The 481,347-nt window shown below is 38.2% G+C and overlaps 16 protein-coding genes across 41 annotated transcripts; 7 read left to right on the top strand and 9 right to left on the bottom strand.

The window, feature by feature from the left end:
• Window positions 1–10,968: 10,968 nt before the first annotated feature.
• On the bottom strand, window positions 10,969–49,041 carry Mecom_1 (Krueppel-like factor luna). 7 transcript variants are annotated; one of them, XM_054227207.1, is made up of 3 exons: window positions 48,864–49,041; window positions 44,749–46,121; window positions 10,969–13,795 (listed from the first exon to the last, which is right to left on the bottom strand). In XM_054227207.1, the coding sequence occupies exon 3, from the start codon at window positions 13,634–13,636 to the stop codon at window positions 11,513–11,515; it is 2,124 nt and encodes a 707-aa protein (XP_054083182.1). In that variant the 5' UTR covers window positions 13,637–13,795; window positions 44,749–46,121; window positions 48,864–49,041; the 3' UTR covers window positions 10,969–11,512. The 7 variants fall into 7 exon arrangements, with proteins under 7 accessions (XP_054083182.1, XP_011183536.2, XP_028896489.2 ...); XM_011185234.3 differs by lacking the exon at window positions 48,864–49,041 and adding an exon at window positions 47,735–48,512; XM_029040656.2 differs by lacking the exon at window positions 48,864–49,041 and adding an exon at window positions 48,043–48,512.
• Window positions 49,042–65,701: 16,660 nt separating this feature from the next.
• Window positions 65,702–436,612, top strand: LOC105212879 (dynein axonemal heavy chain 7). Of its 3 annotated transcripts, XM_054226791.1 has the most exons (35): window positions 65,702–66,055; window positions 396,895–396,923; window positions 397,015–397,304; window positions 397,365–397,587; window positions 397,658–397,873; window positions 399,838–400,000; window positions 400,068–400,301; window positions 400,655–401,359; window positions 401,433–401,696; window positions 401,765–402,085; window positions 402,284–402,573; window positions 402,633–402,755; window positions 402,824–402,977; window positions 403,050–403,181; window positions 403,241–403,717; window positions 403,778–403,936; window positions 404,069–404,596; window positions 404,811–405,257; window positions 405,313–405,426; window positions 405,487–407,003; window positions 407,701–408,487; window positions 408,581–408,763; window positions 408,821–409,167; window positions 409,764–409,893; window positions 409,967–410,572; window positions 410,646–410,749; window positions 410,828–411,193; window positions 417,457–417,744; window positions 417,823–418,238; window positions 419,469–419,647; window positions 421,851–422,229; window positions 422,428–423,425; window positions 423,846–424,101; window positions 434,042–434,193; window positions 435,899–436,612. In XM_054226791.1, the coding sequence occupies exons 3-35, from the start codon at window positions 397,025–397,027 to the stop codon at window positions 436,403–436,405; spliced, it is 12,045 nt and encodes a 4,014-aa protein (XP_054082766.1). In that variant the 5' UTR covers window positions 65,702–66,055; window positions 396,895–396,923; window positions 397,015–397,024; the 3' UTR covers window positions 436,406–436,612. The 3 variants fall into 3 exon arrangements, with proteins under 3 accessions (XP_054082766.1, XP_054082767.1, XP_011183517.1); XM_054226792.1 differs by lacking the exons at window positions 65,702–66,055; window positions 396,895–396,923 and adding an exon at window positions 396,287–396,538; XM_011185215.3 differs by lacking the exons at window positions 65,702–66,055; window positions 396,895–396,923 and having other exon boundaries at window positions 396,934–397,304.
• On the bottom strand, window positions 172,029–240,602 carry LOC105212892 (transcription factor hamlet). Of its 3 annotated transcripts, none has more exons than XM_054226802.1 (9): window positions 240,136–240,602; window positions 239,124–239,680; window positions 200,078–200,796; window positions 193,504–193,632; window positions 193,246–193,417; window positions 184,122–184,278; window positions 180,511–180,667; window positions 173,443–174,519; window positions 172,029–173,375 (listed from the first exon to the last, which is right to left on the bottom strand). In XM_054226802.1, exons 2-9 carry the CDS (start codon window positions 239,233–239,235, stop codon window positions 172,128–172,130), a joined length of 3,771 nt encoding a protein of 1,256 aa, XP_054082777.1. In that variant the 5' UTR covers window positions 239,236–239,680; window positions 240,136–240,602; the 3' UTR covers window positions 172,029–172,127. The 3 variants fall into 3 exon arrangements, with proteins under 3 accessions (XP_054082777.1, XP_011183534.3, XP_054082778.1); XM_011185232.3 differs by having other exon boundaries at window positions 239,124–239,294; XM_054226803.1 differs by lacking the exons at window positions 239,124–239,680; window positions 240,136–240,602 and adding an exon at window positions 204,512–204,903.
• Window positions 291,206–292,333, bottom strand: LOC105212891 (uncharacterized). The gene is made up of 2 exons (XM_011185231.3): window positions 292,030–292,333; window positions 291,206–291,968 (listed from the first exon to the last, which is right to left on the bottom strand). The coding sequence occupies exon 2, from the start codon at window positions 291,732–291,734 to the stop codon at window positions 291,504–291,506; it is 231 nt and encodes a 76-aa protein (XP_011183533.3). The 5' UTR covers window positions 291,735–291,968; window positions 292,030–292,333; the 3' UTR covers window positions 291,206–291,503.
• Window positions 295,632–296,143, top strand: LOC114804078 (uncharacterized). The gene is made up of 2 exons (XM_029040664.2): window positions 295,632–295,900; window positions 295,968–296,143. Exons 1-2 carry the CDS (start codon window positions 295,854–295,856, stop codon window positions 296,068–296,070), a joined length of 150 nt encoding a protein of 49 aa, XP_028896497.1. The 5' UTR covers window positions 295,632–295,853; the 3' UTR covers window positions 296,071–296,143.
• Window positions 296,209–296,683, top strand: LOC105212890 (uncharacterized). Its single transcript, XM_011185230.3, has one exon. It carries the CDS (start codon window positions 296,209–296,211, stop codon window positions 296,452–296,454), a length of 246 nt encoding a protein of 81 aa, XP_011183532.1. The 3' UTR covers window positions 296,455–296,683.
• On the top strand, window positions 331,725–333,604 carry LOC105212888 (glucosidase 2 subunit beta). The gene is made up of 2 exons (XM_011185229.3): window positions 331,725–332,905; window positions 332,964–333,604. Exons 1-2 carry the CDS (start codon window positions 331,864–331,866, stop codon window positions 333,578–333,580), a joined length of 1,659 nt encoding a protein of 552 aa, XP_011183531.1. The 5' UTR covers window positions 331,725–331,863; the 3' UTR covers window positions 333,581–333,604.
• Window positions 334,015–334,823, bottom strand: LOC105212887 (ragulator complex protein LAMTOR3 homolog). The gene is made up of 3 exons (XM_011185228.3): window positions 334,627–334,823; window positions 334,369–334,561; window positions 334,015–334,303 (listed from the first exon to the last, which is right to left on the bottom strand). Exons 1-3 carry the CDS (start codon window positions 334,668–334,670, stop codon window positions 334,166–334,168), a joined length of 375 nt encoding a protein of 124 aa, XP_011183530.1. The 5' UTR covers window positions 334,671–334,823; the 3' UTR covers window positions 334,015–334,165.
• LOC105212886 (serine/threonine-protein kinase TBK1) lies at window positions 335,046–338,093 on the top strand. 3 transcript variants are annotated; one of them, XM_054226806.1, is made up of 10 exons: window positions 335,046–335,170; window positions 335,239–335,332; window positions 335,392–336,418; window positions 336,496–336,647; window positions 336,710–336,837; window positions 336,901–336,976; window positions 337,036–337,160; window positions 337,215–337,392; window positions 337,471–337,755; window positions 337,820–338,093. In XM_054226806.1, exons 2-10 carry the CDS (start codon window positions 335,249–335,251, stop codon window positions 337,922–337,924), a joined length of 2,160 nt encoding a protein of 719 aa, XP_054082781.1. In that variant the 5' UTR covers window positions 335,046–335,170; window positions 335,239–335,248; the 3' UTR covers window positions 337,925–338,093. The 3 variants fall into 3 exon arrangements, with proteins under 3 accessions (XP_054082781.1, XP_011183528.2, XP_054082780.1); XM_054226805.1 differs by having other exon boundaries at window positions 335,117–335,175; XM_011185226.3 differs by having other exon boundaries at window positions 335,101–335,332.
• Window positions 339,918–342,623, bottom strand: LOC105212885 (conserved oligomeric Golgi complex subunit 5). The gene is made up of 4 exons (XM_011185225.3): window positions 342,491–342,623; window positions 341,853–342,423; window positions 340,701–341,777; window positions 339,918–340,629 (listed from the first exon to the last, which is right to left on the bottom strand). Coding segments are annotated over exons 1-4 (2,223 nt in total). The 5' UTR covers window positions 342,493–342,623; the 3' UTR covers window positions 339,918–340,056.
• LOC105212884 (zinc finger protein 473) lies at window positions 342,991–360,199 on the top strand. 10 transcript variants are annotated; one of them, XM_054226795.1, is made up of 9 exons: window positions 342,991–343,133; window positions 347,288–347,747; window positions 351,040–351,555; window positions 352,152–352,332; window positions 352,493–353,743; window positions 354,740–354,907; window positions 354,969–355,718; window positions 355,781–355,990; window positions 356,841–360,199. In XM_054226795.1, exons 2-9 carry the CDS (start codon window positions 347,541–347,543, stop codon window positions 357,365–357,367), a joined length of 3,810 nt encoding a protein of 1,269 aa, XP_054082770.1. In that variant the 5' UTR covers window positions 342,991–343,133; window positions 347,288–347,540; the 3' UTR covers window positions 357,368–360,199. The 10 variants fall into 10 exon arrangements, with proteins under 10 accessions (XP_054082770.1, XP_054082774.1, XP_054082769.1 ...); XM_054226799.1 differs by having other exon boundaries at window positions 342,993–343,662; window positions 352,493–353,659; XM_054226794.1 differs by having other exon boundaries at window positions 342,994–343,528.
• LOC105212883 (cell division cycle protein 20 homolog) lies at window positions 364,068–366,300 on the bottom strand. The gene is made up of 2 exons (XM_011185223.3): window positions 365,809–366,300; window positions 364,068–365,745 (listed from the first exon to the last, which is right to left on the bottom strand). Exons 1-2 carry the CDS (start codon window positions 366,145–366,147, stop codon window positions 364,492–364,494), a joined length of 1,593 nt encoding a protein of 530 aa, XP_011183525.1. The 5' UTR covers window positions 366,148–366,300; the 3' UTR covers window positions 364,068–364,491.
• LOC105212882 (mitochondrial inner membrane protease ATP23 homolog) lies at window positions 366,904–369,396 on the top strand. The gene is made up of 3 exons (XM_011185222.3): window positions 366,904–367,621; window positions 367,684–367,884; window positions 369,154–369,396. The coding sequence occupies exons 1-2, from the start codon at window positions 367,001–367,003 to the stop codon at window positions 367,879–367,881; spliced, it is 819 nt and encodes a 272-aa protein (XP_011183524.1). The 5' UTR covers window positions 366,904–367,000; the 3' UTR covers window positions 367,882–367,884; window positions 369,154–369,396.
• LOC105212881 (villin-like protein quail) lies at window positions 369,761–393,791 on the bottom strand. Of its 4 annotated transcripts, none has more exons than XM_011185220.3 (9): window positions 393,642–393,791; window positions 392,523–392,704; window positions 374,145–374,354; window positions 373,871–374,073; window positions 373,224–373,809; window positions 372,811–373,134; window positions 371,771–372,748; window positions 371,479–371,700; window positions 369,761–370,156 (listed from the first exon to the last, which is right to left on the bottom strand). In XM_011185220.3, exons 2-9 carry the CDS (start codon window positions 392,547–392,549, stop codon window positions 370,043–370,045), a joined length of 2,664 nt encoding a protein of 887 aa, XP_011183522.2. In that variant the 5' UTR covers window positions 392,550–392,704; window positions 393,642–393,791; the 3' UTR covers window positions 369,761–370,042. The 4 variants fall into 4 exon arrangements, with proteins under 4 accessions (XP_011183522.2, XP_011183521.2, XP_054082779.1 ...); XM_011185219.3 differs by having other exon boundaries at window positions 393,581–393,777; XM_054226804.1 differs by lacking the exon at window positions 393,642–393,791 and adding an exon at window positions 393,176–393,198.
• Window positions 394,913–396,754, bottom strand: LOC105212880 (elongation factor Ts, mitochondrial). 2 transcript variants are annotated; one of them, XM_011185216.3, is made up of 4 exons: window positions 396,606–396,754; window positions 396,001–396,261; window positions 395,691–395,939; window positions 394,913–395,552 (listed from the first exon to the last, which is right to left on the bottom strand). In XM_011185216.3, the coding sequence occupies exons 2-4, from the start codon at window positions 396,154–396,156 to the stop codon at window positions 395,040–395,042; spliced, it is 918 nt and encodes a 305-aa protein (XP_011183518.1). In that variant the 5' UTR covers window positions 396,157–396,261; window positions 396,606–396,754; the 3' UTR covers window positions 394,913–395,039. The 2 variants fall into 2 exon arrangements, with proteins under 2 accessions (XP_011183518.1, XP_011183519.1); XM_011185217.3 differs by having other exon boundaries at window positions 396,515–396,649.
• LOC114804079 (cilia- and flagella-associated protein 91-like) lies at window positions 429,685–433,885 on the bottom strand. Its single transcript, XM_029040681.2, has 5 exons — window positions 433,466–433,885; window positions 433,173–433,413; window positions 432,260–433,046; window positions 430,879–432,198; window positions 429,685–430,610 (listed from the first exon to the last, which is right to left on the bottom strand). Exons 1-5 carry the CDS (start codon window positions 433,764–433,766, stop codon window positions 429,795–429,797), a joined length of 3,465 nt encoding a protein of 1,154 aa, XP_028896514.1. The 5' UTR covers window positions 433,767–433,885; the 3' UTR covers window positions 429,685–429,794.
• Window positions 436,613–481,347: the final 44,735 nt, after the last annotated feature.

The raw sequence follows: 481,347 nt of genomic DNA, 5'->3' as shown, positions 1-481,347 counted from the left end.
TATAGCTTAGTTATGGCATTTTAAGTGTTTTCAGTTTTCGCCATTTTGTGGGCGTGGCAGTGGTCGGATTACGCCCATTTTCGAACTTAACCTTCTTATGGTGCCAAGAAACGTTTTCCAAGTTTCATCAAGATATCTAAATTTTTACTCAAGTTACAGCTTGCACAGAGGGACGGACGGACGGACAGACAGACATTCGGATTTGAACTTTTCTCGTCACCCTGATCATTTTGATATATATAACCCTATATCTAACTCGTTTGGTTTTAGGACTTACAACCAACCGTTATGTGGACAAAACTATAATACTCTCGTAGCAACTTTCTTTCAAGACCATGGCAGAGTCGAATTGTCATCATCGCACTACAAATAGTGATAAGATATGTCTTGATGTCTAATGACTAATCCTGGAGGTTGGAAGTGTGTCCAATAGCTACACCTCTCAGGAAAATTTGGATGAAATTCACTGAGGATAACAGATGTCATAAATATAATACCGGTTCCAAAGAACAGTGCCGAAATAGGAAGAGTAGCAAATGCTACGGGCCCCGCGGTCCAACATCGTAAAAAATATAAATTTATTGTAAAAACTTGAAGCTAATCCTGAAATGTTTTTAGCAGAACGTCTTGCGTTTCGGGGTGGTGACGAAATCGTTGGGCCCCCCAGAATTATAATTGCAGTTGAATTTCCCTAACTCGAATCACCATAATCCACAAAAAAATTTCGAGTTAGAGAGACTTCCGAGTTACAGAAGGTAATTTGTATGAAATTTGACTTCTATTATCAATTCAAGAATTCGAGTTATGGAAGTTCAACTGTATTTTGAAGAATAGCCGAATTTGACGCTTTTATGGGTCAACAAATTCAAAGACATGCTAATAAAGGAAAAGGGCATACGTCATATTTATCAAAAACAAATTTTGAGGAATTTATTCATCTCATTTTCGAACTTAAGAGATACAAATACTACTCCAGATATATCGCATGTAGATCAACTGACTCTGGTAGTGAGCTATGTTCTACCATCTGGACCAGTGGTTAGATTCGCTAAGTTTTTGGATATGAAAGGAACAATTCGCTCAAAGATTTCCTAAGTGAGCGTGGTATTGATATCAAAGATTGTCGTCGGCAAAGCTACGATAATGTCAGCAACACTAGTGGGAAATACAGCGGCCTACATGCACGAATCAAGGCAATAAATAAATATGCACAATATATTCCCTGTTTTGCACATTCATTAAATTTGGTTGCTAAGTGCGCTGCAGTCTGCATTACAGAAGCATTACTTTTCTTCGATTTCGTTTAAAATCCTCTATACATTTTTTAATGCATTGAAAGATTTTACTGGAAAAAATTTTGAAATTTTATCGGACACTAGGTTGTCATCCCGATCTCATGCTACGAAGGCGCTTTTATATGATTTTATTACTATTAAGCAAGCAAAAAGCAGGGTGCCGTAATAAAGCGTACGGACTAGGTAAAACGATGAATAAGTTAGAAACGGGAATAATGATAATTATATGGAACAGAATTTTAGAACGCTTTTAAGCGACTAGTGATTCGTTGCAGTCATTTGATCGAGACCTTAATACAGGATACGCCCATTAGGAATCATTACATGAATGCGACACACAAGAAAGCAATGCGATACACATTTTTAGTTCTAGAGACAAAAGCTGTGAAGATTATCAGCAACAAACTTCAAGATGAAGTAGATGGAATACAAAATACGACCATTTCACTGACACTACTGCACTCGACGACTTTGTTGGGAATCAAACCATGAACAACGCTTTGAAATTCAGGTGTTTATTGTCATTATTAACAACACAGTCTTTAACTACACAAACATGTGTCATAAAACTGCTGGTGTTTTAAGAGAAATTCGAAAGCTAAAATTCCTTAAAGAAATCGATATTGAACGTGTTTTGCCTAAATTTTTTCATATTAAATCTACAAAAGTTTATTTGTAACAGTTTGTTTTATTTAATAACCTTAACTTAAGAACCTATAGCAAACCAGGGGCCTCTTGACAGTATTTGCTACAGAGTTCATAAATTTCCATGCTGCATTGTTATATGTAGCTTTAGTAGCTTTATTTTTACTCAAGTAATCGCTTGCACGGAGAGACGGACGTATGGTCAAATAATCAACCGAATTTCGTTTCTTGGTGTAAATTGACAAACAACACAAACACCATGTAATTACATTAATAAACGTCACGTTATTGTCCGTACTGGAAATGCCGGCACTAATTTGGTGATTTACTTTTGAAAATCCGTTTAATAGACGGAACTGTCGTACCCGGAAAATGTGAAAATATCTCAGTGAAGTATATTCGTATACGAATCATTTTAATTTAGAGAAAAAAAGCTCGTTAACGCAGTTTTTTACTGAAATGAATCATGTGCTCTAAATTCAAGGCTGATTAATATTCAATAAACCACCATTGACTTACACATATCACTTAATTTCCAATTAGAGCAATTATATGCGGCGACTGGATAGTCCATTACGAGACATCTGTAATCACTTACGTTTATATTATCTAAATCGTGATGTTTTTTTTAAGTCTACGATACGGTTTTTGTGAGCAAATTCCGTGAAAGTGGCTTAAAATAATTATTAATTTCACCATAATTTTAATAATATTCAATAATGATAATGACAATAATAAAAGCACATTTCGAGATAATTCTTTTTAATATACTCGTACAGTGAAATTTCTATTAAACGGACATCTGCATTAACCGTGCACATTGGCCGGTCCCACAAACTTTCTTATACTTTTCATACAAATGTCGTTCTAACAGGGATGTCTTTGTATGAGTTCCATTAAGCGGTTATACATATTTGCAACTATGTTAAATCAAATGTATAATTTGGAACTAAACGATTCGAGAAATCAATACTAAAATAACATAAAAAAGTAAGAAAAGGGCTTAAAAATCGTTTGTCTGTGAAAGAAAAAAATGAAGTTATTTAGGCTGCCACTAATGAAAATCTGTCAGTTAAAAGTATAGCATATTAAATTCAAGATAAGAAAAACAAGTAAGGAAAAGCTAAGTTCGGGAGCAACCGAACATTTTATACTCTCGCAATTTATTGAAGAAATTTAACAAATACATATATATGCGGAATAAAGCTCACCGTATTTTTGAAAAACCTATATATATATATTATAATATATATATATATATATGGGAGCTAGGAGAAGATACTTTTGAAAAACCTACAATGAGGTATATGGAAATGTTATGACCCGATTTTAATAATTTTTGGAACAGAGACACACTATTAGAAGAAAACAATTTTCTCTGAATTAAATTGAGATATCTGGGAGATTTACCCATATTTTCGGTTAAAATTTATCCTTAGGCGCTGAGTTCAACATGTTCGATATCTGGGGCCTTGAAAAGTTATGGTCCGTTTTCGACAATTTTTTCACAAGTGAAGCTAGAGTTGATATGCACTAATTGTGTAAAGTTTTATTCCGTTATCTTCATTGGTTCCTTATGTTTACATTATAAAGTGAAGGAATAAGATGGATTTCAAAATTGAGTTATAAGGAAAGTAGTAGTGGTTGTGAACCGATTTCGCCCATTTTTTGTCCGTGTTATCAGGGTGTCAAGAAAATATTATATACCAAATTTCATTCGAATCTGAGATATGGTTTTTGACCCATAAGTGGGCGATGCCACACCCATTTTCCATTTTGTAAAAAAATCTGAGTACAACTCCCTTCTGCTATTTCTTCTGCAAAATTTAGTGTTTCTGACGTTTTTCGTTAGTTAGTTAACCCACTTTTAGTAATTTTCAACATACCTTTGTATGGGAGGTGGGCGTGGTTATTATCCCATTTCAACTATTTTCATAGTATGTGGTGGGGTATGTGAGAGAACCGACTGCAGAAAGTTTGGTTTATATAGCTTTATTAGTTAAATACAAATAACCGATTTGGGGGCGGAGCCACGCCCACTTCCCCAAAAAAAATTACATCCAAAAATGCCCCCTTCTAGTGCGATCCTTCATTCCAAATTTTACTTTTATATCTTCAATTATGGCTTAGTTATGACACTTTATGTGTTTTTAGTTTTCGCCATTTTGTAGGCGTGGCAATGGTCCGATTCTGCCCATTTTCGAACTTGATCTTCTTATGGTGCCAAGGAATATTTGTGCCAAGTTTCGTCAAGATATCTTAATTTTTACTCAAGTTACAGCTTGCACAGACGGACAGACATCCGGATTTCAAATCTACTCGTCACCCTGATCACTTTGGTATATATGACTCTATATCTAACTCTTTTAGTTTTAGGTGTTACAAACAACCGTTATGTGAACAAAACTAAAATACTCTCTTTAGCAACTTTTGTTGCGAGAGTATAAAAATATAATTGGAATGATATACTGTCGGAAATTTAAATAAATATGTATGCATATACATATATGTTCCTAAATTTGTATACGAAGCGGTATTTGTTAAAGTAATCGTTACCGTTAATGGTGAGCGCAACATGTTAATGGTTCTCGATTTTTAGTTCTCGTAGGTTTAAGAAATTCTCCACCTATGAATATGGTTCAGCACTATTGCGTATGATTAAGAGGGCATTTTAGCGCAGGCTTGAACCATAAGTGCTGCCTGTCTGTTTGATACAGGATAGAGCGTTCTTTTGGCTTTTTTATAACGCTTAGCCAATCGAAGAAGCCATTACAGCTATTGAAGGTTGTAATACAATTTTGATCAAAGTTGTGAGAGAGTGGTTAGCGCCATTCCTATTCTTCAGCTCTTCTCTACTTCTACTTACTTCTATTGAAGTTTTTACAAATTTTTAGCCACAAATGCCCTCCCGTACTCTGATCCTCTGTTTAAAATTTCTCGTTACTAAACTAGCTCTCAACCAAATCCGGCGGTGTACAGTTTTTACTTAATAACTTTAAAGTGGTTGTATTTAAAACAATTTTGTTTTACTTAAATTAATGTTTTACGCAATTCAACGTAATTTATTACGTAACCTATTAAAAATGTTTCATTCCGAATGTTAAAACTGAAATTTTTTTCATAACAAGAAATACCATTGGCCAAAATAATAATAATAGGTGTAAAATATATTTTTCTATATAAAAACAAAAAAATGTAGTTTGGTTTCCATGGTTTTCACCGGTTTTCCGATCGTATTCGGCATGTATTAATTTTTGGTAGAATTTCAACGGGCTAGTCTCTTTGCTGTCAGATACTTATGCTTGTAATTTACAAATGGAATGTCTGCCAATCTTCTTTTAAGGCCACTCCACAAGTTCTCAGTAAAGTTTAGAGAGGATTCAATAGGCCATTACATACAGGTCACATTTGTATCCATGAACCACTCAGATACTAGCAATGATCCGTGTTTCAGGTTGTTAATTTGTTGATAACACCATCTCAGGGGCATCTTATTTTCAGAACATGACAGCATAACATTTTGCAAAATATCCCTGTATTCAATAACGTTCACTATGACCTTTATCCAAAATAATGGACTAACACTTTGACAGTTGAACCATCTCCACACCATTATGTTTCCGCCCCCATGTTTAATTTTTTTGTGGTGTTTGAACAATCAAATTTTTTGCCTTTTGGTCGACAAACAGTCCTTTTACAATCATTTCCATAATTATTAACCTTAACTTTAGCCCTGGATTAAATATTTCACCTGCAGTGGGTCCACATTAATTTTTGTGTTCAGCGACAAAACTTTCCTCTTCTGTATATCGACTTTCCGTAGAATTATATTTTTTTTACTTTGAGTCCTTGTATTCCCTAATGGATGCCAAATTGTCCGCGAGCTAATTTTTAGACCAACTTGTTGTCAAGTCACAAAAGGGTCAATATATAAAAGTATCCAAAAAAGTAACGGTTTTGATAAAATTTGGCAGAAAACAGTAACGTAATTTTGTCCATGAGTGTATGAAATTTATAACACAAGTTTACAAATTCAGGTCAACTTTTGGATCTGAGCAGATAAGAACGATTCTTAACTATATTTCATATGCTGAATTCGAATATGCATTTAGTTTTTTAAGATTGATTCTAGTTTCCGAGTTCTCGCATGATAGCACCATTGTGCTGCTACAAGCACAGTAATTAAATACCGATTGAGGAAAATTCTCCCAATCTTACAGGCACTGCTTGATCAGTCATTTCAACTGTTGCAGTAAAATAAAATAAGTCATTAGAGCAAATAAAAATGCAGAGACTGTGTTGCAAAGTTGATTCAAAGTGTTTTTGTTACGTTTGTGGTAGTTAGTTATATGATTAAAAAAAGTGGCAAAATAATAATAAATGCGCTTAAAGATGCGTATCTGCACCACTTAGGTTTCAGAGTAGCAGACATTCATAAGTTATGGATACCGAAATTTATTTGTAACGCATGCAAAACAAAGCTGTATAAGTGGTAATTGAGAGAACGTGAGTACTTTTCCTTTTCAATGCCAGCGCTTTGGAGAGAACCTAAAAACCATGTAGATGATTGCTACTTTTGTTTGATGAAAATTAAGGGCATAAATGCAAAAAAATTAGCGAAATATGAATATCCTGATGTATCATCAGTATCCAAGCCGGTTCCACGTACTGCTAATGATTCATTGCCAGTTTGTCCAAGTATAAGTGGAAACGTCCTGGAAACTTTAGCTCCATCACCCCCGAGTAATGATAGCGACTTTGTCATGGAAGAGACACATTTAATTTCGCAAGATGAACTAAGCGATTTGTTTCGTGATTTGAATTTGTCCAAACAAAAAGCAGAGTTGCTAGCAATGGAAATATCTAGACTCTCGAACACAAGTTACTGTATACAGAAACAGAAATCAGACACTTCGACCGTTCTTCAAAAAAGAAGACAACATAAGTTTCAGTAACGATATTAGTGGTTTACTTAATGAAATGAATATACCGTACTATCGAAACGGATGGCGTTTATTCATTGATGGTTCCAAATACAGCCTAAAAGCTGCTCTTCTCCACAATGGAAATAAAAAACCATCTATTCCCATTGCTCATGCAGTACAAACGAAGGAATGCTACGAAACAATGCGGAAGATCCTGTGCTTCATCAAATACAATGATCATAAATGGATAATATGTGGCGATCTAAAGGTTTAAACATTGATTCCAATTAAATCGAAAACACTAATTTTTTATAGTATTTCAACAGGTAATTGGTATCTTAACTGGGATGCAATCCGGATTCACCAAATTCTGTTGCTTTTTATGCTTGTGGGATAGACGCGCAACTGAACATCATTATGCGAGAAAAGAAAGGCAAAGTCGTACTCAATATGAGTCTGGACAGCAAAACGTCTCCGCACTTGTAAATCCACAAGTCATTTTCCTGTCACCTCTTCACATTAAACTAGGCCTTATAAACAACTTCATCAAAGCATTAAACCGTGAAGGACCGGCTTTTCAGTATTTAGTTAAGTTGTTTCCTAAATTGTCATATGCAAAAATCAAAGAAGGAATATTTGTCGGACCTGTTATTAGTAAATTAATCGCTGATAAAAAATTTACAAAATGTTTATCGCCCGATGAAGCAGCCGCATGGGCATCTTTTCAAAATATCGTTCACCAATTTCTTGATAATCACAAATCCCCTAATTTTATGGAAATTATTGGCGATATGTTGCAAAATTATCGAAAGATTGGAGCTAGAATGTCTCTAAAGATCCATTTTCTGCATTCCCATCTCGATTTTTTTCCCGAAAACTTGGGTGATACGAGCCGAGCGACGAACAAGGAGAGCGGCTACACTAAGATCTAGCTAACATTGAAAGAAGACACCAAGGATTTTGGGATGAAGGCATGATGAGCGACTACTGTTGAACTCTAATACGTGAAAAAGTTACTAAACAATACAAAAGGCAAAGTTCCACCAATCTTCATTTCTGATATGTTACTTTTAAGTAAATAAAATGAATATTATTAGACAAAAATCATAAAAAATTAAATTCTTGATTATTTCAAAAACTAGAATCAATCTTAAAAAACGAAATGAAGATTCGGATTCAGTGTCATCAATTGTCATAGAAACCACTTTTGGTTGCCCAGATCCAAAACCGTGTATACTTGTGTAATTTTAAATTGATCAAGCATCTCGTTTTCTGTGTCTAAAATAAAAAGCTCTTTTCTTGATAAATTGTTAAGAATTCAAAATAAAGTCTTGATAAATTGTTATGAAGAGCTCTTTACGAATAAAATTGTGTTCAGAAAAGTAAATTTGTGGCAATGGAAGATATTTTACTTTATTTGTTAATGTTAAAACAAGATGAAAATTGTGATGATTAGGATCGCGCATCATTTAAATAGTTTATTGTTCTCAAATAGCTGAAGGTTCCTTTGGTTTGCTGAATAAGAGACAATTGAAAACATTAAACCGCTCTCCTGAAAAATCGTGTTTTTTGAGTTATGACACTATTCATGTAAATGAGCAATATGTATATGACGTAGTGATTATTCATCCATCGGAATATAATATAAATATTTACATTAATACAAGAATTTTTTATTCAAAAACATTCCGGGCTTTCTGTTTGGCGAACATTGAAATGATTGTAGTAAAAAATATATTACTGATTCCAGTGCTAATGTACGTAATGTAGGATTGCCTAACGTTTTTGGCTTATGTAGAACACATACTTTTTTATCCCAGATAAGTCAATGATCAGGTTCAGCTACACTGGCGGAATTGTGCAGATTATTCTCGCGATATCAACCGAGCCAGCAGCAGATGTAATCATCATCTTGTGCTCACACAATTAAGCCACATGAATTGTATGATGTACAAAATCGTATAAATAGAATTTTAATGATAAATCAAAATAAAAGGTTTTACAAAATTAAAAGAATAGACTTAATTTTAGACACTTTTAATTTTAAAACAAAAACCTCCATTCTTATTCATTGATATGTGTTTTTCCGTGCTCACATAATTAAGCCACTAGCAAAAATAATATGTCAGATAAAAGAAATCGGTGGTTTGTTAAAAAAAACTTGCTTTATTCCGTCGAAACTGTTCTCTAATGATTCCAATAGGGATTAAGTTCGGGCTTTGGGTAGATCGCTCGAAACATTGGATATGATTCATCTTAAGTCAGTCCTTAACCACCCTAGAGCAGTACTTAGGGTTGCTATTCTGTTGAAAGATCCAAGCTAACGGTAAATCATTGGCATTATCCCTATTAAAATGTTCTGTTAAAATGTCTTTGTCCACGCGCCAGTCAGTTTATACTCAATTTGCACTATGCCCCATATGAAGTAAAGTACCCCCACACTGAGACTGAGAATCCACCATCTTTCACAGATTTATATATTGTGTACCGTGGGTTTAATTCTTGTTATTCTTGTCGCCTGATATAGGGTCTACCATCATTCCCGAAGTCATTAAACATGAATTTATCGCTCCATGCCACTAGATCTAATAATTTGGAGTTCTTTTACTGGCAAACGATATCCTTCGCTCGAAGTTCTTCTTCAATACGTTTGGTCTGTGTCGAGCAATTTACCCATTTGGGAAATTTTCTCACATTTTAATGCGGATAATGTGTGTTAACACACTTACACAATATCTATGCTCTATTTGAGTTCTAATTTCACCTGAAATCATAAAAGAATCCACCTTGCTCATCCGTGGTAATTACCTATCGCCGCAAGGTATTGTGTTTTTCGGTTTTTACGAAGCACATTTTCAAAATTTTTATGTTTCCTAATATATGGTAAAGGATACTGGACCCTTCCTCTAAAAAAGTCAAATATTCCCTTACTTTCACAATGTTTTTCAATTTTTGGAAGCTACCATGTAATTTTTCCTTTACAAGGAGCAGAGCTCTTATTTTGGCCCCTTGTCAAATAAAGAGTTTAAAAAATGTTTTTAAATTAAATAAGCCTTTCACTTCTCAATAATTTTTTTTGCTCAGACATGGTTTCCACGCTTTCGTTACAGTGGCCTTATTATATGAGCACGCGTAATTAGACCAATTGCCAAACAATTTAATTGTTTTCGAAAGCCACAACACTAATTTTTTGAAAATGCTCTTTGTAATTTCGACACTTATAACGGATCTATTTTTCATACCATTATAAAAATACAAAGCTTTTTCCATAACTTTTTTTTCAGAAACGTAATTTTGAAACGCGGTGGCTTAATTGTGTGTGCACAAGTGTACCTTAAACCATTATCAAACGAGGAACCGTCATCTCGCAAATATTTGATTGCACGATGTGAGAGTGATGATTTTGGGCAGATCTTTCTATACTAACAGCCTACAAGAGGCGCAGACTGCAGTAAGGAAGGTTCGATTTTTACGAGTTTTTGTTCGATTCGCCACTCTACCACTCACTGGCTAACCGAGGATAGCGTTGCTTACTTCATTTTAAAATATCACTTACCTTGCGGGTCTCCAGGTCCAACATTAATAGTTATATGAGTTTAATTCATCAACTGCATTGCTTTATTCATTGGCAATTTGATAATTTTCTCTTTAACAAACTAATAAAGGTACTTAAGATAAACAAATAATGTATAAACTATGTTTAACAATCGTTTCAGTAACTTAAATAATTTAACGAACAAAAAATAGGTTGTCGATTGAGTGTTTACACGAGCTAGATACACAAAAGGCGCTCGTTAATATGCTACACAAAGAAACTACTAATTCTACATAACCTAGAAAAGTTCATATAACTACATACATATATATATATATATACATTTATGTGCATGTAACAAGTAGGACTAAGTACAAAAGGCTTTTCTTATAGAAACACATACACAAGCGCTAAATAGAATATATTGTACGTACAAGGAAGTTTTTATTAAAAAATATACATTAAAGTACGAGTAAAGTCAAAGTTTTTAGTGTCTACATTGAGGGTTGCTTTAGCGGGAAAATTAGAAAGAAAAGATTGCACGCCTAAAGATATGCAATGTTCTCTGTTATTTTTGTATGCAGAGACAACTGGTAATCAAAAATATATGCACGAACCTTCGACATATTTCTGTTAGATCCACTTTCGTCAGTACAGTATACACCAGGGACAGTATATTCAAAATTAAAATGTTTTAACAATTCTATTTTATGACTTGCAAGGTGGTTATAAATCCCCCTGTTGTGATATTTTCTGGTCGTAGCTAAACGTTAAAACATCCTCAATCCAGTCATATGTCAAAGTTGAGGAGGTGATTTGCGCTCTCACTTCCAATGACATGAGAGTTGTACCTCTCTTTATCTCTGGTATACACTGTTCAAAAAAGCAAAGAGATGATGCCTCATTAAATTCATCTCTTTACAACTCATAGCATACACCTCGCGAATGTTTAAGCATAAAGCTAACTGTACATATATGTTGAAATGAGTCTGTTACGCGCTCTCTTTCATTAATATTTAATAATTAGTTGTAATTACTTTAAATATAATCTAAATGAAAAACTACAAAATGCGCAGGCATTGTGGGCGGACCAACTGTGGTCGGCAGCCAGGTCAGGTGGCGCATAGTGGGCTGCCACTGTTACTACTGCTGTCACGTTTGAAGCACACTTCCGTTTGCGAAAAGTACAAACTTTTGTCGCTCGACTGTCGCGTAGATCGGGTAATGCCTCTCTTTGTCACTGTTGCTGTTGTTGTAGTAATTATTGACTCTGGTGTGATTGTCGTCTCGTCGTCATCTTTACACTTTTTCACTGGCGTCGTTGTCATACCCATTTCATTGAGGTTTGTGCTACCCACATACTCCTCACCGACGTCCGCTTCAATTTCGGTATCGGCCTCCGCTTCCGCTTCGTTTTCTAGAAACATATCGTTTTGCACTATTTGCAAACCACCGCCACTTGTGGACGAATCACGCTCTGAACTGCTTGAGGTGGAACTGCGTGTCGATGGCGATTTCGGAGCATTCGCTTGATTACTGATCGCCGTGGCATGGTTTGTTGTGGGACCGGACGCTGCGCTTGCAGTGCCGAGTGGCAGTTGTGTCACCTTGCCCATAAAGGAACGTATCTCTTCGAAGTAGGACTCTTCAGTAGGATTGTCGCAGTAGCCACCACGACGTAGACTGCGTATCCGCTCGTTCATGCCCAGACCCAGCGACACCGCATCACTTTCGTGCTTCTTCAAGTGACGATCCAAATTCGTTTGCTGCCCGAAGCAACGCTCACAGATTTCGCATTTGAAGGGACGCTCTTTGTTGTGTATATTACGCACATGACGTTGTAAGTTCGAGGATATGCTGAAGGAACGTTCACAGTATTTGCACTTGTACGGTTGCTCACCGGTGTGGGTGCGTAGGTGGCGAGTTAGATTGGCGGAGCGCGGAAACACTTTGCCGCAGAACTTGCATGTGTAGCGATCTTTGTTTTTATACTGCGTCGTTGCGGCATTGGATGCATTCGAATGCAGCGCGGCACGTGTCGTGGCCAACGATTTCTTGCTGTTGTGGTGCATAGCTACGCCATCCGTGCTTAACGTGGCGCGATTGGCGGCGTTGTTCGCATGTTGCTGCTGACGCGTATGGTGATTCAACTGTTGCTGATTGTGGTTCATATGCTGTTGCAGGTGTTTAGACGCACCACTACCGCCGCCTGCAATCCCGTTGCCTCCATTGCCGGCATTGAGTGCCGACTTGTTGGCATTACCGCTCATACTGCCGCTAACATTCGGATGTGTAAGCGCATCAGACAAGTTCGTGCGGCCGCCACTACTGTCGAAATGGAATTCGAGAGACGCCTCATTGGAGGGTGACTGCGACAGTTGCATCGCAGCGGGTATCATTTCCTTTTGCAACGGCGGTTGTAGAAAGGAAAAGGAACTGGCTGTAGGTGGACGCGGCAGCACAAATGGGTTGCGGTAAGGAAGTGGTATGGCTTTCGCCATCGCCTCCAGCAATGTGGGATGCAAGGCGGACGAGACAAATGGCAGTCGATCTGCAGCCGCTGCTGCGGCGGCCGCATTCAAATGCAATGACTCAGTAATGCGTAAACATGCCACACCCAATTCGGACTTTTGTGTGCGCAAACGCTGTTTATGCTTGCCGCTCAAACTTTCCAGATTGGCGGCAATCGCGTCGGCACATAGGGATGGCAGCGTGTTATTATTTAGCTCCTTCTCACAACCGACATCCGTTGGGGATGATTCGCATTGCGCGCGGCTATTTAAAGAATGCGCATTTTGCGAAGGCGTGAGCGCATTCGGGATGCTATGATTGCTGGGGGACGTATCACTTGTGGGTTTGATGTGACGGTGAGAGTTGTTGTAGTTCGTGACATTGTATATGATATTGCTGTTCTCATCTTCCAGTGGTGAGGAAGCGCCACTTGCGTTGGAGCCGTCATGCTTTTTATGCGCCAGTCGTAGGTCGAGAGGCTGATCGTAACTGTTGCAACGTTTGCGGTTTTTTGCTTCATTGTGGCTTTGACTTAAGGCAGATATGGTAAGCGAGAGTGGTGACGTACCCAAGGCGGCTGATGAAGTGCGCGCCGCCGTCACCGAAAGATCATAAGGTACTTGTGATGCGTATGTAGTGGTGGGCACAAGGCCTAATAATGGATAAACGGACCCTTGCTTAGGGCTGGGCAGCATTTTTCTTGGTGAGTGATCCTTCTCTCTCATCACTAGGGTGTTGCGTTATATAACAAATTTGTTGCTGGCTTATAAATGATATACAAATGCTTGTGGGCGTAACTAAACCTCATCACACTGTCTACAGAGCGTCGCGACGTTGTGAAGCGCATATGTAGATATACTTGGTGCTTGGAAATCTCAATGTTTCTGAAATGATAAAAAGCAAACCAGAAGAAACAGTTGTGAAAACAATGTCTACATATGTATATGGTTCAAGAAGGTACAGACATGTGAGTAACAATTGTTTATTAACTTTTATTTGTTTGAAAAGATCACAAGCAAAGTAGCTGAGGAAGCAAATTGCTTAGTCAAAGGGTCTCTATAAACAATAACAAAATACTTAAAATTAATGGAAAATTTCCAATTGAGTTGTGCAACAAAAAAACGAAGAGTTTATGTATCTACATAGACAGAGTTATGTAAATATATATAAAAAAATAATTATTTGGCCTTCTATAGCGCTTGTCGAAAGATCGAAGCTTGAAAGAGGGATTAAAGAGAAACTAATGTTTTAAAAATTGTCTTTCGAATGACTTTTTAATAAATACATTTCTCTACAGTACGGTTTGCCATTTCATCATTGAAATATATATCAAGATTCGCAATTATTAAAATTTACTACCGAAATTTGGAGTCAGTTGTCTCAACCTTCAGAGCGCTACGTTCAATTTATGGTCGTCATTAATGGCTCCGTCAATAAGCAGAATATGCGTTATTGGTCAGGTAGAAATCCACACATACGCCATTACATCCCGTAAAAAATATGGTTTGGTGCGGTTTATGGGCCGTACTTCTACCGTGATGATCAAACCGCAACGTTACTGTGAATGGGAATCGCTATCACTCAATGATAACCGAATATTTTTGGCCAGATTTGGATGAAATGGACTTGGACAAAATGTGGTTCCAACAGGACGGTGCCACAAGCCACGAGGCGAATGTCATAATCGAACTATTGAAAACCAAGTTTGGTGAACGTGTTATCTCACGAAATGGCCTAGTCAATGGGCCGATTCGGTCATGCGATTTGCGGTAGACTATTTTCTGTGGGGCTACGTCAAGTCTATGGTCTATGCCAACAAGTATTGGTACGAATATCGAACGGGAAATTGCAGCAGTATCGGTTGATTTATGCTTGAAAACCGTCGAAAATTGGATTCAGCGTTTGGATTTCAGTAAGCGTGCTTGTGGTGGCCATTCAAAAGAAATTGAGTTCTATACATTATGACATCGAATCTATTTTCACAGGAATAAAGAATTTCATTGATAACCCAAACTGTATTTTTGCACTATTATTGAAAACCCCTTTATATCAAAATGATTAAAAGCTGTGTTTATGGAAGTAAAAAATAGGCAGAACACTGTGGAATGATTGAAGATATAAGATAGTTTTGGTAGCTCTAAAATTTATAGCTTTGAACTTTTCTTCGATTCTTCAATGGTTACCAGCAAAACTATTGATCAGGGATTGGAGCGCAGTTGTCAATGAGTCAAACCAATTTGGGTGGGTCAAACTGAACAAAGTTCATCATTTCTTTTTGAACGAAAGACTCAACCAGGTAACTGTTTCCCAAATATTTATCGATTACGTTTTCGACCTAAAATGAATGTTAAAAATGTGAGAATTATTCAATTTATGCAATAGCAAGGGCAACAAGCCACAGTCTCTTATAGAAGTGACTTTCCGACAGGGTTATTACTTTCACAAAAACATATGTTTGCACTCATATATCTATAGTGAGCAAATATGTATGTACCCGCGTGCTCTGCGTTTATTTATTAAGCTGCGAGAACTGTTGTTATTCTGAGCTTCTAAAATGACTTATTGTCACAACATTTATTTCATATTTGTTTTTATATAGCATGTACATATGTAGGTATGAACAAATGTTGATACACACATACATGTGTGATACATACTCTTGACGAGGTGCATGGAAACAAGCCACATCGTTTGTTATTTACCGTTCGCGCCAAATTGCTTCCGTCAATCGCTTATATATACGTATGTGTGTACATGTTTCAATTAACCATATTTATATTTATGCTTGTCGATAAATGCGTTGTTATTGTATTTGTGGGCGCGGCTCCAAACTGCTTTCACCTACAGTGGTGTCGTGATCGTCAACATCTCAAAGCGCTCTAGCGATAAGTTTGACATTTAACAAAATATAGCTCATTGACTGACGGGCGATTTGAAAGTGAAATGAATTCTGCTCGTGAACTGGTTGCTGTGGTGATTTGAGATTTACGCCAAAAACATTTTTTTATTTACAGTTTAGTGGATCGTTTCAATGATTTGATTGTGTTACTAAGACTCGGTGGGTTTGGAAGGGTTTACAATTTTGGTCTACTCCTGAAAGGAAGCCTCGGAGCTGCCGAAGGAGACTCAAAGTCTTTATAGGATCCATAATTTGCCTCAAAATAATAAGATGATAACTGAGAAAGTGTCAATATAATATAACCAGTAATAAAGGGTGATCCATTTCGAAGTTCCCTCCTTTTTTAAGAAAAAAACAAACAACATTATCAATCGAAAAAACATTCTTTGGTATGTTTTTCTCCAAGCCCTGAATCAAAGCGAGGTTGTCCGACTTTACATATCCTCACAGTAAAAAGTTTAACGGTGTGATTTCACACGATCTGGATTAATTCGACCGGCCCAAAACTGAAACTGATCTCCTCATCGAAGTGTTCTCTCAAGAAATATATTGATTGATCCGATGTGTGGTAAGTGACACTGTCTTGTTGAAACCAAATGTCGCCGAGATCATGAGCTTCAATTTCAGGGATCAAATAGTCGGTTATCAAGACGCGGTAACGGTCGCCATTGACGGTTACGTTCTTACCGGCATCATTTTGGAAGAAATATGAACCGATGATTCCACCGGCCCACAAACCACACCAAACCGTGTTTTTTTCTGGATGAAATGGCAACTCTTGAATCCCTTCAGGTTGCTCTTCGTTCCAAATGCGGCAATTTTGCTTGTTTGCATACCCATTGATCCACAAATGGTTGACCATAAATTGAGCGAAGCGCAAGGAACTCATTCTGTACAGAACGTGAATTTTTGCAATAAAGTTGAAAAATTTCTAAACGTTGTTCCGGCGTAAGTCTTTCCATTATGAAATGACAAACAATACTGAAGAAAAATAACATGACAACTTGACACGACTCACGCATGATCTGTCAAAAAAATGCTATTGAAAAAAGTACCTCTACTTGGATCACCCTTTATAAAGGAGAAAATTCCTAGTTACATTAGACCATGTTATGTATGTACGTGGCTTCAAGAGGATATTTATTAATCGGTAGATATATGTCCTTGCATGCAACGAACAGGTTCAAAGAAGTTTCCTTTGAAATATTAAAAAAAAAAATCAATAGAGATTCTGATCCAAATTCTATCAGGAAATAAATCTGTTGAGGTTTTTCGTGTTCCCTACTCCCTTCTCAACTTTATTATTCAATAGTTTTGAAATATTATAGTATTTAAAGAGTAAAAGTTAAGTTTGAATGTACATTTCTTGCAATAGAATTTAAAAGTGGGATTTGAACGAGAATTGTATACATAAGTCTATATATTAGCTGCGCATGCCATTGAAGACTAACGCCTTTAGCGCTTTCCTAATAAGAAAAATCAGTATTTTGAATGGAACATTTCCTTGCGCAACCGTTAAATCATCGTTTCCGGCCGCAAAAACCTCTATTGTTGCCATAAATGCCTCAACGCATGATGGCAAGTGGCTTGGTGGTCGCATTGTCAACCTTTTAAAAATTCTCATACGACGATAAAATAATCTTGGACGATAGAGACTAAACGTCTCAACTTAGAGCTCAAAGCTAGAAATTTATGTGGACAGCCTTATGTATGTACGCCACTGATGGCAACGAATTGTTTGCGCTGTGAGTATTATGCAATATGTAACAAAATGGTGCCGATGTTGCAATGCGCTGAAGTATTCTAAGGTCGAACGCGAAACGTTTGTGATGGAGTGGAGGTGCGTCATCACAGCAGCTCCCGCAACTGAAAGTATCCCAAGCTTAGCACGGCAAATACGTAACAATTATTTTGTGTGTGTGTGTAATGTATTTAGTGTGATTTTTTGTCACTCCAAGACAATGGCATTCGTCTTTACATATGCGCGACGTAGATGCAGTACAAGTCAGCAAGCTTTTTTTCAACAATTATGGGGCGCATGTGCTTGCGAAATCAAGGGTGTACGTTGAACAATGCCGCCCTTCGTACATACCAACCATATATTATATGTACATATCCACGTTTGGGCTTACAACTTTGTTCTTATCCATAGTTGCATTTAATTATCGAAGATTGGTTAGGACCGCAATTGAGACAAAATATAGAAGTACTTAATTAAAGTTTCAACTAGAAAATAAATGTATTTAAAACTAATTACCACTCGGCATTAACTTCACTTGGACCAGTAATGCGCTCTTTCGTTCTAGCAATGTGTTATTCGCAATATCGGTATTTCCATCATTTAGAGGAACTAAATTAGAATTTGATCTACATATGTTTGAAGTTTATTAAAAATGGTAGGGTCCACTTTATAATATCAGGTAGACACAGGAAAAACTCAATATAAGTTACACAGAAATTACTTTTTAAGATTTTTAACCTATTTTGTGAACTTGTTGGAAAGCGATCATCTTAATGATTTTATATTTTTAGGAATATACAGATGTTTATTATTTGAGAACTCTTTATACATACATTATTCTTCCTCAACACTTTCCTTTGTTAATTCTGCGAATATGAGGACTGGACGATTATTTTTAGCGATTCCGATAAATTTTTAAAAACACTGTCCGCCATTTTGTTTTTTTTAGAATTATGTCAAAACCCTGATCTGATGGGGTTAAATGAACCTCGGGTTCGGATTCAACGGCCACGAAAACATAAGGTACACACAATAAGCCTACAGACCAGAGACAAATTTTATTTGTGTGTGATGGGTTATTTTTAATTATTTTTAATTTTACAAAAAAAAGTGATTTTGGCGTCTTACAGTGCCGTATTTCATGACTACATTTTTAAGTTTAATCACCCAGTGTGTTCTTACAGCTAGAATACTATTGGGTACTCCGCTCCTGTACTCACTAAATGCGTTCAACTAGTTTTGCATATGATAGCACATTAAAGCCGACTAAACGTTTGAACCGACCCAAAGATGTTATCGCATCTGTGAAGATGCTGTGAATACCGTTGGAGTTCAGTAGCAAATGTAGAACTCGGCGACAATTTATGCAAATTCCCAAACCTACCGGTTAAGTGAAGTTAGACGAATATGCGCGCGTGTGAGACTTTCTGGCGAACAATGCAACCCAGAGTAACCGAAGTTGGATAGCAGTGCATTGTTTCGGAAGCCGGAGGCAAGTTTCCACATAAAGTAGGCATGTGCCAAACGATGGGAAATATACAGCGAAATAAATGCGTTAAAATGTGTTTCAAAGCCGTTGTCTGCACTGGGAAAAAGTGCATTCGCTTTGCGGTTGCAACTGCGACCTTGAGCCATAGCATTTGCACAACAAGAAATAGGCCAACCTCCAAGTGGAAGATGCAATAACACGACAATTATGCAACTTCATTTGAACAAAGCATTTAATTGAAGTAAAAGTGTTGCTTTCAATTTTGTTGTCATAAAATGTGAAATTCGCTCACAGAACTGCAATTGCTGAATGCGGTATTACGAGGGTTTTCGATAAAAAAAAAACAATTACATGAATTTTTTTTCAAAAGCAAAGCCGCAACAATGTTCATAATTGTCACAATTTGGACTGACGTTGACCTTTGCTGCAGTTGCCACCGTTGTTGCAAATTGCTGCCGCCTCCTCATCTTTCGGGGAGAAGGCAGCGCAAAAGTGAAATCATTGCAAACGCCATAAAAATTGCACACTTGCACTGAATTACATTAGCGTCTTCGCGCTGCGGTCTTAAGCGCTACCATCGGCTTTTATGGCATTTTGTACAAGTTGCAAATGTCTCTTTCTGTGTGTGTTTGTGTGTTGTGTGCGCTTGTACCAGGTGATAGCAAGACATTACTAAAGCAGCCTATAAAATGACAAGCGCGAAGTTGAAAGTCACAAAAATCCATGCATAAGTGCGGCTGTTTAAAAGTCACAAAGAGCGACCCTGTAGGAAAAAAAGCATACAATGAAAATTACCCATACATTGATTTTTCGGGAATTGATTAACCGTTGTTAGGGTTTATGGGCATCTTTAGCAGACCAGCCTCACCTCTTATGCTATCTAGCATGGATTAAAACTTAAGCACCAGACTTATTTTGCCTCAGATGAGAATGGATCTTCGAAATGAAAACATGAAATCTGACAAAAAACGAAGAAGAAAAGAGTTGAAGCTCGAAACCATAACAATTTCAGCATTTTGTAAATCTTCCGTTCTCTGTTGTTGTGTTTTAAAGTTACCATTCGTCTTAACCTTGATAGAACTTTGCTAAACACTTCTTTGTTCTGCCGTTAATTTTGCGTTTTCCAGACTAGATAAGGAAATTCAGCAAATGCGTTTGGTGGTGAACGAGGACAAGACGAAATATCTCCTGCAGAAGTATGGACGGTGCCAACTTCCGATGAGATAGCACTGGGAGTTCCAGAGAAAAGTTATGCGGAATATTTTTGGTCCTTTGAACATTAGCAACGGCGAATACCGCAGACGATGAATCGATGTGCTGTACAAGTTATACGGCGACATTGACATAGTTCAGTGAATAAAAGGACAGCTGCTCGCATGTCCTCCACTAAACCTCCACTCCGTTGGAAAGACGAGGTGAAAAGGACTTTCTTTGTTTTTGATTATTAAATAAAATAAAGTAATGTTGGTTATACAAATTATAACTAAAGAACGCCCCTACCGATTTCGATTATCTCGGATTTTTTGAATTCCTCTTTACCCTGATTAGCAGAATAAATATTAAATTATTAGAGAAATCCAGATATACTGTTCTTCAGTTTCTGTTACAATTTTACACTTAAAGAAACATGTTTTCCTTCTGGGCAATTTTGACCCATTCAATGATAAAAAATGATAAGTCAAATTTTGGGTTGCCATAAACTTTAGGTATTTCATATCCTGTACAGTAAGTGCGCTATAAACTTGTTGCCATGTTTCAGGAATGTGGGAAGACCAAATTGCCTTTTTATTTGTTTGAGTAAAAGTGTTTAGTGCACATGAATGTCCATAAAATACAAATGTTAAATAATAATAGCTATGCTTAAACCTCTGTAAATATTCCCATACTTTTAGCATGCTTACTTAGTGACTTAATTATTTTCGTTGTACATAAAATTTAGTTAACATATTGCTTACTTTTGTACGAGTCTTTTTTGGTTTCAAGGCTTCTGGTTTCAAATAGATCTGTAAATTCTTGGGATGTTAAAACATTTCCTTAATGGTTTGGTGCTTTAGTATTTTGTCAAGTTGGGAAAATTTTGCTGATCATTAAACGGGGGAGCCGAAGGTACATAAATATATTTTTTAATTATCGAACTAATTAAAATATGTAACAGGACAAAATATCACTTGTTTAACGAAGAAAACAGCACTCGCTTAGAAAATTATATTTAAAATAAAATAACGAATCCCACTATTATTTTGAAGTCATCGAGGTTGCTTAAAAACTAATCGACTCTAAATGTAGTATTGCAGAGTGAAAAATTTTTATATTAAGGGATTTTTTAAATAACAGTCTCTCTGTAGGATTCTAAGAAGTACTTGTGATAAAGAGAGTACAAGTACAAAGCGGAGATTAGGTGTACAATTGAGCAGTAATATAATTGTTTCTTATTTATAAAGTTGGAGGTGGGGTATTCTCAGAAAATCTAGATACCAGAATCGCCGTCCGGCTACCGGATCATTGCAGTGTGTTCCAAGCAGAAATCACTGCAATTAAAGAAAGCCTTCTCGTTCTGTCAAAAAGAGTGTTAGCGACCAGACAAATATTCATATTCTCGGATAGTCAAGCGGCTTTAAAATCATTAAAGTCTTATAGAATATCTTCTAAGATAGTGGAAGAATGCTTGGATTTATTATTGACAATGACGTCATATTTCAAGATGCACCTACAAAGAGTCCCAGGACATAGTGACATCTCTGGGAACTATGTGGCAGATGAACTAGCCAGATTGGGCGCCACACTGCAGTTGGAGGCCGATAAAGAGGCAATCTATATACCTCTGGCAACCTGCAAATACTTAATCGATAAACATGCAGTAGATACGGCTGAATCACAATGGAAACAAGTAACGACTTGCTCCGTAAGCAGACAAACGTGGCCAGAGTGGAATAAGAGCCGTACTTGTCGCTTTTTGAAATTTAAGAGGAATGAAACAAGAACCCTTGTAGCGGTGTTAACGGGACACTGTCTGATTGGGAGACACGCCAGCAGACTGGGGCTACCTTTCAATGATTACTGCAGGAACTGCCAAGAAGAGGAAGAAGAAGAAACGATTACACACCTTCTTTGTGGCTCTGTACAGAAAGAGAATCGCAACTATTGGACGCGGTTTTCTCGAGGATGTAGGCGAAGTTGCTCATGTCAAATTGTGTGAACTTTTTCACTTTATCAGGACCACAGGTGGTTCAATGATGACTCGATAGTGCGAGGGATCTCAGTCCCAGTGGTATCACAATGGGCCTCCCAAAGCCACAGCTACTTAACCTAACCTAACCTATTTATAAAGAGTGTTCCAAGTAGAGATACTTTTTATACTCTCGCTACAAAGTAGCTAAAGAGAGTATAATAGTTTTGTTCACATAACGGTTGTTTGTACCGCCCAGAAATAATAATAAAAGAGATAAGATATTATATATATATATATATATATCAGGATGACGAGTGGATTCGAAATCCGAAATCGAAACTTGAGTAAAAATTGAGATATTGGTTTTGAAAATGGCGAAAACCGAAAACATGTAAAGTGTCAAAGCTAAGCCATATATAAAGTTATGAAAGTAAAATTGAGTACAGAGGATCATGTTTGGGAGGGGCATACTTGGATGTAATTTTTTTGGGGAAGTGGGAGTGGCCCTGTCCACAAATAGATTTTTTGTATATTTCTCGGAAACCAATAAAGCTATATAAATCAAACTTTCTGCGGTTGGTTCCCTTACGTACCACAATACACACCATGAAAATAGTTAAAATCGAATAATAACAGGCCCACCTCCCATACAAGGGTTAGGTTGAAAATTACTAAAAGTAAAGGAAAACATCAGATATCCTAAATTTTACAGAAGAAAGATTGTTTTTTTACAAAATGGAAAATGGGCGTGGCGTCGCCCACTTTTGGGCCAAAAACCATATCTCAGGAACTACGCGACCAATTTCAATGAAATGGGCAAAATCGACTCACAACCACGACTACTTCCCATATAACACAATTTTGATAGATTTTTGAAAAATACGGTGGGTCTTGGATATAATGTATGTTGGTCGTTAAAATGAGTGAAATTGGTTCAGGAATTAACTCAGCCCTCATAAACCTTTTAAAAGTCCTTTTGGACTTTATGTCGAATATATTGTGTGATATATTGTGTTAATAAAACTAAAGGAATAAATTGCAAGAGCATAAAATGTTCGGTTGCACCCGAACTTAGCCTTTCCTTACTTGTTTCAATATCCTTTTTTAGACAGATCACGGGTGAGTCTTGTCAAGTTGTTTTTGTTCAGTATTGTTTAACATTTCATCATGGTGAGACTTACTTCTGCATAACATTTACAAATTGTTCAACTTTATTATGAAAATTCACGTTCTGTAAAGAATGTGTTCCGCGCGCTTCGCTCAACTTATGGTTAACACAATCGGCCTATTGAGCGTACTATTCGCAACAACATCACCCATCTTGAGGCCCAGCATTCATTATTGGATGTTATTCGTCCGAATAGACCACGTCCAGCACGCAGTGAAGACAATATAGCAGCCGTCCTGAGAGTGTACACTAAGAGCGTCAAGAGCCGATTAGGCGCCGTTCGCAGCAATTAGGATTGACGAATGGAACGACTTGGCGCATTTTACGTTGAGATCTTAAATTGAAAGCGTACGAAATACAGCTTGTGCAAGAACTAAATACGCTCAACCCTCCCAAGCGACATCGCTTCGCTCAGTGGGTTCTTCTCAACAGTTCCAAGTTCCAAGAAGATCCGACGATTTCAAGCCAATTTATGTTCAGCGATGAGGGCCATTTCTGGCCAATGGGTATGTAAACAAGCTAAATTGCAGCCCTTGGGACGAATAGCAACTGAAGAGATTCAAGAGCTGTAATTTCATTCAGAATAAACAACGGTTTTGTGATTGGCCACCACGATCGTGTGATATCACGTGTGTCATTCGCCAGTTACCAGTTGAAATGCTCGAACGAGCCATCAAAAATCGGATGGATGGACCGTCTGAGAGGTATCCGCAGCCAACATTTGAAAGAGATAATCTTTAAAAAATAAATGCCAAAGAATGTTCTTTCGAATGATAATAAGCATTCCCCATACAATTTGAATATTCTGTGGTTTTTTTCTTAAAAAGTAGGGAACCTCGAAATGGATCACTCTTTATGTGTTGTTATTTTTTCACATTAATTATGAACACTTGAATGAAAATATTTAGTTCAACCATGCCATCACAATAACACTGCAGCTGAGCGTAAAATGAGCGTGAATGCACTGCGGTGTTGACAATTTCAAGATGCGGTTGCAACTTTGTGCGAAAGCGAGAGTAATCAGAGTTATGACAAATGGAGGAAAGTAGAAACCAAGAGGAAATCGGCGAGAAAAAAGAAAACACAAAAATTACCGTTGTCAAGTTAAAATTATTTTTAATTCACTTAAAGCGACTAACGCAAGCGAACACACAAGAAAAGAACAACAACAAAAGCCGTTGGATAAACTACAACTACATTATGATGCGCACCAATGCAGCCTCCATGCCGCAAAAGTGATAACAACAAAAACCCGCTGCAGACGTCAGCATAATCAACCGCAACAATGAAAAACGAGAGTAATCCGAAGAAAAACATTCCATGCACTGAAATGGAAAATTAAACCCCTTGTTACATCAGCAGCACTGCGATGCCAGCGACCGATCAGCACTTGGCCGCGGTGACAGTGCGCGAAGCAGCGGTCCGCAACGATTGAGAAGCACCAGTGGCGACATGTGTGAGCAGCTATGTGTGTGTTGTTGTTGTTTTGTGCTCGACAACGATAACAAATGTCCGCGCGCAAAGTTGGCTGATAGCGTTGCGGACAGGATTCGAGCGACACAACCACACACACGCGCATTCACCTGCATGCAGTGCGCGCATGAGCGCTTGTTGGCAATTCGAAACCCAAAATAGAAGCGTCGCGCGACAGTGCAACATGAATAAAATAAAGTAACATACAAACAGTCAACAGTCAACAGCAGCAACAGCAACAACACCAGCAGCTGAAAGCCTCATAAAATAGCAAACGATAGTGAAAACAAAAACAACAAAAAACGAGTGCAAAAATAAAACGCGAGCAATCTAGCGACAACTTGTGGCAGCAGCTGGCGGCTCAAGAAGCGCTGTGATTTGGCCGTTGTCACTGCTGCAACATACCATACAATACAATATGCTGGCAACGCTGTCGTTACCATTACCGTTGCGCTGTCGCTGATGCACTTTCCAGTGGACAAGTGTGGTAATCGTTGGCCGCTTGGCCGTCTTCTTGTTGCTCTCGTGAGTGTTGCAGCATGTTTTGTGCGCCTTTTCACTGCTCCACTGCGAACATAAAAAGTGAGAGTGACATCGGAAATTGTTTCAATTTTCATCACAAACTAGCAGGCAGTCAACAAGCATGCAACCAGTCAGTCGCCAGTCGCTGGCCGCAAGCACATAGCGCGCCGCATAGTGGTAGTGCTGATGATGATATTGCTACAGTATGTAGTAGTTGTTCTTGTTGTTGTGTTTGGGGTTTGCTGCATTGCATCGTAATGAATGAATGTCGAAAAGTGTAACAGCGGCAATTTTTCTGCATTGCATAGCGCATGAAATCGCCAGTGCGAATGCTTTCCCAAGCGCTGCGACAGCCGATGGCCATCACGCATACACTTACACACTTATGTATATGTATGTATGTATGAGTATGTGCGCAAATATGCAGCCACTTGGCGTAGTATTTATCTAAGCGCCTCTGTAGTTAGTCAGGCGATCGCGCGTCCAGCCAGCCAACAACACAGACACACACGCATACACCTGATACAGTTGCACTCTATAATTTCTTCTTCTTAGTCTTTATGTTTAACTTGATAGTCTGGTTTGGATTTGCCATTTTTTATGCCATCGTATAATTTTTTATCGTCTTTATACACTTGTTAGTTTCTTTTTTTGTATTTTGTGTGTTTTATTTTATTTTTGTTTTAGTTGTTGTCGTTTGGTTGTTTGTTTATTTTATGCGCTTTGTTTTGCTCTTGTTGCGCTCGCTGCCTGCCTGCACGTTTCCGATCTTTGATACGAGCGACATCAAGAAAATAAATGCACGCACGTCAATTTCATTAGCGCAAGTCACTACAATTGAACCCTAGACTGATGTGTTGGCTTAGATGGGAATGCAATTTATTGCAATGCAATTGGAGTAACGTGTGTATGTATGTATTTGGGATTAGAAATGAGGTGGTGAGTTGTAAGCGCTTTTGCCATTATTTGCGCTATGCTCATGCTTGCTGAAAGGCAGCTAGTGAGATTGGCAGTTTGCAAGTTGTATAGAATCTATCACTCATCTACTCTGTGAATCTCGCAGCAAGAATGTTAACTTTCCTATCTGTAGAACTTGTTGACACCGCCAGGAAAAAGTAAAAGTTGTTCAAATACTAGTAAAACGCTTTTTTGCTTTTCTAGAGTAATTTTCAAAAGCACTTGCTTGCTTTCCTTTAATAGTCCTTGGTTTTTATCCTGTCATATTTAGGCCAAATCTGCTTTTTTATTTTGCAATTGGTTATCAATTTCGATCTTTCTTAAGCAATCTGTTCATAATGTGTGTGAAGATCTCGTTTGATAGGGCCTGACGGGAATGGTATTTGCTCCGCTTCGAATTCGCCCTGAAAAGATTCTAACCCATATTATGGACAGGTGGAGTTTTTCAGCCAGTGAACTCAAAGCCTTCCTGCATTTGTTGCCAAGCCAATGCTAACAATGTCGCCTGACTATCTGTGTAAATATTCACTTTCTCTATTCTATCCTAGCACCACAATCAATCTCTATGCCTAGTACTTCCGCTTGGAAGATGCTAGATGAGTTTGGTAGACGGAAAGAGAGAGGGAGATGTCAAGATCTTTGGATCCGTCGGTATATATTGAGGTGGTATTCTTCTCTTCAACTGCACGTCTTCTCCATTCCCGTCTAGAGGGTATTCCCACCTGGCAGTTGCTATTGAAAACCACCCTTGTAGTAATCTGGTTGAAGATTTCGTTGTGTCCGTAACTCTTGCGATTTCAGCCACCTTACTCGACTATTATTATAGTATCATCAATAGGACATGACTTGAGGGCTCCGTTTCCCCCCCCACGGGCTGCTCTTTGTATTCCGTTTAATATTTTGATGGTGTATTGTTTCCTTAACGCTGGCTACCACACTAGTACTCATGACTACCATCGGTTTTAGACCCCAATTTCTGCAGAGTATTCCATTGCAGGTATAATAGGTCATATATTAATTATTTTTTCAATGGTGAATCAAGCCTTGAAAAGTATTTACTGTTTTGCAAAAGAGTATACTAAGTTTCGAATTTATACGTTCACTTTCACTTTGAAGTTTTCTTAGTGCTTTTAAAGTTAAATTTTATTTTAGTTTGATTTTTCTTAGACAAAGCTTTTAGGAGATTTATTTAAGACCTTCAGAATTGCTCATCGTAAATCTCCAAATGCAATTTTTTTAATATAAAGCCTTTCTTGGCGATATTTTTATTTTAAAGTCTACCATTGCGTATACGCAACATCATTCAATATAAATATCTCAACATATCATAAGTAAAGGGTGATACCTAAGTAAAGAGTGATTTTTTAAGAGCTTGATAACTTTTTAAAAAAAAAAAACGCATAAAATTTGCTTTTTGAAGATAATTTCATTTAAATGTTGACCGCGGCTGCGTCTTAGGTGGTCCATTCGGAAAGTCCAATTTTGGGCAACTTTTTCGAGCATTTCGGCCGGAATAGCCCGAATTTCTTCGGAAATGTTGTTTTCCAAAGCTGGAATAGTTGCTGGCTTATTTCTGTAGACTTTAGACTTGACGTAGCCCCACAAAAAATAGTCTAAAGGCGTTAAATCGCATGATCTTGGTGGCCAACTTACGGGTCCATTTCTTGTGATGAATTGTTCTCCGAAGTTTTCCCTCAAAATGGCCATAGAATCGCGAGCTGTGTGGCATGTAGCGCCATCTTGTTGAAACCACATGTCAACCAAGTTCAGTTCTTCCATTTTTGGCAACAAAAAGTTTGTTAGCATCGAACGATAGCGATCGCCATTCACCGTAACGTTGCGTCCAACAGCATCTTTGAAAAAATACGGTCCAATGATTCCACCAGCGTACAAACCACACCAAACAGTGCATTTTTCGGGATGCATGGGCAGTTCTTGAACGGCTTCTGGTTGCTCTTCACCCCAAATGCGGCAATTTTGCTTATTTACGTAGCCATTCAACCAGAAATGAGCCTCATCGCTGAACAAAATTTGTCGATAAAAAAGCGGATTTTCTGCCAACTTTTCTAGGGCCCATTCACTGAAAATTCGACGTTGTGGCAGATCGTTCGGCTTCAGTTCTTGCACGAGCTGTATTTTATACGGTTTTACACCAAGATCTTTGCGTAAAATCTTCCATGTGGTCGAATAACACAAACCCAATTGCTGCGAACGGCGACGAATCGACATTTCACGGTCTTCAGCCACACTCTCAGAAACAGACGCAATATTCTCTTCTGTACGCACTGTACGCATTCGTGTGGTTGGTTTAATGTCCAATAAAGTAAACTGAGTGCGAAACTTGGTCACAATCGCATTAATTGTTTGCTCACTTGGTCGATTATGTAGACCATAAATCGGACGTAAAGCGCGAAACACATTTCGAACCGAACACTGATTTTGGTAATAAAATTCAATGATTTGCAAGCGTTGCTCGTTAGTAAGTCTATTCATGATGAAATGTCAAAGCATACTGAGCATCTTTCTCTTTGACACCATGTCTGAAATCCCACGTGATCTGTCAAATACTAATGCATGAAAATCCTAACCTCAAAAAAATCACCCGTTACTTAAATACACAAACTATAAATAAAAAAATAGTATAATTTGTATGTGAAGTGTTTCGCCCCATTAAATTGTGACATCGAAATTATGTGAATTCTTGAAAAACTTGTTTTATCACCACCCATTTGCAATCATTTGCGATCATACATATATCAAATAATGAGCAAATTTACAGACTCAAGGTAATGCAAAAACGAATCAAATAAATGGATTTAAGTAATTTTTCATATTGAATTGAAATCGAACTTCATACATATATATGTACATATATACATACGTGACAATAAATTATGGTTAAATAAAAAAAAAAACAATACAACAAAAATATACAAAGAGCTGAAATGCAATTATGTAGATGGGCACACTTATGCACAGTTACAATTCTGTCATGCCAATATTAAGTGAAAATTAAAAATAATAATTAGTAAAATATGTCTTATTTATCGCGGTTGTGCGCTGCTTTATTTATTCATAAGCGCAATTTCGACAACTTGTATGCACACATTCGATACATTATGGTAATCCTTATTTTTTATTATTTTTCTAATTTTTTTTAATTTTAATTTTTATTTTATTTTTTTTTAATTTTTTTACATTATGGTAATCCTTATAGGCTGTATTTTTATGCGCCGCACTTTGTTCATATTACTGACTGCGAAAACATTCCAACAGAAACTGTTTGGAGAGCATTTCGTTATGCTCCTTAATAGATCGCATACTAGCCTCGTTGTGTAGTGATTCGATCGGAGACATCAAGAGGCAACCTGTGGATGTCCGGAGAGCGGTATTTTGACAAGTCTTTAGCTTTCATACTAGCGACTTGATCTTGATCTTGTTGCGGCTCTGTACCTTGGTAGCAATTGCGGTCGTTTCGGGAGTGAAAGTGTGAGATTATTAACAATCGGAATTTTGCTGCCATCGTCAGAAAAGTTTTGGTCTAGACTGTACTCCATCGTCCAATTGGTAAATATGGTCGTTGTAGATTTAGTAGGGGATAGTGTTAGTCTCCTAACAAGAAAGAAGTGCGAAGAGAGGTAGGCGTTTACTTTCGATCACAAGTCATCGTTTCTATTGTCCGACGTCAATATCGTACAACCATCGGCGTAAGAGGTGACTGAGACTTCCTCTGGTGGTTAAGCAGATTTCGAGATATAGAAATAGAATAGTATAGGGGATAGGATACTACCATGTGGAACACCTTGTTTAATTCTTCTAAGTTTTGACGTTTGACCTCGAAATATTACGGATGACTAGCGACCGCTCAAATAATTCGTGGTTCAGCTCTTCAACCCAGGAGGAAGATGTCTTCTAGTAGCGCCGTGTGTTTGTCTGTGTCAAAAGCTTTCGACAAGTCCAACTCTACTAGGATCGTCCTCTTACAGGGAGGTTTTAAATTTAGGTCATGAGCGTTTATGACCCTAAGCGTTGTGGCACTATGCACTTTACGGAATACATGTTGATCCTGTGGTGACTCAAATCAAATTCTGTGATGTCGACCCAGTTAGCTCTTTTGAAATTAACATAAGTGCGGTTGCCCACAGAATTAAAGTCAGGAGTTTTTTAGATCGAGGCAATTATAGGGAATAGTCAGATGCGCACCACACATCAGGAAGGGTATAATGAGTGACTTTTAGAGCATTACTTTGGTTTTGAATTATTTCCTCAAGCATTAGATTAAATAAGGCTCTCGAGGGTTTGAAACCTCGTTTGGTACCGAACGGCTCGGACAGGTCCTTCCCTATTCTGACGGAGATGTTGTCGTTTCAGAGGATCCATCGTTGTTGAAAATATATATCGCGCATGCCCTAAAGGCATCATTGGGTATATCGTAATACGGTAAAAATGTAGACATATATTATATGCTACTTGGAGTGCGTGTTTGAGCTACTTGTATGCCCAAATGCACTTGTTAATAATGATGACAATGTTCGGCGATGTTGCTGCGGCTGTTGCCACTGCTACTTCAATCACTGCTGCCGCAACAAATATTATGTACTACTTTTGCTCAAGTTGGGTTGTGTTTATTTTGTGTTTATTTTGTGTTTTCCGTTTTTTTCAGTTTTTTAGCTTTTATGCCCACTTCGTTATTGTCCGTTATTGGTGAAGGCGATGGTGACGGTGTTGGCGATGGCGTTTGCTGATGATGTCTATAACGTTGTTAGTTTTAGGTGATGCGGCTATTTGTTGTAATCTTAAGTTGTTGTTGTTGCTATTGGTTGCAACATAAACCGCACAAACAGCTAGCAGCCGCAACAATTGTGGCAACAAGACCACAACGAATGATGCGCGTCCGTTTGTTTGTTACTTATATTACGGTTTTTCGTTTTTGTTTTGTTTTGTTTTTGTTTTTTTTTTTTTACTCGCTTCGGTTAGTTTGTGTTTCTTGGTGTTTGTGGCAGCAAAAGTAAACTAGAAAATCAATGAAATTCCACTGATGACGATGACGACAACTACAAGCAAAGTGAAAGTGCTCCAATTGCTGGTTGCATCTGCGGCTAGTTATGCACACAAACACACACGGACACACACGGACACACTTATGTTTAGCAACAACAACAATACAGGCATTTGAAGCAAATGCCCAAGTTAACTGAATATTATACAGCTGCATGCCACCAGGCTTGGTAGCTGCGCCACTACGCCGCTTGCCACATGGCTTGTTGCTGGCAACGCGAGTCGCTGGTTAGCCTGCCGCGCACTTGGCTATTAAGATGCTATCCCTGCGTAGCACGGCACAGTGTTATTGCCGCGGCTGCTGCCGTTTGGCATTTCGGCGTCAGATACTGTTACCGTTAGGGAGCGTTATAGTATTTTCGTAAACACGGCCAACGCCAACAAAGAGCCACCTGCCACTTGCGCCTGCTGCCTGCCTACCCACCGTGCATCTTCCCGCTGTGCGATGTTGTGCTATGTTCGGCCAGCAGGCGAGTGCTTGTGTTCAGCGTTATGTTGCGCCTGCTGTCCGCTTGATGGCCTGGTCTCGCGTATGTTGACTTTTAAGCCATTTACACGCACACACACACAGTCACGGCAATAAAATTGGTAATAAAAGCAAAAGGTGCCGTAGATAAAATGCGCTCCTCACTAGGAAAGCGTAGAAAGAAAAAAGCGACCAAAGCTTGAAACAAAGTAGCCAAAAGTGAATTAAACTGAAAATGTTGAAAAAGGAGTTCATGCAGCAGCAATTGCCGCATGATATACGGACTCAGTGAAGCACCTTTGGTTGCTGCTTTGCACCGTATAACTAACTGGCGTACATGTGTTTGTATGATTGTAGCTTCTGCGCGGTGCTACCATAAATTCCACAAGAAGTGCAGTTTGTGGCTTGCAACAATCGCTTGGCTTGTCGTCAGAGAAACATGAGGCCAGTCAGAGAGTGAGTGCGTCAGCCTGTCGGCCGCTGCAGGCCAATGCGGTTCATCGGCGCTGCGTTGCGCAAAAAAATTTGGCCGCACAACATTGTGGTCTCTAACGGTCGCATAGGCGAACTAGCAAAAGCCATCAGCGCATAGTCAACGCCAGTAGCCAGTAGCTTCTTACGTTTGCGCGCGCACCTGCCAGCCAACCAACCAGCTCGCCCGCCAGCAGTCCTCCGCAGCGAATTCCGGTATTTTGAAATCGCGATGAAATGCTTTTGCAAATTTGCCGTAATGAAACTTTTGTGAATTCGCAACTGAAATTAGCTCACCGCACGTGGCCATGCAAAAGGCTACCCGGCTCAGCGCTCCTTCACTCCATTCGTGTGTATTGTTGAGGTGTATCTGCCAGGCGTGTGCGCTTATGTGTGCGCGCGGGGGCGTTTCGCTTTAGCCAGGCTGAAGTGATCAACCGCTCAACAGGTCGCTTCGCGGCCGCAGTGATTTGCAGCGTTCATTTAATAGCACCTCATTGTTGTTTGTTGTACAAAAACGTTTTTATGTTGAAAATGGGGACAAGCACAGCAGTAACTGTCTGTGTGGGGTAGGGTAATGACGTTGAACTGCAGCAGCCTGTTGCACGCCTAACAGTGGAGGTATGGTATGCCATTTACAGTTGTTGTTGTTGTAGTTGTCCATTATTGATTATGGTGTAATTTTAACTTGGATGCGCTCGTTGTTTAAGGGAGCACTTACCGAAATTGGCTTGCAACTTGCAACACATGCATTCGCACACACATTCCGCGGTATCTCGCATCAATACAGTTAATGAACGTCGGTGAATCGGATTAAAATTGCGCGCTTGAAATATGACGTCCATTAGCTGTGTGTGCCATATTGAATATGAAAGGAGCCGGGCACTACTGCGCTTTTGATTTAATTAAAGATTCGGCTGTTGGATTGAAGTGTAAAAGCGTTTGAAGAATAAAAAATAATATTCCTTTTTGCGGGAGTTTTAATTAACTTGCTAGTGAGGTATGTACCTTAATTAACTAAAGTCACATTTTTAAACATTTTTGTTTATATTAAGTGTAATTCTTAATTTAATAATCAAAGTAAAACAAAAAGTTGTAAAGTTCGGCTGTAATCGATTAAACTAGATGTCGTCATCATAATAATATATGAACATAGGTTAGGTTAGAGTACAGTATCCGCTGGAGGAAGCAGAGGAAGAGGAAGACATCCAATCCGTTGGAAAGACCAGGTTTCTTTTGGTATTTGCAATTGGCGCCAAATAGCAAGAAGGCCGATTGAATAGCGCGCTCTAGTAGATTCGGCTATAATCGATTAAGCGGTGCCTACAGCAAATATGTATATATACGTACATCTATGCATAGTATATGTGCGAGAATGCATTTCTATCTGCTTTAAGGTTGAAGGTTGGAACCAAACAGAATGATTTATTGACATAAAACAAATGTCAAAATGCATGGTTGCATTAATAATTGAAAATATATATATATATATATAACATATATATAACACACAATTTGTCCTATATATTCGGCATTAAGTGAACTAGAATAACGAAAATCGTTATATACAGTAAATGGGGGCTTTGGTAATTACTGGATAGATTTCAAATATTTTTGCTGCATCATATCCTAGACGTACGTCCACCCTATATTTGAAAGTATAAGGAAGCTTTGGGAAGTTATGACCCGATTTAAAACATTTCTGGTACAGAGACACATAATTGGAAAAAAATATTCCCTCTGATTTATAATATATTAAAATATTTGAGAGTAAAGAGTAAATCCATAAGCACTGAGTTCTTCATGTTCGATATCTGAAGTCTTGGGAAAGTATAGCGCGATTTCGTCCAATTTTTCAACAAGTGATGCCACACCTGAAATGCATTATTTGTGTAAAGTTTTATTCCAATATATTCATTGGTTCTTGATGTTCAAACACATATAACATAACCTTTGAATGGGAAGTGGGCGTGTTTATAATCCGCCGTACCTTTAATAGTGTAGTAGTACCTTTAGTACTACTAGTAGTGTACCTTTAGTGGTTTATATGATATATGGCAAAAAAATTTAATAGAGAGCGACAAACTTTTCGACAAAATTTCATCCAAATATGCATCTCTTTATAGGATTTAATCCGACATAGTTTATTTGCAATATGTAACCTTCCTACGAAACACGTGTACCAAGTTCCATCAACAATCAAGTAACCGTTTGCTCGGACGGACTTACAGATACTGGATTTCAACTCAAATCGTTACCCTGATCACTTTGGTATATACATTTAGTTTTAGGACTTGCAGACTTACTTACTTACAAACAACCGTTATGTGAACAAAACTATAATGCTCTCTTTGCAACATGTTGTGAGAGTATAAAAATTTAACTTAGCATAACAGCTCATATAATAATGCATACAGTTAATATAACATAAGACATAACATTACATTAGCTATTATCATAGGTTTAAGTACATATGTACGTACATATATCGTATATAATTCCACATATGTAAAACTTCGAATTTAGTTTTCCATGAAAAAATAAATCAGATATTTTGCAATTAATTCGTCTTGATTGTTTCGTAATCAATTTCCTTTAGATTGTAAGATTGCATCCACATACTCACATATGTATTATACATACTCATAACAATGTACTCGTCCACAAGAATTTCAGTTTTACCATTTGCGGGTGTGTATTTTTACGGTTACGACGGAGTCGGTAACCAGAACTGCCATCAAAGTGTTGACAATGTGTGCCGCCCGGTGCTGATCTTCATACAAACACGCATACTTATATACATATGTACATACACAACTGCATATATGTACATATATGACTATGACTGCATTGACGCGACGTCACTCATACGCAACGGTTCGCTATGACAACCGCGTTGTTTGGCTCTTTGGTGGTTACGGCGTAAATTGGTGATCATTAGGAAGACCGCTACATTTCAGTCAACTAATTAAGTATCTAAGTATGACATTAAGACAGACATTAGACGGGCAATTGTGTACATACATATACATGTATGTATGTATGTGTGTGTGTATGAGCAAACATAATTTCTTGAACGAGTTCGATTGTTTGTTTACCTGCATGTTGTGGCGTGTTAAATAGCAGATCGGTATGACTAAATGCTCGTGTGGGAAACGAGCGACGAGCGACGACAGTTGAGTAACGCAAAGCGCTTGTTGGTGCTGAAGTTGGCACTGAAGGTGGTTGCAGCAAGGTCTGCTGCTCTTGTTGATCCATTTTGCTCAGACTACTTTGCTGAGCGGCAAATTTGGCATGCTTCTAATGAGTTTGCAAAGATATCTACTAGCGGTGGGCAGGTGTCTTCACTTGCTGAATATTAATAAGAGTACAAATAGTTTTTTTATGCTTTGTACAACATAATATAAATTAACAAAATTTAACTTGGCTTAACTTAACCTAACGTAACATAACTTAAAGTGAAACTAAATATTACAATGAAGATTAAATAATTCTTTATTACAAGACAACAAAACATAACCTTACATAACATAACGTACCGTAACATAACTTAACGTAACATAAATTAAATTAAAGTGAAGTAATAAACTAATTAACATTAAACAAATCATTATTATAAGACCACAAAATTGAAGCTTACTTAACGTAACGTTACATAACTTAAAGTAAATTGACATAACAATCAATATTAATTATTATAAGACAACAAAACTTAATCTTAAGTACATAATGTAACATAACTTAACGTAACATAAACAAATTTACACCATTTGATTATAACTTGCTTTCCCACATGCTACATGCATTTGAAGTTATATTTCATTATTATAACACAGTAACTTAATGTAACGTAGTAATTTTAATATGAGAATTTAAATAAATTTTATTTTTTAATTTAATAAAATTAAAAAAACTGCGTTGAGATATATTTTTTTAATTCACATTTTCACTGGCTTATCGAACCACCCTCGCATACGTACATCGCGCTTGCTCTTCACCAGTATTATAATTATTGCTTTTCTCGTCTTCTCCACTTCTTTAATTTTACTATTGTCATCTGTCGTTTGTTGTAAACAATACTAATAATTCAGTTAGTTGATGATATTACCACAGTTGTTGTTGTTGTTGTCATAATGTGAATCGTCAATTTTTATGGTCCAAGGTCAACTCGAGGGCGTCACACCGCATTTATTCTTTGTATACACTTTACAACTTCATTTGATTTGCAATGAATCTTAAAGTATCTTCAAGTGTGTGAGACTACTACTTCCCATTGTAGGCAGTGTGGTAGTGATCAAAAACAACAACAACAACAACTGATAATATAAATAACTCATCAGCGCTATTAATACGGTTACATTTTGTTTATTTACCATTTGTTGGCATGTTGTTGTTGTTTTTTTATAATAATTTTATGCGATTTTCCATGCTTTACTTTTGTTGAAGCGTTTTTCTTTTTCTTTTTCTTTTTCTTTTATTTTTAGTTTTTTTTTTTTGCTACACAAGAGGCTTCTACCGTCTTCTTGTCTTTCTTCTTTTATTTTACAGCTGCGGCGGCAGGTGCAAAGTGCAATTGTTTATGGCATACAATTTAGCGAGCGTAGCTCCATTGCCAGCACCAAAAAAAGGTGGCAATAGAAATAAAATCCCGCACGCAATGCCAACCGAGGAAGCGGACAAGTGGGAATTCCAAAATGAAAAATTAAAAAAAGAGCACATAAAACATTATACATAATTCACTATGCGATTATTTAATAGCGTGGAAATTGTTCCAATTTTTCAAGCACCACACACACAGGCACATACACTCATGCAACTACACGAATTTGCAAGGTGTTAGCTGAAGTGCGCGCCGCTGACCTTCAAGATGATAGTGAAGTTGCTTACATTGCCGAGCCGCCGCTCTGCTGCTGCTGCTGTCTTTACTGTGGTTGTTGTTGTTGGATGATTTAACTTTGTATTGTCACCATTGAATTTGTCGAGCTTAGTTTTCAATTTTACTTATTTTTAGCTGAGCGTGAATTAAAGCGAAAGTGTAACCGCTCTCAAATTTGCATAATGCGCATGGGTGTGGTGAAGGTGAACACCTTTAATTACACCGCAACAAGCTATCTGAAGTGTTTACGCTGTGAACTTGAAAAGGATGCGAAATTCAGCTAAAATGAACTAGTAATTGCGTTGAATTGAACAATTGTATGATGATGACTTATCGATTTTTGGTCGATAGAAAAATTAATTTTATGGTGAAATTTGAGTGTTTTGATTGTTTACTTAAATGAACTGGTTGCTGTGATTTGTATGTCACCAGGAGGGCGAAAACAAATAGCATAACTTAGTTAAGCCCATATAGGGCTAACAAAATGCTCTGCGATAATGTACCAAAGTAACGTGAGGTGCCTTATGAACTTCTTTGGTCTAGTTGGTTTTATCTAACATTGCAGACCCGCTAAAATAAAATTACTGTCAAGTTTCTGCGGTCCTTTGTAGCTTTTGTAGTATAAAAAAATAGGGTTGACTCTCCGATATACGAACTCTATATAATTCTATAGAGAATGCGTTTCGCGCGCTTCGCTCAACTTATGGTCAACGTAATCGGCCTACTGAGCGTACTATTCGCAACCCATCTTGAAGACCAGCATTCATTATTGGATAATATTAGACCGAATAGAACACGTCCAGCAGGCAGTGAAGAATGTACACGAAGACCGTGGAGAGTCGATTCGACGCCATTCGCAACAACTCGGACTGAAAAGTTCCAAGAAGATCGAGCAGAACTGCCGTATTTGGGACGAAGAGCAACCTGAAGAGATTCAAGAGCCGCCATTTCATTCAGAAAGGTGGAATCATCGGCGACATTTAGTTTCAAAAAGATTGCGCAACTTCCCATATATCGCATTAATCAATGCATTTATTGAGGGAACACTTCGGTGAGCAGATAATTTCACGTTTTGGGCCGGTCGATTTCCTATCAAGATTGTGTGATATCACACCGTTAGAAGTTTTCCTGTGGAGATATGCAAAGTATAAAGCCTATCTGGACAATCCCGCTTCGATTCAGATCTTGGAGCAAATCATCTCGCGTATCATTCGCCAGTTACCAGTCGAAAAGCTCGAACGAATCATCGAAAATTGGACTCAACGGATGAACAATTTGAGACGTAAACGCGACCGACACTTGAAAGATATAATAAAAAAAAATATGCCGAATAATGCCATTATGAGCTTTACTTAAGACATATGTGCTATGTATAATATTTCTTAATCAACGCTGCAACAACTGAGCATAACTGTATGGTAATCATGCATAATTAGTACAGTTATAAGCATTATTTTATTTATTTTTTATTAAAACTTGCACACACACATACAAGCGCATAAGCAGTTATGATCAAACGGAAGTTTTGAATCGTCTCTGCCTACAATTAGGTAGCGCTTATGATTACAACAAAGTGAGGTTAGAGAGAGAGAGCCATTGGTGCTTACCCGCTTGCAGTGTTTGCCGTGTACCGTTAGCGCCGAGCGTCGGAAAGCGAGATAATAATTGCGAAAATGCCGCATTTGCTATAATTGAAAATTTTTCTTCACTGCACTTGCTATTAACTCAGCCAGCGCCGCCACCCTGTAACCGTAACCATTGCTCTTAACGCGCGAACTGGGCGACTGTTGAGCTTGAGTTTTACGGTAAACCGATAATCGTTTCGCGCGTCACACGCTACGCCAACAAAACGCGCCGCCACACTATTCTGTTTGCGCGCTGGTGGCGTGAGAGACGCGCCCGACCGACCCAACGAACCAACGTCCGACCATCCGTCCGTCCGGCATCCTAACAGTCGACAATATTTTTGCTATTATTGGCCGTAAATGTAAATCGAATTCGGGCGCTTTAAATTGAAATTGGGAAAGTTGTGAAATAAAACAAAGTCTCTCCGGCGCACCAACACACTCATCACGCTTGGCACTGCCACAATAACTGAAAGGCGCTGCGAGCTTGGTTACAACACAGTCTAACACTTTGTACATAAAAGTTAGCTGAAATTTGCTTTTATTTCATTACTTTTGGTGTCACCATTGAAATGACGGCGACGGCGCTGCCAACAGCGGGCAAGGCTGTTGCGTCTACGTCTGTGCCGCGCCGCGCCTCACCGCCGTTCGTTCTACTTACTAGCCCGTGTTTGTGTTTTGTACGCTTCTTTTACGTAAGCTGTTCAATAATTCAAATTGAATTCTGTATTTGGACAGACGACCGTACGGACTATCTGCGTCTGCGGCGATTGTCGCCAAAGGTGCTCACTTTACAGTTCGCTGCACACGCGCGCTCGCACTCGAGCACCCAAATTGCATCTTCAATGCGACTGCAGCGACTCGATTGTGGGTGGAATGCAACTGCAACGAAATGCATAAGTGCGCGCGCCATATATGTGTGTCCGTTTGTTCTTGTGGCCTCGCGCGCATTCGGCGACGTACAACACGCGCTTGGCGTGTCCTCTTAAAAAATGACAATGCAAATATATTTGGGGCAATTTTCGTATAATAATGCAAGGAAAATGTGTTATTAAAATTACACAAATTCAAATCATAGAGAAATAGAAAATAGAAGAGAAAAGTAATCGAATTAAAATATTTACATACACACACATACATACATAGTTGAGCCCCGGCTATGCACTCGTGTGCAGATATTGTGCAGTTTAACCTTCTCCTTTTTTGTGCATTCATAATGAGGAACAATTTTTTATATTTCCATTATTTATTCTTTGTTTTTCAACAAATTCAAAGAAATTGTAGTCGTGCGGTTGACATGCGTCGCACAGTGGGGCGATTAAGGGCAAATATTTGGTTTTCTTAATGTGAACACCGTTAACTCGTTCTTTCAATATTAGAAATCTGATTTATATTTTCATAATTGTTTATTGTGTATTTCTCCGAGCTTCCCTTCCTATTTGAGATATTATTTAAGATTTTTGAAAATTTTGTTATACAAATTTTAGCAAAATGATCTGTTTTTGAAGTCTAAATTTTGATTCGTTGGGTTCCCAAAACTTTTCTATTTGAACAACTCAACAATAATGCCAATATTATTCAAATTCAACGTCAAAGTCATTATGTCAAATTCAACGATGGTCCTAGTCAAATCGCAGAGGAATCATTCAAGCACTTGCTCATTCAGTGCCCAGTATTCTCCAGAATAAGTTTAAAACACCACGGCGGACCAAGCGAATTGTCTGGAATTCACATAAGCTCACTTAAGAGTAGTTGGGTGTCACAAAGGACGGTTAAAGGTGTCTAAGTGAGACTCTCTGCAATCGGGGAAATTTACCTCGTGACTTAACCTAACCTAATCCGAATTCTTTTAGAGGAAGCACATTTACTATTAAATTAGCTGGCTGTTCCTGGTCATTTAACATAATGAAACTGGGCATTTGGATGATCGGGAGAGTATCATATTGCAATAAATATATTGGCAGTAGAAAGACGATGAAAAGCAGACTTATTATTAAGACATATCCAAGTCCTAATATTAATAACTTTAAAATAATATATTTTTGTTACATGCATTTGAAGAGACTGCGTACCTGTAGTAGTAATTGGTCAGTTAATATAGCAAACACTCTCTGGTCAATAAGTTTATTTATTTTTAATATATACATATATACTTTATACTGCTTCATAAAAACGAATTTGAACCCTCAAGCTTCTGAGTTCTGAGTTGAATTTTGTAACATGCAAACATTTTAATCAGTATTTTGACATCAAAGATGAATTCAACATAAATATCATTTATATGACTCCACTGACTAAGATAACACACAATTTGACTCACATATTCGGCATAAAGTCCATTAGAATAGCGAAAATCATTATATGTAGTATAGGAGGGCTGGGGTAATCCTTGGACCAATTTCTCTAATTTAGGTTACATTATACCAATATTTTACATATACTTGATTTTGCTACGGTATAAAGTCCACCGGAAGTGTGAAAACCCTAATAAAGTATATGAGGGTTAGATGATGTATTAACCCGATTTTGTCCATTTGTGGCTCAAATTCACGCTATTAAAAGGAAAACATCTCCTCTGAATTTCATAATCATAAATGAAAGATTTATCTACATTTTCGGTAAAGTATTGGCCACAAGCACTTAGCTCCGCACGTTCGGTACCTGGTGTCTTGAAAAGTTATAATTCTATTTCGGAGATTTTCAGATGGAGATGCTAAAAAATCCACTAGTTATTTGAAGCGGTTGACAACTTGTATGCCACTTGAATAGAATCAAATGGAAAGAAAAACTCGAAAAAAATTAAACAAGACTAGCTTGTGTTTCATGTGATATTTCTTGATTCAATTACGAGGAGTAACCGTTATGTGTACAATGTCATATTCAAGTGCACTAGATACACCAGATAATCGTATGCATTAACGCTGAGGCATTCTATGAAGTTTGTCACATTCCATGCCTAAATAATTGCACTTCTTTTACGATTGTCTACGAATTCTAACATGGATTTCCATAAATAATAACTTTATGAGTGCGCATTAAAATAATGTCCATCGCAACAAGCGCAGCATCACATACATACATACATAAATAGGTAGGTGCATATGCATATGAGTAGACCCGCTCGTATCGTTTGTGGCGAATAGATCGTCCACACCACACGTCTATGTAATGCAATGCAATGTAATATAATGCATTGTGTAAATGAGTAATGATTTTAATGCGACGATTATTAGTGAATATTTGCAGCAATGATTTTAATGGTGATTGCGACGGACATGCCCACGGCTAATAGTTAGAACGCTTATAACGCTTATCTTCGGCAAAGTGTCAGCGTTAACACGCTCAATGCAAACATACGGACTCGTAAGATCGACACCAAAGAGGTCGTAAAGTATTTTATGAGCTTATGTACATGATTTGATGGGCACACAGTTATGAAGACACTTGCCCAAGCACTTATAACATATGCTGATGCAAGTGCTCGGCGGCAAAAATCGGGTGGGCTGGCAGTGGAATGTATGCGAGTATAATAAAATTATGGATATTTGTGAGATTACCAATTCATTGTGAGATCAGTGAACGATGAGAAAAGTTTAAGAATGCCTATAAATGATAATTCGGATATTTGTTGTTAATATTGTAGGTAATATTACTTTAAATAGGTTGTATTTACTGTTAGTGCGGTTATTAATAAAAATCATTCAATCATTCTATAGAAAATTTAAAAATACACAAATATAAATTCTCGAAAAAAAACAGCTGTCACATACATATGATAATTAGGTCAGCCATATAGGGTACATTCTATTCCTTGTAGCGTGCGTTTAACCTGACAGCTGAGTAAATTATTTGAGTTCATAGAAAGAGCGACAGTTAATTGGGAGAAACGGGCGTTAAATTATTTATATAGCGTATACATAAACTCTACCGGTTGATATTGTATTTATTTAAAAAAAAAGGAGATAAATCAGTTTTTTTGATTAAAAAGGAAAAAAGCTTCAATTATAAAATTAGTATATTTATCATTAGACCCTTAATTATGATATTGATTTTATATCTACATAGATATTAACTTTAAAATTATGCTTTTCATTTAATACCAACATTGCAACAGAAAATGAATTCTACAATTGACCATGACAAACCTAACATATATGTACAGAGAAACCCCTAATAACGGACACTTCTCTTGAGCGGACATTTTTACGTGCAACAAGTAAATTTTTAGAACAAATGACCTCTTATGCCGGAATTACATTACCTCAATATGGATCTGCATGGCAAGTGCATTTCTTACATTTCTTTGGGTAAAATGATTGCGATTGTTGGCGAACTCACTATGATATACTCCGACAAATTATTGTCATTGTATCACCAAAAATTTTTTTTGAAATACCTGAGGGGATTAAATATTAAAAAACTGTATTAGGTCTATAATTATATTCATGGGGTAGCCCAGACCTTTCTTCTTCTAACAGAACGCCCATACAAGAATATTTTTCTCATTAGATCAGGGCATCAAAAATTGTATTGATTGACTCTTGGCCGCCAAGCCGATGCAGTTCTCTTGAAGTGGAATCTAAAATTTTTTAAATCTCCGCTTTGTTATTCCAACTTAAGTGAACATAGCTTCACAACTATTAGTAATAAGTGGTCAGGAAATCATGAACTGAATACCATAATCTTATGCAATGGACAACGGTGGCACTATGTTGCAGATTAAGGTTCTGAGGTTATTATCGACATGCACACAAAAACAAGCGGTCATTGAAAATTGTTGCAAAAAAGTTGTTTGTTCCAGTCTTTTAAATAATAACAAGTAAGGAAGGGCTAAGTTCGGGTGCAACCGAACATTTTATACTCTGCTAATTCATTTATTTAAATCAGATAATATACAATTTGACCCACATATTCGGCATAAAGTCCATTATATAGCATATGGAAGCTGGGTTAATTACTGGACCGATTTAAATTATTTGTGCTAAGTTCTGTTGCGATATCTTCACTGGAATCAGATGGACTTCAAAATTATGGTATATGGGAAGTATATCCGTATGAACCGATTTCACCATTTTCAAACTATAACATTGGAATATCATGTACCAAATTTCGTTGAAATTGGCCAAGTAGTTCTGGAGATAGGATTTTTTACCCATTTATACCAATATGATCGAATTTAAGGTTTCTGATTGAAATAGCTTACGTATTTTATGAGATATGTACTTAAACTTAGTAGGGGCAAGACCTCGCCCTCTTTCCCAAAAATATTTCATCCAAATTTTGCTTTCATAACATTTTTATGGCTTAGTTATAACACAGGTATTTGCAAGATTTCGGTTATCCATTTACCATTTGTGGGTGTGGTAGTAGTTGCCCACTTACAATACCAACTTTTTTTAGAAACACGTGTACCAAGTTTCATCAAGATATCTCAATTTTCACTCAAGTTATCGCGATTATCGGATTTCAACTATACTCGTCACCCTGATCACTTTGGTATATACTATAACCCTATATCTAACACATTTAGTTTGAGTACTTTTAAGCAACCGTTAGATGAACAAAACTGCTTTACTCTATTCGCAACATGCTGCGAAATTATAAAAGGAACATAGAGCCCTGTGGGAGAGAACACATTTTAAAACCTGCGGGCCTGTATGACTTTATCAGTCTCCGATTCGGAGGATCCCGATACATTATAAGACTATGGTCGCAACTTTATTTTGCTTTTTAACCGTTTTCAGTTCAGTGTCCAGTTTGTTGAGTATTAACAAATCACTGGGAAGCCTCAGCACCTACGTGGTCTATTAGTGTCGTTTAAACACGATTTAGTGTTACACATACATATACATACATATGTATTCGTCTAGCGGCGGAAATTTTGCTGTAGGAGGAAATGCTTAGATGACTGTTCAACACTTACCATTTACGTCGTTATAGTTGTTATTGTTGTTGCTACTTGTGGTTGGCTTGCGAGTATATTGTGTTTATTGTTGTTTTTTCTAGTTTGTTGTTGTTTTTCGTTTAGTAGCACGAACAATTGGCCACACCAGCCAATCTCAACTTCGAAGCAGCGGCTGACGCCAACGTCGACGCTGGCGTTGGTCAGCACTTATCGGAAATGCGCTGAGTTGCACTGTCTAGCTGCTGTGGATAGGTTTTCCGATTAAATTGCAAATGCGCTACGAAATTACGCGGCTGCGGCAAACGAGTGCGAGCGTGTGTAAGAGTGTTTGTTTGTTTGCTTGCTTGTTGGGACGTAGGGACGCCACGTCGCATAAGTTTCCCGCAACTGAAACGAGACTGTTCGCAATTAATTGCACAACGGACACCCAATATAATTGCAAACGGAACGGATATCCGCTGCCCGGCCGCCAGGCAGATAAACGCCAACCAGCTTGCACAGACTTGGTCGAGAGCGAGAGGATGGGTGGCGTGTGGCGGCTTGTGAGGCCGACAACCAGTTGCTCAGGCAGGAAGAAATCACAAATCACAATTCAAATGATCAGCTCCGTGTTTTTTTTCTAATTTATTTCACTGCTTCTTCTTCTTCTTCTTCTTCGTCTTCTTCTTCCAAGACTTCTGTATTTGCGCACTTGTGGGCAGCTTGTGCGCAACCGTTATGTTAAGTGACTGTCGCTTGCAAATCACTGTCGCATGTTGTTTGTATTGTTTTTGTTGCTACTTGTTGGCATCCTTTATTGCTCGCTCGATGGCGTTGTGGAGCGTGTGAGCAAGCAGGCGCGCGTCACTGCACTTCCTCCTCAAGTCGTTGCGGTGTATCGCACCGACGGATGTTGTTAGCGCTGTGTTGCGGCAAGTTGTTGCGCGTTACAGTTAATTTCTATTACCGATTTTCATGTTAGTCCGTTGTTGTTGTTTAGTTATTGTAACACTTTTATTGTTTGCGTTTCTTGTTATTGTTGCACTCTTTGTATTTGTTGTAGCTACTGGTGTTGTTGTTGCTTTTGTTACACTCTAATTGACAATTTTGCACATTGTTGTTGCTTTAAAGTCCGACTTGTTGGTGTTATGGAACTATCGCTGGTGGCATTTTGCATGTTATCGCCGCAATTTGTGACAATTATACTTGTTGTTCTTGTCACTTCCGACAGCAAATTTGGGTATGTACACAGTGAGTAGTGGGTCACAGCGACGCATAGAGGCAGATATTCGCACCAAAAACGGTAGTATATTAATAGTGGGTGGAGTTTATTTAGGGGCGTGGCTTGTTTACACTTTTCGAGAAAGTTGTGTGCGGCAGTGTTTTTAGGATTTTAAAAATGTCAATTTCAACTGAAATATTGAGGAATTAATTAGTATGGGCTCTAAATGTTAAATTTCACTTGGAACTGTGTCCATATTTTTTTAAATGGGTGTTCAGACAAGATAACGGAAATACTAAAAACTAAATATTATATTTTTATTTATTAATTTTTTTTTTTTTAATTTTAAAATTGTTCTTTTTTTAATTAATTTTACTATTATTGTAAATTTATTACTTATTGTTTAAAGAAACTGTGTAGACAAATTTAACTTTTCATATTAATATGCTTTTAAAACTCGCTTTCCACATGGTTTTTAATGACTGGCTTATAGTTTTTGGGTTTGTTATGTATTGTTTGGCATATGATTTTGAAATGAATGTGTGACGCAAATAGTTAATTTTTTCTAAAGCACTTCAGTTTCAAGTTCCTTTAGTTGCATTCTTACATATATTTTTATCATTCCTGCATACACAACTTTTGATTATTTTAAGATTCTTAATTTAATATTTAATCCGTTTCACATAAATTTTGTATTTTAATAACGTATTTTTTTATTATTTATAATTTATTTGCAATTATTTTTTATTTATTTTTTAATTAATTTGTGAATTATTTTACATATGTGTATGTTTGTAGCTTGTTGTTATATATGTTTGATTTCAAAATTTATATTTTTATATTTTTATATTTTATTCTTATTTTATTTATTTTTGTATTATTATTATTTTATTATTGTTGTTTTCATTTAATTAAATTTTAATTTTATTATTATTATTTTTTTTGTGTTATTGTTATTGTTATTTTTTTTTTCTTCGCCAATATCGCTTTAATTATTTTTACTTAATTAATGGCATAATTAGTTTTTTTATAAGGTAGTTAATTTAATTTATTTCCATATTATATAATACATACATTTTTGTGCTTTTCCTACTTTTATATTAATTGTTTGTATAAAATCTAAATTTGTCTTATTTAACACATAATATGTCAATGGAATTGATTTATTCAAAAATTATCCTTAAACCAAATTTTAATTTATTACGTTTTAAGTGACCTTTGCTTGCTTTAATGCAATTAAAGTCATAAATTTAATATTTTTTCATTTAAATTTGTTAGGATTTGTATGCAATATAATTCTGTTATAATTTATTTGATGTCGTCGTATTTAATATATATATTTATATAAATATTACTTTATGTCAGCATGCTTGATTTCAATTAAATTCGAACTGAATTAAGCACATCCAATTAAAGTAAATTACACGATTTATATGTACATATATACATAAGCATACATATCCGCGGTGTCTAATGCAAATTTCTGCTGAAATTACTCAATACAGTTATTAAACTGAGCATTCATTTTTATACAATATTTATACACCATTTAAAAAATTTATGGTTACATTTTCTGCAATGATATTGAACGACAATCTGCCAGCGCTTATCACTTCTGGTCAATTAAGTGGCGTTGCAGCGATAAAATTCCGCAATACTGCCATTTAAACGAAACATTAATTTTTATGCAGCTACCACTTTTGTTATGGCGTTTCATTGCTATTTAAATAGTGCTATTTTTTTGGAATTAAGTTGTCTTTCAGTTTTATTATTTCATAATTAACGCTTGTTAAAATGCCATACTTTTGGTAGCAACTGTTGTTGCTTTTTCCATGCTGGAGCATAATTTAGGTCACACTTTTGATTGTCATATTTAAATAATTTCTCAATTTCGATATATACACGATGCACAAAATCACAGCATTAATAATCAAAAAAATATATATATCCCAGGCATGTGAGTGCGTCAAAAGGTGTAAACGCATCCGCGCACGCGGACATCGGACTGTGGACCAAAGGCCACAGACTGCGCGTTAGAATTGAGTCCGTTAGCTGCTTGGCAGCCAATTCGCACATACGCGCTGCTGATGAGGGCGCGCATGCATTCGTACTTTTCACTGTGGAGATCGCGTACCACTCAATACGGTCAACTCACTCGAACACACACACTAAATTTGTCTAATTTTGGTCCTGCGCACCACCGGACATTGCGACAAAACACAACCGTAAAGTAAGAGATCGTCTTGCTGACTGGATGACGCGCGCGCACAATCCATACCCGACGTACATTTCCTTCAACTCATCGCAACTCATTGCTATAACGGCTAACAGCTAAGACGACGACGGCGACGCTTCATTTGCCGCGGCGAGATGCTGCTGCACAGATGTGTCGAACCAGGTGAGCGCGCGGTGCACGACGAACTTGCTCTGCATTCATAAAACTAGTCAACAACAATAACAACAAAAACCAAATTAGAAACACGCGCGCATTCACCAATACAACATACACTCACACGCACACAAACTTACTGGTTTGTTATGGCCAACGTCAGTGGAGAAGCAAAAGAAGCAGCAATGTGAGTAGCAAGAAATAACAACGAAATCGTCCACACATTGAAGAAATGTAACAATTGCCAAACGAGCGAGCGAGCGCAGTCGCTGTCTGAGCCGCTGTCGCCGTCGCCGCCGCAGTCGTTACCGACGCCACAAACACGTCCGTACGAGTACCGAGTGAACGTTCGTCAGCCAAACTTTACTCTAATTCGGTCGGCCACAGACGTGAACGGCACATACCACTGGCCCGTAGCATTCACTACAGTTGGTAGCGCTGAGCGCCGTGCATTACTCAATACGAAAGCCGATTGCCGCTGCTGTTACTTCTTCTTTTCCGAACACTACCACCCTCTGCTCAATTACGCATGCGATCACTTACACTAGTTGCTAACGCACACCCTCGCAGTGACAGCGGCGCGTACGAACACACATTGCCGTGGCGTTGGCAGCGCAAATTGGCGTAGAAATAACGGTTAGGCTATAAGTCGTCGAAAATTAGCAGTAAAGCTTTCAAAGCGAAGTTGGCGCGCGTACACGACCATACAACACTATTTGTCGGCGGTGCACTGAAATCGAAGTGATCTTAACGCTTCAGTTTACCCTGAAGTGGAATTGGGCAAGACAAGGTTGTGCAGACGACAAGACAACAACAATCAAGAAGCATTAGAGAAGAAATCGACGAAAACGAATAACAACGACAACATCACAAAAAAATTGGCTGTGCAGCAGCACAGAATCGCAACAACAATGGAAGCGGTGTAGGAAAAACAAAGCCACACAAATGCCCGAACAAGATCGCCACTGGCAACGTTAGTTGAGTCGCTCAATATCCACAACAGCAACAACAGCAATAATGAGTGCGCAGAGGAAGCAAACGAACAGACGAACAACTGTAACAAAACGCAGCGAACGCCAAGTATAGCTTACAAAAACAATAGCAAAGTGAAGATGTAGGCGCAGCTGTGAAGCAGCGGCAGCGGTATTTACTGAATGAAATTCGCAGTCGTGCGAAAGTGGCAGCGCAGCCGACGACTTTGCACAAAGTCGACTGCGCAGCTGAAACTGAATGAAGCTGGGTTTGGGTGGAGTGTCTTCCGCCCAAAAATGTACGTTGTGCTCCATTGAGTCAGAGCCGGCCACTAGCGCTGGCGTGGAATACGTTCCACAAGCAACGAGTCTGCATGCTCTCGACTCGCTCTTTCGTTTGAAGCGCTCATAACGGCATTATTTGTTGCCGTCCGCAAACTGTGGATGACGCGCGCAAATATTTAGGCAGCAAAAGTGATGTTGAATCAGGAGCGGATTACTGGTCCGACTTTGTTTTTGCTTTGTTTTGTTTTCGAAATGCACTCTCGCTCTCTGTTGACTTTTGCGCGTAGCAAAAACAAAAACAAAACAACAAATCAAGAACAAGTCTTGGATTGATAAGCTCGAGCTCCAGCTCACGACAAACTGTTCGTTCGTAAGTGAGCTCGACAGTCTGCTGGCGGACTTCTGGCTGTTTAGTTATATACACTATGCGCGTGCTCAAGTTGTTGTGGCCCGCAGCATCACCGAAAGTTCGTCAGTATCAAAGCGCTATGGACCTTTTCGAAATTTTTGTGTCTAGAAGCGCCCGTGACGCCAAGCGTTACACCCTTCACCTTGTCGTCTCTTTGTTAGCGGCAACTAACTGCTGCTTGACTGCTAAACCAAGTAGCGGATCGTGCACCTAAAGAGGCGGTTGATAGACAAGGCGACAGGCTGGCCGCCGACCGACCAGTGCCAGTGCCGACCGCGCGACAGTAGCTGAAGTACAGCCAGCAATCAACTTTATGGGCTCCGACATGCTACTGGTCTATTTCGCTGTGCTTCAGTTCAGATGCGGTGGGCATCTTGACATTTTGAAATTGAAGTGGAATGCGCGCGCACGCTCTGCTTAATCCTTGCAAATCGGCGACTCCAAGTGAATTATGCCGTTAGGAAGGTCTTCTTATGCGGACGCTGTATGAGCGACAGACCATGCCACGCCAATTCAATTTAGTTTTTGTGACGTGGCGGCACATGCAAGTGTGACCAAGTAGAGTACACAATAACACTGAAGTACCTATGAGTGTTCGTATGCAAACAATATTCAGTTTTTCCTCGCCTATGCGCTCAGTGGAAAGCGTCCAAAGCGCCGCTGCACGAAATCGATCAAATCACAAATGACTGGACAGTGACAGTTGAACAGTTGAACATGCCTTGCATGTCATTTGTGAGCGCATACATGCATACATACATACAGACGGGCGCGCGCAAATAACCTTCACTTCATGAGTTTAAAAACAACAGAAGCGCTCCGTATGTCAGCTTGGAAAGCGGCGAAAAGTAGTGCATACCAGGGCAGCTGGCTATCCCGCCAGCTCTGCCTACTAGTGTGCTCGCTTTGTCCGCGCGTTCGTTTGTGGCATCGTGTGTGTCGCGGCGATGCAAATGAAAGCAGCGACTATCTATTTTTTCCGCCATTCCAAACGGATGCGGACACGCGCACTCTTACGAGTGGCACTTGACGGTGGGGGGAATACGGTCTGGAAAAATGGTCGTTAGTTAAGTTGGACTGTAATGTGCATTAATATTGTGTGCATTTGCATGTGTCAGGCGATGCTCAATGCCATGAGCGGATTTATGTCAATCTACGCTGATGGGTTATTGGGGAAAAAGGTGACATTTATAGGTTGTAGGGCTTTCGCTGTTTAATTAAGGCCATTAATGTTGTACATTTTACCTCCACCTACTAAAAGAAATGTTCAGTTACATACTCCATTAGGCAAATCTTGTTTTCTAAGTTATATTTTTCTTTGTTTTTTGCGAAATCTGAGTTGAACTAAAGTAGTTGTGTTATATAGTTCATTAATAAACACGCATAGCTAGCTTTTGCATCAGAATAAAATATCTTCAATTCTACTTCGATTTACATTTTTCTTTAATTCACCGATTCTAACAAGTTACCTCTACATTTTTCGTCGATTGTAGAGATATAAAATATAATATTATCTAATACTATCTGATAGCTTCCGGTCTTGCCTGCAGAGAGGGATTTATATTAAATTGATTCCTTCTGGCTTAAGATAATTTATTAATTCCCTCATGTCGAAATAAGTTTTGCTTTTTGGATGCGACAGAACGAAATCTTTATTTCTGGATCTCTATATTTTTTGTCACGACCATCCTAAGAATTTTAAATCTAATTGCAAATGCTGAAACTACAATCTTATTTGAGGGATATTCGTTAGTGAGCTAACACTTTGATCCGTGGTTCGTTGAAAAGTTCGGCAAACCTAAAATTAAAGATGAAGGATTTACATGTATTTCGAGAGACCATGTTTTGAATGTTAAAGAGCTGAACTGGAGGTACTACTAAAAGAATCTTGACAGCAGGAGATCGATATACATATGTGGCGCATGATCCAATCACTAAAAGTATGGAACCGAGTGAGAGAACTCAGATAGAGCTAAGAAGAAATGAGTAGCAAGTAGACCAAATGGGACTAGAGCTAATTGGCTAAAGCTTGCCCTTTTGATAAAATACCTAACGGTGGTACGCACGGGAAAATGAAAAGTTATAGGAGAGCTTAGGTCCTGGTTCACAAGTTCCGTAAAATCGCAAGAATCGCTGGACTTGATCCTAAATAAGGTGTATCTTTTGCGAATAGTATGAATCGTGCATGCGGTTTACTATGTGACGGTTTCTTTTGAATATTCAATTTCCATCACCAAAAAAGGAACAAGGAAGGAAGGTCCAACAACAACAAAATATAACATTTGCCTTATATTTTTGCGTTTTGCTAAGTCGGTGTGGTCAGTGGATAAAATGTGTTCTGGTGTCGTGTTGTTGGAACCTAGACTACTATTTATCCGAGTAAATATTCATAATATGCAAATGAGTTCGTAATAAGTTCATAAATTTCGTAATCAACTGTATTCCACCAACATTTCAAAACAATTGCGGCAAAAACCAGTGAGTAAACGGCTGCTCGTAAATCCGGCTATGGCCAATACCATTTGTAACTGCTATCGCACATCTCACTCCAATTTTGTTTGTGGTTATTGAAAGTCACGTGATGGCAGCGCGAGCTGCCAAGCAGGCGCATCGGGATAGCATGGGAGTAGTACTCGATCAATTGGAATGCTGCAGCTAATTTGAGGGTGTGGCAGTTGGTGGTGCTAGAAGAAGCTCAAGTAAAAGTTTTTAATCTTCTACCATCGCAAACCCAGTTTGTATAAAATTAAATGTGCGGTATTCATACATGTATATATATGTACACATAGGATCAGGGGTTTCGAGCAAAAACATCGTCTACTATATCTGGTTAACTAACTCCTTATCAAGTAGAGGCTCATCGTGCATTGAATTAGATTATGTTTAGTGTTAAGCGAACCATAAAATAAACTCCATCTTTTAGTTAAGCAACCAATAAGTTACCTCCCACTCCTCCTCGCTTACTCATAACAACGATTTAGTACTTGCTCTCGCTCCCTCACACGATTGAGTCTTCAAAACTAAATTACTTATTTTGTTCCGCTGTGTAGCAAGCGCGCTCGTTAAACTCTATGCTGGATGCGGCTCAATGATATGCGATGGTCGAGTGAAGGCGGTGAGACGCAGAGATACAGAGATGCAGAGACGCGCTGAGCTAAGTAGTCAACAGTGAGCAAGGTGCGCGCACCCAAGATGCACATAATTGGCTAAAGCGGAGTCGTATTAGCTAGCACACACACATACATACATGCTTGGAGCTCAGCTAAGTATAAACAACAGCGTCGGAGGAGTCGTCGTCGTCGTTGTTGTCGTGCTTTTAACCGATGTTATGTACTTACAGAAGACCCGCCCGCTTCATCGAAGTGAATCAACGAATGAAAAGAAAGGAAAATGAGCAGCAGAAGCGAACAAAACAACAACTACGTACACCAACAAATTTTAATAAATATGCAAAGGCACACACACACACACACACTGTCAGCGACCAGCAACGAAGTAAACGTTGAAAATAAACAATGCAATAGCGACCGACGGCACTTGGCACTTGGCAGTTGGCAGTTGGCGTGGCATGGCGAGCGTAAAGTCAAACAAACAGACGTTGAGTGCGTGTGTGTGTGGCTTTAAAGGTAGGATGAAGTGCGGTGCGATGCGACTTGTGAGAGCGACATATTAGCTGGGCTGTGCCTTGCTGAACAGCGCTGTGTCGTGTGTGTGTTTTGTGTGCGTGCGTGTGTTGGCGACGGAGAGTTAAAGTGAAGGCAATGTGCAGTCAGCACTCAGCAGCAAGCAGTCAGCATGAAACGTGTTGTCAATTCGAGTCTCGAAAGCAAACGAACGATCGTCATATTATAAATCACATAAAGACAACAACAACTACACTAACAACTGCTGTTTATTGCCAGCTTGATATTGGCTGTAGAAACTGAAAGCCACTACGAACATCGAAGCAAAAAAAAAAACAACAATAAGTAGCAATAAAGAGCAACAGCAAATAAAAAGAAGCCTCCATCTTCATTTCAGCGAATCAGAAGAACACTAAACTCGTGAAGGCGACGAAGAAACAATACGAGCAGGTACATAAAGAACATAAAGACGAATGAGCAATTATATGCTTTGCACATGATCGTAAATAAATACATATCACTCATTTACATGAATAGTGTCACATCTGAAAAAAGTCGATTTTTCAAGAGAGCGATTTAGAGTTTTCAATAGTCTCTAATGTAGCAAATATAGAAAAATGCCATAAGTTTATTGATTAAACTAGTGGCATGTAATATATTTAATATAATGCTGAAAAAACCTAATGCCTAATTCTGGCACAACTGAGATGTGTCGTTGTTGTGGTTAAAAAATAATGCAACATAACAAGTTTAATAACGGCATATTCTTATTTCACGGTTGATTTTGCTACGCATCAGAATGAAAATTTTATACAATATGGACAATGAAATTGCGCACATTTCTGCATACTCAACTAAAAAATTCCGGAGGATATATATGCATATCTGATTAACTAACTGCAGAATATAACATCCATATACAGTGGAACTTCTCTAACTCGAATCACCATAATCCACAAAAAACTTCGAGTTAGGGAGACTTCGAGTTAAAATATTTTTCATTAAACATATTTTTTTTAAAGCTTTAAAATATAGATTTATACACAGTTTTATTTGTTTATTTCGCATAAAGTTTTATGTAAATACGTTTAAATACGTTTTCTGTAATTTTGTTTGTTGCAGTTTGCTATTGTTTGACTCTTGACGTCTGTTTCCATGCCTTTGTTACATGATTTATGCAATCCATAAGTCTAATATCATATTTTTTGTTCGCCTCCATACAATGTACAGGAACTCATTTAAATTTCTGGCTCGATAGTAAAATTTAAAATTTTGTTTTAACAAAATCTAAAATATTTCCATTAAAGTCCTCGCGAATAATAATAATGACTGTTTCCACAAAAATTTTACTAAGGTAACACACATATGTACATATGTATGTACATTGTGCATACGTAATGCGTATAGAAAAGTATCAAATTTAGTTTAAGATTCTAAAACATTGGTTGAATAAGCAATAAATGGGGTTCCCCAGATTGGAACACGTGACAGGAAGCCGAAATTATCATTGTCCGCAGATTGCTTGCAAATGAAGTTCTCAAGGCTCTATGCCCAAAAATGTGCCTATGTTGCCAAAAAAGATCGAGTGGATGAAGAACATATTATTTAATTATGAACGAGGTATTTATAATATATTATAATAAAGCCGAAAAATAATGTTCAAAACTCATACAAGGATGTAGGGCCGCGCCATAGCTTCCAGAACAGGCTATAGTCAACCGATTATGTTGCGATATGGCACTTAGGTGAATATGTTACCAATAAATAAATTAATTAATTTTCTTTGATTTCCTCACATTTCTGGATGCACATTGACTTTATTAACTGTAGGCCACTGTCCTTATTATATATATAATATATTATATTTGGCGTAGGAACCGCTTACGCGATTATAGCCGAATCCACCAGAGCGCGCCATCCATTTCTTCTTCTTGCTTTCTGGCGCCAACTGGAAACACCAAGTAAAGCCTGGTCACTTTGCACTTGGTCTCTACAATGGAGTGGAGGTCATAATCTTCCGCGGCTTCCTCCAGCGGGTACTGCATAGATCACTTTCAGAGCTTGAGTGTTTTCATCCATTCGAACAATATGATCTAGCCAGCGAAGCCGCTGTCTCTTTATTCGGTGAACTATGTCAATGTCGTCGTATAAATCGTACAGCTCATCATTCCATCGTATGCGATATTCAACGTTGCCTCATCATTAAGCACTTAAAAGAGAAAAATTACAAACACTTTTGTATTTGTGGCCTAAATATTACAGGCATCTAAGCGGGAAAGGCACTTAGGAGGTTTTTAAACGGAGAATTTTAAATAAATTTAGAGTTTAAATTTAGAGAAGAAACAAGGATGCCGCAAAATGTTGTAAGTTAAGCGGGAAAGGCACTTAAAGGGGGGTTCTTAAGCGGATCAAAACAACTGACTTTCATTTAAGCTAAAAATGCCACTTGGAACCGAATTTCGTCTGAGGAACAGATCAAGATTGGAATTATGAACAAAGATGAAAGTCGAGGAATATAAAAAACATAAGCGTACTGGACCAAAATCTTCGATAAATGAACGTACCAAAGCATATTCGCAAGTTGCCAACTCAGGACATGATAAGTTGCAAATTAAACCGGAATTTGATCTATAAGTGCCCAGACAACGTGTTCAACAAATTTTGAAAGGAGACTTAAATCTTAAATATGAATCCAAAGAGTCTAAACCTTGCTCATAAGATCGCCATAAAAACGCATCTTTTTCGAAAAATACAAATTCTAAGAAGCAGAGTTTCAAAATTTGATATTTAGTGATGAGAAAACATTAAATTTAGGTTAATCATAAGTATGGGAGGGATCTAATGATGTGGGCTGCTCTTAGCGCCAAAGAGAAGTATTTTCTTTTTTTTTTTAGTCGCGTAGTATTCCCTAACTTCAGTGTCCGTCATTAAGTCAAGATCTGAATTCAATAGAGAATTTATGGGACATACTTTCCGCAACATTTTTTCGCTGAACAAAGCATTATAACATCTAAGCCCTTGAGGAGGAATGGGCGAAGATAAACGTTTCAGTACTGTAAAAGTTGGCCAATTCTATGACAAATTGGCTAAAATTTTTGAAAAAACAAGAACGGGGTCCCAATTTCATATTAATAAATCGAAAACATTTCATTCAAATTGTTTACCTAATTAAAAGTTAATACTTACTAAACATTTAAAATTAGCACAATTAGCTATTTGTTATGGTATAAAATGAAGTTTTACTAATTTGATTACTTTTTCTCTTAGCATGGTATATGTTTTTGAGAAAAATAACAGTGCACAATTCAATTTTCCTGTGGTATTTTTCACATAACTGTATGTATTAACCGATATCATATCGTATTAAATCCACCAGAAGTTTGTAAATCCTAAATTTAAGTAATTCTGATCTGAGATTTCGGTAAAAGGCCAATCCTAGGTACTGTGCTTGTGCTTGTGCTTGTGTCGGTATCTTGAAAAGTTTTCGGCAATTAATAGATGCAGAAGACAGTGTTTCTACAATGATTTATTCCGATATCTTTACTAATGTTTGATTTATATGATGTAAAGTGAACGAATCAGATGCAATTCGAAATTGACTATAAGGGAAGTAGACCTGGTTGCGAAATGAAGTTTAGGAAAGGATACATACCAAATATAGGTGAAATTAATGGAGCGGTTCATGAGAAATCAATTCGCATATTTTCTAATTTTAGTTCAATTTAAGTGCACCCTTTCGTACCCTTTGTTAAAGAATTTAGTGCTTCTGGCGTTTCACGCACTTTTTTTTAGTTTTTAAAATATTATTTGTATGAGGAGGGGGCGTGGTTATTGTTCTATATAACCAATTTTAATACTGCATAAGTACGAAGAGTAAACGAAAATGGCTTCAGTGGGTTATGTTTATATAACCTTTGTAGTTTACGAAAAATGTATACAAAACTTATTAGGGGGTGGTCCCAAACTCACTTTTCCAAACAAATTTGCACCTCCTTGTGATCACCTATAGAAAATTATAGCACTGTGAGGTTTTTCACTAAACAGTGTTTGTAGGTGTGGGAATGGTTCCGTTTCACCAATCTGCAATAGCAAAGTCCTCAGGTTGTCAAAAAACATGTGTAAAAAGTTTGACAGTATATGACACTACCGTGAAGGCAATATGAAGTACCCAAAGCATGCAGATGAACCAGTTAAGGTTAGAGAATCTCTCCAAGTAACGGTGGAACTAAGTTTGGTGTTTACTGTTGAGTGGTTTGCGCATTTTCTATAGCTATAGAATTGCTACTCGTATTATATAAAATGTAGTTATTTGATAGCTGTACTAATCGCCTAATTTCTGGCTGATTTTGAGAAGTTAGTGGGATCCAATGCAGTATGGTTTTTGAAATCTAAAGACAACTTCTTTAAACATGAACCTTTCTCCAATGTTTATTTAAATCTGTTTTACATTCTGTTTTGTTCTGGTGGCATGTATGTATCTCACCCTGTATAATTATAGAAATGTCAGTTTGGGGGACACAACATTTGTATATGAACAATGTGTGTATTAGAGCTCTTGGTATTCGACTAATCGACTAACCGAATTAACCGAATAGGGCATTATTCGAATAATAATATTCGGTTTGCACTATTCGGATAGTCGTCAGTCATCGACTATTCGATTAACCGCTCATTTTCGACTATTCGGTTAACCGTTCGTTGTCGACTATTCGAATAGTGCAAGTTCATTAATTTTCTTATTTTTATTGAAAAAAGTGAAACATTAAAACTAACGAAAAACTCGCTATTTTTTATGACTGTCATACCAACACTATTGTTGTTTCACATGCAAAATTAAAATATGACTGATACAACACTGTGTGGTATGTTTCTTGAGTTCGCTATTCTATACCCCTACCCACTTACTGCCGAATTCTTTCGGTTTATTGCGGCATATGCCTAGTACTGCAGTAACCGGTTACTTTTTGAAACCGTTTTTTTTTTTGGGACACACTCGTGGCAGTGTGGGCGGTCGGTGGGTGGGGCTTTGGGGCATTTTGGGGCAAAACTTCGACGAGTGGGTAGTCGGTTATCTGTGAAGAACCGGTTTTTTTGGGTCGGTCAGTGGTCGGTTTTGCTCTTGTCCTTCTGCCCGAACACTTCTCAACCGATTTATACCGCACATTGTATATATCTGGAAAATACGGACATATATCTGGAAAATCAAAGGCTTTTAGACTGCAAACAATTTTCATTTATTCGAATAGTGACAGTATAACTATTCGAATAACCGCAGTAGAACGACTATTCGAATAGTCGGAACATTGCGACTAACCGAATAGTGCTAACCGGTTAATATTCGTACGAGCGGTTACAAACCGGATATTCGAATAATCGGTTTTCAGATTAATCGAATAATTTTAAGAGCCCTAGTGTGTATATTTATATATTCAAGCACAAGACTGAGTTTTTTAAATTTAGCTACACCATTGTTGGCAAACTGCTTGTTTCACTACATTTGAAGCAAACCAAATAAATTCAAAACTTCAAGGTGTCAATGTAACGGATTATTTGGGGCTTTTGTTGCTTCTTATTGCTAAAGTAATACACTCATGCGCACACCAATGTGCGTTCATATGCATACGAGTTGTTCACGCAACGACTGATGTGGGGACAAGAACGTAGGTGGCGTAATCCGATCGACGGATGACTCGTCACTCTTTTTTGGGGGCCGTATCTAATAAGCCATCAGCCGATCAAGCGATCAGTCGCTTAGATGTCAAAACGACAGCCAAAAACCATCAGCTTGCGGCCAACAGCCAACAGCTAACAACCACCACCAGCTAACAGCATCTAATAACATCAACTGTCAGCCATCAGCAAGCCACTAGCAGCAACAAACACCAAGTGCGGACTCTTCTCCTTATATGTACAGGGAAACAATTGAGCTGCGTAACTTGACTAGCCATGTGCGCATGCTTACGTATTGACATGTGAGCTCGAGTCGCCTTCGCACAAATATTCAATTAGAATACCATTGGCATACAATGCGCGAGCGCTGCTGCTATTGAATGGCACGGATGTTCAGCTTGTTGAAAATCATAAATGACAAACATAATGCGAACACGCCTCGATTGTGAGCTTAGTGCGTACGGAGATTTGTCAGAGATTGTCAATTGGCCGTGGTTTTTTTTCTAACTCTTTCATTTCAATTTCTTTGTCTTCTAAAGTTCGTTAGACTGTCAAGCGTGGATTAGCGCATGCGTGGCGTGTCGGCGTGAAGATAATGACATTTATAGACGACTGATGCGTTCAAATATGTACAACTGTACGTAGGTAAAACAATTTTAGGATGCGTAATTCCCGTCAAATCGCATTTTCCTTAATCACTTCGGTACTCGATTTAATACTTCCTTTGCACTACTTTCATTTCAAGGTGTGCTCCATAAATCAATAGAGAAATATTTAAATATTGCGTATAGAACTATAAAGTTATGTAGCGTCTCAATATGGTTATGGAAGGCATGAAGTGGCAGACGTCGACGCACTTGAAAACCTGTTCGCATTTTAACGTTTATACACATTTTATATACATATTTACGCATGAGTATATGTATGTATGCAAATGCTTTAATCAAGCCTATTTGTCTCTTGTTTTACATTCACTTAGGCAATCAACTTTGCTCATGTCTATGGCTTCGCTTCGATAAATAAGAGCAAATTAAAAATTGCGTTTATATTGATTGGATGCACAAGTTCATTAGGGTGGGGGTCACTTTTGCAAGGACAATGTTAAAATCAATATTTTCAAATATTTTCCATAAAGTAGCCTGTCAGTACGGTAGTGATCCGTCTCATTTCTCTATTACATATGCTCATCTAGTTTGATGGACACCTTCTTGAACACTCTTAAATTTCTTAAGCTGTCAGCGATTAGCTAACCGTTATAGAGAAGTCAATAGAACGCACTATCCAGTAATTCAAACAAACAGGCAGCACTTGTGGTGCAACCCTGCTCTAAAATGTCCTCTTAATCATGTCCAATAGTTGCACAATTTTCTTTGGTAAAAAACTTAAATCTGCACAAAAAAAATTGCTTAATTTACAGTTATTTAATCAATTGTATTACATATCTAGTTGAAAATATTAAAAAAATATTTGTATTGTTCTCTTTAATAATAATTGGTCCTTCGAGTCATTTTACCAGTGTTAAATGGTTACATAACAAAACTTGGTAGCACTCGGCAAGTGGCGATAGAATTTTTAATAAGGTATCCGTATACTCTCTTTCACGAATTCACCTGAATAACTTTGTTCTTGCTTTCACATGCAGAAAGCAGAGAAGTGACCAATGTGAAAATTTGTTTCGGGTTTGAATCTTTTTTTGAAAGTAAGGATGTTCGTAAATCGAGCGGCCAGTAAAGTGGAATCGGTGGTATCTTAAGCTTTGTCGTTTCGCAAAACAGTGAAATTATCCAATACTGACAGTCCTCTTAATCGGACAGCTCCAATAACAACAAAAACATTGGCCTTTGGGCCCCGAATACTAAAGTATTGACTGAGGAACTCGTGAGGTAATCAAATATTGAATCGTATCTAAGCAATACGTTCGTTTTAAATTAAATTATTTCGGTTTAGCCGAGCACAGTAGGGTTTGATCTCAGATCGGTAATAGAAAAAATATTTATAGAATGAGGTGGAGAAAGATTTGCGCTTACATTCACGTTTACATTTGCAATTGATCATGTTTGTCATTAACAATTAATATCTAATATATATCTTCTTTTCAAGTACAAAAAATAACCAGAATCTAACAACTAAGCAATTGAACGGCGGGCGGCACTGGTTTAATTAAAAATATATTAATAGTATAGGGTTTTTCTCCATTAATTCTGTTTAGGAACCCGTTGAAAAGCCTTAAAATAAAAAAAAAAAACATTTACAACAATAATCGACCCACCCTAAAATATGCAAACTACTACTTATACATATGCACCTATATGATATAAATTACTATACACATACCTATGTACCATACCATATGCTTGTAAATAATTGCTCAAACGCTCGCAATCCATATTTAATGAACGCAAATTGATTTTGTTGACAATTTTTGTAGTTGTTCATTTAAATTGTGGCGGAAGTGGCCGGAGCCGTGTTGAATGACAGCATTGCGTAGTTTATAAATATTTTAGACTGAGATCATCAATCAAGTGGCAAATAATGGTTATAATAGCTTAATCTTATAAATAAGTAGATAATATAAAACAAATAAATGATAAATAGTGTTCAGTTGGTATTTTTTTTTTTCAATGCGATTGCGTAATTGATTATTTTTTTATAAAAACAATATATAAGAGGCATTCTCTGGAAAAAAAGCCACTTGAAAAAAAGTTCTTTATTTTCTTTGGCAATGATATATCTTATAGTATATGTAAAACCTAAAATAAAACATATGCTGTTAGGTCTGTGTAACGCGGGGTTGCCATACTGTAAGGGGCCAAAGTTTTTTGTAAAAAAAATTTCGGACCGCCATAACTTTAAAACTAATGAACTAACTATAATGAACAGATTTTTAAACACCATGTGACTTTTTTGTACAGAATTACTCAAACTTTAAAACTGTATATATATATATATTTGGCGTAGGAACCGCTTTAAGCGATTATAGCCGAATCCACCAGAGCGCGCCACTCATTCCTCCTTTTTGCTTTTTGGCGCCAATTGGAAACACCAAGTGAAGCCAGGTCACTTTGCACTTGGTCTTTCCACCGGAGTGGAGGTCGTCCTCTTCCGCGGCTTCCTCCAGCGGGTACTGCATCGAATACTTTCAGAGCTGGAGTGTTTTCTTCCATCCGTACAACATGACCTAGCCAGCGTAGCCGCTGTCTTTTTATTCGCTGAACTATGTCAATGTCGTCGTATAAATCGTACAGCTCATCGTTCCATCGCCTGCGGTATTCGCCGTTGCCAATGTTTAGAGGACCAAAAATCTTGCGCAAAACCTTTCTCTCGAAAACCCCAAGAGTCGTCTCATCGGATGTTGTCATCGTCCACGCTTCAGCGCCATACATCAGGACGGGAATAATGAGCGACTTATAGAGTTTGATTTTGGTTCGTCGAGAGAGGACTTTACTTTTCAATTGCCTACTCAGTCCAAAGTAGCACCTGTTGGCAAGAGTGATTCTGCGTTGGATTTCAAGGCTGACATTGTTGGTGTTGTTAATGCTGGTTCCCAGATAAACGAAATTATCTACAACTTCAAAGTTATGACTGTCAACAGTGACGTGGGAGCCAAGACGCGAGTGCGCCGACTGTTTGTTTGATGACAGGAGATATTTCGTCTTGTCCTCATTCACCACCAGACCCATACGCTTCGCTTCTTTATCTAGTCTGGAAAACGCAGAACAAACGGCGCGGTTGTTGCTTCCGATGATATCAATATCATCGGCATACGCCAGGAGCTGTACACTCTTGTAGAAGATTGTACCCTCTCTATTTAGTTCTGCAGCTCGTATTATTTTTTCCAGCAATAGATTGAAGAAGTCGCACGATAGTGAGTCACCCTGTCTGAAGCCTCGTTTGGTATCGAACGGCTCGGAGAGGTCCTTCCCGATCCTGACGGAGCTTTTGGTGTTGCTCAACGTCAGCTTACATAGCCGTATTAGTTTTGCAGGGATACCAAATTCAGACATCGCGGCATAAAGGCAGCTCCTTTTCGTGCTATCGAAGGCAGCTTTAAAATCGATAAAAAGATGGTGAGTATCGATTCTTCTCTCTCGGGTCTTTTCCAAGATTTGGCGCATGGTGAATATCTGGTCCATTGTGGATTTTCCAGGTCTAAAGCCACACTGATAAGGTCCAATCAGTTCGTTGACGGTGGGCTTTAGTCTTTCACACAATACGCTCGACAAAACCTTATATGCGATATTGAGGAGACTTATACCACGGTAGTTGGCGCAGATTGTGGGGTCTCCCTTCTTATGGATTGGGCAGAGCACACTAAGATTCCAATCGTCAGGCATGCTTTCTTCCGACCATATTCTACAAAGAAGCTGATGCATGCACCTTATCAGTTCTTCGCCGCCGTATTTGAATAGCTCGGCCGGTAATCCATCGGCCCCCGCCGCTTTGTTGTTCTTCAAGCGGGTAATTGCTATTCGAATTTCTTCATGGTCGGGTAATGGAACATCTATTCCATCGTCATCGATTGGGGAATCGGGTTCGCCATCTCCTGGTGTTGTACTTTCACTGCCATTGAGCAGGTCGGAGAAGTGTTCCCTCCATAATCCCAGTGTGCTCTGGACATCCGCTACCAGATTACCTTCTCGGTCCCTACATGATAATGCTCCGGTCTTGAAACCTTCTGTTAATCGCCTCATCTTTTCATAAAATTTTCGAGCATTACCCATGTCGGCCAGCTTTTCAAGCTTTTCATACTCACGCATTTCGGCCTCTTTCTTTTTACGTCTGCAAATGCGTCTCGCTTCCCTCTTCAGTTCTCGATATCTATCCCACCCCGAACGTGTTGTGGTCGATCGCAACGTTGCGAGGTAGGCAGTCTGTTTTCTCTCCACTGCGGAACGACAATTCTCATCGTACCAACTGGTTTTTTGGCGTTGCCGTAGACCAATTGTTTCGGCTGCAGCGGTATGCAATGAGTTTGAGATGCCGTTCCACAGCTCCCTTATATCGAGATGCTGATGAGTGCTCTCAGAGAGCAGGAGTGCAAGTCGAGTAGAAAATCGTTCGGCTGTCGGTTGTGATTGCAGCTTTTCGACGGCGAACCTTCCTTGTGTTTGTTGACGGGCGTTCTTTGCTGCACAGAGGCGAGTGCGTATCTTTGCTGCTACTAGATAATGGTCCGAGTCAATGTTTGGTCCTCGGAGCGTACGCACGTCTAAAACACTGGAGACATGTCTTCCGTCTATCACAACGTGATCGATTTGGTTGCGCGTGTTTCGATCAGGGGACAGCCACGTTGCTTGATGAATTTTTTTATGCTGGAATCTGGTACTACAGACAACCATATTTCGGGCCCCAGCGAAGTCGATCAGCCTCAGGCCGTTTGGCGATGTTTCGTCATGGAGGCTGAATTTTCCGACTGTTGTGCCAAAGACACCTTCTTTACCCACCCTGGCGTTAAAATCGCCAAGCACGATTTTGACATCGTGGCGGGGGCAGCGCTCATAGGTGCGTTCTAGGCGCTCATAAAAAGCGTCTTTGGTCACATCGTCCTTCTCTTCCGTTGGGGCGTGGGCGCAAATCAGCGATATGTTGAAGAACCTCGCTTTTATGCGGATTGTGGCTAGACGTTCATCCACCGGGGTGAATGCCAGGACTCGGCGACGGAGTCTCTCTCCCACCACAAATCCAACACCAAATTTGCGCTCCTTTATATGGCCGCTGTAGTAGATGTCACAAGGACCCACCTTCTTCCGTCCTTGTCCCGTCCATCGCACTTCTTGGATATATCGTAAAAATTTTTCAAATTAATATTTCATAGCAAAAAATGAAAAAAAAATATATTTTCGATTTTTTTGAAAATATCTTAAAATGTTCCTTATTTCATCACCTTTTTACCCCCCAAAGGGAATTTTGGGACAGCAATATTTGTATGAGCTACAAATAAAAAACCAACTCGAACATGGTGAAAAATCATTGATTTATGCACTATTATTATCTGCGATTTATTACTATTATTATCTGCGACAGCATCATCGACACGCTCGTATTGTTCAAAGTCCTCGTTTGTTATGGGTAACTGATGCTTATCAATAGCCTTCGCACCAGAGAACTGCAAAAATCACTATTTTCTTGATTTACTCATACGCGAAATTCTTCATTCACTTCAACTCATTGAAAAAAACAGAGTGATGAGTAAAAATCAACTCATTTTGCCGTACACATCATTCCGAAGATTTTGAGTCCTCGGTTCAAAATTTCTCACTCAATTCAACTCACAGAACAAAAGTCAGCGTTCAATAAAATGAACATATGTTGACGAAAGCATCATTCTGTTCAATTTGAGTTGATCGATTATGAGTAAACGATTGGCGACAAGACGGCACGATGTGAGCGTTACGACTGCATGTACCGTAACAATTTCTATGCAGTTTGTTGTTGTAGCTTGTCTTGTTCTTCTTCTCACATTTCATCTGTGCAGAAAAAGTGCCGCTTGCTGCGCGCATGAGTAAAATCATACGAGTTGATTTTTGCGAGTTGAGTGTTATTCTTGTTCAAAACAATGATTGTTGAACCGAATGAGCAAGCGCCCGAAATCATTATATTGAACACGAGCCGAACAAACTCGGAGTGAAACAAAAAATCGCACACACACGAGTGAATTTAAAATCAACAACGAAAATGTGAGCTCAGGCAAGTTTGATCGGCTGATCCGAACAGTGTGATTATTCGGCTGTTGAGCGCGTACGAATGTTTTTCATTCAGCAAATGCCGTTCTCTGCTTCGCACAAATGCTCAGCGGTACGTCGTATTCCCCGGTCGCGCTGAAGCTTAAACCACTGTAACAATGCCTTATCCAACTGCTCATGAGTAAAAGTTCTTACACGTTTGCATTTCAAAACATTGACATTAAATAGCGGCTCGATCTTGTAATTATTCATCTTTATTGTGGATATTGTAGAATGAGATACGCCAAATTCCTTTGCGAGGGTCGCGGTTTGATTCACCAGCTTCTAATCTGTGTAATATTGCACTCCTTTCTTCAATTGTAAAACGCTTTCTCTTCACAGAACTCATTTTATGGCGCTTTATGAACTTGTCATAACAGGTGACAAACACTAACTGTGATTTACGCGCGCCAATAAGGAGATTTGAATTGAAGCACGTCGTTTTAAACGGACGAATTATCGTAAAAAATGTCGCTATAAACGGTTTGTCGTTCAAACCGGAGTCGCACTAAACGGTTACATTTTCTCAGTATGTAACTATTAAACCGAACTTGAGTAAATAATATCGACGCTAAAAACGGTTAGTCGTTATAAGCGACGTCGTTATAAATGAATTCTACTGTATATTTCTTTCTGCTGTCCTCTATTTCCTTCTTTACCATAGGAATATCAAGGTCCTTATGGATATTTTCATTACGCATGTACCATGGTGAACCCGTTATTGTTCTAAGCATTTTAGATTGGAATCTCTGAATTATATCAATGTTGGTTGCACAGGTCGTACCCCACAGTTGAATACCATACATCCAAATCGGTATTATGATTGCATTGTATAACAGGACTTTGTTGTCTAGGCTAAGTTTAGAATTTTTGTTTAGAAGCCAATTTAAATTTGCTGCTCTTAACTTCATGCAAGTTACTTTACTCGCTATATGTTTCCGCCACGTAAGCCTTCGATCCAGGTGAATCCCAAGATAAGTTACTTCATTCGCTTGGGGTACTAATACATTGTTTATTTTAACTGTCCGACATGTTTCTGGTCTTAGAGAAAATGTAACATGCTTGCATTTTTGCTCATTAATTTTTATACGCCAGTTGGCTAGCCATTCTTCGACACAAGTTAAGTGCTCCTCTAATACTCTTGATGCTCTAATGGGGCATTCGTTTCGGCTTACTATGGCTGTGTCATCCGCAAAAGTGGATGTCAATACGTTATTAGCTATTGGAATGTTTGTTGTATATATTATGTACAGAGTGGTGCCTAATACACTGCCCTGAGGTACACCGGCCCTTATTGCTCGTTCTTCTGATATAAAATCTGCTACTTTAACTGTAAATTTCCTATTTCTTAAATATGACTCCAATGTTTTATGCAATTCGTAAGGTTAAACGTTTTTGATTTTCCATAAAAGGCCTTCATGCCAGACCTTATCGAACGCCTGAGCTACATCGAGAAAAATAGCTGAACAGTACTCTCGAATGCTTTCCTGATTTCGTTTGTAATTCTATTCACTTGCTCTACTGTGCCATGTTTAGCACGAAACCCGAATTGATGGGTTGGTATTATATTATTTTCGTGGAGGAAAGGAGACATTTTTGATAGTAAAACTTTTTCGAATATTTTGGAAAGACATGGTAAGAGACTTATGGGTCTGTAGGAACATGGTTGTGTTAAGTCTTTTCCAGGTTTATTTATCATGATGATCTGCGACTTTTTCCACGAAATTGGATAGTACCCGAAACCAAGAATTGCATTAAAGAGCAAAGAGAGCACTGATATAGCAATATTTGGCAACTCAATTAACATTTTTGGAGTAATATTATCGTGTCCTGAAGACTTTTTCGGATTTAGCTCTTTTAGGATCTTGATAATTTCATAAGTAGACGTCCTAATAGACACGCTTGACTCGTTTGCAATATTGGGCAAAGTTGGCAACTTAAAGTTGTTTTTTGGGCCATTGGGTTGAAATACCTTTTCTAGGTGATTTGCAAAGCAATTTGCCTTTTCCTCATTACTGCGCGCCCAATTACCATTCGACTGTCTTATAGGCATCTTGGAATCTACTGGAGGCTTAAAATACTTTTGGGCTTTCCAAAGGGAGTTTTTCTTGCTAGAATTTGGACACAGGTGCTTTATATAATTTTCAGTATTGTATTCTTCATCGCGTTTAAGTGCTTTTTTTAACTTACGTGTAGCCGATTTCAGTTGACGCAGAGTTGAAGGGGAACGACTTAACTGGCCTACCGTCTCTAACAAATTTCGATTTTCAATAAATTAACTGTTATTAATTTGCATAATCATAAATTGCCTAAAAGCGCCAGCCTCGCCGTGTGTGAAGTTCAAAGCGATTAAACTGCGCTAAAACTGTTTACTCACATCCCAACGCGGCGGCGCACTTGTGTGAAGCGCAAATTAAAAAAACGCAGAAATGCAGACTCATCCCCGGCATGCTGCCAACTTCGTTACGGGCCGCGTAACGCTAGCTTATACGCAGCATCATCTTCCAATTTGTGCGCATCATTCACGTGTGATTAAGAGATTGGATGCTCCACTTGTGGATGGAGTATGGAAATTGTGATCAATTGGATGATTTGATTTGATTTGATTCGATTTGACTTGCTTTGATTTGCATTGATTTGTAATTTCGCGCGTAAAGCTTTGCTGCCTATTAAGCAGAGTGGAAGTGGCACAAAAAAAAAAAGCCGTGCTTAAACTAACAAAAAACCACAAAAAACCAGAAATCTTTGGAAATAAGCAAACGAAGCGAACGATGGACCAAGTCAGCAACATTCAGTTTCAGGGCGTTGTATAAGCTGTGTAGTGCCGGCCTTCACCTGATTTTCCGCAAATTCATTTTAATTACATTTTGATCTGCATTACCAACACAGATTGCCGCCACTAAGTCAATCATGCGCTTCGGCTTTCAGGCACTCGGCCGCTACTCAGTCAATCAGCCAATTCCGTTAGCCATTCAATCAGCCGTAGCACTCGTGCTCGTGGCGAGCACAGTTTCGACAGCCACCGATTCGAGCGATATGACAATAGGACAGTTATGTATCCATGCGGTGGTGCGCAGCTCGCTCGACTCGCGTTGCCTATACGCTTCGTTGGCAAAAATTTGTCAATAACTTTGAAGTTTTTGCCTTTCCTCTTTTTGCGCTCTCTTGTTGTTTTTGTTTATGCACTAACTATACAAAGATAAGTTTTTGCTCAGCACTTTTCGGCATGACTGCGGTATTGTGTGAGAGTGGCAGTGTGCTGCGCATGCGCATGTGTGTGTCTGAGTTTTATCGATTTGTTTTTGTTTTTACAAGCAGTCGAACTCAATTACGTCTTGATTTAAATCGGCTAGCTGACCCAAAAGTTCAACTACGGAAATTGCAAATTTTATAATTGCCACTGCCAAACAGAAGTTTATTAATAATGAACGCGGCTCGGCGAGTGAATGAATGAGTGGAGAGGGGAGAGGAGTGTGCGGCCAGGAGGGCGCGAGTGAACGAGTGATAAAGCGTAACCTTGAGTCGAAGTAGGCAAAGCGAAAAAAATAACCAACCAGACTTCAACGGCAGTCATAAACAATAAACAGCAGCAGCAGTGGAAAAAATAGCAAATACATTTTGCGGTTATTTATCAGTCGAAATCAAGCTGAAGAAGTGGAAGAAGTCATGCTACCGGACAGACGGTTCTGAACCCAGAACAAAAGCGCTCGCATTTGAAACACAAAACAAAAAAACAAAAAACAAAAAACAATAGATTGAAAATGGGTTCAAGCAACGATCAAGGCGCATACAAAATTACAAGCTTCGTTGTTATTGGCGACGTTGGCGCGGGCTAGATATCGAACATTTAATTAAGCGATTGAAAGATGTCGGCCGCACAATAATGCACCTCAGCAAGATGTTTTACAGTTTTTATAGCAATCGCTACGGCATAAGCAACGGTAACAATGTGCATTACAGCTGCAATTACAGTTACAGTGGCAAGTTCGGGCGCACAGCCCAAGCGGCACAGCGCCGCCGATTCATCGATTGTTCACCATAAATTTGTACTTACAACCAGTTGGACAGACATACCAATCGATATCACAGTTGATGAATGAATGGAAGTTGGGAAGGACCAACGGCTGCTTGTCGAGCGGAGGGGGTGTGAGCAGTTGTAACACAAGTTGATTGCGCAAAGTTGCGTCGATTAACAGTTGGTTTACGAGCGCACAGTGTGTTATCTCGCTGAATTATCACTCCCACTTACTCGAAATGCTAAATTTAATTGTGCGGAGTGAACGTTATGACTGTGGTCTGGCTGGACCGAATGTTGCTATCAAAGTTTGATATTGAATTAGGAGGTTACATCTGGTTAGAATATTCCAAACAATTATTTTCATTTAATTTTTTAACACTCTAAATTTTGAAGTCAATCGGACCATTATTTTTAAAGTTACACGCATTATTTAACGACAGGTCAGAACTTTTGAAAGTAGTAGGCCGGACTTTACCCTTGTTTTTCTCAAAACTGTGTTTTGAAAGTCGGTCCCAAAGTTTCCCACAGGCTTCTGAACTATATTTTCTAGTACTTACGCGAAGCATTTTTATTACCGTTGCAAATCGTTTTATGGCCAAAATTATGGCAAAAAATACTTCCCCCCTTTCTAATTCAAGTTCTAAGGTGCTCTAGGCTTCTTAGTTAGGTTAGGTTAAGGGGTAGATTTTCCCAACCTCAGTCTCACTTAGACAGATTTGACTGTCATTTGTGATACCCGGATACTCCTGATCGCTAAGACCCATATGAATCGACAAAGCGCTTAGACTCTATTATGAAGATCTTAAGTCGGCTAATGTCGATTCCAGTCACTTTACTGGGTTCGCCGAAGTCTGGCGAATGTTGGACATTGAAGGAGGAAGAGATAGATACATTTATAGTAGCTATCCGCACCGTATAGGAATATGCGTATTAGATGCTTATCCACAATTTTTACCGACCTATTCCACTTACTTTGATATTATGACCTACGGTATGCAGACCTTTTGGTACTTCTGCTACGCTGGCTGCCGCAATTGCGCGCTGGTGGCATCTACGCTGCAGAACTCGACTCGAGCCAATTGCAACATAAAGCATTTCAAAGTCAAAATCGCGATTGTATCATCGACCGGAGTGTGATACTGAGGAACTGAGCTACGGCACAGTAGATCAATGAATTGGTGGGCAGTGCAGTTGGAGGCCAACGGCATTGCTAACGGCGGCCGGGATGCCTGGTTGGTTGGTTGGCTGGTTGTGTGGCTGATGGCAATGCGGCCGTCACCATCATCACCAACGGCCACCGCATCAACTGCGATCGTACGATTTTTGGCATAAATGTGAGCAGAAGGCTATATTTCTTCATGCAATAATATCACTCTTACAATAATAACAAAAACAATAAACACGAAACTAATAATATGTAATAGAAGAGCATGGCAATAACAACAACACAAATCATACGCAAACACAGTGGCAACAATGGAAGCTGCCAGCAACAATAAAAGCCCGAAACAATCGATTCAATTCGTTTTTCTAGGGCGTACACTGCCACTTGAACGTTGAACTGCAAACGCCCGATAGTGACTACCGTGAGGCGACTGGTCTTCCACTTTGGCACCCAAGCAGCCAGGCACCCAACAGTAAGCTTTGTGGCCCCGGTGCATACTTGTGTACGGGACTGCGCCTGCGTCTGTAACCTAACGTCGACTGTCGGCAGCACGCTGCCTGCTTGATATCTGCGGTTCACTGCTTGCCGACAGTCTTGCTGATTTCGCGTTCGCAGCACAAGTCTTCGGTGTTGTACTACGAACTGATGGTGGTGCTGCTGATTTTCTGCTTGTAGCGTCGATCTTCAAATGGCACATAACTGCGCCTAAGCGTCTTTGCGCGGGCAGCCCACTACACCGCATACGCTAATAGCGGTAGACTTACAATGTGTAGCATTAGGCGGCGACGAACGACGACGACACTGCCGCTGGTGGTGGTGTCTGATGGTACTTCGTGCCACTTTACGCCGTTGTGCAATATTCGATCTTATAAATCATGCTGAGATTTTGGAGTTTTGGCTTGTGGCTGGCTGGCTGGTTGGCTGGTTGGCTGGTTGGCTGAATGGCTGGCCCAGACTGGCCTGCCTACCAACCTACCTACCATCTATGACTACCGCACTCGTGCTATGAGAGCGATTTCGGTGTGTTGTTGTTGTTTAGATTTTTTCCACTGATACAATATGTGCGCATAGTGCGCCGATCTTGTTTGGCGATGATTTATGCAGCTCAAAAAGCAAAGTCAACGCTGCCACAAATGCGAGTGACGCGCATGCGCATGTGCATACTGACCGAGTTGCGGCAAAATCGCACGTCCGTCCGTCCGCCCGACCCGTCGGATTGTCTATCCGTCTGCTGTCCGTACACCCATCGGTTCGCCTTGCAGTTTGTCTGTCACAGCGCGCTTGCATGCTATTCGTTGGCTTGGAATCCGCTAATATTGCGCCTGTGACTGCAATCGGTTGCGACAGCGGTTGCGGAGGCGGGTAAGGGCATGCTAAAATTCAAAATAACACTTGCGTGGGCGGAAACAGATAGATAGACGCGCCGCCGTACGCGTACAGAGACGAATGGGCATGCTCACGTAATGCCACAGCCACAACTCCAAATTCAGCCTCTTGCCCGACACCGGCTCTAGCTCCAACTTTAGCTCGCAAATGAGCAGTTCACCCTGCACTTATGTCACATTACACAAATGCTCCGCGAGTGTCAGCAAAAGCACTGATGCGTGTGGGTATGTGTATGTAAGCTGGCCGTAAAGTCGCATTAGTGTCCTTCGTTCAGTGGCAGGTTGCTTCATATAAACTAACCTATTGCCCAATTCGCAAGTAAATTCATACACACACATTCATAAATAAACAAGTGTGCCTGTGTTGGTGATGCCGCTCTTAATTGACAATTCAGTGACGATGATGGAGAGCTGTGTGGTGTTACGCGGTTTACCTTATGGAATTCACCTAATCACATTATTATTTACGGTATTTTGCTTTGATTGCGACACACAGAGAATACGCAATGCGCTTGGGAGCGAAATCTTTGGTAACCAAGTCAGTGGCATTGTGTTAATACAATTTTTTGTTATATATGGCATTTTGCAACAAAACAAAAATTAGATAGCTCAGTGTAAATTTTATATAAGTGTTGGTTCTAATTATATTAGCAACCAGCTTCAAACTTTTCTGAATGCAGTTAGTTCTGCGAGCATTCTCTTGATGTGTGAGAACTGGGAATAGTCTCGGTGGGCCAAAACGGGAAAACACAGTGAAAATGGAAGAAATTTCCAAATTCCAGTTTTAAGTCAATGAGCCACACATAGACCAGTTTTGGACCTTTTCGGTACCAGATGGAGCGCCGACACGTAGTCAATGAGGATTAGTCACCCTTTAGGATGCCTGCGCTTGACTCGAATTTTAGATGGTTATGTGTTTCACTAACTATACCTCTTCCAGATTCTCGTACTGTGTAGGGCCCACAATGCTGCCCTGACAATGCTGGACAAGTCCATTATACATAGGTGTAGTCAAGCAGATAATCGGTTTACTAAATTCTAGTTATTCCGCTTCCTTGGGCAGCAATTCCACATATGACTGGATGACGCATAACGCTCTTCCCTAGTTTTAAATTGAAGAGATTTAAAATACAATGTCAAGTACCATTTACCGATTGAACTCCGAAGTACGAAGTTATTTCACATTCGACTTTCAGGAGAATCTGAGTTACTTCGGCTCTAGCGAAAGGAAACCGAACCGAACTAAAGTAATGTTGTAAGCCATACTACAAAAGTCTGTGATGGGGTGTTCTTTCTAGTGGACAATAAAACCATTCGTGAAAAATGCGGAAATGCTACATATTCCAAGTGAAAGTTAAGATGACCGCATTGTCGTAATGAGATCAAGGAAGTCAAATAGCCATGATATGCCAAGTGACAATACCGAGTGTTGACTCTATTTACTACATACATACGTAGCCATTCATGCAAACACACTCGCATTTATATATATTCCTACAAGCGTATAGTAAGTAAGGAAAGCTGTGGAGGATGCACACATACGTGACTTGGGGCTGGGGCTGGTGGTTGGGCTGTGGCCGCTGGAATGATTGCGCGCGGCTGCGGTTACACGTTTGACAGCTGCCACAGCCGGCTGTCGTTGGTGGACCAAACGCGTAGCGCTGCTATAAATTCCTTAACAATCCGGCATTATATAATTGTTATAAATATATATATATGTATGTGTGTATATATAAAAGTCAGGCACACCAGCGCCAGGGCAGACAAATATCAATGCAAACTTCAAGACGTTAGCGATAGTTAGTCGAAGGAGGTGGCGAATCGCGAACTGCAGGAGTACTGCGCATTAGACGGGCATTGGTGTGTGTGCGCCCATTCGATGTGTCTTAGTTTTATTGCTTTTGTTTGGCATTTCTTGTGGCCGATAAGCGATGCTGCGCTACGCTTCCATTGATGCCATAACATCCAGCTGTGCGGTGTTGCTGGCAAGCGCGCGAATCGTGCACAACAAAGTCGTAGCGAGTGTGTTGGAGGCACAGTGTGCCGCATCCAAGTGCCGTGCCAAGTTGCCGCTGCCTTGGTCGCTATGGTCAAGCAAGATACGCCTGAACGTCGCCGTCAGCATACACGTCGCTTCATGCTGACTTAGTTAGATATGCGCGCGCGCGCACACACACCAACTTACCCACAAACGATGCGCTAATATAGCGATAGCACTAAGCGCAGTGGCCTACACCATGACTCAGCGTGGTGAGATGCGGGGTGTTGGTGGGTTTTTGAAAAATTGCGCGTTACTGAAAAGTGTAGCAATGAATGCAAGAGCACTGACTATGACTGTGGTCGTGGCAGCGCAGCGCACGCTGTGTTGTTGTGCGAGTAGCCGCTAGGCGACAGATGGTGCGCCGCCGCTAACACCGCCCTCGTTGCGTGCTGCCTTTGCATAGTTGTTTGAGTGGCGCGCTGTAGCTGTAGCGCGGTGCGGATTGGCAAGTTGATCGTGCGATTTGCTGACGCTGACACTTTTATTTTCTCATATTGCCTCGTCTGTTCGTACACTTTAAGCCAAACAATTAAATGTAAACGTAGCACAACCTTGGGTACCGTTATTTGCAATGACGGCAACGCCAACACACACCCAACCAGCGCGATCGAGTTTTGATTAGTGCACTGACGTTTGGCGCTCTGGAACGCGGCGCGACACTGGCGTTTCAATACGAACGCATACAGAGGCGCGAGACATGGGCGCACTAGGTAGGCGACAGTGGATACTTGTGTGTTTTAGTTGACATGCTTTAGCAAATGTTTGGGTTGCGCAGCGTTTTGACGACAATTGTGTGTGGCACTATTTTCAGGTGTCTAACAATTTGTGGAACTGTAAATTCTTTTTGGTTTGCTGGGCAACTCACCTAAGCAGAGGGCACGCGTCGCTCACTTTATTTCGGCATTAGCGAATTCGGCCAACTAATGCACACACACACACACACACACACACACACAAGTGTACGACTGTCGATGATGACGCGACAACGCCGTGCTCAACTTGGACCACTCTAGTGTATATGTATGTAACGTATATTTACGAGTGTGTATATAAATAAACTCGTACAACACTTGAAATTGCAGCTGTAAATACGTTTTTGATTAGGTCTTGGCAATAGCGACCACACCCGCGCACTTCATTATTTTCATGTCGCCTGTGGTACTATTATTTGAGAGACATGAAGCGGCGTGCAGTGAATGTTGCGAAAACAAAAACAAAAGCGACAACTGCAAACTAGTAGCCATAATGTTGAAAAAAATGCATTAAAATGGAATAACAACAACATGAAGTTTAAAAATAAAATATAACTGTTGAACGAAAATAAATTTTAAATAAAGCCCACCAGAAACACTAGCAATAATACGAGTAAAACTCACTGGCAACTAACACCAAACAAAAGCATGGAAATAGCGCTGAAATAACGGCGCAGTGTAACTGAATTTGACGCGAATCGATGTGTTGCGGGTGTTTAGTTCAGCTCTCGCTTCCATCAGTCCCCGCCGCCTGCGCCGATGCTAACGCCGTGGCAGTGTTATGCCTTTGACAAAATGTAAATATATAATTATGAATGCACACATGCGCTCGTATTGGCGTGTGTGAGTATATGGAAGACGTGCTAGCTGGCTGTAATTTATATTTTTCACAAAATTTTATGCAAAATTGCAAATTCAGGAGGCAAAATTATGGGTTTTTCCTGCTTTAATTCGTACTTGATCTTGAATATTTATTTTTCACAAAACCAATTTGTTAAATAATATATTTAAATAATTGATGTCGTAGTTGTTGAGAATAATAGTTGTGGAAGTAGGGATATGAATACAGTGTAAAGTATTCCTATCAGTTTTATTTTATTATTTACAAAATTCATACTAAGTCTTCATCGTTTCAAGTAAATAAGTATTATTGAACATCTCCTTACAATTAATAAATGAAGTCGTTTATAAACTTTTTAAGGTAAAACTGCTGCGTACAAAATCGAAAAGAAGAGAACCCTAGGAACTTCATTAGGATCTACTGGAAAAATTCTGATATCGCCCTTTGGTAATTAAGGTACGATTTAACCGATAGTTGAGTTGTTGGATACAGTCATTTGACATCTGAAAACACCTAAGCCTTAGTTAATCTCACTAAAGTTGATGATATATTTTCTAAAATAATATACTTCGAAAGATCTCCATACACTTTCAATTTACTGATTTCAATGTCTCAAAACTTTGATATAAACAATATTGAATTTTATAAATAACTAGCCGACCGCTCCGGCTTTGCACGGGTTTAAACAAACATTTCAAAAGTTATAAGTTTTTACACATTTATACACACTCTCCCATACATGGGGCATTCTCTGGAAAAAAGCCACTTGAAAAGAAAAGTTCTTTATTTTCTTTGGCAATTATATATCTTATAGTACATGTAAAACCTAAAATAAAACATATGGTTTTAGGTCTGTGTAACGCGGGGTTGCCATATTATAAGGGGCCAAAGTTTTTTGTAAAAAAATGTTCGAACCGCCATAACTTTAAAACTAATGAACAGATTTTAAAACACCATGTGACTTTTTTGTACAGAATTTCTCAAACTTTGAAACTGTATATCGTAAAAATTTTTAAAATTAATATTTCATAGCCCCACATATGTATGTACTTTGCCGTTTCTTGAGTGGGTTCATTTTAAAAATTCGAAATGAATTTATATTTTATTTGCAATGCGCTAAAACTTGATTACGACCTCTAGTCTTTGGTGTCTGTTGTCTTCCTCTCTGATGATGAATGCATTGGGAACGCTCAGAGGTCGACCTCCTAGTGTGAGCTTGTATATTTCTAATATTTTGTCCTTCAAGCCGCTGTACTAGACTCTCAAGCGCGTACTTTGCAGATTTTGAAATTTTGTTCAGCAAGCAGCTGCGAGCGCTCGTTACTCGACTCTCTGGCATGCGATTGCGATGCGAAGAGAATGACTTGCAAGACGATTTTCTGTTTCAGATTAAGACTCTCCATCACTAGTCTTTTTGACAACTTCACCTCGAAACTATTTCCAGAAAGTTGAGATTCTAGCAAAAAATATAGCCTGTGTTATTCGGGGTCAATGTAGCTTTCCAATGATGAAAGAATTTTTGAAATCGGCACAGTAGTTTTTGAGTTAATTCAGTACAAACACACGTAAAAAGTTTTCCTATTTATAATAGTAGTATAGATTGGAAACGTCTCCCATATAGTGGTACAATTTATGGCATTTTTTATTGCAGTTTTTAATACACATTTCGCATATAAGTAACTTAGTATTATAAATATGATTTCTAGAAATAATTATACTTTCATGCCAAGAAAATGCTTATACAGATGTAGTATGATATAATTTACAATCGCTTCTTCCATTCGTCGAAACACTTCTCTATGGTACTCACCATATGAGTTGGTTACAATTGTTGTTAATTTTTTTCGTCCAAATTATTGCTTTCTATTTTGTATAAAATACAGTTTGGTTAGTAATTGAACATGAATTGAAACGCAAAAATTATTTTTAAATTTCGATGACTACTTTAATTTTTATGAAATAATATGATATACAATACATGTGTTCACTTTGGCATTATCCCGGCAATTAATTCCGGCATTATGTACTTCACATACTTTATATTTTCCCCAGTTCAAAAACGGTTAGTTAATTCTGCTAATAATTCAATAATAAAGCTAAATATTGAATTTTAGTTTATTAATTTTTAAATAATATTTATCTCTGACAGTATCTTTATTTAATTTGTCTATTCGTCTTCGGTATTCTCTAATATATGTGATAGAAGGTTATCCCCATGTGTCATGAGCTTTTTATTTGCTGTAGATATTTGGAATAATATTTTCAAATATTCTTCTTTTTATCAATAATGTATGTACATATGTATTTATTGCGGAATATCTTTTGATTCCTTTACATATTTACGGATTTACTACGGACACTGTCTCGTAGCACTTGGCAAAATGGTTCATATACAATTTATTTATTATTATAATTATTTCTATACGTTTGATTATTACAAATAACGATGCTCGACTTCCCAACCCATCTGTTTTCTATTCACACCTTACTAACCAATAATTTATCATATCTTATTTTGATATTGATAAAAACTGAAATGTTTAACTCGCACATACATATGTATGCCCCAAGATTCATGAAAACATATACATAGGTGAAGATTCAATGACATCTAGATATATGACAGCAATCATTCAGCTAATTGGAAAGCTATCGATATCTCGATTTTCTATGCTAAAATTAAAAAAAGTCGTTATTATCAATTTTATGTGGCGTTTAAACCATTTCGCTAGCAATATGCTTCAAATACAAAGCAAAAATAAAAAGCCGATCGTAAAGTAATTACAATGACAGCCGGCATTTGAGTGGCAAAGCACTGTGTGTTTGTCTATGCTTACAAATAATGTGCTGAACACATAGAAGACGACAAGCGACGAGCGACATCTGTCAAATATTAAAATACACGCGTTCTTATGGGCACAGATTTTTTAACAACAGCACGACTACGCGACAACAGGCTTGTAGTTGTCGTTGTCGCCAAATTAGAAATGTTTCTAATTTTGCCGACGACAATGGCCGCTGTAGAGCTGCCACTAACATGTGAAATGTAAAATTATTCAAAGTTCTCACAAGTATGACGTTATTTTGCCAGCAGAAACGTAAAATAGCTTTGATATATCATTTATAATAAGAATCGATTATTTAAAATAAATAAATCGACCATTTTTACATTTTTTGCGTAAATAATTTCACTTTAATCTAAATATGTAAATTTTATTGAAGTGAAAGATGTTAGTACGGCAACAATGAAATTGCTGTTTGATATGTCGCTGCCGTCTTCAAAATGTACAAGACGCTGACTTCAAAGCGACATTTGTGATTAGCCGTCGCTACGTCGTGTCGTGTCGTCGTCTTTGTGTTCAGCACTTAAGTATTGTCGAGCGCCAAAACCCACGAAGGCGACAAAGACTTGTCTGCAAGTCAGATATTGCTCTTTTTGGCATTTCAGTTTTACCGCCTTCATCAACAAGAAACAACAGCATCATCCTCATTGGCATATCTTCTGTGCCTGCCACATGCCACATATAGCATAGTAAACCGAATTGAACTGTCTCTCTATGTCGCATTATACATACATACATACATACATACATACATACATACATACTTGTGGAACATTAGTGTGGTTCTCGTCTTGAGATAGACATTAATTCTTCTCTTCTGTAACTAAGCGGATCAAGTTTGGCTCATAAAAAATATCCACAAAACTGGAATTGGTCCCGCCCAGTTCTCTCAGTTATGATTCAAGACTGCAGTAAGAGATATTCGTCCAGAAGTTAGGTAGATTCGGACAAAGGGTCTTTATTGCGTTACTGGTGATGGGAACATTATTTGGGCTCTCAACAATGTGGATAACGGGAGGAAATGAAAAATCATGTGAGGTGTAGTAAAGGGTGATTTTTTAAGAGCTTGATAACTTTTTAAAAAAAAAAAAATAAAAAATTTGCAAAATCTCATCGGTTCTTTATTTGAAACGTTAGATTGGGTCATGACATTTACTTTTTGAAGATAATTTCATTTAAATGTTGACCGCGGCTGCGTCTTAGGTGGTCCATTCGGAAAGTCCAATTTTGGGCAACTTTTTCGAGCATTTCGGCCGGAATAGCCCGAATTTCTTCGGAAATGTTGTCTTCCAAAGCTGGAATAGTTGCTGGCTTATTTCTGTAGACTTTAGACTTGACGTAGCCCCACAAAAAATAGTCTAAAGGCGTTAAATCGCATGATCTTGGTGGCCAACTTACGGGTCCATTTCTTGAGATGAATTGTTCTCCGAAGTTTTCCCTCAAAATGGCCATAGAATCGCGAGCTGTGTGGCATGTAGCGCCATCTTGTTGAAACCACATGTCAACCAAGTTCAGTTCTTCCATTTTTGGCAACAAAAAGTTTGTTAGCATCGAACGATAGCGATCGCCATTCACCGTAACGTTGCGTCCAACAGCATCTTTGAAAAAATACGGTCCAATGATTCCACCAGCGTACAAACCACACCAAACAGTGCATTTTTCGGGATGCATGGGCAGTTCTTGAACGGCTTCTGGTTGCTCTTCACCCCAAATGCGGCAATTTTGCTTATTTACGTAGCCATTCAACCAGAAATGAGCCTCATCGCTGAACAAAATTTGTCGATAAAAAAGCGGATTTCACATTTCGAACCGAACACTGATTTTGGTAATAAAATTCAATGATTTGCAAGCGTTGCTCGTTAGTAAGTCTATTCATGATGAAATGTCAAAGCATACTGAGCATCTTTCTCTTTGACACCATGTCTGAAATCCCACGTGATCTGTCAAATACTAATGCATGAAAATCCTAACCTCAAAAAAATCACCCGTTAGTAATAGTAGCGCCAAGGGTCAAATCTGATTATGGGTCAAATGCTTTTTATAAAATATCGCTGAAATATGAATGACAATATATACATATACATATATTAATATGTTAACTGACGTGAATCTTGCGATTCTGCGACGACCGATCCAGTCTAATGCATACATATATGTATGCCAATATACAGCTATGTATGAGTTGATATGCCTTCCTACTCGACCAAATATTCCGCCTAATGCCGTTGGAATCATTGTAGTCATTTATCTTGATGTTTAAATCAATTACAACAACACCGTCCGCACCGTCACTGTGCGTTACACTGTCATGCTTTTAACGCGTTCGAGCATTTGTTTTTCTTAAGCTGCACACAATAATAGCAGCAACAACGCCAAGATTTCGTTGCAACGTTAACTTTATTTATATGGAAATGGCATGAAGAAAATACAGCAAAACAACAAAAAACAACAACAACATAACATTAACATTAACGTTTCGTTGAAACTTACTAGAGCACCGTTCCATTTGTCGATTATTATTATTGTTGTTGTTGTCGTTGTTATTGTAAAATATTGTACTCCATCATTATAGCCATAATTATTAACATACTTACATCGCATTGAGTGGAGCTCAGTTGCATACATCGAGCTCAGCTTAGCTAAGCTCACTTTAGTGGCCCCCGCAACGCCTCACCGCACCTTACCGCAGCTAAACTGCACTGCAAGCCACGCTACACTTGAATGGTAAATAAGCATTTACAACAATAACAACACATTGGATTACTCTTTTGAAAATCAACTTAAATTCATTCAATTGAATTCAATTTCATACTTCAAACCGATTGTTATTTGTGCGTGTGTGTGTTCAAATACGGAATGCAAGTATTTACGTATATATGTAGGTATGTAACCGTATCGGTATCGGTAATTCTGTTTGGTGAATTATAGGCCTCTGAGGCGATGATTGCAATTGCAATTACCGTTAGAATGATTTTTGAGGTTTACATAGATACCGGAGGGTTTCGCGGCTGCATAGCTCTCAATTACACACACACATACATAGCCGGTTAATGGCACAATAATAACACGGCGCTTACACCTTCGCAGAAGCTTGACCGAGTTTTACGGAGCATTATGAGGTTGCGACGAGTACGGAACTGGGGATTGGTGCTGATCATGGAAGGATTCCATTTATATATTCAAAATTTGTTCCTGATCACAATGGAATTTGGGTTATCCATGTTATGTCCCAAAAAACTAATTATTTCGAGTTCTCTGCATGGGTTTAATAAAGTGTAAATTAAGTATCAAGTACTACGATGGCGATCCGATAAAATCTTAGTCTACAAAGGAAAAACGAAAAATAAAAAATAATTGCGGTTATTTCTAAACATAGTTTATTTTTAGCTTGATATAATGGACCCAGCCATTCTCCTTTTTTATAGATTTTCCCATATTTAAGATGATAGGTGAGTAGCCTTCTGCATCCGAGCCTAGTTCCGGATATGCTTCTAGGTGGGCAGTGGCGTAGGAGTTTCCTTTACGCAGGTGCGTAAACCTGACGACCGCCTTTACTCGGAGCGTAGGTACCCCGCAAAGGTGAAATTGACATTTGAGAGGGATAGGCTATATTCATTCTTTACCATGTTAAAAAATGTTTTCTGGAGGACGCCCTTAAAAAATTTTAATTTTTTTCGATTGAGATATATCAGTTTAATTTGAAGGATGTGGTAGTAGTTCGCTGTGACTATGACGGTGTGAGCCTTTCCGTTACCTGTTTGTGTTTTATTTGGCCGTACAATTATAATTCGCTGTAGTGAAGCTCTAGGACCGTGGTGTCCCATTTATACGTTATGATCCGGCTGTAAAGCGGTGAATTCAATGGCGATGTCCTTTCCAAAAATTTGAATATAATCATTGACCGATTGCTCCTACTAACTGGGAAATTCTTACTTATCCTTTTTTACGGTCGCGTATGAGCATTTTTTAACACTAAACAAGTGTGTCAATCATCATTACAGATTTTCCTAAACCCTCTTCATATATTTCGGACAAATCGATTCGATTGAAAATTTTCTGAACCGTTCGGCACTAATATAATTACTGTCAACGCTTACAACATTTTAATTCCAATGCCACCCACTGACTAGCCTAGTATTTGCATCCACTCGTGTGCATCCCTACATGCGGTATAGGTGAACTCGGAACGTGACAGTTCAACTCACTATGCGTAGATTCGCCGCAAAATACTGTAAAGACCGCTGCAAGACCACACTTCTCTTGTACCAAAATGCCGTCTTTTATAAATGATTATGAGTTGTTTGTGCGCCAAAATGGTAATCAACATTAACTAAATGCCAAACGAATTCAAAGAAAACGAAAATAAAATGAAATATTCAAAAGTAAATCAGCTTTAAGGCAGCACAAGATCCATTACATGTCTACAAATATTCTGGTGGTGACGGGGTCAAGTGGCAACGATGTGACGCGGCGCGGCGCACGCTCCGATGATGTGCGCCGTAGTGTCCGTTTGGCGTTCTCGACGGCCCTCGGATTAAACCTTCACTTAGCTCCTAGTTACTGCATACATTCATACGTACATATATAGACTACCGTTATGCATATGCGCGCACACAACGTGCACGTGTTCAACCAGTTTGTTCCACTGTGCGGACTGTGAGCCACTTTGGCACGTTTTAATGCCCATTAACGAGCAATTGCAATTTAAACTGGATCTCTTAGCCATTTCCAGCGCGCGTTAGAGCATTTTGGTTTTATGCAATTGCTACAACAACAACAACAGCCGAATCAACCCAGTTAAGAGGCACAGTAATGGGGAGCAAGCAAAATAGTACATAGGAAATGCATAAACTAACTGTAATAACACCGAGGCAAGTAAGCGCAGCGATGTGGTGTTTTGGACACTCGCGCTGGGTTTTCTTTTTCAGTTGAGAGAGATATTTTTTGCATAACATCTTTGTATAAAGATTATTACCCATTGAGCTGACTTTAGTTTGCTTGTCTTCGCTAATGACTCTCGCTTTATTTAATCTATTTATTTACGACTTTAGTTTATGTTTGAAAATAGATGTGAGCGAAAGGGGTGTGGCGGGCAATTATAAAAGGCTTTTTCGCACATTTCAAACTTGTAATACTAACCCATAAGCCAAGTGTTGTTTCCCTAGATTTTTAATAATATTTTAGGTGTCTTCGATTGGCTTTTTAGCTGCTCACAATCTTTCAACTCCACTCGCTTATCAAAACTTTTGCATGTGAAAGCAACAACAAAGTTAGCCAGTTGAATTTAAGAACTTGTTGCTCCTTCGAATACCTCATTAAAGTGGTATAAAAGTTATTTTCAAAGCTAGCAAGCTCAATTTTACAGACTTAAGGGCTGGTTTTAGACCATTGTACTCTGAAAAACTTTGCCGCACTTTCGTAGTACCATTCATATATATATATTTTTAAAAAAATAAAGCCTGTTCGCATTTTCTTTTAGACCTCTTGGTTAGGTTAGGTTCAAAGGCTGGCTCTCGCAACAGTCGTCGCGATGGATACCACTTGGACAGCTGAAGGTGCCGGTAAATTGTGATGTCGAAAGCATTCTAAGTATGGATCACAGAGAAGACCCCTACATAAGGTAGACGCGCTTTGAGCCTTCACCATTTTTTTAGGCAGGATATGTCTACTCAAGAGTATAGCTTCCGAGATAATCCAACCTCAAATCCAAATCCAAAGCAGAAGTAAGATTTTTTTCCAACATTTAACAGGACCAACACACTGTGTTGTGGCGCGAGCTAACGTTAATTTCACTACGAGGCTAATAACGAAATAGAATAACCAAAAAATCGAAAAGGAAAAAAATGTACAACGGCAATACCAACAACCACAAACCGAAACCATTTTCGATGGCGCGATGCCACGATGCCTTGATGGCTGCTCGGTATTTACCTCGACGCTTCAACGGCATACACAAACATATGTAAAGCTGTGACGCGGCAGAGTGCCGCATTCGGTACGGTGTTGTGCGCGGCGGTTGGTGGCGCATTGGCTTGTGCCATGCCACAAACAGAGGCGACGGCGGCGACGGCAACGCTGGTGCTGCACTGCACTGGTATTTTTATGTGCTTTTCCAAGAAGATAATCGCGGACGGACCAACGCCGAACGAACGAACGAACGGGCCGGGCGGATGCAAAAAACTGCGCCTAATGCAAAAATTCGATCAACTACATTGCAATCGACCCATATTTTCTCAATTTTTTCTGCTACAATTTTTTGCTACAGCCGCTGCCGTCGATGCCTCTACGGCTGCTGTTGCTGTAACAAGCGTTATTGCATGTTGTTGTTGTTCTTGACTTTTGGTTATTTTAATATTGTAGCATTTGTTATTGCTTTTATTTGGTTAACAACAACGATAAACCAGTTTCTTGGATTCGATTTGCATATCTGGGCACATACGACTACGACGAAGGCGACTCTGCAGCCTGGCGTTGACACCGCGCGCCGGCGCACATGGGCACAGGCTGAACACGGACGGACTGCGGCTGCCTCTCGGTGTTGTCGTTGCCTTTTTGCTGGTTCACTGTGGACCTGGTGTTATTGCTGTACCGAAGCTGAGTGCTGTTGCCGGTGCTGTTGCTGGTGTGTTGATGGCGATGGCGATGAGTGCGCGCACAGCCACATTGGGCGGTCATTAGAATTCGAGCACGTTGCTAAAATACAATATATTTACAAGTACAACAACAAAAACGAGCAGTTAGAAAAACGAGGTACAACAGCAACAACAAATACTGTGGCAATAGCACACAACAACCAACAAGCAACAAGCAAAATCGTCAGTTCGCGGTGGAAGCAGAAGAAGAAGAAGAAGAAGAAAATGCATTAGAAAAATACTACGACGACCCACCTAAACTAGTTTCCAATGATTTAGACCAAAACGGAGCATGATAAAAAGACCATAGACAAATCCAATGGACGACGACGGACGTTCGGCGTTCGATGGCAACTGCGCGTGTTCAACACATTCGACGCCGTTGTTGTTATTTTTGTTGCTGTCAACTCATACAGTAATGCACCCAGGCCACTAAATAGTCGCGCATTGAGGCACTCAGCCCCTCACAAAAAGCATATACCCTGCCAGCCAAAGGTGGTGAAAAAGCTGGTTAAACCGAAGTTTTTTAAATCCACAAAAGTGGTAAAAAAAGTGGTGAGTTTGCCATAGGCCAGCATAGCTGCTTGTGAGTTTTTTAACCACTATTCTCCTCACACGTACGAATACAAAAACAAAACAACCCAAACGTGTGTGTTGGTGTTAGTAATTGAAGAAACATGAGGGGAAAGTGGTTAGGCCTGGCTGGCAGGGTAGCCAGGCATTTAGCTGGGCACACTAAGATGAACTACGGCGTTATGGCGTAAGTAAAGCGCTGCACACACGTACATACAAATACGAGTATGGATATGTATGTAAGTACATATGAGTAAATATTCTAGTATGTGCTATTGCCAGCGATTGCAAAACTCGAGTCTAATATATGCTAGTTGGCCTGTTAGCTGTCGCTGGCCTGACTGGCCAATCTTCAGCATTCGGCGCTCCGCCAAAAAGACAGCGCGACGGCAGGGGCACGGGCCAACAATCAGCAGATCGAATGCGCAAAAAGCGTGGGCTAAGATCCTTTTACAAATAATTCAGCGCAGCAACTAATAAGAGAAAAATGCAGAGTAATCATAAAAATACAATAAATAAATATGAAATTATTTATGTATGTAGGCTATCGCCAAGCGATTTTCGTTTGCATGTATGTATGTGTGTGTGTAGCAATTGCTTTGGCAGAACACTTGAATCATTCCGAGCGGAATTGAAGTGTAATTAATTACCATTACCATCAGCGTTCCCTTGTTTCTACATCTACCTACATTCGTATTCTTATATTACCCGTTGCAGTTGGCGCTTGGCGACAGAGCAGCTGTTGACTGGTTGAGCAGAAAGTGAAATTGTTTGCATATGCGTATAAAGGCGTTTTGTTCTGATTTGAATAACAAGCGAAAACACATGTAAGGCCAATGTGTAGTAGCAATGACGTGGATAATTCTTTTGAGTAAAAAAAACGGCATTTTCGCAGTAGATAGTTGCCACAACTGATTGATTGAACTTAAGCAATGGCATCGCAGAAAACCGGGAGCTGTCCAGCCAATCTTAACCCTTTCGACCCTGACTCTGTGATAGTAAATTTTATTTCTATTGAGACCATAAACGAATGCCACAAAGAGCTTAAAAACTAAATTTCAGGTTGCCCCGCCTTTTATAGTGAGCGCTACAGAAAGTTGTTTTTGCAGCAAAGAGGAATACCACATTTGAAGCATTTAGTCAATGGAGTCCCAGTTTTGTATAGTCTACAACGTCCTTTTTCCCCAAACACATATGAAGGAGTAAACTTGTAGACTGCTTGTTGAGTTCCTGGGATCAATCATGTGGTGATTTTATTGTTGTTGGGCGACCTCTTTTTCTGTTGTTTGACTCGGGGCATGTAGCACTAATTGAAATGTAGTGTGTGGAATGTGCTTTAGTTTTGGTTGACGCATTTACCGCATCTTTGAGCTGTGGTTAACATTATACAGCTTCACCAGAATATTCGAATTTATCCAATTTGTCTTGATTAATGATAAGATGATAAGATCAATTGCTTTTTTATCCAAAAATTGGTGAAATTCTCTATTAGAGATTTTAGAATTTTCACCTGTAAGATGAAATCACGTTTCCAAAAATTGCCTGTAAATGCATTTGATCTCCATATTAGAAAATTAAGATACTTTTTTTCAATGCTATTATGTTATTTCTGTTCTTTCATTGTGGCAAATCGTCTTTCTTCACAAGTTTCTTCCAAAAGTTCGATTTCAACCCTCCTAGCGCTTACTTTCGGCAATGTCCCTAACATCACCAAAACATCTCCTTCATCATATATTCGCGCTCACGAGAACGGTTCCAAAGATCTTGGGGATAACAGTACTTTCGAATTCTCCAAGTACCTTCTATCTCGGTTTGTCATCGTCCATGTTTCTGTCGTAAATAGGACGGGATCACAAAGAATCACCTGTTGGGAATAGTTATTCTGTGCATGATCTCTTACCTTGGATAGTTGGTGGGATTGTACTGATTCCTTAATTAACAAAGTCCCGAATTTTTCAAATTTATAGTTGCCAACAGTGACGTTTTTCTCAAGACTAGAGGAATTTATGTGTGTGAATCTTGCCCTCACCAACCTCTTTCGCTTCTCTTTCTAGTCTGGGAAAAGCAGCGCCGACGGCTCTGTTCAATACCCTGCCGTATTATTATCTATAGTGTTAATGCGGTTCAGATTAGTGGCGGTTCACTTTTTTCAGAGATGGAATCGCACTGTCTAAAACCTCGACTGGCTAGGAGAGGTCTTTCTAGATTTTGCTGGGACCACTCAATGCAATTTAGAGTCTTATCAGTTGGCAGTTATACATTCAACCCACTCTCACAAGTTGTAAATTCCATTCATTCCCGAAAGTAATACTGAAAACAAATTGCAATACATCTGAGTTAAATCTCAAATTCTATGGATATCCTTTAAGTTTAATAAATAGTAACAAATGGCAATAATGCGCCGCAATATATCAATTGTCAGCCAAATACTACAATTACTGGCACATTTGTGAGCATGAGCTTTACATTAGATTTGCCACCTCGCCAAATATGTACACCGCTGTGCAATTAATTAGACCCACGCGTCGCTCATGCGCTGCGTCGTCAACACTCATTGTTCCCGCCGTAGCCGAATTCGGCCAAAAGCAGCCAAACAAAGGAGGAAACAAACAATAAAAGCAAAACAAAACTATAAACTGTGATGGTGTGAAGAGCATTAAAATTTGCCACACATAATTAGAATTGCGAGTATGTACCGTTGTGTGTAAATGTATGTATATAGGCTGAGGGTAGAAACGAAATTAACTGAAAATTGAAAAATTGAACTAGAATGGCTGACGTGTAGGTACAATACCAATTCCAATCACTGGCTGACTAGGCGAGTGGCTAGCTTTGTTGGCTGATTTGTGGCTAGTACTAGCTGGGGCCGCTGCAGGTCTCGCCGTAGTAACGTGCTTGCATGTGGATGTGCACATACATATTTGTATGTAAATAAATAAAAATGAAATTGTTGCCTGATTGCCGTTTGCAGGTCGCACGGTCGCGCATGCGCAGCTGAGGCAGCTAAGGCAGCTGGAACGGCAGCAGCTGACAATCGCAACATCGAGTTGCCGTGTAGCGGCAGCCAAACGCCAGCTAGCCAGCTAGCCAGCCAATCTAATGCAGTGCAATGTGGTCTAAGGCGCGCAATAAACATACTTGTACGCGCATAAATAGCAGCACAAACACACACTCTCGTAGATAACTAAATAGACACACACGTGTGTGTGTGTGTGTGTGCGACTGTGCATGTGCCAAGCTCATTGTTAGGTGTGGTCTTGTTCTAGTCTAGAAAACTACTTTCATATTTCAGCAAAGCATCCGATACGATCCGAACGGCAATGCCAATGCACAAGCGCACAAATACAAATACACGCTCACAACAACAGCAACATACAACACGAAATGCACATGCTTAGTTGTTTGTTCTTGTTGTTGTATGTAGTGCAAGCACATAACTCGCTTTTAGAGTTGTGCCCAATAGATAGACGGACAGTTGCAGACCACGTTGGGGGATTCAATGCGACTTCGATTCGATTCGACTCAATTCAATTGGATTCAGTTCAACACAGTCCAGTTCGCAGTTGATGTGATGAAGTGGCGCTGTTGTATTTGTTGCCTCAACTCCTCTACAACGCTGTTGTTTGTTGTTGTTCCTTTTAGCACACAGTTATTCGCGGCGGACCAGCGCATTGGCGTGGCCGCGTGTCAATAGTCCGCCGCGATACATATTTTAAGTATTTATTTAAAGCACATTCTAGTGGTGCTCGGAAACGAGTTTAGGTGCTCCATTGGCGCGCACACTTGCCGTCACACACATACTTCTCTGTTTCACTAACTTATTTGCGAGATTTTTATGGAGATCTAATTTCGTTGCGATTTTTATTCATAATTTTCTGCATTTCATTGCGAGAATAATTAATTAAAAGCAGTAATTCATTAACTTTTGCAATTTTAATTAATAATTAGTAAAGTTTTAGAATTAAATGGATGTTTGATGCAATTACGGGGAAAGTCGGAGCTTGAGCAACCCTTGTGCAATATGAGATAACGAGACCATGTGAAGTCTTGGATCATGACTAAAAGACAGAAAGCTTCAGTGGAATCACTCCGACATATTCTCTTTAAGGGTTCATTGAAGTCTAATAGCAGCGTCTATGTACGGCTGCGAGCTGATTTCGGTCGCCTAGCGAGAATGCGCGCTGGGTTTGCGATCTATCATGAAGAAACCAACCCCAATGGTAACAACTGCCTCGGATGATAGACCCCTATTTTGATGACGCCCACTGCAAATGTATTATATATATATATATATATCAGCCACTTCATCACATCAATATATATATATATATATATTTGGCGCGCCATTCGTTCCTCCTTTTTGCTTTTTGGCGCCAACTGGAAATACCAAGTGAAGCCAGTTCACTTTGCACTTGATCTTTCCACCGCGTGGAGGTCGTCCTCTTCCGCGGCTTCCTCCAGCGGGTACTGCATCAAACACTTTCATAGGTGGAGTGTTTTCATCCATTCGTACAACATGACCTAGCCAGCGTAGCCGCTGTCTTTTTATTCGCTGAACTATGTCAATGTCGTCGTATAAATCGTACAGTTCATCGTTCCATCGTCTGCGGTATTCGCCGTTGCCAATGTTCAGAGGACCATAAATCTTACGCAAAACCTTTCTCTCGAAAACCCCAAGAGTCGTATCATCGGATGTTGTCATCGTCCACGCTTCGGCGCCATACATCAGGACGGGAATAATGAGCGACTCGTAGAGTTTGATTTTTGTTCGTCGAGAGAGGACTTTATTTTGCAATTGCCTACTCTGTCCAAAGTAACACCTGTTGGCAAGAGTGATTCTGCGTTGGATTTCAAGGCTGACAATGTTGGTGTTGTTAACGCTGGTTTCCAAGTAGACGAAACTATCTACTACTTCAAAGGTATGACTGTCAGCAGTGACGTGGGAGCCAAGACGCGAGTGCGCTGACTGTTTGTTTGATGACAGGAGATATTTCGAAGGACTATGAATTAAGACCATGCAACTGAAATGTCGGCTTCCGCCGCTGGTTGATGTCCTCTTAAGAGTAAAGGTTGACATGTGCCAGAAATGCCAAAGCGGCCATATAAGGGAGTGCAAATTCGATGTAGGTTTCGGTGTGGGTGAGAGGCTTAGGCTGAGCCCAAGGACGTATTTTATTGTCTTATAAGACAACTACCTATAGCTTCATATGTGACAACTCACACAGAACATGACGAAACAAAAAACGCGTGTACATATCGTTCATTTAGTTGAATAGTGTCACAACTCAAAAAACACGATTTTTGAGGTGAGTATGCCGAAATGTGCGCAATTTCATCGTCCACATTGTATAAAAATTTCATTCCGATGCGCAGAAAAAATAAGCGGTGAAATAAGATTGCAGTATTTTTTAACCACAATAACGACACTTCTCAGTTGTGCTAGAATTAGTTATACTTTTTTTACGATACAACGACATATTTTGTGTTACAACACATGTTGTCATAGGGTGAAGTTGATTTTCTTTTCAGCAAAAACGACACATTTGACTTATGACGGCATTTTATATTATATTATATTTTTCACAAATAACGACATAATTCAAAATGGATCACATTTATGCCCAAGAAAAAGCATTATTTAGTCCATTTCTGCTCAACATTGTATTTAATATATTACAGGCCACTAGATTTGTCAATAAACTGATGGCAGTTTTCTATATTTGCAAAATAAGAGACAATTGAAAACTTTAAACCGCTATCCTGAAAAATCGACTTTTTTGAGTTGTGACACTATTCAAGTAAATGAGCGATATGTGTCTTGATTTCTTTGAAAAGGTGTTGTCCAAATTCTTATGTATTTTCATACAGCCAACGTACACCAAATGCGACAAATGTTTCTCAAACCGTCTTTGTTGTCGAACATGTTGAGCTACGGCGCAACACATACCGAATGAAACAAAACAAGACTAGCAAGACAAGACAAGAAAATACAGAAAAACATGTTTTGTTGCCTATTTTCTATATACAAAATGGTTTGCTACGTCGCATTGTGTTTAGTTTGGTGTATGCTATAGTAGAAAACCTTTTTGTTGTCTTATTAGTCAATGACGTTTTTGACTAATCGAGTGTGGGTTGAGCCTTAGTCGCCGAGTCCTGACATTCATTCCCGTCAAAAAGACAAATAAATGAACGGAAGTAATGAAATATAGTTAATGGGGGCTGAGTTAAATTTGTGCGGAGCAAAGAGTATGGAAGTCTTAGAACTAACGGACTTTGAATGCTATTTACTCCAGATTCAATCAATGGATTGCTTGCTCCGCAATTTATCATACCCATCAGTAACTATTCTGAGTTGTCATTTGCGTAGTTAGCTCATTAGCGATATTTCCGATTATTTCAACATTTGAAATATTTGTTGTTTTCCTAATTCGGCTAATCATCTCGCTCATTGTATAGTAAATTCATTTTACGATCTCTAGGCGGTTCTTCAATAATGCTATAAGAATAGAGCTATATAAACCAAACTTTCTGCAGTCGTTTTTTAGCCACTTCTTAATACAGTCCAAAAATAAAAGAAATCGGATAATAACCACGCCCACCTCCCATACAAAGGTTAGGTTGAAAATTACTAAAAATGGATTAACTCACTAACCAAAAACGCCAGAAACACTAAATTTCACATAAGAAATTTCAAAATGGAAAATGGGCGTGGCGTCTCCCACTTATGGGTCAAAAACCATATCTCAGGAACTACTCGACCGATTTCAATGAAACTTGGTTTGTAATAGTTTCCTTGCATCCCAAAGATATGTTGTGAAAATAGGCCAAATCGCTTATATATATACCAGAACTTTGAAGACGATCAGAATCGTTTACTTTGCAATATATAAAGTAAGCGCTAGTGAAGATATCGATGCAGAACTTTGCACAAATACTATGTTTATAGTGTGGCAGCTCCATTCTAAAAATCGCCGAAATCGGACCTTAGGTTTTTAAGGCCCCATATATCGAACACGAGGACCTCGGTGAAATACGTGGGTCAAATTGTGTATTATATAATATAAATAAAGTTAAATAAATAAATTGCAAGCGTATAAAATGATCGGTTACACCCGAACTTAGCCCTTCTTACTTGTTTTATTTTTAGTTTGTAATAATTTACTTTATACTCTGAAGAGTATGAAAGCTATTGCGTTAAAAATGATTGTATTTAGAAGTATTTTAATTTGCCCAAACCAAATTAGAAATATTGCTACCAAATTAGAAATATTGTATGCCCTCACGCACGCAGATATAGGCATACATACATATATGTATATGTTTGTATAACAATTAATACGAGACGGTGCATTCGATCTATGTTTTGTTGGTAACTAACAAGTGTGTTGTTGGAATTAAGTCATTATTTCCCATTTCGACGTCTGTCGACTTGTCTGTCATAGCCAGCTCAAAAACATTTATAGGTGCCCGGCTGCTAACCATCTGGCGACTCAATCGCCTTTTACCAGACAGCGGTGCGTCGCGCAAAGCCGATTACATTTGGTTGGCGGTTGGTAGCCGTCAATTTGTCAAAACCGCACCACCTTTGCAACCCATCAACTTCGATTGCATCGACTAAATCGACGAACGCCCGCGCACCGCCGCTCACCATGAAAGCTACGTGACGTTAATGTGCGTTCCCCTCGGCGGGTGAGTAATTTATTTCCTGTTCTTATTGTTGATTGCACGCATTTAACCTCCCTACTGCGCCGCCGACCGCCTACCTCACCGGCCGACCACCACACCAATTGTCGGCTGACACCGGTTGCACTTGAAATTCAATGGAAAAAGGCGTTAAAATAAGAGACGTAATGAAAACGAGTGTTGTCGCGCGAAGCGAAATGTACGAGATAACGCAAAAACCCGATAGCGCGGTCGTATGAATGCATGACTACACGCCGCTGCATGTGTGTGCGCCCAGCACGCACTGATCAGCATATATTCGCGCGTACATGCCCAGTTGAACAGCCACTCGGCCAGCCATCAGCCGCAGCCTCAGCCTCAGCCAGCTGGTTAGTGCGCTTCGAGTCAGCCAGACCAGCCAGCCACACGATCGACCAATCAGCAGCTCAGGCAATAACAGCGCGTTGACGCAATCGAATTCTCACTTTTATCATTATATTATTAGCCACGCTCAGGCGCAAAGAGAACAGCTTACAAACATACACACACACACATACATATGTACATATACATGTATTTATTTGCTTGAAAGCTCGACGTACGATGCACACATAGTACGTATTAACATATGTACATACAAACATACATATGTGTATATGTTTATTTATGCAGTCAAGTGTGAATGTATTTACCTTATTGGCCGTAGCGCCAGAGCTACCAAATCGTTTTGCACGAAGTATTTCCCCCGAGGGTTAACCGTAAGTGGTAGCAAAATTTTAAATGCGCATTTAGATGTGACCCGAGAAAGGAAGCGGTAAAATACATACGTGCAAAGACACCTATCTCTATACATAAGATATGTATAAATATATATATATGTATGTACATTCATTTGGGTGTGCTTGTATATTCAGCAATATTTGATAATTGAAGAGCACAAATATGTCTCTATGTATTCCTGTATATGTATGCGCAAATGAAATAAATTATATGTATATTTAAGTTTATGTACATTCGAATTCATTATGTCTGGTGTTACGTATACGCCTGCTATGTTTTTTGTTTATTATTTCTTTTAACCTACTATTTACATATATATGTACATACATACAGTTGAACTTCCCTAACTCCACAGTAAGTCACAAAAACAATTCGAGTTATAGAAGTTTTCAGTATAACGTAAAATTTTTCATATTCTGTAATTTTTGGCTGAACATAAATATATTTTTTGCTTGTTTGTTTCAGTGAAAGTAGATTCTAATCTGTTTAGTGCTTTGTAGCGATCGTCATTTGTATTAATATTCGTATTTAAATAACAATTTAAAATTGCAAGGAATCGCCATGGCGCCAGAAGTCATAATCATTGAGTCTGAAATATTCGGTTCTACGATTTCATCATATCTTCTGGGATATTTGTTTTACTATTTCTCATCCCTAATTAGAAATCAGTTTCCATCAATTTTTGATAATCGTCACATTTTTGAAAAAAAAAATATAAGTATATTATCTTCGTTCGTTCGAATTATGGAAGGAAATGATGGTATGAAATGATGGCTTCTATTGCCAATTCAAGAGTTCGAGTTATGAGAGAATTTCGAGTTATGGAAGTTCAACTGTATACATATATAAGAATTTACAACATGCTTGTGCTGACATCGTGATTTCTTTGAATAATGTGAAAAAATCTGTCATATGTTATGATGTATAGCATAAACGTATGTTACCATATATTGTTGAAGATCCCAAAAATCCGCGACTTCCATATGGAGTTAATTTTGGTTATAGATTCTAGTTCTGCAACAGAATTTGTGACCACATGGAGATGCCTTTGATGACAATCAGGTCAGTTTGGAAGTCACTGCAGAGTTTCTGTGTGAACGGTGAATCAAATATTACTGACTATATTTCTCCGAATTTACTTTCGTGATCATTTGTGGACCTTTTAATCGACAAAACTTTACAATGTGAATTACGGCAAGTCCACTAATGCAGCAAACAATAAAAAATAGTTTTCGTCTATAGATTGGCCACTTAACTCTCTAACTTCAGAGGACGATTCAATAAAAAAAGATAAACATATTATTCTCATACAAAAGTTGTACAGTCGAATATGATGCCGGTAGTCTATTAGTCCTTCCATTCGAGCAAGTGATAACAAAAGTAAATATTGAGGTATCACGATGAAATTTTGTGCTGAAAAATATAATGCATTCTAACTAAGTCACGAAGCATTTCTAAGCAAATGATTGTCAGTTTGTTTGGATAAATTGGACATGTCAGAACCATACCACTAGAGCAACTCAGAACAGTAAATCAATCAAATCATCAATTCGATGAGCCATCCACCGTATAGTATTGACTTGGCATCGAATGACTTTTTTATTCCCTGTCCTCATAATAAAGTGATCTGAGTTTAACTTGGTTAAGTAATTCCCTAGACAGGTATATGACTAAACAAAAGAAGACCATCTAATCTAACTGCCTCGACAAAAAATATAAAAACATGGTCAAATTATAGGAAGCCTTTAGCACTTAGACGATTGATATGGGCGTTTGGACGTTCTTCGGGTAAGGAAGGTGGCGAATCACATTAAAATACCTGGAATATATTTAAACCCCCTTATGCATACAACATGTTCTCCATGATAAGTATAATTAGATATTAAAACATTTTTCACAATTCAACAAATTAATCCTTTCAGCAATACATTGTCTGTGCACTCACATTTAATGAACGGAAATTAATGCGTCTGCTAAGTGGCGCAGTGACAATTAAAATTCTCACTTTAAGAATTGCTAGTTTATTGAAAACAAGTAGAGCATATCATACATATGTAGAGAACGAGAGTGTGGAAATTAATTCTGTCATTGCGTTTGTTGCTGGCTTAAAGGCTTTGCAAAATATTAAAAACGCGTTTTACGATTCGGTAAAATCTATAGAGAAGGAAAAGGCATATTTTAAGTTGTAATATTATTAAAATGAACCCAGCATCTAATAATAATAATAACAGGAATATCATATCAAAAATTCACAAAACTCATTACAGAGCATGGCGGATCGTAAGCGTTCGTTTGTCCAACCAAACGAAAGCAAAAGTGAATTGCCAACGCTTAAATAGACACTACCGACACTTGCGCTGGCACCGTTACCATTATCGCTACAACAAACCCAGCAACAATAACGAGTCCATGTGCAACGCCAAACGCTGAAGCACACCCCGCCACGCCACACCGCAAGTTGTTCGTGCGCTGGTGATCAGCGAAGACGGAGGCGAAGAAAACGAGAGCAATTGTGACATGGGGTGGAGTAGCAGCGTCGACTGCGGCAGCGAATGAAGCAGCGCCTATGAATGGCACAAAAAAAATCGCGTAGGTTGTTCGCTTCGGTACATGAGGAAGCGTTGAAGTGGTAGTGGCGGTGAGTGAAGCGAGGCGGTGGTGTTGGCGATTGAAATAGCAGATGTTTGGAATACGACAGTTAACAACAACAATGAACAACGCTATTTATTCTTCGTGCCAGTTTTGGCTCAAATGGCACAAGTTCATTTAAATGAAGCTTGGCGGTGGCGCCGGCAACAGAACACCCCAAAAAATGAATTGTTATACAATGCTGCTGTGCTGTCACAAAAAAAAAAAAAAAAACAAAAAATAAATAAAATAACAAACAGAAGTAGCGAAAAAAATGAATTTTAAAGCAAAAATCTACAATGTTAACAATCCAGACACAACAACACAACATCAGTGGCGACAAGACGAGCAACAGCAATTGGAGCAACAACAATAAGTTAACAGCACTGACAATTGGCGACGACAGCAACAGCAACAACGCACAAGCATCATGTACGACAACGACAATGACAATTCCAAACAACAACAACAATGGTAACATGAAAACAGAGCAACAACAACAATAGCAATGACAATAACCAAAAGAAAATGTAATTGCAATTGCAATTGTAACGGCAAATGTAACACATTTTTAGATTGACAACAAGAGCAAATGACAATAACAACAAGTACAATGCCAAAAAAATTAAACAAATAAACAACCATTCTACGCCAAATATAACAAGAGTAAGAACTAATTTTTACAACAACGTTGAGACAACAGTACTAACGCTCAATCTTATGCCATACAAAACTCACGACTTGGAGACTAGAAAATAACTAGTTCGTTTTGTTATTAATTCAGTTCAGCTAATGTATGTATATCTTCCTCGCGGAGTGACCTCCCATTCAACTACATGAAAGCTATATTATCATTGGTTATAGTTCGAGTCAGGTTCAAAGTAGCGAGAAAATGTTTCCTTATCCCCCCGTTCTTGTTAATGTATGCATCGAGTTTGAGTTAACTCAGTCCATAAATAGAGCCCTCGGTACAAAAAATATATATAAAGATATCTCTCCTAACGGACACCTCTCTTAAGGGGTATTTTTTAATGCACCAAGTTACATTTTTAGAACAAACCTCTCTTAGGGGGACACCTCTCTAGGGCGGCCAAAAGCGTCAATTTAGATCCATTCTAGACAGCTGATCTAGTAACAACCATGTTATCATATAAAGTAGGAATATTGATCGAGGCAACGAATATGTCACCTTACAGACTGGTTCTGAATTTAGTTTCTCAAATTGTATCTCAAGCTACCTTGTTTTTCGCAGGTACAATGATGTTAGAGGTTTTGATTTTTTCATCATAGGGATATAAGTGAAGTGCGAAAGCATTATTCTTCTTCTTCTTGACTGGCGTAGACAGCGCATACGCGGTTATAGCCGAGTCCAAAACAGCGCGCCACGTATCCCTCCTTCTGGAAGTTTGGCGCCAATTGGTTATACCAAGCGAAGACAGGTCCCTCCCCACCTGGTCCTTCCATCGGAGTGGAGGTCTCCCTCTTCCTCGGCTTCCACCAGCGGGTACTGAATCGAATAATTTCAGAGCTGGAGCACTTTCATCCATTCGAACAACATGACCTAGCCAACGTAGCCGCTGTTTTTTTATTCGCTGGACTATGTCTATGTCATCGAATAACACATACAGCTCATCGTTCCATCGTCTGCGGTATTCGCCGTTGCCAATGTTTAAGGGACCATAAATCTTCCGCAAAACCTTTCTCTCGAAAACTCCTAGTGCCGTGTCATCGTGTCATGTTGACATCGTCCACGCTTCTGCACCGTAAAGTAGGACGGGAATGATGAGAGACTTGTAGAGTTTGGTTTTTGTTCGTCGAGAGAGGACTTTACTTTTCAATTGCCTACTTAGTCCATAGTAGCACCTGTTGGCAAGAGTGATTCTGCGTTGGATTTCCAGGCTGACATTGTTATTGCTGTTAATGCTGGTTCCCAGGTAGACGAAATTATCTACAACTTCAAAGTTATGACTGTCAACAGTGACGTGGGAGCCAAGACGCGAATGCGCTGACTGTTTGTTTGACGACAGGAGATATTTCGTCTTGTCCTCGTTCACCACCAGACCCATACGCTTCGCTTCCTTATCCAGTCTGGAAAAAGCAGAACTAACGGCGCGGGTGTTGTTTCCAATGATATCGACTGTTGTTGATTTTCCAGGTCTAAAGCCACACTGATAAGGTCCAATCAGTTTGTTGACGGTGGGCTTTAGTCTTTCACACAATACGCTCGACAGAACCTTATACGCGATGTTGGGGAGGCTTATCCCACGGTAATTGGCGCAAATTGTGGGGTCCCTCTTTTTGTGTATTGGGCAGAGTACACTGAGATTCCAATCGTCAGGCATGCTTTCTTCCGACCATATTCTGCAAAGAAACTGATGCAAGCACCTTATCAGCTCTTCGCCGCCGTATTTGAATAGCTCGGCCGGTAATCCATCGGCCCCCGACGCCTTATTGTTCTTTAAGCTGGTAATTGCTATTCGAATTTCTTCACGGTCGGGTAATGGAACATCTGCTCCATCGTCGTCGATTGGGGAATCGGGTTCGCCATCTCCTGTTGTTGTACTTTCACTGCCATTCAGCAGGCTGGAGAAGTGTTCCCTCCACAAACTCAGTATACTCTGGTCATCAATAACTAGGTCACCTCTGGGGGTCCTACAGGAGTGTGCTCCGGTCTTGAAACCTTCAGTTAGTCGCCGGATCTTTTCGTAAAAGTTTCGAGCATTACCCCTGTCGACCAGCTTGTCAAGCTCTTCATACTCACGCATTTCGGCCTCTTTCTTTTTTTGTCTGCAAATGCGTCTCGCTTCCCTCTTCAGCTCTTGGTATCTTTCCCATCCCGCTCGTGTTGCGGTCGATCGCAACATTGCGAGGTAGGCTGTCTGTTTTCTCTCCACTGCGAGACGACAATCCTCATCATACCAGCTGTTTTTTTGGCTTTTCCGAAAACCAATGGTTTCGGTTGCAGCTGTACGTAAGGAGTTTGATATGCCGTCCCACAGCTCCCTTATACCGAGATGCTGATGAGTGCTCTCAGAGAGCAGGAGTGCAAGTCGAGTAGAAAATCGTTCGGCTGTCGGTTGTGATTGCAGCTTCTCGATGTCGAACCTTCCTTGTGTTTGTTGACGTGTGCGCTTTTCTACACAGAGGCGGGTGCGTATCTTAGCTGCTACAAGATAGTGGTCCGAGTCGATGTTGGGACCACGAAGCGTACACACATCAAAAACACTGGAGACATGTCGTTCATCTATCACAACATGATCGATCTGGTTGCGAGTGATTCGATCCGGGGATAGCCAAGTAGCTTGATGGATTTTCTTATGCTGGAATCTAGTACTACAGACGACCATATTTCAGGCCCCAGCGATGTCGATCAGCCTCAGGCCGTTTGGTGATGTTTCGTCATGGAGGCTAAATTTTCCGACTGTGGTGCCAAAGACACTTTCTTTACACACCCTAGTGTTAAAATCGCCAAGCACGATTTTGACATCGTGGCGGGCGCAGCGCTCATAGGTGCGTTCTAGGCGCTCATGGTCATATAGTCCTTCTCTTCCGTCGGGGCGTGGGCTCAAATAAGCGATATGTTGAAGAACCTCGCTTTGATGCGGATTGTGGCTAGACGTTCATCCTCCGGGGTGAATGCCAGGATTCGGCAACGGAGTCTCTGTTCCATCACAAAGTCAACACCAAATTTCCGCTCCTTTATATGGCCGCTGTGGTAGATGTCACAAGGACCCACCTTCTTCCGTCCTTGTCCCGTCCATCGCATTTCTTGGATTGCGGTGATGTCAGCCTTTACTCTTACGAGGACATCGACCAGAAGGGCAGAGGCACCTTCCCAATTAAGGGTCCAGACATTCCAGGTGCATGCCCTTAATTCGTAGTCCTTTAAACGTTTGCAGTGGTCGTCATCAAAATTGGGGTCTCTCATCCGAGGCTGTTTCTTCCTTTTCATTGGGGGGTGTTTTTATGTGGTGGGTCCCAAACCCTACGCACAACCGCATAAGCGGGTTTCGCCTTCTCACTTTAGCTCGCCTCCAAACGGATGTCTGTTGGCTACCCAGCGGATACTTGGTCTAAGACCGGAAGTCGTGAGCTGCTTGAGCCACATGTAAAAGAATCGTTCCTGGCCACTCCCAAGTGAATGGCAGTCAGAAACTTTCCTCACTTACGTGAGCTTCTACATATGACTCCATCCTCCATTACATATAAAAATAAGAGAATACAGAAATATCTACAAGCGATTTGCTTGATGCACATCAATTATTTATTTGCACAAGTATTTTATTGAAAATTAGCAAAAAGTAACAATTTCGAGAAATTACATAGTTGAACGATGGTTGCAATATACTAGAGACGATCGGTTATTATTTAATAACTACTGAAGGTAACTCCCTCATGCATATAAAAATAGTAAATCATTATAAAGTAACCGAACCATGTTTTAATTCCGGCACTTCCCGCCCAAAAAGTTAGTTTACCGCTCGGTAGATTATGGGAGAACCTTTCGATACTAAATATTGTATTAAGACTGTAACTGTCAGATTCTCCAATATGGCTCTTACCTGGGGCTTTAACATACTGAAGTAGTCTGCTCCGCTTAATAAAAACATATAGCCTATACCATATTTGTAAATTCGGCTTTTCTGTTCGTAATGCTCACAATTTTTTTTTTTTCAATATTTCCTTATTTATTGAATCTGCTTGTTTTTAAGCCTAACAATAAGTTATAAAATCTTAAATCTATTTAAAAACTAAACCAGCTCAAATGAGTGATTGAGCGTATTGTTGAAACGTTGCTCTTTAGAACGCAGGCATATCCCTTCTTTTGAGGCGTGTTTGATCGCGGGAATGTACTAAAGCATTAGCCAATGGGTTTGGGTGATCACGGAGTTTAGATATATATTTCAATCTGCTGTCCTCTACTGCTTTCTTTACCATAGGGATACAAATAGCACTGATTTTTTCAAGTGATGGTTATGGATTTAAAGCGGACCTCTCGTTAAGAATTCCACAAACAAATTAGATAATCTCGAACAAAGAAGTGTTACTCATAACCCATTAAAGTATAAGTACAAACTCGCGGATCAAATAACCGATATGGGCAAAAAATATAAATTAGCAATAATAAAAATATAACAACGGTTGATTGGATCACCTATTCGAATTAATAGCTGTAAGTAGGGATTTAAAATTGATCAGAATGGATTTGCCAAACTGTCTCTCTATCCAAATGCATGCCCATGTTAGAGATAAATTGTAGAAAATTTGGTACTTGAATGAAGATCATGAGCTTACTTGGCCATTTGAATTTCATTAAACTAGCACAAACAGTGCTCCTGACATGATAAAAAAATGATCCAAATCTAGTTATCCATTTTCTAGTTTTCTTCAATATAAAATGGGTTGCTGCCTCCATATTAATTACTCCCACCCTCCCTACAAAGGTTACATTGAAAACTACTTTGTTAACTTAGTAACGAAAATCTTTGGAAACTCTAAAGTTTATAGAAAAAGAAAAGCTGCATTCAGATTAGTATGAAAATTGAAAATTAGCGAGGCGTCGACCAATTTTGGGCCAAACACCATAACAAATGGTTCTCTATCAATTTCAACAAAACTTGGTATATAATATTTTCTAGATACCGTGGTATTATGGATAATGATGGATAGATGAAGTCGGTCGGATATACCATGTATACACGTAAATTAAAAAATAACGGTAATTTTCGTTTATTTTTTTAATGTATTCATTCAACATTAATGTTCTAGATTTTAAATAGTTTCCATTGGATATTAAGCATTTATACCAGCGCTTCTTTCAGTCGTTGAAACATTTCTCAAACTCGATTTTTATACTCTCGCAACAAAAGTTGCTAAAGAGAGTATTATAGTTTTGTTCACCTAACGGTTGTTTGTAAGTCATAAAACTAAACGAGTTAGATATAGGGTTATATATATCAAAATGATCAGGGTGACGAGACGAGTCAAAATCCGAATGTCTGTCTGTCCGTCCGTCTGTCCGTCCGTGCAACGGATAACTTGAGTAAAAATTGAGATATCTTGATGAAACTTGGAACACACGTGCCTTTGGACCGTGAGAGGGTTGCTTTCGGACAAAATCGGACCACTGCCACGCCCACAAAATGGCGAAAACCGAAAACACATAAAGAGTCATAACTAAGCCATAAATAAAGTTATAAAAGTAAAATTTGGAATAGAGGTTCGCACTAGGAAGGGGCATATTTGGATGTAATTTTTTGGGAAAGTGGGCGTGGCCCCGCCCCCAAATCGGTTATTTGTATATAACTCGCAAACCAATAAAGCTATATAAACCAAATTTTCTGCAGTCAGTTCTCTTACGTACCCCACCACACACCATGAAAATAGTTGAAATCGGATAATAACCACGTTCACCTCCCATACAAAGGTTAGGTTGAAACTTACTAAGAGTGAGTTAACTCAGTAACGAAAACGCCAGTAACACTAAATTTCACATAAGAAATGGCAGATAGAAACTGCACTCAGATTTTTTTACAAAATGGAAAATGGGCGCTCTTATGGGTCAAAAACCATACCTCAGGAACTACTCTACCGATTTCAATGAAACTTGCTTTGTAATAGTTTTCTTACATCCCAATGATATGTTGTGAAAATAGGCCAAATCGCTTCACAACCACGCCAACTTCCTATATACCAGAACTTTGAAGACGATCTGAATCGTTAACTTTACAATATATAAAGGAAGCACTAGTGAAGATATCGATGCAGAACTTTGCACAAATACTACCTTTACAGTGTGGAAGCCCCATTATAAAAATCGCCGAAATCGGACCATAGGTTTGCAAGGCCCCATGTACCGAACATGAGGACCTCGGTGCTTCTAACCTAATATTAGGGTTCCCAACTTTCAATGGACTTTATACAATATATATGATGAATATGTGGGTCAAATTGTGTATTATATAATATAAATAAAGTTAAATAAATAAATTGCGAGAGTATAAAATGTTCGGTTACACCCGAACTTAGCCTTTCCTTACTTGTTGGTATAGCATTTGGAGCATTGAACGATTCCTCATATGCTTGTAGAACGACGGCTCTTTAAGAGATTGTCGACGAATCTTGGGTATATGGTTATGACATCGATGACTCTCACAAAGAAAGAATGAAATAAAAAAATAATTTTATTACAAAAATTAAAATTATTTTTTGAACAGACCTCGTATAATGAATACCTAGAATTTCTTCATTATCTAGAAACATCAGATATTCTTAATATTCCACAACGCCACAGGGCCTCATCTAGAGCTGGAACTTCTCTGTTTGGGTTACTGGTTTAACCAATCGGCTGATAGACCGGCCTTGAGGTCTCTTAAAGAAACAATACAAAAATGTAAATATGACTGATTAAACGAAGTTGTTGGGTAAGCCTGAAGACGATTGGAATTATTTCAATCAACATATGCTAAATAAACAGCTATCCGTAGCTTGTTTGTTTTCATAGGTATCTCTCTAAGCGAGAACTTAATTAGTTTAATGGAAATAATATTTTTTAGATTTTCAAGTGGGCACTTAAACTTATGCATGCCAACACACTTGAAAGTACACCTATGTGGATAGTTATTTATGTGTGTGTTAATTAATATAAAATTGAATAGACTGCGCGCCATTTAAAAGGCACAGCGCAAGCGTAACAACGAGCGTGTTAAAATCCATCCAAGCGCGCCAGCTGAGTGCGGATTAGAGTCGATGTTAAAACAGCATCAATATTGTATGTATGCGAGTATATAATAAAAGCCATAATAATAACACATAAAATACAGCAAGTAAAAATTCCTCGAAGCTCAGCGAACTAAACGATCCGAAAATAGACGCTCGCGCCTTGAATGCTATGCGCCCGTCAAGGGTGTGGTGGCGTCACTGCCAGCGTCGAGCGTCACAATGCGATTGTCTAGTGCATGTTGTTGCTTTGGGACGACGCGATACGACGCGAGCAGCGACCACTTACTCCGGCACGAATGAATCGCCAGTCACACCAAAACGAGTCACGTTTGCCGCTGAATACAAAAGACTCAAGACACAAACGCGCGGCCTTACTTCGTTTCGGACATAGAGCATAGATTGAACGCGCGGAAAACAACAACGATAATGACAATCGTCTATAAATACACATATGTACATACATATAATGCAACAATAACAAAGCGAACTACATACAAATCCATATATGCCAAAGAATCGCAAAGACAATAAACGACGACAACGTCGGCAACGTCGGCAACGACGAGAATAGCTGCAGCATTTCAGCCAACCAACTAATCGACCGACCAACCGAACGACCACAGCCACCCCAAACTAACTCACTGGATGCCTAGGCGTTTGCATTGTCTACCGTGTTGTTGTTGCGTCAGCGCGTGTGCCAAGCCGAGACAATAGCCGAATGCATTCGCTCACTCAATTATAACGGCGTTGGTAGTAAACATTGATGCGGAGAATTACCGTTAGCGCCACACTAAAGCGACGTCAAGCAGCAGGCAATCTAATTGACCAGCCAAGTCGACCAGAGTGAGGATTACGAGCGCGCGTTCCAAAAACGCGTTCTCTTCATGCTCTGCGTTCCACAAAGGAGAACACAGAACTAATGCGCCACCAAAGAGTGTATGTGAATGAGAGAACTCTGACGCTGCTCCTTCTTTGGCTTACACGCTGCGCTGTCGACTGTTGCAGCGGCCAGACGTCGGGCAGTCGTCGTACGCCGGCAGAGCCTGTGTGGCTGTGGGTTGTTGGCTGCGTCAACGAAAGCAAAAGTTGCAATTAATTCTTTGCAATGCGACCGACAACCGAAGTGCAGCACAAACAAAAAGCACGAGTACAACAACAACAACAAAGTCGTACGACAAGAGTAAAACCATAATCGCCAATATAACAACATTGGCGGAGGCTGCGGGACCGCTGCCACATTTACGGGTATTACGACCATTATTGGAGCATCGATTACAATGCCAAAACGGCAATTGCGAGCAGAAACGGTAAGTAAAAATTGAGGAAAACAATATAAAAAATATAAATCACGCAATCATTATGAAGTTAATTGGAAGAAGTAAGTAAAAATGGAGGATAATTCTTAAATGGCTTGTTATGAATGTTAAAATGAAGAGTTCATTACGAATTCTAAGCACGCGGATAATTGAAAGCGTTACATAAGAAATTGCGTTTGTTATACGTTGTTATAAAAAGCTTTACTCTGCAAATCCCACATGGGCTTGAGTCATTCGAATTCTGGATCCAATCAAAGACGAGCTGATCACAAACAATGGAACGAAGTACTTGGAAAGGTACATTAGTTTCATTTGATTCGGTAGGGTGATATATTTCTCGAAAACTCGTCGTTATTCTTATTGCTGGCCACGTTCCCCAAAGATCCAAAACAGTCTCCACAGATTTACATCATAATTTGATAAAATATACATTCATTTAGGGAAAAGTATGTGTGTTCTGGTAGGATTATATTTGTTTTTGTTACTTTTCTGCGCATCCGCTAAACGCTCAGAATCGGATTTTTTCTTCAGACCTCAAGAGAACGTCCTTTGGAAAAAAAGTTTAGCCCCAGCGAAAAGGTAATCATCGAACTGTTTGGACTTTATAAGTGTGTCATTAGACCTGGAAAATGTGCAATTGACCAGATTTTTACCATGCGCCAAATTTTGAAAAACACCCTTGAAAAGAGGACCGACACACATAACCTCTTTGTCTAGCACGAAAACGAGCTACCTCTATGCCGGTATTTCTGAATCAATGCTAAGCTAATAGTTACATAGACCTTTGAGGTATTTCTCGACGAATCAAGATCAAAATCAACTAGTCCTTCATTATTCCCGTCCTGCTTTATGGTGGACGAAGTCAAACGCGAGAAAGGCTTTGAGGAAGAATAATATTAAGATATCTTAAACTGTCACATTAGCTACATACATCACCACTTTCTGAGCAAGGTCCCTACTCGAAATTAAACTTTGCAAAATATTTAAACAATCAATGGCGTTTTCCAAGTGAGGTAATTCAAGAATTTCCCGAAGAAAGAGGTTTTAACTCGAGACATATACATGTATATGTACATACCTATGTCGAAATTGGATTGTTATTTGGTACTCAAGTATATGAACCTTTCAGACTGTAGTTGAATGATTTTATAGGCGGTTTTTTATGCAGAAATTGAGTCAGAACTTCTTGTAGAAGTTTCCAGAAGATATTAGCTGCATAGAAATTAATATATGCAGACCTTCTGGTTACAGCAGAATTCAGTTAATAACGATTCAACCCAGATAAAATTGAAAGAAATTGCTTAAGATGTGGAGTTTTGTACGGTGCTTTAAACTAAATTCATTCTTGGAACCGTATTTAGATTATTCGATTTTTTAAAACATTATTATTGATGATTAACTGATGCAAGATAGTTCGATCCACCATCAAATGTGTTATGTTAATTATATAAACAATTTTATGTAAACACATTTTATATATGACTAAATAATGGTCAAAGATATCTTAATTACAAATTCATTTTACCTAAGTTTGAAATAAAAACCATGACTTAGAAACCGAAAGTCTGGCACTTAAAAAGCTCTATGTCCCACTCTAACTTCTCAACTAAACGGTTTATTAAAATTAACCAACAACAGTAATGCGATATGCTACTGGTTCAAATTGTTTTGGCCACAAATCGCCACCAAACTCAGCGCTCATGACTCATCAGCCACGCCCAGCTAACATTTCGGACCATTAAATGCTTCTGCAACTCAAACACATGTAGACGAGTAAACACATGTATAACAACAAGTGTGTCCATATATGTTTGTTCGCATATCAAGCCGGGCATAACCGCCGACCGTACCGCCCCGCCTCTCTAAGCCATTTATGCAGTCAAATCAACACGCGCACCCACTACGCTCGGCCACAGTGCGCGCGCGCACATCAACAAATTACCAACGAAAAGTAACTAGGTACTACTTTAAGTGGAGGGCAACTTCACAAAGTGGCCCAAAAATAATAAACGCAAGTCGCCAGCTGCCAAGCGTTGGATATCTGGTCGGTCGAAAACCGTCAACGGACAAACACCTTCAACACGATCGCACAAAGTGTGGTGTGCGGCTACTTGGCGCTCGTAAAAGTGCCCGAATGCTCCACCCCGGGTTGGCCATTTGCACCTTCATGCCAACAGCAACAGCAACAACAACGACAACAAGAAGTCAGCAACGCTTTAGAGCTCGCGGTGCATTTTGGCGTTGCGCGTTGTGGCCGCCTTCATCAACGCGCTGCGTTGCGACAGCTGCGCTCAACCCAAATAATGTTTAGCAATTTAAACAAATTTAATGACCAGGAAGAGGTGAACTACATACATATAAACATATATGCATGCATTTGTAAACAAACTAACGCTACGTATATACCGTTGTAAATTGTGTGTTATATGTTACGTAGTGCTATGCGCTGCTAAGGCGCAAGCGTTTTAGTAGTGAAACGAATGGCAAAGCTCATAGGCTCAGTAGCTGCAGTCATACGGATACTAGTAGCTGACAATTTGGCCATTCGTTGCGCTGTCCGCACCCTGCGCTTGGCGAGTGTGCTACTTTGCGCCATGTTGCAATACAAACTTTGTTTACTTAGTCGCTTTGTATGTGTGCATGTAAAGGAGATATGCGGTGTCACACATCTTCCTTTACTTATCTATATTATAATTGAACTTAATAAACCTTTAGCTCGAGAGTATCCTGAAGATACATTTTGAAAAAAAGGTATTTATCGTATTTTTATTTTGGAATTCTTAACAACTTTATTACATTCGTCGTATGAATCTTGGATTCCATCGCATGGTATAATAGAAAGTTCTGTTATTTAATAGGTAGGATAGGTAGCTCCAAACTAATTAACTACGATTCTATCTTTCAGGCCGATATTAACGCATTGACAGAAGGCGCAGAGTAGGTTTCTGCTTTAACCTATAAGTCCCTTAATTTTCTTGTGAGTATATCATTGGCAATAAGGTTTATCCGCTGTATCAATACGAAATATCACTTCGTTTACTTTCGATCCTTTTCTAACATTAGAACCTTAGGAGCTTAAAAAATTAGTATCGCATTCAGAGAGTTGCTGAATGGTCTCTATTTGGGATTCATTTGTGAACACAATGAGGTTAATGCTAGTTTAAGGGCGTTCGCTTATTATCAGGAGTGCTTTCAACTTTTCCTTTCAAATAACCAATCGATCAACATATAATGATCGATAATATGACGATTCCACTTGTTTAAAAATTTAGTTCAAACAGAAAATAATGGTTTTCAGGTTCATTAAATTTACGACCCAACTAGAAACTCCACAATAATTAAAATGACTTTGCTTTTTTTTTAAGAAAAAAAAAATATAAATATAAAAAGGCTATAGGCATATGAAATCTATAAAAGAACCTTTCTCTGAAAGTAACCAGAAATTACTTTTTTCTTTCAATTCAATAAACTCACAATTAATATGTCTTGGTGTAGCTGTCGTGACCCTGGGAGTGATTACCTCCGTGAACTTTCTAGTTTCTTCTCTGCGAGCCTGGCGCCCTGTACAGGAGCATTATGTACAGCTCACCAAGCATTTTCTACTAAGATGCTTTCGTAAAAATCAGCCATGTAGCTATTTGTGGGAAGATGAACCGCCTCCCAGGTGCATCAAGAGGTCACTCTTACAATACGTCGACGAAATAACGCAATACGCCGACGAGGCAATGGATGTGAACAGCGTCAGACACGCCGTTAACACCTTCTTTGCTTCCCTCCCAGTCAATGGTGTCCTTGGACTCAAACCGCCACCTATAACAAACGATGAACTCGAGTTACCTACCACGTGGAACCAGAGTGATCCTTGCGCAACTTCGTTTTGGATGTTGTAGCAGCATAAGCTCCTGTTATCCAGACTGAACCCTGACATACAAAATATATGTCTTGCATACAATGGGTTCCCGCGTGTCCAACGACCATAATCATTAAAAGAACAATAGCATATATCATCACTGACACACAAAAACACTTGCCACAATTAAGCTCTTGCAGACAGAGCTTTTCAGAACTTGGTCTTAAAAAACATAATACTGAATATGAAAAATTCCAACACATCCCTGTAATTTTATCAACCCTCCATTTGGGTTCATCTGATGACTGAAATGGGATAGAGGTTACGAACAGATTTCTGATTTATGCTGCTACTAAAAGAATATATGTACAGAGAATATAGAGGGTTTGGCAGAGTCGTTTGCAACGCACCGCAAAGCAGCCGCAAAGTAATCATTTGCCAAACTGTTATTCCACTGATTACTGATTACTTGCTCAAATGCTACTGCGACTGGCATTCTCACAACGCATTGGCACATGCCAATGAGCGGCCGATACGAATGTTGACGTGCGCTTCGCCTTTGTGTGGCGTCTCTTGGCGTTGTGTGTCGTGTCGTGTCGTGTCAGTCCATTTACTTTACTTTCAAATTTCGAACGCTTCACGTTTACTTGAAGGCGATTTCACGTTCATTAAGCGGATCTGTTTCAATCAAACTGCACAACAAAAGCTAACGCTTACAAAAACAAGCACACCAAAGGCTAGCAGAAAAGCAGATAAGCCCCGGCCTATACACACAGGCTCATACTGAGGCCATTGCAGACAACGAATGCAAATGACAATGAAAAATAGAAAGAAATGCAAGCAAATGGAAACAACAACTACAAAAACAGATCTATTTGCGACAAAGCAATCGTAACAATGTTGGCGATAATGCGGCGCAAGCGGTCGCGGAATATTTTTTATGACGCAGTTGATTTCTTCCTTGATCCCGGGCAAATGGCAATTGCTAATGAAGACCATTTACGAGGCGGCTAAGTGCGGCTTCAAGTGCGCGTGTGCGCAATTGCCATGTGGCAGCGACGGCGCAGCTCGTGGAAGAAATAATAACAATAACAATGAAAAAATGCGAATTCGTGGCAAGCAAAGTGGGAAATTAAAGAAGAAACGGCAAAAAAGAAAGAAATCAAAGCGCGATTGCATTTGAAGAATTTTCGTCGGTGTCGAGTGCTGAAATTGTCGTTGCTGTTGTTGTTCTTAGTGTTTATATTCATTTCGCCTGACTTTCATTTGCATTCAATTTGCGCTGTTGCGATGCCGCAACAAGATGCGCCCTCCCAACGCCGGACCGTCTTATTGCTTGGCTATTCTTGATGCCTGTGCTCATCCAATGTCGCAGGAAGTCCACCGCTCGTTTGCTTGGCACACACACGCTGCCTAACAAACATATATACGTCTGTCAGTATGACTCCGTCCGTTCACCACTTTGGCCAAGCGACGACTTGTCGTCGTCCGTCCGCGGCAGCACACGAATGCCACGCGCCAGCTAAGTTTCAGCTACACTTTTGGTGCAAAAAAGACAGTTGCGGTGTGGCGCTTGCGCTTGCGCTCGAATTGCCAAGACACCTTTGCAGGGAATGAGTTTTTGGTCGCATCCGCTATAACAACCACAGCATGACAACACTGCGCAACACAACACAACATAGCTTAAGACAACCCAGTTACAATGTATGTACGAGCGCAGCTGCAGCATCTTACAAGGCGCGCGCCAAGACACATCCGCATGGTGTGCGGCGGTGTGTTGGCGATTTAGTGCAGCGGTCGACTAACAGGGCTTAGGCACAGATTTTTTACACAACACAATACGTAGTTTTAACGGCAATGGCCAATAATATGCTTCCTTGATGCACAGTGTTTTAGTACAAGACAATTTATAGCTAAATTTTAATGATGAGACTTTGTTTTGTAATTACAATATTACAAAATGATTTCTTGGTGGAAGAAGTATAATTTATTTCAAAAAATTCAACTAGATCTGGGAGTTCTAAAATCAAGTAAGTATTCTTTCGAACGGATTACCATCCGAGTTATTCAAATACGACGCCGAAAAACTGATAGGGTATATGCATCAGGTCGCATATTTGGTCCTATTGAGCATTCTGTGTATAAAGACTAAAGCCCACCGCCAACGAACTGATTGGACCTTATCAGTATGGCTTTAGACATGACAACTCCTCCATTGACCAGATATTCACCATGCGCCAAATCGTGGGCCGAGAGAAAATTATCGATACACAATATTTTTTCATCGATTTTAAAGCTATCTTCGATAGAATGAAAAGGAACTGCCTCTATGCCAATATGTCTGGATTTGGTATCCCTGCAAAGATAACCAAATAAAGATATACCAAATGTGGTTTCAGACAGTTTGACTTACTTTCGTGTGATTTCTTTAACCTGTTGCTGGAAAATAGTAAAAGCTGCAGAGCTAGATAGTCAGGGTACGCCGATGATATCGATATCATTGGCCTTAATAAACGCGAGTTATTTCTACTTTCACCAGGCTAGACAAAGAAGCGCTGCGAATGGATCTGGTGAATGAGGAGAAGACGAAATATCTCCTGTCATCAAACAGTTAGCGCATTCGCGTTTTATCAATCACTAGTTTTAATTTAATCTAATTTATAATTATGCAAAGTGTTCGAATAAAGAGCCGGATTTCTGGAGAATATCAATGACTCCACGCCGCTGTTTTTGGTTTTTGATACTACAATTGACTCTAGAAGAAAACTTATTTGGCATTGGACTTAGTTTCTCTAATATATACACTCTAATTTCTCCCCATCGTAGTTTAAATTTCTAGCGAAAACAGTGTCAAGTGGATGTTGGCTCCCAAACCACTGTGCGCTCCGCTATAAATCCAGAAAAGCCATGCAACGACAGCAAAGATGCAGCAAAAATAGCACAACTAACGTTAGATAAGACTATAAACTTCTTGACGACGATCAAACTATAGCAAAAAATAAAAAATAACAATAACAACAACAGTACTAGTGAACGAAGTCAAGAAAAACGGCAAACACGTCACCCGTTTGTAGGGGCATTCAAAGCACAGCCAGCAACAGTAATAACAATAACAGCAACAAAAACAACAACAACAATCATAGTAGACAATCATAGTTACAGTGTTTGTTGGCCGTCTCCGAGATTTCTGCGCGATACTGTGAGTGCTGCATGGCCTTAGCGTTTTTTGGCAATCATCACCGCATCGCCAACACTGTCAGCGAGGGCAAGCAGACAAGTCAACCGGCGAACCAAGCAGCGCTGGCAATAAGGCTGGCTGGCAGCCGGCGCGTTGAGCCATCTGTGGCGCATGTTGGTGGAAATTTATGTCATCCCTTGTTGTCATGTCGCATCTTACGATGACATTTCGAACATAATTTAAGCCCACGCAACGGAATCGGTAACAACAAATTTCATGGGTGTAGTTAACTGGAGTTAAAATGTTGTTGTTATTCATCTGGTTGTTGTTGCCAGCCTAAAGCGCATACCAAAGTGCCAAGGCGATGCGCTTAGACAACACCAACAATAACAACAACAGTACACAAACTGCTGAAGCAAGAGGAATTTGTGCTTTGAGCACACGCTCTTCCGCTTCTCCCTCCAACTGTATCTCTCTACCCTCAATCGCTCCACGGGCATTTCCTTTGGCAGTTGAGCGCACATAAATGCTTTTTGCATGGGATTGAGTGACGACCGCGACGACGATGACGATGACGTTGGTATAAATTGCGTTTCTCTAAAGTGCGCTCATGAGCCTCGCCAACTCGCAACGCGTTCTGCGGTATTGTGTGTAGGTTTTAGCAATTTGCTGACAGCACCGCGCCGCCGAGCGCTCATCCCATTCCGTCCGCGAATGCGCGCAAAAACTGTCACAAATCTATGAATCTTGGCGACTGTGACAAGAACACGATTACACCAACGAAGGAGGACACGCGGCAGTTGTGGCTGCTGCTGCCAGCGAAGTTCCAAATGAAATGCCAAAGCTGCAGCGGAATGAAGGCAAATCAAATGTGAAGAGGAAGTAAGGAATTCTTGCAAATAATATGCACAGCACTGACAATAAAAACAGAACAAAAGCAATAACAAAAGCAACAACAACAATAGCGCAGTCTGCTTTCTAGGTGTCATTTGTGGTACGACATTCCGCGCTTGCTAACTTTGAGACATTGTAACGGTGAGGACGTGGCAGGCGCTTAGGAATGCTGAATGTAATTGATTGCTGTAAGTCTCTAGACGAATGTGTTCATAATTACAAAACCACTTTGTAAATAAATAGATTGGTTTGACTTTCCGTTAATTATAAACTGATGTAATCAACTTTGAGCCCGTCAGTGTAACTGGGGACTTAAATTGATTCGTAAAAATATAAATGTGGACTTGAACAACACTTTGTATCATTTGGTAAACATATTATTTAAAAGTCAGATCTGAAATTCGAAAACAAAACAAGTAAGGAAGGGCTAAGTTCGGATGAAACCGAACATTTTATACTCTTGCAATTTATTGAAGAAATTTTATTTACATAACACACGAGAATCAGCATATATAGTATATGAGGGCTGAGGTAATTCCTGAACCGATTTCATTCATTTTCACCAGCAAGGTGCACTATATCCAAGACTATACGCTCACTTAATTTTGCTAAGATATCTCACATATTAACCAATACATATATGCGGAATAAAGCCCACCGTTTTTTTTTAAACCTATAATTAGGTTAGGAGCTAGGAGATGTTATGACCCGATTTTAATAATTTTTGGAACAGAACACTATTATAAGAAAACAATTTCCTCTGAATTACATTAAATTATCTAAGAATTTACCCATATTTACGGTTAAAATTTACCCTTAGGCGCGGAGTTCAACATGTTCGATATCTGGGGCCTTAAAAAATTATAGTCCGAGTTGATATGCACTATTTGTGTAAAGTTTTATTCCGCTATCTTCATTGATCCCTAATGTATATATTATAAAGTGAAGGAATAAGATGGAATTCAAAACTGAGTTATAAGGAAAGTAGTCGTGGTTGTGAACAGATTTCGCCCATTTTTTGTCCGTGTTATCAGGGTCTCAAGGAAATATTATATACGGAATTTCATTGAAATCTGTCGAGTAGTTCCTGAGATATGGTTTTTGGCCCATAAGTGGGCGATGCCGCGCCCATTTTCCATTTTGTAAAAAAAATCTGAGTACAGTTTTCTTCTGCTATTTCTTCTGTAAAATTTAGTGTGTCTAACGTTTTTCGATAGTGAGTTAACTCACTTTTAGTAATTTTCAACATAACCTTTGTATGTGAGGTGGGCGTGGTTATTATCCGATTTCTTTCATTTTTGGACTGTATAAGGAAATGGCTAAAAGATATGACTGCTGAAAGTTTGGTTTTTACAGTTTTTTTGGTTTGCAAAATATGTACAAAAAATCTATTTGGGGGCGGGGCCAGGCCCACTTAAAAAAATTACATCCAAATGTGCCCCTCCCTAATGCGATTCTTTGTACCAAATTTTACTTTCATAGCTTTATTTATGGCTTAGTTATGCCATCGTCATTTTGTGGGCGTGGCAGTGGACAGATTTTGCCCATCTTCAAAAGCAACCTCCTCAGGGTGCCAAGGAATATGTGTTTCAAGTGTTTCATCAAGATATATCAAGTTTTACTCAAGTTATCGCTTGCACGGACAGACGGACGGACGGACAGGCCTCCGGATTTCAACTCCACTCATTTATATACATATATATAACCCCATATCTAACTCTTTTATTTCTGGGTGACACAAACAACCGTTATGTGAACAAAACTATAATACTCTGTTCAACATGTTGCGAGAGTATAAAAATTGATATAATCGGATAATAACCACGCCCACCTCCCGTACAAAGGTTAGATTGAAAATTACTAAAAGTGTATTGACTCTCTAACGGAAAATGTGTTACAGAAGAAATGGCAGAGGGGAGCTGAACTCAGATTTTTGGGCGAGGCGTCGCCCACTTATGATCAAAAACCTTATCCAATGACCGATTTCAATGAAATTCTTGCTTGACACCTGATAACACGGATGAAAAATGGGCGAAATCGGTTCACAACCACGACTACTTTCCATATAACTCAATTTTGAATTCCTTCTGATTCCTTAACTTTATAATGTAATGCTTTTGATTTGTTGCTCCATCTGTGTCCATTTGACGACCATTTGACTCATAGGTTGAGCTTCCTGGTCAACAATTTCTTTGGGGAAACAATCAGGTCTGCCACGTCATAGCCCGTTGGCGTGGTAAGGCCACAATTACTTCTTAAGACAGCCCTGTGGCTTCAAGAGGCTCCTTTAGAATACAGCTGGATTTTCCTTCTGGCTGCAAACCACCTAATGTGCATAGGAGTCGCATAACACCTTGTATTAAGAGGTGACAGATCTTAGTCATCGCCGTCAATCCTCATCCTCATTCATTTCACCATCGTTGTTTTATGTCCCTTATTCAGCAACACTGGTTGCTGAAAAAAACTATTTCAATAGAAAAAAATAGATGTTTTTGAGGTATGGTGGTATATAAAATACGTCATATAAAATTTCACTGATGCTCCTTGATAAATAAAATACAAGTTTTACTGTGAAATCATATTTAACTTAATCCCAATATTTCGATAATTGGAAATGGGAATAATCTTAAGGAGATTCTAAAGCTAGCTTCAATTAAAAAAAATTATCCAGTTACTATCCAAAATGTTTGTAATCCAGAAAGATATTATTGGTGTATAGTTTTTTGACTCTGTATTTGAAGTAAACATTGCAAAGTATATAGAAAAATATAACGATTTGCGATATTTTGATTATACAACACATAACTGACATTGTCACCGACGTCATTTTAGCCATGTTATATAATAAAATGATATAAAATTTGAAGTTGCACAGTTTTTCTCACAAAATCTGTATATTCCGGGAGTCCTATAAGGGTTTACACGTCACTTACATCACACTTCTTAAATTACCAGCGCCCATACAAGTGTTGCACCACATTCACCTACCGTCACCACCGGCAAGAACTGACAAATTTGACTAACACTTAAATATATATGCATATATGCAAACATATGTACGTACATAGCATATATGGGCTAAATACCTTCAAAGCATTTCGGATCCGCTTTTAAATATTTGCAAATATCTGTCATGCCACAGCCGCTGGGCGCTGAATTTGAACCAGTGCTGCCAACCCATTGGACTCTTCACACTTTTGTGCGATTTCGACACAAACTAAGTCAATAATTGAACTATGTTGTTGGCGTTTGCTGGCATGGCGTAACGGTACGTAGAGAAAAACATGGACAGCTGTCAGTGTTGCAACAAATATATCGACAAATGTCGATAGTCACTGAGGCCGTTATGGTTGCGTTGTGGTTGTTGCAGCAAGAGTAGCTCGCGTAAATCACGGCTGAAGCGTCCATTTTTTGTTGTTATCTTTTTGCTGAATTGCAATTCTGTTTTGTTTTCTCTACCACAGGCGGCGACAGTAACTCGGTGTAACTGTTTCGGTGGCTGTGGGGCGAATTCCTGTTAGTTCAGCGTTCAGCAACAAGAATGGTAACAGAAACGCCAGCGCAGAAAAATCGAACTTTAAACGGAAATTCAGCAAATAAAGAAGGTAAAAAAAAATAATACAAAAGCTGGTAATACGTTTGCGTTGTGATTAGCTCGGGCAAAGTTGCAGCTGCCGCTGCTGATTCTACAGTCGACACAGTTTGTTGTAACAATTGTTGTTGCTGTTGCCGCAGCTCTTGCCGTGGCTGCTGGTGCTGATGATGATGGTAATGGTGATTGCGGTGCGGCCATCGCATTTGCCGCATTTGCCGCAATTGAGAAGAAACAATCAGTGGCCCATTTCGCCAACCTACTCGCGCGTTGCCCTTAGCAACACATCGACCCAGCGACGCGCAGGCCAACTAACCCACCGACAGCGCGCGCCCGATCGAAACCAATCCATAGCCGTCTAAGTGCAAAACATTAGCAGCCGCATTCAAGGCAGAAGAAGAGCAGCTGCCTTGGCGCGTCGGAGGAAGTCGCCGCATCGGTTGCGATAAAAAACGTCGAACTGACAACTTGACAGCCACAGCGCAAGCCAACATGACCAACGGTGTTTCGATGACGCAAAAGGCACGCGCCCGACGACCATCACACGCTGAAACAACCACAAACCGAGAGCTCAAAGTTGTTGAGCGCCGGCGAACTCACAAAAAGTTGGCCAATTGATGCGGTTACCCAATTGATTGGCCGATTTTGTTTGTTTGTATACGAGAGAGTATTCGCCACATTTATTGAGTTGAAGCGGAAACGCTCCAGAATTTGTCTGCACGCCACATTCTTCGTTTGTGCCGCAGAGGCTACAAAAACACATATCAAGCGATGCAACAATGAGTTGCAGCGCAATAAGTACGAGTACACAGCCGTTTTGCCACAAACGGTCTGCAAATGGACATAAAATTTGCCTATTGCCTGTTGTCTGTGGCATGTTGCCCAGTGCCCGTCATCCCGGCCGGCCGCCTTCACTCGTCGCCATTAGCCACCACGAGCTCAGCGCGATTGCGACTGCGGCGGCTGCAACAATTGCTCGTGCCGTGCACGCTGACTCGCGTTATCGTGTGAGCAATAATTTTGTGGCAACAACGGCAGCAGCCGCATCGCAACTGCGAAAATTGCAGAAAAACTTAAAACATCAAAATAAAAGCGGAAAACCAATTCATCGCCTGCGGCGCTACTGTTGGAACAGTCAGCAATCAACAGGCGGACCGGTGCACTAAACTCATCATATGTCGGTCGAACGGTCGATGCCTCGCTTCGTGGCTGATTGCTGGCTGTTTGCCTGGTTGCTTAGTGCGCATGCGCGCCGCTACTCGTACCTCTTCGATGAGTTCACGCTCTGACAGCGGTCATCGTTGGTAGTGAATTGCACCATTTAAGTGGTGCTTTAGCTTTTGTGGTTGTTGTTGTTTCTTTTTCTAGGGATTTTAGCGCTTCTGCAATCGCCTAATCTGTAATTTGCTTCGAAATGTACAGTGCTCGGGGAAGTCGACAATTTTCGTTTCATGACAGAAATTGGAAATCTATTGGGCAAGAGCTTAAGTGAGTTGGTATACATATTGGAAAAGTGCTTAGCTCTACTCGAATTCAATGTGTTTTCTGCTGAATAAAGATATTTCCCTAGAAATTACTTCTGGGACTAATCAATTCCAGAATAAGCGTTCAGGTCATATACCATGTAGAGACCAAGGTGGTATTCTGGTAACCGATGTCCAGGGCATACTGGGATTATGGAGGGAACACTTCTCCGACCTGCTCAATGGCAGTGAAAGTACAACACCAGGAGTTGGCGAACCTGATTCCCCAATCGACGACGATGGAGCAGATGTTCCATTGCCCAACAAACAAACAACATAGAACAACAAAGCGGCAGGGGCCGATAGATTACCGGCTGAGCTATTCAAATACGGCGGCGAAGAACTGATAAGGTGCATGCATCAGCTTCTTTGCAAAATATGGTCAGAAGAAAGCATGCCTGACGATTGGAACCTCAGTGTGCTCTGCCCAATCAAGGGAGATCCCAAAAACTTTGCCAATTACCGTGGGATAAGCCTCCAAAATAACGCCTATAAGGTTCTATCGAGCGTACTGTGTGAAAGACTTAAGCCCACCGTCAACAAACTGATTGGACCTTATCAGTGTGGCTTTAGACCTGGAAAGTCCACCATGGACCAGATATTCACCATGCGCCAAATCTTGGAGAAGACCCGCGAAAAGAGGATTCACACACACCACCTTTTTGTCGATTTCAAAGCTGCTTTCAACACCACGAAAAGGAGCTGCCTTTATGCCGCGATGTCTGAATTTGGTATCCCCGCAAAACTAATACGGCTGTGTAAATTGACGTTGAGCAACACCAAAAGCTCCGTCATGATCGGGAAGGACCTCTCCGAGCCGTTCGATACCAAACGAAGTTTCAGACAAGGTGACTCACTATCGTGCGACTTCTTTAACTTGATGTTGGAAAAAATAATATGAGGTGCAGAGCTAAATAGAGAAGGTACAATCTTCTACAAGAGTGTACAGCTGCTGGCGTACGCCGATGATATTGATATCATCGGAAGCAACAACCGCGCCGTTTGTTCTGCTTTTTCCCGCATGGATAAGGAGGCGAAGCGAATGGGTCTGGAGATGAATGAGGACAAGACGAAATATCTCCTGTCATCAAGCAAACAGTCAGAGCATTCGCGTCTTGGCTCCCACGTCACTGTTGACGGTCATAACTTTGAAGTCGTAGATAATTTCGTCTACCTGGGAACCAGCATTAACAGCAATAACAATGTCAGCCTGGAAATCCAACGCAGAATCACTCTTGCCAACAGGTGCTTGGAGCGTGGACGATGTCAACATCTGATGAGACGGCACTAGGAGTTTTCGAGAGAAAGGTTTTGCGGAAGATTTATGGTCCCTTAAGAATTGGCAACGGCGAATACCGCAGACGATGTGTTATTCGACGACATGGACTTAGTCCAGCTAATAAAAAAACAGCGGCTACGCTGGCTAGGTCATGTTGTCCGAATGGACGAAAACACTCCAGCTCTGAAAGTGTTCGATGCAGTACCCGCCGGAGGAAGCCGAGGAAGGGGAAGGCCTCCACTCCGTTGGAGGGATCAGGTGGAGAGCGACCTGGTCACACTTGGAATCTCCAACTGGCGCCGAACTGCGAAGGAAAAAGAGGGGTGGCGCGCTCTCATCGATTCGGCTATAACCGGCTAAACGGTTGAACGCCAATCACATACATGCATATACCCAGGTGACGTTTTTCTTATTTAGCTTTGTTCTTGAATTAATGCAACGTAATTTTTTTCTTGATGACCATTCGTAAGTTGTTTGCTGAATCTGATCGCCATAGCTAACACCATAAAGATATTAAATGATCCTATAAACACTTATGGAGACATCCCATGACTCAAATCCATGCAAACTAAAAAAATTCTTAAAATTACCTTTCCAACCGAATCTTATCTTGAGAATATTTCATTGACAATCAATTTAGCTGGGATGTATCTTTGAGGATGAAGATTATTCGCACTACAACAATTTAATCGAATCTCCTATAATAAATCATCGCACTTTTAATAAAAAAAATAGTGATTTTCTTTAAAATATTGTGAACTACTTTCAAATTCCAGAACATGAAGTTGCAGAAAATAATGAAATCGTTGACAATACACAACTTAGGGACACAAACAGATTGTAGGTTAGATTGTAGAAATATGACAAGGTAACTAGTTGGTGTATTCAACTTCTAGATTGAAGACGATCACAGATTCCTAAAAACCTTTCAGTTCCCTAAAATATTGCTTAAAACTATTAAGCATGAAGTAACGGAAAATGTGGACACATCAAATATTATTGTTAAAAATAAAGTAAAATTGACATTAACATTAGATTACATAATCATCATAATCAAACTTGTAAAGAGAGATAAAATATTTTTCCATATTCAACGCTCCCATTTAGGAAAATCGAAGCGAATAAGACGGTGTGATATCACACGACCTTGGTGCCCAATCGACCGACCCAAAATGTGAAATTATCTGCTCACCGAATTGTTCTCTCAACTAATCCATTGATTGATGCGATGTGTGGGGAGTGGCGCCGTCTTGTGAAACCGAATGTCGCCTAAATCACGAGCTTAAATTTCAGGCATCACATAATCGAATAATGAAGATGACCATTTGTGGAATCATCGCCAAACCGTTGTTTTTATACTCTCGCAACAAAAGTTGCCAAGAGAGTATTATAGTTTTGTTCACCTAACGGTTGTTTGTAAGTCATAAAACTAAACCAGTTAGATATAAGGTTATATATATCAATAGATAGATATAGATATAGGGCACATTTGGATGTCAATTTTTTGGAAAAGTGGGCGTGACTCCGCCCTCAAATAGGCTTTTTGTATATAACTCGCAAACAAATAAAGCTATATAAACCAATCTTTCTACAGTCGTTTCTTTTAGCCGTTTCCTTATACAGTCTAAAAATGAAAGAAATCGGATAACAACCACGCCCACCTCCCATACAAAGGTTAGGTTGAAAATGACTAAAAGTGGGTTAACTCACTAACGAGAAACATCAGAAACACTAAATTTTACAGAAGAAATAGCAGAAGGAAGCTGCACTCAGATTTGTTTACAAAATGAAAAATGGGCGTGGCATCTCCCACTTATGGGTCAAAAACCATATCTCAGGAACTACTCGACCGATTTCAATGAAATTCGGTATATAATACTTTCTTGACACCCTGATGACACATGTGTAAAATGGATGAAATCGGTTCATAACCACGACAACTTCCCATGTAACTCAATTTTGAATTCCATCTGATTCCTTCACTTTATAATGTATACATAAGGAACCAATGAAGATAGCGGAATAAAAGTTTACACAAATAGTACATATCATATCTGGCTTTACTTAAGAAAAAATTGTCGAAAACGGACTATAACTTTTCAAGGCCCCTGTTATCGAACATGTTGAACTCCGCGCCAGAGGGTAAATTTTAACCGAAAATATGGATAAATCTCTCTGATAATTTAATGTAATTCAGAGGAAATTGTTAATTCTAATAGTGTGTCTCGGTTCCAAAAATTATTAAAATCGGATAATAACATCTCCTAGCTCCCACATACGTAATTATAGGCTTTTCAAAATGTGGTGGGCTTTAATCTGCATATATGTATTGAATAATATGTGAGATATCTTAGCAAAATTATGTGAGTGTATAGTCTTGGATATAGTGTACCTTGCTGGTGAAAATGAATGAAATCGGTTCAGGAATTTCCTCAGCCCTCATACACTATATAGGACGATTTTCGTTATTCTATTAAACTTTGTGCCGAATTTATAGATACATTTGGGTGTTATCTTAATAAAATTTCTTCAATAAATTGCGAGAGTATAAAATGTTCGGTTGCACCTTAGCCTTTCCTTACTTGTTTCTGAATGAAATGGCAGCTCTTGAATCTCTTCAGGTTGCTATTCGTCCCAATTGCGGCAAATGTTTACATACCCACTGAACCGAATTTAGGTCCAAAACGTTGGATCTACTTGGAAAGGTCTAGCGGCTTCAGTTCTTGCAAAACAGTATTTTGTACGCTTTCATTTTAAGATATCGATGTAAAATGCGCCAAGTCGTCCGAGTTCCTGCGAACGGAGCTGAATCTACTCTAAACGATCTTTGTGAACACTCTCAGCTATGTCTGGTATATTTTCTTCACTGCTTGCTGGACGTGGTCTATTCGGTCGAATATTATCCAATAATAAATGCGTTGCGAATAGTACGCTTAGTTGACCATAGGTTTACAGAAGATGAATTTTCGTATTAAAGTTTAACTACTTGTTAACGATGTTCAGGCGTAAGTTTTTCCATGGTCTGTCGAAAAAAAAACTATTGAAAAAAGTACCTCCACTTGGATCACCCGATAAATTGGAAGAGTATACGATGCTCGGTTGCACCAGACCTTTGCCATTCTATTCTTGTTTTGGATAATATTTCTTCTTAACTCTATTTAGTATTACAATCTTTAGACAATAAATGGTACAACGGTTAATTGTGACAGATCAATCACATATTCATTCCAATTTCTAAATCTCTGACACTACAATATATTTTTTAAAACTGTAGTTGCAATATTGTCACTTGTACATTTTTCTCGTGCATTGATTCGCGCCTGTCACCCTTCTGCCGGAAAGCTGACATTTCTTAAGAAATTGTGCCGTAAAAGTTTCGATTGAGAGCATACGTCTTCAGTTCAGTTCAAGTGACTCTAAATGGGTAGCAGTTAACGGGAAAAAACACAAACGAACAACTGCAACCATAAAAAATAAAATGGAGGAAATCGCTCGACAGTACAAGTAAAACAATGAAAATCAACAGCGCAACGAAATGTGTAACAACCAAGAAAAGTTAACGATGAAAAACCTACAGTTAGAAGAGTAGAGCAACGCGGGCAATCTGGCACACAAGATGTGCAGCGCTGTGCCGTCGTAGAAGGGACGTCAGCCGTTGGCTGGCACTATGAAAGTAGCTGACGGAGATTTGGGTCTACGCGGATCAATGAGGAGCGCGTGATGTCCTTCGGGTATGCATAAATTTGCGAATGCGCTCGGCCAAACAGCGACCAGCTAGTGGGTAATTGTTTCATTAACGGTTTTTGTGGTTGGAGTGTGCAACTCGCGACCGACAGCTGCCGGCTGGTGGGTGGGCAGCAAATTGGGCCAAAGCAATGGTTTATTTTTATTTTTGTATTTTTTTGTTAAACTCCTACTTTGGCAAGCGGTTGATTAAATTTGTGGCGATTGCGTAAAGAATTCGAGAGCGTTGTTGGTATGCACGTCTAGATATGTATGTATTTAGAGTACAATAATAAATTTGCATTTTGCTTAATGGAAGCGGGGCGTTACTTGCACGTCGAGCATTTCATTTCGTTTGTGTCGGACAGCAAAAAATGTTGAGTATTTTAAATGTTGTGGCATATTTTATTCGCGTTTTGCTGCCAAACACACACTCACAGTTGATACTGGATTTGATGCAATATATTACTTCTTTTGCTGTCCGCTTATAATATTTGTAATGAACCGCGTAGCAACTTTGTTTGCAGCCGCGCGAGTTTGCGCCAATGGCCAGCAGCCATTGCGGTTGGTCGATCAGTTACAGCTGGGGCACATCTTGCCATCTTGCCATGGCGTTTGCATTTTTTGGGTGTGGCGCCCTCGCACGTTGTCGTTCGCTCATGTTATTGAAGGAAAATTGAGCTGCCACTAGAGGCGCGGGCGGGTGCACCGTTGTTGTGGCTTAGCGGCGCTCATAAACACAGCCTTCTAACTAGTAAGTGTCACCGTCATCACCGCTACTGCCTTCTTCAACGGCGCTGCCCGCGACGGCCACGTGAATGCGAGCGTGTTAAATTTGCACATTTGTGCACCCATTTGCGATCGTTGCTACTGCCGTTGTAGCGCCGCTAAATGACTGCGAAAAAACGGAATCAAATTGGACAAAAACGAAAAGCTAGACACAAAAGTGGATGAAAAACGTAGAAAAAGAACGCGCCTCATCAGCTCTGCGCTAATGCCGTTTAAAAGTTGCGACTAAATAAAGCGCATGCACGCGGCACCCTGGCCCATTTAAACGAAAAAACCACGCAACAACAATAAGAACAACTGCAACGACGAAACTATAAGGTAAAAACATATATATAGATGTGTATGTGTGTATGTGTAGCAGAAATGTGTGGCGCTACTGTGCTGGTTTCTGGGCGCGTTCTGCAACAGTTATGCCAGCAACAATCATGGCAAGTATGCCGCGCGACAGCATCAAGATGTCCTTCAGAGCAGGAACTCAACCGCGTTGCAGTAGGCACATGGCCCATTAGTATTGGCGGTTCGCGGTAGCCGCTGCAATCGCGGTTATTATCGTGGCTAATAGCCAAAACGTTGCCGCAGCTGTGCGGATTATGATCAGCCAGTGTCCGTTGCTTGGCGCAGTCAGCCGCTTCTAGCCGCTAGCCTTCCCGAGTTCGCATCTATTATTAGTTATTCATATTTATTTATTTTGCTGTAGGTGTTGCACACAAGCCGCAGCGGCAGCAGCAGGAGAAGGCTGTAACTGTCTTAAAGCAGTTGCAACAAAAGGTAGCCGTACACATAACAATTGCTACTGCAATTGCCACTGCTGCGGCTCCGGCAATGGCATAAGCTCTCGCACAGACAATGTATTCGTATTCGAGTTTTATGGCTGAAGGCCTTATCGCGCGCAGACCTACTGTAGCGAAAATATGTTGCTACAATGCATACAACACATGTAACAGAAAATAATTAAAGCTGTTGGGCATCACATTCAGGGCATCGCAAATATGCGCTTTCCACAATTTCGATGGTGTTGCAATCTGGTTAACTGGTTGTTGGTTTGCTTAAGCGGGTACAAAAATTGAGAATAAGTAGCTGTAATTCAATCAGTCTTCTTGGGTTACGAGCCGACAAATTCTTGCAATTGAAGTACATTTGAAAGGGTATATGGTTTTTTGGTTAGTCGGTTGAAAAGGGAGGCGAAGAGAGCCTGACCGCAAGCGGCCGCACTTAGGCTTAGACCCATTGTGCTCCCCGAAGGTCCCCGGATAAGCATCACCTGAACAACTCGGTCGATTTAATGAAGTTTCTGTGTTTTTTCCATCCCAGCTGCCCAATTTCTCTTAGATTAGAGTATTGGGAGCCATGGAAGGTAACTGTTCTTAACCGACAGAAGGCTGAGCATTCGCAGAGATAATGCTGTAGTGTCTCGTCATCATCCGCGCACGCCCTGTATTCTGCCGATTCTACTATACCAAGTCACTGCAGGTGGCCTCTTAGAGGTAGGTGCCCCGTGATAACCCCTGTGAAGCAGTTTAGTTCTCTTTATTTCAAAATAAGAAGTTTTTTGGTCTGTCCGACGTCAACATTACCCCATAGTAGTTTTGTGGTACGACCGGTGTTGCACATGTTCCCCTAGCATCCATTGCTTTAGGCAACGCTTGAGAGAACTGAAAGGTCTGCGACAGTTTAAGGGAACTGCGTTCCCAACTGCCTCTGAGCGGACCAACTCATCCGCCTTTTCGTGTTCTTCTATACCTATATGACGGGGTACCCAGATAATTTTAACTGAGTTTTCTTCCGCTAGTCTACTAATTGCCTCTTTGCATCATTTGACGCAGTGAGACTACGTGTTGGCGCAGCGGATAGCCTTAATTGTGGCTTGGCTATCCACAAAAAAGTTGTTGGACCTGTTTGTTTGGGCGCAAGCCCACCTAGCGCCTTCCCTTAGTCCGACATTCTGCCTGTTCCCGTTCCTGTTTCACCTTTTGATCTGTCAGTAAATATATTTTTCACCTTTGGTACTATCTATGATTGTATCGTTGGTCCATTCTTCTCTGCTGGGGAAGGAGAATGTTGCCTTTATTTCCCCAACAGTCTCGGTTTCCCGGTCACAGGACCAATCTAAACCGAGTTCAGTGACAAGATTTAGTATAGTACCATGTCCCCATTGGTGCAATGTTTTGGTCCGGTGGCCTAAGATCTTTAGCCCACACGTTGAAAGCGCTGCATCATACTTTACTTGGATATATATTGGCTGGATATTTAGGATAACCTCCAAGATCTTTGTTGAAGTTGTTTTCATAACACCGGTTATCCCTATCAAACAGGCCCTCTGAACCTCTTTCAATGGTTTAATCCGGTACTTTTTCGTTAGTGTTTTCCACCAAGCTAATGCACCATATGTTAACATCGGTGGAATAACACTAATACAGCCAATATACCATTCGGGGCCGAAGGCCCCACTATGTGGCAATGGCTCTGCTGCAGAAGTTCCATATACGGAGAGCTTTGCAAGTCCTATATTCAATGTGTTCTCTCCAGCTTAGTTTTTTTTATCTAGGATAGCCCCAAGAGCTGGCGAGTTTAATGGTTTTACCCCTTAGAGATGGGGGATTAAATTGTGGAATTTTCGTCCCTCGGTAAAAAGGCAGATTTCTTAAAATTTGCCGAGAGCTCATATCTCTCAGACGAGATCAATGCAGCGGTGTTGGCGTGATTGAAGGCACCCTCAACGTCTGACATACGCATGCTGCTTGAAGGCCAAACGCTTGGGTGGAATTTGTAATTAAATCGTCACTGATTCTTTTCATACTTTTTATTAGGAAGGAGGTTAGAATAATCGGTATATAAGATAGTTTTTTTTCCTGCTTTGGGGATGAAGATAACCTTGGCTTCCTGTCATTTGCAAGGGGTGTACGCTTGACGGGAACAGGCGGTGTATATTTTAGCCTAGCGGATTGATAGTCAGTCTGCATCGTATTGTAATAGGGCAGGAAATATACCATCTTTGAAAGGTTTGAAACTTCTAAAAGTCCTGATCACCATCTCCGTAGTGAACCTGAGTAGATTGTACAAAATGTTACGGACTGTCCGTCGTGGACTGTGGGAAGTGTGTATCTAATAAGATTTTGATTGAATCATTCAAGTTTGAAGTCCTGCGACCTTGGCTATCTACCATTAGTGCGGTCTGCACTTGGCCCTTAGATAAAAATCTTTAAATTTTTGCTTCGCCGCATACACTATCGACTTGTTCACAGAACAAGCGCCACGAGTTACGTTTTGCTGTTCTGATTTTGTATTTATATATGCGAAATGCGGTCTGGTATTCGTCTCAACATTTTGCGCTATCGAACCTCTTGGCCTTGTTGAAGGCCCTGCGAGAATTTCTTCGAATACTTTTTAGTACGAAGAGGACAAGTTTTTTAAAATGCACGGTTAATACATTGTGTGAGATTTCCCACTTCAAAGTCAATAGCTGACTCGGAGTTCAACTGGTCTGTAACTGCAAGTCTGCCTAATAGGCGCCTTAGTTTTGCCAGATATTTGTACCAATTGGTTTTTGATTTGTTCCTAAACATCGGTTGCTCTGTGCCTCCGATGTTGACTCTAAATCCAATGTATCTGTGATCGGAAAATGAGTGCTTCAAGGAGACCCTCCAGTCCGACCTAGACCTACCGCATTAGTATTGCATATCGTTATATCTAGGACTTCTCTTCTAGGCCAATTAATAAAGGTGGGGATATTACCTATATTCATGGTCAGAAGGTCCTTAGAATTAAAGTATTCGAACGGGGCTAGTCCTCTAGGATTACAGTCGGATCTGCCCCAGGCCATATGGTGGGAATTAACGTCCGTTACAATAATTAGTTGCATACCTGTTATGTTCCTGCGTACTTCGTTATCGTTTTCGCGTCGGCTTCAGTAACCTGTCCCGATGCCCTGTTTGAGGGGGATCCCTACATTCCCTCGATAATGCTGTCGGCGACGACTGGTTCCTGGGGGTCACTCTGAACGGTGGTGGTACCACCTGTGTCCTCGCTCTAGCTTTGGCAGAATGGTCCTCGTCAGGACGAACTTTCTCCGAAGGAGGTTTAGTTTCTACCATACGGTGACCTGTTCTGAATTGAACAGTGGAGAACAACGTGTGAGCCCTATCACCTACATATTCCAGGTACGAGTAGGAATCTGGGTCTATATACCCATCGCGAACACCAGACCAGCTGGAAGTGGCGATAGGATTAGGTCCATTAGACCTCAAACAAGATCTGCTGCTCCGTCGACATGCTCCTCCCGGGTCTACCCGTGCTTAGCTATCTTCGAGCTTTTTGCTTCATCAGGTGTTCGGAATCTTGTCACTGACTCCGGAGGAATTTCGTTCGTACCGAGTGAGAGGGTATATAGTCGTTGCAACAAAAGATAGCCGTACACATAACAATTGCTGCTGCAATTAAACACGAACTCATTTGTATAAAGTATAAGAAATATTATATTTTAACCATGGAAAAAACTTATTTTGGTTGAGTGATAAATAATGCAGTATTTAATAACAGTTAACAGTTATAACGGCTTTTCCTCTGTTCCAGACGCCCATGTATCAATATAGTCGGAACAACCTGAAGATGTGAATGTCAAATAATTATTATAGAATTAACATTCATGTTATTATGATGAACAGACGAGATGTGGGATTTCTGGATAAATATACCTAGGTCATAGTAATTTGATATTCTTTTTTTCTAAATAATTGGAGAGTATAAGCATAAATGACTTTAGATATGTTAAGAGACACCACCGGTATTAAAGGGCGTACCACTTCTTCATACTATACTCTGCTCCTTCGTGAGGTTGTTTTAAAATATTTACAATTAAAATTATTTGTTATATGTTAATTCCCAACAGAGGAATTAGGGAATCGAACAGTTCAATACGAATGGACTAAGGTATGATCATACGTCTCGAAAACCCGTGTGCTGTTGCTATCGGCTGTGAGCATTTTGTGTTTATACTATTGAGAGTAAATTTTTAGAGAGTTAATAGTCGTAAAAGTATAAAAATTTAAAAATTTAAAAATCGTGAACATTTAAAACTCGAACGTGATCTATCTTTTGATCCGAGCCGATGGTCAGTTCACTACTATAACGGATCTTAAGCACAGCAGTTATGACTCGATCAGATTTTAAGATATCGCTGCTAGCAATACAAACCTCCTTTAGACATCCTTATTCATGTTTTCGAATCGTTTTCTTTTAATGTTCTCCTTGCTAACCATGAATAGAAAACGCAAAACACGATTGCGACATCATCCCCTGTTCCATTTACAAAGACTTCTATAGTAAATCCATAATCTTCTTGCTATCTATTCACGCTCTATTCTATATATATCTTCGTACACTCTCGCAACAAAATGGTAATTTTAGTGTGGCCGAAATCGGACAATAAATTTTTAATGCGCCTGAAATCGAACATGAGGATCTCAATCGTTGTGGCTAATATTTTAACAAAAATATCGGTAAATCTCTCAGTTTTCTAAAGAAATTCAAAGAAGATATGTTTCTCCTAATAAGGTACCCCAAATAAGCAAAAACAGGTCAATATTTCCTCTAGACTCCATATACATATATACGAATTTTCAAACTTTCCGTGGATTTTATACCTTATTCATATATCGGTTAATATGTGAGATCTCTTAGCAAAATTAAGTGAGCGAATCGGTCTGGGAATCACCCCAGTCACTGAACTTCTCCTAAACGGTTGGATTTAAATAAAATTGTTTGTGTGTCTTAAGGTGGATTCGAGAGTGGTTTGTAGTCACCATTCGGTCCCATTTAAATAGTGTAATTATTAAAAAAAATATTAAATTAAAAAACATATATATATATATAGCAAATTGTTTTGGAAATGTTTTATAATTGGATGCCGCTACTGTCGGTGTACCAAATTTTCAATCCAATGATATATAATATTAAGTCCAATTATTTTATTGAGTCCGAATAGCTTGAAATATCATGCAGGAGAACATCTGGTGGGTCCGCTAGTACTATATACATATAATGATATTCGAGTGGACTTTATGCCGAATATATGGGTCAAATTGTGTGCTATCCTTATAAAATTAATTAATAAATTGCGAAAGTACAAAATGTTCGGTTACATACGAACTTCTAGTTCTTCATCACTTGTTACAATTCATTTTAAAGTCTTTGTCATTCAATTCATTCAATTCATTCACTATTTCCTTTTTTTTCATTTACTAATCCAGCTTCCTCACATTTTCAAATGCTTATGTCTGTTGTCTTCTCAATTGAGTACGAAAGGTTCACGTCAGCGACTTATTTTACTTAAAAACACTTCCTATATAAAGCCTTGATTTCATGGGTGTTTCTTGTTCCGTACACCATATGGAAGGAATATTTACTAAATCAATTTTTTTGATCGAAGATGTCGTGCTTTATTTGGTATGTCTCAGTTCCTACAGGGGTCTTTAATTGGTAGCATTTAGTTTTACTCTCGCTGTCATTAACATGTCGAAAGAAATTCGAACGTACCGGTCGATATACCTACGACAATTTTCGAGCGATATTTGTGAAATAAGTAAGTAATATAAAAACCAACAAACTGATCTCCATATCCACACCAAGAAGAAAATCAATAATATAAATAAATAATAGAAAATAGTATCTCAAAGCCGATTAATTCGCCCAGCCAAGTTCGTGTCTTAAGTCTTCGGTTTTATGGCGTGCACTAAGTGCCGTGAGCTATGCATAAGCAGAACTAATATAAATGATAATTAACGTGATGGTAAATAACACTGTTTATTAATAACGCCAGCGCCTTGTAAACGTCTCTTTAACTGTTCTAATGTTATACTCGTAAATAGAGAAGTAATTGAAGTTTCATAATTAAATTTATGAAAGTGCAGACAGTCCACATACGTGTACATATATACTCGTACAGACAGACATGCAAATAATATGCAGGTGCGATTCATCTAATTAATTCTAATTAATTCCGACACTTGAACACAAGTCATCTTAGTCTTTCTCATTAATACTTAAAGTTCCATTCGCAAGGTGTGTGTTCTTGTTGGTGTAACGTCAGTGTTAGGGCTCTGAGTTGAACTCATATGCATATGTGGAACTGAGAATGCCTCAGAAAATGAAATATATTAAATTGAGGTGGAAACGCGGCCTTAACCTTTCTAGTCGCTAAGTGCGCTCTAATTGATTACCGTTGTTAATATGCATTTGTTGGCCAACTAGTGACCCCAGTGTTAGTTAAATGAAAGTGCTGCTCTGCATCGTTATATACAACACATACTATATGTGTGGATGTGTGTGCATGCACGTGTTGCACGCTGCTTTGGTTTTTGCAAATGCAAAGCGAGTGGCCAATAAATGAGTTATAAAAGTAATAATAGGGCGTTGTGGGTAATTTATGAAAATGCGCTTAAGCGTAATTGCCAATGTGCCACGCCCGTTGACGAACGTCTGCCCTGACCGAGTGTGCTTAAGCTTAAGCGCTTAATTACCAGAATGAACCGCATCACCGCTAACGCAAACGCTTGGAAACGCACATTCACTTTCGTTCGTTTCAAGCTTTGCTATTTGGCTTTCTGCTTATAATATGCATATAACTCACGTTTAGGGGTTATACTCTATAACATATTGAATGGTATTTTATTAGTTTTAGCGAATAGCTTGTTTAATAATATTATTATACCGTTTAAATGGATCGAGGATAGTAGTAAATGAGGTACGGTGAGTACGGGACAAGCATTTAATAAAATATTAAGATTTGCGATTGTGGGTCCGTATTCGAGGAATATATATGTATAGTTATTTCTTCTGCTTTTCAGAAAATAATAAGGAATGAAATATATGTATTTGTTAAAAATTATATAAACAAAGCATTTTCTTCTGATTGCGGTTTTCGAATGAAGAGCATCTAATTATTACTTCATATAACAATGATGTAAGAACTTTAAGGAAATGAAATGGTGGTAAATCATCGGCAAAAATATTAAATTGGTTTTTATCATTCAATTAACAAAATAGAAGTACAATAGTTTTGTAGGTTTTTTTATTTGTTGTACATATTATACACCAAAGCAATATGCTCGCCTTGTGATGGTATGAAAACATCATAATCATTAAAAAGTGTCCACAGAAGCGTCCACAGAAGCGTCCACAGAAGCTCGCGATATTCGAAGGGTTAAAAAAACGTAGACATTACTACTATATCTATCTCACTTCTGGAAATCCGAAAATTATTGAGTATTTCTCTTTCTCACTTTTTCATATTGACACAATTCTCATCGGAATCAAACCTTTAATGTACTTAGTATTGATTATAATAAGTTCTCATAAATTGTCAAATGATTTCTTTGCAATTGAGACCCAGATTGAAACTCTACTTGATTTTTACCGCTATACATTTGACAATATAAGTTATTTTAGAAGAAAAACAAGTTAAATTTTTTCTCCAAGTGTCTAAGCTTCCAACATGTTGTTGGCAAAGTACGGACGTAGGGAATATCGCTCATTGACATGAATAGTGTCACAACTACAAAAAGTCGATTTTTCAGGAGAGCGGTTTAAAGTTTTCAATTGTCTCTAATTTAGCAATTATAGAACAATGCCATAAGTTTATTTAATGAACCAGTGGCATGTAATATATTTAATATAATGCTGAGCATAAGTGGACTAAAAAGAGTGTATTTCGTAGTGCAGTTTCGGAGTGCATTTTCGTAGGCATAAACGTGACCGCTTTTAAATTACAGTGGACTCTCTAAGTCGAATCACCATAATCAAAAACAAGTAAGGAAGGGCTAAGTTCGGGTGTAACCGAACATTTTATACTCTCGCAATTTATTTATTTAACTTTATTTATATTATATAATACGCAATTTGACCCACATATTCGTCATATATATTGTATTAAGTCCATTGAAAGTTGGAAATCATAATATTAGGTTAGAAGCACCAAGGTCCTCGTGTTCGATATATGGGGGCTTAAAAACTTTTGGACCGATTTCGACGATTTTTAGAATGGGGCTGCCACACTATAAACATAGTATTTTTGTAAAGCTCTGCACCGATATCTTCACTAGCGCTTACTTTATATATTGTTAAGTAAGCGATTCAGATAGTCTTCAAAGTTCTGGTATATAGGAAGTAGGCGCGGTTGTGAAGCAATTTGGCCTATTTTCACAACATATCATTGGGATGTAAAGAAACTATTATAAACCAAGTTTCATTGAAATCGGTTGAGTAGTTCCTGAGATATGGTTTTTGACCCATAAGTAGGCGACGCCACACCCATTTTCCATTTTGTAAAAAAATCTGAGTGTAGCTCCCATCTGCCATTTCTTATATGAAATTTAGTGTTTCTGACGTTTTTGGTAAGTGAGTTAACCCACTTTTGGTAATTTTCAACCTAACCTTTGTATGGGAGGGGGGCGTGGTTATTATCCGATTTCTGTCATTTTTGGACTATATAAGGAAATGGCTAAAAAAATAGACTGCAGAAAGTTTGGTTTATATAGCTCCATTGGTTTGCGAATATATTTAAAAATCCTATTTGGGGGCGGGGCCACGCCCACTTCCCAAAAAAAAGTTACATCCAAATATGCCCCTTCATAGTGCGATCCTTCATACCACATTTTATTTCCATAGCTTTATTTATGGCTTAGTTATGGCACTTTATGTGTTTTCGGTTTTCGCCATTTTGTGGCCGTGGTGGTGGTCCGATTTTGCTTTCACTTTCAAAAAGCAACCTTCCTATGGTGCCAAGAAATAAGTTTGCCAAGTTTCATCAAGATATCTTAATACTTACTCAAGGTACAGCTTGCACGGACGGACAGACAGACATTCGTATTTGAACTCCACTCTTCACCCTGATCACTTTGGTATGTATAACCCTATATCTAACTCGTTTAGTTTTGGGTGTTGCAAACAACCGTTATGTGAACAAAACTATAATACTCTCTTTAGCAGCTTTTGTTGCGAAGGTATAAAAAAAACATTGAGTTAGAGAGACTTCGAATTATAGAATTTTAATTAAAACATACAATTTTTCAAAATTCTGTAAAATGTATATTTATAGATAAATGTCATTATAGTTGAAAAAAGCAACATGGAAATTTTTATTCCCTTTTCACACATATCGTACTAACACAAATAATTGCATTCTTTCTGAAAAACATGCCTAATTCCTGTACACCTGAGATTGTCGTTGTTTCTAAAAAATAGTACAACATTAAAAATTGAATAACGTCACAATGAGTTTTTTAAACAATATAGACGATGGAAATGCGCACATTTCTGGACACACAACTCAAAATTCGAGTTTTTTGAGTTATGACACTATTAATGTAAATGAGCGATGTGTTAAATAATGATTCTTTTCCGTTAAATAAAATCCGCCATAATTGGTGTCTCCTTTAACTTCATCAAAAATTGTGCTTTTTACAAACATTTTGAGTTGATTAGTGTTATAAAATTTACGCGGATTTGAAGAGTCCAATTTATGGTGATATACTTCGTTGCTTGTTCGTGAAATCATGGTCAAAAACAATACTGTGAAGATATCCAGCATCATTAAATGCCAGGCATGACTCCGTGTGATTTTTTCCTATTAAAGTAAAGAGAACCTTAAAGGGCCTTCGTTTTAAAAGGATACGAGAAATCTCTAAAAGAGTCAAAGGCCTATCCAAAAAATCGAGTTTGTGAAGTGTTTCGACAATTGGAAGCAGCCCTGACAAAAGCCCATAATAACGAATGGGGTCTATTTTAAAGGCAACAATATTATTGTAGCCGAATGCATAAATATTTTATCGTAAAAAATGATATTTTTTGAACATACCTCGTAAATTCGCACTGTAATCGACATAAAAAATCCCGGCGAATCCCGTGAAACCAGTGAATTCACAAATATATTGGACAACAATCATTATCAATTTTACCGTAATTTTACATCTTTTAGTCACTCCTCAAACTACTATATTCGTATTTTCTTTTTGTAAAATTACTTCCGACCGCAAACATGTACGTCCTTATTATACAATTTTATTATAATTACTCGTCTGCTTGTAATTAATCTTTTTCTCTCAATCTAATACTAATTGTGGGTAATATTTTTTGCATCTTCCCAACATTATCTGTCTGATCGCATTGTTGTTTCGCTGTTTGTCTAAGTATTCAACAGCAATAACAACAACAACCGTTAACGACAATTTGCGCGAATTGCTTGTGACAAGCGCAGCGGTGAAGCAGACGAGGAAGATAATTGAAAGTTTAAAATCAAATTAAAGGAAATTAAATAAAAAATATTAGCTTGACTTCGCTTGGCAAAAAGCTAAGTGCAGAAGCAAAATGTGTGTGTGTGTGTTTATTACTCACATACTTTTACATTTGTAATGCATGCAAACAAACGCACTGCTGACTACCAACTCACAACCAGACGCTCGTCCGCTGAGCCAACGAACCGCCACTTTGTTTAGCCACTTCTTGTGTGTGGAGTGCAATTCATTTGACATTTTACGGCAGCTAATTATTTTAATTATTATTGCGCTCATAAGTATCAGCGAGATCAGCAGCTAACAACCGACGGCCAATGGCCAGCAGTCCACAGCTTTGAGCGCAACAACAATGTTGGGTGATCGCTGTGATCGCCGCGAACGATGCACGTCGCAGTGAACTGTCAAGAGTCTCGGGCAAGCGGCCGCGCAAAGACATCGGCGGATGCATTTAACTGGTTTTCAAAGGAAATTGAGACATCACACTCATACATACAAACGCATCGTTAAATGTGTCGCCGTGTCGCCGCGCGCATGTGTGCTATGGACTATGGCTGGCTTTGTTGTATTCAACGGCTTTTGGCTTAGAAGCTGCAAGCGCGCGCGCACATCAAATGTGGGAACAAATCAAGATTTCATTACGAACGCAATCAAATTTGTTCAAATTGTTCGATCTTTATCGGCGCGCATGCAGAAAATGCATATTAAAAAATTTGCTGCGTATTTTGTATTCTGCGCGCATTACTTGCGCCAATCGGACACACACGCGGGTACATGCATGCATAGGCGCTTGCAGGCCTGAGTCAGTGAGTTCATTTAAATATATTGCAGTTGGCATAGTTGGGATGTTGGCGGTTTTATGGTGAGAAAATATGGCATTTAGTAGCCCATAAAAAATGAGTCAATTCTCGAGCGTTATTAAACCATTGAGTCTGCATTTTATTACCGTTAGTTGAATTGATCTGCTGCTTAAGGCAAAAGAGAAAGAGTGGATGCGTGCGCGTTTATTTGAATGAAGCTTCAATTTATTATTTTTATTATAATTCATTTAATTAAGCGATACAAAATAAGTGATATGATAAATAAAATATGTTATCACATTTTCAATTTTACATCGACTCATTCCCAAAGAAGGCATTTACTTAACCTTATGAAATAGTGTCGCCAGAGGAATTTTAATTATTCTAGCAACATTAATTTTGGTGGTAAATGTCTTCGGGAATTATATCCACTAGTTTATTTTCTTCAAATTTCATGAAATTATTTGAAGTCATATTTTCATTTGAATGCTCACACTGCAAAGAAGATGGACATATAAACCATCATATATGTATCTATATACTCGTATATGTATATTCTTTTATGGTTCTAAAAACTCTGGTTTTAACTTTTGAATAATAACATGTATCGTACCAAGCGAATGAAATAATTTATCTTGAGATTCACAAAGGTAGAAGGCTAACATGCAGCTAACTTAAACTGGCTTTTAAATAAAAATTGTAAACTTATCCTAGACAACAAAGTTATTTTATATAACGCGGTCATAAAGTCGATTTGGAGGTATGATCTTCAATTGTGGGGTACGATCTGTGCAACCACAATTGACATAATACAAAGGTTTCAATTAAAAATGCTCAGAGCTTCACAGCTTCTTCATGGGACATTCGGAATGAAAGACCCTGGCATCCCTATGGTGAAAAATGAAGTAGACGACAGTGATCATCCAAACCCATTATTACATATTGTTAGGCTATAAACGAACAGATTCATTAAAAAATAAATAAATAAAAGAAACATGTACATAAACAAGTAAGGAAGGGCTAACCGGGCTTCGGGTGTAACCGAACATTTTATACTCTCGAAATTTATTTATTTAACTTTATTTATATTATATAATACACAATTTGCCCCACATATTCGTCATATATATTGTAAAAAGTCCATTGAAAGTTGGAAACCATAATATTAGGTTAGAAGCACCGAGGTCCTCATGTTCGATATATGGGGCCTTAAAAACCTATGGTCCGATTTCGGCGATTTTTAGCTGCCACACTATAAACATAGTATTTATACAAAGTTCTGTTCGGATATCTTCACTAGTGCTTACTATCATGTAAAGTAAACGATTCAGATCGACTTCAAAGTTCTGGTATATAGGAAGTAGGCGTGGTTGTGAAGCGATTTGGCCTATTTTTACAACATATCATTGGGATGTAAGGAAACTATTACAAACCAAGTTTCATTGAAATCGGTTGAGTAGTTCCTGATATATGGTTTTTGACCCATAAGTGGGCGACGCCACACCCATTTTCCATTTTGTAAAAAAATCTGAGTGCAACTTCTTGCTGCCGTTTCTTCTGTAAAATTTAGGATTTCTGATGTTTTTCGTTACTTTTAGTAAATTTTGTATGGGAGGTGGGCGTGGTTATTATCCGATTTCTTTCATTTTTGGACTGTATTAAGAAGTGGCTAAAAAAACGACTGCAGAAAGTTTGGTTTATATAGCTTTATTGGTTTCCGAGATATGTACAAAAAACCTATTTGGGGCGGGGCCACGCCCACCTCCCCAAAAAAATTACATCCACATATGCCCCTTCCTAGTGCGATCCTTCATACCAAATTTTATTTCCATAGCTTTATTTGTGGCTTAGTTATGGCACTTAATGTGTTTGCGATTTTCGCCATTTTGTGGGCGTGGCAGTAGTCCGATTTGCTCATTTTCGAAAGCAACCTTCTTATGGCGCCAAGAAATAAGTGTGCCAAGTTTCAACAAGATATCTTAATTTTTACTCAAGTTACAGCTTGCACAGATGGACGGACGAACGGACGGACGGATAGACAGACATTCGGATTTGAACTCCACTCTTCACCCTGATCACTTTGGTATATATAACCCTATATCTAACTCGTTTAGTTTTGGGTGTTACAAACAACCGTTATGTGAACAAAATTATAATACTCTCTAGCAACTTTGTTGCGAGAGTATAAAAAAGTTAAAAAATTTTAAGTTTTCCAAGAAAGTTTGTGGATACACCGGAAATTGATTTTGGGTATAAACATTAAACATTGGAAATGAGTAAATATGACTGACGTTATGTGCGGTGAACACTTCCCCTATTTGTTGAAGGCAGATAAAGATGGAAGAGTCGATAGATCACTGCTTGAGTGGTTCGATACTAAAAAATGCGCTAAGTGTTGTGGCACCATCCTTTCAATACCGCATAAAAAGTTCTAAATAGCTTATTTTTGGCCTTTGAAGATTATTGAGCTTCAACCTTATAGCTTTGAACCTGGGGAGTTTGAAATCGGATATTTACTATGCGGCAAATAATGTAAAGTACCCAAAACAACCAGATTAATATCATGCCTGACATCTTTTCGGACATAAACACCGAAAAAACATCAGCTTTAACAGCGGACAAGTTTTAAAAGTAAATAACCAAGTTCCTCACTTCCTTCATTCATGTAATCATTGAATCTCGACCAGTATCTCCCAAGTCGAAACGTTATATACTAATTGTCCTGTAGTACGACAAGTTAAGCACAAAAATCACATATAAATAGGTGAGGGGCAATTTAAAACAACATATAATAGCAATAACGGACTTCCAACATTTTCAGCAGATATCTGGTAGTTGGATGTAGTACACATCCAAGAACATGTGGGAAAGAACGTAAGGTTGCTACTTTCAGCAATAAATATAAGTGTCATCACATAACTTGCTCTTATTAACTCTTGCTCTAATTAACTTGCTCTTATGCCCTTATAACAAACGAAAAAACATTAAATGAACGGCATAATAATCGAGAATTGAAGCAAAATATGAGGCGATTTCTAGCAGGAGTTGATCCTGATCTTCAATTGCGAATTTCAATTACGGACAACTAGAACGCGGCCAAACAAAAGGTAATCAAAGCGTGCGTGAAGGATTTTGCGACAAACAACGTAGTAGCTGAGGCCAACTGAGGTGTGAAAATTTAATTGAAGTGAAGTTTTACTGAATTCATCTTTACTATATGTTGGCCAAATCATTTCTCGACTTATTACTTGACGGAGGATATCCCAGAACTTAGTAAGAGATTTACTTTGGAATAAAGTTCCACTCTAACGTGTGTTTATTGCTTTCTCATTATAGTTAGAGTAACTTTTTATAAATTACTAAGTGGTTTAAATGGGGTAATGGATCGTGAAGGCATTAATTATTTAAAATGGCGCTTCTAGCGTTAATTGTGTCTGAGGTATAATCATTTTGCTGAAATCATAATCCAATAAGGCTTTAGACCGCTTGTAGCCGTGTTGTTTCCATTCCCAAATCGATTATTATTATATTTATCTGTGCTGTGGACTACACTTCGTCCGAGTGTGTACAAATTTCTCAAAACTTTAAACGATTTCTTAATAATTATTATAATGAATAAGATTTTCCAAGACTTCTGTTGACAAGCAATTTAATGCTCACACTTAAAACTGGAATTACCGCTTACACATAAACATATATATCATATATAAATGTGAGCCTGAAGGGGAGGGGATGTACCGATGGCATAAAGCATCTATCAGCATTTTTAGTAGCAGTGAAACTGGTTGCTTCCACCAAGTCTGACGACCAGTTAGTAATTTAAACTGCTCTACTTTAAATCGCTTCGCTTTTTTCGCATTACTCAAACAAACGCAATTGCACATGAACACACACACACGTACACAAACAATGGCGCGACGATGGTGCGACCCGCCATTAATTTCTTCATTTTATCAGTTTCACTCTCATTTCTTCGCAAACTGCACGCGCATGGACCAAAGTAAAATGGAGAAGTTTGTTGGGGTGCAATGAACGGACGTCTGGCTTTGTTTTTGCTTTCCCGTCGGGCCACAACAATCACCAACGCTCCCAGCGCCGCTAAACATGTCCGCGCAGAATCCGCTGCATGTGAGTGAGAGTGCTACATATAAGCACTTATGGGTGTGTTTACTTGCCACACACACACACACATGATAGCCGGTATGCTGGTATGTGAGCGCTTAGGCGCATTGCACTATAAACTGACTGCTGTCCTCTATCGTCCACTGTCCGCACCGCTCGTTGTCAATTTAATTAATTGGCATTGCATGCGATACGGCCAACTCGAGCAACAACAGCAGCAACAACAACAACAACAATAAGGGTGTTGCACAGCCAAAAACAAAGAAAAAGAAACGAGAACAGCGGAGGTGAGAAGCGGCGATTGTGGTGTGCCACGCGTATGCGCAACTAACTAACTAACTAACTGGCTCTAAGCAACTGGGCGACCGAGCGACCGGGCGACTGTCTAACTCATACGCCGCAGAAATTGAATTGCAAACGACAAATTCTGCACGCATGCGCAAAAAATGCCAGCGCCGTTAACATGCAGTAACAAAAGCAAAAAAACACACGCACGCATAGAATTGACATGTGAAAAACAACAAACAACAGCAACAACAAGCGCCAATTTGCGCCGATTCAAGGCCTGGCCAAGCTGTCTGGGCTGGCTAGTGGTGCGCTGGCCGCTGACCGACATTTATTGTCGGCGATTTGACTTGCATTTTCAGTTATGTCATACGAAAGATTCACGCAACTAGGCCGCGCCAGATATCACTACCACTCAACACAGGTAGCAAGGGGGAGCGCGCACATTCATTGAATTTGCTGCTGGAAGACACCGCCACATACACATACATACGTGTGCGGTGCGTGCCTTTGCGTGCACTGAGAGTGAGTGCAATTCCGCAGTCGCCTGTGGTAGCGACGTCGACCGAGCGCAATGATGCAAGTTGTTTGTTTGTATGTGTGGCATTTTGCTGCTTTTATTCTACTTTTCGCTATTGCATTGATTTGGGACCGTGGTGCGGCGGATGCGACGCACATTGGTGTGGGTCCATCACCGCAAAAACCAGATCCACCGTAATTGGAGCAAATTACATCGTCGACTTGGCGTTGGATGTCTCCGGCAACATTTTTGCCAATCTACCCGTCGCCTGCCATCTTGGTCAGATGTTGAGCACAAATTGTGTGTTGCGTCATTTGGTATGGAAAAGAAAACAACAACAACAACAGCAAAAACATAAATAACCACAGCAACACTTACGACAGCGCGCGGCAATAGAAGAAAAAGTGGGCAGCAGCAGAAAAAAGGAACAACAGCAGCAATAAAATAGAAGAAAAAATAGCAAAGACTATCGCCAAACAAGCCAACGCGCCGGCGATTCGATCAGTTTGCGATCCATTGCGGCGATTCAATTGGAAACGGGAAACCGGGCATCACACACACCGTGGACAGTGGATGAATGTTTCGATCGTTTGACCGGCGACTGGAGACTGGCGCATGGCAAAGTGCGGAATGCAGTAGACAGTAGGAGTAGTGGCCACGTAAGTGAATTTGAAAGCGACAAGCCGAACGAACTGACCGAGCCGCTCAAGCGTACCGCACCGCACTGAACCAGATGATTGCCGGTCGAACTCTCTGTAAGCTACTCCACGCGGTACCTTGTACTCCCACGCAGCTTAAACGAGCTCGACGGCAATGGCTACGTAAACGAAAATAACAACAGCAACAAGTAACTGGAATAATATCTGAAAAAATGGCAATCGTTGGCAGATGACAACAACTAAAACCATAATAACAACAGTAAAAGCCTATAAGACGTCGTCAATAACTTTTATAGCGTAAATGACAACAAAACGAAGAAATAAACAAATTTTAAGTAAGAGTGTTGGTAAGCGACTTTCGATTTGGTACCACCAAATGTGGCTTTCGAAATGTTTTGCCGTACATTCAATTAAAGGACTTTTATTTTGATATTTTGCACTGATGCCTTAATTAGCCTCTATGGGAGCTAAAACTGTAATGATAATGACATAAAAGTCTGGCACTCAAGTGCAATTTGTAAAGCGAAACGAAGTTCAAATTTGTTTTTTTTTTTTTTTTTGTAATTTTGAGCTTAATTTATGTTTTTCGAGGAGCAGAAGCTATTCATAATGGAAGTAATTAATTTTCTAATATAACAGCATGCACCTTATAAGGTCTTCGCCGCCGTATTTGAATTTCCGGCAATACATCGGTTCAGGCCGCTTTGTTGTTCTTCAAGCGGCTAATTACTATTCAAATTTTTTCATGGTCGAGTAATTGGTTCCATTGACCTCAATTGGGGAATCGGGTTTGCCATCTCCTCATGTTGCACCTTCACTTCCATTTAACAGGTTGGAGAAGGGTTTCCTTCATATGCCCTGGACATCCGTCAAGAAATTACCTCCTTGGTTCGTACATGAGAATGCTTCGGTCTTGAAACCTTTTGTAAATCGCCCGATATTTTCATAAAATTTTCAAGCATTAAACATGTCGGCCAGCGTTTCAAGCTCTTAATACTCCCGCATTTCGGTCTTTTTTTATGTCTGAAAATGAGTCTCGTTTCTAGTGTCCGACCGATACCAAAATTTTGGCCGATGCCGATGCCGATGCCGATTAATCGGCCGATGCTGATTCTTTCATCAACCACATTATTTAGTAAATTAGTATGGTAACAAAATAAAAACAAAGACAAATAACATCACAAAATAGGTAAACAGCTCAATTCATATATAAATATGAAGTTGTTTATATATATATTTGGCGTAGGAACCGCTTTAAGCGATTATAGCCGAATCCACCAGAGCGCGCCACTCATTCCTCCTTTTTGCTTTTTGGCGCCAACTGGAAACACCAAGTGAAGCCAGGTCACTTTGCACTTGGTCTTTCCACCGGAGTGGAGGTCGTCCTCTTCCGCGGCTTCCTCCAGCGGGTACTGCATCGAATACTTTCAGAGCTGGAGTGTTTTCTTCCATCCGTACAACATGACCTAGCCAGCGTAGCCGCTGTCTTTTTATTCGCTGAACTATGTCAATGTCGTCGTATAAATCGTACAGCTCATCGTTCCATCGTCTGCGGTATTCGCCGTTGCCAATGTTTAGAGGACCATAAATCTTGCGCAAAACCTTTCTCTCGAAAACCCCAAGAGTCGTCTCATCGGATGTTGTCATCGTCCACGCTTCAGCGCCATACATCAGGACGGGAATAATGAGCGACTTATAGAGTTTGATTTTGGTTCGTCGAGAGAGGACTTTACTTTTCAATTGCCTACTCAGTCCAAAGTAGCACCTGTTGGCAAGAGTGATTCTGCGTTGGATTTCAAGGCTGACATTGTTGTTGTTGTTAATGCTGGTTCCCAGATAAACGAAATTATCTACAACTTCAAAGTTATGACTGTCAACAGTGACGTAGGAGCCAAGACGCGAGTGCGCTGACTGTTTGTTTGATGACAGGAGATATTTCGTCTTGTCCTCATTCACCACCAGACCCATACGCTTCGCTTCTGGAAAACGCTAGTCTGGAAAACGCAGAACAAACGGCGCGGTTGTTGCTTCCGATGATATCAATATCATCGGCATACGCCAGGAGCTGTACACTCTTGTAGAAGATTGTACCCTCTCTATTTAGTTCTGCAGCTCGTATTATTTTTTCCAGCAATAGATTGAAGAAGTCGCACGATAGTGAGTCACCCTGTCTGAAGCCTCGTTTGGTATCGAACGGCTCGGAGAGGTCCTTCCCAATCATGACGGAGCTTTTGGTGTTGCTCAACGTCATTTTACACAGCCGTATTAGTTTTGCGGGGATACCAAATTCAGACATGGCGGCGTAAAGGCAACTCCTTTTCGTGCTATCGTAGGCAGCTTTAAAATCGATAAAAAGATGGTGAGTATCGATTCTTCTCTCTCGGGTCTTTTCCAAGATTTGGCGCATGGTGAATATCTGGTCCATTGTGGATTTTCCAGGTCTAAAGCCACACTGATAAGGTCCAATCAGTTCGTTGACGGTGGGCTTTAGTCTTTCACACAATACGCTCGACAAAACCTTATATGCGATATTGAGGAGACTTATACCACGGTAGTTGGCGCAGATTGTGGGGTCTCCCTTCTTATGGATTGGGCAGAGCACACTGAGATTCCAATCGTCAGGCATGCTTTCTTCGACCATATTCTACAAAGAAGCTGATGCATGCACCTTATCAATTCTTCGCCGCCGTATTTGAATAGCTCGACCGGTAATCCATCGGCCCCCGCCGCTTTGTTGTTCTTCAAGCGGGTAATTGCTATTCGAATTTCTTCATGGTCGGGTAATGGAACATCTATTCCATTGTCATCGATTGGGGAATCGGGTTCGCCATCTCCTGGTGTTGTACTTTCACTGCCATTCAGCAGGTCGGAGAAGTGTTCCCTCCATAATCCCAGTGTGCTCTGGACATCCGTTACCAGATTACCTTCTCGGTCCCTACATGATAATGCTCCGGTCTTGAAACCTTCTGTTAATCACCTCATCTTTTCATAAAATTTTCGAGCATTACCCATGTCGGCCTGCTTTTCAAGCTTTTCATACTCACTCATTTCGGCCTCTTTCTTTTTACGTCTGCAAATGCGTCTCGCTTCCCTCTTCAGTTCTCGATATCTATCCCACCCCGAATGTGTTGTGGTCGATCGCAACGTTGCGAGGTAGGCAGTATGTTTTCTCTCCACTGCGGAACGACAATTCTCATCGTACCAACTGGTTTTTTGGCGTTGCCGGAGACCAATTGTTTCGGCTGCAGCGGTATGTAATGAGTTTGAGATGCCGTTCCACAGCTCCCTTATATCGAGATGCTGATGAGTGCTCTCAGAGAGCAGGAGTGCAAGTCGAGTAGAAAATCGTTCGGCTGTCGGTTGTGATTGCAGCTTTTCGACGTTGAACCTTCCTTGTGTTTGTTGACGGGCGTTCTTTGCTGCACAGAGGCCAGTGCGTATCTTTGCTGCTACTAGATAATGGTCCGAGTCAATGTTTGGTCCTCGGAGCGCACGCACGTCTAAAACACTGGAGACATGTCTTCCGTCTATCACAACGTGATCGATTTGATTGCGCGTGTTTCGATCAGGGGACAGCCACGTTGATTGATGAATTTTTTTATGCTGGAATCTGGTACTACAGACAACCATATTTCGGGTCCCAGCGAAGTCGATCAGCCTCAGGCCGTTTGGCGATGTTTCGTCATGGAGGCTGAATTTTCCGACTGTTGTGCCAAAGACACCTTCTTTACCCACCCTGGCGTTAAAATCGCCAAGCACGATTTTGACATCGTGGCGGGGGCAGCGCTCATAGGTGCGTTCTAGGCGCTCATAGAAAGCATCTTTGGTCACATCGTCCTTCTCTTCCGTTGGGGCGTGGGCGCAAATCAGCGATATGTTGAAGAACCTCGCTTTGATGCGGATTGTGGCAAGACATTCATCCACCGGGGTGAATGCCAGGACTCGGCGACGTAGTCTCTCTCCCACCACAAATCCAACACCGAATTTGCGCTCCTTAACATGGCCGCTGTAGTAGATGTCACAAGGACCCACCTTCTTCCGTCCTTGTCCCGTCCATCGCACTTCTTGGACGGCGGTGATGTCAGCCTTTAGTTGTATGAGGACATCAACCAGCTGGGCAGAGGCACCTTCCCAATTAAGAGTCCGGACATTCCAGGTGCATGCCCTCAAATCATGATCCTTAGTACGTTTGCAGGGGTCGTCATCAAAAGGGGGGTTTCTCATCCGAGGCTCGGTGTTTGTTTTCATTGGGGAGATTTTTTTTATGTGGTGGGTCCCAAGCCCTACGCACAACCGCATAAGCGGGCTTCGCCTTCTCACTTTAGCTCGCCTCCAAACGGATGTCTGTTAGCTACCCAGGGGATACTTGGTCTAAAACCGGAAGTCGTGAGCTGCTTGAGTCATATGCAAAAGAATCGTTCCTGGCCACTCCCAAGTGAATGGCAATCAGAAACTTTCCTCACTTGCGTGAACTTCTACATATGACCCCATCCCCCAAGAAGTTGTTTAGTGGTTTAATTAATATTCAAAACTAAATAAATTATTATTATAAGATATATGTTCATAGAACAAATAAGTTATTCGCGTTTTCTCAAAGCGAATCTGCAATCAGCAATATAGCTTTTTTCCTTTATGGGGGTATACCGGTGTGACATTTTCAAAAAATCGATTTTTTATTTTTTGCAGCGTTCTAAAGAGCAATCGCTCTCATGTATTAGCCGCTATAGTCAAAACTTTAAACGCGTTTTTCTCGAAACGACTTTTCACAAAATTACTCAAATCATAACTCAACGAGATATTGACCGATCAACTTCAAATTTAAACTGAATGTTCTTGAATATATTTAATATACAATGACCTACGATCTTTTTGATTTGTTGAAAATTGACAACTTGGCATTTAAAAACCCACCATTTTTTACCTAAAAATTGAAATTTTTTTTCACAACTATTTTGTTAATGTTTGATATCTTTCAATAATCATAGGTCATTGTATAGGGAATATATTCAACTTTATTAACCTTTTCAAATTTTTGTGTTCAGTTTCTCATTCGGCCAGAAGCATGTCAGCAGTTGGGGAACTTTTTTTTGGCACCTCCCAAGACAACCCATAACTCCTATATTTTTCAAAATTTTTGTAAAATATAAATCTTAAAATATAAATCTTAAATTGAAAGTACACCTTATTATGTCCAAAAAACTTCGAAACATTCGACCATGTACTTTCTTTAAAAAAAAAATTCACTAAAATCGCCAATTTTTCATGGGTTACACTGGCTTACCCCTTAAGGACAAATATGAGCATTAAGACCAATATTCGAAAATAGTAGGTCTAGTAAAAAGAATCCGTTATTTTCAAAGAGATAACTTTTGTCATTTATATCTCACATTGTGAATGACGGCAAATAGTGATAGTGACTCAATAGAAACTTCGGAAGCTTGTTTGGGAGGTTCTTTTCCATGCACCTTATTATAGTCCAGGCCAGCACCATGTGATTATTACGTGACCCTGTCTATGGCAAATTTTTAAAAATAAATTAATCTAGTTACGAATGCTTCTAGTGACTTTATGACATTATCTTCAAAACCCCAACAACTTTAAACAAAACTGTACATATTTCACACAAATCGAATGTTCTAGCAGTGCTTAATAAAACCTTTCATTAATGCAAAATTGTTGAATTTCTTTATACTAGATTTAAATTATCACCATGATTGTTAGTTTAGTCAAATGTGAATCACTGTGTTTTATATGGTAAACAGAAGAATTCAAATTTTATGCTCTAAAGAAATCAAAAAAAAAAAAAATGTATTTTAATATAATCCGAAAGAAGTAGAAAAAATCGGCTAAGAATCGGCCAAATATGGCCGATGCCGATACCGATGCCGATGCTTAATTTTGTGGCCGATACTGACCGATTAATCGGTCGGTCTCTACTCGCTTCCCTCTCTGTGGTTGATCGCAACTTTGCAAGGTCTCTTTCTGCTTTCTCTCATCGTACCAACTGGTTTTTTGGCGTTACCGAAATCCAAGTGTTTCGGCTGCAGCGGTACGCAGAGAGTTTGGGATGCCGTTCTACAGTTTCCTTATATTGAGATGCTAATGAGTGAGCCTTCGAAGCTCCTTGTGTTTCATGGCTTGATGATTTTTCTTGTGTTGGAATTGGGTACTACATATAATTATATTTCGGCCCCAGCAAAGTCGATCAGACTCAGGCCGTTTGGCGATGTTTCCTCATGGAGGCTAAATTTTCGCACTATTGTGTCGAAGTCACCTTCTTTACCCACCCTAGCGTTGAATTCGCCAAGTACGATTTTGCGTCGTGCTTCTCACACGTTAGGTGTGTGCATAAATCAGCGATATGTTCAACAGTTTGCTTTTATGCGGATTGTGGCTAAACTTTCATCCATCGGTGTGAATACCAGGACTCTGCGCATGAGCCTATCTTCCGACACAAAACCTACACAAAATTTGCTCTTCTTTATATAGGCGCTGTAGTATATTTCACAAGGACCCATTTTCTTCCTTTCTTGTACCATCTATGGAACTTATCATGCCGGCTGTTTATTGGCTACCCAGGAGATACTTTGTCTAAGACCGGAAGTCATGAACTGCTTGAGCAATATGCAAAATAAAACTTCCTAGCCACTTCCAAGTGAGTGACGGTCAGAAACTTTTCTCACTTGCGTGAACTTCTACACAGGACCCCATCACCGTGGTGCTCCGGGTCAATTATTCTGATAGTACCGACACATTTGCATGGTTGTATTAATATTTTAGCAGCCGAAATCTCCAGCATTTCGTTAGCAAAATCATTTATATTACTATTATTTTGAGGTTTTATTTCCTCTAACATTTCTCGTTTGTAATGATGTATCTGTAAATCTTTATAAAGAATATTAAAGATCCTAAACGACACATGATTTAATGAGTGGACTTTTAGTCCACCCTATAAAACAGACTGTTTTGCGAAAATTTAGTTTTTGTTTCCGGAGACACAGTATATCCCTAATCAAATATTATTAAAATATGGACAAGGTGTTAGGGCATCGCTGCATAATAATCTCATGTAAATGAAGTATATAAAATCTACAACTAATAAACTACTCACAATGAATTTTCATGACCTTTCAATCCCCAGGGAACAATAAAGTTCTCAAAAATTTTAAGAATACCATCTAAACTTAGACATAAAACTAACAACTCCTTATAGGTGTTTTAAATAAACTTTAGATTTACAAAATAGAAAAATAGCTCCAAATATTCAAGCTTTTGGCGAAAAATCAAATAAAATTTATATTGCCATTCTTTGTTTTGTCTTACTTTTGTTTTTGTCAATACAGTTACAAAATTTGCAATTTCTGGTGTTTTTATTGTCAATTTCGCATTTGATTTACTCCTTCCGCCAGTGTTTTCTGTTCATTACGTTTTATTTCTTTTATATGGCTTAAATGATTGGATTTTCTGTATGTCAATAATTTTGAACTTTTTCCACTACTTTCCCTGTAACGAACGCCACGGGATGCGGGTGCAGGTCGTCGGTGAGCCCCAAAAGTAACTATTGCCGCATTTGACTTCTTGTCAGTTGCATAGCAGCAACCGCTGCCGCACGGCAAATGTCACGCGTTCCGTACTTTTATGGCTATTCCATGCGGGGTAACCCTTTTAAATATCCGCTCTACTGTGTTTTAAATACATATAATTAGATTAAATATAATTCTATGAATTTTGCCTTTGGATGACTGCAAACCGATTTAAACCAAATTTTTTTAAATGCATAATCAAAAATTATCGAAATAGATCCATATTTTGTCCTAGGTCCACACACCTAATATTATGAATTCATTGCGATATGATTTCATTCTCAGAGTAATGAAAAAATAATTGATTTTTTTCTTTCGAGCTTTATTTAGCATCCAGAAGTAATTCACACTGAAAGCTTCGAACGATCTTAATATTGGCTTTAAGTTATAGCCTACAAAAATCGAAATATTTGTTTACTGGTATTTTTTGGCTTTCACAAACCGATGCTTTCGCAATATTTGCCGCATTACCTAGCCCGCCACCATCTCTAACACGGACTTATGACAATCACCCGGAACATGAGCTACTGCAAACCACAATATAACCAAAGAGAAGGCCTACCCGCTCTAACCTGGTAAATAAATGTGCACATCGAAATATCTAAGGCCCAAAAAAGTTAACCATTGGTCTCTTCTCTCTATATACAGTATACTCTCGAAAAGTAAATCGATTGGTATTTTGGGTAATTTACGTTTTCGAATAATTTACTTTTCCAAATATATACATAAATTATCTGTTTTTATAATATTAAATGCATTTTTAAACTTAAAAAATTCATTCATTTATTTGCTTCAATAAAACATATGGATTTACATGAAAAACATATTTACATTTACATACATACATATGTTTGTATTTACTATGAAGAGATAAAATCTTGGATATTCTTTTGTTTTTTTTTCTTTTGCAATATATTTTCTGACCATTTTTGTACGACAATTCAAAAAGTCTGACACCTGATTTGCATCGTTTTCATTTTTAAACCAGTGGATCAAGTAGGAGAGCTTATTTACTAAAAAGACGCGATAAACAAGAGAGTAAGTGTTTTTGCAACATCGTAAAATTCGTTTCGAATTTTTTATCACACTCTCTGAAAAGTAAATTAAAAAATTTACTTTTTCGAGGTGCATGTGTAATCTTAAAGGTGATTAATTTTTCCGCGATTATTTACTTTCTGAGAATTTACTTTTCGAGAGTATACTGTATATATAAAAACCAGGGAAAAGTCGATTTTGCCGAATAGTGTTATGTTAAACCACCATTTAAAAATCTTGCAGTATATTTAGTATGCTTGAATGTCAGCTGATTCAGGAAATCCTATCATCCCGTATTCTAACTATTCTTCATTTAATTAATATGTTTTGTTATGCAAAGAGAATTGCGGCTACAAATTATTTGTCCCAGAAAAATATAGGGATACTCAAATTTCAGGGAAAAAAGAATGAGGGACAGAGTATTCATATCTGCCTAAATATATATTTTATATCCTACTTCTTTAATATAATTTTCTGCATTATCCATAAATGTATCAAAAACATTTTCAAACCGATATCAAATGATTTTCAACAGTTTGTAGCTCACGTTTCGATTAGTAACAGTGTATACAGTTGATAGTTCTGTAAAGAGCTACAACTACTCTTTCCTTTTGAACCATCATTAGAAAAAGTATGTACCATCTCAAATGACCATTTCCGCATTTTTATGGTTCTATGATTTCAGCATTAATCCCACTGTGCATTGCTTGCCACTGATCAGCAACACCCGCCTACACCCGCACCAGATGTAGCATGCGCGACATACAGTGTACAGTGTACTCAAGTGACGGCGGCGTGCCGTTTGGGGCTCTTTGTCTGCCGTTACATTTGTGCGACATCAGCAAATAGACATGACATATCTCGGTGTGTTGGTGTTGCAATTAGTTTCTAACCTGGCTCCAAAGCGAATTTCGCGACAAATGCGCCCGATACCGTTGCAGCTGCCAGCAATAACCTTCTTCGGCTGCATCATCAACACTCTTGGCTAGCGCTTTTTTGCGCCGCGGCCACAACTGCTTGCGAAGTTTTATAGCCTGATTTGTTGAAGACAACAGTAACAGCAATACTCGTGGTAGTACCGAGCAACAACAATAATAACAACAACAATAGTAATGACAACAAACAAGCATTAATAAATATTGTGCTGCATCATTTGACGTGGCAACGCTGGCAGCGTTCGCTGTCAGCCGCTAAGGTGTGCTTTGAAGTCTTTATTGGGCCATTAAGTGGGCCAAAATCAGATGTGCGATACACCGCAAGTGACTCTATCGGCTGCGCGCCGTCAGTGTGCGAGTCAGGCAGTTAGTTAGCTGGAGTGGGTGTTGGCGCTGTGGCATTTGTGCGCTTGTATGTGTCTTGTGCCAATACTCGGCGACTTTGCAGATGTGCAGCTAAGATGCGAGCGCCAACCACACAAAGAAATGTCATGTCAAATGTGTGCTGTATGACAATAATTCAATGAGGAGTACGCCACACCAAAGGGCTCGTAGCCCGCACCAATACTCACACATATGTACATATATACAAACAAATGCATATATATTTCATATCTTTTATTTTTCCACCGACATCTCTTGCTGTTGCGTCATACGATCCTTAATCCATTTTCCATGCACCCGCCTGGCAGTCATCGATTATGAAATTCGCATTCAAATCTCATCTATTCCACGTGTCTGCTCGTATACGGCTATCGGCTTTGGGTTCGCAGTTTGGTTGCTTGTCTATGAGACTGCTTGAGCGGTGGCTCGACTAGGTGGCTGAGCCACTTGGTATGTTGTTTGTTTGTAGTTTGTTGCGGAGTTGACTGGCTGGCCGCCTGCTGTGCGCTGCCCAGTCACCGTCAATGCAGCATACTGGGGCAAGCGGGCAGTAGTGCAAACTTTTCTGGTTTGCATGGAAAAAGTACAAACAGAGTATTTCGAAAATAAAGTCGAAATATGCAAAGCGTTCACATGCGACAGCCACAGCGACAGCGGCAGTTGGCAGCCGGCCGTACACGCCCAGCTGAATTACGAGTGGCACGGCTGGTCTTCCTGTGACGGAGCCAGAACGCACTTGAGGCATGAACGCAGAGATCTGCATCGCGAACACAGTGGCGCGGGCCTAAATACTCGTTTAAGAGGGTACTTAGCTTTCAGGTTATTGTGCGCAATTTGCTTTAGGTAACCCTTTGCTTTGCGCTTTGCCGGCTGCGCCAAACAGCTGGCTGATTGTTAGATGAATGGACGCACATACTACAGTATACGGAACATTTGTGGCCACCATTGGGAGGGAGTCGGCCAACGCCAGCCGAGCAGTAGAGCAGTTGAGGTTGTGCGGCGCATGAACTTTGGTAGAAACTTGTCGGTTGTCTGGCTGAGTCGCAGCGGCTAATGCCTCGTAATGGCAACGACAGCCCAGGGCTGATTGTGCACCGGAGTACCGAGCGTGTGTGTGTTGCATTATATGCGTTTGTTGATCAATGAGCCGATGGTTATTTGGCTGGCTCTGCCCGTCTGCGCGTCGGGCGTTGCGCTCGCCTCGGAAGACCGGCAGCCGCCGACAAGTAATCGACTGTCAGGCGGACAGTCAGCACGGCGCTGGCATTTTGCAATGCGTTGCGTAGAAAAGTTTGCAATGTTATGTTGCAGCTGCATGTTGAATGAAACTGCGATGACTCACGCGCCAGCTACGCGCGCTGTGTTTGTACATGTGGATGTATAAGTGTGTGTGCGACTTGGCTGTCCGCGAATGCATTGCGGCTGTTTGTCATATTTTCATGGGAGTTTTCTGTTTTGGGAGGCCGTCGCAGTGGCAGCAAATAACAGATGATGCCAACAAGCGTTAGAAAAATAGCAGCAACAATAATAATAACAACAGCAATAACAGTATGTAGTAACATCTATAATAACAATTCGGACAAGCAGAGCAACGACTGGAACAGCAATGCGAACAACAGCAACAACAAAATCATTATGAATACACATCGGAATAGAACAAAAACAAAAGCAAACAAAATACTCGTATTGCGAAAAGCTATGTATAAAAGCCCCACAACAACAATAATAATGCACAAAATTACGCGCAAACGCCTGGACGACGTCGTTAATGTGGCAGCCAATCCAACAACAAACATCACACCGCGCCACATCACCCCTCTCCTCCAACAAAATCAAGCCCACTCCAGCAAGAAACAAAATAAAACACACAACTCCAATCGCGTCGCAACAAGCGTGTCTGGGCTGGTGTGGTGTTGCCTCAATAGACGGCCGCTTACTTGGCCGATCGGCTGGCGCGGCGGCTGCTTGGCAAATTCAGTTGTGCGATTTCATCGCAATCATTTGTAATCGTGCGCAAATAACAATTACAACAATAACGTCAACATAACATATAATATACAACAGCAACAACAAAAACAAACACAAAAAAAAAACAGCAACAACAACATAAACAATAATAACGTAAATAAATATTAAATAAAATCGCAAAGCGAAATAGACAAACAAACAACAACAAAAACAGCAATAAAAACTCGTCAACATCCACCATAAAATTCATATTGCAACAATATGAGTAGTTGTAATAACACCAACAACAAGATAATAAAAATGATAACAACACAAGAACTATTTATTATGTGTGAACTCGACTTTCGGTTAGCTCTGTGTAATGGACCAATCAAAACGGGGCAAGTGCGCGACATATTGCTGTTATGCAACCTGGCGAGTGATGCTGACTGAGATTATGAAATTTGTGGTTTGAGCAAATCGTGCTTATTTTTTCGGTCTGTTGCTTTTGCCTGATTGAAATGATTATAGAATTCTCAATTACTAGCTGAGATTCGGCTGTAGATCTTCTATTAGCTTATAAGTAGGTCAGTAGATTCATTCACTCATTCGTGTTTGTTCTCATATTGAGTATACAAAGATGTGTATCCGAAAAGAAAGGGCGTCACTTTTGTTACACTTGTTGACGAGAGTGATTCCAGATGGGATTTCCAGGTTTATATTAAAAAAAAGTGTTTGACCCATTTTTTTTAAAGCTCGAAGTGTAAATCAAAGGACTCGATCAAAAAATTTCGCTTCGAAAGAACTAATAGCACTCGAGATTTTTTTACACTGTTTAAGTTTTCATAAATAGTATTAGGGCAGATTATTAAATTGGATATATTCAATTTAATTCCATCGATATGAAAGTTTTGTTCGCGAATGTTCATTTAGGACACATTTAAGAAACATCTTCAATCATTATATGCTTTGTGAGAAAACTGAAGACTAACAATAAATAATTAATTATTATTTTTTTTTAATTATGCACTTGTTGTACTAACTTCATGACTAGACCAAAGTTTAAGTTTTCCAAGGGAAAATTAAACTCAACATCACAAAGAATATTATTTCATAGAAAAAGATGAGTTGAAAACAGTGAAATATATTAGATGTTATTTCAGAATATCTTGTGTATGTGTATGGATGAACAAACATGGAGTAGAAATATATCCTACCAAAAGTTCTGTTACAAGTTCAGACCGTTGTAGAAATGAAACTAGAATACATTTTTAATAAAGATAATTGCTTATAAAACCATTTTGATATCCTCAGTCTGAGTCTTATGATGAGTTGTACGTACACATTTTTTTTCCAGGACGAGCCAGTTTTTTTACATAATTTTTTAAAAACTTTTCGTACGCGTATACAATTTGTGGGTCATTTTGACCACCAAGAAAATTTATGCTCAAATGTGACTAAACAGAAAAAGCGTGCTAGTGCTTCATCATTCGGCAGAGACTAGGGATGATCAGAAAAAGAAACCAGAAGTAATACATCACTATAATGCGACTAAAGCAGGTGTTGAATCGCTGGATCAATTAGTAGCAACGTACACATGTAAACGCCAAACGAAACGATGGCCAGTTGCACTCTTTTCCAATATGGTCGATGTTTCGGGATATAACGCATATGTTATATGGACCGAACTTAATCCCGAATGGAACAGAACTAAAAACTTTAAGCGGCGATTATTTTTATTAGACTTGGCCACATCTTTGGTAACCCCGCACATTGCACGCCGAAAGCGAATGCCCTATGGTCCTTCTGCAAAACGAGTTGTGGAAAACATCCAGGAAGCAGTCGCAGCAGACACTCCCAGTTTATTAACGGTCGTGCAGCCTCAAAATTCTCCTTTATGCTTTTTAGGTAAGAGACAAAGGTGTTTTTATTGTCCACATACTAAAAACTCCAACAAGCATTCAGTTCGTTGCGATAAATGCTTGAAATATATATGCAAACAACATAGTGTAAAGGCAGTTATGTGTATAAATTGTCAGAATTGTGTATAAATTGTCAGAATTGATGTATTTTTTACTGAGTCCTATTGAAAACAATTTTGAATTTGTTAATTTTATGTTTGAATAATAAAAAAAAATGAGTTTGCCATTATAATTTTACCATATTGGGTCATATTGACCCACAAATTGTTTATGAGGGGTACAATCTCAATTTGTGCAGAAGGGTTAAATAATGCAAAAATTCAATAACGGATGTACAAAATTTTATTCAAATTGAAACTGAAACAATTGGGCCACGATCAATAGCAGCACGCATAGTTTCTATTCGTATTGCCGACATTGTTTGAACCAAAGATTTTTTTGAGACCAAATTTATGTTGTGTATTCGACAGTCACCAACTATAGTTCATGGATTAAAATCTGGACTTCCTTTTAAGAACTTGCTGAGCCGTTTTTGCCTTATTTGCTGGAGCAGAACCTTGTAGGAATATCCAATGCCCTGCACCGAAGAGAGTATTGGTTAACTACTGTACCGCACTTCTAAAGCAACCTACTAGTGCACTTTTGCCTCAATTTGAACTCATTTTTCATACAAATGTAATGGGGTTCACTTAACTGCAGACTCCCCACCAAACCATTACATCAGCTAGATGATGATCACATTGAACCGTCGGAAAAATTTTTTTCCTTCTTGAAGATTTTGCGTATACTATATTGCGTAGTATATTGTTGTTTTTTCTTCTTCAACAGTGACATTTTTTTCATCTGAAATTGAATTTGTTGACCATAATTTGCTTCATGCAAGCTCACCAGTTGATGACGGTAGTCTTTCATATAATTGACATGAAATAGATCTGCTTGTTATATGTATCTATTTATCTTGAAATAATTTTCTTTTTTTAAGAGAATTAATACGAATGCATTCGCGAACAAATTGTATGGCTGAAATGGTTCGAACCACGCGAGGACGGATTGGATTTACTATATAACAATAATTGTTAAAGTAATGACCTCGCCGAATAAAAGGCAAAAGGGCATTGCAATAACTTTTAATTTTATTAGAGCATTTCTGCATGGATCTCTAACTTGTCATGGAAAACTTCTTAGCGATTATCGGAAAATACCCAATGCTCATAATCGGTCAAACTGGTGAGTTGGCGTTCGGAATCCTAAAACAAACATAGTTTAAGGAAACTCGTAAGAACTATAGGACTTTGAAGGCAAAATGAAGAACCGAATGTCATATTGAGGCTTTCACACCTTTTAAAGTTTAACAATAACTTTAACAAATTACTTTGCTGTGGAATGCCATGATGCCGTTATGAAGGTTATCTTCCTAAAGCAGCTAAGCAATCAACTGACAAACCAATCAACCAAAAGCTGAGCTCATTCACTTTCACTGAAATGCTGGGTGAACGGTTTAACGGATCAGCTAATCGACGATTTACTCGCATTTGGGTGAATACATTGAACATACACTCGCAAACACACACATGAGTACATACACAAAAATATTCGAACGTTCACCAGTTGGCTGGCACTTTGGTGGTACGTCAAAAGCAACAACAACAAATATTTTTTATATATGGATATAAGTATGCTATGTCAGCTTTTGCTCCGGTTCCGCAACACGCTTAACGGTGGACAGCGTCCGCGTCCGAGACAAGCAAAAAAAAAAACTGTGTAAATATGTATTTATATGCATATAACAATTACGAAAAATTATAGCAAAAACAAAACAAAACAAGAACAATGTGGTCTTCCAAACGCCAGCTAATAAAGTTCCCATAATAATAGCAGCAAACGCAACAGTAACAGCAACAAAGGAGGGCAAATATCGGGCAGTAGCATGAATGGTAGCAGAAATTAGCAAAATTAGAAAAATGGTAGCAGCCGCAAAGCGCCGAATTGATGTATGGCATAACCACACACACACACCACTCGATGCCATACATTAGCAAGCAAGTAAGTGTGTGTGTGTGTGCTTGTGCTTGAGATTGTTTAAAAAATGAGTGGTAAAATGAGTGTTAAAAAAGCAATTATCAATTAGCCACTGTTTCACCGCAAATTCATCAATACATCGATACATTTGGTTGACGTGGCGTTTCAAACAAAACAAAAACATCAAAAAAATACAACAATAACAATAGCATCAACAGCAATTCAAATGTATTATAATAATAAAAACATTTGTTCAAAACAAATTAAAATTCGGCGCAGCAATATGAAAAATCGCCAAGCAAACTGTATACTCACTTCATAGCCGAAAACACAGGCGCCAAGCAATTGCCCCTTAATAACGCTGCCACATTACCGCCAACCGACTACCGCGGGTGCCGCGCCACCTCAGGCTGTTGTTGGCTGTGGTCAGGGCCACAGTGTGTGTGTGGACCCCGGCGCTCTACAATTCCTGCAAACACACCCAGCGCAAACGGCAACGGTACCAACCAGCCACCAGCGCGCGATATGTACATCAGATACGAAACGTCCCGCGTGGTCCACATTGTTTTGCATAATCGAAAGTGACCGCAACACAGCGGTCGCCTTTAGCCGTTGGATGCGATGTACACTTACGTGTAACTTTAAATGGAATACCTTGAATGTGCCGCAGCGGTGCGTACATTAGCGTTAGTACACCGCTATTGTGGTTTACTTGCGCGCGCCGCATTCGGTTTGTACTGTAACGCGCTCCGCCGCCATCTGTGGCCACGGCAGGCCATGGAGCGCGCTATGATTGATCTGCAATAAGTAGCGCTAATATCTTTGCATTGTTGCTATTGTCATAATTTTTTTCGCATGGTTGTTGTTGTTGTAGCTGCGTTAAAAATCAATTTAAATGCGTTATTTTGGTTTGTGAAAATATGCGCACGAAGTTCGAATATTTTTGCATGACACACGCGCGTTATACAGTCGCGCGAAAATCTGTTTTTCTATTTTTTTGCATTCCACACTAATTCGAGCGCGTTTCGTTGAAGGCGTAACACACCGGAAGGGTAATTAGCTCACTTTTGCGAATCACGCCTTCCTAGTGGCAAGTTTGAGTGTGTTAGGCGCTCACGGAAGCGCCGCGCTTGAAATAGATTTTTTGGTGGTCATCAGTTGAACTGGATTATTGCACGTATTGCACGTAGCAAGCGATTACATAGTGCGCCATAGGCCTTTACTCCGAAAATATTAATTCAAATGTCAATGGGTGTTGCGTGCGAAATGCGGCGCTTCTCATAGCTGGATTGTTTGTGGCATAATTGATTGAATTTGCGTGTTTGCAACACACGCCATTAGCGCTTAATTAATGCGCGCATGTGCTGACATTGAATTATTTCGGTTAATTTCCCTATAAAATATTATTATAATTATGATATTTTCAGTTCGCACACATTTCGCACTTGCGGCAGGTGGCTTATAAGAAGTCATGGTTAAGGGAAAGCGGAAATCTCACCACAAAATGCTTGATTAATTTGGATTAAAAGCGCATTGTTTTGCCTTCGTGTCTTCGCTCATTATAAATCGACATTTGCCTTGTGAAATAGCGTTTTCGGTGCCATTTATCAATTTCAAATCATCATTAAACTGCGGCCACCTTAGCGAGCTGCCATGGCCCACTTTTAATACTTGTAATGCAGCATTTATAGCGTTGGCTCGCCACTGTATTTGCCTTCACTTCACGCTACTCGACTTAGTAAACTTACTAGAGCCACTCCAATTCTAGCGCAGTTCATCAATTTGGCGTTGTTGTAAACTCTTTCATCTCTGCCGCTGCTGCATATTCTCTCTCCGCATCTATTGACCAAGTCTTCTCTCTTTCTGCAACGGTGGCTGCAACTCGTTGATAAACCGCTAATCAGGGATGCCAACCTTGACGAATTTCCTGTTCAATCAAGCTTAACCTTGATGGTGTAGGAAATCATCATTTCTCGTGGTTTTTTACAATTATGCTCCATACAAACGTATTTGTGTTTAAGCTTGCGCTATGTAATCACGTGTAACACAATACAATTGATAATCCAAATCAGCAGAAAATTTGTAGTAGTCATTCATTAAAATATTAAATTGAGTGATTTCCCTTTCTGATGACGATGCGCTGAATTTAACGCGAAAGAGAATGCTGATCAGTTTTCTAGTCCGGTGGCTAACGAATTTCAGAGTATAGTATATCAAAAAGATAATAATGATCTCTCCTCTGGCGACTCATTTGTATCTCATCATATAGAAAAATAGGTGAAATGAGATAACCACAGAAGTACCAATTTTTATGAAAGAGCTGCACACAAATTGTTGAGTTAAATGCAATATCTATATTTTTCTATGTATTCACTTCCCAACCGATTTCTACGAAATTTCCCTGATATCCACATGTTACAATAAGACGAAAACGACTCCACCTCGTCTACTTCTCATATAACATAATTTTAAACTCCATCTTTAAACACCTCCATATAGCGCAAATTTGGAGCTGATTTTATATGACTAACTTTTCATCGGAGGATGGAGTCATATGTAGAAGTTCACGTAAGTGAGGAAAGTTTCTGACTGTCATTCACTTGAGAGTGGCCAGGAACGATTCTTTTACATGTGGCTCAAGCAGCTCACGACTTCCGGTCTTAGACCAAGTATCCTCTGGGTAGCCAACAGACATCCGTTTGAAGGCGAGCTAAAGTGAGAAGGCGAAACCCGCCTATGCGGTTGTGCGTAGGGTTTGGGACCCACCACATAAAAACACCCCCCAATGAAAAAGAAAAAAACAGCCTCGGATGAGAGACCAAAATTTTGATGACGACCACTGCAAACGTTTAAAGGACTACGAAATAAGGGCATGCACCTGGAATGTCCGGACCCTTAATTGGGAAGGTGCCTCTGCCCAGCTGGTTGATGTCCTCGTAAGAGTAAAGGCTGTCATCACCGCAATCCAAGAAATGCGATGGACGGGACAAGGACGGAAGAAGGTGGGTCCTTGTGACATCTACTACAGCGGCCATATAAAGGAGCGCAAATTCGGTGTGGGATTCGTGGTGGGAGAGAGACTCCGTCGTCGAGTCCTGGCATTCACTCCGGTGGATGAACGTCTAGCCACAATCCGCATCAAAGCGAGGTTCTTCAACATATCGCTGATTTCCGTCCACGCCCCGACGGAAGAGAAGGACGAAGTGATCAAAGATACCTTCTATGAGCGCCTAGAACGTACCTATGAGCGCTGCCCCCGCCACGATGTCAAAATCGTGCTTGGCGATTTCAACGCTAGGGTGGGTAAAGAAGGTGTCTTTGGCACAACAGTCGGAAAATTCAGCCTCCATGACGAAACATCACCAAACGGTCTGAGGCTGATCGACTTCGCCGGGGCCCGAAATATGGTCGTCTGTAGTACTAGATTCCAGCATAAGAAAATCCATCAAGCTACTTGGCTGTCCCCGGATCGAATCACTCGCAACCAGATCGATCATGTTGTGATAGATGGACGACATGTCTCCAGTGTTTTTGATGTGCGTACGCTTCGTGGTCCCAACATCGACTCGGACCACTATCTTGTAGCAGCTAAGATACGCACCCGCCTCTGTGTAGAAAAGCGCACACGTCAACAAACACAAGGAAGGTTCGACATCGAGAAGCTGCAATCACAACCGACAGCCGAACGATTTTCTACTCGACTTGCACTCCTGCTCTCTGAGAGCACTCATCAGCATCTCGGTATAAGGGAGCTGTGGGACGGCATATCAAACTCCTTACGTACATCTGCAACCGAAACCATTGGTTTTCGGAAAAGTCAAAAAAACAGCTGGTATGATGAGGATTGTCGTCTCGCAGTGGAGAGAAAACAGACTGCCTACCTCGCAATGTTGCGATCGACCGCAACACGAGCGGGATGGGAAAGATACCAAGAGCTGAAGAGGGAAGCGAGACGCATTTGCAGACAAAAAAAGAAAGAGGCCGAAATGCGTGAGTATGAAGAGCTTGACAAGCTGGTCGACAGGGGTAATGCTCGAAACTTTTACGAAAAGATCCGGCGACTAACTGAAGGTTTCACGACCGGAGCACACTCCTGTAGGACCCCCAGAGGTGACCTAGTTATTGATGACCAAAGTATACTGAGTTTGTGGAGGGAACACTTCTCCAGCCTGCTGAATGGCAGTGAAAGTACAACACCAGGAGATGGCGAACCCGATTCCCCAATCGACGACGATGGAGCAGATGTTCCATTGCCCGACCGTGAAGAAATTCGAATAGCAATTACACGCTTGAAGAACAATAAGGTGGCGGGTGCCGATGGATTACCGGCCGAGCTATTCATATACGGAGGCGAAGAGCTGATAAGGTGCTTGCATCAGCTTCTTTGCAGAATATGGTCGGAAGAAAGCATGCCTGACGATTGGAATAACAGTGTACTCTGCCCAATACACAAAAAGAGAGACCCCACAATTTGCGCCAATTACCGTGGGATAAGCCTCCTCAACATCTCGTATAAGGTTCTATCGAGCGTATTGTGTGAAAGACTAAAGACCACCGTCAACAAACTGATTGGACCTTATCAGTGTGGCTTTAGACCTGGAAAATCAACAACGGACCAGATATTCACCATGCGCCAAATTTTGGAGAAGACCCGTGAAAATAGGATCGACACACACCATCTCTTTGTCGACTTTAAAGCTGCTTTCGACAGCACGAAATGGAACTGCCTTTATGCCGCGATGTCTGAATTTGGTATCCCCGCAAAACTAATACGGCTGTGTAAGCTGACGTTGAGCAACACCAAAAGCTCCGTCAGGATCGGGAAGGACCTCTCCGAGCCGTTCGATACCAGACGAGGTTTCAGACAAGGTGACTCACTCTCGTGTGATTTCTTTGACCTGATGCTGGAGAAAATAATACGAGCTGCAGAGCTAAACAGAGAAGGCACAATCTTCTTTAAGAGTATACAGCTACTGGCGTACGCCGATGATATCGATATCATTGGAAACAACACCCGCGCCGTTAGTTCTGCTTTCTCCAGACTGGATAAGGAAGCGAAGCGTATGGGTCTGGTGGTGAACGAGGACAAGACGAAATATCTCCTGTCGTCAAACAAACAGTCAGCGCATTCGCGTCTTGGCTCCCACGTCACTGTTGACAGTCATAACTTTGAAGTTGTAGATAATTTCGTCTACCTGGGAACCAGCATTAACAGCAATAACAATGTCAGCCTGGAAATACTACTATGGACTAAGTAGGCAATTGAAAAGTAAAGTCCTCTCTCGACGAACAAAAACCAAACTCTACAAGTCTCTCATCATTCCCGTCCTACTTTACGGTGCAGAAGCGTGGACGATGTCAACATCCGATGAGACGGCACTAGGAGTTTTCGAGAGAAAGGTTTTGCGGAAGATTTATGGTCCCTTAAGAATTGGCAACGGCGAATACCGCAGACGATGGAACGATGAGCTGTATGTGTTATTCGACGACATAGACATAGTCCAGCGAATAAAAAAACAGCGGCTACACTGGCTAGGACATGTTGTTCGAATGGATGAAGGTGCTCCAGCTCTGAAAGTATTCGATGCAGTACCCGCTGGACCTCCACTCCGATGGAAGGACCAGGTGGAGAGGGACCTGGCTTCGCTTGGAATAACCAATTGGCGCCAAACTGCCAGAAGGAGAGATGCGTGGCGCACTGTTTTGGACTCGGCTATAACCGCGTAAGCGGTGGCTACGCCAGTCAAGAAGAAGAAGAACTTTTCATCGGAAATATACGCAAATAACAAGAATATATATGAAATTATGAGAACATCTTTTATGACGAAAGTATCCTCTAGGAACATATACCTAATATAAGTATTTTCCGGTGGGCTTTATTCCGCCAATACAGGTCAGTATGTAAAACATCTTAGTAAAATTAAGATATCGTATAATCTTGATTATAAAGCTGTTTGATGGATGAAATGGTGAAATCGGTCTATGAATTACCTTAGCCCTCATATGCCATTTATAATGGTTCCGAGTTCTACTTATTCCAGAGGTAAAGTCCACCTAATATATTGGTTAAATTGTTAGTTATCTTAATAAAATTTCGTGGAATCATATTCTCGAGCATAGACCTCTCTCCTGTTATGTAACATTTTTTTTCTTTGACAATATTATATGTGTGGTGGGTGTATCTTGAACAGAATATTTGGAATGTTTAAGGTGAAATACCATACAATCAGTGAATCGGATCGTTTTTTTTTTAGAGTACGACACAAGAATTGATGGCATAAGTCTTATAGTTAGACTTCTCCTTCAAAAAACAATGTGATAAATTTCAAGTTTTGACATTACGAAAAAACCTGGATAAAAAGGAATAATGAAAAACAATTTGTTTAACCAAAATGCTTTGGATATCATCGGAATTGATGAGCGGTATCCGATGATCAACACAGTGGCGGTCCGATAGATACGAGAATATCATAAAATCCACAAAAATAATTAAGATGAACCCAAATTCCAAAAACTGTTATTAACCGATGTCAAATAATGTGTTGAACATATCGTTCATGAAAAGGGTGGCATTGCGCGTGATCAGTGCATGGAGCTGTTCAATCGTAATTATCTGGAATATTCTCATCGAGGGAACCAAAACCAACGTAACCAAAACCTTCCAGGTCTTATCTTATATGCGAGCCTTACTGAATTAGCTGTGGTCCTGGGTTCAAAAGATCAAATATAAAGAAGTTAATTTATCACAATATGAGAAAGAAGTATCCTAACAGAGATACATATATTGTACAAACTCGTGTGTGTATATAATGACTACCATGATGCTACGTTGCGTCTTATACAAGATACAAACGTATCCATATGGTGAGTGGTGGTTAAAACAAAAAGCGGACAAGTTAAAGTACAAACATACAATCATAAGTGTTTACCATTCTCTAGCTGGCTTGGTTTGCTAAGCGCGCTGTGAGCCTTTGTGGCCCGTTGAGTTGCTCATTAAGAAAACCATCAGTGGTCAGATTAGCGTTGCTTCAATTTTTATTACTTCACTACATCCGCTCACACCTCCTGTGGCTGCTCCAATTGTCGAACGCCGCTTGACCTGCTGCAGTGGCTGCCTCGACTGCTTCGGCCGCGTTTGGTTGGCTTTGCTTGGCGGTTTCTTATGCTCGTATGTAATTTAGCAGTTAATGCCACTGTCTCTGCCGTTAATGTTGCCACTACGCCTACCTCCCGCCACCGCTGGCCAACTGTGCAGGTACATGCCGCCTCGCTCACAAATGGATTCACGGCGGCAAGTCTTCACGAGATGACGCAAAAGCTCACTTGCCCATTCATCTTCAGCATCAAATGGAAACCATAAATTTTCGACATACTCGCGCGTGCAAAGCACTCATTTGCTCGAATGAATGCCCCAGCATAAGCGCGAGTGTGTGTGTGTGGATTTTCGTCAGCTTGCCGCACAGTCGATCACACTGGCATTCAATCAGTTCGGTTAGTAAATCTGACCAGTTGGCCAGTGAGTAGACCGTTGCATGGTAGGTACATAATTTTTGTTGTTTCATTCCTTTCGATAGTTTTTTTCTAATCATCACCATTGTTATTTTTGGTTTCTTAGCACCTTCTACTCCAACTGTTCAAATTGGTGATTTTTTTCGGTGCGCTTCATTATACCGTTTTATGGACACTCGTAAATAAACGGCAAATCATTGCTGGCTTGGTGGAGCGCCGAATGGAGTTCTGTGGTTACTCCAATCGGCACTCCATCGAGGGGATCGATAGAAGTTCGATCTATTGAAATCTCATAGCTTTTGAATCATTCAATAAAGAACCACTAGATTTACCTAATAACCTATTTACCTATTGCAATGTACATTTTTTAGAAGAATACTGGAGCGGTATCTTGTGGTCATTACTAACGTTATTTTCATATTTCTGTTTCCACCAGAATGTACCAGTTTACTTAAATTTTACCAGTTGCTTGTTCGATTCGACTCTCTTTAAATTTTGAGGAAACGAGACACCCTGAAAAATGTTAATACAATTTATAGACTTGTTCCTTAGGCCTAATACTACTGTCTCCTTTTAATTTACTATAGTCTAAGGCGGCCAAACAATCTTTGTTAGTTCCCACCTCGAATGTGGCGGAGAGCGCCAGTGTTCAGCGGTACTCTATTTTATGCTGAGCTATTGGTTGGCGTGTCACACAGTTATTTTTACAAATTATTCGCTTCTTCCGTTATTTTTACCTGCCCATATAGTTGCCAACCATGTACATTAATCTTTATTCTTATATGGGCTTTATTCCGCATATATGTATTGGTTAATATATGAGATATCTTAGCAAAATTAAGTGAGCGTATAGTCTTGGATAAAGTGTCCTTGCTGGTGAAAATTAATGAAATCGATTCAGGAATTACATCAGCCCTTATATCTATATATGGCGATTTTCGTTATTCTAATAAAACTGGAACACTTGAATTGGCAATAGAAGAAGGCAACTTTCATACAAATTTCCTTCCATAAATCGAACTTTTTGGCCAGGGCATAATACAAAATTTAAAATTTTTCTATCGAGGTAGAATTTTAGGAGAGTCCTTCTATATCAATTGCAAGAAGACACTGAAGTCGCTAGAAGACAAGCTCATCCTAGACTTGATATGGGTTCCCGCCTACAGGAACATTTTCGGCAACGAAAAAGCAGACGAGCTGGCAAAGACAGGAGCTTGTCTGAACGAATCGGAGGCCGACAGATGGCAACAGATGGAAAAATAATTAAAAACTAACAAAATAACCAAACAGATATGGTCCAAAAACGACATGAAGAGAATAAGTCAATAAGTCAAGAAACAGTATCTTCAAACTAACTGCTACCTTAACAGGGCATTGGCCATTTGGAGAACATGCGTCGAAAATGGGTATGCCCTACAATAACATATGCCGAAGCTGCAAACTAACAGGATATAAGGAAACAATTTTCCACTTCCTCTGCGAATGCCCAGCCCTATCGCAGATCCGACACGGAACACCGGGAATCCATCAAGCATCAAACCTCGAATGGATGTCTACAAAAAGCATAACGGATATTAGTAGCTTCATCGAAACCACAAAATGGTTTGAACGAGATGAACATGATAGCAAATAAAAAACAGATATTTCTAATTGAGCCCGAACTATAACAAGACAGCACTCCTACCTACCTACCTATCCTCTTATGGAGGCGAACAAATAGTATGATATTACACGTATGAATTGCATAAATCATGTAACAAAGGGATGGAATACAAACGTCAAGAGCCAAACTATTTCGAACTGCAACAAACAAAATTCAGAATACATGTTTTGACGTATGACCATAAAACTTTTTCCAAAGTAAATAACTAAAACTGGATATAAATCCATATTTTACTGCTTTTTGAAAAATTATATTTTTTAATGAAAATTCTATAACTCGAAGTCTCTCTAACTCGAAGGTATTTTGTGGATTATGGTGAATCGAGTTAGAGAAGTTTCACTGTATTTGCTTTCAAAGTTCGAAAAAAACACTTTTTTTAATATTATAAATTGCAGAAAATATATCCCGAAAAAATAAGTTTGGTAGGCCAAATATCCTGAAAAGAATCTTTGAAAAAATTTGCAGTATAGTGTAATGGATCGATAGTTCAGAACTTGTTCTGTAATCTTATATCCTATATACATATATGGAGGATGGGATCATGTGTAGAAGTTCACGCAAGTGAGGAAAGTTTTTGATTGTCATTCACTTGGGAGTGGCCAGAAACGATTCTTCTCCACATGATTCAAGCAGCTCACGACTTCCGGTTTTAGACCAAGTATCCTCTGGGTAGCCAACAGACATCCGTTTGAAGGCGAGCTAAAGTGAGAAGGCGAAACCCGCTTATGCGGTTGTGCGTAGGGTTTGGGACCCACCACATAAAAACGAAGTACCAATGAAAAATCGACGAAAGCCTCGGATGAGACACCCCCCTTTTGATGACGACCCCTGCTTGAAGAACAACAAAGCGGCGGGGGCCGATAGATTACCGGCAGAACTATTCAAATACGGCGGCGAAGAACTGATGAGGTGCATGCATCAGCTTCTTTGCAGAATATGGTCGGAAGAAAGCATGCCTGACGATTGGAATCTCAGTGTGCTCTGCCCAATCCATAAAAAGGGAGATCCCACAATCTGCGCCAATTACCGTGGGATCAGCCTCCTAAATATCGCATACAAGGTTCTATCGAGCGTACTGTGTGAAAGACTAAAGCCCACCGTCAACAAACTGATTGGACCTTATCAGTGTGGCTTTAGACCTGGAAAGTCCACCATGGACCAGATATTCACCATGCGCCAATTCTTGGAGAAGACCCGTGAAAAGAGGATCGACACACACCATCTTTTTGTCGATTTTAAAGCTGCTTTCGACAGCACGAAAAGGAGCTGCCTTTACGCCGCGATGACTGAATTTGGTATCCTCGCAAAACTAATACGGCTGTGTAAATTGACGTTGAGCAACACCAAAAGCTCCGTCATGATTGGGAAGGACCTCTTCGAGCCGTTCGATACCAAACGAGGTTTCAGACAAGGTGACTCACTATCGTGCGACTTCTTTAACCTGATGCTGGAAAAAATTATAAGAGCTGCAGAGCTAAACCGAGAAGGTACAATCTTCTACAAGAGTGTACAGCTGCTGGCGTACGCCGATGATATTGATATCATCGGAAGCAACAACCGCGCCGTTTGTTCTGCTTTTTCCCGCATGGATAAGGAGGCGAAGCGAATGGGTCTGGAGGTGAATGAGGACAAGACGAAATATCTCCTGCCATTAAGCAAACAGTCGGCGCATTCGCGTCTTGGCTCCCACGTCACTGTTGACAGTCATAACTTCGAGGTCGTAGATAATTTCGTATACCTGGGAACCAGCATCAACAACACGAACAATGTCAGCCTCGAAATCCAGCGCAGAATAACTCTTGCCAACAGGTGCTACTTTGGACTGAGTAGGCAATTGAACAGTAAAGCGATGATACTCAAGGTAAAGTTCGAAGATGAATAAGTTCACATTACGAGGATCTCGATGATCCAAACCTGCCGCTTGAGTTTAAACGACTTCAATTTCCGTTATCACATGACAAGGCCAATCCTTGAAAGTTTGTGGTCTGTATTTAGAAAGCTCATGCTTTTCTCATTGTCACTTATATGTGACATGTTTACTGACCTCTAAGGCGGAAAATAGCTCGGCGCAATATTCGTGGTCATGTTTTTTATGATTATTTATGCAGAGTAAAGATAAATAATTTAGTATCATTATTGTTCTGTCTGGCACTTTATCTTCAGACTTTTACAATTCGAAGAAATCGAATATCACTAGCTCGTTGGAACTGATGGCACCGAATGGTTAAGAGCTAATACATTAAAATCATCTGCAGAAAGTCGAGCATACGGAAAATAAATTATGATGTAAGAGCAACAGCTTCTCTTTAATCGACTAAATTGTACTGCCTACTCATGTCGCGGCTCACACGTTTAAAATTTCGGACTGCTTGGCAATGTCGTCATATAGTTGAAACTAATTAAGAATTAGTAAAGACTGTGCTCGACGACAGAGTGGTTGTGATCTCTAAAACAAATAAATTCAAGAATCACTGTGATTAACGCAATATCTTCTCGATAAATGATAACGAGATTAATAACTTCTACGCCCCTGATTAAAGCTCTCATATTAAACCACTGAGAAAGCTAAATTCCCACAAAGTAAATTGAGTGTATTCCCTCATTTTAAGACCCTACCATTTGAGGCTTATTAATCCGTTGCGCTTGTCGACGCCTTTTTACGATGCCATTAATTCACCGTATGATTTATGAGTAAGATTTCGAAGCATGAAATGACTGCACTTACGCGATGATTAAAGATAACACTCATTTTAAATTAGTTGCATTAGCGGCTAATTTCGATCGAAAAAGTCAGCCAGTCAGTAAAACAATAATTAAGCCATAATGAAGTGAGGAGAGCGTACAATATATGAATCAAAAACAGCTTAACCTTGATATTAGAACGTCTTCTCAAGAGTTCCGTAAATAACACAAGCGCACACAACGCAATTTCCAATGCACATATCGGAATGTGTACTTACTTTGGTTGAATATATATATAGCATATATACAGACATATGTACATATATATTTGTAAGTGGTGTGTGTGTGTGTGTGTGTGCACTAATGAAAATGAAAGTGTTATTTCGGTGATCAAGTGAATGGCGTATTTATTGCTGTCGATTGCGCGGACTTGAAACGTTTCCTTCACAAAACGCCGCTGGTTGCCTAACAACAACAATACGCTATATATAACTACGAAAGAAGCTAGGAGCAGTAGTTGAAATAAATGCGCTAATGTTTACCAAAATTTTTCGATATGATAAACTCCAAGTCACGGCTATAAAATTGAAACATCAGCAGCACATATACATACACATACTCACAATAATAGTATATACTGTATATGTAAGTGAGTGAGTGCGTGCCTTGCAGCCATAATTACAATAATAACGAAATTTCTAATTGAGTGATGAGGCTGTGAAGCGTATTAAAAAGCTAAAAAAATTAGAAAAATAACTCCAGGCCCACCTGAGCCATGCAGATTTTTTCACAATACGCCAAATATATTAAACATGTTATTTTTTATTTTTTTTATTTATTTATTAAACGATTTGTTTACGCTTACAAATTACAAAAATCAAATTTTATTTATTTACTTAAACATTTACATACGTATCTCTCTTCACATAATGTCTATGTAATTGTATTATGTGCGCGTGTTGATTCAAAACATACATATAACATAACGGCTTTTATCATTATTATTAGTTTTATTTACAAGTGACTTTTATTACTTAACTCGCTAATTATTACTTAAGATTTATGGTTTTATTTACTAATCTATTGAATAATTAGTTTATTCTCATTTTCGCTTACAATTAAGCAAATACTCTATTGACGCACTCAAGTGGTGCTGAGTGCCAAATATCTACATTTTGGTGGCAAAAAAATTATTTTCAACTTTCCTGACTTTTGCTAGCTAATCAAGAATTCATTTATGTTTAATAGTACATTATAGTAAATTTAACAAAACTTATTACAAAAACAACTGTAGTTTATATACTGCGATATTATGCGCTCAACTAAATACTATATACTCACAACTACGCACACATATATTTGCATGTATCGTAGGTATGTATGTATAAATATGTCCAACAATTACGATTTATACAATTAATTTTCATTATGCTAATATTTGCGCCACAACTATTTGATAGTAAGTCACGACACACACAGCTTTATCACTATTGACGAAATTGCTAACAGCATCGGCTACTACCGTTAGTCATTTAATTTTTACACAAAACACTTAATAACTTCCAAGCAACACTGCGCTTTTTTTCGCCCTCGCTTATGAGCTTACATCGACGGCGTCGCTGTTGTTCGTTACATTTGCCAACGGCTCTTGCTTCACCAGCACTGCATCCTCGCCACTGCCGAGCGCCATAGCATCCACGGACGATGAACGTGAGACGGATAACTCTACGTCTGCTTCGCTGCCCGCATAGTCGGTGTCGTTTTCGGCGCCACCAATACTCGTGGGCGTGTACTGCTCTTCGCTGTATGTGCGTTGGCCCACAAAGGAGCGTATCTCATCGAGATAGTTGTCCTCTCGATCTGCCTCATTCGAGGAGGGCGAGTCCCCGAATCCTATACCCAAACCGTTCGTGTCGGCTTCATGTTTCTTCAGATGTCTGTCGAGATTCGTTTGCTGACCGAAACAGCGATCGCACAGGTGACAACGGAATGGTCGCTCCTTATTGTGTATATTGCGCACGTGGCGCTGCAGGTTCGATGATATACTGAAAGCGCGATCGCAGTACTTGCATGTGTAGGGTTGTTCGCCGGTGTGGGTGCGAACGTGACGTGTCAAATTGGCTGAACGTGGGAACACCTTGCCACAGTACTTGCATGTGTAACGATCCTTGATTTTGCCGGAGGCCGTCGCCAACATGCTGCCGATGAGGCCGGCAGGTAGTAAACTTTTATGAAAAACTGGTTCGGGCGGAAACGGCATGTCAGAGCATTGAAGTGCCCTATCAAAGGCTGGCCGTCCGCCCATTGGTCCTAAAAAAGGAAACGGCCGTGGAAAGATATCGTTTACCATGCGCGTACGATTATAGGACAGGAAAAGCGGATGCTGCTCCAGTGGTTGAAGGCAATCAAAGTCGACGGACGCTGAGGAGTTCGCATCGTTCGCCAACAAATTGACTTGCTCTTTACTTGGTGGCGAAGGGGACGGTGTCGGGCCGGGCGAGGCCGTTATCGAGGGTGTACGACTGAGCTTGGCGCAGCGGCGTGCCGTTATTTTATGGCTTGAACGGTTGAGTAGTTTGTGGTGCTGCGCGCGAATTATTTTAGACTCCGGCTGCTGTTCGGAGTCAGACTTGTGTTCGCTTGGTGTGGCCTGGTTGGTGGAACGATCACTATGCACCGATTGTGTGTCGGCTGTTGAGCTGCAGCTGGTGGTGCGTGCTCGTTTACGGCTTATGCTCAAATCCAGAGGCAGTTCAGCTGCCGCTGCGCTGTTTGTGGCTTTGCTGTGCTCTTCATCCGATGGTTCAGCTGGCGGTGGAGTGCTCATTATATCAATGGATTTCTGAAAATAAATGGTGGGATGTTAGTTAAATGGCCGCACACGATGCTATTGGCTTAAATCAACTTACTTTATCATCTTCAGTATGCTTGTTGGAGCTGTTTTCAAACTTTGTCAAATCCGCTGCTTCGCTTTCCTCGTGTTCTTGCACGTCGACGTCTTCATTTGTTGTGATTTTTAGTTCAACCGAAGAGCTGGTATCCTCATCACTTTGTTGATGTGTGGAAAAACTATTTTGCTTGTCATTGAAATGCGGTGAAGACAACGCCAGCGCGAGTTGTGATTTGACATCCTCATCAACATCCGTGGCTAAGCTGAGCGTGGCATTAACATTACTATTCGATTGCTTCAGGCTGTGCTCACTCGACGGCGGTGAGGCGTCGCCGGCGCGTATACTCTCGCCAAAAGCAAAATTGAGGTGTTGTCGTATGGCTTTAGGCGATGGTAAACTGCTGGGCACATTGTGACCGCTTGGCGTCGGCATGCCCGGTATACGCATATCCAAATTGGTTTTCGGAAACAAGAACGGGAAGTTAGACGCCTGCGCTGGACTTGGCGGAAATATGCCCTGCAAACCGTAGGCAGCGGCAGCGGCTGGGAAATTCGGAAAGAACGTATGAGGAGGAAACAACAGGAACGGATGGGTGGCTGGCGGCATGCCTGCGCCCGGTAAACCAGCGCCTGTACCGTTAGTATTTCCCGCGGCGGCGGCGACGGCCGCATTCATCGATTGTAAGACGCGTGACTGCATGGCCTGCTGTTGGTGCGACGGCAAATGTGGTGGCAAATTCACACCGGATCCAGCTGATGCGGGCTGTGATGGCAGCGGCACGTTGGTGGGGTCACAGAAACGCTTGTGCTTTGTTAACGAGGTACCCGTACTGAAGCTCTGGCCGCACTTAGGACATCTGATTTGCATGCGACAGTCGGCGTGCATGCGCTTGTGACGGCATAAATTCGAGAATTGAGTATACGCCTTGTAACACACCTCGCACTGGAACGGCTTCACCGACGAGTGGATGTGCGTGTGCTGTTTGAGGCCGGACGATGTACCAAATGTTTTTCCGCACTCCGGACACGCGTGACTTCTGGCACCGATGTGGTTGGCACGAATATGCCGCTGTAAATTCGATGGATCACAAAATACCTGTGCCAAAAAATAAACGAAACGAAAATGAAAATGATGAAATGAGACGGGAGTACACGAAGAAGTACAGCTTGTATGTATGTAGGTTTCTACACACAATCAAGATTAATCGTATAAGAAATATAACGTATAAGCATACAACAAACAACTACAACCACACAGAAACTAATGAAAAAAGAGATCAAAATTATAAAATGAGCAACGCTTAGCGTCAAATCGAAATCAAAAAGCATATGGCGACCTTAAATGTACCGTAACAGAGAACGGACCAACGGACGCGGCCAAATTCGGTGTGAGACAATGCGAAACGAACGGCAGAGATGCGAGACGACGACGAGCAACGATGGCGGTATGAGTTCAACCGAGTCGCCGAGTGAGGCAAGCGAAGTGAAGGTACATGGCTCAACGCAACGGCAAAGAAGCAACACCCCGAAACGGGGTAAGGCAGCGTCGCTGTTTGTATGGTAAGCGACTTCGAGGTTCAGTGGTAGCTGCAGCGGAGGTCGGGCAATGAAAAGTAGTGTTACACATCGACGAAATTGAGTACGCCATCACAAGCAGGCCTAAATGAGCATTACACATTTTTTTCCACATAAGATGCCAGTCAGAAGGCGAAGTAGTGGCAACAACATGGCCTTAAACGGCCACAAAACGCTACCGTTTCAAGCGGTAATCACAACCGCGGCGACTGGAGCGCGCATAACAGTTTGCAATGGCAAGTAAAAGTGTGTGTGTGTGAGCGTTGATGGTGGCGGATCAATTGAAAAAATCGAAATGGAAATGAAATCAATCAATCATAGCAAAAGTTTTAGAAAGCAACAACAAATAGTTTGCGGGCAGTGAAAAACATTAACGTCAGAAATCCAAGCGGAAAAAACAATAACTCGAAACAAGTAATACCAATGTTCGCCTAAACGGATCTGCGTCGTATGCAAATGTGCGCTGCGCAGGCGCAACAACAACACAGACTTGCTGGCCAAGTGGCAAATTGACTTAGAAGACATAGAGGTATATAGCAAAAGCAAAACTGGTAAAGATTACGCAAATTTCGAGTAAACGAGCGCAAGCGCGCTCCGCCAAGTGCCAAAACGAGAGCAGCTCCAGCAAGTTTAGCGACAACTCCGCCACCCACAACAATTATTACTTTCAATTGTTACAATTGTGTGCGAAAAAAGTTAAATACAAGTGCCACACCAAAGCGAACCGATTTTTTTCCGTCGGCGCTTATCGCGCGCAGGCGCAAACCCGTCACCGCAGTTGAAGAGGACGGTACATAGCAAATGACACAAACAAAGCGACCAGGTGTAGATTACGGCACTGGCACTGCTTGCGGGGCAAAGCCAATAGGCAACAACAACAGCAAATATATTACAGAAAGATTTGCGCGAATTTGTTGCGCTTGCCGCTGGCACTAAGTCGCCCGCCCGCGCCGTTAGCACCTGGAGCAAAGCTACGATTTGTTTTTGGTTTTATTTGTTGAGCGCAGGCGTGTAAGGGACGCTTTGCTTGTTGTTGTTGCAATTGTATTTTGTTACCGTTATTGTTGTTGTTGTTGCCGTTACGGACACGGGTCCCGCGCACGATTTGCTGCTTTTATGAAACTGTTATGCCTAATCATGCTGTCATAATGGCACCGACTCTGGCTGCTCGCCTGGCCGATTCGCTAGCTGCCACAATAGCTCAATGGCTGACTTGGCAATGTCTCCCTGCCTGTCATTGTCTGTCTGTCTGTTTGTCCGTCCGTCTGTGCTTGTATACATTTCTATTGCGCTGGTGGAGTATGTGCTTTTGTGCGCATTAGATTCGGTGCTGGCGGATGATCGAAGTACAGCCGTGAAGCCGTGAAGCCGTGAAGGCTTTATTGTCTTTCATTCCGCTGCACGTATGTATGTGTGTATGTATGTATGTTTGTATGTGCATACGCTTATTTGATTTTTATGTTTCAATGGCGAAACAAGAATAGCTCGTGCTATACAACATCAAATGGATTAAAGTAAAGTCGATTGAAGTATACGATGAAGCACTTTTGAACGTAAGCTCACTTCGAGCGCATGTTATTTATGATAATGCTGATTTTTTGTGCTTTTATTTTGCGCGCGCTGTTATTTTTAGCGTGAATGGCGTAAAGTGAATTGACTGACTGCGTTCGCTCTGCGCCAAGTTAATTTGAGTTATGCGCGTCGCTTTGGGTTGCGATGGCCATTTGTTGTCGTCCAACCGTCCGAACGATTTGCTGCGCGATGTGCTCCTGCGACTGTGTCAGTGTGTGACACGACCAACTGTCTGCACGCTCATCGCGCTAACACCCTCGATCGGCTCCTTTGCACGACGCACAGCCATATTGAGCTGATGGTGTTCAACTGACGCGCTTGCATCGGAATGCGGTTTTCCGAATAGCTGACGCAAATGATCGTAGCGCCAACGCCTGCCGACAATAAGAATTCTTCGTATGCACCCACTCTGTTTTTTCTACTTCGTCAGTTTCTAGCGCTGCTGTGACACCTCCGCTAGTGTCTGCAAGCTTGCCTACTCCATTTCCAAGAACTGCATTGTACCAAATCTGTGAGCGCTCGCCACGCATTACACATATATGCTAACGCGTCTAAGTAGCGCTTACGAAGCCTACACTGGATGAGCGTGTTTCGAAAGAAATCTTTTTAATTTCTGAAATGACCATGCAAGATCGATCAACCGCCGAACAATTGTGCAGCCTCGTTGTAATAAATTTAGAGTGCTGTCTGATTACGCGTTGCGGGTGTATCTTCACAACAGTTGTGCTCATTTTGTGGCACGATCACAGTTGCGCGCGCAGCGAAGTACACAATGCGCACGACACGTTAACTACTGAAACAATTACCGCGGCGTGCCAGCGTCACGCGCAACGTAAGCTCATCACAATGCGCCCATTTGGCTGCGTAACTGTAACCAGCCGCATCAGTTGATCGATCGATTGATCGTTCGATGGTTCCTTCGTTTTCATCCATTGACCGTTTGATTGCGATGTGGCAGCAACGGTAAAGTAGCAAAACACGAATCATGTTTGTTGCATGCCGCCTAACCACAACTTGCCGCTACATGTCAGCCATTAAAAGCATCTTTCGAGTTGTTTTCAGCCACTGAGAACCTACTTACTGCTAATGACCCGCAATTCGATCGACATGCAAGTCAAATTTTCACGATAAGCTCACCTTGTTGTTGCGTTAGATGCGTGTGAGCGTGTATTTTGGGAGAGTGCGAGCTGCTTTTTGCTTTCGCTGTTGAAGTATGTGGCATTGTCCATCAATCTGAGCTGCTTCCCGCTTGGAAAATCTTTTACAGGTTATAGAGTTTAAGGGATTGAAGAATTCTTTTGGCGTTCTGATTTCTTATTCGACGTTCTTTTTTACGTTCTAGAGCAAATTGCTTTGTGTAACAGCAACTGCAGCCTAAGAATATGCCAAATTTTGAGCTTATATATGTATATACAAAGTGATAATTGTCACCTATTTCATGAAGCAAGCACTCAGTTTCCGCGAAGGTCTAGCTATTAGCAGCCGTTTTGATGTGTGTGTGCATTGATGTATTTTCATAATTCACTAACAATCGTGGCAAGTGCTCAATAACGTTCCTTTTTTTGTTTGATTTACACCTTTCGACCTTTTTGAAGTGTGCGGGCGGACGTCACAGCTCTAAATTTCATCATTACCACACTTTAAGTGCTTTGGATGAGTACACGCCCTGATTTTGAATATTTCAAACTCATTTTTCTTTTGTCTCATTTTTTTTCAATTTTTTTAATTTTTATTTTTGAGTTAGTTTTGATATTCAAACAATGCATTGAAATTTTTCTATTTCGATTTTGTATTGTTGTTATTGTTTTTCCTGCTGTTTGTTGTTATTCCAGTTACAATTGTTATTATTGTTGTTAATCTTTGGTTGTTGTATGTGTAATTCAAAAGTAAGTGGCCGCTGGCTATTGATCTACTAGAAATCAAAAGTATTTTATCATCAGCATCATCAACACACAGCGACGTTGGCAGCGACGGCAGCAGCGCAGCACCTCATCACTCATATATTCATAGTCATGTTCATATTCCTGCCTGTACTCCGACTTGCTTTCGTTATACATTTTTTGGAGCTTTTTTGTTTGAGTTTTTTTTGTATTTGTTTTTTTGCTCTATCAATTCTCCAACGCTTTATTGTTTCGCATTTCATGCATTACTTTGTTAAATACCACATTGTAATGAAATCAATGATTTTGACATTTGTCGTTGCTACGATTTGAAATGGCGTCCCACACTACGTCCCTTAACCCAACAGCGCTAACAATAACGCTGGTCTTTCAGGTCTATCTATGTTGCTGTTGTTGTTGTTGTTGTTATGCCTTAATTGTTACATTTTGGCGCTGGTTGATCAATCTTCGCACTTTAAACATTAAGTACCGTGACATTCCATTAATTTTTATCTTATTCATTATACTATTTTCTTTTCTTATTTGAGCACCTCGCCCCCCTTCCACCTACCACCTGCTTTTGAAAAATTAACGCATGCTACGTTATCTCGGATTTGTTGAAAACATACCGCTACATACACAAACACCCGGGCACAAATAGCACATAGCGAAGGTGTGTTGTTGCTGCGAGGCGCAAGTTTGTCACAAAGAAGATAAATAGACGAGGCGGAGTCTCTTCAAAGTCAACAACTCGCATACAGCTCGCACAGGTGAGCGCATTACGGGGTGCGGCGCGCTGCTCCACAATGCCACACTCTGGTCGGCCGGACAATCTATTTCACTTGAGCGGCAAAACACGTCTGAGCTGACAGCCGCTGGCCGCGAGCTGCGCGCTGCTCCAGCTTCAATTTGCCGCTTGGCAGAAATGTGCTCGTGCTTTTGGCTATTTCGCAGTTTGACTAATGTATATACAAATGATCAACTACTGTTGGCTACTGCACAGCGCTGTGTTTACAAGGACACGAACACGTGGTGCGCTTATTAAATACAACTCTAAGTAGACACGTGTTCGCGATTTGCGATAACGAAGCAAGCAAAGGCTTCAAGAAAGGTTTATAGTTTCATAATTACATGCTAAGTATTCTTAATATACGGACTTAAGTTAAGTGATGGTGGTGAACGAAACGTCTGACATCGAAGACTTCCAGTACCAGTTTTATTGCAAAGTACCAATAAGTTACAACAGTGTACAACCGCTTTGTCGAATCATAAGAGACTTGGCGATCCGTCAATAGTATTTGGGTATCAGAACGGGCAGTCGATGCTGTCTAAGTGAGGTTCTCTGTAGATACGGGGATCTACTCCTTGGCCTAACACAACCTAAGGGTGCGGAAAAGTACCGTCTAGCTAAACTATGAAAAGCTACGCCTTCACAATAAAAAGAGAAACTAATATGCTTAAAAGCAGCACAAAATAGCACAGCGATCGGAAAGTACATATGTATATTGAACTATGAAACTCAGCCACTATCAACGATTTGGCGGCTGACTTAGGTAAAGTTTGACAGCTGTCAAATTCGATCGTGGGATGGGAAAAAGCAAGAACAAAAATCAGCGCTTTAAGAGTCTGTTAAAGTATTTGTTAAATATTGAACTCCAAGAGGATTGTCTGGTACCTTATAGGCACTGAAATGATATATAGATTTCGTTCTGAGACGGTGGATTCTTGTATCAAGAGACTATAACGGTTTCGACTCGTTACTTTTTTCAATACAACATACTAAACAGAAAAGGGGCATTGCTTCGTGGACATACTTTCACTGGTGCTTGAATGGAATTTTTTGTCATTCATATGATTGATAATATATAGGTTTTGAAAACCGAGGCGAATGTTAAGTGAAGTTGAAAATTGAAGAGTATTGAATAGCTATTGGTACTGATCACTTTCAAAGTTGGCACAATCACTCACTCGAATTTTACAACCATATAAGGTACGGAATTTAGTAAGTAAAACAAATAAGTCTAAGTTACCCTTTATAAAAAAACAATACTGAAACTCACCTTTGGGCAATTTTCGCAAGGATACTTTCGCACTTCGTTATGCGCTAATGCGCGATGCTTCAACAATAAAGGACGATGACAAAATGGCTTGCTGCACAATTCACAGGGGAACTCGTCTTTACGAAATGAATGCTTGGCAACCAAATGATGATCCAAACTAGAAAAATAATTTTGTCATTAGAGAAATATATAATTTTTGAAAATAAAATAAAAATAAATATAAAAAACAAACTAAACAAATCAAAAATAGTTGAAAGTACAATACAATTACATATTGTACACATATGCTAATGCAATGCTATGTTAAGCTACGTAGCAATCATGGCAAATGCGCTCAATGCCGACCAACTCTATTGTCTAAATATTTGTCTACTCGTTCGCCTGTCAACAATTAGCCAAATGATGTTCAATATTTAATGTGCGATAAGATCGCACTGCGCCAATATGTACAATCCCGACCGAAATCGCTTTGTGAGTGCAGCTGTTGGAAGCCATGCACAACAGTAACGACGGGATTTGTGTCCTTGATGCGTGCATGTCCGCTCACTCACACACACACACACACACGTATTGAAATTCGAAATATGAAAATCCACAATTTGACGGCTGAAGATGCTTATCGCGCACGGGTGGTCAACGAGTGGGGCGCTGCGCCATTGCTTGGAGTACCGCGCGTAATGAGGTAGCACACATGTCAAGCGGCTAATGCAAGGATACTCTGCCGCACTTACAAAAGGCGTAAGCTAAGTGAGCGCGTGGGTGTTGAGTGGTCGGAGGCGTTGTTGTTTGAATTTATTTGTATTTCTGTGGGGCGGTTTGCATGTACATCAAAATGAATGAGTGCACGACAAATATCAGATAAGAGCGCCAACCCAAAAGGATGACGGGAACGCGACGATAACTAAGCAAATAATAGACATACGAGCACATATGATTGAGCGCATAAAGGCAAATGTGGTGAATTGAGGGCGCGCTTCTCAAGTGGAGGCGTGCTATGTGTTTCCCCCACACATTTATATTTGTATTACTGACCGCTTTGGGGATGTGGGGCTCATGTAAAATTCAGCGAATGCCTGATGGCGCAAACTTTGCGTAAAAAAAATTGTTGGTTTTCGCTCTTTTATAAAGGCGGAAAAAAGCTACGTTAGGGCCTTCCACATCTGTGTTACCATCAACGGCGCCTCAGCTGCGCCAAGTGTCATGTGTCGCGGCATAGCGTGGCGTGGCGAGTTATCTGTTGCGTGCCGTCGCTTTTGCTCATTTAATAATGACGGAAAATCAAAAATATGCATTAAGCGCGCACACGAAGGGCCGGTAGGCGACCAAGCAGAACATCTTGTCGCACATTACTCTGCTTTCCAGAGGAGTATTTGACGTGTAGCGCCGCTGGCACAGTGACCAGCTGAGGTCGCATGTGTACAACTCCTCCACTTCACTCTTGTGATTTGTGCAAACAAATCAGTATTTCAATTGTACTCGTGCCCCCATCGTCAACCACTTTATATACAAGTGTGTGTGTGTGTGTGTAAGTTGACATGTAAATATATCAACACTTCAACAATTGACTGTAACTGTCGAGCAAATAAGCTGCATTAGCTCATGTGTACCAACGCTTAACCATACACTGGCGCTTACACGAAAAATTCCACCACTTCCACTCGAATTGGAAGACACTCTGGGGTGTCTTCAAACAAACGCCAACACTTTATCACTTTCGCATACAAATATTTGCATTTCAATTTGCTTGACAATTCACTCTTGTTTACCAAGTTGTTGAGCTTTTGTGATAATTGGTGAAGTGTGTTTTGGGCAAATAAAGTGATTAGTAATGTTAATGAGCGGTATGGATTTATGGTTTTTTCTTTGTTGTAAAAAATCCTCCACAGTTACTTTGTGTCAAAAGATGGGGGAAAATTTCATTTAGTGTTTAGAATACAGTTGAGTGTCTCTTTCCATGTTCAGCTCAGCGAGTGTTTTTTTCGTTTCGCTTGCTAATTAGATAACGTTTATAATATTTTAATTTCCAATAAAAAAAAATTAGTTCCACAGCGCACAACGAGCTCCCTCTCTCTCTATTGTTGAGCTTAAAGCTTAAAGTATTGCATAAAGCATGGAAAGAAGAACATACTCAGCTAACAAGGATTCATAAGACAGAAAACGAACCACGATGCAAATAATTAGAAATAATTGAAATTATTATTTTTTAACAAGTGTTTAGTCAAGGTCAATCAACGTCCTAGCTAGTATATATTTATTTCAAATATATGTGTTTATTAAGTCATACATTCACTATTTGATTGACACATTTAATTGCTGCCTCATTATCATTGATGACACATTCGGCTGACAGTACTAACAGCGTTAATTCGATTAAGCAATCGATTGACTGCTTAGCCGCTCGTACAATTAACAGTACTTTCTTACCGAAAAAGTAAATACAATTATTGACTGCTGTTTGTTAGCCAACACTATAAAAGGGTTATTTTAATTATCAGCACAATCACTAGATGACGATAATCATAATACCACTCAATAGAGAAATATAGTATGTAATTTGGGGTTAAGTCCTTAAACGAGTGTGCCGTAAGTGTGCGCATTGTAGTGGTTGTCGAATTAATTGAGACTTAATTATTTGAAAATATTCGATGGCTCCCAGATATTGACTATATCACAATGGAAATTTCTCCTTAACTTTACTAATGAAACTAACAAGAGAGCGCTTATTTTTTTTCTGTTCAATGAATCGTTGTTTGAGGAGTAGATTTTCATGCTTTATTCCAGAATAGATGTAGCAACATGTTAGTAATCTCATTATTTCTTAAAAGGAACGAATAATTCTGTGAACTTTTTATGAAGGTTCTAAAAAATTATTCCGCATTAACGAGTTAACTTCAAGAAGTGACAAAACCCCAAAGGAAAAGTGAAAAAATATCATGCTTTATTAGGGCTTAAAAGTGCTTTGCCCACATTTCTGAAGAAATATTTAGTTATAAAGTCTTGAGATCTGTATACTTCAAATATAAGTCCTAAGGTCCTGGAATAAAGTTGTAATATCAACGTTAGTGTTGAACTGTTTAGTCGAAGAGACCGAAACCCATACTAGTCTATACTAGAGCAAATAAGCACCTATTTCCTAACGGTTCTTTCTAATATTTGCGTCACTCAGATGCATTGATTTGGGATATAAATAATGGGTATTTATATGTATGTTTATATATAGAGGTTATTACATAAAATGAATTACTCAAAGTGCTACTAATGAAGCACCAAAGAAAAGACACTAATTACTCCAAATTAATATCTTTATGAAAGAAATCAGTTTTTGCTATGAAAAGTGGAAGTGCCGAGTTGAAGAAGACAACTGAGGTAGTAATGTGTCATCGGTTGCCTCCAAGAAGAAGACATACCACCGCACATAAATAAGTTTATGTATGGTCAGTCTGCTTGATGCAAGTGTTAATTACGGCGCACTATTAATTATTTGTTAACATCATTATTTTTCCTACGCTAGATAACTAACAATTTCAACGAAGAATTCAATTAATGAACTACGATCAAATAATATACTAGCAAAAAATTTATAGAAAAAAATAATGAAATGAATTACTTACACTTCTAAGTCCTGAAATGTTTTATCACAAACTTCACAACGTATATCGAAACCGTTTTCGTCGTCGGTCAAATCAAGGCAATCTTTCTTGTCGCTGAACGAATGCTCACGGTTATACTCGTCCTCGCCTGTGGTGTTGCCGCCACTGTAGAGAGATCCTGAAAATAAAAATGAAACCAAAAATATTAAATAGGCGAATACAACAAAAGTGTAACGTTTTTACAAAAACCACAACAACAACAATAAAATTATTGACATATATTCCTAAAGTACAATTCTCAGTACATGCATACGCGGCTGTCTTGGAGCCCAGTAGCAGGCGCTGCGCTTGCGGCAAATGATTTTTGGGCGCAACAGCGGCAGCACAATGCAGCTAAAAACCTAGATGCTGCCTGCGGCAACCACAACCGCAGGAAATTACCAGTTGCAGCTGTAATTTTGGGCTCATCAAAGGTCAATTGACCAGCGTGGCGGACGCCTACAGACAAGCTGGCGTGAAAAAAAACTACCAAATTGTTGGCTACCAGCCACCAACTACCGAATGCCCCAATGCTATTGTACTGACCACCAAAACTAACGCTTTGTGTTGAACGACAACAACAACAGGCCTAAGTGTTACGTGGGTGAGGAGCTCTGTACCACTGGACCACTTCTGGCGCTTGGCAAGGCAGCTTGTGGCTTGTAGCTTATAGCTGGTGCAATGGCCGCACCACTTTTAATGAATACACCACAGATAAAATCACTGACCTGACTGCTGTTGTTGTTGCTGATGCTAACATTATTAATGTTATTGTCTTTTTTGTTCCGCATAATAGGATGCTTTTTAATTCTAATGTGGCAGGCATGGGCTGTACCACCGCTGGTATTGTTTTCATATCACTATTATTTAGTGCGGCTTGGACGCAGTGGAAAGTTTGCAGGCCGATTGGCTGAATGGCTTGGTGTTTTGTGTTTATTAAAAAAAATTAAGGACTTTTATAATTAATAAAGAATGAAGATTTAAAAGTTACTCTAACAAAGAAAATTTCTGAAGTTACAGTATGTAAAAATAAATCTTAGAATTAAAAAAAATACAAAACCAGCAAAATACATATTTTACTTAAAAATCGATTTTTTTAAGGATATAATTCTTAAATATGGTTTTTCATAAATACAAATTTTAAATATAACATTAAATAAAAATCTAAAAAATATTATATTATTTTAATCATGATTTTATATATTATATTTTTTATAAATTATAAGTTCAAACAACTAAACAATTTAATAATTTAAAAAATTCCGAAATTATGAAAATGAAAAAGTGAAAACAAAAAAGTGAAAACAAAAAATTGAAAATATATTAAATTTCGATTTCACCATATTATTAATTTTCTATGAAAGTCTTTAATATAATGAAATGTCTAATATATTTAACAAAATCACTAATATTTTTATGAAAAAAGCGCATGTTTAACATTTTGATTAACTTAACATTTGAATGTATCCAATAATATAAAAATCGTAAAAAGTTTCAAATTTAAACTATTTAATTTAAAAGAATTTTAAAACAGAATTTTTAAATTTTTTTGGACTGTCTTGGATAGCAATAAATACCGTTTTCACTTTTAATTCAACTACTGCACACACTTAATCACGTACTTACACAGTAAAAAACTCAAAAATAGCACTTTAAAGTAAGACACCAATTTTCGAAATTTTTCTCGGTTTTATGGAAAACACAAATTTTTGAACTTAAAACTTTTTGTACACTTTTATTGAAGATTTTCACTTTTCAGGATGGACACAACCGCTCACTAGACGCTTTGTGGAACAAGTGTGCCATTTAAGGCCGCGCAATTGACTCTTTAGCCCAAAAAACGCGGACGGGCCGGAAGGACTCACACAGGACTCGCGCTCGGCGACGAAAGTGAACGCGAGCAGCGCTATGTATGCAGGTGTGTGTATGCACGATTGTATGTAAATGATGAATCGTGTGCACTCATATGGCACACAAAAAATGCAACAACAACAACAGCATTAATAATAGTCAGCAGTACATTTAAGTCAGAAAAGTGAATAGATAATTGGCCCGAATAAACAACCCCTGCAACAGCGATACTAACTTGCTTACACTCAATTTCACTTCAAATGTGGGCAAGTGTGCTGACACTTGACCGCCGATCCAACAACATTTACAACAACAGGCAACGCAATAAAAAATAAAATAGAATACGAAACACACACACGCACGCCTGAACACATTTGATGGCGTGCACGAAAACAACAATCGAAGCGCAGAGGTCGCGGTGCGAGCGCCGGTCTACTTGATCCCAAAGGGACCTAACGGCTATCTAAACATCTGAAATTGTTGTTAAAATTCATTCAATTCAATCAAATGCCGGCCAAACGTTGGTCAAAAGCTTAGTTCACCAAGTGAGTTGGATAAGTCAATATAAACGGTAGTTCGGCTGAGGTGACTCGGTCAAGTTGGGATTGTCAGGATATTACACTTCGTGGCAGTGTTTGTCACTTTTGAAGGACTGCAACACAGGTTGCACGCACACACAGGTGTAATCCTTCAGGTGAACGGTCATGAAGCAACCCTTCGAGAGCTGACTCAACAACCCGAACAGCCCGGTTCAACTCAACTCAACTCAATAACGCTCAACTCAACTGAGCGCAATTATGCATAATTCTGGCAGATCGTTCAGTCCCTGTCTGTGGGGTAGACTAGAGCATTGTTGCATGCCACAAAACGTCGAAACACTTGCGTGGGTAAGCCACCCAGCCAAGTCAAGTCAACCACCACTGTTCCGCTGGACTGATTTCATACCGAAAAGTCATATAGCACCTTCGCCTTTTGCGGTAGAGCCTCAGCACAGGTGTTGTCTTGTCGATACACACACGATTGTACATGTTGTTGGGGGTTGTGTTTGTGGAAGCATAGCGCGATTTGACAACACCGCAAGAAGGGTCAAAAGTTAAATTTTAAGCGCTACAATTGATCTAAATGATGACTCGGTCATGGTGCGCCAAGCAAGACACGCTAAGTAAGGGATGTTCTTATCTTATGTCTAAGGTACGGTGTGCAATACTTGTGCAGGGGACAATTGCTCTAAGTACCCACCTCTGCATTGTCATAAGTCACCAGGCAAGCGGAGTTCTCACGATTACATTGGCCGAGTAGTAGAAGGTCTCCGAGAAGAGGTAGATATGATAAGTGAAGAAACGATAAGATGTACGTTTGGTCAAAAGTAGCTCACGAAAAAGCATATGCAAACTTAATTGTGATGAAGTTAATTAGAATATTAGGCGTTGCTTGTGGGAACTGCTCATAGTTCACAAGGAAATTCAAAATTTGCGATCACATCTGGGATAGTTATCATAGTCGCGACAGATGGCTTTTCATGGGAAGTTTTGAAAAAAAATTAATATTTGCTGTATTATTATGTATGTAATCATTATTATTTAAAAAAGTTATATGGATATATGTGGTGTGTACAAAAAAATAATTATAATTAGAACACGAAGATTGGCACGATGGTGGATAACGAACGAACGACCAACGGCTTTAGTCAGCTGTAAGACGTTCAAAAATTATTAAACGTGTATTGAACTAGAAAGGGTTCAAACAATCAAATAATTATACGAAAACAAAATTTCCACTTTAAGCATCTTTAACTCAGAGAGACGAGTCTAATACTAAATTCTATCGTATTTTTTAAGCTAGGTTAAATGAAAACTTGAAAAAAAATTCAATAAAAACACAGCTGCATTTATAAAGTCAGTTTCATCACTTTAACATAACTCTTTCACTATTCATCAATGCTTATCACACAATTAAAAGAAATATCTCGTCGAACAATTAATCATTTGATTTTTGTTCACACTTTTTTGCTCCTTACACAAACAAGCGCGTATCCTTGTGCACATCACTCATTTCCCATATGTGAGTACATCCCTCATTCTAATCCTTTGGGAGTTGTGCGCATGCGTGTTTGCGAGTCAAGTTAATGTTGCCTAATCGCAGCATCAGCGCGCAAATTAAAATCTAAATGATGCATTGTTTTGTTCGTCGCCTCATACACTAAAGCAACAACAACAACAACAATAGCAGCAACAAAAGCGAACACTGAATTAGCGGTTGGTACGTGCTGGGCGCGTGTGCCGCTACCGCGAGTCGCTGCCAATCAAGCCAAGGTGCTGTGATAAATGATGACAATCGGCGGCGTGACGATTGATGGCACATTGATTAGAAATTGAGCGTCCAAATCAGGCGCATATAATGCATGCGCGCGCAACAACAACAACACCTACATACATACAAAAACCAACGAAAGAGTTGATTAACTCAGTGATTTTAGTTTTTCTGCTTGAGCGTTGTTGTTTGTATGCTGTTGTGCAATTGTCGCGCAATTTAGTTGTCATTTCGGCAGGCAGTCGACGGCGGTGGGAAGCGCTCCATGCCCGCGGCTATTGTCTGCCAGCCAGCATCACGGCATTCGCGTGCCAACTGCAACTTCGTCTTCAACAGCCGCAACAATAAGCGCTTGCTCGAGCCGCTCAGCCTCAAATTCTCTAAAAATCAATTTTGAATTCAATAGCAATTGCAGCGGCAGCGTTTGGCAGAGCCTAAATTGTTGCAGTTGTCAATGTGTTAACGGTTGTTATCGAACGACAGCTAATGATTGATTCTTAAGCTGAGCGCCTACACATATGTATATGCCTGTGTATATGTATCCGCATAAGCAAAAGGGTTAACTGCATTTGTATGTGAAGGCGTTACGCGAAACGGATATGCAATCACTGCGCTTAGTCAGCGCAAATTGAGGCCGACGCTCAGTGTTGCAGCGATGACGCGCTAATTGAATTTTAATGCAAGTAATGCATCATTTTTTGCAGAATTCTGTAGCAAAATGGCAATTGATTTTCCGCTTTGTTAGCTAACGGGTGTTTACCCGCATACAAACCCATGTTCTTGTTGCGTTTTGCTGCAATTTGTGCAATGTGCGCCACTTCCGGTGAGTTCTCTGTCATTAGAACTAAGAAAGATGCGCTGAACTAGCATCTACGAGGCATTCATCAGCGTTCCAGTTTTTCGCATGAAAATGGGATTCCCAACCGCATTTATGCAAAGTATCTAATTGCACAGCGAGCGTTGAGTAAGCAATGTTTGTTGGCAATTCCAATAGGCAGTTCCGTGTTTTGAGTTGTAGTTTTGGTTTATTTCAAATGCGGAATTTTTCCGCTTAATTAGCTCACCTGATCGATACAGAAATTATTGCAAATGCAATATAAGTCAATAATTGCTTTTAGTTGAGTTGAGAGAACAATTGGCTTTCGCTCATTTTGCCCGATAATTTTCAAAAACTTGTTTAATTATAGTATCTTTAATTTGTTTATATGTTTTCTAAACATTTTGAAACAATCAAGTAAAACTCGAAAAAAAATTCCAAGTTGTTTAAGCGAGTATTCTTTTAGACGAGGTATAATTTTTCTTACTTTATTCGCACTTAATTGTTTCGACGTTATTTCAACATATTTGGGATCGGTTTGACCTAAAGAGACTCAAAGAATCAGATCACATATCACATTAGCTACCACATACTAATATATATCAGTATCTTTACTCTATAAGTTAAGTCCCTCGAGCATTACGTAAGTCTTATAATATGGTAAAGTTTTCTGTAGTGATCTGAGAGAAGGGATAGATAGGAATTGGAATGCTAAAGATAGTCCTTTGTGATAGTTCTTTGCTAGAAAACTTAAATGTGGGTCTATTATTAGGTTGGCAAATATCTCCCTACCGCTTTTTTGCTCTTTATGCAATGCTTTATAAAAAGTGTTACAGTGATCCGATTTAGTTCAAATATGCGCTGTTTCGTTCGATAATCTGTTTCCATGTAGACGAAAGTTTTATTATGATTCCTATTATTAGAAGAAACATTCGCAAGATTTGAGAATTTTAGTGTTTATGAACTTTCGATTAAAGCGAAATTCATTAAGTTTATTTAGAGGTCTCATAATCGCTTACTTCCGAAATACAACTACTACTACAACCACATCTTACAAACTATATAGAGCCGAGGCCTTGAACAATACTGCTGTCTTCGAATACGGAAGCCAAGCAAACCATTGGTAAACCACATGTCATGGAAGAATAACGAATTTTCTTCAAATAAATTAAAAATTTGTGAATCAAATTAACTTTGAAAAACGCACATTCTCAACATGAGCACTAGGGTCCTAACCAGATGTCCTTCTGACGCCAAAGTCCTTGCAAGAAGGTGTGTGCAGTGCGTGCGCAGTGCACCGGAACACGAACGAAGAAACACTGAATGTCATTACAGCGCACGAAACTAAGTAATAAACACATACACACATGCATATATATATTTGTGTGTTAAAATACGTGAAGAATTTCTCGTGAAACACCAGCAAAGTAAGTAGAGTCCGTTATAGAATATTTGGCGGCAAGGCAGCGAGCGGTAAGGCACCGCTATCGGGCAGGTGCGCATGCCAGCGTTGGGAAATTCTCGCTCAAAAACGGTTACAAAAGCAAAACCTTGCCGTCAAGGTGAATAACGTGAATTTATATGTTGTTATATGTACATATATGTAGCAGTTGATTGAATTAAGAATTTATGAATTTACATACAAATGAAGCAGCGAAATGTACGCTATAAATGTAGGCAATTTTATTGAAATTAATCCTGAGCTGTTGGGCGTTGCGTGTCAAACGGTCGCTAACAACCGCCTTAAGCATCTATCACGCCGTCAGGATAATCGCGCTAACTAACGCACAAGCGCCGGCCAGCGATCAGCAGTCAAATCAACAGATCGCAATCGCAATCACACGCGTTACACACAGCATAGACACACCGACTTATTAAATGCAAGCGGTCTCTCGCTTTGATTGCGGTGCGTTGAATGCGACTGCATAAATCCCACATATTTGTAATTATCCGCGTCACGCATGCGCCACCGCATCGCCGCCACCACCGCGTTGGCCGCCACGATTGCCCCGTTGATTGGTGATTGTGTCGCACGACAAGTCAGTCCTGTCAAATGTGTAGATGTAATAAATATGTGAAACAACAACAACAATAATATGAAAAACGCAACTTGCTGTAGTTGTTGTCGCGCTTTTGTACCAAAACTAATAAAATAGTGAAAATATAAAATGAGCAAACATATCCTGCGTCTGAGTTACATTTGCTTAATGTCTCCTTGTACATATTTATATGCATACGTTGTGTGAATAGGCTCGTGTAATCGCCAAAGTTAAGCTATCGAATAATGCCACTGCCGTGTGGTGACGGCCAACAGCTTCTGTACGGACTTTACGTAATGTTTTTATTGCTGGCGCACAGTGGGGCTACAAGGCAAAATGCGAGAACTGAAAACTATTGGCTAGGAAATGAATATTCGAGTATCGAAAACCCAGAAAAATAAATAAAAATATTGTGTCTTCCAGTTAAACATACGGGACCCATTCAGTGACTATCAAATCACTTTCTAATTATATTGTATCTTCCAGGAAAAAAATTGTGGTCTTTGCCTCCTCTCGCCACTATATTAAACTGAGATATTGTCAGAGATTTCTTTTCGCTGCTTTCGAGCATAAATATTTTATGGAGATATTTTTATCCCATAATAAGGATTCGGGCGTCTTCAGTTACAATGGTTTTTATCCAAAATTAGTAAGTTGAAAAATAATTAATTATGAAGAACACCCAACCCACTGTGCCATGCAGCTTCATAGATCCTATGCTCATATCAGACGATCGTTTGCTTACACAAATACTTATCAGCGATGAATATCAAACACAAATATACTCTTAATATATGAATGCGACGAATGCCCGGATTACGATTAAATTGAGCGTATGCCATATTTTGAGCGTATTTGCAGTGATGAGGCCGCTGATGAGGCGACATTGTCGACGCCTGGCCGCCAATTATAATCAAGCGGTACCACGCACGCTCTAATACATACATACATACATACTTATGAGGAGATATGTCATGTTCTGTCAGCGCTCCTGTGCACGGCTGATCGCCACACAATCAAGTCTGACTGCCTGTGAGCCGGGCAACCGTCGTAGCCAAACTGATTGCAATGATGCTGCAATGTGGCATCAATGGTGGTTGTTTAACTACGTGTTGGCATTGTTATTGTTGTTGTTGTTGCAATGCCTTAATGGAATTATCAAGCGTTTTAATAACAAATGAAAACATATTATGCGCATGCCCAGAGCGCTGTGTAGGGCGTAAAGGGTGGGAGATGGAGAGTGTAAATTGAAATTGAAATCCCCGCAAACAATCAACGGTCTCATAATTATTCTCACATTGTTATTAATATTTCATTGTTTTTGGATTTAAATTTTTATTATGTTGTTGCCACTGAAACATGTACATCTGTATAAGCGATGCTTATCAATGCAACAACAACAACAGTAGGAAAAGCAGTAGCAATCAACTGGCAAACCCTTCCGGTGGCGCCCTCATAAGCTGGTTGTCAACTGTGTGCCGTGCAATGTGCTGCAATCAAACGCCTGCAAGGATCAGCGCTAAAGCTGACAGTTCCTGCCACAGGACACGCGCTATTGTGTATTTCAATAAAGTGTGAATAATGTTGCAAGTAATTGCGGCATGAAATATAATCATATGTACAAGCGCATACTACATATATAAATACATATGTCCACATGTCCACATGTCCACAGTTGCGGGCAACAACAGCAACACGCGTGCCATGTGGCAAGTCACGCGTATTGCCTCATTGCGCGCTATCAATTGCATGTTTGCCAATCATATTTGCTAAGCACAAACATTGCCCTTGAACAACATTAACAAGAACAACAACAAATCCGTAATATGCATCATTTTTCAATTGAACGCTGTTGTGGTTGCACAGCTGCTCATTTCCCAGGGCAGCGGATCTGTGTCTGCAGCATCGCGATAAGCTTAACAGCAGCAACGAAGTCAAATAAAACGCCAGATAAATGCGCAAATGAAACAAAGCAAATCGAATTTAGTTGACAGACAAGCCATAAACTATTACAGCTCTTCCTAAGCAATGTATTTTTTCGTTGTGTCTCCGCTCGTTCGGTTTATCAACTAAATTGTGCTTTACTCACCATTATCACGTTCGCTCTTATCATCGCCATGCAGCGAACCGCTCGTCGCACCCAATGCAGCCGTATCTGCGCCATTGGCGAAGCCATCGTTTAGGTGTATGGGTGTGCGCGGCCGTCCATCGATGGTGATTTCTTCGCCAGCGTTTATATCACGATTAGTTTCATACCAAAGCTATAAATATTTCACATATTACTTTAACGGTATTTAAAATGTTTGTAATTGTTGTTTTTTCTTCATTAAAAACTCATTTCACTCACATATCCTTCCACGAGGAAGTTCTTCAGATTAGCCTCTCCGTCATTGTCGACAGCGCGTATTTTGCGTAGCCACGGCGAAACATCATGTGACGGTTCCAACCAGCCGCGGAAATGTGGTCCAGCAATGACCTGTGGGAAAATGTCGCGGTTAGTTAAAATTTTAATTTTTTTAATATTTATTCAACTATCTATTTGAAATACATGAAATAAATTCTTTTTATTTAATGTGCCTTTTGACACTTTGACTTTCGCATAGTTTGAAATAAAAACCATAAGCCTTCCATAAATTTCAACATTCGGTTAGGTATTGGACCAAACAACTTTCTTCTTGGTGATTGAGACATAAGTTAAAAAGTTCTAAAGTTTAATTTAATTTAATTTAAATTTATTTTATTTTATTTTATTTTATTTTATTTTATTTTATTTTATTTTATTTTATTTTATTTTATTTTATTTTATTTTATTTTATTTTATTTTATTTTATTTTATTTTATTTTATTTTATTTTATTTTATTTTATTTTATTTTATTTTATTTTATTTTATTTTATTTTATTTTATTTTATTTTATTTTATTTTATTTTATTTTATTTTATTTTATTTTATTTTATTTTATTTTATTTTATTTTATTTTATTTTATTTTATTTTATTTTATTTTATTTTATTTTATTTTATTTTATTTTATTTTATTTTATTTTAATTTATTTTATTTTATTTATTTATATTCATTTGTTTCTTTTTTGTTTTTATTTTATTTTAATAAGTTCAACACACCAAATGCCATATGTATTACACTTCGAAGTGGTTTGATACAAAAATCTAGAGCAATTGCGAGCGCCATCTGCCGTTACTTAGCTGTTTGAAAAAGTGTTATACAAAGTTAAGAGTGTGTGCATATGTCCATGGCATGTACTAAGCGGCAACTGTGGTAAGTAAAGTAGAACAGTGGTGAGTTACCCAAAGCAGATACTTACTAAATAAATAATTTGAAAGATATTTTAGAAATCAATTTGCTGAGGATATCTTTTATGGGTATTTTAATAAACAATTTTACAAGAAGCTATTTCCTAAAAAGCTTGACCACTTAATCGCTTTCAAGTATACATAAAGGACCAAAACACTATCCAATTAATTTACAAGGCGACATGTGTAATTGTCTTTAATCCTGATAAATATTGTTTGTGATCCAAAGCGACTTAAGCTCAAAAACACTTCGCTTCCCGCTGCCAGATCGAGTGTCACCCGCTGTTTCCGAAAACTATTTCAAAATCACTAATTACCGCAATGATGCAAAGGCTTATGACGTGATTGGACTAGGCAAGAATTTTCGCAAACACACATACTCATATTTGTTTATGAGTAAATGCTTGCCCCACACCGCTTGCGTTTCCGCTTCATTGCGACATTTACGACAGTGTCACATGGCTCTTACATGACAAATTAAGCTAAAAATGTGTGAAAAAAGTGAAAATGTTGAAAAAATCTGACCGCCGGCGGACGGCTGCGCGTCATTAACTCAATTATCAAGCACATAAAAAACTGTGGCGAGCATTCGGAAAGCACAGGCAGTGCAATCGAAGGGCGCTCGCTGAAATCAGCAGTGTAGTAACAACAAAATGCACATTAAACGCGTTTAGCTCAAGTGTATTAATGCGCGGCAGATTGCGATTTTTCATTCTTGTGCCTTTTTGGTTTTAATGTGCGCCCACCTCCCCGTTAGCTGGCTGTCGCAGGGATGTCAGTTCGCATTTGCTTAGAATTGAGTTGTTAGCTCAATTTGCGGAGCGTGTGCGCGTACTCATGCACATGCGGTTGCGGCTTTGCGCTGCCTGCCCGTCGCCTGCATGTGCGCTCAGCTAGACGCGTTTATCCGCGCGGGCTGCAGCGCTTACGCGTACGTGTGTGCCACTTTGTAGAAACGGCGTTTTTCCGAATGACTTGCGAGATAAGAGTTTCGCTGCGTTTCCAACAATGTGTTAATACACACAACAACAACAAAAGGCAACTGCGTGCATTGTTGTTCTTGTTGCTGCCGCTGAGTGTGCACTTAACAGTTGTTGGCAATAAGCGCCAACAACGGCGGTGGCGGCGCGCCTTTTGCACTCCAATTGTTTGTTGCACGCTGGCAGCGTCGAGACGTTTTGTTGTACAACATATTGTTTGTTGTTAAAAGCTGTGTTTTTTCACCTTTTGCATTTTTTTTAGATTTACATATTCTTCGCATGTTGTATGCATACAAACGTATGTATGCATACAGTCGCTGCTTGGCTGCTTGGGGGTGTGTGGCCCAACAAATGTTCCTGCACAAATTAAATTGTTTGGTAAATTCACTAAATACTCGCGCAATCTCAAGAGACTTCAGCGCGACGGGGGTATGTGGCGAGAAGCTGCGGGATCTGTTGAAGAAGTCATCATAGTCACATTTACAGCAGCTCAGCTCATCATTTCCTGCTAATTATAACATTTTAACACACACAAATATGCACTTCATGTTAAGCCTTTGCTTAGCCTCCTATTATCCCTTTGATTGTAACTGTAAATTGATAAATTGTGCGTGACCACAAAATAACGTGTGCGCATCCCAATTCCCTCGGCGATCTGCTCTGCGCGTGGAGTGCAGCGCAGACAACCCGTCGTGTCGCTATCTTTCCTTTCCCAATTCCAGTAGCCGAGACATCCCGCTGCGCATTGACACCCTAGTTAGTAGGCCGACCTTTGTTGGTTTTTGGTTTTGTTTCTACTGGTTCTTCTTTTACAACCATCATTTACCTACACGCCTGTATCTTCCTTCTTGCGGTTCCTTACTTTGTGTGTGCCTTCTTCTTCCCATGTGTCTTGTCTTTTGTGGGGCGCGTAAACATGTGTTGCTGTCTTCTCATAATTAATGTTAGCGCTACTTATCCCCTTATTTGTTGTTTTAATTGATTGCTGTAAAATCCGTTGGGTTGATCCACATTTAGCGCTTGTAAGAAAGAGTTTAATTGGCTTCCGTTTATTTTGGGCGAAAATCATATAATTTTTAAGGTTTCTTTATAAAGACGTATGACAGTTAAGCAAACCATTAATTGTCAAGGTCATGAACATGTTCGGGATTCTAGCCTCCTAGCTGCCGTAAATTAAGTGTCAGCAACTTTGATCTTTTATACATATACTTGTCAAGGCAATTAGCCGACCTTGAAATTGTAATCAAATTTAGAGGATTTTTTTAATTTCAAGGCGGCGAAAGAGTCGATAAAAAGGTGAACAGGCAGCATCAAAGACTGTAAGATTCCATAAGTTTATAATGCCAAGCCTGACCCTGAATGCTGTAAACGAAGATGATTCTCATACATACTCTGTGAACACTCGTCAGAAATCTGACCTTACAAGGTTGCGAATCTTTCTCAACAAATTTTTTATAGGTGGATACAACAGAATTCTTTGATCCATACTTATGAGTTTCTTATTCATAAAAAACCGGTGTTTCAAGCAGAACCAGAACCAATTCGAACAATATAAATAGAAATTACATCACAAATTACATCATAAAAAGTACCTATGTATACTAGTATTTATATCAACTAGTATTTATATCAACTTATGAAATGCAAGCTTTCATTTAGAGTTTTAAAGTCAAAGTCTAGAACACTAGTTAATGGAGTCAGTATTATTCGGTGAGAAATAAAATATTAGCGTTAAATGAACATGCAAATACAGAAGCAAATTCAAAAAGTTTAAACGAAATCTATGATTCTCTTCCAGTAATCTAATAGATCTACCAGGCGTTCCGCACTACACCATGACAAAAAAAAAAACAAAAATTCTTTCGGGAAGTGGCTCAAATTGCCAACATATGCAATTAGGTTTCTACGGATTAGCAGCACAATTGGCAAATAGCAACTGCCGAGAGCAGTGAGAAGACAGTCAGCCTCGCAGATGACAACTGACAACTCAACATCGGAAGATCAGTTTAAGCCGTTGAGAATGTATGGCGCATGGTGTGTCAAATTAGAAACGGCAAAGGTATAAATACAATTAAGAACTTGTGTACATGTATGTGTTTAAAAAGTAACTGTTTGCCTGGCGCATTTGCAGCGTTATGCTGCTTAACATTTAACAAACTCTAACTCCTCAAATACACAAAAATACACATTTCACATTTTGAAAATTGAAAATTGGCTTCGCAATGCACAAGCCAAAAAAAAAGGTATGATAATAACAACAATGCGAACTAGCACCCCTACAAATGTATGTCTCAATAAGAAAAATATTTACACGCACGAGATAATCTACTATTTGTATGACGATGTTCACACCAGCGGTTTCATGCGCACGAATTCGATGCCGATCTCTGCAGCATCGCTCGATCTCGTCACTGATCGGTTTGCTGTGGAAAAAGTGTGTCACTGTTTGTTCTCGGTATGATGTTTCAGTGAAGTGTTGTTTTTCACTTTTTCTGCTTTTGACAGAGCAATTGTCTATGACATGTCTGTGGCAGAGTTAAAGTGTCTATGTTGGCAATGTTTGTTCAGCTAAAAGTTTTAGCTCGGGTCTATTTGAGCTGTAGTTGTAGTTGATATCTTCTAAAATTAGCTTCTACACTAGTTTTTCTGCAATCTTTTAATGTTATATATATGGCATGACAAGACTATGTTTCTAAAAGTGTATCAATCTAAGAGGTCTCTTGAAGCCAAACCGTCTAAATAATAAACTGAAACTGAAAATGCAAATTTGTATTCACGTTATCTTTTATGAAACAATTACCTTTAAGAATAATATTGCTAAATTTTACTTTAGATCATAATTTTTCGTAGCAAGGTCTCTGCCCAACTATTAAACAAATTCCTTTTATAGTATAGCCAGGAAAATGCGGCTATACTTCTATTGGGTGGCAGGCCATGTAGCGGCGCACGCCCATAAGATGGGGCCGTAGGATAGGGAGGAATGCAGAAAGTGTCAAGAGCAGGGCGCCGAGCAAACAGAGGAGCATCTTGCGCTAATGTCTTGCATTAGTTAGGCAACGCTTCAGGTATTTAGAGACCCCATAGAGACTCCCATGTTAAGTTGGAGGAGATATCGTTAGTCCTCACTAACGTAACACATCATCTCTTAAAAATCACGTCAAGCGCTGGCATCTTAAACGATGACTACTACTCTGAGAAAACGAGATTTACTTTTGCAAATTAAATAATCTTTATATGAAGTATCCCAATTTCTTAATCTGAAACTTAATGCCGAAAGAACTCGAACTGATTTCCACTATAAAAGTTTATTTCCGCACTCACTTTCTCTCACTTTTACTTTGCCAAAAAACTGTAAAATCAAATTGCGAGCGACTGATTCGGAGATCATCCATAGCAGAACATATGTATGCTTCCGCAAATATTTTGAAAAATAATACACTGGCGTAGCAGGGAAGTAATTGTCAAAGACACGTCTACTGAATGTCGAGTGGTTTGCTTGTTGAATACAGCCAAATAGACTTCAATGTAACTACCTGAGAATTGCTGTTGTTGTTTACTTAATTTTTTTTTAAGATTGACAATTGTCAACGTGACACACATACACACACAAGTTTGTTTGACAGCGGTGTTCTCATCTATGCTAGGCGCGATAATTTGATTGGATTGTCAAACGGTAGCGCCCCACATACAGACCGAAGCGGACGAACGGAACACGAAAGTGCAGATGAATGGGATGACAGACAGGCAGCCTGACAACAAGCAACAGAGCTAAGATAGTGTGAAGTGAGGTAGTGACGGTATGCTCATCAGCTGATGACTTATAAGCGTGTATATGTGTGTGTATTTGCGGAACAGGGTGCGTGCGCTGTAATGTCGTACACCGGACCCTAATTGGTATTATCTGCTTGCTGGCGAATTTAAGCCTCATTTGAGGGACACTTTGTGGATTTGCGCGTATTTTTTGCACACACACGCACACATTTGCGTGCCGGAAATTAGCTCCGGTTTGTGGCACATCCCTAAACATATCCGTTGCTATCCTATCCACTTCTATCTCAACACAAACTCTGTTATACTATCAGTCCGTTCATGTGGCCCTTGTCAGAGCGCGGTGCGGCAGTGTGACAATTCGCAGCCGCTTTTCTGATTGACAACTGATGCGTGCAACAACAGAACAGAAGCAAAACAATAATAACAACTCGACGCTGTTGAGTCTACTTTAATCGAATATTTTCTTGATCACTTAATTTTCATTGATTTTGTCGCATTTTTGCACCAAAAAAAAGGATGCGAACCAAAATAATTATTGGAAAATGTGCAAATTGGGAATGTGGTAATTTTGGGTAACGCTTGATGAGATTAAATTTCACTGTCACACACGCACACATATATACACATGAATTTATACAATTTGCGACCGCTGCCGGTAATGCGATCCGCATTTGCAATTTTCGCACAGATGCGAAAGGATTAAGCAACGGAAAAATTGTCAAACCAAGCAAAACACAATGCCAGGCGCGCTGAGAAGCAAAATTTTCACCCAAAAATATGCGCAAATTTCCAGCAAAATCGCCGCGTTTTCCCACTAAACTAAATTTCAAACAACTTCAGCTGCAATGCACGCGCACTTACCTCCCAAGCAAGGCTGGGCGCTGTCGGCTCACTGCACAGCTTCACCGCAAATGGGCCGTAACGTGTGCCGCGGTAAATCCGCACCTTCGCGTACACACCCTGCTCCCGTATATCCAAGCTACATATGGAATCGTCGCGTCCACGCAAACGAGCCAGCTGCGTGAAGAAGTCTTCCGCGTGCGCCTTACTACCGAAGAATGAGTTCTCCATTGGATGCGGTGCAGCGGACAGATGCGCAGTGGCGGGCGTTGTTGCGGCCGCCGCTGCGGCTATGGATTGTGTCGACAGGTGTTGTTGGTTTTGTTGTGGTGACTGCAAGTTAATGCTTTGTTTGTTGTTATTGTGATTATGTTGCTGTTGCTGCTGATGATTACGGTATGCCGCCCCAATTGGTGGCGCAGCATAAAGTGTCGTGGTTTCCAAATCGTACGCGACACTATTGTGGCCGTTTTGTATGATTGCGTTGGCGTTCACGCTGGCGCTAGCGTTGACATTAGCGGAGTTTAGTTCACCGCACTCGCGCTTGTGTTCCGCACGCTCGTAATTCAACGACGGCTGTGCGGCGCTCGCTGTCAGTGCCGTCGTGGGCAGGTGTGTTTGTTGTTGGTGGAGATGATGCGGAGGGGGGTGATGGTGATTGAAGTGGTTGTTGTGATTGGAGAATGGCACAAAATTGAGGTGTCGCACTGCCGCCGCTTCGTACTCGTCGCCGCTATTGCCTGCAAGGAGAGAGGGAGGAGACGAATTAATTTCATGAAGGAACTCGTAGGTAGAACTCTCATAGATATCCATACATATACATATATTTAAATCAATCAATTCAAAATTCTGACCACAAAAGACCGAGCAATCTCTAGTAAAAGTTTTAATATAACTAGAGATCACTTCGGACGAATTATTTTTATTGATATAAATTGATAAATACTAGACCAAATTTTCACAAATTTGTAAACAAGTCAAAAACTAGAAACTAGATATTGATTTCAGCCAAACTTTAATTTTCTTTAATATACGATTATATTTTCCCAGACCCTGTCGACTTAAGATTTGGTACACACAAAAATCCCTTCTATTCGATAGATTTTAGAGAGTAGAATAAAATTGGTATAAGTTCAATAATCTGGTGTAATCAAATAGAGATTATTATAATACGCCACTTAATGATAGAACGCCTACCGTGCAATGTCAAGAGCTGGATATTTCTATGAACCTCAATCAATTTAAAAATAAAATTTCCGCTTTCTTTAGTATCTTAAGAATCTGCTTGTCAGCCCGAATGTGGACACTTAAAGAGGCTCTTCATTGGCATGTCTTCCATAAAAGAATTGTGTTTTCACTTCGTGTCATTTGCTATCGTTGACGTGTTTTCACCTTTCAAACGCCAGATAAGACAAGCGCCCGTGATGGTACGCTGGCACGGAATACAAACATTCAAACATACAAACATACAGATATATGGACGTATATCATAAATTAATCAAACAAATTTGGTCAACCGAAATACAACGGTATCTAGCAACGTGACTAATTTGTGGTGTCAAACAAGTGTAAATAATTATGAAATACACTGCATGAATACTCCAATTTACTTTGTATAGAAGACAAGATAGAGATTAGTTAAGGCCAAGTGGCTTCTTGACGGCACAAAACGCACGCCCAACCATACTGCTATACATTTGTATGTGTATGTTTGTGTGTGTGTTTATTAAATAGATACATGTGTCTATTTATTCGGCAGCATTGTCACCGATTTGACACACAGTCAATAAGAAGAACTGGCATTATCTCTGCTAGTGGATCTCTACAGCAACAAACATATGTACATACATATCTATATGAATACCACATTCAATATGGCAAACGATGTATCATCGTTGTCAGCGATATTTCGATGACAATAATTAAAGTAACAACAAACAATGCGGCAACAAAGTTGTTAACGAGCAAAAGTGGGAAATTTGCGCAATATCAGCGTTTCTGAAGAGCTAAAAGACAAAACAACACAATCTACATGCATAATAAAATCTGATATGACTACATACATACATACAAGCATTCCAGCAATAACTAAGAAGACGCAGAAGTAGCCGAAGAAAAGGAAGCCTATATACAAATAAACAAACCGATTGACAGGCGCGATGCGATATCGGAAGAGGCATTCAGATAATCGAGTGTAAATATAGAGCGCGCACAAACACACAAACATATGTATATGTACTTAAGAGATATATTCAATACGTTATAGTATCTGTCTGTAACTATAACTAACGATACAAAAACATAAAGTTTGGAATTTAAGAGGTGATTAAATCACACACAAAGACCTTGTCCATAGAACTATTAAAAACTGTTAATGAATATTCATAGCAGGAAGACCTAATAAAATATATTCCGTAGATAACGTCGGTAAACTTGTTGTGCGTAATTTTTAAAGCGAGCCCTCCAGTGATACAAATCGGGCCGACATATACGCAGCCGTCTTGGATTTGTAATACGATGGCATTTTACTAAACTACATGACTAATAATTTATGCTGAATAATAACAATTTTAAATTATCTGCATTATTATGTTTATGATCGAAAGAGATTACATATAGTCAATACTTGAAAATATTTTTTACTCGAAGTAAACTCATACCAAAAACTTAATTAATTGAGTCGCTAATTAACTCATTATCCGTCACACATCTTATTATCAGTGTGATCTTAACTAATATCATTGAAGTACCCCGCAGCATCTTGGACCACACACATTTATAACAGTACATGGCATGTGTGTGGTCGCTGCCTTTGCAAGCCCTTTGTAACGCCATTTAGTCCGCTACGCAAATAACCGCAAGCCAAAACTAAATAACTATACATTTATAGCCACAATTGCGCGGCGTTAGCCTGTTTGCCTCTAAACTTTGCCGCTGGGTGTGAAATCCTTCACCAGTTGCGCCGAACAATGAGTGCCGACCGCAAATTTGCATATCGCTTATCTCAAGGATTCACATCCGCATGTCAAATTACATGAGCGCACGCCAAAAACAAATAGGCAAGCGTGTAAATAACGTTGCACAAAAGTTGTAATATAATAGGAATTCTAAGCAAATACCAAAAACGGTTATCTGAAGGATCTCGCGCAGCATCTCACAACTGCAAGTGTGACTTCTGACTATGGGTTAGGGAAAAGGTTGTTGCCTAGAACTTTAAGTCCGAGTCATTCATCAGCAGTCATGCACCTAATAATAGCCTGATCCTTAGTTGTCTTTGGACAGAATTGTTATCGAGCTGAGGTTAAATACCCAAACTCATTTGATTTCTTTATGTTTTTTCAAACTTCTCAAGTATCGCCAGGTTGATTATGCTTGCTCTATAATAGCTGTTTAAATTAAATGAAATTACTTAAACATTTGTTGTTGATTTTGTAGAGGCATACATATTTTGAGAAATCATACTCAAGCTACCGAGGAATTCCCTTAAACTATTTATTAAATTTAATTAAAAGAACAGAAATTGTTGTTGTTGAGTTATATAAAACTACAAAGGTAATTTGATTAATGTTGCAGAGAGTTATTGCGCGATTATAAATTCATTTCGATTCCGATTATCCTTTCCTCTTTTTTCGAACAATTGCTAGGGTGATACTAACAATTGGAACTTTATGTCCACATAGAGCTATAATTCTTAACTTTATCCCACTCATATTAAATCTTATAGCTTTGATTTGGCACCGAAATAAAGAAAATTCTTCTACTGTAGAGAAAATTGAGCATAAAAATTGTATAAGACGACCCTAAAAATGTATAGAATTAAACTATTTTCAATTATGAAAATTGGTACACAGCAAAATCTCTCAAATTACAACTCAAATCAGTTAGTAATTAATTACTGTTACTCCACTTAACTACTGTTAATTACAGTATACAACATTGAGATTGAGATTGAAAGAAATTGAATTCTTCGAATTTCAAAGTTAGCCTCCAAAATCGAAATATTTGATTTTAAAGTACGAAAAATCTTTTTTCAAGTAAAAATTATAAATTACAGGTTATAGTTACTATAAAATCCGAAATAAGAATATAATCTACACTTTCCTTTTAATTTATTGATGTATAAAATCTTTCGCTGAAGCTTAGATAACAGAGTTATGATAAAAAAATTGTAGTTCCGAAAATACTGGGCAAGCTTGACGAAAAAGTTTTATATATCATTGAATTAAGAATAAAATTTAGTTTTATATATATTTTGTATTTTTCGTAACTACATATATCCTATAATTAATAATAATTTTATAAAAAGTCTCTTTTTCGAACTTCTTAACCAAATATTTCGATTTTGGATGCTAACTTCGAGCTCACGGAAATGCTAAGTTTGGCCCAATACGAAGAATAAAGTCGATTTTATATAGTTTTATAAGCGAAAAAACTTCGAAATTGTTGTCACCGTACCTGATACTGCATAGCGATCAAAAATCATATTCAAGCAGCGTAGCAATCCCAAATATTTAAATGATATATTTTTCGCAGTTAAACTAATTATTAATTACGTTTTATTTAGTTTTACGTTGATGAGAGCACGATACACATTCCGACGGTAAATTGGTTACTTGAGTTCGATATAAATTAATTGTGGATTGTAAGCGCATATAGTTAAGTTAGGCAAGTCTTGTTATAATTAATTTAATTATCAATTAAATTACTTATGTGTGAACAGCACATATGTTTTTAATTATCCAAGAAATTTTCATATACTATTTGAAGATATGTTAAGCATAGTTTATTGAATGTTTTAAAACTTCTTTAAAACTCTTTATTCTTTAATATTTATCTAAAATTCTTTATTAATTAAAAATACTAAATTTCTGTTGCATATTTGTATATAAAAACTTCATTAATTCTTAGCTAGTTTATGTATTTGATTACTTGAATTATGCAGAAGTAATGCTAATTGTAAATTGATTAATTTAATTTTGACGTTTACAGTACTTTGCAGCTTCAACGGTTATTTTTTAGAGATTTCGTTTCTTTCGCTTTTTTCTGTTAGGTTGTGTATATTCACACAACTTTTTTCACATTTTTTAACCTTTGTGTTTTTTTTTTTTTGAATTTCGTTTTTCAGTCACACTCTCTCCACTTCCCGGTACTTAGTTGTAATTTTTAAAATTTCCACATATATTTTGTATATTTTTAATTATATATAACACTTTTACGCTCTAAGCTCACAGATGCACTTGTAATTATCCAGTCAGTACTTGATTAATCGACATTTCAAGCTGCCTTCGAACATGAAATTAATATTATTTATTTTTACAAATAAAGCTTAATTATCGCACAATTTTTTTCGTTTCTTTAAAGTTTTAACTTTTCACCGTGACACACAAGACGAGTCGCGTACGCGTTCAGAACGACTTCTTGAAAAGTCACAAAAATCAAAAAAGTCACTCGAACACTAACTGTGTTGACCGAAGTTAGTTAGTCACGACGTTCGTGCGGCTTGTCAAAGCCGATTGCGAATATGAAGTGAAGAACTCAGAGCCTGTGAGCACTGAGTGTTCTGTGCGAGTTGTCTGTCTGCCGGTTGTCTCCGCAAGACTAAATCAAACCAAAGCAAAACGAAATGCAGTCAACGGATGCGAACGCGGACACACACACATCGACACACGAACACACAAGGCGAATGAATGTTTTACGGATTTCAAATGGTTTGGGATGTTACAACGGATGTTCGAACTGGGATGTGTTCACTCGGCGTCGCCTGAATGCGCGCCACAGTCACAGTCACAGTTACAGTTAGCGGCGCAGTGGCCTAACGGGGATGGACCGGGATGTTCGTTGAGGATGTTGTGGATGATGACTAAATAATAATTATAGTGTGTGTGAACGCGCGCCTGTGTGTGTGAGTGATCGAGCCGCCGGCAGGGAAGCAGGGTGGCGTTGTGCGTCTTTTTGTTGTTTTTTATTTATTCATCAATTGCGCGCGTGTGTGTGTGTGCGTAATCGAGCACAGCGGCGTTGTTGCTCGTCAATGGTTGGTGGTAGCATCAGCGTGTCTCGTTGTGATGACTATCTGCATCTCGTATCCGCAAACAGCAGGGGATGAAAGCAAATACACAGCCGTGAGTACACACACGCACACGCAACAGACAGCGTTACGTACATACTATAGCAACATATTTAAAATTATCAAAGCGAAAATAAATACACGAAAACAACAACAAAAACGAAATGTTGCATCCACAATAACCACGAAAATGATGGCAACAGAGCGCCCAACAACAATGCGCATATATGCGTGTGTGTATAGCGAGCGGCGATGACAACAGCGACGACAGCGACAGCAACAAAATACACGGATCGCCGCAACAACCGTTCGAATAGGAAAATTGTCGTGCCTGCGGCGAGTGAACGTTTGCGAATGAATGCCACGTTGGCAAAAATGCCACAACAGCGACGGCGAGATAGTCTCCACGACGCCGACGACGGTGGCGCAGAGGATGAACAAGCAGCGCTCGGTGCGCAGGATACGAATTCCAATACGAAAACTAAAGCACACACATACATATGTACAATTGCAATAAGGCAAGCCTATTGCGGCAATTGTGGCAACATATTTGTGTATATGTGCGAAGTAGGATGGAGTTCGGATACGGATATGGTTACCTATGATGATGCGCTCAAGGATGTTCGAGCGCTCTCATTGCTCGCTATAGACAGCTTTTGCGTCTAAGAGGGCATAATGTACATATATAGAAGAATATACATATCTATATACGTAGAGAGTTTTGTAGGAAATAATACTTGGCTACGATATATTCAGGAATCTGCATACTCAAATAAGTTTATCTCATGCCACAAACGAGTGGGTATTCACACTTACATACATATATACATTTATATGTAAATACATATTACGTCAGGCTTTTCAGCAACATATTCGAATTGAGCTGTGTCGTTGTTCATCCGTTTCTGATTGGATTTGTGAGGCAGAGACGAGTTGGCAGCACATTAAAACGAGCGTGTGGTTAGCAATGAATGAGATTTGATTTTGAAGAGTCTCATTGTGTTGTGAATCAAGTCAATTTAACTTTTCAGCTTGTTGACAATGTTTACAAAAGCCATATAATATTAATTTGCCCCAAAGCCTTTGAAAAAAATAAATAAAAGACAAGATTTATTGCTAAAAAACGTGGAGCCAATTTAAAATGGATTTTTGTGCATATTCCTTTTGCATTCATTTTTAGAGTATTCTAAACAAAACATGGTAATAGACATCTGTACCTATGTATATGTACTATAAGTATAATATTTACAGCTAATATTTTTCTTTCAGACCAGAAGATAATTTTAAGTGAATATTATTATAAGATATAAGAATATATAATTAAAATAGATAATATTAACAAAAGTTCCAAGTCTCATCCACTGAAGAAACAACAGGCTGTTAAAATTTATTCCTCTGAAATTCGTTGTCTTTTCGAGGAGCTAGTAACCTCAAAAGTCCTCAAGGGTCATTCTGTTTCATTTTTCAAACAACTGCTATGGTGAATTCGTGCTAACTCTGACATTCTACAATAAACATCAAGAACACCGTTATAGCTATAGCATCCGTTACTTGTCTTGAATTACACTGCATAGTTACAATACTTATATTCTCAGCGATTGAGAATGCATTGTTAAGGTCTCCTGCCCAAAGGCCCCCTACAAGACCTGCTTTGCAAGATAGGACCTATTCATCAGAGTTCACATCCATTAGTATTAGATTTAATTTAATATGAAAATTAGGAAAAGATCGGAGTAAACTCAGTATTTATTTATTTTCTATTTACAAAAACTATGAAGTATGAGAAAAATATTTGGTCTTTATCATACCAACGAATACGTCGACTTCAAGGAGCTTTCTAAAGCCAGACTACAATATACATATATTTGTTTCTGATAATATTTATCAGATATTAACTGGATATTTCGACAGAAGGCAACTGCAATGTATGAGATTATCAAGTCGACGCTTCTGCAACTTAATAAATAAACCCAACCATCCCAAAGCTAACCACCTCACAAATTTGGAATTCTTATTGCGATCGATGAAAATCTGTTTCTGTACGGTTCAGTTCCGCTCACGACATTAAAAACAAACTTTCCTTATAAACTCGTAAGTAAATTTAAGTAACTATTAATATGAATGAACATGAATCTTGGTCATAAACAGAGCATATGGTCTCTACGATTGCAACATCCTCCGCAAGTACACTAATATTTAGCGCTTTATACAGCTATTATCATCTTCGATAGAATAAGTGCTGAAAGCAAAAGCACCTGAAAACCTAGTATAAAGTTCCAAATCCATAACAAGTTTAAGATAATTTAGATCATTTTTTAACAAACTTGGAAATGCTATAACTCTGTATAAAACTCTATTTACAGTTTTATATAACCTATTCTACCGCTTCATTGTATTCATATTTTCCTATGGGTTTCTAAAATTGTAATCAAATTCGATGAGCATGATTAGTATTGGGACTGTGTTATCTGGGTTTCTACATGCAGTGGTGCATATTCCATTCCTAAGTGAGTAAATAACACAAAGCTGCACAGCATGAGATGCACATAACTGGAGAGAATGAATAAATGCAAGAGTTTGTGAAAGCATTAATGCCATATGAGCACAAACAAAGGACAAACAGACAAAATGTGAGCATAAATACAGAGACGTTAGATAAAGACTTTCAAGCAATGGGAGGTACAAATGTGAAAAACAAAATGGCTGAAAAGCAACTCAAACATAACTGTGTCCAGTGACGAAAAAGTTTAAAGACAAAAATGTTCCAGTAAATTAGCATATTTGTAAGTTGAAACAGGACGAAAGTTCAGAATTTGTAATTAACGAATATTTATATTTATCCTATGTGGTGTTAAATTGTGCCGTTAAAAGGAAAAATTAAAATACTGAATACGAATGGATTTATTGTCAACAAAGTCAGAGTATGCCATATCATAGTCATACCGTTTTACCGGTATTTAAACGGTATTGTCTGACTGAAAATTTAGAAGTCATATGGGAAGTATGCTCCTAAAACTTTAAAGATATTAGGTTAACAAATAACCCTTTAAAACGTAACCCTTTTGAACGTTTTATTAAACAGTCGATGCCCCCTAACAATCGCTTGAAATATTCTGTAGAGCCGCCATTTTGTTAATCACATTTTCTTATGTTTTTTATCAAAAAGGTGTCAAAATTTAATAAGTAATGTTTTAACTTCATTAAAATTTACTGATTTATCCGTTCTAGAGGTATCTTCCCCATTAGTAGATGCTTGACCTAGCCTTGCTTCCCGATTTGGATTGAATCTCAAAGTCATATCCGAAAAATTAATTTTACATCCTGTAATCATATTTTTGTATAAGAAATTATCAATTATAAAGAGATTCATATTTTTAATACATTTAAAGATCTTGATCCGTCAACAATCGATGGAATATAAAGTTCGGTTTCTCCCGAATTCATTTCATGCTTACTTCTTATGTATTGTGTGTATTTAATGTAACCGAAATAAATAATTACATAAAACATGGAAGCATTATTTGCACGTATGGATACGATGGAATGGATACACACAAGCCATCATACATACATACATATACTATATATATATAAAGGTATATAAATAAGTATGTGTTGTGTTTATTTATAGGGCGAAATGTACATTTATAAGCGTATGTGAGGCATTTGGATGGCGGAACCACCTATGGCGCGGTGAGAGCGTCTCATGGCGCGCAGTCGGGTACGAAGGAAAGTGAAAATAAAAATATCAACAATAAACTTCGAACAAAACGGTACACATACCAATACATTTTGACAAGAAAAACTGTAAAAATAAAATTCCAACCAGAAAAGTTTACACAGACGCTCGTGGATGAGCCGCAACCAAATAAACACACGCGCACAAGCGTCCGACGTCGAGCGCCGGCAGACAAGCGTGCACGCATACCAACGCAGCAAGCACACACACACACACGCGCAGCGATGTGAAATAAAATGAATCCGGCAAATTGGGAGGAGCAACAGACACTGAATTCAGGATAATAGGGCGTGTACGTTGTCCTCGCATTCATTATTTAACTGTGTGTGTGTGCACGTATGAGGTGTATGTTGCCTGCTTTTGAGGGCACAGCGGTCTGTATCTCTGTGCTAGTGGCGGCGGCAGAGACAGCAGCAGCGCGAATGATACAACGAAGGATGCGCCGGTCCACAGCCAATGCATCGCCATGAGCGGCAAGTGTTTGAGGTGAGTTCGCTTACGCAACAACAACAATAGCAATAATAAACATTGTGGCAGCAACTACCTGCACAGCAGCAGTTGACTGTGTTGTTGCCACATCCAATAGCGCATCCGTAAACAAACAGACACAACATATTGTGAGGACACAGAGCATCACAGAGCAATGTCGCACTCACACATGTGGCATGCAGCACGCGACGGCACAGTGAGAGCAGCACTATCATTTGCCACAGTGTGTACACTAACAACATACGCTTGTACGAGTATGTAAGTAGCGTTGTGTTGCAAGCAGATACATAGCGAGGTAATCGCATGTGGGTGGTTGTTTGGGTTGGCTGGCGCTTCTTTGGCTGGTTGGTCGGTCGGTTGGCTGACTGTTTTGCCTCGATTGTCATCACGCTCGCAATCGTCCTGGCGCATGTCTGGTATCTCGCTCTGTGTCATTCGCTGAGCCCAACAGCGCTGGTAGCTACAGATACCAGCATAGAGATACAGATACTCGTTTGCTCTTCATCCAATACAGATGTGGCAACATGTGAGAGCATGGTGGGCGCGCCGTTGGGTGGATGGATGTGATGCTTCATTGTTGTTCTTGTTGTGTAACATAAATGTGTTTGCGGTTGTGGTTGACCGAACGCAGAGCGCTTGCAGCAGGAATGATGGTATGAGAGCGCACACACACACCAGCCATGCCACCACACCACACCACGCAAACACACACTTGCCACAAAGCCAACATGCACAACAACATCGTTTGCTTCCCTTCGTTTGGCCGAGCCGAAGCTTGTGCAAAACATCCTCGCACATTAGCCGACAGCAAACGAATGAAGATTTTATGTATTTTACGGAGCATCAATAGTCCGTAGCATGCTGTGGGCTGTGGGTTGTGGCAAGAGCCAAAAGCCAAAGCACGACGCAGGTTGGGGGTCAGACAATGAGCCGGTAGCGAGCGTCTACTGCTGTGTGGTGCAAATAATTGCAAAATTTTCACTGTACGGCAAGTGAGTGTACGTGAGCATATGAGGAGAGGTCGGGGTCGGTGTTGGTGTTGATGTTGGTTTCGGTGGCTGCGAAATGCGCAAGGTTAGCCAAAGTATGGCCGGAGGGCACAACAATTCGGGCGCACAGCCACTTGCACGAGCAAAATGCGAGTATCTGTCGCTCATTGCCCTCCCTCGTTCACACCAGCCACGCCAACGGCAACCACACTTGGCAAACACACACAAAGGGCCCTCAGTGCTTGTGAGTTCAAAGTGTAGCTTCTTTCAGTTGTTGTGTGCTGGGGTTTGTCGACTCGTCGGCGTGACTTGTTTGGGGGTCGGGGCGTTGCAGTGCGGTTTGTAATTTTCTCGTTTTGCCATTTATTATTGTGTTCTGTGGTTTACTACAAGCACACAAATACATAAGTGATGCGATGTTGGGCGCTTAATAAGCGGATTTTCTTATTGGTTATGGACATGAGTGCAAACAGCTGGATTGAATTGTGCCTAAATTTGAGAGCACTCGCCTTGGCTGTATTGACGTTCTTTAACGTTGAAAATAAACTGTTTTCCTTTATTTATTTATATTTCATATTTATGTGGTTTTTATAAAGTGGAGCAAGATCACCATGGAAATAGATTTTATTTTTTCCAACGAAAAGTGCGTGTGAGCTTGTTTTTTAAGTTAAGTAAGTCAGGCCTCAGTAAGGAGGCCTTTAAATAATGGCACAAAGTCAAGTCAAACACATTTGCGATTTAATTAAAGCCCTAAATATAATGAAGATATTTTCAAAATCTTAGAACCGAAAACCAAATTTGCTACCAATTACAATTAACAAGGAATGGAATAACAGATAATTTGATGAAAGCGTGAAATCTATTAACTATTTTATATTTGGGAAAGAGTTCGCTCTTCTCCGCTTCTATTATGTACTAGACATTCATTTCTAAACATTTTTGAAAAGTTTCGACAAAAAAGAAAAAAATTATCTATGAGTCTTATTCGGGCTCCGAGCCAGGCCAAGCTATTCATGTCAACCCCGATAACAATGAACCCAGCAAAAAGTGGATGTAACAGATGAAAACATCACAATAAATCCACAAAATTATCTTGAACGACCGTAAAATGGAGTTCATTGAGGCAAAATTGAGTCATGTACAAATTTTCTTGGATGAACATACCATCAATATTTTAATAAAGAAGATATTTTCGAGGCAAATATCCCCAAAAGTTTTAAGTGAATAAATATTTGAAGAATCCAGCGGGATATCAATAAATGTTTGGATATACTTAAAATTAGTTGCTCTTTTTTTTGCAATTTTCATCAAACTCGGACAAGAGTTTATTAGAACTATCTGAAATGTCGAACCCAATCATCAACTTTAACTATACCGAAAAGACACATAAAGGACAACCGGAATCTGTAGGAACATTATATTCTATGGCAAAATATCTTTCTTATAAATGTGTGTTTGCAACAAAATTGCTGCCTCAGAATCTATAAACAAAATTCGCCGAAGGAACGTGAGGAAAGTGATATTTCTGCCTATAGCAAGTATTTCGAAAATTTAATTGATCGTTTGTGGGTTATTATTAACTTGGAAGGAGCTGTGATGAGATGATGACTAAGATTTATACAATATACAGAATGTCAAAAATGAGTTTACACATTGAAAATAAATACAAATTTTCACTTTGCGCGCTGTAAATATAATACTTTTTGCTTGTTACCAAAAATTTCGGCTAGGGCTTACGGAGGAGTTCAACGAAGTGCACATATTCAAGTTTCTCATGAAACTGCCAGACAAATCATGCTACGTCGTGAATATGAAACAAGATCTGATATAAAATATACATACATACTTCTAAAAATTCACTTATGTACATAAAACTCATGCCGAAGGTATTACAACTATTTAGCAAGTCATCTGCATGTAATATGTGAACGCTTGTAGTTTCTATTCTTCTGCAAATGCATCTCATAAATATGTCATTAAGAATGTCTTTTTTTATTTCATTTGTATCTCAAAAGATAACTGTTATGCATTGAACAGAGTTACATCCTTCGTTTGCGCTAAGTTACTGGCGTTGTCACCGAGAGCTCATCTGCAAATTATTACATATTCAAAGAGAAAGCGAATACAACGGCTTCAACGCACCAATTTAAATCAAATCAAATTTATTAGTTTTGCTCATTGTTAGTCATTCACACTAAGGTGGACGGCAAACCGAAATAAATCTGTGCACAAAGGTGGCATAATGCAATCGAGAACCCATCGCTGCCATACAAATTCGATAGTTGCTTTTGACTTTGTACGCCTGCTTGGCTACGAAAGGGATTAACCCGTTCACTTACACAACTCAATCGCTCAATTGCCTGTGACTTAACGCATTCACTGTTTGTTGTTGTTGGTGTGTGAGCGCTACATTCCTGCATTGCATGCAGCGTATCCATATCCATGTCAAATGCAAATAGACTATCTGCCTCATTGTCTGGCAACGCGCTGCCGCTCTTATCTTAATTTAACGCTATTAGCACCCTTCATTCAAACACATTTACCCCTAATTGTATGCTTTGCATAGACAAACAGGATGCGTCAGCGTGTGTTCATCCCTTAACATCGGTTACGGTGTGTCCTGTGAAGATCCTTTAGTTACACAACCAAAAAAAAAATTGAAAAACAACTGCTCGTGCAGGAAAATGGGTTTGATGACACAACCGTTGTGCGAGTGCCGCTCGTGGTGCCACCGAAGTTTTGAAAGTACACACACACACACAAGCATACTGAGCGTAAATTCATTGAGCTAATAAAGAGGACAACAACAAATTTTAACCTCTCGTGTCGCGCTAATTTGTTTGACAGGCCGTTACCGTTATGAAGACATACATACCGACTCATTTGCCTATACGGCTCATCTCTTAACACCATTACCCTACCTCAATTGCACCATCTCTACACGCATATTTAATGTTCCTTCGTGTGTGTGTGTGTGTGTTAGTTTGCTCAACTGATAGCTCACCTTTTTGCGTTCACGAGCGCGTGAATTATGCGGTAAGTTTGTTAACATGGAAATTAGTTTGTGTCCTCTCCTCAGTTTATACGAAATTTATGAGCTATCTGCAGGCGCGAGTGGCAACAATAATAGAAACATTGAAAAAGCAAAAAGCAAAGCTGTTGAATTGTTTTGGGTGCTGCGGTGTGCTAGTACAAATTTGACACTTATTGTGACAATTTCTGGGCGATTTGCATACAATTAAGAAAACCATGGATTTATATGCGTGAGTATGGTATACAGGCATGCACACACACTAACATATTTACATATGCATGAATGTCTGTAGTAATAGTATATTGAGCAGAGTAGAAGCAGACGGCTACAACAAGTGCGGCTGCTGTTGCTGGATCGAACATTTATTGGATACAAGGTCAGGTGTCTGGGCGTTATATTAGCAGAAGATAATATTAGAAGTCTTGTAAGGAAAGTTAAAGCAGTCCAACAGAAATATAATATATGACGGATTTCTTTGCATATTCCGTTTCGTTGGTTGATGGCTTGTGCATTGTTTTTATAAAAGGGAATAATATATAAGAAACTTAAGATTTGCAATATTTTTGCGCTTTTTTTGAAATTTGTTATTGCACATCCGCAAAGTTTTTAGCTGTTCATTGAAAAATGTGTAAATTTTGTGAATAGTGAGTTTGATTTAGTTGGAAATTTTTTAAACTTTTAATTTTTTAAGAAGTTCAGAAACCTTTCCGCGGTCACCGACTATGTTGGATCTAGCGATCACTCATTTCTACTTCATTTCGATTGATACAATTGAACCGTTCCATTGTCCCATCAATGATAAGTTCATGCGTAGTCAATTCATGAAAACTTTATGAGAGTGCAAGTAACGCGTATGTGACTTACTGGAATAACAGCGTAACATTGTGCGATTTTACTTACGCAATTACAATATCAAGTCAATATCGCAATGATCAACGCTCTTCCTCCAACCATTTTTCGAAACGAATCCCGAACGAGCTCAGGGAATGTCACCAAAGAATTCGGTGTGTTTGTGAGATATTTAATATAGCACTTTACGTTAAGAGAGAATGTTTCAAAAATTTTCATACTAATTGTCATCAAAGAATCAAGTAAATTTTTTTTTTATAATTGCAACTTTACATAGGTACCCCCATTAACCCATTGTACTCGCTTGGGTACACGTTCGAATGAACACTTCTTGAAACTTTTCAGCTACTTTTTGAAGAGGGAATTAGTTACTTCATTTTAATAAACGTATAAAATTGATTAAAAAATGGTTTTATATATGGTTGGGACATAATGGGTTAACAAGTAGGAGAAAACATATAAAGGAATAAAAAGTCTCTTAAAAATAGACATCTCAGATGGTAAACAATGCTATAAATTAGGTAGGCCAATAAACGTAGAGCCATACGTAAAATTGCTAATTTGGAAGTCCAATGCTTAATGCGCTTTGGTAGAAACCGTCATTGTTCGCTCTAGGGAAGTAAAAGCGAAGCTGAAGTTGCGAATCAGCGACGTTTCGACGTCAACGACGATTGTGGAATTAAAATTTGAAAGCTTACGAAAGTGATCATTACTTAACCGAAGACAAAACCCAGTTGGAGTTTGCCAAAAAAGGGGAGGATCAGTCACTTTCATCCTTTCGTCCAAAGATTTCTCAACGAGGAAATATCTTAATATAATAAATACAGTTTATGTAAATATGAACATTGATCTTCTCCAGCTATTACCGAACTGTGGTGGCACAATACTTAACATTCGGGAAGATAGTTCCCAGATTAGATCATAATACATATACATACACATGGACGGTTCAGTTTCCTAAATAAAAGTCGTCTGGATTCCAAAGACATTTTTCTGAAACAACTGTATTCACAAAAATTCTATTTCGCTTTCAGATTTTTTTAAACCAGTAGATTACAAAATATAAAGAGGCATTCAAAAATATCCACTGTCTGCGCCCGGCAACATCGAAAAGCAATTATTGTCAATGTGAGAAAATTGATAGGTTTCAAATTCTCGCGGCGATATTTTCTGCTGCACTATTTTAGAAAGTCAGAAATATAAAAAAACTGCGCTAGCACATAATTGCTGTGAAAAAATCGAAATTCGCTTTCGCTTTCACTATAATTACGGGTTTCAGTGTAGACCAATCGCTTACCCATAAAAATTGCAAAATGGGAACAATAAACAGTTACACGATCATATTGACAAAGTTTGTGCGATTTTCAAACCAATTTGATTTTCTAGCTCAAAAGTAAGTATACTTCATACAATTTGGTGTCTTCAAACAAACAGCCCAAACAGTGGGGTGTGTGCGGACTCAAGTGCCGCGGAATGTCATTGGAGAAGCTAAGCGAGCTGAGCAATTGGACTAGATTTCAGCTGACGCGCTGCGGGACGCAGCAAGAGAGTGCGCAAGGATATTTGCCGCGCAAACGTCAAACAGCAACTGTCAAAGTTCAGTTGACTAACGCAAACAAAAACAAAATCAAGAACAAAAAGAAAGCCGCAATGAAAGGAAGACAGGAAAATGTGCTGCCAGGCAATCGCGCCGTATAAAAAGCTAAAATATTTATTAGAGTATGTGAATTTGACTTGTTTGATTGCGTGTCACAAAGTGAAGGCATGAAGGCATGTTTCGCCTATATATGTACATACATACAAATGTTTATGCATGATGCCTGATGTCTGTGTGCGCGCACTGCTCCGTAATTAACTCGGCGGGAAGCCGTTGCGATGTTGTTGTGCGAATCGGAAAAAAGAACTTTTCAAGATCAAGACGCTGTCAAGTACTTATGTACTTGTGTAAATATATATATACATTTACATATATATATTTAAAACACAGGCATCTTGCAATCAGCTACAAGACGAGCATTTATGTAGCTGGATTTTTTCCTCGGATTTTATTAAAAAAAAAACTACACAAATACACGCACAGTGGGCATTGTGTGCGCTTTTATCGCATAACCGTAATTACAGGACAGCCAGCGAGCGATTTGCCATTGTTCGCGCCCCAGTAAGCGAGTCGCCACCACCGCGCACATGAACAAGTATACAAACATACACGTGCATAAAAGTTATATGCTTCTATGTGTATGTATGTATGTAAATAGTTTTGTCGTCATTCCGTCAGTGCCGAGTCGAGTGGTGATCCGTTTGCCGATCCAATTGCAAGTACGCAAATCGCAATCAGCAGTCGGCCATTCCGTCACACAGCCATATACATATACATACTTACATACAAGCTTTACAATGTTATTATGCTTGCTCCTTGTGTGCTTACCAAAGTATCTTGTAAATTGTTGACTTCTACGTCAGCGCCCCGCCGCGTCACAGCCAAGTGGACCGCGTACATACTTAATATAGTAGATGTAAGCGTGTAGATATGCATACACAGTCTTACAAATATCTATATTATTTGTTGAAATTCCCGCCACTCGCACTAACGCACACACTCACACATACTATGAAATGCAAAGAAGGTAATCCACCGCTTCCATGAAGTATTGTGTCGGTAATCAGATGTGAAGCTGAAATCAAGTCAACTCAAAAGTCATTCAAATAATGAAAAAGCATCTCTACAAAGAATTGAATGCAACACACACATACGCGTATATACTTATATATGGAAGTATAACTGTATGCGCGAATCTCAACTAGCAGCCGAAATCATAATTACAATGCGAAACGATCGAGCAACGAGGATGTTCATTGTGTTTGGAGAGCGGAAGTCGTCCTTTTTCGCAGACTCGCAGACACGCAGTCGCATTTAGGCCGCACAACGCACGCCGCACACCCAAACAATAGAAATACTAGAGCGACGAACTGTTGGACTGAGTGACTTTATTCACCGTTTCGAATAGAAATCAAAGTTTACTTGTATAATTCTCAGGATCACTACTTGCAAGAGGTTGAAGGTGATGGTACAGCGGTATATTGAACATGTGGCTACAAATGTCAGCACTGTGGGTTGAAGTGGAAGAAACTCGATGCAGAAAAGTAAGTATTTCGTGCGAAGTGGAATATATACTTTTGTTAGATATAACATATCTTGGTATTTCTTAAGGAACTGATTTTAAAATGGATATTAGTGAAAAAATGGAGGATAAGAAGATCAGCGGCAAATTTCCTTGGCTCAATATTTGATACTCCTTAAATATCCCATCAAGGAAACAGCGAAAGTGGAGGCTGGTAAAAAGGTTGTACCATAGGTGTTTGAATTTAAAGGTCATATGGGAGGAATGATTATGGTCGAATTGCAGTTATATTTTACACAATTCCTATGAGCTCGTGAGAAAAATATTTACATCGACAACAATTCTGCAACAGTAAAAGTCAAAGTTTCAGTCCTTATTCTCTCTTCTGCATGAGAGGCCTTTCTGCTATTTTTTCATCTAAGAAGCGATCATATTAGATTAAGTGTTTACGAACGAGAGTAATGAAAAAAGTTTTGAGCGATAAAGAAAGAACTACCTTAGTAAAAATAGTATTTCCCCGCCTAATTCCCTTTGCATACAAAATATTATATCGAATTCCTTGTATTTTAACTAGTATTACCCACAAATCACAACGTTATTTTCGCCCCCAAAATGCAAATCCCAATGCAGTTGCTTGTGAACCCTGTCTAATCTCGAATTGCAGCGATTGCGTCGAACAAAAACCTAGGGCAAAGGGGCGACAACGCGTCGATAGAAAGTGATAGAGCAAAAGAATGATTGAATGAGTGAATAGATGATGTCAAAGGCCAGAGGCGTGGACGCGCTGCTGATGGCGATGATCAAGACGAGTGGAGGGCAGGCGCAGGATATGCAATTGCAATCGACAATGCGCCTAACTATTCAACAAACGAGCCTACATCTACATGTACATCTGCGGTGCGTTGGCATGCGCGCTTTTATTAATGGCACAGGCCACCGGAAGTATTGAGGCGCGTGGATAAGCAGTAGCAGCACTCTTCATCTGAAGTGCTGCTGTCAATTTTTATCAGCTGCTCGTCTTCATTATGCGCGAGCGCATGTAGTAAAATATACATATAATATTTATACGAAGGTGCGTATATACAATGTATGTATGTTTTCATTAAACTGGATATTCGTAATTTATACTTAATAGTTCACAAGCATTATCACATTGTCTGCTTTCAAAAATACAAAGGCACTCGTGACATTATCGTTCTGTTAACTTCTGTACTGGAGGTGTTTAGCTTAGACTTCTTAAAAAAGAACTGAAATTCATAGCATCTCTCTTTTAAATTTTCTACAGCATACTGGCTATATTTCAGTGTAAGACAATGTAACAAAATCTGTTTATACCAAAACATTTTCGTAGACAATAAATATAATTTTTCTTTTAACCTTTAACTACTGAGGTGAAATATTTGGACGTAGTTACTGAGGTGGGGTAAATTTTACCCCTTTATAATCTATAAATATTTTTTGTCAACGAAATTTTTTTTTTAATTTATTTGTTTTTAATTGTAATAATAAAACACATTTTTAAATGAATAAAATAATAAATTTAAAGAAATCGAACTTCTAGTTTAACAAAACAAGGACTTTATTTCATAGAAAAAACAAACTACGAGGTGTAAAATTTACCACCACCTCAGTAGTTAAAGGTTAAATTAGATTTGAAAGTCATGCGTATTAAGAATGTTAATGTTGTCGCAATCATTTTGAAGTGATCTGGGGATAACTTTCCAGAAAATGACAAATTTGTGAATTATTCCATTTCCGAAATATTTGAATTCGATATTCGAAAAAAGGATAAAAAAATATTATTATCAGGATTTCAAGATTTTTTCAATTTTAAAAAATCAAAATATGCATTTAATCTACATAAGGCTTCTGGTATTTTTTCGCTATGTAATTTTTTTATTTTTTCGAAGATACAATTTTCACCCATCGTTTAATTTAAGCCGAAAAGTTATACACTATTAGATTAAGAGGAAAATGGAGATTATATCCATATTTTGCATTTTTTAATAATTATATCCTCTAATTAAAAATAATTTAAAAAAATCCTTTTTTCGAACTTCGAATTCAAATATTTCGATTTTGGAGTCTATATTTGTCAAAAGTATTGGAAATATAAATATCGTATTTGGCATTCTTCTATCGAGAAGCATATTGGAAGCAATTCCTGTCCAACCTTCAGTTTGAGACTTAGAAAAAGCAAATTAATATTTACTATACTACTTTCGCACATAAATAAAAATATGTGCGATCTCGCTGCTAATGGAAATTTAACGAATTCTATAGTTGAAAAAACTTTTGTTCGGCAAAAGATGTCCCTTCAGTAAATGGTCATATAGAAATTTTATATATGCACTAGTGATGAGCGATATTTCACTACCGGTGATTTTTTCACTGTGATTGAAAAATCACATATAGCAACTGCGATCAATTTTTGTAAATAGCAATAGCAGTTCAGTAATTTGAGTTCGATCACAGTAGCTATAGAGAAGTTCAGTGCTTTTTTCGATCACAGTACACATAGGAGTTCAGTAATTCTAATTCGATCACTGTAGCAATAGCAGTTCGAAAAGTACCAATCAGTTCAGCAGCAATCACAGTTCGAAAGTAGCAATCACTGTTCAGTGATCACAGTAGCAAATTTAGTTGCGATTTCGGTAATTTTGGGTGCAGTGATACAAAAGCAGTTTTGGATATTCGATATTAATAAAAATGTAAATGTAAAAAAAAATAAAAAAAATGTTGAGTACAAATTCTCATAAATTCGTTTATTTGTTGCGATCGCGATAGCAATATAAAATCACAGTGATTTAAAAATAGCAATCACTGAAATCACAGTGATTCAAAAATAGCAATATCTCTCATTACTAATATGCACAGTATTCTGTGACCAGATCACTTGTATGTACATGAAGGTCTTTCGGATACGTGTTATGTAATTGTTTAGGAGCTTTCCACATATTTGCTTAAAATTTCTTGAAAAACCTATAATTTCAATTTACCCCGAAGTGGCCAAAAAGGAAGATCGGTGTGATCCTATCACATTAATTAAAAATAAACTTAAAACAAATTCACAATATACGTAGAAATATTTTTCTGAAATTTCGGGAAATTTTTGCAATGATTTTGTTTGGTAATGTTAAAGAAAAAGTTGCAGCTATCAACATTTATGGAAATTTTAAGGCTGTAGAGCACTCTACTGATTTGTCACATGACACAAAACAGATATGAAGAAAAATTATTGAGCAGTTACAATCCTTATTGAGTGCGGAGATCGGTTCCTTATTCTTCTACTATAATTCTTAAATGTCACATTATAGATTCTTAAATCCGCTACTTACCCTTCGGTATGTTTTAAATTTAAATCCACACCTTTAATATTTTATAACTTGATAATAATCCAAATTTACGATTTATTCACGTTAATATCCATGGGATCTTAAATTTCCGCCGATCATATCACTTTCATTAGCAACTAACTGGCATCACGATCACTTAGTAAAAGGTTTTCTCAAAAAATCACTTTTCAAAAATTTATCAGTTATTAGTTTAGTGCGCGAGCGTCTATTTTAATTTAATAATTTATTTTTAATTTTATTACAAAGAATATATCCCTAGAATTGAACTTTATGCCGTTTCGACGCTGGCACATTTGCCGCGTATCTCACAACTTGACACAGATCGCACGCGGCGCTGTGTTGCCACTGACTGCGGTACATCCGCTCCACATCTACGCTTCTGATCTTCCCTATTGCTTGAAAGAGTTTTTTATTATATTTGAAGCCTTCAGCCACACACAAATACACTTGCTAAGCGAATATCTAATTTGAATGAGTACGCGCAGCGCTTTTTACACTTGCTCCACATACGCTGGGATTGCACTTCGGATTAGAATCGTCTTAGATACAAAGAGATCGGCGGCACTGCCGATTCGCCAAACGCTTGGCTACAGTTAGAACGCTCAGCAATATGAAATATGTGTGCGTATGTGTGAATAAGTGTGTTGTTATATGAAGCTTAATCCATATATTTGTTTGTTGTTGTATTTAAATTGTTTTGCGATAATCCGCGTACGTCCATTTATCCGGCCGCGTTGCGTCCTCTATGTCAAAATAACACTTTCGGCTTATCGGAACGAAGAGGCAGCGAATGGTGCGCGTCGAATGCGGTTGACCGCGAGAATGCTTTGCCTTACTTAATTGCGCGCCGAGTGGCCCCGCCAGGGCTAACGGCAAGCTTTGGTATGATCTGATGTTTGGTATTTGTAGCGCACAACAGCCACAGCCACAACCCATAACTCAGCCCGCTCAGCCCACTCAAGGCACACACAGGCACATACTCGTATACACACGCACACTTGGATTGGCGCTCGTACTAAAACATGAATAGATAGCAAAGCTTCTCCCCGAAATACAACTGCTTTGGTAGTGGTGAACGCTAACAAGTAATCGTAGCAATGTATGTGTGCCACATAACGGTTATCTAATCATAGAGACTAAACTAAAATTCTGTGAAAGAACAACTCACACACAAGCAAAATACAATAGATACATACATATTTGTATTATATATATATACATATGTATATGGATACTTGGAAAATATAACCGCTGGTGTACACACACACATATTTATATATATATATATATTATTTATATTTGAGCCTATACCCATATTGAATGCTAAAAGCTCCGGTTTATGAAGTACTGATCGTACAGCTAAAACACTCCTTCGACTAATTAATGAGCTATCTTCGATATCAGCTGCGATAGTTCTTACTATATAAATACAAACATATTAAGGCATTTAGCAACCGGCATAAACCTCATAGACTGGCATAGTCACATAGAATATTTAATTGAGTGAACGAATTTTGTTGCCTTTCTCATGTAAATTTCTGCGAGAGAGCAATCTCAAGTAGAGAAGTTCATTTAGTAGTTACTAAGCAAGAATGAGAGTGTAGACTATTTATATTAACAATAATAATTTAAGAAGCAAAAAGTATCTAAATTCTATAGCAACCTAGACACCTTGAAATTGGCCCAATTTTACTCATTTTATTCAATTTTCAACTTTCAATAAGTCTGGCATGAACATTTAAAATATCTCAATCACACCAATTGAAAATATTGTAGTTTATCTTTTCTTACTTCTTCTTCATATTTCTTGGAAAACAAACCCAGCTGCAGTACCGATGGGTTGATATAAATAACTTTTTTCTTTTGAGATTATAAATATTTCTTCATTTTCAATTAACTCCTGGTATTTATATACCTATGAAATTCCACAACACGAATAACTGGACGAATTTCAGAGACACAACGTTATCATTATAATTTTTATTTTCTGATACACGGACAAAATTCATAAAACCTACAAAGAGAATTGTGTACCATTTGCAATACCCTTTTTTACTCTTAGTAATATGTGTGTTATTGATTGAAAAATAATTAATATGACGCAGAAATTATCTTGGAATTAAGTTGTATTTAAAGTTAAGTTGTGTTTTAAAAAATGTATTTTAAAGCTATTAAGGGTGTCATCCCACGTGGCGGCATGTTTTGTTAGAATTTTTTTCAACGACCAGGAAATAGATAGCGCCTTAAGTTTATTATGATATATGAACATATATATTTTGACAGTATAAATATAGATTTTAAGCTCAAAATATTGTTTAGAACATGTGTTACAGCGTAATGAACATGCCCGCCTCGAAAAAATGGTCTCGCATTTCCTCCACGATTCCGGCTGATTGGCTTACCGGAAACCAATTAATTAATGGTGTTTTGATCTGTAACATAAAGGCATGGAATGGGCTATGATATACCATGAATTGGTTATTTGATAGACATTTGGAAAAATTGCGAATTTTGCATTTTTTGCTATAAAAAAATCGAAATTTTTGGAATTTTAGATTAGTAATAGAATGCGTTTACAGGTGGTGAACGAACCCAAAAAAATTCAAGTCATTCAGCGAAGCTGTTTTGAAAAACACTGTTTTGAGAACAACGCGATTAAAGTTTCCAGCTAGCAACTGAGCGCTTCGAACAGTTCCTTCTTCTAACCGATATATCTTTAAAATGCTTCGAATTTCCTAAAAATCACTTTACTACCGTATTATAGATATGTTCTTCTTCTTCTTGACTGGCGTAGACACCGCTTACGCGATTATAGCCAAGTCCACAACAGCGCGCCACGTATCCCTCCTTCTGGCAGTTTGGCGCCAATTGGTTATACCAAGCGAAGCCTGGTCCCTCTCCACCTGGTCCTTCCATCGGAGTAGAGATCTCCCTCTTCCTCGGCTTCCACCAGCGTGTACTGCATCGAATAATTTCAGAGCTGAAGCACTTTCATCCATTCGAACAACATGACCTAGCCAGCGTAGCCGCTGTCTTTTTATTCGCTGGACTATGTCTATGTCGTCGAATAACACATACAGCTCATCGTTCCATCGTCTGCGGTATTCGCCGTTGCCAGTGTTTAAGGGACCATAAATCTTCCGCAAAACCTTTCTCTCGAAAACTCCTAGTGCCGTCTCATCGGATGTTGACATCGTCCACGCTTCTGCACCGTAAAGTAGGACGGGAATGATGAGAGACTTGTAGAGTTTGGTTTTTGTTCGTCGAGAGAGGACTTTACTTTTCAATTGCCTACTTAGTCCATAGTAGCACCTGTTGGCAAGACTGATTCTGCGTTGGATTTCAAGGCTGACATTGTTACTGCTGTTAATGCTGGTTCCTAGGTAGACGAAATTATCTACAACTTCAAAGTGATGACTGTCAAAAGTGACGTGGGAGCCAAGACGCGAATGCGCTGACTGTTTGTTTGACGACAGGAGATATTTCGTCTTGTCCTCGTTCACCACCAAACCCATACGCTTCGCTTCCTTATCCAGTCTGGAAAAGGCAGAACTAACGGCGCGGGTGTTGTTTCCAATGATATCGATATCATCGACGTACGCCAGTAGCTGTACACTCTTATAGAATATTGTACCTTCTCTATTTAGCTCTGCAGCTCGTATTATTTTCTCCAGCATCAAGTGCTGAACACAAAGACGACGACACGACACGACGTAGCGACGGCTGATCACAAATGTCGCTTTGAAGCCAGCGTCTTGAACATTTTGAAGACGGCAGCGACATATCAAACAACAATTTCATTGTTGCCGTGTTATCTTTCATTTCAATAAAATTTACATATTTAGTTTAAAGTGAAATTATTTACGCAAAAAATGTAAACATTGGCGATTTATTTGTTTTAAATAATCGATTGTTATTATAAATGATATATCAAAGCTATTTTACGTTTCTACTGGCAAAATGACGTCATACTTGGGAGAACTTTGAATAATTTTACATTTCACATGTTAGTGGCAGCTCTACAGCGGCCATTGTCGTCGGCAAAATTAGAAACATTTCTAATTTGGCGACAACAACAACTACAAGCTTGTTGTCGCGTAGTCGTGCTATTGTCAAAAAATCTGTGCCCATAAGAACGCGTGTATTTTAATATTTGACAGATGTCGCTCGTCGCTTGTCGTCTTCTATGTGTTCAACACATCAGGTTAAAGAAATCACACGAGAGTGAGTCACCTTGTCTGAAACCTCGTCTGGTATCGAACGGCTCGGAGAGGTCCTTCCCGATCCTGACAGAGCTTTTGGTGTTGCTCAACGTCAGCTTACAGAGCCGTATTAGTTTTGCTGGGATACCAAATTCAGACATCGCGGCATAAAGGCAGTTCCTTTTCGTGCTGTCGAAAGCAGCTTGAAAGTCGACAAAGAGATGGTGTGTGTCGATCCTATTTTCACGGGTCTTCTCCAAAATTTGGCGCATGGTGAATATCTGGTCTGTTGTTTTTTTTTTTCAGGTCTAAAGCCACACTGATAAGGTCCAATCAGTTTGTTGACGGTGGGCTTTAGTCTTTCACACAATTCGCTCGACAGAACCTTATACGCGATGTTGAGGAGGCTTATCCCACGGTAATTGGCGCAGATTGTGGGGTCTCCCTTTTTGTGTATTGGGCAGAGCACACTGAGATTCCAATCGTCAGTCATGTTTTCTTCCGACCATATTCTACAAAGAAGCTGATGCATGCACCTTATCAGTTCTTCGCCGCCGTATTTGAATAGCTCGGTCGGTAATCCATCGGCCCCTGCCGCTTTGTTGTTCTTCAAGCGGGTAATTGCTAATTTCTTCACGGTCGGGCAATGGAACATCTGCTCCATTGTCGTCGATTGGGAAATCGGGCTCGCCACCTCCTGGAGTTGTACTTTCACTACCATTCAGCAGGCTGGAGAAGTGTTCCCTCCACAAACTCAGTATACTCTGGTCATCAATAACTAGATCACCTCTGGGGGCCTACAGGAGTGTGCTCCGGTCTTGAAACCTTCAGTAGTCGCCGGATCTTTTCGAAAAACTTTCGACCATTATGGAAATGTTAGGAAATCAATTTATCAAGTTTGTTGCATATTGTAATTGTGGCTGGCGATCTGTTCGATGACAAGTAAGTTCGTATCGGTTGCTGGTTCGGCTGGTTTTGAAAAGATTTAGTGTACATTTCGGAGTATAACAGTATAATGCCTTGAAGATTCAGGAGCTCGAAGACTCGGAAGGCATTTCTCGCAAAAGGTATTATTCAAAAACAAAAAGAAAATCTGTTTACTTTAGAAATTAGGAACCTTTTTTCAGAACCATCACAATAAAATATTACAAATAAAATAATAATTATTTCAATTTATATCAGGTTTTATATTAATAACCCCATATATTCCTTAGACTTTGTAAAAAACAAACGTGGCCACAAAGCGTCTGACATAAAAGTAATTATAGGCTTTAGTCGACTAAATCGATATTTTATCGATAATTCAACTAACTTCGAGAATTACCGTGCAAGTGCTGATGTTATAAATTTAAAATTAAGTACCATAAATTTAATTTCTACTGTCCAAAGTCTCAGAACGTCACATCGCAAGCATCACTGCGTGTCAAAACACAATGCCTTTTAAATGCTCCTTTATACCAAATAAATAGATATGATACCCAGGTGTTATCTACTTATATTTCATTTTACAAGACAGTTCGGGTCTATTGAAAGCCCACCACCACTGGTATGTATCGATGTGTGAAGTGAACTAAATATATGAAAGCTCTTAACCTACTATCATGAAGTTTTTGTTGTCTTTTTCAGTATTTTTTAATATTTTTTATTGAGCATAAGATATTGTTCGACTAACTCCTTACTGGCCTCTAATCAATACCGATTGGTAAATGTCTAATTGTAGATAATGTTTTATGAGTTTAGCCAACGATGAAAATCTTCTTTATGGGTGGAAGTCATAAATTATATAAATAAGCACAATAATGTTACCAAATTTTAGGTTGTCGCTTGTTTTTCGCTCGTCTTCGGTAGAAGCAGAAACAACAACAAGACACAAAATACCTTCACATAGTTCGCTTGACGTTATCATCTATGGTTTATGATCGCCGCCTTTATACGAGTATTTCGGACTAACGGTGCCACAGTATTGGAGTACTAATGTTTGATTGCCGATATAATGCCAATGTCTAACAAACCAAATTGTCGAAATAATGCCTTCTATTCTTCGATTTTATTCTTGTTTATGTGCGATTTCCTGTCCTACAAAAACAAAATTGTCAATTTATGAGACAATATTAATATTGTGAATTTTGTTGACGCGTGTTTCGACTGCTATAGGTTTTGGAAACCCACAAAATAGACTGAACTTTAGACCGTTATCTAATAAAATTGGAAAAAAGTTAGTTGATTTGGTTATTATGCAATAGTTCAGTTGTTGTCTAGGTGCCAATTAATTAAATGAAATTTTGTTTATGCTTAAGAAATTATTCTTCTTCGAAACTTTGGAAAATAACTATATTATTGACCAATTTGTGTAAGGGAATATTGACTATTTATTTCATTCATTCTCGTTCCGTAATGAGAAATATCTGCAATTATCATGAAATTAACTTCAAAGAAGATATGTTTACTATCATGTAATTATTCTCTTTCCTGAATATATTTACTCCATTATATAATTCACAACTGATTCTTAACAATAACACCCACCTCTTTTATATCACTGAACCTTACATCAAGTACAATTTGGAAACAATAAAATAATTATAATGATATTCTTGTGTAAGGTAAGAGTATAAAGTTCACATTGAATAATGAATGAAATTACCGTTTATGTTAATAACCGGGTACCCACGATGTATTAACAAAATAATATTTCATCTTAATCTACCCGGATCATCGTTATTCTCGAAAGCTAACTAGTTGTGACCGAACCTACTTTTTTTGACTTTAAATATATTATTAAAATTAGCTTAAACTTTAGTATTATCACAAACTGATTCATCTGAATGCATCGTCGATAATACAGCTGTATTATTTTACGTAACTTTCCGTAACATCCAAATACAGCCGAATATTGTCCCTGTGTCTTATTTGCTGCCATAACACTAGGGATGTGTGTTTAATCTTTTTACTATGTCAACAACGTTAAAATTCCACAGTAACAAATATTTAACAATAGGTGAGTAGTAAAAAGCTCTGCACACAGATGTTCCAGCCACTTCCTCGGTAAGAACCCTCCAATTGCTTTAATCCTCTTTTGCTCTAACTTTTTTCGCGCTTGTTATCTATTTTACTAATATTCATATATTTATAATACTGTTCAAAGGATATGCATTTTCGGCACAACAAATCCACCAATGCTTTCGACGTTATATACTGAGTAAGTCCAATGCAGTCATAATAAAGATAAAGCATATCAGTAATCAGTATTTGAGTTATTTGCAAAATCTCAAAAAACTCAGTTACTGGAAAAAAATTTCAACAGCTAAGATTTAAACATTACGGAACAGTTTAAATTTTTTGAATTTCACTTATTAAGAGAATTCTGTCTTCTGGTTTTAATGCTAAAGATTGAGTCAGATAGATCATGCGTGCTGGGATGAGAATCAAAATCAGGAGATATTCGGCAGAATGGCTCGTTTAAATTTGCACAAACTTCACGATTCATAAGTTTTACTAAGAATATTATGCCGAGCATTTTTCTACAACAAGTGAGTGTAGGTAGATTTATAAGTTTTAAACGATTAGTATATGGACAAAAAAATTGTTTTTGAATGGACTCTAGCTTATCAGAATGGGTATGGTAACTGGGATTCCATACCACAGAGGCATATTCCAATATAGTCCTTACCAATGTTGTAAAAAGAATTTTATTAATATACGGATGACACTAAATTCTTTAGATAACGTTTAACAAAGCTAAGACAACAATTTTAAAATATTCGCAGATTTAGCATGAAATGTCTAATAATTATTATAATTCGACTTGCCAGTGCAAGTACAATTCAGTGCATTTCTTCGTATGCAGAATATTTATCGAATTGTATCGAAACTTGCTTGTGTTTTATTATTTTTACTATTGTTGATGGTCTAAAGAGAGGCCCCCTCTTTACTTTGATAAAATTTCCCGTCTATATTATATAAAAGAAATAAATGTGTCTTTCATTCTAAAAGAAAAAATATTCGATCGAAATATTTGAGCAAAAGCTTGGAAAGTACCCCGAGGCACTTAAGCGTGATTAATTTAAGTGCCTTTCGCGCATAAGTGTCTCAAAAGTCCTTCGTGCTAGGAAGGTGAAAGAAAACAATTTATCCAATTTTTTTGGAAAGAAGACAATTAACCAAATAAACTGTTATCTGACCAAATATTTTATTGCGCGCACATTTCAACACATACAATTGTCATTGATATACAGTTATATTACTGTGCCAGTATTTACCAAATTCTTGTTATGCTAAGTTTAACTAGTGCTAAAGAGTATAGAATGTCTCTTGTTATTGCTTAAGACACTGCTTAGCTGACAGCGACATTGTTGTTGCATTGATTTTGCCTTTTTTCATTTTTATTTGGATTGAATAAAAATTTATTGCCGCCGAATATTGTTGCGTCGTATCAAAGAAATTTATTGCCGCGCTGAGTATTTTGACAATCGAATCGATCGTATCGGTGTGCTCATATTCCGGTAGATAAATGCTGTCTTGATGCGTAGCTTTGGAAGTGAGTAAGTGTGTACGTAAGCATGTAGACTATAGTACTAATTGAGTATATGCATTGTACTATCGAGTGTGTGTGTGGCTGTGTGCCGTTGTATTTTGGCTTGTACAGAATTGTGACTTTATTAATGCAATAAAAATTAACACACTGTCGCAGATAACTTCGATGACAACTGGACGAACTAAATAACGGACGGGGCAGATAAAGAACAAATAAACAATGGTACTCACCTGCTTTGTAGGAATTTGTGTGTGAGTATTTGTGAGCACGAGTGTGAACACGCCTGTGTAGGAGTAGTCACACACTCATACACACAGGAATGTAGTTATACTCCACAGGTGCACTAGTAGCTCGATGTCGATTTGACTTCATATATATATTTATATATGTATTTATAAAACAAAGTATATATTCGGTCAAGCCAACCGATAGAGTATCTGGGTAATTACCAATCGTATTTCTAGTATCAAAAATTATATTAACATCACGTACATCGAAAAGCAAAGGCAAAATGTATAATTGTGAATATTTATAGATTGCAAAATGATAAAACACTTACGGAAATAACCACATCGATTGAAACGAAAGATTGGGAAGAAGCGCTTGGATTTATTGTACAAGACTCAAAATATGTTTTTTTTTTGAGTGTGAGTAACAGTTATACTATGATTACAATAATTAAGAGGCTTTTCTTAACGAACTCATTGTATAGATATGCAGTTTAAGCCAACGCAAAAACTTGCCATGGCCAGCCGAGAGGCTAAATAATTTTTGTGTTGGCTAATGTAGTCTTCGAGCTTTTAAAACCACAGAAGCACATCCCTACACATTACTATGGCGGCAGTGTGAAGAAATTATTTGAATTACTACATATTGAACCAAATTCTGGAGCAAACCATCGCGAGTGTCATTCGCAAGTTACGAGTTGAAATGCTCGAACGAGTCATCGAAAAATGGACTCAACGAATGGACCATCCGACGCGTAGCCGCGGCCAACATTTGAAAGAGATAATCTTTAAAAAATATATGCCAAATAAGGTTCTTTCGAAAGATAATAAATTAAATTCGATTTTTTTTATTTTTTCTTTAAAAGGGAAGGGGATTTCAAAATTGATCACCCTATACATTTTAAAAGTACATACCAATGATTCTTATGCTGTGACATTAACGACGCGAACACACCATTTTTCTGGAGGATAAAACTGGTTAATACAGTGACCAGCGCTCAAGTTGGTCTTCTAAAACTGTAGTTTATGAAATAGTGAGGATCTATCTTGTTACCACATACATCTTGCCTCTCATTATTTGAGTGATCCTGGTAAACTTGTATGTATATCACTTTGTAGCAAATTTCTCCCAACATATTTCAGTGGTCTTGTACAGCAACTATTTTCTTTTTCCCAGCTCCAAAAAATGGCTCTCTAGAAGAGTAATTCACTTAAATATGTAGGTGAATATGTAGTTTTCGAAATGCAGGAGAGCAGTCCAGTCACATATTCATACTAAAATATCTAAAATCCAAAAACACTTTAGTTGCGAACGATTATACTAGCTGCTTTGGATCCGCTAAAACTTAAAGATAGTAGCGAATCGAAGAATCAACTGTTATAAATCTGGCAAACTATATACTGTCTATATAATCAGAATAAGAATATCAATATGAATGTAGCACAGTTTTGGGGGCTAGGAACTATAAACCCACGATTCCCTTATTTACTGAGGTATTACATCGCTCAGACTTAGCTAACTCATTATCTATAAATTGTAAACAGAATCCAAATATTTCTTTAATAGAATGTAATTAATGCGTCATTAAAAAAACAACGTCCTTTTTCGAATTTTGCATTATCTAATGACGCATTCTTTTAAATCCAAAAGACATGAATAAATTACTTCGACGATACAAAATCCCATGAGAAAAAGACCCACAGTTTCTTACATTAATATTTGTTATCGCAACAAATAACTCCCGATGAATTCCCAACATTATGATGAGACAATCCTTATTTTTAACCGCACATATACTCACAAACATACACGCACAGATAGTTTGCGGCGTGTACGCGTGGAAGAGTCGTGTACGACTCGATTATTTAACAACCATTGAAATTGCATGTACAGAAGCTGATTACATGAAACTGGGCTGGAACTAAATGCCAGTCACTGCAACGACAAACACGTTCGCATAAACATTCAGAAATTCATACGACAGCATCCTACGACCGGGATTTCACCGTGCAACGAGGTTATGCTTGCGAGCCGATGACGCCAACCACTGGCTTATCAGAAACATATTTGCATGTTGTTGTCGTTTTTAAATACATTGTAAGCAAAATATATAAATATACACAGTTCTTTTAGATAAACATTAGCGTATTTTCTGTTCAAAATTTCTTAGAACTTGGCAGCTGATAAGGTCACAGCAGTGGACATATAATATAGACATGTGTTCATATGTATGTATGTAATTAATCAAATTCATATACGAATATATACACATACATATGTATGTGTGTGTGCATGTGGACAAATTTTTATAAATCGTATTAAATACAAAAAAAAATCTTAGAATTCTTGACATATAGTAGTGCTCATAATATTATCCAAGTGCGAAATTCCCGTTAATCGAATATCAGAATATATTCGTAGGCTCTTCGGATATCACAGAGCATAAAAAGCAATAATTTTCTCTATGTGGATTTCTATGAATTGAGGATTATAGATACCAAAATCATAAATAAACAAGTAAGGAAGGGCTAAGTAACGAAAATCATCATAAATAGTATATGGGGACTGACGTAATTCCTAAACCGATTTCACTCGTTTTCACCACCAAGATACAATATATCGAAGATTATACGATCACTTAATTTAATATTACTTAGAAATAGGTATATAGGATCTGGGGGAAGTTATGACCCGATTTTTACCATTTCAGGTACAGAGAGAAACTGTTATAAGAAAAAAATTCAGAGGGAATGAATTACATTAAAATATCTGAGGGATTTACCTATATTTTCGGTGAAAAATTAACCTTAGGCACTGAGTTCTTCATGTTTGATATCAGGGGCCTTGAAAAGTCATGGTCCGATTTTGACAATATTTCCACAAGTGATGTCACAGCTCAAATACAGTATTTGTGTAAAGTTTTATTCCGCTAGCTTCATTGGTTCCTTATGAATACATTATAAAGTGAACGAATCAGATGGAATTCAAAATTGGGTTATATGGGAAGTAGACGTAGTTGTGAACCGATTTCGCCCATATTCCACCTGTGTCATCAGGGTGTCAAGAAAGTGTTATATACCGAATTTCATTGAAATCGGTCGAATAGTTCTTGAGATATGGTTTTTGACCCATAAGTGGGCGACGCCACGCCCATTTTCCATTTTGTAGAAAAATCTCAGTGCAGCTTTCTTCTGCCATTTCTTATGTAAAATTTGGTGTTTCTGACGTTTTTCGTTAGGGAGTTAACCCACTTTTAGTAATTTTCAACCTAACCTTTGTATGGGAGGTGGGCGTGGTTATTATCCGATTTCTTTCATTTTTGGACTGTATAAGGAAATGGCTAAAAGAAACGACTGCAGAAAGTTTGGCTTATATAGCTTTATTGGTTTGCGAGTTATATACAAAAAAACTTATTTGAGGGCGGGGTCACGCCCACTTTTCCAAAAAAATTACATCCAAATGTGCCCCTCCCTAATGGGATCCTATGTTCCAAATTTCATTTTCATAACTTTATTTATGGCTTAGTTATGACACTGTATAGGTTTTCGGTTTCCTCCATTTTGTGGGCGTGGCAGTGAACCGATTTTGCCCATTTTCGAAAGCAACCTCCTCAGGGTGCCAAGGAACATGTGTTCCAAGTTTCATTAAGATATCTTGATTTTTACTCAAGTTATCGCTTGCACGGACAGACGGACAGACGGACAGACGGACGGACAGACATCCGGATTTCAAATCTACTCGTCATCCTGATCATTTATGTATATATAACCCCATATCTAACTCTTATATTTCTTGGTGACACAAACAACCGTTATGTGAACAAAACTATGATACTCTGTGCAACAGGTTGCGAGAGTATAATTATTATTGGTTTGTTTTGTTTTGTTCTTTACTTATCCGAAAGATCATGAGTAAAAATTTTCACAAAAAAACCGAGTAATAAAAATGGTATTAGAAAAACTATGCCTATGACCCTTTCTAAATATGGTTATGCGGATAGATGAAAAAACGAATACTGAAGGGATATCCAAACTCTCCATAATATATTACAAGCAACGACTAATATTTTAGAAAATTCGGATATCCAAATCAGTACAAAAAGAATATTTACCGAATATTCACGTAATCCGCAATAATCTGATTGTTCGATTTATTAAAAAAAAAATACTAATAAACAGATGATGCGGATTTCATACGTATTAACTGTCAATCCATATAAACATCCAACATGCACTGGACTTAATGGATATTCCGTGTCGACATTCCGGTATTCGAATTTTCGAATAACCCCAGACTAATATAACAACAAATATTAAATAGAAATACTAAAGTTTGAGTTTAGAATACGCAGCTTGACACAAAGCCCCACCACAATAACTAATGGCAAGATCCAACTTTTAAGCTAACTAATCTTGAGTATTTTCCATATATAAATACATACATACATATGTATTTGATGAGCTTGAGCGCTGCAATGAACGCAAGTATATTTATACATGCGTAAGTATTATACAATTTTATTCTTATTCTTACTTAGCATAAGAACTTGCTTATCGCCAACATGAAAATATTTCGAAATATACATTTATAAACATAATACTACAATAAGCACAGCTTTTTTTAATTATTTATCACACATTGTGTCATACTTATGTATTTATAGAACTTTTTTGTTTCACAACTATTTTTCATACGCCAGTTAAATCACTGACTTCTTAGGCATATCTTGACTTAGAAGCTAGTCCGTAATTCAGTTTTTAGATTTATCAAGTATTCAAGATATGGAAAAAGTGTGTTCCATTGGAATTCCGCAATGTCAAATATTTGCACTCTTGCATAAATAAATAATAAAGAAGCAGCAAGCTCAATGTTATTTTTATACTCTCGAAACAAAAGTTGCTAAATACTCGGTTAAACGAGAAACATGAAGAAGACATATGTATGTAGAAAGAGTTAAAAATCAGTTGATCAGCATCAAATAGAGGTGTAATATCCGGTTTCTCAGTGTCGGAATTGTGCAAAAATTTTAATTTAAAAGTGTCCACTGTTTCGACTATTTCAAAAAATATGGCGAACATTTCGAAAAATATGAACTGCTGATACAAGAAGAAAACATTTCGTAGTGGCGAATTGGTCCATTTTGGAAGAATTTAGATGATAAAATATATGTACATATACTCTGCGTAGGAACCGCTTTAAGCAATTATAGCCGAATCCACCAGAGCGCGCACTCATTCCTCCTTTTTGCTCTCTCTTTTTAAAATATTGTACCTTCTCTATTTAGCACTGCAGCTCGTATTATTGTTCCCAGCAACAGATTGAAGAAGTCGCACGATAGTCGTTTGGTATCGAATGGCTCGGAGAGGTCCTTCCCGATCCTGACGGAGCTTTTGGTATTGCTCAACGTCAGCTTACACAGCCGTATTAGTTTTGCATGGATACCAAATTCATACATAGCGGCATAGATTTCGTGCTGTCGAAAGCAGCTTTAAAATCGACAAAGAGATGGTGTGTGTTGATTCTCTTTTCACGAGTCTTTTTCAAGATTTGGCGCATGGTGAAGATCTCAGTTTGTTGACGGTGGGCTTTAGTCTTTCACACAGTACGCTCGGTAGAGCCTTATACGAGATATTTTTATGGATTGGGAAGAGCATACTATGATTCCAATCGTCAGGCATGCTTCTTCCGGCCATGTTCTACAAAGAAGTTTATGCATGCACCTTATCAGTTCTTCGCCGCCCTATTTGAATAGCTCGTCCGGTAATCCATCGGCCCCGCCGCTTTGTTGTTCTTCAGGCGGATAATTGCTGTTCGAATTTCTTCGTGGTCCGGTAATGGAACATCTATCTGTTCCATCGTCATCGATTGGGGAATCGGGTTCACCATGCACTGATGTTGTACTTTTACTGCCATTCATCAGGTCGGAGAAGTGTTCCCTCCAGTTCTAGTATGCCTTGGACATCGGTTACCAGATTACCTCCTTGGTCTTTACATGTGCATGCTCCGGTCTTGGACCTTCGTTAAGTCGCTTCATTTTTTCATAAAATTTTCGAGCATTACCCTTGTCGGTCAGCTTTTCATACTCACGCATTTCGCCCTCTTTCGTTTTACGTCTGTAAATGCGTCTCGCTTCCCTCTTCAACTCTCGATATTTATCCCACCCCGAACGTGTTGTGGTCGATCGCAACGTTTCGAGTTAGGGAGTATGTTTTCTCTCCACTACGGAACGACAATTCTTATCGTACCAACTGGTTTTTTGGCTACAGCGGTGTGCAATGAATTTGACACGCCGTTCCACAGCTCCCTTATATCGAGATGGTGATGAGTGCTTCCAGAGAGAAGGAGTTCAAGTCGAGTAGAAAATTGCTTGGCAATCTGTTGCGATTGCAGCTTTTCTTCCGCAAAACCTTTCTCTCGAAAACTCCTAGTGTCGTCTCATCAGATGTTGACATCGTCCACGTTTCTGCACCATAAAGTAGGACGGGAATGATGAGGGACTTGTAGAGTTTAGTTTTTATTCGTCGAGAGAAGACTTTACTTTTCAATTACCTACTCAGTCCATAGTAGCACCTGTTGGCAAGAGTGATTCTGTGTTGGATTTCAAAGCTGACATTATTATCGGTGTTGATACTGAAATTATCTACAACTTCAAAGTTATGACTGTCAACAGTGACGTGGGAGCCAAGACGCGAATGCGCTGACTGTTTGTTTGATGACAGGAGATATTTCGTCTTGTCCTCGTTCACCACCAGACCCATGTGCCTCGCTTCCCTATCCAGTCTGGAAAAAGCAGAACTAACGGCGCGGGTGTTGTTTCCAATGATATCGATATCACCGGCATACTCCAGCAGTTGTACACTCTTATAGAAAATTGTACCTTCTCTATTTAGCTCTACCAGCTAATGGTCCGAGTCAATATTTGGTTCTCGGAGCGTACGTACGTCTAAACAACATGAGGGTCTTGGTTACGCGTGCTTCGATCAGGAGACAGCCATGTTGCTTGATGAATTTTCTTGTGCTGGATTCTGGTACTACAGATAACCATAATTCGGGCCCCAGCGAAGTCGATGAGCCTCAGTCCGTTTGGCGATGTTTCTTCATGGAGGCTGAATTTTCCGACTGTTGTGCCAAAGACACCTTCTTTATCCACCCTAGCGTTGAAATCGCCAAGCACGATTTTGACATAGTGGCGGGGGCAGCGATCGTAGGTGCGTTCTAGGCGCTCATAGAAAGCATCTTTGGTCACATCGTCCTTCTCTTCCGTTGGGGCGTGGGCGCAAATCAGCGATATGTTGAAGAACCTCGCTTGGATGCGGATTGTGGCTAGACGTTCATCCATAAATACCTCTAAATGGGTACTCGATTTAACGAAAAATCGATGTAACGAACAGGCCTGACAATTAATGTGTTCGTTATTTCGGAAAACTACAATATGTATCTGTTTTATTTTTGACAATACTCGGCACATTCAATGGCAAACATTTTAAAAGACGCTTAAAAGCGAAAAATTGCAAACAATTTTGTTGGCATTTAAGCGGGAAAGGCACTTAAGCGGAGGCTCTTAATCGAGGTATTTTATATGTAAATTTATAGAAAAAACAACGATGCCCCAAAATATTGTCACTTAAGCGGGAAAGGCACTAAACGGAGGGGCACATAAGCGGAACCGTTGTATTATATTTAGAAGCAAGTGTTTATATATCTTAAATGAGTTATATGAAAATCTCAATAAAAAATAAACCACATCAAGTCAACATTCATTTTATGAAGAGAAGCTTTTTTAATTTTTTTTTTAAATTTCACTTTTTTCTTATATAAGTATATATTATATGCATAAGCATAATATGACAATTAAATAAAAAAATTATGACCACATCCTAAATACTTTGAACATTATCAGTTTAATTACCGCTTGGAACTAAATTACGTCAATCACTACACATGAATTCATCATATCATACCACTGCCAAGTGTCGTTATGCCAGACACATCCGCTTGGTGTTTGCTTATTTAGAAAGTGGTTATTGTTCAATTTAATATACTTAATTCACAAATATGTAGGCTATACACTAACCTTGCGTTTATTTCGAAATTTCTTATGTAATTCCAAACCAAAGAACCAAGACAAGCTCGAGCTGTGGTTACAAATTCACGCGCTCTACTTTCATATTTACTTTTTGGAGATATTGTTTGGACATTTGTTAATTTTTGACATTAGTGCGTTACCATTTGATGACAAAAATATCGTTGAAGGTTCAAAATAGCGCTTTCAGTGCGAAACTTCTTAAAACCGCGTTATGTAGATATTTGTGACAACAATCCGACTTCGTAAAGGAGAATAATTAAGGAAGAGTTGAATTCTCAATTAGTAGTATGTTAGTATATGATATGAAAGAGCTAAATCTTAGTAATATAATATATTATTGGTTTTGTAGATAAATATTTTGCTCTTTAGACTTACCTTGATTGAGTCTGCGTGCAGTCGCCTTGGATCGCATAATTATATCGAATAATGATGACATATAATCCTTTTCTCGTACACTAGTACTCGCTTGGAATTTTCCCTTTCTCATTAATATTTTCGATTTTGTTATTTAGTCAATTAGTTAACAAGTCCACGCTTTTGTTGCTTCTGCAATAGCAATTATTTTAACTTAGCTGGATGCTATTTAAATTTAATTTACTTGAAATAATAATATATGTTTTAATTCGATATTGGGAAACTCCTTTTAAGCCGCCTTAAAGTCGGGTAATAAAAAATCAATTTCTAAACAAATCCGTCTTACCGTTTTTATTTCGAGAAAAAGCGTGTAAGAGAAATTTTGGTCAAACGATTTACAAAATTTTTCAATAGATACATTATTTGTCGATGACGCTAAGAAGAAAATGTAAGGAAGATTTCAAACTACTCTCAATCTATCCTTCCGGGCTCCAGCAAGCTTAGTGTTGAAAACATGAAGAAATTACATGTAATTGTATTTTGTTATCACTTGTTTTACATACATATATTAATTATTTCTGGAATAAAAAATAAAAATAAAAATTATTTAACAAATCAAAACAGATTTTAAATTTTTTCCTTATATGGGAAAGATTGTAAAATGTTTGCGAAACTTAGTATCTGTAGAACATGCGTAAGGTAAACACGTATATATACTGTCTCATTGTTCTCATTGGCAAGATATTAGATATTCTTCAGCAAAACTTGAACTAAGAATGAAGTTCTATTATTTAAGAATAAGACAATATCTCTGAACACTGTTCTAAAGGATTTTTCATGACCAATTTCATCAACAAAAATATAGTTTTGCTATATATGTACATGTAAATATATAAGGTTCTAGATCCATCTATATAACATGTCTTTCGGCTATAAAATTGTTCTTATTTTTTTTTTATTTTAAATAATCCAACTAAACCCCTGATAGTAAAATGTATGTAATTCCTTCCGAATAAGTGCCCGTAATCTTCACCTTGAATGTGGCAGCAATGTCGCCATAAAGCTCAAAAAACTTTCGAATTCCAGAAGAACATACGAAGCCCTTGCAAAAAACTCAAGCAAAAGTCGCAAAATTTATTTCTGAATTTGCAACACCGACCCAACGACACAGTCACTCGGCTGTCAAGCTCTTCGCGTCATTATGCACATTCGCACCAAGCGTTTAGCAGCACTTTTGTCTGAGTATTTGGTATGTTTGTATTGTTGTTGTTGTTTTTAATGCACCCGCAAGTGTTTTTCGACTTTATTTGCATTTTTCGGTTTTCAATTCACTTAGCCAAGTAGCCCGACCAGTACTGGCACAAACCGAAACACAAGCGCACACACACACACGAAATAAAACGGGCAGCAGCGTTAAATCATTGCACCGGCACTTTTTGCGAGCAACACCAGCTCTAACGGCAATGGCACCTGTTTCCCTTGAAGCACCTCAGACGCGACTGACGCAAAACTTCTTCGGCGAGCGCCCCCAACAAACAACAAACAAACTAACTAAAAAACCAAAACACAAAAAACAACAAAAAGCACAAAAACAAAGCAGAAACGCAAACGAAGAGACACAACTTGTGGCGACCGTTGAAGTGGAGGAGGAGGTGGAGGGTGAGGAGGCTAGAACAAAAACACACTGACAGCACGCAAAACAAAAGCAAAAAGCACAACTGCAAAAGTCAGTGAAAAGGCAAAATGACCCGCGTGGTGCTGCGCGAATAGATGAATGAGCGGACCGAATGACTGACTAACGAACTGACTGACTGAGTGAGCGGCTGAGTGGCAGTGCGTTTGAACTATGGTGGAAGGCCAAGAGCCCAAGTGGCTGACTGGCTGACTGACTGGCTAGCTGAATGTCTAGCCACAGTGCCGCACAGCGTAAGGTGGCAACAACAACAAAATTCAAATAAACCGTGTGACCGCGAACGCGACGCCGCTCTAAGGACAATTGACACAATCGTCAGCGCCAGCACCACCACCCCACGCAACGCTAGTCGCAACAACTAGCTGAGCGGCTTGACTAACAATCTTTGACGATTAGCCGTTAGCGTCAGCGTTGGAATGGCGCGTGTGACCCACGTGGGGCAGCTGCCGACAAGAGTTTCGTCGCGAAGTTCAGCCCTTCTAGTAATGGATGATGATGTGGGCTTTATGCAAATGGAGTCACGCAAGCTGAAACGCGGACGATTACCATACAGATACTTTGAATATGAAATACACACATGTGCTCTTTATGCAGCTCACCTGCGCTGGACTCACATGCATGGCTCTGGCTCTCTAAGTATGCCAGCATGGCAATGTGTCCGCTCATTGTGGCCTAACATTCACCAAAAATATTCATGAGTTAGTGACTTTGTCGACAGGCAACAGTTGCTAACACCACTGACATCTATTCTAAAACCATACCGTGTACATAATTAACTCACCCTCAGCGCCGCCTGAGCCTGAAAACTGGAACAGCGTAATCTCGCATAATTATGAGTATTTCACCCTAAACTTTCAGAGTTTGTAAACTGCGCATAAACTCACACCACTTTCGGTCACACTTTGACTTCCCGATAATTATAATAATTCAGTAATTCAGTATTGTGCAGGTGTTTGATGTTATAAATAAAATTGTTTCAATTTTTAATGCTTGAAGATCGCTCAAAGACACTTTTTCCACTCAAGACTGATATGCTTACCCATTTTAAAATGCATTCCAATTTATATTATTTTAAAATAACTGTAATAATTGTTTTGAACGATCAAATTAAGTGCCTAAGGAAAAATATTTTAGATCAAATATTCATCATATATTGACTCGAAAAAAAATAGTTGTAAAAAAATTAAGAGTCCTTCGTTCATTAATTATATAATGTTATTTCAAAAAGTTGAGCAAAATTTTAACGAAATCGTTCATAACTTTTTGAGTTATCGTGTCCATCGACTTAAAAAATTTAGTTTTGAGTCTTAAATTGAAACGAACATGGCCTGATGGGCGGAATTTCTAAAGGGGCTATCTCTTAGAATTATGCTCGTATTTAAGGCAAAACAAAATTTGTTTTTAAAATTTTCAAATTTTGAAACCCATCTAACTCCATAATCAGCTATTATCAGCAATTATCATACCTTCTAACATACCAGCATAGAATTAAAAACTGTATTTATCCTGTATCAGTCATCCACAACCATACTTATGGCTTTATACCATCCTTTATATATATATATATATATATATATATATATACATATATACCTTTTCGTGAAACAATATTCACGAGATGGCTCTGGGATTGTATCAAAGCTATTCAATTGTATACCAAATAATGAATAGCCTGTACTTATATGTAAAGTAAAGGCTGTAAAGAGAGATCTAAACTATTGGAACGCACCTAAATTTATATCTGACTAATTTCTTTTCCCTCGATAGATTCTAAAACCATTAACAAATAGATGACTTCAGTTAAACACACAAAAACATATATCTATGAGAACCCATCACTATTATAATATAATGTATTGCCCGAAACATCTTGTGAGCAATTTTACCTCTCCAGTACGACGTTCGCTACATCTACAAGCTGTTTATTATTAACACGCCCTCATTTTGCGGCGGAAGCAGGCCTAGTCGCTGCTTCACATGTTCCACTGTTCCATTGAAAATTATGCGTAATTCGTTCTTATTATAACACAATTTCTGAAAAGAAAATAAAATATTGGAAAATTTAGAGCACATCATTGCAATTAGTGAGGAAATGCGCTTTGCGCGAAATTTTATGGCCGAAAAATCGCTGCGATCATTTGCAGCAGTCGTCGTAGCTTCCCGCATTCACATTCTAGAGAATTTGAATTTTATTACATCTATCAGACGCATTGCCCCAGACTCGGCACGTGCGGCGTTTTAATTTTACTATTGTTTTGATCTTCTTCACGGCTCATAATTTTATTGTATTGATTAATACTTTTTATGTGCGAAAATATAGCCAACGGCCTATTGGCCCAATGGCATAACCTGCGTGGAAAGGCAATAAAATTACTATGAAAGTATAAATGAGCTACTATGAGGCACAAATGAAGAAGCTTCGATGTGCCGAAGTTAAATGTGAAGTGCCGTCATGATTTTTGTACGAATATGGTACTTTTTAAAATTTTACCGAAATTTTGAGGATTGAATTGCTTGAAGCATTTTGCCTTTCATTTCGTTCACATTTCCGATTTACAATTATATTACCTATGCGTTAAGTCTTTGTATTCATTTCATACATGACCGGTTACTTATAGGGACAATTCGAAATAGATCGCTTTGCATCCGAAAGCAACCGTTTGTTAAAGATCTGTGGATCAGTTAAGATCAGTGGATAGGATTTGTGCAAACAAATGTAGAACATGAATACGTTTGGTTATGTGTATACCTTACCTTCTTGTACATAATGTACATCCGAATTAAGCCCTTTCTTACTTGTTATATATAATATAATACGATAAGTCCAGCGCTCTTTTGGATCACAGTGGCACATCGAGCATCTTAGGTGGTATAGCGATTTTTTGCAGGAATGGCCGAATGACTTTTAACACACATTTTTCTGCGGGCCGAAAAACTGTAAGATAGTTGGAATTTATATGTTTCTTTAAAATCTAATAATGGATCTCTCATGTTAATCACATAAAGCAATATCTTCGTAACAAATATTTCTGAGAGATGACGCTGAGCTGAGCTCTCAAATTCTATTTGTAATATATTCTAACGGATAAAAGAAATGTAAGACTAATGAGCGGCTGTCAATTGAGAGGCCTGATCAAGCGCGTCGGCAAACATACATAGATATAATATAGTATTTCTAGTACTTCAGCAACAGGTGAATATATAATTTAAAACGTTTTATTGAATTATGTTTTTTTTTAATACGCTTCAGAAAAATTATTGTTAATTTTAAGTACATATTTGTATATGTATTTTGAATATTTAATTTTCAATCCACATAATTTTTCCAATTTTTCCCCAACCAAACAAGTGAGCAAATCAAGTTTTCGCATTCTTCAATATTTAATTGAAAAGTAATGAAACGCAAATATCCATATTGTAGAAATCTCAAATTACATTCGAATTTTCCATTAAATATTAGCACTTAATTTGACGCTAAATTCAAGGTAATTGTGCAAGCGTTTGTGTGTGTAGTGCTCCGAAAGCAACTATGCCTACATAGATGCGCCAACACAATCTCAAATGCATATTTAAATCAATAATTAATTTCATTCCAATTCAAGGCATTGCAAATTTATCTAAACGCAGTTGTGGCATTTGTCCGACCGTCCGTTCGTCCGTGACTCAATTTGTGAGAATCCCATTGTAAAATGCCCACCCACCAACCCACTGCTCATGCTGAGCGCAGGCTAAAGCAAATTCATTTACCGAACAAATACAGAAGTGAAAATACAACAAAAATAAAGTAATCAGGCTATAAATACACACACACACATATACAATCTCGTAAATGTGCATTTTTGTGCTGAAAACTGAAAATAATCAGGAAAATGTGATGAAAACTTCAAGCAAGCGACGGGTCGGGGGGAGGCGCCAGTAAAGCAGAGTCTGAAAGTTATGCCACACAAATTCAGATAATGAAATATTAAATTTTTATTATTTATCTTGAACCGCAGTTTCACTGCGACTGACGGATCTGGCTGCTTTTTGCTTGTTGTTGCTTTTATTATTGTACCCGAATGCTACAACTCGAAATGACGCTAGTAATTTGCAGGCACTGTTGTAATAGAAATTACAACACTATCGTCGTTTTTGTTGTTGTTATACATGGCAAAATGAATGGAAATTTTCAGCAAGTGTAAAGGCGCCACTTACACCGCCCCCTTTGGCGAACAAACAAAAACACTGGAATTTTATCATCAACTAAAGTGTGTTTCTTGTAAAGGGAAAATAACAACAATACGAGTACTAGATAAAGCAGCCACCTACTCAATACACACAAAAATAGCACAACAACAACTAACCAGCCAAGTTGTTACAGCGCGCCATTAGAAGTGATGGACATCCTGTTTCACAAAAGCGCAGCCATCCCCAACCGCGCGCCACAATCAAGTGCTTCCACTAGCACTTGTCTGTATGTGTGCACACACACCAAAAGCGCGCTGCCACTACACCCCCAATGGCGCACACCACCACTACGCTCAAATGCTGTCTTTTGACTGGCGGGCATGGGTCGGTCGATCGGACGCTTATCTCTCAGAATTATCTCAGCGTGTGCGCTGCTGCTCGTCGTTGTTGTCGACAATCGCTTATGTCTGTCATTCGTCTGTCATCAACACTACCACAACCACCAACGCAATTACTTACGGCAGCAGAAGTAGCAGCAATAACAACAACATGCAAGCATGTCCATAATAATATACAGAACAACAACAAAGTCAGAGCGCGTCGTGCCAAACGCTCACCCACAACGAAGCGCAGAAACGTACGAAGTAGCTAGCCAGCGAGCGCGCGGCAGCAAAGAGTGAGCGCGCTTTTACGCGTTTGCGCAGTAACGATGCGGAGGTGGAGCCAAAATCAGTGACAACATACCAACACATGCGTACAATGGTTTCAGTGCGAGTGGAATTATGAAGTAATAAATATGAGAGCGGCAAGTGCGAGATTTATTAAGAACAGCGTGGCGCTTGCAATTCGCCTGAAGTGCGGCGAAATGGTAATAAACAGTAGCAACTACGCAAATTTCAATTACTTTGTCGCTGATTTAAGTATATTTTTGCAATATACGCGGCTAATGAAGTGTGTTAAGAGGACAACTACCGCAGACGCGCCAGCTATGCGCCGCACTCTCTACCACTCTTCCTTAGAATAGGACCTTGATTCTGGCGGAAGGGCCACAAGGTCAGACCGCCACTTCATTTAGTTCATCATTCCTTTGGCAGTGGTGAGCAGGTCCTCGAAAATGTCTGGCGCTATACAATTTAAACGAAAATTACAGAAAGCAAAGGATTACGCGTCTCAGCGCTCTGATATCGATACACCGTCGGCAAACACCACCAACTACAGCATTTGTACAACAAATGAAAAGTGAAAAGCTTAGTACAGAAAAATGTGAGTGGTGTAGCGATAAACTGGAGGCGTGGCATCAGACGCTGTCTTGCGTGTTCGTCACTGTCTTATCATATCTACCAATGGTGGCTGAAGTGATAATTCACACATCGCTAGGAGCGAAGCGGACGCGCGTTGCGTGCCGCGTCAACGCGTTGACCAATGACTAAGCAAGACCGTAGCAGGCGAAAGCATTGCATGTACAACGCGTGCATAAGATATATAACTATATATGTATGTGTGTGTATGCGAGCGCACGTACGTCTACATGGAGACCGCATTTTCAACCAACTGCCCGCGCCGTCTGCGGTTGAAGTGAATAAACATCTTTAGAAACTGTCAAAGAAATAAAATTTTAAGCACAAGTAAATTGATTTTTCAGCCGCCAATAACTACTGTTCAGTTGATGTCTATAAAATGCAAGCGCGCATGCATGAATGTGTGTGTGTGTGTCCAGCTATAAAGCGCAGCAACAGCAACTAAAAGCTAAATGCGAATTTGCTACAAGCGCGTAAACAAACGAACAGTGTTTCATTATGATTTCTTTTTCGCGCTTATTGTTGTTGCAGTTGTTGTCGTTTACGCTTGTCTTTTGTCTACAGCGTGCACTGCACGGTCTGTTTATGTCTTCATTTGGTCAAAAGTTATGACACTCGATGCACAGCTTTATGCCGCGCAAAAACCACGCACGCAAATATACAAACGCGCAAAGCAGCAAAACAGTCTCGGCGATCTTGCGCGCAGGCTGTGTCATTGGAATGGTCTTTGCCTCGAAATGGTGACGCGCGGGCTACAAGCGCTTATGTCCACTGCGCTTGCTTTTAAGCTCATTTATACACTTATGTATATATACATATACATGTGAATATTTATTTGTTTTCCATTATGCTCTGCTCATCGTAGCCCCAAACTCCCGCCGCACCACTCTCGTCCGTTGGCTCCTTCGTCGCAGTGTTGACAATACGAACTCGTAAAAAGTGGCTCATAAACAAATTTATGATCTTCGACACGGTAATCAGGAGCAAATGACTGTGCGCAGCTACTTCATGCTACAGAAACTACACAGCACTCAACTTAACTAAACAGCAGTGAAGTTAACTGCATTGCACTCTATTGAACTGCACTGTGCACGGGCTATAAAGTGTGAACAACGAGTGAACACCAGCCAAGCCATTGTGTTTGCGTACAGGCAGGCGAGTACATACATATACGAGTACGATCATATACATACATGTGTAAGAAACTGCGGGTGCATTTCGCACTTGCTGACAAGGACAAAGACAGTGGGCAGGCAAAGTGGTTTTGAAATTGAAATTACGTATATTTCCATTATATTATGAAACTTGGTCGGGTGAAAGTTTAATTTGATTTAATTCTGAAGGACCATCTGCTTTGGAAAGTCAAATGATCTCCTCCTACTCCTACTCAGACAAAAATAAGCCAATAGAACCAGCAAATGCTAAAGTGCGCATCCAGATAAGCTCAATTCGAAATACAGATGGTATCCTACATAACCGACATCCTGTAAGCAAAATTAAACCCAAACCCCGTCTTACAACAATCGCTTGTAAATCTTCCTCTATATACTTTAAGCATCGATTTCTTTCCACGTTTAAATAATCCTAAAAAAAATAATTCTTATAAAAACATGAAATTTAGTGAGTCATTTTAACTATCCCTGGCGGTTAGGCTGAATTCTATCGCGTATGCGCCCCATATTAACCATTGTTAAATTTATTTTCCAAATTTCATCTTCGTTTCCTTAAATATGGCCAATCCAATGTCTATCTCATTAAAAATTCAATAATAGGTTTCAATATGTTCGATTTTTCCTCCTTCGCTCCCCTGACATTTATTTTAATTTGTGCCGAGTTCAAGACTTTCAAGTAACCATAGTATTTATATAAGAATGTGTCACTGTACCATAGTAGAATCCAAACGATCCAAACAAAAGCAAAAACAAACTAGGCCTTACTCCTTGTCACATTGTAGTAGTTTCCATTCAAAATTGTTTGTTTACACAGTGAGCGCGCAATGAGCGAAGAAGTTGCAATGACATACCCACCTATAGACTACACTTGCGGGTACACCGAATGCAGTTACTTGGCTATTGATGGCTAGTAGCAAGTGGTTGTCAAAACGCCATTGTCGTTGGACACACAGCACCAGGGACGCAAAAATTTTTCACAAAACGACCACTGACCAGACGGAAGGATGGAACAAGAACATGAACATCGGACGGACAGCAACAAACAACAGACGACAAACCCAAATTTACGCATGCGCCAAAAGAGCTGCCGTGTGGCAGACAGACGGACAAAGCACAGACGAAGTGGCTATAAAGCAGACATATGGATGAACGGACCGACGAATGCATGGAAGAATGGGTGGTGGAGCGCAATTGGCGATAGGCGGGGGGGAGCTGACTGGCTGACGAAGATAATATTGACGACAGCGACGACAAAGCGAATGGTGATTTGGACACGTAGCCGTAGTTTCTGCATCGCTGCAATGCGCGCTTTCAATTTGTCACGTTCTGAAGATTTGCACTATAATATTTTGTGTCGGTAATTGTTTTGGGGTAATGTGACATACAGAGTCAGTCGCTGTATTGAGGAGGACATATGCATTATGACTTTTATTTGTGTGTATATGTATGTTTATATTGACACTTTTTAGGTTAAACATCTTAAATTTCAAACATACTTACTTACAAACTAAATGCGATGACTTTGTTTTAATCTTCGCAGTGGATTTCGATGTTTGCAAATTTTGACGGCTTTCTGGGCATTGCCTTCGGATGCGCTAGGTGGCAGCGAACTGAGCTCTACACATCGTTAGAATCACTCAACGATGAAGTAATAAACCACATTTACTATAAAATCACATACGGAGCCCAGCTTTGAATGAGGTTCTCTTGCAGAATTTGTAGTCGGTCTGAATGGATCGAGTGTTGGTCACGTTGTTTGCAAATCAAGTTTAATAAACTGTGCAAAATGTCGGAGATATCGCAATTTTTATGAGTTCATAAGAGTACAAATAAGTAGGCATTATGAAGAATAAGTAAACGGTTTAAACATGACGGACCAAGAAATTTAAACATTCTAATTTTTTTTTCAGTTTTATCTGCCCTCAAACTCCAACAAAGTTTCATCAGAGTTTCAATCTAAAAGAAGACTAAACTTTTTTAGCTGGACTGTTCGTTTGCTTCATTACAATTTATCATAACAGGGGTGCTCTTAGTATTTTTCTAACTGAGTTGAGAATACATAAGATATTTAAGAAAGTATATAAGAAAGTCGCCTAAAAATATTTATGTTTGTTAGGTAACGGGTAGATCTCCCCAACTGCAGATAGTCTCACTTAGGCAGCTTTGACTGTCCTTTGTGACACCCAAATACTCATGTTGGATCACCAAGATCATTAACATTCGGCAAAGCGCTTGGACTCATTTTTTAAGGCGGCTAATGTCGATTCTAGACGCTTCGCTGGCTTCGTCGAAGATGTGCCTAGCGAGGGGTCTTAGCGAATGCTGGATATTGAAGGAGCAAGTGCTTGGATGATTCCTCTTCGCTTTCCTCAAAATGCTTTGACAACTAGCGTCTGGTTTGATCCCTATCCAAGTGTATCTATTGAACAATGACCAGTAAGAACATCAATGATTGCGGCGAGATGTGCCTTCCTAAGCGACAGCAGCTGGAAGAACCGTTTTCGATCCACCGCGGACCAGAAAGACCTCGCTAAGGCATAGGTTTTGGTTTGGCGAGCTCACTTGAAGTCAGTGTATCCAGCACTCTAGCGTAAGTAGACCACGGACTACCCAACCATTTCCACTCCGGCGTCAATGTTTCTAGGTTATCCCCTCTTGTAAGCTATTCCACTTTGTTTTTTGTCAGCAATTCCGCGGTGACCGGATACCCAGTCAGTTAAAAAAATGTAAATATATTAGCAATCTGTAGTCAGAAAATTAAAGATTGCCGTATAAAAAGAACTTAGAATGAGTCAAATTATTTCATTGTCTGACAGTTCCACACAGAATTTTAAATTCTTCAAAACCTTCCACCTCTTAAACTGAAAGAATTGTCATATTTTAAACTGCTACACAAATAGGATTTATTAATATTATCTTTTTAACTTAGGTTCTTTTTCCTGCGTGAAGATGTAATCTATAAGGACCTTATAACCACGAAAACTTTAATATTTCAAATTGTCTTCACCTTTTAATAACATCGTTCTTTTTGTCTAAAGTGGCTTTTTATACTAATTATAAGCCAATGTCTCTCATTTCCGTTTCGGCCAAGAAAAACTACGGTCCTACTCCATAAGAAGTAGTGACCATCCCACTCCGTTATCGCTTTTGTTGGAGCGCATTTGATGGTTTACTTCGTTTGTCTCTTTCTGTCTTTTATTACAAACTCATCTCACCACCACCACACCGCATAACGTCTTTGCAAAATCATGTCATTCGCAGCACGACTTCTAGGAAAATAATGGCGGCCAGCCGGCCCACGCCACCACTTTCTGCGGCCACTTCCTGCGCATTTTATTGTATGTCATAGAGATCCCTATCATCCATCCACTTGCCATCATAGCTTTAATGACAAGCGTCGTAAATTAGAGACATGGCACGACATAGAATACCGAGATGGCAGCGATGTCGGCGTCGTCCAAGTACATTAGCATGCGGTCGGTCATTTTATCACTGAGTTTCCACTCGCCGCCCCACTGGAGCGACATGAAAATGGAACTAAATCGCAATTGCGTGTCAGTGGACAACGACGAAATGACCAACCAACCGAAAAGGCTAAATGAAGCAACGCTCGTCGACCAACGACCCGCGACCAATCCAATTGAACGGAAGGAAGGAACGAGTGTACTGGCGATTATTTAAATTATGCATTTTTTGCGGCTCACCAATTGTAGGCCACCAATTGACGGCGGTAGCGCGCGCGAATGATGATGAACGATGGCAGACGCATAATGTTAGAGAATGTCACAAAAGACTGGAAGACTGTGTGGCGAAATACTCATAGATGAACGTCAGTCATCAGCAATCGTGCCCGGCGCACATTTATCATACGCCTTGTGCAATAAAATGGGACATATCGATTTTGTACAGCTAACGGCAGTCTTATTGCGGTTGAGGAGTACAAGAAATTCCGAAGGCTCAACTTCCACGCTAAGACAGTTATTACGAAAGTCAGCCGACCCTACGCCCAACTGAGCGCTCATAAACGAAATATTATGATAGAAAATTGTATCACGACAGGAAGTCAGATAAGGACATAATTTTCAGCAAAAGGAAAAATACGAAATATGTATTATACTCGTACATATATGTATGTAAGTTGCCCTAACACTGAAGTCAATGGACACGAGCGCTGCACGACCACCACCCGCCATCTTCCGGCCACCGGATGTTGACCGATTGCGGTTACTTGCCGTTGTCGTTTCAATCGCCGCTACACCTTCACTGCTGACCATGTTGAGATTAGCCTTTTTCAGCTCACACGTGTGGCGCACTAGAACTCGATAGTGGCTATTTGTACGCAGTTGGTGTGCGACTAACCACCCTGTAGGAATTAGATATAACTCTTAACTGCAAAATTCATTTGCGAAGTTTATACTTATAGACTTCGGGAACACTTAAATTCCTATAAATATTATTGTACTCAATCATGCAAAGAAAATTAATTCTGAGAAGGAGTTTCTAAAACTTTTGCTCCTTCAAGATGTATGTAAACATAAAACATTTCGTTTAATTCATTTTTTATTGCTTTTGAGTAAAACGAATGTCTTAAAATCTTTGTTTTAAGATTAAATTGCTGCATTTTAGTTTGAAGTAACGAAATCACTTCGAAGATTTTTCTACATGAATTCCCTATAAAGTCGTAAGTCTAAGTGCATTTATTGCTACTCTGACTAGTTTTGGCGTTCTACATAGTCATGAGAGCATATCCATTGAGCCTTTTTCAACACTGTCACGCTACATACAACTTCAAACCTACATGTGAACTCATGTGTATATCCTGCTCACTTGATTTGTCCACAAAAATAATTTACGTTTACGTTACTATAAGTTAAGTGCGAAAATTCTTACCTGAACTGTTATAATCTAATATATGTATATACATATACTTTTATTAGTCGAAGGATTTTTATGCATTACTGTCCAAAATAAAAAATACTCCCAGAGTCGATTAATGAAAACTCCACCCTCACGACTTGAAGTGTTTGATTCAAGCTGGGATCGTAGTATTCTAATTAGGTATTTTCATATAGCTTGAAAATGGGCTAAACTTCGGTCCTTTCGGTAGACTTGGGACCGTATATATTGGTGAATATGTAAGACATCTGATTAGATTAGGGTAAAGCTATTTCGCTTGTCATAATCGGATTTGATACCACATCTGTCTTAAATGTAATCATTAGAGTGTATTCGACAGTATAGGAGCTAACAGGGAGACTTTAAAGTTTTTAGGAGAAAAATCAATTTTATCATTATACATCGATGGTAACAAGACGATTATAGTGATCTCTCTACTTCCATATTCGCGACAGTCGGGCCTACGACTCTATGGGAACTGGATGTACATCTGATCACGCACTGTCAACAATACAGCTTCTCTCAGCAACATGTAAATGAAGGTTTTTATTGTTATGGAAAAAATTATTCAACTCTTCGAAACGATTTTTGGTTTCAAAAATAAATGAGATCACTGTAAATTTCGGTATATATCAAAAAGTGTCTTATTTTTGATGATTGAATTTTAATCGGTTTTTTTCTTCTCATTGTAAAATTTGAATTCCACTAATAATGGGACAGTTTGTTTAACAATGTTAAGCAAATTACAAACAACAACCACTTCTCAACAAAGTCAAATGCAGCACAATCGTAAAAAAGTATGTATATATAAATATAAATACATCTAATACTGAAGTTCTTAAGCAGTCGACCTCAAGTAGTTTATAAACACAATTTTACGCCTTTCAAACTTCTAATTTCCTACAATAGTTGACACGATTAGGCGTATTCATTGAAGTAGACCGACAATTTGGACATATATGCTTGCGTTTGTAGATGAATATGTACAACATAAGTGCTGGGCGGTATTCACATTTCACACTTTCTCTGCACAATTAAGATGCACAGGCACTTCAAAGTGAGGATAATAAAAATTGATAGCATAAATAATCTACTAATCGACCGCAACTAGACAAATGTCTTTACAAGTATATAAATTCACGACATATACTGTATATATGTATACAGAGTTATGTATTCTTATGTGAGAAAAGTAATAAAATTATTCATATTTCCCTAAACTAGGAACTTTGTAATTGTCTCCCAGAAGTTCTTCAAACCTTGATAAATATACCTATATATATAGTTATATGTTATGGTATTCGGATTATATACACACATATATTATGACATGAACATCTATTATCATCAAAAGCAGATATTTGCGGTGCAAATTTTCATGAATTTTTACTTTGAATGTTCTTAACTAACTCGGTTTTCGCACTTTTTACTTCGAAATTTCTTGATAATTCTAATTTGGTTTTCAGTCGGTATAAATTAAATGACTAAATTTATTTTTTCCATAAGTATATTAATATATGTTATGAGTTGTTAATTTAGAGGTTGGGTTATCATCTATCTATCACCACTCTTTTCCAAGCATTTCAACACATAGCGTACAGCCATTCCTTAGTGATATATGTAAGGACGTATACAGTTATTTTGGACTTTCGAAAGCGCTTATTTATACAGATGACCCAAAAGAACCCAAAGTACAATTAGAAAGCAGTAGATTACATTAATTATCCCATTACATTAATATTATAATGTAATCAAATATTATAATGTAATCAAAGGGATTGCTGTGAGATTTGATTTTATTTTTAATTCAATAATAAAATCTGTTATAACACTATATATTTCAATTTAAGATTCAGAACAATTTACGCTAGATTTTCAGATTATTTGGCACCAATTATTTGAGTATGAAGTGGAAGAGAATATTAACTATGAAATGTCAATTGTCAAATTGCTTAGAAATCAAATCAGAAATATACCAGTTTCATACTGATTCAAAACAAATACACCAGCAGAAATTTAACTTTGACATTAGTTCATATCCTGTGTCCTTTTAATAACTATACCTATGTATGTATATAAAATCTTTCTGAGCCACTTCCCAAAAGTTTGAATAAGTCTGTTGGCTTTTTAACGATTTGGAATATTTTTAGGCTATAAATCCTAACTATACATTTCGTTATATGTTTCTCTGCTTTTATAAAGAACTACAATACTACCAACGCAGAATCACTCTTGCCAATAGGTACTATTATGGACTGAGTAGGCAATTGAAAAGTAAAGTCCTCTCTCGACGAATAAAAACTAAACTCTACACGTCTCTCATCATTCCCATCCTACTTTTGGGTGGAGAAGCGTGGACGATGTCAACATCCGATGAGACGGCACTAGGAGTTTTCGAGAGAAAGGTTTTGCGGAAGATTTATGGTCCCTTAAACATTGACAACGGCGAATGCAGAAGATGGAATGATGAACTGTATGTGTTATTCCAGCGAATAAAAAGACATCGGCTACGCTGGCTAGGTCATGTTGTTCGAATGGACGAAAGTGCTCCAGCTTTTCGATGCAGTACCCGCTGGTGGAAGCCGAAGGCAGACCTCCACTCCGATGGAAGGACTAGGGGGAGAGGGATCTGGCTTCGCTTGGTATAACCAATTGACGCCAAACTGCCAGAAGAAGACACGCGTGGCGCGCTGTTGTGGACTCGGGCTATAACCGCGATGTCTACGCCAGTCAAGAAGAAGAAGACAATACTTTATGGTTTCCATTCTTAAACGATTTATATTTGTACCCATTTTGCATTTCGAACTAATTTTATTATATAATATTTATTTGTAAATTACCGACCAAAAACATGATTTTTTTATATATTTTAATTTTACTCATAAATTTCAACTCAATTATAAATTGTCTTAGAATTTAAGACCACTTAAAGACTTTGTGAAAATACATATTTATTTTAGCTTTCTAAGCTAATTTATTTTAGACATACAGTGAAACTTCCATAACTAAAACTTCTACAACTCGAAGTTCTCCATTATTCGAACTTTTGAATTGGCAATAGAAGTCAAATTTCATACAAATCTCCTTCCATAAATCGAACTTTTCGGCCAGAACCTAATACAAAATATAAAATTTTACTATTGGCACAGCATTTTAAATGAGTGTCTCTATATCTTATGGAGGCTAACATAAAATATGATTTTACACTTAAGGATTGCATAAATCATATAACAAAGGCATGAGATATAGACGTCAAGACCCAAACATTAGCAAACTGCAACAAACTGTTAATAAAACTTTATAGGAAGGAAAAATATAAAAATCTGTATAAATCTATATTTTAATTAATTAATGATTAATTAAATTCTATAACTCGAAGATTTTTTGTTGATTATGGTGATTCGAGTTAGAGAAGTTCCACTGTATAACCTCTTCAAGATTTAAATTCTTGAAAAAGAAAGTCAGGCCTTTTGTACAAAACAACGAGAAGTCCAACTAGAATTCTCACCCGAAATTTTAATAAAATCGGTACAGTCATTCTTCAGTTTTGCGAGTGAGCCCGAATACATATTATATAATGATTTTTAAATTTAAATAAGTTAGATTATTTTAAAAAATTTACGTAATAAATTCATTGGAATTCTAATTTCCTAATAATTTTGCTCAAATTTGACCACTTTAAGCCGACCTTCCAAACGCCATGCGGTTTTCGGGAATTATTGTACATTCCCAAGAATTGCGGTGATAACACAACATAATTGATATGTACGCATACACGTCTTCAAATAATCTTTTGCGCTTGTATGCTTGTGCAGCTGTTTGAACATTCCAAACAACATTTGCTTTGAAAACCACATTTGCAAACTCGTCACTTTATTCAAACATGCAAGCGTCCCACAAAATGGCCGCTTCTTCCACACGCTTGACTAAATCACCCACGACGAAGCGGTGACGGATGGCCTGGTTGGTTGGCTCTTTGGAAGTGGCACACTTGAAGCACCGACCCAACTTGAATACCTTTTACATTTTCATCACATTCATTCATGAATATCGACAAAGTAGCGGCGCGCCCGCTAGTTGAGGGCTCCACACCTTCATGTACACGCACACACCCACACTTATAATACATACATATGTACGGGTATAAAGCTATGTGCTCCAAATGAATTCTTCAGATGTGAATGTTACGCCTGAGTTGCGTTGCTGTGCACAAAGTGAAACGAAATGCAACACTCACAAATCACAGTGCCATCAACTGCCATTCCAGCCCCCAACTACCTACCGGTGGCGTGGCGCGGCAAGGGATTCATGCTCATACAGACTGTGCCATTTTCCTGCCGCCATCGCCATCGAGCACCAGCCACAGAAGCCATCACTGCCGCCGCCTCGCTTACATAGTTGCCATTTTTTTGTGCGAATCATCATCAGCTTGCCAAGTGCTTGTGGGGTGAGGGGAAAGGTACTCCAGCGTTGAGTTGTGCGACGCATTACGACCATCAGTGCCCAGGTCGGTGTAACATTTTAATTGGCGTTTTCAAGGCATCTCAAGCTACCGCTCAGCTTCGATGCGCCCATTCTCTGGGCTTTGCGTTTGACTTTTTACAACTAAAATATTTCTCCTTTCTATAGTACTGCGGCAATGCATTGAGTAGCTTTTTGCGCATCTTAGCGGAAAACGATCTTTGTAATACATACAAACACATCCACTTACATACATACATACGCTAGCATAAATTGTTCAGTCGTCTGTTTGCATTGTTGCTATTTTAACGCACATCAAAGTTGTAAGTAAGTGTGGCACTTGATTTCTCTGCGCCAGTAATTTGCCCCTCGCCTACGGTGCTGCAGCTCAGTACACATATTAAGTTCTACATTCGCTTATTTGTCAGTCTGTGGTTGGACTTGCCTGATTTGTGCATCTCGCGCGTGCATCTGTTTTCATGTGAAATGCTAATAACCGAAGTAACCCGATCCATTCGATGATCGTTTATATAATTAGCTTTTATCCGCCACAAAAATGCGATCGATTTGCGAGATTTGTTCTGCTGAAATACTTTCAACACCACCAGTTTGGCATATCTGGATCGGAATGGAAAAACATATACACTTACGCTTAAGTCTGCTCCATACCCTGCAGGAAAAGCGAACTGCTCAGTTTTCATTCGTACAAATTCGTTTTTGAAAATACAAGAATCAAGAAGTATGATAAATACGATGCCACTGACGTTTGTTAACTATTTTTATCAGAGGGGATTCCGTAATTAATTTTCTGATTAATCTTCGAGAAGATACCAGTTTTAATAGTTACGGGAAGGTAAACTTTGACAGTTCTCTTCGTTTGTCTATATCTTGTCTTCATCAATCGTAACATAGGCATAACTTTTTTTGCAATAAACGGTCCCGAATATAATTGCAAGCTCATGTCTTTATACATAAATTATTATCAGTGTTGTTAAATAATCTCACGAAAATCACTTTCATAGTAAAAAAATATATGTTTTTGTACAATATAGTACAGATATATGTACAAATGAATTTTATATAAAATTCAACATTACCTTCCAGTTGGCAGTAACATAATTAAATAATAATATTATTATTGAAATGCTTTCATATGTTCTGTAAGAAATAAAAGTATTATATATCCTACAATTATTTTAAAATATTGAGTAATTTCTATAATAATACATACAACAGTCATCGCCTCTTTAACTTTATTTGCAGAGATTTAACACTTTAGGAATTTTTTCTGTTTCCGAAACTTACTTATCCACTACAAGGAATGTACTGTGAGTCAATTTAGAGCATTAAAATACTGTAAACTGAAGCATGCTTTTCAGTAAGTGAATCCTGAGAAGTCTTCTCAGACCGCTGCCACAACTACAAAATGGTGAAAAGCGTATAAAGCTATATCAACCAAACTCTATAGAATCGTTTACTTAGGCGTTTCCCTGTACAGTCTAAAAATTAAGGTAATTGGATTATAACCACGCCTACCTCCCATACAAAGCTTATAATGAAAACTACTAAAAGTGCTTTAATTCAGTAAATAAAAACACCAGAAACCATAAATTTCATGGTAAAGATGGCACACAAGGACTATCTATACTCAATTTTTTTACACAATTTTAATTGGGTGGAGCTCCGCCCACTTATCAGTCAAAAATCATATCTCGGAAACTGCTCAACCAATTTTACCAAAATTCGGTTCGTAATATTACCCAATGCCACAGTTAGAAAATGGAAGAAATCGGTTCACACCCATGCCTACTTTCATAATACCACAATTTTGCAGATCTCAGAACAAAACTTTGCACAATTATTACGTTTCCAGTGTGACATCACCCATCTTAAAATCACCGGAATCGGTCCATGACATTTCAATACAGATACCAATCACTGCTTGTGACCTTTACAGAAAATATACTTAAATCTTTCAGATATTATTAAGAAAATCGAAGGACATCTAATTTTTTCTACTAGTGCGCCTCTGTTCCAAAATTGGGCAAAATCGGATTTTCAAATTTAATTTAGTCTTTATACTAGTTAATATATGAGATATCTTAGCAAAATTAAATGTAAATATACTCTTGGATATAATGTAACTTTGTGGCAGAAATAGTTAAAATCGGTCCAGGAATTATTCCTGTGCCCATATACTATATATAAGGATTCCAGTTATTCTAGTGGACTTTATGTCAAATATACGAAAATGATACGAATTGTGTGTTATTTGAAAAAAACTTAGCCCCTTTTTGTTGCTTGTCTTGTTTTCTCTTTTGTTTCTAATATTTTATTCATATGTGTTTACGAAAACTATTTCTTAATAAATATAATTGTCGATCCTATAGTGAGGATATATGAAATCTTAAAATAATTTAATAATTAGTAAAAAAAAAATAAAAAATGAAAAACATTTCTCAATTATTGATAAAGCAGAGCTTCCTTAGTACATAATTAAAATATATTCGACTACATACATATGTATGTAAATCATTGCTTATCAGCATACGGGATTGTATACTATATATCTATGTATACACACATTTGAAAATTCCACATTTCTGCTTCTTTTGGCAATCTTAGTTCTGTGTGCTTAGTACTTTATCACTTAATAATTATACCACAGAGCGCTCTTGAAAAGTATGATTGCCAGAAAGTATGATCTCATATTTTAGCTATTTGCGTGCGCGACTTAGTCGCTCATAACACGAGTGCGAGTAATGTCTGTGATTCATTGCTCAAAAAATATGGATATCAAAAAGAATATGAATATATGTAAATCTAAGAATGCGCGAACTCATATTATTATATAAAGTATATAGTATATGTCACTTTGAATGCCATACGAAGCTGCTTTCAAGTGTTTTATGTGGCGCTGGCGCTTTTGGCGGGGGACTCGCTACGCGCTATGATGAACGTCCGACAACGCAGCGCAAGGACATTGAGCACGACAAGAGGACATTAAGCACGAGAGCACGAAATAAAACATTGGCCGCCTTATCAGCACTTCCGTTCGTGACCAATGTCTATGCGCACCACTCGACCGCGACAACAGTCGACGACGTTGACGAACGTCTTGTCTTCTTTGTTCCGCACGCGGACACTAATGCAACAAAAAACCTACACAAATGTAGACGAGTATACGAGTGTGTGAGCACGAGTACCGGAGCGTATGCGGCGACGTGGATAGGGACGCCGGCCAAGTTGCATGCAATCAGCGCCTAATGAAAGGCCGCAAAGACAGTACGCCACAGCGACTTCCTGCCTCTTCGCTTCGAAACTTTTATTATAATAATTTCCATTGAAAACGAGTCTGCACTTCGTCGTTTCTGAAGGCAGCGAGTGGACAATCGTTGCGACCTGTAAATTTGCCACACTCGCAGGTGCTTATGTGTATAAGGCTTTGGGTCACCTCCAGATACACCTTTATACTTATATGTAGTAATAAGAATATATACATGAATGTATAAATGCATGATTACCTCAAAGCCTGGTTAGCGTTCATTATTCATAAATATGCAAATAAAGTGACCAACTAAATAACAATTTCAGATTAGAGGGCAAAAGCGGTGTGTTATACTGCAGAAGGGCGCTCCGAAAGTTATTAGTTATGATTAAATGCCACTCCGAATTGTCTAACGCTAAATTCACATATAATCAAATGTATATAGGTACAGTATTCGTAATATATACATACGAATACATATATACATATACATATACATATACATATACATATACATATACATATATTCTATATCAATTTAGCAAGGCATTAGATAATAATCTCTGCTCTACGAATATGTTATTCCAATTAATTTACCGAGAGCTTAAGGACAATGAAAATCAAACACCCGAACATTATTACTCGTGAGAATATTACCCTGAATTGTGTTATACTGTGCGGACGTTACTTAAACGTAACTCTCCGTTTGGTGGTCAATAACCAGTGAAATATACATACGTAGCTTCTGTGGTCTTTTACTTTTAAAAATTTCGCAGCATGTGAAGCAAAAATTAAAGCTTTGTTTAACTAACTTTAAAGTAAATAGGCTTCAAAAAATCGATTTTTTATTGTCTTATTAGGTTGCATTAGCTTAGTCTGGTAGGCCAATAAGTCACATATAGACCAGTTTTAGTCCTTTGCAATACCAGATGGAGTGCCATTACATAGTCAATGAGTGGTAGTCATCCTTTAGGTTGCCTGCGTTTGAATTTAAGCGGTTATGTGGTTTTACTAATGATACCTCTTAGAGATTCTCGTACTGTGAGACCCCCAAATGCTGGAGCTGTTGACTTGACAATGCAGGACAAACGCCAAGAGATGTCCCATTGTTTTTCTGGCATCTTGCTTTTGACATATCCTGCAGTCATCTCTATCTGTCAGTCCCATCTTACAAGCGTATGACGTTACCAGACAGTGGCCAGTAAGAATTCCAACCATGCTCCTATAGTCCCTTCTATCGAGCGACGGTTTGAATTTTGTGTATTTCTGGTGCTTTACACATGACTTTAGCAGTTTTGCACCCCAGTTTACCCAGATATTTCCGGCTGACAGTTCTACAGCTCTACTCTTGGCAATCCTGTCAATGTGTGCTCTCAATGCCTTTGTGGCCTGGCACACAGTAGAATTTTTTAGCTTGTTAGAAGGTTGAATAATTTTACATTTCACATATTAGTGGCGGCTCTACAGCGGCCATTGTCGTCGGAAAAATTAGAAACATTTGTAATTTGGTAACAGCGAAAACTTCAAGCCTCCTGTCGCGATGTCGTACTGTTGTCTAAAAATCTGTGCCCATAAGAACGCGTGTATTTTAATATTTTACAGATGTCACTCGTCGCTTGTCGTCGCCATGGCACCATAAGCAGGTTGCTTTCGAAGATGGATCGAAAACCGAAAACATATATAAATAGCTATAACTAGAGTAATTTCTTTTATGTACTACCTTATACAGTCCAAAAATGGATGAAATCGGATTAGAACCACGCCCACCTTCCATACAAAGGTTATGTTGAAAACTACTAAAAATGATTTAATTCAGTAAGGAAAATCACCAGAAACTTTAAATTTCATTATAAAGTACAGAAGAGCTGCACTCAAATTGGTATACACTAGTTGAAATGGGTGTGGTTCCGCCCACTTATGGGCAGAAAAACCATATCTACCGCAACTACTCGACCAATTTCAATGATATGCTGTGAAAGTAGTCCAAATCGGTTCACAACCACGCCTACTTCCCTTATACCAGAACTTTGAAGTCGATCTAAATCGTTTACTTTACAATATATAAAGAAAGCACTAGTGAAGATGTCGGAACAGAACTTTGCAAAAATTCTTTCTTTCCTTTCTAAAAATCGCCGACAACGGTCCATAAGTTTTCAAGACCCTATATATTGAATATGAGGACCTCAGTGCTTCTAACAAATTTTTACCGAAAATATAGGTAAGTCTCTCAAATATTTTTAAGAAATTCAAAGGGAATATGTTTCATCTACTGATATGTCTCCGTGCCAAAAATGAGTTAAATCGGGTCATAACTTACCCTATCTCCCATATACTTAATATTAGGGTTTTCTAACTTTCAATGGACTTTATACCATATGTATATATACCGAATATGTGAGTCACATTGTTTGTTATATTATATTGTTATTATATATTAACTTGTGAGAGAATAAAAAGTTCGGTGACAACCGAACTTAGCTCGGTTTAATAACTTCGTTACTCGTTGTTTAATAACTTCGTACAGTCGCCTCAAGATTTTCCCAAATTTTTCGTAATTTTTGGGGATAACTTTTTGCACTCCTTTTGCAAGTTTCCAGTCCCTAATATTGCAAATTTTCAACACTTTTTTAATGATAGACCATACATTTTCACTTGGGTTTATAGCTGGACTTTGCGGTGTTGTTTTTAGATAAAATGAACAGTAGTACAAGATCCAAAGACGAATATCCAGCGCAGTATGTTAGGGGTCATTATCTCGGTGAAACAGATATAGACCCCCTTTTTATCTGCACTGACAAACAACAATTAATAAATTATTTGTAATCATGATTTAAATTAATAATTTTGAAAACGTATTAATTTGTTTATTGGTTCCTACATCGTTGTATTTATTAATTTGCATTAGATTAAATAAACTGTGAGAGAGATTGTTTATCATCTCTTGGGATGATATGGTTGTCAAAATCTCCTGAATTTATTTCATCTATCATTTTTGGTTTCTTTCCTTTTTCTCATATCGCTCTTTAAGCTGGCAAGCAAACTTATAGCAAGCAAACAAAATTGTAATTAGCTTTGCAACATTGCTTTATATTTTAACGTCTCGAAAACTTTTCTGCCAAACTCGTGAGAACCACTCCCATATAATTGAGTTAGCATAATTACTATCAATTCAATCACTATCATAATCAGCTTGCTGGCACGTTTTCACAGAAATCTATTGCCACAAACACAAATCCAGCCGTAAAATCTGCCAAATCATCGAGAAACAGACGCAATAACTTTATTCCCACTCCTCCTCCTCTTCCTTCAACCAACGTACGAACTTCTGCCAACGGATTTTCACTTTGTGAGGGCGTTGCTGATCAGAGAATAATTCAATTGTGAAATTTTACGAAGCAGCATGAAGGCCGCTTGCAGCCCACATAGCATACATGGCATACATTGCTTGAGAACCCAATGCCCACGCAGACAGCCGGGACACTGTGGTGAACAGTTAAATGCCCATTTTTATTGTACATTCTCATCTCATTGGCGTGTGAGTGCAAGTTTGTGTGTGTTTTCGTAGCCAAAACATTGAACAAAATGAAGTAGAAATTATGTGGTGAAAAAATTGGGAAGAAAGAGCATAGAAATTTTTCATAAATCATAATTTTCCACGCCGTTTAATGCGCGCAGAAGCAGCCGCAACACGAAAATCACAGTTGCGGTACTTAAAATCAGACACAAGTTCATGTAAGTATGTAATGCACACGCTTATAAATGTAGCGACATGGACACATACATATGCATATATGTAAGTATAGAGATAAACATGTGTGTGGTTTTGGGGGTGTCCTGGCAGATACCCAGTGATTGCGCGCAATTAGTTTTAGTTAACAGGATAATGCCACAGCCACTTGTATGAACATATGTTTGGATGTGTGTGTGTAAAGGTGCACAAAACAATTGCTCAACACATTTACATAATAAAAAGTGTGAGAAATCACCGCCGTTGGCAGCTCCGACTTGCAACAATAACAGCAATCTCAGCCACCCATTGGCCCAGTAACATGCTTGTTGAATTCCTCCGCCGGTGTTCGGTTGTTCTTTGCACTTACCGGCTTGTTCGGCATAGAAAATTACCGAATGCTTACGCCTTAACATTTCAGCTTCCGCTACGGAAGTAGTTGATTTCTTGGGCCAGTTGTGACCACTCACATATGTACACATAAGTATGTTTTTGCACAAATGCACATATCTAGATATATACATATATACAAACACCTAGGGTGAACACGTACATGCTGGCTTTTCACACCCCGCCAAAACTTTGGCAGCAATGCTTACTTATGTTTCATTTGCCTTCTAGCAATTGTTGCTTCTACTCATTCTTGGTGACTTACTTTGGTTTGGTTTAGTAATTGCGGTCGCATTAACTGATTAGCATAACGATCAAATATCTTTTCGATTACTCACATTTTTGGCGGTTAATCTACAATCATATTTATTTTTGCGAATTGCTTGCTTTGTTATTAGTCATTGCATTTACATTTGTTAAAAAGTTGGTTGTTATTTTGATATAGTTTCCTGATACGAAGAACCACCGTTGATGTAAAGCAAATAATATAAAGAGTGATCCATTTCGAGGTTCCCAATTCCCCAAAACGACCACCCCAAAACTCACCATTGATTGATGTGATGTGTCGGAAGTGGCGACGTCTTGTTGAAACCGAAGGTCGTCGAGATCACGAGCTTCAATTACAGGCATCAAATAGTTGATTATTGCCATTGACAGTTACGTTTTCACCGCCATCATTTTTAAGAAATATAGTGGGTCTCATCGCTGAACAGAATTTGGCTTGAAAATGTTGGATCTTCTCCGCGCCGTAGAGCGAAGCGATGACGCTTGAGAAGGTCGAGCGGCTTCAGTTCTTGCATAAGCTGTATTTTGGAATTACTAAGCTCGAGAGTATTCGAACATTAAGATTATTCGGGACTACCTTGAACTGACTGACGGCACGCTCCAGACTAGTGAAAGAATGTCTAAAAACTGAAACATATTGTGCCTGAAACTCTATCGAGCGTATTGTGTGAAAGACTAAAGCCCACCGTCAACAAACTGATTGGACCTTATCAGTGTGGCTTTAGACCTGGAAAATCGACAACTGACCAGATATTCACCATGCGCCAAATCTTGGAAAAGACCCGAGAAAAGAGGATCGACACACACCACCTTTTTGTCGATTTTAAAGCTGCTTTCGACAGCACGAAAAGGAGTTGCCTTTACGCCGCGATGTCTGAATTTGGTATCCCCGCAAAACTAATACGGCTGTGTAAATTGACGTTGAGCAACACCAAAAGCTCCGTCATGATTGGGAAGGACCTCTCCGAGCCGTTCGATACCAAACGAGGTTTCAGACAAGGTGACTCACTATCGTGCGACTTCTTTAACCTGATGCTGGAAAAAATTATAAGAGCTGCAGAGATAAACCGAGATGGTACAATCTTCTACAAGAGTGTACAGCTCCTGGCGTACGCCGATGATATTGATATCATCGGAAGCAACAACCGCGCCGTTTGTTCTGCTTTTTCCCGCATGGATAAGGAGGCGAAGCGAATGGGTCTGGAGGTGAATGAGGACAAGACGAAATATCTCCTGTCATCAAACAAACAGTCGGCGCAATCGCGTCTTGGCTCCCACGTCACTGTTGACAGTCATAACTTCGAGGTCGTAGATAATTTCGTATACCTGGGAACCAGCATCAACAACACGAACAATGTCAGCCTCGAAATCCAGCGCAGAATAACTCTTGCCAACAGGTGCTACTTTGGACTGAGTAGGCAATTGAACAGTAAAGTCCTCTCTCGACGAACCAAAATCAAGCTCTACAAGTCACTTATCATTCCCGTCCTGCTTTACGGTGCAGAAGCTTGGACGATGTCAACATCAGATGAGACGACACTAGGAGTTTTCGAGAGGAAAATTTTGCGCAAGATTTATGGTCCTCAGAACATTGGCAACGGCGAATACCGCAGACGATGGAACGATGAGCTGTACGAGTTATACGACGACATTGACATAGTTCAGCGAATAAAAAGACAGCGGCTACGCTGGCTAGGTCATGTTGTCCGAATGGACGAAAACACTCCAGCCCTGAAAGTGTTCGATGCAGTACCCGCCGGAGGAAGCCGAGGAAGGGGAAGGCCTCCACTCCGTTGGAGGGACCAGGTGGAGAGCGACCTGGTTACACTTGGGATCTCCAACTGGCGCCGAACTGCAAAGGAGAGAGACAGGTGGCGCACTATCGTCGATTCGGCTATAACCGGCTAAACGGTTGCAACGCCAATCACATACATACATTGTGCCGAATTATTTTTCATTCATTCTGATTTTACCATACAACAACAGTGTCCTCAAGCCTCTATCCCCAAAAATATATGATGTTGTTGAAAAAATCTGCCGGATGTAAGTACACACACTAATTATAAATGAGAAAAGTGAAAGGTCAATGAAATCAGAAGACGAGAACTCGAATATATGACCACCACCAAAGCGGCAATTCCTACATATGTACATGCAACCGATAATAGAGAGACCGTACCGAATACTTCAGCCGCAGTACGTAACTAATTGATTCGGTTTTCAATTTATTTTTGTTCGGCTCAATTAAAACACAATTAAAGCAGAAACACAAAAGGATGAGCATATGCAAATGTTATTATTGTTTTTATTTATATTTATTTAATACACTCACAATTTCGACAAATCGTATTGTCCACAGCAGACACATACATACAGATGTCCGCCCTCAACGCCAACTGTAGTACATAATTGAGTCAGTTACCGGGACAATGCGCAGATCAATTGTAAAGGCGGAAGTCTGCAAAGATAACCATTGTGATGACCCCTTGCGAGGCGATGCGATTTGTACTTGAATTGCGATTGTCTTGGCAGCATCCTGTGGCAGGATGTACGAGTGTTTGTATGTCCGTCTCACCATTGTTTCGCTAAGTTCCGTTGTTGAAACTTTAGCAAAAAAGTCAAAAAAATTAGCTGCAATGAAAGAATTTAAATAAAAAATTTAAAGAAAAATAAATTAAAAGTTATGTATCAAAAAAAGAAGTGATTAAAAACTCTTGTGGATGCATAGATGCCTCATATAATCATAATATCAAACTTCATCACGAAATCAGTTCAGTTTCAACTTGACATATTTATTTTGTATTTAGTTGTTTAGTTGTTGATAAAAGCATCAATTAGTCGAGATAAAGATATCTTTCTAACTATACATATTTGGCTTCCATTCTTTTATATGTCCATCCCGGCAAGCGATGATTGAAGTGAAAATGGAGTTAAGTATAAAGAAACCTTTCAAACCGTCGGACTACTGCAGTATATATCGGGCAGAGGTGTTTGCAATTGGGAAAGCGTTGACAGGATTGCCAAGATCGGTGTACAGCTGTCCCCCGAAAACATGATCGACATTGGCAAATCCATGCATTATCTGTATGATGATATAGACAGGAACATGACGAAGATACTCAAAGGATAGAAAGGGCTGTAGGACCATGGTTACCATACTTACTGGACACATCCTAGTAGCAGCGCACGCCGATAAGATTGGGCTTTCAGATCGGGAGGAATACAGGAAATGTCAAGAGCAGGGCACCAAGGAAACAATGAAGCATTTCTTGTGCGTTTGAACTAGCAAGATAACGTTTCAGGTATCTAGGGGCCCCACTATACGAGAAGTTGGTGGAGATATCGTTAGTGACGCCTTATAAACTCATAAAATTCGAGTCAACCGCTGTCATCCTAACAGACGACTACTACTCAGGGAATACGTGACGGGACTCCATCTATTATCGCTAAGGACCATAACTGGTCTATACGGGGCCCGTTAGTCCACCGAACAAACCTAACCTAACCTAATAAGACACAGGACCAGGACTTTATAGTACAATCAATATATTGATGTCAAGACCCATAAGTTATATTATTAATAATAAAGTATCAAACTATAACTAAACGGAAACAGTTTCTGAGATTCTTTAAAATTTCTGGAATTATTAAAATAAACGGTAATTAGGAGATTCTGCAATTTTGATGTGTTTGGCATTTTTAAAAGAAATGGGATCTTCAGTGCTCATATTTTACTTATATTTTATTTTTTATAATGCTGAGAAAATCCAGCATTCCCTTTTTTCTTCGTACTATGTCAACCCACCTGAGGACAAGTAGGCTGGTCACTTAATTTACCCTTAGATGGCACTCATTGTGGAGCTTCAAAGTGTAACAAATCGTAACATTTCCATACGCGTATACGCTCATAAACGCTTGGCTTAGTTCGATGCAATTTAACGAGCGCTAGATGTCGAGTCGAGGTAATTAGGTCAAGATGGGTTCACGCAACGATAAAACGCACATTAACACTAACTCCACACGCCAGCAAGTCAACTAAGCAATGGGAGTTGCAGGTGGGCAGAAGAGCGGGCGAGCGGCGAGCGGGTGGCCACGTCAACAAGGCGTGCGGCAGAATTCAAACAGCAGCAGCGGCTCAATTACAACTTCAATTTGCCGTTGGCACATTTAATTAAATTCCAACGTGCAACATAGCCAAGAGGTACGACAAGCGGTGGGCGCGCGTCTGAGGGGTGGCAAGCAGCAAGTGTTCGGTTCGGGGCTAAACGTCAGTCGGCCACGAACGAGGGGGAGGGTGCTTGTTTAAAAATTTATGTAATTAAGTGCCGCACTGCCGCTGCGTAAACAAATCAAGTCGCTATGAGCTGAACTCAACTGAATTGAGTTGATTTCAATTGCTTTGCAATGAGTCACGGAGCGGGCTTCTGAATAGCGTCGGCCTGATACCGGTATATGTACATATGAACATATGAACGAGTATATGTGCCTGGGAGGCGCGCTGAGATGCTGCGGCTGAGCATATTAACATATTTACTCGCTATACGCACTAACAAAACAATACAACAATGAGGCAAACATGCTTACAAACGCGAAATTAACTGGCTTCCCGACCGGGAATCTATTCATGTCTATTTACTTTAATAGACAATGCTGAGACCACACGCCGCTGCGAAGCGCTCACCAAAAGAAAGCCTGATTTGCCCTCAACCCTTCTGCCACTCTAAGTGCAAACTGTAACGAATTTGTGACGCAGAGGACTTGCTTTCACTTCCAAGTCTACGAAATCCAATTGCCACTTCCTACAAACGGAACAAAGCCAAAAGGATAACACAGCCGCACACTTAGACACACTTGCCGACACATCTAGGGGGAGTATGGGATCATTCGGCAGCGCCACACTCCTGGTGGGTCCTTTGTCTGACGGCGCTACTTGGCAACATATTGATAGACAATAATTTGTCTTAATGAAATTTTCGCTATTATTTATGTGATTGCCGAGACGTGGTGCATGTGTCCCAAAATCCAAGTCCGCAGGAAACTTCTTGGGTATGGATGTCAGTGGGTGCATACAACGTTTGCTAGTGGTAATTAGTTAATTTTTCACTTATATGCCCTGGCGTTGTTTATGTTCCATTTGTTCCCACTTCCACAGTTCCCCCTTCCACAGTTCCCCATCCACTTGTGCTCTACACTTTGCTGGTTATTATCCCGGCGCTTGGTTTGCGTGAGCGGACGGCGTACGGGTGGGAATCGAAGGCGAAACTTCGAAGCACTTAAGTTAACTTTTGTCCTGTGTTAATGGGGTTGGCAACATGAAAATAAAGGCGGTATTCCAATCGCTAGTGGTGGGAAGACCCAGCGACATATGATGGATGTTTGTTTCTGGTATTGTCGTGTTATTCTTTGAGAATTGTTTCTAATATGGTTGAAATCATGGTGAATGCATAAATGAAGTAAATGTGTAAACCGTGGTTGTAACAACATTATTTGAAAATATGTGATTTCTTAATAAATAGTACTACAATAAATATTGTTGATATCTTTAAGCATTTCAATTAATCTAATAATGGGATAATAAATATTAGAAGACGAAGGAAGGATGATGGAAGTGTAACCCACTTTCTTATGTATCTTTGATCTCACTAATAGTTCTATGCTAAGGAGACTTTAGTTCTTGAGTCAGTGCAATCTAGTATGGACAATGGTAAAGATCTTTACGCATAATTCCGACCAATGTCACTACAGTAAAAATTATGTTAATTGATGTAAAATAATCCGGGATATCCCCAAGAAGTAAGAACATCGTTTGACGCTATGGGAAACATAAACATGTTAGAACGTTTAGACCTCGTCTTAACGGGTTAAAAAGAGCATACTCAGCAGAAACTGGGGCCTTAAACCAAATAAAGTCATGTGTATGTGCGCGACCGTGATCTGGTCTGGTGGCCAGCACTGAATAAACATTATAAAATCAATAAGTTGAATGGAATACAGAGGGTAACCTGTGTAATGGCTGCTGGAGCGTTTAAGTCTTGTCCGTCTAACTGGTTGGAACCAGAAAATTTATGGATATAGCGGTATCCTGAACCAGTTCATAAACAATTTAAACAAATCAGAATATATTCCCCCAAAGTTGGACTACAATAGTGGCTTTCTTTTGAGGATAATCTCTCGACATGAATACCGCCGGATTGAAAAAGGACTGCGGAGTAGATCAGGGGGTATACTCCTAAGATGTCGACATACATATATCTCTCTATCCATCTACCACACTCAGCCAGCATCTTCAATGCGGAGGAACTAGGCATAGAGAAAGCCTGCGAAGCTCTATTGAACAACTATGGCGGATACAGAAATAAAATATATTGATTAATACCGACGTAGTCAATGACTGCATGAAGTCTTTGACCCCACTACCAGAAAAATTGCATCTGACCATAATATGGGTGTCCGTGCACAGAAACATTATCGGAAACGAAAAAGCAGACGGGAAATTAGTAGTTTCATTGAAAGTACCAAATGGTTGGAACGTAGAGATGAAACTTGAAAGCAGGATTATTAAGGTCCTTTGAAGATATGCCTTCAACGTAATATTCAAATATATTATTCCAGCTTGTTCATCCTACAGGAAAGAGCAAAACTATTTTGGAGAAGTGGATCTGAACTGGTTTTGAAAAATAATATCTATAGATACACATCTTAACTGAACTTGGCAGTTAGAATGTCAATCAAGATAAAGACGAATAGTTATGCTTCTAGGATCGCAATAGTTCGATGTTTCTGTGGATCTTACCGATGATTCCGCTATTTGTACACATTTTCTAATTTGTCTGAGCAAAATTATTGGGTTTATTATTTCAATCATTTTGTCAGTGAACATTATGCATTATCCCTACAACGAAGTTAACACACATGTAAAGACTGCAGCTTTCAACGGACTTCCGGTGCAAACCAGAGCAAAACGAAATAGATGCAATACGCGAACAATTTATTCCACCATTCATCCCAACAGTCAGATACCAAGACGGGGATTTCGTCGTTTCGTCAACAACACGAGTATAACGATCATCACCCGCCAGCTACCCCTAAGTGTGGCCTACATTCAAACGAAAGTAGAAGTATTAACCTCCGGAAATGTACGAGTATAAGTGTATCCTGCAAGCACAAGAATTCATCGACACACATACATACACACATATCAGCAATGCTTACGAACACACATCCCCGTATTTGTATACAATTATGATTGTGTTATGAGCTGTTTTGAGGATAATGCAAACGGAATTGTAATTGCACAACAAAAACAAAGTGAAAACCAATTTGAACTGTATTGTCGGCGGCACAGCAACCCGCACAAAAGACAGGGGCAAAGGTAGCTACCACAAAAACAAGGAGCAACCGAATTGCAGTATTTAAGGGGAACACAATTGAAATGAAAACGGAAAACCAAAGTGAGACAATACTTTGCGCAATATTCGCGACCTCTACAAGCGACAACCCCATGCGTGACTCTGATGAATGCTCTCGTATGAACTTATATACTTTCGTTCATACGTTTGTACTTACGGAGGCAAGTTCATCTCTTCGTACAACCATATGGTATGTGTTCAATTCAAACATCACAATGAAAAGTGCACTGGTCGCATTTCAAGCGAGATGGACTTATTCCATCACTTCTGCTTTGGATATTTTGTACACAATCGGCAGCACTGGAAGTCAGTTCGCGAGCGCCTGAGAAACTCACAAATAACAAGTAAGGAAGGGCTAAGTTCGAGTGAAACAGAACATTTTATACTATCGCAATTTATTTATTTAACTTTATTTATATTATATAATAAACAATTTGACCCACATATTCGTCATATATATTGTATTAAGTCCATTGAAAGTTGGAAACCATAATATTAGGTTAGAAGCACCGAGGTCCTCATGTTCCATATATGGGGCCTTGACAACCTATGGTCCGATTTCGGAGATTTTTAGAATGGGGCTGCCACACTATAAACGTAGTATTTGTGCAAAGTTCTGCATCGATATCTTTACTAGTGTTTACTTTATATATTGTAATGTAAACGATTCAGATCGTCTTAAAATTCTGGTACATAGGAAGTAGGCGTGGTTGTGAAGCGATTATTTTTTTCACAACATATCATTGGGATGTAAAGAAACTATTACAAACCAAGTTTCATTGAAATCGGTCGAGTAGTTCCTGAGATATGGTTTTTGACCCACAATTGGGCGACGCCACGCCCATTTTCCATTTTGTAAAAAAAATCTGAGTGCAGCTTCCATCTGCCATTTCTTACGTGAAATTTAGTGTTTCTGACGTTTTTCGTTATTTAGTTAACCCACTTTTAGTAGTTTTTAACATAACCTTTGTATGGGAGGTGGGTGTGGTTACAATCTGATTTCCTCCGTTTTTGGACTGTATAAGGTAGTACCTAAAAGAAACGACTCTAGAAAGTTTGCTTGATATACCTTTAGTAGTTTGCGAGATATGTACAAAAACTTAGTAGGGGCGGTGCCACGCCCTCTTCCCCAAAAAAATGACATCCACATATGCCCCTTCATAGTGCGATCCTTCATACCAAAGTTTACTTCCATAGCTTTATTTATAGCGCCATTTTGTGGGCGTGGCAGTGGTCCGATTACGCCCATTTTCGAACTTAACCTTCTAATAGTGCCAAGAAATACGTCTTCCAAGTTTCATCAATATATCTCAATTTTTACTCAAGTTACAACTTGCACGGGCGGACGGACAGACAGACATCCGGATTTGAACTTTTCTCGTCACCCTGATCATTTTGATATATATAACCCTATATCTAACTCGTTTAGTTTTAGGACTTACAACCAACCGTTATGTGGACAAAACTATAATACTCTCTTCAGCAACTTTGTTGCGAGAGTATAAACATATTATCTTACATTACTCAAACTCATTACTCAATATTATCTTACACATCAAAATGTTTTTTATACTCTCGCAACAAAAGTTGCTAAAGAGAGTATTATAGTTTTGTCCACATAACGGTTGTTTGTAAGTCCTAAAACTAAACGAGTTAGATATAGGGTTATATATACCAAAGTGATCAGAGTGACGAGTAAAGTTCAAATCCGGATGTCTGTCTGTCCGTCCGTCTGTCCGTCCGTGCAAGCTGTAACTTGAGTAAAAATTGAGATATCTTTATGAAACTTGGAACATTTATTCCTTGGCACCATAAGAAGGTTAAGTTCGAAAATGGGCGGAATCGGACCACTGCCAGGCCCACAAAATGGCGATAACCAAAAACACATAAAGAGCTATAACTAAGCCATAAATAAAGTTATGAAAATAAAATTTGGAACATAGGATCGCATTAGAGAGGGGCACATTTGAATGTAATTTTTTTGGAAAAGTGGGCGTGACCCCGCCCTCAAATAGGTTTTTTGTATATATCTTGCAAACCAATAAAGCTATATAAACCAAACTTTCTGCAGTCGTTTCTTTTAGCCGTTTCCTTATACAGTCCAAAAATGAAAGAAATCGGATAATAACCACGCCCACCTCCCATACAAAGGTTAGGTTGAAAGTTACTAAAAGTGGGTTAACTCACTAACGAGAAACGTCAGAAACACCAAATTTTACATAAGAAATGGCAGAAGGAAGCTGCACTGAGATTTTTTTACAAAATGGAAAATGGGCGTGGCGTCGCCCACTTATGGGTCAAAAACCATATCTCAGTAACTACTCGACAGATTCGAATGAAATTCGGTATATAATATTTTCTTGGCACCCTACTTCCCATATAACTCAATTTTGAAACCTTCTGATTCTTTAACTTTATAATGTATACATAAGGAACAGATAAAGATAGCGAAATAAAACTTTACACAAATACTGTATTTGAGCTGTGACATCACTTGAGGAAAAATTGTCAAAATCGGACCATGACTTTTCAAGGCCCCTGATATCAAACATGCCTTTCACCGAAAATATAGGTAAATCTATAAATAAATTGCGAGAGTATAAAATGTTCGGTTGCACCCGAACTTAGACTTTCCTTACTTGTTTTGTATTGAAATAATGCAGAGCTCCACGGATTGGGTGCGGCATGTACCAAGACCGTTCTTGACAATGTTTCTTTCAAGGTTTCTTCAGACTTATTTAAAGTTAGAGGTGGCTCAGTTCAGTTCAGTATCAGAGTCTCGCAACATAATAATGTCAGTGTAACCTTTGGCATCGAACTTGAATACAGATACTTTAAACGGTCGAATTTTTCGAGCATTCTCTGATCTTGCTTTTACAATTCATCGATATGCAATATAACCTTATAACCTACCTATCGTAACCAAGCATGGCTATGAGAAGATTTTCTGGGTGACCATAATATCCATTTCGTTGGAATACTTTGTCAACGATAGGTTTGATATCGGAATTCAAATAACGACTTAGGTTAATGGCTCCATAGACTTTCATAACGTACGGGGGTAATACAACTAGTTTTTCTTCTGGGTCAGTTTAAGTGGTATACAATCTTAGAATTCGATAAGCTATTGTTAGCCATCTAGAATATTTAAGGGCTTCAGATTCTATTTTAGCTAAATCAGAAGAATATATACCAGTACTGATAGCGATCATTATGTCGTATAAATACTTTTGGTCAATAAATTGTAGGTATAACGCTAAATTCGACTATCGGTGATGGCCTATTGAATTCCTCCTCAATCAGACGAATAACACCACCTTTGAAACCTGTACTATATCTACACCGCCTTTCACAATTTTTTCTGATTGAGCTTTGGTCGAGTAAGAAACTTACTTCCTCCTTGGGAACACGACACACTTTTAAACAGCTACAATTCCTAATCTTTCCGATAATTCAAAAACTTTCGGCTCGTTTGTTGTTTTATCGGGCTTTAATTCATGTTTTATGAGCTGGTATCTGCTTCATATAGGTCATTTGTGGTGTTTGAACTTGAAACATATTTCAGCTATTAAGACAAGTAATAAGTACTAATAACAGTTATAAACTAAACTAAAAGCACCATATATACATGAAAATATACTACTTCCAGTAAATATCCCGATTCCATCAGTAAAATTCGATGTAACAAATAATTGAACGGCGAACAAGAGAACAGCTGTACCTACCTATATTTTCGGGTTAAATTAGCCACAATCATATTCGATATATTGGTCCTTGAAATGATATACTCCGATTTCGAGAAATGAACGGACGACGCGTTGAGATGAACGAAGCATCACCTCCAATGATGCATTTGTGCAAAGTTTTATTTTAATATCTTCACTGATGCTTGATTTATATATTGTATAGGGAATGAATCAGATAGATCTCAAAGCTGTTTTTTATGGGAAGTAGTTGCGATTCTGAACCGATTTAGCCATTCAAATCGTATCAAGATATCGAAAAAATATTACGTACCAATTCGCAATAACTGGTATTATTGTCAATCGACTATATAGAGGTCCGATCATAATCAGGGTCCAATTATTCAATTATACGTGTAGTTATTTTAGATTTACCTAATTCTCTTTTAACCACCATGCTACCATGTGTGCAGCTGCTTTAAATTTTATTTCACTTTTTACACACTTCTTGTTCTCAAATGTGAAATGTGTGTGCTTACTTGAATTTTACAACAAAAGCCTCTTGATATTTTGTTTCTACTCACATTAATGAGCGATGCAGCCATTTAAACGCTGCACTTTTCTTCAAGTGTCACATTTAAGCTCAACAATTACTGATATTCTTTTTGTCATAATCGCATTTATTGCTGCCGTTATGGTGGTTGTTGTTGCCCATATATTAAGTTGATGACCCTGTTGAAATGCAAATTCGCCATTGCTACACGTTGGCTGCCACAGCTTTGAAGCCTAACTTTGAATATGCCGTGTAGACTTCTGCTAAGTACCCCGTAAGGAATGTTTTGACTAATTCTGCACATATTATTTATATAAATGTTTTATTTTAAAACATCAGGTCTGTTTACTTTTGGGCTCAAAAAACAACCATTACAAATGGAAAATCTAACCGAATGTTTATTACTATATATAGTTGAACCTCCCGAACTAGAATCACCATAATCCAGAAAAAAACTTTGAGTTAGAGAAACTTCGAGTTATAGAACTTTCATTAAGACAAAGAATTTTGCAAAAAGATGTAAAATATAGATTTATACCCAGATTATAAGTACAGTTTCGTATTAATATCGTCAACATAATTGTTCTTGATACAAATCGTAAGGCCCAGAAAATATGCCATAAATGACCAGAACAAAACCTTGAGTAGATAACGCAACTTGGACGAATCTGTAGCAGTAACAGTCAGTTTGCTCCTAAGGGACAACAATTAAGCCCTATGTAGATAGGGTTAAGATTTCTGAAGAGCATTTGATTTTATAACAACGGCACGAGATCCCTTCGACTAATAGAAAGTAAATTTAAATCATCGAACACGTCTGGAACATGCTCATGCATAACTTAAAGCGTTGATATGTTCCAAGTGCCCAGATAACAGTTGATGAGCAATTGTTTTCATATCGACGCCACACACTTTTCAATATAATAGCGTCTTATTCCTAACACAAAACACACACTTATCTGACTATATCCATACAAATCTAACATCTGCTCAGACCTAGTTATACCGTTTAGATAAAAAAAACATTTAACTCCGAGGTTTAAAGGGAACTTCACCCTTTTCTAGAATAATTTTGTGTTTTTTCAACGCCTTTCAATGTGATTTAGCGCCTCAAATCATGACAATTAAAATGCAAAACGAATCATAGAACGGTAAATTAATCGCTGATCCTTGAGCTTGAGAAAAGAGACCAGCGCGATAGAGACCAGTTGGCAGATATATAAAAATTACCAAATTTAAAATTGAATGCTTGCAAAATATAGGAATTTCTCTCATTTTTTTTAAGAGGCTGCTGTCTGTTTGTTCACAAGGTTCGCTGTTCCTACAAGACACGTTCTATTGCAACTGCCATGAAACTTCAGTGTTGTTGTTGTGCTGACCACAAAATGTGCTTTGAAAAGCGATTGTAAATGAAAATTGCAATTGCCATATTAGAACTTCGCAATTGTGAAGCGTTTTACTGCTAAATATGTAAAAGAATAATAAAGTGCGTATTTGTTCGAATTTTACTCTGTCTGTGAGTGTGTCCGTACCTCAGCGCATTATGTATTGATTGTTCATGTTGTTGCTTTTGTTGCAGCATCTTTGCCCTGACTGTTATAGTATGGTGGCATTTTGATTTGATTGCTTTGCCGCGCACATTTGCATGAAAATGACATTTTTGACAGCTGTCGATCACCGTTATTGCCCGCAACAAACACACAAAGGCCACGGTATTAGGCATCAATAGTTCACTAACAAATTGATTATTTTTCATTCGCTGTATTTATTTGTGTATTCGCCCCGCTAGAGGATTGCATATTTGATGAGTATCATTCCGAAAATTGTTTAATAATTGACTCCTTTACGACATCATGAGTTGAGACCTGCACCCGTGATATAGAGATTCATCATGCCTCTTATGATATGATACAGTGAAAATATGCTAATTCGAGGAATAATACGGTATGAAGACTCAGCCATAAATTATGCAGATATTTATTAGCGTGACATTTTGTAAGATTTTATTTCCCATGAGATATGAATATTTCTGTCATATTTTGTTGTGATATTTATGAAGTGACATCAGGACGAGCTTTTCAAAATCTTTGAGCACTTTTCTACATTTTAATTACTTGTAGTCTAAGGATGCTTATATTTTTATCGTTTTAAAGTACATGATTTCTGCAAAATTTACAGCAAGAATTTTCTTGAGGTCTGGGGAAAGCTGGAGCCAGGAAATCTTTTAACAGGAATAGATGTACTATTTATTTATAAAAAAGTATTTCCATTATTAAATTGTATTCAACACTAGCAGACCGCTCCGCCTTCGCACGGGTTTAAACAAACATTTCAAAAGTTGTAATCTTTTACACACTTATACACACTCTCCCATACATATGTATGTACCTTCCTGTTTCTTGCGTGGGTTCATTAAAAAAAGTAAAATGAAAAAAATTCGAACATGAAATTATATTTTATTTGCAATGAGCTAAAACGTATAACGATCTCTAGTCTTTGATGTCCGTTGTCTTTCTCTCTTATTATGAAAACGTTGGAAACGATCTGTGTTTCTAATATTTTGTTCTTCAAGCAGCTGTATATGCTCCCTACTCGACCCTCAAGCCCGTACTTGGGAGGTTTTGAAATTTTGTTCAGCAAGCAGCTATGTGCGCTTGTTACTCCACTCTCTGGCACGCGATTGCGATGCGAAGATAATAACTTGCAAGACGATTTTCATTTTCAGGTTAAGATTCTCCATCATGGGGTCTTTTTAATACTCTCACCCGGGAACTATTTCCAAAAAATTGAGATTCTAGCAATAAATATAGCCTATGTTACTCAGGACGGATATATTGCTTCGAAGCGCAACAACCTTCAGGGAGGTGGCGCTCCACTCGGATAGTAGAGCGGCGATACTAGCCCTGAATTCATTGACCATGCGCTCAGGGTTGGTTAAGGAATGCCCATCCTCACTGTCGGTGGCATCGTTATACTTTTCAATTAGATTAGTCTGGGTTTTGAAATTTGGTCACTGCGGAATCGCGGGGAATTGTAAGGCTGATGAGCTTACAAGGTCAGGAACGACGGACCCACTATTAGAAGCATGGAGTCATGTAGGAGCTCCATTGTCCTACTTCGGTCTGCTATTGGACAAATGGGCTTCGGCTGAGCTGGGTAGGCGCTGGTCAGTTACCAACACATGCTTAGTCGCAAGATCCTTCTGGCCTAAGGTAAACCGCGGTAGGTCTACTGAACTTTTCACCCTCAGTAAACCTTACCTCTCCTTAGTCGTAGGGGTTCTTAATGGCCATTGCCCCATTGGGATCCACGATGTAAAGTTAACAATCTTACCGGATGCTAGCTGTAGAAGCTGCATGGAGGAGGGTGTGGTGGAATCATCTCATTACTTTCTTCTGGAATGTCCCGCCTTTGCGAGATCAAGAAAGGAATTTCTTGGATCTCACTTTTTAGAACAGGCTCGCGAAGTAGCGAATATAGAAATTAAAAATCTCTGCAGATTTTTAATAGGTTCAGGGCGCTTTGTCGACTCCTAATTGTTAATCTAGGGAGGTAGCAGGTCTCATAAAGGTTTATATTTTAAAGTCTACGTGCGTTTTCCCTTTGGGAAACAGCCTTACAACCTAACCTAACCTACTCGGGATGAATGTAGCACACTAGTTTTTGAGTTTATTCATTACAAACATACATACACATCTTTCCTCTTTATAATTTATCAATTCCTTCAAAATACGCGGAACGAAACTATGCAACTCTTTTATATGATTTGAGGAAGTTACTCTTCTAAAGTTATTGTTTTCGATGACAAGGTTAATCGAATTAACCGTAAATTTATTTTCAAAATATTTTGTAAACGAGGTATAGTTGTTTAAGACTTCGAGGGGAATTAGATACATGTGATTACTGGTCAATGTCCAACAGGTAGGTGAGGTAGGTAGATGAGGTGAGTTTAGGTGTCAAACCAAACGATAGTTGCCAAAGCTGCTTAGAGAAAGACGAAGAGGAATCATCCAAACACTTCTTCGTTCAATGTACAGCATTAACCAGACTAAGTTTAAAACACCTCGGTAGGCACACCTTCGGCGAACTCATTGAAGTGAATGGAGTTGGCGATCCGTTAGGAGTATTTTGGTGCGAGAAAAGGCAGTCGAAACTGTCTAAGTGAGACTTCCTGCCGTTGCGGAGGCTATGGCCGATGGGCCGTGAGGTACCACTAAATAAACAAGTATTTTTTCCATCATAGACTACATACGGAGCATCGGGGTTTCTCACTTTGGTCTCAGAATTAGTTTAACGACAGTTTTTCTTCTTCATTGACGGATGCAAGGAAAATATTACAAACCGAATTTCATTGAAATTGGTCGAATGCCCACATCCACAACGTTGCATCCAAATATGACCCTTCGTAGTGCGATCCTTTGTACCACATTTAACTTTTACAGCTTTATTTATTGCTTAATTATGGCACTGTATGTGCTTTCGGTTTAGACATTTTGTGGGCGTGACAGTGCTCTGATTCGGTCTGATTCAAGAAACACGTGTACCAAGTTTCATCAAGATATCTTATTTTTTACTCAAGTTACAGCATGCACAGGCGGACAGACAGCCGGATTTCAAATCTACTCGTCATCATGATCACTTTGGTATATATCTAACTCATTTAGTTTAAGGTATTACAAACTACCGTTATGTGAACAAAACTATTCTACTCTCTTAGAAACTTGGTTGCGAGAGTATAAAAATACGAAATTAATAAATTTTAAATTATCAACTAATCACATACTTCCAATATAAATCTCTCACTAAATTCAAAATTCTAAAGTAGGCAATAAATAAATTGACAGCGTTATATAACACATATTATATTTAATATTAAAAAGCTTTTGATTATAATTTATTGGCGAAAATTGTCAGTTAGGAGCCCTAGACAGTTAAGGCACATAACTTCAACTCGACATAAAATTCCATAACATATTTTTTTCATTTCTTTTTTCTTCGCAATATTCAGGTGATGCACACACTCTCTGACTACGGCCACTAGACAACATGCTGCTGATTGTCGCAAGCACCCCGACAAGTAATCAAATACCGTTCAGCTTGCGAATGTGCCAGTGTCTTATCGAACACGCCTTTCGCTGAGACACCGTCCCTACACACATTTACATGTATGTATGTATGTGTGTGAGTACTGAAACACAAGTACTCATTCGAGTGCATGCTCGCATCATCTGCCCAGGTGCCACACCCCCCACCAGCTGATGGCGTTTCTGCTTAGCACGTACCAACGCCAAAAGCCGAGTGCAAAACAGAACAGCGGAGATTACATCAAAGGGGGAGGGCACCGTGTTGCCAACAGCTGTCACTGCTGGCAGATTGAATTCTAAAGCGCGAGTGGTTTTTGCTAGCACTCGCAGCGCGCAAAGGGGGAATCTCGCGAGCGGGGTGCATATGTAGGCAATATGTTGGCTTGTAGGTGTGACTTGTAATCACTGTCAACGTGTGATAATGCGACAGCCTGCCAGCCAGCCAGACCGAGTGAGGGCACTGATAAATTGAGTGCGCAATGGTAGCGAGAATCAACTCGGCTGGCTGTGTGACACCGCCTGTGTCTGCTAGCAACAAAATGCGGAAATTATTCATAACAAATTTGACTGTCAGGGCCGTTGTCTGCCACCGCTACCTCGGCTGCTTCTGTGACGTCGCTTGTGTTATCAAAGACTTTAATGAGGGTTGCTGCAACATACCGCAAACACAAAAACAAGTTAGAGCATAACCTTTTAATGAGCGAGGGCAAGCGGCGCTTGATTTTCCGTTAACAATATGACAAAGGAAGTCCTGGGTTGTCCTTGCAACTAGGATAACGGTAGGCAGCGAGATTGACAACACAATAAAATGCTAATACAAAGCGAATTGAGCATAAACGTGAAAGAAATAAATATGTTTGTTTGTAATTTGATAGTAAAAATAATGGAAAACAATTTATTTTGAAAATTACTGTGGTTTCTCGGCATTCAGACATTATTTGCCTCTAAATACAAATGAATATACGTTTGCTCTTTGTAAGTGATAATGATGTTCTAATTGCTTATTTCCTACTCACCACTTGCACAGTAACTTTCTTTGCCACTGACATTTTATTTGTTTTGATTTTTGTTCTATGAAAATTTGCGGCAGGCGTGATGTGACAGCAGTCAAGTAGCATCCGATAACGGAATCCTTGCAAGTGACACATTGGTAAGGACTTCAAAGAACACCTGCGGTGAATTTAATTACATCGCACCAAGGCAACGCAGTGTCAACAAGCATAATAACATGAAGCAACCGAAAAATTACATTTCATATTTAATTTTTGATTGAAACTCCAAATTCGAAGAGATTTTCTTGCTATCTTGGTATGCCGTGCGCTTTCAGGCATTACCGACAATTGTGAAATATAAGGTTCGTGGATTCATGATTAGTTTCAATATTAAAGTATGTATTCCAAAAGGTGATTTACTTTGATTGTACTGTATATATACGAACTAGTCCTTCAGTTTTTATACTCTCGCAACAAAAGTTGCTAAAGAGAGTATTATAGTTTTGTCCACATAACGGTTGTATGTAAGTCCTAAAACTAAACGAGTTAGATATAGGGTTATATATACCAAAGTGATCAGGGTGACGAGTAAAGTTCAAATCCGGATGCCTGTCTGTCCGTCTGTCCGTCCGTGCAAGCTGTAACTTGAGTAAAAATTGAGATATCTTAATGAAACTTGGAACACGTGTTCCTTTGCACCATAAGAAGGTTAAGTTCGAAGATGGGAGGAATCGGACCACTGCCACGCCCACAAAATGGCGATAACCAAAAACACATAAAGAGCTATAACTAAGCCATAAATAAAGTTATGAAAATAAAATTTGGAACATAGGATCGCATTAGAGAGGGGCACATTTGAATGTAATTTTTTGGAAAAGTGGGCGTGACCCCGCCCTCAAATAGGTTTTTTGTATATATCTTGCAAACCAATAAAGCCATATAAACCAAACTTTCTGCAGTCGTTTCTTTTAGCCGTTTCCTTATACAGTCCAAAAATGAAAGAAATCGGATAATAACCACGCCCACCTCCCATACAAAGGTTAGGTTAAAAATGACTAAAAGTACGTTAACTCACTAACGAGAAACGTCTGAAACACAAAATTTCACAGAAATGATAGCAGAAGGAAGCTGCACTCAGATCTTTTTACAAATTGGAAAATGGGCGTGGCAACGCCCACTTATGGGTCAAAAACCATATCTCAGTAACTACTCAACAGATTTCAATGAAATTCGGTATATAATATTTTATTGACACCCTGATGACATGAAATCGGTTCACAACCACGACTACTTTCTTTATAACTCGATTTTGATTTTGAATTCCATCTGAATCCTTCACTTTATAATATATACATTAGGAACCAATGATGATAGCGAAATAAAACTTTACACAAATACAGTATATGATCAGTGGCATCACTTGTGAAAAAATTGTCGAAAACGGACTATAATTTTTCAAGGCCCCAGATATCGCACATGTTGAACTCAGCGCCTAAGGTTAAATTTTAACCGAAAATATGGGTAAATCTCTCAGCTAATTTAATGTAATTCAGAGGAAATTTTTTTCTTCCAATAGTGTGTCTCTGTTCCAAAAATTATTAAAATCGGGTCACAACATATCCTATCTCCCATATACCTAATTATAGGTTTTTCTAAAATTCGTTGAGCTTTATTACGCATATATGTATTGGTTAATATGTGATATATCTTAGCAAAATTAAGTGAGCGTATAGTATTGGATATAGTGTCCCTTGCTGGTGAAATTGAATGAAATCGGTTCAGGAATTACCTCAGCCCCCATATCTATATATGACGATTTTCGTTATTCTATTAAACTTTATGCCGAATTTATGGGTAAATTTGTGCGTTATCTTAATAAAATTTCTTCAATAAATTGCGAGAGTATAAAATGTTCGGTTACACCCGAACTTAGCCTTTCCTTACTTGTTAAGATATCGTTTTGAAATTTTGCAGATGTTATTTTCTCTTCAAGAAGCTGCTCATTTGTCGGAACTGCCGATATCGGATCACTATATGATATAGCTGCTCTCTCATATACCTAATCTCCGAAAAAATTTTTCAGATCGGTTAACTATATAACCTTAATGTTTCTAGCAAACAACCCGGCCAAAAAGAATTAGTAAAATGTTTTCTTTTTTATACTCTCGCAACAAAAGTTGCTAAAGAGAGTATTATAGTTTTGTTCACATAACGGTTGTTTGTAACACCAAAAACTAAAAGAGTTAGATATAGAGTCATATATACCAAAGTGATCAGGGTGACGAGTAGATTTGAAATCCGGATGTCTGCCCGTCTGACCGTCTGTGCAAGCTGTAACTTGAGTAAAAATTAAGATTTCTTGACGAAACTTGGCACAAATATTCCTTGGCACCATAAGAAGATCAAGTTCGAAAATGGGCAGAATCGGACCATTGCCACTCCCACAAAATGGCGAAAACCAAAAACACATAAAGTGTCATAACTAAGCCATAATTGAAGATATAAAAGTAAAATTTGGAATAAAGGATCGCAGTAGGAGGGGGCATATTTGGATGTAATTTTTTTGGGGAAGTGGGCGTGGCCCCGCCCACAAATCGGTTATTTGTATTTAACTCGCAAACTAATAAAGCTATATAAACCAAACTTTCTGCAGTCGGTTCTCTTACATACCCCACCACACACCATGAAAATAGTTGAAATCGGATAATAACCACGCCCACCTCCCATACAAAGGTTAGGTTGAAAATTACTAAAAGTGGGTTAACTAACTAACGAAAAACGTCAGAAACACTAAATTTTGCAGATGAAATAGCAGAAGGGAGCTGCACTCAGATTTTTTTACAAAATGGAAAATGGGCGTGGCATCGCCCACTTATGGGTCAAAAACCATATCTCAGGAACTACTCGACCGATTCGAATGAAATTCGGTATATAATATTTTCTTGACACCCTGATAACACGGACAAAACATGGGAAACCACTACTACTTTCCTTATAACTCAATTTTGAAATCCATCTTATTCCTTCACTTTATAATGTAAACATAAGGAACCAATGAAGATAACGAAATAAAACTTTACACAATTAGTGCATATCATCTCTGGCTTCACTTGTGAAAAAATTGTCGAAATTGGACCATAACTTTTCAAAGCCCCAGATATCGAACATGTTGAACACAGCGCCTAAGGATAAATTTTAACCGAAAATATGGGTAAATCTCTCAGATATCTCAATTTAAATCAGAGGAAATTGTTTTCTTCTAATAGTGTGTCTCTGTTCCAAAAATTATTAAAATCGGATCGTAACATTTCCATATACAACATTGTAGGTTTTTCAAAAGTATCTTCTCCTAGCTCCCATATACCTAATTATAGGTTTTTCAAAAATACGGTGAGCTTTATTCCGCATATACATTGGTATTGTATGTATTGGTTAAATTTCTTCAATAAATTGCGAGAGTATAAAATGTTCGGTTGCACCCGAACTTAGCCTTTCCTTACTTGTTTTTACTTACTTTTTCTTACGTCTTTAGATTTGCTTAAACACATCGTTACTAAAAGAAATGCACCTGTGAAGGGTATATTAGCTTCGGTACAGCCGAAGTTAACGTTTTTTCTTGTTTTTTCACAACTTGTTCCCTGTTGGCATCAGGTTCTATTTTTTTTAATTTTTGAATAATTTCTTTATAGCACTTGTATTTTCTTTTGCGGTTACAATATAATATATATAGATATAGGGTTATATATACCAAAATTATCAGGGTGACAAGTAGGTTTGAAATTCGGATGTATGTCTGTCTGTCCGTCTGTGCAAGCTGTAAGTTGATTTACAGAACCTTTCAAGACCGGAGCTTTCTCATGTAGGGACCGAGGAGTAATCTGGTAACGGATGTCCAGAGCATACTGGGGTTATGGAAGAAACACTTCCCCGACCTGCTGAATGGCAATGAAAGTACAACAGCAGGAGATGGCGTACCATAAAGAAATTCGAATAGCAATTGTCCGCTTGATATAAGTCTTCTCAATATCGCATATAAAGTCCTGTCAAACGTATTGTGTGAAAGATTAAAACCCTGAACTTATTGGACCTTATCAGTGCGGCTTTAGACCTCGAAAATCCATCATGGACCAGTTATTCACCATCCGCCAAATCTTGGAAAAGACCCGTAAAAAGAGGATCGACACACACCATCTCTTTATCGATTTTAAAGCTGCTTTCGACATTTGGTATCCCTACAAAACTAATACGGTTATGTAAACTGTCGTGAGCAACACCATAAGCTTCGTCAGGATCGGGAAAGACCTCTCCGAGCCGTTCGATACCAAACGAGGTTTCAAACAGGGTGACTCACTACCGTGCGACTTCTTCATTATATTGCTGGAAAAAATAATACGAGCTGCAGAGCTAAATAGAGAAGGTACAATCTTCAATAAGAGTGTACAGCTGCTGGCGTACGCCGATGATGTTGATATCATCGGAAGCAACAACCGCGCCGTTTGTTCTGCTTTTTCCAGACTGGATAAGGAAGCGAAGCGTTTGGGTCTGGTGGTGAATGAGGACAAAACGAAATATCTTCTGTCATCAAACAAACACTCAGCGCACTCGCGTCTTGGCTCTCACGTCACTCTTGACAGTCATAACTTCGAAGTCGTAGATAGTTTCATCTACTTGGGAACCAGCATTAACAACACCAACAATGTCAGCCTCGAAATCCAACGCAGAACCACTGGCTGGGTCATGTTGTTCGAATGATGAAAACAATCCAGCTCTGAAAGTGTCCGATGCAGTACCCGCTGGAGGAAGCCGCGGAAGAGGACGACGTTCACTCCGATGGAAAGGTCAAGTGGAAAGTGACCTGGCTTCACATGATGTTTCCAGTTGGCGCCAAAAAGAAAAAAAAAAGAGGAATGATGGGCCGCTCTGGTGGATTCGGCTATAATCGCTTAAAGCAGTATATATATATATATATATATATATATATATTCTCGACGAAACTTCGATCAAATAGTTTTAAAAAATGTTTACTTTAGCTATCAGAAGTACTTGAATAATGCAGATGGTGCAGATGGTGAGCACTATGATCTCAGGAATGTCACATTCATGTTCAATAACAAGTTTTAATCTAAGCTATCAAAAATTTGAATAGTTACGATTTAAAAGTAGAATGAACAAAATAATAGGTGTTAAAATCTGTTAATTTGTTGATAACACCATTTCACGGTCATTCTTTTTCAGAACATGACGGCTTAACATTTTCCAAAACAATATCCTGTACTCAATGACTATTGTATCCTTTATTCAAAATAACGGACGAATCCTTTGTCAGAATAAATATCCCCACACTATTATGTTTCCGCCCACATACTTAATTTTCTTAGTGGTGTATCTACAACCAAATTCTTTGGCTTTAGGCCAAGGGACAGTCCTTTTACAACCATTTCCATAAATACCGCCCAGAAAGCTACTGCAGAGATGTCAGTCTTCAATGCTTGAAGTTCTCTCTATTTATTACATCAATTAAAATAAAAAACTCTCCAGTGTGAAGAGACGTTTTACCGAGCCTTTACCGATTTCACGATACATATATTATTTACTTCTTCTCTGCCTGTAATTCAGCACAATTTAGTACACTTTTCGGTTATCAAGGAAATATGTGTATATTTGAGAGTAGCGAATCGAAGGAACAATTAGTATTAATCACGTAAATTGGTATAATTAAATAAAATTATGTTATGAAGATTATTATTACTTTGTTTTTGTATTAATGTGATATCGATGGGCTCTCTTGCGTGAAACTCAACTGGTTGACTTCGTTTTTGCGCTGCGAATTTTTTGAGTGAGTAGTAATTCGGCTCGTCAGTGCTTAGCATATTTCCCAATTTCCTGTTGGGATAATACAAATTCTTGTGGCAAAATTGCCTTCCTAAACGAGAACGAGGCCACAAGTTTTACACTTTGCGACGGCGAAACTTTGCTCTGACACCCGCTGTGATGGATGATCAAAAGGCGAGAAATAACAATGTAAAAAACGGTGTAATAATGTTAGAACTGAAGGAGAGCAAAAACAGATATTACAAATTTAGAGATTTCATCTAGTTATATCTGACGCCTCTAAAGTACTTGTAAGAAGAGTGGTTATTAGGCTGCATGATAAACACCGAAAACTATCACTTTGGGTAGAACTGAAAGGGTTGCAAGGCTATTTTGCAAAAAAAAGAACGGTGGATGACGTTGTTGTCAACTTGTGTTGACGTCGCAAATTAATTTCGACAAACAACAGACTGATGGATATAATAGCAATATTTAACCCTTACTGGATCCTTCGTGCATACACATTATTATTTACAGTTATCAATTTATGTGACTTAAACTTTGCAAATGCAGCTATCTATGCACAGTCAGGTCTATATATGCATGTATAATTTGCTTTTGGCTGTGATAAATCGCTGGCAATAAGCGTGCAACATGTGTCGGGTAATAAACGCATCCCAACACAAGTGCTTGCATATTCATTTGCATGTATGTATCTATATGTATGCTAACTGCCACTAATGTGCTTTAAAAATCTCAATTTTTAATGTTTAATCCTGTCAAGGAGACCAAATGAAGTAGTGGGTGTGCGTGTGTGTGTTTGTGTACATGGGTTTGCCAAAGGTTATTGCCACGCTCCTGTTGCACGTGACCGACTGTCAGTGCGTTCATTCAACGAAGAGAAATGCTCGCAGTCATTTACCAAGCCCACCGCCCATTCTCCATCAATTTGAAAAGAAAAAGTGTACTTAGTTGGAATTTCAAAAAAGCAACAAAAAAATAGGAATGTCACAGGAATATAACACCAAAGTGCGAAAAATGTTTATCGTCGCTGTGGCGGAACGTCGTTCGCACAATATGTTTCCTTCATTTATTATTGTTGCTGTTGTTGCAGTGATGGCTGCAGTAGCAATTGAAAAGCTAATGGATGCTGGCTACGCCGAGAGATACACTTGTTCGCCCGGACGACTCGTGTGTACATTTCAGTGTGTGTGCGTGTGCGACGTACATCAACCATAACCGTCACGCTATCGATGATGATGGGTCGGTCGCAGCACTGACACGCGACCAACCAACAAGGGACTACAGTCCTGTGTCTGATGAAGCCAAAGATCATAAAAGTTCTGCGCAACTATTGTTCTGTCGTTGATTTAAAATGAAAATTGCCTTTTCCTCTTTGTGGTTAAAAGTTTCCTTCCGGCATAATGGCGAAAAATTTGAGATTCAAAAATTACGAACTGGCACTTGACGGACAGACAAAGCAAGGCAGGAGGCGTGTACATAGATACTAAATAATAGAAAAGAAAAAAATAATAATCAATAGATAAACTTTGTGTTTGAACTACAATGAATTTGCTGAAGGCGCGTCGATGGTAGTGGCAGAAAACGTATATAAATGTATTCCATCATCGTTCCAAGCAATATTATAGCATACTTATAGGCGGAACTCTAGCAAACACAGTGCTGTTATCATTCGGATTGGGTAAAGTCCCTACAAAAAAGTTTATTGCAAGATAATTTTTTTTCACAATTCTTTTAATTTCAATTTTATTTTCTTATTGTCATATTGGAAAAATTTCGCTAATCGTAAATGTATTTTAATAATAATAAGATTTATTCGTAAAATCGAAAGATAAAACTAAAGTCTACCGTCACTTTTATTCGATGCCAATTAGAATTTCACGATTAGGTTAGGTAAGACTGATGAACTAGCAAGGCTAGACACGTCAGTCTTAACTACAGTAAGATGGGAACGAGCAGAAGCGATACATATCCTCTTGTGATTTTCTAACTAATGAACAGTTGGTCAGTAGCAAGTCCTTCTAGCACAAAAATCGTAAGATGTACTTCTGCTCCTCACTTTCAGTAATATTTCCTTATTTGTATGGGTTATTATATCGGGAAGAAGATGGCAGGTGGAATCATCTCAACACTTCTTTATAAAATACCCCGCCTAGACGAGATCGAGGTTCCTTGGTTGCGGACTTAGAAAAAAAACAATATACAGATTTGTAGTAGGTTCACGGCGTTTTGTCGAGTGTTAATATCTAATTAGTGGGTTTTTCGGTCCTTATAGTCTAAGTGTCTTGTGGGGAACAGCCAAAAGATCCAATCTAAAGTCTATTAACAAATCAAACTTGGCACTAAATATCATGGGGCCATCATGAAAATCGATTTCAGAATAGAACAACAATGTTAGTTTACTTTAGTTCAAATATATACTTTCCTAACGACTTAATGCATTTGGCATACATAAGTATTCTTAATTTAAGTACTTTCCATGTATGTTCCAATATCATTGTTGTAAGCAACCGGTGAGGTATAATCACACTCTCGGCGGTAACTGGTGAACTCTTCTATTTCTTCTTTTCCTATTATACGTACTCGTATATGACCTCTGTGCTTATTCTTCCACCTTCTGTGATATTCATAATCTCAGCATATAAGGCAAAATAATAGTAATTGAGCAATAAAGCTGAAGCTATCTTCTAATTGCTTATGACACAGCAGCTATTACTCGTAGGCTATTCCAAATAAAGTCCTACCATCCTTTTCCTGGTACCGGGACCCTCAGCTCTTTGTTCCTTTCTGGAAAGAGTATTGTTATTCAATATGCCAGAAACACCATTTTCTACTTTGTCTAACCAAAGTTCTATAACCGAATCCATGTAATCTAACATTACTGACTCATACAGCGTTTGAATATTTATTGACTGGGTGTCAAGACCTTTGTAGGAACTGTCAACCACAAAACTAGTGAGCAGTATGTTTCTGTGCAAAAACCGCCATCTAATGGTGCAGCACCCATTTTGACGTAATGGCTCTGCTACAAGAATTCCAACTATGTAGAGATATAGAGGACCAGCATTCAATATATTATTTTCCGCTTAATTCCTAATGATAACACCGACATATTTGAAGAACTGGCGAATGCTCTTTTTACCTTAGGGATAGTAGTATGTCATAGAGTGTGTAAAATGTATAGTCGATGCAATTTATATGACATGCTGTGAATAAGAAATTTATTATCCACCTATGTACATACTGACTGACAGACGTACATAGTTTTATTAATTAACACTCGTTTTTTTTTATTATAACGAGTATATAAGTACGAATGTTTCTATGTATGTTACATACAGATGTACCGATTTATGACTAAGTTATATATGTACATCACATTAGCAAGGTTCTTACTGAAAGCTCAACAACTTATTAACTAGGCGTAACTAAACTAAAGGTGTGGTGAGGTAATGGGGATGGGATGCGAGCGTAACATTGCGCGTCGACAATCAGCAGAAATGCAAACTGTTGAACTTTTCACGGTCATTGCGCACCATATTATTATACTTCCATTTATCCTCTAACGACGATTTCTGACTGCCCCAATTCGAATTGCTGGAAGTGTTTGTGCTGCCCGAAGAATATTTGGTAGATGCCGTTTGTGGCTTACCATTTGATGCGTTCGAGGTGCCCTGATCTGTTGGCGAAATGTGACGTTCCGTGCGCTCGGCATAAACCATTTTGTAGGAGGAGAGTGGAGGTAAAAGTGGATCTTATATAATTATTTCCAGGTATAACCAAATAACCAAATCGTATGAAGTCTACTGAAGTTTTGCACGTTTGCTCACGTTATCCAAAGAGGCCAAGTGTGTGTTCACGGTACGTGTTGAATTTGTGTTAGAACTTTAAGTTCCAAATTGTTGCCGGTATTGCCGGTGCGTGAGCCTTTGCAAACAGCAAGGTTTTTGGACAAGCTGTAAAAGTACATGAAATTAGTAATGTTAATGTTGGCCATCGAACATTTGAAGTACTTACTGCAAGGTCTTCAGTAGCTTCAGCTTGGTATCGGCGGTCGAGGGTCTCAGCATTGACACCAATCGGTCTGACAAATGTTCATCTGTTTAATAAGTTGTGGAGTGTAGCGACACTATTTTTCCCGTTAGCAGCGCGTACAGTGTGGAGGTATTTGTAGGAGCAGGAGCGAGTGCCTGCAATGAAATTGATTTCAAATCAACGTTCCAAGATTTCGAAGACTACTGTTGCTGCTGCTGTCGCCTTTCTCAGTGGCGCTGTGTCACCTTACTAAAGTGCTCTCGTGCATTACAAGGCCCTTAAATATTCTCGTCGTGCTGCAGGCAGCAGAAAGCTGACAACAGTCAGCTTCCAGACAAATGCAGCGCCAGCGCTGTTCTAAAGTCGTTGAGCGGCGAGCTGCGAGCTGCTAGCCGGGCATTGTATTGTATTATGATTTGTTGTGTTGTTGTATGCGCGTGCAAAACATACGACGCGTCTCATTTTTTCCGTTGAATCAACAAATGCAAATCAGTCGCTCAACTGGTTTCGCAGTGTACTCTGCGCGAATTGCGGTGGGCGGTCAGGAAAAGAGCATTCCGCAGCCGCAGTGATAGTCTGTAGACGGTTCGATGAAATAACCTGCTGCTGCCAGCCAATCAGCCAACCAAGCAGACTGCGGGCCATTACCCACCGTCGGGCAATGCAGGTGGATTAATAATATGAATACAACAAAAATTAGTGGATACCTACAACGGCTGGTCTCAGTTGCTGACGGTATTTTGGGCGCTCAATGACCGCCGCACAATTTTGAAGAAATCGAATTGAAAGTTAATAAATGTCTCGAAGAAGGTATCTTCTTAATTCTGCAAAACCTCACACCTCACCTTGCATGCCTTTTAAATTTAAGCTATTTCAAAATAATCAAAAATAATAATTTTCAAATTTTTACACAATTTTTTTAGTTAAGACCACGTATTATTAGACTGCGTATACGATATGTATGCAAACCAGCAGTATTTCGTATAGTCGCTGCATAGAAGGCCCCTTTCGCGTTGACTTTGTTATTGTTCAGCCGCATGTGATGAAAGTTACCAGTCGCATTGCATCAGCCATTTTCTGACCAATGAATTCCCACACGCATGGCGAACATATATGTATGTATGTATGTATGTACATACAGAAATACCGATACACATTGACAAACTCATGCAAATATAGAATCGAAATCACACCTTTAGCGCGTGTGAGTTATGCAAAAATTGGTCAAAAACCCATACCAAGGAGTGGGACGTGAGGGCAAATATCATAATCACACTGTTTTATTAAGCATAACTCTAACTTATATATGTACATAATCGATTTTTCTTGTACTTTTATTAATATGTCATTTTGAAGAATTTTCCCATACATACAAACAGATTTAATACCAACGCGACAAAATTGCCCCGGCGGAAAGTATATAAAGACAGACACCCAAGCCCAGCTTTTATGCAAACATTTACAGCGTGTTTGCGCATCCACTGCTCCACTGATCAGCTTTACAAAATTTTGAACGGACTTTCGCGAACTTTTTAAGCAAATATAAAATATGGAGTTATTTGCCAATTAAAATACCGAAATAAAATTTAAAAATAGAAAAATAAAAAGAAAAAATCAATAATACTAACCTAGATATTTTAAATCATACATAATGTATTTAACATTTTTAAAATATCTCCTCACAGCATAAACTCTATCGTTCCAGTTGATATAATTAAAAATTGATATATAGCGCACATCATGCATAAAACAGCCTAACTCAAAATCCTTCAGATTCGACTTTCCATGAAACTATCCACAGAACATTTCAATAATAACAGAACAATTTATAGTCACCACGACCTATACGGCTAAGTGTACTTTTGTTTTTATTCCGCCACTTGGAAGATGTTTTAATCCATGTTGTGTCCCTTCACCCGAAAATACCGTGAATAATCTGTAGAATTCGAGATTATACCATTTCCAAATAGTTTTAAATAGTTTCTTATAAAGGGTGATCCAAAAAAAGTTACTTTTTTTTCAATCGATTTTTTTGACAGACCACGTGTGAGTAATGTCAAGCTGTCAAGTTATTTTTGTTCAGTATTGTTTGGCCTTTCATCATGGAAAGACTTACGTCTGAGAGACGTTTAAAATTTGTTCAACTTTATTGCGAAAATTCACGCGCTTCGCTCAACTTATGGTCAACATAATCGGCCTGCTGAGTGTACTATTCGCAAAATATCCGCATTTGGAACGTAGAGAAACCTAAAGAGATTCAAGAGCTGCCATTTGCCAGTTTGGTATGGTTTATGAACCAGTGGAATCATCTGTATTAAATAAATATTAAGCAAATTATTCTATTTGATTTCTTTCTGAAACTTTTCATCTGTTGACATATTCTTCAACTTAAGGCGTTTATGTTCGTGATGTGAGCAAAATTACAATGACTCAATAGATTAATTTGATTAATTCAAGTCAGTTTATCAATGTGTTGTCCTTCGAGTTCCGGAATATATCCGGCACAATAAAAATATATAAATATAATATAACTCGTTATTATTTATTTTTTGAAAGTTAAATATTATGTATAAACTGTTCTCCTAACTTTTGGAATAATAGAAGACATACTAATAGTACAAGAGGACAAGAAGATTTCTTTTACTAAAAAACGAGTGTGTACTGTTCTTCTTAGCTGCAATCGTAAATAAGGACACCTACATATTTTAAGATGTCAATAACTTTGTTATATTTTTAGCGCAAAACTTTCATCCGAAGTGCAAAATTATTGAACAGCACTCGGGATGAAATCACACGACCTATCGTGTGGCAGACGCGCACCGAAGCCACTCTAGATCGGCTTACGACGATCGACAGCTAAGCTAAATTTTCAATGTATTTGTTATTATTAGGCCCGGTCAAACTGACCCCGTAAATATAGTATGTAGAATGGTCACGTGTTTTAGAACGTCATAACGACAACTGTATAAAATGATTCGAACTAGTTTACGAAATAACACGAATATGATATTATATATTACATGAACGTACTACAACAAGAAAATAAAACTCAATTATGAGAAAATTTTGCTACAAAATCCCCAACAAAAGTCACCTTTCCTAATTGACGCAAATATTTCTTGTTCGTGACGTGCGTCTGGTTTGTTTTTCTACGCACGAAATGCTTTGCAGAAACAACACAAATAAAAGCAGACAAAATGATGAGTAAGACTGCAAGTCTCACCTAAATTAGACACAAATACCTTGATGTTAAACTTGTCTAAGCATCTTTCACCAAAAATTGGCAAATCCAACAGACGTTGTTGCTATGTAGGAAACCCCTCCATGTTCGTATAGGGCAGACATGATGTAAACAACCTGCAAAACATACGTGTTTCTTCGTGTTCGAGACGAATCGTCTTCGTTGCAACGGTTCGTTGAGTTTTGCACGTAACCTCTGCTTAATTTATGCCAAACGAGAGTCCATTTGAAAAAAATAAATAAACAAAACAAGTTGACAAAGTCTGCTGAATATTTAAATATCAATATAATATGTGTTTTAAGAAATCAAAACACGCCATGAGCACATGCCCGAGGCCGTTGTATAAATTAGGCAGCTCAGCACTGCTACCGAACAGTTCGTTGAACAAAGTAAATGCGTAAAGATCGTTTAAAACCCTAAGCGCCTGAAGAGAGAAAAATCTCAATTTCTGAGATTGAACAAGCAAAAGCAGTTTAATACAAAACACAAATTCACAAATTGTTAAAAAAAAACAAGTTAACATTGGAACATTTTCGAAACCGATGTCAAACAAACTTGTGTGTCAATGAATAACCGCGCAGACACCAAAGCGAAGCTTCTTAACAACCTAAGGTGAGTTTGAGTAGTTCTTCTCCTTGGTATTTCGTACTAATCAATGTTGTACTTTTACTTTCCACAGTCTTTCCAAACATCTATCATCTAAACAAGGTGGCTCACGTACCACCAACTGCGGCAATCGTCTGGAATTTGCCTTACTAACGCTCCTACAAAACGTTCCTTGAATCACACGCCCACTACCACAACCCCACTGACTAAGCATTAAGTTCCACCGACTAAGCTCTAATCACCCCCGGCTCATACGTTAACACGTCGTTCGTTTTTCTAGTACTTCATTTGATTTTTTAAGCGACAACAACAAAATGGTGCAAAAACATCGTTCAGCTTCCAAAGCCACCCTCGCCAAGGATGTGAGCCCGATGCGCAACATGACAATCAACAAGCATGCGCTCGCCTCGAGCCCCGCCAGCAGCATGGCCCAAAGCTTCGGTGGCCGCTTATGTGTGCCCACAGCAACAACGAGCAGCTACAGCAGCGCAGACAAATGGAAATACAACAACATGGTGAACAATCAACGCGAACAATTCAACAGTTTGCACTTCTGCTAAGCTGCTGATAGTGGTCACCGAAAGCTAGCAACCGGCGCGGGTGTCCAAAAGTGCGAAATACCATCAAATTTTTAGAAAAATTCAACGCTAAAACAGTAAGATCAGCGCCGTCGCATATATTTCGTTACTAAAGGCTTACAAGCACACACATACACACACCCATGTAAAACACCATCCAAGTTGTTTCTTAGCATTCCAATAAAGCATAAATTATATATATTATAGTTAATTATTAGAAACGTGTATTAGCTTATGTGTAGGACATGTTGTGATTTCGCGCAAGCAGTCAATGAAGAAGCTGTTATTGACAACCAGTTTATTTGCAATTCAAATTGAATGGAAAAATTTCAGAAACGGCAAACAATCAACTCGGAACTTGTTTGGTGAAAGTCTAGCAGCGAGTAGGCAAAATGTTCTGTAGTAAAGTGGTGAAGTGAGGAAGTTCGGTATATATTTAAATTCCGTTATATATGTATGTATGTATAAATGAAAGAATTTTTTTTTGAACGAAAATATTGCTCTATTCTACGGTCCATTTTTCATCTAAATGTAACGGTGCTCCAATATTTTAATACCTGTTGGAAAGTGTAAAGCTTCAACGATTTGAAAATACGTTTCCAACTTGATCTGAACAATCGAATTAAATCTCTTTCAATGATCCACTTTTTGAGTCCGGAAAAGAGGAAATAGTCGTTGGGTGTCAAAGCTGATATATATATGATAGCATACTTCCGTCAATCTATCAGTCGGATCACAAGCTGAATGAGCCGGAGCGTTATCTTTGTACATGAATATATTTATATTTAAAACATATCTTCTGCTCCCTCAACATTGAAGTAATTTAAAAGTTTTTCTTGAATTCCTGCGTTAATCCCATCATATATTTCTTCATTAAGCTAATGTCTAATGACAGAAAATCTCAATAAACGCTGCCACAACCGTACACACATACATACACATGTATCTTGGCGCAGTTGCGTGTGTAGTGAAGACAACGTCGTCACGTGTCGTATATTATGCGAAGCACAGTGCAGATTTTTGTACCGTTATTTTTTTTCTTTTTTAGAGAGAAAGCCAATTCAGCACGCGATTTCGCTTTGCCACCAAAATGGCTGACGGCACCACAAAGCGCACGCAAGCACGCCAGCAAAGTGCAAGCGCAATAACAATTATTTATACACACACACTTACATACATATGCACGCATTCGAAGTGTTTGGGTGTGTGTGTGTGTGTGCTGAAATTTTGCAAATAAATTTTCACTTTGTTGTAATTTTTTCAACTGTCACGAACCTTTGCCAAATTAAATTATTACAATAAACATATGTCGTTGTTGTTGTTGTGGCTTTTATTTTGCAAATCCGCAAAATGGCGAACGCCGCTCATATTTCATTGTTAGTCGGTGTTATTGATGTCACATTTTGCATTGTGCTGAAGCCACAAATTGTATGCAGATTAAAAGACTCAAACACACACATATACAGTACAAATATGTAAATATACATGTATATGAATATACATACATACATATGTGTGTAGGCATAATGCATACGTTCACAACAGCTTATATGGTTTCCCACTTTCCGTAAGCTTTACGTATTTTCTTTATGATTATTTATGTATATACGCATTTATATATATACTCGTACACACATTTACATGCACACATTGTATTTTGGACTTAAATTAAAAGTTATATTTATTTATATTAAAACAAACTGAATTTGGCATTACATTACGAATACAACGACAAAAGAGCTTTTTTTTTTTTTTTTTTTTTACGAGGAGGAAGCATCGAAAGCCTGAACCCCAAGTCAGTGTGGAACTTTAATCCGAACTAAACCTCCTACCGTCTTGTACCGTTCCCCCCGGTACCACCGTCAAGTATTACGTCGGGAGGATGGTTGAGTTACACTCATACGTACGTGGTGGTCAAAATGCATTCAGTCACAAGTTGCATTTACTTGGCCCCACCTCTGTTGGTCTAATACCCCGCCTCGTACATTGTTCGTCGCCAACCCTTCCCGTCACGTCAGTGTTAGTGTGTTCAAGTCGTAGTTGTTCGTTCTATTTAACAGCTCACTTCTCCGCCGCTGTTCGCTGGCTCGTTGTGATTTCATGATTCTGGCTGCAGCTTCGCAAACTGCTTCCCATTTCTCTACCGATTCGACCATTTGGTTTACTAGGTTATCAGGAGTAGGGTCTATACCAAGCGAATATTTGAGATGTTGCCTCTCATGGTTATATTTCGGGCAATGGAAGAATGTGTGTTCTACATTTTCCACGGTTGCGCCTCCGCAATAATCACATATATCGTTAGTTTCGTGCCCGAATCGTTTCAAATATGCTTTGAAGCATCCATGTCCTGTGAGGATTTGAGTTAGGTGGAAATCCACTTCACCATGCGTTCTATATAACCAAGGTTCAATGTTTGGGATCAAACGAAATGTCCAACGCCCGTTTCCGCTGTCTTCCCATCGTTTTTGCCAGCGATTGGTCGTTTCTGCCCTGGCACTTCTTTTTAGTGTCGTGTGTGGTAAACTATCATTCATCACATACTGAAACTCCTTGGCTAAGAGGTCTAAGGGGTGTAAGCCCGCAATAACTAAAGCAGCGTCTTCCGATACTGTACGAAATGCGGAGCATACTCTCAGTGCACAAGTGGCATATGTGGAGAAAAGGCCCCGACGATATGATTTTATTTCGAGGGCTTTCCCCCAAATTTGGGCGCCGAACAGAGCGACGGACTTAAGTACCCCAGCTAGTAGTCGTCTTCTATTTTGCTTTGGCCCACGAGTATTGAGCATTAAACGAGTCAAAGCTCTGCACACTTTTGTAGCTTTTTCGCATGTACAAGCTACGTGTTCCTTAAAGGACATCCTTGCATCAAGAATAATACCCAAGTATTTGATTGCCGGTTGTGTAGTAATGTTCACCCCCTTTGTGCTGAACGTGGCAACTTCGCGGACTTTTCTGCCGGTAATAAGTACCGCTTCGGTCTTGTTCTCTGCTAGGGTCAGTCCGTGAGTTTCGAGCCAATCGCCTATTAACGCTATTGTCCTGTTGGTTATCATAACAATATCGTGAATGTGTTTTGCTATAACAACAACAGCAATATCATCTGCAAAACCGATGATGTGAACATTTTTGGGTACTTTGAGTCGTAGTACTCCGTCGTACATTATGTTCCAGAGTAGAGGCCCAAGTACGGACCCCTGTGGTACTCCACCAGTGACTTTGTATTTTTGTCTGCCTTTGTTTGTATCATATCTCAGAGTTCTTTCCTCGAAATAGCTTACAATTATGTTGTAAAGATATTGAGGTACGGAGAAGCTTTTTAGTGCAGTCAATATACTCTGCCAGTTTGCCGAATTAAATGCATTTTTAACATCGAGGGTTACAACCATACAGTACTGTATTGTGCCTCCCTTCCATCTTTTTCCGCTTATAGCCCGTTCAGCCAGGGTCTTTACTAGGGTTACCGCTGCAGTTGTGGATCTTGCCTTTCTGAATCCAAATTGGTTTGGGGATAGTCCACCGGCATCGTCTATTGCCTTGTTTAGCCGTTGGTATATGATCCGCTCTAAAATTTTTCCCGCGGAGTCTAACATGCAGAGAGGCCTGAAGTGGGATGGCTCTGTCATTGGTTTGTTAGGTTTTGGCAGCAATATAAGGTACTGCCTTTTCCATATGTTAGGAAAGCGGCCTTCTTGAATACATATGTTGTACATTGTTCGGAATGGGTCTATGTTTCTGACAATCGCTGTTTTTAACACTATGTTCGGTATTCCATCTGGTCCAGGGGCTTTAGATGGGTTTAACCGATCGCTTGCTTCTCGAACTTCTTCATCCGTAACATCAGGTATACCTTGGTTCTGTTGTACTCTCACGGTCTCCTGTTGGAGTTGGGGTCGGGTTGGAAAGAGTACCGAAACTATTCTTCCGATTGTTGTATTTATCTCGAATATAATGGCATAGTGATCGCTAAAGGTGTAATGGTCACTAATTTCCCATTGAGATCCACGAACTAGACTTGAGTGTACAAAGGTTAGGTCTATCACCGATTTTCGGCCACCTTTGTTGAATGTGCATTGGTTGCCTGCGTTTAGGAGCTCAAGATCCAGAGAGGCAAAGGCTTCTAGTAAGGTCTTTCCTCTGCTATTGGTTTTCTTGCATCCCCATTCGATAGCCCAGGCATTAAAATCGCCAGCTATTATTACTTTTGTTTTACATCGAGCATCGGCCACCAGATTATCGATAATACGCTTATATTCTTCGTCATTGATACTGGGAGGTAAGTAGCAGCTATATATAACTATTAATATTATTAACAGCTGTGCGAACAAATCCATCGGATGAGAAGGGTGATTCCAATTGTGGGAAGTTAGGGTTACATTTCCATATAACTGCTTTATTTTGTGTGTCGCTTATCCAGGTTACGTCTTGTTCGATTTTATATGGCTCGTTTAATACGACCACATCGATTTGCTTTTCGGCAACCGACTGTTTCAACAAGTCATGAGCCGCTTGACAGTGGTTTGCGTTAAGTTGAAAAAACTTCATGTTATCTGTTGAGCCGCTTTCTGGTAAACTGGGCACCTGACGCTTCCAGTGAAGTGATCGATTTCATTTGCGCCAGCTTTCAAGCAGAGCAGGCATTTGGGCTTGTTGTTGCAGTCCTTTGCCTGATGCTCACCTTCGCCGCATCTTCTGCAGAGTCTGGACCTGTCTTCATTTTTGCACGCTTTTGAAGTGTGCCCAAAATCAAGGCATTTAAAACATCGTTGTGGTTGTCTATATTCCCGTATACGGCAATTTACCCAACCAACTTTCAGCTTCTTATTCAGCAGAAGCTGTCTAGCTGCCTCAACAGGGAGTTTAATGAGCGCTGTTTGCGTGTCTCCGTATGACTTCCTTAAGCTCTTGATTGCCGCAATCGTCAGCTCTGAATTTCCTAACTGTCTCTGTAGGGCATAAAGAACTTCTTCCTTGTTTGTGACTTCATCCAAGTCTTTGCACTCGAGTAGAGTCTCCTGGGTCAGGAGTTTGACATTGGCTTGGTCACCAAGGCATTTCCTCATATTTTCTTGAGAGTCGGTTGGCATCACTGCCCCGCTAAGTTGTAGCAACATTTCTCCACTTTGCGTTTTGCGTATCTTCGACAAAAGAGCTATATACATATGTATGTTCAAACAATTAAGAACTCCTAATGACAATACTTACTTAAATATAAAATGTAATATTTAATACTATTTTACTTATTAATATATTTAATTTATTATTTTCATTTCAATCATCTTCATAACTCGAGCTCTTAAATTGGCAATAGAAATCAAATTTCATACAAACTTCATAAATCGAATTTTTCGAATTTTACTATCGAGACATATAGGCAGGTTCTGTAATCCGAATGAAAATGAAAAATGAAATAAATACAAAATCAAGTGAATTTTCGAGTTTTGAAAAACGAAAAATGTGTCATTTTCGTTCATATTTTCATTCCGATATATAAATGAATGACAGCTTTCAAATAATTCAAAAAATAATACATTTTAAAACAAAAATGTGTACAAAAATTTACAAATTCTTGTAAATATGATGGATTTGCTAAATAATACAAATAATAATAAATGAACTTTAAAATATATGTTTTATTTTTATACTATTGAACTATTTTGCAAAAATTATAATAGTTTTGGCCACCTAATGATTGTTTATAACACCTGAAACTAAACGAGATAGAGGTGTTGTATACATACATATGTATGTATGTATATACATACATATATGCAAAGTGTATTCAACAAAGTGAACCAGGTATATGACATTTCATTTTTTTTTACCCGAATTCGACATGTTTGTTGCCATTGATTTAACCCATACATTTATTCAAAAATTCAAATTTTGAAATTCAAAAGTAAACAAATTTCAAACCAAAAAAAATATTTTTTAAATAAATAAAGAAAATGCCGAATACTTTCTGCTTAGGCAAAACAACTCATGGAAGCAATTTACTAAGGTTTTGTGCTCCAACTGACAAATTGCAAACAATTTTATCAATATATATTATATTGTTCAAGATAAAAAAACGGGTTAATGTAAATAAATACATGAATTGTTTACTATTTTATTGTCAAAAGCGGGTATGTCAAATACTTAGTTCACTTTGTTGAATACACTTTGCATATATGTTTACATATCTATATATGTACATATATGTGTACATATGTATGTATGTTTTGTTTTTTTTTTTGTTTTTTTTTGTTTTTATAGTAGGGGGAAGCATCGAAAGTGCGGAACTTTAATCCGCTAAACCTAACCTACTCCCAACACAAGACTCTCCCACGGAACCACCGGATTAAGTATTACTTCGTGGGAGTGACTAGACTTTTTAAGTCTGTCATTTTATTCGCTGAACTATGTCAATGTCGTCGTATAGCTCGTACAGCTCATCGTTCCATCGTCTGCGGTATTCGCCGTTGCCAATGTTCTGAGGACCATAAATCTTGCGCAAAATTTTCCTCTCGAAAACTCCTAGTGTCGTCTCATCTAATGTGCATCGTCCAATCTTCTGCACCATAAAGCAGGACGGGAATGATAGGCGACCTGTAGAGTTTGATTTTGGTTCGTCGAGAGAGTATAATTTTTTCCAGCATCAAGTTAAAGAAGTCACACTATAGTTAGTCACCTTGTCTGAAACCTCGTTTGGTATCGAACGGCTCGGAGAGGTCCTTCCCAATCATGACGGAGCTTTTGGTGTTGCTCAACGTCAACTTACACATCCGTATTAGTTTTGCGGGGACACCAGATATCGCGGCGTAAAGGCAGCTCCTTTTCGTGCTGTCGAAAGCAGCTTTAAAATCGACAAAAAGGTGGTGTGTGTCGATGCTCTTTTCACGGGTCTTCTCCAAGATTTGGCGCATGGTGAATATCTGGTCAGTTGTGGATTTTCCAGGTCTAAAGTAAAGATAGAGGATGGAGTCATATGTAGAAGTTCACGCAAGTGAGGAAAGTTTCTGATTGTCATTCACTTGGGAGTGGCCAGGAACGATTCTTTTACATGTGGCTCAAGCAGCTCACGACTTCCGGTCTTAGACCAAGTATCCTCCGGGTAGCCAACAGACATCCGTTTGGAGGCGAGCTAAAGTGAGAAGGCGAAACCCGCCTATGCGGTTGTGCGTAGGGTTTGGGACCCACCACATAAAAACACCCCCCAATGAAAAAGAAAAAACAGCCTCGGATGAGAGACCCCAATTTTGATGACGACCAATGCAAACGTTTAATGGTCTACGAAATAAGGGCTTGCACCTGGAATGTCCGGACCCTTAATTGGGAAGGTGCCTCTGCCCAGCTGGTTGATGTCCTCGTAAGAGTAAAGGCTGACATCACCGCAATCCAAGAAATGCGATGGACGGGACAAGGACGGAAGAAGGTGGGTCCTTGTGACATCTACTACAGCGGCCATATAAAGGAGCGCAAATTCGGTGTGGGATTCGTGGTGGGAGAGAGACTCCGTCGTCGAGTCCTGGCATTCACTCCGGTGGATGAATCCGCATCAAAGCGAGGTTCTTCAACATATCGCTGATTTGCGCCCACGCCCCGACGGAAGAGAAGGACGAAGTGATCAAAGATACCTTCTATGAGCGCCTAGAACGCACCTATGAGCGCTGCCCCCGCCACGATGTAAAAATCGTGCTTGGCGATTTCAACGCTAGGGTGGGTAAAGAAGGTGTCTTTGGCACAACAGTCGGAAAATTCAGCCTCCATGACGAAACATCACCAAACGGTCTGAGGCTGATCGACTTCGCCGGGGCCCGAAATATGGTCGTCTGTAGTACTAGATTCCAGCATAAGAAAATCCATCAAGCTACTTGGCTGTCCCCGGATCGAATCACTCGCAACCAGATCGATGATGTTGTGATAGATGGACGACATGTCTCCAGTGTCTTTGATGTGCGTACGCTTCGTGGTCCCAACATCGACTCGGACCACTGTCTTGTAGCAGCTAAGATACGCACCCGCCTCTGTGTAGAAAAGCGCACACGTCAACAAACACAAGGAAGGTTCGACATCGAGAAGCTGCAATCACAACCGACAGCCGAACGATTTTCTACTCGACTTGCACTCCTGCTCTCTGAGAGCACCCATCAGCATCTCGGTATAAGGGAGCTGTGGGACGGCATATCAAACTCCTTACGTACAGCTGCAACCGAAACCATTGGTTTTCGGAAAAGCCAACAAAACAGCTGGTATGACGAGGATTGTCGTCTCGCAGTGGAGAGAAAACAGACTGCCTACCTCGCAATGTTGCGATCGACCGCAACACGAGCGGGATGGGAAAGATACCGAGAGCTGAAGAGGGAAGCGAGACGCATATGCAGACAAAAAAAGAAAGAGGCCGAAATGCGTGAGTATGAAGAGCTTGACAAGCTGGCCGACAGGGGTAATGCTCGAAAATTTTACGAAAAGATCCGGCGACTAACTGAAGGTTTCAAGACCGGAGCGCACTCCTGTAGGACCCCCAGAGGTGATCTAGTTATTGATGACCAGAGTATACTGAGTTTGTGGAGGGAACACTTCTCCAGCCTGCTGCATGGCAGTGAAAGTACAACACCAGGAGATGGCGATCCCGATTCCCCAATCGACGACGATGGAGCATATGTTCCATTGCCCGACCGTGAAGAAATTCGAATAGCAATTACCCGCTTGAAGAACAATAAGGCGGCGGTGCCAATGGATTACCGGCCGAGCTATTCAAATACGGCGGCGAAGAGCTGATAAGGTGCTTGCATCAGCTTCTTTGCAGAATATGGTCGGAAGAAAGCATGCCTGACGATTGGAATCTCAGTGTACTCTGCCCAATACACAAAAAGGGAGACCCCACAATTTGCGCCAATTACCGTGGGATAAGCCTCCTCAACATCGCGTATAAGGTTCTGTCGAGCGTATTGTGTGAAAGACTAAAGCCCACCGTCAACAAACTGATTGGACCTTATCAGTGTGGCTTTAGACCTGGAAAATCAACAACAGACCAGATATTCACCATGCGCCAAATTTTGGAGGTGACCGGTGAAAATAGGATCGACACACACCATCTCTTTGTCGACTTTAAAGCTGCTTTCGACAGCACGAAAAGGAGCTGCCTTTATGCCGCGATGTCTGAATTTGGTATCCCCGCAAAACTAATACGGCTGTGTAAGCTGACGTTGAGCAATACCAAAAGCTCCGTCAGGATCGGGAAGGACCTCTCCGAGCCGTTCGATACCAGACGAGGTTTCAGACAAGGTGACTCACTCTCGTGTGATTTCTTTAACCTGATGCTGGAGAAAATAATACGAGCTGCAGAGCTAAATCGAGAAGGTACAATCTTCTATAAGAGTGTATCATCGGAAGCAACACCCGCGCCGTTAGTTCTGCTTTCTCCAGACTGGATAAGGAAGCGAAGCGTATGGGTCTGGTGGTGAACGAGGACAAGACGAAATATCTTCTGTCGTCAAACAAACAGTCAGCGCATTCGCGTCTTGGCTCCCACGTCACTGTTGACAGTCATAACTTTGAAGTTGTAGATAATTTCGTCTACCTGGGAACCAGCATTAACACCAATAACAATGTCAGCCTGGAAATCCAACGCAGAATCACTCTTGCCAACAGGTGCTACTATGGGCTAAGTAGGCAATTGAAAAGTAAAGTCCTCTCTCGACGAACAAAAACCAAACACTACAAGTCTCTCATCATTCCCGTCCTACTTTACGGTGCAGAAGCGTGGACGATGTCAACATCCGATGAGACGGCACTAGGAGTTTTCGAGAGAAAGGTTTTGCGGAAGATTTATGGTCCCTTAAGAATTGGCAACGGCGAATACCGCAGACGATGGAGCGATGAGCTGTATGTGTTATTCGACGACATAGACATAGTCCAGCGAATAAAAAAACAGCGGCTACGCTGGCTAGGTCATGTTGTCCGAATGGATGAAAGTGCTCCAGCTCTGAAAGTATTCGATGCAGTACCCGCTGGTGGAAGCAGAGGAAGAGGGAGACCTCCACTCCGATGGAAGGACCAGGTGGAGAGGGACCTGGCTTCGCTTGGAATAACCAATTGGCGCCAAACTCCCAGAAGGAGAGATGCGTGGCGCGCTGTTTTGGACTCGGCTATAACCGCGTAAGCGGTGTCTACGCCAGTCAAGAAGAAGAAGAACTATTAGCTCTGTGTTAAAAAAAAATATATACATATATAAATTTCCATTTGTTATTTTATAGAATTCTTCTATATATTTACATATTTAGTATACATATATCTAACTTATACACATATAATTAAAATTACACTATATAGCATCTGCTATTTACAACTACAACGTTACCTGAACTGATTAATTAATTTCCTTGCGTGATTATACTACTACTTGCTCAGCAAAGCACGATAATATAATGAATATTGCTTTGTTTTGATCTTATGCAAATTTTTGTATGTCAGCCAGACAATTTGTGGTATTTAAACTCGCCTTTACTGATTTCGAAAACAAATGTACATGTGTTTGTTGTAGTACATGTGATTCCGACGGTTGTTTGGCAAACGTGAATGAACCAGTTATTACGCATATTCGATTAAAGCTGCACGGGGTACCGGCTCAACTGAAGCCAAGTGGTTCCAAATTTGCAATTCTGAATAGATAATGATTACGGCTATGTATGTATGTCGGTAAACAAATATTAAGTTGTTTCTACAAATGAACATATTTGGTAATTGAAATAAGTACATTACCATCTTTGCGTAAGTAATCTTACTATAATTTATACTAAATATCATAGAATTAAATAGTTCAAACATTTTTTAAAATAGCTAAATTGGCAAAATTTAGTGTTCAACTTTAACTCACTTGTTAGATGTGAAGTGTTTTACATCCCATTGTATGTACGTACATATATAATTGGTGTAGAAACTGTTTATTCGATTATAGCCGAATGAATAATGGGGCACCAATTCGGCGCCAGCTGGAAGTCCGAAGTGTAACCAGATCGCTTTCCACCTGATCTTTCTAAAGGAGTGGATGTCTTCCTCTTCCTCTGCTTCCACCAGCGGGTACTGCATCGAACTGCTGGAGTGTTTTCTTTCATTCGGAAAACATGACCTATTATTTTTATATAACTCGTACATCGTTCCATCGTTTTCGATATTCGCCGTTGTCGATATTTAAGGAGCCATAAGTGTTCCGCAAAACTTGTCTTTCGAAAACTTCTAGTGTCGGCTCACCGGATATTGACATCGTCCACGCTAAATCAGGACGGGATTTTACTTTTCAATTCCCTACTACCTGTTGGCAAGCGTAATCCTGCGCTGGATTTCTAGGTTGACATTGTTGGTCTGAAACCTCGTTTGGTATCAAACGGCTCGAAGAGGTCCTTCCCGATCCTGACGGAGCTTTTGGTGTTGCTCAATGTCAGCTTACACAGCCGTTAAAGGTAGCTTTAAAATCGACGAAAAGGTGGTGTGTTCCGATCCTTTTTTTACGGGTCTTCTCCAAAATTTGACGCATGGTGAATATCTGGTCAGTTGTTGATTTTCAAAATATTAAGCAAATTATTCATTTAAAAGAGCCATACACCACCAATAAGTTATTACTAAGCTACTCAACAAACAAAAAAGGCGGGTGGATGAATGTAGCCAGGTTTCAAGAGTAATATTTTATCTTTCGAATATACAAACAACAGTTTTATTACAAAAATAGGGATTTTTTTGTAATACGAATTATTACTAGTTTCACTTGCTTCGTAGAATTTCCCTCAATAAAAAAGTACTTTTCTAAGAAAGCAAATAATGACAAATAGCATTCCGCATATGCTTTTGTGGTCCTTATTAAAAAATACGACTTTCCTCAATTCAATTAATAGACAATCTGTTACACTTCCTTCACACAGACACACTTTCGTAAAATCCTTCCACACCCATTACGGTCATGGCCATCTATTATCTCCCGTTGTGCCTTGTGTTTGTGCCTTGTAATGCCCTTAAATTAAATTGTTCATAACACAATTTTCCAAACAACACAATTTACAATTTACGATGAACGATGAACGCTTTTAACGCTCTAATTCGGCAGCAATCATAACGGTCGATGGGTTGGAGAGCTGGCGCGCTGCTGAGGTGGCGTAGAAACGTCCGGGCGTCAGCAGTCATTAAATTATCACACATTTAACATCAAAACAATTGAAAAGTAGCATAACGCACTGGATTCTGTCGAGCATATGCCATGCTGAATAAGCTGTAAGTGAGCCATAAACCTTCCCAGTGAGAATAGATGATGACAAAGCTCAGCGCCACTACAGATATCATGCAAACATGCCTTAAGCAATTCCGACTGACATTCTTACATTCACTGCCCTTCGTGTCTTTCCGTTGTCTGCACTTGCCCAACCACCCCGCTTGCCACACCCACCATACCGCAACTGTTCATCCACTTCACTTCACAAACAATCGCATTACGAAACACTTTAGAACTCGAAAAAAATCTGGTCTTCGCCCTGCCAAATGACTCTGAGACGCATTACAAGTCAAGAACATGGTTATTACATCAGTATAAAGTGAGGTTTCGTCAATACCGTTGTTGTCACTGCTCCCCCTTCGGACGTCACTTGACGCGCAAGATGGTGCAACGTACATATATACATATGTATAACGGACTGCGTGTGGGCAAATTGCTTCTGCGTTGAATGTCTGAGTCTTGTAGTCCGCATCCACGCTGTGGGTGCAGAGGTCAGGGTGTTGTTATGTTTGCAATGATGTTGTAAAGCTGTTGATGATGATTATGACAGCATGACAACAGTGTGACGACGAGCAACTCCATATGGAATATGGAATCTGATAAATACTATAGACAGTGATGTGTAAATGTTCCGAAGTATCGCAAATTTGTTTTTTTAGTTTTTATATTCTCGCAACAAAAGTTGCTAAGAGAGTATTATAGTTTTGTTCACATTACGGTTGTTTGTGTCACCAAGAAATAAAATAGTTAGATATGGGCTTATATATATATATAAATGATCAGGATGACGAGTGGAGTTGAAATGATGACGGATGTCTGTCCGTCCGTCTGTCCATGCAAGCGTTACTTAAGTAAAATTGAAATATCTTAATGAAACTTGAAATGTTCCTTGAGGCAGTGAGAGGGTTGCTTTCGAAAATGGGCAATATCGGACCACTGCCACGCCCACAAAATTGCGAAAACCAAAAACACATAAAGTGTCATAGCTAAGCCATAAATAAAGTTATAAAAGATAAAATTTGGAATAAAGGATCGTACTAAGAATGGGCATATTTGAATGTAATTTTTTTGAGGAAGTGGGCGTGGCCCCGCCCCCATTTCGATTATTTGTATATATCTCGCAGTCGATTCTCTTACGTTCCCCACTACACACCACGAAAATAGTTGAAATCGGATAATAACCACGCCCACCTCCAATACAAAGGTTAGGTTGCTAATGACTAAAAGTGGGTTAAATCACTAACCAAAAAAGTCATAAACACTAAATTTTACAGAAGAAATAGTAGGAGGAAGCTGCACTCTGATTTTTTTTACAAAATGGGAAATGGGCATCTCCCACATATGGGTCAATAACCATATCTCAGGAACTACTCGACAGATTTCAATGAAATTCGGCACATAATATTTTATTGACACCCTGATAACATGTGTGGAAAATGGATGAAATCGGTTCACAACTACGACAACTCCCATATAACTCAATTTTGAATTCCATCTGATTCCTTCACATTAAGATATACATTAGGAACCAATGAAGATATCGGAATAAAAGTTTACATAAATATAACTTTATAACCGGACTATAACTTTTCAAGGCCCCGGATATCGAATTTGAAAAACTCAGTGCCTTATGGTAATTTTTCACCGAAAATATCGGTAAATCTCTCAGATATCTTAATTTAATTCAGAGGAAATCTGTTTCTTCTAATAATGTGTCTCTGTATCAGAAATCCTTACTTTGTAAAGTATCACTCGAACAACAATATCAAGCCTCTGAAATGAGGACTCTTTGAACTCTACTTGAGTACTTTGATTTCCAATCGAATCAATACCAATAGGAAAGACCTTTCTCCGTTTAAAAAGTACGACTTGATAGAGTGATATTTCAAACTCGTGCATTTAAATGAAAAAAATTACGTGACCAAGTGTAGGTGATAATCTGGTAGATCAGCTTCCGTTTTCTTTTATATAGAACAAAACCCTTTCACAGATTAAGACAACTATTTCTTTTTGAGGAACAAATGAAATTTGAATGTAGAAGTACTAAAGATATAAATAGTTAATACTTAAGAAAACTCGTTAGGATCTAGTTAAGACCATAATTAAGGATTTTTTAATGACTTCAGATAAAGAAAACAAATATCAATAGCCTTCCTTTCATCTAAAACATACATATATGTGTATCGAATTTTATTCCTTTATGAGATTATTTTCCACATTTATTACTTTGCGACTATCACACACTGTGCACACTTCTTACCCCCACCCCACGTACACGCGCATCATTACGTCTAATTTAGTTTTGTTTTAGCGTAATTCATTAAATCCAACATCAAACGTAACAATCGACTGACGACTAATATTGCCCACGCTTCAAACTGCTGCACACATGATTCGCCCACATATGTATATATGTATGTTTGTTTGAATGTATATGCGTGTGTATGTACAATAGTTAGGTCAATAACAATACTGATACGAGTATGTCCCACATAGCTTCTAGCAACAATTTCCTGCTACTCATAATGGGCAACACCACCGCCACCACTGCCGCCCGAATTACCGACGCCGATACACTCAATGACTCGCCACATTTTCGATTTGTAATTTAAGGCAAAGTGACGATAAATCATAAACGAAACATCAATTCCAGCACTTGACCCCTGCTGGCGTAATATTGTGAACGTAAACTTCGATTTATTGTGTATGTGTATATGGGTGTGTGGCTAGGAGTTTATGTGGTCACAAGGATACCGTCACCGTCGAGAAGTGGGTATGTATGTGGGTTTGTGAAACTTGTGTACTTGCGGCCAGAAGTAGAATTATGGCAATATTGCCTGCTCACTTTACCAAAGTACACATACTCATTTACATATGTATATCTTTAGGTACATTTTTATATGTTGGTAAATGTTCTCTTCAATGAAACCTTCGAATAACTTTTCTTGTATTGCCTCTATAAAGGTCGTAATCAAAAGTTCGAACTGCTTGTTGTGTGAGAATGGGATTTTTTCAACAGATTATGCAATAAAATACTAACACAAGTTCTACATGTAAGGAAGCGCTAAGTTCGAGCGCAACCCAACTTTAAGTATTTTCGATGTTTTTGTGAATCAGATGTCTGTCGAGATGTCTGCAAAACTAGATTCTCAGTTTTATTGTGAATGTTTCTTAATATCTTAAAGGTATTGGGTCGTTCACTAAGTAATTTCGTTTAATGGCAACAGCTGATCTTACTCAATTTTCTGCAGTGACCTCTCACTTAACCGACTGACCGTTATATATTTGAAGCTAGCCTTTCTTTAATTTTTATACTCTCGCAACATGTTGCACAGAGTATAATAGTTTTGTTCACATAACGGTTGTTTGTGTCACCCAGAAATAAAAGAGTTAGATATGGGGTTATATATGTATATATAAATGATCAGTATGACGAGTAGATTTGAAATCCGAATGTCTGTCCGTGCAAGCGGTAACTTGAGTAAAAATTAAGATATCTTAATGAAACTTGGAACACATATTCCTTGGCACCCTGAGGAGGTTGCTTTGGGCAAAATCGGTCCACTGCCACGACCACAAATTGGAAGAAACCGAAAACCTATACAGTGTCATAACTAAGCCATAAATAAAGATATGAAAACAAAATTTGGAACATAGGAACATAGGAACATCTGGCAAACCAAAAAAACTATATAAACCAAACTTTCTGCAGTCGTTTCTTTTAGCCATTTCCTTATACAGCTCAAAAATGAAAGAAATCGGATAATAACCACGCCCACCTCCCATACAAAGGTTAGGATGAAAACTACTAGAAGTGAGTTAACTCAGTAACGAAAAACGCCAGAAACACTAAATTTCACATAAGCAATGGCAGATGGAAGCTGCACTCAAATTTTTTTACAAAATGGAAAATGGGCGTGGCGTTGCCCACTTATGGGTCAAACACCATATCTCAAGAACTACTCGATCGAATGAAATTCGGTATATAATATATAACTCAATTTTGAATTCTTCAGATTCGTTCACTTTATAATAGATATATACATTAGGAACCAATGAAGATATCGGAATAAAACTTTACACACATCTGTATTTGAGCTGTGACATCACTTCTGAAAAATTTGTCAAAATCGGACCATGACTTTTCAAGGCCCCTGATATCGAACATGAAGAACTCGGTGCCTAAGAATAATTTTTCACCGAAAGTATAGGTAAACCTCTCAGATATTTTAATGTAATTCATTCCCTCTGAACTTTTTTCTTATCACATTTTGTCTATGTACCTAATTATCCCATATACCTAATTATAGATAATATAAAATTAGGTGGGCGTATAGTCTTCGATATATTATATCTTGGTGGTGAAAACGGTTCAGGAATTACCTCAGTCCCCATATACTATTTATGATGATATTCGTTATTTTATTGAACTTTAATCAGAATATATGGGTCGAATTGTGTTATCTTTATAAAATTACATCAATAAATTGCGAGAGTATAAAATGTTCCGTTGCACCCGAACTTAGCCTTTCCTTACTTGTTTTTAATTGTTTTGAAATAGTTTTTGTTTTGCGCCATTTCGAAGATGAAAGATCGAAAACAACATTTTCGGCCTATTTTATTGTTTTACTATCAAAAGTGTAAACATGCATTTCAAGCAACGCGAAAATTATGTATGGAGAATATGTGTTGACCGAACGCTAATGCCAACATTGGTTTGCAAAATGTCGTTCCGGCGATTTCGAACTTGACGATCCACCACATTTGGAATGCCTCTTAAAGCCGATGTGAATAAATAAACTCCACTAAAAATTAACTCCGACTCCAAATTGTCGAATAACAACTCGAGAGATTGTCGAAAAATTAAATTTATCTAACGCGACCGTTCACATACACTTGAAACATCTAGGATTAATTTCGAAGCTTGACACATGGGTTCCACATGGTCTTACAGAACGAAATTTGTCGTCGCTTTAACGACTGCAATTTACTTATCAAACGTAAAAGAAGTAATCAATTTTTAAAGCGCATTGTTACTGACGACGAAAAGTGTGTTGTTTACAAGGACATAATGCGCAAGAGATCATGGTTTAATCAGGATAAACCAGCTCAAAGCACTTCGAACGCCGAACAAAAAAGGTTGTGTTGTTTGTTTATTGGGATTTGTTTGGAGGGTTCGTTCATTTTGGCTTTTGCCGGATAATACCACGATTGTTTTTGACATGAATAGTGATCAAGGTGTAATATTCCACCAAGATATTGCGAGACCTCATCTAGTGTGACTCGCCAAAAACTATTGCAGCTTGAATGGCATCCATCATATTCTCCAGACTTTGCATCTTCGGACTATTACTTATTCCAGTCTCTGCAAATTTTGGGAGAACCTCATTCTCTCAATCAATCTCTCACGCTCAATCACTTAACGCTAAAACTTCCTCCAACATCCGTTTTAAAAAATTGTGAACCAATACCAGATAGCAAGAAAAGTAAATTTAATTTAAGTTTTTTTTACATTTATGTGTATGTATGAAGACCTCGTATATTAGTATACTTACGCACTTACTCCCGATTATCTTTCGTCAACACACATTTTTGCACGAAAACTTGAAGAACTAAGTAGATAAATAAAATGAATGCACATTCTTGCATTGCGTGTGTTCGCCTTTGCTAGCTTCAAAAAAACCAACTGAAAGAAACGTATGACTAATACCACACGAAAGCGTATTTAGGTTTAAGACATATGAAGTTACCACTTTCTCTGCTTTGTTACTTTTATTGACAGATATTCGAGTTTTCTTGCTATTATCAGGCCTTTCCCAGTTTTTGTATTTGGAAACTGACACTTGTGACATGCACTACATGGACTTTAAGAAAAGTTAACATACATATCAGGTAAATACACATACACTTCCCTTCCACATGAACATGCCTATAATTGATTGTGCCGTTATAGACACGGAAGATTGATTAAACTTTGCTGCCAAAAGCGTATTACTCCAAATTGTGTGCGAAAGCGGACATTGACGCACAGTGTTCGATTCAAATGTATGAGTTATTAAAAATGACTGAAGTGCCCATTGAAAAATTTATTTAAAAAGCATCTAGCAGAAAAATTTCTACCAAGTTTTATTTCGAATATGAAATCGAAAATACATATAAATTTCATTAAATGAAAATGAAAAGGTAGTACCTTTAATTAGGGATGGCCATTAAAAAAGTCATCAATGTTTTATTCGATATGGTGCATCAAAATTTGAAATCGATGGTCATTAAAAAGACATCAACGTTTTATTCGATATGGTGCATCGAAACTTGACATCGATGTTAAATAATGCATCGATATTTATCAAATCATCGAAAATATCAAAAATTATATAAAAAATTGCTTCGAAGCATTAAAACTGAATTAAGTTAAATTTAATTGAATTAAATTGATTTGTTTGCATATGTTAAAAATAAAATTGAAGTATAATAGTTTTTATTAAAGGATTTAAATGTTAAGTTTTTCAATAGTTTCAGTTTATAAAAATAATATAATACAAAGATTTAGGAACAATTGTTAAGCATTTCAAAGCTACTTTATATAATCGTTTATTTTATTTAATCGTTCCAAATTCCCAGTAGATTTTCTACTAGCCTTTCAATTGGAGTGCACAAATATATACATAAGGATGGCTCGTCTAAAATATCTAACAAATTGTTTCTGTTTATCTTCCAATTTATTTGGACTAACTCGTGATAATCAGTCCAAATACTAAAGGAGTTTTCAGCTTCATCAAAACTATCAGAAGAGCCCTTCGGCTTTTTTAATAGCATTAATCTTATTATTAATGGAGGTACAAAACAAATGGATGATAAAAACATCGATGCATCGGAAATATTAAACACCATTCGATGCGTCGAAATTAAACGATGTATCAGATTAAAAAACATCCTTGTTTCGTACAACGTTGTATATCGGCCATCACTACCTTTAATGGGAGAAAAGAGCACAAATATTTCTTACTCTTACTAAACCTGAACACTTTCCTTCACCATAAATAGATCTATCCATATCCATCCAGTGTATTAATTTCTAAGCACCGAAATACCGAATTTACATACTGTCCATGTAGCATAAGCCTTCTACACATTCGAACCAAAAAAGTAGCAGAAATACTCACATCAAGAGTTTCTGTAATTTCGCTGTCGCTCCGCAGTGGCTAGGAAATGCAATAAGCGCCATGCCAAAAATAAATTGATTACTGTCACGGAAATAGCAGTGCACAAAACTTTTCTTCAGCCATAATGTTTCGCCGAACTTTTTGCTAATGGCTGGGTAAGATTGCAGAGAATAATTGAGAGGTCAGAGCAGAAAGTCACTTAAAAGACGCGCTAGGCGCACACAGATCGCTCGTCACATGATAAATTGGCGTTAATGCAGCTAAACGGATTTCAATAGCTCGCCAGGTAGACGAACGAGCTGTTTGGGGTGATAATGCCACTGACAATGGCTGCCGCCACTAACGCCAACAGCGCAGTAGACGAGCGTGTAGTAAAGGATATTGAAATGTTGAGTTGTACTCAATTTACGGAAATAAATATAATTTCCGGCCCAATTCATGTTATACCATTGGCACGCCATGTGATGGGCCGCCGCTGTGTTGTTTGTACTACAATTTTATACGTCCTGATATGATGTGCAGGCATGCTCTATTAAAATAAATTGCATTTAATAATTAAACTCATTTTAAATATTTTCATTTCAAGTTGATCTTAAATTATAACTATTTACATAATTAATTAGAGTCCATTGTGATTTGTATTACAATATGAGTAACAAATTAACTTAGGGTTGAGTAATTTCTTTTAAGAAATTCATTCAATGTTGTTGGTCTCTTCATTTTAACTTTCTGAATCTTTCAAAAGCTTTGCTTGAATACGGAAAACTAGAATTTTATCTTGTTATGTAATAATATGGAATATTAGATACCCTGATTATATCTAATCGATGCAAATAAGAGTATGTCAAGAAAATATTATGTAGTTGAAATTTGTCCAGTGGTTATTATACGATATGAGGTATTAAAGAGAAATGTTCTAAGCAAATCATGGCAAATGTTCATGGAAATTAAAAACTTTATTCATCTGGACTTTCGTAGGTAAATTTATTCTCATCCGAAAAAATGAGAAAATGCGACTCCTTGGAAGGTTAAAAATGTTTGAACAAAAAATTGGCGTATTTCTTTTCGCAACTTTTTATGATATGGATTCGTCTTTAGGTTCTGCCTTTTTTAAAGTTCAGCTTCCTAATCACCCTTTCAGTAGGTGATTTGATCGCTTTAACACTATTTTTTTTCTTTAATTTTGACGGAGGAATTGTGATAATTGGAAACTTCTCTGAGCTAACCCGCTCCGTAAATTCACGAATATTGCCTTCCTTGAAGCTCTTTTTATAAGTTTCTTTATTTCGAAGAAAATTGGAAATTATTTTTGACAATAAATTGAAAAAAAAAATATTCTTCCTAAATTGTAAAAAATTAAGCACCACAAAAAATTTGTGGTTTCCAAATTGTGCAAGGCAATTAACATTGGATTTTGGGGCGCTAATCTATAACTCGCAGTGTATATAAACTGATAGATTAAGAGGCGGAGTCACGCCTAAGAATCCCAAGAATAATTACACACAAATATCACTTCTTGTACTGATTATCTGCAGTGTACTTTATACTTTTTCACTTAACGCCATTTTATTGGCGGTTCGATTTCTCCTTTGTACCACTTTTAGGAACATGTGTACCAATTTTTATTGAGATATCTTAATTTTTAGTCAAGTTATTGCATGCGTGGACGGATACAAAGACATCCTGATTTCAACTCGTCGAGCAGTTTGATATTTATAAATCTATCCAAAACTAAGCGAGTTAATTATGGAGTTATATATACCAAAGTGATCAGGATGACGAGTGGAGTTCAAATCCAGATGTCTGTCTGTCCGTCCGGAGGAAATCGGATTATAACAATGCCCACCACCCATACAAATATTATGTTGAAAACCACTAAAAATGCTTTAATTCTGTAAGGAAAAACATCAGAAACCTTAAATTTCATCATGAAGAAGGTATAAAACGGCTGCATTCAAATTAGTATACACAATTTTAAATGGGCGTGGCTCCGCCCACTTATGGGTCAAAACCATATCTCCGAAACTACTCGACCAATTTCAGTGAAATTCGGTTCATAATATTTTCCTGCCATGCCCATGATATGTTATGAAATTATCCATATATGAAGAATATGTGGGTCAAATTGTGTGTTATATTAACAAAATTAAATAAATAAATTGCGAGAGTATAAACCGAACTTAACCCTTCCTTACTTGTTTTATATTGTTATTAAAACTATTTTATATGCCAAAAATTTTACGAAAAAAGTGAATTGTTAAAATTTTGTCAAAATTACAAATTTTAATATTTTAATTTTTCCTTCGGTAATTAACTGGATTTATCTATGTATGTATGTACTATCGAAATATTTTTGGTTTATTGTTTTAAGATGAAGCAGTCACGAGTTATTATGTCCACCGCAAGACCTTTTCATGGTCATGCTGGCGTACGCCGATGATATCGACATCATTGGAAACAATATCCGCGCCGTTACTTCTGATTTTTCCAGAATGGATAAGGAGATCTGGTGGTGAACGAGGACAAGACGAAATATCTCCTGTCATCAAACAGTCAGCGCATTCACGTCTTGTCTCCCACGTCATTGTTGACAGTCATAACTTTAAAGTTATAGATAATTTCGTATACCTAGTCACCAGCATCAACACCGATAATAATGTCAGCCTTGAAATCCAACGCAGAATCACTCTTGCCAACAGGTGCTACTTTGAACTGAGTAGGCAATTGAAAAGTAAAGTCCTCTCTGGACGAACAAAAACTAAACTCTACAAGTCCCTCATCATTCTGCACCATAAAGTAGGACGGGGTCAACATTCGATGAGACGGCACCAGAAAATTTTCGAGAGAAAGGTTTTGCGGGATTTATGGTCCTTTAAACATAGGCAACGGAGAATACCGCAGAAGATGGAATGATGAGCTGTATGTGTTATTCGACGACATTGACATAGTCCAGCGAAGGTCATGTTATTCGAATGGACGAAAGTGCTCCAGCTCTGAAAGTGTTTGAAGGACGTGTCTTCACTTGGTATTACCAACTGCCAAAAGAAGAGATACGTGGCGCGCTGTTGTGGATTCGGCTATAACCGCGTAAGCGGTGTTTACGCCCGTCGAGAAGAAGAAGAAGACCTTTTCATGAGATATGAGGTGATAACGGCTCAGTTTTTGGAATTTGTAAATAAAAATTTCACAAAATACTGTTTATACATGTTTATACATCTTTGAAAAACTGAATTCTTTAAAATGCTATAAAATGTTATATATGAAAACTAAATTAAAAATGCCCTCTGAAACCCACCTAATCCGTTAATTAGCAGACTTTTCCCATTTTCGTATATCCAAGATTATACGTTCACTGATTTTTGCGAATAATACAATATATTGACCGATAATATAATGCATAAAGCCTAGGAAAATCTACATATATGGGTGGTATCTCTTTCCATTGTACGTTTTATATATACCGATTCTTATATACCACATCTTTCTCATTTCTCCATTAACTGTAAAGTTAATGCTTCCGACGTTTGGCTTTGTAATATGTTGCGAGAGTATAAAAAGACAGCCGGATCCGATCTATTACTCTATCAACATAGGCTAAGACCTTTATGAATCACAGCACAATGGACTCTTTATAATTGTATTATTTGGGTTGCTAGCCCATTTAATACTATCGCAAACATTAGTATAATCGCACATTCTTTCCGCAACCACCAACGAGTATATTTCCGTTACCTTCCGAACGATTTAAATTCATGTGCAGATACGTATCTGATAGAGAAGCTAGTTAATTCACTTTAAACTAGATTTTTAAATTCGACGCGTGCACACACTTTTCTATCAGTGGCATTAAAGAACCTCAAACGCCCACACATCCACGTCTCAACTCGCACCTTAAACGTACGCACCTTTCAATTGCTCTAATGATAGCCATCTGGGTATTATAAGGAACTCATTTGGGAAAACGTGCGAAAATTCACATTTATTTCGCCAATTTCACACTATTTTGAGAAAATAATCGTTGCAGCAGTGTGCTGACAGGAGCCGAGTTGGTGGGGTGGCACGGAACCGTATTGGCCATTTGATAGGGTTGAAGTGCGCACTCATTTTACAATCGGTTTTTTATGTACACACTTTAAATTCGATTTTTTCTTACTGTTTGCCTTTGTATTTTAAAATTCCAAGAATATAAAATGGCAATAAAACTGATAAGAAGTCAATGTACACCCTGCATTTGGCAGGAGAGATAAATTCAATAGTATACTTCCAAGCATTTAGTGTGCTATTAAAGAGGACTTTCTTTAAACGGTCATTAAAATACGAATTTGCCACTTTCGACAGCTTAAATCGAGTTTGAGTGGAGTATGCAGAAATGTGCGCAATTTCATCGTCCATATTGTATAAAAATTTCATTCCGATTGGTAAGAAAATAAACCGTGATATAATAATGTGCCGTTCTTAAACTTGTTATGTTGCATTATTTTTTAACCCCAATAATGACACTTCTCAGTTGTGCCAGAATTAGTTATATTTTTTTTTACGAAATAACGACATATTTTGTGTTCCAACACATATTGTGAAAAGATGAATTTGATTTCCTTTTCAGAAAAAACGACACATTTTGTATTATTAAAGTATGGTTCTGTGGTATGGAATCCTAGCTATCAATCCCATTCTGATAAGCTTGAGTCCGTTCAAAAACAATTTTTACTTTTTGCTTTAGGCCACTTACATTGGGATTCAAGATTGAATCTTCCCCCGTATACTAGTCGTTTAAAACTTATAAATCTTCCCACACTCACTAGTCGCAGAGAAATGCTAGGTATAATTTTTCTAGTAAAACTTCTGAATAGTTTAGTTTGTAGTTCATTCCTTTTGTCTGATATTAAGTTTAATGTCCCATTGCGTTCATCCAGGCAGTTTAGACCATTATTTCTAAAATCTTCTAGAACAAATTTTGAGTTAAATGAACCATTCTGCCGAATATGTCATGATTTTAATTCGCATTCCAGCACATTTGATCCATCTGACTCAATATTTAGCATCAAAAAAACTATTTTGTCTTCTCTTAATAAATAATATTCAGAAATTTTTAACTTTTTGTTTTTATAAATTTTTAAATCTCAGCTGTTGAAATGTTTCTTTCTGTAGCTGAGCAGTTTGAGAACCGGACGCTTAAAAATCTCTTGCCTTTCTAGACTCGGCAAATTCCGCTCGTATGCGGACTGCGCCCCACGCGTCGGTTGGGCGGGAGGAGGGTAATCGTTTGGGTTAATAATAATAAATTGATATATATTTTTCATAAATAACGACATAATTCAAAATGGGTCACGTTTATGCCCAAGAAAAAGCATTAGTACCCTCTATTTGGTCCATTTATGCTTAACGTTGTATTTAATATATTACACGCCACTAGATTTGTCAATAAATTGATGGCATTTTTCTATATTTGCTAAATAAGAGACAATTGAAAACTTTAAATCGCTCTCCTGAAAAATCGATTTTTTTGAGTTGTGGCACTATTCAAGTAAATGGGCGATATGTATATATACATATACATACATATGTACATATGTCGTGTCATGCAACTTGGTGTTATGTTTGAAAATGTTAATTTTACCGAAGACATCACTTATTTAGAAATAATCCAATGTTCCTCGGCTGAAAAATTGTTAGCACTTGGTGAGATCACCATAAAGAAAGATCTAACCTTTGTCGGCGCTAGAAGGTCTGTGGTATCCATATTTAGGAGTTCGCGGCATCACAAAGGACAGGCGATTTTAGCTGTTTAAGTGAAATTCATTGGATCAGCCCATTAACCTAACCTTGTCTTAGAGTGCTAACCTTCATCCTGAATACTAGCAAAGTTTCATAACATTTCATACAATCGTTCTCAATGGAAAAACTGACGCAATAAGAACGAGTTTTCGCACCGATTTAAAAGAAAAATGGAGATTTTATCGATTTACATGAACTCTTAATAATCATCGTCAATTGCTGTGGCTTACTGGGTAGATTGGAAGTAAGCAAACGTTAGGCCAACGACCTCACAACCCATATAGTGTAACCCTTTCACATGGAATCTTGTGTTCGCATTCAAATAATTCAATAACTTTTCTCTCTCTTCTCACTTCATTAATATTAAATGTATTAAAAGTAAAATAATATAAAGTTACAGTTAAAAAACCAACTGGCTTGAGAAGCCTCGAAATATGGAGCAAACGCAAATCTCACTTGGCACTCTCTGAATAAAGTTTTGTAATAATAATAATTAAATCCCTCTAATTTTACATACATATATTCCTTAGTAATATAAATATTTCTAAGCTCTCCACCATTGCCATTGATTATTTTATTTCCAACATTTTGTGACACCCCATAACCAATGACGCGCCCCAAGTTGAATCGCTGTGTCGCTTAACAAATCAAAACGAAAAATTTCATTAAACTTTTATCAAATGAGAAAGTTTTTTGTTTGCCAATATAAATAATAATAAAAACACACAATTGACGGCACTTTGCTCTAAGCCAAGCGGCAGCTATCATCAGCAGCTGTGCTAACCTATAAATATTCGACACTTGCAACGGAGGCGAGCACACTTAGATTCACTGGAAAATTAAAAAAGAAATAATAATAAGAATAATAAAAACAATAATTAGCAGTCGTAACGCAGCATCGAATCGCGTAAAACTCTCAGTGTGCCAACGCGAAAAAAGACCGTTTCTTCGCTTTGCCCATTAAGTGCCAGTATGGTTGGATGTCCTTGCTTAGAATCTTTTCAGAAAGCCAATCACATGGCGTCACCAGACGCCAACAGCCCCAAAACTTTGGCAAAACTTTTTATCATGCACGTAACTTCTACTAATTTACTGTTACCACCAAGCGTCGTGCATACTAAACACTCGTGCGCACCCATAGACGCATCAAGATGTTGGAGACTGTTTCTGTAGTATTTACTTACATAGTATGCATCAGAGAACTGCAAAAATCACTATTTTCTTGATTTACTCATACGCGACCTTTTTCATTCAACTCAACTCACTGAAAAAAACAGAGTGATGAGTAAAAATCAACTCAATTTGCCGTACACATCATTCTTTGGATTTTGAGTCCTCGGTTCAAAATTTCTCACTCAATTCAACTCACTGAACAAAAGTCAGCGTTCAATAAAATGAGCCTGTGTTGACGAAAGCATCATTCGGTTCAATTTGAGTTGATCGATTATGAGTAAACAATTAGCGACAAGACGACACGATGTGAGCGTTACGACTGCATGTACCGTAACAATTTATATGCAGTTTGTTGTTGTAGCTTGTCTTGTTCTTCTTCTCACATTTCATCTGTGCAGAAAAAGTGCCGCTTGCTGCGCGCATGAGTAAAATCATACGAGTTGATTTTTGCGAGTTGAGTGTTGTTCTTGTTCAAAACAATGATTGTTGAACCGAATGAGCAAGCGCCCGAAATCATTATATTGAACACGAGCCGAACAAACTCGGAGTGAAACAAAAAATCGCACACACACGAGTGAATTTAAAATCAACAACGAAAATGTGAGCTCAGGCAAGTTTGATCGGCTGATCCGAACAGTGTGATTATTCGGCTGTTGAGCGCGTACGAATGTTTTTCATTCAGCAAATGCCGTTCTCTGGTATGCATACTCATCCTTACTACTGTCGAATCAAAAGTCAGACCACTGCTTGTTCCAATAACTTTACGAGAATTATTTGATTGGTTATATTTAACAATTGTATTTCTCTTATTATGTATATACTTTTAAGAATAACTTTTTAGTGCAATTTAAACACGATTTTAGCCATTTTATGAAATTATATTATCTCTTTGGATCCAATACCTTTTGCCAAGAGAATGATTTCACACTTATCAAGTTTTTAATCCTTGCAGACAAAAATGTTGTCCAATTTGTTTTTGACGTTTTGAAAATATTTTAAAGACCGGAACAAATAATAGTCCGAAGGTACCAAGTTCGGAGAATATTGCACATTCCATTCAAGCTGCAAAAGCTTTTGGCGAGTCATCAAACTTGTATGAGGTCTCGCATTATCATGGTGGAAGACTTCACCTTTTCTATTGTTCCATACTGACCGCTTCTGTTTCAGTTCATCACTCAATTTGTCCAGCTGATCACCATACACATCAGAACTAATCGTGGTATTATCGGACAAAAGGTTAAAGGTTAAAGGTTAAAATAACGGTTAACGATCCCCTTGAAATCCTACAAAACATACAACATAACCTTTTTTTTGGTGAGTATCGGCCTTCGACGGAGTTTGAGCTGGTTCATCATTTTTGGATCATTATCTCTTACGCAATACATTTTTCTAAACAACCCAAATAACCCACTTTAAAAGTGGATTAGTTCTTTGACGTTTGATAAGCAAATCACAATCGTTAATGCGACGAAGCAAATTTTGTTCTGTAAGTCCATGAGGAACCCATGCCTGCACAAGCTTGCTTGAACTGAGTTTTTACTCTTTTGACAGTAAAACAGTAAAATATGCTGAAAATGCTGTTTTCTATCTTCCATCCATTGTAGAAACATAAAATAAACCTGATTATACAATGCTTCCATCTTCGATTGGGCACCAAACAAAAACTATTCCAAAAGATTGAACAAAATTTTTTACAGCTGTTCAAATATCTAACGGTAAAGCGGTTAAGTGTAAAGTTGGCTGCGTAAAAATTCACTAAGACCAGCTGTTGTCATCAAACGAAATTACTTAGTGAACGAATCAATAAAATAATATATCATATATAATAATATAATATAAAATCGGGAGAGACTCGACTGATTTTATGTAATTTTGCATTATTCCAAATTATCATGAAAATATAGCCAGTATAATATATTTATACGCATATCTCGCAGATTGACTGAATTTTTCAGTAAAAAGTCAGCTAGGTACACTGTGGTTCTTATATTATGTATATGGGGACTTAGAGTACAAATGAAATATACAAATTTTTAAGCATAAAAACTTCAAAAATATGTGTATCGAAACATTTGTCCCTCCAGTTGATTTTATTGCCAGAGATATTATCCTCATCTCATACTGATGCAGATAAACAACAGTTAACAGGGCCTTGCCGCCTATATAGGCAAGTTAGGCAATTACCTAGAACACAAGAATTTCATTTTTTTTCGGAAATTGGATGTGCCCCGCCCCTACTAATATTTTGTACATACCTCGTATACTACTAAAACTATATCAACCAAACTTTCAGAAGTCATTTTCTTTAGGCCCTTCATTACGCAGAATGAAAATCTATGAAATTGAATTTCAATCACGCCTACTTCCCATACTAACCTTGTAGTTAATTTTCTGTCGAAAATTTCGGTAAAACTCTCAGATATTAGAAAGAAATTCAGAGGGAATCTTTTTCTTCTAGTACTGTGTCTCTTTGCCAAAAATGGATGAAATCGGGTCATAAGTTACACTAGGTCCCATATACCTAATACAGTAGAACTCCAATTATCCGAACTCCGACTATCCGATCCGCCGATTATCCGAATCACAAAAAATTGTCCCAAAAAGTCTAAGTGCGCTATTATTCTTCCCTCTGCGAAGCCAGTGTTTGCGCGTCAAGTCTTGACTTGTCTTAACTTGCCGTTGTGCCTACACTGACTTCCTCCCACGAAGTGGAAGTGGAAGAAGAACTTTCTGCTAATGTTGAAGTAGACGCTAGACCATCAACTAGTGAAGCATTTGCCGGCCTCGAGACTGCTTTGAAGTGGATGGAGCGTCAGCCCGAGTGTGACCACTTGCAACTGCTCAAGCGAATGCGTGACCTGGCTGCCCGAAAACGGTTGAAGACCGCAAAACAGCTTACATTGACGGAGATGTTTAAAAACAATGATTTTTATTTCTAACCTTGTACATAAGTACATTTTATTTATATTTAAAACATGTGAAAATTTCATGTTTCTTTCATTTAATTCAATATAAAAATAGTGTAATATCAAAACGTAGCTTTTATTCTCTACAATGGCAATTTAAAAAAAAAAAATCCGATTATCCGAATATTTGATTATCCGAATGGGTCCCGGTCCCCATTAATCGGGATAATTGGAGTTCTACTGTATTACGATATGATGGGCCTTAGACCGTATAGTCAGTTAATATAGTGTAGCTTGGTGACAAAAATATGGGAATCGATTCAGGAATTACCCCAACTTCCATATACTATATATGTACATATGTATACTGATTATCCTCAATTTAGTTGAATATGGGTTAAATTTTGTGTTATCTTGATAAAATTACTTACATAAATTGCGAATATACAATGTTCGGTTACACCCAAACTTTCTTGTTGTGCTACAAATCATGATATTTTTAAATGATTATTTTAAACTTTGATGATGAGTTTGCTTTGTTTTAATCACTTGAATATTTTTCGAAAATTATAAAATTTTTGTAAGCGAAAATTAACTTAGAAATGGCAGAAAATTTAGTATTTGCCTAGGTCGGTAAATTGTCTCAACCGGTCCTGGCATTTAATTAAATAAAATGTGTATATTTTTTATTCCGTCCAGCTTTTGTGGTTCTTATTCTTAAAATATAGAAATTGTTGCTAAAACTCAAATGTTATTAAAAATATGATCCTTATTTTCGTTTATATATAAAACTCTTTTTTTGTTAGATATATGTATATTAAAAATAACTGACTCAATCTATTTCCTTCATAAAATAAAATAGAACGTATGTGGCTCAGTATATACAGTAGAAAACCTTTGGTTTGCTTACATTAATTTTCATCTTTTAACTCACCACCGAGGCGTACTTGGGTTGTGTGCTACGCTTTTTTTGCTACAATTGTGGTAATTAGGGTGTTGTGCTAGCATTTAATCTTCACAAAACTTTTAAAGTCCGATGAACAGTACTTAAATAATTATTAAATAAAATACATTTTTTCATTATTATTGGAATTATTTTAAATTATTTCGGATATTTATTAAATTTTATGGTGGTATTAAGTGTTATTTATTGATAAGTTGTTATATTTTATGTACAAGTGTATAACGCGATTCAACTAATTTTTAAATATTGTATTAAAATAAATACATCCCTGGGTTGGTGACACTGTATTTGGCGCTTTCAAATTTTAAAAGATTTAATATTACTATTAAACAATTTGAATAATTTTCACTAAATAACCTTGAAAGAGTATGTTTGTCTGGTTCAAAATAGTTCTTGGCAAACTTTTCAACATTAGACATTGTATGGAAATTGATATAATTGAAAACGATTTCCTTCAGAGAAATTCATTTTCATATTTATATGGTTATATGTATAATGAATATTTTAAAATGCACAATTGTTTGCTGTCTTTAACATTATTCGAGAAAGGGTAGATCTCTGAAGACGCCAATACTTTTACAAAATAAAAAGTGTAGGATTCGTCAAACTTAGTAAAAGCTCTTGTGATTTTTATAAATTTCAAAAAAAAACTTATATTAGTATTAAATGACGATTTTGATTCTTGTTACCTTGGACCCGATAGTTTGAAATGCCTATTCAATAGGATCATGATATATTTTGTTTTAAAAATGTTTAATAAGGAGGCAACCACGTATCATTTCAAGCTTATAAAACTTGTGTGTACTTCCAAGCTTTGCAATTCAAAGTATTTTAAATATAATTGTTTGTAATAATTTAAGTAAAAACTAGCAAAAATGGATTTTGTGCTAATTTTGTGCCAGTAAAGTCTAAATAAATGTGGCCAAGAATAACGTACCACAGAGAAGTACTTGTATGAGAGTTGCATTTTATTCTCACCACTTATGAAATATCTCATCAACATTTAATATTTTTTTTTGCAATAATATGGCACACATTGATGTTAAAATCTGCTATAATTGAAATATAGTAAACAAATAATTTCGCTTTATATAAGACAGCTATATACATAATATTTGCTATTTTATGACTAAAGTTTTACTAAAATGAAGTACTCTATATATACAGCACTGTGTTTTACCAAGATGGCGGCTATCTTACCACCGAGAATTCCCCACGAATAAGGTTTTCTACTGTATGTACTGTGCCCTGAATGATAGAAAGAAACAACCAAAGTTCTCGTGTTTGAACAAGTTTTGTTTTGAGCTATATCATGGCTGCTTGTGAAGTATTATTTTGCGTGTTTTATTTAATTCAGTGATCTGCAGCCTAATTAAAGTATAAATAATTGAAGCACGCATTTTTAAATAAGTAAAACGTAAAATAAAAGTTTTCTAAGGCCAAAATATGGAATTGAAGAGGGTGATACAGTAATACTTCATTGCACTATCAATTCGATGCACGCAATAGAAGCCAACATTGGTCAACATCAATGGCGAAACCATTGAATACGTAAAGAATTGTTGAATATAATAATCTTGCCTTAAATTCTAATTAATTTTCCACACAGATATTTCAAACCTCATATGGCGCGTTAAAGGTACGCAAACTTATTGGTGTCACTTATTGTAGCAGCGTAGATCTTTCGAAGCGATGGAATATATGCTGCAAGGAAATCCAAAACTATGGACGCAAACGCTACTACATGGAACACAAATCATTCACACACCAGATATTACGTTTAATGTCACTTTTTTGCGTGTAATTAAACCTTTTGGTCAACACAAGCACGAGAGTTGGAACGACATGGTTTAGATGCTTTTGAAACCGTTTATTATCACGACATGTGTCAACTGGGTTTTGCCAATGAGCTAGAGGGCAAAGCAGTTTCAGTTTCTTTGAGCTTACCGGCACTTGGCCGTGCCATTAGCAGCTAAAACACAGAAATTAAAGGGTAAATTTAAGTGAATGTTTGTGCTCATAGAAATTTAAAAACTTTTTGTACGTTTAATTAGGAGGACTTTTTTGATTCATTTTCACCTTGTATTGAGCAATCATAACGTTGTTGTATCGCTTTACAAGGACATAAATTCACCGAAATTAATTCAATGGAAATATTACAGCAAGAGCATGGATGTTAAGACTTGAACGGTGCCGTGTTAGATTTAGAATTCCTGAAACATAAGGTAATTATTACCAACTTTTATTACAAACTGTATAAAAATTCAAATTTTACTTTATATTTTATAGAAACCCTCCTCCCAGATGAATCTAGTACTAGTGAAATTAATAAAAGAATAAAAGAACAGATCTTATAAAAACTCCGAAAGAAACTAAAAGAGTCCTCACATAATGTGCGCAGCTTACATTTCCAGACCGCACGGGATATTTGACATTTGCCACTCTTCCTCCAGCCTTTGCCCGATAGCAAAAATTGTTCAAATATTCATTTTCACCTACTTTATACATATGTAGTGTCAGTTAGTCGCCGGATCTTTTCGTAAAAAAAAAAAAATTTTACGAAAAGATCCGGCGACTAACTGAAGGTTTCAAGACCGGAGCGCACTCCTGTAGGACCCCCAGAGGTGATCTAGTTATTGATGACCAGAGTATACTGAGTTTGTGGAGGGAACACTTCTCCAGCCTGCTGAATGGCAGTGAAAGTACAACACCAGGAGATGGCGAACCCGATTCCCCAATCGACGACGATGGAGCAGATGTTCCATTGCCCGACCGTGAAGAAATTCGAATAGCAATTACCCGCTTGAAGAACAATAAGGCGGCGGGTGCCGATGGATTACCGGCCGAGCTATTCAAATACGGCGGCGAAGAGCTGATAAGGTGCTTGCATCAGCTTCTTTGCAGAATATGGTCGGAAGAAAGCATGCCTGACGATTGGAATCTCAGTGTACTCTGCCCAATACACAAAAAGGGAGACCCCACAATTTGCGCCAATTACCGTGGGATAAGCCTCCTCAACATCGCGTATAAGGTTCTGTCGAGCGTATTGTGTGAAAGACTAAAGCCCACCGTCAACAAACTGATTGGACCTTATCAGTGTGGCTTTAGACCTGGAAAATCAACAACGGACCAGATATTCACCATGCGCCAAATTTTGGAGAAGACCCGTGAAAATAGGATCGACACACACCATCTCTTTGTCGACTTTAAAGCTGCTTTCGACAGCACGAAAAGGAGCTGCCTTTATGCCGCGATGTGTAAGCTGACGTTGAGCAACACCAAAAGCTCCGTCAGGATCGGGAAGCACCTCTCCGAGCCGTTCGATACCAGACGAGGTTTCAGACAAGGTGACTCACTCTCTTGTGATTTCTTTAACCTGATGCTGGAGAAAATAATACGAGCTGCAGAGCTAAACAGAGAAGGTACAATCTTCTATAAGAGTGTACAGCTACTGGCGTACGCGGATGATATCGATATCATTGGAAACAACACCCGCGCCGTTAGTTCTGCTTTCTCCAGACTGGATAAGGAAGCGAAACGTATGGGTCTGGTGGTGAACGAGGACAAGACGAAATATCTCCTGTCGTCAAACAAACAGTCAGCGCATTCGCGTCTTGGCTCCCACGTCACTGTTGACAGTCATAACTTTGAAGTTGTAGATAATTTCGTCTACCTGGGAACCAGCATTAACAGCAATAACAATGTCAGCCTGGAAATCCAACGCAGAATCACTCTTGCCAACAGGTGCTACTATGGACTAAGTAGGCAATTGAAAAGTAAAGTCCTCTCTCGACGAACAAAAACCAAACTCTACAAGTCTCTCATCATTCCCGTCCTACTTTACGGTGCAGAAGCGTGGACGATGTCAACATCCGATGAGACGGCACTAGGAGTTTTCGAGAGAAAGGTTTTGCGGAAGATTTATGGTCCCTTAAACACTGGCAACGGCGAATACCGCAGACGATGGAACGATGAGCTGTATGTGTTATTCGACGACATAGACATAGTCCAGCGAGTAAAAAAACAGCGGCTACGCTGGCTAGGACATGTTGTTCGAATGAATGAAGGTGCTCCAGCTCTGATAGTATTCGATGCATCACCCGCTGGTGGAAGCAGAGGAAGAGGGAGACCTCCACTCCGATGGAAGGACCAGGTGGAGAGGGACCTGGCTTCGCTTGGAATAACCAATTGGCGCCAAACTGCCAGAAGGAGAGATGCGTGGCGCGCTGTTTTGGACCCGGCTATAACCGCGTAAGTGGTGTCTACGCCAGTCAAGAAGAAGAAGATATAGTGTAGTACGATAATATATGTATAAAGTAAATATAATAATAAACAACTAAATGGCATGATATTTTCAATAAATATGTAATATAATTAATGATTTTGTTATTAAATTCTAATTTTGGATTTTGGTAGAACTAACCGAAAACAGGCTATAGTTTCTGGGCTTTTGTGGGTCGGAGCACTGAAAGTGCACGTGGAGTTTTGGTTCGCAGTATTGGGTCTTTCATCCGTGATTGTACCAATACCATTCCCCAAATTGTGCAAGAGGTATATATACATTGCTAAATGATGAATGTAATGTACAAGAAAGGGATGAACGATCACACGTACACAATAGTTTCGGGTACTTTTGTCAATTCGCCCTTAAGAATGGCATAGAAACTTTCATTGAAACTGCGGGTACCGCTCCCTGGCATTTCACCGGAGAATTCGCCGGTACCTGTCTCGCAGGGAATCTTCAACGTAATCGTAATTTCATTCGTTACATTTTAACATTTGTAATCGATAAATACAAATCCGATATTTATCTAAATTTTGTGTAAACGTAAAAAAATTAGCAATACCGCAGAGAATGTGTAATACATTTATATGCATATGCTAAAATATAATGTAATTATATACTACCAGAGAGCGTGCATCATTTATTTTGATTGATAAATATCATATAAGCACATATGTTGTTTTGTTAGATTTTGACAATTCACACGCTGGCCCGCAATTGTACCTTCTCTTTATTACACGTTCTCTGAATGCCGGCATTTGACATTTCTTTGTCCTCTTCATACATTTTACCTCCTCCGTTGGGTCTCAATAAAAAATAATAATTTGCTATAATACCACGTAAGCCCAAACAACTAACACTGTTTTCGAATTTAAATTGTTGAAATGAGGGGAATGTATCGATTGGCCTCATTAAACAACTTGCTATTGCAGCTGGTATTGGCAGTAATAGTAACGTTATCCGTAGCGGACGTTCCTCGTCCGATAGGTGTACCGCTATACAAAGCTTCGCTGTACACACCTCGATCTGACGAAAGTTGGGTATGTCTAGATGGCAAAAACACAATTCGTCATACACAGATCAACGACGATTTTTGCGACTGTGAAGACGGCAGCGATGAACCAGGAACTTCAGCTTGCTCGAATGGTATTTTTAACTGTGAAAATGTAGGATTCCGTCAAGAAGACATACAAAGTACACGTGTGAATGATGGAATCTGCGATTGCTGTGATGGCAGTGACGAATATACCGATAGTGCTAATAAATGTCCAAACACTTGTTTGGAACTGGGACGAGCGGAGGAAGAGATAAAACGTTCACAAGCAGATTTACATAAACGCGGTAGTGAGATACGCGCAGAATTGATTAGCAAAGGTAAACAAATGAGAACCGAACGAGAGGCAAGACGTAAAGTTTTGCAACAAAGACGAAATGAGCAGGAAGCTGTGAAGGCGGAAAAAGAGGAATTGAAAAGAAATGCCGAAGCCGCAGAAGCGGAAGCACTTGAGATATACAAGGAGCAACAGCGTGAAAAAGATGCGGCTGCGGCTGAGGCAGCAAAATCACAAGAAGACACACAGACAATGCGGTATGAGGCTGAGGCGGCATTTATCAAATATGACACAAACAAGGATGGTTTTGTGGAAGTGACCGAGTTAATGGTAGACATGACCCTTGATCGTGACCGCAATGGCATTGTAACTGTGGAAGAAGCCAAGTATTTCCTTGATGAACGTGATCGCATCGATTTAGATTCATTTTTTGATTTGTCATGGCCACGTATTAAACCCATCAAAATGTTGGCTGAAGGTATTTTTAAACCACCAACTCCAGAAGGTGATGAACATTCGGAACAAGAAAGTATTGAAGCGGAAGGCGAAACTGCGGCCACAGTGGAGGGATCAGATCAATTCTCAAACGAAGAAGGTAATCAGTCTTATTAAAACTAATGTAATTTATTTATTTTTTTAATTTCCATATCAAGGTCGGGAACATGAAGGTGCCTATGGAGAGGAAGATCTTTATGAGGATGAAGATGGTGAAGCTGATGTTGGTGTAGGAACCGTGTCTGACGAAACACACCCGGAGCCTGAATATGATCCCGAAACCAAACGTTTAATAGATCTAGCGAACGAGGCGCGCAATGCCTACTCCGATGCCGAGCAAAAAGTACGCGAAATCGATAACGAGATTAAAGACATCGAGGATCAGACTACAAAGGATTATGGGCTTTATGAAGAATATGCTGCACTTGATGGCGAATGTTTTACATTTGAAGAACGAGAATATCTTTATACGCTTTGTCCTTTCGATCGCGCTTCACAAAAACAACGCAGCAGTGGGTCAGAAACAAACTTGGGACGATATGAGCAATGGAATGGAGATGGTGATAAAAAGTACGAGAAACAAAAGTATGCGCATGGAACTGCCTGTTGGAATGGACCGCAACGCACAACAATTGTTGACTTCAAATGTGGTCTGGAACATAAAATTATATCTGTAACAGAACCTAATCGTTGTGAATACAACTATTTGTTTGAAACACCAGCTGCTTGTGATGGTGTTGTTGCAGAAGACATACGTCAACGAGATGAACTTTAAAATAAGGAGTAAGTTGAATTGAGCTCTAAATTAAGAAGAGTTACAAGTGCTCCCATTCATTTGAATGAACCTTCAGTAGATATTTATCCACAAGTATGTGTTTAGTGTCGTTTTAATTATCAAGAAAAAAGTTAAGTGTAAACTCAATGTATTTAATAAATGTAATTTATACTGAATTCTAGGATCATCATCAGCATTCCTTTGATTGTAAATCATACCAGCAGGAAATTTATTTGTACACTTTTTATAATATATACGTAAGTTTAATTAGTAAATATTATTCCCTTGTATTGTAACTGATATAATGATCAACAGCATATAAAAAGTTTCTTGTAATAATTTCCTGATTGAAATAAAGTAAATACTTCCAATCGGCTATTCACATACCAATATGTATGTAATTTTCATGATTCCATTAAGTGAAATAATGCAAATGTGTTTTGATTTTTATTAAAAAAAAATCAATTAAGAAAATCGGAGCATATCAAGTGCAATATACGCTGATGGAAAAATATTTCACATTGAATGTCTGTGCTGTTTATATGTACATATATGCTTTTAGAAAAGTGAAAATGTAAAATTCGATTACGCCTCATTTACAGCCAATTTAATGTCCTCTAAGTGCGCGTCTAATTGGTGTTCCAGAGCTAATATATGGCCCGTATTACAGTGCTCGCCTCCTACAAAAGTTAGAATCAGTGGCAATTTGTTCATTTGCACCACCTGTAATCAAATATTTATAACCTTATAGATACATTAAATAATCTGTAAATTTTCTTTGTTACAACCTGATAATTCGAATACATCGATATAATTACTTTGTTACGTCCCAAACCCAATTTTCCGGCTTGCTCACTGGCCGTCGCAAAAGTTGGTATAAATGAAGGCATTAGCGCAAAGTCCACATTCTTATCCTGACTTACTCGCAAGAGTGGCACTCCATCCCTGTCGGTAACTTGTATTATGTAGAGACCATTGACCCTATATTTTGATTAAAGAAATACAATGTATTTAAAGATAACGCAAAATATATAGTAAATACACACTTATGCAGTAGCCCATTGAAATATTTCTTTACTTCATCCGTCATATTTGTACAGATTTAACGAATTCTGGGCACACTATTCCACTTACAAAAACTAACTCAAAACCAAAACAATCCCAAATTCACATCAACACTTTATTTTGACAATTTACCAATTGCATCTGAACAGCTGACCAATCAAGTAGACCAATAGGGTTGTCGACACAGCAATTGCAATAAGGGTCCAATCAGAGTTTGTTTTTATGAATATGGTTGCCACGTCGTAATAAAATGTTGAAAAATTATGAAAATAAAGATATGTAATTGGATAAATGGAAGTACCAAATTTGAGTGAGGTGTCAAGAAAATGTCATTAAAATAAAATGTGATAAACGACATAATTGTTTGTGTAATATTTTGCAATTACATTCATGATATTGCTAGAATAAAACACTATTTCTTTAAAAGTACGTCTCTAGTAATAATCAATCGTGATCGATAGATCTATCGTATTTCTTTCACCACTACACCGCTTATCTTTTGTGATTCTTGTGGATCATTCAAAAGTGATGTATTGAAATTTTATTTTGGCTAATTGTATATTATTGTTCTAAGATTATTAACCAATAAATAGAATAAGAATAATGGCTTTTCTACGAGGGTCGGTTAATTACGTGTGGTGTACAACGAGTGTACTTGGAAAAGGGGCAACTGGGTCGGTTTACCAAGTAAGTATACATTTTGTATATTTCACTCGCAAATGACTAATGATACTGATCTCATTTAGGGAGTAAATAAAAATACGGGCGAATCAGTTGCAGTAAAAACATTTAATCCTTACAGTCATTTACGGCCACCAGATGTGCAAATGCGAGAGTTCGAAGCACTGAAAAAGTTACACCATGAAAATATTGTTAAACTTCTGGCCATCGAAGAAGATCAAGAAGGCCGGGGTAAGGTAATTGTCATGGAATTGTGTACCGGTGGAAGTCTTTTCAATATACTCGATGACCCCGAAAATTCTTATGGATTACCAGAGAATGAATTTCTTTTAGTGCTGGAACATTTATGTGCTGGCATGAAGCATTTGCGGGATAATAATTTAGTACATCGTGATTTAAAACCGGGGAATATAATGAAATTCATTTCTGAAGATGGTCAAACCATATACAAGCTAACTGATTTCGGTGCAGCCCGTGAATTAGATGATAATCAAGCGTTTGTGTCACTATATGGTACAGAGGAATATTTACATCCTGATATGTACGAACGTGCTGTGCTGCGTAAACAAATAAATCGCTCATTTACTGCAAATGTGGACTTATGGTCAATCGGTGTCACTCTTTACCATGTAGCAACTGGCAATTTGCCTTTCCGCCCTTTTGGAGGTCGTAAAAATCGCGAAACTATGCACCAAATTACCACAAAAAAGGCCTCCGGTGCAATTTCAGGTACGCAACTTTCCGAAAATGGACCAATCGAGTGGTCAACTACGTTGCCTTCATATTGTCACTTGTCCGAAGGACTTAAGACGTTAGTGACACCACTACTGGCTGGCTTGTTGGAAAAAAACCGGGAGAAAACTTGGTCCTTTGATCGTTTCTTCCAGGAAGTCACATTAATTTTGCGTAAAATCGTTTTGCATGTATTTTTCACAAATCGCACCAGTTCTGTTGAGGTCTATCTTGAACCAGATGAACAAATTGACAACTTTCGTGAACGCGTCTTCCTGCAAACCGAAGTACCCATAGAAAAACAAATATTGTTGTTCAATAATGAGCATTTGGAAAGAAAAGTGACGTCCGCTTCCATATGTACGTAACGTCTAAGCTATGTATACAACTAAGTAAACATACAGTCCACTTAAATTTTTTTTGATTTCACTTAATAGCTAAAGCCTTCCCCAAAACGACAACAGAAAATCCAATATTCTTATATAGTAATGATGACAACAATGTGCAACTGCCACAACAATTGGAATTACCTAAGTTTCCTGTATTCCCAACTAACGTCTCAGTTGAAAATGATGCCAGCCTTGCTAAGGTGGGTTATTGACTTTTCGAGTTGCATGTACTTTTGTTTGTAATTTGATTATTAATTTTTAGGCTGCTTGTAGTGTTGGCCATGAATGCAAGCGACGTATTGATACTTTTTCATCCATGGATATTTTAATGAAGCGTTCTGTAGAACAATTCATAGCAATGTTAATAACAACTATAACTTTACTACTAAAGTATTCATATTATATATTTTTACATTGAACTAGCAATCTTATAGTCTATATTTTTATTTATAGAAAAACCAAACATTTGGAGAATTTACTCACAACCACACTTGATTATGCAGATGCAGTTAAACGCATTGGGAATTTGGTAAGCATTTATATGTTTTTATACCTACGTTTTATGTTTTCATTTTATACCGCTTTTAGACAAAATCAGACAATGAACTTAAACCAATAGTTTCAACTCTGCATGGTCTCAAACCCAACTTCGATGATGCTGCCGACGTTATTATGCAAATGTATAAACATTTCGTCGCTGAAGATGCTCTAAAGTGCGTACTATGTTTATTGTTAAAGCATTCATTTTATTAATTCGTTTTTTTTAGTGACCAGTGGTCATCTTCTATGCACGGCAAGCGGTGCCCTTGTCGCACTAGAGCCAGCCCGCGTGCAAAGTACTTGGTGGAGCGGCTGCGTGATTCCTGGCAACATTTGCTGCGTGATCGCGCAACGCGCACCCTCACATACAATGATGAGCAATTCCATGCTTTGGAAAAGATAAAAGTAAGGGTTTCCCCTAAAATTAAATTCACAATTTTTTGATTTATTCTAGTTCTTATTTCTTTCTGCTATCATGGACAGGTGTTTCGTAATGGCGATCGCATCAAAGCATTGCTAATTGATGACGTTAAACCCGCCGTAGCGCAAATGGCCGAATGTCTAGCCGATTGGTATAAATTAGCGCAAACCGTCTATCTTAAAACGCAAATATTGGAAAAGGACGTACGCGACTATGAGTGTAAATTAAATGACTTGCGTGATGAGTTGTATCACTTGAAGTCGGAAATGAAAGTTGATGAAAATACTAAAGCGACTACAAATAATAACAAAAAGTCATCAAAGAACATACAAAAAAGTATTATTAAGGTATGTTACATTTGCATACATACACATTTGCAATTATTTTTTATTATACTTTTTTTTTTTGTAGAAAATGCACAAACAACATGAAGAAGTGTTACAAATAATGGCTCAAAATGCTATGCTTATTAATCGCTTGAAGGATTTGGGCATTGATTGTGGCGGCGTGAAGTAGTTTGAAACCGTGAAAAGTAAAACTTAATAAGTATTTTATTTCAAAAAAACTGTGAAAAAACTACGGGTTTATTGGAGGTTCTATGAATTTATTGTTTTTACATACGAAAATCTAAACCTTTTTGTATTATATTATATTTACAGTAAATGACAAAATATTATATACATTTTTTGCATATTTCATTTTTCCCTGAGTCCTAGTAAATCTGTTATAGATTAAGTATTCAGTAAACTTTGAAGTAAATAGTTGCGAAACCATTTTATCAAGTCTACAAGTTGTCTGAAGAGACCACTTTATTCGAAGCTTGTGTATCTAACTTAATACTTAAACTTTACGTATGCATTCTAAATTTCCCGTAATTTGTAAGTATGTATGTATATATGAGCATAAGAACATAATGAAACTAATGTTATTAAAAGTTGTGTTTATTATAGCTTTTAAATAAGTAATTTTTGTATTCAAACTATTTTACGAAGAATAAGATATCATTATATAAAAATATATGTTGGAGAAAATGCGGAAAACAACCTTGAGTTTAATTATCAGAAGCACTATTTTCAAACAATTAAATTTTGAAATAGTTTTGCTTAGTAGATGTATGTTGCAATGTATTGTTTCAAATTTACATTATTAATTAATTTTTACAGTTATTGAGAAATTATTTTTTACTATTCACTTTCTTACGATCACTACGCGATAGCTATTTCTAATACAAATTTTGGTGTTCAGTTGCTTAGAATAGAATAGAAAATTATAGAGGAATGCACTACGATCTGTGGTCTTTTGTACCCTCCCTAAGTTTACAACAACTCCATCAGTCCCAGCACCCTTACAAATTCAAGAATGGTGCTTGTAGTGAGAGAGTCGATGCGATCCTCAGTTGGGTTGCTGAGACCCAATAATTCTCTCCTACTTCTGTGAAGTGCTACACAATTTAAGAGTAGGTGTAGGGGAGTTTCTGCCTCCAAGTCACAGAAGCGACACTATGCCTAGGTTATGTAGGTGGTACCTAAGCTTACAGTGTCCTGTCTATAGTCCGACCAAGACTCTTAGTTTGTTTGTGGGGAGGTTTATTACACACCTAATTCTTTTAATGTTATACCCTCCAATGAAACAGTTTGATTGGCGTAGACCCGTAGCCTGCCCCTTCTTCTCCCTTTCTTTCCTCAGCTCCTTCCGAAACACTTCCCTAATTGTGTGTGGCCCCACTGCTATAAAGGGTTCTGGGCCAAGCTGCTTAGTGGAGGCAGCCGATCGCGATAGAGAGATAGCTTTAAGTGCCGCTTGGCTATCACTCATAATAGCAATGCGTTCATTCCAATATTTGCGCTCGATGTTGGCCTCGGCTCATCGGTAGATAGCATATACTTCTGCTTGGAATATGCTAGGGAACATGCCCATTGGCACCGAAAATTTTGTACGAGAGCCCATAATGCCTGCACCTATGCCTTCGGATGTTTTTGAGCCATCCGTACACCAGTGCAGCGAGTAGCCTTTGAGTAACGTTTCAAATGCCAGACTGTCCCAGTTACCCATACTGCCTAATGTGATATTGAATCTCCTGAAAAAAGTTGTCTCTCTGGTAATATCATCCCTAGGTAGGAGAGCTAGAGGAAGCCTCGTACTGATCTCTATCATATTTTGGGTTGAGATCACCTTACCTTTGCCATAGCCATCTGCAGTCATCTGCATGATTATTTGGTTGGCGCAATGCTTGATCACTATATGCAGCGGTGTGAGTTCTAGGATTGCCTCGACTGCAGCCGTTGGGCATGTTCTCATAGCTTCACATATGCATACGCAGGCAAGCCTTTGCAGTTTTGCAAGCTTCTGTTGCATTGTGGACAGCAATGCCTTGTGGGCCCAAGCTACCGCTCCATAAGTGACTATCGGCCTAACTATCATGGTGTACCATGGTCCATCTAAAGATGTATGGGCTACAACAACAGTTCAGTTGCTTTGCGGCTTTAATAACACATCGTTGACACCTTCATAATGTTTTTGTTTTTCAAAAACTTGGTTATATTTTTAGTCATGCCTTTATGCAATATATTAAATTAACGTAACAATTAGAATAGAATAAACATTTGAAATAGAATTACCAAATTGAAGAGGCGCACTACACAATGATATTACGATTTTAAACTCTTTTCAAAAAATTCAACCATTAGCGGATAGACAGCATCATACTGTTCACTCTTTTTCCTGCGCACTTGATCGCGGTAACGTTGTAATGCACCTGATATTAATTCTAGCTTTTCACGGTCGGATGTATGCCCGTCTAACCACTCCAACAGACGTTCGTTCGACCAATTCGCAGTTGTATGCGGACTCTGCAGATCGGCGCTAGCATGACCGAATAATAAAAACAACACAATATAGCTGGGCACTAGTGAATCATTACCGACACTTTGCTTCACCAATTCTTGCGGCGGTTGAACAATTAAGAACGACATCGCACGTAGTAAGCGTGCGGAATTTCCCAAATCTGGCAAATTAGCACAAATCGGTTTAAGTGCGTGTTCCATGTGGTTGCAATCATTTTTTAAACGTTGACGTCCGACATCGCTGATTGGACGTAATATGCTCATATTGTGTACAAAGAGCTCTATGCAACGTTTAGCCACTTCATGTCCGCATTTCGTCACCAGCTCTTTGTCTTCGAAAGGACCGATATGATTCAGCCAAACGCGACTTATAAATTCCTGAAATGCAGCATTTTACAAAATAAATAGAATATAAAAATTGTTTCATTGTCAGCAATTTGAGATAGTACCTGCAATTCCTTCATGTACATTGAAGGGCCGGCGGTAGATATTTTTTCAGAACTAAGTCCGGGTTCACGATGCATGCTAAGCAGTATAATACTAATTGTTGACAATATCGAATCCACAATCTGTTGTAGAATAGTGCCAATTAATATATTCGTCTGCTCCAGCGCTTTTAAAATATCGTGGTGTGCAGAAGATTTTGATTTAGAAAAATGTACTCTCATGTCGGCTAACATGCGACGCACGGAATCTTTATAGTAATACAAAATATTTGCCAGTATCACATTCTGAGTTTGCTGAAAGTTTGGAATGTCAACCACTTGTTTGGAATCAGGTCCCAATTTTATTTGTGATTCCAATTTAGTGCATAATTCTTTGCCGCAAGCTATAAAAACAGCTCCAACTGAATTTGTCAAGCGTGCATCTATTAAAGCAGCACTTAATTCTGTAGAGGCAACTCTTATAAATGCATCAACCGTTTCATTGGACGGTAAGTCAACGCCAGCCAGGCAAGCTTTCATATTTGCAGCGCATTTGCTTATATAGCCTATTTCCAATGAAGAGAACATCTCATTATCGAATAGAAATTCACCATTCAAACGCTGCTCAAAACCACGTGCCGAACTCAATAACTTTGCTAAACCTTCTTGCAAAGTCTGCGTAACGTGAACTGGACACTCGGAAAAGGATTTACGAAATAGCTCTTGCACGGCATGCCAGAAATGGTCGTGCACATTATATATTTCTGCAGCATCGAAGCCAAATTGTCGAATTTGATCCAAAGCGCGTTTCAACAAATTCACTTGTTCGCAACTTTCATAGAGCTCTTCGTATAATAACCAATGTAGTGATTTCCAAAATTTTGCTCTGAAATTTTGAGTTGTGGTAAGCATAGGAGTTTTCCCGGGACCACGAATAGTACTACTAGGTTTGGGCGAAACGTTGTTACTAGGTCCACTCTTGCTCAATATGGTAATATCAGTGCCAGCAAAACATTCTTTAAGTGATTGTTCTAAGTCGGATATGAAAGTTGCTACTAAGTTATCTAAGGAATTTTGCAGTAAGTTGAAGTTTTTAACAATCTATAAAAAGTGGAAATTCTAGTATACAATATATGCAATGTAAGTTTGTACTATTTTTAAATTTTGTGAAATTACCTTTAGAGAATTAATTACAAGTGCCTCATTTCGCTCCTGCAGACCAGTTACAAGTTGCATCTGTGTCAGGTTTCTTAATTTTTGTCGAGAGCTTATAACCTCAGTTCGAGCATTTTGAACAAAATCAATTTTTTTCAAATCTTCGTCATCAAACAATTGTCCCAGCTCAAAATGGAGTTCTGCTTGCTTGAGAACATCCTTTGTTGAACGCAATTTTGCTGTCAGTGAAAGTAATGTACCAGTCGAACGTAGAAGGTGCGACAACTCATGCAAACGACCCAAAATACGCGTTTGATTGTCGACCTGTTGGTACTGGGTATCAATTTGTCTTTTCAATTTTTGACCTGTACCCCGAATTTGTTCCACATCGCTGGCTAATGTATTGAGTGCAACATCAAACCTTCCAGCGTGCGTTGCTTGCTGTAGTAAAGCGTCATGTTTCTCGCGCACTTGCTGATGAAGATCGTCATTGACATTTTGCAAACGTTTTGTGAGTTCTTGAATTTGCTCCTGAATTGTCGTGTTGGCATTGATATTGGTGATTGATTCGTTATCTAATTCCAAATTAGACCTAAGGAAAATGGATATATAAACTCAGGTTTCAATTTTATACTTATTTCATTATCTAAAGTGGTTACATTTGAGCTTTGATTTGATATAAGTATTAAGTACTCAATATGTCGAAAACTTGGTTTGTAAATCAAAACAGAATGAAATACTACAAAATGTAAATAATGCTGAGAATTATTACGTTGCCAGATCCGTTTAGATTTTATAATAAATTTTATTATAAAAGTATTGCTAAGTAATAAGAGTTTCCAAAGTCTTAAAATTATTAAATATAAAAAAATAGTATCAGTTAAATGAGAATATTTCTTTTGATTATACCAATTCTTATGATGATTATACGTTATGAGTAAATCGCAGCAAGAGAAATAGCTTCCAAAATATTTGAAAGATAAACATGTTAATTTAGCTCTACCATAATTACAAATTGTAATAATTTATTATATTTTGAGGAATTTTTATATTTGAAAATATACTTATGTTTACTGTGTACTTACCCTAATAAAAAATACAAGCCTTGATCATGTGGCAACTTTCTTAAGAACAATGGTTTGAAAACGTGTGGCACTCTTTTTAATATTTAGAATTCGTCGAGGAGTTCGGGTAGAACATTTCTCATTAGAAAAGTCTGATCTTTTATTTTATTCTGATAAGAACTTTAATTTCAAAACATTTCAAAAAAGCTGTAAAGTGTTAAAGTGAGTGGTGAAGATTGTGAGTATAGAAAATTTACACCGAAATGTGCAGAAACAGTGTGTATAATTTGAAAAATAAAGATTCTTCTATGAATTTTCTGAAAGTGAAATGACAATTTGAGTAGACAAGTCGAGTACTATACTTCGAAGACGAAGGTGGTGGCGACGGCCATTAAGGAATTCGTGAGATTGAGATGTGTTAATTCGTCATAGTATCGTTGGGATTCGACTAAAGCTAAACAAAGTGTCGTCAGCAGAGAGGAGTGGTGCTTGGAAGTGCTGCCAGATGCAATGTGTAGCACTGTATCAAAGAATGGCGCATATTTTATCATTTGTTTACAATTTTTTGATATTTGAAAGAGTGGGAAATTTACATTTGAGTATGCAGAAATTGTTGAAATAAATCCTTTAAAAGTGAGTTATATTTGTGATTCTGATACAACAGATAATTTATGATAAAAGTGGGATATAAAAGCGAAGAAGTGCATATGAACAAGTTTTGCTTAGTTGTTTTTTGAAAATTTCTAGTATGAAATTAAAATAAAATAGTAAGTAATCTATATACATATATATATTTTATACTAAAAATTGATTATATTTGATGTTTAAGTTCAATTAAAAACATATGCTGTAGTTGTATAAAGAGCGCGTAAACGCCTTCTTATTGCTCCTCCCAAAAATCTTCAATATGACCTTTGTGGGCATGCGTCGTACACCATCGTTCGCAGAACCGCGGCTATTCCATTGAAGTTGCTTAGAGCGGCAGCAGCGAATGACGCTGTGTATATGTATTTGTTGTGTTGGTTAGAATTGTTGGTTAGGTAAAGAGACAGGGCACAATGTTTATGTCTGGTTGGAAATATGAACTTGGGGGGGGGCTCTGCTGTCTAAGAAGGGTCAACAAGATTTATACCCAATTAGCATTTGTTTATAAACAATATCGGTGTCCGATATTAGCCGCTGATATTTCCAAAAATTCCAATACGAGATTGAGTGCTTTCCCACCAAGCCTTTTAAATAGGTTAATTTTACAACTTTTATTTGAAATTCATCATTATATAATATTTATTATCTGCTGTTTTATCAAGCTTAAATGCAATCAATTCTGTTCCTGTCTGCTATTTTTAAACCAATTAATTTAATTTAATATTGCACGAAGCTGAATCTTCTGAAAATCTATTTTAACAACTAAATATGGTTGTAGAAATCTTAGTATATTTCCGAACGATTAAAGGTTCATATCAGATTATGTGACTATAAGCTTAAGAACCTACTCCCATTACCAAACTTGTTACCGCTACCTTTCCCAATAAGAAACACAGCACTGTTGGTTGGGTAGTACCCCCTCACCTTGCGTTAATCAGAATCTGTGTAAAAGCAGTTGTCTGTCGCGTCAGGCGCAGCGGCCGATTAGTATGAGTGCACTAAATTGAGCGTCAATCATTCTCGTTGTACGTACATTTGTTATTTCTTCGTTCTCATCTCCCTCTCAGCAGCGTTCGAAAAAGCCAGTACATTTGTGCTGGCGGTGTTGGCGACGACGGCTGAGGAAATGGCAGCGAATTCGATGAGTTCTCTTCACTTCTCTCCACCTAATTCGGTTCAGTTGAGTTCAGTCTACGCACCTTAACTCGTCGTCTCACCTCCGCCGACGTATTTTGTTCTATTCGGATTCTTTCTTCCTTGTTTTTTGCTTGATACCAAAGTTCTTCCCCTCTAAATCAAGTTAATTCAAAAGTTATTATTCAATGGCGTCCCATTAAGAACACAATAAAAATAAAAACAACACACAATGGATCAAACTTGTTATGAGCACTTCTAAATGTGCATATTAATTGTGTATCAAATATTTTGTGTAAAAAAAACAGAAAACTAATATGTTTGCTAAAACTAAAGCGCATACAAATATATATATATATGTATATATATTGTTGCATATAGTGTATAATGCAATATTTGAGTACGTTGAAAAGGAATTTTGAAAATCAAGTGACTCGTAATCAGCACGGAATTTGCAATTGTCATAATTCTTGTAAAGTGAAGCAAACAAATAACCAAATAATACATATGAGTATAGATTTGGAGAGGCGAAAACTTAAAATGTACGTACAGAAAAGACGACTTATTAACGTCATCGTGTCATTCTGGTAATTGTAAATATGTATCAGGTATTAAATTGAGAAGTGTGTGTGTGAGTGGGTAAATGTTCGGCTGGTTGAATGCGAAGCAATTGGGTTGAGGAAGCAATAGCGAATAATCGAGTTTATGAGCGAGCGAGCAGGCAGCAGAAGGCAGGGTTGTATTTATGCGGGAAATGAAATGAGCTTTGAAATGTACCTAGACCGTGCGTAGTAAGAAATCGACAGCCCGATGCCCGCGTAATGCACAACCTTTCGTACATACAGACATGTACGAGTAGATATATACATACATATATATATATATACGTACATTCTTGCTTCCATATGGACGAATTTTTACTTAACATTGTGAATGTGAAAATTTATGCAAAAATAGTTTAAATATTTATAAATAATTTAAGCTTTGGGAAAGATTCTTTGTTAAATTGTTCGTGAAGTTCGTGAGTGAAGAACACAGCAGTGATTTAAATATTAAACAATTTATTAATTTAAATCCTCAGATGAATATATTTTGTTTTTGATAAATGTAATTATTTTGTCAAAAAGTTACATTTGGAGTTTTAATAAATGGACGTCGTCAAGGTCAGGGAAAGTCAAAATTTTTGTAAGCGGCTGTGTTAAGCCGCAATTTTATTTTGCTAAATTGTTATAGTCTTCAGATAAGCAATGAAAAAATAGGTATATTTTATATTTTGTACGTTTCATTTTCTATTTTGTTAATTTAATGTTTAAACTAAAAAGAAAATATTTAAGGCTCTACAGAAACCCTGCACCTTTTGCTGCCTTGCACAAATAAATTAGTATTTAGTATTTCTTCTCCAATCTGTATATCTACTTTGCCCCACCTTCACCTCGACTAATTTTCGTTTTTTATTTATTAAACAATTATGAAATGCACTCTAATTGAGTATAATGGAAAACGAAATTAAAACGTCTGAACAGCGGCAGAAGCTCGTAGCAATAGAACGAGCGTTCAATAGCTTAGTCTCAGTCAAAACTCGACATAGCAGAACACAAAACACAGAACATAGCGCTACGAAAACACGAAGACGGCGGATTATGAAGATAATTATGACGATGACTATAACGAATTTGGGAGAGGGAGAGAGAGTGCAAAGAGAATGAATGAACTTTAATTAAATGAGTAATAGAGCAGAAGAACTTATTATTCGCTTTGGTTTGAATGCATATTTCATTTGGTTCTGTCAATTGTTCTATTTATACAATATTTTAAACTGCCCAATTTCTCATCTTAAATTATTGAAATTTGAAATTCATCAAGTACACATATGGTTAAAATACAAAAAATATAATTCAAAAGCACTGGACAGTAGATAGACAATATGCGGGCTGACGTTGTCGTCGTCGTTTTTACCGAAGGGGTCGGAGTTTTGCCTTACTGCAGTAGTATTTTATCTTATTGGCATTAGTGCGGTGAGGTGTATTTGTTGTTCTATTCTAACTTGATGCGGCGGGGCATTCGCAAGAGCGAGAGGAAGCTTTTTTGTGAATAAAATCGGAAAAGAGCGAATGGGAAGTGAACGCACTCATACACACATATACAAATATTGCTGATATGCATTCATACATATGCATACGTAATTGCATGCAATAAGCAAGACGAATGGCAAAATATAAGAGCCGAGAAAGAAGATTGAAAGGGGGAAATGGTTGCGGTAGAGGCAAAGGTGTTATGTACGGCGGTCACGAAGTCTCAGTCATTTAGGCGGTTATTCATTTTTATATATTTTCGCATATTTTCGTCATAAAGTAAAATCATCCAGTTTTAAAGCGGGTTAATGTGCATATTGCAAATAGTACTTTAAGCAGCTAAATATATATTATACATATGTATATGAATTCATAATTAGGTTTTGCCCCAATTAGATCATTGTACATGTTAGTAGATGCATAACAATTTAATCATTCGGACAATGGTGCCTTTTAGGGCTGATTATCTTAAATCATATATTAAATCACCATTGTTCTTATAAGGTACTAGTAATGTTTGTAATCTTATTGGAATTTTCAGTTTTTCAACGATTGGTAATTTTTGAGGATCCTGCCTTTACACTTGAAAGCTGTATTGGGATCCAAGTAAATGTGCATGTACATACATACATATGTACACGTACATATATAGAATCGTACAATAATCGTTCCTTGTATAAATTACAAGTTTGTAAAAAGTTATATATAATTTAAAATCAATGAAAGTGCAGGGCACTTCAAATAATTATTGAAGATGTTCGCCATGCAGAACAAGATTCTGTGGTGTTTAGAAAATGAATAGTGAACATGCAACAGTAAAAGCAACTCCTGGTGAGTCAGCGAAAGCCACAATTACTGTTGCCACAGCTAATGAATTGAATCGACAATATCAACAACAGCAACGACATTCACCACAGCAACATATTAACAATTCTCACCATTTGCAGCAGCTACAATTGCAACAACAACAACAACAAACACAAAATCATCAACTGAACGAGGTGAGTTTAAGTGCCAAAGAATAAAATGCTGAGTCGGTGTTTGGGTTTAATTCCTTGACAAGTTTTGGTTAATATGCTTTTATATTTTTAAATAAAAACTTGTTTTGTTGTTTGTGTTTTTGTAAATACTGCTTGTTTATTATTCATAATTTTTCGTCTATTCGCACTGTCATTGAGTTTTATAAATACTATCTAATACCACTAACAATATTTATTTGCATCGCCCATCTCGGATTCTATTTCATATTACCTTTAATGTTTTGTTTAATAATGATTTATATAAATGGGTTTGGATTTTCGATATACCAATTACCAATATACCGTTATTCACAAATACGTTTTTTTTTTCATTATTCAGTTATTTGATTTCATTTATATTAATATTAAATACTAAAAGTAAATAAGCGCATACATTCTGTCTTTAAGTTATCTTAAACAATTATGTTTCTGTAACTACATATAAAACTGTAGAAGAGTCTATATTAGTATCACTATGTACAAAGATATAAATATTTAAGCAATTTTTGGCAAATTATTTGAAAACACTTTTCCGTCAAATGTACAGAATTGACTTACAGACTGTAGGCCAATTTATTATAAATATGAATTACATAAATTTCGTAACTGCAAAATAATAAAATTTTATTACAAGATTATATTTCCTCAAAAATCACTTTTTATATACACATATTTACATATCGCTTATTTACATGAATAGTGTCACAACTCAAAAAAGTCTATTTTTCAGGAGAGCGGTTTAAAGTTTTCAATTGTCTTTTATTTAGAAAATATAGAAAAATGCCATAAGTGTATTGTAATTCTAGTACATCTGAGATGTATCGTATCCCTACTACTCTCATTAGCGAATTCTTTCGAATATTGCAAAATATATAACCATTAATCGGATTGTAATTTTTAAATAGAGTACATATTACAGTAATATTTAAATACATGTATTCAAATGAGTTTACTTGTATTTAGGAATGTCGTTGGCAATTTAACTCTCTTTGGTTGCGTTCAACCCTCTCCTCTTAGGTTATGCTCCGTAACATTTTGCAGCGCCAATTATTTACCTACTAAAATACTCTCGTTTACAAATGTAATTTACCCTATCGCTATTAAAGGAATGTTCGTGCCTTTTATTTATCGCCACACCTCATCTCTGATTCTGCTCTTTCTCATTTTCCTCCAAGTCCTTTTCATATCGAATAGTTACTTATTGCCTTCCCGCAGCCGTATTCAATATGGAATATGAAATTTTGTGTCCATGGCAGTGTGTGTCGAGTATGACTTGCCATGAAATGTCTTGTCCCATTTTATGGGATGGCGCTCCCAATTTGCGTTAATCTTTTTGTTTAGCAGCAATTTTAGATGGGCCTGTGCTTATTGAAGATAATTATATTTTTATAAATGTGAAGATAGTCTTATAGCCGATTCTTAAAATAATTATATAAGTGCATACATATGTGCATATACTAATAGAATATATTTACAAGTCTTATTTAAACATTTTATTTTCATTCGTAGATCTGAATTCTAAATGGTGTATATATGTAGATGGAATTAAATTGAATATATGTACATGTGTTTATAGATCAAGTTTTAATTCATACATTCATACATAAGTACTATATATAGCGATTGGAAATATTAAATAATGCTATTATCAGATTTCGAAAGAAATTACACAAATACCATATTTGTTATTGAAATCGGAGAGTGTTTTTTTTATAAAAACAACGATCATAATCTTGACATTTGAGTAACCACTGCTTCCTTTTTATTCATTAAACAATACAGGATTGTTTGTGTACCATCAACTTTTCAACCAAATTGAGATGAGCTCGATGGACATATTTAATATGATTGTGTGAACGCGAGTAAAATAGGCAATGATAACCCTACCCGTTTCTCATTTTCGAATTCTAATGGTGTATAACTTAATTTGTAATATTTAAGAATGGATAAAAATGTATAACATATCGCTCATTTACTTGAATAGTGTCTTAACTCAATAAACACGATTTTTGAGTTGAGTATGCAGAAATATGGTTAATTTTATCGTCCATATTTAAAAAAAAACTTCATTATGATGCGTAGAAAAAGTAAACCATGTAATAAGAATGTTATATTGCATTACTTTCTAACCACAACAACGATAGATCTCAGTTGTACCAGAATTAGGCATGTTTTTTATTCATAAAGAAAGACATATTTAGTGTTACAACACATATTGTCATAGGATGATGTTGATTTTATTTTCAGAAAGAACGACATATTTTGTGTTATAACGATATTAGTGAAAAGGGAATTAAAACTTTCATGTTGCTTATTTCAGTAATAACGACATATGTAACTTATGACAGCGAAATTGAATTATATTTTCCACAAATAATGACATAATTTAAAAGGGGTCACTTTTACGCCTACGCCTAAGCTTCAGTACACTCTTTTTAGACAACGTATGCTCAGCATTTTATTAAATATATTACATGTCAATAGTTTATTTATTCAATACACTTATCGACATTTTGCAATATTTGCTGTGTTGCGACACTATTCATGTAAATGAGCGAAATTTATACCAACGAAGCGTCAAAGTAACTTATAATTGACATTCGTCGGAACCACATACATAAATAAACATTGATATCCATCTAATAGATAATCGTAGAGTCAAAAGCTTACATAAGCATCTTACATACATACATACATACATACATATATGGATTTATTGTACTTATTCTCATTTGACATTTGACATTGTGTGGATGTCTCTTCTCACAAGAATGTATACGTGCTTAACGTTGTATCAATGTATATATATTATACATATGTATGTAAATATATTTATGGAGATATAATATTATGCATTTGTCTAAAAGCTCACTTTACATATATATTAATTCATTTGCACTCATTTGTAAACTCACATATTGAACAATGACTTTTGAGAACACAACATTTTCATACGAGCAAGCAGACACACACATACATACATCTGCACTCGTCAACACACACACATAAACAACCATTTGTGGATATACGTTCCTGCATCTAGAATACTGTATGTGCTAAAAGAGCTGTTGGTTGGCAAACAAATCACGTGCATATATAATCGTACATTGTATGTACATATGTTTGTATGTATGTATGTATGTATGTATATGAATGTTATGTAGCTTACATAAATAATGCCAAAAATAACAATTTGCATCCAAATTAGAAAAGAAAAAATTTGAGTCTGAAATTGTGATATTTCATTTTTAAAAGCATCCACAACATGTTGCAGCCACAACAAAATCGAAGACTACAAACAGCTCAACAACAATTGCAGTTGCAGCAGTCGCAGCAGCAGAGTAATTCAATGTCGTTAAACAGTGGTAGTGGTGGGGTTGGTGGTGCTGCCAATGCCATAGCAACAACCCCTTCCTCTATAGCCACTGTCACCGTCGGTGCTGGAGGCGGCATGATTGGTAATGCTGTAATACCAATGGCAGCACCAGTCCAGCATCAGCCAGTTTCAATGGACACTGTTACGGCAGAGACAATTGCGGCCGCTGCAGCTGGAGGTGGCACTCCGACCACCCTAACCACGACTCCTGTAACAATCGGTGGTCTGAGCATAAGTGTCACGAATCCTGCAGCTGTCGTTACTGGCAATATTGCTGACACAAAGATAGGGCAACCGGCATTGCAACAGCACCAACAGCAAACACATCAGCAGCAGCAAACAATAAGCTCAACTGGAGTCACAGTAGCAACGGCATCAACTACATCAACTGCACTATTGACAAATGCACCAAACGTAAGCCTTTTACGTCGTAGTACAAACAAAAAATAAAAATAAAATAGAAACGGGCAAAATTGAAAATTCTGTTACACTCGCACAATTGCTCAACATGCATATCAACTAATCACCGGCTCATTGCGCATAATCATCCAAACAAAAACATAACTACGTAAACATTAACACACTGGCTTTATAGAAACTTCCATCGGTCCGACTGCCGAGAGTTTTAATAGAGGCCGTGTAATTTGCATAAAATGTTTCCATTAGTATTATAATAGGTTATAAATGTAGAGGTTTCGTGAATAATATCAGCAATTTGTTTTCCAGCTTCAGCTTGTAGATCTATACTCCCCATTGCACGACATGCTTTTAACAAATAATCTAAATTCTCACTTGGAACTAAATTGTTTTTTTTTTATAATGTAATTATTTAAGATCTTTGCCTTCAATATTTCCTTATTGCAATATTTTAGATTTTTCTACTTATTCTATTCATACAATCGCACTAATATCATTTTCATTTTATTTTTTTAATTAAATATAATAAAATTTATTTGCCTTTCATTATATGTACGTTTGTATGTAAATAATCGATTTATTTATTTTTTCAGTTGAGCAAATATTGGGTAGTTTCAAATGGCCAAGCGCTTCCCTATAATATTTTGCCAAATGGAACTATAATCACACAACATCAGCGGCAGCAAGCAACGGACCAGGATACACATTCACAACAACAAGTTCAACTGCAACAACAACAACAGCAGCAGCAAACAAATACATTACAAATTCACGGTAATTTAAAATTATCCTTATTGAAAGTGTTGCTGTTTGTCTGTTGTGATCTTTCGAAGACAAACCCTTTATCCTGTGTCAGAAAACAGAAATTGTTCTTGTTTTACTGTTAATAATGTTTTCAAGTCTTAATTTTGAATAATAACTGTTTTTTTTGCAGCTGCGGTAAATGCAAGTGATGACAATCGACAACAACAACAACATGTACCGCAACAACATCTAACTGCCGCTTTGCAGCAGGCACAGCAAACTCAACAACAACAACAGCAGCAGCCACAACAACAACAACTCCTGCAACGAGAAAATATTAAGGAGGAGAAACCATTTTTAGATAACGGAAAGCTAAATCAATCCATAGTTATGCAACACGTAGGCGCAACAGCTTCGTCCGCGCCGACGACGTCCGGTGCCACAACCATAACTCTGGGTGCACCGAAAACCGAAGTAAAAGATGATGTTGGATTGGGTAAACCGCCCATTGAAATGTATAAAGTTAACATTGAAGACTTCTCGCAGCTTTTTACCTATCATGAAGTGTTTGGTAAAATCCACGGTGATGTAATGAATCAAGCCGCACATGCAGTGCCCAATGCTGCACCACCACCGCACACTAACGCGAGCAACAATGCAGCGGTTGCGGCTGTAGTGGCTAGCGCTAATGCGGCCGCTGCTGCAGCTGCTGCCGCTGCGACAGCCGCAAATACAACAAGCGGTGTGGTAGCGCCCACAACTACAACCAATTTAACGACGGCAATCAGCACAAGTGGCACCACGACTGCCCCCGCTACTGCTGTAACAGCAACGCCAACTGTGACCGGGGAGCTATTGATGCCCAAAATGGAAGGTGGCCTGCCGGTTGTGGATCAGACGACAACCATCGCGCTCGCACCTGATGGCACACCAATTGCTACTGGTACACATGTGTGCGATATTTGCGGCAAAATATTCCAATTTCGCTATCAATTGATCGTGCATCGCCGTTATCATAGTGAACGGAAACCATTCAATTGTCAGGTGTGTGGACAAGGTTTCACCACCTCACAAGATTTAACGCGGCATGGGAAGATACACATCGGCGGACCAATGTTTACGTGCATCGTTTGTTTCAATGTATTCGCCAACAATGCAAGTCTGGAGCGGCATATGAAACGACATTCGACCGATAAGCCATTCGCATGTACGATCTGTCAGAAGACATTTGCACGCAAGGAGCATTTGGATAACCATTTTCGTTCGCATACGGGCGAGACGCCGTTCCGGTGCCAATATTGCGCCAAGACATTCACACGGAAGGAGCACATGGTGAATCATGTGCGCAAACACACGGGTGAGACGCCACATCGTTGCGATATTTGTAAGAAGTCCTTCACCCGCAAGGAACACTATGTTAACCACTACATGTGGCACACTGGTGAGTGGTGGGGCGCGTTATGCTGTCACAAAAGACAACCCCCCTCTTTAACCTCACAATATTATCATTTCATTCACGTCATTTATCCAAGCAATGGAAAATTAGTACATAATTTTTTACCTAGGGCATCATGTAAATAAGAAATTGCTAGGTTTCCACATTTCTATTACTATTTCAATTCTTATTAGAAAACAAGTCAACATATTCTTACGTGATTAAATAGGTGCTAGGTCAGGAAGTTACAAGCCATGAAAAAAAGATTTGTGTTTCATATTCTCTCAATGATGAAAAGTACCTCTCTGTGATCTACAGTTTTGGCAATAAATCCTTATTAGTTCAAAAGAGTTTGATTGGAATCGGAAGGAAGAAACGCAAAAAAAAAAAAATAATGGAAGAAATAATTCTACAATATTTTTGAATTAAAATACATTATTAGTAAATTTAACAATTTTCGTTAAAACAAAAAAGAGAACATAAAGTTAATGTCCTTTTCCTTAAATTTGATCAATTTATTGAGCGAAATACAGTGCTGCCAATATAGTTTGGAACCAAAAATGTTGTTTCCTGCTCTGAGGATAACAATAGCACCCTGCACCCCTCAAGCGTCTATTTAGAAAATGCAACACTGTGTTTAGTGTACATAATTGGAATTGCTTAAGGTTTTGTTAGTGAAAACTGAAAAATTATATCAATAATGTTTCCATTTTATTCTCACAATGGTTACAGTGAATTTATTACGATTAAAAAAGAAAAAGAGGAACAAATTTTGAATCCACCACCCACCACTCTAAATAATCATGTGGAACAAAATGGTGTTGCATTTTCAAGTAAATAATTGGAAAAATTTGCATTTCATCATGCTATGCGAGAGTCTAATGAAAAAAGTTAATACATTGAGTCCAGCATATTTTCATACTTAAACATTAGTTCATTAAATTGCGAAATTTAAAAAGACTTTTATATAAATACTAATGAATTCTTTTTATTCGCTATCAGGTCAAACACCCCACCAGTGTGATGTATGTGGCAAGAAGTATACGCGCAAAGAGCATCTAGCTAATCATATGCGTTCACACACTAATGACACACCCTTTAGATGTGAGATATGCGGCAAGAGTTTTAGTCGCAAGGAGCATTTCACCAATCACATTCTCTGGCATACAGGTAGGTACACAATTTATACCAGTAAAACACTTGTCGTCGTTTTTAAAACTAATACTATAAGCTCAATCCACAGGCGAAACACCTCATCGTTGCGATTTCTGCTCGAAAACGTTTACGCGCAAGGAACACTTGCTAAATCATGTACGTCAACATACGGGCGAATCGCCTCATCGTTGCACATATTGTTTGAAAACGTTCACACGCAAGGAACACCTAGTGAATCATATACGTCAACATACGGGCGAAACACCGTTCAAATGCACTTATTGCACGAAGGCATTTACGCGTAAAGATCATATGGTGAATCATATTAGGCAGCATACCGGAGAATCTCCGCACAAGTGCACATACTGCACAAAAACGTTTACACGTAAGGAACATCTGGTAAATCATGTGCGTCAGCATACTGGCGAGTCGCCACATCGTTGCAGTTACTGCAAGAAGACCTTTACACGCAAGGAGCATTTGACGAATCATGTGCGTTTGCATACTGGCGATTCACCGCACAAATGTGAATATTGCCAAAAGACATTTACGCGTAAAGAGCATTTGAACAATCATATGCGTCAGCACTCTAGCGACAATCCACATTGTTGCAATGTGTGCAACAAGCCATTCACACGTAAAGAGCATCTTATTAATCACATGTCACGTTGCCACACTGGTGATCGTCCGTTCGCTTGTGAGACTTGTGGTAAATCGTTCCCACTCAAGGGAAATCTGTTATTCCATCAACGTAGTCACACTAAAGGACAGGAATGTGAACGTCCGTTTTCATGCGAGAAATGTCCCAAAACCTTTATATGCAAGGGTAAGTGATTTTTAAAATGTTAACGATGGGTATATTAATCTATAATCCGTATTTTGTTATAGGTCATCTTGTCTCACATATGCGTTCGCATTCAGGTGAGAAGCCGCACGCCTGCACATTGTGCAGCAAGGCTTTTGTTGAGCGTGGCAATTTGAAGCGCCACATGAAGATGAACCATCCCGATGCGGTAATGCCCCCACCACCGCAACCGCATCCGCAAATTCCAGCTGGTATATTGGCGTCGGTCAAAGAGGAAATAAAACCAATATTTCGTAAGTAAAAAATGAATTAAATTGTCTTTGCTCTTCAATTCTTTGAAATTGCGGTAAAATTTAGAATATTTTTCGATCGAGATTTTTCAAAGATCGCTATAGTTATCAGCAACAATGTTTCCAATTATAGGTGTAAAAAAAGCTGTTTGTCGATCTTTAAATTTTTGTTCCAAATTTCATTTCAATCACAAAAATATACAGTGTGAGGGATAATCACTCTTCATCATGAATTTGTTCCTTGAATTTGCACAATGAAGGTGGCATTAACTTCAAAAAAGTGGCATACAACTTCCGAGACATTATTGTATAGGCAAACAATTATTTTTCATCCATATCCTCTATTTTTAGGAATGTTGATGGTAACCGTTTTGAAACCTATTAACATTAATAAGATGTATACGCCAATCAATATCTCTTTCGCTTGAATTGATTCTTTAGCATATATTGTTATAATATTAACAAATAATCTATCAATTTCTTTGTCACTGCTCATTTAATTGCTTTGTTTGGCAGTTTCGAAATGAAAACAAATACTACGAATGAAAGTATCAGCAGTTTATGGTTATGACACCAATAATCGATTATAGTAAATATCGTTATGGTTATGATAATAGTTGTGGGTATAGCGTTATATTATGTCTACACTAATTTAACCTTAAACGTGTCATACTTCATAAAATAACTAGAATAATGGCTTCAAGAAGCTTATTTTCTATTACATATTTTATTCTCCATTCCTGCAAACCGGTGATATGTTTGTTTTATTTATTTAATTTTGCTAACAATACCAAATTATATGATTTTAAATTACTTAACATATACAATAAATAATTTTCACATTTTCCTTTAGTTCCCCATCAAACGCCGACCATGCACACTATCCAACAGATAACATCGGGCGCAGCAGCGGCAAACGCCGTGCAGTTGGCCCCTAGTCTTGTGCCGTTGGTTACCTCAACTATAACTTCGCACAATAACCAGAAACCACAGCAGCAACAACAACAACAACAACAACAGCAGCAGCAGCAGCAACAACAACAACAGCAAGCACATCAACAACACCAACAACAGGTGCAGCAGCAACAACAGCAACAACATCAACAGCAGCAGCAGCAACAACAACAGCAGCAACTACTACAACTATCCATACATCAACAACAGCAGGAACAACATCGTCAACATCAGCAACAACAACAACAGGCGCATCACCAACAAACACAGGTGCAGGCACAACAACAAGCTCATGCACCTCAACCGCAACAACCGCCAACTGTGCCTATCGCACTCATACAAACCGATCCGAGCGTGTTGGCTCGTGCAGCCATGCAGTTGCAACACTTGCCAGCGAATGTCGAGCAACATCCGGTGGTTTACTAACAGCAGCATAATTTCACACACTGGTGAGGCGCGTTGACGGCAGCGTTCAATAATAATTGTAACAACAACAACGTTAATGATATTAACGCGGTGGATAGAACGGTGCTGAGATAAACGCGAGGCTGCATCTGCTATTATAATGGCGCAATGGCGACTGGTGCTTAGAAATTCAGCCGAGATTGGAAGTTGTTGGCGTGTTTGTGAAAAGGCAACATTTTTATGAAGCGTAAGCATTAAAGTAAGGCAGAATTCATATGGTTAATGAAGTTTACTTTTCTGCACATATTTCTAAGATGTTAATTTAAGCCAATTGTTCTAACAGTAACAGTGCTGCATTATTGTACACGCATATATATAGCCTGAAACCAATATTAAGACCACAAGCAACATTTTTCTTTCTGTATAATTAGAGAATAAGTTTAAACCGCAACATTTCATGTGAAAAAGAAGCCAGGTTGTTGATAAATTATTGAAAAACTCGCAACATGCTGTCATCCGCTAAGCATAAATCTGATGTCGTAAGCAATTTCTAATTCTAATGTGCTTATTTGAAAACTCTATTTTTAAGCTTTACTTTTCAACTTTACTGTTTATTTCGAACTTTCGAGCACTTTGTATTGAGAGTCTCGAATAGTAGTTTTGTGCAATATTGACGAGTTTTCCAGACCTCTACTTCTAAAGTAGTAGCACTTTTTTTTCGTAACCAGTGTTTTTCTTGCCTTATTTCTTCAGATTTATGCTAAGTAGGTTTTCATCGAGTTTGGTTGAAACGATTGGATACGCGCTGAATTGTGGATTTTTAGTTCACTAATTACATAAAAGTATTTATTTAAAATTTGCGAACTGCCCAATTTGAGAAAGTTCAGACATTAATTAAATTGCAGTGACTTAAAATAAAGTTTTTGTTAATTATTATTTTTTTTAATTTGTTATTAAAAAATATGCTTCCAAAAGCTTTATTTATTTTCAATTAAAATAAAATTTGTCAACTATTTTGGATTAAGTAAATTTCATAATTCGCAATTAAGCAGATGATTTTCAAAATCGTGTTCTCTTTCGTTCTACGGTTTCATTGCATACTATGAAGAATACAAATCGTGCCATCCAATGTGTTTTAGATACATACATATAACTATGTAAAGTATCGACGATAGTTGTATATAATGAATTCATATATAAAAATATATATGCAAAGAAGTATTTTGAAAATATCAACAACAACGTGTAGTGAGGCTGCGATCTCGATATTCCTTTTTACCCTTATTTTTTTTTTTTTTGTAATTTCCAACTCAGTTAGTTTTTCTTTATTATCTGCAGCTAAATGGTTTAGAACTTTTCGGTGACAACCGTTTTTAATTAAACTACAATTTATTAAACGTATAAAAGTAAAATATAAGAGATACGCTGTATTATTCGCATTTTAGAAATGAGTAAAATTAAGAGACTCCGAGGAGACGAGACGTAATTAGAATAAAAGAGAAAATTATTCTCATAATTGACTTTGATTTAAATTTTTGTTGGTTAGGATCGTTTGTTGTTAACAAATGATGAATGATAAATGATGAAAAATTAAAATTACATGTGTAGTAGTGTGGCTTTAAGCGTAGTTTTTGCAAAAATTGTAAATTAAAGTTGAGCATTTGAAATTCGATATTACTATTATTGATGAGAGCAACAAAAAAAGGATAAACATTTAAATATGTACGCAAACCAGCATAAGAACGTGTAAAATTCCAAATTAAACTATTCATTTACATGTAACTAGAAATTAAGGCAGCAGCAGCAATAATAAGAAAATATTTAAAGAAGTCTAAAAACAAAAGCCTACGCAAAAATTTTAAAGCGACAACTTAGTGAACATTATATGAAAATCATTAAATTAGTTATACATACATACATATATACTATACATACATTATATACATATATAAATATGTTATTGGATCCGTTAATCATAAAATTATTGTACTAACGCGTATTACACGTACACACATAGACACAACACAACCAGACACGTTCGCAAAGGACTAATGACTATGTGCATATATACATACATACAGTAGTTAAAATAAAATAAATTCAAACCAGTTGTGGCAGTAACTTATTGGTTCCATTAAATTTATTTAAAATCTTTAACAAATTATCTTCAAACGTAAACTACATACATTTTGATTATTAATTATTATTATTGAAAACCTTTCTGGCTCTTAAACCGAAATATTATGACTGACCCAAATGTATATTTCAGATCAATACAAACCACACTGACATTTCAACTGGTGCAGAAAGTATTTATATAGTAACAAAAATCATCGATACATCATTACATACAGACATACATAGATATTTATCAATTGCATATACACAAATGAAATATTTAATCTAACGTAAATACTAAATACAATTATACATAACAACAGCAAATACAATACTAAACAAAAAAATATTAACTGTTAACGCTTTAATTTACAATTAATCGATACGCATAAATGAATGTACGATAAAAGGATAGTGGTTAATTAATAATAAGGTAGGAGGGGGGAAGGTGAGTTCGATTTTTTCGCGCATAAGCGGCGGCGTTAAGCAAGCGTATAGTAAACGAAAACACCAGCAAAATATTTTGTAAGAGATAGCAATCTAATGCTTAAATATATATACACACATTACTAATAAATGAAATAATGATAAAATTATTGCATAAAAAGTAGTTTTAGTGGATAATATATATACATACATATATACGATATACACTTAGGCCCATTTACTAAGCTAACAACTAATACAACAAGGATTGTCATTATATGGATATAAAAATAATGCAAATAATATATACTAATGGTTAATTACAAAAACAAAAACAACATACATTAACATACGCGCTGAGCGTACGATAAGCATAAATAAAATGGTGGCAATGAAAAGCATAGGTATTAGCTATAAATATGCAACTAACTTTGGACAAGCACTAGCTAGATGAAAAACATAAAAACGATGCCCATGCCAACGCATAACTAATGTAACTGTACAGTATTGAGTATATTGACATATATTGGTGGCTACTTATTTACTAAAATTGGTAAACTTTGTTGGTCGCAAATAAAATTCTTATGAGCAAAACGCTTACACGGAAATAAATAGAGTAGTTGGGCGGCAAAGCTTAGAAGAGTTAAACAAAAAATGATAATAACAATTTAGATGTGTTGAAAGTTTATTTTCGCTTTGTAAATGTGCGTTATTTTTAGCGGCTTCCAGCAACATGCGTAAGCGTGAGCAATTACAAAAACAAAAGAAAACAAAATATATGCCAATCAATAAGCGCAGTCTACTAGAATGTGTTAGGAATTACGTTTATTGCACTGAAAATGTATAAAAAGATACATATGTATTATCATTAAGAAGTAGAAAAGCAGAATATTATTTTCACAAGTTGATGAAGTATCGCTGATTAAAATATTTAAAAAATATATATTGGTATTTATACTTTAAAAAAGTTGAATATCTACCAATTAAAAATAAATACATATATATAATAACAGAAACAAAAAACAGAAATAAAGTTGTAATAATAAGAAAAAATAATAAAAACATATCCTTGTAACAACTAAAGCACAGTTTGTCAAATGAAAATAAATATTAATATGTTTAAACAGAAATATTGTAGCGCATAAAAATAGAAATGTATGCACTGTTTTAAGTTGAACTCTTATAACTCCTTAAACAATTGCAACAGCAGCAAGCAGTAACAATTGCTATAAACATAAACCTTACTATAAATTTTAATGCACTGCAATTATATATACATATATATTTAATTTGCTTTTGAAAATAATATGAACATGTGTTTTATTTCTTTTTCTTTTGTGACCAAATCACAATCGCTAGTTTTTAATTTTACATATTTGTTTATTGCAGAATCACATTTTGCTTTCGGATCTCTTTTTCATTTTTAGTGCTTTGATTTTATGGCAACTGCTTATGGTTACAGTTATATTTGTTATCGTTTTTGCAATGCACATCGCTGATATGATACAAAGGTTTATCACTATTTTTAAATTCCATTTTAGTTTTTATTTGATATTCTAAAATCAGTTTTAGTGTTTTTTTACTTATCACAGACTAATGAACATAACAGAATAATTAATCATATTAAAGAAACTAAAGGCGAAATAACCATGCAGGGAACAATTTTAAATTGTAAACTTTTACTCATAACATTAAAAAATTAACAAAAACAAAACAAACAGTTCAATTAACCGAGACAAGACAATGTTACAGTATGCACTCCAACAATTGCATTCAGAAAACCAGAAACGCTCATTTAATAATCTTTAATTGTTTCTAGCGGATACTCAAAATATAATTAACTTCGGATTCATCTACTTAACTTGTTGAGAAACAACAGCTATGAGAAATTACTTTCCTATCCTGTAAAAAAAGAATAAGCTAGCATATTGTGGCTGGTTTACATACATATTTCTTTAATTTCCTACAAAAAGATTCATTGTCTTATAGAAAAATGCAAAAAAAGTATTTAACGCATTATAAAAGCCTACTTTAAGGCGAATACAGGCAGTTACTCTCATAAATATGTATATTAAATAGTTTTAATTGTTTGAAAAATTTATTTTACTTTTTTTAACTAAAAAATTCGAACACGAACTAACATGAAATGTCTTAACACCAATAGATGACAAGTTAACTTTATGATGAAAAAGTCTCGATATTTATTGGAAGCTTTAAATAATTAAAGAGTAAACATTTCTAATGACACGCTTGGAAAAATAAATCTAAAAAAATTAACTGAAGCAAAAGCGTCATGTTTCCTATAAGTAAATAAAATGCAATAATCACAACCTAAACATACATAAACACATACATTTATAGGCGGGTAAACGCAATAAATAAGAACACACTTACACTTACCAATAACAGAACTAAATCAATAAATATGTAATAAAGAATAACTTAACATAGCCGAAAACAGAAGCCACGTTTTTGAGAACAATAAGCAGTTGAGAAGCAAGTTATAGCATGCCTACATACATACAATACCTTAATATTAATAAATTCATACATACATGCATACTTACATACATAAATTACAGCAAGAAGTTGACGGAAAGGATTATATATAAATATATACATACATATATATATATATTATATACAAAAATATTCACAAATATATCTATATATATATACAATCGTATACATGGCAGCATATACATAAATTCGTATGTATATCCGATATATACACATAAATATACATACATATATATATATATATGAAAATTACTAATTATATAATAATGCAACTGAAGTATACAGTAAAGATTCAACATAGAGAGTAGATAATAATATAATAATAAAATGAAAAATTAAAAAAAACATCAAAAACAAAAATAATATAGTAGCAACGTAGCAGGACCATAGAAAATACCTAACTAATCTGTAATCAGCAAGGATAATTACATACATACATAAGAACATATTTTACATACTTGAAAAACAACTACCCTTACACCATAACATCATAACAGCGACCGTTAAGAAAAGCCCCTCTCAATAAAATGTAATTGAGAAGGTGTGTGAAATCACTGTTTGGAAGAAAAAAAAAAAAACAAAATTGTAGATTTGGCAAAAAAATTGTAAAATGTATGCACTGAAATCCAATACCAATCATATACAAAACGCATGCAGACATAGTTATTTCATATGTATGTATTTGTAAGCATACGAACTAAATTGAAATTGTGAAGTTGATAGTGAAGTGGGAATGTAAAGTTATTTATAAAATATAAATGCGTCAAGTAATTATACACACAAACACATACACGTGCATGCATATTAGAAATACACATGATTAACACAAAACTGGTGTCGGAGAAATGTTTAACACAACACATGAAAAATAAGCAAGGAAATATTAAATATGTAAAAATAAGAATTTTAGAAAAATGTATTGAAAACAATTTGTTTTATTTAAAAAAGGTAGCCATTGAAGAAGAGAATTAATTTTTTGAATATGTATTTCAAAGTTACAGAAATACTATTGATTGGACTCGATTTCATTACATTTAAAGTCAATGTCAAGGTCAAGATATTGGAACCACAATCTATGGAATAGTCATCACAATCTATGCTGCAAATTATTACATAGTTTTTAGTAGTCTTGTTCAACTAACGGTTGTTTGAAAAGACAATATCTAAACGATATTTATGTAGATTTAACCCCAGTGTTACAGTCTGACAACTCACATACTTTATCGTAGAAGAACGTTTTGGCATAGGAGCGCAATTCGACTTGAGTTTTTAACTGTATCTTAAAATTAATCTCGACTGCAGAATGTAATTTAATCGCGATAAAGAGCTCGTTTCCTGGTTCTCCCGTTAGATTATTCCAATGATAACAGATTCATAGCAACCAGTTCAAGGACTGTGCTAGAGGATCTTACAACGCGACTAGAAGTCATCGAACAAACAACACTTCCTCGAGGCTATAGAGATGGAACATGAAATAATTAAGCGGCCGATAATCAGCCGCATTAGCTTGAGGTAGATAAAGAGTATATGCAGGCTGGTTTTCTTTCATAGTTACCTTGTAACTTCTTAATATCACTAAACCGACTACCACTTTCGTGGAATAAGTGAGAATCTATAAAATATATTTATATGGAAAGTGATCAAGGAAAAATAAAAATTTAATATGTTCCTTATTTATGTTTATTTAAACACATGCATTACAAATATGAATTAATCTAAAAATACAAATCGTAACATTTGAAGATATCATCTATGAATAATATAAGTCAAGTGCACAAATAACCTCCTTACAACTTTAATTTACAAAAATAAACAAAATTTTATTGAAATGATTATGAAAGACGCTAAAAAATACATAATGAAAATGCGGTTTTTCACATTAAAATACAAGGTGTTGTGCATAAGCTTTTTTGTTAAAATATAACTACTCATCACTACCAATATATTTCGAACTACTTAGGATTATTTCGTCTAAATTTTAACACCTTGTCAAAAGTATAAAATGTCTTAATTGAAAATCAGAACTATGGATTTAAAATACTGCCACTATTTTTTTGTCACCGAGATTTTGACTTCTCTGCTTAACGTATACTTTGACGGAAAACGCTCTGCTTAGCTTTGTTCGCCCCCTTGCTAGCTTTTTTCGCGGTATGTGGATCTGGTGCAAAACAATTCCATAAACGCAATGTTTCATCTGCGCCTGCGCTTATAACTGTACTTCCATCGGGAGACATTGCCATTTGCAGAACTCGCGAAGTGTGTCCCGTTAATTCCGCCTGTTTTATCATTGATGGATACTTCCAAATCGTGAGCTGATTGTGTGCGAATCCGTGTGCAGAAATCAACTCCTTATAATTACTAGACCACAAAAGTGCACATACCTGTGATTTAGTATCGACCGAATTAACTAAAGAACCATTATTTACATTCCAGAACTTAATACAACGATCCGCGGTACCACCACCACTAGCCAAGAGGTTTGGCTGCCAGGGGCACCACGCTAATGCCCTTACCGCGGCTTGATGTTCGTTGAGCACGTGCAAAGGTTCGGTACCACTACCTGTGCCGCCACTTACCGCCGCCCATACATTAACCAAATTGTCATTGCCACCGCTAGCAAGATGCTTAAAATCAGTAGACCATTTCAGACCACACACTTCCTGTGTGTGCCCATTGAGGTTAGCTACTTTATGTTCGCGCGCGCGTACGTCATGGTGTATGATGGACCCATCCCGACTGCCTGATGATACTAGGAATGAATTCCATGCCAAAGTACCCACACGGGCCGAGTGCCCATCCATCACACGAAGACGTTTCTGTTTTGTACAGTCCCATAATTCTACTACGCCAGTGTTATTACCAATTGCTAATATTTGGCCGTCTTGTATCCAAGAAAGGGCACACGCATGATCTCCTTCCTCGTACTCCACTAATTGTTCTATATTACCGGTTGCTGCGTTCCACAAATAAACTGCATTACCTAGCGCTACTGTCACAATATTGTCAGCACTCCAATCCATTAAATTTAAATAATAGTCGTTTATTATGTCAGGTGCATCTAGTATGCGATCCGATGTGGTTGGTATAAAACGAGAACCACTCTTCGTCGATAAAGGTGTGTTTATTGAATAAACCACTTTCAACGGATTTTGATGAGATTCTGGTGCCGCGGGTGCTTTATTTTGATAGCATAAAATCCGCGTGCTTTTCGTATCACCAACTTGCAATGAGTCTGATATGAGCTTTTGGCGCTCAACCTTTGAAGGTGTCTTTTTGTTAGCATTATTGCTATTGTCATTATCATCGTTTTCCGATTTGTCCTGCTCTTGTTTAATCTGTATTTGTACATAGAATCACAATTCATTTTATACTCTAAATAATATACATTTTTAACTTACCAAATAATGGCCAAGTTCGAAGTTGCTAGTACCACGGTTAGGAATAAAACGATCACCACCACTTGGCGTCTTGGTCCCTTTACTGGGTGTAGGTGTTTTCTGGCATTTCTTGTCTCCACTAACTTTCCTTGGTGTTCGTGCGGGTGGATTTACACCAGAAAAACTGGTATTATATGACATTGACAGTACAGAACGAGATGCATTTATACTGCCGTTAAGACTGTTAGCCATTGCAGAAGCTTCCAATTTTTTTTGCCAGCGGGGTGCTGGTCCCCTTGTAATTTCGCCATCCAGCGTTAGTGCACTGGTTATTTCATTCAAATAATTAAATTGAGACATATTGCGAAAGATTAAGTTTTAGATATTTTAACTAATTTTCAAATTCACTTTTATTTAAATGTAATTTTTCTTTCTGGATCAAAATTATATGAAGTTTTACAAATGGCGGTTGCAGGTAAATTAAATTTTGCGCCGAAGATTGAAATATGAAGACAAAACAGTGCTGCCAAAATTAACGAAATATGGTTGCCAACATGCACTTTCAACTATTTCAACCTTATACCATGTACACAATGGATTTGTGCAAACTTTTCGAGAATATTACGAAGAATATACTCAACCAAGAACTTTTATAGGTAATCTTGAAATAAAAACTTGATTATCATAAAAGCACATTACAACATTCCTTTATGTTAATTTAAAATGTAAAAAATATACAAAATAATTACATATATTTTGTATAATAAAAAATGTTGTATTATAATATAAAAAAGCATTTAATTTGGACGTGGTTGTTACCGAAAATCGACTTTCAATTTCGTAGAGGTAATAATAAAAACGTTTGTACTAAAATTTGATCATTAAAACATCATTTCAAGAATGATGGAATTAGTCTCTCCCTATTAAATTTATCACACGAAAAAAATCAACTGTACTCCAAGTTATTTTTGATTTATCTTATAAAGTTATGCCACACTTCGAGATTAATTTGTTATACTACTATTTAGTTTATTGTATATGTTATAAATATCATATATATAAATAAATATTTAAAGATATGAGATAATTAAATTGTTTCTATTAATCGGACATGGCATCCCCGTTAAACAGCTGTTGGTCGTACAGTGTTCTCTTTGCATTGTTATTTAACTTTTAATTCAGAATACAATTTCCTTGCCGGTTTTTTTTATCAATGGGTCTATTTACAAAAGTTGAAGCTAAAGCAGAAACGGAACCTTTGGCTGATGTTGCCAAAGAATCAGCGTCTAACTCTGAGCAAGTAGATGGAAATGGCGACACAAACAAAAGCAAAACAAAAGAATGGGGTTATGATTTGTATCCAGAACGAAGGGGTGAAACATTTAAGCCAAAGTGGTCGAAGATACTTTTGGGTATGGAGGGCCGTGAAAATATCGACAAGGTAAAGTGTGAACGCAACGTTTACTGGTGTGTTAAAAACAGTCCTTTGGTCAAACTTATGATGGGAGCACTTCGCAGTTCGGGCTGTCCAATCGATCTTCGTCGTCATATATCCTGTGAAGTATGTGATACGACCGTAACTGGCGGTTATGATCCAGTCTTGAATCAAATTGTTGTATGCCAAAACATGGCACGCAATGAAGGCATGGTTCAAGGTGTACTTACACATGAAATGATACATATGTTCGATTACTGCAATAACGATTTGGATTTTCGGAATATCGACCATTTAGCGTGCACTGAAATAAGGGCCGCGAATTTGGCACATTGCTCATTCCTCAGCGCAATGATGCAAGGTGACGCTTCCATATTTGACATAAAGAAAGCTCATCAGGTATGTCGAGTAGATATAATATGTATACATAAAATTGAAGTTGTATATTTAATTGTTTTTAGAATTGTGTAAAAACAAAAGCTTTGCAATCTGTTTTGGCGGTTCGTAATGTAACCAAACTGGAAGCAATTGAAGCGGTTGAACGTGTATTTCCAAAATGCTACGCCGACTTGGAACCAATCGGTCGGCGTATACGAAGGAATTCACCTGATCAACATAGAGCCTACATGGAGGGTCCGATGTACGGCTATGATATTTGACAGGTACATATTCATTTGTTGTTATACACAAAATTCAAGAATTTTGTACATACATAATTAAAAAATCCGAATTTTTAATATGTACACAGATTTCAAATGTTAATACTCAAATTAGCCATGACCTTATTGATATTTGGTCCATCACATGGACCATGGTAATATTTTGTTTTTGATTTTAATTAAAATGTTGATTGACACGATTTAATTTAATTACACATCTTTTAATTTAATTGTTTATGTTGTATCATATAGACACCAAACATTAATTTAAATTGCCAAAATGCGGTAAACGCTTTAGCAACTTCAAGCGAAGCTATAAATCCGGTAGTAGCTTCGCATTCACTTTAGTTTAAACAAGAAAATGGAGGATTGTGAATTTTTGGGTATACTTTTTAGTTTTATAACTGATATGATTTTTCCATATAGTAAGTATTGAATTAAACAAAGCTTCGAGTGTAATTGATTTTTTAAGCGAAAAATGAAATTGCTTTTGTGGAATGGGAGGTGACAGCAGACTAGTATGAATAGATTACACTATTATTTTTTTAATAAAAAAAAGTGACAAGATTATTAAACATAATAACAATTGGCAGCGGAATATTTGTTTCGCTTAAACTCAAAAAAAATATTTTAGTTTTGATTTGTAATCGGTAATGAATAGTTAAAACGGAAAGCATTTGTACACCATTAACTAATAAAAGAGCAATGTTTTTTGATGTACTCCAAGTTATTTTTGATTTTATAATGGGCTTGTTTTCTTTCGGTAAGCTGTACCTTTTCCGTTTTAGAAAATAATAAAATTAATAAGTTTTATTGTTTTTTTAAGGCGGTGGTGACGATGATGACGATTCAGAAGAATCTTAAAAGCATGTTATATGTTTTGAAAACATCGTGTATATACATTTTTATTTATTTAGTTTCAAATCGATTGTAATTGTAAATGATTATGATTTTATTTGTATATGTGTGCCGACTCATCCGAATAATTACTGTTATTAAAATAAAGTAATTACATGGCTCATTGCATGTATCTCACTGAAACGTATACTTATTCTGCGACACATGATCGTTTAGTTTTTGGTAGTTACCCAGTGTCCATAGTTCGTCGACGCATACAATTTTGTACATAATTTTTGGAAATGTTTTTTGATCTGTTAGGTGGTCTGTTTGACTTCATAGTGGGTTTATTTTTTCCAAGTATTAAAAGAAGAATTTTAAAGCTTTTATTGGAGTGAAATTGGTGATTAATTTATTTCTTTCACAAATATCTAGGCTCTGACGATGAACCTGACTCAGAGGAGGTAGAGACGGTCGACGTAACAACGGAAGCTGATGCTGAAATTTTAACCTGAATTAGCAATATAAGCAAATTTATATTTTAATTTTTATTAGTTGGCAATATAAAAGTTCTTGTTATGTATTATTATATAAATATTTAATATGTAAATATTTCAAAATCCTTGTTTACAACTTGAAAAATAAAGGATGGATTGATTACTTCAGCACCCATTGGAATTACTGCTTGCTCAGAAATTTATTTGTGGTTTATCTTGTGGTTTCGACAGCAAACATTTACCAAAACATTTTGAGTTTAGTTTTTGGTCGGAAAAAAATTCGTATCCGTTCTGGTTAAGTATAACCGACTGTCGTGGTAACTGTAGTGGTTTATTAACGAACTTCTACATTTAGTTCTTGGCGAACACAAATATATTGTTGTATTATGTCACTTACCTATCTGTGACCTTTAACAACGCCTGGTTCGCTAAGCATACGTGCATGTTTTTTTTGTCAATCGAATCTTTTACTAAAACGGCTAAAAAACACCTTATTTCTAATACCAAGACGTTGTTAACACAAAGTAAAGTACAAACACTAATCATAATTACATATTTCAAGCGACAAATTTATTCCATAAAAACATATGTACATGTACATTTGTTTATAGTATATGTACATATAATTCAGTACTACAAAAATTCAATTTGTAAATATATTGACATTTATAATTAATTATATATACATATAACGTAAGTTATATGTATGCAAACTTAATTGTTTATGTTTTCTTCAATTCAATACTATTATTGGGTACATATCGATTCTCATCGACTACAACAACAACTCAAAAGGTTTTTAAGTATATAAAGATATTGCATATTGCCTAAAAAAGTTTATATTTCTTCTTCAATTCCTGTTTCTTCCATACGGGGAGCTCATCGAATTCCCAGAAGGACATGTTGAAAAGAGAGACGAAGTCATCATGTGTTAAGTGAACCTAAAATTAAAAGCAAAAAAAAAACATACTTGTGAGAGAAATGTATTTAATTTAATAATATCCATATAGGATATATATTAGGACTTGCGTATACAAAATTAAGTATTGTAGAATAATAAAGGGTTTTTTCAATAAGAGCGCTTTAAATAAATGAAACGGTTTGGGATGTCAATGAAATTCTTAATTCCTGTGAAAGTACATTCGATACAATTATGTATGGAACTCAATTTATTTTGCATAGCCACCACGGGCACTCTGGCAGAAGTCCAGACGCTGAACCCAATTTTCGAACGTTTTCAAGTATAAACCGGCCGATACTGCTGCAATTTTACGTTCGATATTCGTACGAAGTTCATCAGTCGTCGCTGACTTGTTGGCATAGAACATAGACTTGCCGTAGCCCCACAGGAAATATTCTAGCGGCGTCAAATCGCAAGACCGCGGCGGCCAATTGACTGGGCCATTTCGGTAGGTAACATGTTCACAAAACTTAGTTTTCAATAAATCGATTGTGACATTCGCCGTCCTGGACAATACATTCGGGCCAAAAATATTCGGTTATCATTGAAGGATAGCGATTCCCGTTCACAGTAACGTGCCGGTCTTGATCATCACAGAAGATGTATGGCCAAATGACGCCGTCGGTCCATACACCAAACTAATGAACCAGGATTCAAAGGGCTTTGAAATTTTTAGCACTTCTTATTTTAGTTAATACTAATATATATCTGTCCTAAAAAAAAGTTTAGCTCCGCCCATTTTAATTCGGGCATGAGAGGGTTAACATTGTTTGATTTTTGACTTTGCCTCTTGAGTTATCTAATGTGAACTCAAATGAACTGGTGTTCAAACTGTCATTATATGGAAAGTACCGTGAAGACGGTCCCATATCCCCAATTTGTAGTACTTTGATCGTGCCAGCTGAACGTTTTGTACAAAAAAATGTCGGACAATTTCCGGACTTTGATATTTCACGTTATATATGAATATATGTATGTCAAAAATATAATTTTACCACCGAATTTAGTGTTTCCGGAGAAACGTCCCCATTAAGTTTGTTTGATATGTTCGTGAGGTTCGCATTAACCTATTAATTTTGGTGGACACGCCCATTCTTTCAAAAAAACTACACCATGACCCACTGCGAAATTTGATGTTGGCACCTTATAGATTTATATTAATTGAAATGAATTTCCGATTGCCAGATGTACAGACAAACAGGCAGAATAGCGAAAGCCATTCAACAACATATCGTTTCAATTATACGAGTTCATATGTATGTACAGTCAAACAATGTTTCATTTTACTCCATGAATATTTACCTCTCGCTTTAGTGGATTCACCTCCGGCGGCAATAGATCGGTTTCCTGCTGCAACGTGACTATCGGATATTTGTGATGAAGGTCGAAGTCTTTCTGGTGATTTTTCAACACTGATGGTATTATGCCATTGCCGTTTATACCATTTGTAATTGTGCCATTAGTATTTGGTGTACTTCCATGTTTCATAAAAGCTTGCCGCTTGAGTTCGTAGCACACATAATTCTATGAAGAGTACAATTATAAACCACCGGTTAAACATGCCCACAACTGGTTAAATATAAACTTCACTTACGTTCCACAGATTGTGATCCCAATTCTGGAATAGACCTTTAAAAGTGTTAGGCTCGTCATCTTGTCGAATTACAGCCACCGCCGTAGTGGGCCGGCGCGCTATAGGCACCGACTCCAGATAGAGCTGAGCCATCTTCATATACTTATCCTTTTCATATATAGACGCCTGTTTGCCCAGCCAAAGGTATGAAAGTAGACCTGTGTCCAGCACATATATAGATTCGGGTGAAAGGTCCATTTGTTCGTAACCAATGACTTCCTTCATAAAGAATTTACCACGCTGCAACCAGGCCAAAAAGAGTTGTGGTTGTAGACGCAACTTAGTAGTATTGTTGTTATTGTTGCACAGAAAAGAGCCATTCAGTGGCGATGTGCTACTTCCGTTACTACTGCCCGAACTAATGCTCCCATTGATTAGTGGCTGTGACATATATGTTGTAAGAGAACGCCAAAATTCCTTGGGCTCCTTGCCCTCCACCACCAGCGAGCATTCGCCCAGCAGGCTGCCAATATTCTTTGCCATTTCACGTGCATCACCCGTCGAGCTTTGTCCACACCACACCCAAACGTGACTTGTCTTCACCACATAACACTCTTTGCCACTCATCGTGTTCAAAGGGTATACTTCCGTAGCTTTTGCATTGTAACTAGTATCGCCGTAGACACGCAACACGAAATAGTCCCTATTCATTAACGACAACTCGTTGTTAATATAGTTAATGTTGTTGTTGTGATGCGACATAGTTCTCTCGCTTTGAAGTATAATTAGCTTGCCATCGAAAATCTGTAGAAAATGCGGAGTCTCATCATATTCACTCATTTGTACGAACATAGCTTTCTTCTGGAGCTTCTCGAAAGTACTCAAAGCGAAACGTTCGCTGTTGGCTATGTCATCAGCATTCGCTTCAGAGCCATTCCACTGATAGATAATAGTGCTGACGCCCACATTTTGCGCATCAGCGAGACTTGCTGTCGGGAGCTAGATGAAAAAAATACTTAATTCGAGTACGAGTTGTGCAGTGTTGCAGTCAAGACACTCACCATAACTGTATATTCAACGACATAACAATGATTTGTGATAAATGTAACTGTCTTTGAATGTGGTTTCTCCATAATTTGATCTTTGGTTACATGATAGATCTTCCGATCACCGGTACCGTCATCAATTAGTTGCGTGTCTGCCGCCATCTTCGGACGTTGGCTGAGTGTGAGCGCGTCGAAACGCTTAAATATGGTCGAGACCGGTTTGGTGGTCATTATTGACTCAGTAGCATCTTGGTGCCAGTTTGGAAATAGACGTATGAATTCTACTGGCTCATGGCCTTGCACGACACGTATAACGGGCGTCGAATAAGGGTACTTTTTCTGCAATAAGTAAATAAGTTAGTATAGTCAGTAATACGCAATATCCATGTATGTTTGCTCAAGTCTTCTTCTTCTCTTTTTATACACACCTTTTTTACAAAGGCACGACCATTACCCATGGCGCTTATTTTATCCTGATGCGGCGCCATATTTCCAACCCAGAGCCACACACCTTGCCAATTCCCATCCAAAACATAAGCTGTGCTCGTGTCACTCAGGTCTTCTTTGGTCGGTATGACCACATCCAGCTGATCCAAGTGTAAACGCGTACCCCTATAACCACATTTATATATCTTGATTTTGTTATGCTGCTGTCTGTCTGGTGTTGCTGAAACTTGACTGACGACGCGCTGACTTAGCGGTAGAAAAGAATTCCACTGATTTTTTAGCTTTTCAGGCAACGACTGCTCATAACCGTCGTCCACAACAATTACACTGGAGGCGTTCACACCAAGCTTTATAACCCAATCAAGCGCACTGCGCCTTTCGCCCGTGCTACTCGAACGACCGATCCAAACGAAAGTGTTTGTTTCCGTTTTCAACAGCATAATATAGTCGGAACCGAAGTAGTCCCATGAGATACTGTCCATTTCAATACAACGCAACCATTTGCGTCCATGCAGTTGATAGAGGCGATTGCTACTCTTAGAACCAATCAAATTGCTCGAAAGGATGCTATAAATAATAAATATTAATTTTTAAGTTTTTTTTCACATTATGAGGGAAATGCACTTACGTAAAGCCTTTTTTGAAATAGGACAAAAAACGCGCACTCTCGTTTCCCTGCGTCTCACGATATTCGGTAGCTACATTGTTGAAGTAGGAATCGAGTTCTTGAATTTTATGTGCGACATTAGAACGCTTCTGTTCGGAAACCTTCTCGCCCAGCCAGAAGTGTATGAAGCGTTCTAGATATGTACCGGACTTTGTTTCACGTGTCTGCATAATTGTTAGAAAAGTAGAGTAATATTATACGATATACACAAAGGTAATTCTATAAACACACTTACTATAGTATCCTGATTGACGTAGCTCCCTTTCGGCGCAGCTGCGTAAATAATATACGCACAGTCGTCGATGAAATTTCCATACTGTCCTTTGGGCTCGGCTTCCAAGCGATCCTCTTCGATTTTCCAGATATGGAAGCAAATTGCATTTTTTGCAATTTTTCGAAAGGATGCGTCCACCTTCAAATCAGATATGGAATTGGAACAGACTTCCTTCAAGTTGAGATTGTTGAATAAAATAAGAATAAAGAAATAAAGAAAAGCATTTGCTTAGGTATTGGTAAGGATGGACAAAAAATATTTACAAGAATTTTTTTTCGAAAATATGTATTTATTGTAAATTTCATCTTTGATCAATTTCTGAAAGTTTAAAGCGAGTTATAGAGTAAGTTGAGTTCTGAAATTCAGTCACAAAAACAGAATTTAGTATTCAGAACAGCGACACAAAAACAAATATTCTTCAACTCTGTAAGTTCGGTAGTACGTAATTCTTTAACACTGACGTCACCAATATCTGATAAGTTCGATATTATATTATAATATAAAGAGAGATATTTGAATTAGTACAAGTAAATACAAGTATTTGCCAAGGCTCAGGAACTCTTATCAAATACATTATTTTGATTTATTGCATAGATTGTAAACCTAATCTATATATAGACTTAAGGGGGTATTCTGGTCTAGAACCATGAATTTTAGGCATTTTTTAAACTATAATGTTTTCGCCCCTCTGGTTGACTTTTCCCCCATTAACCAAATATTTTATATAATAATAAATAAATAATTATATATCATGGATTGGGGCTAGATCAAATTCATTATTTTATATGAAATAGAAGAGAAGCAAAGAAAATGAGTCGTCGACTATTCGATTAACCGTTCATTTTCGACTATCTCGTTATCCTTTTGTTGTCGCCTATTCGAATAGTGAAAAATTTTCTATTTTTATTGAATTAAGTGAAACTCACGAAAAATTATGCGGAAACTTCAATACACGCACAATTGTCATCTTCACAAATCACAGGCTATTCAAATACTCGAAGCAGATCAACTATTCAAATACTCGCAGCAGATCAACTATTTGAATAGTAGTATTCGGTTAATAATCATACGAACGTTTACAAACCGGATATTCAAATAATCGGTTTTCAGGCCTTTTTCTATTCTGCTCACCTCACTCATTGCAGAATAGTCTCAGATGATAAATCACCTGATCTAGAATAAATTCTTTGAAATAACTGTAAAATCCAGACTCTATTTTAGTGGAACCTCGTGCTGATTGTGATTCATACCAATTTTTAGTTATTTCTAGAATATAAGGGAACAACGCAGAAATTATATGGGCTGAGCTATCTCTAAATTAGCACTAAGAACAAGTCGCACACTTAGTTAAACAAATAACAAGTAAGGAAGGACTAAGTTCGGGTGTAACTGAACAGATTATACTCTCGCAATTTATTTATGTAGTTCTTTATGAGAACACAAAATTCGATCGTATGTTCGACATAAAGTTCAATAGAATAACGAAAATCATTGTCTATATACATACATATATATATGGGTGCTGGTGTAACTACCGATTTCAACTATTTTTGCCACCAAACTATAATACATTATATCCAAGTTTTTACGTTCATTTAAATTTGCTGAGAAATCTCACATATTAACCGGTATAAAGTCCGTACTTCTCCGACCTGCTCAATGGCAGTGAAAGTACAACACCAGGCGATGGCGAACCCGATTCCCCAATCGATGACGATGGAATAGATGTTCCATTACCCGACCATGAAGAAATTCGAATAGCAATTATCCGCCTGAAGAACAACAAAGCGGTAGGGGCCGATAGATTACCGGCAGAACTATTCAAATACGGCGTCGAAGAACTGATAAGGTGCATGCATCAGTTTCTTTGTAGAATATGGTCGGATGAAAGCATGCCTGACGGTTGGAATCTTAGTTTGCTCTGCCCAATCCATAAGAAGGGAGACCCCACAATCTGCGCCAACTACCGTGGTATAAGTCTCCTCAATATCGCATATAAGGTTTTGTCGAGCGTATTGTGTGAAAGACTAAAGCCCACCGTCAACGAACTGATTGGACCTTATCAGTGTGGCTTTAGACCTGGAAAATCGACAATGGACCAGATATTTACCATGCGCCAAATCTTGGAAAAGACCCGAGAGAGAAGAATCGATACTCACCATCTTTTTATCGATTTTAAAGCTGTCTTCGATAGCACGAAAAGGAGCTGCCTTTATGCCGCGATGTCTGAATTTGGTATCCCTGCAAAACTAATACGGCTATGTAAGCTGACATTGAGCAACACCAAACTTCAGACTTCAGACAGGGTGACTCACTATCGTGCGACTTCTTCAATCTATTGCTGGAAAAAATAATACGAGCTGCAGAGCTAAATAGAGAGGGTACAATCTTCTACAAGAGTGTACAGCTCCTGGCGTATGCCGATGATATCAATATCATGTCATCAAACAAACAGTCAGCGCACTCTCGTCTTGGCTCCCACGTCACTGTTGACAGTCATAACTTTGAAGTTGTAGATAATTTCGTTTATGTGGGAACCAGCATTAACAACACCAACAATGTCAGCCTTGAAATCCAACGCAGAATCACTCTTGCCAACAGGTGCTACTTTGGACTGAGTAGGCAATTGAAAAGTAAAGTCCTCTCTCGACGAACCAAAATCAAACTCTATAAGTCGCTCATTATTCCCGTCCTGATGTATGGCGCTGAAGCGTGGACGATGACAACATCCGATGAGACGACTCTTGGGGTTTTCGAGAGAAAGGTTTTGCGCAAGATTTATGGTCCTCTAAACATTGGCAACGGCGAATACCGCAGACGATGGAACGATGAGCTGTATGATTTATACGACGACATTGACATAGTTCAGCGAATAAAAAGACAGCGGCTACGCTGGCTAGGTCATGTTGTACGGATAGAAGAAAACACTCCAGCACTGAAAGTATTCGATGTAGTACCCGCTGAAGGAAGCCGCGGAAGAGGACGACCTCCACTCCGGTGGAAAGACCAAGTGCAAAGAGACCTAGCTTCACTTGGTGTTTCCAGTTGGCGCCAAAGCGCAAAAAGGAGGAATGAGTGGCGCGCTCTGGTGGATTCGGCTATAATCGCTTAAAGCGGTTCCTACGCCAAATATATATATATATACGGTATAAAGTCCACCGGAAGGTTCAAGCTCCGTATATGAAGTTTATGTAGCTAGACGAAATATTGAACTTATTTTCCAAATTTTCGACACGGAGGGACTATTATAAACACATCTTTGGATTATTTTAGAATATCTGAGATATTTACCTATATTTTCGACAAACAATTAGCCACTAGCTTTGAGGTTCCCATGTTCGATATCTGGGGCCTTGAAAAGTTATAGATTTTTAGACGAGTTATGCCACACTAGAAACACTGTCTTTGTGCAAAGTTTTGTTCCGATATCTTCACTGGTGCTTAAATTGCATATATTGTAAAGTGAACGAATCTGATCAAAATTGTGGTATTGGCATTGGGATGCCAAAAAAACTTGCGCACAGAATTTCGTCGAAATTTGGTCGAGTAGTTTCTGAAATTTGGTTTTTGACCCCATAATTAGGAGCAGCCACGTCCACTAAATATTTCAGTGTAGCCCTTCTGTACCTTCTTTATAATGAAATTTAAGGTTTTTGTTTTTTCTTACTGAATTAAAGAATTTTTGTAGTTTTCAACATAACTTTCCTCCAGACTGCATAGTGAAGTGACAAAAAAAAAGGATTCAAAAAAGTTTGGTTGATACCCACCCACTAATTTCTTAACTTTATTCATGGCTGAGTTATAATATTTTTATGTTTTCGGTTATCGCCATTTTGTAGGCGTGGTAATTACCTCCTCAGGGTACCAGGGAATATGTGTACCAAGTTTCATTAGGATATCGTAATTTTTACTCAAGTTATCCGTTGCACGGACAGACAGACATCGGGATTTCAAATATACTCTTCATCGTAATCACTTTGGTATATACATATATATACCTTACATCAAACTCTTTTGGGTGACACAAACAAATGTTAGGTGAACAAAACTATTATACTCTGTGCAACATGTTGCGACTACAAAAGTTGCTAAATTCACATGCCATAAATATACCACAATTATGTGTCAATAACTTAATAAAGAGGACATAATTGAATTGGAAAAGTAGAAATGTTGAATGCAGTTGTGAAAAAATAGACGTGTTTGTAAATAAACCGTTACATTTAGCTTTACACTGACGCACTGACAGATATCGATCAACGGGAATGGACAAGCGACAGGTGAGAGCAAATAGGAGAGCTTCACGTTGGCGAATAAATGCTGTAAAAGAGTGAGGAGTATGGAACCGAACCAGTTTGATTTGCTCCGTTTTAATTAAAAGCCATACTTAATGAAAACTGGGTGGTGAGTGAATTTCGCTAAACTAACGGCCTACTCTCAATCTTGTGTATGTACATATGACAGGTTAATGCAACAACAGCAATAAGATAATTACCATGTCTTTCGATGAGATTTCCATTACTTGCATTGCGCTGTGCGATTGCTTTTCTTGCTTTACGAAAAATATTGTGTTATTATTTGGGCGTCGGTTTTCCGCCACTGCTGGTCGCTTATCACGACAGCCTTGAACTAATTCGATTCGGCGAGTGTTGCCACAACGGCTCGTGGCAAGGTGGCACAATTCAGTTCAAGTGCAGTGCTTCAAAAATTTCGTTTTGTGTGGCTTACGCGCACTTAAGCTTTAACTTATGTCCGAACTCGTTTCGCGCGACTAAAAGTGACCGGCTAATGTTGCGAGTTGCGCGTGTGTGGTTTACAGCACAGCGTTTGATTTTCTTTACTTTTCCGTTTGAATTTAATTCGTATATATTCCGTTTTCTCGTACTCGTACACTACGTGTGAAAGTGAAAATCCTTTCCAATAACGGCGTTCAACAGCTGAGCAATAATATTGTTTACGGTAATTCGCAATTTGCACCAAATCGTTTTTATAATTTGGCAATTATAAATTGATAGAGTTCAGTTTTTATAAGCATATATTTTTTGCTGTAAAATATTGTGACTGGAAATTTTGAAATTGCTAAATATTTGAAATTTGAAAACACAAAAATTTTCGGAACACAAAAACTAACAGTACGTCGCTCGATGAAAATTCAAAGACACTGGTTTTGAAAAGTAAGAACTTTTGTTATTTGAATTTTAGTTTCATTTTAGTAATACGTTTTTTTAACAATCATTTGTTTTTCTTAAATAGACACTAGGTTCACTGCATTTTGAGTCTTTTCAAACTCTTTCACTTCTCACTAGAATAATTAAGTCAACTTTTTCTATGAGAAGAAAGCGCGAAAGTTGCAACCGTCAAGCGCGTTTCAGCTTCAAATGCAGACTGTCGTCAGCGAAGAGTTGGCAACGTGTTTATTACTAGTGGTTAGTAAGCCTACGCTACCAACAAATCTACAATCGGCTACCACCGCTTCTGCCGATTCGCTGCCTGCAAACACAATAACACGACGCGAACCTGGTGGGGTCTCACAAGCCGCTGAATGAAATAATCAGTTGACGGTGCGGAAAACTAAACGCAGTTGTGCTACATAGTTGGGAGAAATGCGGGAAAATGCGGTAGCAAGCGGCGGGAAAGTCAGTATGCGCAATGCGCTCAACAACTATACATTCGCTTGCTTCGTTTACACTACATACAGGTACATACATATGTATGGATATTAGTGAATCATAACTAGGTGTTGTGGTACAGTGTCATATATGGGGTCATAAGCTCATTTGGTTTCTTATTAAATTTGAAGCCGTTACGTTCTATAGTTTTTATGAAGTTTCAAGTTCAAAGTTCTCTCAAAATATTTCAAAACTTCTTCACTTGCGGATTTTTTCGCTTCCGTCTTTATTTATTTGGGTGATTTTAATTTAATCTGTATTTATCAGGTTATTTGATGCGGTTTATGCTATTACGAACATAATTCTATAGAGATTCTAAAAACACAGAAAATTCAAATTTAATGGGGATTATTATCATTCGAAAGAACAAAAAGAATTCGAAAGAGCAAAAAATTGTTGGCATTTGTTTTTTAAGATTATCTCTTTCAATTGTTTGTCGCGGCTACGTCTCAGATGGTCCATCCGTTGAGTCCAATCTTTTATGACTCGTTCGAGCATTTCAACTGGTAACAGGCAAATGAAACGTGTGACGTTTTGCTCCAACGCCTGAGTCGAAGCTGGATTGTCTGTATAGGTTTTAGACTTTACATATCGCTACAGGAAAGTCTAACGCTATGATATCATACGATATTGGTGTCCAATCGACCGGCCCAAAACGTGACATTTTCTGCTCACCGAAGTGTTCTCTCAATAAATGCATTGATTGATGGGATGTGTAGGAAATGGCGCTTCGGGTTTTGTTGAAACCAAATGTCACCGAGATCACGAGCTTCAATTTCCTGTATCAAATAATCGGCCATCATGGCCCAATCATGGCCCCTACCGACATTTTTGAAGAAATATGAACCGATGATTCCACCGGCTCATAAACCACCCCAAAACATTGTTGATCGTTTCTATTCGGTCGAATGTTGGTCTCAAGATGGGTGATGTTGTTGCGCCAGTAGGCCATTTCTTTACAGAACGCCAATTTTCGTAATAAAGTTGAACAATTTGTAAACGCTGTTCAGGCGTAAGTCTCTCCATGATGAAATGCCAAACAATACTGAACAAGAATAACATGACAGCTTGATAACACTCACGCGTGATCTGTCAAAAAAAGGCGATTAAAAAGTACCTACATCTACCAGATCACCCGATATATACCTAAGATTTCTTTTAGTGAGTGGTAAGAACTAAAACCCTGAAAAGATGTATTTAGCTGCCTTTTTTGATTTCAATTTTTTAATTTCTTACATCAGATGTTATTTTTCAAGAATGTAAAAGTAAAGTAGTAAATATACACTATTAAAATTTCCTAGCAACTACCGTGCTTATTGGAAATATTTAATATGAAATAATTTCATTTATGCATAAGGTCAATTAATTGAATAACATGTTAAATGCCACTGTGATTTCTGCGCTGCAGTCTAGCGTCTGCCTTTTCTCCGACAATTTCCATCGCAATGCTGAAATGTTGCTGCGTTAACGGCTTGCGAACTTGTCGCTGGCTTAAACTGTTACGACTGCCCTTTTTGTAGGCTGCTGCCACTGCAATACTGCTATTGACAACATTCGCTGGTGCAATCTCCACTACATACAATCGCTACAACATACCTTTGTACATTTGCAGGTATATGTATATGTATACATTTGTATAAACAACGCGTGTATTGTTTGCTCTTCAAATGGTGAGCCATAAAAATTGCATGCCGCAACTGTTGCACCAACAATGCAACGACATTCAGTTTCTCAAGGCAGACGTTTGGCAGACACACACACACGTACAAGTGCATATAAAACAAAATTACTGTGTAAACATTTATACATACATATATATGTATGTACATCTATGCATATAGATTAGTAAGCAGTATTCAATCAAGCATTTCAAGTCACAAACATTAGCCGTTGACGGTCAACTGTTGCATAGCTACCACTTGATCTTAACGACTCTGGCTGTTGCGCTGCATTACGCTGCTGCTTTGTTCCACCAACGGTGAGTTGCATTTCTCATAATTATGGCTTATCTTCTTCTTCGCTTACTTTACTCCACCTCGTGAGGTTTGTGTCTTTCACTATTTTGTGACATTTGGCTATTCAAACACCAGTCATATCTGGCACCCATCGCTCATCCAGCGGTTTTTCGCTCACATACACATACATATGTACATATGCAGGTTTTTTGGTTGCACTTTTTGTATCTATGTATGTATGTATGCATGTATTTATGTCACATTTTGTTCGTGATTTGTGTGATTTGTGCATTTTACACTTTTACCTTTAACATGCGCTTTTAGCATCATTTTCCAATCGTTTCTTGTTTGTGTGATTTGTACTTGAGTTAATTTTTAACTTTTCACGGCGCATGTTTACGAAAACACAAACAGACGAATATGTTCAAACGTGACAAAGGCAACGGTCGCGCATTCGTCTTACAACACATGTACATTTGCGCCATCCAAGACTGGGTAAGAGGCACAAATAAGCTTATTGTCAGCATAACACAATAGACCGGCAAAAAGTAAACGGGCACAAAGTAGACGGTTTTCATTGATTTTTGGAAAATGCATATCATCTATGCTTGCCGCATGAGATCACACTTTTCCACGATTTGGAACCTCACAATTTCGTTGTCGTTTTCAAACTTGCATATTTTGGAAATTGCCTTTTTCTGCGAAATTAAGCAATTTTCTCGTTGTCCCTCATTTTGTTTTAGCAGTAGTGCTAAAATGTGAATAGTTTATGCAGCGCTTCGGCATTTGATCATATTTAGATATTGATTTTCGCTTCCATGCCGGCAATTCGCTGAAGTTTTGTATTTTTTTTCAACTTTAATGAATAGTGAAATTGTTTGAGCAACTGGTCACCGTTTGCGGCGACAATATGCGCTTAGTGCCGTTGAATTAGTACTTTAAGGAAATGGTTATGTCTTGGAAATTTTATACCGCTTCTGGTATTGCACAACAACTCGGTTAGCAGGCTGCGGCATTTGCAATGCGCTTGCATTAATCATTGGTAATTTACATTGCTCATTAGCATGCTGCCGCAGCAGAGCTGGCTGTCAATGCAAATTTAAATACTGGAATGATTTAACTACCAATATGCATAAATATATACCTATTTATACAAAATATTACACTTTAAATCTCACAGTTCTCTATATGGAGTATGCAATGGAAGAGCATTTAATGAAACAATGAACAATTAAATTTTACGGAAATGAAATGAATGAAGAAATTTGACGAGACATGTTCAACGTGAACCAATTCCGATCCATCAGATCTAGGTCTTCGAGATACTGCGCCAACGTAGAGTGCGTAAAGGAGTGTGTCACTGAGTAACCTTAATCCTCTAGACGATGTCAGTCCAGCTCTTAAACGTGTTCAAAAGATTTTTAAAATTAATTTTTCGTCAATAAATATGAATGGATAATATGTATATGGACAATATATTTTCAAAATACCCTAGACGTACATGTAGTAACAATACTATACCACGTACGAATACCAGATGTGTGTCACCAAATACCAGCACTTTACCATGTGAGTAATGTAGCATTTTTTTGTGGAATTTCACTAAACACAGCTAAAAATAGGTAAGAAATCTAGGAGAGAGCTTATGTACAAAAGCTTTTCAAAATATTTTGTTCAATTTATTTTGTGACCCGATTTTAAGATATATTTTAGTTATTCTGTTACTTTCGTCACTCGGATTATGAAGATAGTTTTCAACTAAAAAAGCTTTAAATGCGAGGTTCCGTTACAAAACGGGACATTTTTAACCATATAAATACAGCTTTGTTAATTTTATAACATAAAATGTGTATTATGATAGTTTCAAGCAACATGGTCAATTAAAAGTACTGGTTAAAACTGGATTTTCCGTGAACATCCAAACACTTTGGCTAATGCCTTGGTACAATTCTGCAATAAAACACGCTTACAAAGAAAATATCTACCAGCATATTAGAGAGCAACGTTGTACCAAAACAGATCAATCATATTCTTGAGATTGTTTAGTTTTAATTAGATTTAAGATTTTAATACTTATTGTAAGGCATTTAACAAGCAGATCAAATAAATAAAGAAATATTGAAGAAAATAAAAATACTGGATTCTAAAAGATATAAAAAGCATGGAAGAGAATTACTAATTTTTTAAAAAGTCTGTAAATATTTCCCTTATAACACCTAATCTATCTATGTATTATTTTGCATCGTTCAATGGGTAGACTAGACTAGATGACTGTTTGAAGCCCGAAAATAATATGAACTAATGCACTTAAGCTTTCTTCTATATGACAGCATTTACCCATGCGTGCTTCGAGTCTATTTTATATCATACAAGATATGACAAAGAGTCCACTCGATTGCTGAGTTCTGTCGTTGCTTTCAAACTTGTTTCAATTCGCTCATAATTGTGGTTAATTAAATCATCGTCGCGGCTGTAATAACCCTATTAGAAAAATTATAATAAATTATATATCATAGCTTGTTCTTCTCACTGATAATTTCTTTTGTTTTCATGTTGTATAAGAATATAAATTGAAATCTTAACTGATTTCAATTTTTACCTGGTTCGTGTTTGAAAATAGGATTCAATACTCGAAAATTATTTTTAGTCATTTAAATTTAGAACTACGAATAATAGGTTGGAATATATAAGATTTAGAATTGAGGAACACACTGCGACCTACGGTGCCCTCTCCTATTATCACAATATGCCATCAAACGCTTTCGCATTAAGATAGCTTAATAGCGTTTCAGGGCGAATGGACGCAATACTGTCTATTTGGGGACACAGAGCGCCCATTACCTGACTCCTTTTTCTCGCTAACGCCGGACAGTCAAAGCTGAGATGGACAGGTGTTTCTGCTACTAGATCATAGAATCTGATCCGACGAGTATATTTGTGCCGATGACACCTTAGTATGCAGTAGCCGGTGTAAAATGCCACTATGTTAAACATAACGATGGAGTAATTGCTGATTTTTGGGGGTATTGGGTATTAGGGTCTGTTGTGAAAACACCACCTCGAAATACTTATCATTCGAGTATTGTTGTTTCTTAGTTATGGGATTACTAAACAAATTTAAAACGATTGTACCCATTGAATTGGTTGAGAAAATTTTGTGTGACGTGAACTCTTAAGACTAATCAAACAGACATTTTCAATTATTTTTCACATTTACATTTCACAATTAGAGATCCGCTTTTATTAAACTTCGAGGCTTAATTCTCAGCTGTTTGATATAATTTTGTATTTATTAATGAAGCAACTAAATCGTTTCTTATTACTTTTACTGGCAATGGGTTTCAACTGAGGTTTCCCTGCAGGGCAAATTGCATACCTGCATGCCTATGCTTCTTTCAAGTACATATTTATTCAATAATAATACAAAGGTGTTTATCGTCTTCGCTCTTCGTTGTATTTATCTAAATGCATACAACTGCAACTAACGGTTGTTGCGTTTCAGCAATTAAGCTTTTGTTGCGTTTCAAATTGAGATGTGGGCTCTGCGAATGCGGTACACACGCAACAACCAGCGGCAACAAACATTCACAATTTCAACAACAACAATAACAGCATATCTTGTATTAGTTATGATGGCGTGTAATTGTTTCTTTCCTTTTGCTGCTTCTTGGTTTTTCTTAACCGCAATATTGACGTGTCTTTGATGCGCTGCGCTTTGTGCACAAACAAAAAACAAAAAACAACGAACAACAATCACAACACCAACACTAACACCAAAAGAAAAAAATTCAATGCGTTTCTTTATTGTTTGATTTGTGGTTGTTGGTGTTGGTGTTGGTTGTGGTTTCATTTGTGCTCTTTGCATAAATCACAAATAAAACGCACAACTTGCCGCATTATTGCACGCAGAATTATAAAAAGCGCACTTTCAATTTCGATTTTTCTTAGCTGAGCTCTGAGAAATGCGGCGAGAAAAGCAAGCGCTGCGATGGAATGGCGAGATAAAGAAATTTCGAACGCGCGTTTTCCTCTTTTGTATGCAAAATCATAAAGTGGCTATCACCAATACGATTGTGCGATTTTTCTGTTTTATCCAACACCATTCATTGGGATAATTATGCGAAGAAATTGCTGGCGATATAATAACCCACCAAGATTTTGGCCGAAGCGTGAGATGCCGCAGTGCTTCAATAGCGAAGCAAAGCGTTGACAGCTGTGTTTAGAGTGTGCAATCGCGCGCGCCGTTTCGAGTTTAATGAACCTTTCAAAAAAGGCAAAACTTAATTGCAATAATTTGTGATAGTTAAATCGAAAATCAACAACAAAAAAGTATGAGAAGTTATGTATATGCAGATCAGCAAATATTTTATACACACACATACATATGTACACTAGTTACAGTTATTGGGTCATTGAAACTTGAGAAATTTACTTGAATAGTAGTACAAAAGTATACATACATATAATACCCGCATTTATTGATTCGAATATCTCTAAATTCATACCATTACATATATCTTATTTGCTGGCGCTTAAACCTTAACCCATATTGGAGGAAACTTCTAACGTTTAGTTTAAAATAGTTTGGAATATGGAGATTACATATACATTAGAACTTCCATAACTCGAACTTCCATAAGTCGAAGATTTCCATAACTCGAACTTTTGAATTGGCAATAGAAGTCAAATTTCATAGAAACTTCTTTCCATAAATCGATCTTTTCGACTAGCGCAAAATACAAAAAATAATATTTTATTATCAATGCAGAATTTTAAAAGAGTCCCTATATTCGAATGGAGGCGAACAAAAAATATGATATTACACTTATAGATTTCATAAATCATGTAACAAGGGAATGGGATACAGACATCAAGAGCCAAACAATAGCAAAGTGCAACCAACAAGATTACAGAATACATGCTTTAACGTATGGAAATAAATAAAACTGTGTTTAAACCTATATTTTAAAGCTTTTTAAAAAATTTTATTTCTTAATGAAAAATTCGATAACTCGAAAACTCCCTAACTCGAAGTTTTTTGTGGATTATGGTGATTCGTGTTAGAGAAGTTCCACTGTACTTAAATGAACTTGCATTAGAAATTGAAGCTTTAGTTTATGTAAAAGTGCCTCACATTTGTGCAAACATATGAGGAATGTCTTTTCAAAGGGGGATATTTACATCTTAACTTTTTTCACAAAATAAGAAAACGTTATAACGGAAATGTTGATAGACCTTCTGAAAATTAGTGATTGTGTTTAGGAACTATGTATGTACATACATATGTTCTAATAAACAATCTAAAGTCAAATGAGTATGTAATTACATTTACATTTAAACCTTTTTACTCGGAAACTATCTCGTTCAGATCATAATAGAACTTATGGTCCGATTTTAACGATTTTTAGAAATGCCATGACAAATGCAGTATTTGTGCAAAGTTCTGTCTCCACTAGTGCTTACTTTATATATGTGTAATATTTGTAAAGTAAACGATTCAGATCGGCTTCAAAGTTCTGGTATATAGAATACCTAACTCTATTATTTCTGGGTGACATAAACAACCGTTATGTGAACAAAACTATAATACTCCCTTTATAAACATTGTTGCGATAGCATAAAAATTGCGAATTATGCGATTTTTTTTCAGGGATAACTGAAAGTATAAAATAAAAGATGAAATAAGTTAATTGTCATTGGTCCAAAAATGTAAATCCTACGGGACAGAGGTCATATAGAGATCCAAAAATTTATTTGATTTACCTTCAAAAAAATTCGACCTCGGAAAATGAATCATGAACCTCATAATTGACACTTTGACTATATACATTCCTTTGAATAGAATTGTGATAAGACAGCTGCCTTTCAGGGCGAAGGTATCTTTCACAAACAAATCATTTAGTTATTAGGTTTGGTACCGTGAAAGTTAAGTAGATGATTCGATCAAAAAATCTAGATGACCCCAGTGAAAAAAATCTTCTTTGTGGAGTTTGGTATAAAATGTGCGGATCGCCATTCACAAATGTAACCTTAACCGACTATTTTTTACGTTTGACGAACCAGATATACGTACATATACTTATATGCACATACATATGTATTTCTATATATTTTAATATAATTTGCCAATAATTTTGCCAATAATTTTGCAAGAGTTGGTTAACGCGCTAGAGAAAACTAATTAAGTGGGCTGAAAGTTATAAGTTTAAGTTATAATAAATATGTAGAAAAACGCTTTTGTAAGTGAATTTCAGCATTTAAATATTTAAGCTGAGGCAATCAGGCTCATTAAAGTTCACCGCAACTGTTTTTATTTACACTTCCCTTCCCACATAAATAGCTGAAACACAATTGAATGTAAATATGTATATGTAGTTATAAAGTTATACTCTGATATTCATAATGAGCATTTATTTGTTGTTATTGTTGTTATTAATGTATAATGTAAACATTAAGGGGTCAAAACTGTGTATTTTGGCCGTTGCTGACCCGCAGAGTTTTTGTCTGTGTTATTGTAAAAGTCTACAAGCAAATACCGCTCTCACCTCGAAGTCAGTGGAAAAAGCGGGAAGCAGCGGCCGTATTTGTATTGGAATACATAGGTGGTGGCTTTGTTGCCAAATCTTCGTTGGTGAACTCAGAAAATACGAAATATTTGATTAGGAGTTTGAATGAAAAGTAGCTCAAGTACATACTAGTTAAATATATATGTATTATACTATATATGTATGTAAGCAAGTGTGGCTATCTTTATGCACTGATTTCGGTCATATGTATTTCAAAATTGTTAGGCTTACGTATATATAAAAATATTTAAACCCATATTTAATATGTAATTAAGGTGCACTCAAACTATAATTTTAAGTTTTGGAAACTTTGTACTTTCATTTAAATTATCTTTATTTGTTTTTGTGTTGGTTCGCTAATTTTTTGTGATTATAACTGTAATTTTGGTAAAAATATTGCACATGTAATTATTGTAATGAGCCTTTCCCCTAATACCCACATTTTATTTATTTTTTATTAAAGAAGGCAGTAGTAATCATATTCATACTTACATACCGTATGTAAATTATGCGTTCAAATGTCGAAAAATTCTACACTTTTTGGAAAATTTTGTCTCAAAACTTTTCACTAAGAGTGAAGCCAAAGTCAATACTTGGTTGAATGAAACAGTATTCCGTTCCTGACATTTTGTCAGCTTATTTTTTTCAGATGGAGAGATATTTAGGCTTTATGAGCAACTTTGGTAGTGCACCACTTTTTATTAATGAAGGCATATGTACATACATTTCATTGAAACAAATGGCCTCTCCATTATCAATCCACGTAAGTACATAAGTTAAAGTACTAAGGAAATACATTGTATGTAGTGTGTACTTATTGACTTGAACATTTTTAAAACGATATTATATTGATATTAACTTATTATGCAATTTATGTATTACATAGGATAATTATCATTTGGTCTTTTTATCAATTTATCACACTGTATGTATGAAGTATTATTGGAACATTCGTGAGTTCAATTCGTTAAAGTTGTTGCTTACGGTTCAGTGACTTTCTTTGCCAACAAACTCAGCTCACTCTGTTAGTATTACTTTCGAAGTCTTCAGCCAAAGTATATGCTTCCCTCTTAATTAACAACCAACTTAAAGGTAATAATAAAGTAGATTATAAAAGCGAATGTGTTTAAAACGGTTGGAAGAGGTTTAAAAAGAGTTTAATGTGTTTTTGGCAGACTTAAACCACGCTATGCTTACTCTGGTGACTAAATGTATATAAACATATAAAATACTGGTGGCCAATCGACCGGACCAAAACGAGAAACTGTCTGCTCACCGAGGTGAGGGAAGTGACGTCGTCTTTTTTTAAACTAAATCTCGCCGAGATAACGAGCTTTAAATTTCAGGCATCAAATAGTCGGTTATCAAGACGCGATAACCGTTGCCATTGACGGTTACGTTCTCACCGTCATATTTTTTGAAGAAATATGGACCGCTGATTCCACCGGCCTACAAACCACAACAAACCATTGTTTTTTTGGACGAAATGGCAACTTTTCGCCCCAAACTAAGCAATATCACTTGTTTACATCACATGGCTGAATAGAATTTGGCTCGAAAACGTGGGATCTTCTTGGAACTTTGGAAGAGCCCAGCGAAGATGTCACTACCAAAGAGACCGAGCGGCTTGAGTTCTTGGACAAGCTGTATTTTGTACGCTTTCAATTTAAGTTCTCGTTCCATATGTTTAAGTTCTCATTCCATGCTCCGAACGGTGCCGATTCAACTACGGCTGCTATAATATATTCACTACCGGCTGAACTTGATTTATTCGGTCGAATATTATTCAATAATGAATGCTGGGTCTTTAGATGGGTAGATGGTGTTGCGAATAGTACGCTCAGTAGGCCGATTATGTTGATTAAAAATTGAGCGAAGCGCGCGAAAGAAATGCAAGCGGTTAAATTAAGCATTCATTCAATTTCTGTAGTGACCCCTCATATACATATCATGTAGTCTTATTTCCTACAATTTGCAGCTTTTGGTCTATCTTCCATCTACACTACCCTAAATCAATTTTCAGTCACTCTCTGTGTAAAGAGGTTCTTCTAAGGGATTTAAACATTTATTTTTCTAGATCGATATGTTAGATAAAAAATCTAAGGTCTGAGTTCCTACATTACCTGTGATTATAAACTATTTATTTTAATGTGGTTTACGGAGTAGTGATACTTCAGGGATTATATGAAATACAGTTGAACTTCCGTAATTCGAACTGCTCTAACTCGAAGTTCTCCATAATTCAAACTATTGAATTGGCAATAGAAGTCAATATTCATACAAATTACCTTCTCTAACTCGGAAATCTCTCTAACTCGAAGTTTTTTTTGTGTATTATGGAGATTCGAGTTAGAGAAGTTCCGCTGTATATCAGTAATTTCACTGTGGGTCGTGGTCAGCTACAGTTTGTATTTTGAACTGTGTTACTTTTTAAGTATTCAGTGATATATATACATACAGACATCCATATATGTATATACATACGTAGTATATTTATGCCACTGACCTAATTGCACCCACCAAAGCGAGGGATAGCTTCGCCGCTGAGCGCTTGTTGATGCGAAAACATTCTCATTGTGGTTTCCGGATTGCTTGCAGCTTACTTCGTGGTGATTTCTGTGCACCACACTCTATTCCGAAGCTACCTGCTCCGAAATCAGCTTGTGAGAATTTTTTTGACCAGCGCTGATTGTTATTTGATGGCCGGAAGTACGCCGGAACATCTTCAACTAGACAAAAGTAGCCACACATGTACACACACATACATACATGTGTTTTTAAAACTGCTTTTTGGTTCTTCTACACAGCTTTCTGTAGATTTCTTTGAATTGTTATTATTTACCGTTGTCTTAATTAAAGTTGTTCATCTTCGGTGTGTGGCGTTCTTCTCAGATTTGAGATAAATGCAAATAAACTTGGCGCTCTACTCATTAGAGAAATCATAGCAATTAGTCACGATCATTTGTTCTTATCTATATATGGTTAGTATATGTATGTATGTATTCAGACTGTTTGGCTGTTTGTGAATGTTTTTATTGTTTTCTGCCGTAAATATTCCAATAAGCCTTGCAGTATCATTGTCATTATGTGAACGTCGCCTGCATTCTACATTCCCCTCATCGCAAAGAGATGAAAATAATCATAAAAAACAACAACATTAACTATGCTGATAAACAAATTAATTTGTATTCGCACATATGACTTTTTATCAATGTCGGCACTATATCAGCATGTAAATAGCAAGCAAATTAACTTTCCCTTCAGAATATTTTTGTTTTCAAATACGCAAATGCATTCATATATATGTATGTATGTACGTACATATCTTGTCCCTGTATATGGACGCATTATCATTTATTGCCTCAATCATTTATCTAACTATTGATTTCTTGTTACGCTTTGGTGTTTCAGTTTCAACTTCAACAACTGTAATTAACGGTGCCATTGAGTTTTGACACATAATTCTATAGAAATGCTGGAGTGTACACACCATGCATGTACCATGTGTGTTTCCATATTTCCGAACTTCATTGATAACAGGTGACGAAACATAAAATAAATGTCATTTTACGGGAACTCTTATATTAGAAGAACAATATGCAGAGATTCTTTCGAGATAATAGATGACGTCATCTCAAGGTTTTTCAGAATTATAATTAAAGTCTTGTAAAAATCATAACTATAAAGACTTTATGTTAATGTATTCTAAAATTTGGATGGAGGCTTATAGCGTTTAAGGGGTTAGGTGGGTTTCAAAATTTGAATTTTTGAAATTTTTAGTCCTATTTAATAGTGCAATATATTTGAAATATTATCCAAAAATATGAAATCGGATATTAAAAGAACACGTTAAACGCGTTTATCGCAATGTTTGAAGTCACTTGACACTGTCAGTCTGCATTTACAGATGCCTTTTATGGCACCCAAATACTCCTGGGGGAGTTCTTAAGTCGGTCTAATAGATAACGACTGACATCGGCATATAGCGATGTTTCAGGGGAGACAATAAATATCGGTTCAACAATTATAAAATATCATAAAATAAAAAACACTTTTGCATATGAACAGATTAAGAATTTTCGTGATCTTATAGAGAAATATCGAGTAGAATGTACATATACATATGTATAAAGGCATATGCTTACTCACCTGTCTAATGAAATTGAATTGCAGCATTGTTAATTGCTGATTCCTGGCATTAAGGAGCACGATTGGTTTAAGTAATTTTTGTATTGCTTTTGTATTTACGTTTATATTTGGATTTTGAAATGTTAAGAAAATTTGCAGCTTTCAGTGTTAAAAGTTTATCGGTCACATTCGAATATTTTACACTGAGAAGCAAAAACAAAACTATTAATATTTAATAATTATTACTATGCAGTTAAAAGTGAAAAATCATCTGTTAATAACTCGGCGGTTTTTATTATAAATTTAAATACAGTTGAACTCCCACAACTCGAATCACCATAATCCACTAAAAACTTTAGAGTTAGAGAGAAAGGAAGGTAATTTATATGAAATTTGACTTCTATTGCCAATTCGACAGATCGATTTATGGAGAATATCGAGTTATGGAAGTTTAATTGTATTAATTTACTTCAGGAAGTTTATTTAAGAGAGAAACTAAGAAAAAAATATTGTTTTATATATTTTATTTGTTAATTTATTATTTCTTTAAAGTTATATTAATGTATTTTGAGCTTTAAATGTTTATTTATTATTTAGTTCAAAAGCAAATGGTTCTATATTAGATAAAAATAAAAGTCACCCTAGTGTTTGAAAATTATATATACAATACATACACACATGTATACACTCAATTATGTAAAAGTATGCACTTATGCAGGTAAATATGTATTAAATATTGAGCTCCTGCTATTTAGTTACTGAACAACAAATGTTTAATTAGTACATGTGTTTTTCTGTTGCGCAATTCTGGCAAAACACTGCCGTAAACAACTGAAATATTTTAAATGTTATTAGCTTATATTTATAATTTTTGCATTTTTCCATATTTTTTTATTTTCATAATTTTTAGCTTTCTTTACACTCTTTACGAGTTTGCTTTAAATATGTTTACTTTTTCATCTATCATCTATCACTGTCGATGTCAAATACGACATTCGTTGCACTTCACTAATAACACACCGTTATTTTCAATAATTTTTTCTCGACAACAACAACGTTTTTCTCCAATAAATAATCACCTGCTGCTGTCCTATCTTATAGGACTTTATAAACGATTTCACACAAATACTTAAGCCTTACGGTCAGCGACACAGTTGAATTAATGCACCAGCCACTTTTCAAATACGAAAAGCGTAAATTTTTGGTTTCGGCTTTAAATTTAAATTAGTGGAGTGGTGCGTTTATGCGAGTCCGGCGATGAGTGTGTGAAATCAGAAAATTCGTAACTGAGTACCCATTGGCAACGAACAGCGCGCGAACTTTAATTACATATCTACATATTAGAAACTCCATCAACCCAAACAACAATGTGCCATTATTAACAACAATTGCAACAAAAGCATTTTAGAGACATTAAATGTCCAAAATGAAATGGTTTTGTTATGGTTTATATTGTTTTTGTTACTGTTATTAAGAGCTAAGTTTTATGTTTTTTATTGTTGTAGTTTTTTAAGTGCGTTTGCTTTGTTTTTGTGAGCAGATAAACTGTGCTGCTTGGAAATGGAGAGGAAAGTGAAGTGTTAGTAAATGTCTCTCGGTGTTGTTGTTGTTTTTTGTTTGTTTGTGGCAGTCACTTTTCTTTATTTCATTAAGTTTAAGTAAAATTTATGATATTTAAAAGGTTCCTAAACGTGCAGGGGGAACGGTGTGACCTCTTCAAAAGGTAGATCTTGAAATGATCAAAAACGAATACATGTAGACATTAAATGACCATTCCAGGTGTGACTAAAATTTTCTTAGACATCTCGTATTATATTTAACTCCATTAGGAAGAACAACAATTTTGTATTTTGTAAAATTTGACGCAACGACTAGCAACTCCACAGTTTTTATTTAAACACATAAATATCTACGTACATATATACATAGTATGTATTCATACACAAGTATGCCGGTATGCGATGCCGTTGAACGCATTTGGCATTCCCCCTTTTGTTCTGCTCACCTATTTTTGGTCATAATCATAGTATTTTACTCTTATTATACCAGTATACATATGTATACAATAGAGAACCTTTTGAGCTCCCCATAACCCGCACAATTTCTCTCACCTGTTTTGTTTTTGTACCTGTACACATGCGTTGTTTCAAAGCTTAAAAGAGCTCTTTGGTTAAAGGCGCTCATGCGTAGATCCGCTGATACAAAGCGCGGTTGAGCCGTGTACATATGTAGTGTGACAACTCTTCGTGGTCGAAGGGTTGCTATATACATATTTGCATATTTATAGTTATATATAAATTTATATGGATGTACCTTATTAGTTTATATGTTGACACTTGTAGTACATACACATTGAAAGTACGTAAAAAAGGTATTAATTAATTTGTGTTTTTTTTTTTGGAATTTTGAAGAATTATGCTTTTTTATTTATTACATTTACTTCTATTCATTTGAATTTAGAATTTCGCAAATGACTAAGTTATAAAAACAACAATAATGCATGGATTATATAATATTATATATTCGCAAGCACAAGAATTAATTACTTAATTCAGCCTGTTCCAACAGCTCATTTTTTGTTGCCTCACCGCATTCGTATCGTTGATAATCAATGATTGTCACGTTATTTTCCTTCAGGACTTCGTTCACTGTGCGTTCGGGATCAAGCAAGTACTCCTGATGTATGAGACATGTCTCGTCATCTTTATTCGCCACTGGTTTATCTTTTCCTTCTTCTCCAATTTTCAATGGGTTAAGGCCAACAATATGCTGGCAAAGATTTTTTTGTAATTCTTCATCTGTTGCAGAACCACGGAACGCTACAATTGTGCCGTATTTCCCAATTTGCGTAGTGTTCTCAGCTGCAGCTACATTTGTAGATGTCGGATGAGCATACCCGGCTAACTGCAGATCATTGCTCGTTTTGAAGCATATCGCACGTTTGATTGATGCGTTTTCACCCACAGTACCAATAAGCAATGCCAAGTGGTCTCCTAGTGTTTTGCCATCAGCCATACGGAGGTTCTTTAGCGCTTCAGCCTCGAATCCAAGCTGTTGGTTTAATAAATAAATGTCGATAATAACAAAGTCATGTAGCCATTGTTAATTATTTACATTTATAGAATATTTAAGTCAATAGTAGTAACAAAGTAATAATCCCAATTTTTTGAGACTTTGAATTTGACATACCTTCCACAGATCTCCATCAAAATCAGTAGTTTCAGTGTACTTGGCGCAAATGCGAGACACGTGATCGACAAAGTTCTTGAAATGCTCATTCCGTGCAACAAAATCCGTTTCACAGTTGACCTCTACCATAGCACCGATGTTGCCATGAATGAGCACACCAACTAAACCCTGAGCTGTTGCGCGTTCTGCAAGTTTCGTGGCCTTTGACCAACCCAGACTTTGAGCTTGTTCGTTCAACCATTTTTCGGCCTGTAAATAAAGGTATATTTTTAAAAAAATTTTAAGAGTTAACAGTTTATCTAATACTTACCAAATTGATGTCATTATTATGCTTTTCCAGAGCTTTCTTGCAATTGGCGAATGTGTAGCCTGTCTTTTTGCGTAGTGCTGACAAAGCGCTCTTCTCTACACTGGCTAACGCTATACGCGATGTGTGGAATGCGCGGGTGAATTGTTGCAGAAACATACTTTCTTCAATTAATAATTTAGTTTTCCTTCCAATGAGAATAATAACAATTAACTACACTGCTTCAAACTTGTTGTCTGCCTACCGGAACGACACGTGCAAGAGCTGCCAAGGAAACCAAAGAATTTCATGTTTACACATAGAAAACAAATGAAAACACAATTAGCAACTAATAGTCGAAGTGAATAGTTGTTTGGAGTGAAGTCAATAAGTTTAATTGGAAGAGTATAAACAGAGTATACAACAATCTTTTGCAAAAAAATTGTCCTTATTCTACGAATCATTAGAAAACCCTTTACAAGTTTTTCACTATATGTAAAGCTGTAAACAACAAGTTGGTACATGAGTTATAACTAACAAATACAAGTGAATACTGCGGCCGGTAAGATTTCTTTATTATTTTAAATTTATTACTATTGATAAATTAGTAAAATAGAACCGGCAATTACATTTTTGCAATTTTTCCAGTTTCTTTGATTGCACAATGAAATGTGTGCGATTATAACTGTCAAATCGACACTTGTATTTGTTTTTGTAGTAATAACATCGAATTGCAGCTGTTTAATTGATGAAGTGTCAAATAAGAAAATCTACATATAGATGTCGCGCATTATTGCCTAACGGAAGCGCAAAGTTTGTGGTGAAATTGTATTTCCTTAATTTGGCGGCATTGTTAAAAATCAAGTGGTGAAATATATATGTTAGTCTGTGGTGAATTATGCACTTGTGTTGATATCTACATTCCCTTCAAAACTTTTAAAATAATGGTGTGTGCTGATCAAAACGTCTATTTGTTGAAAAAATAGTTGTCTGAAATTTGTAGAACTAATCAGAAAAAAAATATATTTTTTATTACAGACATTACAATATGTCTCAAGCCTCTTCCTCCACCGGAGCCGTTAAGCGGCCCTGTTCCAATTTAAAATTAGTTTACAATCGCCCTAAACCGGATGTCCTGAATAGTATTTTAAAATCGCGTGCTAATCCGCGCTATCGATCACGACGCCTTTGGTACGAACTGAATATGCCCGAGTGTACATCGGCAATATTCGACGGCCGAATGATTTCTACGTCTCTGCCGGATAGTCTGTTGTGCCATACACGCGAAATGCGCTCAAAGAATAAGCAGAAAATGCGAAAGAAAGAAAGTAAGTATAAGATTTGTAATTAACGGAAACGTCTGTGACTGATCCTCATCGCTACCACAGGAATTCGTACTTATATGGAGATGCGTTTGGAACGTGAGGATTTTCGCAAGAAATTAGTGCAATTAATTGCCTGCGAAGATGAGGACGTCGAGATGACGGAAAGCGAAGGTGACGACAAGTTTCCGAATAAAGAAGAAAAACAAATGTTACGTTACTACTATTACATAAAACATGGCATAGACACAATACACGTGGCGCCCATGGGTAAACGTTTGCTAAATAGGTGAGTACTTCAGTGGGGTTAACGCTCAAATTGTATTATAAACAATTCAATGAATTTCTTTTAATTTTAGAATCACAATACTCATAAGACCGGAGCTAAATAAATGGCAATCCGAGCTGAATGAAACGATAAGTGAGATCAAAGCGGACTACACATTTGCTATGAAAAAAGCTGTTATCGATTTTGTTTTAAATAACTCGTTGCCGAGTTTACGTAAAGGCAAAGAGCTAGCACTGACACCAGAACGAAAAGAGATCAAAATAATGATGAACCGTTGGAGATATCGGTATGTCGGTTTCAGATTCGAAGTATAATATTTGTTATTTTTTATTCAATAGTTACATGTCTCCAATGAAAACTATAGTAATGTTGTTGATATGTTATTCTGTCTGTTGTACAAAACGATTTCCTAAACTGAAATTTCTTATTTAACGTGTTCGACTATAGCGTTTGAACTGTTTGGAATATTTATTGCCACGATTGTGGTCCAGCTGTCACCCGAAAACATACTCGGCATTGGCAAACACATGTATTGTCTTTACGTCTACAAAACCGCAAAGGTCATGTGCAAAGCGGTAGATCAGATATATACAAGTTTCCTACTAGCACTCGATGGAAAGGGCTATAGGACCTCGGTTAGCTTACTTTCTGTTCACAGCTTAGTTGCGTCGCACGACTTAAGATGGGCTGTCAGATCGGGAGGCATGCAGAAAGTGTCAAGAGCCAGGACCAAGGAAACAGTTGATCACTTCTAGTGTGTTTGTCTTGTGCTAGCAAAACAACGCTTCATGTATCTAGGGGCCCCATAGTACGATAAGTTGGAGGAGATATCGATAGTGGGCCCTCATAATCTCTTAAAATCCGCGTTAAGCAATGCCATCCTAAACGATGACTACTACGCAGAGAATACGTGACGGCAATACCATCTGATATCGCGAAGGACCTTAATGGTCTATACGGGACCTGTAGGCCCATCAGACTAACCTAACCTAAGTTAAATTATGTTGATAATCATAACGGAATCAATCTACTCTTTATTTCTCTCTGAAAAATATTATTTTATAATATTTAAGTAGGTTCCTAAACCATTTCGACCAAAGAGTTTATGTCACGTGTCGAACTGAGGTTATGATTTTATAGAAAAAAAAAAACAAAAACTAATATTATTTAGTGTTTTAAATAAGTCGTAAAGTAGTATACGCGTGCAAATTTCCGTCACGACTTGAAAGCAATGAGTATTTTTATTGATCGCTGAGTAAAATAAATGATTTCATATCTCAAGAATGTGTGAGTGGCGACGCGAAAACTTATTTAAAGAATTCGACTGGCAAATCGTTTGTCTAGTCAACGCTCCAAGTCGTGAGGTTCAAATCATAGTCGAAGAGCGACCTAGTTGAACAAAATGCGGAAATTGAAAGCTGCCATTAAAATGGCTTTGACATTTGGTAAATATTTAAGGAATCTGTATTATCTAAACTGTATTGTGTTTTGACTTTTAGTGGCGGCCGTTATGTTCTTTAGCATAAGTGCTTATGCAATTAATCGGAAGGCACTACTGACGGATGGAAAATGAAACTGAAGTGATCATAAATTGCTGGCATCCCATGATAGACGATTGCACTGAACAAAGGACATGAGAAAGACATACTTAGATACATAGTATCATACTTACATATACATACACATATGCTGACCTTTATATATATATACATATATATATATAGTTTTACTTGATTTGACGCTGGGTGCTTAAATTGCAAGAAAATTTAAATCAAAATATTTGAGCGGGTATTGAAAACTTACAACATACTAAATATAGATACAAAGATACTTATATACATACATATTATATACATGCACGTTTAATTAAAAAAATATGACACAATTCTAAAACAATGCCTGAGGAAAATAAAATGTAGGTACTCATATCGTCTTTTATTTTAGTTTTTTTTCTATATCTGCAATTAGTATGCAGGGTTCGAAATCATTAAGAGAGTTACCCTCAACCTCACGGTCCTAACGCTACATTGCCAAGAGTTCCAAATATTTTTCCTCAGTTCCCATCAGTCAACATTTTAAGTATTTGTATGTGGATGGTATTTGCTCTGTGGATGGTTTTTTGTTACATGAATATACGTGGCTTTGCGTTATTTATATCATTTCTTAAATCAATATCCAAAGGGAAGCTCATTTACCACAACTCGATTCGAAAGTTCCATTTAAATCAATGTCGTTCTGACGTATTTTCAGTTATGACGATAATCGTTGTCGCATCAAGAAGACACTATTTTGCATTCACCGTAGCGTGGCCAGCATTCTTGATTTATGGAGCACCAAATATAAAGAAATTTTTTTTGTAGACGTCAAAGAGCTGGCACAAGCGAAGACACCTTATGAACTGTACGAGTTCACAGTAAGTAAAGTCTAATTGGTCGGCACTACTACTTCTAATAAAATGTAATTGAACGTTGAATCCATAGTATTTGTGTGGACGTCAAATCGACACCGCCAAGGGTATGCTCGAGAACGATTGGTATGGTGAGATACATCAGATTTTATTGCGTGCCAGTAGACGTGGACTTTTGCCCAATGTGAGGCGTATGAAATTGTTGCAACGCTTTTACAATTGCGTGGCCGCATTGATGACCCAACAACTGGAGGACATTTGTATACGCAGCTTGACGTCCTATGCGGATTTTATATGTGATTATGGAGTAAGTTGATTATTGATTTGCGAATTTTTGCCTTACACCTCATTACATGAACCTCAGTTTTTCTTCCAATAAGTAGTAACTTAGCAATCGGCTCGAAAGAAATTTTAAGATACACCATCTTAAAAAATTAAAAAAAAAATCGTTTGAATAAGTTTTTTACTCGATTTTAATTGGTCTATGCGTGGCCTGCTGGCCTACCACGCTAACCTAACCTAATTGATCACTGTTTTATACAATGGAATTAAGATTTATTTGTTGTGTTTCCTTCTAAGAAGAAACAAGATATATTCTTGAGTTGTGTAATTTATTTTTTAAAACATTTTCGTTTCTTTTCTTTTTCTATCGCGAAACAGAAAAGTAATCCTGGACTTAAAATCAGTCTCATGCTTGAAGATGAAGACAGTATTTCCTTCAATCCGAACTTCACCAAGGTGCAGCACGAACTTTTGCGCATTATCGAGTCCATTGTTATGTCAGTGGATCAAATGCCACGAATCGAAAACAAACTGTACACAGAATTGAAAATCTCGGATCAGTACCACTTGAAACCGACAATACCAGAGTCCATAATAGCTAATGCACGTAATCGTATATGCGTGATGTTGGAAGATCAACGAATTGGACCCGAATTGCGTTTGCAAGATTTCGATCAATATATAGACTTGATGAATGGTGTGGATGCAGAGCGTATATCGAAATTTATCGCATCCGAACCCACGTTTGAGCAGTATTGTGAAATGGTGTTGCAGTATCGCCGTAGAGAAGAACAGATAATTCAAGATATTTGGGGTGAATTACGTATGGGACTGTACGAGTTCCATCGTGGTAAATTTATATCAAATCTAGAGCAGTTAGCGCGTTATATGCAACAGGAACTGCTTGAGAAAATGGTTGCCGACCAGCAATCACAAATTTCGAAACTGGGTAAGGAGTATGAGAGTATAGCCAAGAAGGCACTGACGGTGCCACAAACAACGGCAGAGTTAATGGCACTCAAGGAATTTGTCATCAATGCGGAGGAAACGCTAATACCAGAAATGGAGCAACGTTTGAAAGTCGTAAGTATGAACAAAAGAACTATATAAAGAGGTATGTATAAGTTAAACCTAAATATAAACCCGTTTGTTTTAGAATATGAACCACATTTTATGGCTGATGGATAATATAATATACTCGCCGTTGGATATAAAAAATAACAGCAACACATTCCAATGGTATTTAAAAATGCCTTCTGTTTTCGAAGAGCATCGCTTGATCATTGCTGATAAAACCATTGAGTATCAGGAGCGACTTAAGAAGCGCATTGAAGCTTTCCGACGTGAGCTACAGACCTACTATGAACAAGTACAAGATTACGAGAACTGGGGTGACATCAAGCATTTGGCGCGCTATAAGGTAGGAAATGGTGATCTAACTTACTTTGAATCCAATTATTATCGATATGAGTGTTCTTAATATTTCAGCGTAGAGCAAATGTTTTGGATAGTCGTTTAGTTGCGGCTATGGATACAATCGATCGCATAAATGAAGAGGAGACAGCTTACGGTTGGGAACTCACCCAGTATCCTATACGTAAGAAGACTCACGATCAGCTGAAACCATTCAAAACTTTATTCGACACTGGTCAGGAGTTTATGGAGAAACATGATGCATGGATGCATTCACAAGTTGGCACCTACGATCCAGATGAAATCGAACAAGATCTCGCGAATATATATCGTGTGATACAGAAGTTGGAAAAACAAATGACCGATAAACCAGCGACAGCACAATTGATAAAAGATGTGAGTTGACGTTATTCTAAAAAAGTTTTGCAGACATTAAAACACGTTAGCTCCCTTTTCGCTCTCGCAAATTGTTTGTCCACAAGAGTATAAGTGAAATCTCTGTCAAGTAGAATGGTTTGAGTTAAATTTTGCCAATGTCATCTGACTGATTCCTCTTAACCGTCAAAAAAATAATATATTTAACTAAATCAACAGGTTAGAGAACAAATTGAGGAGTTGCGTACACATATGCCAATAATAAGTACACTCGGCAATCCCGGCATGAAAGCTCGTCACTGGGAACAAGTATCCGAGATTATTGGTTTCCCTATTAAAGTATCTCCAGAATTGACTTTGGAAAAGATCATTGAGTACGGCTTAGAAGAGTATGTGCCCAAATTTGAAGCGATCTCAGAGAGTGCAACCAAAGAGAATAATTTGGAGCGTGCGATGGCGAAAATGGTTGCCGAGTGGCAAGATATGGCATTCACCATTTCGCCTTACAGGTTTGTAAACTCGAATATAGTTTAATTATAAAATAAACTTCATTATCATTTATAACCAGGGATTCCGGTACATTCAAGCTTTCTGCAGTGGATGATATACAGATCCTACTGGACGATCAGATAATCAAGACACAGACTATGAAGAGTTCACCATATATCAAACCATTCGAGGAGGACATATTGTGCGTATATACAAGGAGGTGAAAGCGCTTAACAAAAATTTATTTAAAAAATTTGTAAATCTTTCCAGAAAATGGGAAGCTAAATTGATGCTGTTGCAAGATATTTTGGATGAGTGGTTGCGAGTGCAAGCGACATGGATGTATTTAGAGCCAATTTTCTCCAGTCCCGATATTCAGCAGCAAATGCCAGAAGAAGGTCGTAGATTCGCTGCTGTGGATAAGGTTTGTTCAAATACCATCAGGAGAACACCAGTGCAATACAATTTCTGATTGACATTTGACCTCTTTTTGTAGATTTGGAAAGAACTTATGAAACAAGTAAATTCAGACCCACGTGTAATGGTTGTGGTTGAGATCGAAAAGATGAATGAGAAACTTAAGAAAGCGTATTCACTGCTGGAGGTAATACAGAAAGGACTCAATGCTGTATGTATTTTTAACAATATTTTGTGAGTAATATCTGATCACATTTCTTTCACTTTAAGTACTTGGAGAAGAAACGTCTCTACTTCCCGCGCTTCTTCTTCCTCTCCAATGATGAACTGCTTGAGATACTTTCCGAAACTAAGGATCCCACACGCGTACAGCCTCATTTGAAGAAATGTTTCGAAGGTATTGCTACTTTGAACTTTACCGAGGAGCTTGAAGTGACTGCAATGCGTTCATCGGAGCGTGAAGAGGTTACACTGGTCGATATCATTTCTACTGCGAAAGCACGCGGACAGGTGGAGAAGTGGCTGTTGGAGTTGGAAATTGCCATGAAGAAGAGTTTACATTTGAAAATAAGCGAGTCTTTCTATAGCTATCGACAGATGGTACGAGAAACGTGGGTACTCTCTTGGCCAGGCCAGTGTGTGCAATCAATTTCCCTTACCTACTGGACACTTGAGATCACTGAGTGCTTCTTCTCCGACGCGCCTGTTCCGAATTTGCGCAAGTATTTGACTCTTTGCAAATCACAGGTAAATTGTCACTGGTTTAGTTGTAGAATTTTATAATAATATGACATGGCATATTTACAGATCGCTAAAATAGTTGATCTTGTACGAGGTTACTTAAATGCGCAGAATAGGATCACACTAGGTGCTTTGGTGGTACTGGATGTCCATGCGCGTGATGTGCTGGCCGAAATTGTCGAAAACGAAGTTTCCGACGCTAATGATTTCCAATGGCTATCGCAGGTGAGACCCGGCCACATATTCAATCAACAACTGTAATCGTACAATCTATTTGAAGAATGTTTTATACTATAAACAAAAACAACATGTGCAGTTTTATCATATAACATTTTCTGGAAACTTCTATGCTTACAGCTGCGTTACTACTGGGAAGACAATAACTTGGATACACGCATGATAAATAGTTCCCTCAAATATGGCTATGAATACTTGGGCAATACGACACGGCTCGTGGTCACACCACTTACAGATCGCTGCTATCGCACGCTCTTTAGTGCACTGAATTTGCATTTGGGTGGCGCACCCGAAGGCCCTGCGGGTACCGGTAAGACAGAGACTACTAAAGATTTGGCTAAAGCCGTGGCCAAACAATGCGTGGTCTTCAATTGTTCCGATGGTTTGGATTACCTTGCACTGGGTAAGTTCTTTAAGGGGTTAGCTTCCTGTGGCGCTTGGTCGTGCTTTGATGAATTCAATCGTATTGATCTGGAAGTGTTATCCGTGGTGGCGCAACAGATACTCACTATACAACGTGGCATCAATTCGGGTAGTCCTACATTGATATTTGAGGGCACCACGCTGACGTTGGACCCTACATGTGCGGTATTTATTACCATGAATCCCGGTTATGCTGGACGTTCTGAGTTGCCAGATAATTTGAAGGTAGGAACAAATATTTTTTAGCATGACTAGCGAGTTACCATTTGCTTAGTTTTCTCATATTACCCTACCTAATTCACTTGTCTATCTAACCTAAAAAAGAACTTAGTATTTTTTAATTTTGGTAATTTGATGTTAAAGTAAGGTTGTATTAGAACCTCTGAGGAAAAGTGTAGCTTAATTGCTGTGAAACTCTCACTCTATTCAAATTTTTTAGGCACTATTCCGATCTGTTGCCATGATGGTGCCCGATTATGCGCTCATCTCTGAGATTGAATTGTACTCATATGGCTTCCTCACCGCCAAACCGCTGAGTGTTAAAATAGTCGCTACTTATCGCTTATGTTCAGAGCAATTGAGTACACAATGTCATTATGATTATGGCATGCGTGCTGTTAAATCTGTACTGAAAGCAGCGGGCGCTCTGAAGTTACGTTATCGCGATGAAAACGAAGACATATTAGTGCTGCGATCCATTAAGGATGTCAATTTACCAAAGTTCCTCAATCAAGATGTCCCACTGTTTCAAGGCATTACTTCCGATCTGTTTCCTGGTACAGTCTTGCCTGAAGCAGACTACGTCGTCTTCAACGCATGTACACGAGAAGCGTGCGAAAAGAATAATAAACAATGTACAGAATTCTTCTTGGAAAAAGTTCAACAAGTGAGTCCTCTTCAAATTTACAAATATACCTTATGCTAAATTTATTTGCTGCTAGCTTTATGAAATGATTTGCGTGCGTCACGGATTGATGATCGTAGGCTTGCCTTTTGGTGGCAAGACGACTACATATCGTATATTAGCAGAGGCTTTGGAGGGCATGGAGAAAAAGGTAAGTACCACTTTGATAACGTAATAATGAAACTTCACTTTATACATTCAACATTTCTAGGACGGCAGCGAGAATCGTGCCATCTATTCCGTAATGAATCCCAAAGCAATCACAATGGGGCAGCTCTATGGACAATTTGATGCGGTGTCGCACGAGTGGAGCGATGGCGTTTTGGCGGTCAATTATCGGCAGTTCGCTATTTCTGATACTCCCGATCGCAAGTGGCTGGTTTTCGATGGACCCGTCGATGCTATATGGATTGAGAACATGAATACGGTGCTCGATGACAATAAGAAGCTTTGTCTGATGTCTGGTGAAATTATACAACTTTCACCGACTACCAACTTGGTATTCGAGCCAATGGATTTGGAAGTCGCTTCGCCGGCTACAGTATCGCGTTGCGGCATGATATACATGGAACCCAGTTCATTGGGTTGGGAACCGCTTGTGACATCGTGGAAGAACAGCCTACCACCCTCATTCCACGTCGTGAGTAAACAACTAATATCGGCGCTTATAATGCGTTTTTGTCCCCTATTGCTCTACATCGTACGCAAGGGTGGTCTACATGAAATTGCCCCGACTTCGGACACCAACCTCGTCGTCTCAATGATGAACATTTTCGAATGCTTCATTGATGACTTCAAAGATGAGAAGTATGTAACGAACTTATCTGATTTGGATTTTCGCGCTCAGATTGAAGGTGTCTTCATTTTCTCCTGCATCTGGTCGCTTGGCGGCGCTTTGGACTCACGCAGCCGTGAGAAGTTCAATGTAGTTTTTCGTGCGTTGATGGAAAAAAATTTTCCGGAACAATTGTATACCGATTTTGGTATACCAGAAGACCTATTTGTACCAGTGTTGACCAAACCATTTATATTTCCAATACCGAAAGCAGGTTCGGTATTCGATTATCGTTTTATTAAAGAAGGCAAAGGCAAATGGAAGGCATGGCAGGACGATGTCAATAGCGCACCACCGATACCACGTGACATACCAGTCAATCAAATACTTATTATAACCAATGAAAGTGTACGTGTTACGGCGGTATTAGATCTGTTAGTGCGTCATGGAAAGCCTATAATGCTGGTAGGTCCCACCGGCACGGGCAAAAGTTGCTACGCACTGGATTACATGCTGAAACGTATGGATGTGAATACCTACAAGCCATTACTAATTAGTTTCTCAGCACAAACTTCGGCGAATCAGACACAGGATATTATCATGTCCAAGCTGGATAAACGCCGAAAGGGTGTCTTCGGACCTCCTTTGAATAAAAAGTTTCTTATATTCGTGGACGATGTGTCCATGCCACTGAAGGAAACCTATGGTGCGCAACCACCCATAGAACTGTTGCGTATGATGTTAGATCATTGGATGTGGTATGATCGCAAAAATATAGTGCCTATGAAGTTGATCGATCTACAGATGATAACAGCGATGGGTCCACCAGCTACCGGCAATACAGTCACACCACGTTTTCAACGACACTTCAATGTCATCGCTATCGATGAGTTCAACAATGAGATTCTCAATACGATTTTCAGTAAAATTGTGCTTTGGCATTTGGATACTCGGTATGTAGCTTTGGCTTAACTCTTCTGTATGCTCTCGCAACATGTATGTATGTGTATGTTTGGATTACTTGAAATTCATCAAAACAGATATGTAAATGTATATCGTATATTAAAATAGGATGACGACGCGAACGACGACTGTCTGTCCGTCTGTAAAAGCGCCAAATTGAGATATCCTGAAGGTACAGGAGGTACCTGATCCTTTCCATTGACGTTCGGAATCGGATCATTACAAATCTATATGTCCTTACTATATGGATCAGAAATCAAAAAATGATACGCAGAATAAATAGACTCTTACTTTTGGCAACAATAGTCAAAATCACTAGTGACAAATATTATATTTTTATTTATAGGAGCTAAGGGCCCATCTGCTATTGATTTGTATTTTTTTATTTCTGTCAGTTCTGTGTTTCAGTTCGTTTTACTATATAGTTTACCTTCGAACACTAACAAGGTATTAATATAAATATCACTGAGTAGGCATGTTAAATGCAGTATAGTCATGTCGGAGGTCCGGTTCACAAACTTCGTCAAATAACGAATGTTGAATTCATTAGCAACTTCCCCTTGAAGTTTTGCAGACATCTCTGAATATTTCACTTGCTTTTATTTGATACAAATTGAGTGAGTTTTGAAGGTTCGGATGCGCCCGAACTTAGCACTTCTTCACTTGTCTTCTTTTCTCATTATGCAGGGGTTTTTCAAAGGAGTTTGATCCCTGTATTGATGAAATCGTCACAGCTACTCTGAATGTCTACAATGAAGCAAAGAAGAATTTATTACCGACGCCAGCTAAATCACACTATCTCTTTAATTTGCGTGATTTCTCGCGTGTTGTACAAGGTGTACTGCTCTCTGTGCCGGAGGCCACTGAAGATTTGGATTCCATGCGTCGTCTGTGGGTACATGAAGTGATGCGCGTTTATGGCGATCGTTTAGTGGAGGATAGTGATCGTCATTGGCTTTTCGGTGCGATTTGTGATAAAATCAACAAACATATGAACGGTACCCCAGAGACGCTATTCGATCGGCTTATACAGAAAGGTAAAAAACTGGCCGAGTCCGATCTACGGCGTTTAATATATTGTGATTTCGCCAATCCAAAGGCCGACAATAAAAATTATATTGAGGTTTTAGATCTTGAAAATTTACGCAATGTAGTGGAAGCGTACTTGGTTGAGTATAATAATATGTCGAAAAAACCGATGAACCTAGTACTCTTTCGCTTCGCAATTGAACATTTATCGAGAATATGTCGCATAATAAAGCAGCCACGTAGTCATGCTCTACTCATCGGAGTTGGTGGCTCCGGACGTCAGAGCTTAACTCGTTTGGCTTCGCATATATGCGACTATGAACTCTTTCAAGTCGAAATTACACGTTTATATGGACCCAACGAATGGCATGAGGATATTAAGAATATATTGCGGAGAGTAGGCGCATCGGAGATGCATGCCGTATTTTTGTTCACTGATGTACAGGTGAGAGCAGCTCAATGTTACTTATAAATAGTGTGCATCCATAAGTTCTTTCCAAATATTTCTGCATTTGTGTAAACTATACTTACGCTTTAGATAAAAGATGAATCTTTCTTGGAGGACGTAAATAATCTTCTTAATTCCGGCGAAGTACCCAATTTGTTCAGTAATGAGGAAAAGATCGAAGTGGTCGAGAAAATGGCTCAGATCGACAAACAGCGTGACAAAGCCATGCAAACCGACGGAAGTCCGGTGGCACTGTTCAACTTCTTCGTTACGGTAATTGCAATAACGTTATGTGCGTGTAAAAATTTTTTAACATAATACTTCTCGCAGACCTGTCGAGATCAGCTGCACATTGTGCTGGCAATGTCTCCCATAGGCGACGCTTTACGTATGCGCATACGCAAATTTCCATCCATCGTCAATTGTTGCACAATTGATTGGTTCCAACCATGGCCGGAAGATGCTCTATTGGCGGTGTCGACGCGATTTTTAGCTACCGAGGATCTCTCCGATTTGGAGCGTAAGACGGCTATCGATATGTGTATGGAATTTCACACTTCTACACAGAATTTGTCAGAACTATTTGCATTGCGTTTGAAACGTTACAACTATGTAACGCCTACATCCTATCTGGAGTTAATACAGACCTTTAAGGCTTTGTTGAATCAGAAAAGAACGTAAGTCAAAGTAAACTTCTATATAACTAGGAATTTTATTTGGACCTTCATTTTATTATTGCTCCTACTTTTTTGAGCTCGAAATCTTTTAAAAGGGTCCTTTAATTCGTTTATTGTTATGTGTTCGCGAGTGAGAAAAACGATAATTTTTTAACACTGGCCAGTTCGATACGGAAATGAAAAGTACAATGGGAAGGAGAGTTTTGATTGAGGTACTCTGCTTTCATGAATAGAATTGAAATGGATAGCAGAACTGTAATTTTTCTATTTATGGAAACAAGCTTATCAGATGTGCTCAGTCGGTGTAGCTACGACTCGAAAGTTTTTTGATGCGAACTTCTTTAATGACAAAATGTTTGAAAATGTGGTTTCGTTGTCGATTCCCACAAAATGCAAATTGAACCTCTAAATCTCGATCAAAACTTTCCCATGGAATTACCAACGTTTGTCTCCGCCGATTAACGAGTAGCAAGCCTTTGGTAAATTGGCAATCGTGAATAGTATCTTTCCTATATGACATACTCCAGTTTATTCATGACTAGTGTTGCTCTAATTTTCATTAGAATTGATTTTGATCTCTCTCTGTCTCCATACAGAACTATTTTGACCAATAAAAATCGATATTTAACTGGTATATCTCAGCTCGATATCGCAGCTCAGCAAGTCGGCGTGATGCAAGAAGAGCTGCAAGCTTTGGAACCCAAACTGAAGGAAGCCTCGGAGATTGTAAGTCAAGCTTAGAAATTTATAAGGGTTTACCGATTACTACACCATATTTTTTCTTCTACGTGGCTTCTAGGTGGCTGAGCAAGTGGCAAAAGTAACGGCGGATAGCAAAATAGCGGCAGAACAGCGAGAATTAGTGAAGGAGGATGAAAAGGCTGCCACCGAGCAAGCTGGCAAGGCTCAAGCTATCAAAGACGAATGCGACGCTAAATTGAGTGAAGCGTTACCGATATTGAATTCAGCCTTAGCAGCACTAAACACCTTAACCACAGCCGATATTGCTGTGGTGAAGACTATGAAGAGTCCACCGATTGGTGTGCGCATTGTTATGGAGGCCGTTTGTATATTGAAAGATGTGAAACCGGATAAGGTGCCCAACCCATCGGGTGTAGGCACCATAGAAGACTATTGGGGCGCATCGAAGCGTGTGCTGAGCGACATTAAATTCCTCGATAGTTTAATCAATTTCGATAAAGACAATATACCACCACATGTAATGCAGAAATTGGCGCAACGTGTGTTGAGCAATGAAGCTTTCGATCCGGACAAAGTAAAATCTGCCTCGACTGCTTGCGAGGGTCTATGCCGTTGGGTAATTGCCTTGACCAAATACGATGTGGTAGCAAAAGTGGTGGCGCCGAAAAAAATTGCTTTGGCAGCAGCCGAAGCAGAGTACAATGTAAGTTCATCTTGCATTTGTGCGAATCTACAATGAAAGACTGAATAATGTTCCTTTGCTTTCATTTACGCAGGCCGCCATGAAGTTACTGAATGAAAAATTGGCGCAATTGGCACGCGTTGAAGCCAATTTGGCAGCTATTCAAAAGAAGTTAGATGAAGAGTTGGCGCAATATGCGTAAGTTATACTTGTCTATGGAAAAAAAAGAACACAGTTTGCATTAACTGGTTTCTATATGAATTTATAAACTTGCAGCATACTTCAAGGCCAACACGAAGCCTGTACCAAGAAGTTGCAACGTGCACAAGAATTGATTTCTGGTTTGGGTGGCGAACGAACGCGTTGGTTGGAGACGGCCAGAAATTTGGGTCGCGTGTATAATTCTTTAACTGGTGATGTGCTGATAGCATCCGGTGTCGTTGCCTATCTGGGTCCCTTCACCATTGATTACCGCGTTGGTCAGATACACAAATGGGTGAATAAGGTTGCCTCATACGGTGTGATATGCAGTGCAGACTTCAATTTGTCCGTAGTTTTGGGCGAAGCTGTTGAGATACGTGAATGGAATATTTGCGGATTGCCAACCGATGCGTTTTCTGTGGAGAGCGCCATCATTTTGAAGTAAGTGCCAATTAAGTATATGTAGTCCATATTAAATGAAACTATATCTTAATTAATCATCTATATTTTTCCAATTGGGAAATATAATCAATATAACACAAGCTTTATCTTTATTTTAAGTATCAACTTTATCATTTAGTAAAAGATATATTCCGACGTATTTCACTTTAGATTTGGTCGGTGTCCATAACGAAAAAAATTTGTTAAAATATGCGGTTCGGTAAAAAACATACCCCGATGTTGTTGTATGGATTGAAAACATTTACCTTTCATTTTGTTTTTAAAAAAGTATTTGTATTTTCGTTTTTAATAGGCAAATTTACCACTAATACTTTCTCCCGTATAAAAGTTTTCACGAAGGTCGTAAATTAGTATCTCATGGTCCTCATCTAATAATATGTAGAAGGAAAACAATTTATTCTAATGTTGATCTCCAAGTACCTTGTGTAATAACCGTTATTCTTAGTAACTGCTTCATATTTGTTTGACAAACTCTCTATCAACCTAAGGAATCTGTGTAAAGAACTAGAGTCCATGTTTACTCCTTCCTAAAGTTCGTCGCAATGTTTAGATTAAAACTTTGCGTTAGTCAATCGATAAATAGACTTTTTTCTTGTACAATATAGTATTTTATCACAGTTGGAATCGTTATCGGTCATAAAGATTAAATGTATATATAATAATGGGGGTCTATCGTATTTCTTATTATATCAAGATATGAAAAATTATGCATATTACGATCTGATTAACATTTTAGAGGACAATTTTTCTGTAACATTTCACATATTAGCAATTTCCACTTATTTTTTTAATTCCCTTTTCCGAATATTTTTTATTTTATTTTTAACAAAACAGTTTCTTTCTGTTACCATATTATTAAACATTTTTATACTCTCGCAACAAAGTTTCCAGGAACAAAGTTGCTAGAGAGTATTCTAGTTTTGTTGACATACCGGTTGTTTGTAACACTCAAAACTAAACGAGTTAGATATAGGGTTATAGATAGGTGGAGTTCAAATCCGAATGTCTGTCTGTCCGTCCGTCCGTCCGTCTGTGCAAGCTGTAACTTGAGTAAAAATTAAGATATCTTAATGAAACTTGGCACACTTATTTCTTGACACCATAGGAAGGCTGCTCTCGAAAATGAGCAAAATCGGACCACTGCCACGCCCACAAAATGGCGAAAACCGAAAACACATAAAGTGCCATAACTAAGCCATAAATAAAGCTATGAAAATAAAATTTGGTATGAAGGATCGTACTATGAAGGGGCATATGTGGATGTAATTTTTTTGGGGAGGTGGGCGTGGCCCCGCCCCAAATAGGTTTTTTGTACATATCTCGGAAACCAATAGAGTTATATTACCAAACTTATTAACCAAACTTTCTGCAGTCGTTTTTTTTAACCACTTCTTAATACAGTCCAAAAATGAAAGAAATCGGATAATAACCACGCCCACCTCCCATACAAAGGTTAGGTTGAAAATTACTAAAAGTGGGTTAACTCACTAACGAAAAACGTCAGAAACACTAAATTTCACATAGGAAATGGCAGATGGAAGTTGCAATCAGATTTTTTTACAAAATGGAAAATGGGTGTGGCGTCGCCCACTTATGGGTCAAAAACCATATCTCAGGAACTACTCGACCGATTTCAATGAAACTTGGTTTGTAATAGTTTCCTTACATCCCAATGATATGTTGTGGCCAAATCGGTTCACAACCACACCTACTTCCTATATACCAGAACTTTGAAGACGATCTGAATCGTTTACTTCACAATATATAAAGTAAGCACTAGTGAAGATATCGGTGCAGAACTTTGCACAAATACTATGTTTATAGTGTGGCAGCCCCATTCTAAAAATCGCCGAAATCGGACTATGGGTTTTTAAGGCCCCATATATCGAACACGAGGACCTCGGTGCTTCTAACCTAATATTATGGTTTCCAACTTTTAATGGACTTTATACAATATATATGACGAATATGTGAGTCAAATTGTGTATTATATAATATAAATAAAGTTAAATAAATAAATTGCGAGAGAATAAAATGTTCGGTTACACTCGAACTTAGCCCTTCCTTACTTGTTATAATACATATTTACTTTTAAATACTAATTCACCAACGATATTAGTTATTAGTTAGAGTGAACTTAACTGATGATGGATCTATATGATAACGGTTTTTTGGTTATACAATGAAAGAGGTGTGAGATGTAGTAATGAAATATAAAAATATAGCTCTCTTAATAGTAACAGTAATATATCTAAATGTGAAGGCAAGTACGCTAAATACTTGTCCATAACTGTATCTATGTATGATTTATTCATTCTTATTGAACTTGTAACAAAGTGTTTGAAATATAAATACACCTATTGCACGCTATTAGATTAGTCTTTAGCCGGACCATCTGCCATTAAAACCCCTATTATTTATTAGTTTAGAGAAACAGAAATATTTATATGAAAATAATACTTTATATGGATTAAAGAAACTTCCACTGGTATAAACTCTTTTTAAAATACTTGAACTGGCCCAAAAGATACGTTTTCTCTATGGGCAAAAATCAGCCGAGGACTTTTCGGGTATTTTTTTCTGAGAATGAAATATGTGTTTTATATAATTATAATGCATACGGACGCTTAAATATACATACACACTTCTGAATGAAAAATTAGATATTTTATTAAAAAATCTTATTGCCGAAGACATGTATTTTAGTGCATTCCTCCTTCCTTTGTACCTAACCTAAATTTCCAGTTCCGAATTCGAGAGAAAACTAATGCGTGTGCTTAATAAAACCGCTTTAATCTAGCGAGACGCATTAATCAATTCGTTTTTGCTGCTACACAGGAACACAATAAATACGCTACTGCAAAACATTCATTTCATATAAGTACGAGTATGCCGTACCGAAGTAAATGAATGAACGTACAAATTCGTCGAGTGGTAATGTGTGGCAGGAATGTTTAGTCTTACCTACAGCCACTGTAACCGCACGGCATCGCTGGGCCTGCTGAACCGTTCTGTCTCGACAATTACCACCTTGCTTCACGGTATTTTAGGGAAAAACGGCATTTTCAGCAGATGCGTGCCGCAGAAGGAAACATGCGAATTGTGCCACAGGCAATGTGTCTGTTTGTTGCACGCAAGCAGCATCCTACATGTACATACAATCCTACTCGTATTTACATCAACTTTGTTATAATACTGGTGCGTCAGCAACCCCCACCAAGTAACCGCGCGGCAGCTTCCGTTTAGAGCCGCAGCCGTCGAGCGCACGGTGGATGTATCCTAATATGCGTGAACTTTTGTATTGTGTGTTCTGTAATTAGAAAATGCTGGGCAGGGGAAAGCGGCCATATGATGATGTTTTGCAACTATTGAAATAACTGTGTAACTACGAAATCTTCAAGTATGGCAGCATATACTCGTACGAACACGAAGGCACATATATTCTCATTAATAATTGTTATGTTTTCCTATTAATGTGATTCGTCACGAAGTTTCTACGAGGGTATTGAAAAAATTACCGATCGGGAAATTCGTTATGGGCAGAGGAGGGAAATTACGAAATTTTATTGGTTTCCATTGCAGCGGTACAGGTATACAGTGTAGAGTTGCCATTTAAAAAGTGTTCAGAAAGGTTTCGAATACAGTGCCCCTTCTTAACATACAAGATTGTTTGGATACTTAAGCGGGAAAGGTTCTTAAATCCCGAATCCCGGTACTTACCAAGCTTTTTATACTCTCGCAACCTGTTGCACAGAGTATAATAGTTTTGTTCACCTAACGGTTGTTTGTGTCACCAAGAAATATAAGAGTTAGATATGGGGTTATATATACATAAGTGATCAGGATGACGAGTGGATTTGAAATCCGGATGTCTGTCCGTCCGTCTGACCGTCTGTCCGTGCAAGCGATAACTTGAGTAAAAATTAAGATATCTTAATGAAACTTGGAACATATGTTCCTTGGCACCCTGAGGAGGTTGCTTTCGAAAATGGGTAAAATCGGTCCACTGCCACGCCCACAAAATGGCGGAAACCGAAAACCTATACAGTGTCATAACTAAGTCATAAATAAAGTTATGAAAATGAAATTTGGAACATAGGATCCCATTAGGGAGGGGAACATTTGGATGTAATTTTTTTGGAAAAGTTTGCGTGACCCCACCCCCAAATAGGTTTTTTGTATATAACTCGCAAACCAATAAAGCTTTATAAGCCAAACTATCTGCAGTCGTTTATTTTAGCCACTTCCTTATACAGTCCAAAAATGAAAGAAATCGGATAATAACCACGCCCACCTCCCATACAAAGGTTAGGTTGAAAATTACTAAAAGTGCGTTAACTCACTAACGAAAAACGTCAGAAACACCAAATTTTACATAAGAAATGGAAGAGGGAAGCTGCACTGAGATTTTTTACAAAATGGAAAATGGGCGTGGCGTCGCCCACTTATGGGTCAAAAACCATATCTCAAGAACTACTCGACAAATTTCAATGAAATTCGGTATATAATGGACCAAATCTTCGAACCATGACTTTTCAAGGCCCCTGATATCGAACATGAAGAAATCAGTGCCTAAGGGTAATTTTTCCCCGAAAATATACTTAGGTAAATCCCTCAGATATTTTAATGTAATTCATTCCCTTTGAATTTTTTTCTTATAACAGTTTCTCTCTGTACCTGAAATAGTAAAAATCGGGTCATAACTTCCCCCAGATCCCATATACCTAATTATAAGTAATATTAAATTAAGTGAGCGTATAGTCTTCGATACATTGTATCGTGGTGGTGAAAACGAGTGAAATCGGTTTAGGAATTACCTCAGTCCCCATATGCTATTTATGATGATTTTCGTTATTCTAGGTCATGTTGTCCGAATGGACGAAAACACTCCAGCCCTGAAAGTGTTCGATGCAGTACCCGCCGGAGGAAGCCGAGGAAGGGGAAGGCCTCCACTCCGTTGGAGGGACCAGGTGGAGAGCGACCTGGTTACACTTGGGATCTCCAACTGGCGCCGAACTGCAAAGGAGAGAGACAGGTGGCGCACTATCGTCGATTCGGCTATAACCGGCTAAACGGTTGCAACGCCAATCACATACATACATACATTGAACTTTATACCCAATATATGGGTCGAATTGTGTTATCTTTATAAAATTACATCCATAAATTGCGAGAGTATAAAATGTTCGGTTACACCCGAACTTAGCCCTTCCTTACTTGTTCTCAAATACTTCGATCCAATATTTTTTCATTTAGAATGAAAGTCACATTTATTTCTTATTAATAACAATAAATATAACTATGTATGTGCTTTCCTTTTGTCAATTCTCAGCGCATTCATTGTCAAAAATATTAAAAGGCACTTAAAAGGGAAAAATTGTTCTGCTTTTAATGTTGGCCAAAGTTATGTCTCAGATGGTCCATCAGTTGAGTCCGATTTTCGATGACTCATTCGAGCATTTCGACTGGTAACACGTGTGATGTTTTGGTCCAAGGCCTGAATCGAAGTGCGATTCTGCGCATAGACTTTAGACCTTATTTATCCCCACAGGAAAAAGTCTAACGGTGAGATATTACACGATCTTGGTATCGACCGGCCCAAAACGTGAAATTATCTGCTCACCGAAACGTTCTCTCAATATATCTATGATTTATGCGATTTGTGGAAGTGGCATCGCTTTGTTGAAACCAAATGTCGCCGAGAACCCGAGCTTCAGTTTCCGGCATCAAATAGTCAGTTATCATGTTGTGATAACAGTCCGAGTTGCTACGAACGGTGTCGAATCGACTATCCACGGTCTCCGTTTACACTCTCAGCTAAGTTATTTTCTTCACTGTGTGCTGGGCGTGGTTGAGCGAAGGGCACGAAACACATTCTTTACAGAACGTGAGTTTTCGTAATAAAGTTGAACAATTTGTAAACGTTATTCAGGCGTAAGCCTTTCCCTAATGAAATGCTAAGCAATATTGAACAAAAATAATATGACAGCTTGACACCACTCACGCGTGATCTGTCAAAAAAGACTATTGGAAAAAGTGCCTCTACTTGGATATCCGATATAAATCATAATAATTGAAGTTTGTTATCTTAAAATAACATCTCAAGTAGAGTCTGAGATTCCTTTTTTCATATTCCATGAGGGAAATTGTTATATTAGATTCACCTGAAACAATATTACATTCAAACTATTTTTATAAGTTACAAGTATATTGCTGACTACTATTTTTCTTATTTTATTTAGAAACTCTCGTCGTTGGCCGCTGATGATTGATCCTCAGGGTCAAGCTAACAAATGGGTGAAAAATTTAGAGAAAAACAATCGTCTCTGCGTAATACGCCTCAATCAACCCGACTACACGCGCGTACTCGAAAACGCTATACAATTTGGTCTACCCGTACTTTTGGAAAATGTAGGCGAAGAATTGGATCCACTGCTAGAGGCTATATTGCTTAAACAACTCTTTAAGCAAGGCGGCACGCTGTGCATTAAATTGGGAGATTCTGTGATTGAATATAACCATGCCTTTAAGTGAGTGAAATGCCATACATAATAGACTTACATAAACCAATTGTTTTAATAAACTTGCGTTTTTCTCAATGTTCGTAGATTTTATATTTCAACCAAGCTCCGCAATCCACACTATCTACCAGAGGTCGCAGTAAAAGTGACGGTTTTGAATTTCATGATCACAACACAGGGTTTGCAAGATCAGCTGTTGGGTATAACAGTGGCACGCGAGCGTCCCGATTTGGAGGCAGAGAAAAATACGCTCATTGTGCAAGGTGCTGAGAATAAGCGTATGCTGAAGGAAACCGAAGATAAGATTCTAGAAGTGCTTTCGTCTGCGGATAACATATTGGAGGACGAAACTGCCGTGCAAATATTGAGTTCATCGAAAGCATTAGCTAACGATATCAATGAAAAGCAAATTGTGACCGAAGCCACAGAGAGACAGATCGACATAGCGCGATTGAGTTATGTTCCCATTGCAGCACATTCTACTATACTCTTTTTTACCATTGGTAAGTAATGTAATTTATTTTCGGCTACAATTTTTTTTGGAGGGAGGGAGGGATTTTTACGTTGCTGAAAAGTATCATTGCTTAAATTTTACAAATTTTACATCTAATATGTTCGAAAGAAGCGTAGAAGGAATCATAGTTTGAGTAGGAAGTTGTCGGCCTCGAGACCGAACAGTGTTCTCACCTTGTTTTATTTTTTCTCCTGCTCTCCATCGGGGTTTTCCTTGCGATAGTGATGGTTTACACAATCTCAAGTAGGAGTTAACACACCACAGATGTGAAGGAAAGGCAAGGGGATTGATAGCGAGAGGTGAGGAGCCTCATTTCGCAGAATCAGCTCTGAAGTTGCAAATCATTACCCTTTTTAGTGCCTTTAAAAAAAAAAGCCATATGGTAAGCGATTTAAGTGCATACCAAAGAAAATGTGGGTACATAAAGTGATCGATGACTGCAAAGGGATGAATGTAGAAAAGTGGTGGTGCTTAGTAACAGATCGTGAAGTTTGGAGGAAGATAGTTGCGGAAGCAATGGTCCACCTAGGACTTTCGTGCTATGAAAAAAGAAGAATATTCTAATTTTGATTTGTAGTAATCTGTTTCTTAGCCAACAGTTAAGACACAACAACACTAGAATTCTTGTTGTTGCTTTACATATTATTTTAGCGAGTATTCTTTTGCGCTCTCTAAAAACAGTACGATTTTCGACTAACTGCATGGTTGTACTGCATACAGTGTAAATGTGTTAGTTCAATTGAAACACAAACATACATTCCCTTTGGTCAATTATGTTCGGCAACAAAGGATAACACGCTGATTGTCTATTGAACTTTCAATGTGTTCTAAGTATGTGTAGCAGCAGAAATGAAAATTAATTAAATAACCTATAGGCCGTATTCTAAAGTTTGAACGCATTTAATTAGTAAATGGATGCAGTTGGCTTTGTGCTACTGATTATATGAAAGTTTAATTTAGCGATGTAAGCTTTAGATAGTATATTTTTAAAAGAGATATATGTGAATAGTTTACTTATACCAGATATGAGTTTATCGCAGTAGCTTGAATAAGACTATTTGAGTGGTTCGTGGGTTCAAATTCCTAGTCACGACATATTCGGCAGTATTTTCTTCCAATCCTTTTGTAATATTTATATAGTTAGTAAATAAACGCTTTATTGAAAAATTATAATTTTTGTCTAACTATAATTTGTAATTTCCATCTCATTTCATTGCAGTCGAATTGGCAAACATTGATCCTATGTACCAGTACAGTCTTCTGTGGTTTGTCTCTCTTTTCACGGCATCCATCGACAACACCGACAAAGTGGATGACATCGAAGAGCGTTTAAAGGATTTGCGTGTACACTTTACGTACAGTCTCTATGTGAATATTTGTCGTAGCTTATTCGAACGGGTGAGTGCATTCTATTTTTCAGGTCTTGCGGTCAAATGAATTGATTTCACTTGTAGAAAGAAGAAATCTGTAATAATTTGTCGTTGGCAAAGCCGTATGTGATAATTTTCACTTATATATTCTACAAATAGAGATAGTTCTCATTTGGTATAGGTAAATAGCACAGAAAAAGGACAATCCCTTGGAGCATAAATAACTAACTCAAACATCAACTAGGACAGGGAAGAAACTTTAATCATTTTTGTATGATATATTTCTTGTTATATTTCAAGTACCAAAAATGAGAATCTTGTCAAAATAGAATGCGATCAATAGTATTGGGTGTTAGCACTAAAAATTTACAAATTAGTTTCGACCATCCCCTGACTCCTTTGTAATATCATAGTTCTTTCCATCTGCCCAGTGTGTTTATAGAATATCGCAGATAATATTTATGTTAATTTAATGAAACTTCTTCGTAGGTTATTAGCTCATACACTCTTGAGATCTCGTTATGCATCATAGTCTTTATACTTACAAGAGTATTTAATGTTCAGATCCGTTTATACTTAGGTTTTTCTCCTTTTTGTAACGACCTTTAGTTTGACATATTAATATGTTCTGTGCAAAATGTATTAAATTTCTTCTCTGGATGTCCTATATTAGTATTCATATATGTATGTATTGTTTATTCATATATCGTACATATGCAAGTACATAAATATGACCTTTATATGTGTACATATGTATGTTGTATATATTGTGAATACATAAATGAATATATAATCCTATTAACTAAATCCCATACACACACTAAATACTATTCTTTTAGGTCTGCTTCATTACATCAAGCCTATCAGTGAATCGCTCTATAAATCTTATTTTACTCCCAAATTGCTAAGACTAACCAACATATATTCATATGTGTAGTTGTGCACACATATCCCTGTAGGAAAACATATAAAGCAGTGGTCCGATATTAACATGTTTCCCGCCTTTTTTCTAAATTACTACATAGTGTAATATGATAAAATACACTAAAAAATTAGCGGGCATATACAGGTCACGTTTATATACTTTATTATAAGTATATTTCTCTTAAGTATTCAATAACAAATGTATTATTTTGCAAAAATATATTGAACATATTCTAATACTATACAAGATTCTATATGTCTATACTAATAAAGAGGGAACTAATGTTTTCTTGGCTTCGCAGCAGCTTGTTTTTATGTTTGATGTTGAGGATGTTGCGCAATGAGGTAAAGTTGCGAATTTAGGTGATATTTCTAAATCGAAAAGAACTCCCAATCCCATCGTGTATGGCTCGATTTCTGTTTCGACCAACTCTAGAAAGTTTTTTGTCGAATAAAAATTGCTCCACAATGACAGAACATTCCTAAATTATTATTGTATTTCTACAATAAAGAAGGTTTTCGTAAAATCTGTGAGCCTGTAAAAAAACTTTAAGACCTTCAAATTGTCGGATATCTCTAGATCGAGCACAAAAAATGGAAGACGAATAGTATAAATGTAGTCAAGCTCTGTAATAAAATGGATAATAATTGTATTCTTCGCCTTGAATTGACACTTCCAGGATTCCCCATAGGGTATACTTATTCTTCACCGAGTCATCCCGCGATTTTTCATTTGCCTTATTTATTTATATTTTCTTGCTGAAATGTATCTCATTAATTTTCTGCTCTTTATCGACTTGAGCTTCATCGGTCTTTGCTGTGCCATTACAATCCATTATCTCAGCCAATGGCGGAGGATGTTTTCGGAGGCCTTTGAACTATTTGTTACTTGATATCATTAGTGTCAGATTGTGCGTAAACAGCAGCCGTCAGTGTAAGGTGGTAGATAGCATACATAACGTCATATATGTGTATGTATGTAACCACATATATGTATGTATATTCAAGTATTTGTGTTCTTTGATGACTGACTTAACTTTAAGTTTATATTATTGTATGTATTTATGTTACAGAGTGTATTTAAGTTCGAGTTTTCTCTGTATTGAGTTATTGTCTCTTACGTAATTTCAACTTTCGAACGTAATCAATATTTCATACACTAAATACTACCTATGTATTTGAAACTAGGTATGTAGTGTACTTATTTATGTAGTTTTGAACATATTTACTTCCTTTGTATCCAATTTAAGCCTATTTTTCATTCCCTCTGTACCTCTCTCATTCTCTTTCAATTCAACTAATCTCAGGATAAGCTCCTTTTCTCATTGATTTTGAACATAAACCTCATGAAAGCTGAAAACTTGATTGACAATACGGAATGGATGTTCCTGCTGACTGGCGGCATTGGCTTGGATAATCCCCATGCAAATCCCGCCCGCTGGTTAGGCGTTAATAGTTGGAATGAAATTTGCCGTCTCTCGGAGTTGCCTAATTTCAAAGGATTCCGTGAGCATGTCACTAGCAATTTAGGTGATTGGAAATTATACTTTGACTCGAAAACGCCACAAGATAATGCTGCCATACCAAAGCAATGGGCGGCCAAATTGACATTGTTCCAAAAGTTACTGTTATTACGTGTTTTCCGCTCGGATAAATTGGTGCCAGCAGTAATGGAATTTGTTGGTGGTAAGTAATGTGAATGAAGTACCCCTATATACAAATATATAAGTTTGAAAGTTAATTATGATAAGTTTATTCTTTATTCCTATAATCTAATAAGTTTTCGGACTTAATATATTCTGGAATTTTTTATGGTTTTTTGGAATTATCTTTGCCTTCTTTATAGATATTAAAAACATTAAACTCTTCATCTGCTCTTTCTAGAACAATTGGGCCGTGAATTCGTTGATCCACCACAATTCGATTTGATGGCTTCTTTTTCGGATTCCCATTCTTGCATACCACTAATTTTCATCTTAACTCCTGGCTCGGATCCCACGGCCACACTTTTGAAATTCGCTGACGAACAAGGATTCGGCACGAATCGTCTATTTTCGCTCTCCCTTGGACAGGGACAAGGACCAATTGCGACAAAAATGATAGATGATGGTATAAAGCTAGGCAATTGGGTAGTGCTGCAGAATTGTCATTTGGCCAAGAGTTTTATGCCAATGTTGGAAAAGGTGTGCGAGAACTTAGTGCCCGATGCTACACATCCAGATTTCCGTCTCTGGCTCACTTCATACCCTGCCGACCATTTTCCGGTTGTTGTGTTGCAAAATGGCATAAAAATGACCAACGAACCACCGAAAGGTTTACGTTCGAACATAACACGTTCGCTCTTAAGCGATCCCATCAGTGATCCAGAGTGGTTCGAGTCATGTAAACAGACACAGACTTTCAAGCAATTAATCTATTCGTTGTGCTTCTTCCACGCTGTCATACAAGAGCGTCGTTACTTTGGTCCCATCGGCTGGAACATTCCATATGAATTCAATGAGACCGATTTGCGTATAAGTTTAATGCAGTTAAAGATGTTTTTGGATCAATATGAGGGTGTGAATTACGACGCCTTGCGTTATCTAACGGGCGAATGCAACTATGGTGGACGTGTCACCGATGATTGGGATAGAAGAACTTTGAAAACTATATTGAGTATCTATTATAGTCCCAAAGTATTGGATCTAGAAAATCGTCATTACTTCGACGATGAAAAAATTTACTGTATACCAGTTTTCAAGGAGTTGGAACTGTATTTGAATTACACACGCGACTTACCTATACAAACCGCACCTGGTATATTCGGTTTCCATGCTAACGCCGACATAATGAAGGATCAACATGAGACGGATATGCTGCTGAGTCATACACTTCTGACGCAGGTAAGTCTATAGCGTAAGCAATGAGTGCATGGCGTATGAAATTATTGTTTTAGTAGTAAGTTTAAGTATTTTTGGATGTTCAGAATTTTTCAAAAACATTATTTATATTTTTTATTAAAACTCAATGCTCTCGCAGGATCGATTGGTAAGTATCTTTAATTACCTTTGTAAATTTTTTCACCTACTTGTGCTAATATTATAACTGTTGCGTACAGGATTATTACCAGCGTCGTGTAAGTATATAAAGGCTTATGGTTACCACGTGTTTGAATTTTGTGATTAAAATGTTTGCTCCGTTTTATATAGATTTTAGAGAAGTCGCACACTTTCTTTATTGAAACCTTATCCAAGCGTTACCCTGAGAACCTTTTCCTACCCACTGTCCCAACCCATCCTTATATTCCCCCTTTCTTTATTAAGGACACAAGCTCCTCATCGGCTGGCGATGAAGGTGAAGGCAAGAAAGTTTTAACACCAGAAGAAGTAGTAACAAACGTTGCCACCGATATATTGAATAAATTACCAAAAGACTTCGATCGAGATGCTGCCATATCTCGCTATCCGACAAGCTATCACCAGAGCATGAATACGGTACTTGTGCAGGAGATGACACGTTTCAATGTTTTACTCAGCACCATTCGCACCAGCTTGATAACATTACGAAAAGGCATAAAAGGTAAGTTTAAAATTTGATTACTTATATTTTAACACATTACTTATATTTTAACATAGTGGTTTTGACGGTTCCCCGGGTGCCAAGCACGTTTTTGTTATAAGCTAGTGTAAATCGGGAATATATTTAATGTTTTACTGTTCCCGAAAGGTTTTGCGACTTATTTCGGTTTTCTTTTTTTAATTTTAGCGACTTTTTGCGACGCGGCACTGTTCAAATGGTACGAAAATGTGTCTCACGGTTTTATCCGTTTTATTCTATGTTTGTTTTTTATTCTATAAAATTATTTTATTTTATTAAAATGTCAGACAAAGTTGAATGTCGAACAGATATAACAGTTTACGGCGATATGTTTTGAACAATTACAGAAAGTTGTAAGAAAAACTCGTATAAATTAGAAATATTCCTAAAGCTAAAACTACATGGCTCGCGTATGCGAATGCGAAAGCGAAAAAATGCGCTTGACTGCGTATATTTAAAAATTACTTTAAACATTTGGTAAATATATCTATACTACTACGATAAACAGGAGGGATTTGTATGTATGTTTGTACTGAATAAACTCAAAAATTACTGTGCCGATTTCAAGAAACATTCACCCCGAGTAACATAGGCTATATTTTTTCCAAGAATCTCAACTTTCTGGAAATACTTTCCAGGTGAGGGTATCAAAAAGACCGTGATGGAGAATCTTAATCTGAAAATCGTATTGCAAGTCTTGCTGCCAGCTGAACAAAATTTCAAAACTTCCCACGTACGCGCTTGAGCGTGTGCAATGGCTTGAAGAACAAAATATTAGAAATATACAAGGTCGCACTATGGCATCGAACTCTGAGCATTCCCAATGTCTTCATATTCAAAGAGAAAGACAACGGACACCAAAGACTAGGGGTCGTAATCAAGTTTTAGCTCATTGCAAATTTCATGTTCGAATTTTACTCATTTTACTTTTTTTAAAATGAACCCACGCAAGAAACGGAAAAGTATAAGTGTATAAGTGTGTAAAAACTTATAACTTTTGAAATGTTTGTTTAAACCCGTGCGAAGCCGGAGGGGTTTGCTAGTTATAAAGATAACTTCTTATCTTCGATATCATTTTGGGTTGAGCACACATTATTTCGAAAAATTTTCACTTAATTACATATGTACATATTTTAAGATATTTAGCTATTTTATTGATATGTATTGTATAGGGTGATCCATTTCGATTTTATTTACATTTTAAAGAAAACAAGTAAGGAAGGGCTAAGTTCGGGTGTAACCAATCATTTTATACTCTCGCAATTTATTTATTTAATTTCATTAATATAACACACTATTTGACCCACATATTCGTCATATATATTAAAAGAAATATTTTCCCTCCGAATTTCCTATAGAGAGAGACTTACCTATATTTTTGGTAAAAAAAAAATTAGAAGCGCCACCTCTCTCTCTCCTTCGCAGTTCGGCGCCAGTTGGAGATCCCAAGTTTAACCAGGTCGCTCTCCACCTGGTCCCTCCAACGGAGTGGGGGCCTTCCCCTTCCTCGGCTTCCTTCGGCGGATACTGCATCGAACACTTTCAGGGCTGGAGTGTTTTCGTCCATTCGGACAATGTCGGCGTAGCCGCTGTCTTTTTATTCGCTGAACTATGTCAATGTCGTCGTATAACTCGTACAGCTCATCGTTCCATCGTCTGCGGAATTCGCCGTTGCCAATGTTCTGAGGACCATAAATCTTGCGCAAAATTTTCCTCTCGAAAACTCCTAGTGTCGTCTCATCTGATGTTGACATCGTCCAAGCTTCTGCACCGTAAAGCAGGCCGGGAATGATAAGCGACTTGTAGAGCTTGATTTTGGTTCGTCGAGAGAGGACTTTACTGTTCAATTGCCTACTCAGTCCAAAGTAGCACCTGTTGGCAAGAGTTATTCTGCGCTGGATTTCGAGGCTGACATTGTTCGTGTTGTTGATGCTGGTTCCCAGGTATACGAAATTATCTACGACCTCGAAGTTATGACTGTCAACAGTGACGTGGGAGCCAAGACGCGAATGCGCCGACTGTTTGCTTGATGACAGAAGATATTTCGTCTTGTCCTCATTCACCTCCAGACCCATTCGCTTCGCATCCTTATCCATGCGGGAAAAAGCAGAACAAACGGCGCGGTTGTTGCTTCCGATGATATCAATATCATCGGCGTACGCCTGGAGCTGTACACTCTTGTAGAAGATTGCACCTTCTCGGTTTAGCTCTGCAGCTCTTATAATTTTTTCCAGCATCAGGTTATAGAAGTCGCACGATAGTGAGTCACCTTGTCTGAAACCTCGTTTGGTATCGAACGGCTCAGAGGTCCTTCCCAATCATGACGGAGCTTTTGGTGTTGCTCAACGTCAACTTACACAGCCGTATTAGTTTTGCGGGGATACCAAATTCAGACATCGCGGCATAAAGGCAGCTCCTTTTCGTGCTGTCGAAAGCAGCTTCAAAAATCGACAAAAAGGTGGTGGGTGTCGATCCTCTTTTCACGGGTCTTCTCCAAGATTTGGCGCATGGTGAATATCTGGTCAGTTGTCGATTTTCCAGGTCTAAAGCCACACTGATAAGGTCCAATCAGTTTGTTGACGGTGGGCTTTAGTCTTTCACACAATACGCTCGACAGAAAATTATACGCGATGTTGAGGAGGCTTATCCCACGGTAATTGGCGCAAATTATGGGGTGTCCCTTTTCGTGTATTGGGCAGAGTACACTGAGATTCCAATCGTCAGGCATGCTTTCTTCCTACCATATTCTGCAAAGAAGCTGATGCAAGCACCTTATCAGCACTTCGCCGCCGTATTTGAATAGCTCGGCTGGTAATCCATCGGCCCCCGCCGCCTTATTGTTCTTCAAGCGGTTAATTGCTATTCGAATTTCTTCACGGTCGGGCAATGCAACATCTGCTCCATCGTCGTCGTTTGGGGAATCGGGTTCGCCATCTCCTGGTGTTGTACTTTCACTGCCATTTAGTAGGCTGGAGAAGTGTTCCCTTCACAAACTCAGTATACTCTGGTCATCAATAACTAGATCACCTCTGGGGGTCCTACAGGAGTGTGCTCCGGTCTTGAAACCTTCAGTTAGTCGCCGGATCTTTTCGTAAAATTTTCGAGCATTACCTCTGTCGGCCAACTTGTCAAGCTCTCCATACTCACGCATTTCGGTCTCTTTCTTTTTTGTCTGCAAATGCGTCTCGCTTCCCTTTTCAGCTCTCGGTATCTTTCCCATACCGCTCGTGTTGCGGTCAATCGCAACATTTCGAGGTAGGCAGTCTGTTTTCTCTCCACTGCGAGACGACAATCCTCATCATACCAGCTGTTTTTTTGACTTTTCCGAAAACCAATGGTTTCGGTTGCAGCTGTACGTAAGGAGTTTGATATGCCGTCTCACAGCTCCCTTATACCGAGATGCTGATGAGTGCTCAAGTCGAGTAGAAAATCGTTCGGCTGTCGGTTGTGATTGCAGCTTCTCGATGTCGAACCTTCCTTGTGTTTGTTGACGTGTGCGCTTTTCTACATAGAAGCGGGTGCGTATCTTAGCTGCTACAAGATAGTGGTCCGAGTCGATGTTGGGACCACGAAGCGTACGCACATCAAAAACACTGGAGACATGTCGTCCATCTATCACAACATGATCGATCTGGTTGCGAGTGATTCGATCCGGGAACAGCCAAGTAGCTTGATGGATTTTCTTATGCTGGAATCTAGTACTACAGACGACCATATTTCGGGCCCCGGCGAAGTCGATCAGCCTCAGGCCGTTTGGTGATGTTTCGTCATGGAGGATGAATTTTCCGACCGTTGTGCCAAAGACACCTTCTTTACCCACCCTAACGTTGAAATCGCCAAGCACGATTTTGACATAGTGGCGGGCGCAGCGCTCATAGGTACGTTCTAGGCGCTCATAGAAGGTATCTTTGATCACTTCGTCCTTTTCTTCTGTTGGGGCGTGGGCGCAAATCAGCGATATGTTGAAGAACCTCGCTTTGATGCGGATTGTGGCTAGACGTTCATCCACCGGAGTGAATGCCAGGACTCGACGACGGAGTCTCTCTCCCACCACGAATCCCACACCGAATTTGCGTTCCTTTATATGACCGCTGTAGTAGATGTCACAAGGACCCAACTTCTTCTGTCCTTGTCCCGTCCATCGCATTTCTTGGATTGCGGTGATGTCAGCCTTTACTCTTACGAGGACATCAACCAGCTGGGCAGAGGCACCTTCCCAATTAAGGGTCCGGACATTCCAGGTGCATGCCCTTAATTCGTAGTCCTGTAAACGTTTGCAGTGGTCGTCATCAAAATTGGGGTCTCTCACCCGAGGCTGTTTTTTCTTTTTCATGGGGGGGGGGGGGGGGGGGGGTGTTTTTATGTGGTGGGTCCCAAACCCTACGCACAACCGCATAGGCGAATTTCGCCTTCTCACTTTAGCTCGCCTCCAAACGGATGTCTGTTGGCTACCCAGAGGATACTTGGTCTAAGACCGGAAGTCGTGAGCTGCTTGAGCCACATGTAAAAGAATCGTTCTTGGCCACTCCCAAGTTAATGCCAGTCAGAAACTTTCCTCACTTACATGAACTTCTACATATGACTCCATCATTTTGTTGCGAGAGTATAAAAACACAGAAAATTCATGTTTAATGGGGTATGTTTATTATCGTTCGAAAAAAGGCATTTATTTTTTTAAGATTATCTCTTTCAAATGCTGGCTGCTGCTACGTCTCAGATGTTGCATCCCTTGAATTTAATTTTCGATGACTTGTTCGAGCATTTCGACTTGTAACTGGAGAATGACACGCGCGATGTTTTGGTCCAAGGCCTGAATCAAGCGGGATTGTCCGCATAGAATTTAGATTTTATATATCCCCACATCAAGAAAGCCTAACGGGGTGATAACACGATCTTGGTTGCCAATCGACTGGCCCAAAACATGAAATTATCTGCTCACCAAAGTGCTCTCTCAATTAATCCATTGATTGATGCGATGTGTAGGAAATGGCGCAGTCTTGTTGAAACTAAATGACGCCAACTTTCAATTTCAGGAATCAAATAGTCGTCGCCATTGACGGTTACGTTCCACCGGCATCATTTTTGAAAAAATATGGACAAACCAAACAGTTCTTTTTTCTGGATGAAATGACAGTTCTTGAATCTCTTCAAGTTGCTCTTGGTCCCAAATGTGGCAATTTTGCTTGTTTACATACCCATTGAGCCAGAAATTGGCCTTATCGTTGAATAGAATTTGGCTCGAATACGTCGGATCTTCATGGAACTTTTCAGGAGCCCATAGAGCAAATCAATTTCGCTAGGGAAGGTCGAGTGGCTTCAGTTCTTGTACAAGTTGTGTTTCTACCAGGGTAGATCTATCTCGACCATGTTTAGATGAGAGGTCCCATCATAATATAAAGTAATTGTGCAAAGATTTAATCTGAAATCATTCAGCCCATACCTTCTATAGACCCCAAAATATGACTTCTGAGCCATTTAGTTTGAAACGGTAACGTTGATTGAAAGTATTTCTTTAACAAAATTAAACATTTCCCATACATACTTAAATAAACAAGTACATGAAAGTGAAAGATTTATAGAATAATATATATATTTAGTTGTAAATAATATACATGAAAATTGTTTATCGATCTGTAAAAAATATATTACACACACCTATTAATCTCGTAACTACATTATTCAGCAGCATTCTCTTGCTGCTCATTCTCTTGCTCGACTTCTTGACTGATATGTACATGAGGAGCAGACTCACGTGTTTCTGCCGGTTTTTCAACACTTATTTGCGATGTTGATTTCTTAAACTCAGCTACATCCGATTTTTCACTGATCCGTACATGTGACGTGACATATGCACTTTCATATTGATTACGTAAAGAAGATTTTTTGCTTATATCACTGGCTCGTTTTTCCAATGCCGAATGTTTTTCCGAATGAGCATCTTCACCTAATTGTATTTCTAACTCTGGTTGTTCCACTATTTCTTGCATCTCTTCTACTACTGGTGGTTCAGGTGAATGTGTGTCTTTTAGAGCTGTACTCGCGGTGAGAACCTGTTCTTGCATTATTGGTTCTTTGATATCCTTCATAGAAGATTGGATGGAAAGTTGTTCACTTGATTGTTCAGAGATTAGCTCAAGTGGTTGTGATTTTTTATATATTTCAGCGACTTCATCCTCATCCGTTTTAATCTGTGCTCGTATCGATGCTGCTGAAGATGTGGCGCGTACTGCAGCTCCAATATCTCCACTTTCGTTTTCAAGAATTGATATTTTTCTAAACACCTCATCCATTAAAGAACGCAAGCCAACATCACTACTTTTGGGACTTTGGCTGCTTCTACTAGTACTCTGTCTGTCCTCAGATTGCTCCATATCTTCATTATCATCTTCAGTCCCTAAGAAATGTAGGAGCTCCTTGTAGATTTGATTTAGGGCTTTCGGTGATAACGTATCTGGTTCAGATTCCACAAACTCGGATGGGTCATAATAAAACTATAAATGTAAATATATGCGTAAATTAGTTGTCTCTTAAGGATATAATATGAACGTTTACAAAAACAGAAAACAGTATGTAAACCAAATTTTAATGAGTCTTCACAAAATATGAATGAAGCATTTGCGTTAAAGAAATAATAAGAAAGAGTCAAAATATGTAATAAAAGTACAATTTGAAAGATAGTATGAGTTGGTTAGTGAAGAGAAATCGGCCGCTATAGTTAAAACTTTATAGTTAATACAGTATGTGAATGTTGCTACTTACGGATTCCGGCATGAACTCTCGGTCGGATGATGTGTCCTCTCTTCTCTGAGGCGAAGTTGACATTTCAGTTTCTGCCCGAACGCCTTCGTGTTCTGCATACACTCCAGTCAAAATTTGATCAATTAAATCAATAGAAGATGACGAAGTCTCAGATGAAGTAATTTTAGGACCTTGGATGGAGGGATGACGTAAATCCATATGTGATGGAGATAACTGCAATTTACAAAAGCGAGTCAAGCTATCACTTTCGAATATGGATCCTCTGGTATTGGTGACATCGACCACATCTTTGATCAAATCAATTAACAATTCTTTGACTGTGCGCTCGAGGGGTGTTTTCCAACGCCGACCCGGCACAGCACTTCGTATCAATTTTCGTATTATAGCCCTTATTTCACGATCATTTTCCGCACATTCGCAAGCGATACAAGAACAATTTGACGTTTCTTCTGAAGTAAAGTAGTATAAGTCGAGATCGATGAGACGATCGATCAACTCATTTACCAACGTGGTGCATATGTCGTAAGGTTCCAAAGCAGTGAAAACTGTTTCGAAAAGCAATTCTTCAATAATTTCATGTAACATCTGTTTAATATCTAATTGTTTCAAAATTTCATCGAGGTCGGGAAATATTATTTTCTTGAGTTTATATCGTAGGGAATTATAATTCAATGGGTTTTGTATTTCATACAGGGAATCCAACCAGCGTTGTATGTCTTTGTCGATGACTCGTGCCATATCTAAGACTTCATCTTCCGCTATATGATGTGCAATATTCGGGATGTCCTTATCTAAAATCATACTCAGATATTTGCGACCAACAAGACAAACTTCCATAGTTTCCTTATAAACTTGTTCGTATATTTGTCGCATGTTATTTTCCTTCTGTCGCAGACCAGCTTCGGCTGCTTCACGCCGCCAACGCTCCTTTTGTGCTAGCATTGTGATATAATGCAATAGGCGTTGTTCTTGCAAACGACCCATTTCCTCCGATAAAAAGCGCATAATCCACCCTATTGTAGAACCTTCATATTCTTGAACCATACCCTCGACTTCCTCATTATATAGTTCCTGTAAAAGATATTGTGCTCGTTGCTTTTTATCTTCTATTGACTGTCGGAATTTTCGGTCTTCTATACGCTTAAGCTCACCTTCACTAGCTTTAATTTCTGGTAGCTCTTGTACTTGAACGTTTTCTTCGATTTTAGTTTCCATATTGTAGTCTGATCTGGATATAATTTGTTTTATTTGAGGTTGTTTTTTCTTCAGGATGAGACATTTTGGCATGACCTTTTGCTTTACAGCTTGTTTACGTAAACTCTAAATGATAGAAAAACAAAATTTCGTAAGAGTGTACCATGTTTTTTTTACTTTAACTTACCGTAAGTGTATCATAAATTTTCTGTAGGTTCTCATCGGAGCAGAAATTTTGTTCAATTTCCAAAAGTCGTTGCTTGGGTGTCGCCCATTCTTTAAGCTTCGCGAACGGACATACAAGCTTTGTAAATTTAACCGCACGCTTTTCTAAATCATCCATACGCGCATCAAATTCCTTCTGTCCACCAACAAAATGTCTGCGTGCCGGATTCACACCATAACGCAGTTGTGGTCCATAAAACTCTGAGCTGGGGCTACCGAGCTGACTGACTATATTCTCTTTACGCCAACACTTTGGCACACGGCGTCGTTTGATTTCAAGTTGACGAATCCCTCTTTCGTATTCCACCTGATTTTTATGTAATGAGGCATCACGGCGTGCGAGTATTTCTTCATAGCTGCGCTCAATGCGTGCCTTGGAGGTGGCATGCATTTTTTCTTCGCGTTTATTGAACATACCTATTAGTATTTCTAATCGTAACATCTGGCATTCCTGTATATATTCTTCGCGCTCTATCCAATGCTCCCATTCGAAAGCTTGCAACACAGTACGGTTTTCCGATAGTCTAGCTTGTTCCTTCACTTCCTCGATTTGGCGTCTCATATTTTCTTTGAGTGCGCGAGCGAATGCCCAACGCTTTCGCGCACGTTCAAGTACTTCGACTTCGTATAAACCGGGTGGGCCATCACCAGGCAAAATTGTGGGTAATTTGAAAAGCTCTATTTGTTCTAACTCAGTTTCGGTATTTGAAACTTCGGGAAGATATGGCAAAGTTTGAGCAGAGGATTCACTGTAGAGAAAATAAGAAAAATAGTGAAACAAAAATTCAAACTCCAGGAAAAACAATATATAAAATATAGTTAATTTTATAAATTGTATCCTTATATACAGCAGACCTATATGTATGTGTGCTTACCGATAAATTGATTGTGTTCCTCGAGTTTTAACGCGTTTCTCCTTAATCTCTGGAAAATATTTACAATAGGCATACTTTTGTGCAGGGCTATTCTCCGCTTCGGCAGAAAGATTCAATTTCATTTCGACAACATTCACTTTCGTGTCTGGTATGAAATGATCCAGACCCAATGCTTTGGTTTTACATTCACTGGGGGCCGTAACAATACCCGTTACACGCCGCTCTGCTGGGTTGTTGGCGCCTAATAAGAGGGACATTAAGCCTTAAATAAAACACTAATCTGAATGAAATACCTCCGCGCAAACGTGCTGAGATCCGATTGTAGGAATGATTTAACGAATCAGTTGAACCAGACGTTAGCGAGTTACGATCAGCGTCGATCGGTGTTAGCTCCTTGCGGAATGCGTAATGCTCCAGGCCTGGTTCTTTCGAGAACATTATCTCATGCCTCGGATACAACTTAACGGTTGTAGATTTATTCTTAGCGTTTTTCAACGACTTCATATCGCTCTTTTCATCAGTTGTCGAGCTGTCCGCGCTGTAAATGCAGTCAAATGCGCGATTCGTGCTTTTACGATGGCTGGTATTCGCCATAGTTTTGATTTATTTATTTGCAGTTTTATTTTTATTGTTGCTTAAAAATTTATAAAAAATTGTATGTATGAAGTCAAATCAAAATTTCAAAAATTAGAGAATGCTATGTATACAAATCGATAATTCTTATTTGGCACGCACTCGTGTGAAAATTAATTTTTATTTATTTACTTGAGTCGACACTTTTGCACTCAAAGTACTCACATATCTGACAATTTTTTTGTTATTTTTTATAGTTTTACTCAGTATATTTGCAACATTTTCTTTTGCCACAGGTCTCGTTGTCATGTCCGCTGCTATGGAGGCTGTTTACCGTAGCGTATTGATAAGCAAAATTCCAGCGATGTGGGCTGGCAAGTCGTATCCAAGTCTAAAACCACTGGGAAGCTACATTAGTGATTTTCTGTCCCGTTTGGATTTTTTGCAGGTAAGTTCTGCTCGAACTGCGAAGGAGAGAGAGAGGTGGCGCACTATCGTCGATTCGGCTATAACCGGCTAAACGGTTGCAACGCCAATCACATACATACATACAAGTTCTGCTCAGCTACCACAGTTAACAAGTTGATGTTGCCAGGCAACATACACTGCGCGTCATCCGGTTAGCACAACTCTGGATCAAATAGTTTTAGTTAATTTCTATGAAAACTAAAGAAGCTACAAGTCTGAAATTTTTAGCGGTTATTAATGAATAAATTTACTACTAAATAAAATAAGAAGAATAAGATAGCTCCCCAACCTATCCCACCATCCCCACGACTATGTTTCCATTTCAGCTGACGTTCTTCCGTGAGAAGATCATGGGACCATCATAGCGCCAATTAGACTCCCTTCTCTCTGTACCTGGGCCAAATGTAATAGTGTATCCCTTCGGGCATGATTAAGGGATACTTTTTTTAGTTTTAATATTTTCAAATATGAGGCATTCATTATGACCCATTAAACTGTAGATAGTTTTACCACCACCATTTGCTCTGTTCTTGACGGTCGATTGATGAAAATTGGACGCTTCTCTTGTCTGTTATCGAAAGCTCTTCTAAGCTTCGGATATCGATTTGTCTTCAACTAATTGAAAATTTATTTTCCCCATATTAAATAAAATATTACATTTGAGCAGTACAAAAAATTTGGTATTAATATATGTTCAAACTTCGAAGATTGAATGTGCTAACCTGATGACAAAACATAAAGAACACTTTTCGGCAGAAAATGAAGAAAGAAAAAAACATATACCGGGACATTTTTATGGCTCACTCTTTTAACCAGAGAGATGAAAAAATAGCAAAGTAGCTTCATGTTAAGAACAAAATATCAGAAGCAATTATATTAGTGTGGTGAAAGTGCGCTAACCTGGTGACGGGCAGCGTACATATGTATGTAATCCCTCCAAATAGGGACCAGTTGATTAATTTTAGTTACTGCGCCGCAATTTGCATATTGAGAAATATCTCCAATATTCTGTCATTAATTGCACAAAAAATGTTTGAGTATGTTAATTGAGTATTAAAACAAAATAATAAATTTACGTTTTTTCATTTTCATTCCCTCAATCGGGAATGTCAATCACCTATTACACACACATTTTGACTTCGAGCGGAATTTATAACGTTTGTCGTGCGGATTCAAAGTTCAGATATTTCTGTGGAGAATTAAAAAACTCAAAACTATTTTTCGCATTTATTGCTCGGAATATACAATGTGTTTTGAGGTTAGCTGGAGCATTAGCTGGAGAATACTGTACATTAACGAATTTTTCGCTAAGGGGTGTTATTAAATAGGTCATTGATTAAATATTACCTAACTTTGTTGCTGAATTGGTTAAACACATGCAAAATATTTGAGTATTTGGTACTTCTACTTTGAATGAAGATTCTACTCGAGCATATATCATTTCGTACGATAAGTCTTAGCCAACGTAGCTCTTTAGCCTTCATCGGTTGTAGAACTTTTTGATTTAGAGTATTCGAACTTCACTATACTCTCCAGATTATCCTCTCTCCCTGTTACTTAAACTTTCTATAAGAATTCGGCACTTCTATAATACTATTTATTTTATAATTATAATATAATTATATCTTTAGAGTCGGTTTCCAGAGGAAAAACTACTAACTAAATTTACGTTATTTAATTTTTAGCGATGGTTCGAAAAGGGTCCTCCGTCAACATTTTGGCTCTCCGGTTTCTTCTTCACCCAAGCTTTTCTCACTGGTGCTCAACAGAACTTCGCGCGTAAGTATATTATCCCTATCGATTTGTTGGTGTTCGACTACGAAGTGCTGCGTATGGAAGAAGACGAAACAAAAGGCGTAACTCCGCCGGCAGATGGCGTGTTTGTATACGGTGTCTTTTTAGAAGGTGCCTGCTGGGATCGTGCTGGCAATTGGCTAGCAGAATCACATCCTCGCGAATTATTCGACCGCATGCCATTGATTTGGATGAAACCAGTTAAACGTAGCGATCTCAAAGAACGCCACGTCTACCTTTGTCCTCTTTATAAGACAGCTGAGCGACGCGGTGTACTCTCTACTACTGGACATAGTACAAATTTTGTTGTGGGCATGTTACTGGAATGCAATCCCAAAACTCATCCATCACATTGGATCGAACGCGGCACGGCGCTACTCTGTCAGTTGAGTTTCTGATTCGTGTACTTTCGTTTCTCTACATATAAATATATATTTACAAATATTATTTCACTTATCTTCTATATACATATGTACGAGTATATCTTGGTATATAAACTCATATCTATGTACTCTTATATACACACATTAACATTGCGCACGGCCGCACGAATTTATTTTGGACTCCTTCTTTTTATAAAGGAAAATAAATAAAACTTGAATTTATTTACTGCAATGTGTATCGGGGTTTTTACCACCCGGGAGTAATAAACAAGAAATTTTAAGAAACTGCAAAAGTAATCAATTTCAATTTATTAAATATGGGTTTCAAGTTGTGCCAACCAAAAGCAACAAAAGGATTATGGAGGGAGTTAAATATAACTGTAAGAGATAAACTGTGCCAGATAAATGATGCATTAAGGCGATGTGAGTGCCAAGCAAAGGGTAACAGATTTAATAAAAATGGATGAGAACGTGCGTGAAAAAGAGTGAAGCATGTACGTAAGTGAATTTATATCTGCTTAAGTAATATATAATACTTGCACAGATGGCGTAAGTCGCTACGTTTTATGTCGAGTTAACGTTTTATGTCTAATGGTTTTAAAATGTATGTATGTACATATATAATTGTTACTACTTCAATATCGGACTTTTAAAGTGTACAGCGTTACTATTTCCCAAAGAATTTATTTTTCGTACCAAACAAGATACATATATTGTAGGTACATGTTTCGGATTGATCAACGGATAGACGAAGAGAAGAACTGAATTCTGTATATCTATCTATAATAAGGCTTTTCTGGTATTTTAGTTGAATTTCATCCATAAAACCATTTAAAATTTAAATTAATTTAAGCAGGCCTTTTCTGAAAATGTATCAAGGATTTGTCATCAATAATGCTTCATCTATACATATGTACATACATATATCTTATAATCTAATATCACAACAAATGTGAAGATCTTCGCCCATTGCATAGATTTTCAACGAAAATATCTGGATCTACACCATCACATCTACATCCGGGTTACCAACGCGATGGAATATCTCCGACGCACCGTCTTCAGGTTCCTCTACTGTTTACCGAACATCTATAAGGACTCTGAGGACATTACAGCCACTCTCGTCTGGCTCGTTTATCTCTCCTTGTTGTGCTTGGAACCGACTATGTTTTTCATTTTATGCTTAAGGGTTTATGAATAAATATTGTAATTTTCTCTGCAATCAACAATGACATTATAATGAATAATGAATCATAATTACAGTAAACTTCGTCCTGTCTCTCATATCAATAATTATCTCATTGTTTTCGGTCTCCTAAATAGAACTTCTTACAAATACTCAGGATGTTGCGTTGACGTCATGCCATGAGAAGTTGGTGTGACCTGTAGCTGCCCACAGACTCAAAACTGTACTTGTTGTGTTGTTTATTTTTACTTTTGCTTACTATTCGCAACAGTAGCAACAAAGACACTGATTAACATCGCATTGCCTCCCTCGAAGCAACAACGACCCTTTTCAATACGAGCCATTAATGGCTTTCTATTGCTTTTACGGCTTTCATTGTGAATTTTATGATGCAATCAGTTTCAGTGAAAGCTTTTTATGGCATCGCGCAGAATATGTAAGCTTAGAGTAACAAAGCAAATCATTTATTAAATAAATATTGATTCGGATTTTATGTTGACATTTGGATTTTACATTCTTGCTGGAAACCACATGCGGCGCTCTTAAATAGTGCAATCCGAAAGTCTGAGTTTTGCTTTACTCGTACTTGTGTACAATAATATCCGCTTGAGGTTACCTTATGAAATCTCGAATATCTTTTTGAAACTATACTACGATGTCTATGTGAAAGTCAGCAAGTGCTTTAAATAAAAACTCGAGTAGGACAGTTAGTAGGGACAATTCTAGAGTTTTTTCCGTTCCGTTCATATAGGGTGCACTTTGGACTGTGTAAGTCTGCGTGATGTTATGACACTAAAATGTTTGATATTTTAGCGCAAATTCAGAGTTTCATTTGTGGTGGAATGTCTAGCCACAAACCGCATCAAAGCGAAGTTCTTTAACATATCTTTGATTTGCTCCCACACCCCGACGGAAGAGAAGGAAGATAGTTCTGACTCGGAGGAGGCAGTGAAAACATACTTTGGAAAAGATTTAAAACCAACATTCTTTATTTGTCCCATTTAATTTCATCGAACTCTTCACATTAATACCATACCTCAATTTATTTTTCGTTTGAATATTAAGATCAATGAATGTGCTAAAGCGGTTTAATCGCTAAAAAAGATGTGGAAAGAAATGAATTAATGCGGTATATTGCAAATACATGCTCCTAAGTATTACCATAATTCCTAATTAACCTGAAATGACTTATATCTGTTAGAAAAGCTCTGCTATTCGACTAATGACGGTATTTCGTTTCTCGTTCGCAACTTGTCATTTGTCATTTCATTTTGAATTTGTCGTATATGAGTATTACTTGGTGTTTGTGGCAGAGCGCTGCAGATTACGGTACTCAATCATTCGTAGTTCGTTGTAGATGACACCGCTTAATTAACCTGCTGCAAAAGAACGGTAATTATGATTATATGTATATTTGCAAGTGAATTCATAATCTTTAGCACGGTTGATGAGAATCATCTAAATTTGTATATAAGCTAATAAATTTCATAGAACCCATTGAAATTCCATAGCTTCGATAGCGGAATTAATTTGCCTTCTCAGCCATTGATGTTGGCTTGGTAGCAATTGAAAGTCCTCCATTTCGCTCGCTTGAGATGTGCCTAAATTGGATGGAATGATTTCACGAAACGGTGTGTTCAATGTGTTGTTGCTTTCACATAGAAAAGTTCGCACCAAACTTTTCATCCACACCTTCTCCTTTCAATTACATACAAACATACTTGTATGTATAGAGTTGATGGTTTAGATATTGCCAGTGGCAGAGCAAGTGTGCGGATAGTGTTTCAAGATAAAATGTAAGATAAAGTACACGTACATAGGAGAAGACTCCGGGGGTGTACGCAATTATTTTCATTGAAGTCTTTCTATTTCAGCCATTAAAGGTAAAATTTAATTAAAATTCTCAAAATCGTAGTGCGTATTCAGAGTACAATAATAGCAACAACCTTTATAAAAATCAACAAAAGCATTATCAAAGGCGTAGTCAGACGGTGAAAAGGGGATCTGGGGTAGGTGTTTATATGGGAGGTGAACATTTGGACATTTTGGATACACTCATTTGAATAAGTAGTTCAGGTGATAATCCAAGGTCTATTACAATTAGAAAGTAAAGATGTATACATCGCCATTTAAATATAAATGTTTATACTCTCGCAACAAAAGTTGCTAATAGAGATAAAATCTGTCTGTCCGTCCGTCCGCCCGTGCAACGGATAACTTGAGAAAAAATTTAGATATCTTGACGAAACTTGGTACACACCGTGAGAGGGTTGCTTACGAAGATGTGCAAAACACCACAAAATGGCGAAAACCGAAAACACATTAATAGTCATCACTAAGCCATAAATAAAGTTATAAACGTAAATTTGGTACAAAGCATCGTCCCAGCAAGGGCCATATTTGGATGTAATTTTTGGGGAGGTGGGCGTGGCCCCGCCCCAAAATGTTTTTTTTTTGTATATATCTCGCAAACCAATAAAGCTATATAAACCAAACTTCTGCAGTCGGTCCCCTTACATACCCCACCATACACCATGAAAATCGGATAATAACCACGCCCACCTCCCATACAAAGGTTAGGTTGAAAATTACCAAAAGTGCGTTAACTCACTAACGAAAAACGTCAGAAACACACAATTTTACAGAAGAAATAGCAGAAAGAAGCTGCATGCAGATTTTTTTAATGGAAAATGGGCGTGGCATCGCTCACATATGGATCAAAAACCATATCTCAGGAAGTATTCGACAAACTTCAATGAAATTCGGTAAATAATATTTTCTTGACACCCTGATGACACGTGTGGAAAATGGGCGAAATCGGTTCACAACCAAGACAACTTCCCATATAATACCTTTTTGAATTCCATCTTATTCCTTCACTTTATAATATATACATAAGGAACTAATGAAGATAGCAAAATAAAACTTTGCACAAATACTGTATATGATCCGTGGCATAACTTGTAAAAAAATTGCTAAAATCGGACTATAACTTTTCTATTCCCCGGATATCGAATATGAAGAACTCAGTTAGGTTAGGTTAGGTTAGGTTGCAAGGCTGTTTCCCAAATGGAAAAACACACGTAGACTTTAAAATATAGTCCTTTGTGAAGCCTAGATCCCCCTTAGATTAACAAAATTAGGAGTCGACAAAGCACCCTGAACCTACTACAAATCTGCAGAGATTCTTAACCTCTATATTCGCTATTTCGCGAGCCTGCTCCAAAAAGTGAGAGACAAGAAATCGCTTTTTTGATCTCGCAAAAGCGGGACATTCCAGAAGAAAGTGATGAGACGATTCCATCTCATCCTCCTCCATGCAGCTTCTACAGCTAGCATCCGGTAAGATTTTTAACCTTACAGCGTAGATCCCAATGGGGCAATGACCAGTAAGAACCCCTACGACTAAGGAGAGGTGAGGTTTACTTAGGGCAAAAAGTTCAGCAGACCTACCGCGGTTAACCTTAGTCTAGAAGGATCTTGCGACTAAGCAAGTGTTTGCAGCTGACCAGCGCCTACCCTGCTCAGCCGAAGCCCATCTGTCCAATAGCAGACCGCAGTAGGACAATGGTGCTCCTACATGCTTCCATGCTTCCAATAGTGAGTCCGTCGTCCCTGACCTTGCAAGCTCATCAGCCTTACAATTCCCCGCGATTCCGCAGTGGCCAGGAACCCAGACTAGTCTGATTGAAAAGTATAACGATGCCACCGATAGTGAAGATAGGCATTCCTTAACCAACCCTGAGCGCATGTTCACTGAACTCAGAGCTAGTATCGCCGCTCTACTATCCGAGTGGATCACCACCTCCCTACAGGTTGTTGCACTTCGAAGCAATATGTCCGTCGCTGCTTTAATAGCAGCCACTTCCGCTTGAAAAACGCTGCAGTAATCGGGAAGCCTGAAATTAAGGTTGATGCGGAGCTCACGACAGAGAACTCCCCCGCCAACCTTTCCCGCCAACTTCGACCCATCCGTGAAGAAGCTCACCGCGCCTCGCTTCCAGCGACTCCTTCCCGCCCAAACGTTCCTTGAGGGAATAAGAGCAGTGAAATTGTTGCCCGGGCTGAGCTCGGCGGCATGGAGGTGATCCAAAGACCTCGGAATGAAGCTGAAGTGTGTAAGGTGCCAGGCACGCACTCGCCTGAGAACTCGGATTCCCCAAGTCTAACAGCCGCTTTCGCAGCCAAGTACCGTCCAGCTATATCCACGGTTACTATATGCAGTAAGGCGTTAAGTGCCAAGGTTGGTGTCGTACGGAGCGCGCCACTCATACTTACGAGAGCCGCTCGTTGAACACTTACTAGTCTTTTGACTAGTGAAGTCTTTTCCAAAGACTTCCACCACACGAGTATCCCATAGAACATAATTGGTTTGACTATAGTTTCATATAGCCAAAGAACCACCTTAGGTGACAGACCCCATCTTTTTCCGATGGCGCCTCTGCAGCAATATAAGGCAACCGAGGCCTTCTTAGCTCTCTCCTCTATATTAGCTTTCCTTGAGAGCTTTCTATCCAGGATGAGCCCCAAGTACTTGACTCTATCCGCTGGACGGAGACAAGTTCCACCCATCGATGGCAAGGGCGCTTCCGGTATTTTGTAACGTCTTGTGAACAGAACCATTTCAGTTTTGCTTGGATTTACTGAAAGGCCACATTCCGCAGCCCATTTCGATACCACGCCAAGATAACTTTGTGTAAGTTCGTACACAGTGCCTAGGAATTTCCCCTCGACCTCGAGGTACGTCGTCAGCGTAGGCTACCACCCGGCAGCCCCTCTTTACAAGCTTCTCTAGCAGGTCGTTAACGACCATGATCCAGAGAAGAGGCGAGAGAACTCCTCCTTGGGGGGTTCCCCTGTTAACGGCACGGTGTACACGCGCGCTACCCCAGTCCGCTACGATCGTTCTTTCGCAGAGCAGACTGAAAACGAGATGCTTAAGGTTGGATTCAATCCCGAACCTATTCAGGGCTCCAATTACCGCTTCCGGCAGAACATTATTGAAAGCCCCCTCGATATCAAGAAAGGTTCCCACGGCAAAGTGTTTGTGTGCGATAGACTTTTCTATCCAAGTAACCACAGTGTGTAGGGCGGTGTCTACTGACCTGCCTTTACAGTAAGCGTGCTGCACGCTAGATAAAAGATCTACTGGTATCCTTCCCCTGATATACCAATCAGCCTCTCCAAAGTTTTCAATAAGAAAGAGGAGAGACTGATAGGCCTGAAATCCTTGGCCGCGACATGCGAGATCTTTCCAGCCTTGGGAATGAACGTAACTCTAACCTGCCTCCAAGCCCCCGGAATGTAACCCAATCTAATGCAGTTCGCGTAGATAGGGGCCAACCAGCTGCATGATGTTTGGATTGCATGCTGCAGCTGCGCTGGAATGATACCATCCAGCCCAGGGGACTTGAATGGTTTAAATGAGTTTATCGCCTATACGAGATTCCGTTCACTCAAAAGGTCCGGAAAGGCTGCATGGTCAGTAAGGAGCACTCCAAGGTGCGCTCCACCAGGGGAAGGATTGCTCGGAAAGTGAGCGTCAAGGAGCAGATTGAGGGTTTCCTCGCTGCTCAGAGTCCACCTTCCATTGCCGTCCTTGAGATACCCCAAAGGGACGGGTTTCTTTTCGAGAATGGTCCAGGAGGACGTTTTAGCCTTCCTAATCTCGGACTTGTAAATCGCGAGTCCGCTCTTATACAATATCCAGTCGCCTGCAAACCCGCTTCTGCGAGCTTTATTAAATAGCCTTCGATGCCCTAATTTCAGAGAGCTCCGAGGTCCATCAGAAGGGTTTCCCTCTGCCTTTCGGTGTCACCATTGGACAGGAGCTCTCCAGGGCATAAATACACGCGGAGCTAAAGACTCCGACATATTCATCCACCGCATCCGTCGTGAGCAGGGATTCCCGCTTCGGCGCAACTGGTAGAGCACGTCGGAGTCTCCTACCGTTAAGTTCCCAGTTCGTCCTCCTAAAATTCCTGTAGCTTCTGCTGGGCGGAATTTCTTCATCAAGACTAAACGCGATGTATCTATGTTCCGAGAAAGAGTGGTTCTCTAGAACCCTCCAACCCGAGATCATAGGTCCAATCGTGTTAGAGGCAAGGGTGAGGTCAAGGACCTCCTCCCTGCCCGCAGTCACAAAGGTAGGGGTGGTTCCCCTATTACAGACAAAAAGATCTACATCTACAATGAATTCAAAAAGTGACTCACCCCTTTTATTTGTATCCGAGCTGCCCCAGATTTGATGTCGCGCGTTCGCGTCACATCCTGTGATGACCCCGATTCCGGCTTTACCCGCCTCCTCTAGGGCCTTTCTTAGTAACAGGGGGGGGTGGTTCCACCTCATCCTCGTGAGACATATAGGCTGATATCGGCCAAAGTCCATCTCCACCGCTCTCTAGCTTAGCCGTCACAACGTCTCCATTACTGTAATTAGGCAAGAGGAACACTTTTAGTTCGTTTCGTACTAGCATGCAGGCTCTGATTCTACCTGGTTCATATACAGCTAGCAGCTTATGACTCTTCGCCCTCAATTCAGAAATGCCGTTACTGCTCAGCCACGGTTCCTGGATGAGGACGACATCGACTCCGTCCTGTTCCAGACGGAGTAACAGTTCTGCGGAAGCCGCCTTTGCATGTTGGAGGTTAATCTGGAGAAACTTCATTCTCCGGACTCTCCTCCAAGAGCGCTAGTTCAGCGCTTGGGCTGATTTCGTCCTGCTCCGCGACGAATAGCCGGTCCAGGCCGAAGACAGACTCATCAGCCGACGAGACGCCCCCGATGCTGGCTAGGTCTGATGGTGCGTGCTCCACTTCCATGGTCGTTTGACCATCCGCTTCCTCCTTCTTCTCCGCACTTGCAGGGGGTTGGCCATCCGCCTTGGGTTCTAAAGAGAGGATCCTTAGAGCCACTCCCTCAAACCCATAGGTTATGACACCCTTGGCTTCTTTTAGAGGACCGAGAGACTCCGCACTTAGCAGAATCAGCGTTTGCCGATAAGGTTCCTCGGTCTTCTCAACCCGCATTACTTTCCAGTCGTGCGTTGGCAGCGAGGGATTACAGTACCGAATAATCTCCGCGATTTCCCCCGGGGATGAGGGTTCGGCAGGTAGCTATACGCGAGCCTTAGGTCGTAGCGGCAGATCTGCCTTATCCACGGCCTCCAGCTTAGCTCGCTTCCAAATCTCCCCCACTCGAGAGACTGCCTCCTTATAAAGCGCTACCGATCGTTCATCGGCACACCTTATCAGTTTGTGCATTCCGTGGTGCCAGCCGGCACTTTCACACATAGGTGGTGGTCCAGGGTTCCCTCTGACCACCTTCATAAAAATGGCGGAGATGGCCGCCGCCACCCTTTTCCTTTCGTCCCGGGAGATGGATCCATCTTCCCTACTTCGGTCGAATACGCCGAGTTCAATCGAACCCGCTAGTTTAGCGATTTCGCTAAACGATGGGGCCGCGCCCGTTCGCGGCCTTTTTCCAAGAGAGGATTCTCCCTCCCGCGATCTTTGCCGCTTTACTGTTGGGGCCGCCTTCCGCCCTGACGCCTCCTGTTCGCCTCCTTCGCTCAGCACTTTCTTGGCCCATTCGAGCGTGCCGGCATGATGCTCTGACGACGGGGCCTCCTTGCCCCCTTAACGCTCCACAATCTTGGTGGCCAGACGTCGGTCCTTTTCTTCGCTCATGTGTAAGCTGACATGAGTCTAACAGAGGTTCCTTTGCTAGTGCTGGCGATCTCGCCAAGCAACTCAGCCTTATTGTGGTCAGCAATCGGCTGGACTCCACCGACACCTCCCGTCCGTCCGTCTGTTTTCCCGGAGACAGAGGCCGCCCTATTCCTGTTGGGCAATCTGGGAGGGGACGATTTCGTCCTCACCTCAGGTGCCGAGCTCCCACTCGAGACCAGGATGGATCCAGGTGCCGGTTCCGACTTCCTTTCACCTTCCTATGTACTGCTTGTGTTGTTTTTGTTGCACTCCTTCCCGCCCAAACGTTCCTTGAGGGAATAAGAGCAGTGAAATTGTTGCCCGGGCTGAGCTCGGCGGCATGGAGGTGATCCAAAGACCTCGGAATGAAGCTGAAGTGTGTAAGGTGCCAGGCACGCACTCGCCTGAGAACTCGGATTCCCCAAGTCTAACAGCCGCTTTCGCAGCCAAGTACCGTCCAGCTATATCCACGGTTACTATATGCAGTAAGGCGTTAAGTGCCAAGGTTGGTGTCGTACGGAGCGCGCCACTCATACTTACGAGAGCCGCTCGTTGAACACTTACTAGTCTTTTGACTAGTGAAGTCTTTTCCAAAGACTTCCACCACACGAGTATCCCATAGAACATAATTGGTTTGACTATAGTTTCATATAGCCAAAGAACCACCTTAGGTGACAGACCCCATCTTTTTCCGATGGCGCCTCTGCAGCAATATAAGGCAACCGAGGCCTTCTTAGCTCTCTCCTCTATATTAGCTTTCCTTGAGAGCTTTCTATCCAGGATGAGCCCCAAGTACTTGACTCTATCCGCTGGACGGAGACAAGTTCCACCCATCGATGGCAAGGGCGCTTCCGGTATTTTGTAACGTCTTGTGAACAGAACCATTTCAGTTTTGCTTGGATTTACTGAAAGGCCACATTCCGCAGCCCATTTCGATACCACGCCAAGATAACTTTGTGTAAGTTCGTACACAGTGCCTAGGAATTTCCCCTCGACCTCGAGGTACGTCGTCAGCGTAGGCTACCACCCGGCAGCCCCTCTTTACAAGCTTCTCTAGCAGGTCGTTAACGACCATGATCCAGAGAAGAGGCGAGAGAACTCCTCCTTGGGGGGTTCCCCTGTTAACGGCACGGTGTACACGCGCGCTACCCCAGTCCGCTACGATCGTTCTTTCGCAGAGCAGACTGAAAACGAGATGCTTAAGGTTGGATTCAATCCCGAACCTATTCAGGGCTCCAATTACCGCTTCCGGCAGAACATTATTGAAAGCCCCCTCGATATCAAGAAAGGTTCCCACGGCAAAGTGTTTGTGTGCGATAGACTTTTCTATCCAAGTAACCACAGTGTGTAGGGCGGTGTCTACTGACCTGCCTTTACAGTAAGCGTGCTGCACGCTAGATAAAAGATCTACTGGTATCCTTCCCCTGATATACCAATCAGCCTCTCCAAAGTTTTCAATAAGAAAGAGGAGAGACTGATAGGCCTGAAATCCTTGGCCGCGACATGCGAGATCTTTCCAGCCTTGGGAATGAACGTAACTCTAACCTGCCTCCAAGCCCCCGGAATGTAACCCAATCTAATGCAGTTCGCGTAGATAGGGGCCAACCAGCTGCATGATGTTTGGATTGCATGCTGCAGCTGCGCTGGAATGATACCATCCAGCCCAGGGGACTTGAATGGTTTAAATGAGTTTATCGCCTATACGAGATTCCGTTCACTCAAAAGGTCCGGAAAGGCTGCATGGTCAGTAAGGAGCACTCCAAGGTGCGCTCCACCAGGGGAAGGATTGCTCGGAAAGTGAGCGTCAAGGAGCAGATTGAGGGTTTCCTCGCTGCTCAGAGTCCACCTTCCATTGCCGTCCTTGAGATACCCCAAAGGGACGGGTTTCTTTTCGAGAATGGTCCAGGAGGACGTTTTAGCCTTCCTAATCTCGGACTTGTAAATCGCGAGTCCGCTCTTATACAATATCCAGTCGCCTGCAAACCCGCTTCTGCGAGCTTTATTAAATAGCCTTCGATGCCCTAATTTCAGAGAGCTCCGAGGTCCATCAGAAGGGTTTCCCTCTGCCTTTCGGTGTCACCATTGGACAGGAGCTCTCCAGGGCATAAATACACGCGGAGCTAAAGACTCCGACATATTCATCCACCGCATCCGTCGTGAGCAGGGATTCCCGCTTCGGCGCAACTGGTAGAGCACGTCGGAGTCTCCTACCGTTAAGTTCCCAGTTCGTCCTCCTAAAATTCCTGTAGCTTCTGCTGGGCGGAATTTCTTCATCAAGACTAAACGCGATGTATCTATGTTCCGAGAAAGAGTGGTTCTCTAGAACCCTCCAACCCGAGATCATAGGTCCAATCGTGTTAGAGGCAAGGGTGAGGTCAAGGACCTCCTCCCTGCCCGCAGTCACAAAGGTAGGGGTGGTTCCCCTATTACAGACAAAAAGATCTACATCTACAATGAATTCAAAAAGTGACTCACCCCTTTTATTTGTATCCGAGCTGCCCCAGATTTGATGTCGCGCGTTCGCGTCACATCCTGTGATGACCCCGATTCCGGCTTTACCCGCCTCCTCTAGGGCCTTTCTTAGTAACAGGGGGGGGTGGTTCCACCTCATCCTCGTGAGACATATAGGCTGATATCGGCCAAAGTCCATCTCCACCGCTCTCTAGCTTAGCCGTCACAACGTCTCCATTACTGTAATTAGGCAAGAGGAACACTTTTAGTTCGTTTCGTACTAGCATGCAGGCTCTGATTCTACCTGGTTCATATACAGCTAGCAGCTTATGACTCTTCGCCCTCAATTCAGAAATGCCGTTACTGCTCAGCCACGGTTCCTGGATGAGGACGACATCGACTCCGTCCTGTTCCAGACGGAGTAACAGTTCTGCGGAAGCCGCCTTTGCATGTTGGAGGTTAATCTGGAGAAACTTCATTCTCCGGACTCTCCTCCAAGAGCGCTAGTTCAGCGCTTGGGCTGATTTCGTCCTGCTCCGCGACGAATAGCCGGTCCAGGCCGAAGACAGACTCATCAGCCGACGAGACGCCCCCGATGCTGGCTAGGTCTGATGGTGCGTGCTCCACTTCCATGGTCGTTTGACCATCCGCTTCCTCCTTCTTCTCCGCACTTGCAGGGGGTTGGCCATCCGCCTTGGGTTCTAAAGAGAGGATCCTTAGAGCCACTCCCTCAAACCCATAGGTTATGACACCCTTGGCTTCTTTTAGAGGACCGAGAGACTCCGCACTTAGCAGAATCAGCGCTTGCCGATAAGGTTCCTCGGTCTTCTCAACCCGCATTACTTTCCAGTCGTGCGTTGGCAGCGAGGGATTACAGTACCGAATAATCTCCGCGATTTCCCCCGGGGATGAGGGTTCGGCAGGTAGCTATACGCGAGCCTTAGGTCGTAGCGGCAGATCTGCCTTATCCACGGCCTCCAGCATAGCTCGCTTCCAAATCTCCCCCACTCGAGAGACTGCCTCCTTATAAAGCGCTACCGATCGTTCATCGGCACACCTTATCAGTTTGTGCATTCCGTGGTGCCAGCCGGCACTTTCACACATAGGTGGTGGTCCAGGGTTCCCTCTGACCACCTTCATAAAAATGGCGGAGATGGCCGCCGCCACCCTTTTCCTTTCGTCCCGGGAGATGGATCCATCTTCCCTACTTCGGTCGAATACGCCGAGTTCAATCGAACCCGCTAGTTTAGCGATTTCGCTAAACGATGGGGCCGCGCCCGTTCGCGGCCTTTTTCCAAGAGAGGATTCTCCCTCCCGCGATCTTTGCCGCTTTACTGTTGGGGCCGCCTTCCGCCCTGACGCCTCCTGTTCGCCTCCTTCGCTCAGCACTTTCTTGGCCCATTCGAGCGTGCCGGCATGATGCTCTGACGACGGGGCCTCCTTGCCCCCTTAACGCTCCACAATCTTGGTGGCCAGACGTCGGTCCTTTTCTTCGCTCATGTGTAAGCTGACATGAGTCTAACAGAGGTTCCTTTGCTAGTGCTGGCGATCTCGCCAAGCAACTCAGCCTTATTGTGGTCAGCAATCGGCTGGACTCCACCGACACCTCCCGTCCGTCCGTCTGTTTTCCCGGAGACAGAGGCCGCCCTATTCCTGTTGGGCAATCTGGGAGGGGACGATTTCGTCCTCACCTCAGGTGCCGAGCTCCCACTCGAGACCAGGATGGATCCAGGTGCCGGTTCCGACTTCCTTTCACCTTCCTATGTACTGCTTGTGTTGTTTTTGTTGTTTTTTGATTCAGTGTTCATGCTAAAAGGGCCCCCACTCAGAGCCGCTATCCACCCCCTGAGAGGTAGTCGCCTTTGATGGTACCGAGGTTATCTCGTAAACGAGGCCAAGGCGAGGGTTGACGCACTCCCTTATGAGGCTATGCGTTCAGAGCCGACCAGCGTAAAGAGGGAGTCTTCTCAACCAACACCTACCACACCAACTGAATGGTGACGGGGGGAACGTACTCCGAGGCCTGCCACGGTTTTAACGTGGCAGAGGCGGTTGCGACATTAACCCGCCAGCCATTTCTGATGTGTGTCACCACATCATACTCAGGTGACAGAATGCCGCACCCACCAGCCCAGGGTTCAATCAATTCATAAAAGGTGTTCCTACTCGTTGTCCGAATACGTGCCTAAGGTCGTCAATCAAGGGGGGGTTGGTAAGGCCGTGAAGGCCGCAGGTCATTTAGCGTTACCCAAGAACTCAGTGCTTTAGGGTAATTTTTCACCGAAAATATCGACAAAACTCTCTCTCTTAATTTAATTCAGAAGAAATCTTTTACTTCTAATTGTGCGTCTCTGTGCCAGAAATGGTTAAAATCGGGTCATAACTTCCCCTAGCTCTCATATACCTAATTTTAGGGTTTTCAAAAATACGATGTGCTTAATAGCTTATAAAACGGTTAATATGTGAAATATCTTAGCCAAATTAAATGAGCATATAATTTAAGATATAATGTATGTTGGTGGTGAAAATGAGTGAAGTCGGTTCAGGAATTACCTCAGCCTATATACTAGATATGATGATTTTTGTTTTTCTATTGGACTTTATGCCCAATATATGGGTCAAATTGTGTGTTATCTAAATAAAAATATAGTAATTGCGAGGTTGCACCCGAACTTATCCTTTCCTTACTTGTTTTTCTTGATTTTGAGATAAACTAAACCTTGAGAACTAGGGCCACGCCTCAAACTGTCTTTGCCTGTGGGCTGTTTTCCCAGACTGTTTTAAATTGAAGTCTTTGCAATTAACGAGTACGCTGAGATCATCATTGATAGGAACTATTACAACATGACAACCTAGGCTTGGATCCCTGGACACAAAGGCATACAAAGCAATGAATTTACTGACCAGCTAACACAAAAGGCTGCGACCGTCACTTTATTGCAGTAATACCAGATGTCCTTACGAAAGAAGAATGTCAAGTAGGAATCGCTTCTACACTCCAAACTCTTTTTAGGGTTACAACCAGAAAAGGTTTAAGCAACTCATTACACTCCCAAGAAACAAAGCCAAATAATTTCACTGTATACTGGCCTCTGAAGACTAAGGGGATCTGCTCATCAGATGAATGTCGGTTCTGCGACCTGAAAGCTGAGACATCTGAGCGTCTACTTCTTGATTGTCCTGCAATTGCGAGTAAATGAAGTCAGGGCATGGGGCCGTCAAGATAACGTCCTTTAAGTCGGGAACTCTATTAAATTTTATTGACTTGACAGTATTAAATGAGATATTGTGATAAGAGCAGAGGGTAAATTTAATCTATATAATATAATATAATCTATATAAACCAGAGTCATAGAAAATTTCTATTAGCTTCTGAAGAAAATATATTAAAGGGCTGTAAACTGCTTGTAGGAAGGATAGAGATCACTATAAACAGAATGGATTCAAGAAATCTTGCCACTTGTTTAATAAAAATTGAGCTAAGTGAATATTACTATATGAATATCTAAATTAAGAAATTTATATTGAGTTCATACATATACATATATGTATGTACATGTATGTATATATTTAGAATAGTTTGTTTTATTTTCTAAAGAACAAAATTAATTTTAATAAATATTTCTTTATTTGTATTATAATAAAACTTTGTAAGCTTCGAAGTTCAAGCCTGGAGGCAGTTTTTAGCGCAATTTCCATTTGTGTGTTTATATCTTCCTCCGATTTAAGCTCAATTAATACAAAGTTGAAATACAAGAAATGATACTATTCAAAGAATGTGAAAAGCATTGATTGTGTCATCCCCTGGAGCATGAACTATATGTAATACACCGCAATACCTGTATATACCGAAACTTGTGTACCGAAACATATTAACTGTAATTGTGTAGAAATTAGTGTGCTCTTTTTGCATAGCTCAGCCTAAATTCGTATGTCTCTCGTTTTGGCAACCAACTAACTCATACATATATCTTGACAAGTTGGCGTTCAAATGCTGCTTCTACAAGAAAGATGATTTTGCTACTGCTGCAATCCTTTTATCTCTGTCTTTTGACAAAAGCTTTCCAAAATACATATATTATATATATATATATTCACAATTATATGTAGAAATACACTAAAAACCTCTAATTTACAAGATCATTTGGGTTTTTGGAAATTAAACTTGTTTTACGCATCCCTTTCATATTCAAAAGGCTTTCTGCTAGGGTTGAGCTTAATGAACATTTCACCTTTTTTACACTATTCATGCACTGTAGTAAACGGGGTGTGCCATCTTTACGTTTGTAAATAATTTTGTGGGTCCTTTACCATTTAATTGGACTAAAATTGGCAAAATGATGGTTTTGCCGCGAACGCAGGCACAAATCCTGTTAGCATCATGAACTTTAAAATTGTTAAATCGAAAATCAAACAATTATAAAAGTGTCGAAACAAAACGTATAACACCTAACCCTCCAGTGTGGAATATATTCTAAATATTTTAAATTTTGAGTTGGTACCAAACTTAATGAAATGCAGAGAGCATATAAAATTAGTTCCTTAATATGAAGGTTAGTAATGATTTCTCGACTTTGTTAGTGAATATTTCGGAATGCGAAAGCTCTGTGCAAGTGGGTGCAGCGCTCACAGTCGATAAAAAACAATGAATTGATAATTCTGAGCAATATTTAAAGTGATTTATGACCTTAAATACCGATTTTTTAAGCAGGGATGCTCTAATTTCTTTAACCCATCTGAGAAACTGTATTTCTTTCTCTTTTCTACAGTAACGGACGGTAATCTCCTAATTCGACTAAAATTTTTCCTTTACAATTAGGAATAAAAACTTGCACAGAGCCAAATCTAGGAAAACGTGGAGAGACGAATTTGTCCGTGTAGGCGTTGTCATGGTGGAAGAGCACTTTTTTCGCCAAATCGGTCCGTTTTCTCCGCATTTCGTCATCGAACTGTCTCACCGTTGTTATTCTCCAGATAGATGATAGATACTGTGTGAATCACAGAAAACGATGACTACCACCTTTCCGGTCAATAAGACAGTCTTCCATTTTTGCGCATAAATAAAGATTATAATATTTCGATTTGTTTATGATTTCTCATATTGGGATCTAACTTTGTTGTTACCGTTGTTCACAGATTCTGCATTGAATATTTCAAGGGCTTTATTTACTTAAATATTCGTTCTAATTGCATGTACATACATATAGATACATTTATATGTATATGTATGTATTTATGAGTAACACTCTGCCGTAAGGTTTCCATAATATATAAACTTACTTACCAGAATATTCATTTCCACAGAATATTTACCTTAAAAATATACATATTCATGTGTGTGCGGATGAGGATGTGACTGAATGTAACATTGTGTGTTTGCGATTTCGATTTGCTGGCGACCGCAAAGCTCGATAAACGTTCATTAGGCCTTCAAACAATTTCATAGATCAGAGTGCGTATGTGTGTATGTGCTTGTATTTGGTTGTGTAAGTTAACGAGAAGACCCTTAGAAAAGATTTGTAACTGTAAATCGAAAGTGCAGCGCAGGCGGAAACGGAAACGAATATTATGGCAATGATTAATGGGAATGGCAAAGTAGTTCTCAACTTGGTAACAGCTCCTTGTTGCCGGGGAAACCTTGGATATTTTATGTAGATGCATATGCACATATGTAAATTCAAACACAAATGTACATTTGTGAGAGTGGGTAAGTGTGCTTTTTGTGTGTGGGCATTTGGATTTCGATTCGTTAATTCATTCATGTGTTCAATTTATGCTTTTAAATATGTTTTCACAACGCTGGAATTCAATACAAAAGGAATGGTAAATTGCAAGAGTAGGAGAACGGGAAAGCCTTGCTGCACATATACTTACACGCATGTACAAATATTTAAATATATGTATGTTTGATTGTAGTGGACAATGCTCTGCCATGTCGTGTATGAAAATAATTTCACTCGGATGTGCATGCTGTTTCTACTATATAACTGGAGAACGTTCATACATATGAGCATACTATAATAATTAGTTCTTGTATATTTGTACCTGTTCATATAACCATATATATATACAAGGGCTTTTATACCAGTATTCCATATTTATTTTTATATAAATAAATATTCACGTTCGGGTTTCCTTTGAACACATACAGTTACTATATCTACCTTCTCATCTTCGGTGAGCTCTACGTTAGTATATATAAGTATATACATATATCTGAACTTTAAGTCATATGGTATGGTGAGTTCGTACTAAGCGACGCGATTCTACAATCAATATAATCGTCCCGAAATGGCTCATATTTTGAGACCCAGCATTCAGTAATGGGTAATATTCGACCGACCACCACGACTAGCAGGCAGTGAAGAAAATATAGCAGCGGTAGCTGGGATGGTACACGAAGACCGTGGAGAGTCGATTCGACGCCGATTGTCTGGGATAACTTAGCGCAATTTACGCCGAGATTTTAAATTGAAAGCGTATAAAATACACTTCTGCAAGATCTGAAGCCGTTCGACCTTCGCTCTATTGGCTTTTGAAAACTTCCAAGAAAATCCGATGTTTTCGAGCCAAATTCTGTTCGGCGATGAGGTCCATTTCTGGCTCAATGGGTATGTAAACAAGCAAAATTGACGTATTTGCCATTTCATCCCAAAAAAAAAAAACAATGGTTTGGTGTGGTTTGTGAGCCGTTGATAACCGACTATTTGATGTCTGAAATTCAGACAGTCAGGCCTTGGAGCAAAACATCACGCGTGCCATTCTCCCGTTACCCGTCGAAATGCTATAAAGCGAGTAATCGAAATTGGACTCAACGGATGGACCATCTGTATGGAGCCGCGGCCAACATTTGAAGAGATAATCTTTAAAAAATAAATGCCAAAGAATGTTCTTTCGAATGATAATAAACATTCCCATTAAATTTAAGTTTTCCGTGTTTTTTCTTTAAAAAAGTAAGGAGCCTCGAAATTGATAACCCTTTACATATGTATACTTCCAACAGTATGATCTAAAATTTTAAATTTACTATAATGAAGAAATATCTATTTGAGAATTCTATGAGCAAATCAACACTGTGACAATTCTACCTTCTATTGAACATCCCAGTAGTTCGGCTGGTGTCAAGCGATTACTAGAACGCTAAACCTACTAGCGATTTCATGCATTACTAGTAATTAGTCTTTTCGCTAATGATTTGTAATGCAACGAGGCATTACTCGAAAAATGAATTGGCTAAACCCACCCCTAAAAACACTACTCTGAGTTGTTTTTTCATTTCACGCTCTCTCTCTAGTCTCTTTTGTCACAAAATTTTTTTCCAAAAATTTGACGCGTCATTTCACATTTTTCCGACTAAGAGGAATATGCGTAATTTGTGTACGGAAAATTATAGAATATTTTTACATATAGTGACAAAGTAATGTGCAAAAAAGTGAAGATTAATTTAATAAGTGAAAAAAATAATACAATAAGAATAAGAACGCAACAAAAGAAGGCAAAAAAAAACTACGGACGGAGGCGCCAACACCGGATCATCGCAAACAACAATAAAATACAACCATAGAACCATCGCGGGATTTTCTACCCATAGATCAGGTATATACTTAATATAATTGAAAATATATTAAGTACATCAATTTAACATTATTATACTAAAAACTAATAATATTTTTTATTTTGCACACATATGTACGTATGTATATTAAATAATAAATAAAAATTAATTAAAATAACAAATAATAAAAAATTAATATTAATAAAGAAAATAAATAATTAGTAAATAAGAATAATATAATGTAAATTATAAGGACGAAAAAAGGGAGGAGATAAAATATAAGTAGTAATAGTAGAAAATAAGAAAATAAATATTTGTATAAGAATTAAATAAATATATATCTTTGTATTTCGTAAAAAATTGTTTTATTTTTTGTAAAAGTGTTGTTTTCAAAAGTTTTTCTCAGGTGTAGAACCACAAGCGTTAATGGACCACTAGAACGCTAGCGATTTTGAATTAAGGAAACCTCTAGCGTGTTCGAATTAGTCAAATCACTAGCCATTTTGAATTAACGAAAACACTAGTGGTTCTGTTCTAGCGATTCACTAACGATTTTGGAACTAGTCCTTTCACCAATGACTGGTAATGCAGAGTCGCACCGCTCGATTACCCTCGTAGGACATTGCAATGTAAAAATCGTTAGTCAAATACCATTGCATGTAATCGGGCTAGGACCGGTGCTAATGATTCGGAATTAGTTATATCGTTAGCTCTTCTCCGATGTTACCGAACTACAGGGATATGTATGTATATATGAATATTTATATGTACTTGTATATACATATGTATGTACATATATTTTCAAAGATGGATGCTCAAAAATTCTTGTGTGTTTACAAATATAATTTCTTTTTGCAAAGAAAAGCAAAAACTCACTTGAAAGCTTTATGGAAAATACCAAAATAAATATTGAAGCTCAAAATTGAGTGGTTACAAATTTCTTATACTATTTTTTTCCCGACGCTACTGAAAAGCAGAAATTCTTGTGCTGACATTGCCAGAGCTGCCACACAGCCTGTGCTGTGCTTTGTGTGGTTTACTGCAAACTGCTTTCCAATTTCTGTGCTGATTACGAAAGACTTGTGGTTTATTGTATGGGGGTGACATTTTGAAGAGCTCACACTTATTGTATGTTGGTTGGAGCATCAGTGGGGATTTCAGCAAATGGAAGAATTACGAAAACAAGTTCAACAATAGATAATAATTTTGTATTGGGTAGTGTCAGTATGCACAATTGACATACGTTTAAGTTGTATTTAAACTTGGCTAAAATAAGTTTGCGGCATATTGTCGTAGCAAAGTGATATAGTGATACTTCTTAGAATACAAAGATGACCACCCTCAGCCGTTGTATGTTGGTAGAAATGCACTCGTGCATGAGATAAACACATGTGCAGACATAATTTTTTTATAAGCTCGTTTAACTGGACTTAAAAAATGTAATCAATGCAGAGATTTAAAATTATTCCAAAGAAGATTACTACTGAAACGTCGTATTTTTTGAACACTATGAGCAAAAAAACTCTGGCAATATTGTGAAATGTATGTGTAGCAACAATAAAAAACAGTGGAGCGTGAAAGATTGTGATAAAATCTAACTTCTATGACTTTGAAAAAAAGTATAATTTTTTTGCAATAAAACTAAAGATGCATCCTAAAAACATTATTTAATTGGTAAATAAAATTTCCCTTCCCAATCCGCTATAATGTCAAAGTGTTTGGGTTCAGCTTGAGCATATAAAACTTAAATCGTTTTTTTCCGAAACTGCATTTCCAAATTGGGCGATGATAGTACTCTTCTTCTTCTTAACTGGCGTCAGAACCGCTTCTTCCGTTGGCAATTTGGCGCTAATTGGAAATTCCAAGTGCTGCCAGGTCCTTCTCAACTTGGTCTTTCCAATGGAGTGGAGGTCTACGTCATCCTCGGGTCCTGCATCGCACACTTTCAAAGCTGGAGCGCTTTCGTCCATTCGAACAATCTTTTTATTCGCTGAACTACGTCAATGTCGTCGAATAACTGATATAGCTCATCGTTCCATCGCCTGCGGTATTAGCCGTTGCCAATGTTTAAGCGACGGTAAACCTTCCGCAAAACTTTTCTGTCGAAAACTCCGGATGTTGACATCGTCCACGCTTCTGCACCATAAAGCAGGACGGGACTTGTAGAGTTTAGTATTTGTTCGTCAAGAGAGGACTTTAAATTTTCAATTACCTACTCAGTATAAAGCAGCATCTGTTGGCAAGAAGATTTTGCGTTAGATTTGTAGATTGAAGCACTTTTTTTGAGCCTTTTTTGAGCGATTGTCAAATTCTGCGGGATCCAACGAGAACAAACCTTTTTACGGCCAGGTGCTCATGCAATATCGAATGTATGCTGGTGCGAGAAATGCATAGGCATGCCTCTATCTGAAGGTATGTTACATGACGGTCTTGCATTATCAGTTCACGTACGGCATCGATGTTTTCTGGCACAACGGCTGTTTTTGGACAACCGTCACGGAATTCGTCTTTGAGCGAGCGTCGGCCACGATTGAATTCGTTGTCATAGTGCTATAGGATGGTGCTTCATCGTTTAGTGGTTTAGTTCATCGATGCACTCTAATCGCGATAATCCACGTCGAAAGTTGTGAAAAATGATCGCACGAAAATGTTCACGAGTTAATTCCATTTTTTGGCCGAGATGAATTTTTTAATTCCCTGTAAATAAAACAATTCACGATTAAATGACAAACCGATCTGATATGATGTTATGCTAAAAAATGTCAAACTTTCACTTAGTGTTGCCTAGGCCAGAAATATATATAGCAGCCCTCGTATAACATTTGAGTAATGAAACCTTGGCTGTGAAGTCGTCTATTACTTACAATTTGGATATATTTTCTATGTTGTCGCTGGGTCGAAATAGTAGAAATCTATGTATCTATCTATCTATATGTTCTTATAATATGTTATAAAGTCCAGAAAAAGGGGATCGTGATAGAAGAAGAAATCACTCTGACTCACCATCTAGATACTGATTTATAGTGACAGAAATCAATGACAACGAATGTATATATTTTTTTAAATTTATGTTGTTTTGGTTTGGACTAGCCAACATTCTTCGGACCTGGTCCCCAATGACATATTTCAAGGCCACCAATCGTATTCCAAGTCCATTTTAGAAAAGTAGGAAAATGACTATAATCAGTTCATGGCTCCAGATGCAAACTGTGTTGAATAATAAAATCGAGTTTCGCCAAAAGTTTAATATTTTTCAAACTATCAAAACGAAAAAAACTTTACATAATTACTCAGCTGGCAAACTACGTTTCTTTTCTCCATCTGAAACATCGTCTCTCGGTTAATAAGTTGCTATCTTTGACTTAGAAGCACAACCATCTCGGAAAAGCGGTTATCGACCGCTAGATTAAAAAAAAAATCACTTAGTATTTTACGAAAGTATAAATATGGCCAAGTGTCCATAGCACATTTTTTTATATTGATAATTCGCCTTCGAATTAATTCCCAACTGCTTAAAAATAAATATTTTTATTACAAAGCGTTTCTATAGTTAATCTTGTTTCATTAGATTTATTTGTCAGCTTTCTGCTTCGCCTGTTTCACCATTTGGTAGCATTCGCCCTTCACAGCTGCAACACAAATATATTATTACAGAGAATTTCTTATGATATTACATTTGGCCCTACTTAAGAGGTTTTCGAGTGCAAGTGTAGCACTTTCGAAGTAAATCAGCTTACGACTGTAGATGAAGCGGAATGACGAAGAAGGACACACCGTACTGAAAGCACAAAGTCAAAGCCGGCGCTGTGCAGCACCAGCTGTGTTGGGCGCAACAAGAGGAGCTGAAGACGTAGAAATATTTCGAATTCTCTTAGTCATATTAGTGTATCTACTGCTTGTCTGCTACAAGTATTTATTTAGCACTTTTCCATCTTCATTGCACTGCTGCTGTTGTTGATTTTGTAGAGTCTTCTCTCCTCTGTAGTTGTGGATTTCGAAAGTCATTCTTCTTTACTTATTGCAGTTCTGTATCGATATGTATGTATGTGTTCCTGTGTGCATATAAATTGTTATTTCTCATATTTCAGCAATATTTGTGTACATTTAGTGGGAGTTTCGTTGCTATATTGGTGGACACTTATATATTTGCAGTTTGACAGATAAATACCAGGGATCGTATGATACAATAACGGGCAAACTTCTACCTCGTCTCGGACCGTGATGACGGACAGCCCCAAATATAGATAGATTGTTGTAACAAAACTCTAAGAATCAATTGTAATTATTTCAGTAATTACTCACTACGCAAACAGACTCAAACGCACTCGTGGCTTTCAGAAGGCCTTCATTCGCCGATTGGTATTTGGATACTGTCGCTGTTTTAGCTGTACAAAAAACCACAACACATCTTAAGGAATACTGCTGGGTTGATAGACGCTATGTATAGCTTCTTCGGTCGTAAACTGCGGAACGCTTGCACATTTCACCGTTTACTTTGAAAAATATAATTACTAAATTGTCAATTGGTTTGACTTAATTGCAACACTTTGTGTAAAACTTCAATATTTTCTTCTTAAGTCTTAAAATGTAACTGTAACGTAATAAATTGTCATAATAACTTAAAAGAAAGTCTATGTTTGTGTACTTACATTTCTGTTCAGTTTCTGGTTCTGTGCCCCCATATTACATTCACCATTTGCAATATTTATGACTAACATTTGCACCAGCAGTTACACTTGCTTCAAATATGATTGCATACTTTTCAATTTGTTGCTAATTATTGCTATTTCTTTGGCTCAGCATTATTCCGTCGTGCTTTTTCGCTTCTTTCTACTCATTTATGTCAGTGTTAAGTGCAAGGGAGAAACTTGAAAAGAAAAGACGCTTAGCAAAGCTGCTTACCCAACCAAGTGGAAACAAAGAAAAAATAACAAGTAAGGAGCGGAGAAGGTCGAGTGAAACCGAAATTAATATATTGCTTAAAATTTTGTTGATCAGAAGGTGTGATCCCAGGCATTGTTCTGTTTTAATGGTTATAATTACAACCTTGACAGGGCGCTGTCTGCGCTGCTGGCTAATAGTTCTCCAACAAATAAAGGAATCACATATAATAAATAATAATAAATATATGCACATATGTATTTCAATGGATCGAAGCCTTAAGAAGTCCGCAAATCATCGAGTTGTGCGTTTCTGGAATTGACTTGGATTTCATCTGGTAAAAGTTCTCTGATTGGAATTATTTTGATTGATTAATTGATTGGTGCCCCAACCGGAGAGGTCACTTTTATCGACCTCTCTATACTTTCACTTTGATAGAAAAAAATGAATTTATGTAATTTCTATTTCCAAATATAATATTATGAAGTGTTTTTGAGATTTTTGGAATTGCCCATGAGATTTAATATAAACACTGTCTTTCCATCATATCAAACTAATTTAAGCTTGTGTCAAATGAATACCAAACATAGTATATGTTTAATATTTTCTGGTGGATTCATCCCCATATTCCAATACCGCTTAAGACAGCTTAGTTAAGTACTTTATTCTGCTTCAAGAACATTTTGACCTTATACATATCTAACTAATTATTGCTATATCAAGCAAACTCTTGGCGATCCAAGTCCACATACATATAAAACCCCTGCAGTATATTGCACATGGGTACAAAACATTTACCCAACTAAGATTTTCTTTTTGCATATAGCGCATGGGTTGGTAGTTGGGTAGCTACTGAAAGAAAAACTCACGATTATTTGTACTACTTAATTAGTGTTTTTCTTAGCTGATTACTTCTCCGCTTGCTTGTTTGCTGTTTGCGCAATGTCTACGCGGAGAGAGAGGTGCCGACAACTTTGTGCAAAGATGTGTTTTCCGAACTTCTTTCACAGGAATTTAGTGCAATATTGCAGAACAATTTTTTCATTAAAAACAAGAAATTATATTATTTTTTGTGGACAGAGTGACGCAGTGCAGTGACCGATATGAAATTAAATATTTCGTATTAATTACGTACCGGAATGTTGATCGCATGTCTCTTGGTATACGAATACTCGCATTCGTTTAGCTGATACGAAGTTAAATGATAAATTGCTTGACAATGATGCGAAATTTATGAGATATGAAAGATGATTAAAATACATAGTGTAAATACTCTCTCGGCGGGCACTGCCAAAACACTGACGCTCAGATACCAGAAAGTTTCTGATATTCTGTATCTTTTGTTGCTAAATAGCGATTTCGTAAACTGTCGCCGATGTAAGATACGTAGAATTCCATTTTCTTCCTAGTTGTATTGAACGTGTGTAGAAGCTGTCTGTATTCGAGCGGCGGATTTTATACAATTTCGTTTACATACAATTGTCGTCAACACTCAGTCCATAATGCCCCTTCTTATATATAATTTATATAGTCTACAACTTTGTTTTTGAATTTTTACTAATTTAAAGTCCTTTTGCGACTGTGACTTTAGAAGCTGCTTCTTGCTAATTTTGGGTTGCTAAAACCGAAAATGATAGTAATAATTTGTTTACACGTAGGATTTTTGAGAACAAAAAATAAGATCCCATTAAATCAAACAGCCTAGCAAGAAATCTTTACTTGCCCAGGAACATGCTGAGCTATTGCGTTCAAGACTACAACACTGGAATTTACTGGCATCAGAAACCATTGAATAAACTGTGATCTTTCAAGTAGCAAAATGCAGCAATGCGTATAAAAATAACAAGATTGTACTCTGTAATACAAAATTTGTACGTGATCAAAACTTTTTGAACTCAAATTCGTAATCAGGACAACTCAAATAGCCCTCTTCGAACACCATATTAAAATTTTCCTACAGATTTGTGGAGTAGTAGGAGCTGTTCCATTTTCACGACCATAGATCACCATAGATATCACAGTCAGTCAAAGAAACCCCATTGGATATATTTATAAGTGCTGTTCAGGTCGACATATAGCGTGACTTTCATAGAATATTTTTTAAACGCTGAGTATTTGAAGAAATTATTATGAATATTCATACTACACAAGTTATTTTGTTGTGAAGTGTAAATCTGTTTAAATTTATTTCAAATTTAAATATCTCCACTTATTTATGTTTAAGTCTTAAGCACTTAAAACATCAGCTAACCAATGGAAATATAATGAATATATAACAAATGCCTTTATTTCCCTCAAGCATTGCAACAAAAAATTGAAAGAAATTTACTAAGTACAGCCGAAACCCAACAGCTTTCTGTTATATAACACACATACTTCTCAAATACAATTGTAACTTTGTTTTCCAAATCGCATTAATGCGTTCCGCGTAAAATCCGGTTTTTCTATGCTAATAAAGAAACAAATGTATGCGCATATATATCTCCACCTCCACCACCTAAAACGAGAAGAAAAACAGCGACATTAGACAGGACACAACTCCCTTTCAGTGAGTGATGGTAACCATGGCAATGCGTCAATTCGGATTGTTTCAATTTTACTAAGGACAAATACACTTGCCGCTCGATTTATGTTTCGTGGGTATTAATTTTGGTGACTAGTCAAAGTAATGTTTAGAAATCAACATTCAGCACTTCGAAAGAGTCGAATCGAACAGGTCACTGGCATAAGTCATACTTATATACAGAATGACAGAATAGCGAGCAATTTCACCACTATAGTGAGATATCCACATACTTTTCGTAAATATCCACCTTGAGCGTTCAAATGTTTCTGTGTTTAATAATTACTGGCAGCAACTCTCTAATTGATAAGTTAAAAAATAAACAATTGTTACTTTCTAAAAACATATCGAAGAACTCGCTATATAAATATGTACGGATGTTATATACTATACGTTACTATTATTGTTGAAAATTGAAATCTACAAATACATATCCACGTACTACTGTACTCAATAGACTGCAATTAGGGTGGGATGAAATATGCACATACATAATTGTATGCTAAAATAGGCAGAATTTAAATTCGAAATCCCAGTGAATACTAATAACAATTGTGACAGTTGCGAATGACCAAGCGAATGAACTCATGTCTATGTAGATGAATAAGTTTATATGAGCACCAACAACTATATATGTATATACATATGTATATTTGTGTATGTGGCGGCATCAGTATCTGACATTTAATTTGAAAAGTTTGTATTTGTTTCAAATGTTCAGTTTTTTTTTGCTCTTTGCGTCGTTTTGGCATACGAAAACTTGTGAAACACTACCAATGCCACGGTAAACCCGACTGAGCCAGCTGTTTTTCTGCACAATTCTCCACTGTTCCATTTGACACACACCGGGCGCGTGCTTAGCGCTTGAGTTCTAAAAAATATACATATATACATATGTACATTTAGGGAGTTCACAAGCTGGGTAGTTTGTACTATTTAAATAATTCGTTATGGAAGTAGTACAGTTATTGAGCAAAAAGCGTTTTTGGTATAAGTTGATTACAACGGAACGCTGCAAGCCTGTTAAACTCTTCGATTTGTGAGTTATGCCATAAGACGAGGTCAAATGGAGTTTAAAAGCTGTAATATGGCAAGCAGGCGTGGTTGTGGTTCGATTTCTCAAATTTATGAGGAGCTCTGAGCGAAGTAGGGTCATTTGTATTAAATTTTGAGTGTGTAAGAATGTTTGGGACGCATATCTCATTACATAGTTTAATCGAAATATTTGTAAGCTCTCCGTTCTTATCAACGAATTTTGAGTGTCCGGAGTTAATATATAGTTTATAATCAAGGTGTGTTGAGAGCAAAGATGGAAAAGTTCTGATCTAGAACTGATCTAGAAAAGTGGGAGTGTCTACCGCCACATTTCCACAAATTCCAAACCATACATATATACACCAGTATCCCGATTTTTTTAAAAACATTGAGTGGTTCCGGCGGTGGTGAACAACACTAATAAATTACGAAAGTTACAATGGATTGTGAACTCCCCAATTGAACATTTTTGATATATACTCGCGGTATATTCATACCACGTCAGTAAAATAAAAACATGATTATTGCTTTTACTGAAGCACATTTGATGGAAGTGTTTATTGCGCTGAGAATGAAAAAATCAAGCCAACACTAATTCAACTAATAAGGTTACTGCGTTAAGCAGAAGTTGTTCGGTTCATAAATTCGAGAAAAAAATGCCGGTGGACTTTCATGAAATGCGGTGTTTCAAAACAAAAATTAAATTTTCTTTGTGCCATGAAAAGCAAATATTACCGTTAACTAAGTATTCACGACCACTTTAAGCTATGAATGTACGCGCATATTTTTAGTGGCATAACACTTCACTAAACGAAATTTCCGCATCTGGGTAACCAACAACCCCCAATTATGCTTTTTATTTAGTAAGCCACTTATAATTTGTCGCCCCTTGGACCGATTGCTTTGTGTGCCGGTGTTAGGAACTTTTGACAGTTTGCAGATAACGAAAAGTTTATGAAAATATTGGGGAAGCTTGTGTGTGAGCACATTGTCAATGCAGCAAAAAATGTGAGCAAACATTTGAAAAATTCGAGTTTAAATTAATAAATAATAACAGAGTTCACTTGGGATTAAACAGGGGATGAAAAAGTTTTGACAGTGGTAGTTTACAGTACTTATTCTAACTGTTTAATTTACAAATATTGACCACGGCAGAGACTTACAATCTTTCTTTATTTGAACTCAATTTGTGTAAAATTAAATATTTTTGATTCAATAAAAAAAGTTTAAATAATACTTTGTATTTCACCACACTTATAAGATAGATACGAAGTTATATATAGAGAATAGTCGCAAGCATCTTAAATTCTATTTGTAACATTTCTGACTTCAAAAATATGTAAAAACTTTCATTACATTTCAGTTCTGATATTAGTCATCACCATCACCATTGTACTCATGGAAGCTTGAATTCCGCGTTAATGCATTCTTTGATCATAATATTTGTAACGAGTATTGGATACATCCTGATTAATGAAAAACTAATTTACCAGAGATGGGTATTAATTGTTGTTTTCTCTATTTATATTTCTTCACCTCTTCCTTTTGCTAAGTGGTTACTCATACGCAATTCTGTTTCTTTCAGGTAATCAATATTTCTTCTCCTTTATAATCACAATAACTTTATGATTGGAAAAATAATGTACTAAGAAAGCTTAACAATGTAAATTACAAGATTTCTATTTCAAATGTTTTCAAAATAATTGGATTTTAAGGAAAAGTAGTTACTATACCCAAATGATGTACTTTTATAATATAATACTTTGAGCCCGCATGTGAATATGTTGCTATATATGTACATATTTAATAGTCATTAATATGGAATATTGAAAATCAAGTCGGCAATGCAACTACATCCGTACCCTTATACCCTTTAGGCTAGACGAAACTTCATATCCAGTCCTCACACCATCAAGCCTTATCAATTTAAGCCAAGTTTTTTACATAATCTCAATTTAAAACTGATCCGCGAATACTCCTAATACCATTGACTTGTCCTGAATGTTCGACTATCAGACTTTTATTTAGTTATTTAAGAGTTGCCACAATTATCACAACTAACAAAAGATATCTTCACCCAACGAATACTTTCTGTCTTAAATGTGTACTGTAAGCAAATTTTGTTTTCATTAAATGAGACTACAGGCTACAGACTGCAGGAACGATAAGATAAGACGTATGGTGGATCAGATTGCAGGGATCTAAGTTTACTTGTTATGAGAGTATTAATACTCCTAAGTGGACATCCTAAAAGAAATTATGTTTTGAAATTATGTTATACATACATTTGTATATTGCAAAGGGATTAAAAATAGGATTTTGAATTTGCTTGAATTATCGATTTATTTTGATCGCTACGTTTATCTTTCTCTGTTTGCTTTGCTAACACATAATTTTTAATAAATCTAAAAACGGATATCTAAAATAGTGGTAACTACATTTTTTTATAATAAGACAAATGTTTGGCCTCTACTGATTCTAACTACGATTAGAAGACTATATTATGTTAGTGGTAGTCACTCAGTCTGTTCACACACTCACCATTCCACGTAGTATACATTGCTTACCACCAGTGTTGTATTGTCATTTTGCTTTGAGTTTTTGTTGCGGTATTCAACTGAGAATTACAGTGGTTTTTATTATATCAGTAGTCCATAAAGCCGATATGTAAATATTCATTGCATATAAATTGAAAATTAAATTTTTTTAAAACAGCATTTAACGAACGACTTTCGCAGCTTAAAAACTGTAGCACACAAATACTTTTTAATTTAGCTTATACAAACATACCTACATATATATTTAATATCACAGAAAATATGCAACCAAAGTAAATAAAGACGGGAATAAAACTTGTGGATTAATTTTTACGCGCGCATTTAATTCTATGTGAAAAACAAATTTATTTTATAAAATCTTTAATTTGTTTGTCCACGGTATTCACTTGCACTAAAAATTTGGTTTTTTTTCGAACTATTTCTAAATTACAATTAGATCCCGAAAATAAATAATGCGGTCACACGACCCCTGCAGCCTAAAACACAAATTTAAAATGAAGAACCGACATTAACTTTTAAATTTTTACAATTCGTAGATGGCCTCGCAATTTACACAATAATAAGATTATTTGAAAAAAGATCTTAGTTCGCTTGTAACTGCTGAAAAGTTCTTACTTTTTGAATGAAAATTCTTGTTATTATTAAACATAATTATCAACGAGAATGATCAGCGATTATAGAAGCCTTCTGGTGCAATTTGTCTTTATGTCAATATGCGTCGGTGCTAATCTCTTCATTAGCTCTATTCAACGAGAATCCTCTTAAAGCCATGGAACAGAACATGAAAAGGTAATTTTAGGAGGGGCTCGGCGAAAAAATTAGTAGGAGTTAGAGGGGCTGAGAAGGAATAGTATAAAAAAATCATGGTTTATTTTATTAAATAAAAATGAAAATTAGTCTTCCGAAAACCACTACTAGCTTCAGAGATTAATGAAAAAATGAAAAAGAACTTCAGGTGCGTCCTGGTAACCTTAGAAAATCCAGTTCGCGGCCTAAAAGGGAAGCCATCAGCAGTAACTAGTTATATATGTCTATTCTTCATATATAAAATGACGAACTGAAACACTAAATATATAAGTGTTTCAAATATAATTTCCTTTCTGTAAATACCGTCCACTTGTTCTTCAACAGCGAAACGGTATAACTAAATTGGACATTTCCTATGAGAAATATAATGTAATACATCTCATTCTCCCAGAGCTAACACATTCTCTTTTCTCTTTATTATATAATTTATCTACGTAATAATTAAAATCAATTTGATCGATGTGGAGAATCTCCCATGCGCTATATTTTCATTTTTGCACGATTCATTAATTTGAAGATTATTATATCAGTAAATACGTATATTGCGTGTGTATGCGTAATATTATCTTGACTTTAGTAGGTATTTTTCATGATTTTCACAAACCGTATACGCCTAATTTAACCTTCAAGCTTATGGCTTATCGTACTCGTAAAGTCCTTTATAATCATAAAGCACAAATATTAAACCAAGCATAAAACCTTGTTATTAACATGCTGTTGGCGTATTAAGCGAAACTTAATAGGAAATTGATACCCAGTAGGAAATTCGCTGTGAAATATACCTATAATTCCATATGAATTTAAGTAAAAAAAATCGTTCACCTTTTAAATTTGTTAGGAATATTTTAAAAGTCGTATAGACTTAGAATCAAATTATTTATAAACTCCGAGGTGAACCATTTATAGACCTGGAATATCAATTGAGATGTATGAACTTCATTAACTTCCTTTCATTTAATTCTAACAGTGGTAAGTTTGCATATTAGAAATCTAATTTCACTTCATTTACTCAAGACGGTATTTGAGTAATACTAGCTCTCTTAGATGGTAAATTTTATTTGAGAGTCTCTGCTCACAGGGAACGAAGAAATAGTGAATCGATATTGGCTATTATGTTATTCCTTCAGTGATCATTTGTTATACGGTTGTCCAATCAATTCAAAAAATGTATAAATTGGTTTTCTAAATTTAAAAATTTCTTCAGTTCAGCACAATTACAATACAAAATAGAGAGTATTACTATACTGGATAACATATATGTACTTATGTATACATTATTACATATCACAATTCTCCCATGGGTTTTCATTTCTCAAGATGACCCTTGATAAGGTGTTGTGCCATAAAGTTTACACACTTGTGACTTGTTACTCCTCCACATGCTTACGCATTTTCATAACTTTTACACACACGTCTAGAGTTAACGCTGCTTGAGCTGCTTATTTGCTAAGCCAGAGCTGCCCGGGTGAGCGCAACAACAACTCACGCTCTCATAATCAATATTCAAGTCATAAGTGCAAGAAAAAGGCGTAAACACATCTCAGCAACACACTTTGCTGACACATTTGCATGCAAATAAGTAAAAACATATATGAATATGTGGGTATATAGGAGGGAACTGTATACAGGTGGGCTTGCATATTTAAGGATTCTGACAGGATATGTGACAAGTCGTAGGATACTCTGCCACTGAAAATCGATCTAAAGGCAAGCTGAGTGAAAATGTTTAATAATAGAACGTAGGTGTGGTCATAAAAGGATTTTTTTTATTTATGGGGAAAATTGGTTGAAAATTCGTTCGAGTGTTCATATGTGACTGCCGAACTGGAAAAATAATGGAAATGCAACAGCAAAAACTAAACAGCAGTCTAATGGAGCAGAAAAGAGTTAGCGATATGTGTAAAGTGTAAAAAATCGAATAAGTTTGCTTGAATATGTCAAAGTTGGCCACAATAAAGGGGTACTTCCACGCTTCTTTATCATTAGTTAAACAAAAGAGATAGCAAAGTTTCTTTTAACAGTGATGGTTTATTATAAATGCAACAGCCGTTAATGTCATGTTTCAAATCATTTAGCACTCTCTGAAAGCAGCTTACAAACGTGGAAATGGAGAAAATGGAATTTCAGAGTTTAGAAGTGAAGCGGATGTCAAATGTTTACACCCTAAAAGTAAATAATTTTATACTTACGCAATTTGCAATGCTCAAAGTAATTCTCAACTTTTTCTTCCAAATGTTATTAAGATATTACACAATGTGACCCAAATATGTAGCAGTATATGAGCGCTGGTAATTCTTGTACCAATTTCAAACTACTTTAAATTCAAGCTTATATGTTCACTTAATTTTGTTTGCTGTTCAAATATCAACTGAAATATATGCTATAAAGCCGACCGGAAGTTTAAAAATCTTAACAATAGATATATGGGAGCTAGGGGTAGTAATTGTCTCATTTTATTTATTCTTCACATCAGGACGCAATTGTCAGAAAAACACAACGTCCCTTCGATATTTTCGGCATAAAGTCGGTCCTAATAACTTAGATCTTCAAATTTGGGTCCTTGATAAGTTATAGTTCTATTTTGTTGTCTGTTGCTCTATTTAAATGTTAGAAAGTGAACGAATCTGATGGCATATAGAATTGTGTTATATGGAAAGTGGGCATGGTTGCTAACCCAATATAATATAGGAATTTTCGTTGAAACCGCTCAATTAGTTCCTGATTAAATTAAAACCAATTTATGCGCAGGTCAAGTTCAGTGCGATATTTACTACGATAATTTACTGCCCACTTATGGGGCAAAAACCACATCTCAGGAACTACTCGACCGATTTTAATGAAACTTTGTTTGTAATAGTTTCCTTACATCCCAATGATATGTTGTGAAAATAGGGCAAACCACTTCACAACCACGCCTACTTCCTATATACCAGAACTTTGAAGACGATCTGAATCGTTTACTTTACAATATATAAAGTAAGCACTAGTGAAGATATCGGTGCAGAACTTTGCACAAATACTTTGTTGATAGTATGGCAGCCCTATTCTGTTTTGGGTCGGTCGGTTGGCCATCAAAATCGTGTGATATCACACCGTTAGACATTTTCCTTAAAAGTGATCCAAGTATAGGTACTTTTTCAATAGCCTTTTTTAGATAGATAGATCAGACGCGAGTCGTGTAAAGCTGTCATTTTATTTTGGCTAAGTGTAGTTTAACATTTCATTCTGGAAAGACTTACGCCCGAACAACTTTTACAAGTTGTTCAACTTTACTACGAAAAATCGCGTTCTGTAAAGAATGTGTTTCGTAAGCTTCACTCAACTAATGGACAACTTAATCGGTTTACTGAGCGTTCTATTCGCAACACCATTACCCATCTTGAGACCCAGAATTCATTATTGGATAAAATTTGAACAATTAGAACACGTAACCGTCATTGGTGACCGTTATGGTGCCATGATAACCTATTTGATGCTTGAAATTGAATCTCGTGATCTCGACGATATTTCGTTTCAACTTCCCACACATAAATCAATGGACTTATGGAGAGAACACTTTAGTGGCAGATAAATTCAAGCTTTGGGTCGGTCGGTAGGCCATCAAAATCGTGTGATATCACACCGTTAGACATTTTACTCTAGGGATATGTAAATTCTAAAGTCCATGTGGGTAATCCCGTTTCAATTTAGGCCTTGGAGCAAAACATCACGCATGTCATTCGCCAGTTACCAATCGAAATGCTCGAACTTGTCATCGAATATTGGACAAACAGTTATCCGGTTTCAACTTAATTCGCCACCCTGATCACTGATTTTGTGAACAAAACTATTATGCTCTGTGCCTGGTCCATAACTATCCGGTCTATGAAGCCAGAATGGACCCGAGTTAAGGGATGTTAAAACCTTGCTGCTAAACTATTAGAGGAATATTTTATCCCAACAAAAACAAAAATGTTTTTGCCTAGTTGCAAATTTAAAATTTGCTTTACTGATTAGTTTTTTCTTCCATTTTGTGGCAAAAAGTGATGCTAATTGAATTGAGCTGTTGCGAGAACACCAGTTTTCATCATTAAAAGCTTTTTAAGTTCGCTTGAAAGGTTGAAAGTTCACGTATATAGACACTCGTGTTGGTATATAGTTTTGTAAGCGTTAAAAAGTGTAGTGTGTACCTATAAAAGCCATGGTGTGATTACCACATTTTAGCCGCTTTGTGCCATGACCAGCCAAGTTAGCAACACTCTCCGCAGCGTTGCATGCAACAGCTAATTATATTTGATGCACAAAGTACGTGCACACACTAAGCCACCGCGTGGATTAAAGTATCACATACATGCACTTATGGATAAATTCCCTTGTATTAAATTGCAAATGTGTACCACAGTACTCGTATATGTGTTAGTATGTATGTGCATATACTCGTATGTAATTTGTTGCGCTTGGTTACCCTTTTATTCTTTAATATTAAATATTGCGCCGGGCGAACAAAGTAAGATGAGTTGCTCTCGGCACAGACCAGCAGCGGAGTGTACGCCGGCAGAGCACACACACTCGGACCCTTGCGTGGTCCATCCTGCTTAAACAGCAACCTGGGATTAAAGGCGATTCACGCGAGGACAAGGACGGCCATGTGGACACAGTTATTTGGCTGCATGAACGCCAAATTGGCAGCAGGGTGAGGGTGAGGGCCATATTCGTACACACCTTGGACATAATATGTTATATGGTGCAACCATGTGTGTACTTTTAACATGTGCGTATTGAATTTTGACTAAGCTTTTGCTGCTGTGCGGCCGGATATCTTCATGGGTCGCTTGCTTTTTGACTGCTCCAGGCAATTGCTTTATTAAGAGTTTCTGCTCTACTTGATTCGGAGGGTTGCGTGGCCGATGCTGTGGTTGATGAGCTCACCGGAAGTGCGAGGGTGTGATGACTGCACAGCATCCCATATATTCCGGAGGCATACACATGAATATGGATGTAAATACACATACACACGCTTATGTGTGCGCAAATATGTGATTTTGTAAAATGTATGCGAATATGTATGCACGTATGTTTCCATAGTCTCGGTCATGGTTACCATCGTGTTACGATAATCACAACCCTAGGAGAAATGGGTAAGTGCTCAGCTTCCCTGCAGGCAAATTATATTGTAGTGTAAACGTTTTTGACTTCAGTGTGCTATGAAAATACAATGCATAATTTTGAGCCTGGTAAAAATTAGAAAGAAAGCGGACCCAGTTTTACAGCTTAACATCTCTAGAGCCATCAGAACTCCTAGAAGGACCACAATAATAATTGTATAAATTAGGAGGTAATCCTTTTGATTCGCTCACATATAGCTTCTTGAACTTTGAAGAAACCCCTCGTAAATTGTCAAGGCGAATTTCGTCGCGAAATCACACACTTCTCCCCTTAACCTTCCTAGCGCTGAGACGTTCTACCTCCGTAATTTTATCACTTTAATCTGGTACCCTGGCTAAGTGACTGGAATCGACATTAGCCGACTTAAGAACTTTATTATTGAGTCCAAGCGCTTCGTCACAACATAAGGATCTTAGTGATCCGTTAGTAGTTTTTACGGGTGTCACAATGGACAGTCGAATCTGTCTCAGTAAGATGAGTAAGATTCTCTGCATTTGCGAAGATCTACCCCTTAACCTAACCTAACCCATCCTAAGCTGGTACCCTATTGGTTACTTTGAAAGCTGAATGATCTGCATCTGACTAATGTATTTGTTTATTGGTTTAATATAATCTCCATATGTAAAATACTCTCTCCTCTCAATTTCGAAACCTTTTCACTACGGGGCCATTCATAAATATATGTTTGTACTATAAATATATAGGTAAATATATACAGGCACTTTTGGTGAGATAAGTGCTGCGTACCATACATGAAATCGCGTATGAGAGGGTTGCTGTAGCGACATTGTTAACGTATCTCTCACTTAGTTAACTTTAAAGTAAATCTTGATGTTACTTCTTTTAAGGATTTTTCACTTTCATTACCGTCAACGCTGTCATACTAGTATATACGCTGGGTGTACCCCTGTTGTATGTTGTCTTTTCATCTGCTCGAATGGCGGCGCGTGTATTTCATCTCACGTTTCTTCCAAATCACCCCACCACTACCCCGGTAGCGATGGCTCGAGACTCTGTTGCATACATGAAGTGTTTTCATAATACATATGGGATTCATTTGAACGCAACGCTGTCGTGGCCGTTTATTTTGATGTGTTTTTAATAACAAACAAAAAATGTGAATTTGCAGAGTGTTTTTACAAGTACGGCATTTTGGGCCATATTGCTGCTAATCTTTGTATGCATACCGCCCTGTGCTGAATCAACCATGTTGTTTATTAGTGTGTGTGAATGATCGCCTTGCCCTGAGCCGAGGGAAATATTAAATTAAACACTCAACAACGCAGGTTTTGTTTGAGTTATCCTGTAGTGGCTTTGTTGTAGTTTTTCAGTAATACTTACTTAATCCTTGATATCCACCATTATTGGTTTTTGTTATTTTTACAGTAATGTTGTCTGTGAAATTGTAGGGCGTTACATTACCCTGTGATCGTTTGATAAAGGAATACTCAGTGCGATAAAAAAATGCAAATGTTGGACCAGCAAATATTCGATAATTTGGCCCTGGTTGGAGTTATGTTGTGGAGTTACATTGTTGCAAACCGAATATTGATCAATATTGTGATTAAGTTGAAGTTCCACCGAGCTGTTTCAAAGAAAAGTGTAGCTAAAGTATTTTGGGTGTAAAAATTAATGAAATTGGTTTACATTTCCGCTAAATTCACATATATTGGTAAAGGTAATGTCTTTCTAAAAGCTCACTAAGTAAAATTGAAAATAGATATTTCGAATGCTTAGCAAAACATTTTAATGACACAAAGTAGAATCCATGTACTGGTTGATGATCCAAAATATAAAAAAATGTGTGTTTTCTATGGGCTCCTGAAAAGTTACAAGAAGATCCGACGTTTTCGAGCCAAATTCTTTTCTGCGATGAGACCCATTTCTGGCTCAACGGATATGTTAACCAGAAAAATTTGGGACGAAGAGCAACCTTAAAAGATTCAAGAGCTGGCATTGCATCCAGAAACATGTAAGGGAAGGCTAAGTTAGGGAGCTAGGGGAAGTTATGACCAGATTTTAATTGGAAGAAAAAGATTCCCTCTGAATAAAATTAATATATCTGAGAGATTTACTGATATTTTCGTCGAAAAAATACCCTTAGACACTGAATTTTTCATGTTAGATATCCGAGGCATTGAAAAGTTATAGTCCGATCTCGCCAATTTTTCCACAAGTGATATCTCAGCTCAAATGCAGTATTTGTGTGAAATTTTATCTTAAGTGGTTCATAATGTTATACAGTGGAACTTCCATAACTGGAACTTCTATAAGTCTAAGATCTCCATAACTCGAAATAAATTGGCAAAATAAGTCAAATTTCAGAAAAAATTTTCTTCCATAAATCGAACTTTTCGATCAGGACATAATACAAAATTTAACATTTTACTATCAATGAACAAGTTTAAAGGAGTCCATATATTCGTATGGAGGCCAACAAAAAATCTTATATTACATTTATAGATTTCATAAATCGTGTAACAACGATACAGACAAAGAATAGCAAAGTGCAACAAACAAAATTACAGAATACATGTTTTAATGTATTTAAATAAAATTTTTTGCGAAGTAAAAAACTAAAACTGTGGGCAAATCTATATTTTACAGCTTATTGAAAAATGTATGTTCTAATGAAAGTTTCTATAAATCGAAGTCTCTCTAACTCGTAGTTTTTTTGTGGATTATGGTGATTCGAGTTAGAGAAGTTCCACTGTATATTATAAAGTGAAGGAACCAGATGGAATTCAAAATTGAGTTATATGGGAGGCAGGCGTGGTTGTGAAGCGATTATCCACGTTATCAGGGTGTCAAGAAAATATTATGTACCAAATTTCATTGAAAGCGGTCGGGTAGTTCCTGAGATATGGTTTTGATCCATAAGTGGTCAACGCCACGTCCATTTTCCATTTTGTAAAATTTAGTGTTTCTGACGTTTTTCGTTAGTGAGTTAACTCACTTTTAGTAATTTTTAACATAACCGATTTCGCTCATTTTCAATAGCAACCCTCTCACGGTCCCAAGGAACAAGATATCTTAATTTTTGCCCAAGTAATTTGTTACACTGACGGACACATCATCATCGCAATCATTTTGATATACATAGCCCTATATCTATCTCTTTTAGTTTTATGACTTACAAACAACCGTTATGTGAACAAAACTATACTACTATCTTATAAAAATAACGGTTTGGTGTTGTTTGTTGGGCAGTGGAATCATCGGTCCATATTTGTTTAAAAATGATGCCGGTGAGAACGAACCGTCAATGGACATGATAACCAACTATTTCCTGCCTGAAATTCAAGCTCGTGATCTCGGCGACATTAAGTTTCAACAAGAAGGCGCACAAAAATATTAAGATCGAAGCTTCCGACCGAAATGGATCGCATTCTTCGCCGTTTTAATTATTTAATTTTGAATATCAGTATCCTTCAGTTTTCCAATGATTAAATTTTATATAAGTTAAGCAATCTTTTAAAGGACATTTGAATACGATCAAATACAGACAGGAATTTATGAAACTATTTTTCATGCTAAAATACATGAATTTTTATGCTAAAAAGAAGTAGAATCTGCTAACTATCCAACATATCCAGTGGTACTATTTATTCAACTTGAGGATATTGCACTCTCTATATTCCAATGTTTAAGAATCTGCGGTAAGAGGTTCTACACAGTTTTTATATTTGTTTGTTAGTTGTACAGCTTGTGACAAGTTGTGCAAATGCAATAATATAGCCGACTTGTATAGGCTAAACTTCCGTTAAGAATGATATCTGAATGAATATCTAGGATGCGCTTTAGATCGATTATAGGATTTACTTCTGTTTGACATTAATACAACCTGTGATTTGGAGCACATTTACGAAATATTTAAGTCTTAAAGTAAATGTGGTATAACCCTATTACAATATCTCCATAATGCCTTTGTATATACTATGCCGATCTTAAATGCGATGCTTTTCAAACTTAATATATCTCATAACTTGAACCATAAATATAATACGAACATGAGTAATTTTCAATTAGCAGAGAATTATATGATGATATCGATTTATTTGAAAAGTTATCACGTTTTTTTGGTAGCTGAGGGAATTATGTACAGACGTATGTATAGTTTTTACTAGCTTATTGCCTACTACTTATTGCATAAGAATCTGAAGGATTGATTAGAAAACAATATACATATATAATATAGAGTTGTAACTGTGGACAGTCATACGGTTCAATAGTTTTGCTGTGGAAATTCCATTTGTTGGCTGTAGTGTTTGCCAAAGAAATGTCAAAATTTCAATTGTAACGGCATTTATTTGGCATCGGGCGACGAAGGACATTGAATTGAGATATGCTTGAGTTTGTGCATTGGGGTGTATCCTTGAAAATTTGTTGTATTGTATAAGTTGTTTTATATAATAAAATAAAATGTTAATCCTCATTTTAAAGAACCTTAAAACATCATATGCTCTTTAGAAAAGTGGGCTGATATGACCTGTTCGATATTCAATTTAGTCATTTGGACTTGTGAAGCCACGTTTAGTTAGGATACCCTGCGAAGCTGTGAACTGTGAGCCTATTAGCTAAACAACATTAGAACTGGTTTTTGGATTAAAAACTATTAGCATGCTTTTCAAAAAGAGACAATAATTTATTTCTAATAAGGAACACACTAATGCACATGAATCGATATAAGTATATTTTAACGATGGCAATTGTAGGTGGTTGGTGCTCAATGAACTGTAACAAATTGGAAACGGAAACTGTAGGCAACTTGAAGCAAACGAAATGAAAATAAAATGTGAACAGAAAGGAAATAACGGAGGAAACGACAACCGAAGCAGGAAATATTTTCGCAAAGCGATTGACTGACTGACAGACATTCACCGTCACACCCATCCACCTTCATACATACATATGTACATGGCATAGAGAGGGGAATCGAATCAGTGACGAAAGCGGGCAGATATGGAACGTTGGCAACTGAGAAACGAAATCTTATCCAAGGGAAAATAAAATGCCGTCACAGAATTCATGCGCTTGTATATAGAGACATACAGACTTATATATCTCCCTTAATGCGAGCGTAAATTTTTCTTTATTTGACGCCTTCACTGAGAAAAAATTTAATTAAGCGCCAAACCCAGAAAGAGAAACACAAAACTTCTTGAGTGCTGACATTCCACCAATCCACCTTAATCACAAGGAGGGATGCGCCATTTGGGATTCGTATGCTTTCTTTTCCTAATTAAAATACTTCAAGGCATTGCTTGAAATGAAATTATTTCTAATTAAACCAATTTCTTTGCAATTTGCAGTTTTATTTTCGCTTTTCCTCGTTAGTCGTTCTTTGTAATTTTTTATTAAGAAGACTAGCGGATGATAGAAAAGCACGAACGTTATGGTATATAATATGCAAGTTGAGAGACTGTTTAAGGAAGATTTTGATTGTTGCAGAAGAAAATCTTTAAACGCGATCCTCATTTAACCTAATTAAGTTATGCAATTTCAGCACAAATCATCATTAGATACAATTTGCGAGACAAGTATAAATTTTAATAACCTCTTACCAAAATCTTTTTAATAACTTAAGCCAAATTTTTGCAGTAGCTACGAGTGTATACAGAAGTTTGCTTTTTGTTCATGAAGGTCAAAGGAAAGCTCGATTGGGTTAAAAGTGGTTTTGATATTGTTGTTGTTGTAGGAATAATATTTTTGAAGATTACCGCAGATTTCATAATCTAGGGTAGGATAAAAATCAGTGCTCCCAACTGTCATGGGAACAGTGGAAGTTGTTTTAGAAACTGAAAGGTTCTCGGATATTAAAATAATATTAGAATCAATTCCCAACTTCGCTGAATTCGGAACAATGATGTTTCAGTTATTGCTTGATTTGCGTTTTATTATTTTTGTCGGACTGGTAATTGTTTCTGAGCCTTCAAAAGAAACCCGGAACACTATCGACTGGAATCCACAAGGTAGCTGAAGAAAATGCCGAACCGAAATTTAGACATCGAAATAGTTAAGTTCTAAAAAAATTTCAGTCAAATCAAGGCTAGCACAAGATCGTAAACAAGTAGGAATCTCATTGTGACTCTTTACTGCCTAGCGCAGCCTTATGTATAGGATATATATATATATATATATCGAAAGGAGTTGAGAATTATGATCATTTTCATTGAAAGAAATGTGAATCCTCATAAAATGTCATTATAACTTTGTAGAATAAAAGTCTGGTCTAGTAGTATTATTACCTTTTAGATAATATTATATTATCGTTGGAGGTATTTTTTAAGCAAACCAAGTCAGCTAAAGTAAATATAGCCTAAGCACATGTCATGCCACTTTTTGAATTTCCAGAATATATTCCTTTCTTCCATAACTTCCTTAAGATAAATCCATTTTAACTATTATAGATCCATAAGTTTTGCTTTACATGTCAATCTGTCATTCAAAACGAACTTAAACTATATACAAGTATATATATAATATATATTTTGCAGAGAAGTTAAATTGTATGATGATGGCGGTTACCAAAGACGTGTGTCTTCGTATATGAGTTGTGTTGCACAACAGCTTTGGCATAACTGCACACACACAAACACATTTCCACATGAATTTATACAATTATGCTAAACTTGTATTGACCGCAGTCAATTAAGTTGCTGCCACACGTGGCTCCAGCCATGCCACACTCTAATTATGAACATACATTTATGCTTATGCACAAATATATTGCTTTATATATATGCGCTTAGAAATGTATCTACTCATGCTTAACCTGAGTGGCATTTAATTTTCTGCACAAATACATTATTCTCTGTGATATGTCGAAGCGAAAGTAAGTGACCACCACATTGCTATGGTGAAGATGAATGGTGTCGTAATGGCAATGTTATTGCTTTGTAAAAAAGCTCGAGCTTTGAGCTAAGGAAATAGCACAGGTGCTTCGCCTTGACTCAAACGAACTGGAAAAGCAAGTATTAGACGCATATCAGAAGCAATTACCCAGGCAACACACATGTACACGTACTAATACTGCAAGTAAACAAACATTCTTAATGTAACTGTGCAAAGATATTGACAGTGCCAATCTTACAACATACAGTGGGTCAGTTGAATAAAAATTTAGGTAAAATAATTTATTTTCCCATAATAATTCATTAGGGGTCCAAAGGCGACGATTACCGTCTAATCTTACTTATTTTTCGACCTTGATAAGGCGCATTCCAGAACTTAGACGATAATTCTTAATTAATTTCTACATATAATCCTAACAGTATTATATATATATCAAATGAAAATGATATTCTTACGAATTTCTTACATTTCTTATATTTAAAATATTTTTTGTATGTTCTTAACAGTATATTACTCGAAACAATTCCACTGTGACGAACGTCCAACTGTTGATGCTTACACGCTTGTTGAGTGTCTCTCGTGTACCCACTGAACGGAGGTAGCGGTGATGTAACAGCATCGTTACTACTGAATGCAAACGATAGAGTCCTTGACCGGTTGAAGTGATTTGTTGTGCAGTAGTAGCTCGAAATTGATTGGCAGTTTGTTGAAGATTCCTGGAATTTTCGTGCATTAAAAATACTGTAAGTGCCATTTTGTGGAAGTGCATAGTTTGCTTTCAAAGATGTATACGTTGATTGCAACAGCAATTCTATTATAGTATTACAGTAGAACTCCAATTATCCGAATTAATGGGGACCGGGACCCATTCGGATAATCAAATATTCGGATAATCGGATTTTTTTTTTTAAATTGCCATTGGAGAGAATAAAAGCTACGTTTTGATATTACACTATTTTCTTATTGAATTAAATGAAAGAAACATGAAATTTTCAAATGTTTTAAATATAAATAAAATGTACTTATGTACGAGTTTAGAAATAAAAAACATTGTTTTTAAACATCTCCGTCAATGTAAGCTGTTTTGCGGTCTTCAACCGTTTTCGGGCAGCCAGGTCACGCATTCGCTTGACGGTGAGCAGTTGCAAGTGGTCACACTCGGGCTGACGCTCCATCCACTTCAAAGCAGTCTCGAGGCCGGCAAATGCTTCACTAGCTGATGGTCCAGCGTCTACTTCTTCTTCCACTTCCACTTCAACATCTTCTCTCACACTTACAACAATTTCATCGTCATTGAGAATTTGAAAACCAGGATCAGACGTGTCACAAGCCATCCACTCTCCTACATCTTCAGCACTTACTTCTGTACAACCAGGAATTTTTACAAACAAGCACTGGCTTCGCGGGGGGAAGAATAATAGCGCACTTAGACTTTTTTTGGACAATTTTTTGTGATTCGGATAATCGGCGATTCGGATAGTCGGAGTTCGGATAATTGGAGTTTTACTGTATATTGAAATATGTAAAAAAATTGGAAATATTTTGGCAATGAATTTTAATACTCTCACAAGAAAGTTGCTAAAGAGAGTATTATATGTTATGTTCACATAACGGTTGTTTGGGTCATCCAGAAATAAAAAAGTTAGATATAGGGTTATATATTCCAAGTGATCAGGGTGAAGAGTGGAGTTCAAATCCGAATGTCTCTCTGTCCGTCCGTCTGCGCAAGCTGTAACTTGAGTAAAAATTAAGATATCTTAATGAAACTTGGCACACTTATTTCTTGCCACCATAGGAAGGTTGCTTTCGGACCACTGCCACGCCCACAAAATGGCGAAAGCCGAAAACACATAAAGTGCCATAACTAAGCCATAAATAAAGCTATGGAAATAAAATTTGGTATGAAGGTTCGCACTATGAAGCGGCATATTTGGATGTAATTTTGGGGATGTGGGCGTGGCCCCGCCCCCAAATCGGTTTTTTATACATATCTCGAAAACCAATAAAGCAGTCCTTTTTTTAGCCACTTCTTAATACAGTTCAAAAATGAAAGAAATCGGATAATAACCACGCCCACCTCCGATACAAAGGTTAGGTTGAAAATTACTAAAAGTGGGTTAACTCACTAACGAAAAACGCCAGAAACACTAAATTTCAAATAAAAAATGGCAGATGGAAGCTGCACTCAGATTTTTTTTACAAAATGAAAAA

This window comes from Zeugodacus cucurbitae, chromosome 3, assembly GCF_028554725.1.
Source record: "Zeugodacus cucurbitae isolate PBARC_wt_2022May chromosome 3, idZeuCucr1.2, whole genome shotgun sequence".
In the NCBI taxonomy this organism is placed as follows: Eukaryota; Metazoa; Arthropoda; class Insecta; order Diptera; family Tephritidae; genus Zeugodacus; species Zeugodacus cucurbitae.
This window is presented reverse-complemented; position numbering and strand designations above follow the sequence as displayed.

Bases quoted from the DNA above. Each gene is read 5' to 3' on its own strand.
- LOC105212880 (XM_011185216.3), bottom strand. From the start codon at position 396,156: ATGTTTCTGCAACAATTCACCCGCGCATTCCACACATCGCGTATAGCG. The intron at 395,940-396,000 runs GTAAGTATTAGA...CTTTATTTACAG, and splicing joins ATAATAATGACATCAATTTG to GCCGAAAAATGGTTGAACGA. The intron at 395,553-395,690 runs GTATGTCAAATT...TTAAACCAACAG, and splicing joins TTGATGGAGATCTGTGGAAG to CTTGGATTCGAGGCTGAAGC.
- LOC105212892 (XM_054226802.1), bottom strand. From the start codon at position 239,235: ATGAGAAAGGGAAAATTCCAAGCGAGTACTAGTGTACGAGAAAAGGAT. The intron at 200,797-239,123 runs GTAAGTCTAAAG...CTCTCCTTGCAG, and splicing joins TGCACGCAGACTCAATCAAG to GCAATAGCGGCGACGAGTAC. The intron at 193,418-193,503 runs GTGAGTGAAATG...AAATATTTATAG, and splicing joins ACTTCCTCGTGGAAGGATAT to CTTTGGTATGAAACTAATCG.
- LOC105212888 (XM_011185229.3), top strand. From the start codon at position 331,864: ATGAGGGGAATGTATCGATTGGCCTCATTAAACAACTTGCTATTGCAG. The intron at 332,906-332,963 runs GTAATCAGTCTT...TTCCATATCAAG, and splicing joins TCAATTCTCAAACGAAGAAG to GTCGGGAACATGAAGGTGCC.
- LOC105212882 (XM_011185222.3), top strand. From the start codon at position 367,001: ATGGGTCTATTTACAAAAGTTGAAGCTAAAGCAGAAACGGAACCTTTG. The intron at 367,622-367,683 runs GTATGTCGAGTA...AATTGTTTTTAG, and splicing joins ACATAAAGAAAGCTCATCAG to AATTGTGTAAAAACAAAAGC.
- LOC105212886 (XM_054226806.1), top strand. From the start codon at position 335,249: ATGGCTTTTCTACGAGGGTCGGTTAATTACGTGTGGTGTACAACGAGT. The intron at 336,419-336,495 runs GTACGTAACGTC...TTCACTTAATAG, and splicing joins AGTGACGTCCGCTTCCATAT to CTAAAGCCTTCCCCAAAACG. The intron at 337,161-337,214 runs GTGCGTACTATG...CGTTTTTTTTAG, and splicing joins GTCGCTGAAGATGCTCTAAA to TGACCAGTGGTCATCTTCTA.
- LOC105212883 (XM_011185223.3), bottom strand. From the start codon at position 366,147: ATGTCTCAATTTAATTATTTGAATGAAATAACCAGTGCACTAACGCTG. The intron at 365,746-365,808 runs GTAAGTTAAAAA...GTACAAATACAG, and splicing joins TCGAACTTGGCCATTATTTG to ATTAAACAAGAGCAGGACAA.
- LOC105212887 (XM_011185228.3), bottom strand. From the start codon at position 334,670: ATGACGGATGAAGTAAAGAAATATTTCAATGGGCTACTGCATAA. The intron at 334,562-334,626 runs GTGTGTATTTAC...ATCAAAATATAG, and splicing joins TTCAATGGGCTACTGCATAA to GGTCAATGGTCTCTACATAA. The intron at 334,304-334,368 runs GTTGTAACAAAG...ATTTGATTACAG, and splicing joins CGATGTATTCGAATTATCAG to GTGGTGCAAATGAACAAATT.
- LOC105212879 (XM_054226791.1), top strand. From the start codon at position 397,025: ATGTCTCAAGCCTCTTCCTCCACCGGAGCCGTTAAGCGGCCCTGTTCC. The intron at 397,305-397,364 runs GTAAGTATAAGA...TCGCTACCACAG, and splicing joins GAAAATGCGAAAGAAAGAAA to GAATTCGTACTTATATGGAG. The intron at 409,168-409,763 runs GTAAGTCAAAGT...GTCTCCATACAG, and splicing joins TTGTTGAATCAGAAAAGAAC to AACTATTTTGACCAATAAAA.
- LOC105212881 (XM_011185218.3), bottom strand. From the start codon at position 378,711: ATGCAAGTAATGGAAATCTCATCGAAAGACATG. The intron at 374,355-378,678 runs GTAATTATCTTA...CTCAACTTGAAG, and splicing joins AAATCTCATCGAAAGACATG to GAAGTCTGTTCCAATTCCAT. The intron at 371,701-371,770 runs GTAAGTGAAGTT...TACTCTTCATAG, and splicing joins GGGATCACAATCTGTGGAAC to AATTATGTGTGCTACGAACT.
- Mecom_1 (XM_054227207.1), bottom strand. From the start codon at position 13,636: ATGAGAGAGAAGGATCACTCACCAAGAAAAATGCTGCCCAGCCCTAAG.
- LOC105212884 (XM_054226795.1), top strand. From the start codon at position 347,541: ATGAATAGTGAACATGCAACAGTAAAAGCAACTCCTGGTGAGTCAGCG. The intron at 352,333-352,492 runs GTAATTTAAAAT...TTTTTTTTGCAG, and splicing joins AAATACATTACAAATTCACG to CTGCGGTAAATGCAAGTGAT. The intron at 355,719-355,780 runs GTAAGTGATTTT...ATTTTGTTATAG, and splicing joins CAAAACCTTTATATGCAAGG to GTCATCTTGTCTCACATATG.
- LOC105212890 (XM_011185230.3), top strand. From the start codon at position 296,209: ATGGTGCAAAAACATCGTTCAGCTTCCAAAGCCACCCTCGCCAAGGAT.
- LOC114804079 (XM_029040681.2), bottom strand. From the start codon at position 433,766: ATGGCGAATACCAGCCATCGTAAAAGCACGAATCGCGCATTTGACTGC. The intron at 433,047-433,172 runs GTAAGCACACAT...TTTTCTCTACAG, and splicing joins GGAACACAATCAATTTATCG to TGAATCCTCTGCTCAAACTT. The intron at 432,199-432,259 runs GTAAGTTAAAGT...TCTATCATTTAG, and splicing joins AAATTTATGATACACTTACG to AGTTTACGTAAACAAGCTGT.
- LOC105212891 (XM_011185231.3), bottom strand. From the start codon at position 291,734: ATGGTTTATGCCGAGCGCACGGAACGTCACATTTCGCCAACAGATCAG.
- LOC114804078 (XM_029040664.2), top strand. From the start codon at position 295,854: ATGAATAACCGCGCAGACACCAAAGCGAAGCTTCTTAACAACCTAAG. The intron at 295,901-295,967 runs GTGAGTTTGAGT...TACTTTCCACAG, and splicing joins AAGCTTCTTAACAACCTAAG to TCTTTCCAAACATCTATCAT.
- LOC105212885 (XM_011185225.3), bottom strand. The intron at 341,778-341,852 runs GTAATTTCACAA...CACTTTTTATAG, and splicing joins TTGTAATTAATTCTCTAAAG to ATTGTTAAAAACTTCAACTT. The intron at 340,630-340,700 runs GTACTATCTCAA...GCTGCATTTCAG, and splicing joins TGTACATGAAGGAATTGCAG to GAATTTATAAGTCGCGTTTG.